The 576716-nt window shown below is 44.4% G+C and overlaps 1 protein-coding gene and 2 long non-coding RNA genes across 13 annotated transcripts in view; all 3 read left to right on the forward strand.

Annotated features, from left to right (window-relative positions):
• Positions 1-16217: 16217 nt before the first annotated feature.
• LOC130141979 (CUGBP Elav-like family member 4) lies at positions 16218-364755 on the forward strand. 11 transcript variants are annotated; one of them, XM_056323354.1, is made up of 13 exons: positions 16218-16266; positions 17423-17435; positions 146207-146226; positions 192506-192631; positions 197273-197352; positions 241038-241181; positions 253552-253699; positions 259128-259277; positions 272617-272679; positions 272936-272941; positions 274306-274386; positions 283476-283559; positions 364628-364755. In XM_056323354.1, exons 1-13 carry the CDS (start codon positions 16218-16220, stop codon positions 364753-364755), a joined length of 1092 nt encoding a protein of 363 aa, XP_056179329.1. The 11 variants fall into 11 exon arrangements, with proteins under 11 accessions (XP_056179329.1, XP_056179330.1, XP_056179326.1 ...); XM_056323355.1 differs by lacking the exons at positions 17423-17435; positions 146207-146226 and adding exons at positions 39963-39970; positions 47435-47456; XM_056323351.1 differs by lacking the exon at positions 272936-272941 and having other exon boundaries at positions 272617-272682.
• A 100361-nt stretch (positions 364756-465116) lies between these two features.
• Positions 465117-466191, forward strand: LOC130142008 (uncharacterized). Its single transcript, XR_008819256.1, has 2 exons — positions 465117-465562; positions 465801-466191. It is a non-coding gene; the product is annotated as an uncharacterized LOC130142008 (long non-coding RNA).
• Positions 466192-575353: 109162 nt separating this feature from the next.
• LOC130142003 (uncharacterized) overlaps positions 575354-576716 on the forward strand; it is a 4457-nt gene continuing 3094 nt past the window's right edge. Inside the window, exon 1 of the long non-coding RNA XR_008819252.1 lies at positions 575354-575415. This is a non-coding gene — a long non-coding RNA (uncharacterized LOC130142003). The remainder of the gene's footprint in view (positions 575416-576716) is intronic.

Consider the following 576716-nt stretch of genomic DNA (forward strand, 5'->3'; position numbering starts at 1 on the left):
TGAGTGCTTCCCACAAGGCAAGCCACTGATTATTTTTTTTTCACTGAACTTTCTAAAATATTTAGTTTCCATACTCTTTCACTAATCCAGCAGTGTATCAATTTGCACTGTCCCCACAAAAGTACACTTGATGTGTAATTACATGGCAATTCATGCAAACACAGCACTTACCTCTATTCCCATGGGGACAGGTTTTTGCTCTATGCCTTACAGCTGCTGTATAAAACCACATTAGGCTTGTTGTATACCTAAACTATGTTGAAGCAGCTTTCCTGGTTCTGTAACATTTACAGCCCTGAGCTGAAGACCTGGGCCCTGACTTTTCTTCCTTCAGAAAGAGGAGATTGCAATGGATTCACTCTTAGGGCTACCTAGTTAAGATCACTGTAATTTAATTACGTCACTCAGAATCAGGTACAGAGTGATTTACTTGAACTTTGTAATTATAGATACGCAATTCAATTGTAGGTGATTTTCCTGGCCTTTACAACTCTGACAGTAATTTTCTTTGCATTTCTTTTTGGCCTTCAATCACAGCAGATTAAGCTCAATGCTTTAAAAGTTATGACCCACTCCTACAAACACATTCCTGCTATACATTTACTCACATAGATAGCTGTGATGACTTCAGAGAAATTATTGTTGTGTACATGGCAGATCCCCAAAAAGCTGGAAGAAGTGATAAAATTCCTCTTAGTTTTTTGGGGGGATTTTGAACAGAAAAAACTTTTCCCACTGAAGAAATCAGGAGTAACCTTATTTTCTGTAAATTTCAGGGCAGTTCTTAAACTATTTGTACCTCCAATTAACATCTGAGATATGTCATGAAATCACCAATAACTGCATGGCATCTTTAGGAAGCAAGATGTTCTGGGACTGGATTTTATTTCATGAGGCTAGTCAGCATCTACAGAGATGCAGTAGTTCCCAATAAGCACATGCTAAGACCTGCTAGCTCACATCAGCATCCTATCCTTTGTGATTAGGTCACAGCAATGTTTCATCATTGATTTAGAGGGCTGATGCTGGAACAATACAAAACACAACCAAACATCACTAAGCAAGAAGAGTTGTTATTTGCCATTATACCTGTATAATAATTCAGGCATAGAAATGCCTGGACATTTTTTTGTTTAATCACCAGCATTTAGATACATTTTTTCATCAGCCACCTTCATGCTACGTTAGAGGTATATTTATCTTCTTTGTACAGAAGAGAAAGATGAGAAAGAGGCAGATGTAATGATATGTCCAAGTTCATCCAGAAGGCCAGTGCAGAGCTGGAAACAGGCCTTGTCAGAAGTCCACACCTCTACTTTTTATACTGTACCAGACTGGCTCTTTAGGAACATCAGGGCTATCCTCACAGTTTTTTATACAAATCCTTAATCACCCTCCCAATCTCTTCTCAGCCCTGTAAGCAGGTGGTGAAAAGACTATAATCACTGTGGTCATCTTCCATGGTCTTAAACAACATACAAGCTCTAGAATCACTTATTGTCACCTGAAGTGACTTCTTCCTTAAGCACAACAAGCAGATTATCTTTAACATATCTCTCTTTTGGCTTGGACACGATCTTTCTAAACATTTGTGGCATTTCAGTGATCTTGAGTAGTCTCCTCCTCACTTTTCCTTCCTGTCTCAAATCAAATTGGAAGCTATTCAGTGTCGCCTTCCTTTTATGTCTGCATTTGTCCATTGTCAAACCTGGTAGAGCCTTAGTCCTGGCTAGAAATGTCATGCATATTAATGACTAATGAAAAAATGAAAGAAATGAGTGAGACAAGAAAGGAAACGGTAGTAGGAACAATGAGAGGAAGAAAGATTGAGACAGTGAGAAACCAACTCTCTCTGTTTCCTACTCCTTTCTCAGGTGATCCTTCTCCCTGCACTAAATTAATATTAAAGCCAGAGGGAGCAGAATAAGATTGGTGGGGAGAAAATGACAGCCTTAGGAAAAGACAAAATCATGATACAGAAAAGAGTCTGTCCCCTGTCTAATTCCTGCAGTGGCCTGTAGTTGATGCTGCTGTGTACATATACAGCAGTGTTGCAATTTGAGTTATGGCGGTCAGGAAATAACACAACACAAACTATCAAGCAGCCAAAAGCAAAGGCAAGGGCCTCGTTTATTTGAATCTCCCGGTTTATATACCCTTTCCCCCAGCTTCTCTGACTGGTTATCCTTACAGCTAACCTACCCAGCAACAACTATTGATTGGCTAAGATGTGTGGGTTTCATGTTCTCAGCCAGCTGCTGACGTGGCACCTGCATCCAGCTCTAGCCTTGCTTCATATCCTGTTTTCTCTCTTTTTTTCCTTCTTATCTCTTAGTTCACTCGGTCAAAGTTGCAGCTCGCTCTCTTTAAAGACACAGCTCTATCCCATCCTTGAAGCCTGAGTTGCCAGCAGCCAAGTCTAATCCCTCATTTCGCCCATTTTGTTTTTCAACCAAAAAGGACTATTTATCATCCATTGCAGAGCCTTTTGCAAACAAGAAAAAACCCAGGGTATCATTAGCAAGATGACACAAAATTACAAACAATCCCATGAGTCACAACTCAATCAATCCCGTGAACCAAGACCCTAACCCCAAGTGACTTAACCAATCATCTGGAAACCCATGACTCTCCTGTAATTCCTGTGTTGCTTCCATTATTTCCTTGATCTATTTGTGAAATTATTTTGGATGGTCTATTAAATCCATGCAACACATATCATGAAGTCTTGACAGCCATGACCATGTGCTAACAATAAATTTATATGGTTTAATATAATGTTCTATGAAAGTGTTAACAAACTTAATTTGCCTATGGTATATGGTCCTCCTACTTTGTCCTCTAGCTATGACTAGGTAGCCCTAGCCAAACCCTATCTCCACAAATTGGAACTAAACTTTTATCATCCCAGACATCCCACCGCTGGCCACAATCTGTCATATTTTTACACTTGTTCTATCTCAATGTTAACAATTTTTTCGTTATCCACTGACTCTCTGACCTGTTTGAGGGAACCCCCACCAAAAGCATGTGGAAGGGCTTTTCAGGCTGAGTTAAGAAGGCACAAAGCTGTCTGATTCAGGCTTCGCATCAGGGTCACCCAGATGTTGTGACTCCCCTCTCAAGGGGTCTGTGGAACAGCCAGTATCTGATGTCCTCTTGTCAATTCTAGGATCTAAACCAGGCTTAACACACCTAGCGGGAAGCCACCACGGCCCTGCATCTGTGGGGACACAAGCATACCCATTTCTCCAGGTAATTAAATCCCACGGGCCTGTCCACTTTCCTGTTTGTATGTCTTGTATTAAGACCTTTGCTCAGATAGGAGGATCTCCTGCCTGCAAAGACAAGAAATGAGATAATCACAGGACATTCTTTCCCAGCTGGCACAGTCAAATAATTCAATGTATACACAGCTTTCCATAGATGAGCATGCAGTGTCTCAGAACCCCTTCCCCCTTTTTGTTTTTCAAGAAGTAGTTTTAAAGTATGATGAACACATTCCACAATGGCTTGGCCAGCTGAGGAATGCGGGATGCCAGTAACATGTTCCACCCCCAAGAGGCAAGGAACTTGGCCATGCATGCAGATGAATATGCTGGTCCATTGTCTGTCTTGAGACGCTTTGGAACCCCCAGAGCAGCCCAAGCCTGTTGAAGATGTGAAAAGGCATCCAGAGCATTCTCCCCAGTATGGGCCGATGCCCACACAACTTTTGAGAAGGTATCAACGGAGACATGAACATACTGTAAATGACCAAAAGAAGGCACATGTGTGACATCAGTTTGCCACAGATCTAAGGACTGATATCTGCGTGGATTAACCCCTTGTGGAAACATCAGTCCGGGACCCAATTGCTGACACTCTGGACAAGTGGCAATGATGGATTTTGCATCTGCAAAAGATATTTTAAGTTGATGGACCAGTGCCCGAGTCCCCTGATAAAAAAAAATGATGAGACATGAGGGCCTGTTGCATCAGATCTGGCACCGGAGGAGTCCAAGCCAGAGCTGCAAGAGCATCAGCACGGGCATTTCCTTCACAGACAGATCCTGGCAATCCAGTGTGACTGTGGATGTGCAGAATGTAATATCTATGTGTACGTTGGCTCACCATCACTTTTTTTTATATCTTTTTTTTTTTTTACATCATTTTTTTAATAAAAAAAAAATCGTTCTGAATTTACCTCCTTAAGCAGTGCGTGGTCAATGTGTCGTGTGACATCCGCAACATAAGCAGAGTCTGTAACAATGTTTACAGCTCATCAAGAAAACTTTTTAAAGGCAACAATGACAGCACTAAGTTCAACCGAGGTGACCCCTGTGTTAAGTGTATCAATTCCTGCCATTGCTTCCCATCATGCCAAGTGACCACTGCCTTTCCAGATTTCCCAGAACCATCCGTAAAGACCATAGGGCCTTGCAACTGGGCTATCTGCTGCCAGCGGCTTTTGAAGTATTTGTATGTCCAAATAAGTTTGTAACAATTTATGACTGGGAAGATGATAGGATATTTGTCCCTTAAAACCTTCCAGAGCCAACAGAAATGATAAACTGTTTGCCGAACACCAGCTTATGTAATTGCGTTCAATGGGAATTATCAGGTAATTGGGATATTGGCCCATGAGCTGAACATGCTGTGTACATCCTTTGGTGATGATTTTTGATACTAGTTCAATCTGAGTGCTCACTGTCTTCCATGGCTGTACAGATAAAAATAACCACTCTAAGACATGTAGCAGATCCTGCCAGCACTCATTCCATTGGCCCAACAATCCCATGGAATGATAGTTAGCAATGACAACATATAACCTTATCAGAGTTTCTAAGTCTACACAGCGTACCCTTTTTTGTTGCAGACCATTGACCACCCTCTCTAGGGCTAAGGTGGTTTCTTTAGTTAGTGATTGGGGAGACATCAGTTCAGTGTCGCCCTTCAATAGATCAAAGAGTGGTTTCAATTGTTCTGTTGTAAGGCCCGAGTATGGCCTTACCCAATTTGTGGCCCCTAATAATTTTTGCAAATCATTTAGGGTTCTGACATTTACTCAGAGCTGGATAGACTGTGGCTCAAACATTTGATCTAGCACTTTAAATCCCAAATATTTCCACGGGGCTTGTTGTTGAATCTTTTCTGGTGCTTTACATAGCCCAAAGGTGGCCAACGATTGCTGCAAAACTGGATACACTTGTTGAAGTTCAGCCTTATTTGCAGCTGATACAAGAATATCATCCATATAATGATAGCAATACACTTGCAGAAATTGTTCCTGTACAGGTGACAATGCCTTTGCTATATACCATTGACATATAGTAGGACTGGTTTTCATACCCTGCGGCAACACCGTTCATTGGTATCGCTCACAAGGAGCCATATAGTTTCTGCTAGGTATGGAAAAAGCAAGTTTACATTTGTCAGCTTCATGTAAAGGAATACTGAAAAAGCAATCTTTTAAATCAATTACCAAAATGTTCCAGTTTCACAGGATCATTGTCAGGGAAGGCATGCCTGATTGCAGGGCTCCCATTCCCTCCATTACATCATTTACTTTCCTTAAATCTTGTAACAAGCGCCATTTGCCTGATTTCTTTTTTATCACAAACACAGGGGTATTCCAAGGACTATGGGAAGGTTCCAGGTGACCTTGTGCTAATTGTTCTTCAACTAATTGCTGGAGGGCTACACATTTTTCCTCAGGGAGGGGCCACTGTTCCACCCAAACAGGGGTATCTGTCAGCCAAGTCAAAGGCAGAGTAGGTCTTTGTACTCCCTCCATCACAGCGGCCCCTATTAAAAATCCTTCTGGGTACCAATGATGACTCCCCATTGCCCCAAAACGTCCTGTCCCCACAAGTTCAGAGGGACATCAAGTACGTAGGGATGGATTGTTGCTGTCTGGCCTTCAGGGTTTCAAACTTGCACCATAAACCAACTCTGGACACTGTGTCACACCACCCACTCCCACCAATATGGAACCTGCCAAACAGACAGGCCAAGAGCAAGGCCAGATGCGCACAGATATAACAGTTACATCTGCTCCCGTGTCAATCATTCCGGTCACCCGTATTGCGGGAGGGGTCCCTTTGGCAAAGGTGATTTTACAGGTTAAAGTTGGTCGAGCATTTTGTACCTCTGAGTCCAAAAAATTTGTGGTGTTCCTGTTGAACCGAACCCTTCTTTGCCCTGGACTTTGTCATGGGCATAATTAACTTGTGCCCAGAAAGGAATTAATTGTGCAATCTGGCTACCTTCAGGAATTGATGGGGGTGTGTGTGTGTGGTGTGTGTCCACACCATTGCTTGAATCTGACCCATATAATCTGCATCAACAACTCCTGGTAAAACAAACAAACCTTGTAAAGTTACACTAGAGCGTCCAAACAACAGCACGCTCAATTTATTGCTGATAGGTCCCACAGCATTCAGTGGGACTTTTATGTACTTTATTATCTTCTGTAGTGATGGTGGTTGCTGTGGTAACATCCAATCTGGCACTCCCTGTAGTTCAGGCTGCGAGTTGGCTGCATAAGCCCGGAATTGTTGTGAAGGATTCATTTGTATCATCACATGGTTCCTCCCCACGTTCCTCCCCCCGTTTCCCTGCCCTCTGTTGCCGCCTGTAAGTAACTGTCCTTGAGTGTTAAATTTAGATCTACATTGTTTTGCAAAATGCCCTGGTCTGTTACACAGACGGCATACCAAGACAGAGCTATCACCTCTTCCTGTCTTCGATCTCTTTGGACAGTCCTTCTTTAAGTGACTTTCTTGCCCACATTTGTAACAGTAACGGGTGACCCTAACTGTGGCAGCAAAGTTTTTGCCAGATGCTCCATTTGGAAGGCAGTGGTTCCTACCTTCCCATGTACATTCATTAATTCTATTAAGGTGGTATTACAATTCACCATGCCTGCAATAATCTTCCTACAATCCTCATTCACATTGTCCTTAGCTAGTTGGAGTAACAATGCTTCCTTAGCTGCCCCATTCTGTATTTGCTTATCCAAGGCGTCTCTCAACCTATCCAGGAATGACACGTACCCTTCATTTGGACCTTGTTTTATTGTGGTCCACGATTGTTGCGGAGCGCCATGACCTGTAATAAAGCCTGGAGAGCTAACTCTTTTCCCTGCTGCAGGACTAAAGGATGTAGGCGAGCTTGTAACTGAGGAGAATTAGCTGGAGCCTCCCCCATCAATTGGGGAACCTCTGCCCCAAAACGTGGGTCATCCTGGGGGTATTCTAAATTCATCAATGATTTCTCATTCTCCAAGTGCCTCCAATTTGACTCAAACAGTAACATTTGCATAGGGGTCAATATAATTTGCACAATTGCACAGCAATCATGGGTAGTAAGCTCTACTGTGAAAATACTGCATAACAATGATTGAGCATAAGGCAAGCCTACTCTGTGCTGCATACAGGTTGATCTTAACTCTTATCACCCCCCAGTTGAAAGGCTTCTGTGGATAACTGGCTAGCTGAAAAGGGTCACATAGACATAGTCCAGCTGGCTGGACAAAAATGCACATCGCTCTCAGCTTATCTGAAGTAAAGCAAAAAACACTGTCTTTGGCTGTCCTTGTTACACAATAACAGGAAGATTTCGGTGGGAAAAGAATGTTGCAGGTGGGAACAGATAACTACAGAAGAGAAACAAGGGGCGGGCTTGGTATTTAGGCAACTAACCAATAATGAGCTTAACTTTTGTAATATGTATGAGCTAATTATAAGAAGGCATAAAAGGTGACTGTAAGAGACAATAAACGAAGTCTGCTGATCACTCATATTGAGTGACTGTGTCTTCTCTCCATCGTGACAAATGGCGCCTGAACAGGGACCCTAGAGAGGGCTGAACCTGCGAGCCACGGTTCGACGGAGATTCGGGTACCGGTCCTGAAAGCAGCGCAGGAGGCGGAAGGGCACAGTCCCCGCGCCCGGGAGCACCTACAGAGGGTCCCGCCGGCCACACGTCGCCGAAGTCTCGCAAAGGCTGCAACAGCGCTGACGAAGGTATGGAGAGACAAGCGACGTATGATTTGCTCATATGCTTTTTAGAAAAGCGGAGCGTTCAGGACATAGATTGTAAAAAGGCATTACCCGGGTCATTAGCGTATGGGATAGCATCCGGGTCCCCCGCGGCAGCGGCGAGCGGCGGCGCGCGGCCCGGCAGGCCCCTTCCCGGCCGCGGTTTCTCTCCAAGGCGGCACCCCCCCGCCCTCCGATCCGCACCATGGCGATGCAAGCGGCCAAGCGAGCTAACATCTGGCTGCCCCCAGAGGTCAATGGGATCCTTTATATTCGGAACCTGCCGTATAAAATCACAGCAGAGGAAATGTATGATATGTTTGGGAAATACGGACCTATTGGACAACTCAGAGTTGGAAACACTCCTGAAACAAGAGGAACAGCTTAAGCTTCTCAAGGAAAAATACGGAATTCATTACAAACCCACCAAAAAAAAAAAAAAAAAAAAAAAAAAAAAAAGAAGTGCTTCAGATGTCCCCTACAAGAAATGGGTTTCTGCCTTGAACTAGCAAACATCTCTGTGCTTAAAGAGAAGCCTTTTTGCCTTGATGGAGATAATTTATTCTGTATTCTGTATTTATGCTGTATTCTGAATGTGGAAATTGGTTGGGACTAGGAGGCTGGCTTAAAGGCATTTTGCAAACGGGATTATTATTTTTGATCGTTATTGTAATAATAGTTTTTTGATCAAAACCAGCCAAAATTATTTGTAAGCATTAGGCATATCTGAAGAGAATGCCTTTATTTGAATCAGCAGTTAAGGCGTAGTTTAGTCTGAGGCTGTGGTTTTATCTGCTTCTGGTGAATTTTTGAAGTGATGAAATCAGAGATACAAGGTATACTAAGAGTTATGAGGTAATAAGGTAATAATCTAAGTAAGGGTGCTGTCTTTTATATCTACAAGTGCAATATGCTTTTATGTAGCAGAGAGAAACTTTAACAATAATGTTGCTTGAGCGAGATGTGCATGTGACAACTTGGGAAAAGGGATATCACAACTGGAGTGCAACAGTGTTTCTACGTCTGGCAGAGTGAAATCTTTCAAGACCTGAGTTTAGACAGTCTAAAATAAATTGTTAGCATTCAGAAAACCCATCTTAAGCCTCTTTTGCTTACATAGTGTTATGGAAGTCAACTGCTATTGTAGAGAATTAATGATTTTTTAATACATATTAACAAATACTACTATTTTAACTTGAGGCAGTTGAGTGAGAAATTCTCACGTGTAGCATTTGAGGGAATGTCAGCATAAATCGCACTTACAGTAAGACTGCATTTTTAATTACTGTACTCATTAAGATTCCATGATGCCATAAGGCTAAGGCCTTTTATCACGGATTGGTTCTGAACTAAAAGGTGTGTGCACATGTAGATATGCACATTTGTGTTATTTTCCTTAATTGGCTACAAAATAATATAATTAGGTTGGGGACTAGATCTTGGGAATTTGTCTATTATACTTCTGTTTGTTAAGGAACGTGCATAACACACAGCACCCATGTAGGCTTGGCTTGTGGCATAGTTGTCAAATTTAGCATAGACATTCAGACAGATAAGCAACGTACTCTTCTTGTGTGTATCACCTACAAGCCATTATGGCTTAGTGTGTAAATCTGTATGTAACTATTGAAAAATCCACTTATGAATGTATATAGCTTAGAACTAATTTTTCCCCTTTGTTAATTCTTTGATATCAATGAGGTATTCTTCAGAAAATGTATGGACTGGTTGGTTGCATAAGGGCAGTTGTTATTTGGACAGAAAATTGTTAATGGTCAGGGATTTTCCACTAAAATATTTGCATATATTCCTAGTCAAACATCAGTTTGGTTTCTTTTTGGGTTTTGAGCTTGCATTAGTCCATGTTCAGAACTTTAAAATTACCTTTGAATTTTTTAAACTTTTTATATCACTGGAACAGAAAGAGCATCTAAATTAAAGCTTCAAGCTAACTTTATTTTTCAAGTATTTCAGGAATTATACTTCTGAACTGAGATTTTATAAGTTGGCTGTGTATTTTCCTGTGTTAAAACGCTGTTATTGAAAATGGTCAACCGAGCCTATGTCGCCCAAAATAAAAACGGGGGAATTGTGGATAACTGGCTAGCTGAAAAGGGTCACATAGACATAGTCCAGCTGGCTGGACAAAAACGCACATCGCTCTCAGCTTATCTGAAGTAAAGCAAAATACACTGTCTTTGGCTGTCCTTGTTACACAGTAACAGGAAGATTTTGGTGGGAAAAGAATGTTGCAGGTGGGAACAGATAACTACAGAAGAGAAACAAGGGGCGGGCTTGGTATTTAGGCAACTAACCAATAATGAGCTTAACTTTTGTAATATGTATGAGCTGATTATAAGAAGGCATAAAAGGTGACTGTAAGAGACAATAAACGAAGTCTGCTGATCACTCATATTGAGTGACTGTGTCTTCCCTCCGTCGCAACAGGCTCCCACTTGGGGGGATCATCACCATCCCCTTGAAGCACCAGGCACGCTAACATCCTGCCCCCCATGGCGGTTGCAGCATCGATATCCCCATCCGCGAGCGCCTGCTCCCACATCCTTCTCCAGAATTTGGCTGGATCTGGTACTGATGCTGTAACTTGGACTGGTTGTAATGCAAACAAATCCTCCAACCCCTGTCTCGTTCCTGAGGACTTAGGTTTTGTTTGAACATGACCCAAGGTCTCTTCCAATAAATCTATCAAAGGTGGCTCGGGATCACAGCTGGGCAACAGGCCAATGGCCGGCTCTCCCTGCCACCCGGAAGGGAACCATCTCTGCCCCCCCTGACCCGGCCAGCGCTGCTCAGCTCCGACTGCGTGTATCCAGCGGTTGCATAACAGGTGATGACAGAGAATCTGGTGGCACCAAAAGTACCTTTGTGTGCATCGTCCCTGCAACCGGGGATGTGTCTGCTTCAACTGATGCCTTTGTCTCCCTGTCCGCTTTTAATTGTTTTAGTGAATCTAAAACCAATCTCCATGTTGTTAACGATGCTGTAGCAACTTCGTCCCCCCTCGAGGCAGCCTCAAAAAGCAACATTCCAGAGCTTTGCCATGTCTAAACGCTGAAGACATTTTTCACCGTAGCTGGCCAATCATTCTTTTTACACCACACCAGCAGAGTTCTTATTGCCGCCTCGTCCTACTTTATGCCTCTTCTTTCAAGTATATACATAAGCATTGTTAATATAGAGTTTTCCTCTGCTGAAATCTGCGCACCCATATCGATTAGTCCCCAATGGCTCACCTTCCCGGTGTCTGTTACGTGATCCGGATTGCAGGCTCTCCCTGCCTGTCTCAGCTATGTTGAGCACCGCCGTCACTGCTCATTCCCACCGTCTGTCCGAATCAGTTTGCTTCACACAGGGCACCATTTGTTGCAATTTGAGTTACGGGGGTCAGGAAATAACACAACACAAGCAAACTATCAAGCAGCCAAAAGCAAAGGCAAGGGCCTCGTTTATTTGAATCTCCCGGTTTATATACCCTTTCTTCCAGCTTCTCTGACTGGTTATCCTTACAGCTAACCTACCCAGCAACAACTATTGATTGGCTAAGATGTGTGGGTTTCATGTTCTCAGCCAGCTGCTGACGTGGTACCCCGCATCCAGTTCTAGCCTTGCTTCATATCCTGTTTTCTCTCTTTCTTCCTTCTTATCTCTTAGTTCACTCGGTCAAAGTTGCAGCTCGCTCTCTTTAAAGACACAGCTCTATCCCATCCTTGAAGCCTGAGGTGCCAGCAGCCCAGTCTAATCTTTCATGGCAGCAAGCTCCAACACTTCTTTTCTGTGGAAAATTGAAAAAGGGCTTGCTTCATCACTTCTTGTAACTCAAATCTTTTTTCACAGCAGTACTTGCTCTGTCTTTCAACAGTGGCACCATGGCGACTGTAATTAGACAGGAAAAATTATATCATGGTTCTACTTACATGGAGGATGGTGGGGGGGTAGTTAGGGAAAATGGCAAGTTGATGTTAGAGGGTGATATCTGTTATTAATTGAATGTGTTGGTTTAAGGCAAAAGGAAGGAAAAGATAAAATGAAAGGTATGAAGTTTAAACAATGATGATCATCTTGTCCGATGTGTGCAAAGGTGATAGTAAATGTGTGTGTGTGTGTGTGTGAGGGGGTTCTGCTGAGATGAATATGCAACAGATCAAAGGAAAATGAGGTGTGATGCACATGAAGTTCTAACTCCTCCATCAACCCAAGCACTTATGCCATTTGTGGAAAAATAACGTGCAACCCTTCTTCCTGAAATGGGGCTGATTCACAGCTGTAGTGGTACTCATAGTTTGCAATAGACAGGAAAGCTAAGACACAGACTTTGCTTGTGGCCACACTGGGAACACTGCTATGAATGTAACTCTGGTTTTCCATCCTCTGGCTACCCATTTGAAAATTTGGTCTGTCATATATCTAACCAGAAACCGAAATTAAATACTTTGTCTCTTACTGAAAATTCCTTTGTGCCTCAATAGTCCTCAGCACACCTCTGTTACGGCATTGTGGTTGAGTGAGGCACTTCAAAGTAAATTTGTGGTCAAATTGGACTCTGAATCATGAATGAGAATAAAAAAATTCTCCTGAGTTATAATGGTTTTATGACTGTTACGCATTCTAGTACCATAATGTCAGGAATCTTCACAGTTTATATAGAGAATAAAATTTTTTTAAGTCCTGTCCTAAACAATAGGAGGGAGACTAAAGGGATAAACTCTTTCTGGGTTAACTAATGGTAAACAAGTATACTTCTTTCACTGTGGCAGACCAACAGGGATAATATAGAGTAAGTAACCATGATCGTATTTCAAAGAAGAGCAGAAAGAACATCCATGGAGAGGAAAGGACCATTGCAATGGACCGAAGTGTAGCACAGCCTAGAGGAGACCCTAACAGAGTTCATCCGGTCCATCTGTCAGTTCAAATGCTGGATCAGCCTACCTAACTCTTCCCACGTTGCCAAATCTCTTTTGAATACTTCTAGTGATAAGGATCAATAAAACCTCACAGCCACAGGTGTAGTTCCTGTGATCCCATGTGGGATCCATGGTATTAATCAGATTTGATGATTGGAAAATCTTTCTCCTGTCACACTCTTGGGGTCCACCAAGACAAGACAAATATTAAAAATGTCCATACCAATATTGCCCCAAATACTATTCAGAAGACTGCAGTTTGGAGTACAAATTTTGGTTTCTTTGCATTAAACCCATGACAATTCCCAGCTGAAGTCTAAACAGAGAGCTTGAATCCCTGAATTCCCTTCTCCCCAAGAAGGCACTTCCCCAGACTGGGGAAGGTACATCTTTCTGCCATGTTATTTCTCCACTTAGCCCTTTTCTGTTCGTCATGCCAGCTCCTTGCTCCCAGAATGTTTGGTAAAAAAAAAAAAGAAAAAAGAATTCCATAGCAGGAGAGAGGAAACAATTATTTTCCTCTCAGTGTTTCTCAATATAATTGGTGTTTTTCATGTCAAGATGATTTCAATTTGTATTATGGGCTCTGTGCAGGCCACACTTCCTCTTTGGTCTATAAAGAAATTTGCAAGTGTATAAATCATAGTGTACATTAAATTACACTAGCCTTTTACCTATTATTTTCCCAAATATTTTATTCCTCTGTTGGATGCTCATTCCTTCCCTCTTTTTTTTCCCTTTCTTGGAGATCGTCTTCTTTTTCTCCTGCTCCAATCTCACACCCACACCCACCTCCCAACAGATATTAGTCTCCTCTCATTTTTTGCTAAAGGGTTCAATGATGTCTTCTGCTTTTTGCAAACTGACAACAACTCAACAAGCAGGAAGAGCTTTGTCTAGTTTTTCTGAAGGCGGCAACCAAAACTTACTTGAGTTCAGTGGGGATTTTTCATGGTCTTTAGCAGGCTTCAGTTCAGTACTTATATTGACAGATTTATGGAGTATTCTGCATTGCAAGGCTATGTCCATTTTGGACACCAGACATTGCATCTCAGGGGTGCATTTAGCACACCTCCTATAAATTCCTGGCTACTGTGACTGTTTCTCTTACTGACTGCTTGGGATGCTGGTTCTGCATCTTTTGGAGAGAATACCAGGGACCTCTGACCATTGGAGTGAGATTAGCCATTGTGTCCACATTAGGAACCCGTAATATATAGCATGAGTGCAGCTGTCAAAAGTTAACAGACCTCAAGTCAGCCCTTGGTACATGAATGGCGTCAACACCAACCTGCTGTAAATGCAAACCAATCACAGTAGTTAAGTAGCTGGGGGAAGTTAAAGCAAAGTAACTGGGTAGTTTGGCTTCATTATCCTGTGCATGAGAACCAAGATGGTGTTCATCTCACCTAACTTTAACTGTATAGACTATCTTTATGATCAGTGGAGCAGGACAGGCACTGCAGAAAACCATTCATCTCAGACACCAAGTTTAAAAGTGACTTAAAAATTATACTTTTTAGATATTTTGAGTTATATGACATAAATTACCCTCCTCTCCTCTATGATCAGATCTTTAAATGTCTGTAACAGCTACCTGCTCACATGTTACAGTAGACCTATGGAAGGATATCCATCCTACTGCTCTCTGGCCCTGCTAATAATCTTGTGATACATGTGTGAGTGACAGCTATTTATTGTTGCAGAAGTAGGGGCTGATACAAGTTTTATCCAGTATCAGATTCTTTGTTGGTTTTTAGCACTTCAGCTGTCTAGAGTTTGTTGGATGATAGAAGCATACAGAAGAGCAGAAATTCCTCAGTAGTGTCTGGAGCCATTGATCTTTCTATTCCCAAACATGAATCAAATTGTAGCCAGTTTATGGCTAAGTACATTTTCCTTGAGAGCCATGCAGCAGGACCTGCTATGCTCTCCATCACCTTAATGTATTTGTCAGCCACCTTGATAACTTTTCATTACTATATATGTGTGCAGAGCAATTAGAAGAAAACTAAATTCTTATTAAACTTTTTTTTTTTAAAAAAAGGGACATCTAAGAGCCTGGCTGCCTAACTGTGATTAGCCACAAATAAGGGAGGGACAGCACCACCTGAAAGCACCCTGTGACACTCATCAGCCAATTTGTAGTCTGATTTTATTGGAAGGCACTATGTTGGGAGATTCCAATTGCCTTCTGAGTTCCTGCTCCTTGTGGTGCTTGTTTGAACCTGCACTTTCTTTGGTTGTGAAATCTAAAGGATGATATCATTCCACTCAGGGGTGGTCATACAGAGAAAGGTATTTTGAGTAATCTTTCTGCATAGTGCATGGATTGCTTTAAATTACTTGGCAGAAGAGGTAGGGAAGGGCTTTTAGATGAAAACGTCAGCTGGTTCTGATCAAATCTGCATCTCCAGCTATTAACAGCAGAGGGTATATCCTCACCCCTGTTCATCACACACTGGCATCATTGTAGGCACTATCAGTAAATATTTTGGACATCTGTTGCTCTCTCTCCTTGGAGTGAGCAGCTCTGGGGATAATGATGGTTCCCAATGCTTTTATTGAGAGAGGGGAATACTTTGAAGAACAATAATCCTATTCACAGCACGATGGCAAGCTTTTCATGTTTGCTTATGTTCTGATGTGAGAAAAGGAAAAGATATTTGAAAAAGCAACAGAGGGAGACATTTTGACACATCCTATGCTCTCTGCCCCCCCCCCCCCCCCCCAACTCTCAATAGCAGCACTACTACAGCATGTGGACAAACCAGATCCAAATCCCACTCCCTAAGTATGAAATTGAGTCTATGTTACTGTCCTACTGATCTAACAGTGCAGGTGGAATTCACTGTTCCATTTTCCTTTCAACATGCTAATCTCAAAAAAATCTTTGCAATTAAAGTTTCACTGATCCTGATATTCTGAAAAAGCATTCCTGCTCTGACACATTAGTGTTTCCAGAGGAAACTATTAGAAATTTTTAAAATTATGTTTAAAATGTCATGACTTGTGTGAAATGAGTCAGATCCCTCTCCCAATATGATTCATTCCCCTGTCAGATAAATTGGGTGACACTGATTTACCTCAGACCAAGAAGCAGCTCACACTCTGTAGTTAGTTTTAGCTTAGTAATTGCTTTTCCCCTGTCATGGAGTAAATTGTGATGCTAACCATGACGCATGGTAAAAAACCCCAAAGCAAGCCTCTGTATATGAATGTTTGAGTCCACTGTTAATTATGTGTCTCTCTTCGCTCTTTCTTACAGATGAACAGACCCATCCAGGTGAAACCAGCTGACAGTGAAAGCCGAGGAGGTACTTAACTGCATTGTTTTCAACCACAGTGCTAAGTAAAAGGATTGTCTCTGGTTTTTCTCAGGCAATGTGCTGATCAATTAGTAACGTAATCACTGCCAAAGAAATTCCTTCTGCAGCAAAGACTCTCTTTATTAAATCTTCTGTATTTCATCTTGCTTTCCTCATATTCAATTATTATTTGATTTTTAAAAGGCAGGCAGGTGCCAGTGATTGCCTGGGAAACAACTGCCTTGGTAAGAAGTGAAGCATCAGGTGCTGACTTAACAAACTTTAACAGTGGTGATGGTAATTTAATAATATTTTTTTTCAGACCTGTGTTAGGCTGAGCTGCAGAGGTGTTTAATTTGGCTAGGATAAAGCAGATATTTTATGGTTTATCTGATCACATTGTTTCTTGCTTCTAAGAGAGATGGGATGAATGGTGCTTGGAGGTTTCCCCTCTCTCCACTGAATCTGGAATGAAACTATGGAAATTAACTCAGATTTAGGTATATCACTTTTAGAGAGCTGAAGAGAGGTAAGATATATCACACCTTTCACCTTTTCATAGCAGTTTTCCATCTGTAGTGTATAAATGATGATACTTCACTTTTCTGAAACCCTTATTAAGCTCTATGAATAAAGAATTGCTATATAACACCTATGGATTATAGGAGATGCTGGGGTTTTGTTGCAAAAAGGGAAGGCATCTTTCTCCATTAATATGTTTGCTGCATAATATCAGAGGAAGAAAAGGAGGGGTTGCATCATAATCAGCTTCAGCAATAGAGATAATCTAATCACTTTTCATTCCTTTTTTTATGTTTGTATTTAGGCTTGCTACCACTCCCATTGTCATGCAGAACTTGAAGTCAAAAAAAGACTGACATTAAAAGCAGTGTGTAACATCAGTGTCTTTAAAATGTGTTTTCATAAATAAGAAAAATATTTTTATCTTTAAAAACAACTTGTCTTGGAATCTGTTATGGAAAATGAATATGGCCCCTTGTAATATTATTTGTAGACAGGTAATTTTAAAGGCAGCACTGCACTGAACCATTTTCACGCAGTTAGGATAAACAGTTGGTTTCAGTCAGTGAGGGACTGTTTCCTTTTTTGTGGGGCTGATTCCTCCCACTTTTACAACGGAGGCAACTCAGACTTGTTCCTGCAGGAGACAGTTGTCTGTTCATGCTTGTGGGAACTGCAACAGGACACATCTCATGCCAGAGTAGGTTTGTTTCATAACACAAGTTCAGATTGCCCAATGAATAGGACTAGAAGAATGTAAAAAATAAGGGTTAAGTAACTCAAATGTATTAGGACACTGGCCTTATTAAAGGGATGCTTTGTTGTAGCATCAAACCCAGTAGGCAGGAATTCATAGCTAGTAAAATACTTCCTGCTCATGAAATGCCATATGAATGGTAATTAATCCCCTCCGCCCTTCTTTATTTTATCCATCTCTTGAGTCACTGATGAATGGCCAGATTAATTGATTATAAACCACGAAATACCAACACTTCCAAGCAGCCATCCAATTAACATGAAATTATGTTGCCACAATGTAAGGTACGTTGGATGAGTTGTTTTCCTGGATTTTTTTTTTCCCCAAAAATGACTGTGACTGTTACTATGACTACAAGAGTTGTGGGAGAATGGGCCAGAACCTCAGGCAAGGGAGAATGAAATAGTATGAGTTTAATGACTTTAGAGATTCAACTGAACCAAAGCAGTCTCTCCACTCCCTAGATTAGAAATCTAATTATTTGCTATTCATTTTGCAGCAGTGCCAGGGAGACCAGTTATGAACCATGACACAAGGTTCATTGTACAATACAGAACGGATGGAGGCCCTCTTTTCCTTAAGAACTTATTCTCTAAACACAGGACCAGATGTCTGGATGCAGACCTGTCATATACTATCTTCCCAGATGTAAGAAAAAGAATTGTGCTGGGTTGTGCAACTGGGAGTGAAGCTAATACATGAGGCCAGGGATTGTGGAGTTAGGGTCTAACTGGTAAAAGGAAACATTAAGACCGGTCTTAAAGCAAAGCTCTTTTTGGGGACACGTCTTCTGAGACAAAGTGACATCCTGAATAAAATACACAAGACCTTAAGCTAATAGCATGGCCGCCTTCTTGAAAAGGACCCTACTCCTGCATACTTACACCATGTGGTCCTGTGAAGCACCTGTCTCTGATGTACAAGTTTGCTAGTGGAAAAGAAACTGAGGTTGAGCAGATGCCTGAGGGACATGCTACACCGACAGGAAGCCAGTTATGCCACCGTACCATTCGCTATATGGGACGCAGGTCTGTGGGTACTGTGGAAAAAACAAGGATGCAGAAGGAAACTGGGATATAGTGGACTGTGAATACCAACTATCTCTTTATAGGCAACTGTTCAAAGGGAACAGAGCCATCTAGAACAAAAGCAGTGGTCAAACATCATCTCAGAACAGAATTTCAAATCCTGATGCAAGTATATTCTCCAGTGTTTACAATGAGCTGAATTTATTCCTGTCTCTCCTTGATCTCAGTGTATGATCCAGCACTCTTCCCTGGTTTTACGGGCAATGTGTTTTTTATTAGAGCCTGTAATGTTATTTTATTGAACTTCGGACTTTGAGAGGAGGACAAAGCACTGGACACTAGCTATTCTGCTGTTCCTGGCTAGATTGAAAGGAAATTAATAGGGTTTAGATATAGAAGGAATCATTATATTTCCTTTAATCTCTTGCATAAACTGACTGTAAACTTTCACCTGGATATTTTGTGCTGAGACTTCTGACTTGCATTTAACTGAAGAATAAAGAAATTTAGCCAGAAAATTACTCTTTTGAGGCTTCAGTACAACATTGCCATTAAACAGGTTGGAATTGCAGAGATGAACTTTCTTGAATGCTTTTAATCTTTTTGAAAATCAGTTCAATTAGTAAGGATACATTTTTGAGATCAATTATGTGTAACAGGTAGGGCTACTAGGATATATTTTCAAATCAAAATAATTTGGATGGAAGCACACATGCCTCCACCACCACCACCACCTCCCACACACAAACCCACGAGGGTCAATGTTTTCCAGCTTTTTCTATGGGGACCCTAGAAAAGGCACAGCATAATAATCCTGCAGCTGAACAGGTAAAAATCTTCAGTGTGTTTATGGACAAAATGGAGTTCATTCAGAGCACTGAGAGAAAAGCTTCCTGGAAGGTAGATATTCACATGCAGAGGAAGCAATTTGCATGATGCCTTCTATATAATCCCAGATGACCAGTGCTGTCATTTCCCTCTTACCACATTTCCATACCAACACAAATGTTTCTTGTCCCTTGAATTTCTAGCTTCCTAGTCTCACCATGTGCCAAACAGGTGAGATAGTTCCAGTGCTTTTCAGAAAGTTATGCTGTCCCAATATCAAAAGAAATCTCTTACCTTCCTCAGCCATAGCCTCCATTTTGCAGACATTAATAACATGCTGAACTTTAAGAACATTGCAAGCCTTTACTCTGTCTTTAAAGTATTATATCCATCCTTAAGGGAAAAAATTGTAGCTAAGAATTGAAATCAGCAGTGGATCATAATGCTAGCTGTGCTATTCAATTGCCCTGCTGTATTTAGGATCCGATTATTTCTAGGTTGGTTTTTTTTCCTGTCTTAATCTAAAAAGTGACCAGGTTGGCAGTGACATGATTAATAGATTGCACCTTTAGAAAAGTTAGCAGAAGGAGATTAGCATTGCAGCCTATTATTTATTAATTAAATGCAGACACCCTATTTATACCAATGCTGATGACATTGGTTCATGTCCATGCTTTGGGACTGCATTATCCATCCAGTCTCCTAGCATAGTAATGATTTTTATTAAGCCAGTGGATGTTGCTGAGCTCGTTCTGTCACTTGCTGCTGTTATGAACAGAAAAGGACAGCCCAGAAGTTAAAGGTCCAGCCTGAACTTTTGTTCAAGTGTCTGCTCTGTCTTTAACAGCCTTGGTTACCTTGGCCATATCTCTTGGCTTCTTTTGGGCACCACTGCTTGTGTTGGAGCAAGGGAGATCTGTACCTCCCTATAGCTCAGTGTGCAGTGAATATTAAGTGTGTAAGGAAGTATGCTGTGTGAGACCTTTTCCATTGCTTACAGGAGCAGGAGAAAGGGTTATATTAGTGGGCATATATGTACCTGCTGCTGTTGCAATTAGCAGAATGGGAGAGAGCTATCACAGATGTTGTCATTTAGCAGTGCCAGGGTAGAATATTATACTTCACATAACTCTTGTTTTGATAAGCTGGTCCTCCTGCCTGAAAAGTATTGAAAGGAAAGTTCTGAAGCCAATCCAACCCTGAGGCTTGCATTATTCCTAGTAACTACTTTCAAGATCCTGCCATTAAATGCACAGAAACTAGCAAATAGGCTGCAGGACTCTGATCCCACTTCACGGTGGCTCAGGGAAACCCATGGGCTGCTCTACTAGACATAAAACTTGGGACAAGCAGCTTGCTATAAGATGGTCCTCTCCTGCACCCTTGAAGAGTGACATGTTGGTCCAGGACACAGTTCTGCTGGTTTTATATCAAGAAATAGTTCTTAACCAGCTACAGGCAGATCATAAACAAATATATTGCCCTTGTTTAAATGCTCTGCTATCACATGAACCAGCAGAACTCATAGACCACATATATTTTGCCTTCAGAGTAAAGATGGAAATCCAGGGAAATCCTCATATTCATCAATTGATATCCTTGAAAAAATTACAGTTGGGGTATCCACAATCCAAATGCTCAATTACCCTTGCAGAAGCATGTCATAAATGCTTAGATTTGGTTGGGTTTCTTGACAAAGTATAAAGTTCACTCTGTTTTGTGATTGTGTCTGCCTCTTTTTCCATACATTAAAAGACAGGTAAAATGCATGAACTAGTCTCTTAAAAGTATCTTCATGTAAGCAACTGCTTTCACTGTCAGCAGGACTTTCTGCAGCCAGGGCAGGCCATTTGGCCCTGAATGGGGGTAAAGTTTTCTCTCTACCCTGTGAAAAGTTATATGTCTGAAGAGGTACGAAGATGTGGGCTGAAACCAGTGTGTGCTCATGGAACTATTTACGATTTTGTGAACTCCTACTCAGACTCCAGAGGCCTTTGCACCAAGGCCTCCATGGAAGGTTTCATCGAGAACATTCCAAGTACCTGAGCCTTTAAACATCCTCTTACCATCAATTTGGTGTTCGTTTATTTGAATTTTCTTGATCAATCACTTTCCTTTTCTGAAAGCTGAACATTGTAACAGTCAACAATTAAAAGCAAATATTGAAGAGTCTTTCAGCATTATCTGCACCACTATACAATCTGAACACATGCAAAAGACATTCAAAAGCTGAATGGAGAGACTGAATGGGCTGATTTATCCTGGACTATTTCTCATGGTATGACTTCTGCCTTTCACAGCCTAATGAAGTTCAGAGACAGTTACTGCATTTGCTACCAGGAAGGGCACACATTCATTTCCCCTCCTGCAAATGTATTTAGAGCTGAGATGTGAGCATAGGAAAAATTACCATCAAAAAATCAACAACTGAAAATGCAAATTATAGTTTATTTTAGCAAGTTAGTGTTAAAAAGAATAGGTTGAGAATTGCAGAAACTGGCATAGAAATTTTGCAGAAGGGTTTCTCCCTGTGTATGTCTGTATGCTTCAGACTGTTTTTTCCTCTTTTCCTTTTTCTGTTTTCCAGTTCTTATAGCTTTCCACAGTTAGACATTGCTTCCTACGGACATGCCTCAAATACTAAGCCTGTTGTGCACACATCCATTCCTGCCCATAGAAAAGAACAGAGTGAAAAGTGAAACTGCAGTTCCTTCCTGTACTCATCAGTGTACCAGTAATATAAAGCTACTCACCTTTACCCACAAAGTGAAGAAGGGCAGAAAGATAGCTTTAAAATGGATGTTTCTCTGCTGTGTGATATACGTAATACTTGGCCCTTCTACAGCTCTGTCAGTGGCTCTCAAAGCCTGTTACATATGAAATCAGCCTCTTTGCCTTGCTCAGGGTATGGACAAGGAAACTGAGGAACAGTAAGTCATTCTGGTTTGGGAGCAGCATCTTGGAGCAGAAGCCATGTCTTCTAAACTTATTCAGTACCTTATTTAAATTTGGCTGCCTTTATTAATTTTGTCCTTTCCCCCCACTTCAGCTTTGCCTGAATCTTCTGGTTTTTGTAAATGCACTAGAAAGTTGATCAGAAGGCATATGGGTGCATCTGTGGAGACTCTGGAAGGCAGTTCCCTCTGGGCCCAAGCTGTCAGGAACTTAGCACCTATTCATGTGTATCTTTCCTGCGCATGGGGAACATCTTGGTGCTGCCATTGCAGGAAAAAAGGAAAAGATGGCGCTATCACACTGGAGAGGATGTAGCCCCATTCCTGACCTCCCTGCACCCTCTATGTTGTAGGAATCCACCATCACTAGCATGTCAGTTATAGTATTTCCTGTGTGCAGCCATGCAAAAATGCAGTAAAACACGTACAAATGTCTGGTCACAAGAGGCTCGGAAAAGCTTTGTCCAAATGAAATCCCCAAACACACAGTGGGTTTGGATACTGTCCTTTCCTTTGAAGGTTTGATCCCCCCTCTCTTCACGTATATCTGTTCCACTTACAACACCCAAATGCCAGAAAATCTTAGAACAGTAAATACCTGTGCAGAACAAACAAAATCGTGCTGCAGAGAAATTGTTTGGCTTCTCAAAGCCATGGCCTTCCCCTTACAATGAAGGGCATGCTTCTGAATCGCTCCTCTTCCAGACCTTTGGTTTCAGCACACTTGCAGCTATACTACCTTCACCACTGATGGTATCAGATCTTCTCAAGCTCAGCAAGGACAGTTGTCCCAGGGAGGCATTAAAGTGACATCTTCAAAATCCAGAAGGTGCTTTGCCATTGCTATAAGTTTATCCCATCTATTGGCTGGGACCAATTAAACCCCTGCTGCTTCTTACCAAAGGAAATCAGACTTGTACAATCAAGCTGTTTGTAACTGTGTGCCTGGGCCCATCTATCAGTCAATCTGTCAAGGTCTTCTCCTTTGAGCTTTGAACCAACTGTGTAATTTAACATATTTTTGATAGGGTGGAAGAGGTCCCAAAGCTATTGCATTCTATAAATTTCATGAAAATAGGCAGCCAGACAGAGTAGCAAGTTGTCATTAGTGCTCATAAGCCCATCTTTTATTAGATAACAATGAACTCATGGGGTTAGGGACATTGGAAGAGGGTTTACACTTTCATGAAGCAACTTGTGTCAGTGTGTGCACTCTGATACCCTGTCAAGAGGCCTCCTGTAATAATAGCTTCTTACTTTTAACAGGATGTCAGACAGATTTCTTAGTTCCTTTATGCTGATTTCAGCAGTGCTTCACATAGCAGAAAAGTCAGCCTGCCTGTTGTATTTCCCTTCCCTCTGCAGCCAAAGCCACTGAGGAGAGTTCCTGCACATAACGATTAGCACAACATCAGAGGTGGGTGCTTTTCAGTAAGGAATACCTTAATGTAACAGGAAAAACAGTCCAGGCTTATGAAATGGTTCTGGTATATCAGCACAAAAAATACTGTTCAAACATAAAATGGTATCTGTTATTCAATCACATCTTCATGTTGCGTAGACAGTCTTCAGGGTTAAGAACAGTGTCTGAACAAATTTTATTTTCTTTTGACATGGTCCAACCTGTATCATGTCTTCTTCCAAATCCTTTTGCATTAGTAGTGTTGAATTTTGTCAGTTTGTCATGTGGAATAAACAAATCTGAGCTGTTACTCAAAGCACACTGAAGCAGATCTCCAAAGCTCAAGATGTGTGACAGTATATCTAGCAGCAAGCAAAACAGTGCTTCAGCTTTAGTTCTGAACTCCCTGTGCTTTCCTGACTGGACATCAAATCTCTAGGCATTATGCAAGCACAGCTCTGGACACAGGTATGTCGATGGAGATGTTCACAGTATACGATGTGATGAACTACAGACAACCTATATGTGACACTCTCACAAAGATTTTTCATGTGGAGTTGCTATACCTTGGCTACAAAGTGCAAGGAATCAGTAGAATTAAAAAACCCCACATATATATAAAACTTTTATTGCAAAGAGAGCATCAAAAGACAACTGGAATATGCCCCTAGCTGGTACCAGTCATATGTCAACCTGTATTTCAAAAGAAGGCTACTTGAAATCAATGTGATAGTTACTGCTTTTCATGAGCATCAGAAAATGCTCCCTCCCTTCATTTCTACAGATCAAGATTTTTTTAAGTGTATACTTACATTATTTCTTCTCATTGTGGTGTTCTGGGTAAAAGTCATTTTAATTTCTCCTTTCAAAAAAAACCACACTAATTTGAATATGTGGATTGGCACTTAACTAGGTACTATGAGTTAACATGCATTGTTCAGGTCCTATGTCGTTTTAGATTTTTTTTTAACGTAAGTGGAAATTTTACAGAAAAAATATTAGTTTTATTTTCAAGTTTTCAAATATTTTTTTTAGAATTATTTCTTATATTCTTTTTATTGGAAGTAGGACTATCTTATTTTCTTTCTTTCTTACCTTCTTGTCGTGGTTTAACCCCGGCTGGCAACCAAGCCACGCAGTCACTTGCTCACTCCCCATCACCCAGAGGGATGGGGAGGAGGATCGGAAAGGAATGTAAAACTCGAGGATTGAGATAAGAACAATGAACTCCTCCCCTTGGCCCCGCTCAGGCTTGGACTTATCCACAGACTGTAACCTGCTCCAAGTGGAGCCTCAGTTATGAGCCACAGTCTCTCCAGGGGTATCCCTGCTGTGGCATAGACTCATCCACAGCCACAGTCACTTTGAGGTGCACCTGTTCCAACATGGCCTTCTCCATGGGCCATCACCATAGACCTGCTCCAGCGTGGCCTTACCCACAGCCACAGTCCCTTCAGAAGTAAATCAACTCCAGCATGGCCTTATCCCTGGCTGCCTCCAGGGCTGTACCTGCTCTGTCGTGGGCTTATCCATGGCCACACACTTTGAGGTGCTTCAGCATGTCCTCACGCACAGCCACTGATGCTTCAAGGTGTACCTACTGCAGCACAGACTTATCCATAGCCACAGATGCTTCGAGGTGTACCTTCTCCAACATGGACTTGTCCTTGGGCCACAATTCCTTCAGAGGCATACCTGCTGCAGCACAGACATAACCATGGCCACAGACACTCCGAGATATACCTGCTCAGGCATGGACTTAGTCATGGCTGCAGGGGCTTTGGGGTGTCCTGCTCCCACATGGACTCATCCACAGGTCACAGTCCCTTTGACTCGAGTTCACACTGGAGTTCCAGTCTGTCCAGTACAGCAGCACAGAAACAGAAGCAATGATGCCCTGGCCGTCTCCCAGCCCCGGCGCATCACCATTGCTGTTATCAAAATGTTCCCGGGCCCAGCACAGTGAGATGATAAGCAATACAGCAAGCAGTGAAAGTAAGAAGCAGCCACTAACAAGCACTAGACTCTAATATACATTAAGGCAAGCAAGCCCCATGGTAAGCACAGAAACCAGCCCCTTAACAGTTAAACAGCAATAGCAGCTATAAATTCAAACTAGCACATTCCAATCAAATCTGTTGTTATCTCAAACTCTTCGAGCCCCATGTTTGGCACAAAAAAAAAATAATAGACTGTCATGGTTTAACCCCAGCCAGCAACCAAGCACCCTGCAGCCGCTTGCTCACTCCCCCCCACCCAGAGGGATGGGGAGGAGGATTGGAAAGGAATGTAAAACTCCTGGGTTGAGATAAGAACAATTTAATAGGTAAAGCAAAAGCCACACACAAAAGCAAACCAAAGCAAGGAATTCATTCCCCACTCCCCATGGTCAGGCAGGTGTTCAGCCATCCCCAGGAAAGCAGGGCTCCATCACGCCTAACAGTTACTCGGGAAGACAAATGCCATAATGCCAAATGTCCCCCACTTCCTTCTTCTTCCCCCAGCTTATATACCCAGCATGATGTCATATGGTATGGAATACCCCTTTGGTCATTGTGGGTCATCTGTCCTGGCTGTGTCCCCTCCCAGTTCCCTGTGCCCCTCCAGCCCTCTGGCTGGCAGAGAAACTGAAAAGTCCTTGATTTAGTATAAACATCACCCAGCAACAACTAAAAACATCAGTGTCCTATGAACATTGCTCTCACATCATAGCCAAAACATTGCACTATACCATCTCTATCCCAGCTGAAACCAGGACAAAAAGCTAATCACATCTTGCTGAAGAAGAACATTTCTTTTTGGTTTTAAGTAGAGTTTGGCAGTTTGGTAGGATCAAACACCATGTTTCTTTCCAAAGTATGCGTGTGCCTCTGTAATGTAATATTTCTCATTAACATAGTGCTGGGGAAAGGAGTCAGTGCTGACAGGGAGGAGCCAGCACCCTGAGAAACTATCAATTTTGTGTCACTGTAAGATTTGCTAATAGAAGGAAGGGAAAATAGAAGGCAGCATTCAGTATCAGAAACACAGTTAAAAATAAGGTCTCTGAGAGTATTGTTTGGTTAGACAGTAAAGGACTGTTTGGCTCACCCAGCAGCCATCCAGGAGGATGGTAAAATACAGACTTCCTTCAAATGCTATGTTAGATCAGCTCCAACACTCCTTGTTGTGGTTTGTCGTGACCATAGCACTTTCAAATACCATCATATACCTCATTAAAATGCATCAGAAAAATTGTGGACTCTACATTTTTCATAAAAGTGTTTCTTTCTAACACCGTTAATTTACTTTTAGCATCCACCTGGAACCAAGATATTTTAAAAACCTCTGTCCACATTTGTTCTGTTTAACGTAATTTTGAATGGTATTACTATCTACAAATACTACCCCCTTTCTAAGTGCTTGAAGACCTTAAACTGCAATAATTTCTTGCAGTAAGGAGTTCCATAGATTGACTCTGCAGAAGGCAAAATATATTCTATTTCTGTGTTAACCCAATGCATAATTTATTTTCTGGATTAGTATTTTGCCTGTGCTTCTACATAAAAGGAACTCATGCAGCCCAGTTCTGTCTCATATGGACAAGAAAAAGCAGCTGGCTCTGTTGAAATAGTCTTTCAAAAAGTTCAAGAAGGCACTCACATTTGTATTCTCCTTGAAATATCTCTTAATAATTTAATTCAATTTAGAAGTGCCTGTGTTGTGGGGTGGAAGATTTATAGAGAGATTTCACGCCAGGTTGGGTTTTGTCTTTCTGTGTTTACTTGGCATTTATCGTGCATGTTTTAATTTGTATCTGAGTCTTGCTACCATCTGATCATTATTGCAAAGAAATATTTTCTCTGAGTGACATGGGATTCATTCATCATGGAACTAGCTGATTGCCCCTCAGGTTTTTTTCCCCTTACTTGGAATGAAGTCTGAAGATATTTCGCACCAGACAGCAGTAGTCAACAAACTTTGCAGTTAGTGGCAACTGATAACTGGGCACAGGAAAAATTGAGACACACTTTTTAGGGCATGATCTTGCCACTCTTTTCCACATATCATGCATGAAGTGCAGCATCAGAGGCCAAGCAGCATTGCAAAGGATGGGAAGTCAGCTAAAAGCTCCACTCCTGGCTAGCCAACTGTGAAGTGCTGTCACTAACAGAATGAAACTTGGAGATTTGCTTTCACCTAAATAGATGGAAGATAAAAGGGAGACAATTTGCACCAGAGGAAAGTTGCAACAGCAACAGCCTCAGAAGCAGTGGGAATTCTTCATGAAGAGGTCTCAAAAGCCATACTTGAAGTACAATCACTTTAGCCTCCTACCATGCAAGAGCCTTCCCTGGATGCCTGTTATGGACAATGGGCACAGGGCACTGGGGAGCAAACAGAGGGACTCTTAACTAGTCTTAGGATTATTTGGCATGTGCAGTGACTCACAACTGCACCTGCACAGTCTTTGCAGACACATTGGTTGCGATTACTCTTTCCCTTCCCTTGTTATTGCCTGGACTAATACATATTTGTTTCCAGTTGTTTCAGTTCTTTGCAAACAATCTTTTCTAGTACTTACTACAGAGGGGAAGGGGGGGGGGAGAGAGGGTTAAAAGGGTGTATTTCAGTCTTTGCATGCTGTGAAAGCCATGTGTCAGTCAGAGGTTTGGACTAGACAGTCTGAAGGACTGACACACCTGAGAAGCATCATTTACATACCTCTCCAAATGGGATACAGCTAAAAAAGTGTGGCCAGGGCAGATGGCAACTTGGGATTAGTCAGGAGCAGAGACAGATTGCAATATGCAACTTGTTGGAAGACAAGTTATTGCATGAGATTAGCTGGAAATGGATGGGAATTGTGAAATGGGACTAGTTGGGAACATAAGTCTGTACAGTCCAAATGTTTGCTGCACGCAAAAACACTGCCTTTCCTCTCTACTGATAGCACCAAATGTTATTTCTTTCTTTGGAATTCATTTTCTGAAAGTGTCTGTATGAAGAACATCTGTTCCCTCAAATCCAGACCTACAAGTTTAATAAATTATCAATATCTGGCAGCATCCCATTAATAATGGTGAGAGGTTTATAAGATTCTCCAGTATAATAATAGCGAAGCTAGCAGCTGGCATTCCTTCTGGAGAGACTTGTATTTGTCCCATTTTATTCTGTTCTGTTTTCCTTTTTTTTCTGGTTTTTTCTTTGAATCCAAGCATCATCACATCATCAGTTGATTTTTACCATGGCTTTTGGTTAAAAAACAAACAAAAAGAGAAAATCCATTAGTATCATATAAATAAAAAAGACAAGTTACATCCTCAAGCAGAAAAGACTTCCCTGAGTGTTTTGCTAGTATTACCTTTACAAAGTTGCACATGTGGCTTCAGAAACATTTTCTTCCATCAAGATTTCTCACATTTCTGCACATTTTTCAGTCTTACATGCTGTGTTTGTTACAGAAATTTGCTTACACACACAGTTCAGCATCTCATTTGCAGGCAAGGTTATGTTTTCCTTTAAGGCTAGTTAGAAGCACAACCAATTTTAAGTACAGATACAAATTTAGGAAAGTGCATGTTCTAATAAATATAGCTTACATTTATTTAGAGGCTGAGTATTTGAACTTTTATATTGCCAGTATCAGATATACATTTGAATATTAGTGAAGCTAAACTGATTGAATGAATAACTGTAGGGAAGGGTGAGACACAAATGCAACATTTTAATCAGGTTTATTACATTTTCATTTATGATAAAGGAAATCATTACTGCTTGAAGACTGGATATTAAAAATGCCCAGGTAAATTTCTGCAATATTTTGCTTTATCACAACATGCATATGTTACATGATGACATTCATTTACTAATGCTCTTTCCCATCTTTTGTCCTGCCTCTCCTAAGAAAGAAAACAATATGTGAAATTGAAAAACAGTTCTCACTGAGGGGTTTAAAGACATTTGAAATTTGGAATATATTTTAAAGGTCAATTTCAACAGTAATTGTGTTATAATGGTGAAGGTTTTAGAGAACATGAAACCAATGTGAATATGTTGCTAGATAGAAAGTGGCAGAAGACTCTATCTTGTGTGTGAGTACATGTGTGCACATGCATGTTGCATGTGTTGAAACTTAAATGCTCCAGCAATACATCAGAACAGCTTTCACAAATACAAGGAACACTGATACACTTTGTACTAGTATAAAACTTCCAATAATATCAGGGACATGTGCACTGAACAGAGACTTGTACTTTTATTCCTGGAAAGGCATTCCTTATCATAAGTTTGCTGTTCTAGTTAGTGTCAACAACAGTAGCATCAGCTGATCTTCACTGGAACTGAATCCACTATGCAAGGTGCTGTATGGTCAGAAAATAAAACCTATAAAAGTAGTCATGCATGTTCACTTAGTCAAGACAAAATGAGCCTTTTCATGCATTTTGGGGAGAACTAGAGATGCAATTAGGTCAAATGAAATATTTTGTTATTTAATGACTGTCCGTGGAAAAAAACCTTATTTCATTCTTTTTTAATTCTTGGATGGCTGCTTTAACCACAGGATCATATATGTAACTTTATATTTTGTCAGATGAGTTATTGGCTCATCATGTGCTCCTTGTTTCCTGATAACTTAATGTGCCTCAGTTTATGCTATTGGTAAAACAAAACACCAAGTAATGACAATGTCAAATATCATATGAGTTTTGAACTTTTCTGGAGTGAGTTGTATAAGATGTTTCGGCTCCTCTGATGGAAAATACTCAATAAAGTATGGTGAGAACTTATTAAAAGTAGCCAACAAACTTCTTTAAAAAAACCCAAAAAACCCCATGCATTGTTGGAGGCAATCCCACCACTCCATTAATGGAATTATTCTGAAAACTCAGTCGAGCTTTTTCTTTGGAGCCTGGTACAGATAGGCACTTTCATCCCATCAAACTTTCTCAGTCCTGTGGATTCTTTTTGGAAATCCAGGCTTGACAGCACTTTTGTAAGATGGAAACAACCACAAGGATGGATCAGACTCTACACACAGAGGGGAGAGGTAATACTGTGTAGCTATAGCAATGTGAAGCAAATCCTGCAAAATCTTGAGGCCCCTGTGTGTCTCTTCATTATATAGGGATGGGATACATTGCCTTTATTTTTAGCATTCAGAAGTCAGGGGGAAATATCTGACCTGGTTTTCTTTTAGGGCTAGTTGAGAAAAACAGGCAGACAAAGATTGTGAATCACCCAGCATGTCCTAGGCAGGTATCCAGATTGTTGTTTCTCTCCTCTGGCTAAGGGAGACTAAGTGACAAGCTTATGGTAGGTATCTAACTTTTAGAAAACTAGTCCTTAGATGAATCTCATCTGTATGCTATTCACTCCAGATGTTCCCATTTGGATTTGTTAGATGCCTAAAGACTTCAAGATGTTAAGCTCCTGTCTCCCCAGCAAAGGAGTGAATATGAAGGCAGAGCCCCCATAACACAGGCTGTGATTGCTTGGGAACCTGCGAGGCACCTGGCCACTGCAGCAAGGAAAAGTAAAACAATAAAGCAAAACGTGATGTATACTGAGACAACTACTCATTTCCCAAAGCACATCATAAATAGTATGTTTATATCGTTAATTAAATGTCTACAACTAAAATTATTTATAATAGAGATGTGAGAACTCAATAATTATTAGTAGTCACCTTGTTTCATTCCAGATGGACTGAACAAAGACTTATTACACTGTATATGAAAGTCTTAAAGAGTTGCTGGCTTAGAAAAGTTTTTTTCCAACATGTCTACATAAAACTAAGGAATGTGATACAGCCTATGAGAGAAAACCTAGTTTGTCTTGACTCCTCTCTTACAAATTTCCCATATAAACAAGAAGGATAATATTTACTTGTGTCCTAAGAAAACAGTAACATACAATGTTAAAGAGGGCTCTAGAAAAACCCACAGCTTAGTATCTTTTGTGGTTGGGTTTCTCAACAGAGCGTAAAGAGAAACTGCAAGACTGAAGTCCAACAGGTTGCTGCCCTTATGGGCAAGAATGCCTATATCTCTACTTGTAAATAAAACACTCCAGGATGTTGGCATGAGCCCTTCCCTACAGTTTCCCACCCTATTGAACCATTAGCACATCCCTTGGCAGTTTTGGCCTGTGTCCAAACTGTTCATCAATTGCTATGTGAAAGCATATGTCATGCCAAGGACCATTCCCAAAAGTAGCGTGAATGAATCTCTACCAAGTTTGTCTCCTTCCACCCTGCTCTGTTCTCCACTGTGTTTCCAACAGTCTTTGCATGCTCATGGGTGCTGATACTTCCTTATGCCATACCTCATAACATTAGCACATCCCCTTATTTTCAGGGTTTGAAAATCCTGGTTTTTTTATGGGGTTTCTCTCCTGTTACTCTGAGCAAACCCCACACAAAATAACAGGCCTATTTACTGAGCGTGGTCAGACTATGTCAGTTGGCCTTCATACTAGAGAATGGTCCCTAACCCTGTTTTATTTAGTGATGCAGATGTACCCAGTGCCTCTGTTGCCTTTAGGAGGGAAGGGATAGTTTCCAGCAGCTGAAATTATGTATCTTTGAGCATGGGGAAGCTTTTCTGTTCCTTCTGCAACTGTGATCTTGAGTCTGGAGGCTTAGGAACCAGTTAGCCAGAGCTGGTTAGATCATTCTCTTTTCATACAGCAACCATTTACTCACAGGCCACTTAGCTGGACAAGAAAACAAATCACAGGGGAGAGAAAGAGGAAGTGGTAAGAACAGATATTACCTGTTGGTTTTGTTATTTGGATCCCATTTTACGAGGCTCTGAACACCCACCACACAGGTGTACTGGTTTCAGCTGGGATAGAGTTAATTTTCTTCTTAGTAGCTGGTGCAGTGCTGTGTTTTGGATTTGGTGTGAGAACAATGTCAATAACAGACTGATGGTTTTGGTTGTTGCTGGGTGATGTTTATATTAAGTCAAGGACTTTTCAGTTTCTTGGGCCCTGCCAGCCAGAGGGCTGGAGGGACACAGGGAATTGGGAGGGGACACAGCCAGGACAGGTGACCTGAACTAGCCAAAGAGGTATTCCATACCATATGATGTCATGCTCGGTATATAAACTGGGGGAAGAAGAAGGGAAACACACATACATCTGACATTATGGTGTTTGTCTTCCCGAGTAACTGTTACACGTGATGGAGCCCTGCTTTCCTGGAGATGGCCGAACACCTGCCTTCCTATGGGAAGTGGTGAATAAATTCCTTGCTTTGCTTTGCTTGTGTGTGTGGCTTTTGCTTTACCTATTAAATTGTTCTTATCTCAACCCTTGAGTTTTACATTCCTTTCCGATTCTTCTCCCTATCCCTCTGGGTGAGGAGGGAGTGAAGGAGCAGCTGTGTGGTGCTTGGTTGCTGGCAGGGGTTAAACCACAACAGGTCACTGCCAGACTTCATTGCTATTATGTTTACTTTTTATTTTTCTTTCCCTCTTCTTTTATCCTCCTTTCTGACTTTTCTTTGTGATGACTGTGTCCATCCCTTATTACTTCTTTGTCCTCTACAGCATGCATCATGAAGATTTCATTTCACCCAATAGACTGAAGGGTAAATAAATCAGAAGAAATCAAGTCCCTCTGTTCCCTGTGAGTAAGCAATCTTCCCCCTGCAACTTCTCCTGGTCCTCCTAGTAGCTGTTGTCCATTGAATAAACATCATAGCAAGGAAATGTCTCTTTATCATCTCTATTCAAAATCCAAGACTGTGTTGTGCATTAAACTTTTGGAGCCACAGGGTGTGCCAAAATCTGGGTCATATGTTTTGCTATGATGTTCCTACTATTTCAGTTTTGTCTATAAAGGGCAAATGGTAAATCATCTTCCTGAAAATTAATGGAGTGTTTCTGTAACAGGAGGAAAAAGTAAAAAATTTCAAAAGAGTGGCTTATTATCTCAGGCAGCCAAAATTTGCCTTGCCTGCCAGCTGCCTAGGAGTCTCCATTTTTCTTTATTTATTCTTCCAGTTATTTTTTTCCTTAGTTTCATTCACTTTATAAGCTTTCCTGTAATTTGCTGTTTCACTTTCAGATACACACTCATTTTCAGCTCTCTAATTACAGTATTTTGAACTTTAACATTAAAACCAGGGTACCTGTCTAGCATCTTTCCTGTGTAGGTTACTAAGCTCTTTGCAGACAGTAATTAACCAAACCTGACAACAATGCTGGAAGCTTAGGTTAGTGGAGGCACAAAGTGCCTGAATGGTCACATATTTAATAAGTAGTAGCACTAGAAAGAGAGCCTGGGAGTCCTGACTCCTCATTCTGTGATTTCATCATCTGAAGTCATCTCACACAAAGCATAGGAAAATATGGATCAGGCTATCCCTCTCCACATCCCTCCTCTTCTTATTGTAATTATCCAACCATATTTAATCTACTTTATCAATGCCAGATACCTCACCAATCTTTTTGAGTTAATGCTCTGTGATACTCTGATTACTCTGTCTTCTGGTCCGATCCTTTCCCTTGAGATATACACCCCGTCTGCTCTAGTGTGGTAGAAAACAGAAGTGAGTTATTAATGATTATTAAAGTATTACCTTCAGCTACCCCAACCACTGGGTCCAGCCAAGTAATTCCATACTTTTAATTTCTCCTATTTGAAGTTATTCATCAGCAGGGATATCTTTGCCTGGGATGTGGCTCATTGACCATTGCAGGACTCCTTGCTTGTGGTCAGGTTGACAAGCACATTAAGCAGATTTCCCCTCCAACACATGACCAAAGTTTACAACATTCCTAAGTCACTGCTAAAAACACTCCTTTCTCAGACATCCTGACAAGCTTAAATTTATCTGGAATTCAGGTAGGGACAATACCTTCTGACAGGGAACACGTGCATATATATCCCCCCCCATCCCACATACTTGTAATGTCTCCTAATGTTTGCTGTCTAGATTAAACTCTTGTGCTCCCCATTTGTGTGCTTGGGATGGACTAGGGGCCAGATGGAGGGATGGGGAGATGGTACTGCAGTGATGGGAAGACCATAAGCCAGTGGGCTCAGGTTACTTGTACACCTTGTTCACAGACACTTCAAATTATTTGTCCACAGTTGACAAGGGAACTGTAGCAGAGGTCATGACTGTTTCCCTGCTACTGCTTCGCAAGGTGTCTCCTTACAGGTGAGACCAACCTTCTCCAGTCCCATGCAGATATATCAATACAGCTGGGGGCAACCAACCTTGCACACACTGGATCCACTTGTCTCACTTTCTGCACTGTTTCTAGTAGTCATCATCCCTTCCCATGCTGCCATCTCCCTGACTAATTAATGAGTCATCTTCTCTTGCGGCCTCGTAATGAATTCAAACTATCAGTGGGGCACTGATTTATTTATTTTGTTGTTGTTAAAGGCCTATTCTTCTAAACAATGAAAGGATAAAATCAACTCAGACAAGGTTATTTCACATTTCTAATTTCCAATACCTTTTTTTTTTGCTAAAGCCACACAATGCTTGCGTGCTTCCCTCTCCCACCTGCTAAGAAAAAAACCAGCACATTTTCAAATCAAGATAAAGCCATCAAAGAACTAACTAAACACGATTAGAAAGGACGTCTCCTTAGCGGGGAAAAAAAATATCATGATTTAGAGCTGGATCCTTTCCAAATATCCCTGTGCAATCAACCAAAGGAACACAATTTAGAAAACAGAATTGTAAAAGTAACTTTGAAGAATCAGTTGCCATGGAAACAGATCTGTAAATACTTAACTGCAAACATTAAGTGACAGTGATATTCCAGAGCCCAGGATGCCTTAAAAGAATGGCAAATTTCACCCAGCTCTTTAAATAATGAAGTCAGCTGCGTTTTGATTTTTCTTCTTTTTTCCTCTTTCCTTTCTTTTTTTCACACTATGTGATGCAATCACATCCTCGTTCTCAGGCATGTGTGATAATAGAAATGCCAGAACTGTTTTATAAGAGTCCTAATCTTTTATAACATGGAGGCAGAGAGGGAGTAGGGAGCACCAAATAGAGTCAGAGCAACCTGTGGAGACTGAAAATATGGCCCATAGTCATTCTGTTTCCCTGTAACTGTTGGGTCAGAACAAAGCACTATTGCTTGTGGCTTTTCATTGCAAGAATAAAACCACCCAAACAATGCAAATGACCCACAATTTCTTGTCATCTTCCAGGGAAAAATCTGATGCAAGGAAATAAAAGGGCTATGGGCAATTTTAATTTAAACAAGTGGGTGCATTCATGTTGCACCCTAGCCTTAAATCTTTGCTCAGAGTTAACTTGCTTTTGAGTTCCCCAAATACATTTCAAGACCTAACTCCTGTTGCCTTAAGTGGAGTAAGAGTGCTCTGCTCCCTTGGGGAGTCAGGGCCCCTCTCTTTTCTTATCATGGAGCATCCATGCCCAATGGGCTTATCTGGTTCAGTCAAGGGGTGACTTCATCTGAAAGCCTCAAATGTTTGCGGATCTTTGTGGGGCAAAAAACCCCCAAAAACTCTCTACCCCTATTAAGATCAGAAAAGTCACCAGCACTGGTGTTTCCTCCTGAGGAAACAGTGAGAGGTGACTGCTGATAGACCTTTCCCTGGCTGTAAGCACTGATTAAGGAAGACTTTTGTAAGCATGCTTTTCCAAAATTTTGAATGTGTTGAATTTTTAGATGTAATTCAAAAGATGTGCATGGTCTCCTCAGCCTAAAGGCAGGTGAGATGGGTCAGCAGTACTGTAGTGTGAAAGATAACTTAAGGGATAGCCTGTTCATGAAAACATAGTGGACTGTGGTTAAATTTCTAGTGCTATCAGATGCCTGTTAAAAGCCTTGCTCATCTGTTTGAAGTTTTAGCAATATAGGTTTTACTGCAGTTTTAAACCTAACATGAACAGAAACTGACTGCAGGTTAATTTAACTTGTAGAAATCTTTCAGGCAAGGTGATTCCTTTTTGGCTTCTGACAGATGATGCTCAGAGCCTAGGAGCATCCCTACACTGCTAAAATAGCATATGGCTTTTCCAGAGTAAAGGGCTAGGACAGAAGAGAGGATTTTTCTCACTATAATTCTGCTGTTGGCAAGCACTTGGATTTGAACCTGAGATCCTTACTGCTGAGCAACAGCCTGTGAATATCTGCAAACATGAGTTTAGCTGTCGCTTTAGGAGGACATTTATTAACTCACTTGTTTTCATCATTCTGGTTGAGTTTGAGAGACTCTTCCCTGTTGCTTGTTCTGTTATCCTACTGAAAGCTGAGCACTATTATCCTTTAAGCTGATTTTTTCTGCCCATCTTAGGAAAAGAAGGGATGGGCAGAGGAAGGCAGACTGTAGATTCCAAAGATGCAAGAAAAACAAGAGGGGGGCAGAGAAATGCAGTTTGAAAGGAGCCCTGATGCCTAGCATGATCGCCATTTGCTCACACATTTTATTTGCTGGAAATCTGTACAGCTGTAAGAGACTCATTTCTCCTCTGTCTAGTCTTGGAGATTATTTAAATGAACAGCAAAACACAGAGGAAAAACCTAGGTATAGATAAGTTAGCAATCAATTTATATATATATATGTATATATATTTATAGTTTTTTAAGAGGTATCTTTATCTCAGATGGATGAAAAGTTCCCACCTGGATCTCTCCTCCACTCAGCCTGTCTATCTCTGCCTCTCACATACATGGCATCTGTCTGCGAACCACTGACAGTAAACTGTGATCTTTCTGGAATGAAAATGAGGATAAGCACTCCTCCTCTGGATACATGCTTCAAGGAGGTGTGTGTGGCAGGCAGAGCCCAGAATAAGGCAGGGAGAGGAGAGGTGGCTTTCATTTGAAAAATACATGGTGTTTTCATCCTTGAGATGGTGTGGGGGAAAGGAAGGGGGCATGGCTCATCACTTTATCACTGCCTGGGCGCTCGCCTTGTCATTCAGCACTTTCATGAATGTAAAGAGATTGACCTTAATAATGTCACACAAGTACTGCATTGCCACTGACTTCAGACAGGTGATAGCAAGGAATTATAATGAGTTTCTGCAAAAGCCTTCATCACAGAAATTACAGGCTTTTTTCCTCTGAGCCTGCATGCCTTCCAACATCAGGATTTTGGTTCAGAAGATAGGGTTGGTGTGGTGTATGAGGCACGGACTTTGCAAGGATTGTGAAGCAAAGATCTTTATTGTTAGTTAGTTACAGCTTTTATAAGTTCATACTCTGTACACGCGCTGCTAAAAGCTTTATTATTGGTCAAGCTCTACTGTCCACGCGCCCAGTTCACTATAGGCTACTCTCTGCTGTTCACACTGTTTCCTTATCTTCTGGAGGTGAGATCACATTCCTCTTTTTTGTCTCTGTTTCATCCAGGTTTCTTCTCATACTCCCTCAAAATTATTTACCTCTTTGCTGCAGGATCTTACCTGCACATCGTCAAAGCAAGGCCACAGCTGCACATTATCAATGTCAAACAACCCACTGTTTCCATCCCCTACAGGTTGGGAGTTTGTCTAGGGAGAGAGACATACATTTTACATCATACTTGGACCCTTTTGCCCCTTTCTTTCTCTACTGTGTCCCTGGGGTTTTTTGTTTGGTTGGTTTAGATATTTTTTTTCTCATATGCAGTCAAAAAAATTATTTTCCTACTGAAAGCAATATGCTGCTTGCAAGTCATTCTGTACTTCGACAGGGAGTGGAAGAAAGTTTGGCCCTTGTGACTGTAAAAATTTAATTGGGTAGGAGGACGGGGACAATGACACACACAACACAACATGGGACACACATCTTCCTTTGTCACCATAGTTATCCAGACTGGGCTGTGAAGGTCTCCTTCTCCACCGAGGACCATGCCACATGGCTCTTTGGCCATCCTGATGGGTGTGTCCTGGTGACAGTACTCTCAAACATCATGCCTGCCTTCTTCAGGGCAGCTGTTTTGGTCTCAGTAGGGTGGACAACTGTTCCTGCAGCATAGCTTGGCTGCTCAGCACCCAGAGTGCCCATGGCTGGGACCCCAGGAAAGCAGGTTCAAGTTGACTGTCACTGTTTACTGTAAGTAGCATTAGTTTAGTCAGTTTGTGGTCATTTGTGTTCCAATTATTGCAGTAAAGATGGTAAAATTCTCCCAAATACAGTCCTTTAGACTGGTGCTCATGGCCAGTACATGTCTCATGGCCATTTCTTGCTTCTCCATTAAAGTTTCCATTGTTTTTTTTTTAACAGATATTTTGAGAGGTAGTGAAGCTAAGCATTCCTATCCTTGGGATATCCTTGCATAGGTATCCTTGAGTTGAGGGCAGGAGAGTGCCTTGCTTTGTCACTCTCCATGCTGAACAGGATACTGGATGTGGCACTGTCTCAATGTCTTCTTCTCTATGCATGTGTTCAGCTGATTTCAGTGGTGGTCTGCAGAGAGCAGTGGATATATGCCACACAAAATCAAGAATTACCTTCATTGAGATGTGAAAGGAGAACTGTTAGGCAGTCACTTTGTGCAGCTCTGCAAAGGCCACTTGTGTTCTTGCTGAGCATCTTCCAAAAACACTGCAGGAAATGGGAAGATTTGACTGCCCTGTTTTTTATTGCAATTTGGGAACATGAGCTAGTTTCTCCATGTGACTCAAAAGTATAACTCTAAGTGCACGTTAACCTCATCAACTTTAGCTATTTAAAACAATTGCTGAAGAGTTTTGATTGAGACAAGACATCAGCTGAGCTTTTGTCCAGTTCAGGCAGCTCCTACCTGATTCACTCTGCCTCAGTGTAATCATCCATACAACAAGGTCTTGCTTGAACTGTTCAATTCCTAAATGGATTTTTTTTAAAAGACATTATGTGTGTTATCTGTGTAGTTAGCAGCTGTCATATGTCAGGATCAACTAAGCGATGATAATGCATGGCAGAATTATTTAAATTATACATGGGGTTATTCTTAAGTGGTTAAAAAAAGGATGTCTGTCACTCAAGCCCATGTTATCCCAGAGGTGTACACCTGCTGCTGGGTCTCAGGTGCGTTCAGGACAGGCATTTGATCTCCTCCTGCTTTCATTCCTCTTCATGGAAATGGGTTAGTCCTTGTGAGGGCTGTTGTGAGACCAAAGTCCAGTTACAAAGTGCTCTGAGAAATAGGGGACTGAAGAGGAGTATTAATGAAGAGTGACCTTTTTCATTAAAGTGGCATGCTTACATTTGCCATAGTGTACTTTATCTTTCAATTGCCACTGACTTGGTTACTGGCAGGTGAATCTGTCACTGCTGACAGGTCTGCTGTGTCAATGCAGTTAAAGGGACACTGCCAACATGTGTTACCCCCTCAGGAATAAAATGTAACTTACAAATAGTTTCAGGTGCTGTGTTTGCCCTTGAGTAAAGTAGTAAGTAGACCAGTTAGTTGTTACTGGCTTCTTTATGATGATATGTTATTAGTAATTAAATGCAATAATAATAATGAATGCTGCCCTCAGGCTTGAGCAAACTCAGAAACTCGATCAATTCAGGCTGCTTTGTTTAGAATTCCTATGTAAGTCTTTGTCTTCAGAAAAAAACCACCCTGATGTTTCACATATTTAATTTTATTCCTAAATTATTTTGAGTTACTGTTCACCAGTAAGGTATGCAGGAGTAATGCAGGAAAGGCAACTGATGAGTATTTTTACTAAGTGAGGAGCTTCAGAGCTGTAGATGTACGTCATGCACAATTACATGTTCTGAATGCTTTAGTTCAAGAGAGGGGAATGAGCTACATTTCATGTCTGTGAGGTTCTTGAATCTAGCAAAAGAGCAATAATTGTGACTGGATTACACCAGCTGCCTAGCTAAACACCTGTCGTCTTTATAGCAGAAACTTTCTGTATGCCTCCTTTCAATTCATTGTCTATTTCTTTTTCATTTGCTATTTCAAATATTAGAAGGATGTGATTAAAATAACTGCCATGCTGACTTTGAGCTGTGCATTGTCCTCTTCTATGTTCTCCATGCTGGCTCAGCCAGGATTTTAACACCACACAGCCACATCAGTGGTGGTGGTAAATATGATAAGAAGGAACAAAAATAATTAAACATATAACTTGGTGAACTCAACCTCATTCCTCTAGTCCCTCAGAGCAAGTGAGGGTAAAAAAGACTATCTGAAGAGATTTTAAGGGAATTGGAAAGAAGTGAAAGGGCTGGGTGGGTTGGAAAACATTTTTAGGATGTGTACAAACACAGGTTTGCAAAAGATAGTTAGAGGTATATTGTGTGGTGCCACATGAATTTTCAAGAGAGACAGATGCATATGATCAGCTTCCCCTCAAAAGAACTCTAATTGTTACCACCCACCACTGGGAGAAAGGCTTATCCCTGCTATGCTTTGAACAAGACAACAAGCTTTTGATGGAAAGAAAACCCATTACTTTACATCTTGCTGTAATGTATTTTAAACACCTTTATTTACCAGCAGTGGCAATAACTTCCTGTTGTTATCAAGGCATCACCAGCTAAAGGAATGTCTCAACTGACGGTGCACGAAGTCAAGAAGTTCTGCTCTCTCTGTCTATCTTTGTATAATTGACTCTGTGAATTATGAGGGTGAAATGGGAAGATCACCATCTTCCAAGGTAGCAAGCACTATCTGAGCAGAAGATAAGGACCAACACTGTACAGCTCAGTACAGCAAATTCTGTTGTCTCTTTTAATACCCACAATATTTCATCTGCAGAGACATCAACCAAAACCCAAAAAAATTAACACTAATGTAGCTAAGTCTACTGTTCTTTGCCAGGCTTTATCTCATCCTTGGCTAGGCTGAAATCTGATCAGTAGTGTAAATCCAACCTCTCTGTCTTGAGACAGATTGCTGACAAATTTGAGAACTAGCATCAGTTTTCTTTAGCTCTAAGTAACCTCTCAGATGTATTTCACTTGCATTATAAGTATAAAAAGCAGTGGCCAGTTAATGAACCTGGAGGGCAGGGTGCTTGGAGATATATGTTTTATTTATTTTTCCGCTGCTAAAGATAATGGGTTCTTCATGTAAAAGCGCCAAAAAACAGCCGAAGAAGACAAAGCCTACTGGACATACAGCAAAAAGTTCTCTGAGAAGAGCCAGTGGCATAAGAAAGACCCTCTGAATTATCAATTCCCTTATTTTTGAATCCCATTGCTTTTTTTTCTCCTGATTTTCCCTTATCTTTCCTTTCCTGTTGATATCTCTTTAATTGATTCCTGATTACACCAGTAACAAACTGTTATTTGCCAAACAATAGAACCAAGCTTCTCTCTTCGACTTAGGAAAACACATGTAGCTTGTGATAATTTCAGGAGGGTCAAACTGAAAAAGGTATAAAGAATATAAAATGATCTGATGGTAACTGATAAAGAAGTAATCTGTACAGACTCTTTGTCGTGGTTTAACCCCAGCCGGTAATTAAGTACCACACAGCCGCTTACTCACTCCCCCCCTCACCCAGAGAGGTGGGGAGGAGAGTTGGAAAGGAATGCAATACTCCAGGGTTGAGATACAACTGAGATAAAATAAAAGCAAAAGAACAATAATAATAATAACAATAACAGCTATAGTGAAAAGGAGGGAGAAGGGGAGAGGAATGAAATCCAAAGGGAAAGGAGAAAAGAAAACACACAATACAACTGCTCACCACTCACTGACGCTGACATATGCTCAGCCAGGCCCCGAGCAAGGATGGCCAGCCAGGCCCCAAGCAACAATCGGCAGCCCTGGCCACCCCATCTCCCAGTTTATATACCAAGCATGACATCCCAAGGTATGGAATATCCCTTTGGCTAGTTTGGGTCACCTGTCCTGGCTGTGTCCCCTCCCAATTTCCTGTGCCCCTCCAGCCCTCTCCCTGGCAGGGCCTGAGAAACCAAAAAGTCCCCAACCACACTGTTCCCACACTAAACCCAAAACACAGCACTGCACTAGCCACCAAGAAGGAAATTAACTCTAATCCAGCCCAAACCAGGACACTCTTCAAGCAACTACCTTGTTTACACTCCCTGGACTTTATACTACTAGGAAATCCTGTATCCTGCAAGAATTACAATGCAGTATAACCTGCACCTGAGTTCAATGTGTGCTTCTCGGAGTCATTATCAACTCCAGCTCTGTTTGCAATGCTTAGCATATAAATTATTTAAATAAAACTACATAAATCATTCACTTTTTCCCCCCTTATCTTTAACAGACACTGCAGAAAGTTCAGCACTAGTGGTGTCGTGCTTTGCCAATCAGATAGGAGTGCTGAAGCTATCTCATAATATTGGCAGTGCCCAGATGACCATGAGACTTAGGAGGCATCTACCAAAAGCTGAATGATAATAACACTGGAACAGCTCATCACCAGTGATGGGCTGCTTTCTGCTTACCAGGGTAAATGAGGAGGTCTTTACAAAGGAATTACAGGAGAGATGTTTGTTATGGAGTTGGTACAAGCTAATCTTGTTAAATGCTTTCTGTTTTGCCTTTGGATGCACCCAGGGATTGTTGTTCTTGCTATGGAGAGAGAGAGAGAGAGAGAGAGAGAATGTCTGTCTGTCTCTCTCTCTCTCAAAAGCTAATCTGTGACCAAGCCTAGTGCAGTGTCAAGGGACCCTCCCCTTATGAGACATCCTGACCTGGGTCCCTTCTTCCCTGATGAAGCATTTACAAGGATGAACAGGAATGTGGTCTTGGTCTTAATTCTCTTAATTTCACATTTCAAATATGATTTAAGTAAGCAGACTCTGCCAGGTCTCCTGATTTTGCTCTTATTATTTGTAAACCTGTGAGGACATGGTTGAGTGAGATTTCTGACTATGCCCAGATATTGATAGCTGTGGGGTTTGTGGGGGCCATATTTCAGCTGTATGAAAACAAATAATTTCTTTTGTTCATCACAGTCCCCATGGACCATCCATGTGATGGTTCAATACTGGTTTAAACAATACAAGACAAAATCCAAGACATTGATAACTACCTGTTTAGTCTTGAGTTAGTGTAGCTATCAAGGACTGATGTCAATCCAGGATGCAGGAGAGCAAGATAGAAAAACATATATTTAATATATTAACCCATTTGAATAACATATGGATGGCCATGGCATGATCCTTGTTGAAGGGAGAGGGGACTACAGATCATATGGCAGGAGGACATGATGTTAAAAGACACCTGCTGAGACATGTTGTGAAGTATCAGAGCAGCATCCCCTTCACTGCATGTCTTGAAGCATTGTATAGACCAGGTGGCAGTAATACAGGGGAAGGGGTATGGCCTGTTTTGACACTTCAGTGAATTTGAACATGCTAGAAAGGCAGGCCCAAGGTTCAAATGATTTGAGTGTGATGGAGGGAGTGTTACCAAAATCTCGGAATGAAGAACTTATCGACACCAATGTGATGTAGATAAGCAGACACTTCTTTATTAACGGCCGGGTGCATGAGTGAGTCCTCTCATGATCAACGCAAACCAAGTTTCAAAATCATACACCATATATAGAACTTGTTCATGCATATTCATTGAGTATTCATGCATAATCATAGTATTTCCCGAAAATCATTAGCATACTCTTCTCCCACATCCGATTCTGCGCAGTAAAGGTTAGAAAAGTCTAGAAATGGGTCTGGGGTACGATTTGGGTAGGTGGTATATGAGTCGGTGGTCGCAATCTCCCCCTACCGGAATTACCTTTTACTAAAGTTCACGGTTTCTTGGCAGGTAACCACAAGCTGTTCCAGTCAACTCTCCCCAGTTCCCATTAATCCTATATTCTGACATTTCAATACACTTCCTACATACAGAAGACTAGTCAAATAAAAAGAAAACCTCTCCCCAGTCTACCCGTAAATACTGTATCCAATAATCTTCAATCATCTTGAATCTTAAGTCTATTATCTAAGTTCTAATCATTCCTACTAGGTGGTTCTTGTCGCGACGGAGGGAAGACACAGTCACTCAATATGAGTGATCAGCAGACTTCGTTTATTGTCTCTTACAGTCACCTTTTATGCCTTCTTATAATCAGCTCATACATATTACAAAAGTTAAGCTCATTATTGGTTAGTTGCCTAAATACCAAGCCCGCCCCTTGTTTCTCTTCTGTAGTTATCTGTTCCCACCTGCAACATTCTTTTCCCACCGAAATCTTCCTGTTATTGTGTAACAAGGACAGCCAAAGACAGTGTATTTTGCTTTACTTCAGATAAGCTGAGAGCGATGTGCATTTTTGTCCAGCCAGCTGGACTATGTCTATGTGACCCTTTTCAGCTAGCCAGTTATCCACAATTCCCCCGTTTTTATTTTGGGCGACATAGGCTCGGTTGACCATTTTCAATAACAGCGTTTTAACACAGGAAAATACACAGCCAACTTATAAAATCTCAGTTCAGAAGTATAATTCCTGAAATACTTGAAAAATAAAGTTAGCTTGAAGCTTTAATTTAGATGCTCTTTCTGTTCCAGTGATATAAAAAGTTTAAAAAATTCAAAGGTAATTTTAAAGTTCTGAACATGGACTAATGCAAGCTCAAAACCCAAAAAGAAACCAAACTGATGTTTGACTAGGAATATTTGCAAATATTTTAGTGGAAAATCCCTGACCATTAACAATTTTCTGTCCAAATAACAACTGCCCTTATGCAACCAACCAGTCCATACATTTTCTGAAGAATACCTCATTGATATCAAAGAATTAACAAAGGGAAAAAATTAGTTCTAAGCTATATACATTCATAAGTGGATTTTTCAATAGTTACATACAGATTTACACACTAAGCCATAATGGCTTGTAGGTGATACACACAAGAAGAGTACGTTGCTTATCTGTCTGAATGTCTATGCTAAATTTGACAACTATGCCACAAGCCAAGCCTACATGGGTGCTGTGTGTTATGCACGTTCCTTAACAAACAGAAGTATAATAGACAAATTCCCAAGATCTAGTCCCCAACCTAATTATATTATTTTGTAGCCAATTAAGGAAAATAACACAAATGTGCATATCTACATGTGCACACACCTTTTAGTTCAGAACCAATCTGTGATAAAAGGCCTTAGCCTTATGGCATCATGGAATCTTAATGAGTACAGTAATTAAAAATGCAGTCTTACTGTAAGTGCAATTTATGCTGACATTCCCTCAAATGCTACACGTGAGAATTTCTCGCTCAACTGCCTCAAGTTAAAATAGTAGTATTTGTTAATATGTATTAAAAAATCATTAATTCTCTACAATAGCAGTTGACTTCCATAACACTATGTAAGCAAAAGAGGCTTAAGATGGGTTTTCTGAATGCTAACAATTTATTTTAGACTGTCTAAACTCAGGTCTTGAAAGATTTCACTCTGCCAGACGTAGAAACACTGTTGCACTCCAGTTGTGATATCCCTTTTCCCAAGTTGTCACATGCACATCTCGCTCAAGCAACATTATTGTTAAAGTTTCTCTCTGCTACATAAAAGCATATTGCACTTGTAGATATAAAAGACAGCACTCTTACTTAGATTATTACCTTATTACCTCATAACTCTTAGTATACCTTGTATCTCTGATTTCATCACTTCAAAAATTCACCAGAAGCAGATAAAACCACAGCCTCAGACTAAACTACACCTTAACTGCTGATTCAAAAAAAGGCATTCTCTTCAGATATGCCTAATGCTTACAAATAATTTTGGCTGGTTTTGATCAAAAAACTATTATTACAATAATGATCAAAAATAATAATCCCGTTTGCAAAATGCCTTTAAGCCAGCCTCCTAGTCTCAACCAATTTCCACATTCAGAATACAGCATAAATACAGAATACAGAATAAATTATCTCCATCAAGGCAAAAAGGCTTCTCTTTAAGCACAGAGATGTTTGCTAGTTCAAGGCAGAAACCCATTTCTTGTAGGGGACATCTGAAGCACTTCTTTTTTTTTTTTTTTTTTTTTTTTTTTTTTTTTTTTTTTTTGGTGGGTTTGTAATGAATTCCGTATTTTTCCTTGAGGAGCTTAAGCTGTTCCTCTTGTTTCAGGAGTGTTTCCAACTCTGAGTTGTCCAATAGGTCCGTATTTCCCAAACATATCATACATTTCCTCCGCTGTGATTTTATACGGCAGGTTCCGAATATAAATGTATGGACATTTTTAATATTTGTCTTGTCTTGGTGGACCCCAAGAGTGTGACAGGAGAAAGATTTTCCAATCATCAAATCTGATTAATACCATGGATCCCACATGGGATCACAGGAACTACACCTGTGGCTGTGAGGTTTTATTGATCCTTATCACTAGAAGTATTCAAAAGAGATTTGGCAACGTGGGAAGAGTTAGGTAGGCTGATCCAGCATTTGAACTGACAGATGGACCGGATGAACTCTGTTAGGGTCTCCTCTAGGCTGTGCTACACTTCGGTCCATTGCAATGGTCCTTTCCTCTCCATGGATGTTCTTTCTGCTCTTCTTTGAAATACGATCATGGTTACTTACTCTATATTATCCCTGTTGGTCTGCCACAGTGAAAGAAGTATACTTGTTTACCATTAGTTAACCCAGAAAGAGTTTATCCCTTTAGTCTCCCTCCTATTGTTTAGGACAGGACTTAAAAAAATTTTATTCTCTATATAAACTGTGAAGATTCCTGACATTATGGTACTAGAATGCGTAACAGTCATAAAACCATTATAACTCAGGAGAATTTTTTTATTCTCATTCATGATTCAGAGTCCAATTTGACCACAAATTTACTTTGAAGTGCCTCACTCAACCACAATGCCGTAACAGAGGTGTGCTGAGGACTATTGAGGCACAAAGGAATTTTCAGTAAGAGACAAAGTATTTAATTTCGGTTTCTGGTTAGATATATGACAGACCAAATTTTCAAATGGGTAGCCAGAGGATGGAAAACCAGAGTTACATTCATAGCAGTGTTCCCAGTGTGGCCACAAGCAAAGTCTGTGTCTTAGCTTTCCTGTCTATTGCAAACTATGAGTACCACTACAGCTGTGAATCAGCCCCATTTCAGGAAGAAGGGTTGCACGTTATTTTTCCACAAATGGCATAAGTGCTTGGGTTGATGGAGGAGTTAGAACTTCATGTGCATCACACCTCATTTTCCTTTGATCTGTTGCATATTCATCTCAGCAGAACCCCCTCACACACACACACACACACATTTACTATCACCTTTGCACACATCGGACAAGATGATCATCATTGTTTAAACTTCATACCTTTCATTTTATCTTTTCCTTCCTTTTGCCTTAAACCAACACATTCAATTAATAACAGATATCACCCTCTAACATCAACTTGCCATTTTCCCTAACTACCCCCCCACCATCCTCCATGTAAGTAGAACCATGATATAATTTTTCCTGTCTAATTACAGTCGCCATGGTGCCACTGTTGAAAGACAGAGCAAGTACTGCTGTGAAAAAAGATTTGAGTTACAAGAAGTGATGAAGCAAGCCCTTTTTCAATTTTCCACAGAAAAGAAGTGTTGGAGCTTGCTGCCATGAAAGATTAGACTGGGCTGCTGGCACCTCAGGCTTCAAGGATGGGATAGAGCTGTGTCTTTAAAGAGAGCGAGCTGCAACTTTGACCGAGTGAACTAAGAGATAAGAAGGAAGAAAGAGAGAAAACAGGATATGAAGCAAGGCTAGAACTGGATGCGGGGTACCACGTCAGCAGCTGGCTGAGAACATGAAACCCACACATCTTAGCCAATCAATAGTTGTTGCTGGGTAGGTTAGCTGTAAGGATAACCAGTCAGAGAAGCTGGAAGAAAGGGTATATAAACCGGGAGATTCAAATAAACGAGGCCCTTGCCTTTGCTTTTGGCTGCTTGATAGTTTGCTTGTGTTGTGTTATTTCCTGACCCCCGTAACTCAAATTGCAACAAATGGTGCCCTGTGTGAAGCAAACTGATTCGGACAGACGGTGGGAATGAGCAGTGACGGCGGTGCTCAACATAGCTGAGACAGGCAGGGAGAGCCTGCAATCCGGATCACGTAACAGACACCGGGAAGGTGAGCCATTGGGGACTAATCGATATGGGTGCGCAGATTTCAGCAGAGGAAAACTCTATATTAACAATGCTTATGTATATACTTGAAAGAAGAGGCATAAAGTAGGACGAGGCGGCAATAAGAACTCTGCTGGTGTGGTGTAAAAAGAATGATTGGCCAGCTACGGTGAAAAATGTCTTCAGCGTTTAGACATGGCAAAGCTCTGGAATGTTGCTTTTTGAGGCTGCCTCGAGGGGGGACGAAGTTGCTACAGCATCGTTAACGACATGGAGATTGGTTTTAGATTCACTAAAACAATTAAAAGCGGACAGGGAGACAAAGGCATCAGTTGAAGCAGACACATCCCCGGTTGCAGGGACGATGCACACAAAGGTACTTTTGGTGCCACCAGATTCTCTGTCATCACCTGTTATGCAACCGCTGGATACACGCAGTCGGAGCTGAGCAGCGCTGGCCGGGTCAGGGGGGGCAGAGATGGTTCCCTTCCGGGTGGCAGGGAGAGCCGGCCATTGGCCTGTTGCCCAGCTGTGATCCCGAGCCACCTTTGATAGATTTATTGGAAGAGACCTTGGGTCATGTTCAAACAAAACCTAAGTCCTCAGGAACGAGACAGGGGTTGGAGGATTTGTTTGCATTACAACCAGTCCAAGTTACAGCATCAGTACCAGATCCAGCCAAATTCTGGAGAAGGATGTGGGAGCAGGCGCTCGCGGATGGGGATATCGATGCTGCAACCGCCATGGGGGGCAGGATGTTAGCCTGCCTGGTGCTTCAAGGGGATGGTGATGATCCCCCCAAGTGGGAGCCTGTTGCGACGGAGGGAAGACACAGTCACTCAATATGAGTGATCAGCAGACTTCGTTTATTGTCTCTTACAGTCACCTTTTATGCCTTCTTATAATCAGCTCATACATATTACAAAAGTTAAGCTCATTATTGGTTAGTTGCCTAAATACCAAGCCCGCCCCTTGTTTCTCTTCTGTAGTTATCTGTTCCCACCTGCAACATTCTTTTCCCACCAAAATCTTCCTGTTACTGTGTAACAAGGACAGCCAAAGACAGTGTATTTTGCTTTACTTCAGATAAGCTGAGAGCGATGTGCGTTTTTGTCCAGCCAGCTGGACTATGTCTATGTGACCCTTTTCAGCTAGCCAGTTATCCACAATTCCCCCGTTTTTATTTTGGGCGACATAGGCTCGGTTGACCATTTTCAATAACAGCGTTTTAACACAGGAAAATACACAGCCAACTTATAAAATCTCAGTTCAGAAGTATAATTCCTGAAATACTTGAAAAATAAAGTTAGCTTGAAGCTTTAATTTAGATGCTCTTTCTGTTCCAGTGATATAAAAAGTTTAAAAAATTCAAAGGTAATTTTAAAGTTCTGAACATGGACTAATGCAAGCTCAAAACCCAAAAAGAAACCAAACTGATGTTTGACTAGGAATATATGCAAATATTTTAGTGGAAAATCCCTGACCATTAACAATTTTCTGTCCAAATAACAACTGCCCTTATGCAACCAACCAGTCCATACATTTTCTGAAGAATACCTCATTGATATCAAAGAATTAACAAAGGGGAAAAATTAGTTCTAAGCTATATACATTCATAAGTGGATTTTTCAATAGTTACATACAGATTTACACACTAAGCCATAATGGCTTGTAGGTGATACACACAAGAAGAGTACGTTGCTTATCTGTCTGAATGTCTATGCTAAATTTGACAACTATGCCACAAGCCAAGCCTACATGGGTGCTGTGTGTTATGCACGTTCCTTAACAAACAGAAGTATAATAGACAAATTCCCAAGATCTAGTCCCCAACCTAATTATATTATTTTGTAGCCAATTAAGGAAAATAACACAAATGTGCATATCTACATGTGCACACACCTTTTAGTTCAGAACCAATCCGTGATAAAAGGCCTTAGCCTTATGGCATCATGGAATCTTAACGAGTACAGTAATTAAAAATGCAGTCTTACTGTAAGTGCAATTTATGCTGACATTCCCTCAAATGCTACACGTGAGAATTTCTCACTCAACTGCCTCAAGTTAAAATAGTAGTATTTGTTAATATGTATTAAAAAATCATTAATTCTCTACAATAGCAGTTGACTTCCATAACACTATGTAAGCAAAAGAGGCTTAAGATGGGTTTTCTGAATGCTAACAATTTATTTTAGACTGTCTAAACTCAGGTCTTGAAAGATTTCACTCTGCCAGACGTAGAAACACTGTTGCACTCCAGTTGTGATATCCCTTTTCCCAAGTTGTCACATGCACATCTCGCTCAAGCAACATTATTGTTAAAGTTTCTCTCTGCTACATAAAAGCATATTGCACTTGTAGATATAAAAGACAGCACCCTTACTTAGATTATTACCTTATTACCTCATAACTCTTAGTATACCTTGTATCTCTGATTTCATCACTTCAAAAATTCACCAGAAGCAGATAAAACCACAGCCTCAGACTAAACTACGCCTTAACTGCTGATTCAAATAAAGGCATTCTCTTCAGATATGCCTAATGCTTACAAATAATTTTGGCTGGTTTTGATCAAAAAACTATTATTACAATAACGATCAAAAATAATAATCCCGTTTGCAAAATGCCTTTAAGCCAGCCTCCTAGTCCCAACCAATTTCCACATTCAGAATACAGCATAAATACAGAATACAGAATAAATTATCTCCATCAAGGCAAAAAGGCTTCTCTTTAAGCACAGAGATGTTTGCTAGTTCAAGGCAGAAACCCATTTCTTGTACGGGACATCTGAAGCACTTTTTTTGGTGGGTTTGTAATGAATTCCGTATTTTTCCTTGAGGAGCTTAAGCTGTTCCTCTTGTTTCAGGAGTGTTTCCAACTCTGAGTTGTCCAATAGGTCCGTATTTCCCAAACATATCATACATTTCCTCTGCTGTGATTTTATACGGCAGGTTCCGAATATAAAGGATCCCATTGACCTCTGGGGGCAGCCAGATGTTAGCTCGCTTGGCCGCTTGCATCGCCATGGCGCCGATCGGAGGGCGGGGGGGTGCCGCCTTGGAGAGAAACCGTGGCCGGGAAGGGGCCTGCCGGGCCGCGCGCCGCCGCTCGCTGCTGCCGCGGGGGTCCCAGATGCTATCCCATACGCTAATAACCCGGGTAATTCCTTGTTACAATCTATGTCCTGAACGCTCCGCTTTTCTAAAAAGCATATGAGCGAATCGTACGTCGCTTGTCTCTCCATACCTTCGTCAGCGCTGTTGCAGCCTTTGCGAGACTTCGGCGACGCGTGGCCGGCGGGACCCTCTGTAGGTGCTCCCGGGCGCGGGGACTGTGCCCTTCCGCCTCCTGCGCTGCTTTCAGGACCGGTACCCGAATCTCCGTCGAACCGTGGCTCGCAGGTTCAGCCCTCTCTAGGGTCCCTGTTCGGGCGCCATTTGTCGCGACGGAGGGAAGACACAGTCACTCAATATGAGTGATCAGCAGACTTCGTTTATTGTGCCCTACAGTCACCTTTTATGCCTTCTTATAATTAGCTCATACATATTACAAAAGTTAAGCTCATTATTGGTTAGTTGCCTAAATACCAAGCCCGCCCCTTGTTTCTCTTCTGTAGTTATCTGTTCCCGCCTGCAACATTCTTTTCCCACCGAAATCTTCCTGTTATTGTGTAACAAGGACAGCCAAAGACAGTGTTTTTTGCTTTACTTCAGATAAGCTGAGAGCGATGTGCATTTTTGTCCAGCCAGCTGGACTATGTCTATGTGACCCTTTTCAGCTAGCCAGTTATCCACAGGTTCTGACCTATTCTTTTGGCCTTGCTACAGGGCTGTACAGAAGATTTCATAGCAGCTTTTGCTGTGCAACTACAAGTTTCATTAAAATATATTTCTTATTCCAAATGTTTTTATAAAATCAAATAAAGTCAATTAATTCTAACTTATTAGTAGATCTGTAACAGGAGCAGACTGCCACCTTTCTGATGGCACAATGAGTATCATGATATTTGGTGGTTTTCCATTTACCCACAGACTTTGTAAAGTATTCACACATATAACAGCCTGTTTTTCTTTAATTTAAGTAGTAAAAGATTACATTTTGATTACAGAATTGTAGAGAACATCTGGCAAACCTACACCCTTAAAGCACAGAAGAGCAGAAAGAGAACAAAATTACCCAAAGTAATCCTTAAAAAACCAAAGCAGAACAAAAAACATTTTATTTTAATCTATCCTCATGATTCAGGACAAACAGGGAGAACAGATGCTCCTATCTATTTTTTCAGCAGTTTGGGGTTGCTGAAATACAAGCAAGTGAGAGATATGTCATATTCATTAAAGATGGATGTGGCATGCTGCTTTCTTTTTAGGCCACCAAGAGATGACATTCTGTGTGGTGATAACGAAGAGAATAAGATGTTTCTATTGTTTTCGTGCTTGTCTGTATTGAACTAGGTAGATGTAACCACCCTGGAGACACTGTATTTACCTCTCTTGCCTTATTTACTTTGTTTCTTTTATTTCACTTCAGGGGACTAGGCTGGAATTGACATTTCTTTCTATTCAGCAGCCACCTCCTCTCTCAGTGCCAGGTCTCTGGGCACTGAGTTAAGCCAGACTGTGAAATGGACCTGCTGTAAAGAGTATTGAGGAATTGCATAGATAACACAACATGGCTTGGTTCACCGAAGTGAACAGAGCAATGAAAAGGGTCTTTCCCCCTCTGAGAAGTCATTGTATCAACAAGGGGAATGATTGTGGGGATGACAGTTGTGAGACACTTGTTGCTAAAGACACTTTTCCACAGATGTTGCTGAAAGGATTATGCCTAAGCCTTTTCCTCCCTACCCTCACTCCTGAGGTAGTCTGATTTAATGGTGGTGAGTGCAATCACAGAGCTGAAGATCCCTGGTGCAAAACACATTAGAACAGCAAAATTCCCCAAAACCCTCGTCAACCAGCCAAGCCCAAAATGGCCAACTATGTGGGAGAGCTTTTCCAACTTGGCCAAATGGGGTAGACACCCTCCCCAGGACTACTCCAGTGGTCCTTAAATGCTTTGTTACCTCATCCTGTGTAGCCAGGAGGCCTTACGTGAGAAAGATGGGATGGGGCTACCAATAAGCCACAATTCTCTCAAATAGTTCAGTGGTTTTATGTGGTAGTTCAGAAATGGACCCTTTTTATTCTGTTTCCATAACTTTATTAATGCAGATGATTTGAAGAATCAGTCAGCAATATGCAGGCGAGCAGAGGTTATCTTTATTCAGCAGCGCTGGGTGCATGGGGGATTGCTCCACCAAAGTCATGCACACCGAGGGGACTTTTCAGTCCCCCCTTTATACAAGTTACTCATACCTATTCATTAGTTTTCCAAGAAATTGTTTACATATTCATTACAATTATGAGAATTCATTTACATATCTCGTGCCTGCGCAATGTCCTTGAGGAGTTGTCTCTATAAAGTCTCTATTCCTTAGCGGCCATGTTTAAAGTCTCCATCTTTGCCATGTTGCATGTACAACAGGAATCTAAGATAAAGTGTCCCTTCTAAAGATAACCAACCCAAGGACTTAGCAGTCTGTGCATCCGTCATGTGGCAATAAGGGTCCTTGGACATTTCCCGACTTTTAACTAAACATAGCTGTGTCATCCTTTAGATAAGTGGTACAGCATTCACTATTCAAGACCTCAGAAAAAACAACCATATTTTAAAGAAGCTGCCAAAGGAGGAATTCTTTGAATTATTAAGTCTGCATTGCTGCAATCGTACACCTTTTCACATTTCCACCATGGCACTATTTTATTCTCCTTTTCTCTCAATTAAGTTGCTTTATCATTGACTGAGGGTAAAACTGCAAAAGCTTTTCCATCCCAAGTAAAACATCAAGGAGTTCTGGCCATGTACTGAAGTTGAGAAAATATGGACATGGACCTAAACCGAATCCCAAACTACTTCTTTTTCCTGTAGAGTTTGATTATTCTTTTCACATTTTGTCTCTGATATCCATACACTGGTGTTTGTTGTAACCATCTTAGGGTAATAACACCATCCCTTATTTCCTAAACCTCCATATAATCCAGGTTTTGCTACAAATTGTCCTTTACATTCCCAAACGGTTGAATATACTGGTGATTCTTCCCCAACTTTAACCTTTTGTAATTCCCAAGTCTCCCTAGGTTCCTGTTTACAAGTCATTGTCCCATTTTCATATTCTAATTTGGTCAGATTCATAGTTAAAATTCCCCATGGAATAGATTCACCTACTGCCCTCGGTATTGGTAAATAAGCAGTAATCTGCGTAACATTCTGCAAATTGGCAAATCCTTTAATCAATCCTAACATCAAATTTTTCTCAGACATATTTTGGGAATGTTAATCACTTGTTCTGTTTCTAGTTGTCTTTTGTTCCTATCCACCAAGTCAGCACTACTTTCCAGCATAAAATCCAAAGAACAATCAGAAGCTGATATGATAAATTAGACATGTTTCAGAGTCAGTTTTAAAGTTTCTGGATCACGGGTAACAATCTTCCATGGAGTAGGTGCTTTCTTCACCTGAGTATAATGTATCCAAGCTTCTGATTCTGCAGTCTTGATAGCTGTAAAAGTGGTTAACAGTATCTGGAAAGGTCCCCTCCAGCGCTCCTGCAAAAGTTCGGAGGTCCACGTCTGTTGCAGAATGGCTGTGTGATCACGGCCATGACTCCCTTGAAGATCTTTGTGAAACAAAGTTAGCGTAAGTTAGCTGAAGCAGGCCTTGCAGCTATGCTGAGGCATGCTGATAAGGAAGCTGAGAAAAACACACTGACCTTGTGCCTAATGTTGTAAATAACTTTGAGGAATTCGCGTAGACAAGAGAGAAAAAAAAATATATGTAGCTAGCTAACCGCAGAAACCGCAAGTAGGAGGACGTATGAAAATGTAACCCTTTGGAGCTTAACCAATCAGCAGATGACTAGTAGGCATAATTAACTGGTACTGTATATAAGACATAATCGCGCCGTAATAAATCGAAGCTTGCTTTATCACTCATATTGAGTTTGCCTGCTTGACTTCCCTCGCCGTCAACACACGTCTTCACATAGACATAGTCTCCTGGTTGAAAGTCATGCACTGAATTCTCCAGGGATAAAGGTCTATTCCAAATTACTGCACTCTGAATTGCAGCCAAAGTTTTCCCTAAAGAAAGCAAATAGTTATACACATCTTGCTTTCCTTTTACACGTATGTTTGGATTTGGTTCTGGAGACTCATATGGTTTTCCATATAATAATTCATAAGGACTGACTGAGGTTCCACTCTTTGGCTGTACCCTGATTCGTAATAATGCCAATGGAAGCGCTTGAGGCCACTTTAGATTAGTTTCTTGACAATTTTTACTTATTTGTCTTTTTAAAGTCTGATTCATCCTTTCTACCTTCCCACTAGTTTGTGGCCTCCAGGATGCATGTAAATCCCAAGTAATACCCAATACTTTGCTAATACTTTGGACTATTTCGGCAACAAAGTGTGGACCTCTGTCAGAAGAAATTCCAATAGGAACTCCAAATCTTGGAATTATTTCTTGTAGTAACCACTTCACTACTTCTTTTGCTTGTGTGGTGTGACAGGGAAGGGCTTCTGGCCATCCTGTAAAAGTATCAACCCCCACCAGGATGTACCGATACCCATTTTGTCTAGGTAACTCTGAAAAATCTACTTGCCAATAATCTCCAGGTTCTGTACCAGATTTCAGTCTACCCATTTTAACTCTTTTCTTAATCAATGGATTATTTTTCAAACATACTTCACATTTTGCAGTTATCATTTTAGCTATTCCCAACATTTTAACTGATACTACTTGTTTCCGTAAAGAAGCTACTAAGGTTTCTGCTCCCCAGTGACATTCCTGATGTCTTGTTTGGATTATTCTCTCATCAGAAGAGGTGGAATTACTACTTGTCCATTAGGAGTTACCCACCACCCAGCTAGGTTTTTCTTAGCATTTAATAACTGACCCAATTTGTCATCTTCTTCTGAATATCTTGGCTTTTCCCTGGGAAGGGTTACTGTTATAGAAGGAATTACTGCCATCTGTAACACTTATTTCTTTGCTACCTTTCTTGCCGTTTTATCGGCCAAATTATTTCCAGCAATTTCTTTTGTGTTCCCGATTTGATGTGCCTTACAGTGCATGATTGCTACTTGATCTGGTTTCTGAACTGCTTGCAATAATTGTAAAATTTCTGTTTGATGTTTAATGTTTGATCCTTGAGAGGACAATAGCCCTCTTTCTTTCCACAAAGCCCCATGGACATGCACTACCCCAAAGGCATATTTTGAGTCTGTCCAGATATTTACTTTCTTCCCTTTACTTAGTTCTAAGGCTCAAATCAAAGCAGTAAGTTCTGCTTTTTGGGCTGATGTGGTACTCGTCAGTGCTCTTGCTTCTATAACAGTGGTATCTGTTACCGCATATCCAGTGTATCGGACTCCTTGCTCCATAAAGCTGCTTTCATCAGTATACAATTCCCAGTCTGGTCGCTCCAATGGTAAATCTTTCAGATCTTCACGACTGAAATAAACATACTCGATGGTAGCCAAGCAGTCATGTTCCAGTTGTCCTTCTTCCTGTATGGAGCTTAAAAACACTGCAGGATTTACCAGGTTAGTTGTCTTTAGAATCACATCATCTTGTTCAGTCAGTACCGCCTGGTACTTCATCACTCAGCTCGGAGTCAGCCAATGTCCCCCCTTTTGTTCTTAAAACAGTTATCACCATGTGTGGGGCATAGACTGTTATTGTTCTTCCCAAGGTCAATTTCCGAGCTTCTTGTATGAGCATTACTGTTGCCGCCACTGCTTGAAGGCAGTTTGACCACCCTTTACTCACTGTGTCCAGTTGTTTGGAGAAGTATCCGACTGGTCGTTTCCAGCTTCCTATCTTCTGAGTTAACACTCCCAGTGCAAGGCGTTGTCTTTCATGAACAAACAACTGGAAATCTTTGGTTAAATCCGGCAGTCCCAAAGCTGGTGCAGACATTAAGGCATGTTTTAACTCTACAAAAGCCTTTTGCTGTTGTGGGCCCCATACAAAGGGAGAATTCTTTTGGGCCTCATACAACGGTTTAGCTCAGGGGTCCTCAAACTCTTTAAACAGGGGGCTGGCACGCAGATGAAGTGGCAGGCAGTCATCTGCGGCTGCTTGGTTTCCCCCCCCAACCCCCAGAGGGGGAGGGCAGGGGGGTTCTGTAAATACTGGGGGCTGGATTGAGGACCCTGGGGGGCCGTATCCATCCCATGGGCCGTAGTTTGAGGACCCCTGGTTTAGCTGTTAGCCCATAGTTCATGATCCAAAGGTGACACCATCCTGTCATTCCCAAAAACGCTCTGATTTCATGAATATTTCTCGGCTCAGGTATACTGCAAATGGTTTCTTTACTATCTTTTCCTTATTGTCGCTGCCCTTTTGAAATCTCAAAGCCCAGATATACCACAGTCTGGCAGGATATTTGGGCTTTCTTCCTGGATACCTTGTACGCATTTAGTCCAAGAAAATTCAAGAGGTCAATAGTAAACTGTATACAAGTAAACATTTCTTTTGTAGCAATCAGTATGTCATCCACATATTGTAAAAGTAAATGTCCAGGCCTTGATTTGTCCTGTTTCCAGATTTCAAGCTCCTTTGCCAGCTGATTTCCAAAAATTCTTGGACTGTTTTTAAATCCTTGGGGTAATCTGGTCCATGTTAACTGCATCTTTCGCCCAGTTTGTGGATTTTCCCATTCAAAAGCAAACAGTTTTCTGCTTCCCTTTTCCAAAGGTATACAAAATAAAGCATCTTTCAAATCAAGCACTGTAAACCACTGATAAGTCTCCCTTAACACTGTTAACAACGTATAAAGATTTGCTACTACAGGATAAATGTCATTAACTATTTGATTTACTTCTCTCAGGTCTTGCACTAACCTATATTCACCTGAGGGTTTTCTGACTGGTAAAATAGGAGTATTATACTCAGATTCACATTTTTCCAAAATTTTGTACTCCAGAAATTTATCAATCAATTTCTTTAGTTCCTGTCTCACTTCTGGTTTGATTGGATATTGCTTAATTTTCACTGTCTCTGCTCCTTCCTTTAAGTCTATTTTGACAGGCTCTGCTAGTTTCTATTTACCAGGAATATCTGTTTCCCATACTGTAGGGATCACTGCCAAATCCACCTCCGGCGGAATTTCCTGCTCCTTTACCTTTTCTTGTATCATCAGGATTTCTCCCGGTTTTGACTCAGGTATTTTCAAGAAAAGTTCTCCTTCTTCAAAAACAATTTGTGCATTTAATTTGGATAACAAATCCCTTCCTAACAAGGGTATCGGACATTCTGGTACATACAAGAATTCATGTGTAATTATCTTATTTCCAAATTTCAAATCCAGGGGTTGCAGGAATGGCCTGTTTTCTTCTTTCCCTGTTGCTCCTATTATATTGGATGTTTTTGCTCCAATTTTTTCCTTTACAGGTATTTAATACCAAAAATGTCGCTCCTGTATCCACTACAAATTTAACTTCTTTTTCTCCCAGCTTAATTATAACCAGAGGCTCAGCTGGGTTCCCCTCCAGTCCCCTTCAATCATCTAAAGCCATTACTTTGGCTATCTCCTGATGAACATTCCTATTTTTAGGACAATCCCTTTTCCAGTGTCCTTCCTCCCTACACAAGGCACACTGATTTATTCCTAAGGGGGTATTAAAATTCCGATTGCCACAGTTCATAAATCCTCCCCTTCCACTGAATCCTCGTCCTCTTCCTCTGCCTCTTCCTCTGCCTCTTCCTCTGCCTGCCGTCTCTGTCATTACGTCCAGTAATCTACTTTCCCTACTTTTTCTCTGTTATTATATACTTTCCATGCTGCCTCCAGCATTTTATTCAAACTTCTTGAATCCCCTCCCTCATGTTTCTGGAGTTTCTTTCTTATATCTCGTGCTGATTGTCCCATAAAAATCAAAGCCAATTGTATCTGAGCTGCCTCTGTCTCCACTCTCAAATCAGTATATTTCCTGGCAGCTTCCTTCAGTCTCTCCAGGAATGCTGAGGGAGATTCATTCTTGTCTTGTCTCACTTCATATAATTTAGACCAATTCAAAGATTTAGGCATGGCATGTTTAACTCCATATAAAATCCATTTCTGATAATGACCCAATCTTTCTCTGTGCCCCTCATTATTTTGTATCCCACTGCGGATCCCCAGATGGAAAATTCTGCTCTAATGTTCCACCTGTTGTTCCACTCAACACAGCCACCTCTGCCTGTGCTTTGTCAGTCTTTAATACCATCTGCTTCTCTGTATCATCCAACAAATTATCCAGGATCACCTATAAATCACTCCAGTCTGGGTTCTGTGTTCTGATTATAGTATCTACAACTCTGCCCACTCTTTCAGGATCTTTTCTATAAATTCCTGCTGCCTGTTTCCAAGCCATCAAATCCACAACTGAAAAAGGCACTTTTACATACACTGGCCCATCGTTACCAACTCCCTGTCGCAGGGGAGCTATTGTTTGTGTCTGCTATTGAGTTCTCCGGGAAACAGGAGTGTGAATTACAGTCTCGGACAGTCCCTCCTCCACATCCTCTATTCCACTACTTTCCGGTTCCTCCACCCGCTCCTGTTCCCTAGATTCTCGACCTCGATTCCTTTCTTTCCTAGAAAGAGATATATCTAATTCTGGTCCTTCATCAGTTTCAGAAGCAATTCTCTTCTTCAAGCAATCCTTCCCAATCTCACAAGTTGAGCAACATTTTTTCACTTTCTTATTATCAGAAGTTATAGCCATTACCAAACTATCTCCAATAGTTAGCTTGCATTCATCCTGCCAATCCTTTCTCTGTCTTAAGTAAAAGAACAAATCCACATATGGCATTTCACTCCATTTCCCTTCTCTTTTACAAAACAGCATTAACTGCAAAATAGTGTTATAATTCAGTATCCCATTCATGGGCCACTTTTCCTGATCATCCAATATATACAGAGGCCACCAATGATTACAATATTCAATCATCTGACTCTTTCGCAGATCATCATGTAAATCTCCCCAAAGTGCCAATAAACATCCCAATGGAGAATTTTTCGGGATTTTGTCATTTCCAGCCAGATTACCCATACTTTTACTTTTAAACAACTGAGTTAACTTAGATGCCATGGTATAATCACTTTACAATACAATACACAATCACTCAAATCTGTCACTCCGATCCGCGGATCCGAACTCCACACTCGCTTCGTGCTCAATTGCACATCTCACCCTTACAGCCACACTCACACTTTTCTACAATTGTTACCTTAAATATAGGTATATAACACAATATTACACACTTCTTAATTCTTACTCAGTATACCATCAAAAAAAAAATATCCACAAAATAACACATGAAAAACTTCTAACTTCTTATTAGAGGCACTACCTTAGAGAACACTACAGCATATAGGTTCTCTTGTCTCTGCTATTGTCCAACCATGCAATAGCTTTCGCTTATGTCTTACAGGCTTCCTAGGCTTCCACTTCCACAAGGATCCTTTTAGTCCAAGTGCACAGCTTTCGCCACGTCTGACAGGCAGACATATACAATGGGACTCGAACCCACTGCATGGGACTCTAACCCACTTCCTATAGTGGGACTCTAACCCACTTATACAATTACACAAGAAGTGTCTTACCAAAATCCAGGGAACGTCGCAAAGAGCCTTACAGATCGGGGATCGATGGGTATCCCCGAAAAATACTCAGTGCCAGCTGGAACCGATCAGGTCCCTGACTCCTCCGGTCTCTCTCAACGAGGTCCCATCTGGGTCGCCAAAACTGTTACCAAAATCTCGGAATAAAGAACTTATCAACACCAATGTGATGCAGATAAGCAGCCACTTCTTTATTAACAGCCGGGTGTGTGAGTGAGTCCTCTCACGATCAACGCACACCAAGCTTCAAAATCATACACCTCATATAGGACTTATACATATTCATTAAGTATTCATGCATAAACATAGTGCTTCCCGAAAATACTCTCCTCCCATATCCGATTCTGCGCAGTAAAGGTTAGAAAGGTCTGGAAATGGGTCTGGGGTATTATTTGGGTAGGTGGTACACGAGTCGGTTGTCACGATGCCCCCTGCCGGAATTACCTTTTACCTACATTCACTGTTTCTTGGCAGGTAACTACGAGTTGCTTCATTCGACTCTCCCCAGTTCCCATTAATTCTACATTCTGACCTCTCAATACATTCTCCTAGGCTACACGTAAATACTGTATCCAATCATGCATTCATTCATGAAACTGTTATCTAAGTTCTAAACATTCCTACTAGGTGATTCTGACCCTTGGTATGGGGTTGTATAGAGAATTTCATAGTAGCTGTCTGTTGCTATGCAAACACAAATTCCACTAAAATATTTCTTATAACTCTATATTCCTAATCAAATGTGGTTAAATAATTCTAACTAATAGCAGATATGTAACACAGGGAGTAAGCAACTTCAAAACACTTGTTTAAGTAAAAAGATTAGGAGAAAAAGAAAGAAAGAAATCCTTTTTTTTTTTCTTTTTTTTATTTCTGGGAGCTGGGGAGCTCAGCAAGAACAGAAAGCTATCTTCTTTTTCTGGCTTATATCTCTTGGACCACATCTAATTGGTTAAATCAAGCCATAATAGTATTTAAAGGGAAAAGTCACAGAGTTGTTAGGTTAAGGAACAAGCATGTTGGGGCAGGATGAACTTTGGGGATATCCAGTTTTAGTGGCATGTTTTATTTGTGCTTAGAGAAGACCTAGTCCTTATGATAAAGAATGGATGCATCTGTCCAGCAAAACATTCATCAGAGATTGAACTTTAGTCCAAGCTGCAGAGTAGGCTTGTCCATTTAGTTCTGGGGTTTGACACCTCTACTCTGATGCCTCTTTCAACCATATGCATGACTCCAATTAGAGGAGTAAGCTTTGAAATATTTTGCACACCTCTACCACTGCATTACATCTCAGTCAATAATGATGCAATATTAAAGGGTAATGACACAGCCATGCAAAGTAATGAGCACAAGGATTTTCTCTCACTGTTTAGCTATTTACTAATCAATTGAATTCAAATCCATCAAGTCAAAAACAGCGGGAGTGAGCTAAGTCCAAGAGGGGCCAACATGCATCACTGTAATGTAGTGGTTCTGCTCAGCTGGCTCACAAAAGTCTAAGCAACCACATGAGGTAAATTCTTCTCAGGGTCTGAAGACAGAGCAGAGCAAAAAAACCAAACCTGTAAATGGACTTATAGAGTAAAAAAAAAAATTATGAGTAAGGAAATAGATGAAACTAAGAATACTGTTTGGGTCTATGTAGAGTGTCCTGGTTTCAGCTGGGGCAGAGTTAATTTTCTTCTTAGTAGCTGGTGCAGTGCTGTGTTTTGGATTTGGTGTGAGAACAATGTTGATAGCACACTGATGGTTTTAGTTGTTGCTGGGTGATGTTTATACTAAATCAAGGACTTTTCAGTTTCTTGGGTCCTGCCAGTGAGAGGACTGGAGGGGCATGGGAAATTGGGAGGGGACACAGCCAGGACAGGTGACCTGAACTAGCCAAAGAGGTATTCCATACCATATGATGTCATGCTGAGTATATAAGCTGGGGGAAGAAGAAGGAAGGGTGGGACATCTGGCATTATGGTGTTTGTCTTCCCAAGTAACCATTATGTGTGATGGAGCCCTGCCTTCCTGGGGATGGCTGAACACCTGCCTGCCTATGGGAAGCAGTGAATGAATTCCTTGCTTTGCTTTGCTTTGCTTGGGTGCACAGCTTTTGCTTTACTATTAAATTGTTATGTGAACCCTTGAGTTTTACATTCCTTTCTGATTCTTCTCCCTATCCCTCTGGGTGAGGGGGAGTGAGCAAGTGGCTGCATGTTGCTTGGTTGCTGGCTGGGGTTAAACCATGACATGGAGAATCAATTAAGGCATGTGTGTTGTTTCAGCAGAGTAATTAATACAGGTGCATCTATTTCTATAGACTTTGTCTGAAGAGTGCAACTCCAATTTACAATCCTTCCTCTGAGAATCTCTAAAGGCTCAGAAAACATCTATGGTTCTCATGAGCTGCCCCCAGAGAAGATTAGGATGGATAAACTTAATTTAAAATCAGGCAGAAAGTGAAACCCAGATAAATCCTTAGATTGAGCAGCAGAATGAAAACAGGAGCCAACCTGTATTCCCTCCTTGTGAAACAGAGGAAGAGCTTGGATGTGCTGCAAGCAAAGCCTGAAGACCAGATGTGGCCAGGAAAATTACATTTAGAAAAAGTGAGAGAGATTTTATCTTCTTTTTTTTTTTTTTTAATTGGAAATGAGGGTTAAATGTCCAAATTGCTGCTCAGAGGGGGAAAAAGTTGGTGAGGACTTCTCAAGCTGGGAAGTAGAGAGGCTCCCAGCATGGGGGTCGGTGTTTTCGCTTCTTCTACCAGGCAACTTCAGGCTGATGTCATAGGACTCTTCTGCACCTTCATTGTTTCTTATTTCCAGTGGAGGTATTGATAGTCACTCCTCTAAAAAGCAATGAGGATGTCTTTTTCTAAAACAGCTCCTAGGATCTTGCAGTTTTGCAAAGATATTTACAAAATGGACCCTGCCAAAGGTATATAGACCTTGAAGCAGCCCATAATAAAGGTGGCAAACTTTATCTGGCTGATTGTCACATGGTGAAGTATTTGGCTTTACTAAACCACAGGCATCCTGCACAAGCTGCAACCATGCAGCCAAAAGGCAAATACACACCATATCCCAAGAGCAGTGCTATGTTAGGTGCTGCCCTAAAAACTATTCTCAGGTACCTGAGCAAGGCTGTGGGGGAAGAACACAATGGAGAGAAGAAGGAAAATCGCTGGGACTCCAGAGATGGGTGGTCACAGGTCCTGGGCAAGGGAGGTGTGGAAAACAGAGCATGAAGAGAAGGGATGAGGAGGTGACAAAGTATTTGTTCTTTTAATTTTCTTTTCTTAGAACTGTTTATAGGTGTAATCCTACAACTACAGTGTAAATCCTGCACAAGCTGTAGTGATTATTGCAGCTGGAAAGCTCTGGGTGGTTTTGTAACCTCTGTGCTTCAGCTGCTGAAAACCAGGAGGGTAGAGGTGGCCTGTAGCAAAAATCCTGATCCAAAACCCCAAAGATTTTCCCAGCATTTGCTGCCTCATGAGCAGTGTCCAAAATGAGGGGGAAGGAGGCACTGCTGTCTCCAAAACCACTTTCCTCTCATGATGTTCCCCCTATACTGTGTGTGTAGGAGAATGTTGTGTGCTCTGATCCAAAAGCCAAAACTGTGTAAAGGCCCAGGTTGCTGTGAGCACAACTTGGGTACAGCTTTTAATTCCAGCTGTCCTATGTCACAAGCAGGCCCACCTGGCATGTAGCAGCACACTTGCCTGCAGCATGGCAGCCAAAAGCAGGGGTGAGACCATGTTGTGCCATGCCATACATCCCTAAATACTTTGGTGAACTGTCTTTGGGCTCACATGGGGAGTTTGCTCAGGGAGACTGACCAGTGTCTCAGATAGAGGAGGCCACATTCAAGGCTCAAGGTCTTTTACAAAAATTTTATTTCCATTTTCTTTTTTTTTTTTCAGAGACCAATTAATGATGGGTAGCAAGTTGTCCCATCATTTTAGAGTTTGGGACTTGCTGGTAGAGTGTCCCCAAATTCTTGACCACACCAGGGTGCCTCTGCTGCTCTTGCTAGCTGTGTTGGTGGAGCTTCCAAAAAGAGACACAGGATATGTGAACAGAGAGAGGTCATTTTTTTAGCAGGTTTGATTCTTGATGATTTCTTAAAGTGATGCAAATGAGTCATGCAGAAGCAGTCTTCTGGCAGCATTGCTGCATGCAGGGCATGGTTTTGCCCATGGAGCGGTGCCAGCTCAGAGAGGAGGGAACATGAGCACATCCCTGCAGTCTCCATAGCTAAATGGGCTGCTCATGCCTTGGGATGCATCTGTGCAGCACCTAACCCAATGAGGCTTCTAACTGCAACAATTACAGAAATAAAATATAATAATAAAGTAAATAGTAGAATTGTCTTCTGTAATGTTATTCTCTGGGCTAAATGAGATGCCAAAAATGAAAAAGCATCTTCCAAGTGATATTAAAATATCTTTCACTTTTAATAATGTAAGGGACATACTAGTGAGAAAGATAAGGAAAGTTTAAAATATATTATTTTTTCAGCCTGATAGTCTCTTCCTCAGACTCTCTCCTTTCTGATCCACTGAAGACTCATTGATATATCCTAAAGCAAAGCATTTTAGTAAGTTATTGGGACAAAAAATATGTCCTCTTTATTTTCTTTTATTTAGTAAGTTTGCCTTTAGAAAAATTGGTTTGCTTTGGGAGTTTTTCTTCCATAAATAAATTTCCTTCCTCCCTCTTTCCTTCCTTTCTTTATCCCTTCCTCCTATCTCTTACTTTGCTCCCTTCCCTCCCTCCTTCCATCTCTCTTTCTTTTTCCTGGTTTGAAAAGCCCTAGACTGTCTCTTTCAGTGTTAAGGACAAACTGCCAATAATTTATGTTATGTGATATGAAAACAATTACATTACACTATAAATTATAATATGAAGGAGACAACAGAGTTCTATTGCCTACCTCTCCCCAGAGAAATCTTAGAAGGATTGCATCAAACTGTTTGCTGTGAGGGGGAGAGGCTAGAGGGGGAAGAAGAAATATAACAGATAAAATGTATAATCAGTCAACTGGCAATAAGAAAATTTGACTAATGACTAAAAAGAAAGGTTACTTCTGTATAGAGCTATAGCAATTTCAAATTTGGACACCTGGGATGGTGTCATGCTGCCTCACGCTGGAACAGGAGCTGTGTGGAAGAGCTGTGTTGTGTGTGTACTGTTTTTATTTGAGGGGCTCTTGGATTTTATGCTCCCAGAGAAGTCCCTGTAGGAGTCAGGTTCCTTCATCTGATACATTTGTGTTATCTGTCTTCCGACTACTATTTAATTCAGGCTGTCTAAAAATTTTCACATGCTGTCCCTTCTACCCAATCTTAGCCTATGTGCCTATCTCTTCCTTAGATATGATGACACCAACAGAAGTTTGGACAAATGAACTGTTTTGTGCAACAGGCTATAAATTGTTGATACAGAGAGGGTCAATTTACCCTGGCGTGGAATAGCTGGTGAAGCTGCTGTTTCATTCCTAGCTCATGTCTAGTGAAATAACTGTTTGAATCCAAAACTAAACCCCAAATTTTATAATACTACAATGTTAGTGGAGAAGTTAGAGTCCTTTCTGGATATCAAGTAATGAAATGGGATGAGTTCATTGTAAGAAAGGGAATATTTTTGTGATGGATCAAGAATGAGAATATGTCTGTTTTCCTTTAAAGGTAAAAGAAATAAAATACAGAAAACCAGATTATTATTTTACTTTTCAAAAAAATGGAAACCCAAACCCATATGCAACATCCCATTCAATGAAGAGACAAGCAATTTTGAGTGCCTTATTGAACTGACCTACAGAAAAAGCTTCAGAGCTTCAAGCCCAGAAAAGTCCCTGATAAGATGTGAAATGCAATGGAAGAATCATTTAGAAAGAACAACAGAAAAGCTGATTTTGTTCTAGTTTTACAGGTTGGTTCAGTAAAGGTTCCTGAACTCTCTTCTCTGTAATTTGAAAGAAGGATCATTTAATATATTTATCTGGAGTAAGAAAAAAGAGCAAGGGGGAGGAAAAGAAACTTAAACAAAGATTGTATTTCACATTGAGCATTGCAGGTCTTGGTCAAGTCTGTCTAGCACATGAGCTCTCCGGGTACCTACAACACTTCCTTCCACACAGTTGTGCTCTCAGATTCATCCTTTAATTTTGTGTATAAACTATATACAAAAATAATGGAATCCAGAGAGGAAAAACACATCCAAGCAGATTTCTCACTCACGTTTTCCTTCTTTAGCTCTTTGTGATTCATTTACTACATTTTTCAACTAGTTCTCCTGGTTTTATGAGAAGTTGAAAGAGCACAGTCTCTATAAGAGTATCTGGTAGTGTTGAGGATACCCCCTGCTGTGGGTCTTCTGGATGTAAAACTCTGGGGCTCCGTTCCTCAGCTCTGCAACATCATTCATCCCTCTTCCCTGTTCCTGACTTTGCTGCGCATCCTCCCTCCCCAGGCATGGCACAGCTGTGCAAACATTAGTGCACAGCAGAATCCCAAGTCCGGAGCATCTCTATGTCCTTTGGTGGAGGGACCTCGGGCTGAAGCTGTCTCTCCGTCTCTTGACAGCTCTATTTCTCCTGCAGGCAGGGCTGCTAAGGGGACATGCAGGAAAATGGTTCATCCTGCCCTAAGTCTGAACAGGGGACTATGCCCATCTCTCAGTGCCCAGCCTGGGACACTGAACAGGTGAGTATTTTGATAAAGACCTGGTATCTCTGCAAGCCCCTGCTTAACCTGGGCACCAAAGCCTTTTCACACCAGTGTAGGTCTAGTCCTGCCTCAGAGACAAAAATCTTTCTGCAATACTAAGTAACCCAAGAGGGTCCCTTGGTCAGTACCCCATAAGCTATCTAGACCACTGTTTAGGAAATACAGTAATAATACTAATAGTAAGATTTTGTGTGCAATAGGGTAAAAAACAGTTTAAATAGTATGTGGGTCCTCTGGTGATGCTCCCCATTTAAAAGCCATGCTAGTGAAGGCAGTAGCACATCTGAAGCTGGGCCTGGCATGTTTGCATGTATGTTATAAATGGCATTATTGGTGCCATCTGTGTTCCTATAGCTTTTCCATGTTATTTTTGTGTCCCTGAAAGATGGAGAGCATTTCCCCCTGGTGCCTTCCTAACAACATGTTTATAAAAAGGGTGTTCTGAACAGAGGGAGGAGAAGGGTTAACAGAAAAACTTTAAAGTGAGAGGGTGAGCTAAGCCTTCATACTCTTGAGGAAATTGAACTGTGGAGAATTGGAGAAAAAAAGACTTTCTTCCCCCGCCCCACCACAATGCAGGCTGTCTCAAAAACACTGAGATTTTTTTTTTTTATGTTCTTCCAAATATGACTTCTGCTTGTCACAATATTTATAAAATCACTTTTTCTATCTCAAGCTGCACAGTCTTTGGCTCAGGTTACTGCTTATGCAAAACAGAGTCATAAACATGTAACTATGTATTTGATAAATCCATCTTTCTCTTGTCATTGTATCCAAGCAGATGAGATGACGGGAGATTACTCCATCAAATAGCTGTGGAAATGCCTGCAGAGTTTATGAATTTTCACAGGATTTAAATCCTCTTTAATGGGAAGTGTGGCCCAGTAAAAGCTTACTTTTTTAAGGAAAAACGTGTGTGACTGTATGTCTGTATCTATGTGCGTGAAAATATACTTTATGGCTGAACCTGTACCTAACTTACATTATGACTTATGCCAATGCATCCCAGTTGAGAGCATCACTGTGAGTTTTTGCCCATTTCCTTGTATCTATGTCTTCATGACCCCAATTCACATTTATATTAAGGGTCCCTTAAGCCATACTGGATGTGTAAAAGAGATGTAAAATAAGTGCAAATGCCATTAAAGTGTATTTACTGATCTAATGCATTTTCTGTGAGCATTTTCATTACCACGTTTTGAAATGCTTGTCTCCATCTCTGTCCCCCCACCTCCTTTTTCTGCAATCTAATGAACATACCAACCTGTCCTCAGTGAGAATTATTTCTATGTTAGTGTTCAAAGGCCAGCAAAGCTTAAAAGCAAACAGTTTTCTGAATAGAGAAAGTATCCTTTTCTTGCTCCTCACTAGAGTAAAAAGTGGCTGAAGGGATTATGCTCAAACTTTAGCAAAACAGGACAAAATAGATAAATATGGATGTTTATCTTCAGATATGAAACCCAGTTATGCCAGGTGCTGAACAATGCTGAGAAACTTAGAGGTTCTTTGTTGTGGCAGCACAATGCTCAGTGCAGGATGATCTCTCTGGAGGATGTCAGTGAATCATGGTGAAATGGCCAGCTCATGGAGACAAACCAGAGCAAATCTGGCTGCTGTTTTGCAGAACAAGCAGATATCAACTAAAATATTCTAGGGAAATCACTGGAGTTTTGGTGGGAATGGACCTTCAAAGGTCTCTGGTCCAACCTCTCCTTCAAAGGAGGGCTGTCACCCACAAGTGTCAGGTTAGCAGTGCCTTGGTCTAGCTGTGTCTCCAGAGTACATGGATAGGATTTACAGAGTTCATGAATGTCTTAAGGAAATTCAGTAAGATCAGATATCTGAGATCTCTTTGTCTTTCCTCCCTTGGCAAGCAGGAGATGGAGAACACGTCTATTCGCTGAGCCCAAGGGATCTCAAGCCTTATGGGCACACAGTGAAGCCATGCTCGAAGCACCACACAGGTCAGGCATAAACTGAGATGTTTCCTGCAATGCAGGGGTGCAGCCTATGTGGGTACACCTGAGTTTACACTCCACCATGTTGCACAGGTACCAGTGGCAGCTGAGCTCTACAGAAACACTGAGCTCAGGACAGACTAACAGTTGATTATATCATCAGCACTTCAGTGGGATTTTTTGCAACTTTCCAATGCTATCCATGCTGCTGCAATTGCAAAGCTAACACCCAATCTGGAGAGCTTAGAGCTAGCTCTGCTATGTAGATTCATCTTTTGGAGTTCAATTTTTATTTATGACTTATGGTAATGTTTCCTATGATCATAGAGCTTTCTCTTCACATTTAAGTTGTTTTGCCTTCAGTTTCCATCATGTTCAAGTAGTGCAACCACCTTCTGGAGCAAGAGCATGAAAGGCTTTTAAGCCAGTACTGCTGTGTTACACTATTGTTACTGTAGTGCTAACAAAAACAGAACCCTCCCCAAATAGCTGCCCAAGTATGAAACTGCAAAAAGGGGAGGACATAGCTCCCTTTAAACCTTGGGATGCTAAGAAACAGCAAACCTTTGACCCCCACTGAAGTATGTACAGCTTCTCTGTGTTGACACATTTACCCAAACAGGGAGCTAAGTAGTAACTCTGGTTTAGTCTTAAGCAAAGTAACTACTATTTATAATGTCTGCACTGTGTATGCATGTAAACCAGTGTGGTGTCCAGGAGAGCTGGACTTCAATGAGATTTTTTTTCATTCAAGTGATCACACAGGGGGAGGAGTGCCAATTTTCCTGTTTGCTTGTCAGGATCGTCAGTGAACAGTTTCCCCATGCGGTGATACCAGGGGATGTTGTTACCTGTGCAAGGGCTTGTATTACCACTATATGGACTTCTGTGACTAATGCATTTGCTAACTCCTGCCTGCTTTATACTCCCATTGCTTCACCTCCACAAATTTTCTGCAAAAACCAGGAGTCTTGATCATTAGAATTAAACGCCACTGCGCACACTGGATGACATCCCTTCCCTGGTATCTTACAATAGTTCCATGCATTTCAGCAGTCCTCAAAGTGTTTTAGAAATCATGCACGGTGAACTGGGTTAACAAGCCATTAGGAAGTGGACCAAGACTAAGAGTAAAAGAAGGAAAATCTGTCAAGGCATTACCTAATATCACAATTCCATATATATGTCCTAGAAACTGCTGACAACCTTGTATTTTTCATTTGGGTTGAGGGCATATAGCATAAGGAAGTCTAAAAGCAGGAATATAGCCTTGATTTGGTAATTTCAAATTTTCTGCATTTCAGTGAAGGCTGGGATCTTGTCTGCTTTGCAAGCAAACAGCAGTTTATGCTTCTCAAACTTAGCATTCTTACTTTTGGAGAATAGAAGTAATTTTCAGAGCAGTTACAAGAGAAAACTTTTCATTAACTTATAAGTTAAAATTAAGTAAAATTGGATTCTTTAAGAAATGTTATATTTTTGCTCACATTCTCTTCATCCAAATAATGTCAATAAGAGAATAAATCAGACTTAAAACTTTCTGGATAGTTGCAGTTAATTGAATTCTTATTTTTGGGGTATTCTTGAAGAAATGAAGAATTAATTAGGCTATGCAATTAATAATTGTATCTAATTGATTTGATGGTATAACCAACAAACAAGTGAAGATCAACAGCTTATTCTGCTCTTAAGCTTGATGTGATCTCATAGATGATGCAACAGACTCCATCCTTTCCTCTGTCACAAATTTGCTTGCTGGAGTTATGCTGGGAGTTATGTCACTTTCTTCAGGCCAAATCTACCTTCTACCCTATAAAGTCCACCACTGCATGCCATGTTGGGCATCTGTGCTTGGGAGACAGTGTATGGCCTTGCACCTCACACTGCTAGGCAGCACTCCAGCAGCTTCTCAACTACCCACAGCAGGATATCCCACAGCCCCTTTCAGTGGCTCTGAACTAGGTCTCTAGTTGTAGGGCTAAACCAAGTGGGCAACTCTCAATGCATAAACCAACTGTATGAGTGGAAAGGGCTGTCCCAACCCTTCACCCACCACTAATCCATGTTACCCAGTCAAAAAGTAAAGGCTGCATTCAGTGGTATGGTTTGGCTGCTCAGATGGCTGTAGGCCTTAGCAGCAGTTAACAGGCCAGCGCTCTGACTCTTTGCATTGATCCAGCACACCAGTGGATTTCTTCTTAAAGAATGAAGTCAAAACTACCTTTGGCTTTGCCAGGGTCTGGCTTTCACCCTGAAGAGCTACAAATCAATAGAAGCATTGGAAGGCAGAACTCACTGTAAATGTCTCTGAAAGGGAAGGTATAGAAAATGCAGTTCTGCAGAGAAAGAAGTAGCGAGACAAGCTTTTTTCTTTTTTGGCCTTTGTTTTCTCTTCCTCTCTTGCTTAAGAGTAGCATCCCAGGAATAGACAAGAAAAATCATTTGGAGCACTTTATAATTCTTCCAAACTGAAGTAGTAAGAATGCAGGAAATTTTCTTACAGACAGAATTACAAAGATGCAGATGTGAGACCCTTAGTATTTTTCAGTCTGTTCAGCAATGCCATCAGAAAAAAAACACATATCAGTAAAAGCTGTCATAATATGGGATTTAGAAGAACATGACTTGGTTACTTCATGGTGTCACTGATAACAAAGTGTCAGTGTTAGCACTGGATATGGCACAATAATTGTCTTCAGTTCCATTAAAATAAATTACTACTAGGATTATGAGTCTTTAAGAATATTAACATTAAGTTAGTGATATAGACTTAACCTTTAACATCATTTTAATAGGGAGCTTTGTTTCTTGGATGCTGTTCTGTTTTGCCTTTGTACACATTGCAGTGAGCTGCATTGGTGCTGCTGTTCACCCAGAGGTAGCTCTACTTTAGTCCCTCTGGAAAAGGAAAGAGCACAGGACATGGTTTTCTGTACATACATAGGTTAGTTCTGGTGTTTTAAATGCAGCTACCTCTGGGGTTAAACACAACAGCTTTTAAACAACTTTCAGAATTGACGTGTGGAATCGAACTCTACAACTCGAGGAGAGTTTTAAAGCAGGTATGTTTATTGCGGCGCCGGGTGCAAGGGGGATCGCTCCTCCTAACTTGCACACCGTTTCAACAAGAAGCCGAGTATTTATTATACAAAGTCATGCATATACATAAGGTTTCTGAAAATTCAGAATCTCCTCCCTCTGGCGCCTCTTCAAGATGTACTTTTTACCTTCTTGGGCAGTTACCTGAAGTTCCTGTTTATCTTTGCATACATTAGCAGTCTTTGTTGTTTAGTTTCTGTTATTTACTAGAGTTCTTTATACATCATCCATTATCTAACTTTTGTTCAAGTGTATAACATCTGCTAGCTAACAATTAGCCCTTCCTTATTGTCCACTCATGTCAAGCTAATACATGCCCACTGGGCTGGTTTTAATCTATATCAGCATGATTCCTGAGGGGGGGGGATCCACCCTCTTCGGGGTGGGGGCCATTTGAGTAGGAGGTCGCTGATCTACCACTACCACAATTATTTTACCCTAGTTTGTTTTCTTTTAGCAGTTAGCATGTCCTGTCAGAAGGCTCCTTATTTACATTCTTGTTGAGCTCATCTCCATTGGTACTAACTGTCCCTTCTCGAAGTGCTAAGTTCCCACCCTTCGCTCTTTCTCTGATGTTAATGTTTCTGTTATCTATGCAGCTTCTGTCTGCAGCAGAGTTTTAGGTTTTTCACTTACCAGTAATGAAGGATAGCTCCTGCAAGTCAAACTGATTGAGGGCTATCTGACAAGGGGAAGGGGGAAGCAAACACCATAGATTATAGGTGGTAATCTGCCTGGTTTACCATTACATATCCACAGCTGGAGCAGACTCATTCCTCTTGTATCTCCCATTGTTCAGTCATCCCCGTTCTACATTCATTTCCATTGTTTCTCTTTCCATGTACTGTACATTCTGACCCTGTCTTGACTGTACATTCAGGCTCCGTTTGCAGGAGATCCATCCATGGGCTCAGCTGTTTCACAAACCGATCTAACAGCAGTAGTGTGCTCAGATGAGCATGATGGGTAATAGAAGAGCAGATTGAACTATACTGTCCCAGGAGTTCATATATATTTATACACTCATAGGGTACACATCATCTTGCTATGACAATGAAGCTAAATCAAACATCTCGGGAATGCAATAAAGCAGATTACAATACCATTCTTTCACTCATTTTCATTACACTTCCCCTCCCACTTTCTTTTGACAATGTTAATCAATGCCAGGGTACTTTACACCTGATTCCCAAATGGTGACTTGCTCTACAGACACACAGGCATTTAGCTCTTATCCCTCCTGAAACCGTCTTCCATGGAGATACAACTAGGAATTTGTTAAATATCAAAGAAATTTAAGGACATTAATTTCAGCAGAAAAACTCCCAGCAATTCAGGCTTCAAAATGGCAAGGTTAATATTTTTTTCCCTCCCCAAGCCATGTCACATTAAGTGAAATAAAGCTGACAAAGGATGCCACATTCAAATAGCCAGCTTCCTCATTTGCTGCATTATCACCATACACCTTTCTTGTGCAGCCAAGGGAAGCAATTAAAGCCCAATTCTCCCCTCAGACACAGATGAGGGGCTCCCCAGCATCTCAGTATGAGGTATGAATGTTCCTCCAGAGAGTGATGTGATGCCAGATGGATGAATCACAATTAGCCAAAAGCTGGAGGAGAGCACTTGTGTCCTCTCCTCAGTCTGTGCTCACTTAACCAAGTCACAGCTGCATTCATCTCTTGTCATCTGATGTTTTGTGCATCTTGTCCACTTCCAGTTTGGGCAGAGTAATAATCATTTCTCATGTGCATCAAGCACATAAATTGGTCTATGCTTTTCTTTGCTGGTTCCCACCATAGTATTACCGATACCGTTTAAAATGAGTTGAGCTTTACAGAAGCACAACAATCTACTTAAAATCTTGAGGGTTTGTTTTTTGGTTTTTTTTAACAGACACCTATGTCATTCTTTGATTTTGCATTATGTCTTGCTTTATTTGTTCACTATTTTTATTCCTCCAAGAGCTGAGGAATGCAGGAGATAGAGGTCCAGTGATTTTGATGATTTGAAACTTATTGAAAAAAGAAGAGTATAATGTGCTCTTCATTACAGGACTGCAGGTACTAGTTTTAAAAAAAAAATCAATAAAGGTTGTAAACTTTATGGTGAAGTAAAATTTACTGCTGCAAACACCAGACTGTACAATGGCAAAGTCAATGAAAAGCTGAAATTCTTTGTTCATGCAGGGCACAGCATTTCCAGGACTACAGACCTGCAAGAGCAGGATAGACAAACTTTTGTCCAGAACAACACAGATATAGCTGATTCTGTCTTCTCACAAGAAAAATGAGCTCTTTCTAGGTGCCCTCTAGCCCAACAGTTGTGACAGTCTGTGCACTCAATTCCACTTTGAATTCAGATAGTCTTTCCCACCTTGAAAGATCCCACTGAGTGCAGCAAATCATACATAAGGAAACATATTTTCCCAACACTGACATCCGCCTGAGGTAGCCACAAGCATCTATCTTAATGACCCGCAACACCACCAGACAACAAATATCAGAGAGAGTCTAAGATGATGGGCTGGTGTAAAATGAGCTGGAGCAGGCTCTGTATAGATTTACACCAGTAGAAAGTCGGGACCAGGGACAGAAAATCATTACTACATGCAAAGAAAAGCAAATGTGTACCTTGGAAGGCCAAATACTGGATTGGAATTGGAAGTTAATTGTAACATAGATGGAGCTTTAGAAAATGTATCGTAACGTACCGTCATCCTTAATGATATTGACTCCTCTCACAAGCTTTCTGTAAATCTTTGTGTAGTCATATCAGTGAGGCACTCAGAGATGCTCCACTAGCAATATTCATAGGAGTGCACCTCAGAAAGGACACTGCCTTCATCTTAATGTGCCTAGTAATAGGAAAAAGAGGGAAAAAGATAAATCTGGGAATGATGGAGAAATAAGCTAGTTTGACAAATTTGCTATGATTTCCTTGCTTTCTTTTCTACCCTCTCTCTACTGCATCACTCATCTTTTCTCTTCTGGACCCAACAGGACCAATACAGAAGTATCAATTTCCCTGTTACATTGGCTTTTTCTTCCCTTTATTAAAAAGACATTGTTTTGTTCAGGGTAAAACATATGTAAAATGTCTTTTACACCAGCTAAGAAGTAAACGTTATCCAGATTCAGAAGGACTCAGGGACAAAGCTGAGCCTGAACTTAGCAAATATAGTCCTGACAAGGACACCACATTGCCAAACTCTTACAAATTGGTCTCCAAAGTGACAGAAACCTCTCAACATCATGAGGTAATCAGATGGGAAGTTATCATTTTTAGTGACTTTTTTTCTGATATGAGGCAAGTGGATACAAATCAATATACCATTGCTCCTTTGCATGTCTCTGATTCAGGCCACATATTTTTAACACTCATATTGGACTTGGGGTGCTTCATTATCCTAACCACCAGGGTAAGTCACTTTGAGATATATAAATGCAAATACTTTTCAGTCTCTGTTCCCTGTCCTTTCCCTCCCTTTAGCGAATCCTCCCAATATGCTATTATAGTTTATTAAATTACCAATGAGACATATATCAAAGTTCTGGAAAAAAAGATCTTGATTAATTTAGTGGTAAAATCAGTGTATGTTCAAAAGACCTGCATTTCCTAATTTCTTATGCCTCACTCAGCTAAGCCAGTCATGAATCCCATCGCCTGGTCAGACCTGCCTTTAGCAAACTCCATACACCAGATTTATGACCCCAGTTCTGTGCCTCACCAGCTTCCCTGTCATAAGGCTGAATCTGTCTTACTGACACTGAAGTATTTAGGCTTTGTGTATCTGTTGGCCATGGATTTCCATTTGGTCTGATGTGCCTAAGATGGATGTGCTGGCTGTATTGCTTCAATACTGTCCTCTGTTAAGGTTTCAGGTACAACACAGAAGCACTGGTTATGCTTTTTTTCTTTTTTTTTTTTTTTGGTAGGACCATCAACTTTGCTAAATCAGATGTGACAGGCAGGCATTGCATCATGGTTTTACAACCACTCATTCACTCACTTGCTGCGCTGCTGAACATTTAGTCAGGCTGGAGCAGAGGCGGCACTGAATATAAGTCCTGCAGGTCCTCTAAACAGGATCTTACTCTTTTCAAACCCATTTCCAAGCATCCAGTGAAAAATTACATAGTGCATGTTATCTGGGATTTGGGAAGGAGGGAAGATAGGGGAAAGAAATAAGAAAATTAACTGTAAGATACAGAAGAGTCACAGTGAGCTGTTAGCAGGACTGAAGAAGATAATGCTATCTTTAAACTTTCATGTCTCGCTGTCGTTATCATTACCACATGATGCAATCTTAAAACATATATTTACACTAGTAAAGTAAATCAGCCAATGCCCATTTTCTGGCCCAAGGTACAAGTGACACAGTACAGCTTTTATCCACCTACCTAAAATCTCTTCCACTCAGAACAGGGTGAGTGAATTTAAATTTCTTCCTGGAAAGTATGCTTGGCCCATAGCAATCTGTATGGCCACAACACAGTGCTTGGGTCCATGCTTTGACATGGTTTAGCTGATAGATACAGATAATAAAGCCACAGTGTTAAGGAGTTTTTACTCATCAAAGCCTTTGTCCCCAGTAGGAGAATTATGTGCTTTCTTGGACATGAGCTGCAGAGCCTACTGAAAAAGATAGTGCTCATGTATTGACTTACTGCAGTATGGGGCTTCTCCTGAGCGTCCTCACTGGCAGCCTGGATCTGTGTGCATGAAAGCAGGTGTGAATGCACTTGCATTGCAGCTAGCCAGAGTGAACATGCACAAGAGGGGAAGGATTAGTTTTACTGGTCTCCATCCCCAGCCTGGATCACAGGGAGGGTAGCTGAGAGCAACAGAAGTTAAAAAACTAGAAAGCCTACCCTGGAATTAAGCCGTAAAGTCTAGCTGGACAGGGAGAGGTAGGGGGGATGTATGGACAATTGCACCCATAGAGCAATTAAAGTTACAAGGAGCAGTGGAGCTCCTCTTCAGTCCCAAGAGTGTGATTAATTGGCAATAACAACCCCCCCCTGGAGCTGCCTTATTGCTCTTTTGCAGATAAGTCTTTATTTTTTATTATTATTTATTTATAAATGAAATATTTAATTGCATGAATTTAATCACCATGATCTGCTAGTTATTGCCAAGGTTAAAGATTCATCAAAGCAAAGGATTAATGAACTCTGCTGGAAGGCCAAGTAGCTGGTCAGGGAGAGGATGCTGCACTAAAGGCCTGAGCGAGTTGTTCTTTGCTTAGCTTGTTCTCTAGGGCTGTGGACTTGGTGTCTCTCCTTTTGCTCTGCCACTGCTTAGCTCATTTACCCTTCTGTATCTATAACTTTCCTAGGAGGAAAAGACTGATTTCAACATTAAACAATACAAATATTCTGCTAGCATGGACCGTTCTCTTAAAGAGTGGTGGTTGCAAAGATAAATCCAATGTCTAAGGCTGGGGACATAACCTCCTCTGTCTTGCTGTGTCTTATGGAGAATGGGCTCAGATGCCACCTCATGCACAGACCATACAGGTCCAGTTTTTCAAAGGGAGTGAGGCTCCTAACGAGGAGCATAGAGGTCTGGTGGTATTTCAAAAACAGCCAAAAAGGAGAAAGCAGAAGCCCCATCATCCCTCGTTAGGCAGGATCACCATACTTCCACATTTCCCCTTAATTATCTCATTTGTTTCTGTGTGGAAATAGAATTTGAGGCTGCTGGACATTTGTCTGAGATTTCTGGGTGCTTGGTAGTATGGACATGTCCAGTTATATGACCCTGTGTGGATCAATGCTGAGGTCAACATCCAAGGTCCATGGTTGTACAGAGATCCATGACAGGGGAACGGTGATCTCTTCAGGAGTCTGTTCAGCAGTCAAAGTTTCTTTGAAATCTCTCTTCCTAACTTAGGACTGATGGTTTACAGAACAGACATTCACATGCAAAGATTTACAAAAGTGGCTGAGCTTTTTAGTTCTTTATATTCTCAGTCATATTAAAGTGTTATCTCTATTTAGGGAAGTAAGTTTTGTGGCTTTTGGAAGTCCAAAACCATCTCCAGGGTCTTAAGCTGCAAATCTCAAATTGTTCTCCCTCCTTTAAAACTGCACCTGCAGAGTCCTTGCAAACACTAAATTGTTTCAACCACCCCCACCACCCCCTGCAAGGGACCAGAGGAAAGCAGAGCTGTGTAAGCATCCACTCCCTTGCAATAACCCACAAGTCTCTGCAAACAAGTTAGCTTACTGTTTGGCTTAATGGGTTCTGTCAAGAGATGGAACAAATGGGGCAGGAGAGGAGCTGCCTTGGATGTACACCACTTCATTCCAATATGCTGTCTGTCAGACTACCACCTGCCTTCACCACCCCACACACACACCCTCCAACACACAGCTGGGGCTCATTCTAGGAGGAGAATACATCCTTCCTTCTCACATGATGGTGCTTGCCCTGCCCTCCTCTCCCTTTTTTTTTTTTTTTCTTCTTTTTTTTGCTGCCAAAATAAAATAATTGTCAGGGGTTTGGGAAGACATAAAATTTTGCTGGAATCTGGTTAGATAAGGTTTCCTTCTCTATTGTTCCTCCCATCACTCTTCTATGATGTAGCTAAGGAGCCCAACAATCTTCCTTCCCTGCCAGATACCATCGTGGAATTGGAAATCCTATTGTTTTCATTAAGCAGATGATGATTCTTATCCTTTGATCCTATTACTAAACTAATTAGAAAACCTGGCCTCAAATCAAGCCTTAAAAGCAAGAAAAAAATCCAAGAGAGAAATAAATGCTACAGTGATGAAAGTAGTAGGTAAGTTGCTGAATAGAGCGGAGTAGAACCACCTATTTTTCTCTCTGCTTTTGTAACATGGATTTTTACTCTCTGAGGTCTGCAACTTTTTGTAATATGTCATGGTTTAACTCCAGCTGGTAAATAAGTACCACACAGCTGCTTGCTCACTCCCCCTCACCCAGAGGGATAGGGAGGAGAATTGGAAAGGAATGTAAAACTCAAGGGTTGAGATAAAAACAATTTAATAGGTAAAGCAAAAGCTGCGCAAGCAAAGCAAGGAGTTAATTCACCACTTCCCATTGGCAGGAAGGTGTTCAGCCATCCCCAGGAAAGCAGGGCTCCATCACATGTAATGGTTACTTGGGAAGGCAAACACCATAATGCCAGATGTTTCCCCCCCTTCCTCCTTCTTCCCCCAGCTTATATACTCAGCATGACATCATATGGTATGGAATACCTCTTTGGCTAGTTTGGGTCACCTGTCCTGGCTGTGTCCCCTCCCAATTTCCTGTGCCCCTCCAGCCCTCTGGCTGGCAGGGCCCAGGAAACTGAAAAGTCCTTGATTTAGTATAAACATCACCCAGCAACAACTAAAACCATCAGTCTGTTATTGACATAGTTCTCTCACCAAATCCAAAACACAGCACTGCACCAGCTACTAAGAAGAAAATTACCTCTATCTCAGCTGAAACCAGGACACACTGGCCTTTGTACACGTGCACACACAGACAGATATATATATATATGTATGTGCATGTGATTGTTTCTATATGTTAATCAAAGGCATCTCCAGTTGCTTTGGCCTATGTATGGAATATAAAAGTCTGGTATGGGACTCACTGCACTGAAGTGTGTGCTCCTCTGGTACATTTTGCTGTATGTTGTTAGGGACTATGCTGTATTTCTCTTTTTCAAAATAAAGGGTATTTTCAGTGCTTTTGGCCATTAGAAGTAGAACCAATTGCAGCAAACTGACAGCTGACATGGCTTTTGTGCTTATCAAATTAGGTCCAACCCCTCTATAAATCACAATACAAAGTGAGCACAAAGAATCTACCTAACCATGAATTATCAACATAGCTCAATGTCCCTCCCTTGTGTAGAGGCAAATTTATTGTGTTATACAGGGAAAAGGTCCCAGGTGTGTATTTGAGAGAGGAGGACAGAGACAGGAGGAAGTCAGGCAACACACTCCTACTCTCCCATTTTGTCTGCTGGAACAAACCGACCTATAAAATGGGACCACTGTGAGGTGACAGCAAATCACAACAGTCTTCCTCTAGTGCCTGAATTAATCTGGCATAAAGGGCCATAGATATGTCCAAGCAGGAGGTGTTACAACACAGCCTACTTTGAACAGAGCCCCTTGACACAAAGCTGAAGTGGATTTGCGTGACTTAAAACATTTGAAATGTGACAGAGTGGTGGTCTCCACACTCACTCTTTTTCTGCTGGGGTAGGGGGAGGAATATCCTCAGATCCCCAAAGGGCAAATGAAACCATCCCTTCCAGAGGCAATGAGCTACCTGTATAGTACTCTATCTCCCAGGTTCAATTAGGAGGTGCTGGACACTCCCAGATCCCATCAGTGGGGGCACAGGTGTGTCATTCATCCCAAATACCAACCTACTGGGACTTTCTCTGTAGTACAGGGCTAGAGTCAAATACTGTGACTAAACTTTGTAAAATGTATTATATAATTTTATGACCATCAATATGAACAAATAATTTGCAATGAATAATTTATCCAACAATTTTTTATATTTTTGCAGCTTACTGTCTATCCATGAGTAAATTTAGATTTCAGCTGCCTTATTTATTGTATGAATTTATTTCACGTTCCCCCCTTTTTTTTTAAACACTAGCAACTGATCAGACACAGCTCCTGAAAAAGTTTGATAGCCTGCTGTTGAAATTAGTTGTAGCAGCCATGAATCTAGGGGGGTGAGGCAGGGGGGTGGACAGGCCAATGTGCAGAAATTTCACTTCAGCAATTTTAAATTAATTCTCATACTTTTTAGGGCCTTCCAATGTGATGTTGGTCAAGGAAGTTGGGAACAATGTTGCCACTAAAAAGCTGGACCTAAGTGACTAATCAGAGGTCTTGAGATAGGAAGGAACACATGAATGGCAAAGCTGGAGCAACCCAAACATCTGCCTTGCCTGGTATCCTGTCTTTCATTATGGCCAAGAGTATATGCCCAAGAAAAAATATAAAATCAGGGCAAGAAGACGGTGATTCTTCCCTAAAATATTCATCCCATCTCGCATGATTTGCAGTTCAAAAGATTCCTGAGCCGAAGCTGGTGTCTTTCTATTTGGTAACCCCTGATGTATTTTTATTTCACATTGTGGCATGAACCTGAGGCTTCGGAGGACATTGGCCTCTGGTGTAAATGCTATGTTTTATTTTATCACAGATTACCTGGGTTACCTTGATCCAGTCAATTAGGATGACATTTATTTACCTTAGCTAATATCAACTATTTAAAAGACAAAACTCAATGTGAGCTAGCTGGCTAGCTAAAGGTGGAGAGGTGTTCAGATGCTGTGGTTAGGGAACTACCATGAACCCATTAGCCAGCTGACACTGATGACTGCCTAGGAGAATCAGGGTGCAGGCAAAGCTCCACTTACCGCAGCATGTAGGATGCTCCCTGACTCCAGAGAGTTTGTTTATTTTCATGTCAGGGGTACAACAAGTAAGTAGAACAAACAAGGCAAGATAATGAACTGAGCAGTACTGAGAGGGAACACTGAATCCAGGATTATGTCTGGCTTTGCCCATGAGAGGAAGCAGTGTTTTGAAGACACTGAAGAAAAAGGTAGATTATAATTCAGGCTCTTTCCATATGCAGGTGCTCTGCTGAGATGAAGGAGGTATTTTAATCCCCTGGGAGAAAAACTATCAAAATGGCTGGATGGCTTTCTCTGTCATAAACAGCATATTTTATGCTATGTACCCACACTCTGACCTGTTATGGTAAATCAGCTTTTCCTTCTCTGATGTGCACAATTTTGCATAGCTGGGTAAAGGGAAGGAGGGAGGAATGACCCAGGTGGATGCAGATGTAAAAATGCTTTCTCGGCCAACAGAGGGGAAGAACTGCTTGTGAACAGGTGGAATTGCATAATTGATGTTAGATGTCTATGGTAGCTGTTAAGGTTAGCCCTGAGAGCTTTAGACCAGGAAATCAGTCTCTGCAATTAATGAGCCTGCAAGAACGGCTTAAGGTCTGTCAAGTATACTCTGCTCTCACTGCGCAAGTCTTCACATGCCCAGGAATACCTGGAGGGTTAGTGAGCTACCAGGCAGGCCCAAACAATCTCTCCACAGGCAAAACAAACTCTCCACGGGCAGGCAGTCGGCAGGAGGTAGATGATGCCATGTTTCCTGCTGCTCCAGATGGTACTCTTTCAGCATAATGTAGATGTAGCCACTGAGGTCCTGCCGGGACCTCCTCTCCTGCTGAGCAGCTACACATAAGATCAGCAGAACTTTCTAAAGGCCTTGTGTGCTGCCCAGTCTGTCCTCACTTGACTCAGGAGGGATTGTTATCAGCCCTCTCCATGGGAGGAGAATCAGGTCAGCACGGGGTGCTTGTGGGAAAAAAAATGGCTCTGCAGGTCTCAAAATGTGAGAACCTTTCCTTCAGGCATCTGTTTTCACAAAGTCACTCCACCCTTTCTACAGAAGGAGGAGGGAAATAGCAAGTTTTATATTTTGCCTTAGAACAGAAGAGTTGGAGGGGTTTTTGAGGAGTAAATGCAGGGGTGGAAATATCAGCCATTGCTCTTTCCATTTGTCCTCCACTGACATCAAGGCAGACCATCTTCGCCAGAGTCACAGCTGGAGATCTCCAGCCTGAGGTCATTTTCAGAATTGCTGTGGGCTGAGCTGACATCAGAGTTGCCAAACTGACTGAGTTTTCTGCTCTCATCCCTCATCTTTCTGGACTCCCATTAGTTTTCATTTAAGATCTCAATAGGTCAGAATAACTCAAGCGTCCTCAGTACTTCCCTCTATACCCTTCTTCTCGCTAGACCACATAAGATCTCCCTTGTTATCCTTCCTCTTACGTTTTTCTATATATATATAATGAATACTGCTATGCTCAGTGACCCAATCATCCCTCCAGTACAAGGCGGCTCTTTTCTTCTAGGCTGGTGTATTTGTTTTAGAGGTTGTCTTGTTTCAGGTGAAAATTTTTGTGGCCTGAATATATCAGCTACTCAGTTTTGCTCAAATTACTTTCAAAAATTTATTTGTTGCTTATTCCCACATCCAAAATCTTAATGTAAATCTCATATTCTTGGTGACTGTCTCAATAAAAGATAGTAACATATCCAAAATTAGAACCTGGCTGTTACAAACTCTGGGGAAATAAACCTGAGACAGAAATGGAAAAGAGGTTTTTAGAGACAAATATAGTACGTTTCCAGTGCACTCTCTGATGACTTGGTTGAAAGCAGTCTCCATATGTTCTGGCCCTTCAGCAGCACTTCTAAGCAAGTTAAGCAATGCAGGTAACATCGTACAGTTTTCTCCCCACTGCTCTTAGATATAAAGACATGGTCTAATTTTCCCATTAACAATGTCCAGGAGTCGGCAGATACTAGAGGTTCTAACACAGGGATGATCATAGGTATGCCAATAACAGGGCTTGGGGCATTTTCTACCAATCCAGTAGGGGAAGGGTTCATCTTCCCTGATTTAGGTGTAAACCAGATGTCTAATCTGGGTGAGTCATGCCAGGCTTTCCTTATAATCAGTACATAAAAACAGCCACCTCCAGAGACCATTTCATTACAGCCAAAGATAAATGTGTAAGAAAAGCCAGATGACCTGTCCTCAAGAGCTATTTACATATACAAAAATAACAATAAAGGAACCCTAGGATGACCAGCTTAGACATCTTACTTTTAAACACCCTTAGTTGGAGGAGATGGATCCCACACTTTATTGTCAAAACCAAAGCAGTTCAAGGCAAAATGCTGGTTTCAATACATCTCCCAATGCCAAGGAATATCTTGGTGGAAATTGTGCAAATTTCTTGTTTCAGTATTTAAATATATATATTTATGTTTAAATTTGCTTTGGTTGTTGAAGAAAGCACTAGGCTATTGCACTAGAAGAGTGAAATGCAGGCAAAGCTGCAGGGACGAAAGGGTTATCATAAAAAGGGTAAAAAAGAAAATCCAAAAAAATCTGTAAAAAGACAAAATCATAGCACAGCATTCTGGTATCTCCATAATTATGGAGATGGAAAGTTGCAGTGAGCCTGAGCTGAGAAATGGCTTTTTCTTGTTCCTCAGTTTAGTTCTTCGAGGCACAGTTTACCAAAAAACTTGCACCTTTGGCCCCAATTCAGAAAAGGAAAAAATGTTTGTTATTTCTTGATTTTATCCTGTTATTAATTTTCCTGAATTTCTTTGAAAGTTACCTGTATTTACATAGGGTAGCAGACTCACTGCCTTATAGAACATTAATGGATAGATTGCTTAGGTGGGCATTACAAATAGATGATGAGTATTAAGCTTACCATTTGGTAATTCAAGTTTTCAATTAAAATAAGGGTTTTTTTGACAGCACAAGATTAAGGAGTTTTGCTGAAAATCACACTTATTTTTAGAGGAAGGAAAATGTCTTTTAATCAACATTTAGGCACTTTACTGGGAAAAGTTGCCCATTAAAAGGTTGGGCTGATGTACGGAATTAGACTCTATAACTCGAAAGTTATAAAGTAGGTATGTTTATTGCGTGCAGATGCACGGGGGATCGCTCCTCCACAAGCGTGCATTACTAAAGTGACGAACCATCTCACATTTATACAATAAAACAAATGAATATTCAATTAACGCCTATACATATTTGTTACCTAAACCCACTTACTCTCGCTTCCTAAGTTAATTAGCTTATCAGTCCTTTGCCTGGAATGTGGTGGTCTTGCAGGTTTGTAGGTGATTCATGTTCTTGTGACCATCCAATCTTCTCCAGCAAGGAGAGGTGATTCATGTCCTTGTGACCATCTGATCCTCTCCAGCAAGAAGACTTAGCACTCCCTCCCTCTAGATAACATTGGAATGTCTCTCATCCTTTTCTCATCCTTTTTTAAATAGCCCCTTTGTTAGAGGAAGAAGGGCAGGCGTCTCCTCAAAACTGTAGGCATCTTCTCAAAGCTGTGTGCCTATGTGACCAGACACCACACCCATGACTAGTCACCATACCCACATTCCTTAAGCAGACATATACAATCACAATCGATGTCCATTGTCCCCATTTCACACTATTTCTCCATATCAATCCCCCCTTTTCTATCAAACTAAGTAAATTCTTTTACTTAAGCAGTCTTCCCAAATGATATAAAGCATCATACATAAGCGTTACCCTTTTAAACATTCTCCAAACCCACAAATGTAACATAATGGTTAGTATTAAGGAAATTCCTAAACTGATCAATAAGATCACAATTGGGTGTACCACAGCGTTAAGAATTCCTTTTGCAGAAGGTGACCAGCCAAAGAGAGTATCCCACCAATTATGGTTTCCATCAGGAAATCATTTACATATTCATTACAATTCTGGGAATTCATTTACATATTTCGCTCCTGCGCAATGTCCTTGAGGAGTGGTCTTCTGGGGGTCTTCAGGATGGAGATCAGGAGTCTTCCTCCAGTGAACCTTTTTTACCTTCTTGTTTCTGCGCAGACTCTGTTCCTCGATAGACTAATGAGCATGATTCAAATTCCTTGTTTAGGTAGCGTTATATACACAACAGAAACTTAGGACCAGATGGCCCTTATAAAGATAACAAATCCAAGGACCTTGTGTCTAGCACATCCCTGGTGCTGACACTAAGGGTCTTGGTGTATTCATCATGTTGACAATAAGGGTCCTTGAACACCTCCCAACTTTGGACAATTATATATAAGCACATCATTTTCTAAAAAAGTAGTATACCATTCATCACTCATTGTACGTAGCTCATTATTCAATCCCCCCTGTTCTAAAAACTATCATTATGCTCTCTGATCATTCTTCGACAGCACCAAACAGAACATTGAAGTAATAAGGAGTATGTAATTGCCAATCTATGCCCAATCCTGTACTCACTTGTTGTACTATTTTGGCACAAAAGTGTGAGTCTCTACTGGAAGAGATTGTTGCCGGAACCCCAAAGCGGAGGATAATCTCATTTAACAATCCCTTCGTTACCTCTCTTGCTTTATTTGTTCGACAAGGAAAGGTTTTTGGCCAACCTGAAAACATATCAGACATAACTAATAAATATTGGCACCCCACTTTTTTTGGGAGTTCGGAAAATCAGCTTGCCACTGTTGTCCTGGATAATTCCCTCTACTAATGTTTCCTAGTTTTGTTTTATTTGCTGTATTGGGATTATTGCGTAAACACATTTCACGTTGCTGAGTCACCTGTTTTATTACAGTATACAAGTTTCGCCCTATCAATTTCTGATTTAGACTTTTATATAAAGTATCAGCTCCCCAATGCGTCTTATTAATAATAGGGCTGTGGTCCATATTAAATTGGATGGTACCACTATACGACCATCCCTTAAATAAATCCACTTATTTATTTTTATTTTATCATTCATGTCCTGAATTACCTTTAAAGTTTTCTTTAGAATAGTTTGGCTCTTGATCTGTACTTACAGTTGGGGTTTTATCGTCTGGTATTAAGGAGAATTCCTCCTTTCCTACCTTCTCTGTTACTCGTCTGGCCTCATGGTCGGCCAGGCGGTTTCCAATTTCCAAATCAGTGCCTCAATGGGCCATCTTATGTTCTTCCTTCCTGGGTGACCCTCTTCTAACAGAGGGGGCCATTCCTCACATCAAGGTCTGGCATGGCATTTGTTCCCACCGCTCAACGCCTACTGGGTTGCAGCCAACAGCGGAGCTCAAGATTCTTCTTGGTGGCAAACACAGAGGCCAACCCAGTCTTGCCCTTGACTATGGTAGGAGGCACCTGACCAACCTTATTCCTTGTACTTCATTGTCAATGCAGAGTTTCATCTGCACATCCCATAACAAGTCACTGTCATGGCAAAACACACAGATTTACATTAGTAGAACTACTAGAGAGTGTATTTTATTTCAGTTTTTCTGCCAATATCCCCACAGCCTTGCTGACCAAGGGATATTGTTTTTATCTGAACTGGGCAAGCCTCCCCCTTATCATTTTTACTGTAACAGGTAAAGCATTTTTCACCTTTCCTGGAATTTATTTTCAGATACACCTGGTTAAAAATTTCTTTTACTTCAGGGAGGTCCTCTTTTCTGTTTAATTAAAGATAAGCTCAATATTTCAATTACTTCATCATTTTTAACTTTTAGTTTCATTTCTCCTTCTTTAAACGTCTAGATGTTCTAATAAATCTCATCCCAACAAAGATTTTGGTGAATTTGGCATTCTTATTTGTTTTCTTAGTTTGTACTTTAAAGGTTTCTGGATGTTTTCCTGGTGGCCAGCAGCTCCCACAACTGTAACAAATTGTTAAACTTCAGGAAAAAAAATATAATAAATAAGTTGGTTTTGTATTCACTAAAATTCCACCTCATTTTTCCTAGCCCCTAGTTCACCAGAACCCCTTGATGGTTTTTTAGCTTAGGGTGATCTTGCTTCCAGTGTCCACTTTCCCTACAATATGCACAGTGATCCGAACCCATAGGAGAGGGATTCACTCTTTCACTTCTGCCTGACATTCCTCCTGTCTCTGCCTCATCTCCTCTACCAGTTTAGCACGACCCAGCTCTTCTTCTCTTACCTTCTGTACACGTTCCCTGTTCCTTCTATCAACTTTTCTATAATCACGCTTACCTAGTAACTCGAACCTTTATCTAGTCCTATTAGATCATCCTGACAAGTCTTTCATAACCAACTTTCAAACATCTAAATTTCCCATCAAAGTTTCACCTTTAGTCTCCTCAGACCCATTGCCTGCCCTAAAGGGGCTGTTACCGGTCCTGTTGTACTGCAAATGCTGCAGCAATTGGGGTGACATTGTCAGGTCCTTCTGCTCAATTGTCAGCAATAGCAACCCCCTCCTCCTTACCAGCAGAACGGTTCGGGGCAGGGGGCAGGAGATGCTCTTCCAGCTCTGCAGGTTACACAAGCCTGTCTCTACAACAGCACTTCTGTTTTAACTCTTTCTTACCCTGAATGCAAATCTGCTCCTTGTTGCTTTAAGCCTGTGTTCTTACTTATCATGCCTTTGCAGGCAAACAGAAAACATCCTGCCATGCATCCCAGCATGATTCAGTCGCACCTTCGAGGGGGTACGGGGGTTTGTACAAACTCACCGCAATACTTTAACACTTTCACAAGGTCTTTGATTCTCCACCCACCCCACCCCACCCCGCTTCAGATCTTACATACATTAGTACAAGTTTTTATCTTACAATGTGTTTCATTCTGGTTGCTCCACAGAAGGAACCACAACCTGAGCTTTTTAACACAAAAATTTCAACAAGACCATCTTTCTAGTTTAGGTCTCAGGGTTTTTTTCCTATCCTTTTCTAGAGCCATAATCAAAGATCAGGTGATGTTAATCCCGCACTCTTTCTAGTGCTAGCACCATAGGATCCCGAGGGGGTACTAATCCACAGTCCTTTTGCCACTCAAGTTTTTCCTGGAGGACGAAGAACATGTCTGCATATGATACTAAGTCCCACTTTCCCTCTCTCCTCAGAAACAACATTAATTGCAGGAGAGTGTTATAATCTAACGTTCCTCCCTCCTGAGGCCATTTCGCATCACTCCCCAATTTATACAAAGGCCACCACTGATTACAATATTTAATCAATTTCCTTCTATTTTCGGTGCCACCCTGTCCTACAATATCCCTCCAATGTTTTAATATACAACCCAAGGGCGATTTTTCACAGGGCTTACTCCTTCCATTTCCCATTTCGCAATTTCAGTTACTTTGTTTTTCTCCGGTGTCCTTAGCCACCCAAGGTCGAAACGCGGATAGAGCTCCTTACTCGTTTTGCACTCAAACGCGTGTCTCAAGCACTCTTGCACTCACACTCAGTCAATATACTTAAGCTATACACGGAAAATCAAAATGCGCATCTCAATCACATCATTCACACTCTCCGGGCAGCCCTCAGTCACACAAGCAGTATGTTATACGGTACCGTGCACTTATGTACAACTTTTAGGAACACTAACAGTTCACAAAGTATGCATTTCAATGAACAATTGCCAAAAAACAAACAACAAACAAAAACCAATTTTTCCTGGTCTGAAGCAGAGTGTTAAGTTTTCCGCTATTTGCCACGAATTACCGGAATAGTAATATTTTTCAACATACATTTCATAACTCCGAGTTTTGAACATATAACAAGACAACACATAGAACAAACAAGACACAGAGTGCTATTTCAGTTGTTACATTCCAGGAATTCCCCAATTCTTAAGACAACCTAAAGGAAGTTTTTAGCTTCCTCTTTTTCCTACGCAAAAGTTTCCCTTTTACTTTTGCTGTGAGGTCCCTCTTGTTACTGTGAGATTCCGCCTTATTCCGTCCCACCCCCCGCTTTCCGTCACGAGGCCTCCGGGCTTTTAGGATCTGGCAGTAACCTCGGGTTTGCTCGATCTGCCCTCAAGATCGCTAGCGGCCACCCCTTGGTCAGCAAACCCCCTCCCAAGGTACCTTTCCTCCTGGGGACTACGCTGCGCTCCGGACGTCTCCGTGATTCTCACCAGCTGCCCCGTTTCTAAACATACCGTTTTATCCGTGGATCCAGGGGTTTCTCTTCTGCTCCCGGGTGAACAGCTGAGAAGAGGAGGCTCCTCCGAGGAAATCTCCCGGGGCGCGCCTAGGAGCTTCCGCTCCGCAGCTGGTCCCTCAGCCGAGCAGAAATCCTCCTGCCTGGCTCGCCAAAACTGACGTGCGGAATTAGATTCTATAACTCGAAAGTTATAAAGTAGGTATGTTTATTGCGCGCAGATGCACGGGGGATCGCTCCTCCACAAGCGTGCATACCCGAAGTGACGAACCATCTCACATTTATACAATGAACAAATGAATATTCAATTAACGCCTATACATATTCGTTACCTAAACCCCGCTTCCTATGTTAATTAGCTTATCAGTCCTTTGCCTGGAATGTGGTGGTCTTGCAGGTTTGTAGGTGATTCATGTCCTTGTGACCATCTGATCTTCTCCAGCAAGGAGACTTAGCACTCCCTCCCTCTAGATAGCATTGGAATATCTCTCATCCTTTTCTCATTCTCTTTTAAATAGCCCCTTTGTTAGAGGAAGAAGGGCAGGTGTCTCCTCAAAACTGTAGTTGTCTCCTCAGAGCTGTGTGCCTATGTGACCAGACATCGCACCCATGACCAGTCACCATACCCACATTCCTTGAGCAGACATATACAATCACAATCGATGTCCATTGTCGCCATTTCACACTATTTCTCCATATCACTGTTAGCTCTTGATTTTTTATTTTAATTTCTAATTGCAATTCAACAATTAAATCTCGTCCTAACAGATTAAATTCTGCTTCAGGGACGAGCAAGAGTTCACCCATTCCAAATTTATTTTCAGTTTCGAATACCACATTTTTGATTTTGCTTACTTTAAAGGGTTCTCCTTTTGCCCCAATTACTTGTACTTTTTCAGGGGAAACTTTACATCCCTCAGGTATTTGCTTAATAGTTGATTTTTCAGCCCCAGTGTCTACTAAAAAGGTGAACTCTTGTTTATGGGGACCTATTTTTAATTTTATCAAGGGCTCATGATGACTCCGGTCCCCTAAGATATAGAGCCCCTGACTCTCCTATTCTGTTTTCAGTATTTCCTCATCCCTGATCCTTTCTCTGCAATTCTTCTTTATATGTCCCTTCTTTCCACAGTAAAAACAACATCTCTGTTCCTTCTTTACTACTACGTTCCCTTGTTTCGTTCCAGCAGATCTGTGTTCACCAGTTTGCCCTTTGCGATCCTCTCTGACTGCTGCTACCATCATTTTTACTTGTCGCTTGCTGCTCTCTTCTTCCCGCCTTACGTAGACTTTCTGAGCTTCCCTCAATAATTCATCCAACCCTCTATTCTGCCAGTCTTCTAACTTTTCAATCTTCTTTCTGATATCTTCCCATGATTTTGCCACAAACTGAGTTTTGAGGAGCGCTTGCCCTAAAGGGTCGTCTGGATTTACCCCAGAGTACAGCTGAAGGGCTTTCCTCAGTCGTTCCAGCCACTCAGTAGGGCTTTCATCTTTCTTTTGCATTTCATTAAATGCTTTATTGATATTCTGGCCACGGGGTACTGTTTCCCTAATCCCCTGAATTACTATAGTTCTCAGGTCCTGCATATGAGTTCTATGCACTGGATCCTGATTATCCCAATTAGGTCTTTGGAGTGGCCATTTAATATCTGCTTGGGGTCCCTGGGCATGCTGAGCATCCCACAGTCTCATTCCTGCTCGTCTAATCATATCTCTTTCCTCGGTAGTAAATAATTGACCAAGGATAGATTGCATTTCATCCCATGTATAAAGGTTTGGTCCCAAAAAATGATTTAATCTTTCTGCCACTCCGAGTGGGTCTTCAATTAAGTTTCCCATCTCGGTTCTTTTAAAATCTCGTAGGTCAGCCGAGTTTAGGGGTACGGAAATATATCCGATCACAGGTTGAGGTCCCCCCATGGGTATTTCCCTTAGGGGGTACATTTGAGCTGCCCCTTTCTGACTTCTAGTTATGCGTCTAGGAAGAGGGGGAGACCCTTGTTCCGACTCTGGTGGGGGAGTGGGCGCTCTGGGGACCTCTGCGGGAGCAGGAGGAGGAATGTAAGGAGGGGGGATTAGGAGGGTTTCGTCTAACTCTTCCTGCTTTTTCTTTTGTTTAGTTTTCATTTCATTCAGTGGGTAAAGTCTAGCTCCCGGTCTTTCTAGCCACACTTCCGCATATCGACTCTCCTCCGGGTTAAGGGGTTTTTTATTATTAACCCAGAGGTTTAATTGCTGTCTTACCCAATCTTCTTCTGACCCATAGACTGGCCAAAAGACATTTTTAGAAATCTTCTTCCCTCCCCATATCTTAGTACAATATTCTATCATCTTCTGCTTATCTTTCCCTAGGGTTCCAGGGAAATATCTCCAATTGTCTAAGATATATGCCAGAGGGGTATTCTTAGGTACAGTGGGTACCCTTCCCATGGGAGTCGAAGGCTTGCTGCCCTTCGCCCCCATCTTCTGGAATATCCACAAACATACACTCACTCGTTATATTCCAGGAAACCCAATCCCGCCCGAACGGCAAACCCGCGAACAAATTCGCAATATACTTACGCGTCCTGCGTCTTCGTCCGGACTCCCGTGCACAGAATTTTTATGGGATTTTACCGGTTTCTCCTTTGCTCATTATTCTAGAATTTAGGTTCGTCGGTAAGGTTGGAGTAAGCTGTTGGTCGCGGGGCCGCGAAATGTCGCGGGGCGCCTCCCCGGAGGACCAAAGCCCACCATTCCTTATCCGAGTCACGGCACCAGAATTGTTATAAATTGAGACCACAATAGATCATAATCCAATTAAAATTTTTATTAATTATAGCAAGTAGAATATGAGCAAAAACAGCGCTGGACGACAGGGGAGTCTGCGCTCCGCCAACTGCCGTCCTGAGCAGTTCAAACAGTCCCTTTTTATACCTTTTTTTTTACTTTCATGTTCATGAAGTAGTGGAGGTGTTGACCCTTCATTCATATGCACAAGCGGCATCCTGGACACCTGGCGGTTATCTTATCTTTCACAAGCGGCATCCTGGACACCTGGCGGTTATCTTATCTTTTGTTGCCTAATCTTTACATTGGGCTTAACATAAATTTTAATAAACAATACCCTAGTCCATAGTTTCTTACACATCTATGTATAATGTTAATCCAAAAGAAGATGATATTGTTTACACTTTGAATGTCGATAATTGTCTTTCTGTAGATGCTAATGTAGTAGGAGGCTATGATGGGAACATGTCGCAGCGGTTCTTCTCTTATCCAGAGTAACAGCAGGGAAAGCATTAAAAATCACCTTGTTTGTTAGGCAGTTAAGAATGTGAGTCAAAATTGCCACTGCTTTTTGTTGTTGGTTCAAGGACATGGCTGTGAGGATTTTGATGGTATGTGCTGCGTGGATTTTAGGCGCCCCATTGCAGCAACATGTTATCAAAATCTGAGAAAATTTCAGCCTTTTTGGCATTCATTCACTCAATTGGCAGTATTGTTTGTTTGCTATTACCTTGGTTGCTGTCATGTTTGCAAGGGCCCTGCAGAACATGGCAAACCTGGTACTAGCTGTTCAAAAACAAAAAGGGGAAATTGTAAAATTGTACGGAACAAAGACAGTGGGTTATTTTGACATTAATAATATGTCTCAGTTGGTTTTTTATTTGTTCTATTACTTATACCTTGTTTTTACTCATTCGGTTTCAAAGGTTCCTTTTGTGCAACAGGAAGGGGGAGATGCAGGAGCGGGCTGGAAACTAGGACCATGCATGGCAATCAGTTAGCTGAGGGGAATGTGCTCGAGCTTGTCTAGACAACAATTAACATGATGGGGCATGTTTACAGAGCACAGGGGAGTGGGAGACGGATGGTGCCAAGGATGGCGCCAAGGAAAGGTAACACCTTGCTGTTAATTGCTGGTAGTTAACCACCAGTCAGGGATTGCCTAGTATGCAAGGCTTAGCTTCAAGAACCAATTAGTTTAAAACGCGCAGCTTCTGAAACTGTATAAACACTCGTGCTTCTGTACAATAAATTGACATTTGCTTGCATCAAGCTGAGTCCTGTCTCTTCATTCGCCGCAGGAAGTCTATGTTTTCTATTGCTCTTAATCTCCAGAGAAATCACCCACTAATCCATAAAATGGTGAATTTGTAATCCTGGAGCAATTTTTAACCTGTAGTACTGGAATGTTTCTAATGTTTCCAATATTGCTTAAATGCATCTCCCTTTGCCATTTACCCTGGTGTGGTTGGATGCTGCCGAAGCCTACTAAGGCGTTAATTTGCACAAGGACAATACTTATTCTCCACAGACTTGTGGGACCACCTGTGTCAAGATATGCTAAGTGCTGGACCTTGAGATCCCACAAACACATCTCCAAACTACACTGATAGAACATAAGTAATGTGTTACATATTCCCATCAGCACAAAGGACACCTAAGGAAAGCACAGGCAGTCAGAGGTATTATTTCACTAGCTGTAAGCTAGTTTTATTTGCAGAAGGGTCTATCCGTCTGTGTAATTAAGTTCCTCTACTGCTTTCTTATATCCTCAGAAATGCCCTAAACTTTGAATCTCAAACTAAATTGCTTGGCTGTCTTTGCAAAGCTAGATCAAAAGCCAGGATCCAAGGTATAGTGGGAGAGGTGAGCTTTGGTCAGTAAAGGTGTGGAGAAACTCTTAAAATCCTCAACAACCTCTTTTACTCTCTGAAATTTGCTCAGTTCACTTAACAACCAGAGAGCTTCTGAGATGCTCCAGATTTACTCTAGCTGCAACATGAAAGGAGGGTTAGAAGAAGAGCTATAAACAAGATATATATTTTATTTTCCCCCTCTGCAGCAAACTGTGGCATAGGCAGAATGCAGGCAGGAATGCAGAAATCCATGTAATTTGCTCTCCAGTAGATCAAGGGAATGACAGGTCAGCACTTTGTTTGCAGTGATTTGCATTTCTGAGCTAAACAGAGTGACATTTTGAGATGACATGACAGGAGGAAGTGTTTGGAGCCATATTAGCCCTTAAGAAACAGGGGACAAGACGGGCAATGTGACATCACTTATTGGGCTGATGGACAGACTCATACTGTGATGGTGGTGGTGGATATATTTCCATAAGAGGATGCCCATCCTAACACCTAAAAAATATGTAGGTATGCTTTTCTATTGGACTTGTCACAGGGTTTCTTTGTTATTTGTGAGAGTGATGGTAGTGATAGGAAGAAAAGAAACAGAATTTTATTTTGTTCTTCCACTCAGTGTAGCATCTGCACCAGCTTACTGTGCAGATGTGGGTACAGCACAGCCTGCTCTCCTTTCCAATTAGGTGCAGAAGCTTGGTGCAACAGGGAAGTACCAAATAGCTGCTGTCCCAGGGACTTGCTGGCAGACACCATGTAAGACCAGCCTTCTGAGGCTTTTATTTTTTTATTCGCTTTCCATCCCAGTGAGGTCGATTGGCACACTAGGGTCAACTAAGTGTCTCCATCAGTGATTTTTGCTGTAGCAATTATTTTGTGTTAAGAAAGAAGTTTTTACTGAGAGATAGGTGAAAGCTGGAAGGAGAGGAGTGAGACATTGGAGAGAGACAGAGAGCAGGCTTCTTTCAGCACTGCTCTTCCCTGTTCCCCCTTGCAGATCCTATTGATGCCTGATGCTGCTCTACAAACAGCCAAATAGTGCGTGTCAGTCTTCTTGGGTTTTGCATCCTCTCCTTGGAGGACACTTGATCTTAAACAAAAGTCTTAAGCTGGCTGAGGGAGATGGAAAGACTGAGTGATACTGCTTCTCAGGCTGTGAGCAGGGAGATCAAAAAAAAATGAGCTAAGTTTATGCTTGCAAGAAGTTCTGTGAGACTGTTTCTACAATTTCTAATTGGAACACAAGCTTTTGACAGGGAAAAAATTAATCAAAATTGTGAAAGTTTTTCTACCAGCTATAGCCAAGGTAGAAGATTCTGTGCAAATTGAATCACACAAATTCCCTCAGGCCTTTTGGCTGGTCTGCTAGGCAGGTGGCTTGTTGGCCAGGGGAAAAAATGTAACATGAAAATGCCCTTACTATGCAGCTTGCAAAGGCTTCCCTGCTTTTTTCTTCATGTCATGTTTAAGGGATTCCTCTTCTGGTCAGTGGAGGATCTCCATTGACTTATAGCAGCTGGAGAGCAGGGTACCTTATAAAGCAAAACCAGAGTGTACATAGGAGCATGGTTTGAAGTCTAACTCAAGCAAAAGCCCATGAGAGGGAAGAAAGGTTTAGCTGGATATAAATAAAGAACCTGTGCTTTGGAGTTTGACAAGACATTTGGGATATGCTATGGAAAATGCTGGAGTGGAAAGGACTAGGTAAATGTAGGTTACCGCAATTATTATTTGAAAAAAACCAACCCTGTATCTAGAAATCCCAGTTCTGCCATTAAATCATCTGAGGTTCACAGAGCTCAGCATTGTCAGAGTTTGGGAAGATACAGTCTAGCTCTTTCTTAAGCAGTCTTAAGCACATTTATTTAGTTATTTTAAATGGCACTAGAAATGAAGTTAATTTACCAAGTCCCCAAATAATTTAAATGATCCTTTACAGAAAATAGCATTAATGTCAGAAAGAAAAGAAATCAAGGCAAAGAGCTCAATTTAGACAGGATTTGCCTATTAATCTCCACTTACAGAAAAGCAATCTGCAGCAGAAGGACTAAAATCCTGGGCAGTGGATTATAATCAGTTAATGGTAAAGCTCAGTCAGAGAGAAATGCTCCTCTTCTGAGCCCACAGAAACCCAAATGGACAGGGAGGAGAAGAGAATTTTTAGGTCATTTCATGTTTAGCTCAATAAGAAGTCTCACTTTGTGGTGGAAAGACTAGGTTGAACTTCTGTCTGCATAGCAAAGCACTGGGTAGTTTTGCAGCTTTCACTGTGGTTTCTCATGGATTTTAAACTATGTGAATTCGGGAGAAGGAAAAAAGAATTATCTTGCTGGAGTGGACCTCCTGTGGGTTAGAGTATGACTGCAACAAAGGTAGTACCTTGCAAGCTGGGACTTCTTGAACCAGAAGAGTGATCTGCAGGAACAAACCATGCAATGGTCTCACCATTCATAGGTGTATTGTACTTCTGTACCTAGCTTTTCCAGTTCCCCAAGGTCACTTGTCTCCACCACTTTTACTCAGTATATAGAACTGTTCAGACCCTATCAGGGAATTATAGAAAATGTGGTAATGAAACTAATCCCACAGCTTCCTTCTGAAATGCATTTGTTTTCTAGGTATTACAGGTAAGAAGCAGGCACAGACAAACCTGTCCAAATCCATCCTTTCTAAGGGTGCCTAGGCTAACAATACAGTATTCAAAGCCCATCCCAAATTTACTTTCCAATGACAGGACCAAGCACTTCTGGGAGTTACGCTGGTACAAATCTGAAACAATATTGATGATTTCAGGCTAGCTGAGATGGATATATACCAGCCTAAAGAAAGTGTTCAAGGAAAAATGTAACTTTCTGAGGCACTTCTATGCTATTTTAAACCATATCTTCCATCATGTTGCCTATTCAATTAGATGAGAGTGATAACAGCACAGAGTAGAGGGATCTGCCAGGTTCTCAGGCTGCCTTAATTTGAGGAAGCTCAAGGACCAAGACTGCACAGATCTGTTCTCTGGTAGACCACCCACTGCTTGGACTAGGTGGCACAAAGTACTGGCCTAATGGAGAACTTGTGTTAACCCAAAGATGGCACTAGGCTTGCATAACTATAATTCCAAACATTTAACTTTCAGAGGAACAGTACTCCCAAAATTTTTCCACCATATTAGCATCCTTTTTTTCAGTCCCAGCAGAGGCCAAGGGATAAGATTTGTCTTTGTCCATGTCTCTTCTTATTCCTCTGCACCACAAAGAAGTTCAGGTAAATTGGTGGGAAATAGTGTAAAGGAGCCACTCTGTCACTGCTCATTCAGTGGATCGATGGAGGACACTAGTGTGCTGGGACTGGGTGTTTGCAGCCTGGCTTTTCCCCACAACAGGGAATGGCAATTTGAAACCTGTTTGTTTCTGCTTTTGAAAATTAAATTGTATCTTTGCACACAGGCACATGTGTATGCATCTTCTGTATGCAATAGCATGCAGAAACATCCCCAGTGTTTAGTTGGGCAGAGCCGAAGGTGTGTCTATATTTCTGTATGGTTTTCCCCCTCCAAAATGGCAGCTTTTTCTGTGCATATCTGACAGTTATATTTTGGTCTTTTCCAGATGGAATGAAACTTACAGTCCAAAAGAAATAAAAAAAGATAAAAGAGAGATGGGAAGATTGAGGGAAATATGAACAGCTGAGTGCCAGAGGCTGCCATCCAGAGATTTCTTTTGGCTTTCCCTTTCCAAGAAAAGCAGAGTGGAGTGAAGCAGTGTGCCAGTGCTGGGTGTCAGATTCCCCTGGCATGGAAGGGCTGGCTGCTTAGGAAAGAAGTCTAGGAACGCCCTGAGCATCTACATAGCTCATCTCTTATCCAGGGAAAGGGTTGATTTACAGTGAGCAGAACATAACTTTCTTCCTCCACCTTCCCCCTATGCTATGGCAGACTGGACTTTCAGACATGGTCAGTGTTGGTCACTCTCAAACAGCATAACACTTTCTTATTGCATAATTTGTGCTTTCCAGCAGTTACAGCAATATTTTGGGATTTGGGAGGTCTTGAATTAATCTCTGGCTCTGCCATAAATTTCTGTGACCTGTGATAAGCTGCTTTTTTCTTCAGCAATAAAATATTGTGACCGGTTTTGCTTACTTTTCCTTGGAAATTAACAGGATTTCCTCCAGCTCTTAAGTGAAACATGTGCATACATTCTTATCTAGGCCAGGGGAGCTTGTTTAGTATCCTGTAGCCTTGAAGCTAAGCTAGAAGCAGATGATTTTGGAGTAGGTCCTATTTAGGTATAAATGTTTCAGATGGAAGGTATGCTGAAGTGGGTGCACAAAAGCATCTCCTTCACACCTTGCAACACCTTCCTTCCCCATCTTGGTATCACTAAACATGCCAAAATTAACAAAATTGTTTCCTAAAGACCACAGTGAAACTTGGACCCAAAGGGTGATGGTCTTCAGAGATTCATAAAATCAATATGAAAATTGCTTTCTCCTCTGGAGTCAAGTAGTGTGGTGTGCTTCCTGAGCTAGTCATCCAATAAGTGCTTCTGAATTTTCTCTGTCTATACTTGTCTCTATCCCAGTTAGAGGAAAGAGGCCAGAGAAGAGAGAACCCAGTTCCTGAAGACTACACAGTCTTCGAGGAGAGCAAACATAGAGAGGATCTGGACTAGGAAGTCAGGTAACAGAAGGCTATCTCAGAGATGACAACTAAGCAGGGCTTACAGCATCAATGTGAAAAACTGCTGAAGGTCAAGCTGAGGGATTTCTAACAGTTGCCTGGTAAATATGGAATATGAGTGGCCTTACAGAAAACATTAACCACTGAAGAAGTCATCGGCTGCAAGTCGAAAGGTATAGATGCTGTTTCATCATACTTCATTTGAAATCCGTACACTTTGCATTTCATCAAGTATAAAAAAGCTCTGGATCAGTCAGATTGGTAGACAAATAAAACCTGCTTTACTTGATTTTGTACATTGCATTTTATAAATATTTATTGGACCAATTCATGTATGCGATGTCTATATATAGATACATTTTTGCCTTTGTAAATATACATACAAAGCCTATCATATATGCACAGATGAATGTAAACACATAGACAAAGTACAGAATTATGTTTATGCATGTCAAATACATATGCACACACACATGCATCTGTCTATATTTCCCTGAAACACTTGTGTTAGATAATTTTCTTCCTTACCCCGATCCATGTCCTTTTTTTTAACCTCCTGTAAAAACACCTCTAGTGCCTTATTCTGGTGCCTAATTTGCCTTATCATTAAGATTTTTTAAAAAATAATGTCTAAGCTAAAAGGTTTCCTTTTTAGGATTCAAGCCATTGCTTCTTGTTATGTGTCTTTCAATGATGTCTACATAATATGGATTGATATGCTAGTCAGAGATGGTTTCAAAAAGAAGCAAATAGCATCCATTAAGGAATGGTAATAGGGGAATGAGTAATTTAAAAATATTCTTCTATGTGTATATATATTTCTCTCTGTGTGCAGATGGACACACAACCCATTTCAAGTATACACACAGATCAGACTGCTGCATTTCAAGGATTTACAACATTTAAAATCCATAGACCCATAAGAGCATATTATCTCATTCCCTTGATAACCCAAAGTACTACATGCTCATATCCTTGCCAGGAGCCCAGTAACTTTTGGCTGACTGAAAAACAGCTTGTCGGCTGCTAACTATGCCAGTCATGCTCATTTTACAGACTTGTGATCTCTGCTTTCAAGTAGTGAAATTTTGGCCAGATAAATGCCAGCCAAACTCTGTAAAGCTGTAGGTCTGAAACTAGTTATTGTTTTAATTATATAGGTTTTTTGGGATAAAGTGAAAGAGGCTGCTGGGCCCTGATTTGCTGCTCTAATGCAAAAGAGTATTCTTAATAGTGTTAGTAATAAGCAGTACAGAATGCAAATACTGGGAACACGTTATCAAAAGCTATGCACACTTTAATAGTTGAATGTTTGTATTTTTTTACCTTTAAAAAATATGCAAGGCAATTGACTTATGGCTTCAACTCCACAAACCATGTGTTTTTGCCTGACTTTCATAATTTTTACAGGGGAAGTGATGGGCTGGTGATGGCACCAGACTTTCTTCAGACAGGATATGATTGTATAAATACTGAGAGTGAGCAGTAAGGGTTAATTTTAAGATCAATAATGTAGATATTGAGATCAGAGTTTACTTTCTATTGTAGGTGGTGTACAATGCAAAGGACAGAGGTAGGCTAATGTTGCTAACAGGACTTTTTCTTGTTGGTTCTCAGAAATGTTTAAGTATAATAATTAGACAGAAGTTATTGCTGTTTTAATGCATAATTTGTTGCACAGTGATGCCCAAACTAAAACCCTTTGATCATTACAGTGGAGTCTTCCCTCTCAGATCCTAAAGGCCATTAGAATGATTTAACTCACCTCAAGTTTCAGCACAGCTTGTTACTGGAAATTAGCTACTTTGCCTGACCAATTTCAAATTAGACAACATAATCAGTAGACCCTCTGCCACTTCTTTGGAAAGACCATACTTTCCACAATCAAAAAAACCCCCTCATCATTCTCATATTGATATGGAGAAATAGTGTGAAATGGGGACAATGGACATCGATCCTGATTGTATATGTCTGCTCAAGGAATGTGGGTATGGTGACTGGTCATGGGTGTGGTGTATGGTCACATAGTCACACAGCTTTGAGGAGACACCTGCCCTTCTTCCTCTAACAAAGGGGCTATTTATAAAAAGGATGAGAAAAGGATGAGAGACATTCCAATGTTATCTAGAGGGAGGGAGTGCTAAGTCTTCTTGCTGGAGAAGATCAGATGGTCACAAGGACATGAATCACCTACAAACCTGCAAGACCACCACATTCCAGGCAAAGGACTGATAAGCTAATTAACATAGGAAGCGAGAGTAAGCGGGTTTAGGTAACGAATATGTATAGGCGTTAATTGAATATTCATTTGTTCATTGTATAAATGTGAGATGGTTCGTCACTTCGGGTATGCACGCTTGTGGAGGAGCGATCCCCCGTGCATCTGTGCGCAATAAACATACCTACTTTATAACTTTCGAGTTATAGAGTCTAATTCCGTACGTCACAGATGGCACCTAAATCTGTCTTCTCCCTCTTCAAATTGAGATCACAGCATTGCCCATATACAGGTGAAGTTCGTGTTGTCCAGCCAAGAACAAAATAAATAGATGAGGCAAGCACCAAAGGAAGAAACAGCACAATAGGAAGGGTTGTTTCATTAGCCAGTTGGAAAGGGAAACTGAAGCTGAACATGAGCATTACAAATACTATCACTTTTGTTTGAAACATTTTTGTTTACGCAGAGGTAGACTCAAAGGTGTGCTGAAGTCAAGCTCTCTGTCAATGCTGTTGGTCTGCTGGAGAGTCCTCCCTGGCTCTGGGGTGACCCAGTTAACCCTGTCAGAAGGCAATTGCTGAGTGTGCCCGTAGAGCACCACTGCCAGATGGTGCTGGGCTGGCAATGCCAATGGATGTCTGGACAAGGTGGAAATTTCAGCTTCAGCAAGTTCTGTTGTTTTGTTTCACAAAAAGCAATTCAGATGGTTCAATATGCACCCCACTGCTTTTTTCTGCACAAACTCCATGCAGTAGACCAGGAGCAGGAGCTCTGCCAACTCTCTGTAGTTCATCACTGTTGGCAACCGTGGTCTAGGGATCACCCAAGTTCACTGGAGAATTTGAATCCTTTTCTGTTGACATGAGCAGCCATGCACTCAGGGCTGTCACATTTTAAAATGTTCAGAGGAGCAGGTTGCCGCAGCTACCTACCTTAGAAAAGCAGCTTTCCTACATTAGCTATGCTTTGTATCTTTGCACATAGAGGTCACATCTAAATTCACTTCTCTGTTGGCTAGCATTGGTGGCTCACCCTGTTTTAAAACCCTACCCTCAGATTGTAAGTAGAATTCTGCAAACCTACAGCTATATATATACATATATACACAGCCTATAGAGAGAATAAACATATAAGTTTTAGGTAGCTGGTGTTAGGTGAGCTGAATCCATGACAGGGGTATTAGGAATCAGTCTCACATCTATTTGGGTTATCATTGTTTCACTGAGGAAATATATACAATGGTTATGTCTAATCATGAATTCCAGTGCTGATCTGAGATCTTTCTTCTTTCCTTCCTTCCTTTCCTTCTCTCTTTAATTACCTCACTAACTTGGTAAGACATTTGTTGTTTTCTTTCAAGTATATGTTTTTTGCAATTTTCTGGGACTCAAATAACTGAAGTGCAATGAGTGATTAATTTCAAATACTAAATATTTAACAACTAAATGACACCCTTTTTTCCCAGATCCCCATGTTCTTTCTAGCTCTATTCATACTATATATAATACTATACTCTCTCTATGTATATGCTATACCATATATATGCTGGACAGTATATTTATATTTGTCTTAGAAGTACAAAGTGACATTAAAAGAAAGTAAATATTACAAAATTGCCTCTGAAGAGGTTTGACAATGCCAATATTAGGCTGACCCAGCCAAATTTAATTCCGCTCAATTGCATTTTTTTTCATGATTATGAGTCATTTTTTAATTACATAATTGCGCAAGGTTTTTTTGAGGCCTACTAAACTTGAGAGTACAAAAGCCAAAGCTAGTGTGAATCAACTTGGTGTGCTCATTCTGAATAGTCCAGGCATCTCAGGTTGTGCTGGACACCCTGTCCCCAATAAAAACAGCAATGACTTTTCAAAATTACTGTATTATTTTTGCCTTGTAGGCTTCAGTACATCAGAGTAACAACCTCTGCAGGTCTAGGGACCATGATCAGCTGGATGGGCTTGGGGATAAGTTTGCACGAGGCTGTTGCTTGCTATTTCAGGATTTGGTTGGGTGCTCTGAATGCTGATCATATTTGCATGTTTGATAAATGTATCAGGGAAAGAGAGTGAAAAACTATACTTCATAATATATAGGAACTAAAAGGTGAAGACATACTGCACAATTAGTTTTGGTGTAAACTTGTGAGAATTAGGAATGCTGCATTTATGTTTCTTGATGAAACTGTTTCCTGTAACATTTGCTGCATCACATTTAATAGAATTTATGAAAATGGCTTGTAATTCTCCAAAAGTGCCTGGTGCAGTCATTTCAGGCAGTGCAGGGGTCCTCAAACTTTTTAAACAGGGGGTGGGCGCGCGGATGAAGTGGCAGGCAGTCATCTGCGGCTGCTTGGTTTCCCCCCCCAACCCCCAGTGGGAGGGCTCTGTAAATACTGGGGGCCGGATTGAGGACCCTGGGGGGCCGTATCCGGCCCCTGGGCCGTAGTTTGAGGACCCCTGAGGCAGTGCAATGTGAATTATGCAATAAGCCATCACCTTAATTAAAACAAATGGCATTTACTGTATCGGTCTGTACCATAAATCACTCCCTAAGTCACTTCTTCAAGTTTTGCACTTGGTCTGTTCTTGAGAAACGTTGACAGAAGCCTCCATTACCAAAAATATTTTTGAGCATTTTGTTCTAATATCCTTCTCCAGGATCCAGCCTTTGAGCTCACTGTGCTGATATACAAAAGAAATATTATCCAAAAAGTAAGACAATAATCACATGAAAAAAACAGAATACCTTATTTTTGTTTTCTCTCCTGGTTTTGCAGTGTGCTCTTCAGTAGATTGTAGCAGTAGAAGATTAAGTTTATTAATTACAATAATGATAATAATAAAGCCAAAAAAGGAAACCCACACATTAATTGTTTTCATCCTAAATTAGGAGGCACATGGCATTCCTCACACTCCCTACTATAATTAGACTGAACAAGACAACCAGATTAGTCTTTTGCTTAGCTCCAGTTTAATAAAGAGAATGACCATTGGATTTTTATATTAATTTGAGCTCAAAGCAGCTTATAAAGAAGCATTAAATACAGTATATCATAGTGCAGGATGAAGAGAAACTGGCATCTTATTCGTGACCTCTGATGAGTGGGTGGGTGGGTGAGTGGGGATTTTTGATTCATTCAGTTTTGATCAGGCTGCTGAGACCATTCAGCTCTACTTAATATTTAAGTACCAAAGGGGTATAGTTAAGAGGTCCCCAAATTAAAATATTAGACTCAAAGTGGTGATTTCTGGTTTTAGTCGTATTAGATACTATTGCAAGTCTGGAGGAGGTGTTGTTTAAGACAATCCTGCACAAGTTGAAATGCACAGAGGAAGGCTAACACAAATTTTAAAAGCTCAAGCAAACCTTCATAGCCCCTTTTGCAGGTGTTGCTTAACTCCCGCTAATTTTGTGGATCCTGTCCGTGAAGCTGCTTTTGTAAATTTTATGAGGGAACTAAATCATTTATATCTAAAAATTCTTTGGTAACTCCAGTTACTTTGAAATTGCTGAAACTTCATCATGAACAACTGGGTAACTGAACATAAAATCAGATCCTAGAGACTGATTGGAAAGCCATTAAAGCCAATGAAAAGGGATCCACTGGCTAAAGCCAACATTGGAGAAGATCCATGGAGAATAATCTAAACTGAATCTGTCCCCATACATATTTTCCTCTTGATATATATCTAAAAGTAGCCCAGGTAGATTTGCAGCAGCAATAATATCTACCCATTTGTTGTGAAGATTATTTCACTTTACATCAGGGCAGGTGTCCACCTTGCCCAGCAGCCACACTGTGATAGTGTTTAAGTCTTCAGATGAACAGTTCTGTCACACAAACAAGCAAACATATCCAAAGAACAGGTATGAGCACTGAGAAGGAAAAAAGACAGTATGCATTTTCTTTTCCTGAAAAGTAGGCACAATCGGAAGCAGCATCTGACCAGATTGTGACTACTATTCTTCAGCCAAAATAAAGTCTGAAAATAATTGGCATCAACAAGTATTATAAAGAACCAGATGGACCACACATACTAAAAAAGTGAGTGAATACCTTCAGAATACTGGATAAATATCTTAGCTGTATTTGCCTATATATTTATTGAGTGGCTATTACTGTTTGGCTTATGAATTCAAAAGGCATTTATTGATGCTGTAGTAAGGACCCACTGCACAAAGCTCAGGAAACAAAATGCTGAAGCCAGCAAAAAAGGTCCTTCAACAACCATAAGTACATTTTCCATCACTTACTATTAGGATTGTGCTGTATCTGAGCAGTTTGCAATTTCTCATTGTGTTTATTTTTTTTCTTTGCCCAAATCTAATCACAATAAACAGGTATCTCATGGAGCCTGCATTAACTGTAGGTTTTTTCTGTTACAGGAAGCTGAAAATGCATACTTACTTTTTCTTTTAATGACTAACAATAGGATTTTTTATAATTTTTCTTTGTTTTTTTCTCCTAAGTTCTGATAACTCCAAAATACGTGTGGAGACTATCTTTCAACTTTCTAAATAAATTCACTGCTATCCTGTGAATAAGAAACCATGAGAAAATTTCAAACCCCAAATGAAAATTTGGGGAAAGTTATAAAGCACTGAAAACAGCAGCTTATAATGCAAGTTTCATGTCAACCATAAAAGGTACCTAAATGCACTAAAAAAGCACCGTAAAACATGACTGAAAGGAACTTTAGAGATATTGCTAATGACTCTGACATAAGGAGCGTAGCTATGTTACTCCAAAACTGGGTTCTTCACCCAGTGTGCAACAGCTGATCCACACACAGATCTGAGATATTTGTTTATTGCATGTCTGTACAGAGATGGGCACTAGGCGGTAAATCCACAAAGCTAGCACCCCTCTTAACACACAGTAAAAAATTTTATACACTTTGAACAAATGTTAGCAATTACATTTAGTCACACATATACTCATTGGTTCTTACTAGACTCATCTCCATTTAAAGGTACAACATTCTTTTTTTTCACCACACTTTCTGTGGAGAAGGGGCTTTGTTAGTAGGAAACTTTTATTTGCTCAAGGGTGGATCGTTTAGTATGATAATTAGGACAGTTCACATACAGTACAAGTAATTTTCTCTTTGGTCTTATCAACCATGTGGTTCTCCTTCAGCTTATCTTGTTACTTCTTAGTTTGACATATTTATGATGTCTATTCCTTCTCCCAAGGACATATCTCGTTAGCTATTTACAAGGTTTAACTAACATCCTCTGGTTTTCAAATTCTTCCTTGTTTTTCATTATACATATTTACTTTTATTTCTTTTCTCATGGTTTAACCCCGGCCAGCAACCCAGCACCACACAGCCGCTTGCTCACTCCCCCCCACTGGGGGGTGAAGTACGGGGTGAAGAATCAGAAAGGAATGTAAAACTCAAGGGTTGAGATAAGAACAATTTAATAGGTAAAGCAAAAGCTGCGCACCCAAGCAAAGCAAAGCAAAGCAAGGAATTCATTCACCACTTCCCATGGGCAGGCAGGTGTTCAGCCATCCCCAGGAAAGCAGGGCTCCATCATGCGTAACGGTTACTCGGGAAGACAAATGCCATAATGCCAGAAGTCCCCCACTTCCTTCTTCTTCCCCCAGTTTATATACTCAGCATGACGTCATATGGTATGGAATACCCCTTTGGTCATTGTGGGTCACCTGTCCTGGCTGTGTCCCCTCCCAATTCCCCATGCCCCTCCAGCCCTCTGGCTGGTAGGGCCCAAGGAACTGAAAAGTCCTTGACTTAGTATAAATATCACCCAGCAACAACTAAACATCAATGTGCTATCAACATTGTTCTCACATCAAATCCAAAACACAGCACTGTACTAACTACTAAGAAGAAAATTAACTCTATCCCAGCTGAAACCAAGACAGTATCCACCCCTTATTCCATACAATTTACATCATGCCACAATTTCCAATGCAACCTCATTAACCACCATCACTCTTCCCATCCTATGATATAATACACAGACATCATTCCCCTAGTCTATGCACCACCCCTGTAAAAATGTCTATAAAATGTCCACAAAATGTCCATTGAGTTCATTTAGTCCATGAACATGATCTCTTATGGTGGTCACTCAGGAGAAGAGAGGTTACGTGTTGTGTGGGATACTGGGCATCGAAAATCAGCTCAGGTCAGGTCACTGCTGCATTTGCACTGCTTCTTGTAAGGTTTGTCCTCCAATGGTTCAGGTGGTTACTGCTATAGTCATTCCTATAACATGAAATTCAAATCATGGGTTACAACAATTTAAAATCCATTACAATCTCGACCCTTGGTCCCTTCAGACCACCCCGTAGGGTTTAACATTGCAATGAACTCCTCCCCTTGCCCCTGCTCCAGCTTGAACTTATCCGCAGACTGCAACCTGCTCCAGGTGGAGCCTCAGTTATGAGCCACAGTCTCTCCAGGGGTATCCCTGCTGTGGCATAGACTCATCCACAGCCACAGTCACTTTGAGGTGCACCTGTTCCAACATGACCTTCTCCATGGGCCATCACCATAGACCTGCTCCAGCGTGGCCTTACCCACAGCCACAGTCCCTTCAGAAGTAAATCAACTCCAGCATGGCCTTATCCCTGGCTGCCTCCAGGGCTGTACCTGCTCTGTCGTGGGCTTATCCATGGCCACACACTTTGAGGTGCTTCAGCATGTCCTCACGCACAGCCACTGATGCTTCAAGGTGTACCTACTGCAGCACAGACTTATCCATAGCCACAGATGCTTCGAGGTGTACCTTCTCCAACATGGACTTGTCCTTGGGCCACAATTCCTTCAGAGGCATACCTGCTGCAGCACAGACATAACCATGGCCACAGACACTCCGAGATATACCTGCTCAGGCATGGACTTAGTCATGGCTGCAGGGGCTTTGGGGTGTCCTGCTCCCACATGGACTCATCCACAGGTCACAGTCCCTTTGACTCGAGTTCACACTGGAGTTCCAGTCTGTCCAGTACAGCAGCACAGAAACAGAAGCAATGATGCCCTGGCCGTCTCCCAGCCCCGGCGCATCACCATTGCTGTTATCAAAATGTTCCCGGGCCCAGCACAGTGAGATGATAAGCAATACAGCAAGCAGTGAAAGTAAGAAGCAGCCACTAACAAGCACTAGACTCTAATATACATTAAGGCAAGCAAGCCCCATGGTAAGCACAGAAACCAGCCCCTTAACAGTTAAACAGCAATAGCAGCTATAAATTCAAACTAGCACATTCCAATCAAATCTGTTGTTATCTTGAACCCTTCATGCACCACACTGGGTGTCAAAAAGGACTGTCATGGTTTAACCCCAGCCAGCAACCAAGCAGCATGTATCTGCTTGCTCACTCCCCCTCACACAGAGGGATGGGGGAGAAGAATCGGAAAGGAACATAAAACTCCTGGGTTGAGATAAGAACAATTTAATAGGTAAAGCAAAAGCTGTGCATGCAAGCAAAGCAAAGCAAGGAATTCATTCACCACTTCCCATGGGCAGGCAGGTGTTCAGCCATCCCCAGGAAAGCCGGCTCCATCACGCATAACGGTTACTCGGGAAGACAAATGCCATAATGCCAGAAGTCCCCCACCTTCCTTCTTCTTCCCCCAGTTTATATACCGAGCATGACATCATATGGTATGGAATACCTCTTTGGCTAGTTTGGGTCACCTTTCTTGCCTGTGTCGCCTCCCAATTTCCTGTGCCCCCCCAGCCCTCTGGCTGGCAGGGCCTGAGAAACTGAAAAGTCCTTGATTTAGTATAAACATTACCCAGCAACAACCAAAAACATCAGTGTGCTCTCAACACTGTTCTCACACAAAACCCAAAACACAGCACTGCACCAGCTACTAAGAAGAAAATTAACTCTGTCCCAGCTGAAACCAGGACAAAGGAATAATGTATTTTCCCAAGTATGGACCACATTCTCCAGATATTGTCACAAAAACTGGGCTAATGGCTGGTTCATTCACAGGTTGTGTTTGCTATGCAGGTATAGACATTATTGATCCCAATAACACAGATCTGTTCTGGGAGGAAGTGATTTTCGTTGTTGTGCTGGGTTTGGCTGTGGCAGAGTTAGTTCTATTCATATTAGCTAGTATGGGGATATGTTTTGGATTTGTGCTGAAAACAGCACTGATAATGCAGGTGTTACCGAAATCTCGGAATGAAGGACTTATTGACACCAATGTGATGTAGATAAGCAGACACTTCTTTATTGATGGCCGGGTGCGTGAGTGAGTCCTCTCACGATCAACGCACACCAAGTCTCAAAATCAGACACCATATATAGAAAGTATTCATACATATTCATTAAGTATTCATGCATAATCATAATATTGTCCGTAAATCATTAACATATTCTCCTCCCATATCCGATTCTGCGCAGTAGGGCTTAGAAAAGTCTAGAAATGGGTCTGGGGTACGATTTGGGTAGGTGGTATATGAGTCGGTGGCCGCGATCTCCCCCTGCCGGAATTACCTTTTACTAAAGTTCACGGTTTCTTGGCAGGTAACCACAAGCTGGTCCAGTCGACTCTCCCGTTTCCATTAATCCTATATTCTGACATTTCAATACACTTTCTACATACGGAAGACTAGTTAGCTACAAAAAAACCTTTCAAACCCTAAATTTATTACCTAAGTTTTAACAATGATTCTAGCCCATTCTTCTGGCCTTGGTACGGGACTATACAGAGGATCTCATAGCAGCTTTTACTGTGCAACTATAAGTTTCATTAAAATATATTTCTTATCCTTCTATATTTCTATTCTACAAAATGATTTTATAAAATCAAATAATCAATCAAATAAAGTCAATCAATCTTAACTTATTAGCAAATCTGTAACACAGGGACATTTTAGTCATTGCTGAGCAGTGCTTACATGGCATCAAGGCCTTTTCTGCTCCTCACACTGTCCCACCAGTGAGTCATCTGGGGGTGCACAAGAAGTTGGGAGGGGACACAGACAGGACAGCTGACCCTGACTGACCAAAGGGATATTCCATACCATATGATGCCATGCTCAGCATGGAGGAGGAAGAAGGAAGGGGGGGACATCTGTCATTATGGCATTTGTCTTCCCAAGGAATCGTTACGCGTGATGGAGCCCTGCTTTCCTGGGGATGGCTGAACACCTGCCTGCCCATGGGAAGTGGTGAACAAATTCCTTGCTTTGCTTGCGTGTGTGGCTTTTGCTTTACCTATTGAACTGCCTTTATCTCAACCCTCGAGTTTTCTCAGTTTTACTCTTCCGTTCCTCTCCCCCATCTCGATGCGGGGAGTGTGAGTGAGTGCCTGTGTGGTGCTCAGTTGCCAGCTGGGGTTAAATCATGACAACTGACAAAGGAACTTTCTTTTTGACCTGTTAGTATCTCTCTAATAAATCAATAACCAAGTTAAACAATGTGATGAAGAGCAAGGGGTTGAGAGAAGTGCTTCATGAAAACAAAGGGATGGAAACATGCATGTTCTATTCAAAGGTGGAGAGCAGTCTTCAAAAGTAATTATAGGAGTTTTGGGGTTTAACCCCAGCCAGTAATTAAGTACTATGCAGCTGCTCGCTCACTCGCTCCTCATCCAGAGGGATGGGGAGGAGAATCGGAAATGAATATAAAACTCAAGGACTGAGATAAGAACAATTTAATAAAGGAAATAAACTAAAAATGAAAGAACAATAATAATAACAACAACAGTAAGAGATATAATGAAAAGGTGGCTGGGGGAGGAATGAAATCCAAATAGAAAGGAGGAAAGAAAACAAGTGATGAACAATACAGCTGCTCACTACTGATGCCCAGCCAGTCCTAAGCAACAGCGATCAGCAGGCCCTGGCCAGCCTCCCACTCCCACCCCCCCAGTTTATATATCAAGCATGACATCCTATGGTATAGAATACCACTTTGGCTAGTTTGGGTCAGCTGTCCTGGCTGTGTCCCCTCCCAATTTCCTGTGCCACTCCAGCCCTCTGGCTGGCAGGGCCTGAGAAATTGAAAAGTCCTTGATTTAGTATAAACATTATGTTGGGAGAGGGGTCCGACGGAGTCAAGAAATTACTCAATGAGTTATGCATCTTCCTCATCTTTATTAGCTTCTAACACTTCTTATATAGACTCAATACACAAGCATATTCCCAAAGCAAAAATATAATTGGTTATTAGCCCCTAAGCACGCGCTGTTCTCAAACCACTAATTATCATGATTGAAACAAACATTCTATCCATGCAGCTATTTGCATTAGCTATGTTTCAGCCTTGCAGTTTGCTACTCCCTTTATTCCTATACCGCTTCCTATCTCCCTTGGCCTTACACCTGTCTTCCCTAACAGCTGCAGCTTGTTACAGCCACAGCCTGTTAGCACAACAAAGTTACTTGGTCTCAGGGTTCAAGAATAGATCAAGGCTACTTTCTGGTTAACTTCAGCACAACAACTTCAGCACAATTCTAATTACAGGCCTATTCTAATTCCAGGCCTGGATTGTGCAGATCTTTAGGGATTCTATGGCCACGCTTCTGCAGCCATTTTTCTACAATTCCCCCTTTTTTCTTTTGCACAAGCCAGGCCTGATTGGTTATGTTAAAAACTACTCTCTTTAAACACAGCTAAAAACTAAAAGCATTACAATAATGATTATAACAAAGCGTATTCCTTCCATCAATAACGTCTTTAACCAAGCTGTTATCCCCAGTCCTCTCAACCATTCATCAAAGGGATTATCATCAGCAAGAATATGCTTCATGTTTCCCTGCAGTTGTGACAACTTCTCGTGCATCAATATGGAATGATCAGAAAGGTTCATACAACACATCCCTTCAAAATCCTCACAACCGTGTCCATGTGCTAATAACAAAAAATCTATTGCAGCCCTATTCTGTAACGTAGCATGCCTAACACTATCTACATCAAGCAATAACGAACTTAAAATCTGCGATGTAAGATTAAATTGTTTCTCTCCCCAACACGCTAACCTTCGTATATTCTTAGCATTTAATGCAGCCATTGCTCCTGGCATAAATATAGAGGCTAAGACATTTGATGTTACAGACTGCAGATCGACTCGGTCATTACATGTTTCATCAAAGGTGCGCAGTGCCCTCTGTGATCTATGAGATTGTGGAGTCATTTTCAATAAGTCTTTCATACGTGGAGCAAACAAAGTCAAACGCCCTAAATAACATGGTCCACCGACAGGATACAAAGGAATCCCTGGCCACGCTCTGTCCCCACATATCAAGAAGACTCCCGGTGGCAACTGATAACCCCCTGATACATTTACATGGAAGCCTCCAGTTTTCAATTCACCCCAATTAGGTGAACTGGTTAGATTTTGAAACCCTGTATAAAACCCCCGTTCACCTTGACGTGCTGGCCACAACTACCACGGGTCACCAAACCAAATTACTTCAGTGCCATTTACGGGTTGAAGTGGTGGTACCGTGTCGTCACATTCTGGCATTCCCGTTGCAGTTACATTAACATATTCAACGGGCACAATGCTACCCAATAGGTCTAACTCCTGCAACGGTAAATGATGTGGCTGATTTAAATTCTCAATAACTGTCTTCTGCCACGCTGCATTACGCATAGAAGGCCAAACAAATTGCCCATTCGGACTCAGACATGTTTCCCTTTCAATGGAAGTCAGATTCACAGTCATAACATTCCAAAAACCATCAAAATCTGTTTCATTCTCCTGCAAGGGAATACCAATTAAACAAATTCTAAAAGGGTTGTCTGCTTGTTGCAGACTTAAACAAAAGTCTGTTACCCCTGTAATATTTGCCCATGTCACCCATATGTTTGTCCTAGGCAAGATGTTAAAAATACCTTGGCCAACAGGTAACATATTCATCAAGACCATAAACCAAGTCCACCATCTGAGCATGTCTAATCCTACAGAAACGTTACTTTCTGTGAGCTCTCCTTGCCCACTCATTCTGGGCCTTCCTCCACTTATTAGCAGGGACAGCATATTGTCGAAGTATAAAAATACTTCTACCACACTCCCTACTTATAATTTTAGTCTGGCGTTGCAGCCTGAGGCCGTCCAAATATCTGCAAACCCGCCACTGCCACTGTGCTCGATTTGTGTTTTCAGTAGCTTCAAACAGGGCAAACAGATCTTGGGCAAACTGGTCCTCTAATCCATTCTCGCAATTCCCACAAAGGATTCCTCTCTAGCTTTCCATTTACATTGTAACACCCTAAACCCGTTTGCAAGGTATATTCAGAGACCCACCATTCAAGTTTACATAAGCCACGAAGTAATAGAACCCAGCCACATTCCCTTCGTCCGCAATCACAGGCATTTAGGGAATAGTACGGAGCTTTGTTCTCTAGTTCTGCCCGTAGTTGGTCACATGCATCCCTTGGGGAGGCCCAAACTATCCTCTTCTGTAACAGTAGCGATGCCTCCAACGCCAGGGGCTGTGTGGCCATTTGCCACCACTGTAGCTCCCGCTGGCAAGCTTCCGGTTCCAGTTTTATGACTACTGGTATCAGCACGTGTCCACTTACTGGGTACCCACACTGGACCTGTAGGGGTAGAAACACACATATAACTTTGACCATTGAACAAAACAGGGGCAGGACCTTCCCATTCCCTGACCACGGATTTCGATAATAGACAGATAATTCAGTTCTTGGGGCTCCGGTATTAACACAAGTAGCGTGAATGATAGCTGGGGGCTCTGAGTCGTCTCCAAACATACACAGGTGATTGAGAACAAACAAGGCTCTGTGTAGGCACTCTTTTGGGTCTGTAAAGGCCGCAAATTTCTGCAGATAATTCTTCAACGTTCTGTTTGTTCTTTCGACGATGGCTTGTCCCGTGGGAGAATGAGATATTCCAGTCTTATGCTGTACTCCCCACGTGATAAAGAAATCTCCGCACGACTTGACTGACATAGGCAGGACCATTGTCCATCTTAATCTGTTCTGGGACTCCCATGACAGCAAAACAGGCTGTTAGATGTATACACACATGCAAGGCTCTTTCTCCAGATTGTACAGTTGCCCAAATAAATTTTGAATAGGTGTCTACCGTGACATGTACATATTTCAACCTGCCAAACTCAGGAACATGAGTGACATCCATCTGCCAGACCTCTAATGCCCTCAGACCTCGGGGATTGACCCCCATCCCTAGGCCAGGGCCATGGTGACTGCACTGCGGGCAACTCCTAACAATACCCTGTGCCTCAGCATGTGTTAGTCGAAATTGTCTTTTTAATCCCTTAGCATTTTGATGGAACTGAGTGTGGGAGATTCGTGCAGCTTCAAATTGATTGATGGGTGCAGTTTGTGTCAGGCTAACCAATTGATCTGCTCTGTGATTACCTTCTCCTAAGCCTTCCTGCCATTTGTGGCTTCTGATATGGATGACACAATATGGCGCAGTCCTCTGCTTTGTAGCTCTTTGAAGTTGTTGGAATAACTCATTTAGTCGTGGGTTTGCTACTTCTTTCAAAAGTGAATCCTCTATCCTTTGAGCTACTCCTGCCACATATAGTGAATCGGTGACAATGTTCAGCGCCACCGTGCGCCAGTTTGCCATAGCCCAACAAACTGCAAGCAGCTCCAATGTCTAAATTATCTTTAGGGTGGGCAACAATAATGTGTTGCTGCCAGGGTTCCTTTTCCTTCCAGACCACAGCAGCCCTTTGACTAGCCTTGCCTGCATCCATGAATGCTGTAAGACCATCCTGAAGCGGAACAGATGAATGCTTAGGCATTTCCATCCATGAATACGTTCTCAAAAGGTGGATATCTTTCCCCTTTAGTTGTTCTCGTGATATCTGTCCAGTATATCCTAAGAGTGCCAATTGTAGAGCAGCAGAGTTTCGCAAGGCCAATTCTAGGTCTGCTCCCTTCATTGGCAGGTGAATACTAAATGGTTCTTCCCCTGAAATAGCTATCATCCTATCACGACCTTTTCGAATGACTTTGGCCATTGCTTCCATACGAGTCTGAACTGTTTTCTTAGGTTGAAGGGATAAAAATATCCATTCCAAGACATGGAAGAGGTCATCTCCCCCTTTTTTCTTTTGCCACTGCATGATAACAGCAAAAACAGAGACAGGGTGAGAAACCACCAATAGTTGGAAGGGAAGGGTAACGTCTCGTCGAGCTGCCCATTGCGCTGATACTCGGTGCCCAAGATGTTGTATACATTTCTGTTGTTCATTAGTGAGTTGAATGGATTTAGCTGCATCTGTGCCTTGTAATAGAGGCCGTAGGGGAGCTAGATCTTCATTAGTAATGCCCAGGAGGGGACGTACCCATTGCAAATCCCCCATCAGCGTCTGCGCATCAGTAAGGGTTTTGATCTCAGTGGTAATGGTGGTTTTCTGTGGCGTTATCATGCTGTCATTAATCTTCCATCCCAAGTATTTGAACGGAGATTGCTTTTGAACCTTTTCTGGTGCCACTTGTAATCCTGCTTGTCCAAGTGTTTGCATAAGTTGTTGTAGGTTCTGTTCCGTAAAGGGTTGCTGTTGAGCTACTAAAATATCATCCATATAATGATAAATGAGAGCATGCGGCCACTGTCGACGTAAGGGTTGTAATGCTGCAGCAACGAAAAGTTGACGCATGGTGGGGCTGTTGCGCATTCCCTGTGGAAGGACTACCCATTCATAACGGTGAGCTGGTCGATCCTTGTTAATCGCTGGCAAGGTGAAGGCGAAGCGTGGTGTATCTGCTGGATGTAATGGTATGGTAAAAAAACAGTCCTTCAGGTCTACAATTAATAAGGCCCAGTCTTTAGGTATCATAGTAGGAGTTGGTAATCCAGGCTGGAGCGCTCCCATAGCTTGCATTTGTTCATTCACCTTGCGTAAATCATGAAGTAGCGAAACTTTCCAGACTTTTTTGGTATAACAAAGATGGGGGTGTTCCAAGGGCTGGTTGATGGCTTAATATGGTGAGCATTTAGTTGTTCTTGTACTAACTCATGTGCTATCTGCAGCTTCTCCTTTTGTAGCGGCCACTGCTCCACCCAGACAGGCTCATCTGTAATCCAGGTGAGTTTTAGGATGGGAGGCTGCCCTGCAGGGGCCGCTGCCAGAAAATCGTACCAGGGGTAGTTAACACTACTCCCAACTGAGTCATTATTTTGCGGTCAATGAGGGCAGAGATGCCATCTGGTAAAGGTAAGATCATTACATGTGCTGATGCTATTTTGTCTTCCACTTGAATAATGATTGGCTCTATGCTAGTATGTGGCAGTGAGACGCCTCCGATGCCGCTGACTCCTCCTGTAGCCAGTCTAGTAGGCCAATGTTTAGGCCACAGCTGTTGGGTGATGATAGTCACATCAGCTCCTGTGTCAAAGAGTGCAACAAAGGTACAAGATTCATTTCCTCTTCGTAATGTGACTCTAGCTTCTGGCCAGTTCATTGACATAGTGAAGCATACAAGTTCCTCTGTAGATCCAAAGTTTCTATTCCCACGGTTCGGTAAAGAGTCAGGAGGTGGTGCACATACTCTATGTGTGAAATTTTGCAGGGGAACTAATTGAGCAATTTTGCTTCCCTGTGGTATGTGGAGAGGTGCATATAATGTGTAAGCCACGATAACAATCTGTACTGTATAATCAGCATCAATTAGCCCCGGTATTACAAAGATACCCTTTAGTCCAGCTGAAGATCGGCCTATTAAGAGAGTTCCGAATTGTCAACACGAGGAGTGTATCGGGCCAAAGGTTGTGGATGGAATCTTTTGTGGTGTTGTGTCAAACAGAGTGACATCTACTGCTGTCGCCAAGTCGATTCCCAAGCTACCCCAGGTTGCTGGGAGGCCGGGCCCTGGGTTGGCGGGACCACTTTTGTCTGCACGCGGCTGCCGTTCGCGCTCTGTTTGCAGTTTCCCAATCGCCAACAGACTTTAGAAGCATGAGAATTAGTCTGGCAATGGTCACACCATACAGACACCGAGCAGGTACGGTGTTGATGACCTTTCCCACCACAGCGGAAACAAGGTCCGAGATGACTTTTTTGTTTGGTTCGCGGTCGTACTGCAGGTTTGAGGACAGCTGCCAGTGCCTGGGTATGGGTTTGCATGGCTGTAGATACAGCGGAACTTACAGCATCAGAGACAAAGGCGGCTTGCTGGGCAGTTGCGCTGTTTACCATTTGTTCCAGCATTTCCTCCACCGGAGCTGTTCGGGGAAGGGTGGACAGAATCGTCTTGGCCCTTGGATTAGCATTTTCAAAAGCTAGCATCCGGAGCATTTGTGCTTTAAGATCCTCCGTTATACTGTGGTTTTGGTCCAAGGCTTGCACTAGACGGTTCACAAAACTGTCAAATGGCTCTGTTGCTCCCTGTTTGACTGTTGTAAAGGAAGGGGCCTTGCGTTCCGATGGGACAAGTGTCAGGGCTTGTTTTGCAGACAGGGCGGAGGCATTATGCATCTCCATGGAAAACGTTAATTGTACCTTAGGGTCGGCATAAATGTCACGACCTAATAGCATGTCCTCTTTAACATCACCCAGGGGGTGCCCCTGGGCCCTGGGAAGGATCAAAATCTTACGCAACGTTCCCATTCCCTTTCAAAAAGCAAATACTGTGCTGGTGTAAGAAGCAATCTGGCTAGCGAAGTACAGTCACTGGGTGTCATGATTTCAGAGTCAAACAAATAATTCAGCAAGTGTTTGACTGGTTCTGATTGCAAACCATATTGTGTAACAGCTTGTCGTAGCTGCTGCACAAACTTCCAATCAAAAGGTTTCCACGCTGCGGCTGCTGAACCATCTGGTAACGTGGTGGCCCGCACCGGACATGCAACAGCAGAAGCAGCCTGCCACTCTCCCTCCAATATAGCCTCTCGTATAACCCCAGACCAACGACTTTGGGAAGTGGCAGGCTGGAGGATAACGCCTTCCTGGGTCAGGACTTGAACATCACAACCGCCAGTAGGCAGATGGCATTCGTTCAGTTGCTGCAGCAAGCGGTTTAGGGTCCGGTCGGACGGTTTTGTTCGGGGAGGGGGCATCGGGGCAGCTGCAGCTGGGGTGGGTTCATTTTCTTTATTGGACTCTGCGCTCTCATTCAGAGGCGCACTCGGACCCGCTCTAGTACCCTCTTCCTCATCTAGCACGGGGGGTGGCTCTCGGTAGCTTTCAGGTCGGCGTGGAGCACCCGTTGCAGCGGCACCCTCTGGTGTTGGTGTCGGGTGTAATAGCTCTGTTGCAGATTTTTTAATAGGCACAATTATGCCTTTTGCAGATGGAACGCCTTGACCAAATAATCGGGTAGACTCCAACGACTCGGTTTCCCGACCGAGGAGGTCTGAAGCAGCCATAGCCATCTTTTTCTCCGCAACCATTGATCGTAAATGGTTCATGACCTCCCGCCAGGTTGATCCCAAGTCCTTGGCCGACTTGCTGCCGCTAAGGGTTGCATCCCAAAGGGAATCCCTGATCTCTCACCACTCAGTCACACTAAACATCAATTGCGAGTCTTTTAAGAGTCCTTTTTCCTTCGACCACCTACATAGCTCATGGAGCTTCTTTGTGCTCACGCTAGCCTCTCGCTTAGCAAGAATCTCAGATAATAGCGTGAGTGCCGCCTCCCTTTCCATTATCGAGGGAAAAACGGTCTTACCGGTGCAGGTCCGTGCAGGACGTCAATACCGGTTTCAGACGCCTTTACTCCTTACGGACGCCTTCCTGCTTGAACTCCTCTCTAGCAACTCCCAATTCGCAAAGCCCACTGTTGCAAAGCAAAGGCAGAGTTTTTCCAGCTTTCCCGTTGTTTGGGCGCCAATTGTTGGGAGAGCGGTCTGCCGGAGTCAAGAAATTACTCAATATGAGTTATGCATCTTCCTCATCTTTATTGGCTTCTAACACTTCTTATATAGACTCAATACACAAGCATATTCCCAAAGCAAAAATATAATTGGTTATTAGCCCCTAAGCGCGCGCTGTTCTCAAACCACTAATTATCATGATTAAAACAAGCATTCTATCCATGCAGCTATTTGCGTTAGCTATGTTTCAGCCTTGCAGTTTGCTACTCCCTTTATTCCCATACTGCTCCCTATCTCCCTTGGCCTTGCATCTGTCTTCCCTAACAGCTGCAGCTTGTTACAGCCACGGCCTGTTAGCACAACAAAGTTACTTGGTCTCAGGATTCAAGAATAGATCAAGTCTACTTTCTTGTTAACTTCAGCACAACAACTTCAGCACAATTCTAATTACAGGCCTATTCTAATTCCAGGCCTGGATTGTGCAGATCTTTAGGGATTCTATGGTCATGCTTCTGCAGCCATTTTTCTACAACATTACCCAGCAACAACCAAAAACATCAGTGTGCTCTAAACACTGTTCTCACACCAAACCCAAAACACAGCACTGCACCAGCTACTAAGAAGAAAATTAACTCTATCCCAGCTGAAACCAGGACAGTATCCACCCCTTATGACATACCATTTATGTCATGCTACATTTTCCAGTACATCATCACCTTTCTGGTCTTTTAACATAAACACACAGATATCATTCCCTCAGCCTATGGACCATGCCTCTAAAGTCCATTGAGTTCATTTAGTCCATGATGTTGGGCTCCATCTGTTATAACAGTCTTTCAAGGCAGGGAAGATGGTACGCGGTGTTGGACTGTTGCATCTTGAAGCAAATTCTGATTCTATTATGGCTGTGCTGATCTGGTTTCACTAAAATCAGTCTTTGTTGGTGTAGGCAACTGGAAGGGAGTCAGGTTCAGATCTCCAAATCCAAAGTGGTGGAGATGGGCACCGCAAGGTGCCCAGTGCACCAACTGGCATATAGAAGTGACAATATACAGCGTTATATAACAATTAACATCACACAATTCAATTCATTGGCTGTTTTCACCCAAAATCAAATCCCCTTGAGGCGCACATCGAACTTCCCCATTCTCCCACATTACTCACCAAGTGCTCCCAGGTCCTTGAGCAAAAGCAATCCCACAAATGCCTGTGCCTGAGGCAGGAATGACCCAGACTGTTTTCCCAAGCATATTTTTAAGGCGCACTACAGGAACTTTATCCCCCTCTACAGTACACAAAAGCTTTGACTGGGCAGGACCAGCTCGGGTAGCAGATCCTCTGGTATTAACCAACCAGGTAGCCTTTGCTAGATGTTTATCCCAATGTTTGAAAGTTCCACCACCCATTGCTTTCAGTGTAGACTTTAACAGTCAGTTACATCATTTGATTTTCCCAGAGGCTGGTGCATAATGGGAAATGTGATATACCCCTACTCAATACCATGTTCTTTGGCCCAAGTGTCTATGACAGGGGTCCTCAAACTACAGCCCGTGGGCCGGATACAGCCCCCCAGTGTCCTCAGTCTGTGTACCAGTATTTACAGAACCACCCCTCCCCCCCCTCAATCTGTCCCCCAGTATTTACAGACCCCCCTCTCCCCACCCCCCCGCCCCAGCCGGGGGTTGGGGGGGAAACCAAGCAGCCACAGATGACTGCCTGCCACTTCATCTGCGCGCTGGCCTCCTGTTTAAAAAGTTTGAGGACCCCTGGATAAGAGGGTTAAATTAGTCTGTAACCACTCTCCTTCTCAAGTTTTTGGCATTGCCTTCTGTGTGTTTTGTTCCAATAAGATATTTTTTTTGGTTTTTTTTTTTTTTTACTCTCTGTCTCCCTGTCTTTCTGCCTCTCACACACACCCAGGACACATACTTATTTCAAATCTCTGAGATTTTCCTCATTTTCCATTTTTTAAATTGTTCTGGTTTTTAATTTATTTTCCTATCAAAATGAAATGTTTAAAATAGCAATTAAGCAGGGTGTAGGAAAGCATCAGGAGATGCTGACGCTAACCAGCTCTGCTCATTCCCTCTTGTTCCTTTGAAGTTTATCTGGCTTGGTTTCCCACTTGAACAGCTCTCTTCCAGTGAAAAGAGCTGGCACTTCCCATCTGCACCAGTCATTTGTTATGTGTGTGTCCCTTTCTTTCCCTTCCCTCTCCACTCCCCACAGGGTATGACATAGACTCTGCCACCTGCCTTGCACTCATCAGATTATAAGCCAAATACGCAAGTGCCTTGGAAGCATCGTGTCCTTCACATCCTTTGTTGCCATCCCCTGACACCGACACACAGACATGCAATGGTCACCCCTTCCCCCATCCCATCTGTGAAATGAGGAGACAATTTACTCTCTTCTTGCAGCTGAAGCCAGACCAATTGCAGAGGATGCCAATTAGGCCTTGGAGACACCAACCAGGTCATGTCCAGCAAATTTCCCACCGGCCGTTGCAAGGGTGTTGGTCCCAGTGTGGGTGCTGAGGGTACTCCTGGGGAAAATGCATTCCTGATGTTTAAACAGAAAGAGCCTGGTTAATCACTGTCTTAAGGCATAGTGAAGTTTGGGGTGTCATCATCACAGGTAGTGCTTACATCAGTCCCATTACATCTGTCCCTGTGTTGTAGCACAGAGCATATGTTGAGCATCCTCTTCTGTTTGCCATATCAAAGACAGTCTAATGGGAGCACCATGGACATGGCATTGACTTCCAGGCTCCCTTCCTAGATCAAGGCAGAAAAAAAAGCGGGAAGGAAGGAGAAAAGCAACTTCTTCCCCATGTATCACCTTGCCTTGTGTTAGACTGATATACACTGTCATGTACACTGCTACAGATGGGACAAGAGTATCTTGTTACATATCCAGCTGTCATGGTTTAACTCCGGCCAGCAACCAAGCACCACACAGCTGCTCACTCACTCTCCCCTCACCCAGAAGGATGGGGAGGAGAATCAGAAAGGAATGTAAAACTCAAGGGTTGAGATAACAATTTAATAGGTAAAGCAAAAGCTGTGCATGCAAGCAAAGCAAAGCAAGGGATTCATTTCCCACTCCCCACGGGCAGGCAGGTGTTCAGCCATCCCCAGGAAAGCCGGGCTCCATCACGCGTAATGGTTACTCGGGAAGACAAACGCCATAATGTTGGATGTCCCCCCCTTCCTTCTTCTTCCCCCAGCTTATATACTCAGCATGACATCATATGGTATGGAATACCCCTTTGGCTAGTTTGGGTCACCTGTCCTGGCTGTGTCCCCTCCTAATTTCCCGTGCCCCTTCAGCCCTCTGGCTGGCAGAGAAACTGAAAAGTCCTTGATTTAGTATAAACATTACCCAGCAACAACTAAAAACATCAGTGTGCTATCAACATTGTTCTTACATCAGAGCCAAAACACAGCACTGCACCAGCTACAGCTACTAAGAAGAAAACTAACTGTATCCCAGCTGAAACCAGGACATCTTGAAAGGTGGCATTTGAAATAAATTATTGCCCAGGTTAGGTGCTATGCTTTAAAAAAGTTCACAAGTTGGGGGATATCATCCACTGTGTCTAAATGGTGGGGGACAAAAATATGATGAGCCTTGTACCAAAACATTAACTTCAAAACACAGGATTATTTTTATTTTAAAGAGTTCTCTTTTCTCATTGGGTGCAAACCTGGCTTTCCCTACCAAACTACTTGTGAATTATCTATGAACTAGCTGAAAAACCTATTTACCATCTGTATCTAAACATGTGGCAGGGTCTTTGGGATCTCTCCAGTGACAACAATGATCAAGGACAAATTTATACAGTAGCTCTAGCCAGGGCTGTCTTGGTCTCTTGTTTGCAGCTGAGAGATTATACGGTGTTGAAACCAAAGAGAGTCTGGAAAGTAATAGGCCTTGTTATCAGTAAAAGAAAGGGTTTTGTTGTTTTGGGGGGTTTTTTTGTTTGTTTGTTTGTTTGTAAGTGTATTCCTCATTTAGATCTTACTATGAGATTTATTGGGAAACTGCTCAATCCTTCAAATTAAATGCAAGCTTAACCAAAACATGGTTCAAATGGAATAAAATAAAAATATCATCCATTAAATAGTCCAAACCTAGTTAGTATTTCTTTTCTTTCAAAACCAGGCTTAGCATTACAGCCCAGCAGACTAAAGCTCTCTGGTACAGCCACAGTAACTATAAATGCCACATTGCACTGGGTTACAAACGCTTCTTTACAAGGCAGAATATGGGGCTGTTCTCTATGCTTTAGCTAATCCTTCTCCCTGTGGTGTGCCTGCCAGCAGCAATACTAGTTGTTAGTAAATGTGAGAGTGAATTTGTCCTCTTAGGTACATTGTCTGTCAGATCCTAGGAATGGCCATCAGACACCTGCCTTAGCTAATGCAGAGTTAACAGGCAATGCAAAAATGGTGCCTTATTTCTAGTCAATTTGTGTAGGTAGAGGAAGGAGAACTGTGGAGATGCCCTTCTTGGGACATGAAGCTTCTGGACACTTGGCTCCATGCTCTTCTTGACTGCCTTAGGGAAGTCATTCCTAGTATCTGCAGGTGCATAGTTTTGTGCCCTGAAGCCTAAGTGCTGCTTTCTTTTATGGCTGCTTCTGTTTGCACATTTACAGTATCATGCATTTCCCTGGCTGCACTGTTCACCTTTGCCGATCTCCCATGTGAACGATCCATTCATTGAAAGGAGTCCTGCGTTGTAAGCTGTGCACTACTGCACTTAAATTCCACATTTCTATTGTGGTTCCACCTTTCCTGCAATGAGCACAGTGAAAAAGGAGGCACTCCACAGGTGAAAGGACATGCATAAATCCTTTGCTGGTTTGTTGTTTGTTTTTTTTTTTAAACTGAGGGATAGAGGAAAATGTACCACTTAACCCTGTACTGTGTAATGTAGCCTGATGGTTTTTCAGTTTTGGAGTTGGTACTAGGAATATAGATTCCAAGTGGAGGTATACTTTGGTTAGTCAGCATTACCAGGAAGTAGTTAGCCTTGAGAAATGATGGAGGACAGCACAGCTTTCTGATGAGTCTGGCTGCAGCAGTGAGGCATCAGGTAGGTTTTTATTGTAGGATCCTGGTAGGATTGCCAGTCTTATTAAGTCACACTGATCACGATATGATTCATCCAGATGAATATTAATATGGTTTAGCCCAATTTTAAGGACATATCAGCTGGGTATGCTCAGCTAAAGATGCGCTGTCTGTGCCGACTAAAGCTCATCCATGCGGATAAACTCTCTTCCTCCCAAAACAAAGCAATGTTATCCAGACTTCATCCAGAATCATTCCCAGTCTGAGCTATCCCCCTTATAAAAGAACTGTGTGGGAGAGCACTAGTTGGCATCAGCTAAAATCATGCCAAGGATAATGCTAAAAATAAAACTTGTTGGGTGCTCTTAGTTCAGTACCTAAACCTGTGCCCAGACCTATTTAGTCTACTGCTGGAGCTGTGGTGTCAGATACCAGACACCTCAGGAGAGGCTTTGTTTTAGAGCCAACCACCATCTTCTGTTCTACTCAGAGTAAACTCCAGACTACTGAAATATCTGTGCAGTCCCAGAATGCCCACACAAGAGATCTTGTGAGTCTGACATTCCCCCTTAGTTCATTAGATTGTTTTGAAATACTTTTGTGAGTTCAGAGCAAAGAGCTATTGGGGTAACATTTGAAGAACCATCAACTTGTCCAGGACTGAGAGGGGAAAGTTTGCAGGGAGCTGTGATGCCACACCTGTCTGGAGCTTAAAACCATGGGCTTTGGTCTGTTCTTTTAATGAGATTTTAGCCCAGACGCTAGTCATGGTAAATCAGCTTTTGTCTGTGAGATCATGCCTCCTTTTAGAGCACAAGGAATATCTTTAGCAAAGGACATGGGATTCAATTTTCTCCGCTTTTATTTCATATTCCAGCCCTGTGATTAAATTATTTTTCCTATGATAGACACCTCTTTGCTTCTTCTGTGCAGTATATGTATTTCATTGTGTGGTAGTGGTATTTGCCAGCTTGAATCATACTGTAGATGCTTATGTAAGCCACACAAATACAGTACAAGAGTTGTCTGTAAGCAGCTGGACCAAGAAGAAGCTACAGCTGCGTGCAACTCATCTGATCTCAGATGTAGGCTGATATATCTAAGCAAGTCACCCCAGACTTCCTTTAGAAATAGAAGGGGATTTGTATGACTTAGATGTCCACCATGAGATGAGACAAATTGTAAACTAGGACTGTGGGTTTGCCTCCATTGACTCTAAAGGGAGCCTGGGGTGGTGCTCTCTGATGGAGATGTCTGTGCCGCAGATATCTGCTTCCATTCAGATGAATCCTATCACAGTGTAAGCTAATGAGACACAATGTTACAGGGCAAGACGAAACAAGGCTCTGAAACTGTTTTCTCTGCATGCACAAATGGTGGCAGATGCTAAGCAGCTTCTTCCCAAAGTCTCACCTGTCAGGAAAAAAATGTGAGAAAAATAGAGTAGGAAGCAATGTGTGTTTTTTTTCTATGGGAATCTCTGTGTGTAGGTAATTTCCCCAACCAGAGCTCCTCAGAACTCCTGTGTTGCTTTGAGCCAGCTTGATTTCCAAGGGCTGCCTGTTGCTGAAGCTGACATCGCTGCCTGTGCACCTCCATGGGGGACCTCACTCATTCAGTAGCATTGCAAGCAAAACAACCAGTCAGGCATGTATGATCTGGTGAATAGGAGGAGCACAGCAGCACTTACTCACAAACTACACGGGGAGCATAGGATTTATTGAGCTGTACTCCAAATCAGAGATGGGGCATCAGTGAGGGATAAAGGGTTAACCCTGTAAGATGCCATAGTGGCATGATGAACTGCCTCCCTTTATAGTGGCTGAAGAACAATTAATGGATTTGGACCCCTGAGCTGCTCTACTGAAGATCACCATCTGCAGAATCTATACTCTGTTGAGCATGGGGCACTATCCATCAGGTCAAGTACACAGAGTGACCTCCTACAGACAGAAACTGGAATATGACCTCCTTTGCAGTAGCTTCAGAGAATAAACTTATACCAGTAAAACACCACCTGAGACTGAGGCCATAGTACAGATACTAATATTGGATCAGGCTTAGGTCAGGTTCTTCCTAGTCCATCATGGGGACAGCTGAGATTTTTGTAGGAATATTACAACAGTGTGTCTGAGGCCTTTCTGAGATGAGATGCCAGGTCTGTTAAGAAGGCAGGGGTGAAATCTGATTCTTTGTGTCTGCATACTTGTGTGGCACTTGTGCTTCTGTGTAGAGCCAGCTTTGCATCTTCCCAGAGACACACACAGGTAGCAGCAGGCTTGCTAGTACATTGCTACCTGCATTATCTCATTTTTCTCCTTTCTTTCCCTCATTGTTCTATTTCTTCTTGATGTTATTTGCTGTCTTCCTCCTTTCTCCTTTTTCCCCCTTTACTTCTCCTCTTTTTCTCCCCTTCTGGTTGATTCTCCATCTGTATTCCTTCATTCATTCTTTCCTCTCTTTTCTCATTTATTTTAGAGCAAATCTTCATATCCACAAAGAATTACAGTAAAGACACCGTGTTGAAGTAGCCTCTGAGCTTGCAGATGGGATGAATCCTAGATTCCAATAACAGAACTTATTTGGAAAAAAAAAATATTTTTAATGTGTTAATGGTTTGGCTTGAGGCTAAAATTTATCATCATTACCCTAATATCATCTAAAAGCTCAGCTTTAGCAGCAGGTAAAGAAAACACCAAAGTTTAATTCAGTCAGTGCAAGGAAAGAGAGACAGAGGATGGAAAAATATAATTTATTATGGAAATCAATAAAATGATAATACTTTAAGCTTGTAAAATTGGGCTAGTTGCTAAAGGAAAAATTCATACAGACATGGGTACCACTAGGCTTGCTTTAATCACAACTCAGTTGGGCCACCACCTCAGCGAGTGGCAGAGAACAAAGGGATACAGCACAGCTTATATACACTTATCAAATCATTAGTCAATGTCCAAAGTTTTTAGAAGCTTCTTTTGGTCTTGTCAGTTCTGCAAATCCATCACCTGACCCTGTCCCAGTTGATTCATCTATTTGGTTCCAGTCTCTGCCTCAGTTCCAAGGTCCTCCTCGGATCATGATCTTCTTTCTGCCTGCTTTAACTCACACAATCCTTCAAGCGCGCTTAGTCTTTGAACAAGCAATTCCTATTCACAAATAGTAATTTTTCTAGAAACATTTGCATTTCCGAGAGCACCTGTGTACACAAATTGATCATCTATTGTTTTTCTATTCTACTACTGATTAACTTGACTGGGTTTTAAACCAGCCTTGGATTAGGGCTATACAAGGGACAAAGCCTGGTTCTGCCATTTAGCAGCTTCAGCACTTTAAATTTCTTAATTCAAAATACATTTTCTATAACAATTCCCTCCTTTTGTTTTTTCATTGCATACTTGCAATAGTTTAATAGCTAACATATTTCCAAGTCCTTTCTTGTAATTTTGCTACTAAGCCAGTCACACAAATTACACAACATTGCACTAATACAATCACAGACAGAACTATAAAAATCATAATAGTTAATATAATGATTAGTTTCTTTAACCATGTTGATAGGTTAGGGAACCAAGATCTTAATTCCTTGATACCAATATGTATGGTTTCTCAAGTCCGAAAAAGAATTTTGCAAATATGATAAATATTGGGTTACCCGTTCATCTCCATCCAACAAATTTTTCTTTGCTGGGACATAAGTTCCCGGTACCGCTATAATCCTTCCAAAGAGAATTTCTGCCAGAGAAACTCCAGTTGGTTATCTGGGAGTATTTCTTATATTCCATAAAACTAAATTCAAAGCTTCATGTCATTTTAACCCAGTCTGTTTACAAAATTTGACTTATTTCTCTTTGAGAGTTCTGTTTGTTCTCTCTACCTGTCCTGAGGATTCTGGATGTTAGGGAGTATGTAATTGTGATCAAATTCCTAATGAATGATAGATCTATTTTAATATAGCTGCAGAAAAATGAGCTCCCCTGTCAGAATCGGTTACCTCTGGAACTCCGTATCTAGGAATAATTTCCTTTAAGAGACCTTTAACAGCTGCTTTTGAGTCATTTTTCCGAGTAGGGAAAGCTTCCACCCACCCTGACAATTGATCAACAATAACAAGGAGGTATGTGAACCCCATTACTTTAAGCATTTTGGCATAATCAGTCTGAAGTTTTTGAAAAGGATATGTCACTGGAGGTCGCTTTCCCAGCAGTGTGCTCATTCTTTAAGAGGCAGACTCTTTACATAGCCGACAACTCTCCCAAATTCTTTTGGCTGCTGCATAAATTCCAGGTGTTGCCCACAACCGTTGGATTTTGAGAGCAATACTTTCTGGTCCTCCGTGAGATCTATTGTGCTGCCAGCGAGTGACAGGTAGTAAATACCTCTTTGGTATTTACTGTTTACTTCCTAATAGCCACTGTCTATCACATTGTTGTGCTCCCAAATTCTCCCAGGTTTGTCTGTCTTCTTCAGGTAGATCTTTGTAGAGATGAGTTACATCTGGGAGTTCAGCCTTATCCTGTTCAGTCAGAATCAGTCATGGCTCAAATCACTTGCCATGCGGCAGCTTTTGCTGCTTGATCAGCCAAGGCATTTCCTCGAGATACATTGTCTCGGCGGTTGGTATGGGCCTTTACATAAATCACTGCCAATTCTGTGGGCAGTTGTATTGCCTCTAACAATCCTTTAATTGAAGTTCTATGTGCTGTGGTATTACCTGAGGAGGTAAGAAATCCATGCTCTTTCCATAGCATACCTGTAGCGTGACAAACTCCAAATGCATATTTAGAGTCTGTGTAAAGGTTAACTCAACAGTCCAAGTGCATATTTTGCAGCCTCAGTGAGAGCAACAATTTCTGCACCTTGTGCACCTAGAATTGGGAGATCTAAAGGTCCAGCCAATAAAACTTGAACTCTGTGGTAACTGCGTATCTGGTACAGCGCCAGCTGTCTTCATAGTATGATGATCCATCTGTAAAAAGACTCAAATCTGGATTATCTAAAGGTTGATCTGTTAAATCATCTTGTGGCTTACTCGTTGTGGTTACCACTGGTCCACAATTGTGATCATCTTTTTCTCCCTCTGTAGGCAGTGGCAGTAATGTAGCTGGATTAAGGTTATTACATCTTTCAAGTTTCACATTGTCTGCAGGTAAAAGCACTGCTTCATATTGATGTGCCCTTTGTGGAGAAAGCGCTTTTTCTGCATATTGTTTCAAAAGTATTTCCACCTCATGGGGTACACATACTGTCAGGGGGTGTCCCAGGACAACAGTCCGTGTTCTTTCCACTAACTCAGCAGCAGTTGCTATAGCCCGTATACAAAGGGGAGTTCCTTTAATTACTGGATCTAGAGTACAAGAATAATAAGCTGTCATAGACAAAGTTGTAATTTGGATAGAGATGCACGGTATCCCTTTTTTGCAAGTTGTATACACAGGTATTCAGTGTCTCTCATACATTCTTCTTCTGTATGACTAGCTAAAAAGATCATCCACATACTGAACCAAAGTAGAATGTCCTGGAAAATTTAAGTCTTTAAGATCATTAGATAAAATTTGAGAAAAAAATGTAGGTGAACTAGTAAACCCTTGGGGTAATCGAGTCCATGTTAATTCCTTTCCTTGCCATGAGAAGGCAAAAATTGTCTCTCCTCTTATAGGGATACTAAAAGATGCTCCAGTTAAATCTAAGACAGTATAATAGTTTGCCCATGGTGGTATCTGAGTAAGTATTAAATTAGGCTCTGGAACTTTCGGGTGAGGCAACATGCTCATTCACCGCACAGAGATCCTGAACAAATCTATACTTTGGATCCCCATCTTCATCTATTCTGTGCTTACTTAGAGGTAAAATTGGGGTATTATAAGGGCTTTGGCATTCTCTGAGAATTCCTTTTTTCAGGAAAAATTCAATTTATTTGAATGCTTGGGATTTCTTCAGAAACAATAGGACATTGTTTAATAGAGGGGGGAGTCCCTCCTTTTGTTTTTATTACCACCAGCTCTGCTGACAGCAATAATCTTAAATCCTCACTCGAGGTACTCTACATTTCTCAGGGAACTGCTTCCAATCCCAATGGTATTTAAAAATGAGGTTCTTAATTTTTTAAAACATGCACAATTTCAGAACCCATAAGGATTAACTGGATCCTGTCAGGCACTAGAGATACCCGAGTACCAAATTCCTGCAAAAGGTCTCTCCCTAATAATGATATAGGGGAATTAGGAGAAAATACGAATCTTCCCCATGCAATTTTTCCAGTTAAAACAATTGGAAGGGGTGCAGAAAGGTATTTCACCTCCTTGCCTTCTACATCTTTAACAATAACGTTTTCTTCTGATAAAAAATCAAATAGAATTTCATTTACCTTTGCAGCAATTTTTCCGTACTCATTTACCTCTATTCCTTCCAGATTCATCTCTCAGCAGTTCCTTGAGAATCTTATTGGTCTATTCAGAATGAGGACATGGATGATGTGGGGGTATCGATCCTTGTTCCGAGACTGTCGAGTGAAGTGGGCATTCCCATTGCATATGTCCTGAAGTTCCACAAACAGACATTCTAAAGTATTAGAATTTAATTGAGACTGCCAATTAGGATCTTGTTTTGGCCAAGGATTAAGTCCTTGTCTTCTCTGAGTAATTTTTCTATCTTTTTGAATAATTCTTTACCTCTCTTCCATTTGGAATAATTCTCTCAGTAGAGGTTTCATATCATTCCAGATAGGAGTATAATCTATAACAATTCCAGATAACATTTGTGCACATCTTTCTGCATCATCTCTCAATCTCGGCATTTTACTCTGCCAAGCAACCAAATCTCCCTGTTTCCAGGGTTCATGTCTCATTACCACAGTGACTGATGGAACCTCTGGAGGAGCTCCAGGTCCTGCTCTGGGGTTAGGAATGTATTCCAGCCTCAAAGAATACATTCCTACAGTGGGAAGGTCAGTTTCCTCTGCTTCTGGGTACCTGCTTCTGAGAGCACCTGTGTATACAATTGATCATCTACTGTTTTTCTATTCTCCCACTGATTAACTTGACTGGGTTTTAAACCAGCCTTGGATTAGGACTATACAAGGGACAAAGCCTGGTTCTGCCATTTAGCAGCTTCAGCAATTTAAATTTCTTAGTTCAAAATACATTTTCTTTAAAATCCATTGCTTCAGCCACCCCCACCAGGCATTTGTCACCATCCATGAGTCAGTAGAGAGGTAAAGTATCAGCCACCTTTCTCGTTCAACACTGTTTAAAGCCAGCTGGATAGCTTTCACCTCTGCAAACTGATTCAATTCACCTCCTTCAGCAGTTTCTGCGACTTGTCATAAGGGGCTCCATACAGCTGCCTCCCACCTCCAATGCTTTCCTACAATACAGCAGGACCCATCAGTAAACAGGGCATATTGCTTCTCATGTTCCAATGGTTCATTATACAATGGGGCTTCTTCAGCACATCACCTCCCCCTCTGGTGACATCCCAAAATCTTTGCCTTTTGGCCAGTCCATAATAATTTCTAAGATTCCTGGATGACTGGAATTTCCTATTTGAGCTCGTTGTGTAATCAGTGTGACCCACTTACTCCATGTAGCATCAGTTGTGTGATGTGTAGAGGAAACCCTCCCTTTGGACAGCCAACCCAGCACTGGTAACCAAGGTGCCAGGAGGAGCTGAGCTTCAGTACCAATCACTTCTAAAACAGCTCGAGCCCCTTCATAAGTTGCCAGTATCTCTTTTTCAGTTGGAGTAGAGCGGGCCTCAGATCCCCCTATATCCCCAACTCCAAAAGCCCAAGGGTCGACCTCCAGTCTCCCCTGGTGCTTTCTGCCAGAGGCTTCAGGTTGGGTCATTCTCCCTGGCTGCAGTGTAGAGCACATTTTTACATCATGCCCAGTCTGGACTGGCCCAAGGGCCACTGCTTGAGCTATTTCCTGTGTAATTTGTTCAAAGGCTTGTTGTTGCTCAGGGTCGAAGTCATTCTTCTTCTGGGTTACTTGATAGAGAGGGCTTACAATCAGACTGTAATTTGGAATGTGCATTCCCCAAACCCCCACAATGCCTAAGAAAGCCTGAGTTTCTTTCTTATTAGTTGGTGGAAACATAGCTGTTATTTGTTGACCACATCCATTTGGATCTCACGACATCCATTTTATTCCCATAACATGGATCTCCTGTGCAGGTCCTTTTGTTTTATGGCAAAACCAGCTTTCAGAAGGATTTGGATAATTTTCTCCACTTTCTCAAAAACTTCTGCTGTATTGCCCCATATGATGATGTCATCAATGTACTGCAGATGTTCTGGAACTCCACCCTGTTCCAGTGCAGCCTGGATCAGTCCATGGCAGATGGTAGGGCTGTGTTTCTACCCCTGGGGCAGTCAATTCCAGGTGTATTGGACACCCCTCCAAGCGAAGGTAAACTGTGGCCTGCACTCCGCAGCCAAAGGGATCAAGAAGTATGCATTTGTAATATCAGTAGTGGCATAGCACTTGGCTGCTTTTGATTCCAGTTCATATTGAAGTTCTAGCATGCCTGGCATTGTGGCACTCAATAGTGTTGTGACTTCATTCAGGCCATAATACTCCACCTTTGATCTCTATTCTTCATTAGAGTTTTGCACTGGCCATATGGGGCTATTAAAGGGTGAATAGGTTCTGCTAATCATTCCTTGGCCCTCCAGTTGGAAAATCAGCTTATGGATGGGAATCAGGGAGTCTCATTTGGTGCGATATTGCTGCTGGTGCACCATTGTGTTAGCAATTGCACCTATTGTTCTTCGATCTGCAGCAACCCCACAACAGAAGGGTCTTCTGAGAGGGCTTGTGTGGCAATGGGGTGGTTTTGCCACTCGTTCCAATCAGACTTATTTCAGCCTCCAATACAGTTAGCTGTTGGGGTCCCCCTGTCACTCCAGAAAGACAAATGGGTTCTGCCCCCTCATAGCTTGATGACATTAGAGTACACTATGCAGTAGTTTCCACTAGAGCTTTTGTGGGTCTTTCATGTCAGGCTATTGGATCCACACAGTCCAGTAAACCTGGTTGTCCCTCTCCTCCACCTGGCTGGAGACAGGGTCCCTCTAATCCTGGTCATAGGATTCTCTACCATGGCAGCAAACAGTGCAGAGCAGCTGTTGCATGGAGCAGTCGCAGTTGTGCCCACTTATGCCTTGTAAAAATAGATTAGAATTCCTTCTCACAGGATTGAGAGTAAAATCAGCCTTTCCAATCTGTCTAGGAAACTGCCCACTAGAGATCGGAGCAGCAGCCTTCTTAAAAGAACCCCTATTTGTGATTGTTTTTCCTTGTAATTCACGTAACCATGCCTCCAATATCGATGTAGGTTTTTCATCCCACCTCCTCATATCCTCTCCATGGTCCTGCAGGTAAAACTACAGGGTACCCCATGGTGTGTACCTCCTATATTCTTCCTCTCAAGCAGAAGGGCGCTTAATGTTAATAGCTGAGATGTGGGTCCATACAGGTGGGGAGTAGGATCTGTCCTCTTTGAGATGCTGAACTAGTACTCCCACAGCTCAGATGAGGGAATTAGACATGCTACCTTCGTATTCTAGGAAATGGCGAATCACTTCATCTACCACTGCTGGCATGTCATCTTTTCAGCTCATTATTGCCAATGAGTTGGCATATGAAGATGGTGCACTCCATACAAATTTCCACCACATGGGTCCTGCCCATAGGACTTTGTCAGGATCTGTGGGTAACCGCGCATTGTTCTGGTCATCATAAATCATCTCTTTCATGGCTAATTCCCTCAGATACTAGATACCTCTCTCTATTGCAGTCCATTTGCCTGGGTGACATGTAATATCCTCCTTGAAGGGATACCTTTCCTTCACGTTTGAAAGGAGTTGCCTCCAAAGACTGAGGACTTGTGTCCCTCTTCCAATTGCCTTGTCAATGCTCCTTTCCATAGAAAGTGATCCCAGCTGCTTGGCTTCCCTGTCCTCTAATTCCAAACTATTAGTCCCATTATCCCAGCATCAAAGCAACCAGGTGATAGTGTGCTCACCTGGATGATGAGCAAAATCTTTTCACATATCTCGCAGCTCATTCTGGGATAGGGATGAAGTGGTTACCTCTTGTTATGCCTCTTCCTCCTGTTCCTGTGATGGTCCTGCTTTGTTGTCCTTTACTAAACGAGCTGTTTTCCATGTCCACTTCTTCTTCTGTATAGGAGCAACTGATACTGGCATGGGTTGGTCTTCTGCATCACTTGTTGTGGGGGCTGGAGTAGTTGTAATGCCACTTGCTAGGTTTTGAGTAGCCATGGTGCTTATCGCCAAAGTTTGAGTAACCATGATGCTTGTTGCAGCAGTTGAAGTAGCCACAATACCTATCGCTGTGGTGTGAATGGCTGCGGTGCTTGTCACGGCAGTTGGAGTAGCTGCAATGCCTTTTGCAGGGGTCAGAATAGCTGCAGCTGGTTGCTTAATTCTCAACATGGTTTAAACCACATTTATCATTCCCAGCAATAGATTCAGGGCCACAATATGCTGGTCTCAACATCCCAAGGATACTCACATTTTTCAAAAGCCTTAAATGCTTCTGTAATTGGCCTAGAAGAGAAGGAGAAGGTGTAGGAAAATAGATTGTGTGATTGGCTCTCCAAAAAGGAAAAGATAAAGGTGCAATTATCAATAATCCCTGCCAGAGAATGACTGAAGAACAGGGGCGATGGCAATGCTGAGTACACAGACCAGATTAGCTTCACGGCCAGCAAGTCTATCATATCATAAATCAGCACTATAAAGTACAACACAATGATAACTTTAACCCAGGCCCCATGGACCATAAACAGCACCACAGGGAACACATACTGCAAGTAAAGTACATAACGCAACCCTGAGATCATGAGCAGCAACTTTGAGAACAAAGAAAATATTGTGGTCAGTGAGTATTTAACCAATACAAAGAATAAATGTAAAAATTTTGTTTTAAAACACTCTAGTCAGATCTGTCATTATATCAACTCTTGGTGCCCCACATTGCTTACCAAAAAACTGTTGTGGTTTAACCCCAGCCAGTAACTACCACTCAGTCACTTGCTCAGTATCCTGTCCCTGTATCATCTGTCATTGTGTTGTTCCCCCCCCCCAGGGACAGGGAGGAGAATTGGGAAGGAATGTAAAACTCAAGGGTTGAGATAAGAACAATTTAATAATTAAAAAAAAATAGGGAAAAAGAAAATCTATAAAAGTAATAATCACAATAATAATAATAATTATAACGAAAAGGAGGGAGAAGGGGAGAGGAACAAATTCCAAAGGGAAGGAAGAAAAGAAAACAAGTGATGCACAGTACAATTGCTCACCACCACCATCACTGACCCACTGATGCTCAGACAATACCCAAGCAATGATCAGCAGGCCCCAGTCAACTTCCCCCAGCTTATATACTCGGCATGACGTTCTATGGTATGGAATACCCCTTTGGCTAGTTTGGGTCACCTGTCCTGGCTGTGTCCCTTCCCAATTTCCCGTGCCCCTTGAGCCCTCTGGCTGGCAAGATCTGAGAAACTGAAAAGTCCTTGACTTAGTATAAACATTACCCAGCAACAACCAAAAAAAATCAGTGTGTTATCAACATTGTTCTCACACCAAATCCAAAACACAGCACTGCACCAGCTACTAAGAGGAAAATTAACTCTATCCCAGCTGAAACCAGGACAATGCTTTTAGAAATCCATTTAACTGATATATATTATCATCTGCTTTTTACCTTCAAGATTTCAAGAAGAAAGTATCTTTTAAAAAATCAGTTCCCTGGTGCTCTGAATTTATAGCAGAGGCCATAGACTATAAAGTGGAAGGAGATGAAATTAAGCCCAGGGGACTGAGAAGTGTACTGGAGAGAAAGGCTCATACACCAGGTGCTTAAACACATGCATAGTTTAAATCCTGTGTTGTCTTCCTGAAGCAATGGAGCTGCTCTTGTATTTAAGACTAACACACCTGGCTTAAATGCTGGGACCTTAATATCAAAAGGTGTATAATGCTGGAGTACAGAATGTCATGCCCGTAAGCTGCTCCAGGTCCAAGGTATGATCTGCTATGGCAGTTCCTTTCCTCTGTGCAGATCTCCTGTGCTCAGGTCTTGGAAAGCCAAAAAAGTTTCCTGAGACAGGAAAATGTCCCAGACTGTCAGTTTTGGGAATGGGTTTCCTTGCTGACATATGGCTTCCAGATTTGGATCCAAGCCAGGATCTGGATGTTTGGGATGAGCCTTTTGCTGATGAAGTTTCATCCAGCAAAGGCACATTTCTTGAGTGCTGGGGATTTTAGCTTGAAAGGTTCCTTCTCATGAAGCAGGTACTCACAGCAGATGTTTCACATGTTAAACATAAGCACTGAAAACACGGTGCATTACTTTTTAGATGGATAGCCAGGTATTTTACAGAGCTCTGCTCCTAGCACTGTAAAAGCAGAGTGCATTTGGAAAATACCCAGTGTAGGAAGCAGGACCAGTGGAACAGGGTGCTACTGTATGGGGTGTCACCTGCTTTGCCAAAGCAAGTCCATGCCAGCACACAGAGTCCCCTATTTCCATCCTGTCCTGCAAAAATGTCCTTGCAAATCTCCTCTCCATGCTGCCATTTATCTATCCACCCTGCAGCAGGGTTGTCACCACTTTGTCAGGTCTTGGGGACATCTGTGGCTGGAAACCCTGCTGGGGAGATGAAGAAAGCCTGGACAGTTTATGAGACGGCAGGATGCAAAGTACATCTACCTGACCCTGAACACATGGCCTCCCTGCTCCTCACTTGACATTTACAAACAGTGACAGGCCTTATCACTTGCTATGTGATGCTACCACAGCAAAAGCTGGGAAAGCCAGACATTAACAACTCCAGCTTCCAAAAAGAAAGCCCCAGAGACTTATGACAAGGAACTGCCATAACTCAGGCTAAATTCATTCTTGTTAGGAAACCTCTGCAGCTGGGCCTCTGGGTAAAAAAGTCTGATGCAAGGAAAGTGGAAAGGCATGCAGAGAGACAAAGGGAAAGGCAGATGGTGCTGGTGTCTCATCCCAGTTCTCCTTCTCCCTTCTCTTCCTATAAGAGGAGAAACCCCTGGCTGAGACCCCCTCAACTCTAGGAGCAGCATGAGCTTCTGCAATTCCTTGCACAATCCCTGGCCATGGCTCTCTGCATGCCGCTTTTATTACTTTCCCCTAGCCTGCCTCCTCTAACCACAGTGAGGACCTGTGGAAGCACATACATCAGTACAAGTGGATCATTTGAGCACCTCCTCCGCGTCCCAGTCTGCTGGGTCTTCATTGGTTTCAGTACCCAAATTGCTATTTCCTGCTGATAAATCACAAACTGGAATTTAGGGGCTAGAGAAGGTTAGGTGTTCCCTTCTCTAGGAAAGCAAATCTGCAGAGGGGCCACCAGCAAAAGACCTCCTAAATTTCATGATTCTCACAGAGTAGATACTTTCAGGACACCCTTTTTTCAGGCTGCTGCTGCTATGTCTCCATCTATGCAGTTATGCAATAAGCATTGCTTTCAAACAATGGTCTGTTGATTACTTGTTTTATTAACAATGATGCAATTCCTTGGAGAGGTTTATTACTCTTGTTTTGTATTATTTTGTGCTTTATGATTTTGTCATTAATGGGTACGCTTGCATTTCACTGTGACTGACTTTCCTGGGAGAAATTCTCAATGCAGTCCAAAATGTTCATGACTAAATGTTTACTGGCAGGAAGTATGAGAGTGTTGCAGGGCTGTATGGTTGTTTTCATCCTGATGATGCAGAAGCAAATCAATTGAAAATATTATTGACTGTAAAATTGGAGCAAATTTTCTTTTGCCTCTGGATTTCACATTACCTAAGTTAGGCTGTATAAATGACAATATATTATTCATGCAATAATTGTAATGCTGGTATCTACAGTGAGAACTGCAATGCACACAGCTAAGGCAAGAGGAAGGGATAAAACCAGACCTGGCATATCCTGCAGCTCTGCTCCCACGCTGAGTACAAAGCCCCTGTCCCACTGGTGACTCAACTTTTAGCAACATTTAACTAGAATGCCCTTTACCAGAAGATAAAATAAATCAAAAGGGCTCTCCTACACAGATACGTTTGTTCAGATTAATGTATAGTGTACATTTAACATGGAACAGCTTTTCTTAATTCCCTTTCTGCAAGCTCTTTTTTTTTAGTCAGACTGCTGTAGCCCAAATTAATCAACTTTAGCGATTCTTGCTAGCTATTACTTTCTCTTAGCATTAAGCATTATTAATATTAATTATTAGAAATTAATTATTCCAGAATAGCTCCCCACATTTAGTTATATCCCAAAGTTTCCAGAGGCATACAATGGCCAATATGCTCTGACTTCAGTGAAAGCCCTCCACACTCCCAGTTTAAAGAGGTTGCCAACAGCACTGTGTTGTGTCTGCCAAGCAGAGGTAATAATTTCAGTTTAAAAATCATTTAAAAAATCTTCTGTCAGTTAAAAAAAAAAATTCTGTACTTAAACTTCTTTGTAACAAGACCATATCCAGAAGCCACTGTTCAGCACACAGTGATGCAGGGGAAATGTGGTGCAAAGAATTAAGAGAGCCTAAAAAGACAAAAGCTAAGGAGAGAAAACCACATCCCTGTCTCCCACATACCCATCCAGGGCTTCATCCAAACCCCAGAAATGTCAATGTAAGTCCTTCTGTGGACTCTGAGTGCAGACCAGGAGAACTGCACTGTGCTATCCCAAGGTTCCTGCTCCATCTCCATCTATGCAAGCCTGCAGATACAGGCGGAAAAACAATGTACATGACTCTGTATTGGAATATAGATTTATAGAGACAGTGTACATAAATCTAGATAATTTATTCAGTGCCACAAATACAAACAACTGCCACCCCTCTTCCTTCATAAACTCACATACACAAATGCACCTCAAGTATGAATAATGCAATGACAAAGTGAGCGGCATTTGTATGAACATCATTAGTACCAGCAGTTAGGAATAATAGTTGTCTAATTATAGTCTTTCATTGTGTGCTATGTCAAAGCATGGGTTAGTAATTGCAATCAGTAAAATCCTTTCAGAGTATGTGCAAAGCCCCAACCTCCATCACCTGCTGTCAAGCCTGTCTGATACACCGCAAATGCACTTACTGGGCAGATGAGTGAGTTAGATGGGCTGTTCTCTTTTTTTTTTTTTGTCTTTTTTTTGTTATTTTCTCTTATGTTTTGTGCTTTCCTCAAGGTTGTATCTATGTTGTGAAGTGTTGTTAGACTTTTTATTATTATTTTTATCCTTATTTTTCAACATGTATGTGATTGCTTTTTGGGTGAGATACATTAGACAACAGACATCAACAATTATATAAAATGATATGGTAATCAGCAACTGAAAAAAATAATTGCTTCTCATGGGCTGCTGAGTGTTACAATTTGAATGTCTTTCAATTAAAATCATTAAAATCCTTGTAATAGACATAGAGAAAAAGCAGGGAGGAGGGGAGAGAGAAAGAGGGACAGGGAAATCAGTTCTATTTCAAATATTACTCATAAGATGGAAGAGAAATTTTCAGAATGCAAGTGGGACTGATTCCATTAGCATAATACCATTTCTAGTATTATTTTATTAATATAAACATCTTGGCTCTGGGAATGCCTCCTGGATCATATATACCTACTGTATTTTGCATTGGGTTTAAGGGAAAATCAAGAAGACTGGTAAAAAAAATTGAACTTATTTCTTATATTCATGCTGACTTGCCAGCTGTACTGTACCTGAGTAGAGCAGCAGATTTGATTATTAAATACAATTAAGGCCTGTTTTTGTTGGAGTACCATGTAAGTGCATATTGTAAATACCTGTCTAGAAGACAGGAACAGCACAATCATATGACTACATACTCTGTCTTGCTGCTGGAGGGGACTTGCAGTGATTTTCTCTGGTTCAGCCTCCCACAGTAAGGCAACCATCTCAGTGCTGTAACAGCAAGTATTGCAGAGATCACATCTTGTTGAAGGAGCACATAGGCTCATGGGTAGATACATGCTTTAAACTTTTAGAGGCTCTCAACTCTGAGTTTTCTTATGTCTGCCTTTGTGTGAAATCATATCTATTTATTATTAGTATATAGTACCTTCAGAGACTCAGCAGGGTATGTCCTTTTTGCTGCAAGCATTTTCTATTGCTTAAGGACATACGTAATTTTCATGGCTGGCAAACATGAGATTGGATGAGATGTGTGTGTCCACTCAAACTTCTGCAATAAAATGATTTAGAGGTCTGTGTAATTAATCTCTCCCAGGAAGTAGTAGAAACCATATTGTGTGCACAAAATTCAAGCAAAGGCAAATTTATACAAAGTACAAGAAAGGAAGTGCTCATGGTGAGTTTTCATAGATTGTGGATGAGGGCACCAAGGGCAGGAGCTGTAACTTTTATTAGGATTACTTAAAATGAGGATAGGCAAAAAGTTTTTGAATGCTAACTGGGAAATGTCTCATGTCATTAGAAGGCCAAATATCCATTTCTAATTACTCTAAGACATCTTCATAGTGCTGTCTGACACTACTGTCCTCACCCTGCTCACTTTGAATTTGCTTCTGCCTTTGGAAAAAACAAATTCAGATGTACCAAAAGACATATATTTTATAAGACTTCAAAACAATTAGAAATTGCGATGGCACTGAAAAGAAGATGTTGCAAAATATCTGATTGGAAATGTTATAGGCTCTTGATTTTTTCTCAGGGAAAAGTGTTGCCACTGCAGAGGTCACCACTGGCCAGACAGCAGAACACAGGTCTGGAAATGAGAAGAGCAGAATTCTGGTCTTATTCTTGGTTTGGGGCAAGTCATTGGAGGGGGGTTCATCTTCCATAACTTCTATCTTTTAAAGGTTAGATGGCTATTCTGAGCTGGTCATCTGAGATTCTTCAACAGTTAATAAAGAAGCAAAGAGGTATTCCCACAGGGTCATTCATTCACTCCTAAGACAGGTGAGGATTAATCACTTTATGGATATGTCTCCACAATTTTTGTAGAGTCTGGCCATCTAGTTTTAAGTAAAATCCTGGATGAAAAAAAGATAGAGAAGAATACCTCCCTTAATATCTGTTTCCAGTCCATGTTGAAGAAATGGAGAAATTCCTTTTAACAGAAATTTTGGATTTGAAGACCTATAAATAGCTTTTTCTCATCTGTAAATGTTGAGAATTATGCTTCCTGCCACAAGAAGTGGGTTCATGTCTTGTGATTGAGTTTCATAATGACCTTGCAGTAAGGATTTGTTTCCTTATTATACTCTTTCTTAAGAGTTAAATGGACTATATCTTCATATTACAAAGTTGGAAAAGCTTTTTTTTCTTAATAGGAAAGATCTGTTACTGATTTCCAGTTCCATTACCCATTATTCTCTGCTAATAAAATTTAGTTTGGATATATTAAAACATTCTGCTGAAAAGCTGCTTTCTTAAATTCTTATTATCCACAAGACAATTAGTGCTGAGGGAGATAGTTTTTCAGACAGAAATGTTAATTTTTCATAATTCAGACTTTGGTGACAAAAATAGTGGATTTGATAAAGCTTTTATTGGGCAGTTTTTTCTTGTCCAGAATGGACTTTTTGCACTAGCATGTTCTCCAACATGTAAGCCATATTCTGATGCCATGGGAAACACCTGTGCTGCTGATTTATCCTAATGTCTGTGCTCATGGGTGTTAGGTGTTGGGGGAGGATGATGTCAGCCCAAGCATTTCTGAAAGTTAATGGTCCAGAACAAAAACTATGTATGAAAACTTGACTTTTTCAGCTTAATGGAATTCTTGTTTTCCACCTCACCACAATTAAAACAGTGCTGAGAAATCTTTGTCATGGGGAAGGACTGTGCCCTCCTAATGCCTTTACAGAGATCAGTAAAAGCACACCCAGCTCCAAACTTTCTATAACATAAGGATAGTAAAAGATAGAGACAAACCCAGAAAACAGAGCACAGGAAAGAATGAGACAAGTTTCATAGCAACATGAGAATTGGTTTCAAAACACTCAGTTTTGTCAAAGCCATATGTGAAGATCATAGCAAGAGGGAGAGGTTTTGAAGAAATTTCAGGGAACATTCTAAGATGGGATTGCAGCTCTCTTTCAGGTAATCCTACCATGCATGAAGGGGCACCATGGGAGAAAACAATGAGATACTTGTCTGAAAAATTCAATTACTGAATGATAGAGAATGTTATCACAGGATAACCAAAGATGGGAGCTGGCATTTCAATAGCAAATGAAAGATATTAGGTAGGGGGGAGAGGTTCCTGTATGGTGACTGAACCATAACAGCCACCCATCAATTTTAAGAAAAACCTACCAGGAGCCATATGCACAGGCTGGGAAAGCCTCTTATTGTCAAGCTTGTATACCATACCATGTCATTGGATAGAGCCCATCCTACTGAAAACTGAATCCCTTTGACTTCCCTGGAACAGCAGCATCTGGAGGGGAAATAACAGTAAAATTCTATGGCCATAATAAAACACATTAGCCATCTGAACACTCATTTCAATCAAATAATGAAGCCTATTCATTTTTAAACAGGAAATGTTGAATGTCAAATTTTAAAAATTAAACACTATATAAACATTACATTGAGGGGCCAACATTTGGCACTTGGGGGACAGTTTCTAACACAAAGCTGATGGCTGTAATCAGCAGGTTCTACCTCAAACTTTTTAAACAGGGGGCTGGCACGCGGATGAAAGGGCAGGCAGTCATCTGCGGCTGCTTGGTTTCCCCCCCCAACTCCCGGTGGGGGGGGTGGGGGGGTGGGGTGGGGTGGTTCTGTAAATACCGGGGGCTGGATTGAGGACCCTGGGGGGCCATATCTGGCCCACAGGCTGTAGTTTGAGGACCCCTGGTCAATCTCCATGCTTATGTTGACTGCTTGCCGAAATTTATTATTGAAGGGGCATGCACAAAAATTTCACTAGTATGAAAAAAATAAATAAAAAGATTAAATAAATAATCTGGGAAGGTACAGAAAAACGGCAAGATTTATCTTAACCAGTGTCGACTGCTCTCATCCCTGTACCATGCACTTTAAAGTGGATTAGTATCCTACAACACACTGTGAAGGATTTCATTTGTTCTGCTTCACATACAGATGTACAATAGGTAAAACTGCATCTTACCTTAGCAATTTTCTATGCACTGCCCTGATCTAACATCAGTCCAACCACCTTCAGCTCTATCTGTTCATCTCTCGGCTCACTTTCCTAAGTTAAACCACCTTCCTCTTTGTAAATGCTGGGTTTCAGCTTTTTGTAATCAATCAAGAGTGTGTTTTGGGGTAGAGGAGTGAACAAGCTAGTTCCTTGTTTCTAGTTGCATGCTTGTATCCAGTGTGACTAAAAAAAAAATCATCATGAGCTGGTGTTTGAGAACTTGGTGGATATTCTGAGGGCTTTTAAAGCAAGAAAGGTTTTTTTAGATTTTGGGGTGGTTAACTAGCTCTAATAATATTCCTGCTTACTAACAAAACTGTAGAGTTTAGTTATCACATAGAGAAATTTATGTCTTATGGTTTTTGAGCACATTCTGGTACAAATCCAGATTAGCATGCTGACACTAATCATTCAACAAAGTGCTTTTTCAAACTTGCATCAACCTTTCCTGTTTACAGACACATGCTGCAAATAGCTCTGCTTGTCGAACTGGCTATTTTTTCCAGCTCATTCAAAGAATTCCTGTGGAACTAGTTATTTATTTTCTACTTCCAGCTGAAAATAGCTTTGGCTTTTGAATTTTCATTTTTTTTAAACCAAATGAGCCTCCAGACTTTTTCTTGGAATCAGACACTTCTGTGACATATTGTGTGTTATTCAAATATCTGGTGCTTTCTCCACAAATATTCTTCATGAAAACTTTTTGAGCAACTGTTGGGAGAATGATGAAAAGAAAACCCTGTTCACGTCCACTTCTACTTGCCCTGATACACAGTAGTGCCATGTGGTGGCGCAGGTCGACGCAGACTGAAAAAACACTATGTCTGCGTGGCTGGGTTTAGACAAAATGGCCTTTATTGTTTATACAAATTATTTATATATTTTAGACAGTACATGTTTCAGATCCTGATAGGTTTTTGTGTTCTTCTTGCTTGCTATTTGCTGTTGCTGTAGGTGCCCGTATGCTGCGGTTCTAAGTTCTCGTTCTTCACATCCTGTTGACTTACCTGACAATTTGTGGCTGTCTTAAAGGTACATGGCTAAGTCTTTGAAGTCAACTAACTTGTCTGCAGACCCACTGCAGACCCCAACAGTGCCATCCTGGGGACTGGCCTTGTCTTGCACCTGACTTAGGCCAAGAAGTAGATGGCTCATTCCCATTCCCTGTTCCTGGCAATGTGAGCAAGAACAGTTGTAGGATATCACTACAAATTTGCCATGGTGAAACACTGCTGGGGGCAGTTCTCCACAGGGTGTTGCAGTAATCCCCCATTCCCAACAGCATCGATTCATTCTTCCCAGGAAACATAGGAATATAATATAAGAACAATTATAGTCTGTCAGATCAACAGTCACTCTCACACATATACTATCCCCTAGAGTAGTCAATGATAAAGCAGAGGGGAAATTACAAGAGCAACACTTTCCTAGTTTCCTGCAATTGGTAGCTCAAGGTTTTCGTGAGCCAGAGGTACTTCTTTTGTATGAGTATTTTTCAATGGATTGTTCTTCCATGAATCGTCATGTTGTTTTTGAGTTCATGGGGATGTTTTAGATCCTGATTTTGCATCAGTGGAATTTCTCATTGTTTAAGCAGGACCATTTGTTCCTGGAGAAGGCAGAAGTTAGTCAAAGAACCTCAAGACTGGCAACTTGTACAATCATAAAATAATGTATTGAAGACTCTCTTCAGTTTCCAAAATGCTGTCAGCTAAAGGGTAGAAATATAGCCTGGCAGTTTCACAGTGAAGAGTCATGGGTCCTTGCTGTACAGGGTGATGTTGGTTACCAGATGTCATTATCCAAGGTGGAATCCCAAATCAGTGGTGTTTTAAACTTTGTAGGAGAGCTGTAAACTGCAGGAGTTCAGCAGCTGTTGTATGAACAACCATAATGGCCCTGCAACAGGGAAAAACCTCCAAGGCAAGGTTGGGAGGATGTACAGGTGAACCAGTTTCATCCTCCAGAGTTAGTCACCTACAGTCACAAGTGAGAGCCACAAGACAAAGAGCATGAGGTTTTCAGAAAGTCCTATGGCACCTTTGCTACGTGCAAGTGATCCAGGACCACCATTTTCTAACAGTTGCCAAGTAATGCCAGCTATATGGATTGCAAGCTGCACCCGTGCTTCCTGAACACCATGCCAGCTTACAGCGAGGAAATTTCTCTGCTTTTTAGAAGGGGTAGATAGTTATCATGTTTTGTTGGGAGATGAGGTGGGGTTTTTTCCCTATTTCTCTTCTGTTGTTCAGTTTTCAAGCTACTTTAGATGATCGGTATTTGCACTAAAAATGAAATGATGCTAAAGTAGCTGGAAAGATCCACACAATCAGATAGACTTGTAAACAAAGATGGTAATTAGGATAGGATGCAGGTGTGGGGTTGTCTGTTACATTAAGAGCTGTATCTGTGTGTCAGCTTTACCCCTGTGCCTTCTCTCTGAGGCATCCATATTTCAGGGCTTCCTGAGAAATGCAATATGGCTTTTGTTGTTTGCAATTCTTTTTACATTATATTTTTTCTTTGCTTTTCTTTATGGACTCCCCAGGTGCCCATAACAAAGTGGCAATAAACAGTGATATGCGCAATAGCAGAATTTTCCTTTTACAAGTGAATCTATGCAAATATGGCAACCTACCTCAGGGCATCTTTCAAACCTGGGGAAGAAATGGTGGGGAATAAAAGGCAGGGAAGGAAGCACATGATGCTTCAGACAGAGCTTGAAGCCATCTCTCACCTGACTTTGAAGGCTTCTTTTGCTTTTTGTCTCTCTTCTCTCTTACCCTCTTCCCTAAATATACTTCCAGAAAAAGAAGCGAATAAAAAGTGCCTGTGCTGTCTTCAGGGAGCCTGTGCGATGCCCAGTAGTAGAGGTCCATCCTCAGTAGGATGGTGTATGGGAGGGAGCTCAGGCACATGTCTTGCTTTCAGATGTGCCCACATATATGTTAGTGCCCTCAGATGAAACATCCTGAAGGCACAGCTGAGAGATGGATTTGAAACTAAGTCTATATTAAAATTAAAAAGGAAGTGTGGCATCTTTGGAAGAACAGAGAGTCTGGGACTGCACATGTTCAAAATAGTGGCATGGTGCAGAGCCCAAGGCAGGATTTGGCTTTGAATGACTCTTACAACCTTCTGTTGTCAGAGCTTGCCACCCACGTGACCAATTTCCTCAGCCAAAAATTTGCAAGGAAGGAGGACAAATCCTAACCTTCAGAGTAAAACTGAGTGTCTCTTCTGTTAGACTTAGATACCCAGGAGGAAACGCAGGCAGACAGGTTCTCCTTCACTGACTTCCACTGTAAAGGACCAAGTATCTTCATGGGGGTGAGGGCAAGTAGGTAATCACAGACTCCCGCAGAAGTGGCCTTGGGGAACATTTGACATCCAACTGTCTCTGAGCTGTGGGGTGATGCCTTCCTGGAGTGAAGTGGGAATTAGCTGTGGCCTTTGATGTCAGCCCAAAATGCCCCTATGTGATGATCCTTACAAGATCCTGCAGGAGCGGGCTGGAAACTAGGACCATGCATGGCAATCAGTTAGCTGAGGGGAATGTGCTCGAGCTTGTCTAGACAACAATTAACATGATGGGGCATGTTTACAGAGCACAGGGGAGTGGGAGACGGATGGTGCCAAGGATGGCGCCAAGGAAAGGTAACACCTTGCGGTTAATTGCTGGTAGTTAACCACCAGTCAGGGATTGCCTAGTATGCAAGGCTTAGCTTCAAGAACCAATCTGTTTAAAACGCGCAGCTTCTGAAACTGTATAAACACTCGTGCTTCTGTACAATAAATTGACATTTGCTTGCATCAAGCTGCATCCTGTCTCTTCATTCGCCGCAAATTGGTGACCCCGACGTGATGCGTTTAAGGATCTAACGTGAAGGGCTCTCGAATCGCCTATCTGAGCGACATGCAGCGAATCCCACAGAACTTTGAATGATCTGCTGAAAGGAAGCAGGAGCTGGCCTGAAACCCCTCCGGAGTTGAGAGGTGAGCTGTGGGAAATCCGTAATGGGGAATCAGGCTTCGTCCCCAGAAAGAGACGTATATGGACTCATGAAGGGTCTTCTAGTCAGATCCAGGAGTCCGTGCCTCAGTCTCCTCAAATGGTGACCCCTATGGTGGTGTTCCGAAGCCTTGGAAGAATAAGGACGGAAAAAAGACAGCTCGTGGAAGAGGGCTGCGTTCCGGAGGAGACGTCTTGGCTGAACGATCGTCTTGCTGTCTGGACCAGGCGACAACCTAAACCCCCAGGATAACACCTGTATTCATCGAGACAGGTGAGCAGCCAAGAAACCTTAGAGACTTTGAAAGAATGAAAGTGTGTACATACAGCAGCCAATTGTATGATGCTGCCACGGAGGGGAACTCCGTGTCGGGAATGCATTTAACATCTTGGTGGCAAATTCTGACTACTCTTTGCCAAGTGTGGACTAATTCTACTATCGGTGCTAAACCAGAGGAAGCTGTAAATTCCACCGACAGCGCGACTCTTCTCAAGACACCGTCAGCGATGGCGATTCCGTCCACACCTCCTCTGCCCCCAAAGCTTCTGTCACTGATTGCAGCGACCCTCACAACACAGGACCAAACATGGGAACAGGACAACTCGGACAATGATTCCATTGACTCTGATAAACCTTTTGATCCAGGTCCTATAGATCTGGAAAAGGAGCTAGACCTTTCCCCCACCCCCTCATCTCTCCTGATACTTTGATGGTATTTTTGGGGAGGGTGAAAGGGAGTCTGAGCGATTGGTGGCAGGAATGCAAGTGGGAAGCGCTTAAGCGAGGGGATTTGGGAGTCACTAGGGCATGTTCAGTATTTTGTCAGACAGATCAACCTCGAGAGTGGCAGCCTGTGCAATACGAGGCTGTTAAGGAGTTAAGCAAAGCAGTGCAGGAAGGGAGGATTCATAATGAGAGAACAACAAGGTATTGTGAAGGAGAATAGGAAAGATAAACATGGTTATCTAGTGTTTAATAGGTGTCTGCATGCTTGTAGACATATATAGCTATATAATGACATGAATGATTCCTGCCCTGAGCCTGGTGGCACATACAGCTGCAGTTTGTGTCCAGGCTCAGAGATGTAAATAGGGGCTTCTCTGTTATGGTAAAAGTGTTTCTCTCTGCATAAAAAAAAGAGGGAATGAAGGGAATGACCCCAGAGGTATGTTCAGAGAAGGCATGCGATGTTTCGAACTTTTTGACTGAACCAGTTCTTGTTTGGTGTGCCCTTCCACCTATGTATAATGTTAATCCAAAAGAAGATGATATTGTTTACACTTTGAATGTCGATAATTGTCTTTCTGTAGATGCTAATGTAGTAGGAGGCTATGATGGGAACATGTCGCAGCGGTTCTTCTCTTATCCAGAGTAACAGCAGGGAAAGCATTAAAAATCACCTTGTTTGTTAGGCAGTTAAGAATGTGAGTCAAAATTGCCACTGCTTTTTGTTGTTGGTTCAAGGACATGGCTGTGAGGATTTTGATGGTATGTGCTGCGTGGATTTTAGGCGCCCCATTGCAGCAACATGTTATCAAAATCTGAGAAAATTTCAGCCTTTTTGGCATTCATTCACTCAATTGGCAGTATTGTTTGTTTGCTATTACCTTGGTTGCTGTCATGTTTGCAAGGGCCCTGCAGAACATGGCAAACCTGGTACTAGCTGTTCAAAAACAAAAAGGGGAAATTGTAAAATTGTACGGAACAAAGACAGTGGGTTATTTTGACATTAATAATATGTCTCAGTTGGTTTTTTATTTGTTCTATTACTTATACCTTGTTTTTACTCATTCGGTTTCAAAGGTTCCTTTTGTGCAACAGGAAGGGGGAGATGCAGGAGCGGGCTGGAAACTAGGACCATGCATGGCAATCAGTTAGCTGAGGGGAATGTGCTCGAGCTTGTCTAGACAACAATTAACATGATGGGGCATGTTTACAGAGCACAGGGGAGTGGGAGACGGATGGTGCCAAGGATGGCGCCAAGGAAAGGTAACACCTTGCGGTTAATTGCTGGTAGTTAACCACCAGTCAGGGATTGCCTAGTATGCAAGGCTTAGCTTCAAGAACCAATCTGTTTAAAACGCGCAGCTTCTGAAACTGTATAAACACTCGTGCTTCTGTACAATAAATTGACATTTGCTTGCATCAAGCTGCGTCCCGTCTCTTCATTCGCCACAAGATCCAATTGCCTTCTCAGTGGCTTGGGGAATGCTTTCTTTTCTTGTTCTCTGCCACATCAGAAAGGAGAATATTAAAACATTGTTATGGAGGTTGAGCTACTATGTACTGAAGAAAATGGATGAAGTCTTGTATCATTTGACATGAATATACTGGCAATAGTCTGAAAGAGCCTGAAGAGAAAACCTTCAGGATTTCCAGACACATACCTAGATCCAGTACGGCTCTGCAGGGACACAGCTGGGATATTACCAGGTGAAAATACTTTTCCAAATCCCAGGGCAGTAGAAAATAATATAATAATATAAAAATATGCATAATTTTCACCAAAAATAAAAATCAAGACACACTGTTGGAGCATAGATTGCCATAAACAAAGGTAGCCCATGGAGATGGTCTCCATGTAAGGAACAGAGAAGAACAGAATTGAACAATCTGAAGGAATTTGGTTTAGATGAAAGCAGCAAAGAGGGTCCTTTTTAAATGTTTTCAAAATGCATCATCTGGCCTATGAAGTACCTTTATTACTTTAAGGAGATAGAAGACCACCAGGCACCCCTGCAGAAGCCTCTCTGATAGCCCAAGTACTGACGTGCGGAATTAGACTCTATAACTTGAAAGTTATAAAGTAGGTATGTTTATTGCGCGCAGATGCACGGGGGATTGCTCCTCCACAAGCATGCATACCCGAAGTGACGAACCATCTCACATTTATACAATGAACAAATGAATATTCAATTAACGCCTATACATATTCGTTACCTAAACCCCGCTTCGTATGTTAATTAGCTTATCAGTCCGTTTCCTGGAATGTGGTGGTCTTGCAGGTTTGTAGGTGATTCATGTTCTTGTGACCATCCGATCTTCTTCAGGTGATTCATGTCCTTGTGACCACCCGATCTTCTTCAGGTGATTGTGACCACCCAATCTTTTCCAGCAAGGAGACTTAGCACTCCCTCCCTCTAGATAGCATTTGAATGTCTCTCATCTTTTCTTATTCTCTTTTAAATAGCCCCTTTGTTAGAGGAAGAAGGGCAGGCGTCTCCCCTTTGTTAGAGGAAGAGGGGCAGGCGTCTTCTCAAAACTGTAGTTGTCACCGCACCCATGACTAGTCACCATACCCACATTCCTTAAGCAGACACATACAATCACAATCCATGTCCATTATCCCCATTTCACATTATTTCTCCATATCAATCCCCCCTTTTCTATTAAATTAAGTAAATTCTTTTACTTAAGCAGCCTTCCCGAATGATATAAAGCATCATACATAAGTGTTACTCTTCTAAACATTCTCCAAACCCACAAATATAACATAATGGTTAGTATTAAGGAAATTCCTAAACTGATCAATAAGATCACAATGGGGTGTACCATAGTGTTAAGAATTCCTGTTGCAGAGGGTGACCAGCCAAAGAGAGTATCCCACCAATTATGGTTTCCATCCTGTTCTACCTTTTTTAAAACTTTCTTGATCCCCTCTACATCATGATGGACCATAAGAAGAGTTTCATGTCCCTTTTCTTTGGTTTCTTCCAGTATATGTTGGAAATCTGCATGTTTTAATAGTTCTTTTATACTGCTTATATTTAGTCCTATGGGGGTAGGAATTATTATCTGTGATAGGGTAAAATTGGATTTTAAGAATTGATGAGACACTACTGGGGCTGAGTAACTAAAATCGCATCCTGTGATAGTAGTAAAATTACAAATACAATAATTTGAATACTGTGCAGTCTCTTTTACCTCCCCATCTATGGTTATTGTGTTACACTTAGTTCTCAAACACGCACATCCCTTCCCTGCATATATAATTACTGTTTTCAAGTTTGCATTTGGTCGGGCCTCGAAATGACATATTTTCTGATCTGTATCTAAACAAGTATCCTGAGCCATTATAGTATTGCTTTCACAGAGGAAGCCCTGCTGTTCTCGCATAATACAAGATTCTAAATCTACTGTTTGCCACTTGTCGCCTATCTTTCTGGCCCATGTTCTATGTTCAAAAGGGTATAGGAGCACCCCATTATGGTTAATTCCAAGGGCTACAATGGGGTGTATGGTAATTATTACTGCATTATGTATGGCTAACACAAAAGCTGTGATGGTGTGTGTGTTGGGGTCATAGGTAAAGTTCACCATATTCCACCATGACTGGAGTTTTCTTTCTACCTCCGTAGCACTGTCCCAAACCATCTTTCGAATTTCTGTAGGAAATATGCCTTCCTCTCATTCTCTTATTATGGATGCAGCTATTGATTGCATCCACATTTGGGCTTGGATGCAACTTAGAGCCAGGGCGACGTCATCCTGTAAACCACCTAATGCCTTAGTGATGAGTTGATGATCTTCCATGTTTATTTGTTCCCACCTGGGGAGTACCTTCGATATCAACCATTGATGTGCCCCTAATGCCAATAATGAAGATTTAAGTGGTTGTTGTAGTTTTGATAGATCGGCCGTGGTGGCAGCTAGTTTATTCATTATCACCTCTGAGTCTATGGAATTTAATACTCCGAGTCCTGTTCCCAACATTCCAGTTACATCTCTCACTATTCTGTTTCGATAAATATTTCCCCTTTTTCTTAACCAAGTTGTCCATCCCTCATAAGAGGTTCGTAAGAAGGGGGAACAGGATGGCTTAACATCAGAAACATTGACTTGTATTTTTAACTCTATTCTTTTAAGAGACCATTCTGGGTTAAACAACATTTGTTGCTGACCTGTATTTCTGATTACATATGGTCCAATTGTATAAATCTTTGGATCTGGTTTAGTTAATTTAAGATCAAGTGTTAATGGGGTTGTTGTAACTGTGGTGGTGGTAGGAACAGTGGTTAGCATGATTGTTATTTTGATCTTATAAGTCAGAGCTGTTCTTGGGGATTCCTTTCCTAGGCATATTATAAAGATGGGCTCGGTTAAGGTAAAATTGTGCCAACATTCCCGTGAATTAAAGCACATGGTTGTATTTAGAAGGGTAAATTCCTTATCTACCTTTCTGACATTAATCTGGGTGTCTCCCGAAATCTTGGTGTTATCCTTTTCATTATATGTTTGACATCCTACTTTTATCTTATCTCCTAATTTTCCCCATAATCGGTCGACTTTGTGTACATCCTCCCGATCCCATTGATTCCTTTGGTACACCTCATTTTCAGAAAAAACCACCATAGCTAGTTTCGTCTTTGAGTCCACCTTTCCCATTATTCCAGTGTGTTTTTTCTGGGCATGATTCCAAGGCCAATTATCAGGCTCTTGGTTGTAGGCAAGAGAGAGGGTACAAAAAAACACAAATGGTTTAAACCCACTATTGATCATTTTAAGAATCTAAACGTTAAAATCTGTTTTGATCAAAAATATCTTTGTTTGAGTTGGGGCTTACTAATAACAAGTTGGGCGAGCCTGGCCACTGGCTCAGTCCCCGACTCTTGTTCTATATTGTTTGTTGTGGTGCCCTTCCCATATGGTGGATCCGCAACCACTCAGGTTCACTTACTTGCCACCCACATTGTTCCCATTTGTCCGAGTAAATTTGAGTTTCAGTTCTTTTTTATCTGGGGTTACTTTCCAAGAAGTTGCAGGGGCTTTCTTAATCCGGGTATGGTGAATCCAAGAATTCTGTCCCTCAACCTTGATTGCAGTGTAGGTGGTGAGTAGGACTTGAAAAGGTCCGGTCCACTGTGGTTCCAGGGTTTTATCTGCAAAACACTTAACGTATACATAGTCTCCTGGTTGTATATCGTGAACAGGTCCATCCAGACCCCTACTGCGTGTTCCCATCACATGCTTCTCAATTCTTATTAATTTTTTGTTTAGTGCCACCATATAGGAAGTCATTGTTTCTTCACCAATCTGTGAAGACGTCCCCTTTTGCACCCCATAGGGTCGTCCATATAAAATTTCAAATGGGCTAAGCCCCTCTTTTGCTCTCGGTCTAGTTCGAATTCGTGTAAGAGCTAATGGCAAAGACTGGGGCCAAGTTAGATTTGTTTCTTGGCCTAACTTGACAATCTGTTGTTTGATTAGATGATTCATCTTTTCCACCTGGCCACTCGATTGTGGTCGGTATGAGGTATGTAATTGCCAATCTATTCCTAGATGGTGGCTAATCTGTTGCACTATTCTGGACACAAAATGTGGTCCTCTATCCGAGGACATTACCGCTGGGACTCCAAGCCTAGGTATTATCTCTTGGAGTAGTATTTTGGTCACTTCCCGGGCTTTAGCAGTTCTGCACGGGAAGGCTTCTGGCCAACCTGAAAAGGTATCTGTTAGTACCAATAAATATCGATACCCCCCTTTTCTAGGAAGTTCCGAGAAATCGATCTGCCAGTGTTGCCCAGGAACATTTCCTCTCCCAATTTTTCCCAACTTTGGCCCCTTGGTAATCTTAGGATTAGTCTGGAGGCAAAGATCACATTGTTGGGTTACTTGTCTAATAGTAGTATACAAATTTCATGCTATTATGTTTTTAGTGAGATCCTTATATAGAGCTTCTGCCCCCCAGTGCCTTTTTCTATGTTCTTCCCTGACCACTGACCATACCATGTAGGAAGGAATCACTATTCTCCCATGTGAGATTATAGCCCACCCTTCCTCATTATATGATCCCTTTAGGTCAGAAATTAGTTTGCGATCATCTTTCGTATAGTCTGGTTTACCTTCTAGAGATATTTGTCCATCGGGTATTAGCGCACCCTCTACCTTGATTGCTTTTCTGGCTGCCTGTTTTGCTTCCCTGTCCGCCAGTTCATTTCCTCTTTCCAATTCTGTGCTCACTTTCTGGTGTGCCTTAATGTGCATAATTGCCACCCTTTCAGGAAGCTGGACCGCATTTAGGAGTTTCAAAATTTCTTCCGCATGTTTGATGATTTTTCCTTGGGAGTTTAACAGTCCCCTTTCTTTCCATATTGCTCCATGAGCATGTACCACTCCAAAGGCATATTTAGAATCAGTCCAAATATTTATAGGTTTTCCCCGAGCTCTTTCCAGAGCTCGAGTAAGGGCTATGATTTCAGCCTTCTGTGCCGAAGTGTCAGCTGGTAGCGGCCCCGATTCTATCACTTCTTCAGAGGTTGTAACAGCATATCCGGAATGTCGCTTTCCATTCAGCATATAGCTGCTCCCATCCGTGAACCAATGTTCAGCTCCATTAATAGGAACATCCTTGAGATCTGTCCGACTAGAATAAGTGGCTTCGATTGTTTCTAGACAGTCATGATCGACTGATTCTCCAATATTCCCATTAAGAAATGAGGCTGGATTGACGATGTTTGTAGTCACGATCTCAACATCATCTTGTTCCACCATTATGGCCTGGTATTTTTGGAATCTCTGTGGGGAGAGCCAATGCCCCCCTTTTGTTTCAAGGACTGCAGACACTGTGTGGGATACTAAGACAGTCATTTTCTGGCCCAGGGTAAACTTCCGGGCCTCTTGGATGTTTAGGATGACGGCTGCTACTGCTCTCAGGCAACCAGGCCACCCTTTTGCAGTGGCATCCAGCTGTTTAGAGAAGTATGCCACTGCCCGTCTGTATGGTCCCAAATCTTGTGCCAGTATTCCTAATGCCATTCCCTGTTTCTCATGGGAAAATAGGAAAAATGGCTTACTCACATCAGGAAGTCCTAGTGCTGGTGCCGACATCAAGGCTTTCTTCAGTTCATGGAAAGCTCTGTCTGATTCAGCATCCCACTGAAGATCCTTCTGGTTAGCTGCTATCAGGGAATATAATGGTTTAACAAGCAAGCCATAATTGCATATCCAAAGCCGGCACCATCCTGTCATTCCCAGAAATGTCTGCAGTTCCTTTACAGTTCGTGGTCGGGGGGCTTGGCATATGGCTTCTCTTCGGGCCTTCCCCAGGACCCGTTGTCCGGCACTGATCTCGTACCCCAGGTATGTGACCTGTTGTAACACCACCTGTGCCTTCTTCTTAGAAACTCGATATCCCTGTAGTCCCAGAAAGTTCAGCAGACTCACAGTCCAAATAATACAAGATTCTTCGGTTCTGGTTGCAATAAGAAGATCGTCTACATATTGTAACACTTTCCCTTCTTCTGACGGTGGTTCCCATAACTCCAAATCCTTTGCTAATTGGTTTCCAAAAATTGTGGGGCTATTTTTAAACCCCTGTGGCAACACCGTCCATGTGAGCTGGGTCTTTCGACCGCTTCTGGGATTTTCCCATTCAAAAGCAAAAATTCTTTGGCTGGCTTCATGGAGAGGGAGGCAAAAGAAGGCATCTTTTAAGTCTAAAACTGTGAACCAAGCTAGGTCAGGTGTCAGGGTGGTTAGTAAGGTATAGGGGTTAGCTACTACAGGATACAGATCCTCTGTTATTTTGTTAATGGCCCTTAAATCTTGAACTATCCTATAAGACCCATCAGGTTTTTTAACTGGGAGGATAGGTGTGTTAAATTCTGACTCACATTCTTTTAGTAGTTTTAGTTCTATGAATCGCTCTATGTTTGGACGAATTCCTTCCCTATCTTCCCTTTTCAGTGGGTATTGTTTAATTCTTACCGCACTCTGTCCATCCTTCAATTTTACTATTACAGGTGATGCATTCTTGGCACGTCCCGGTATGTCAATTGCCCATACTCCGGGATATACCTGATCAATAATCCTGGTATCAATTTCCCTTTTTATAGGAGTATTGGCCAGAGATAGGCTCATAACCTGTATGTATTGATGATTATTTACCTCCAGAGTAACTTCCCCTTTTTTAAATTTGATTGTTGCCTCCAATTGTTCTAATAAGTCTCTACCAAGAAGGGCCTTTGGGGAATTTGGCATAAATAGGAATTTATGGATCCCCATCTGTTTTCCCAACTTATATTTTAAAGGTTTACAAAAATAAGCCTTTTCAGTTTGGCCAGTTGCACCTTTTACTGAAACATAATCATTTCCCAAAGGCATTAAAGCCTGGTTCAAAACCGAATAGGTAGCTCCCGTGTCTATTAAAAATTCCACCTCCTCCTGTTCTTCTCCTAATTTTAATTTTATTAATGGGTCGGCTAGTCAATTTTCTTCTTCCATGTGAGCTATTGTTTTCCCTTGATTATTGCGCCATTTAGTGTTTTCTTGATGTCTGCGTTCAGGGCATTCGTTTTTCCAGTGTCCTGTCCTTTTGCATATTGCACACTGATTCCTACCCAGGGGTGTCAGCCCACGCCTTGATTTAACTTTAGATTTTTGATTCTCATTTTCTCTTACTACTGCTAATATTTTCTTTTGGTCCTGCTTGTAACCTTCTTCTCGATTACTAAATATTCTCCATGCTTCCTCTACTAATTTTTCCAAGTCTCTATTTTCAGGAGGTCTCAATTTTTGCAACTTGCGCCTAATATCCCCCTGTGATTGTCCTAAAAAGAGGGATATTAGTTGCTGTGCGCCTACCTCCGAATTTGGGTCCAGAGACGTGTGCCGGCGCATTGCATCTCTTATTCTGTCTAAGAATTCTGAAGGTGTTTCAGAAGGACCCTGTCTGACCTCATATAACGCTGCCCAATTTATTGTTCTAGGAATTGCTTTCTCCATTCCTCTGAATATCCATTCCTGGTATGCTTGTAATCTTCCCATTTCAGCGGCTCGGTTTGGGTCCCATTCCGGGTCCAACAAAGGAAACCATTCTCTATAATTATCTCCCTTTATATTATAATGTTCCTTTGCGAGATCCCCCGCTGTTTTTATGACTAATTGTTTTTCAGTTTCAGTCAAACAATCTAATAATAATTGTATATCACTCCAGTCAGGATTGTGCTGTTTTATTAGAAATTTAAAATTCTGTGCCGTCTTTATCGGATCATTACGGTATTCTCGGGCAGCCTCTTTCCATTCTCTCAGATCAGCGCCCGTGAACGGAACTTTTATTTTCATTGTTCCTCCGTCCGGATTTACAGCTTCTCGGAGGGGTGCCTGTAAAATAGACTTCTGTCTGGTGCGTGAAGACACCGGACTATTTGGAGCCGTAATGGCAGTTTTTGTGTTTCCTTGTGTGGCACCGGGTGTTTGGCTTTCTTTATAAATAACTTGTGGAATTTCTTCCTCTTGTTCGCCTGGGGGTGGACTGGGAGCCCCGGCCGAACCTTGTCTCTCCACTCTATAAGGTGGATTAAATAAATCATTTAATTCGGGCTCTTGTTCTCCGTTTAATTTGATACACCTTTGTCCAATACTACATGCTGAGCAACATCTTTTCAGCTTTCCTTTACGCTCCGTCCTGTCCTCTCTTTCTAGTGCTAGTACCATAGGATCCCGAGGGGGTACTAAGCCGCAGTCCTTTTGCCACTCAGGTTTGTCCCGGAGGACAAAGAACATGTCTGCATATGATACTTCATCCCATTTTCCCTCTCTCCTCAGAAACAACATTAATTGCAGGAGAGTGTTATAATCTAACGTTCCTCCCTCCTGAGGCCATTTCGCATCGCTCTCCAATTTATACAAAGGCCACCACTGATTACAATATTTAACCAATTTCCTTCTATTTTCGGTACCACCCTGTCCTACGATATCACTCCAATGTTTTAATATACAACCCAAAGGCGATTTTTCACAGGGCTTACTCCTTCCATTTCCCATTTTGCAATTTTAATTACTTTGTTTTTCTCCGGCCGCCTTAGCCACCCAAGGTTGGAAACGCGGATAGAGCTTTTTACTCGTTTTGCACTCAAACGCGTGTCTCAAGCACTCTTGCACTCACACTTAGTCAAAATAATTAAGCTATACACGGAAAATCAAAATGCGCATCTCAATCACACCATTCACACTCTCCGGGCAGCCCGCAGTCACACAAGCAGTATGTTATACGGTACCGTGCACTTATGTACAAACTCTTAGGAACACTAACAGTTCACAAAGTATGCATTTCAATGAACAATTGCCAAAAAACAAACAACAAACAAAACCCAATTTTTCCTGGTCTTAAGCAGAGTGTTAAGTTTTCCGCTATTTGCCACAAATTACCAGAATGTTAATATTTTTCAACATACATTTCATAACTCCGAGTTTTGAACATATAACAAGACAACACATAGAACAAACAAGACACAGAGCGCTATTTCAGTTGTTACATTCCAGGAATTCCCCAATTCTTAAGACAACCTAAAGGAAGTTTTTAGCTTCCTCTTTTTCCTACGCAAAAGTTTCCCTTTTACTTTTGCTGTGAGGTCCCTCTTGTTCCTGTGAGATTCCGCCTTATTCCGTCCCGCCCCCCGCTTTCCGTCACGAGGCCTCCGGGCTTTTAGGAATGGCAGTAACCTCGGGTTTGCTCGATCTGCCCTCAAGATCGCTAGCGGCCACCCCTTGGTCAGCAAACCCCCTCCTAAGGTACCTTTCCTCCTGGGGACTACGCTGCGCGCCGGACGTCTCCGTGCGTCTCACCAGCCGCCCCGTTACTAAACATACCGTTTTATCCGTGGATCCAGGGGTTTCTCTTCTGCTCCCGGGTGAACAGCTGAGAAGAGGAGGCTCCTCCGAGGAAATCTCCCGGGGCACGCCTAGGAGCTTCCGCTCCGCAGCTGGTCCCTCAGCCGAGCAGAAATCCTCCTGCCTGGCTCGCCAAAACTGACGTGCGGAATTAGATTCTATAACTCGAAAGTTATAAAGTAGGTATGTTTATTGCGCGCAGATGCACGGGGGATCGCTCCTCCACAAGCGTGCATACCCGAAGTGACGAACCATCTCACATTTATACAATAAAACAAATGAATATTCAATTAACGCCTATACATATTCGTTACCTAAACCCCGCTTCGTATGTTAATTAGCTTATCAGTCCTGCAGGTTTGTAGGTGATTCATGTTCTTGTGACCATCCGATCTTCTTCAGGTGATTCATGTCCTTGTGACCACCCGATCTTCTTCAGGTGATTGTGTCCACCCAATCTTTTCCAGCAAGGAGACTTAGCACTCCCTCCCTCTAGATAGCATTTGAATGTCTCTCATCTTTTCTTATTCTCTTTTAAATAGCCCCTTTGTTAGAGGAAGAAGGGCAGGCGTCTCCCCTTTGTTAGAGGAAGAGGGGCAGGCGTCTTCTCAAAACTGTAGTTGTCACCGCACCCATGACTAGTCACCATACCCACATTCCTTAAGCAGACACATACAATCACAATCCATGTCCATTATCCCCATTTCACATTATTTCTCCATATCATACCTCCAGCATTAACAAGTGTTACCACTGACTACCACCCACGTTTGCTATATGTCAACCCTTTTTGTTTGCTGCCATTTACATGCCAACAGGTTAACTTTTTATTAAGGTCAGAGTAGGTTGAAGATTTCAGATGTGGGCTCTTGAGAGATCATCCCCTTCACAGCAAGCTCAGCTTTCTCAGTTCCAGCTCAGGCTGACATTATATCAAACTGTTTTTTCCCCAGTGCGGACAACCACAGATTATTTACAAGATACAACAGGTATCTCATATTAAATGAAGACAAAAGATGTGCAGGAAGCATGATTGCTGTCTGAGTCTTAAGAACTGCTTATTAAGGAACTCATTCTTTTAAGCAGTAAACAGTCACCAGAAGCGGCCATGTTTGATACTGTATCTGACCTGCTAACCAACACTGTTTATTGATAATGTTCCTCCAGTGGTAATGATGCAGATGCTAATGAGTGTATTAATAATAAATAATACTGTGTGAATTTATCATGTCCCCTCTTCAAAGGGTGGAAAATGCTTTACCTACAAGAAAGTGTGAAGTCCCACAGCAGCTCTTTTCTTCATATGGAGCCTATTGTTACTTTAAGCAAAGGGACTTTTATCATTCAAGTTAGCAAAGGGAAGTGGTGGTATAACCACTGGATTCCAGTCACTACAGTGCTGCTGATTCATGGTGTGAACTTGGGGGAGTTATTTCAGTTCTCTGAGTCTCAAGTGCATCATCTTTAAAATCAAGATAATTATAGTTACAGTGCTTACCTCATAGAGGTGCTATGAAGATTAGTTAATGCATATCTATTTACAAAATGCATTGAGACTTTCAGGTGAAACCTGCTGCATATGTGAAAAATATTATTTCTATAAAATATCTTGAAACCTCAGGAGCTGCAGAGTCTTACTGGCTATCGCTACATTTTTGAATGCTTTTATTCTTTAAGCAAGTTGTTTTGCAGGTAAAAGTTATATATTGTGTTAACAATGGAATGCTTTGCAAATAATAGTTTTTCCCAGTTCCTTTTGACTTGTTTTTCCTCCTCATGCACTATGTGCAAGCAGATTAAGGGTTCATCAAACAGTAACTTGACATATATTTTGAGCAGTTTTTTACTTCTGTAGATTTTATCACAAAGAAAATCCTTGTGGTTTTTTGTATTGGCCATTCCAGCTGTGTTGGTTGTTTCTGATTGATCAGATAAGTTATGATACATATCTATACCACTTCCAGCAAGAACATATCTGGAAGACCCATTAAGGACTGAAGATTACGTGCATTTTTTATTTATGTGCTATGAGCAGGATTGATCTCACCTAAATTTAGCTATGTGAATATTAGCTGTTAAGTCTGTACTTCTCTACAGTTATGTCATACTTAGTTGAAAGAGATGGGCACTTGTCCAGAGCACCTTGCCAGACCTTTCTTAGTTAACAGTGTTGATAGGATGAATCAGCCTTTGGAGGCACAAATACCTCTGTTGGCTGTGAAGGGATATGGTGGTGATGTACTCAGATTTAGATGTCTGATGTGATATTAACAGGCTGAATTTTGTTCTGTACACCCTAGCAATGCTCCTTGGCCTGGCAGAAGAAGCATTGGTCTAGAGATCAATGCAGCTGACCAAATATGGATGTCCACCATAGAGTAAGTGGAATAATATACTGGGCTCCCCTAACTGTAGAACTCTCTCTCCACTGGCTATGACAATCTAAATGGCCAGTCTATCTGTTGATACAAAATGTGGGTACTTTAACCTGCAATTTAAATCTTACCCCAGAAGTATGGCTTCATTAAGAGGATGAGTTATTTGATGCAGTCAGATATGCCGATGGTGCCACACTTCTTACAGCTATACAACAATGGCTTCTGCAATATTGAGTAGCCTGTAAGCATCTCAGTATTTATAAATTTGACTTCAAAGAAAAGTGGGATTTGATAATATTAAACCCATATATATTTACCAGATCTTGTCTCTATTTCAGCTTGTGCATGTTAGATGTATTGTGCTCAGACTGTGGTATTTCCACATCCTTTCTTTTAAGACAGTTCTTCAGTTTTAGAAATTCCATGCCAAGAAGCCATTCAGTGGAAGTTTTCTTCCTTAAATTCTCTCTCTTACATGCAGTCAAAGCCCTATGAATCGCATCATTCAATTCTTCCATCTCTTGATGCTTATAGATATGTCTTTGGATACATAAAATATGGTATATTATATGTCTCCAGATACCTGCCATATCCATACACACAAGCTTTCTTCCTAATCTTTGCCCATTCTAGTCACCTTTGAAAAATTTCTGTATCCAAGATGTACGAGAGAGTGAACACATGCACATACCTGTATACACAAATGACTTGTAGTCAATGTGTTCAAATCATACATGCAGAAAGCAAACAGGTAATGAATGTTTAAGAATTTTCATATACCTTCTATACTTCAGTGGACCTTTACCATTGAGTACCAGCTGACAATCTGCCTTTATAGGCACGTGCACACACAGATGTATGCATGTATGGTTATATATATATATATACATATATAAAAACTTACATTGGAATCTTTGGCAGAAGAATTATTTTTATTTTAATTTTTATTTTCTCTGGACATCTGATGTTCCTTAAGATAATTGTTATACTACATTAATTTGTCTTGTTCTGCTGCAGCTCACTTTTTTTTTGGTCTTAAATGTCATATTAGAAAATGTTATGAGCCCTCTGCCTCCTTTGGCATAACCACAATGTACCTATACATGTAGGGAAGCATGTCATGATCCTTCTGGACACATCAGCAAATGTCATCAGGGGCTCAGCTGTGTCATACCAATGACATTGAATGGCAAGATCAGTCCTTGGCTGCCATACACCCTATCCTGACCCCAGGGGAGGTAGGAAGGACTATGCTAATTGGTTCTGACCCTCCAAGATCAAGGAAGGGATATGCCTTTTTCCAGTGATCCAGTACCAGATCTGTTTAATAGAAACCACGGTGCTGCAATGCACATAAATGCCTTTACAAGATGGTAGGAGCCTGTGTGCATGTGGTGAGATGATACAGTACAAGAGTTACATGAGCAACTCTTCTGAATTTCTTTCCAATAAATACAGAAGCATCTTCCCACTCATAGCACTGGAGCATTTCTCAGCATTCTCTACATAACCTATTGTAGCCCTTGGCAATGATGCTTACCTGAGCTTAATTCCCCATATCCTTAACTCATCAGCCTCTGATCATAACACAAGTTCAGTGTCCTAGAGGGCCATTAAATAAAAAAATACATACACCACCCCACCCCCCTTAGTACATTTCATGATGGTCAGAGCTGTCAGACTTGGTGCCCTGTGCATAGCAGTCCTCTGATTTGTCACAAGACAGGCAGTGTAATCTACCCCCAGGCCTGACCCAGAAGACTTAAAACCAAAGGGTAAAGAGGAGGTCGACCTCTTTTATGCTTTCACTTTTCAGCTGCTTGGCTGAGGACGTCGCATGCGAACATGGTCAGTTGTGACACTCTGGGCGTCATCGTGCATGCTTGTGTGCAAGGAACTGAGCATAGCAATCATGACCTCAAATGTTGACCACAAGAGGTGAAAATATGCTAATGGTGCAGGTTACTAAGGTAATTAGGAGAAGGACTTCCAAACAAAAAGAAACATGCTTCTAAGTGGCTATGACTCTCCTGAAGATCATCATTGAAGCTGATGAAAAAAGTGGTGGTACTCGACTCTGAGACTATGATCAGTCTTACATGAGAACAATAATAAAAAGCATCTGAGATTTCCTACACAACCTGAGAGAGTTTGGTATTCAAATATTCCTGAAATAGGACCACATTCTGCACAGACTCCTTTGCAAATCCCCTATAGGGAGATTAATTGTCTGCCTTGAATTTAACCAGTTCCCTCTCCAGAAGAGGTGTGGACTTGCTATATCCATGACTCATTTTCACATGGAGCTGTAATATGTAATGAACTAATATCTAATGAGGTGGGATTTGTGGTACAGCAGAACTTTGCTGATAAGAGGCTGCATAAAACTTTCTAGAAGCTGCAGGAAACCACAGATTTCACAGACATGGGAGATTTTTCCCTCTTAAAGGTCTCGTTGGTTCATTGAGCCTGAAGCTGAGACCTCATCATGACCTGTGCTGCAAATACCTAAATAGATGAGATTTCCACTCAAAAATCACACCTTCTGAGCTTCATTATTTAAATATTTCTATGCCTGAAAATAATTATGCCAGATATATATCATGAAAACAACTTATCCTTAGCCAGGAGACAGTCTAATGGGCAACAGTAAATTAGCGTCTCTTAGCTCACAAGTCTACTTTGGAGGTTCCTGCCTGGTTGTTGCTTTAACTATTACCATTTCCAAGCTCTGTGTGTGTGTGGTGTGTGTGGGGAGGGGTGTGGAGTGGTGGGGTGTGGGGGTGTGGGTGTGTCGTACATGCTGCTCAGTCTTCAGCAACATCAGGATGCGGTTTGCCAGCTAATGATGCCTTTGCCAGGGGAATACAGGTGCAACTCAACAGCACATGGCTTAATGTAGACCCTGACCCACTGAGTGTGATTAAATGGATCTCATTTGGCTACAGCATAATATTAGACCCACTTTTTTGCAAAGCAAAACATTCAGTTAATAAAAGAGAAACAGGAAATTAATAAAGATTGTATTGCTGTGTTTTTTGTCTATCAGTTCATTCAATTGATTCTTCCTAATAAAACAAGATCCATCCAGGATCAACAGGTCTCAGCACTGTTTTTTTCTTGTTATCCTCAAGGGGAGCCAGCTTTGTGGTTAACTTTTCCATTTATTTAAAATGCCCGGGATTTCATATTCAATTTTTATGCTTCCTGTTTCTGGCTGTTTCTTTGAAATGGGAAATTCAAGGACTGATAAATTAAGTGAAAGGTTGCCTTATTTTTCTGTCACTTCTGCCTTTGTGTCCTCTGCAAAATGCTGTTTTGCAAATCATAAATCTGGGGATTGCAGTATGTATTCATCAAAGGCACAGAGGGCTGTAAGGGCATAACAGATTAGATAGTCCTAGTGAGGAGTCAGGAGCAAGAGCTTATGTGAAATAGTGAGCTAAAATTAAGAAAAAAATCTGTAGGCAGGATATCGGTACCATCTTTCTGGTGGTGCTATCTATTATCTGAAAGCAGTTTTCTACTGCTGTGGTCTGGAAGTCATGGAAAAGGTCCTTCAGCAGATTTGTGAAGCTGATGAATTAATTTACTTATTTGGAAGACATTTACACTCTTTTTATAGTAACTCCAATAGAAAGTGTGCTGATACAGGTATGTGGGAAGCTGTGAGAGAGGCTGATTGATAGTTATCCATTGCTGCACAAATTGTCATCTAAAATGCAAATGACAGTGCCTCACACCCACCAAGATAGGATCACCACTGTGGAAGTATTCCTTTGAATGATGCATTCCAAATAAGTGTGTTCCCCAGAACAGGTTTTCCTGACATGAGTCACAGCTAATAGATTTAAGCATCTAGAGCCCCTAGCTCTATGTGTGAAGTCAGTGGGAGTCTTGTTTTGGGAGATGCATTTCTAACAGCTCTGGATAAAATCAGTGTAACCTGCAACTGTATGAGTACTACACTCCTCAGCACAGCTGCCAGTAGGGTTTCACCCTTTGCCAGAGCTAGCATAACTTCACTCACACTCTGATCATTCTCCCGATATTTTCCCCATTCAAGACAGCAGCATACCCAAACCGCACCACCTTCTAAACAGTCAAACTTGGGCCTCATGTAACTACAGAGTATGAATCTTTAGCACAAAATAGACTATTTCCCTCCTGGATGAGCTGAAATTGTGTTTCTATCCCTCCTGTATCGTTGCAGTCATTGCACCAGACCCCACACCGGGAGCACTCGGAGATCTTATTGAATCCCACAGTGGTTGGCCATTTTGTAAAGGAGTTCGTCAATAAGAAACATTCCCATGTTAGCTCACAGGAGGCCTCTCTGCAAGGCAAACACCTGGGACTGCTAGATTTCCTGCTGTTCTCACGCTCAGCTTGAGCAAGAGCCCCTCGCTCCCCACCTTCTGAGCTCACTCAGCCCCACAGCTAAGGGCATCTGACAGGGATTGTTAAGCCAAGAGGTGACTAAATCCACAGTCCACGGCACTTCAAAAGGAGCTGCTTTCTCAGAGTAACATGACTGCTCTTCATCACCAGTGCTAATGCAGCTAGTAGTGAAAGTTCAAAGATCTTTCAAATGATTGAAATGTGTGATTGTTGCACTCATCCCTTCACACACCTCCGTAAGGGCAGTCAGGACCCATGTTCCTTCTGGCTCTGCACTTTTCACTCCCTTTTGCTGTGTTACTATGGCAAATGAGGAAAATGTTCAACTCCCAGCTCTGAGTCATTGCCTCCCTCCCAAAAACAAATGTGTGCTGGACTGCTTTTTCACAGGAGTTGCCAAGCATGCAGCCCAATATTCTATTCACCTAGCTTCTTAGGCAGCTACAGACTACAACTTGTAGCAGGAACCATTAATACAATTAATAACCCATTTTTATATGAGACCTTTTCAAACTGCAGGACCCAAAAGCACTTGATGTATTTTGCTACCTACATGTTGCAAATCCACAGTTGCCTAGGAATTTTGTAGATGTCACTGATGCAGGCTGAGCTCCTCATAACTGCAGAGCAACAGCACAGACAGACCTTAGGTTGTCCTGCCCCAAACTGATAAATGCATCACTACACAAAAGAAAGACAGGTCTTTTCCAGCACACCAGCTACCTACCATGCTTTGATGGACCACCAAACTACTCCAAACCTGTGCAGATAAGGTGGTGCTGAGCATTCCTGTTCACCAACACATTGGAAGTAGTGTGCAAACTTTCATCTTCCCAGATCATTTTGCCTAGCAGTGAAATACTAGTAGCCAGCTGAGATCAGCAAACTCACTATGCAGGCTAACATTGCATCTAAATGGAAGTATTTGCAAGAGATTTCAGATAGGCAGAGTGCAAAAACATGACTACCTTTGATTTGAAGAATCACGAGAGGAGGGGAGGTTATCTTTATTCGGCAGCACTGGGTGCATGGGGGATCGCTCCACCAAAGTCATGTACACTGAGGGGATTTTTCAGTCCCCTCTTTATACAAGCAACTCATACCTATTCATTAACTTTCCGGGAAATCTTTTACATATTCATTACAGTTCCGGGAACTCATTTACATATCTCGCTAAACTAGTGACCATGATTTAAGTCCTTGTCTTTGCCACGTTGCATAAACAACAGGAACTTAGGACCAGATAGCCTTTTTAAAGATGACAAATCCAAGGACTTAGCAATTAGTACATCCGTCATGTTGGCAATAAGGGTCCTTGGATGTTTCCCAACTTTTAGATAAACATAAGTACGTCATCCTATAGATAAGTGGTATATCATTCATCATTCACCTTCTGGAGCTATGATCTTCTGTCTATTCTGTTTGCCATTATATAATACTGTCTGTCTATCCATTTATCCATCCATTCACAGTCACCTTTATTCTCACTGTAGGTGAGCACCTACAGTTTTATGGAAAGGGCAATGCACGTCGTTTTTTCATTGGTGGCCATCTCATCTCCTTTTGATTTATTTAGAAGGCAGGCCTATTCTTTTCACTTGCTTTCACTTCAGATGCTGCAACCATCACCGCTTACCTGAGCATCTCTGACTTTTACTTGCCTAGGACCATTTTCTGCCAAATACCTCTTGATTTTTTACCACACCATTTGCTATAGTGAACAGTGAATTTCTTTAACTTTTCTTGCTCTGCTTGTGTGCTGGGGAGAGGCAGTGTCAGAAGGACTGCTCTGCCACACCCTAGGGTTTGAGAGACAGTTGAGCTGATCTGAATTGGGGTGAGACTACTTGTAAGGGAGGGAGGGCAGGAAATGGGGGGATAGAGACATGAGAAATTGTGTCACTTCCACAAATGCTACTGCTCAGGAGAAAGAAATATATATATGCCTGCTATTAATTTAAATCTAGACTCAGGAAGAAGTCAACAAACTGTAATTTATGAGCTGTCAAAGCCTGAAAAAATCCTTTTGACACTGTATTTTCACTTATTACATGCTTTCCTGCAAGACAACAGCGTAATTCTGTAGGGAGCCTTCTAGTGAACAACACAATGGCAGTGGGGGCTTTCTATTATCTTTTCTTCCACCTTTCTTCTTCTCTCCCCACTCCAATAATCCCCCTTTCCTACCTTGCCCCTCACCCAATGAGTAGTGAGGAAGTAAATCAGCAGCAGTCCCCATCCCATCAGCCTTTCAGCACTTCCAAGGCAGCAGTCAGTGCCAGGCTGGATCTGGCATCATGCAGACATTTCTGAAGCCTCACTGGGTGATGGGAATGGAGATGAGGCAGTGACCTCAACTCCACCAAAGACAAGGAAAAATACTCTGTCACACTCGCTCTGGAATTTTAAATACTTCATTTGGTTTCCCTGTACCCATGCTAGGCACCCAGCACTCTTGCTGGTGTACCTTTCACTTGAGTCTCTCTCACTTGTATTAACATTGATTGACAGCTGTCAGCTACCTCAGATCCCCAGATGTTGGCAGCACTGCCTGCCTGGCTCCCTGCTCCTCCATAAAGTGAACCAGAGCAGTAGAGAGAGTCCTGGCAGGGTCCTGGCTCACACGTGCTCTCCTGGAGAGGGGGAGGGCAGTTTGTCCTCTTTCCCAAGCCCTCCTGTAGGTTTTCTCCCTGGAAAGCAATGACAGGCTCTTGGGATGGAGATGCCATCACACACAGGGCCCTCACATAAAGTGTGGTGGGGTGGGGGGTGTGGCATTTTAGTGGTAGTGTTTGCTGGAGGAGAAACCGTGAAGGGTTTCCTGTCCACATCTCCTTTGAGCTGTTGTGGAGACACAAGTGGTTTGAGAGTGATGGCAGCGGCACCATTGACCACTGCCAGTTAATGGGGGGACTCCAGGTAACATCAAACGAAGCTTGACCTGAAAATGTTTCTGTTGCCTGAATCCAGCCTGAAGTTCCCCTGGCATGCAGTTGATTTCCTTGTCACATGGGGACAGGAGTAGGGGAGGCATTTCACAACAAATGTCACTTATCTCTATTTCCAAAGCTTTCTTTTTCTTACACACACAATTGCTTTTTAATTTGAGATGCTGGGCATGGTTGGAAGGCTGCCTTTTTACTTTATTTTTTTCTTCCCAGTTTTGCTTTCTCACTTAACAGCTCAGAAAGGCCTTTTAAGATCTATTCTCTGTGATAGGCACTTCACCTTGTACTTAAGGAATCACACCCATATTTTGCACGCATAAATATGCAACCACACAGACACACACATGCATTTTCTGAGTGAACTGAACTCCAAATCTTGTTCTTTAATACAATTTAAGCACTCTGTGAAAAGTCCTCTGGAGTCAGGATTATGGAGTAGGGCTCTGAAAGCACTGTAGAAAATTCCAGAATCAGAGGAAAGGACCATGCTTTCTGTTGCGTTGTGCTGCAAGGCAAATGGTAACAACTCCCAGAGTCTATTCCAGGCTATGTTCCTCTTTAATTTATCTGTGCCTCAGTTTCCCCAAACTTGAATTGAGGCCAACACCACCACTTACTATTACTTGGGCAATATTTGAATTAATATGTTACAGCAGCATTATGGCTCTGCTATTATTACTGTGATAGCATGTTCTTTGAGAATGGGATATCAATACAACCAAAGCCCAAATTCCCCTGGATTGCAGATGGAGAGATGAAAAAAATTAAAACAAAGAGATTTTCCCAGAACTACTCTCAAATTTAATAGCAGAAACAGGGAAATAAAGACCTTATTTTGAATGCAAGATCACTACCTAGGGAGCTGGGGACAAACAAATGTATCTTAGTCTTGAGTAGATTCTTGATGGGCAAATTTTCAGTGTTTTTATTAAAATTAAGGAAATCCTGCCCCAAAACCTTCAAGCCTCTGTTCTCTGGGTCCTAGCTTCCACTCATACAAGGTGCATGCTGATACCTGAAAGACAGATAGGGCCAGAAGCTGCCTGTAAGACCAAGGACCTCAATATAGACCTTTGTCAGTCTGGGAAAAGTGAATAGTCCAAAAATGAGTCAGGGCAAGCCAATAGTTAAAACAGTGGAAGAGTCAAAGCTGGGTTCAGTGCATATTCCCTGACTTTCTTTGCGTTAACATTACAAATGCAAATGAATTGTCATCTCAAATGGGATCTGGGCTTTGTTTCTAGCTCAGAGAAATGTTCAGGGAATCTGAATAATAAGAATCCTATTGCCTTACATTGCTTCACTATGCAGGGAAATCTGAGTGCATTCAATACAATTACTTCTGCTCACAGAAAAATAAATGTTGAGTTGGGGAAAGGAAAAAAAAACCTGTCCTGCATTTCCCCTTGCATGAAACACTCTTCAGAATTGTCACTTTGTTTTCCTTTAGTTGCTTGGCTCTCCAGTTCTCCCACTCTCTGTGGGAGTAGCTTGTAGGGGCTATATCATCCCAGAGTCCTGCAGACGTAATAATGGCAAGGGCATAATAAGGAAGAACAGGGTCCTTCTTGTGGTAGTTGAGTCAGTATTTACAAAGATAATGTCTATACCTGCATAGCAAACACAATCTGTGAATGAACCAGCCATTAGCCCAGTTTTTGTGACAATATCTGGAGAATGTGGTCCATACTTGGGAAAATACAATATTCCTTTGTCCTGGTTTCAGCTGGGACAGAGTTAATTTTCTTCTTAGTAGCTGGTGCAGTGCTGTGTTTTGGGTTTGGTGAAAGAACAATGTTGATAGCACACTGATGTTTTTGGTTGTTGCTAGGTAATGTTTATATTAAGTCAAGGACTTTTCAGTTTCTCAGGCCCTGCCAGTGAGAGGGCTCAAGGGGCACAGGGAACTGGGAGGGGACACAGCCAGGACAGGTGACCCAAACTAGCCAAAGATGTATTCCATACCATGAGACATCATGCTTGGTATATAAACTGGGGGGAGTTGGCTAGGGTCTGCTGATCACTTCTCGGGGACTGGCTGGGCATCAGTCAGTGGGTGGTGAGCAATTGTATTGTGCATCACTTTTTTTTCTTTTCTTCCTTCCCTTTGGAATTTGTTCCTCTCCACTTCTCCTTCCTTTTCAGTATAATTGTTATTATTATTCTTGTTATTATTACTATTATAGGGATTTTTTTTTTCCTATTTTATGTGGTGTATGAAGGCATGGACTCAGGTTGTGGTGCAACCAGAGACACTTTACTGTGCAAAGAAGGTCATATTTATATCTCTGAGCCTGGATCTAAATTCCAGCTGTATGTTCCACCAGGCTCAGGATGAAAGTCGTTCATGCAGTTACATAGCTATATATGGTTATAACCATGCAAACACATTTTGGCCAGATAAACATGTTTTTCTTTCTTACTTTCCTTCATAAGCCCCAGTTGTTTTCTTACTTCCCATTCGTAATGATCAGACAGTCTCCGTCCTTTTCTCCCACAATTTTATTTTATTTTAATGATTAAATTGTTCTTATCTCCACCCTTGAGTTCCAAATTCTTTCCTGATTCTCCTCCCCATCCCTCTAGTGGAGGCGAGGGATTGAGCAAGTGGCTTTGTGGTACTTTGTTGCTGGCTGGGTTTAAACCACAACATCCTTAAATGCCAGTGTTAGAGAAGGGTGCTGCAACAGAGGTGGAGGCCTGCTGTTCAAGCCCTCCAGAAGGAACAATGCCAGAGGCAATGGAAGAAAGGAGGGGGCTATGTGTTTCTGAGATCCTATCTTCACCTTGGCCAAACTGACTGATTGAATTTTCCTTATCAGTAGAAGCTATGGTGAGCTGCAAAGGTTGGATCTCTAGAATTCAGACTTCCTTGTAGTACCTGCTGGGTACAGCATTCAAGAGGGTGGACATTAAACAGATTGAGTAATGGACAAGTCTCAAAATGCAGTTGTCAAAGAGAAAGCATGACAGAGTGAGTGTATTTGTAGCAGGGTTCTGCATGGATCAGTACCAGCTTTGATGCTAGTCACTGTTGCCATGAATGATGTGGAAGTAAATATCCTGGCCAATAAAAAACTGTGGATAACACAAAATGGAAAGGACAGGACTCATAAAGAGTCATCTGCATCACATAAGTCACTCTGAATGAGCTTTGGCTGGCTGATGTGTTATGTGCATGTTTCAGAACCAAATGTAAGCTGACTCATGGAGGACTAAGTCTAAAGACCACACCTAAAGAATGAGGGTTTTTTCATAAGACTTTCATAAGACAGTGAGCTAGAAAACTATCTAGGCAATTGTTATAAATGATAACAATTAAAACAAATTTATTTGGGGTTCAATGAATTTATGTTGAGAAACAATAAGCAAAAACAGTGCTGGGTGCATGGAGAACTCAATTAGTTCCACCACATGCCCACCTGAGTCCTAAAAGCAGCATCTTTTATCCCCGGATCTTGACCAATCTCTTCTCGCCGGACGTTCGTCCTGCTCTTTCCCCATTGGGTCGTTAGGGTACGCCTTCTCCTCCTATTGGCTCTCCTTTGGCGCGCTTTTTCAAATCTCAAGGTCTTTGTCTCCTTCGGCGGGCCTTCTTCTCTGGCATGGTTTTGCTTCCCTTATCTCCTTTGGCGGGCTTTTCCAAGCAACGATTGCCTCAGGGGAAGGGGAAGCCATCACATTGTCTCAAAGGAGAACCACACGTGCCCACTCACCACAACTGTGATACAGGTCCCAGATTTACACAGGGTACAACAATTACACTTATCACAGTACATTCTATTTTTGACATGAATCATGACTGCGTTTATCACAATCCCCCCTTTTGTTTTTGTTTACCTTATTGATTCATGTCTTAGTTTCCAATGCTCAAATCAAACAGGGATAAGTAACAACCCCCCAAATATTCCCAGGAGTATAACACTCACTTCGGTAACTCAATTACATACAACTGGTAAGATTAAATAGTTACCCTTTGTTATATTTTTAACTAGTTTTACAAACACATTTTTAGCAACTGTGGGAACTTCATATTTGACTCCCATTTTAATCTCATGATAAAACAAGCTAGATAAAAAACATCTTTTGTTATCTTCTCCTTTCTTTATCCATCCCTCTGTTTTCTTGATATAAAGTTGGAAGTATAAAGGGTGTCCACAGCTTCCCACAGGGTTCCAATCAGGACCCTTATCAAGAGAGGTCCGGTCAGGGTCATAATGCTCAGCGGTCACCGGCCCAGGGGTTGCAGCCCTCGGCAGACCTTGTCAGCTGCAGCACTGATTCACTCCGGTCTTGCCCTCTCCAGTTTTATCAAGGTGTGCGTGCGACTCCCAACATAACAAACACCAACAGAGGTCCTGGAAAATTAGGGAAAAGCAGGTTCAATCAGCTACTAAAGATAACATCGGTTCTCTTGTACTTTAAATTTTTGTAAATTCAATTACCCTTTTACGGAAGTCAATATAAATTTTCCCAGCTGTTACATCAAGTTCTTTTAAATTCAGTATTTACATTTTTAATAATAGGAACCCTGAAAGGTTCCCCTTTTGCTCCTACTACCAAAGCTGTATCTCTACTTGCTCGACATCCCAAAGGGATGTGCCAAACTGTAGACCGTTCAGCTCCAGTATCAACAAAAAACCCCAGTGCTTTCTCCTCTTGGGGACCAATCTTTAAATTTATCAAGGGCTCTGATGTTGTTTTTGTCCCCAGAATGTAGAGCCCCTGACACCCCTATTCATCTTCATTAAACATCTGTTTGTCCTTCATTCGTCTCTGACAGCCCTTTTTGAAATGTCCCCTCTGCTCATAATGATAACATTCGGGCATTTTCCCCAGGAAATCCTCCATTTTTTGAGTTTCCCGGACTGCCGCTACAAACATTCTTGCTTTCTCTTTTTGTTTTTCCTCATTCCTCCGTACATACACTTTCTGAGCTTCCTTCAACAATTCTTGTAATCCTCGTTCTTGCCAACTGTCCAACTTTTCCAGTTTTTTTCTTATATCCCTCCATGATCCGGCCACAAATTGGATTTTTAGAAATGCTTCTCCGATTGGAGAGACTGGGTCTAGCCCCGAATACATTTGTAAATTTTTCCTCAGTTTCTCTAACCAATCCACAGGAGACTCGTCCTTTTCCTGTTGTTCACTAAAAACCTTATTAATATTCTGCCCCCTTGGGACTGCCTCCTTGATTCCTTGGGTAATCAACTCTCTCAAATCTGACATATTTTGTCTATCACGGGCATTTTGGTTATTCTAGTTTGCGTTCTGGTTAGGCCATTTCTGTTCTCCAGGAGGGCCTTGTTGATACCTTCTTTCCCACATCTGTATCCCTGCCTGTCTAATCATAGACCTTTCTTCAGCTGTAAATAATATTCCTAAGATAGATTACATTTCTTCCCAGGTATAGGTATTAGGACCTAGGGACTGGTCTAATCGTTCAGAGACTCCCAAAGGATCATCTAACAGATGACCCATTTCTCTTTTAAAGAATCTCACATCTCCTGTATTCAAAGGTACCGATACAAATCCAATTCCTCCTATATCTCCTCCCATCGGTACCTCTCGGAGGGGAGCCAGAGCCACTGCTCCTTCTTTTTTATAAATTTCATCTCTCTCTTTCTGTACTGTTTTACTCCTTGTGTGACTAGAAGGAGGAGAGAGTAGGGAAGTCGAAGGAACGGGGCCAGGAGGCAGTGGGGGAGCCAATGGAACGGGGTCAGGAGGCAGTGGAGGATGCATCCTCTCCTGACGGCCTTCCGCGTCCTGCCTTAAATAAGGCGGGGGTAAATTGTCTAATGGCTCCCATGATGACGTGGTTGTTTTAGTTTCAATCTCCCGTGCCTCCCTTTCCCTCTTTTCTCTCAAAGGAAATAATGAAACCAATCTTCCTGTCTCTGACTCTCTCCACAGTGCAGCATATTCACTTTCTTCCTGACTAAAGGGCTCTTTATTATTCACATAAAAATTTAATGTCTCACACATCCAATCATCAAAACATGCAAATATCGGCCAATATACATAATCGGATTGAATTTCCTCTCTCGTCCACACATTCATACAGTAATGGACCATTTTTTTTTTTTAGTTTTTCCCTCTTGAGCTGTCCAGTGGCCCCAATGCCTGAGCATTATTCCTAAAGCACTATTCAGGGGAATAATTTGTGGGTATTCCTTTTCTTCCTTTGTTTCCTCTTCAAATCTTGACTCCTGTTGGCCCATTGTATTAGGAATTTTGCGGCAATGCCTATAGCCCTTAGCAACCAAAAAGTGTCTTGCAGGGGTTCTGTCTGAAATCTGACGCCCCCCTACGATATCCGGGAATATTACACCCTTGGTTACAGATACCAATGTCTACAGGGGGTTTTGGACCTATCACCCACCCGTGAATCCTAGGACTTTTACAGTGGCTTCCTATCGCCCTTAGTTACCGGTAAGAGTGTCCTGCAAGGGGCTGAACCCTTCACCCACCCACATACCCTATAGGAGTCGAGATCCCACCCACGAATCCTATAGGAACCACTTCGGTCCTTCATGGGCCAAGTCCCTCGCGGGAGTTTGGAACTGTGGTTAGAAGACCTCCACAGTCGTTTCGGAATTCAGATCCTGGCTCCGAACCTAGAGTCCGTTTCCAGAATTAGATTCCATCTCAATCACACTCTTACACACAAGTAACCAATACCCACCCAACCGAACAGCTTCCCTTATACTCACGACTCCGTCGTCTTCGTTCAGATCTTCGTGCACCAGAATTACGGGTCCTTTATACTGCAGTTTTTCCCTAGGAGCTCCAATCCCTTTTGGTTATTGTTTCTCTTTTGTTCGTTGATCTCCGGAGACTGACCTAGACTGCTACTCTCGAGCCACAATCTGTGGGGCACCCCTCAAAAAGTCACAGTTCAGGAAAGCACAGCGAGATCACATCGAGGTCACCAAATTGTTATAAACGATAACAATTAAAACAAATTTATTTTGGGTTCAATCAATTTATGTTGAGAAACAATAAACAAAAACAGCACTGGGTGCGTGGAGAACTCAATTAGTTCTACCACACGCCCACCTGAGTCCTAAAGCAGCGTCTTTTACGCCCGGATCTTGACCAATCTCTTCTCGCTGGACGTTCGTCCTGCTCTTTCCCCATTGGGTCGTTAGGGTACACCTTCTCCTCTTATTGGCTCTCCTTTGGCGCACTTTTTCAAATCTCAAGGTCTTTGTCTCTTTCACTGGGCCTTCTCTGGCGTGGTTTTGCTTTCCTTATCTACTTTGAGGGGCTTTTCCAAGCAGCGATTGCCTCAGGGGAAGGGGAAGCCATCACATTGTCTTAAAGGAGAACCACACGTGCCCACTCACCACAACTGTGATACAGGTCCCAGATTTACACAGGGTACAACAATTACACTTATCACAGTACATTCTATTTTTGACATGAATCATGACTGCGTTTATCACACAATGATCTAGAAAAGCAGTTAGCACGGCTGAGGAAGTCAATATTAGATCCCAGTGTGATGGTGGGCAAAACCATCTAATGGGACCTCTTGCTATATAGACATGGAAAATGGAGAATAAAGATGATTCTTAGTAGGTAGCATTGGTGGGGGGAGTACTCTGGCAAAATGATCCCAGCCTGGTGTTCACCTTTTAAAAACTGTAAAAGATTTTGAAGAGACCTGAATAAATGAAATGCCTCAAAGTGTCAGGCTTAAAGAGTTGTGCTCATCCTTGTCTGAGAGAGCTCCAAGACACTTGGGTCTTTATGGAAATATCTTTTCTGGGGGAAAAAAAGGCTATATACTAAAGAGCACTTTAATCAGCTGGAGAGAGAATTAACTTTTCTCCAAAACTTTTCTAATTTGAACGTGATGCCAAATAAATTAAAGTGAGAAGTCAGGGACAGGCTGTTGTCACAAGAAGATATGCATCAAAGCAGACTATGATGCTGGTGGTTACTCTGCCTATTGTCCTTGTAATAAGACTTGACCCCTCTCCAGGACACACATTTTAGCCAAAACACAACCTGTGGAGGCAGCTGCAGGGCAGCAGCAGAATGGCTTAGGCATGGCAGTTTGGCCATGGGATGGGAGGCTCCTGGGGGGCAGCTCTGTGGGCAGAGGGGGAGAGACCAGATCATTGAAAAATCTTGTTTTTGATGATAAGCCCCGTGAGCCTCTGACTAGCCTGGGGTTAAGGGGATTTTGGCAGGAAGAAGGGGCCATTGCTACTAGTTTTCTTCCCCCTGCACGATTCCCATCTGTGCTTCCTGACTGATGTGGCAGATCACTGGAGAGGGTCTTTAGCATGGAGAGCATGCTGAGACCACACGTTGGCTCTCTGTGTCAATGTTATCGCTTGCTGTGACATTTTGAAAGACAAAGTGCATTTGTGCCATGCATGCAGAGAACAAAGCCATTGCCGAGACAAGTGATAGTTACAAGTTCTCAGCATGTCCCCAGCCTGTGGAGGGCCAAACATGAAACACAAAAAAGGTCTGAAATAAGGGGGAAAGGGGGAAAATAATAGCATAGTGACCTCTAAAACTCAGAAGAGGCTTGCTATAAAACAGCACCTTTGCTCTCTGCATCTGAGTCCTGGCTACTGATGAAGGGAGGAGATGATACCCCCTTTAGCACAGTTATAGTATGGTTGCAGTAATAGGGACCAGAGCCAGGGTTGGATCTGTCTTTCACAGCCAGATTTCTCCACACAACCAAGAAAGAATTGTTAGCCAAAAAGCATTATTAGTGGTGATGAAATGTGAGGTGGAAAAAGCCTACTGAGGGTTATGTTTTTCTATGTGGACAGTGAAGTTCTAGTAGCTGGAGATTTTCCTTTCTGAGACTCTGATTTTACCCTGAATTAATTTCTCCAGGTACTAACCTCAGGTAGGAATGGGACAACTACTTTTTATATTTGCTGATCTAGCCATAGCTGTGTTGATGGGAGAAATAATTCTATCATTGCACTGTGTATGTCTGTACTGTTGATTTACACCTGCTAAAGACCTTGTTTCAAGAAGCTTTGTAGATTTATGCTTACTGATCATTTGGTCCAGGTGTATAATTTTCTGTTTCAAGTACTTTTGGCATGGATAATATACCATGGCAAGAGAAAGACAATAGTATGGACAGCACTGTGTGGGGGTAAGACAAAGAATCAACCTCAGTCCACTCCTGTAAAAATAGAAATGCATCTATAAACTGAGTGGAGAAAATTGACTGAAAACAGGAAAACAGCATCCCCACTTCATACAGACTCAGTCCTATGCTGCTACTTGTTGTTGGTACAGTTGGTAGTAGATGCATCCTTCAGGCTCTCTTGTCTAATTAAAGTTAGATGTAGTAGAGCACTGACACGAGAAAATTACTTAAAAAATATTTGTCTTGTTCCCACCATGGCATTGTGCTGCACCTCCCTGTAGTACCCAAACCGGTAAGGTATTGAGCTCCCTCTTGTAAAACTCACCTGCCATTAATCTTCTGTGTAGACTAAGAGATGTCCCTCCTGTTGCAGTTATATGGAAGTACATGGTTTCTGGTCCCCAGCTCTCCCCATTCCCTCTCCTTCATGAGTTGCGTAGCACAGAGTCTTAGTATGAGCATGAAAATAGCACATATAGGAGGACCAAGTTGTGTCTTAAAGACAAGATTTTATCTAACTCCTGGATCAGCAAGGAGACTATTCATTAAGCCTGAAGGAACCCAGAAGAAAAATAATGGTCTTTGAGAAATTTCAGGACCAACCAGCAATACCACTTTTAACGAAGCAGAGTCCTAAGTTAGTCAGCAAGAATTAATAAGTAGTATTGGGCTGAGTTGTGAAAGATTTAAAAAGACCACTGGAAAGAAGGAACTCAGGAAGGAAACAGGCAAGGCAGGATTTAGCCCTGAGCACTCCCTGCACCTTAGGAAAAAAAATGGTGGAGAAAAGCTCTGCTGGTACAAGCCACCCATATGTCATAAGCATCTGTTGTGGTTTAACCCCAGCCGGCAACCAAGCACCACGCAGCTGCTTGCTCACTCCCCCTCACCCAGAGGGATGGGGAAGAGAATTGGAAAGGAATGTAAAACTCAAGGGTTGAGATAAGAACAATTTAATAGATAAAGCAAAAGCTGCGCACCCAAGCAAAGCAAAGCAAGGAATTCATTCACCACTTCCCATGGGCAGGCAGGTGTTCAGCCATCCCCAGGGCAGCAGGGCTCCATCACGCGTAACAGTTACTCGGGAAGACAAACGCCATAATGCCAAATGTCCCCCCCTTCCTTCTTCTTCCCCCAGTTTATATACTCAGCATGACATCATATGGTATGGAATACCTCTTTGGCTAGCTTGGATCAGCTGTCCTGGCGTTGTCCCCTCACAATTCTCCATGCCCTTCCAGCCCTCTGGCTGGCAGGGCCCAAGAAACCGAAAAGTCCTTGACTTAGTATAAACATCACCCAGCAACAACTAAAACCATCAGTGTGCTATCAACATTGTTCTCACACCAAATCCAAAACATCGCACTGCACCAGCTACTAAGAAGAAAATTAACTCTGTCCCAGCTGAAACCAGGACAGCTTCTGCTACAGCCAATGCACATTTTCTGTGACTTCAGATGACACAGCCAAGATCAGAGGTGTGGAACTGTCTCAATGGGCCTGCCAGGCAAGGGCTGACTAAACTGTATGAGTGGAAAAGTCCTGTGCCTTCTCCTGGCCAAGCTCACCCCTGAAACTCACCTGCACATGGAGCTATCAGCAATACCAGCACCTGAAGTAAACTGCCTCTGTATCAGGAGGCTGTTTATGAACTATTCTTTACTGCCTGCATAACACCTGGATCATTTTCACATTTCTTAAAGGTTAATCTCATTTCCCTCTATTAGTTGTTTTTAGTGAATGCTATTTGGCGTGGCAGTTAAAGAGCTCTGTCAGTGGATGGAAATTACAGTGGCCTTTAAAGCCAGAATTGAGAGGTGGGGGGGGGGGGGGGGGCACAGTGTGTGGAAGAAATAATCTTCAATGAAACTGTTGCAGGGGATGCTAAGTGATATCAAAGGAGTCTCCCCAGTGAGAGGAGAGATCTTTGGCTCAATGCGCTGAGTGGGATGGGTCTCCCCTGAGTTTGAAATGAGCTGAAATTGAGGGAAACAAAGCACCTGGGGGAGGCCAGATCAGAGCACAGGGCATTCCACATCTATGGGTAGCTTCTTGTTGGCTCTAGTAGGCGTTGCTTCCAGACAGGTGTGTGCTGATTATGGATTTCACTAAAAGAAGGTTCCTCTCTGGGTATGTTGGTTACAAATTTTATTGCAACAACTCCATTGTGTACTGACACTGCTGCCTGACATTTCAGGCTACACTGACTGGTCACAGTTTTCCTGTGCTCCCTCATTGCTCTGCACTTCTGTTTTAAAACCTGGGGTCAGGCTTGCAGGAAAGTCTTCCACTCAGAGGAAAGATGAGTTTTACTTGTGCTGGACATTTCAAAGGGGTTTGTTTTTCTTTTGCTTATTGCAACAGAGTTGTGAAAGATGCCTAGGAAGCTGAATCAGGGAATACATACAGACCTCCCCAAATGCTTGCACTCAAAAGGTACGATTGGCATCCCTCAGGCTCTGCTCTCCTGCTACGGCATCACCAGACTCTCCTGTCATGGGTGTAATATGCTATTGTGCATCAGGGAGAGTCTGCAATATCCAGCAGTGTTAGGGACATACTGAGCAGCAGTTCAGGAAATCGAGGGTCTGATCTGAAGCCTGTAAGGTTCCATGACACTCTTTTTCATTAACTTCAATAAGCTTCAGCTCTAACCCTGAATCCCCGATGTTTATTTCAAACACTGGTGTATTATCACTGGAATATCATGTTACTTTGCATACACACCTTAGGGTAATGGTCTGAATGAGTATGTGGATAAGTCAAGCCAGATCCTGCTAGGCAACATCCTGAAGTGGACCAATTAATTTCCTGGGTCATTTGTTGAGCTGGCCAAACCATTTCAAAGGAATAGTTATTTAGCTGACTGTATAAATTTGTAAAAGGCAAAGCGTTCCCCTGGAACAGGTCCATTTCAATGACATTTTTTGCCGTGGGACATATTTTTAAATTAATGCATCAAGTTCTCATTGCAGGAGATACAAACCTGTAATTTTAACAGAATCTTTTTGATTAATTTTGCTTCAAGTCTGTATTGTATTAAATCACTAAGAACGTAAGAGCTTCCATTTTGGGTTAAACTAAAGGCTTGTCTAATCCAGCATCCTCTGCTGTCTCATTCTCAGACCAATCTGTTTCATTCTTCTTGGAGCTAATTTATGACTTTTGTGTTCAACAACAGCCCATTGCAGAAACGTCTTTCCATTATTCATATAGTGCGTGAAAATGTACTCTCTTTTGTCTGGCAGGAAATTACCACCATTCTGCTTTATATATTTTATGTTTTGAGTTTATTAAGACAAAGTCTTTTTATTCCTCTGAGACAATACCCTGTAACATTTCACAACTGAAGATTTCCATTTCACGAGAACTTTGCCCTTTCCATTTCAAAGTGGAAGCACATTCTTTGAGACATTAGTCTTTCACATAGAAGAAAAATTCTGTTTTTCATCCAGTTTTAGTCATTTCATTATATTAGTGTAATTGAGGGTGACAGCAACAAAAATAATAATTTAAAAAAAAAAAACCTAACACAACAAAAAACCTACTTAGCCTAGAAAGAAATGGAGAGAATGAATTAAAGTTTCACAATAGCAGCTTCTTCCTCCCAGCTGGGCTAGGAGCATCACAAAACAGGTTAGAGGGATCAGTCACCCCAGCCTCATCACACTGGCACTATGTCATGCACCACCCTATCGTTTAAATGCCTACAAGGCAGCTGGTATCCCATATAGGGAAGGAGTCCAATTCTCACCTTCATTTTTATCTATAAAATCCCCAGACTGGGACTTCCACCCTGATAAAGTGGGACTGGCTTAAGCAAAGATACTCATCCTTTTTAGGTGATCTGCATTGTGGGGGGGAAGGAAAAGTTACTTTTTAGGTCTCCTTGCAATCAGTGGGATGTCTGAAGGATTAAATGGGTGCATCCCATTTAAGTTCAGATCTTGAACTAATCACCTGCAACTGGGCATATACACTGCATGCCCAGCTCTGCTGCTCACATCTATAGACAAATCCTTACAGGCCTTCAGCTCTTGCTCTGTAAAGCAGAGTGAAATTATATTTCTATTTCCAACCTCCTTATTTTTCTGCTTATATTTACAGGCAGGATTGTCTCTTTCCATGCTTACATACACAGCCTGGCATGCTCCACTTTTGATTTTAGCTGCAGATTCCAGGTACAAATGTCAAACAAATAATACACAAAACTTTTGTGTGAAATACAGCTTCATAACTAAAGTGAGCATTAAGCCCAGAGCTGTATGATATAGTAAAGGTGTTATTGAGACCTATGAGACATGCTTCTTGGATTTCTTTATTATTATTGTAGACTTTTGCCTCTTTTTTTTGTTTGTAGATTAAGGGATGGAGAGGAAGAAAGCCAGCAAATTTATAAAAGCAAGAGAGAAAGGAGTTGAGGCATTGTGTGCAGATCTTTAATGACATTCTTTATAATTTGAAAGTGGGGAGGGAAATGGGAGAGAAAAGGGGAATCAGTAAAAAAAAATAATGGCAAAAGTGGAATGTGGAGAGACGCGCGTGGATGAATTTTAATGCAATCAGAAAGCTGTAATAATGGTAATAAAGGAATACATTCAGACATCAAGAGAGGGAGAAGGGAACAGGGCCTGCAATGCCAGAATTTAAATTATACATAGGCATGTAATTCTCTTCCCCCCCTCCCTTCTTCAAATGAAGGAAATGGAATTTTTAAGCACAGCAAAAGAGGGACTAAAAATTGGCAGGTTTTCAGCCCTTTGTCTTTTTGTGAATCCCATTTAATCACCCTCTTCAATAATAAGGAGGCTGTGGCCTTGTGGGGCTGTCACAGACTTGGAGGAAAAGGGATGATATACAGAGCAAAAGAGAGATAACAGGTTAGGGCAATTCTGAGGAAGTATTTCTATTACCTCTACTGAAATCTTTAAAACAACCTGAAGTTTAATTCTATCTGAAATGCCGTCACAGTTCCTGCAAGAGAAAATATGTCCTTCTCACTCCCCTCCACCCCCTCCTGCCCGTGTCTTTGCTGTTCCAACAGTTCTCATGCTCAAGGCTGGGGTGCTACCACGGATTAATAATCTGGCCTTCTAGGCTTCTGGAAAGGGTTTCAAAGACCCAACATGTCACCAATGAGATGAGTTTACGAAGTGAAAATTATTTTCCTTACACACAAGCCTTGGCACCACTGACCCTGAAGAGTTTGTCAAGAGGCTTCTAAGCTTTGCTATGAATGAGCATGAAAACCAAACTGCCCTTCAGGCTCAGCCTCAGAGTGAAAAGGGGATGTTACACATAGGAATTAAGATGTGTCAAATTCCCCAAAACGAAAGGCTGTAAGAGTTGTATTCAAAGCTGAGCTGTCTCTGAAAGATGAATGTGTGATGTACTTCAGTGTTCGAGTTGTCACTTGATACTACAAGACAGTCTTCTCCACCTCCTTCTTCTTCGTGAAATCCATCAAGCTGGGCCAGGGAGTCATCTGCAGATTTTCAGGAAAAAGAAGCCCAAACAGTCATGGAAAATCCTGCAAAGTTTAGTTACAGCATAGCTGCATGCCTCCACACTTCAATGCTGGGTCTCATTAGGGGCTTTTCTCCCATGAACATTTCCAGGGGTGTTCCTGGGAAATGGGAACTGTAAGCACAGGCTGCTAATATTTAGAGAAGGAGGCATTTCATTATTGGAAGGCTGCTTTGAATTCAGATATTCTACCTATTGTGGAGGGATGGTGAAGAGAAACTGGGTGTTTGGGCTATACAGTGAATTTAGAGATCAGATTTTGACTGAGTCTTTTCCTAGAAAGCATCGCCTCATGAATCATTCTCAGAAATACTCCAGTTGGGTGTTTCAGATAATGAATAAACTTTGGAGAAATTATGATCTGCCAGGCACAAATCATGAAGAGTCTTTGAGCTTTGAATGACACAAGGTTTTAGACCGCAAGGGCTACTAATGAAGTGGGTTGTTGTGAATTGCTTTCCCAGCTCAATATCAAACATCATAAAACCTGTCATTTAAGATCTGCACAGGGAATAGCATCTCTTGGCAATGGACAGTTGTGACAGTGCTGTTCAGCAAATCAGAACTACTGATATTTGTCTTGCGGTTATAATATTCTCAGCTGTATAAGAATAGTCTGCTGTTAAGAGAATCATTTAGGCTATGTCTTCATGGCAGGGTTTGCTTGGCCTGTTGTCCAAGTTTTGTCTATAACCTGTTTTGTCTATAACCTGTTTTGTCTGCACAGAGGAAGGCTGAGTGCTTTCATCTGAACTGTGCAGATGAGGCTATAGGTTTAAGGTTGGATTTCACTTCAGTGCAGATAGGCAGCAGGTCTTGCCACAAGAGTACAGGCCAGATGAGCCCAGACAGTATTCATCCTCCTGGTCTGAACTTTCTTCTCCATCTCCTTCCATTTTTTGTCCTAGCTCTACACTTTAGCCATCCTGCTCATATGCCTGCTTTCCCAAACAATTTCTGGACATGGTTTAGCAGCTGGTGCAGACTGAGTACCTCTTCCAGTTGCATGTCAAGCAGGTATCCCTGCTAAAGGAGGATAAGACTGTAGTATGGATGAGGATCCCCAAAAGCAGAGAATACACCCAGATACATTTAATGTGAGTCTATGCAGGTGGAAGGAGGATTTGGTTTCTGTTGTTTGGAGGTAGGTAGTGGTAGCTTTCTGCTGTTTCCAGACTGAGCTGGGTTTTTGGTGGCTGTTGGTTTTTTCCCCTCATGTTCTAATTTTTGTAACACCTCCATTTTACAAGGTTCATGTATTTTCCAGCAAGGTACCACAGAGAAGATAAGTAGCTAATTTACAATTAACTACAACAGAATTTGTAATCACTTCCCCTGTGGAAAGAGCTGTAATCGTCATCATGGAGCTGTAGGACTGCTGTGAAAATGGCAATAGGATCACACAGCCCAGGCCCCAGGAAATGCCCTGCTTTTTGCCTATAGATCCACCTGATTAGCACAGCTGAGGGGAGCAGCAGGGCAGTCCAGCTTGCAAGGGGAGCCAGTTTGACCTTGCAGATTTGAGTTCAGAGGTCAATCCAAACTTTGATAATGTTCGGGGCATCTGCGGCTTACCCTTCTGCTCTATAGGTCCTCCTTTTTTCTTTGGCTTGAGGAAGATACCTTATCCATGATTTTATGAAAAAAAATTAATCCCAATTTATAGCTATTCTTCTCCACTGTGCCTTTGGCAGATTCCTGATCCCACTGCATGGACTTGGGGATGCTGATGGATGAAAAGCTGGACGTGCGCTTGCAGCCCAGAAAGCCAACCGTATCCTGGGCTGCATAAAAAGAAGCATGGCTAGAAGGTCCAGGGAGGTGATTCTGCCCCTCTACTCCACTCTGATGAGACCCCACCTGGAGTACCATGTTCATCTCTGGGGCCCTCAGTACAGGAAAGACATGGTACTGTTGCAGTGAGTCCAAAGGAGGGCCATGAAAATGTTCAGAGGGATGGAACACCTCCCCTATGAGGAAAGACTGAGAGAGTAGGGGTCGTTTAGCCTGGAGAAGAGAAGGCTCCAGGGGAGACCTTATTGCAGCCTTTCAATACTTAAAGGGGGCTTATAAGAAAGATGGGGACAGACTTTTTAGTAGGGCCTGTAGCAATAAGTTAAGGGGTAATGGTTTTAAACTAAAAGAAGGTAGATTCAGACTAGATATAAGGAAGATATTTTTTATGATGAGGGTGGTGAAACACTTGCACGGGTTGCCCAGAGAGGTGGTAGATGCCTCATCCCTGCAAACATTCAAGGCCAGGTTGGACAGAGCTCTGAGCAACCTGATCTATTTGAAGAGGTCCCTGCTCATTGCTGGGGAGTTGGACTAGATGACCTTTAAAGGTCCCTTCTAACCCAAAGCATTCTATCATACTATATGATTCTATGGTGGATACCGTCAGTGCTGCCTCCTCTCCCCTCTCTGCTGAGGACTGGTCAGGAGAGCAGGCAAGGAAGATCTGCTCTGCCTCTGGCATCCTGTCTGGTAGATGTGCCACTTGTTCCTATGCATTGGTATTTTCTTCATTCCAACACCTGCAGAGAAAATTTCTTTAGGCTGCTCATTTGTTCTGTCATGGTACCATGGAGATAAGCTTAAAGGCCTCCCTGGTGCCTGGACCGAGGCTGTGTGTGCAAGCAATGTTTGGGGAGGAGGGAAATAGCCACAGGGACAAATAATTATTAGCTATATAAATAATGTAATTAATTAACATCTGATTTCTGAAAAGAATCCATACAGCAACCTGGTCCTGATGCTTAGGAAGCCAAGGGCATTAAGTAACATCAGAGAGCTGCTCTGGTGAATACCATGTGCATACAGAAGATCCTCATTCCCATAAAGAAATACACAAATGACAGTTTTGTTCTTGCACAAAGAAGCATGTGCACTATCCATGTGTGATGCCCTGGCAATGAACTCAGGATGAAATAGAGAGGGTCATAGGCTTTTAGAATAAGAGGTTTCATGACTAGAAGGGACGATAGTGATCTTCTGGTTTGCCCTCCTGATTAGTCTGGGCCACAAATGTGGTAGATCTGTCCCACTTTATTTCCAAGGCCTTGGATGCAATGTTTTAGATGATAAAGCTGGTTTACTCTTTCCTGGTACAAGTATTCAACCTCTTTGTTTTGCATGAGGAATATGACAACACAAGTATATTTATATACTCTTATCTAAACGTACCCCCCCATACACACATAGATTACCAAGAGCTAGCTGGACAAACACAAACCTGTATCATGTCTCTCTGAGTACACCTAATTTCCCCCCAGTCCCTCCATAATTGCTGTGATTCTTGGTTTTGTTCTCTTGGAGGGTCAAACATCCTGCATCTCATTCTCCCTTCTGTCTCTTTAATTAGTGCTTGTCCTCCCCCTTGCTCTCATGTTGCCCCTTCCCATCTCTCACCACTTGGTTTGCAGTGCTCTATCATTTCACCTTTCATGCATGCTGCCTCCTTCATCCAGGCCTGTCTGACACCTCTGCCTTATCATAGAAACATAACATTTAAATACAAATATTAAAGGGAATAATTTAACCCCTATTTGCACTGGGGAAGGTGTGGAGGCTTCATATAAACACAGCTGGGGAGATTTATAATCACTGTATATTTACCTGACAGGTTACATTTCTTCACCACTGTGCCTTGCAGCCAGCTTTTCCTGATGGGAACAAGCCTCCACAGCTAGCAGAGCAGTCAAGAAGAGGGGAACCTGGTTTCATAGGGTTATTGGAAATGTCACCAAGGGGAAATCTCTGGGGACTCTGGTTTGCCATTGCTATGGCCTTTCTTTCCCTACCCAGCTTCCTGGGAGGAACAGGGAGTGCTGGCTCATGTTGTTGCTTGTAGTTTGCTTATAGCAAAATGTGGTAGACTTGGGATGAACTTAATTTTCAATATGATGGGAGTGCCTCAGATCACTCATGGTGAGAGCATTGTGGTGTACCAGCAAAAACCTCTTTGGCTCTTCTGGGCACCACAGAAGAGAAATATCCATCCATAGTTATTTCCATGGGCCAGGTAGGTATGATGGACTCAGACTGTGGGTAAATACTGATAATGGGGTGAACACTAATGAGGAAAAACAAAAATGTGGGGAGAAGAGATATACATGGACACTGCACAGCCCCCACGCTGTAGGGCAGTGTCACTTCTCAGACTGCTGCTGTTAAGGGATGCCTCTACAGTGAGGCTAGTGATCTTTCTTCACTAACATGAAATTTGGGATTGAGATAAAAATTGAAACTATCACTGTAGTGTGTGCAATAGAAAAAAGTTTGGACAGGTCCTTCCTGATAAATGCAAACTGAAGCAGCTCAGATGTGCATCAATACCTAACTCGTGGTCATGTATAGTGTTGAGGAAGCTGCATAGAATAGTTTTTTTATCATACGTGTCTTGACATGCTAAGTAAGCTCATTGTCTCAGTTTCCCTCATATGGAGGAGATAGAGGCTGCTCCTCATGGCTACCCACCTATGTTGTGGAAGACAGAATGGTACTGTGAGGTCCCACTGTCTCCCTTGGCCATAGGCTAGCTTAGTCTGGAGCACACGGTCATGCCCCCAGCTCATGTTGAGGGCATCCTAGATCACAGGTTCGTGCTCAGACTCTTTTTGGCATCTTCTGCCCCTGGACAATATTTCTATTCTCCTTGTCTGTGTGTTCACTTTGTCCTGGGGCCCAGGTCTTAGGGGGTCTGATCTGAAAGTTTTTTACCCCTCAGTCCTACAGTCTGAAATTAAGATAATTGACAGCATTGAGTTTGGCCATGGGGGACATGGAAGACAGAATCTGCCTTGTGCTCTGATATTCAGATGTGAGTCCTAAGTTGCATAGACTTGGGATGGTCCCTCGCTGAAAAAAGAGGAAGCATGGGACTCAGGAGCGTGGTACAGGTGGACCTTGGGTGGTAGGAGTGGACCCTACAGTATACAGATAGGCAGCGCTCAGGGACAGGTTGATACAAGGACTGCTCCAGGCTCATGTGCAGCCTAAAACTTGAGTTTCTGTAGGATATAGAGTGGCCTGAGAGATGGTACAGCAATGTACTGCCCTTCATTCTCATTTGAGGACACTAGAAATGTCTGGTGGGGAGCACCTGTGGTGTACACACGTGCTCAGATACATCCCACTGACACCAGCACATCCTCCCTTTATTTTATTCTGGCAGTCTCATGGCCTTGCTCGGACATATTTACAAAACATTTACAAGTAGTTACCCCAGTGCATGACATGTCAGCTTTTTTGTTTAGGACTTGGAAGAGCAGCGTATGGGGACACAGGGTGCAAGAGGCTCATATAAGCCCATTAGAGGATAAACTCATTAGCTAAGACCTTGAACATGATGAATGGTCCCAGCTGCTAGACCCTTCCCTCTCTCTTCCCACCTGAGATGTGTGAGGAGCATTATTAAAACATGCGGCTGAGCTCCCTGGCAGGGCTTAGACATGAAAGGTAAATGCAGCACTTTGTTATAAGAACCTCTCAGAGAAAAAAGCTTCTTAAACCAATTCATTTTTTTTATCAGCCAAGTGTGTGATTGTGTAGATTTCTGAGACAGCAGCTGTGACAAATGATTCCCCTGACAACCCAAGGCACTGTTTTTCAGGAGGGAGACAGGGTACTGTTTTAGCAACAGGACTGGAGGTGATGTCCAGGCAGCTCTGAGCTCTGGCAGGCCATGGGGAAGTCCTTTCATGCCACCTCCCCTGGGGCAGCTGGACCAGCAGTCCCTGGGAATGTGATCCTCACCCTTGGAAGAGCCTGTTTCTGGTAGTCTAATGGTCACCTTGCAGGCAGCTTGCCAAAGCACCACATCTTCTGCCAGCTGGATATGGGGACAGGTATTACCACTCCTAGTGTCCTGCAGAGATGCAGAAAAGGGGGTTAAAAAAAAAAATACAATATAAAAAAAAGTGGTTCCTAAAACACCTGGTTTTAGCTTTGCATAAACTAAATCAGACAAGGCAGTTGCAGGCCAGTTCCTCACTAGAGAGTTTTGCTGAGAGGGGAAGGATGTGTTTGGGGTTTTTTTAATGATACCTTTATACTAGCAAAAAGCCTGGTGAAAATACAGTTACACAGCTATAGGAGTGCTTTTGCTGATGCAGCTTATTTGAAACAGGGGAAACTATAAAGTACAATATAACAGACACTTCCTCTGTGCTGAAAGTATTTACTAGACACAAACTTTCTAGGCAAGGTCTTTTGCCAGTGGTGTTCCCAGTTCATTCCCACTGCTCTGCCCCGTTCCTAAAATATCTCCCATCTTCCAGGAAAGCTGGTCTCATTCTCTGGGTGGGTTTTCCTCCAATATCTGGACAACCATTGGAGTTTGGAATGGACTCTTTCTCCAAGGCTTTGTCTAATCCTAGACTGAAAGATGCCCCACAGAGCGCATGCTCAACTTCAGTAGCTTCCTCTCTAAGGCTTATACCTCACCTCTGAGAGTCTCTTTTGCAGGTCAGTTTGGCCATCAAGGAAACAAATCTTTCAGATGCCCAAAGCACCATCTCTTGAGGTGGGAACAACATATGTCATGTTAGTTAGGGCTTTGTGCATCACTGAAGCCTAAACTTTGTGTTGCCAGCAAATACCTCAAAAAGTCCCTTTGCTTAATCAATTTCAACATAAAGTAGGCATGTTTCTTGCTTTAACATGTCTATCAAAAGGCTATTCCTGTTTTTCTCCCCTATCAGAAATGCACATGTACCCTCCTCAACCTATTTTTCCTACCATTTCAGCAGTCTAACTGAAGGCAACATAACCTCATTTTCTGTGGGCAGTACATTTTCATTCATGTGAATAATTTGACTGCAGGATTGAAAGCTCCTAATATCCTCACTTGCTATCCATTGCATTAAAAATTTTCATCATCCAAGGCTATAAAGTAATTTGCAGGTGCATCTTGAAGAGGGGAATTTTGATCAAACACAGGTTGAAGCACAACAGGTTGCCTACACCAATGATTTCTTGGTGAACAAAAGTGGCATAAATCACCCACTTAGCTAGAAAAGGGTTTTTGCAAACCAGTGTTTTGTTCACCTTTAGGTTAACATGTGCATTAAAAATAAATAAATTTTAAAATAAAACTATTTATTTATTCAAATTAGTTACACCTGCTCTATAATTTACTCTGAAAAAACTCTTAGTTCACACATTTACATAGTGTTTAATGAATGATAAGACATTTATGAATCATATGCAAATGGACTGTTTATGTACACAATATAAGCTATGTAAATTTCTTTTTTTTCTTGGTCTAATATCTCTGAACATAAAGCTGATCTAGAGGCATTACTCAGTGCCCTCTGAGAACTTTCTACCATCTCAGCAATCATTAGTTTGGTCCGTTTTCACCAACATTTTCTGAAGGTGTTTTGTTCTGGACTGAAGATCTCTATACTTCGTATAAGTCCAAGTATAAATAGTTTTCCTCATTCAAAATACAATTATCACTAGTAGACCACATCTTGCTTTGACATGAAATACCACCTATTTGAGCTGTCTCAGATATTAGTAATCATATAAGTTATCATCATGCTTCAAAGAAACAAAATATGTTTCAAAAATTTTGGGCTTATTTAAAATGAACTTTAAAAATATATTATAAAACTCATCCAAACTTATAGGTATGAGCCTGCGAGTGGGTATGAATGACAAATCTCCATTTACAGGCTGTGGCTTCTGTTATATCCTGATTTAAAATTAGTTATGTTAAACATTTTTTCCCCTGCAACTTATTTAGTATTGTGAGAGCTACTAACTTGTTATTTTTCATTTTGACTTTATTTTTATATGCTACCTTTATGCACATTCCTCTTAGATCGCTGTTTGAGCAATGTTGTCATTTCAGTTACTGCAAGCTGACTACAAAAATTAATCAGAAAAAGTTTATTTGGAAGACCTTGGTGCCTAGATTTTGAGAAGCAGCTAAAGATTTTGTATATTTCTGGGGTTTTGGATGTTTTTGTTGTTTTTATTTAAATTGCCAAATTATTTTCAAGCACTCCTTGAAAGTCAGATGCTATTAAGGCTTTTCAAGCCAGCCACCTGAAATGACTAGCAGCTTCTGAACTGTGTCACCTCAATAAAATCGTTGTTTGTTTTGCATGTGACACTGAGCCATAATGGCTTTCACATCCCTCCTGAAATATGGTAAGCATCTCTTTATTTTGTTCCAGAAGACAGAAAACTCTTTGTGGGCATGCTCAATAAGCAGCAGTCAGAAGATGATGTGCGCAAGCTATTCGAGTCATTTGGCAACATTGAGGAGTGTACAATCCTTCGGGGACCTGATAGCAATAGCAAAGGTAAGGTGATAACTTGTGTCAAGCTAGACCCGGTCTCAGTGTATATATAATTTTCTAGTGTGACAAAGTCACTATGTAGCCACCAGGACAGCATCTCTTACATTAGGAGGGGTCACATTTGCCAAGGGAGCCCATTCTTTGCTGGTCACTGTGTGCTTGTACATGAGAAGAAAAAGCTGATTGTACTCAAAAACACATGCCCCCTAACAAGACGCATGCAAAAATGATGCTTAGTATTGTTTGCTCACAGGCAGAGCCTCCCCTCTGAACACATTCACTCAAGTTGTGCTCTCCTCACCCTGTCGAACAGACCAATTCATTCTTTAAACAAAGCCAAGGGTGCTACTTTACATCTTGACTCACTGGCTCCACCACCATCTCTGTGTATTTCTCACCCACCAGCCCCAGGTCTTCCCCTTCTTCACTTGATCTTTGCATAGACACACAGTGGTCAGTGATCATAATTGCAAGGGTACAAGTGCTGATTTTAAATATACTCTGCAGACATTTACCATTTGAAACATGGAAATGCTTCATTGCAAAACTAGGTGTCTTAGCCTCCTTCTGTCACTTTTTGGTATCACTTTTTACCTGGATCACTGGTGGCCAAAAAAGACTTCACACCAACATTATAGGGCATCTGTATAAGTCAAAGCTCATCCTTCAATGATGAATTATCAATGGCTGAAAATAAACTGTGGTCACCTTCCTTCAATTTTATGACTAATTTCATGACAACCAAAGACAGGGGCTGCCGCTCTGGAAAGTGGTAGGCTAGGTTTGCCTAGAAGAGCTCCAACCATCATAATTGTAGACAGTTAAGCACTCCATTCACTGAACAAATTAGTAAATTGGGGAAAAGCAAAAAACCCTGTGTCTGCCTCCACTGGGAATTGTATAGAACAAAATGTAATGACAAAGGAATTAAACAGAGTAAGAATAAAGGCAATAATGTCTGAGATTGGTAAGAAACAGGTTCCAAAGGAGATCCAGCCCAAAGACTTGTAATCATACTTGTTCTTTTTTTTTTCTTAAACAATTTCATCATAAGTCTGAATCTGAGTGGCAGCTCCATATTGCTAACCAGTTTAATTATCAGTGCTAGCAGGCTGCAGTCTCAGGCTTGCATTTCACTGAGCTGTTCAGGATCAATATTGAGCCTTAACAGAATTAATATTACCAGTTTCTATTCTCTGATGCTATTTACTGAGAATGTGAAGCTCCTAATTTACACACACACAGTTACATACATGCACACAGAGTGGTTAATCCAACAGAAAACTTAAAGGTAGTGCCTGTATCTTAGGACAGTCAGGAGAGCCAAAACTCCCACAGAGTTATTCCCAGTCTGTAATGTTTTCCATCTGCTAAAAAACAATGTGACACATTGCTTGTGAGCTACTTATTTTTGGTAAAACCCATAAATCTAAATTGAGATTTATGCAGATTGTCTAAGTGCCAGATAACAATCAGATCCCATAGACTTCAGTCCTACCCAAGCCATTACATGAAGACCCACCAGGCATCTCTGTGGTGAACCTCTAAGTTCTCCATGTACCTCAATGCAAGCACTGCTTTCAGAAGGCAGGTCCCAGCTTCCCACCTGAACACCATTACAGTCCAGTCACAGCCTGAACCTTGCCTGAAGCCATGGATGACATCCTGAGCCATGACACATACACTTCACAGCACTGCAGAAATAGCTCCTGCATGAACCACTCAGGGGCAGCAGTATGGCTGGAGCATGCAACCAGGTGGCAGAAGAGCTGGGACTGAAGCATTTCTCTTCCTGAAGGGGAATGCAGAGACTGGCTCTCCTGGGAGAGGAAGGAGCCTTCCTGCACCTCTCCAGGTAAAGCTCACCAGTGTGCGGCCAGGACTCCTCAGCAAGAGTCCTCAGGTGAGAAAGCCGAAGTGCATCCATTTCAGCAAGCCAGCATGACCCACAGGGTCTGCACTTCTGCTTTCTGGTCAGCCTTTATATTTTTTATTTCCATTCAGCAGTTTTCTACTTCAGTAACTCAGAAAGTAAAGATTTCCCACAGCACCAGAAGTTCCACAAGAGGAGTCTTTAATACCCTTTGCAATTATAACCCTGATTCTGCAGTCTCCTCTAAACTGACAACACAGTCAGAACAGCCCTTTCAGCTCTATAATTTCAAAATAAGGAAAGAAAAATATTTGAGCACATGCATGCTTCTCTCTGTGTGTCAAAATCCATTCAAACTCCAGATCTGCTCCTGTCAAAGGGATATCATTGTTCTGAGGAGGGTGGTATGACTCATCCCCTCAGCTAATGAGGTCTTAGAGTCCGTTCTGGTAAAAATGGGGGCAAAGAAGATTACATTCACATTTGATATTGTGTACAGCAGCCATCTAATTGAACACACAAACAAAAGGGCTAAAATGCTGGGATCTCTGCTATTGTCTTGCTACCATACACCAGTGAAAGCTAAGTTTTCACTTGCCCTGCTACCTCAAAACCTACTGGAAGCAGTATTAGGGATCCCATTAGCATCTTGGGCATTAAACAAGATAAATACCTGCTGCTCCCTTCATTCCCACCTTTATCCAGCTCCACTGATCAATCAGGTTCCTCAGCACAGGGTTGGATTTCACCTGAAAAGTGAAGCCTTCAACATGACAGCATCACTGCAGGCAAAAATCCTGCTCTAAATGCAATGGGTGACTGGAGGTGGAAAGCATTTGTATATTTCCCAATCAGCATCTTCTTTTTTGAGGAAAAAAGTACAAAAGAATCTCTGCAAATAATTAAACACCCTAATTCTGGATTATCTCTGATTAATGAAGAGTAAGGCACAGTATCTCAGAAGCCCAGGAATGCTGGGCTGTGATTATGTCATAAATGATCCTTATTGTTTCCAGCTGAAGTTTATCTATCCCATTTTTCTCATCATCTCCTCTCAGCTCCTTACAAATTGTTGTGCTTTTCTTGAAATACAGTTTGAGCATGGTGGTGAGGGGGTAATACAAAATGAAAAGCTTTTAGCTGTAAGCTAATTTCATATCTGTATGTTATTTTTAGAAGGGGCTATCACTGCTTTTTTTTCACTCTCACTTCTGTCAACTTGCAGTTATGATTTTGGGGACCTTTGAAGCTCATTCTTCTGTGGTGACGCAAGTCGAGGCGGACTGAAAAACACTATGTCTACATGGCTGGGTTTGGGCAAAATGGCCTTTATTGTTTATACAAATTGCTTATATATCTTAGACAGTACATGTGTCAGACCCTGATAGGTTTTCTGTCTTCTTCTTCTTGCTTGCTATTTGCTGTTGCTGTAGGTGCCTGTATGCTGCGGTTCTAAGTTCCGGTTCTTCACATCCTGTTTACATACCTGACAATTTGTGGCTGTCTTAAAGGTACACGGCTAAGTCTTTGAAGTCAACTAACTTGTCTGCAGACCTGCTGCAGACCCCAACATTCTTCTAGTTTGCAAGTAGGATGTTCTAATGCTGCACTTTGCACTGTATAGTTCCATAAGGGTGCATGGACCTTCTAAAGATGCTGCAGAGGGAATAAAGGAGAGCTGTCCCATTGTCGGGACTACTGTTCCCTGCACAGATCTGCACCACTTCAGGGAAACAGCTAGGGCTTTGCAAATTGATTAAAACCTCAAAAGTCTTTGATAGTAATAAAAGGGCATGGAAGCCAGAACTTCTCAGACTTCTTCCAATCTGTTCCAATAGCTATCTTAGCATATGGAAATTACTCTTCCTCTCTCTGAGTCAGTTTGCTTGTAGATAAGAGTGTTAGCAATACTTTCCTCCACTCTAGTGCTTTGACATGGTGATTGTTTCTGCACTCTAGCATGTATTCATAAATGTACATTTCTGCCCTAAAATCTTATATGAATTCAGTGTAAGATTCCTCACATGGCAATGCAGGATGGAGAAGCACTCCCTATGTTTCCCTAATATCCAGAGAACATCTGTACTGGCACTGCCTCTGCAGCTATGAAAGACCAAGATTCAAATTTTGGTGATCACTATCATCATGTGCAGATCTCTCCCACCCCTGATTCTTCATCAGAATCTATCTCATGCTTTGTCAGACAAAAGCTTCTTGGAGCCAAGACAAGCTCTGAGTAGCCTATCATGGAGCTCTATCAGACAGTGATATGATACATTGTGTGTCTGGAGTAACCTGAATGCATTCTGTAGAGCTGTCCTGTGGTGGTTTGTAACAAGTACATGCAGCTTTGTGATAACTTTTACACAGTTCCTTACTGTTTCTTGTAACAGCAGAGAGGAGCATTCAGCATAACTCCAATACAAACAAAAGGAAATTAATTTTCACCCAATAAATTGTAAAATTGTGCAACACTGCCATGGGAAGCTGTGGAGGTCAAAGTATAAGTGAATTCAAAATGTACTTGCTAACTTTGGGTCCATCAAGGCCCATTACAAGCAGTATGGGGATTCTGAATGCAGCTTTGCCTGAAGAGGTCCTCAGGCTGCTGATGACTGGAGTTTGGGAAGGAATAACCAGGAGCAGATTTGCTTGTTATACTTTCTCCACAACCATCTTTATTGGCCAGTTCTAAGGACAGGATACTCAGCTATACACATTTTCATTACACTTATGCAAACTTTCTTATGTTCTTCTTTTTCCTCTTCCAGGATGTGCATTTGTGAAATACTCTTCACATGCGGAGGCCCAAGCAGCCATCAATGCCTTGCATGGCAGCCAGACAATGCCGGTGAGTAGCTCTGTAACATGGGCAAGTGAGGATTGGTCTGGCCTTTGCTGCCCTGTGGCCTGATTGAGGAAGAAGGATGATTTATCTATTCTCTGCAACTCATCTTCTGGGAAGGATGGCTAATAGGACCTTGGGTGTGCTTAACTCCTCAGTGGAAAGGCCAGGATGGCACTGTCATTTCACATATGCACAGAACCCCAAGGGGTGCTGTGTTCTATGACAAGCAGTTTTGATGACCTGAAAAAAAGACAAATGGTTCACAGATGCCAAAAACATTGGGTCAGACTCACCATGAGTGTAACTTTTCAAGTTTCAAGGGGATGAATCAAGTAGAAACTTGTCTCTAAGGGCTTCTTTGTTTTCCCTCCCCAAAGAGTCCCTGCCTCTAGGTGAAGGATAAAGAACTTTTTGCCAGCATTCAACAGAGAAGCATGTTCATGTGATGGCACTAGAAGCTAGAGAAAAAACACACAGTGATGGATGCCTCTCACTGCTACTACATAAGTGCCTACATAGGCATAAATGTGGTCCCCTACATCCAACATTTGAAAGACAGTCAGACCAACTACTGAATCTTCAAGGAAACATTTGAGGGATTGTTCCACTTGGAAAAATATGTAGTAATATGGGTTTTCAAGCCTGATAGTTCAGGAAAGTAGAAATGGAAAGGTATTTTCTCTGCAAAAAGATATTTGTACACCATCACACAGACCTAGAGGAATCTAAGGCATTCCACTGTTCAGCAAGGAAAAACAATCTGGTCCAACATGTTTTGGTTTATTATAATAGTATATTATTTTTATTACTAATTATTCACAGTGTGAATCATGAAAGGCTAAAAAGCATCCGGACAACTTGGAAAGGATGCAGGAAAGCTCAAAAAAATATTAAATATTCAAGAGTGTAAAATCTTTTCACTAAGAGACACTAATCTAAACTCATTAATTTATGCAAATAAGTTTTAAGTGGGCCTGGTAGATTGTCTCTAGGTCTTTGCAGGGATGAAAATGGAAAATTCTTTATGGGGAAAAATTTCTAAAAGTAGCAAATCATCAAGATCTCATTTTTTTGGAACACCATCTTACACAAATCAGATTAAAAATAGTACATGCTTACCAGTGACACTACTGAAAAAAATCTCCTTACTGGGGTGTGTGTGTCTGCATTTCGATTAATTTAAGTATTCTAATACTTTTAGGACACTCTTCCTAAAATATTCCTTCTAACAAAACCAGATGCTGGGCTTGATGCTGACATCCAATAGTAAAATATTACAGGCATCTTTCCTGAGACATGTCAAAGAGGTACTTTCAATTACTTTCTTTCAAACTTTAACACAAAGTGATAATGTGTATAAAATGACATCAGGAATTGCAGTTCCACAGGGTGTGGTACCACAAAAAAAGGTGTAATAAAAAATCAGTTCCTGTCCCAAAAAGCTTGGAAATTTAGGGGACAGAGGTGAGAAGAAGATGGTAGAAAACACACAAAATCCAAGTAGAGTTGAAGAGTTTATCTAAATCTACTATACCCAAAATATCCTTATCCTTCCCCAGCCCTTATCCTTCCTATTTTCAGCACACTTTAGATAAAAAATACTCATCTCTTGACTACTTGGGAGCATCCTCCTGACATCAACTGATGTGCAAAACAATAAAGAATTTGGCCACTTCATCAGGTTAGGGATCATTTTTCCTGTTGACTTATTTGACTCAAATACCTGTTCTAGATATGTTCTTGAATAACCAAATCTGGGCATCTGAAAAAGCATCACAATTTAACCCTTACTAGATGTACATCCCAGATTCACACTCAAATTTCTGTGTCTTGACAAGTTTCCATGAACTGTCTGAACCTCAGCAGCACTGTGTGTACCTACTCATATTTCACAGGAAAAGAAAGTAGAAAATTATGAATTTCATCCTCTTCATTATAACCTAAGATATATGGTGTTGCCTTGTATCTCCCATGAGCTATGAGCAGTCAGATGGGCAGTTATCGTGGCTCAGCAGACTACTGAGGACCTGTTGAGTGACTGCCACTTGATCAAGACATGGAGCAGATGATGTTTTTCCCAACAGGGCCTCAAAATGTTTAAGGCACTTTGAATGAGATGGGCCAAACCCTGCAAGTGATCTCTGTTCCCATTGTCATTTTCATGGTGCTTCAGGGTGAGCATCTTCTTTCAGGGCTTGGATGGTCAACAGAGAAATGCAGCCACCTCATGGTGAGATGGAGATGTAGCCCTTGTCATTGGAAAGGAGGGGTGTATTGCTGCCATCTTCCTTCAGTCCTCCTGCCATTTCTCTTACCATTAGGACTGGCCTCGTTTTCCAGTTGCAGTGTGAACCCACAGTTGTTCCTGTGGTTCAGCCAAATTAAACGTCTCTTGCTGTGTACTCATGTGCTACCAACGGGGCCATCATCATACTTGTACAGTCTCGAGCTGTTCTTTCCTGCGGCAGACTCCTGTTTCTCCACAGCTGTCAGGATTATTGCTCTACTGTTACTTCCTGTTCACACAACATATGTTGTCTAATAGTTTCAAAAGAAAACTTTCATTTTGGAAAGTTTGTGGGGTTTTTGTGGGTTTTTTTCATTATTATTTTATTAACCTTTCCTTGGACAGGTGCCTGACTGCCATCTGTCACAAGCTCACTTCTCTATGCAAGGCACTTGTTTCTCCTAAGGGCCCACCAAACAGGTCTAAAGCTTTCCAATTGTCACACAATCAATTGTTTGAGAAATAACTTCCCCAAAATCCCTTACTTTTGTGCAGCCTCAAAGTTCCTTCTGTATATATACCTGCCAAGAGAGCTTTTTGGGGTCATTTAAAATCATATTGCCTAACAACTCATCAGCTTTAGGATAGTGTTTTATTTGACCTCCATGTCTTCCTTTTATGTTAGATCATAATTTTAATGTACTTTTGCATGTATTTATAATGTATTTTAAACAATTATATGCCCTGTATCTTCAGCTTTGGTTATTCTACAATCTGCTGTCTCTCTCTTCCCCACTCATATGGGGGCATAAACAGGTCTTTCCCTTGATTCTTTTCCCTTCCTCAGCCAAGCCTTGTCCCTAGAAGCCTTATCGACCAACACAAATTCAGCTACTATTTCTATAGTGACAGCTTGCAGATCTAACTTCTCTACTGCAGGACTGAGTCCTGTCCAAACTAAAATTTTGACTTGTCTTTCTAGGATCTCCTAGTGGATGTCTAGCTGTCAGATCAAGCTTAATATGTATAAAACAGAGCTTTGAACCTTTCCTCCCAAATTCTTTCTCCTGTCTCTTCTGCCTCCATTCTCAGTCACTGTGGACAACATTATCATCCTGCCTGTCAGTCATGCTCCTACTTAGTCATCATCTTCAGCTTTGTTTTCTCCTTCTCTCCATGTCTTCATATCCAGGAGACAGCCAAATGTTGAAGAGTTGTTCTACACAATGCATCTATGACGCAGCCCTGTCCATACCCTACACAGAATACACTCTCCTCCACGCTTCATCACGCATATCTAAACTGCAGCAGTGTTTATCCTACCCAGAAAGTACACAGGGTTAAACACTATACTACTGTTGCACCTTTTTCACCATCTTGCCCACTGTGGCACCTCAGAATTTCTTTTATTATAAATTAATTCCTGGAAGGGGTAACCCAGTACTGTTATCTACGTTTTCTGCATAGAGGTGAGAAGAATGAAGAGTGTGATTAATTTAATTTGGTTTTTATGGTCTAAAAGTTTGTAATCTATTCTAAACATCTTATAGGATTACTACAGAAAGGAGGGGGAGAGAGATTTCTAGAGATTTGTGCATTCTTCCCTTTATTTATCTGTGCTAGGATAAACCACCTTCTGGGCATGCCTGTCCCTTTCATTAATTATAAAGGAGATCTCCATAACAGCATTAGACTGAATACCTGAGGTGGGACTCGTCTCACCTAACTTGAGACATCCAGAAGCTAAGGAACTATATCTGAAGTTGTTATCTAAACACTTGTTATCTAAGTTTCTATTATAATCAATATAGAGAAAGAGATACCTTTGGAGGAATTTTATTTTACAGAAATAGATTTTGAAACCTGTCAAACCAAAACACAAATAGTAGTGTGCTTTTCAGCTCATTTTATTTTATTCTGTGGAATACTTGGTTTTGTGAAAAGAAAGGAAAATGTGAGTCTTCAATAAAAGCACTGAACAGATGTCTGTCTTTAAGAGAAAGATTCTAATTAATTGAACTTAAAAAAAAAAGTCCTGAAACCCAAAACTTTGTTAACTTGGGGCTTTCGTTTCAACATTTTTCTGTGCAGCTCTTATCAATGCAAATGACAGAAAAAAACCCTTCAAATCTCTGCCTATATCAAATTATGTAATTATTGTTCAGTGTTGTTAGGCGACAGATTAACTGGTGTACTTTTTTTTTTTTATTACTCAAGATTAGTTTAACTGGTTTACTTATTTTTTTTATTACTCAAGAAAATAGGAATGACACAACACCCTGAACAAGGCTGACTTTCAGTTTCCACCTACCATGTTCCTTGGAAGTCCACCCATGGCACCAAAATTCCCAACAAACACAATTAATAGTCAGATGAAGACATTCTTTTCTTGCCTTATACAATGTATTATCTACCCTCTCATGTGGTAAAAGATTGTGATTAAGCTACAGGAATTTTTCATCTATTTAGTTTACCAAGTGAGAGTGACTTAAATATGAGATTATTAAAAATTGCCTTGAGAAACACATCTATCATGTGCAGTGGCCCTCTTTCAAACTCATGGCAAATGGGGCACCAGTTCCTATCTTGCTGGCATTGGATGGTCAGGCACCCCATCAAAGAAACCAACCCTGGCTTGCGTTTATGACTGCTATTATTATTGCTGTGCATGCCTACAGTGCATTTATGACTTTGGAAAGCACTGTTAATTTGCCTTCAGATGCAGTCCCATTATGGAAACTGGCTGAGCAGCTGAGCTCACCCCCATCAACACAGCAGACGAATATTTAGGTGATTAGGGATGAAAAGGAAAGTAGTGAGAGTCTGCAGAAGGAGCTCTGAGCAAGTGCAGGAGAGAAGGAAAATAGGCCTTTGTGGGCATGATGAAGTTGTAGCCCAGACACCTCACTTGCAGAATGGTGGGGAAGCAGCTATTATTATGCATGCATGATGGCACCAAAGCACTGAGCTGGTAAAAACTCCAGTGAGCAGGGTGGGGGCACAATGCTGTAGATAGCTGAGATATTTTTAACGATTATTTTGATATAAACAGCTCTGAACTTGAGGAGCTCCATGTAAATGGGAAGCAATGGGGCTTGTAATTAGATTTGTGTACAACACTTTCATAAATTGCTGGGAAACATCAAAGCCATGATAGAAGGCTGTGGTGCACTTTATTTTCTTCTTCTCTTCTTCTGTTAATTGAATGGTTGATGTGTGGATAGGAAATGTTGGCTTCATGGAGTACTATTTACAGACCTGCTGACAGCTGCACTGTGAAAATTAACAGGAACAGAGCAACCTCTGTCACAGCTCTTCCCATGAGGGACTTGCTTCAAATTGGATCATTTCTTTTGTAGGAGAAAATTTCCTTGTTTCTCCTCCCTTCTTCACAAACACACACACATGACTAGCTGTACAGTCCCCTTCTCCCTTCAGGTTCATGGCAGACTGTAGTGCTCGGAAGGAGGGTTTGTCATTTCTACAAAGTTGGGGGAGGTCAACTGGAGTTCTAAACTTGCATGTATTCTACTTCCAGCAAGGCACATCTTCAGGAAGTCAAATCTGTGAACTGGATGTGTGGAGCCACAGCTTCACGTTTGCAGGTCTTATGTCAACAGGAACATGCTCTTCACCCTCTTAGAAACTACCAGATTTCATCTCAGACTACTACTGTTGGAAATGTGGTTATTGTTGGTCTTACATAGAATTGCTGTGTGCTAAGCACCATACAAACCTCATACAGGAAATTTCCCACAGTCCGCAGCTTATCAACTAAAGGCCAGGGTTGAGCTGGCTGAATTACATCAAAGTGTTGGTCAAGGTATAAAACTTTCGGGTCATCTGTAATCTTATCATCTACACTTCTCTTAGAGTTGGTGGAGAGAGACTAGACTGTCAGAGACATCTGTCTGTCTTAAGTAATTGATGGTTTAAAATAGATACCCAAAATGGCTGCAATTAGGTCATCTGCATGTCCCTGTAAGGGACAAGACACAAAAGATAAGCAGAAGAAGCAACAATACAGTGTCTGGGAATTAACTGGTCTTATACACAATCAGTATATTTAGCCAGTTCATAGCCAAAGTCACAGCAATTCTTGTTCCTGCTCCCAGTAAAGTAGTAACCAGTGAATATTTGAGCATCTATATCTTAATATTTACTTAAATCTGGAAAACATAGAATTAAGAAGATCAAACCTGAAGCCATCAGTCCACCACCTCACTTCCCAAGGATGTCTTCAAAATATCCAGGTAACATAAACAGAACCTTAGCCAAACCCATAATACAAATACATAACAATTAAACAGACCGTGATTCAGAGTATCAATTAACCAAGAAAATTTACTCTCATTTAGATTCCAGCATGGGCCTAAGTCCTCAGTTAATAAAAGCTGCTATGTCAGTAGAGACATAGAGAGTTGCTGACCCCCTCAGGCTGTCAGGGTAAATAGGAAATGGGAAAGTCACTAGACTTTAGTTTTACATGAACACAGAAACATAAAGGGGAGAATTTTTCAAAGGTAATTCCAGGTGAAAGTTGATGAGAATCCAGCATCTAAGTGCCCTTCATGCCTTGCAGCTGAATTTGCCCTAAAGTTACTTGGCCAAAGTCACAAAGTCTAGGGCCAAGTGGGATACCATCAGTGTAAGGCAATCTGCTCAAATTAATGCAGAAAGCTGAGGCCTCATTTTACACTGTTGGAGAAGCTGATGGAAGAGAATGGCAATACAAATTCATACCAATTTTTTTTTCTCATCACTTGAGTTTCTGCTTTTTAAAAAACATGTACTCCATGAAATGTCTGTATAACACACAGACTGGTTTTTTTTAATTCAGAGCAAGACACAGCACACTCATTCCCTCTGTTAAGAAATAATAATATATTAGGAACCCATTCATAACTCACCAGAAGCAGGCCTGGCCCTCCTTCCAGTAATGAAGGACTTTTCTATGCTACCTAAACACCAGTTATAAAGTCATGTGTTGTTCTTTGGGATGAAAGAAGCAATGGATGTGTAATACCTAAATGTTACTTTGCAGTCGTTTCTTCCATCAAAAATCCAATGGCCCTTGATAGTTCCCCTTGCTTTCCTTTGGGCAGCAAGTTCTGTCTGAAGGGGGACTAAGGTTCATAGACCATCCCACCCCACTGCTACCACAAAGACAGGTGATTCTACAACCTTTTGGGCCAGCACTGTTCCAGTGTTGCCATAATTTCCCTTAATTCTTTCTAAAAAAAAAAAATAATAAATATCATAGGACCATGTTCCCTGCCTCCTGCCTTGTTCCATAAATGAACTAATAAATCACATGTTTCTGGATCCCAGAATAGAAATCCAGGCAGCCCGGCTGCTTGACAGGGGGTATGAATCACTGGCACCAAAACCAGCCTTTACTTCTCTAGTCACATCTCCATAGCCATGCAGGCATTTGGTAGAAAAGTGAAGAGACCCATGAAATGTGACAAGCTTCACTTGCCATCTTCCATGGGCTTCCTTGGTCCTTCTAAACCACAGCATTCATTGTCTCCAAATGGGATAAGAGGGATAACTGCTTATGATATGCACAGTTTTGCTCTAGATAAAAGGATTTAATTGGCACCATAATGGTACTTTATGTGTCCAAGGGGAGTTGGGAACAAAATCAACAGCCCTGGAGGCGACTGAGAGAAAGCGAGAGTGGGACTGTGCTGCTGCCAAGCGTTGCCCATGTCTTGTCACTGGCAGCAGCCCCTGCAAGGCTCACTGCCCACAAGACTTGCCTCAGCTAGATGAGATTAGGACCTGGGGACTCATAATTTGCAAGCCTTGTCCTTTCCAGGGCATCAGAGACATTGATAAGCCTCCAGCTGAGGAGGTGTAAAATGCTCCCTGCTTGGCAGGGGTGTTCCCAGCCTACTGGAGGGAGCTCCACCGGGCATCCCCACCTTCTTCTAATAAGGATTATTAGATTATAAGATTATTATCCCCTTCCCACTGCAGAGGGGAATGAAGATGTCAATGTTAGGTCTTTACCTCTGCTTGCTTTGGAGAGGTTTCTTTCTTCTCTCTTTCCCTTCCTCTTTGCTTCAAACCTCATTTACATCAGTGGGACTGTCCCATTGATTTAAGTGGGCTCTGGATCAACCTTAACTCACTCTGGATGCTTCTGCTTGTTTACTTTTAATCCACTACTTCCCAGCCCTGCTCAGGTGTGTGGTCTAGACTGATAACACATTCTTGTAAGGAAACCAGAAAGACCTTAGTAATTGGTAGATTGCCATCCCTATCCAAGACATAGCTGGCATTAAGTGATACAGTAGATAGTACCCAAATGGTTTTGCAAAGGTCAAAATGAATTTTTAAAAGGCAAACCCAATAACTTTCAGATAAGACCCTTAATTGAAGTCCACACAAATTCACAAATATGAAGCATCCTACTAGACACCAATGACTTTGCCTTAGACATCCCCTGGCAAGTGAAATCAGGTAGAGGAATATGCTTGACTTCCCGTCCCAAAGGTCTGCATGGTACTCACAGGAAGAGTGGTTGTGAAGTTTCACCCAGCACCAAGGAGACACATCCTGGTGGAGTGGAATGCAGTATGAGCAGATCCTTCAGCATAAACCAACTTCTTGTTCCACCAAAACCAGCAGAGCTTCACTGAGTTTACACCATCTTATAGTTTCAGTTGACCACCTGTCTCACAATACTGAAGCATAGGTGATAGCTCCCTGAAAGCAGAATTATTTATCAATTAATGACCCTGAAATTGTAAAGTGCTTGGAGATCTTCAGTTTAAATATGCTGTAAAAATGCAAATACTTCTTACTATCCTAGTCAAGCAAAATCCTTCACACCATGATAGCCTAGAGTTATGCAGCATGACACTGATCTGGGATGCTCAGTCATGTGCAGCATGTTTGCAACTCAGTGCCACTGAAATGTTCCTTTATGTCACATGCACAGCTGAAATTTATCTCCCCAGCTTACCAGCCCTTCCTCAACATCTCTTTCTTTCCAAGTCTTCTTAGGCTGTTCATGTCCTCGTCTTGAACTGCCAAGGAAGAGTGGAACTCATGTGAGCAGAGTCACAAAGCTTCAGGGGCTCCATACCTGGTTGCGATGCTGCCTTGCTGTCACAATAGACAATTCACTTTATGGCTCTGGAATTATTCTACTTCTCTTATTTACATCCTTGCCTAGGATGAAGGAGAGATCATTCATTCAGATACTAGCTTTCATGGGGTTCTATGCTGCAGCTACCAAACATTTTCTTAATACTAATAATACTTTATAAAAAAAAAAATATGGCAAGTCATTATTTGTTGCTGTGAGAACATTTTCAGGGAAAATATATTTGTAGTAAATACAGAATTAAACATACCTTATCTTCCAAACCGTGTCACTCTTGTTGGGAAAGGGAAACCTGTAACATTTTCTTTTGAATTCTAGATTTAAAATTTTTTTTCCAAATACACAAAAAAGAATAATTTATTGCTTTCATATTCCTAAATAGCAGGTAGGAATTTCCAGTCTGCTTATATAACAGCACTTTACACTTCATAATGCATTAAGTATGGCTAATGATTCTGTGAGGACTTTTGTCATCCATAGACTGAGCTGAAAAACACAGAGCTGCTTGAAGATCTCTGCTTTGAAGTTTTGTTTTTTTGGATGTCTGGCTTTGATTGGAGGGGCATACTAATACCTGGGTTATGTATCAAGTTCTTTCTAATTAGAATTGGGTATGGTGCCACCAGGAGTCAATGATTCTGTTGCCCTGTGGAAAGCAGTAACTTTAGCTCAGAGACACCTGCTAAGTAAAACATAAATCAAGCTTCCACTCCAAATAAATTACAGCCCTGGAGACCTGTGAAGGGAAGTACCTGCAGCAACTCTCTCTGCTTAGACACTGTGTGAAGAATCCCCTCTACCGAGGGAGCAGCATTATCAAAGGCTCTGTCACTCCAGCCCTGAATAAAAGCCTCCTTTCTCCACTCTGTCTCTGTCACTCTCATCTCAAGTGTGTCTAAACCAGCTCTCAGGACTGTACAGTGGAAATAGCTCCTAGTGACTGCCATCCTACTCATCTTTCAGATGAGACATGAAATTGAAGCCCTGAGTACAGAAAACCAGCATATTTCACAAGAGGGGAGGGATGTTAGTCCTGGTCTTCTGGCCATCTTCCAGCATGAGTAATTACATTTCTACTTAGCTAAAATTACCTCTGCTTTACAAATTGGACAGTAGTTTCTTTTTTGCTTGTCTAAAATCACAGGTTGGGGTCAAGCTCCCACTGTCTAATTCAGCAGCTCTATTTTCAGTAGAGCTACACAGGCATTTTAAAAAAAAATATCTAGTTTTGTTTTCAAACTTAGGAGGCATCATACCAAATGGCCTGATATGACACAGCCCCCCAAAAAATGAAATCCTCCTTTGGCTTTCAGACCCTAATGTCAAGGATCCTTTTGTGGAAATACTACCCTGAATGGCTTGCTGAAGATCAACATCCTCCCAGTTCTGCTGTGCAGTCACAAAATTTCCAATACAAGCAACACCATTCACATGGTGACACTTATGAAGATAGTCTGATTGCCCAAATGAGAAGTAGCCAGCAGCACCTATTCATTTAAACATCTTAGCTGCTGTGCACAGCTGACATTTTCAAAGGTACTTAATATAATCTGCATATTCAGATCTCTTATACTCAAGAGCTTTAGTCACTGGAACTTTAATGTAACGAGCTTTTTAAAAATATTTTTGGCCCAGAACTTCTAACTGGCTCCATTTGAGCTAATTAAGATATAAAAGTCCACCTGTATGAAATAGACACCCTTGCAGTAAAGTACTCAACTGTATGGTTACCTTCATTAAGCTTAAAGAGAAACAATTTCATGGCTTTGGCAAATTAGGCCCAAATTCATCAATTTTTCAAGAAAACCCTGTCTAACCATCTGTATAGATTGGTAACTTACTGAGTCAGGAGACTTATAGGACTGACAGGAAAAGGAAATTCAGGCATACGTTCTGCAAGGAAACATCTTCACAAAACTCTTCTTATGAGTATTGTTATAGGGAGAAGCAGCTTTCCCTGACAACGCACAGCATTTGATCTTCTGAAAAGCTTTTGCTTAATTTGTGTATACACTTCATTTGGAAGGCTGTAACTAATGGGAAACAGCTTCAACAACCAGGCAAAAGATTTGTTTTCCTTTGCCTTAAAATGAAAAATCAATGGATGTATATTTTATTTTTTGTTGAATATGAAATTTCACAAGCAACCTGTTAAGCTCCCATTTTGAAGAATGACTTTATGTCACATGTCAACACAGGCTTGGAAATTGGTTTTTCACACAGAGGATCTCTGATTAGAGATTACACAGTCAGTGTGGCAGAGTGTTTTTTTTCCTCCATCTTTTCCCATGCCCCATCAGCCTAGAGAGCATATGACTGCTGACTAAGGGGAGCAATTCATTACCGTGCATGGGAGGGGGATGGGAAGCAAGATAGTCATATTAAGTAGACTTGCTGGCCCAAGAGAGAATAGAGAAAGAATAATAATACTTAGCCCTTATATTCTTCTTTTCATCAGTGGATATCAAAGCATTTGAAAAAGCAAGTTGATTTTATGGGCAAGGAGATAAATGCCAATTCCAAGTAGCCTATTGCAGGGGCACCAGCCAGAATGCTCACTTTCATGATAGTCTCTTTTGACTGTGGAACTGCAATGTAGAGAAATAAACAGGTTCTGCCCTCAGTAAAATGCAGAATTAACACACAGATCTCAAAGTACATTTCAAACATTTTTTACTTACCCACTGTAACTCTCTTGGGGGTTGGGGAAATATAAGGTCCAGACCAACAACTGGAGAAAGCAATAGGGAGAGTATGTATTGCTAATAAATGACCAAGCAGACAGGACCTATTACCCTTGTCAGCAGACAACAGATGATTTACACCATGGTTTAAGTGATTGTGGAAGCAATAAATATTCCAGATGAAGGATTTTGCTCCATGGAAAATCTGGCCCATTCTGGGGTGTTACTAATGTTATCCAGCGTATTAGCAGGAGTCACTGGAATAGAAAGTACTCTTGTGCTCTTGTAGACGCAGAGCACTGTTTGGCTCTGCTGAAAATCCTGCACTGGGTGATTTGATAGTGTTTACTGCCTGATTTCCTTTGGGCCACATGAAAAGGATGCACATGTGGAGCCACATACAAAAAGCATCAATCTGAAGCTCAGTCTTCACATTCAAGAGCAATGCCGATGCACATGACCCATGTGGCAGAAATTTTTATGGAGCGCACCACCAACATATGCCAACTCATTGGCAGTATCGGGCTGGAGAGATGATGCACCAAGAGTGGATGAAGTGGTTTGCGATCTCCGGGACTACGAAGATAGCACATCTACCTCCACCATCTCACCTGTGGAGAGACTGGTTGAGCTCCTTGACGAGGACAGATCCTACTCCCACCCTGTATGTACACACATCTCAGCTATTAACCATAGGTGCCCTTCTGTTTGGGAGAAGAAAGTAGGAGATACACACCATGAGGTACTCTGTGGTTTTATCTGAAAGACCACGGACAGGACATGAGGAGGTGGGATGGAAAACCTACCTCATTTCTGGAGGCACAAGTGCGTGAACTACAAGGAAAGCCAATCACAAACAAAGAGTCTTCCAGGAATGTTGCTGCTCCAGTCTCCAGAGGACAGTTTTTCAGACAGAATGATACAGCTGACTTTACTCTTGATCCTGTGAAAATGACTTCTAACCCATTCTGGCAAGACATAAGTGAGCGGAACCACTCCACGCTACATTTCCTTCTCACAACTTGCCTCCCTGGTGGAGAATCCTACAACCAGTATTAGAGGGACCCTGCCTCCACCCAGGTGGAGGACAGGGATAACTGGGTTTACTTGATTGCGTGGATAAGATGGCCTAGAATATCAGACCCACAGGAATATAAAGCTCTAGTAGATACTGGTAACAATGTACATTAATGCCATCAAGCTATAAGGGGGTAGAACCCATTAGTAGTTCTGGAGTTACAGGTGGATCCCAACAGCTAACTGTATTGGAGGCTGAAATAAGCTTGACTGGGAATGAGTGGCAAAAACATCCCATTGTGACTGGCCCAGAAGCTTCATGTATCCTTAGCATAGTCTGTCTTAGGAGAGGATATTTCAAGGATCCAAAAGGGTATCGGTGGGCTTTTGGTATAGCTGCTCTGGAAACAGAGGAAATTAAGCAGCTGTCTACTTTGCCTGGTCTTTCAGAAGACCCATTTGTGGTGGGGTTACTGAAAGTTGAGGAACAGCAGGTGCCTATTGCTACTACCACAGTGCACCGGCAGCAATACCGCACCAACCGAGACTCCCTGATTCCCATCCAGGAGCTGATTCATTGACTGGAGAACCAAGGGGTGATCAGCAGAACCTGTTCAACCTTTAATAGCCCCATATGGCCAGTGCAAAAATCTAATGGAGAATGGAGACTAACAGTGGACTATTGGGACCTGAATGAAGCCACGCCGCCATGGAGTGCTGCTGTACCAGACATGCCAGACCTTCAATATGAACTGGAATCAAAGGCAGCCAAGTGGTATGCCACTATTGATATTGCAAATGTGTTTTTCTCAATCCCTTTGGCTGCAGAGTGCAGGCCACAGTTTGCCTTCACTTGAAGGGGTGTCCAATACACCTGGAATTGACTGCCCCAGGGGTGGAAACACAGCCCTACCATCTGCCATGGACTGATCCAGGCCACACTAGAACAGGGTGGAGCTCTGGAACGTCTGTAGTACATTGATGACATCATCGTATGGGGCAATACAGCTGAAGAAGTTTTTGGGGAAGGGGAGAAAATTATCAAAATCCTTCTGAAAGCTGGTTTTGCCATAAAACAAAGTAAAGTCAAGGGATCTGCACAGGAGATCCAGTTTATGGGAATAAAATGGCATGATGGATGTTGTGAAATCCCAATGGCTGTGATCAACAAAATACCAGTGATGTCCCCACCAACTAATAAGAAAGAAACTCAGGCTTTCTTAGGTGTCGTTGGTTTTTGGAGAATGCACATTCCAAACTACAGTATGATTGTAAACCCTCTTTATCACGTAAACCCGAAAGAAGAATGAATTTAAATGGCGCCCTGAGCAACAACAAGCCTTTGAACAAATTAAACGGGAGATAGTTCAAGCAGTGGCACTTGGGCCAGTTCGGAATGGACAAGATGTAAAGAATGTGCTCTACACTGCAGCTGGGGAGAATGGCCCAACCTGGAGCCTCTGGCAGAAAGCACCAGGGGAGACTCAAGGGCGACCTGACCCTTGGGTTTTTGGAGTCAGGGATATAGAGGATCTGAGGCCCACTATACTCCAACTGGAAAAGAGATATTGGCAGCTTATGAAGGGGTTCAAGCTGCTTTGGAAGTGATTGGTACTGAAGCTCAGCTCCTCCTGGTGCCCCGCTTGCCAGTGCTGGGCTGGATGTTTAAAGGGAGGGTTTCCTCTACACATCACACAACTGATGCTACGTGGATTAAGTGGATTGCACTGATTACACAACGAGCTCGGATAGGAAATCCCAATCATCCAGGAATTTTTTAAATTATTATGGACTGGCCAGAAGGCAAAGATTTTGGGATGTCACCAGAGGAAGAGGTGACACGTGCTGAAGAAGCCCCATTGTATAACAAACCATTGGAACACGAGAAGCAATATGCCCCATTTACTGATGGGTCCTGCTGTATTGTAGGAAAGCATTGGAGGTGGGAGGCAGCTGTATGGAGCCCCTTACGACAAGTCGCAGAAACTGCTGAAGGAGAAGGTGAATTGAGCCAGTTTGCAGAAGTGAAAGCTATCCAGCTGTCTTTAGATGTTGCTGAACGAGAAAAGTGGCTAATACTTTATACTGACTCATGTATGGTGTCCAATGCCCTGTGGGGTTGGTTACAGCAATACAAGCAGAGTAATTACCAACACAGAGGTAAATCCATCTGGGCTGCTGCATTATGGCAAGATAGTTCCACTCGGTTGGAGAACCTGGTTGTAAACGTACATCATGTAGATGCTCACGTACCCAAGAGTCGGGCCACTGAGGAACATTTAAACAACCAGCAGGTAGATCAAGCAGCCAAGATTGAAGTGGCTCAAGTAGATTTGGATTGGCAGCATAAAGGTGAATTATTTGTAGCTCGGTGGGCACATGACACTTCAGGTCATCAAGGATGAGATACAACATATAAATGGGCCTTAGACCAAGGGGTGGATTTAACCATGGACACTATTTCACAGGTTATCCATGAATGTGAAACATGCACTGCAATTAAGCAAGCCAAGTGGTTAAAGCTTCTGTGGTATGGAGGAAAATGGCTGAAATAAGAATATGGGGAGGCCTGGAAAACTGACTATATCACACCCACAGACCTGCCGAGGCAAGCACCATGTAATAATAATGGTGGAAGCAACCACCAGATGGCCGGAAGCATACCCTGTGCCCCATGCCACTGCCCAGAACACTATCCTGGGCCTTAAAAGACAGGTCTTGTGGTGACATGGCACCCCAGAAAGAAATGAGTCAGACAATGGAACTCATTTCCAAAACAACCTCATAGACACTTGGGCCAAAGAACATGGTATTGAGTGGGTATATCACATCCCCTATCATGCACCAGCCTCTGGGAAAACTGAATGATGTAACTGACTGTTAAAGTCTACACTGAAAGCAATGGGTGGTGGAACTTTCAAGCATTGGGATAAACATCTAGCAAAGGCTACCTGGTTGGTTAATACCAGAGGATCTGCTACCCGAGCTGGTCCTGCCTGGTCAAAACTTTTGTGTACTGTAGAGGGGGATAAAGTCACTGTAGTGCACCTTAAAAGTATGCTTGGGAAAACAGTCTGGGTCATTCCTGCCTCAGGCACAGGCATTTGTGGGATTGCTTTTGCTCAAGGACCTGGGAGCACTTGGTGGGTAATGTGGGAGGATGGGGAAGTTTGATGTGCGCCTCAAGGGGATTTGATTTTGGGTGAAAACAGTCAGTAAATTAAGTGGTGTTAATTGTTACGTAATACTGTATATTGTCTTTGGTGATGATGGTAGAATTTGAACCCATGCCCCGTAGAGACTGGATAATCTTGTGGCATCCATTTCTACCATCTTTAGACTTGATGATTTGAACCTTTTTTTCTTTTAAACTGCCACACCAATGAGGACTGACTGGTGAAACGAGATCAGCACAGCTGTAATATGGTTAGAAATGGCTTTGACGAGGAACAATCCTACACCTCGTACCATCCGTCCTCCTTGCACAGAAAGACTGTGACAACAGATGGAGCCCAACATCATGGATTAAATTAACTCAATGGATTTTAGAGGGATAGTCCATAAACTAAGGGAATGATATCTGTGTATTCATATGAAGCATAGGAGAGGCGATGATGATGAGGTATTGGAAAATGTAGTATGACATAAACTGTCCTGGTTTCAGCTGGGATGGAGTTAACTTTCTTCTTAGGAGCTAGTACAGTGCTGTGTTTTGGCTATGACGTGAGAACAATGTTGATAATGGAACTGATGTTTTTAGTTGTTGCTGGGTAGTGTTTATACTAAGTCAAGAATTTTTCAGTTTCTTGGGCCTTGCCAGCCAGCGTGGTGGAGGAGCACAAGACTGGGAAGGGACACAGCCAGGGCAGCTGACCTAAACCAGCCGAAGAGGTATTCCATACCATGGGACATCATGCTTTGTATATAAACTTGGAGGGTTACCTGGGGGGGGGGATGGGGGGGGATTGTTGCTCAGGGGCTGGCTGGGCATCGGTCAGCGCATGGTGAGCAGTTGTACTGTGCATCACTTGTTCTCCTTTCTCCCTTTTCCTTTGGATTTTAACCTTTCCTCCCCACCTTTCCATTATAATTGTTATTATTATTGTTATTATTGTTGCTCTCACCATTTTATTCTGTTTAAATTATTAAATTGTTCTTATCTCAACCCTCAAGTTTTACATTTCTTTCTGATTCTCCTCCCCACCCCTCCAGGTGGGGGGGAGTGAGAAAATGGCTGTGTGGTGCTTTGTTGCTAGCTGGGGTTAAACCATGACACCTTATTCTTTCAACATATAAAGGAAACCTTCTGGCCCAGTAGGTTGTCCTCATCAGAGAACAAAGAGCTCGACTCAGCGCAGCAAACTGTAGAAGCTTTTGCTGGATGAATATGCTGGGATTTGTGAACTGATTTGTTTTGATGTAATCTGTTAGCTCTATACATGCAGACTCCCTGAGCTGCATTACCCTTTCATACTGCCATGTCTTGTAACCTCCATGTCCACTGAGAAATCTGTGCCCAGCCTTGCAGACAAGATTCAGTATGCTGGGCAGGGCATATGTGTCCACCAAGCAGCATCTTTTCAGCACTGTTAAACTAGGGGAGCAAAAGTAGTACCTGATGGATCTGAGGTTCCTCTCTGTGAACGTTTAATATTACACTTTTCTGGCCAAGTTTTACACTATTTGGGTCATGTCTGCAATTAACACTGGTGCAGAACTACAAATGATCATCAGAGCTGGCTGCAGAAGTCTGTGGAAAAATGTAGAGTTTTTGGGTATGAAAGAAATCCCTCTCCTCCCCAAAATGAAGTGAAAGGTCACTGTGATTCTTAAAGTTCTGATAGGAGGCAGAGATAGGAAGAAATAGATCTGCTCTGCAAGGCACTGATAATTTATTTTGGCTAGCTCCAAGGACATCCTAACTTCATGGGTTGGTTGATTCCTTACAGTGCAGTCTCCCTGGTGGAAGAGGAGGTGCAGGGGAGATGGGGAATCTGGCAGCAGCCCCAACAGTAGGCAGACAGTTGCCTTGGCAGTTGGGCTGCTACCAAGTCTAGGGAGATGGGCGGGTGAGCTGCCAGGAGGCTGACAAAGTAGCTGCAATCATCACACTTCCATGGTACGTTTCCCTTCTGACACACTATTATTTGCTGATGGAAATATAGTGAGTGGGGAAATTGCCAGCGAAGCCTCTGGCTGTGGCAGTAGAGGAAGACCGGCTCCATGCCAGAGGCACTGGGCTGTTGTGGTGCCCTTGTTTTTCTAGCAGAGGTGGGATTGCACAGGGGAGTGTTATTAAGTGGCTTACTCACATCCTTATGTACATGGAACCAGGAAAAAATAGTCTCTGTGAATGCAGTTGCTCTGCTACAAATTGGGTTGGGAATAGCATAGTAAACCACAACTATGGACGTGTATATATATATATTTACAAGTCCAAGCTATGCATATTCAGTAGCCTCTCCAGATACTCAGTTATGAACAAAGACTTGAGGAATTAACTTGTTAAAATAAGTAATGTAAGGTCTCACTATGAGCAATGTTCCCCTGCATTAGCAGCCTGTTCTGGGAGGAAGTGATTTTCATTGTTGTGCTGGGTTTGGCTGTGGCAGAGTTAGTTTTATTCATATTAGCTAGTATGGGGATATGTTTTGGATTTGTGCTGTAAACAGCACTGATAATGCAGGTGTTACCGAAATCTCGGAATGAAGAACTTATTGACACCAATGTGATGTAGATAAGCAGACACTTCTTTATTGATGGCCGGGTGCGTGAGTGAGTCCTCTCACGATCAACGCACACCAAGTCTCAAAATCAGACACCATATATAGAACTTATTCATACATATTCATTAAGTATTCATGCATAATCATAATATTTTCCATAAATCATTAACATATTCTCCTCCCATATCCGATTCTGCGCAGTAGGGCTTAGAAAAGTCTAGAAATGGGTCTGGGGTACGATTTGGGTAGGTGGTATATGAGTCGGTGGTCACGATCTCCCCCTGCCGGAATTACCTTTTACTAAAGTTCACGGTTTCTTGGCAGGTAACTACAAGCTGTTCCAGTCAACTCTCCCCAGTTTCCATTAATCCTATATTCTGACATTTCAATACACTTTCTACATACAGAAGACTAGTTAGCTACAAAAAAACCTTTCAAACCCTAAATTTATTACCTAAGTTTTAACAATGATTCTAGCCCATTCTTCTGGCCTTGGTACGGGACTATACAGAGGATCTCATAGCAGCTTTTACTGTGCAACTATAAGTTTCATTAAAATATATTTCTTATCCTTCTATATTTCTGTTCTACAAAATGATTTTATAAAATCAAATAATCAATCAAATAAAGTCAATCAATCTTAACTTATTAGCAAATGTGTAACATTTCCCCCCTTTGAATGTGTTGAAAATCATTATTTCAATACTTTCACATTATTTACATATCATTTGTTTCAACATATTTTGATGGTGGACTATGTCTTGATAGAATAGTTGGTACTTCTCTCATAATCATACGATTGACTGCAATTCTATTGGTAAACTGTTTCTTTAAACATGCATATACTACCATGATCATCAGAAAGACAATTAGTAACAGAAACAAAGTTTTGATTATGGATTGTATCCAAGAGCTCAAGTTCCATCCTAGTTTGTTAAAAATTTTCCCTAACCAGTCTTCTGACATATCTTCTTGAATTGATTCTGTTTCTTTTTCAATTTTATCTAATAAATCCAAATCATGTTCCACATCTTGTGTGACATTTGGAATGTTGATACAACTGTGGTCCAGTCTATCCTTGAGATATCCACATACCCCATGTTCTTTAAGTAGGAGCATATCTAGTGCCATTCTATTTTGTAATGTCATTCTGGAGGTCGCCTGTAATTGTATATTCAATTCCTTAAACCCCTTTTTGGTAACGTTTGCTAATTTTTCCACTTGACCAGTTAACTGATAGAGCCATGCTCTGTTTCTGTATGAAGCTATAGGATTTAAAAGTGATTCAAGTGCCCAGCCAATTTTCACTCCTGTAGATGTTTCATTCCAAATATCATCATTTGTCTCAGATCTCTTTGTTCATTTCAGTTTTAAATTCTCTAGGGATCCTCTAAATGGTGATTTCTTCCAAATTGGACACAATGTTGGCATGCCTCAAGTAATTTGTTTCACCTTGCCATCTAATGGTAAATGAGTTGTCCAGGTTCCATCACTTAATGCCCAAATTAAATGTCCTGGACTTTGAATAGTAGATTTTCTACAACTAAACAGTGTTCCTTTCCTGAGTGTAAAAGTGCTGGTTAAATTGAGAGCATTCTTAAGACCTCGACAGAAACAACCATATTTCAAAGCAGCAGCCAACGGAGGAATTCTTTGAATTATTAAGTCTGCATTGCTGCAATCATACACTTTTTCACATTTCCACCATGGTACTATTTTGTTCTCCTTCTCTCTCAATGAAGTTGCTTTATCATTGACTGAGGGTAATACTGCAAAAACTTTTCCATCCCAGGTGAAACACCAAGAAGTTCTGGCCATGTACTTAAATTGGGAAAATATGGACATAGACCATATAGAGTCCCATAGCTCTACTAATTGTGTACCTTGGCCAGTTTTGTTACACTTCCATTCCATGATATTTTTGCTTACATTGGTTTTAAGTTGTTCATCATAGGAACACCATCCCACAGACTTAAATCTCCCTATTTTGGTAAAAACATAATTTAACAATTTTTCACAATCCGCCAGACTACCTGGAGATTTCCACTGTTTTCTAATGATTTTCACTTGTTCATACCATTGAGTTATTGGCCTTTGTTCACAATAGGTGGTTTCATTTTTATGTTCCAGATTGGTCAGATTCATAGTTAAAATTCCCCCTGGAATAGATTCACCTACTGCCCTCGGTATTGGCAAACAAGCAGTGATCTGCGTGACATTTTGTAAACTGGCAAATCCTTTAATCAATCCTACCATCAAATTTTCCTCAGCCATTTGTTTGGGAATGTCAATCACTTGTTCTGTTTCTACTTGTCTTTTGTTCCTGTCCACCAAGTCAGCCCATGATCCCACCAACACTACCGACCAAAATAAAATCCAATATGAGAAATTAGACATGTTTCAGTGTCAATTTTAAAGTCTCTGGATCACGATTCACAGTCTTCCATGGAGTAGGTGCTTTCTTCACTCGAGTATAATGGATCCAAGCATCTGATTCTGCTATCTTGATAGCTGTAAAAGTGGTTAACAGTATCTGAAAAGGTCCTTTCCAACGTTCCTGTAAAGGTTCGGAGGTCCAGGTCTTCACATAGACATAATCTCCCGGTTGGAAATCATGCACTGAATTTTCCAGGGATAAAGGTCTATTCCAAATTACTGCACTCCGAATTGCAGTCAAAGTTTTCCCTAGAGAAAGTAAAGAGTTATATACATCCTGCTTTCCTTTCACATGTATGTTTGGATTTGGTTCTGGAGACTCATATGGTTTTCCATATAATAATTCATAAGGACTGTGTGAGGTTCCACTCTTTGGCTGTACCCTGATTCATAATAATGCCAATGGAAGTGCCTGAGGCCACTTTAGACTGGTTTCTTGACAAATTTTACTTATTTGTCGTTTCAAAGTTTGATTCATCCTTTCCACTTTCCCACTAGATTGTGGTCTCCAAGACGCATATAAATCCCAATTAATACCCAATACTTTGCTAACACTTTGGACTACTTCAGCAACAAAGTGTGGACCTCTGTCAGAAGAAATTCCAATAGGAACTCCAAATCTCGGAATTATTTCTTGTAATAACCACTTCACCACCTCTTTTGCTTGTGTGGTGCGACAGGGAAGGGCTTCTGGCCATCCTGTAAAAGTATCAACCCCCTACCAGGATGTACCGATACCCATTTTGTCTAGGTAATTCTGAAAAATCTACTTGCCAATAATCTCCAGGTTCTGTACCAGATTTCAATCTACCCATTTGAACCTTTTACTTAATTACTGGGTTATTTTTCAAACATATTTCACACTTTGCAGTTACCATTTTAGCTATTCCCAGCATCTTTAACTGATATTACTTGTTTTCGTAAGGATGTTACTAAGGCTTCTGCCCCCCAGTGACATTCCTGATGTTTTGTTTGAATTATTTCTCTCATCAAAAGGGGTGGAATTACTACCTGTCCATTAGGAGTTATCCACCATCCAGCTAAGTTTTTCTTAGCATTTAATAACTGACCCAATTTGTCATCTTCTTCCGAATATCTTGGGTTTTCCCTAGAAAGGGTTACTGTTTTAAAAGGAATTATTGCCATTTGCAACGCTTGTTTCTTCGCTATCTTTCTTGCTGTTTTTTCAGCTAAATTATTCCCAGCTATTATTTTTGTGTTTCCGATTTGATGTGCCTTACAGTGCATGATTGCTACTTGATCTGGTCTCTGAACTGCTCACAATAATTGTAAAATTTCCTTTTGATGTTTAATGTTAGATCCTTGAGAGGACAATAGCCCCCTTTCTTTCCACAAGGCCCCATGAACATGTACTACCCCAAAGGCATATTTTGAATCAGTCCAGATATTTACTCTCTTGTCTTTGCTTAATTCTAAGGCTCGAATTAAAGCGATGAGTTCCGCTTTTTGGGCTGATGTAGTACTCGCCAATGCTTTTGCTTCTATAACTGTAGTATCTGTTGTTACCGCATATCCAGCGTATCGGACTCCTTGCTCCATAAAGCTGCTCCCATCTGTATACAATTCCCAGTCTGGTCACTCCAATGGTATGTCCTTCAAGTCTTCACGACTGGAGTAAACATACTCAATGGTAACCAAGCAGTCATGTTCCAGTTGTCCTCCTTCCTGTATGGAACTTAAAAACACTGCAGGATTTACCAGGTTAGTTGTCTTTAAAATCACATCATCTTGTTCAGTCAGTACTACCCGGTACTTCATAATTCGGCTGGGAGACAGCCAATGTCCCCCCTTCTGTTCTAGGACAGTTATCACCATGTGTGGGACATAGACTGTTATTGTTCTTCCCAAAGTTAACTTCCGAGCTTCTTGTATGAGCATCACTGTTGCTGCCACTGCTCGAAGGCAGTTTGGCCACCCTTTACTCACTGTGTCCAGTTGTTTAGAGAAATATCCGACTGGTCGTTTCCAGCTTCCTATCTTCTGGGTTAACACGCCCAGTGCAAGGTGTTGTCTTTCATGTACAAACAGCTGGAAATCTTTGGTTAAATCCGGCAGTCCCAAAGCCAGTGCAGACATTAAGGCACGTTTTAACTCTACAAAAGCCTTTTGCTGTTGTGGGCCCCATACAAAGGGAGAATTCTTTTGGGCCTCATACAGCGGTTTAGCTATTAGCCCATAGTTCATGATCCAAAGGTGACACCACCCAGTCATTCCCAAAAATGCTCTGAGTTCATGAATATTTCTCGGCTCAGGTATACCACAAATAGCTTCTTTGTGATCTTTTCCTAATTGTCGTTGTCCTTTTGAAATCTCAAAACCCAGACATATCACAGTCTGGCAGGCTATTTGGGCTTTCTTCCTGGATACCTTGTACCCATTTAGTCCCAGAAAATTCAAGAGGTCAATAGTCACCTGTATACAAGTAAACCTTTCTTCTGTAGCAATCAGTATGTCATCCACATATTGTAAAAGTAAATGTCCAGGTCTTGATTTATCCTGTTTCCAGATTTCAAGTTCCTTTGCTAACTGATTTCCAAAAATAGTTGGACTGTTTTTAAATCCTTGGGGTAATCTAGTCCATGTCAGCTGCATCTTTCACCCTGTTTGAGGATTTTCCCATTCAAAAGCAAACAGTTTTCTGCTTCCCTTTTCCAAAGGTATACAAAAGAAGGCATCTTTTAAATCAAGCACTGTAAACCACTGATAATTCTCCCTCAATGCTGTTAACAGTGTATAAGGGTTTGCTACTACAGGATAAATAACCTTGACTATTTGATTCACTGCTCTCAAATCTTGCACCAGCCTATATTCACCCGATGGTTTTTTGACTGGTAAAATAGGAGTATTATACTCAGATTCACATTCTTCCAAAATTTTGTACTCCAAAAATTTATCAATCAATTTCTTCAATTCCTGTCTCACGTTTGGTTTAATTGGATATTGTTTAATTCTCACTGTTCCTGCGCCTTCCTTCAAATCTATTTTAACAGGTTCTGCTAGTTTCTATTTACCAGGAATATTTGTTTCCCATACAGTAGGGATCACTGCTAAATCCACCTCTGGTGGAATTTCTTGTTCCTTTACCTTTTCTTGTATCATCAGGATTTCTCCCGTATTTGACTCAGGTATTTTCAAGAAAAGTTCTCCTTCTTCAAAAACAATTTGTGCATTTAATTTGGACAACAGATCTCTTCGTAACAAGGGTATCGGACATTCTGGTACATACAAAAAATCATGTGTAATTATTTTATTTCCAAATTTCAAATCTAGGGGTTGTAGGAATGGCCTGTTTTCTTCTTTCCCTGTTGCTCCTATTATATTGGCTTTTTTTGTTCCAATTTTTCCTTTACAGGTATTTAATACCAAAAATGTCGCTCCTGTATCAACTAAAAATTTAACTTCTTTTTCTCCCAGCTTAATTATAACCAGAGGCTCAGCTGGGTTCCCCTCCGGTCCCCTTCAATCATCTAAAACCATTACCTTGGCAAGCTCTTGATGAGCATTCCTATTTCTAGGACAGTCCCTTCTCCAATGTCCTTCCTCCCTACACAAGGCACATTGATTTACTCCTAAGGGGGTATTAAATTTCTGATTGCCACAGTTTATACAACCACCTCCCCTTCCATTAAATCCTCGTCCTTTTCCTCTGCCCCTTCCTCTATTTGTCGTCCCTGTCATTACTGCCAATAAATCTGTTCTCCTTGATTTTCTTCTCTTTCTCTGTTGTTATATACCCTCCATGCCACCTCCAGCATTGTGTTCAAACTCCTTGAATTCTCTCCCTCCAGTTTCTGGAGTTTTTTCCTTATATCTGGTGCCGATTGTCCCATAAAAATCAAAGCCAGTTGTATCTGTGCTGCCTCTGTTTCCACTCTCAAAGCAGTATACTTCCTGGTGGCTTCCTTTAATCTTTCCAGAAATGCTGAGGGAGATTCATTTTTATCTTGTCTTACTTCATATAGCTTAGACCAATTCAAAGATTTGGGCATAGTGTGTCTAATCCCATATAAAACCCATTTTTGATACCGTCTCAGTCTTTATGTGTCACATTATTTGGATCCCACTGCGGATCCCCAGATGGAAAATTCTGTTCTATTGTTCCACCTGTTATTCCACTCATCACATCCAACTCTGCCTATGCTTTACCAGCTTTTAATACCATTTGCTTCTCTGTTTCATCTAACAAATTATCCAAAATAACTTGTAAATCACTCCAATCTGGATTCTGTGTTCTGATTATAGTATCTACCACCCTGCCCACTTTTTCAGGATCTTCTCTATAATCTCCTGCTACCTGTTTCCAAGTCATCAAATCTGTAGCTGTAAAAGGTACTTTCACATATACCGGTCCATCACTACCAACTCCCTGTCGGAGGGGAGCTATTGTCTGTGTCTGTTGCCGAGTTCTCCGTGAAACAGGAGTATGAATTACAATCTCTGATAATCTCTCTTCCACATCTCCTGTTCCACTGCTATCCGGTTCAATCGCCTGTTCTTGTGCCCTAGATTCTTGACCCTGGTTCCTTTCTCTCCTAGGAGGGGATATATCTAACTCTGGTCCGTCATCACTCTCAGTAACAATCCTTTTCTTTAAACAACCTTCCCCGATCTCACAAGTTAAACAACACTTTTTCACTTTCTTATTATCAGCAGTTATAGCCATTACGAATTTACTTCCAACAGTTAACTTGCATTCATCCTGCCAGTCTTTTCTCTGTCTCAAGTAAAAGAACAAATCCACATATGGCATTTCACTCCATTTCCCTTCCCTTTTACAGTACAACATTAACTGCAGAATAGTGTTATAATTCAGTGTCCCATTCATGGGCCACTTTTCCTGATTTTCCAATGTATACAGAGGCCACCAATTATTACAATACTCAATCATCTGGCTCTTTGGCAAATCCTCATATAAATCTCCCCAATGTGCCAACAAACATCCCAATGGAGAATTTTTCGGGATTTTATCATTTACCGTAAGATTACCCATGCTTTTACTTTTAAACAACTGAGTTAACTTAGATGCCATAGTGTAATCACTCACAATATATTACACAATTATTCACCTCTGTCACTCTGATCCATGGATCCACACTCCACACTCGCTTTTGTGCTCAATTGCACGTCTCACCCTTACAGCCACACTCACACTTTTCCACAATTACTTTAAACAAAGATATAAAACACAATATTATACACTTCTTAATTTTCTTCTCAATACACAGACACAATAAACAATTCCGTATAAAAAAAAACAACCCTTCTAACTTCTTGTTAGAGGCACTACCTTAGAGAACACTATAGCATATAGGTTCTCTTGTTTCCACTTTTGTCCAACCCTGCAATAGCTTTCGCTTATGTCTTACAGGCAGACGCCTAGGCTTCCATTTCCACAAGGATCCTTTTAGTCCAACCCTGCGCAGCTTTCACCACGTCTGACAGGCAGACTTACTCAGTGGGACTCGAACCCACTGGTGGGACTCTAACCCACTCCTTAACTTACTCAGTGGGACTCAAACCCACTGGTGGGACTCTAACCCACTCCTTACAATACACTTCTTATAGTGGGACTCTAACCCACTTACTACAATTAGAAAAAGAAGTGTCTTACCAAAATCCAGGGAACATCGCAAAGAGCTTTACGGATCGGAGATCGATGGGTATCCCCGAGAAATCCTCGGTGCCGGCTGAAACCGATCAGGTCCCCAACTCCTTCCGTCTCCTTCAGCGAGGTCCCATCTGGGTCGCCAAAACTGTTACCGAAATCTCGGAATGAAGAACTTATTGACACCAATGTGATGTAGATAAGCAGACACTTCTTTATTGACAGCCGGGTGCGTGAGTGAGTCCTCTCACGATCAACGCACACCAAGTCTCAAAATCAGACACCATATATAGAAAGTATTCATACATATTCATTAAGTATTCATGCATAATCATAATATTGTCCGTAAATCATTAACATATTCTCCTCCCATATCCGATTCTGCGCAGTAGGGCTTAGAAAAGTCTAGAAATGGGTCTGGGGTACGATTTGGGTAGGTGGTATATGAGTCGGTGGCCGCGATCTCCCCCTGCCGGAATTACCTTTTACTAAAGTTCACGGTTTCTTGGCAGGTAACCACAAGCTGGTCCAGTCGACTCTCCCGTTTCCATTAATCCTATATTCTGACATTTCAATACACTTTCTACATACGGAAGACTAGTTAGCTACAAAAAAACCTTTCAAACCCTAAATTTATTACCTAAGTTTTAACAATGATTCTAGCCCATTCTTCTGGCCTTGGTACGGGACTATACAGAGGATCTCATAGCAGCTTTTACTGTGCAACTATAAGTTTCATTAAAATATATTTCTTATCCTTCTATATTTCTATTCTACAAAATGATTTTATAAAATCAAATAATCAATCAAATAAAGTCAATCAATCTTAACTTATTAGCAAATCTGTAACACAGGGACATTTTAGTCATTGCTGAGCAGTGCTTACATGGCATCAAGGCCTTTTCTGCTCCTCACACTGTCCCACCAGTGAGTCATCTGGGGGTGCACAAGAAGTTGGGAGGGGACACAGACAGGACAGCTGACCCTGACTGACCAAAGGGATATTCCATACCATATGATGCCATGCTCAGCATGGAGGAGGAAGAAGGAAGGGGGGGACATCTGTCATTATGGCATTTGTCTTCCCAAGGAATCGTTACGCGTGATGGAGCCCTGCTTTCCTGGGGATGGCTGAACACCTGCCTGCCCATGGGAAGTGGTGAACAAATTCCTTGCTTTGCTTGCGTGTGTGGCTTTTGCTTTACCTATTGAACTGCCTTTATCTCAACCCTCGAGTTTTCTCAGTTTTACTCTTCCGTTCCTCTCCCCCATCTCGATGCGGGGAGTGTGAGTGAGTGCCTGTGTGGTGCTCAGTTGCCAGCTGGGGTTAAATCATGACAACTGACAAAGGAACTTTCTTTTTGACCTGTTAGTATCTCTCTAATAAATCAATAACCAAGTTAAACAATGTGATGAAGAGCAAGGGGTTGAGAGAAGTGCTTCATGAAAACAAAGGGATGGAAACATGCATGTTCTATTCAAAGGTGGAGAGCAGTCTTCAAAAGTAATTATAGGAGTTTTGGGGTTTAACCCCAGCCAGTAATTAAGTACTATGCAGCTGCTCGCTCACTCGCTCCTCATCCAGAGGGATGGGGAGGAGAATCGGAAATGAATATAAAACTCAAGGACTGAGATAAGAACAATTTAATAAAGGAAATAAACTAAAAATGAAAGAACAATAATAATAACAACAACAGTAAGAGATATAATGAAAAGGTGGCTGGGGGAGGAATGAAATCCAAATAGAAAGGAGGAAAGAAAACAAGTGATGAACAATACAGCTGCTCACTACTGATGCCCAGCCAGTCCTAAGCAACAGCGATCAGCAGGCCCTGGCCAGCCTCCCACTCCCACCCCCCCAGTTTATATATCAAGCATGACATCCTATGGTATAGAATACCACTTTGGCTAGTTTGGGTCAGCTGTCCTGGCTGTGTCCCCTCCCAATTTCCTGTGCCACTCCAGCCCTCTGGCTGGCAGGGCCTGAGAAATTGAAAAGTCCTTGATTTAGTATAAACATTATGTTGGGAGAGGGGTCCGACGGAGTCAAGAAATTACTCAATGAGTTATGCATCTTCCTCATCTTTATTAGCTTCTAACACTTCTTATATAGACTCAATACACAAGCATATTCCCAAAGCAAAAATATAATTGGTTATTAGCCCCTAAGCACGCGCTGTTCTCAAACCACTAATTATCATGATTGAAACAAACATTCTATCCATGCAGCTATTTGCATTAGCTATGTTTCAGCCTTGCAGTTTGCTACTCCCTTTATTCCTATACCGCTTCCTATCTCCCTTGGCCTTGCACCTGTCTTCCCTAACAGCTGCAGCTTGTTACAGCCACAGCCTGTTAGCACAACAAAGTTACTTGGTCTCAGGGTTCAAGAATAGATCAAGGCTACTTTCTGGTTAACTTCAGCACAACAACTTCAGCACAATTCTAATTACAGGCCTATTCTAATTCCAGGCCTGGATTGTGCAGATCTTTAGGGATTCTATGGCCACGCTTCTGCAGCCATTTTTCTACAATTCCCCCTTTTTTCTTTTGCACAAGCCAGGCCTGATTGGTTATGTTAAAAACTACTCTCTTTAAACACAGCTAAAAACTAAAAGCATTACAATAATGATTATAACAAAGCGTATTCCTTCCATCAATAACGTCTTTAACCAAGCTGTTATCCCCAGTCCTCTCAACCATTCATCAAAGGGATTATCATCAGCAAGAATATGCTTCATGTTTCCCTGCAGTTGTGACAACTTCTCGTGCATCAATATGGAATGATCAGAAAGGTTCATACAACACATCCCTTCAAAATCCTCACAACCGTGTCCATGTGCTAATAACAAAAAATCTATTGCAGCCCTATTCTGTAACGTAGCATGCCTAACACTATCTACATCAAGCAATAACGAACTTAAAATCTGCGATGTAAGATTAAATTGTTTCTCTCCCCAACACGCTAACCTTCGTATATTCTTAGCATTTAATGCAGCCATTGCTCCTGGCATAAATATAGAGGCTAAGACATTTGATGTTACAGACTGCAGATCGACTCGGTCATTACATGTTTCATCAAAGGTGCGCAGTGCCCTCTGTGATCTATGAGATTGTGGAGTCATTTTCAATAAGTCTTTCATACGTGGAGCAAACAAAGTCAAACGCCCTAAATAACATGGTCCACCGACAGGATACAAAGGAATCCCTGGCCACGCTCTGTCCCCACATATCAAGAAGACTCCCGGTGGCAACTGATAACCCCCTGATACATTTACATGGAAGCCTCCAGTTTTCAATTCACCCCAATTAGGTGAACTGGTTAGATTTTGAAACCCTGTATAAAACCCCCGTTCACCTTGACGTGCTGGCCACAACTACCACGGGTCACCAAACCAAATTACTTCAGTGCCATTTACGGGTTGAAGTGGTGGTACCGTGTCGTCACATTCTGGCATTCCCGTTGCAGTTACATTAACATATTCAACGGGCACAATGCTACCCAATAGGTCTAACTCCTGCAACGGTAAATGATGTGGCTGATTTAAATTCTCAATAACTGTCTTCTGCCACGCTGCATTACGCATAGAAGGCCAAACAAATTGCCCATTCGGACTCAGACATGTTTCCCTTTCAATGGAAGTCAGATTCACAGTCATAACATTCCAAAAACCATCAAAATCTGTTTCATTCTCCTGCAAGGGAATACCAATTAAACAAATTCTAAAAGGGTTGTCTGCTTGTTGCAGACTTAAACAAAAGTCTGTTACCCCTGTAATATTTGCCCATGTCACCCATATGTTTGTCCTAGGCAAGATGTTAAAAATACCTTGGCCAACAGGTAACATATTCATCAAGACCATAAACCAAGTCCACCATCTGAGCATGTCTAATCCTACAGAAACGTTACTTTCTGTGAGCTCTCCTTGCCCACTCATTCTGGGCCTTCCTCCACTTATTAGCAGGGACAGCATATTGTCGAAGTATAAAAATACTTCTACCACACTCCCTACTTATAATTTTAGTCTGGCGTTGCAGCCTGAGGCCGTCCAAATATCTGCAAACCCGCCACTGCCACTGTGCTCGATTTGTGTTTTCAGTAGCTTCAAACAGGGCAAACAGATCTTGGGCAAACTGGTCCTCTAATCCATTCTCGCAATTCCCACAAAGGATTCCTCTCTAGCTTTCCATTTACATTGTAACACCCTAAACCCGTTTGCAAGGTATATTCAGAGACCCACCATTCAAGTTTACATAAGCCACGAAGTAATAGAACCCAGCCACATTCCCTTCGTCCGCAATCACAGGCATTTAGGGAATAGTACGGAGCTTTGTTCTCTAGTTCTGCCCGTAGTTGGTCACATGCATCCCTTGGGGAGGCCCAAACTATCCTCTTCTGTAACAGTAGCGATGCCTCCAACGCCAGGGGCTGTGTGGCCATTTGCCACCACTGTAGCTCCCGCTGGCAAGCTTCCGGTTCCAGTTTTATGACTACTGGTATCAGCACGTGTCCACTTACTGGGTACCCACACTGGACCTGTAGGGGTAGAAACACACATATAACTTTGACCATTGAACAAAACAGGGGCAGGACCTTCCCATTCCCTGACCACGGATTTCGATAATAGACAGATAATTCAGTTCTTGGGGCTCCGGTATTAACACAAGTAGCGTGAATGATAGCTGGGGGCTCTGAGTCGTCTCCAAACATACACAGGTGATTGAGAACAAACAAGGCTCTGTGTAGGCACTCTTTTGGGTCTGTAAAGGCCGCAAATTTCTGCAGATAATTCTTCAACGTTCTGTTTGTTCTTTCGACGATGGCTTGTCCCGTGGGAGAATGAGATATTCCAGTCTTATGCTGTACTCCCCACGTGATAAAGAAATCTCCGCACGACTTGACTGACATAGGCAGGACCATTGTCCATCTTAATCTGTTCTGGGACTCCCATGACAGCAAAACAGGCTGTTAGATGTATACACACATGCAAGGCTCTTTCTCCAGATTGTACAGTTGCCCAAATAAATTTTGAATAGGTGTCTACCGTGACATGTACATATTTCAACCTGCCAAACTCAGGAACATGAGTGACATCCATCTGCCAGACCTCTAATGCCCTCAGACCTCGGGGATTGACCCCCATCCCTAGGCCAGGGCCATGGTGACTGCACTGCGGGCAACTCCTAACAATACCCTGTGCCTCAGCATGTGTTAGTCGAAATTGTCTTTTTAATCCCTTAGCATTTTGATGGAACTGAGTGTGGGAGATTCGTGCAGCTTCAAATTGATTGATGGGTGCAGTTTGTGTCAGGCTAACCAATTGATCTGCTCTGTGATTACCTTCTCCTAAGCCTTCCTGCCATTTGTGGCTTCTGATATGGATGACACAATATGGCGCAGTCCTCTGCTTTGTAGCTCTTTGAAGTTGTTGGAATAACTCATTTAGTCGTGGGTTTGCTACTTCTTTCAAAAGTGAATCCTCTATCCTTTGAGCTACTCCTGCCACATATAGTGAATCGGTGACAATGTTCAGCGCCACCGTGCGCCAGTTTGCCATAGCCCAACAAACTGCAAGCAGCTCCAATGTCTAAATTATCTTTAGGGTGGGCAACAATAATGTGTTGCTGCCAGGGTTCCTTTTCCTTCCAGACCACAGCAGCCCTTTGACTAGCCTTGCCTGCATCCATGAATGCTGTAAGACCATCCTGAAGCGGAACAGATGAATGCTTAGGCATTTCCATCCATGAATACGTTCTCAAAAGGTGGATATCTTTCCCCTTTAGTTGTTCTCGTGATATCTGTCCAGTATATCCTAAGAGTGCCAATTGTAGAGCAGCAGAGTTTCGCAAGGCCAATTCTAGGTCTGCTCCCTTCATTGGCAGGTGAATACTAAATGGTTCTTCCCCTGAAATAGCTATCATCCTATCACGACCTTTTCGAATGACTTTGGCCATTGCTTCCATACGAGTCTGAACTGTTTTCTTAGGTTGAAGGGATAAAAATATCCATTCCAAGACATGGAAGAGGTCATCTCCCCCTTTTTTCTTTTGCCACTGCATGATAACAGCAAAAACAGAGACAGGGTGAGAAACCACCAATAGTTGGAAGGGAAGGGTAACGTCTCGTCGAGCTGCCCATTGCGCTGATACTCGGTGCCCAAGATGTTGTATACATTTCTGTTGTTCATTAGTGAGTTGAATGGATTTAGCTGCATCTGTGCCTTGTAATAGAGGCCGTAGGGGAGCTAGATCTTCATTAGTAATGCCCAGGAGGGGACGTACCCATTGCAAATCCCCCATCAGCGTCTGCGCATCAGTAAGGGTTTTGATCTCAGTGGTAATGGTGGTTTTCTGTGGCGTTATCATGCTGTCATTAATCTTCCATCCCAAGTATTTGAACGGAGATTGCTTTTGAACCTTTTCTGGTGCCACTTGTAATCCTGCTTGTCCAAGTGTTTGCATAAGTTGTTGTAGGTTCTGTTCCGTAAAGGGTTGCTGTTGAGCTACTAAAATATCATCCATATAATGATAAATGAGAGCATGCGGCCACTGTCGACGTAAGGGTTGTAATGCTGCAGCAACGAAAAGTTGACGCATGGTGGGGCTGTTGCGCATTCCCTGTGGAAGGACTACCCATTCATAACGGTGAGCTGGTCGATCCTTGTTAATCGCTGGCAAGGTGAAGGCGAAGCGTGGTGTATCTGCTGGATGTAATGGTATGGTAAAAAAACAGTCCTTCAGGTCTACAATTAATAAGGCCCAGTCTTTAGGTATCATAGTAGGAGTTGGTAATCCAGGCTGGAGCGCTCCCATAGCTTGCATTTGTTCATTCACCTTGCGTAAATCATGAAGTAGCGAAACTTTCCAGACTTTTTTGGTATAACAAAGATGGGGGTGTTCCAAGGGCTGGTTGATGGCTTAATATGGTGAGCATTTAGTTGTTCTTGTACTAACTCATGTGCTATCTGCAGCTTCTCCTTTTGTAGCGGCCACTGCTCCACCCAGACAGGCTCATCTGTAATCCAGGTGAGTTTTAGGATGGGAGGCTGCCCTGCAGGGGCCGCTGCCAGAAAATCGTACCAGGGGTAGTTAACACTACTCCCAACTGAGTCATTATTTTGCGGTCAATGAGGGCAGAGATGCCATCTGGTAAAGGTAAGATCATTACATGTGCTGATGCTATTTTGTCTTCCACTTGAATAATGATTGGCTCTATGCTAGTATGTGGCAGTGAGACGCCTCCGATGCCGCTGACTCCTCCTGTAGCCAGTCTAGTAGGCCAATGTTTAGGCCACAGCTGTTGGGTGATGATAGTCACATCAGCTCCTGTGTCAAAGAGTGCAACAAAGGTACAAGATTCATTTCCTCTTCGTAATGTGACTCTAGCTTCTGGCCAGTTCATTGACATAGTGAAGCATACAAGTTCCTCTGTAGATCCAAAGTTTCTATTCCCACGGTTCGGTAAAGAGTCAGGAGGTGGTGCACATACTCTATGTGTGAAATTTTGCAGGGGAACTAATTGAGCAATTTTGCTTCCCTGTGGTATGTGGAGAGGTGCATATAATGTGTAAGCCACGATAACAATCTGTACTGTATAATCAGCATCAATTAGCCCCGGTATTACAAAGATACCCTTTAGTCCAGCTGAAGATCGGCCTATTAAGAGAGTTCCGAATTGTCAACACGAGGAGTGTATCGGGCCAAAGGTTGTGGATGGAATCTTTTGTGGTGTTGTGTCAAACAGAGTGACATCTACTGCTGTCGCCAAGTCGATTCCCAAGCTACCCCAGGTTGCTGGGAGGCCGGGCCCTGGGTTGGCGGGACCACTTTTGTCTGCACGCGGCTGCCGTTCGCGCTCTGTTTGCAGTTTCCCAATCGCCAACAGACTTTAGAAGCATGAGAATTAGTCTGGCAATGGTCACACCATACAGACACCGAGCAGGTACGGTGTTGATGACCTTTCCCACCACAGCGGAAACAAGGTCCGAGATGACTTTTTTGTTTGGTTCGCGGTCGTACTGCAGGTTTGAGGACAGCTGCCAGTGCCTGGGTATGGGTTTGCATGGCTGTAGATACAGCGGAACTTACAGCATCAGAGACAAAGGCGGCTTGCTGGGCAGTTGCGCTGTTTACCATTCGTTCCAGCATTTCCTCCACCGGAGCTGTTCGGGGAAGGGTGGACAGAATCGTCTTGGCCCTTGGATTAGCATTTTCAAAAGCTAGCATCCGGAGCATTTGTGCTTTAAGATCCTCCGTTATACTGTGGTTTTGGTCCAAGGCTTGCACTAGACGGTTCACAAAACTGTCAAATGGCTCCGTTGCTCCCTGTTTGACTGTTGTAAAGGAAGGGGCCTTGCGTTCCGATGGGACAAGTGTCAGGGCTTGTTTTGCAGACAGGGCGGAGGCATTATGCATCTCCATGGAAAACGTTAATTGTACCTTAGGGTCGGCATAAATGTCACGACCTAATAGCATGTCCTCTTTAACATCACCCAGGGGGTGCCCCTGGGCCCTGGGAAGGATCAAAATCTTACGCAACGTTCCCATTCCCTTTCAAAAAGCAAATACTGTGCTGGTGTAAGAAGCAATCTGGCTAGCGAAGTACAGTCACTGGGTGTCATGATTTCAGAGTCAAACAAATAATTCAGCAAGTGTTTGACTGGTTCTGATTGCAAACCATATTGTGTAACAGCTTGTCGTAGCTGCTGCACAAACTTCCAATCAAAAGGTTTCCACGCTGCGGCTGCTGAACCATCTGGTAACGTGGTGGCCCGCACCGGACATGCAACAGCAGAAGCAGCCTGCCACTCTCCCTCCAATATAGCCTCTCGTATAACCCCAGACCAACGACTTTGGGAAGTGGCAGGCTGGAGGATAACGCCTTCCTGGGTCAGGACTTGAACATCACAACCGCCAGTAGGCAGATGGCATTCGTTCAGTTGCTGCAGCAAGCGGTTTAGGGTCCGGTCGGACGGTTTTGTTCGGGGAGGGGGCATCGGGGCAGCTGCAGCTGGGGTGGGTTCATTTTCTTTATTGGACTCTGCGCTCTCATTCAGAGGCGCACTCGGACCCGCTCTAGTACCCTCTTCCTCATCTAGCACGGGGGGTGGCTCTCGGTAGCTTTCAGGTCGGCGTGGAGCACCCGTTGCAGCGGCACCCTCTGGTGTTGGTGTCGGGTGTAATAGCTCTGTTGCAGATTTTTTAATAGGCACAATTATGCCTTTTGCAGATGGAACGCCTTGACCAAATAATCGGGTAGACTCCAACGACTCGGTTTCCCGACCGAGGAGGTCTGAAGCAGCCATAGCCATCTTTTTCTCCGCAACCATTGATCGTAAATGGTTCATGACCTCCCGCCAGGTTGATCCCAAGTCCTTGGCCGACTTGCTGCCGCTAAGGGTTGCATCCCAAAGGGAATCCCTGATCTCTCACCACTCAGTCACACTAAACATCAATTGCGAGTCTTTTAAGAGTCCTTTTTCCTTCGACCACCTACATAGCTCATGGAGCTTCTTTGTGCTCACGCTAGCCTCTCGCTTAGCAAGAATCTCAGATAATAGCGTGAGTGCCGCCTCCCTTTCCATTATCGAGGGAAAAACGGTCTTACCGGTGCAGGTCCGTGCAGGACGTCAATACCGGTTTCAGACGCCTTTACTCCTTACGGACGCCTTCCTGCTTGAACTCCTCTCTAGCAACTCCCAATTCGCAAAGCCCACTGTTGCAAAGCAAAGGCAGAGTTTTTCCAGCTTTCCCGTTGTTTGGGCGCCAATTGTTGGGAGAGCGGTCTGCCGGAGTCAAGAAATTACTCAATATGAGTTATGCATCTTCCTCATCTTTATTGGCTTCTAACACTTCTTATATAGACTCAATACACAAGCATATTCCCAAAGCAAAAATATAATTGGTTATTAGCCCCTAAGCGCGCGCTGTTCTCAAACCACTAATTATCATGATTAAAACAAGCATTCTATCCATGCAGCTATTTGCGTTAGCTATGTTTCAGCCTTGCAGTTTGCTACTCCCTTTATTCCCATACTGCTCCCTATCTCCCTTGGCCTTGCATCTGTCTTCCCTAACAGCTGCAGCTTGTTACAGCCACGGCCTGTTAGCACAACAAAGTTACTTGGTCTCAGGATTCAAGAATAGATCAAGTCTACTTTCTTGTTAACTTCAGCACAACAACTTCAGCACAATTCTAATTACAGGCCTATTCTAATTCCAGGCCTGGATTGTGCAGATCTTTAGGGATTCTATGGTCATGCTTCTGCAGCCATTTTTCTACAACATTACCCAGCAACAACCAAAAACATCAGTGTGCTCTAAACACTGTTCTCACACCAAACCCAAAACACAGCACTGCACCAGCTACTAAGAAGAAAATTAACTCTATCCCAGCTGAAACCAGGACAGTATCCACCCCTTATGACATACCATTTATGTCATGCTACATTTTCCAGTACATCATCACCTTTCTGGTCTTTTAACATAAACACACAGATATCATTCCCTCAGCCTATGGACCATGCCTCTAAAGTCCATTGAGTTCATTTAGTCCATGATGTTGGGCTCCATCTGTTATAACAGTCTTTCAAGGCAGGGAAGATGGTACGCGGTGTTGGACTGTTGCATCTTGAAGCAAATTCTGATTCTATTATGGCTGTGCTGATCTGGTTTCACTAAAATCAGTCTTTGTTGGTGTAGGCAACTGGAAGGGAGTCAGGTTCAGATCTCCAAATCCAAAGTGGTGGAGATGGGCACCGCAAGGTGCCCAGTGCACCAACTGGCATATAGAAGTGACAATATACAGCGTTATATAACAATTAACATCACACAATTCAATTCATTGGCTGTTTTCACCCAAAATCAAATCCCCTTGAGGCGCACATCAAACTTCCCCATCCTCCCACATTACCCACCAAGTGCTCCCAGGTCCTTGAGCAAAAGCAATCCCACAAATGCCTGTGCCTGAGGCAGGAATGACCCAGACTGTTTTCCCAAGCATACTTTTAAGGTGCACTACAGTGACTTTATCCCCCTCTACAGTACACAAAAGTTTTGACCAGGCAGGACCAGCTCGGGTAGCAGATCCTCTGGTATTAACCAACCAGGTAGCCTTTGCTAGATGTTTATCCCAATGCTTGAAAGTTCCACCACCCATTGCTTTCAGTGTAGACTTTAACAGTCAGTTACATCATTCAGTTTTCCCAGAGGCTGGTGCATGATAGGGGATGTGATATACCCACTCAATACCATGTTCTTTGGCCCAAGTGTCTATGAGGTTGTTTTGGAAATGAGTTCCATTGTCTGACTCATTTCTTTCTGGGGTGCCATGTCACCACAAGACCTGTCTTTTAAGGCCCAGGATAGTGTTCTGGGCAGTGGCATGGGGCACAGGGTATGCTTCCGGCCATCTGGTGGTTGCTTCCACCATTATTATTACATGGTGCTTGCCTCGGCAGGTCTGTGGGTGTGATATAGTCAGTTTTCCAGGCCTCCCCATATTCTTATTTCAGCCATTTTCCTCCATACCACAGAAGCTTTAACCACTTGGCTTGCTTAATTGCAGTGCATGTTTCACATTCATGGATAACCTGTGAAATAGTGTCCATGGTTAAATCCACCCCTTGGTCTAAGGCCCATTTATATGTTGTATCTCATCCTTGATGACCTGAAGTGTCATGTGCCCACCGAGCTACAAATAATTCACCTTTATGCTGCCAATCCAAATCTACTTGAGCCACTTCAATCTTGGCTGCTTGATCTACCTGCTGGTTGTTTAAATGTTCCTCAGTGGCCCGACTCTTGGGTACGTGAGCATCTACATGATGTACGTTTACAACCAGGTTCTCCAACCGAGTGGAACTATCTTGCCATAATGCAGCAGCCCAGATGGATTTACCTCTGTGTTGGTAATTACTCTGCTTGTATTGCTGTAACCAACCCCACAGGGCATTGGACACCATACATGAGTCAGTATAAAGTATTAGCCACTTTTCTCGTTCAGCAACATCTAAAGACAGCTGGATAGCTTTCACTTCTGCAAACTGGCTCAATTCACCTTCTCCTTCAGCAGTTTCTGCGACTTGTCGTAAGGGGCTCCATACAGCTGCCTCCCACCTCCAATGCTTTCCTACAATACAGCAGGACCCATCAGTAAATGGGGCATATTGCTTCTCGTGTTCCAATGGTTTGTTATACAATGGGGCTTCTTCAGCACGTGTCACCTCTTCCTCTGGTGACATCCCAAAATCTTTGCCTTCTGGCCAGTCCATAATAATTTAAAAAATTCCTGGATGATTGGGATTTCCTATCCGAGCTCGTTGTGTAATCAGTGCAATCCACTTAATCCACGTAGCATCAGTTGTGTGATGTGTAGAGGAAACCCTCCCTTTAAACATCCAGCCCAGCACTGGCAAGCGGGGCACCAGGAGGAGCTGAGCTTCAGTACCAATCACTTCCAAAGCAGCTTGAACCCCTTCATAAGCTGCCAATATCTCTTTTCCAGTTGGAGTATAGTGGGCCTCAGATCCTCTATATCCCTGACTCCAAAAACCCAAGGGTCAGGTCGCCCTTGAGTCTCCCCTGGTGCTTTCTGCCAGAGGCTCCAGGTTGGGCCATTCTCCCCAGCTGCAGTGTAGAGCACATTCTTTACATCTTGTCCATTCCGAACTGGCCCAAGTGCCACTGCTTGAACTATCTCCCGTTTAATTTGTTCAAAGGCTTGTTGTTGCTCAGGGCGCCATTTAAATTCATTCTTCTTTCGGGTTTACGTGATAAAGAGGGTTTACAATCATACTGTAGTTTGGAATGTGCATTCTCCAAAAACCAACGACACCTAAGAAAGCCTGAGTTTCTTTCTTATTAGTTGGTGGGGACATCACTGGTATTTTGTTGATCACAGCCATTGGGATTTCACAACATCCATCATGCCATTTTATTCCCATAAACTGGATCTCCTGTGCAGATCCCTTGACTTTACTTTGTTTTATGGCAAAACCAGCTTTCAGAAGGATTTTGATAATTTTCTCCCCTTCCCCAAAAACTTCTTCAGCTGTATTGCCCCATACGATGATGTCATCAATGTACTACAGACGTTCCAGAGCTCCACCCTGTTCTAGTGTGGCCTGGATCAGTCCATGGCAGATGGTAGGGCTGTGTTTCCACCCCTGGGGCAGTCAATTCCAGGTGTATTGGACACCCCTTCAAGTGAAGGCAAACTGTGGCCTGCACTCTGCAGCCAAAGGGATTGAGAAAAACACATTTGCAATATCAATAGTGGCATACCACTTGGCTGCCTTTGATTCCAGTTCATATTGAAGGTCTGGCATGTCTGGTACAGCAGCACTCCATGGCGGCGTGGCTTCATTCAGGTCCCAATAGTCCACTGTTAGTCTCCATTCTCCATTAGATTTTTGCACTGGCCATATGGGGCTATTAAAGGTTGAACAGGTTCTGCTGATCACCCCTTGGTTCTCCAGTCAATGAATCAGCTCCTGGATGGGAATCAGGGAGTCTCGGTTGGTGCGGTATTGCTGCCGGTGCACTGTGGTAGTAGCAATAGGCACCTGCTGTTCCTCAACTTTCAGTAACCCCACCACAAATGGGTCTTCTGAAAGACCAGGCAAAGTAGACAGCTGCTTAATTTCCTCTGTTTCCAGAGCAGCTATACCAAAAGCCCACCGATACCCTTTTGGATCCTTGAAATATCCTCTCCTAAGACAGACTATGCTAAGGATACATGAAGCTTCTGGGCCAGTCACAATGGGATGTTTTTGCCACTCATTCCCAGTCAAGCTTATTTCAGCCTCCAATACAGTTAGCTGTTGGGATCCACCTGTAACTCCAGAACTACTAATGGGTTCTACCCCCTTATAGCTTGATGGCATTAATGTACACTGTTACCAGTATATACTAGAGCTTTATATTCCTGTGGGTCTGATATTCTAGGCCATCTTATCCACGCAATCAAGTAAACCCAGTTATCCCTGTCCTCCACCTGGGTGGAGGCAGGGTCCCTCTAATACTGGTTGTAGGATTCTCCACCAGGGAGGCAAGTTGTGAGAAGGAAATGTAGCGTGGAGTGGTTCCGCTCACTTATGTCTTGCCAGAATGGGTTAGAAATCATTTTCACAGGATCAAGAGTAAAGTCAGCTGTATCATTCTGTCTGAAAAACTGTCCTCTGGAGACTGGAGCAGCAACATTCCTGGAAGACTCTTTATTTGTGATTGGCTTTCCTTGTAGTTCACGCACTTGTGCCTCCAGAAATGAGGTAGGTTTTCCATCCCACCTCCTCATGTCCTGTCCATGGTCTTTCAGATAAAACCACAGAGTACCTCGTGGTGTGTATCTCCTACTTTCTTCTCCCAAACAGAAGGGTGTCTACGGTCAATATCTGAGATGCGAGTCTGTATTGGTGGAGATTCTTGTTAAGCTGGTGGACCAGTTTCTATATAGCTGAGATGAGGGAGGTAGAGACACTATCTTCATAGTCTTGGAGATGATGAATTGTTTCATCCATTGTTGGTGGTGCAGTGTCTGACCAACCCATTACTGCCAATGATTTGGCATATGCTGATGGTGCCCTTTGTACCATATTCCACCACATCGGTCATGTGCATTGGGCTTCATCAGGATCTATGGGTGACTGTGGATCGTTCAGGTTATAATAGATCATCTCTTTCACATCTAATTCCCTCAAGTACTGAATACCCTTCTCTATTGCAGTCCACTTGGTTGGGTGACATGTAATACCCTCCTTGTAGGGATACCTTTCCTTCATGCTTAACAGAAGTCACTTCCAGAGGCTGATGATTTGCTCTCCAATTGCCCTGTCAATGCCCCTTTGTCTAGCAAGTGATCCCAGCTGCTTGGTTTCCCTACCCTCCAAGTCTATACTATGAGCCCCATTATCCCAGCGTAGAAGCAACCAGGTGATAATGTGTTCACCTGGTTGATGGGCATAATCTTTCTGCATATCTTGTAGCTCATTCAGAGATAGGGATCGAGAGGTTATCTCTTGTTTGCCTTCTCCATCTTGTTCACGTGATGGGCCTACTCCTTCATCCTCCTTTACCAAACGAGCTGCTTTCCGTTTCCATTTCCTTTTATCTACAGGGGCCACTAACACTGACGCCAGTCGGTCTTCTGCATCACTCACTTCAGGGGCCAAAGTAGCTGGAATGCCTGCCACAGGGGCTAGAGTAGCTGCAGCGCCGGCTGCGGGGGCTGGAGCGGCCGCAGCGGCTGGAGCAGGGGCTGGAGCAGCCACAGAGCCTGTCACAGGAGCTGGAGTGGCCGCGGAGGGTGGCTGGAGCGGCTGCAGCAGCTGCTGCAGGGGTGGTGCAGTAGTTACAGTTTGTCGCTTAGAATTCCACCAATTCCAGGACATGAAAACCGCATTCAGTATTCCTATCACTAGGTTCAGGACTGACACTATGGAGCTTCAAGTGGATCAAAGATACTCAAGAGTCTCCTAAAATCCTATGTTTCATTAATTAGCCTTGAGGGGAAGGGGGAGGCGTAGACCCCACCCACAGGACAACTCTCTGGGAAAACAGCCAAAGGTACAGTTGTTGGCATTCCCCCACATGGGCCACCAGACACGCAGAGGCGACAACACCGAGTGCACAAACCAAATTAGTTTCATAACCAATGAGCCCATCATATTACAGATTAGTACTATATAGTACAACACTAAAATAACTTTAGCCCAGGTCCCAATATGAACAAACAACACAAAAGAGAGCACGTGCTGTAAATAAACAAGACAATTCAATCCTGGGATCATGGGCAGCAAATTCAAAAGCAGATAAGCCAGCATTGTAGCCAATTATTATTAATTTAATACAATGAATACTGCAAACAATTTAATCTAACACAGTCTAATTAGACCTGTTGTTATCTCAACCCTTTGAGCCCCACTTTGGGCACCAAAAAGGACTGTCATGGTTTAACCCCAGCTGGCAACAAAGCACCACACAGCCACTTGCTCACTCCCCCCCACCCAGAGGGATGGGGAGGAGAATCAGAAAGAAATGTAAAACTTGAGGGTTGAGATAAGAACAATTTAATAATTTAAACAGAATAAAAAGGTGAGAGAAACAATAATAACAATAATAATAACAATTATAATGGAAAGGTGGGGGAAAAGGTTAAAATCCAAAGGAAAAGGGAGAAAGGAGAACAAGTGATGCACAGTACAACTGCTCACCATGCGCTGACTGATGCCCAGCCAGTCCCCGAGCAACAATCCCCCCCCCAGCTAACCCTCCAAGTTTATATACCAAGCATGATGTCCCATGGTATGGAATACCTCTTCGGCTGGTTTAGGTCAGCTGCCCTGGCTGTGTCCCTTCCCAGTCTTGTGCTCCTCCACCACGCTGGCTGGCAAGACCCAAGAAACTGAAAAATTCTTGACTTGGTATAAACACTATCCAGCAACAACTAAAAACATCAGTTCCATTATCAACATTGTTCTCACATCATAGCCAAAACACAGCATTGTACTAGCTACTAGAAGAAAGTTAAATCCATCTTGGCTGAAACCAGGACATAAGGCAACAACTTTTACAGAGAGAATATTAATGACAGCCTGGAAGATTGAATTTTGGATGTAACTATGAACTGAGCTGGTGGCCTCAGTTGTTCACCCACCAAGGTCCTTTCCTTCCTTCCTGATGCTCTCAGCCTCTTGCAAAGGTCCAGATCAAAAGACCTGAAATATTGCATGGGAAAAAATCAATGTCAGCTGGATCCCACACTACCAAATCTGTGTTAGTTGAATGGTTTGCATGAGCCAGTGTGCACCTGGCTAATTTCCTTGTGTGTCTCCTTTTCTCTCCTGTCCTGCAGGGAGCCTCTTCAAGCCTTGTGGTGAAGTTTGCAGATACAGACAAGGAGCGTACAATGAGACGCATGCAGCAAATGGCAGGACAAATGGGTATGTTCAACCCCATGGCCATCCAGTTTGGAGCATATGGCGCCTATGCACAGGCAGTAAGTATAGACACTGGCTCTGTGCATGTTCACAGGAACATTGGGGGTAGCACCTAGAATGGCATAGAGAACACATGAGCAGAGGAACAACTGAGCAGAGGAGAAACCAGTGATTCTCCATTAAACCAGTTAAACAATGGTAGCAAAGTGATCCACGCCATCTCAGGATGAGATGAGACAACATTGTAGGAGATAACATCTCCCTCAGAGATGCAATACGTGCTTCTAGCAGTAATCAAACTATGGTCATGTGTGTACTCATGCAAGACGCTTCCTATGGGATCTAAGCTGTTGCTGTCAAATCCAAACACAACTAGTATTTGAGTTTTAGATAAAACAGGCCCTGAATTCAGCTCATCCTAGTTCTCTGTCCCATGTCAGCACCATCTGGTGCTAGAGAAGGTTTGTGGCCCTCCTCTGCTAGAGGCCACACAGACTGAGCTGAACAGGGGAGATGGCTCTCTGCTCCATTTGGCCAGGCCCCTACTGCCCTATGCATCATTGTGGGTGTCTTTGGAGTGGTCGCTGGATAAAATGGCAGCTGCTGATGGAAATGCTTTTACATTCATGAAAGCATGCTAGATAATACTAAAATGGACAAGCAGACATATGTACACATACGGTCCTGGCTCCCCAAAACAGTATGATTTAAGCACATCTGGAAAATGCATCAGCTATTTAAACACTGATGCCCAGTCTAACTTAAGGTATCCTACTTACATACCAAACCTGGACCCTGGACCCCTGAGACAGTGTTACTGTACTGGGAACTGGGCTCCTGATGTAGCCCTGAAATGGATGACTCTGGCATAACTACCTTTCCTTAGGTAGTTTTTCCCAATTAACAATCCTTTTCCCAATTAACAATTCTTTTCCTAATTAACAAGGACCTACAAGACAAGATCAGGTTTGGGAACTTGGTCTCTCTGCCAGATATTTCAGAGGAAGGTAGAGATGATCCCTCCAGCAGGCAGACAAAATAATGCCTGGTGATGTTGGCTGCCTTCTCTGGAGCAGATGAAACAGGAAGATCTGCAGGCAGTGACACTGCATCTAGGTGCTTCATCCATTTGGTGGTAAAATGTGGTCCTCTTGTACTCTGTCCTGGATTTGTGTGCAAGAGGGAAGTGTCATTAATCCCACTTTTCAGGAGTAACATCCTCCTGAATGAGAGAGACTGAATGACTTACCTTAGGTAATACAGGGCCAACTCAGAAATCACACTCCAGTGTACGCATATGCCCTCCAGCACATTGACCGCAAGGCTCTGTTTTTTCCCCTGCCTATTTACCTCTCATGTTTTGGCACTATGGACTTCCCATCATAACCACATGTTCATTTTTTTTTTACTTGAGGGTCTAGAAATTTCTGTCCTCCACTGAGGTCATGTGCATCACTAAACACTTGGTACAACCTAGCCTACCCCTTGTATGGGCCAAGTACAGTCACAAGGACATGCTCTTAGAGCTCCACAGAAGTTCTCCCACTCCTGGTGCTATTCTGGATTTTTTTATTCTCTCCCCACTGGACAAATTCCATTTTTCACTTCTTCATTTTCATTACCAGTTAAAGAGAATCTCTACCTCTTCCTTGGTCCCCTGCTCCCCTCCTCACATGACAGAAGAGCTTTCCCCTCCCCATCCCAGTTGTGTTTAACTGTGTTTCTGGCCGGGGAAGGCTGCAGGAAGAGGAAAAGAGACAGTAAATCACATCTGAGCCCAGGCCAGTAGCCAGCAGCCTGGCAGGGGATGCAGCATGTGTGTCACCACATACCAGAGGTGTTAACAGGAGGCAACCCATGTGTAACTGAGGGCAAACATCTGCAGAGGTTATCAGGCAGGAGATGTGTCTCCAATGTTATGCTACAGGCATTGATCAGGCAGAAGAGAGGTGGTAAAGACACCACTGTCCTGATGCTCTGGACCAAAAACTCATTTTGGTGTTGTGGTTTAATCCCAGCCAGCAACTAAGAACCATGCAGCCGCTTCTTCACTCCTCCTCCCTGACCAGAGGGATGGGGAGGAGAATTGGAAAAAGGTAAAACTCAAGGGTTGAGATAAGAATAATTTAATAAATGAAAATAAAATGAAATATAATAATAATAGTAGTAGTAGTAGTAGTAGTAATGAAAAGGAAAGAGAGGGAGAAAGGAATAAAATCCAAGATGAAAAACCCCAAACAAGTGATGCACAATACAATTGCTCACCACCTGCTGACCGATGCCCAGCCAGTCCCTGAGTAGTGATCAGCATGCCCAACCAACCCCCCAGTTTATATACTCAGCATAACATTCTATGGTATGGAATATCCCTTTGGCTAGTTCGGGTCAGCTGTCCTGGCAGTGTCTCCTTCTAATTTCTTGTGCCCCCCCAGCCCTCTCACTGGCAGGGCCTGAGAAACTGAAAAGTCCCTGACTTAGTATAAACATTACCTAGCAACAACTAAAAACATCAGTGTGCTATCAACATTGTTCTCATACTAAACCCAAAACATAGCATTGTACCAGGTACTGAGAAGAAAAATAACTCTGTCCTGACCAAAACCAGGACACTTGGCTACATAATTTTTAATCTGGAGTAATTCTTCTAATTGCCATGATAATAGAGTCAGCACAGGTTTATACTGATATAAGGCAGGATGAGGACTGCACCTTTACACCACAAAGTTCCCTCCATTATTTTCCCTTTAGATAATACAGGACATTATGAGGGCATGTACTTGAGTGAAGATTTCTTTGAAGGAAGAGTGAAAAGAATTTCTGGGTCTGCTCCCGCTTCACTTGAAACCAATGAATTTTTTTTCTTATTAATTTCTGTGAAAGCAGAATTGGATGCATCTCCCCCCCCCCCCCCCCCCCCCCCCCGCTAAATATGCTTATAAGGGCAAAAGAATAAGTTTTAGATCTTGACCCATTGGATATGACAAGCTGGTGGCACCAATTACCCTGGGGACTTCAAAGCTATCTAAATGATGGGATCACATTTCCATGTGGCACCCATACACCCAGAGCATGCTCAGATGCTGTCTCTCAATCAGCCTCCTTATCTGTGTCTCTCCCTATCTATCTAGTTCATCTCACAGTCTCACACAAAAGGCTCTGTGAGTTCCCTCCATCCTGATTAATCCACCTTGGACTGCTGGCTCATAGATATCAGGGTGATTGGCACCTCAAATGCCAGCAGGAGATGGAGAGATCGAGGGGGAGAGGGAAAAGGGGGCAGTTTTATTCAGCCTGAACTGAAGTTCAAGAGCTAAGGCAAGTCAAGAGGAGGGAAGGTGAAACAGTGAAAATGCAAGGGCAGGGAAGCGATGACAGCAGATGCCACAGTCACCAGCAATTTGTGTGACCTTCAGTGAATCATTTGACCACTGGTCTCATTTCCCCATGTACAAATAAAGTTTATGATCAGATTTATTTTTCCTTCTCCCTCAGGGACACAGCTCTTTCTTGTGCTGTCTCTCTGTGGGTTCTAACATAGGTCTATGATGGTAATAGAAGTTTAAGAACACAGTGCTTAGCAGTAAGGCCAAGACTAGTTTGAGACACTGGGTTCTCAGATTTGTACTTATCACCTGTCCTCCCAGCTATCCCACTGCAGTCCAAGCTTGACTAATGTCTCCATATAAGAGTTCCCAAGCAGTTCCATGAGAGCTGTATAATCAACAATTTCTAATGATCTATTTCCATGGAGGATGTTGCCAGGTCTCCTAGGCAGCACTTGCTTGATGAATTCCCCCCGGGAGAGGCATCATGCATATCACCAGGACTGCATTAGCTCTTGCAAAAAAAGGTCTCCATGCATCATGGTGGCCAGTGCAGCAGAAACCCACACAGTGTGGCTGTTTGAGAGATTAGTGGGCAGGTATGGATTTGCAAACCAAGAAGCACTACTGGGGAGAGGCAGCGAGGATCTCAGTCCATCAGTGTTTGACTGATAATGTTGCCACCAGGAGTGCTTTGGGCTCCAGCGCCTCTTTAAGTTATCTCCTTTGCAGCTCAGCAAATGGCCACGTCACAGTTCACTCCTTGCTGCTGCTCACTGCCAAGCCACTCAATCTCATTTTACGCAACTTTAATCTTGATAGCAGCGATGGCCTTACATTGGCTAAGCAACTAGTTTTTGGGTTCAGCAACCATATGGCCTCAGCTCCAGAGGCCAAACAAAATCAGGAAGCAAAGAGGGCCCTCCTGTGTGTGGTTTTGCCTCCCCTCCTCATGTGTCACCTGCAAGCAGACCAGACAAAGCTTGGCAATAACTTTGTGTGCTGTTTCAGTGACAAAGTCACATCAGACCCACCTCACTTCCTTTGTATGCAGCTCAAGGGAAGTCAGGTTTCATGGTTCCCTAAAGCTCCCAGAGTGCCTATACTAATTTGTTTCAGGGGTTTTTCTTTTGAGCAATATCTTCCCATATTCATTTAGGCTCCCCTTTTATGGGGCAATTATGTATTTTAGTTCACACATGTATAGGCATGAGCCCTTTTTGTTGTCAGGTTCCTGTGGCTCCACATGAGCTGGCTATTAGTAGCTGTTTCCACAGTCTTAGCCAAGGCCAGCTTGAGGTATAGATCTGAACTCAGCCTGGAGAGAGGGAAACTGATGCTAGGTGATGCCACCTTTGATTTGCTGCCAGTGGAGAATGAACCTGCAGGCACACACTCCAGCTCAGAGCAGCACAGCATACCTCCTTAGAGACTGGTAAGTGGTGAGGTGGCCAAGACATAAATCACAAGATCACAAGCAGTAAAAATCAAACCAGACTATGAATGGTGGTAGTATAGTCCTGGCCCAAATAAGCAACAGTGGCAAAAGTCCCTGCAGGTTTTCTTTCTATGAAGAAAGTGGCAAGTAGTTAGCAGTGGTCTCATGCCACTGCTGCCCCACCATGCAGATATGGAAACGTGCACAGATCAAAAAGGGTTGGGAAGATGGGAAAATGCAGAAGAGCAAAGCAATAACAAAGGATGGAGCCTTGGAAAGTGACAGATACTGTATAAATTATTTAATTTTTAATTTTTTTAAAATAAGATTAAAGTCATAAATCAATTTTGCATTAAAAATGGAGTGGAAGTCTTAGCCATGGTCTTCGGGCCAAATTCCAGCCACGGGACTGATTGCATCCTGCAGCAGGGGACAAGCATAGAATTAGTGAGTAAAAACAGACAGATGGGGACAGAGGCAACATAGGCAATGGTAACATTTGCTCTCTGGCCTGGAGCGAGTTCTTTCCTGTCAGTAAATCCCAGCTTCCCTCACTCTGAAAAAGTACAAATGGCTGCAGCTTCTGAACTGCAGACAATAACTGCAACAAATATGGACACATTCAGTACAGCAAAGCTCTCAGCCATCATAAGTGGTCACCTTGGGAAGTTAGGGCAGCAGTGACTACTATGCTGACCATAAAAGTCTAGGTGCGCTCTGTCTGAACTCCTGTGGAGATGAAAGGACATTTCTGCTAAATGATCTGAGGTAGTACTGAAGGGAAGAATCGCTTCTTCCAATATTTATTCAATTCATACTGTGAAATTATTTTGGAAAGATACTTAAAAAATTCAGCTAGCCCTATGAAATCAGGGAAAATTTACTGAATATAGACTATCTTTGCATATAATTATTATATTTAAATGACCAAAATGGAACAGTAAATTCAGTAAATACTACCTTTTATGCAAATCACTTGTTTTGATCTGTTCCAGAAGAGGAATCTATTTTTAATCCATAGTACTTTTGTAGTAGGGCTAATACCATATTTCTGATCATCAGCTCCTTGGTAATTCAGAACTAAAGAACACTCAGATTTGGACTGTATATACTTTTTTTCTAGGTTTTGTTTTTTTTTACAGTTCTCAGGAAATTAGAAATTCAAATCATTGTGTTTCAAGCTTTGGAAAGAAACATGAATCCAGGTGTTGCACATTAGTTTTTTTAAACCTTAATTAAATTTAAATTTTATTTTCAAAGCAGAAATTTCTGTTTCCAATAAGTCATTAAAAAATGTCTGACAGATCATTCTGATTTTTTTCAGAATCTTGTTTGTTTGAAAGCTTGGGAGATATTTTTGGTTTTATTTCCCAAAGGCCAGTTAGGTAAAACAGACATGAATTTCTCATTTCTGTGATTTTACCAAATATGACTCCTTTTACTGCTTTACTTATCTCTTCCTATCACAGGGATACCATGAGGATTAATTAGCTAAGTGTTTGTATAGATCATTAGAGGTGGGAAGCGTGGGATGCTGTTATTACTTTTATTATTATTACTGAATGAAGAATATGAAAAGTCAAACAAAACACCATGTGGTTCAGAGACAAAGGTAGAAAATAGCACTGGAAAAAACCTTAAAGGTCATCATATCATTCAGCGTAAGCCTTCTCCAAGGGCAATGATCATGTTATTTCAAAAAGAGGGCATCAGAAATAAACCTTCTCTCTCTCCTCTTCCACTTCTTCAGTTTCATATGTATTTATTTTGGGGGCTGGATAAAGTAAGCTGTAGCATTATTTTCATTTCTAGCAGGAGTTTTTGGCCTTGAGTAAGTAACTTCACCTCTCTGTGCACCTGTTCCTTCTGTAAAAAAAAGGATAAAATTTCCTTTCCTTGAGTGCAGTAACACAACCCTGCCATCTAACAGCCACGTGATGCCAGAGGCGGCTGTCCCATTCCCAATCTCACCTCTGGCCACATGTCCTCACCCCATATCACTAGATTGACAGTGACCATATAGGGAGCCGCTTCTGGAAGGAAAACAGGCAGTAAGTGCAGCATTTCTGTGCTATACAGTTAACACTACTGGTATTGTTTCTGACTGGCTGCTTGGCAGCATCAGGTATTCATCTATCCTGGTGCAAAGGTAGCAGCAAGACGTGGAGAGGGAGATGTGCATTGGCAAGCTCTTGCTTTGGCTCAGGCATGCTGCAAAACTAAATCCTTTGCTGGTTTTTTGTCTTAATCTCCCATGCTAGGATAGGATGGATAAACCTGTGGAGGTGCCTATCCATCCATTGATGACAGAGCTGGCTGAAGTTTATCTACCTATATTTGAGGTAGCAAAAGGTGTGTGAACTGAATCCTCCCATTGCTCACTGTTGACCAGCCATCACTTCCACCTCTCCCCATGTTTTGAATGACCTTACCAGTTCTCTAGCCTTGGGATGGAGACTTGGGATGGGCTGATAGCTCTTGAGGTGCTGTCCATGGACATGAACAAATTTGGAAGCATTTCCTGGTCTCCTCAAAAGACAAGTATTTGAGCAATTATAATGTCGAGGTTGGAGGAAAGAGGGAAAAATATAAAATCAGATGGGATAAAGCTCTAAATGCTCAGGCAAAGATCATGCCAAGGATGTAAGAGAAGCAAAAGAAAATACATCCTTTCAGCTGAGGAAGGTAAAAGCTCCTCTCTGTCCCCTTGAATCAGTCTCAGATAATAAGGCTGCTGCCTTTCTGATTAGTGCTCTGTGGCCCCAGCCCAACAGGACAAATCTGCATTTCAAAAGACATATTTTGAAGTACACATCTCGCAGGGGCCCTGCTGCTATTGATTTGCCTCTGGTGAGGTCACTGCTTCATATTCTACAGCTTTATTAACTGGGACCATACACTGGGCTTCTTTCATAGTGGATGGGACATTTGTCTTTGGGGGGAGCTGGGGAAGAAGTGGGCTGACTTTTATTTGAACTCACTTGGGAATGTTCCAGAGGTTTGTTTTTTTTTTATAAGGGAGACTGGTGACCTTTACAGGACTTGCCCTCCTTTTGTAAAATACCCTGTAGCTACTTGGAGGGGGAAAGAGGTAGGTCTATGTTGTCACCTTCTTTCAAGGTGATCAAGCTCCTGTCCTCCCACCCCTGTGATGCCACTGCACTCAGCTGGGCTGTGACCATCAGCTGCTAGGCTGGGAAGGAAAGTCCCCTTCCCCTTGAACCTATACCCTTGAGCACTTCTGACCTGTAAGATATGAGCATAAATGGGAAATGTGACAGCAGAAGGGTGGCAGGAGTGTTGCCAAGGGTTGTGATGTCCAGATATGGTTGGGGTCTCCCCTCTAGCCAAGGAAGCAAAGCCAGTTAGCTTGGGCATGTGGCTGTGTTCAGGTATGGGATGGTATACTCCTAGCTCTGGAGAAGACCCTGTTTTACCCCACAGGCTGGCTGTGAAGGCTGCAGCAAGGTGTACATTCTCTGGGTAATGAGGTAGAGGAACACTGTGCGTATCACCATGCCAGGGGGGTTTCCAGGTCTCCAGGGCATCATGGCAATCCCCAGAGCACTGAGCATAACAGAAATGGGGTGACAGCACCCTGCAGAAGCAATTGAGCCTAATTTCACAAATCAAAGGCTAGGACCTTAATTACTACCTTATTTTTATTGCATTAACTTTTTAACCCTAAGCTAAATTTAACCTCTTTGCTTCTCAGATTCTTAACAGTCTCTGTGGGAGTATGGCCATGTTACCGAAATCTCGGAATGAAGAACTTATCGACACCAATGTGATGTAGATAAGCAGACACTTCTTTATTGACGGCCGGGTGCGTGAGTGAGTCCTCTCACGATCAACGCACACCAGGTCCCAAAATCAGATTCCATATATAGAACTTATTCATACATATTCATTAAATATTCATACATAATCATAACATCTCCCATAAATCATTAACATATTCTCCTCCCATATCCGATTCTGCGCAATAAAGCTTAGAAAGATCTAGAAATGGGTCTGGGGTACGATTTGGGTAGGTGGTATATGAGTCGGTGGTCGCGATCTCCCCCTGCCGGAATTACCTTTTACTAAAGTTCACAGTTTCTTGGCAGGTAACTACAAGCTGTTCCAGTCGACTCTCCTGTTTCCATTAATCCTACATTCTGACATCTCAATATACTTTCTATATACAGAAGACTAGTTAGATACAAAGAAACCTTTCAAACCCTAAATTATTACTTAAGTTTCAACAATGATTCCAACCCATTCTTCTGGCCTTAGTACAAAATGTACAAAGGGTCTCACAACTGCTTTTACTAAATAATCATAACTTTCTTCAAAATATATTTTTATCCTCCTATATTTCTATTCTATAAAATAACCCTATAAAATAAGATAATCAAACAAATAAAATCAATTGATTTCAACTTTTTAACAAATCGACAACAGCCAGATTTAACCAAATGTTTCACTGAAAGCCACCAGACTTTAGGCCGCAGACCCTACACCTTCAGCACTAATCAGCAGATTAGGATCATCTTGTTCTTATAAGGAGAGAGAAAATACCTGCTTCTTTCTGAAGATCTATGACAGAAATGCATAAAATACATTATTGCAAAAAGAGGCGTGCATGTAGCCAAGGTATAGTCTACAAATATGCATCTTCCAGTGCAAATTTATAAGCCTTCTGAATAGACAAGAAATCACACTCAGGTTACCCAGTTTGCAAACCAGGAGGAGCACCTGCCATTGTGGAGTTAACTCTGAACAGCTTAGAGACATCCATAAGCAGGAGAATAATTTGCATAAGACATAAATAATGTCACAAGTGATTGCCTAGCTCTGCTGAGTGCAAAATGGAGATTGTCTTTAGAGTAACACAATCATTTGTACTACCATTGGCAACATGGTATCTTTTAGATAGAACCCTGTTTCTCTTGCAGCACAGGTGAAACACAAACAAAAAAGGATTAACACTTTTCTTTTAAATTGTTGGGAACCAAGTTCCAATAATATGCGCCGAGGGCTAAGTAAGGGGTGGGAATGATTTCATCTGTGTTGGTATGTGCAGCTGAACTGATCACCTGGGGCTCCACTTACAGTCAATAGGGAGAAAGCGAGCTGCAATTCATCTGCTCAGAGGCATTCAGGTACAGAAGGGAGAGATGAATCTTGGCTTAGACTCCTCTGCCCATTATCACATCAACTGTAACAGGTGACCAGCTCAGAAGAACACACACACACACACACACCGTTTGCTGAATCTGACAATGGGAAATGCCAAAAACATAGTCCCCTGCCTTCCCTAGAAGGTCTCTGGTACAAATAGCAGGCTGTTATCTGCTAGCCAGACTGACCATGGACACACATGACCAACCGCACATCACTGTGTTTTGGAGTGGGGTTTGTTCGTGCAGTTCTGGTCAGCTTTGGAGGAGCACAGAGAAAATTCAGCAAAGGCCAGAGTGGGCCTATTCCCAGCCCTTGCAACTGTGTTCATCTCAGAGAGATGCTACTTTGATCAGCAGCACTAAACAGAGCCTATAGGTACAGATCTTGGCCATCATTTCTGCAACCAGCAGTTATATCTTCAGCTGTCCCCAGGTGAAGATACCCAGCACAGAAAATAAGATATGGGTCAGCACACCTAGTGCTGGTATTAATCCAGTGTTAAAGATGGATGGATTCCCCCTTCCTCATTCACTTCATTGGCATACTTACTAAAATCACCTGTTCAGTGCCTTCTCTGGAGAATAAACTCAAATGATGCCTAGAAACAAATATACTCCTCAAAGGGGAATCAGCATTGTACTATAATAGAAAAGACTGTCTAATCACTCCATCAGTAATTACAAAGAAGAAAATATCACTAATTCAAGTGTAAAAAGTGTCTTATGCAAGGTATAATAAAAAAGGTTAATTAACAAAGGGAAAGACACCAGCTTGCCACCAATCTGCTTTAGGCTACAAAAAAATAATAGTACTCAACTGTAGCATGGCACTTTTCATCTGTAGATCTGAAGGCACTCCTACATGGGGAGGCAGGTATCTTGTGTCCCATTTTATCACTGGAGAAAGCAAGGGAAGTTTACACAACTTATCCACAGTTATATTGCAGGTCTGTGGCAGAGGATCCTTTACTTTTGTCTCTTCACAAATAGTGACAACAAAAGTTTCAGCATTTGAATGAGAGTGGTGATTTCAAGGACCTGTTATAGTGTGTATGTGTATGAACAGCTAATTTAGTTGATATTTCAGTATTCAACCAAACAATAGGCAACAGACTATGCAATTGCCATGACATTTGGGGTCTCCCTAATATTGAGAAGAGTGTCCCACGTGCTTAAATAACAGTATCAGAGTATAATTTCCTGATGGGCAAGAGAGTGAAATCACAGAGAGCAGCAAAACAGTGGTACTCATTCTGGAGACAGTAAAGATATGAGTCACTGCTAAAATCACTACAGAAAAAGTTTCCTTCTCCACTATTATCATCAAGTCACGCATTGCTAGAGGCTGGGGAATGAACAAAGTGAGGTTTTGCTCATTCTATTTCCCTTCACAGTTTAAGTATTCTACCAGCAGTCACTATTGGGGGTCAGATACAGATTCAGACATACCTCGTCTGGCTCTTTGTACAGCTCAAGGGAAGGAGACAAGAGGCAGCTACATCCAAATTGTCTTCTTCACACCAGGAACATTTTACAAGCCCAGTGCACACACACTGTACAAATGAACTGCATTGTCTGTGTACTAAGCTCAGAGCATAAAATAATGATAGCAAAGACTGGTTTTAATGTAAGAAGCATTTCCAGCATGCATAACCATTCACTACCCTTCTGCTCCAAAATTCTTACCCCCAAATGCCTGTAAAAATATCCCAGGTTCCTTGTTTGTGCCTTTTGTAGATGTGTTAAAAGAAGCAGCACTTTGATCACTTTGTGGGAAAAAAAATAATTAAGGATGTCATCCCAGATCTAAACTACAGGGAAGGGATTTTCCCGCTACATAGCATTAATCTTGCTAAAGTAGGCAAGCTCCCTTCCATCATATAGCTCTTCCAGGAGTCTCTGCTTGGCTGCATTGGAAAATTGGAAATAGGTGCTATAATCTGGTTAGAAGGTTTGGTCATGGATTTGCTCAGTGCCCACCGGAGGCCTCCCAGCAGCATAAGAAAAAACGTTTTTGTCACTGACAGATTAAAACAAATCATTTTATCCCCAGAGAACTAGCTAAGCTAAGGGATTCCCTCTCCCCACCACTGCACATACACTGGTCTTCCATCAGCAGCCACCAGAGTTTTGCTACAAGCAACATAAGCCATGAAACCTCTCTGCTCAGGAATGTATAAAGTCTTTCCTCTGCCTTTCTCATCAGGGAAGGGCCAGGGAGTCAGAGGGCTTAGTTCAACTCATGGGAGAGCTCCACATTGGGGAACACATGAGGGGGTGAGGACCATAAAGACCCCACAAGATACAATGATGCACTTTGCTTCCGGCCCCTATAGTGAGAAGATGGGCCAAGGCTGGGAGGTGCCACACGCATGGTGAGCTGACATCTCAAAACAGAGGGATGCTTCACACCCTCACCGGTTTCCCATCCTGCTGCCAGTGCTGCGGGCTGACCTGCCAGTGACTACATGATATTTTTCCCCTGCTCTCTTTGTTCCAGCTGATGCAGCAGCAAGCTGCGATCATGGCATCGGTGGCACAGGGTGGCTACCTGAACCCCATGGCAGCCTTTGCCGCAGCCCAGATGCAGCAGATGGCGGCTCTGAACATGAATGGCCTGGCGGCTGCCCCCTTAACACCAACCTCAGGTAAGGAGCTTGGGGGGTGGAGAGGGCAAATGGCAGGAAAATCTGGCCACATCCTGGGGATACCTGGCAGGACATATTAGCTGACAGATTCTCTCTCAGTTGGTGTTTACTGAAATGCTGGTCTTGCTGGTGAGGGCCACCAGAAGTGAGGAGGGGAACTGACCAGATCCTTCTGTGGTCTGGGAGAAGGCAAAAGGGGCAGGGAAAGGCTATTACTGCCTCTGCCAGGGCTGGGGCCAGCTGGGGATCAGCATCTGTATCATTAAATAGTTATAAGGGAAAAATTAAAGGGCTCAACAGCAGTGTGCTGTTGGGCTAGGTGTGTCTCTCGCTGCATGACATTTCCTGGTGGATTAGGAGAGAGCAAGAGGGCTGAGACTCACCAGAGCCAGGACGCAATGGGCTTGTTGGGGAGGAAGGAAGGGGCTGGCAGGGAAGGCACTGGAAAGGGCTCTCAACCATGACCCTTCCCTCTCAGCCTTATCCCTTATATAACTTTCCTTTAGCTCTGAGCATCTTCCAAATGGCACAAAACATTCCCCATTGACCTACACTGGTGCATATAGACACCCAAGGGAAGGGGAAGGGTTGTTCAGTGCTGGCACTGTCACAGCCAGGCTGGTCCAAAGACAAACAAAATAAAGTTTGCAGTGAAATGCAATATCATTAATGAGATGAGCTATGTCTTTGGGACACATAAGCCTTTTTGCTACTGTGTAATAGGACAAGAGGTACTCATGGAAGACTTCTGGTGAAACCTGGAATGCAAGTATTTGGTGAGAGGTTTCCTGGCTGCTGGAGCAGAAACAGTAAAGGGCTGCCAGGATCTGGCAAAGCTCTAAGGGGTCACAAGAATCACATGATTCAGGGGGCAGATAATTAAGCTGAGTTGAAACAGGACTGGCTTTCCTGGGGCTTGAAAGACAAGGAAATCTTTAGGGCAGGAACAAGTCAGGGAATCATCAGGTACTCATGCAGTGGCATGTGGCCTAATGTAGGGAAGTAGGGCAGAAGGGAAAGTGGGGCCAAACTGCAAGAGCAAAGAAGTGAGAATTTGGAGAGCTTTGCAATAATACCACTGACTCTGGTAAGGGAGCAGAGGACTCAAGGATGCATCTTCAGAAGACCATTCCTAAGGGACAGGTTAGGATAGAAGGGTCCTGGGGTGATGCTGGTTGTTCCTTTGAGAGTCACTGGGGATGGGACTGTGTTCAGAAAGACATGTCATACCAATGCCCTTGTGTGAGCCTTGAAGCTTCAAGCTGGCCTGGAGGGCACCAGCTTGAGAAGAGTTTGGGGTGAGCTATGTCTGAGCCAGCTCTGGTGCAGGCAGTGCTGGGCAGAGCAGGATCTGGGACTCCTGCAAAGCAGAGCAGTAAGAGAGGAAAGGGGCAGCTTCATTGCCGAACAAGGAGAGGTCTACACCAGCCCTGGAGCAGGAAAGGGTGTCTGACAAAGCATCCAGGAAAGATGCCTCATGGCTGACAAACACTGGATGGCAGGGGGATAAGGCACTGCAGCAGCTAAGGCTTGAGGGACATTCCTAATAAATTGAATTTTGCTACCCTCTGTCTGCCAAAAAAACCCTCCCCATGCACACAGAGCTTAGCATCTCTTTGCAATCTGTAGCTGGGAATAATGTCACCAGCTACTGGATCAGATACCTATCTTTTCCTTTGCTTGTATTAGAGTATGAGAGGGGAATAAGGGAGAGACAGACAGATGTCATTCTACACAAACTTATGGAGAGCCACGGAAAAGCACTTGACTCAAAATCTTATACCACACATTTTGGAATATATGACTATACAACAATAAATGTATAAAACCCAAGTCAATGGGGCTACTGCAAATCCAAATAGAAAAGTGGCTTAATTTTACGTACAATCTTTAAACCCACTGCTGGAAAGATTATCATACTTGCTTTAGCTATATTTGTCTTTTGTTGGTAAGAGCAGAGAGATTGTCAAACAATGACTTCTTGGAATTTAAATGCTCTCAGGGCCTAGAAAGCTGAATCCAGGCTCTGGTATGTGATGGCCCCACCACAAAAGAGCAGAAGCTCTTTTGCATATAAATAAGTCTTGAGAATGAGCGAGTTATGAAAGGTGCGTAAATACCAGTACAACAGCCAAATTCTGTGCCAGCCATGATATCCAGCACATGAAAAATATCCCAGCCCTTCTTCTGTGTAAGCTCTGCTCTTCTTCTGATATTCCTTTTGGGGACTGTTAAACTCTTATTGTCAGAATATAGGAGAGGAAAGCTCATGATTTTTATAGGCTTTCCAGAGCACCCATGACTGATCATTATTGAAAATAAGATGCTGGTTTAGATGATCCCTTGATCTCTTTCATGGTGGCAGATTTTGCACTCTCCTTATGACATATTTTCAGTCATGAAGCCTATGCACTTTGGCATTATAACAGATTTATCTTGAATAAGTAGCTTCCTTCATGAAAACCCTCTGTAATGGGTGGAAATTGCCATTGACAATTATTCCTTGGGTGAAATGTTTAGACTTTGAAATGACTCCTAATATTACTACACCACTCACAAAGCTTGTAATAAGATGCATAGAAAATATTTCACATAATGTCTGAGCAAGCAAGCCTACAACACTAGCAGTGATTTTTGAGTAGCCAGGAGATATCTGAAGCCTAATGTGAATTCTCCTGCTGGCTTTTGTTAGCATTCAGAAAGCCAAATGGAAAATGATCATACTGCTTCATAGCAGGATTTAGTGTCATTGAAATATATCTTTGTTCTGGCTTGGAATGAAAAATGAAATATTTCAAAGTTCTTTGGAAAATAGGCATTAGGAAAAGTGTTTGGAACATTAAAAAAAAAGGTTTTGATCTTTCCTAAGAAAAAGAAAATTTGTGCTAGAAAAAGGACACTGGTAACCCTTGAGGCTTTAGAGGCATTGGCTGAGCATAGTGCGTCTGTGCTACTATCTTCAGGTCTCTTGGGTTCTCACCTCCCTGTCAGTCTAAACCTGCTTCTCCTGTGCTCTTAATCCAGCTGGTTTTCTGTGCATCCTGCCTCTAGGAGAGTGGGTTCCTCAGGACATGGCCATGAGTTCATTCATGGTCATGAGTTGCATGGGACCTGGGAAGTTAAAGGCTTTTGGATCCAGGAAAAACTAATAGACATTATGCCAATTTTACTCCAACTACAGATCTCAACTCTTTGGGGGGGGGAGGTGATTCATTATAAGAAGATTAAAGAATTGCAATGAATATGCCTAAGCTTCCTTAGACATGCACAAAATAGCAAGCACAAATCCCTTGCTGCAATTTTAGAAAAAATTACTTACATTGTCTATGCAAAGGAGATCCAGAAAAGCAACTGGAATTTTAACTACCCCTTGTGATTTCCAAGCTGATGGCATGTGCTAAGAGCATTGCCTTTGGACTTCAGTTGCCACCACTGGCTCCCTGTACCTCCACAGAAGACACTTTTAAAGGCCAACTTCATTAAATAATGAAAGTGGAACCAGCAGCTTGTCTGCTCAGGTTATAAGAAAAGAGCTGAAATATTGCCTATTTTTTTGGCTACTCAAATCAGAACATGTTAAAACATCTCATGCATCTACATTGGCTATCTTTAAAGCACCAACACAGATTTCAGCAGTCATTAAAGTCTGTTATTGCACTAACTAATTATGGAATGCTACTGTGCTGAAGAAAATTTCTGCAATTGGTTTAAAAAGAGGGTACTGCAAAAATGGTGCTTTTAATCAGTAGTATACCTTGACACAGAAAGATATTGCTGAAGATAATTTAACTTCCCACCACAGAAGACAAGAGAAAAATATTATTTCATTCTTATTCAAAATTAATTTTTGGTCTCCAAAAACAAACTGAATATGTAGCAAGAAGCACAGACTGCCCAGCCACTTTAAACATACATAGGAGGACACAATGAGGTAGCAAAGGGATTTAATTCTCCCCTCAGATAATTAGAATCATAGAATAATAGAATCATAGAATCATTTAGGTTGGAAAAGACCTTTGAGAACATCAAGTCCAATCGTTAACCCAGGACTGCCAAGTTCATCACTAAACCATGTACCTAGGAACCACATCTACAGGTTTTTTACACACCTCCAGGGATGGTGATTCCACCACCTCCCTGGGAAGCCTGTTCCAATGCTTGACCACCCTTTCAGTGAAGAATTTTTTCCTAATATCCAGTCTAAACCTCCCCTGGCATAACATGAGGCCATTTCCTCTTGTCCTGTCGCTAGCTATCTGGGAGAAGAGATGGACACCCACCTCGCTACAACCTTCTTTCAGGTAGTTGCAGAGATCAATAAGTTCCCCCCTGAACCTCCTCCTCTCCAGGGTAAACAACCCCAGTTCCCTCAGCCACTCCTCATAAGACTTGTGCTCCAGACCCTTCACCAGCTTTGTTGCCCTTCTCTGGACAACCTCCAGCATCTTTATGTTCCTCTTGAAGTGAGAGGCCCAAAACTGAACACAGTATTCAAGGTGCAGCCTCACCAGTGCTGAGTACAGGGGGATGATCACTGCCCTGGTCCTGCCGGCCACACTGTTTTGGATACAAGCCAGGATGCTGTTGGCCTTTTTGGCCACCTGGGCACACTGCTGGCTCATGTTCAGCTGGGTGTTAACCAGAGCCCCCAGGTCCTTTTCTGCCAGGCAGATTTCCAGCCACTCTTCCCCAAGCCTATAGCATGTTGTGGGGTTGTTGTGACCCAAGTGCAGGACCCAGCACTTCTTGTTGAACCTTCATTTAACAATGCTTTACCAGTGGGTGATGGGATCTCATCCAAAACATAAAGATTTAAATTGTTCTTCTGAAATAGTAGCGTTACAGTCCTCCACAGGATGCATCTGGGAAGAACGGGAGTAGTATGATTCCATGAAAGAAACAAATCCAGCCCAAATTTTCCCCCTGTTGACTGGGAGAACTCTGCTAAAACTCTACAAAGTCATATTTGGGCCAAACAGTGACACTAAAAAAAATATCAGTGGCTACCTTTAGGCTACAGATAAACTTGCCAAATCTTTTAATGGTCCATGGTACTGGGGAAGTTCAAAATGCATTTGTACATGAAATTTGTATTCATGAGACAATGCAGACAAAGTAGTTTTGGAAATTGGTACGGCCACAAAGATGACATCTATTGCTTGATGTTAGCCGTAGATCTAGTCTATAGACCATGATCACCAAGCAAAACTTTCATTCTGTTGCAGAAAGTTTTGCAAGCCTTTCTTAAGTGCTTTTAAGTTGCTAGAGGAGCAATGGTAAGCAGTCCCTTTCTTTGTGTGACAGCTTGGCAGATTTTTCATTTCTTGGTTTATCAGAAGACTTCTGAGTGATAGTCAGTAGTTTTCTCCATATAGTTATTGCTTCCAGTGCTCACCAGCTCTGATTTGTGTGTCCTCCCCACTTGCAGGTGGAAGCACACCTCCTGGCATAACTGCACCAGCTGTGCCTAGCATCCCATCTCCCATTGGGGTGAATGGTTTCACTGGCCTCCCGCCGCAGGCTAATGGGCAGCCTGCCACAGAAGCTGTGTTTGCTAATGGCATCCACCCTTACCCAGGTAAGCCAGATCAATGCTGTGCCCACAACCTTCTCCTTCAGTCTTAGGAAGATTGTCCACATCCACAGGCTTTGTCTAGCATGAGCCACCTCAGAAGGATTATACCTCATGCCATCAGGGCTCACTCTAGCATTGGTGTAGTTAGGGCTTACCCAGCTAAAGTTTTTATACACTTAAATCTGGATGATAGACATCAAGGGCCTGTTGGAGATGGAAAATTTTTATGCTGAAGAATTAAATGCTCATCTGCTGTATGCCAGGATGATTTGTCTGGTGAATACAATCAGGACACTCACCATGTTTTGGTTTAGGTAAAATTTGATCTAAGGCCTGACCAGTTCATGCTGGTAGATCTTGCAGTAGTACTCCTGGGAAGCCTTGAAGGATCTATGCTAAGTCTGCTTGCTTCCCCTAGCACCCACCATTGGTATCTTCTGCTGAGATTCCTTTGCATCTGGATGGCTCTGGAAGGACAAGTCCAGAGGGTACACATGGATGCTCACCCAAACTGCTCCATCCCTCAGATCATGCACACAGGCAGCTGCTGGTCTCCAAAGTACACACTTCATCCAAACCATGTTGCCTTACCAGGTCTGGAAAGTGAAGCTCTAATATAGCCACAGAACAGGTTAAGCTTCACCTTTTTGTGGCAGATCACCAGAGAACTGCTGCTGGGATTCATACACTGTGACTAGCTCAAATCATACTGAAGGGGTGATTTTGCAAGCCCTGGCAGTCAGGAATGAATGAGGGAGGTTAAAGGATACGTACCTACCTCTATACCTGTAGTTACAAATATATGGATACCTTTAGGCTGTAATCACCAAGAACTCAGGAGTTTACAAGTCCCTAATGTGCACCTACATTTTTTCAGCATCCTCATGACTTGAGATAGCCCTCTCCTCTAAGTTGTACTTCTGCTAAGAAGACATTCCTTACTATTTCTCCCCAAATACTAACAATCATAACAATAAACATATAAATAAATGTTACTACCTGATCCTAGCCACCAACTGGCAAAGGACTATTTTACCCTGGGGCACTAATAGATTGATCTAGTCTGTTAGGAAATCAGACACTGAGACAGATTCTCCAGCCAAAAAGCCCACAAAACCCCTAAGAAAAGCCAGTCCTTAAACCTCAGAAGACTGAATATCACAAGGGACTTTATGAGCTATAAGGAAAAATATCACATAACATAGAAATATAAGTCTTAGCTAGTTACAGTTCAGAAAATGTCACTGAAAAAAGCCACCCTGTGAATGCAGCAAAGGAAAGCCCAGAAATGCCAAGAGTACTGAAAAATAACTATCATCCTCCCCATTGTAAGCATTTAGCCATGGGTTTAACTTTAAGCAGAATTGAAATCAAGGGGTTTACTGAATTAAAACATAAGCATGTATATACATGTTTGTAGAACCTTAGAGGGATGGGGAGCGTTTGGAAGCTTACGGAGGCATCAGAAGATTTGCAGAAGCCCTTAGTACGCTCAGTGAGCTCAACCACAGCATCAAGAAAGAACCCTGTCTTTAAGGTTATATAAATACAGCCATCTGTTCAACAATCCATCGATCTAAGTATCTACCTGTTTGAGAGTCTATCATTTCTGTTTATTCATACATTTCTGTGTCTATATTTTTTCTGGTTTATCTAGCTCCTTTTAGCTAATCTTTCGTGATCCATTACTGCAGATAGCAGAGAAAAAGATGATTGTTCTAGATGAATCTTGATGACTTGAACTTGTGTTACTATGTCCAAATACCCCCATAATTAAAGAAAGTTTTCAGTTAGGTATTTTGTCCATTCTGAGTTTTGCAGAGACTTGCTCAGCCAGCAGTTCTCACTAAGTCCATGCACAAACACCAAAAGTTTAACAATGAAAGGTGACAGTCATCCTTGCTCCTCTTCACTGCAGGCAGAGAGGCTCCTTTCTGCCAGTAAAGCTGATGTACAAATAGTCTGCTTTGTGTAAAGTTTGGATTTATCTCAGTGTATCTTCAACAACACATTGTTCTTTCCTGGTGGTCAGCTTCCCCATAACTTAGTGACATCTTAAGTTACAGCAGAGCTGTAAAGGGAACAGTGGCAGGCCAAACCCTCACCTCTTATTTTTCTTCTGCCTGTCCCCACTAACAATGAAACCCTGAAAGCAAGATACTTCATAGCAGTTTGGGTGTAGGACATGTCATGTGTTTGCTCTCTTATACTGTTCCTTTTCATGACCATTTATGCACTCCCAAAACTATACTCCTTGCCACAGGCTTTATTGAAGCCTGGACCTTAGCAGCATTAAAAAAAAAAAAAAAAAAAAGATTAGACATTTATATGAGTATTGAGAACATCCACACTCACATTAGACTGGATAAAAATGTAGAAAGGACACAAACCTTCATGCTTTATAAGTCAGCCACTAATTACTTGGTGTTAGAAAGAAGTTTTCAGCACTGGGCAGCTTATTCCATCATTGTCTGTTATGGGATTTTTTTGCAATTTCCTCTGTAGCATCTGTTCCTGGCAATGTCCTATGGTTCTGCATATCTGCATTTCTATCTGCAAGGGTAAAAATAAAATATTAAAGCTGAGCATGCAATTATACTAACATTATAGAGAAGAAAAGAACATGTCAGTCCCCATCCAAAGTCAGCATCTTCCAAACTACTTTCTTTTATGGTATATCTCGCATTCTGAAAGTGTCCAAGAGTGCTGCAATATTATGTACATAACCATAGTCTTGCTATGGCTATGACTTGCCATATATTGTAACAATCTGCCATGTGCCGTAAACCATGCTTTACTGGTTAAATAAATAAATGAATGCACTCATTAAAAATATAATAAGAAGTTTCCATCTCTACTCTAAGCTACTTTAATGATGCCATGTACTTCCAGTGGTCATGATGCAGCCATAATGAATGAGGTTGTTTAAGATCTTTCCAGAGCCAAAGTATTTTCTCCTCTGATCTGGAAGAAAGTGTAAATAAAAATGCTGATGTTTTCAGAGGCACCTGAGTTAAGACCTTGAGCTTTATTTTCAAAGATGACTTAAACTAAGCTCCCAAAAACATGGAGTTAAGTGCCTTAATAGCTTTTAAAACATGACCTTGAGTTATGTGTTTATGACCTTAGGCAAAGGAAGGGAAGTATGGTCATTACTTTGCTATTGTATTAGTATGTCACCTTGGCCCGCCACCTCCACCTCTCCACATTTCTGAGTCATGTGTCTTTTTTGCTTTTTCCACTGGAAGCTTCACCAGTCCTATCATGTGTTTGCACAGCACCCATCTCAGCAGGGCCCAGATTATGGATGGGTCTTGGAGGTGGGACTATTAAGGAAATAATAAAGATAATCCTGATTTCCAGGAAAGAGCTATATCAATTTCATAGTAGGCCCATATGTTGTTCCAAAGCAGCATCTACAATACCTGGGGATGCTAAGAAAGGGCTTTTCCAATTAACAGGATGGAGTGGAAGGCACAAATGCCCTGGATTTCATGGCTCCTTTGACATGCAGGGGAAGAAAAAATGGGACATGTCTTTGAGTGGTGTCCAGTCCCTAAACTGTGAAAAGAGACTATAAAACACAGGATCAGTCTCCATTTTCTGCTGTATCAGCACATTCTTTTTTGTTGTTATTGCAGTTATTGTTGTCTCTGAATACCTAATTAATTGCAACAGTAAATGTTGGCTTCTTTAATCACAGCATCAGCAGTCCTAATCAATCTTAATAATATGGAATCTGTACTATGGCACCCATGAATTTTATTTACATAAATTTCTTGAGATGTCTCACAAACTTGTTGTACAAAATGATATAATTATGAATACAGATTAGGGCTGCAGGCTGTGATTTAGGTTGGATTTAAGGATCGAATAGACACCTCTTGGTCATTTATTTATTTATTTTGAACCTGGCCTTCACATAGGGTTTTTTTTTTGGTATCATTATGTTATTTACTACCCCACAGACTGAACAGCACTGCCACTCTTTCATTACCCTCCTCCCCATCCACCCTCCGAGAGGTGATAGTGGCCAATCTGTAGCTCCTGGGAGAGGTATAAAATACCTCCAGGACAGTGAGAGGAATGAATAGATGGGACAGAGCACAAAGCTGTGCATCTGGGCAATAACACATTTTTGTAGGCTTGTGTGGGGAGCAGTGCTGCAAAAGAGTGAAATAGATGGAATAACGCATATCTGTTGGGAAATGCATAGGCAATCAGGGGTGTGTGTGAAGATGATATCATGTAGGTATAAGGTTTGCTGACTCCTTCCACCAAAGTCAAAACCCAGGGTGTCTTATGGGCCCAAAATGTGCCAGACCTTGCTTTTTTCTCTCAGAAGAACTGGACTCCTCTGATTTCAGAAAGCAGATTTCCTTGGCTTTTACTTCAAGATTTTTCCTCGCACCTCTACTGTCTTCAGTGCAGCTCCTTCTGATTGACACCCTTGACCATCACAGCAGACTCCAGCCCTCTGTCCCCTACAACCATTTTCATCTGGGGCACTCACATAACAGCTTGTCTTAGCCAGACACTGTAGCTGGGTTACTGGCATCTCAGGAGGGATCCAGAACATCACTTAAAATGATTTTATTTATTTTTAACAATGTGCTTCATTTTGCGACCTCCATCCTTTCATTCTCAGACAAAAGCTGAATGTCGGGCCTAATGCCAGCTGAATGTTCATTTAAAAAGTTAGATTTGGGGTTGTTCAGCCTGGAGAAGAGAAGGCTCCAGGGAGACCTTATAGCGGTCTTCCAGTACCTAAAGGGGGCTTATAAGAAAGCTGGAGAGGGACTTTTTACAAAGGCATGTAGTAATAGGACAAGGGGTAATGGTTTTAAACTGAAAGAGGGTAGATTTAGATTAGATATTAGGAAGAAATTCTTTACTGTGAGGGTGGTGAGACACTGGAACAGGTTGCCCAGAGTTGTGGGTGCTCCATCCCTGGAAGTGTTCAAGGCCAGGCTGGATGGGGCTTTGAGCAACCTGGTATAGTGGAAGGTGTCCCTGCCCATGGCAGGGGGGTTGGAACTAAATGATCTTTAAGGTCCCTTCCAACCCAAACCATTCTATGAGTCTATGATTTTAATCTAGAGATATATCAGTACTAAGAAAGATTCCTGGTGTTAATTTTAAAGCACTGGTATTTCATGCTGACTTGGGAAATCATCATTGGTTTTTTGCATCAGGCAGAGTGTTATAGTTTACCTGTCCAATTAAATGACAGAGACTGGCCAATTAGAAAATTTGATTTATTAAAGCAAGTGACAAGTAAGCAAAACAGTGCTGGGCGGCTGGGGAGTCCCCTGCTCCACCAACGGCGCGCACTCTCTTCCCGAAAGTCACTGGATTTATACCCTTCGTCCTCCGGTGTTAGTGGTGCACTCTGCGTCTGCGCTGCTTGTTGCTAGAGGGTCGTTTTCTGCCTTCCTCGGCTTCCTGGTGGTAGTGGGGATGAAGGCTCTTTGTCTTCCTCACATCACGGACTCCTCGTCTTCATGAGCCCCACCCCCTCCTTCCTTCTCAAGTTTCTTTTCGTAACCCTTCCTGACCGGATACTTGTGGCTGACCTTTGCATATTCCATTTAAATTCCCATTGTTCTTACAAACTTTGATGAACAAACAGTTCACAGTTTATCACAATCCCCCCTTTTTCTTTTCACCATTTTGTTCATCAAATCGTTTAAGCTCCTGTTGGCTTAAAATGAGGGTCTCCTCCACCTCCAGTATTTTCCCTAAAGGTTCATATTTGGTTCTTATAGACATCAAATGAGCTGTTTCTAATCTGTTTTTTACGATTGTAACTATTCTATTAAATATACAGGGTCCAAAATTTAACACTAATATCAACATAATCAAGGGTCCTGCAAGGGTAGATAATAAGGTGGTTAGCCAAGGAGAGTTGTTAAACCAGGATTCATATTAGCTCTGTTGCATTTTTCGTTTTCTTTTTCGTTTTTCTAGGCCCTCCTGAAGTTTTGTCATAGTATCTCTTACAACCCCTGTGTGATCAGCATATACACAACATTGTTCTCTCAAGGCGACACATAACCCACCTTGTTGTAAAAACATTAAGTCTAATCCCCTTCTATTTTGTAATACCACTTCAGATAGTGATCTTAATTTTTCTAAGGCACTTACTGATTTTTCTATTCTAAGTAGGTCCTCATCTACCGCTATCCTAAGTGACTGTAATTTTTGATTCTGTTGGATTAATGATGTTATCCCTGTACCTGTACCTGTTGCTCCTACAGCTATCAAAGTAGCTACTGTTAATGCCGTAAAGGTGAATGGTTCTCGTTTTCGTAAATGGTAACTCTGGGTATTCTGGTAATTGTACATAAATTACTCAGGGTGGTATATGATCCGGGGAATTATCATCACCTGTATGCAATATTTCTCAGAATCGTTGAACACTTTAAGAGATAAACAGGGAGTGATTCCAATTTTGGAGCAGATTCATTTGGTATTACTGGCTGGTATTAGCCAATCAGCGGGGGGCTTCCCTTTCAGGGAAGCTTTTATTTTGCATAATTTATTTTTCTCTGGGGGTACATTCCCAATACACCTCCCTTGTCCCGATACATATTGCATCGTCAGGCTTTGTTTCCGACTTTCAGAATCCCATAAACATCGTATCGGGTTTGAACCATTTACCCTTTTCGCCTTTGAGTCTATGCTTATTGCCTCATAAAAGGGAGGTTTAATATCGTAGCACAACCAGCAATGTTGGGTCATATTTGGATTTGTGGAATTCAATAACTGGTAAGTTGTGTTCAAGAGTTTCCATAAAGGATTAATTTTTAATTCAGGATCTGATTCCACCGTGTCAGTATCATTTTGGAGGGGGATCACAGTAACACTTTGGTTCTTTAACTTTTTGAGTGAGTCGTTTGGAACATTTACCACTGGATTAGATCCCACCGCTTGAGGCTCAGGTACTGTTATTTCCTTTTTAATTAATATTAAACTCCCAGGATCTGATCCAGCTACATATAATCGTACTCCCCATGTTTTGCCAATAAACCAGGCTGGATTGTACGGGTTAGTGACGTTTATCCAGAGGTACCTACAATTTTTATGGTGCCACACAGTTCCACCATCAGTTTTAGAAGGGGTTGTACAGCCAAAGGGACCCCACGTTATTGTATGAAATCTATCAGGTTGTTTCGGGGTCCAAGCTGTGGCAATAGTTTCGCAACTCCAGTAGGCACAATAAAAATGACCAGGGGAATTATAATAACTCCTACCGGGATTTGAACTTGGGCACCAATATGTATTCCTACTATTAGTGTCCCATTTGCTCCTGTTGCTAGCACAATTCGGGGATTGCCAACCATCCATAAGCTGTAAGCCCATCAGCTGACAGATCGTGACGTTGAAGGAGGGTGCATCAGGTGTCACCTTGATCTGAATTATTTGTTGATCTTCCCACCGAAGTAAGAACCACTTAAATGGTTGGTGGGGGTTATATTCCGCTTGTACTAAATTTATACAAATCAAACCAAATAAATACCCAATGCTGGGGAGGACTGGTGGGTTCTTTCTGATTAAAACTTCCCTTTTTATCCTATGTAATTTGGTTGTGTCCCTTGTGCCTTCCCCTCTCACTTTCAGCAATAAGGTCTGGGGCCTCGGGGGTGAGTTATGTTGTTCATTGTTATACAGCCCCCTTGAGCATCTCTTTTTCAGTCTCCACTTCTTTATGTCTCTGCCTCCTTCACCTACACTTTTGCCTAGTGCAGCGAGGTGTACCATCTTCTCGGCAGCAAACGTATTCTTCAGGAGAATATTCCTGGGTTTTTTTTCGCTCCTTATAGGCCTCCCAGTTTTTTGCTTTAACTTGAGGTTGTACACAAGGAATTTTAGGCACTGTAGTTCTACAAATTACCTGTACAATCTCTGGGTGGGATTCTAGAGGTTCGTTTGGGTGTGTACACCCCTTTTCTGGGTTAATACCAAGTGCCAAAATTTCCCACCAAGCTTGGGTCCACTTAACTATTCATCCAGTGGCCACCAACAATTTTAAAGCTTGTGCAGTTATTTTTCTTTCTTTTTTATAACACTCTTTACAGTGATCCCATAAGAAAAAATCCTTGCTACAATGATCCCATCAATTCTCTTTACATAAATTGCATTTCATACAAACAAAAGGATAACAGATATAATCCTTCCTAGGGCAGAATATAGTTTTAGTCCAGTTCATTAGTCCTTTTTCTTATGCAACTTCAATTTCAGAGTTTCTGGATCTCCAGAGCTCTCCCACTGCTCCTCAGAGATGGGTCCTTTCACTCGGCTGGCATGAGTCTATCCTCTTTCAGCAGTCCGAATGGCGGTTTCTGTAGTGAGTAAAACAAGATAAGGCCCTTCCCAGAGGGGAGTTAATGAGGACTCCTTCCATGACTTGATTAAAACTTTGTCTCCAGGTTGTATATTGTGTATTGCAATGTCCCATGGAGGTCTTTGTACTGCTAAGCCTTTATCTCACAATTGTTTTCTCATAGCCATAAGTTGAACTATATATTGTTTCAGTTGTAAACTTTCGACCTGGGGATGATCTCGGGGAACCTCCAAATCATAAGGCATTCCATATAATATCTCAAAAGGGGATATTCCCACATCAGTACGGAGTTGAGTCCTAATGTTTAATAAGGCTAGGGGAAGGCATTTCACCCAAGACATTTTGGTCTCCATCATCAACTTAGTCAGTTGTTTCTTTATCTCACCGTTTAACCGTTCTACTTTTCCCGAACTCTGTGGGTGCCAAGGTGTATGATATTCCCATTTGGTCCCCAAAGCAGTAAAAACTTCCTTTATGATTTTTGAAACAAAATGTGGTCTCCTATCAGAGTCAATAGTTTCAATAGAACCATACCTAGGCATCACATTTTCAAGTAATAGTTTGGTTACCATTTGGGCAGTGGCCCTAGCAGTTGGAAATGCTTCTACAAAGTGCGTTAAATGATCTATTATTACCAATAAATATCTATACCTTCCGACCTTCGGTAATTCAGTAAAGTCTAACTGAATTTTGGCAAGAGGTCGGTGGGTTAACTCTCGCCCTCCTAATGGCCTTTCTCTTAGTTGGTGTTTGTTCACCCTTTGACAAGTTATGCAGTCCCCAATTATTCTTTTTGTTATATTATATACCCCAATACATGCATATTTTATAGCAAATTGATCTACTAATGCTTGAACCCCCCAATGGGTGTTTTCATGGTATTTACGTAGAATTCTTATAGCCATGGTCTTTGAAATGACTTCTCACCCATCAGAAAGTTCCCATTTTCCTGATTCAATCTCCTTTGCCCCCATCCGTGTTAACTTGTCTTTTTCCTGTACAGTTAAACTGTACAGGAAAAACTTTTCTCCATGAACACAGCAAAACTTGAAATTTGGATTATCACAGCTACAATAGAGCATATTGTTCCCAAAATTCTTCCAACAACTATAGCAGGGAGGCTCAAGCAAATCATCCCCGCAATTGATACACCCTTTACGGGTTTCATTCCAGTGGTTTCTATCTTTCTTCTCCTTAAAAATCATTAGAGCAGCTCTTTTTGCTTCCTGATCTGCTAAGTTGTTTCCCCTTGTCAGCGGAGTCAATCCCCGTTGATGTCCTTTCAGATGAACCACTGCTATTCCTACCAATCCCCGTAAAGCCTGCAAAATTTCAACTATTAATTCCTGATGAATCAATCCCTTTCCCTGGGAATTTATTAAGCCCCTTTCTTCCCAAATTTTCCCAAATGTATGCACTATTCCAAAAGCATACTTGGAATCGGTATAAATTGTACCGATTTTTCCTTTCAATAATTGTAAAGCTCTTAAAACCGCATATAACTCGCATGCTTGAGCCGACCAACTGGGGCTTAGGGGCCCAGATTCCATTACCTTGAATGTTTTCCCATTAATTATTGCATATCCTGATTTTCTTTTTCCTTCCACCACCCGGGAAGACCTATCTACAAAAAGTTTTTCCCCATTTTCTAGCTCTTCTTCCTCTAAATCTTGTCTAATTTTAGTTTGTTCTTCAATAGTGTGCAAGCAATTATGAATTATTTCTTCTGACAGTTCCCCGTACAGAAATTGTGTTGGATTCTGTAAGCCAGTAACTTCAAGTTCAAGTTTAGGTGAAGATATCAGGATACCTTCATACTTTAGGAGTCTGGCATCAGTAATCCACTTTTCAGCTTTCTGTTGTAAAATTCCTTTAATATTGTGGGGTGATAATACTTTCAGTTCTCCCCTAAAGGTAACTTTGTGAGCCTCTTCCACTAGTAGAGCCGCAGCCACTATGGCTTGTAGGCAGATAGGCCATCCTCTGCTTACAGGATCTAATAATTTAGAAAGGTATCCTACAGGCTTTTTCTTCCCTGCCCATTCTTGAGCTAACACCCTATATGCTGTTCCTTCATCAACATTAATAAATAAATAAAATGGTTTCTTGACATCCGGTAAACTCAAAACAGGAGTGTTTACCAAATCTGTTTTTAAAACTTCCAATTGTTCATCATCATCCTTAGACCATTTCAATAGGCCATCCTTAGATATCTTAGCATATAAAAAATTTACTTTCCTACTATAGCCCTCAATCCATTGTCTACAATTTCCCAAAAGGCCCAACAATTGTCTGATCTGTCTCTTGGTTTTTGGAACCGGCAATGATAATATGCCCTGTACCCTTTCTGGATCTAATTTCTTAGTTCCTTTACTCAACCAGTGTCCTAAATAGTTCACTTCCCTTTTGACAAACTGTAGTTTTGATTTCGACACCTTTAATCCCTGTAAACTTAAAAAAATTAACAACCTAATACTCTCTTTCCTAACTGCCTCCTCGTCGTCACCGGCCAAGAGTAAATCATCCACATACTGGACAAGGGTCACTCCCTCCCCTAGTTCATACCCCCGCAATATTTGTTCTAATGCCTGTCCAAACAAATTTGGAGACTCGGTGAACCCCTGAGGTAAGACTATCCACCGTAACTGTTGTTTTCTGTGAGTGTCCGGGTCTTCCCACTCAAAGGTAAAATAATCCCTGCAATCTTTCTTTAATGGGCATGCCCAGAAGGCATCCTTTAAATCTATTACACTATACCATTGATCATTGGGGCCTAGCTGACTTTAAAAGTGTATGAGGGTTCACCACTACAGGGAATCTGGTCACCATTCGTTTATTAATTTCTTGCAAATCATGCACTAATCTATATGTTCCATCAGGTTTCTTTATAGGTAAGATGGGGGTATTAAAAGGGGACATACAAGGTTCCAATATTCCTTTTTCAATTAACCTTTGAATCTCAGGTTTCAATCCCTGTCTTCCCTCCATCGGTAGGGGGTATTGTTTTATTCTCACTGGTATTTCTGGGTTCCTTATTGTCACTGAAAAAGGTTCGATATCCAATTTTCCAATGGTCTCCGGAGTATACCATACCTCAGGGTTTATTCTCCCCTCATCAACTGTCCGTAAAGGACACAATTTAATTCTTAGTTCATTTTTTATGACTTCCAAACTAATCCCTAATTTTATCATTAAATCTCTGCCTATATAAGTTATAGTCTGCCTCAGGCACTAGCAGCAAGGACCCCACCCCTAATTTTGAATCACTCCCCTGTTGCTCCAGTAACTTCTACTTTCTCCGAGGATATCTTACACCCCTGGGGTAATTTTTGAACAGTAGATCTTTCTGCTCCAGAGTCCACTAGGAACTCTATTTCTTGTTGTTGGGGACCCACTTTTAATTTTATCAAGGGCTCATTTTTCTCACGGGTCCCCAGCAGATAGAGCCCCTGACCCCCCTAATCTTCTTTAAACATCCTCTCATCCATCATCCTCTTCCTACAATTCTTCTTAATATGTCCCGACTTCCCACAATAGAAACAGGTCCTCGTTTCCTTCTCCCTTCCCTGGTTCCTACTTTCCTTTCCAGAGGGTCCCGATGGGTTAAGGTTCATATTCCGTCTGGGCGGAGGACCTTTCTGTCCTTCCCTTACTGCTGCAACCAAAAGCCTAACTTGTTTCTTTTGAGTTTCTTCCTCTCTCTGAACATAAACCTTCTGCGCCTCTCGGAGTAACTCATCTAATCCCCTTTGCTGCCAGTCTTCCATCTTTTCTAATTTCTTCCGAATATCGATCCATGATTTAGCCACAAACTGAGTTTTCAATAATACTTGCCCTACATCAGTGGTTGGGTCTAACCCGGAATAGAATTGTAAACTCTTCCTTAGTCTTTCTAACCATTCTGTAGGGGTTTCATCTTTCTTTTGTTGTTCATTAAATGCTTTGTGAATGTTTTTTCCTCGAGGGACAGCTTCTTTAATTCCCTGTGATGTCCCCCTCCAAGCAGCATCTCCTCTGGCACAGGGGGATGCCTGGCAGCAACACGGTCCTTGCAAGAATTGTCATGATGGCAGGAGCCACTGCTTTGTTCTTTTCTCCTTCTTCCTGCTATGCCCCTGTTGTTTTCTGCTCTGATTGAAAGTTTCATGTGACTCTAGCTGTCACTGAGATCTGAGTTTGCACAGCACCTAGCATAGTGTCAGTCCTGGCTTAAGATGAGTGCTCTTTGGCATCGATTACTGCAATGCCAAAAAATCTGCATGATCAGAGGTGGGGTTCATAACAAGCTTGAGGAAGGGGGGCAAGGGTAGGGAGAGAGGTTTCTTTGCCTTGTTTCAGTCTCACAGGCTGCTTCCAAGTCTCACAGGGTGACTGCTGGGGGATAGAGCCCCCTTGTACATCATGGGGGGGCTCTGTACAGTCCTGTCTGTAGGGTGAGTGAGCTTCTCCTCTTCTGGGATGTTCAGCCCCTAGGTTTGTCTGTCCTACACTGAAGAGGGTCCCCCGTGGAGAGTCGGCCAAGTCCCAACAAACACACCAATATGGCTACATGCCATGCTCACTTTATTAAACAAAGAGGTCATATTTATAACTTAAACCAACCGCTCACCCGACTTTACACACAGGTGATTGGATAAAAATCTCTGGCCACGTGGGTGTCCGTGTCACTGACTGGTGAGCATGCTGCAGGCGCCTGATCAGAGTGTGCCGATGAGAGTGTGCTGATTTCGTGGTTCCCAGGACTTGCTCTGCACCTGGCTTCTTGTTTGTGCATAGCTTGTTTTCTTTCTCACACTGCTTGTTCCCAGGACAATTTAAAGTTGCTCTGCAGCTTCAACTAACAGGCCTGGGTTGTCCAACCCGGACAATGGTAACATATGTCCTCGGTCCTTTAAAAATCCCTCTACACTACACCACATATTGATCAGAGAAGAGAAAGGGAGAGTGCTTGTCATGCTTTAAACCAATAATTCCTTATCTCTTGTGTCTCCACAGCACAGAGTCCCACTGCAGCAGACCCCTTGCAGCAAGCCTATGCTGGAGTGCAGCAGTACGCAGGTTGTTAGTATTAACACATTCTCCCAATAAACCTTTCTTTAATCTCTGAACACACCTGAGGGGGCTGGGGGAAGGGAGGTGTTTGCTGATACAAGGCAAGCTGGGGTGTGTGTGTCACAGACTCTCAAATTAAATTTGAACTTCTTGTGAAAACAAATATAAAGCCCAAGGTCTTTTCTCCTAAAGGAGGCAATGTCCTTCCTTTCCCCTGGAAAGGCTCCCACTGACCTATACCTCTGTGCATCTTCATTGGCAGGACCAGGTCTGGTCTGCTTAGCACAGCACACAAATGCAAAATCAGGTCACTGATTTGGGGGCCACTTTCTGTAACAGGTCTTAGTGCTGCAGTGAGGATGGAAGATGGGCAACCAGATCCTGTCAGGATATGGTATGTTTGCACATATCCATTTTAGTATGTAGTCTACACTGGCTATACCCAGCTAGTTAGTTTGAGGCTTGCTTAGGAGCTACACAGACATACTCCTGGCTTTCCAGCAGATTTCTCCGCAGTTCCCAATGGATCAGCTTCTGCTTGTGTTGCCCTGTATGCTGAGCAGGTCCTTTGTAGTTGATGGAGTGACATCAGCCAAAGTGACCTAATGCAGACTGTGACCTGCTGTGTTCAACCTCCATTCACAGGGTATCCATAGCCAACTTTGCAAGGAAGGTGCCACCCCCAAAGTCATTATTTCCTGTGGTAACTGAAGCAATCATGGGTTCCCACTGAGGAGTGGCTATTATCTCATGTCAGCACTATATCTGGAAAGTTTACTTAATTCTCCATGTAGGGCTTCATTTTCTGGTGTTTTAGTTATCGTCATTTATCGCTTGTGAGGTTTGATAGATGGGAAAGAGCTCAAGCCTTTGAGCTGTTAATTAATCCCTCTGCACACACATAGCCCTTATCCTCTGCTCTCTGGGCTTGCAGGTGACCTGTATTCTATATTTTTAGCAGCAAGACACATTATCTATCATCTGTGGTACTGAATGGCTCCCCTTGTCTGCTTGGTGGGGGAACTGAGGTGGGGAAAACTGTTTAATTGCCACACACTGTTTCCACTGTCTTTGTGTGAGAGAAAGAAAGTCTCTGTGGACATGAAAGAAAAATGTATATCCGAGACTGTATGTGCAACTGTGCCTATACAGTGTGTGGGCATACAAAGGTTAGAGTAAGGGAGGAAACACATGTGATCTCTTTTAATGAGCATGTGAATTAATCAGGGTGCAAGAGCGATTACACAGGGAAACATGCACTCTGTGTGTGGCTGTCAGCATGGGTGTTGACATGCTGAGCTTATGAATCAATGTGTTTGTAGTGCAATCTGGGATGTTTACACATTTCTGCTGGGGAGATCTCAGTGGAGATCCCCATTTACACTGCATGGCTGTCCCTGGTGTTACTGCTGACAAAGCCAAAAGGAGGGTGGGTGCTCAGGGTGGTACCTCCTCAATAATCACTGTGGTTCATCTGCCACACCTCATGCTGCATGAGATGGCTCTTCACAGAGGCAAAATGCAGGGGTAGCCCACTTCTAGCTTGGTATCATGGTTTGGAGTGAAAGCTCCTTGCTTCCCAGCACTGAAATATGTCCCTCTTTCTTCTTTCCCTTTCTGTCTCCCTTGTAGCTGCTTATCCTGCTGCTTATGGCCAGATTAGCCAAGCGTTCCCACAGCCACCTCCCATGATACCACAGCAACAGAGAGAAGGTGAGTAAATGGGCTGTCCTCCTTTCTGCCACCAGCACACCATTCTCATCACATTGTTCCCCTCATCATATATCTACAGAGTATTCATTAAACACCCAATTGCTTTGAATTCATGGTCCACTGAGTCTTTTCTCAATTTCCATATGTGACACAGCATCATTGGCATTAACAGTAATGTGAGGGAACATCCTTATAGGGAATCGCTGCTGAGATCTCCTCAGTCCCCAGGGAGGGGAGAATGCTGATGTGCATGGGCCATGGAAAGACCTGTTAGGCAATAATGTCCAGTGGTGGTGGTGTGGTGGTGTCTGTGTTAGAGACAAGCAACAAGAATGCAGATGAAAATGCTATTGCATTGGAATAAAGGACTTAATAGGAAATGAAGCACTGGTGGCCCTTCATTAAAAGCCAGTAACATGATTTCAGATACCTGCTATTTAGAGAATGAGGATCAACTATTTAGAGGAGCTGATCTAGTCCTTTCAGCCTTCAGTGATAATCTTGAAGAAGAAATTAGAGCACAATATCTATATCAGGATGAGATTAATCATATAATAAAAGTACCTATTTCTTTACATTGACTATGAGAGCAGTCAAGTTATCTAGTCTTCAGGACAGGATGGCTGCACTGGAGATTTGAAAAGTAAGGAGAGGTGAATCTCCTACTATTGCATGTAAATGTTCTGTGAGGTATTCATGCCATGCTTTGCATAAAAAAAACTTGCCTGAATGAAGAGTCCTGTATGTTCCCTTTACAGTCAGTGGGGAGCATTGGGATCCTAAGAGGCAACTTAGTCACAACCGTCATCCAGGGAGTCCACTGCTCTCTCTTGACAAGAGGAGACTGCTTGCCTAAGTGAGGAATTTAAGTCAGATGCTTCAGCTTAGTGTAGAGACCCTCATTTAAAATAATTACATTTCAACTTTTCTCTATTAGATCACTAATTCAGATATATTCTATGCTATATGTGTTATACATAATGACATTTAATATTTTCATATAATGTAACAGTCAGAATGAATTGAATCAAGATTACACTGTCAAACTAAAACATTTTGATGACCTAGAACTAACTCTGGGGAGGGAAATCTCATATTGTAAGAAAATTAGAAATGTTGGCATTCCATTCTAATTTGGAACTAATTTTTTTACCGATGTCAGAACTTCCTGGGGAACACAACTTTCAGCTCCTGATTAGCTCTTGTACATGTCCCTGCTGTGAGAACAGATGCACAGATCTAATATATCATTACAGAGATGTTCCCCCATGCTGAAGGAATTTGCTTTTTATTACTTACTGTGACTAGATTAAGCACAGGACAAAACGGCAATCAGATCATTGCTCAGCATAGCATTGTGTCAGAAACAATCAGAAGCGAGGGATAGCTGTTGTGCTCAGTTTGAATACCCACTGCTCAAAGACCCCTGTGTTTGCAAGGCACCATGTGTCTCTGTGGGTTGAGGTTGTCACCCAGTGGACAAGTTATCTCATAACTCCTTGCTCCTTCCTGTAAGCAGCTGGTATTGAGGATGGTTGGGGCCAGATAAAAGAGATGAACCACCAGTCCAATGCAGGATGCTATTCCCAGTGTCCTCCATTTTCCTGCAGCGTTTAGATGCTGTGGCTTTCTCTCCTGCTTACTAGAAGGAGAATCTGTAAGGCACAACACTCCTTTTTAGAAGAGGGTGAAGACCTTTAAGCATCTGTAATTTTTAACAGGAAAATGCAGAAAGAGGAAATTCTAATAATAATGCTCAGTGCTGAGAAGAGCACTTTGTGTTTCCAAGGATATGACAAATGTTGATTCATTAATGAACCTGCTCACAACAATAACATCAATGATTACATTGTTAATAACAATGCTAACTCTCCGCTCCCAGATCCCGGTTGGATAACAAGCCCAGAGCCACTTGGCTGCTGCAGTGTTCCTGTAGAGATTAGTCATTACTTCCACATGAGTGCTGAGGCTACTGGCAGCTGACAGAGTGCATGGGGTGGAACAGATCCAAAACAATCAAAGCTAGAGATGAAGTCTTGATTCAGCCTATGTCAACTAGGCAAAACTTGGGGATAATTAAAATTTGTATAGTATTACTCATCTTGACATACTTTCTGAAACTCAAAGTACACTTAGATATTAAAATGAAGTGTAGGCTTGTGACTCTCATCTGCCCTGTGCTCGAACATGCTGGGGATGGAATAGCTAGCAGATGCAGAAGAGGCAATGAAATTCCAGGCTCTGAGTATTTGCTGTAGAGGTGAAGTGTGCAATTGACCAGGGCTGCAGGCTAACTTCCTACAGCCTTACGGGATAGCTCATTTTTAATTACTGTCACAAGAGCAGTCCTTACGACAGTGATTCACAGTATTGGGGATGCAATGCTAGCTAGCTGATGTCAGCTCAGGTACATGGCATTTACTTGCGTTGATAGTGGACACCCAGAGATATGTTGGGTCTGCTGCTGTCCCCATGATAACAATGAGCAGGAGGGTAAGGAGCATGGGCAGAGCCATGGCTTAGCAGCTTGGGTCCAAACAAGCCAAATCAACTTAGACACACTACAGAATTTTCTACCATGTACTCCCATGCCCTCAGTCCTGGTTTTTTTCCATTATCAAACACAGTTTGCCTGTAATATATAAACCATTCATAAACTGTGCATTCCTTACAAATTTTCCTGTCATCCAAATCAAGGCTATCTGTGCTTCTACTGTATTAATGAATAGAAATATCTATAACAAAGTCAGAAAACCAAGAGCCACAATACATGTCAGGGTAGGAATGAACCTTGATACTTTTTTTATAAGTGTTCTAATGGCTAGATTTTGAGCTGACTTACAGCTCTTTCGAAAACTAAAGTGTGCAGTAAATAATTTTAGTATTGTATTTGGCCCTGAACTGCAAAGTATACTGCGCTCCAATAATCCATTAACTCAGTCCAAAACAAGACCTTTCTCTCCAAGAAGACAGTTGGAGTTTTCACTAAGGTTTTGCCATACCAGCTCTGGTCTTCCTCTTGCTACACTGATCCTGACTGAGTTCATTAAAAGTCATTGCATGTGTGCACTAAGTCAGCTCTTCATAGTATTCTGAGCTGAACAACTAACAACTCATGTGTTTGGTTTCTTAAAAATATACACATATATACAGAGTTGGCCATACATATAGTCTTCCATGGAGTGCCCAGATTAACTTGACTCAGGCAAAAAAACCACCCTACACCTCAAGGTATAAGGGCTGAGACAGAGAGCGCTTGTTTTGTGACTTCTTTACCAAGGACTCCAATAGATAACCTACAGCTGGGTGGATTTAACAAGAACCTGCTTTTTAAATTCTAATAGCAGAACTTTCATATATGATAATAGTAAAATAATAATAATAAAAAAATCAAACTACCCCAGATTGTTTCTCAATAGCAGGTGGAGTTTTTAGCATCATAAATTAGCAAAATCCCTCTGTATTTGGGAACAGAGTGAGTTTGGCCTTGAATGTTGAGTTGGTATCAGAAGCCACAGCATGGGTTTCCTAGACACATTTCACAGCTGAACTGAGCTTTGAGGATGGTCTCTGCTTTTTCACATCTTCCCTGGTCTCTTCCTTTTGGTCTCCAAGCATTGAGAGACAAAGCTGACTTCAAGGTGAACTAAGGGTTGTTCTCTCCTTGAGCACAATCTCTAAATCTGGTGTAGATAAAGTTGTATGCCTCCTGGTCTGCCTTATGCCTTAGTAAGAGCTTCTCAGCACACACAGGCAGAATCCCTAGTCATGCACAAGACATCCAAGACCCCAAGAAATGCAGATGCTATTTTTGAAAGAATTTGCAAATTTTACAGAGCAAACTGCTGGCTCAGGTGATATCAGTGGGGATTTTTGCCACTAACAGCAGCAAAGCCAAAATTTTACCTATTCTATTATAGTATGGATCTGAAAACCCACAGCAGTAGTGCTCTGGGGCACATTCAGCTGAAGGAATGAATTTTTCCCGATATACTGGACCATGGTCTTCTCCTGGAAGAAGTTTTCTCAGCTCTAACAGATACCTAAGGGGTATGTGTGTGTATGTGTCAGTGTTTAATGCTTTCAGACTTTCATATGTATTTATCATGTCCATAACTCCACATTGTGTGGAGCTTAACTACAGCAAGGATTGGATTGGAGAAGGGATAGTGGCTCAGTGAGGAGACTAGGAAGAGGCAGACAGGAGGTGGGGAGGGGGAGATTGAAAAGCTTGGCATGAAATAGGGGAGCATGATTGTGGGCCACTGAGGTTCAAAAGCAATTTAGCTAAGCAGATGACCAGGTGCCTAATTAGTTAATTATTCCACCTTAGCACTATCCCCCCATTTTGAATAAACACTGTTACCATCTTCATGACCTCTAGGAAACGCACAAGATGCAAAAAGGATCAGCTGTTCCTTCATGACAGTCTTTTCAGCAAATTAGCAGGGAGAATTGTGCTTAGCAAATATTCATTAGGGCTTCATTTTCCATTAATCCAAAAGGAAGTGTGGAGAGCCTATGACTTCAGTCATGCTGAGGCGCAGGAATTTTAATGAGCTTTAAATGGGCATCTGTCAGTATCCTGACTTTGCTGTACTTCTGACAGCCAGGAGAGGATTAGTATTTGTTGCAATTTAGTTACAGCAGTCAGGAAATAATGCAACACAAGATAGTAAGCAGCAAAACGCTTTACCATTGGTCAAACTCTACTGTCCACATTGTTTCTCCATCCTCCAGAGGCCAGATCATACTGCTCCTTGTCTCTACTTCATCCAGGTCCCCCCGCACCCCACTTTTCAGAGCTATTTAACCACTTTGCTGTAGAATCACAGCTGCATATTATCAATGTCAATCAACCCACTGTCTTCATTCCCCTATAATTCCCCCTTTTTGTTTTTTTCAAAAGGTTGCTTCTATTTTACAAACATTTGACACGTGATGGGGTTGCGATTGCAGAAAGGCTGCAATGCCCACTTGCAATCTTCATTGGCAATTAAATGCAGCAAAGCAGCACGCCTTTTTTGTTTCTTCAGGTTTATGTACCCTTTCTCCAGCTTCTGTGATTGGCTATCCTTACAGCTAGCATGCTCAGCAACAACTATTGATTGGCTAAGATGCATGGGTTTCATGTTCTCTGCCAGCAGCTGACATGTCACCCCATATCCAGCTCTAGCCTTGCTTCATATCCCGTTTTCTCTCTCTCTTCCTTCTTGTCAGAGTTCACTCAGTCAAGGTTGCGGCTCGCTCTCTTTAAAGACACAGCTCTATCCCATCATTAAAGCCTGAGATGCCAGCAGCCCAGTCTAATCCCTCATTTCCCCCTTTTTGTTTTTCAACCAAAAAGGCCATGTTTATCATCCATTGCAGGGCCCTTTGCAAACAACAAAACAAACATGGTATCATGAACAAGATGACACAGATTACAAACAGTCCCATGAGTCACAACTCAATCCCATGAACCAAGACCCTTACCCCAAGTGACTTAACCAATCATCTAGAAACCCATGACACTATGTTCTGTGAAGGCGCTAACAAACTTAATTTGCCTATGGTATATGGTCCTCCCACTTTCCTGCTGGGTAGCCCTGGCCAAGCCCTATCTCCACAAAATAGAAATAAACTTTTTGGTAATTACCTAGGCAGGGCCACATCTGGGGCAGGTTGTGTATGATTACACCCTACAGATGCACACCAGTTTGATTCATTTCTCCACAAAGGACTGTCAGGTGTGACATTTTTCACTCCCACCCCATTGTTCCAATGAATTTCTGCTGTAGGTGTGAAGTTAAAAAACACACAGAATTCCACCCCTAAAGTCCCTAAAATATCAAGCTCTTGAGGTTCCAGAGGACTGACTGACAGACAAACTATCATCCTTGACATCCCACCACTGGGTGCAGTCTGTCATTTTTTACACTTGTTCTATCCCAATACTGACAATTTTTCTGTTATCCACTGATTCTCTGACCTGTTTGAGGGACCCACCCTTCCCACACTGCTTTTCTAAACTCTTTAACAGCCTCATATTGCACAGACTGCCACTCTCGAGGTTGATTTGGCTGATAAAATACCAGTCATGCCATCACAACCCCCAAAGCCCCTCGCTTAAGCGCTTCCCACTTGCATTCCTGCCACTGATCCCCCAGACCCCCTTTAATCCTCCCCAAAAATACAATCAAGTCATGGGGGGGGGGGGGGGGGGGGGGGGGGGAGGACGAGGACAGGACAGTGTGGTTCCTTTTCCAGATCTATAGGACCTGGATCAAAAGGTTTATCAGTGCCAATGAAATCATTGCCTGAGTTATCCTGTTTCCACACTTGGTCCTGTGCAACATCCACAAGATGAACCTCCTTCAAGCTGCTGTCCCCCATGGATTCTTCCGAGGTCTCCTTGATGGAGGATACAATCAAATATGTACACAGTTCCCATGGGAAGCCAAAAATCCCTCCACTTATAGCAGGTAGAGCTATGGAGCAATGATTGTATGTTTCAGCTAGTTGTAGACTTTTCTTCACCATCTTTCTTAACAAGAACACACACTTCTCTGCTTCATCTTTCCTCCACCAACAGCATAAATTATGTTCTTGCAGGGGAGCTTCCCAGGGCCCACGATAACAGCACATCCAGGCTGCAAACTCCCATTCTTCCTCACCAGCTCATCACACTCCTGTTGCAGTTCTGGACCAGCCACTTTTAATAGCGCATCAGCAAGGCCACCGATGTTTTTAAAGTCCTCATTAGATGCATTTACCACAACATCAACAGGATAAGTGCACAAGTCAGCTTTATAAACAGCTATTACAATTCTATCTGTGGTCACTTGACTATAGGTCTTGCCTGTATTACTATTTTCTCACTGTTCTTCCAGCTGTTCTGACTACTCTTCCAGCCTGATTAGACCCTTAAAATCTTGTTTTGCACTAGCAGCAAAAAAATAAATAATAAATTTTCACTCTTTGAAATACAACTCAGCTCTCTAATTACCATACAGTTATGAATGCAGGCCAGACAGAATTTGCTCAACTAAGGTGACTCCCTTCAGCACTTCTCAGCTCACTCAAGGATATAACACTATGTTTTTTCTATATGCTGAAGTCAACTTTCACAACTTTATTCTGTAAATTACCCCAAACATTGGCCTTCTTTTTCTCAAAAAGAAGATTATGACCACCATGGGCTTTCCTCCAATGACCTTTTGTACTTGCATGTTTTCATCTACAAAGTTAAAGTTCTTTAAAGGCTTTTGCTACTGCTTGAAAACACATGCAAACCCATAACAATTAGTCCCCAATAGCTCACCTCTTCTAATGTCTGTTACACGATTCAGATTGCAGGCTCTCCCTACCTGTCTCAGCTACATTGGGCAGCACTGTCACCACTCATTACCTGAAGTCTCATATAAACTCCAAATGCCCAAATCAGTTTGCCTCACACAGAGCACCAATTGTTGCAATTGAGGTACAGTAGCCACAAAATAATGCAACACAAATAAAACAGTAAGCAGCAAAAAGGCTTTACCATTGGTCAAAATATACTGTCTATGCTGTTTCTTTAGCCTCCAAAATCCAGACTACACTACTACTTGCCTCTCCTTTGCCTGTTTTTTTTTTTCTCCCACACTCCTCAGAGCTATTTAACCACTTTGCTGTAGGAGCACAGCTGCATATTATCAATGTCAATCAACCCACTGTCTTCGTTCCCCTACGAGTAATGGCTAATAAAAGGTGGGAACATCTAGGTGATCTCCTTTCCCTAACAGGAAAGGCAAAGTTGTAATTATTTGCTGTGTTATAGCATTGTAATTATGCCCTTATGAAGAAAATGGGAGTATTTAAAAAAAGCTTTTCCTCCCCCACATTATGCCCTAGCCATAAATGGGGAAGGTTGGCTGACTCAGGTCACAGGATTGTAGGCCCATGGGCTGGGGAGGGGGAACCCTCCTCCCTCTGTCCTCTTACCGTTGTGGTAAGGAGCACACACTATTTCCCCTTCATCTACTCCCACCACCAAGCAATCCAGAGCTGGATTTACCTGTCAAGGTCAGTACAGAGCTGGGCAGCAGCTGGAAGTACCTTTGGAAACAACTCCACAAAGAAAACAACCCAAAACTTGCTTCATCAAACTATACAGTTTTCTGGTACTGAACACTGCAAGTGGTTTAAATGTTTGGGTTTTTTTTTCAGTAAAAGCACTTGGACACACCTGGTCTCTTGACTTTTGCTCAATTACAGCATGCTTAAAAAAAAAAAAAAAGTCACATTGAAACATTACATTCTAGTCTGCTTGACCAGAGGCAGATTCTCCCTCTTCCACCCCAAAATGGAATTTCAACAGAACATTTTATGAGTGTTTAACAAAACTACATATTCCAACTAAAGACTCCTCTCTGGATATCCTTCCAAGCACTCAAGTCTATATGAATATATGTTACAGCACTGAGGCAAAAAAGGCAATTCCTTTTGTAAAGTATTTTGAATATAAATCCAACTGTAATCTCTTTTAAAGAACCCTCTAGGATGGGACATGGCCAAACTGTCCAGATTTGGGGAAGCTTTTGGCTGAGTTGGGCGGGCTGAATGAAAAATTCTACAGAACAAAAAAAGCTCATAGGTCTGTGCATCTTTTTCTACTTGTTATCACAGTCCTGTCAGACACAAGAAGGATAATGAAACTTCTGCATGCAGACACTGAGAAGAGGCAAGGATTAGTGGAGGGGAGGGCACCCAGAACTCTACAGATTAAATGAGATTATGAGGAGCAAACAAAAACTATGAACCACATATTTCATTCTTTTTGTTCTTATTCCTCCATTCTGTCTTTCCATAACCACATGTGCTACTGCATTCCTCTGCTTCTAGATTTTATCCTAGTGTCTGTCCTGGGAAGATTAAAGAAGTCAGCATAGCTTTTAGGTGACTTTCTGATTTCCTGGTTTTCCGATTTGTCCATTCCTCTGAGAGTCTACAGACTGCTTCCTAGAGGTGGCCCCCTCACCAGTCAGAGGGGATGCCAAAGTAAAGCTCCACCATATGCTTTCTCATATCCTATTTCTCTGTATTCATGGGTCTTATTTTTATCCTGATAGGACCAGAGGGCTGTAACCTGTTTATCTACCATCTGCCCCAGGAATTTGGGGATGCTGAGCTGATGCAGATGTTCCTGCCTTTCGGTAATGTCATCTCCTCGAAAGTGTTTGTGGATCGGGCGACAAACCAAAGTAAATGCTTTGGTGGGTAAAGATAACAAAACAATTAGATTCATCCAGGAAAGGGCTTTCTCTGAATACCTTTCAAACTGCTTGCTTTCTGCTTAAGCTTTATGATTTCTCTTAATTTACTCCTGTCAATACTTCCCTCTTTGTTTCCTAATTGTCTCATGTTCAGAATGTGTGCGCTGCTTAGAGATGAAGGTTTAGCATCTCACCAGCACTGGGTTGCTGCAGCTGCTGGTGGTGGGGTGGAAAATATCTCCCCTTAGAAGGGGAGGCGGGGAGGGTACAGACAAGATTAAAGCACCTGGAGAAAAATGGAGGAGACTGGGGTGGTGGTAGGTGAAATGCTGATAGTGTTAACAGTGGGAGCATGTGTCAGAATTAAAAATTCTGTATGTAAGGAAAAGGAAAAACATGTTAGAAGAGGGTCCCCCGTGGAGAGTCGGCCAAGTCCCAACAATCACACCAATATGGCTACATGCCATGCTCACTTTATTAAACAGAGAGGTCATATTTATAACTTAAACCAACCGCTCACCTGACTTTACACACAGGTGATTGGATAAAAGTCTCTGGCCACGTGGGGGTCCGCGTCGCTGATCGGTGAGCATGCTGCAAGTGTCTTATCAGAGTGTGCCGATGAGAGTGTGCTGATTTCGCGGTTCCCAGGGCTTGCTCTGCACCTGGCTTCTTGTTTGTGCATAGCTTGTTTTCTTTCTCACACTGCTTGTTCCCAGGACAATTTAAAACTGCTCTGCAGCTTCAACTAACAGGCCTGGGTTGTCCAACCCGGACAATGGTAACATATGTCCTCGGTCCTTTAAAAATCCCTCTACATATCCCCCTTTTTCTTTTTGGACAACCCATGTCTGTTTCACAATGGATGTTAAACCTTTCTTCACACAAGAAAATAAACAGCTAAAAACTAAAAACGTTACAACAATGATTATAACAAAGCGTATTCCTTCCATCAATAACGTCTTTAACCAACCTGTTATCCCCAGTCCTCTCAACCATTCATCAAAGGGATTATCATCAGCAAGAATATGCTTCATGTTTCCCTGCAGTTGTGACAACGTCTTGTGCATTGATATGGAATGATCGGAAAGGTTCATACAACACATCCCTTCAAAATCCTCACAACCGTGTCCATGTGCTAATAACAAAAAATCTATTGCAGCTCTATTTTGTAACGTAGCATGCCTAACACTATCTACATCAAGCAATAACGAACTTAAAATCTGCGATGTAAGATTAAATTGTTTCTCTCCCCAACACGCTAACCTTCGTATATTCTTAGCATTTAATGCAGCCATTGCTCCTGGCATAAATATAGAGGCTAAGACATTTGATGTTACAGACTGCAGATCTACTTGGTCATTACATGTTTCATCAAAGGTGCGCAGTGCCCTCCGTGATCTATGAGACTGTGGAGTCATTTTCAATAAGTCTTTCATATGTGGAGCAAACAAAGTCAAACGCCCTAAATAACATGGTCCACCGACAGGATACAAAGGAATCCCTGGCCACGCTCTGTCCCCACATATCAAAAAGATTCCCGGTGGCAACTGATAACCCCCTGATACATCTATATGGAAACCCCCAGTTTTCAGTTCACCCCAAATTGGTGAACTGGTTAGATTTTGAAACCCTGTATAAAACCCCTGTTCACCTTGACATGTTAGCCATAACTGCCACGGGTCACCAAACCAAATTACTCCAGTGCCATTCATGGGCTGAAGTGGTGATGACATGTGGGTACAGTCTGCCATACTAGTTGCTGTTACATTAACATATTCAACAGGTAAAACGCTAGTCAATAGGTCTAACTCCTGCAAAGGTAAATGATGTGGCTGATTTAAATCCTCAATAACTGTCTTCTGCCACACTGCATTACGCATAGAAGGCCAAACATATTGCCCATTTGGACTCATACATGTACCATTCTGATTGGAAGTCAGATCCACTGCTTTAACATTCCAAAAACCATCAAAATCTGTTTCATTCTCTTGCAGGGGAATACCAATTAAACAAGTTCTAAAGGGGTTGTCTGCCTGTTGCAGACTTAAACAAAAGTCTGTTACTCCCGTGATATTTGCCCATGTCACCCATATGTTTGTCCTAGGCAAGATGTCAAAAATACTTTGGCCAATGGGTAAAAAATTCATCAAGACCGTAATCCAAGTCCACCACTGAAACATGTTTACTCTTGCAATTTCCACTTTTTTTTAATTTTATTTATTTCTTGTTTTACATATTCCACCCCACAAATCAGTGCTTTCAGGGATTCTGATGATGTGTACTCTCTCCAATCAGCATGGTATTCCACTAGTCATATGCTTTCTCTTGCTTCATGCCCATTTACTAATCAAACACATACACTCTTTACACCATTTACATTTCAGCTTTGGCTTACAGAACCGTTTTACCCCACATAGCATACATTGGCATAATACCCGCGGGTTACATCCCTTACAACATAGACAGTTTATTCCGTCTGCTCGCTCTGAGTCTTCTCTTCTGTCTTCTGATCTTGACACACAGGTCACACAAACTTGCTACGGACCCATATAGGTCCTTCATCTGTGGAGATACAAAAATAACCTCTACCGGTAAATAACACCGGATTAGGTCCTTCCCATACGCCTGAAGCCATATTTTTATACAAAACATTCAAACCAGGAACTGTAGTTGTTTGGTTCCCTCGCGCTGTTTGGTGATGTATAACAACAGGTGGTCCCTCTCTACCCTCCGTAAGGGAAAGATAGTTTAAGGTAAACAACACCTTAGTCAACCGTTTAGTTACATCTATGTCCTGTGATACTTTCTGTCTCTGAAGATAATCCTTCAGGGTACGGTTTGCCCTTTCAACAACTGCTTGCCCTGTTGGGGAGTGAGGAATCCCTTTGACGTGTTTAATTCCCCAAGTTGTCATAAACCTATCGACTCGCTGACTACAATACGCTGGACCATTGTCCGTCTTAATTTCTACAGGTACTCCCATGACAGTAAAAAAAGACATTAAGTGTCTCTCCACATGTAATGCCTTTTCACCGGTTTGTGCAGTGGCCCATATAAAATGAGAATAGGTGTCGATTGTGACATGCACATACTTAAGCTTACCAAAGTCAGGTACATGTGTTACATCCATTTGCCAAACCTGAAGTGCCTTCAGACCTTTTGGGTTAGTGCCCACCCCTAAACCAGGTCCATGATACTACATTGAGGACAGGAGCGGACAATACCCTTTGCATCTGCTATGGGTATTTGATACTGTCGATGTAAAGACTTTGCATTCTGATGAAACATCCCCTGGCTGTTATGAGCTTATTCAAACTTATTTGTTGGAGGAGTTACTGCCAGAGCTTATTCAAACTTATTTGTTGGAGGAGTTATTGCCAGACAGCTGACCGCTTCATCAGCTCTAGCATTACCTTCGCCCAAACCAATGGTCCACTGATGACTTCTAATATGCATAATACAAAATTCATGTTTTCTCTGTCGAAGAGTACTACGCAGTTGTATAAACATTTCACCAAGATGTTGATTCTTTGTCTCTCAACAAGGCATCTTCAATGCGCTGTACGACACCAACTACGTACAATGAGTCTGATACTATGTTTACAGGTGTGTCGTTCCAGCTTCCCAATGCCCAACACACTGCTTTCAGTTCTAAGGTTTGAAGGTTGTCCTGTGGTTCACCGGTGATCACGTGTTTCTGCCACTGATTATCGGATTGCTAAACACACGCAGTCTTCTTCATCTTTCGTCCTGCATCTGTAAACACCGTTGGCCCTTCAACTGGTCTTTTTGAGCATAACGGTCTCGCAATCCACTGGTAATGTTCTAACATCTTCCAGAGAGGTCCTTTTGGCCGGTTGTTGTGTACAACACCTGTATAACCCATCAAGGCTTCCTGTATGGCTGTTGAATGTCTCAGGAGCCACTCATAATCATCACCACGGGCTGGAATACTGATATCTGATGGTTCAGTCCCATCAATTTCAACAGTCCTGTCTCTTCCTTTTCTCACCAAGGCCGCTACTGCTTCAGGACAACTTAAAATACAATGTCTGGGTTGCAATGTAAAAAACAACCACTCTAAAACGATCACCGTATTTTCCCCCTTTTTCTTTTGACATAGTAAAATAAGGGCAAAAGGTTAAGTGGCAACATTACAAACCAAAAAGAATAACGGATGATTTGCCGTTTGGCAACCACACCAGCCAGTCTGAATTTTGTGGGACACTTCTAGGGCAGCCCGCTGTTCTGGTGAACAAGTTCGAGGACTGTTTGCTTTGGTGCCATGCAACCAGGATCGAAACGGTTGCAAATCATCGTTATTGAGGCCAACTATATTACAAACCCACTGTAGGTCTCCTAAAAGCCTTTGAGCATCATTCAGATTAGTTATTTGTGTAGTAAGGGTCACCTTCTGTGGTTGGATCTGAGCATCCGAGATGAGCTAGCCTAGATATTTCCATGGGGCCGAACGTGTAACCTTCTCAGGTGCCACAATCAAAACACATGATAGAAGGTGGTCAAGAAGCCATTTCAGTTGATCATCTGAAATCCCTTGTTCAGCGGCCAATAAAATATGGTCCTTATAATGATAGATCAGGACGTGAGGCCAACGCTGCCCTACCGGAACAATTGCCCAATGTACAAAAGTCTGACACATCGTAGGAGAGTTCTTCATTCCTTGTGGTAAGACAACCCATTCATACCGTTTGGCTGGAGTGGCACGGTTTATTGATGGCAGAGTGAATGCAAATCTTTGCGTGTCATCAAGATGTAAGGGAATCGTGAAGAAATAGTGTTTCAAGTCTATCACAACAATTTGCCAGTTCTGAAGGATCATCATAAAAGGTGGAAGAGCAGGTTGCAACACTCCCATCGCTAAAATCTGATCATTAACCGTCCATAAATCATGTCCCAGTTATGTGCATCCTGATTATTAACCACTACTGGACAAGCTAAGGTGCTAGTCACCTGCCAGTCACCTTCCAAACTAGCATCACAAACACCACCAGACCAACGCTGTAGAATTGGATCTTTTCTCGAGTTCAGCATCGGAGGTGTAGTTGGGCTAACTGGAAGAACTACAGGTATTGAAGTAGTAGGCAGGTTCATATCAACTCGCTTTTCCAGGTTTCTTAATTTATCTATTACCTCCTGTAAGGATTTCTCTGTATTGTTATCACAAGGCTTCTCCCCGCCTTCCTCCTCAAATTTGTCCGATGATGTTTCAGGAAGAGGAGGATACGTCATCGGACGGTGCTTTTGCCTGCCCTGATGTGACCTACGAGCTGTCGCCACCCTCCGTTTTGGTCTTGCTCCACCCACAGGTCCGATTGGTGCAGCACGACTCGCTGCCCCGCCTTCCTGGGGAGGCTCAACAGCCTCTTCCGGTTTTGGCCCAGTTACAGCAGACCCCCGAGGAGTAACTTACGGTCTGACTGCTGTCTTATCTAAAAGCTCCAGCACTGTTGAACACGCAGGGGCGGACATACCCTTCATAGGACGAGTATGCCCAACTCCGAAAAATGTAGCCAAGAGACAAGGCTTAGGTGAATCACCCTTCTGCTCTATTGTCTGTTCTACCACATCTACCCCCAATGCTTCTATAGCTGCCGCCGCTACTTTATTTTCCGCCTTCATAGTTTCCAGAGTGTTAACTATCAACCGCCACGTCGCTCCTAACGCTTTAGCTTCTTTTCCTTCTTTGCCTCCCTCAATCGTAGTATCCCAGAGGCAATTTCCCACTTATCTCCATTCCACAATACTAAACAATAACGCGGGCTCAGGGATCTTATTCTTTTTTTGTGCCCAGCGAACTAAGGTCTCCACTTCGGTTTCTTTAATGCTCTCACCTCTCTTAAAGAGGATGCTAGTTAACAGTTTAATTGCCGTGTCTAATTCCATCGCGATCTTCCTGAGAGCTCCCCCCTCTCACAGAAAGGATATCAACGGGGAGTCCCGCCACACTCATCATGGCCTTCCATAGTGCCCCCCCCCCTCACAGAGAGGAATTCAGTGGAGAGCCCTGCTGCGATTTACTCTACGTGGTCTTAACACTGGCGGGGGTGCGATCTGCAGCTCTACACCGAACTCTGGACTCTGCTTTTCGCCTTCCAGTTTCCACCCACCTCTGACCTCCAGCTCCCTAATCGGACAACTTCCCTTCGGGTCCGATGCACAGAGACTTCCGCATTTAAGTGAACAGTATTTAAGCTAAACTGCATTTAAGCGAACCACATTTAAGCGAATAAATGGGTCCCTGTTCGGGCACCAGACGAAGAGGGTCCCCTGTGGAGAGTCGGCCAAGTCACGACAATCACACCAATATGGCTACATGCCATACTCACTTTATTAAACAAAGAGGTCATATTTATAACTTAAACCGACCGCTCACCTGACTTTACACACAGGTGATTGGATAAAAGTCTCTGGCCACGTGGGTGTCCATGTCACTGACAGGTGAGCATGCTGCAGGCGCCTGATCAGAGTGTGCCGATGAGAGTGTGTTGATTCCGCGGTTCCCAGGACTTGCTCTGCACCTGGCTTCTTGTTTGTGCATAGCTTGTTTTCTTTCTCACACTGCTTGTTCCCAGGACAATTTAAAACTGCTCTGCAGCTTCAACTAACAGGACTGGGTTGTCCAACCCGGACAATGGTAACTTATGTCCTTGGTCCTTTAAAAATCCCTCTACACATGTTGATGTTGTGGGGCTGCAGGGAAGACAGAGTTGTGGGGGGCATCTTTCCAGCAGCTGTGATGCAATATACTTCAAGGGGACAAGGGCTGAACAACATCGGCTGGATGCCTGCTCTTCTGTGAGGATGGCTGCTTAGTGGACTGCAGGCAGCTATGCTCTGAGCCCACTGAATCTGAATCAGTGCTACAGCAGATAGGTACCCCAAGCTAACCCTGTGCCTCATTCTACAGGCCATGCTGAGAGTCTGAGTTTGAAAGCTGCACTATGCTCACACAGCTCTGGCCTCGCTGCTAGCTCAACCCCACCAGTGGGAGCATAGATAGAACATAGCCTTGGTTCCCTGTGAGCCACCAGATAGGGACACCCTGTGCTACACCCACAAAGGGAGGGCTCAGCCAGCCAACAGCCATGTGGTGATGTGTGCATGGTGTATCATTGGGATTCCACTGCAAAGGTGTTGCTGTGAAGGATCACGTCTGGTAGTGTGGCAGCATGGGTACCCTGCCACATTTGCTCCGTTCCCACTTGGAAGACAGGGGATCTCCCCCATCCATGTACCCAGCACTGGGGTGTGCAGTTTGTGGTTCTCCTCATTCTGCGCTCTTTGCAGACCTTCCCCTGAAAAGTGCAACAGGAGAAGCTATTGTCTTCATTTTCCTGTTACTTGCAGCTGATCTGGAGTCTGTCCCTCAGGCAAACTTCCAGAGTTAAGACATTGGATTTTTCATTTGATTTCAAAGCCACACTCAGGCTCCACACTATGCTTCCCTTCACATGCTGCCTTCCCCTTTCCCCTCCTGGAGAGCCTACCTCATCCCTTACTAGCTATGGTGCATGTCAGACAGTACTTCCAAGAGTTTCATGCCTCTTCTCTATGTGCAGTTCCTCCTGCACATCCACAGAGAGTCTAAACAGGCTATTTTCCCCTTTGATTGAAGGAGTCCTGTCCTCTGATGTGAGGGGACACAGCATTCCCCTTTGCCAGTAGTCATTGTGTTGTTGCAGTATCAAGTACCAGAGGAATGAAGGACAAAAGAGTTTGGTGTGAAGAGGCAGTTGGGAAATTCAAATGAGAAATTATGAATTAGCCCCGTTTTCTCCAGAGCCCACTTGCTTTTAAGAGCTTTAACCTCATAGCAAGATGAGCAGACCAGCACAGCTCTAGGTGACATATAAAAAATTACTGCTCCAAGGATATCCATGGATTAGAAATAGACCTTTGGCAATGAAATTGCTATTCCTATAAAATATTTAGGGGACTATTGAGCCTGGTTCTCCATGTATCGACAAGGGGGAAGACCAAAGGTAAATGGAGAAGTGAGGTGAGAGCCAAGTCCAGTAAGGGCAAGTATCTTCTGAACAGGTATTCACATAATTTCCTCTTAGCACAAAGGCTTTCTGGCTACAAGACTTAATGAGAATAGCAACACATACCTAGCTTGTGGGACAGGGTTGTGGAGCTGGCTTTATTGCTGCTTCCAAGGTACTGTGAGGTCATGGCTGATAGCTGAGTAGGGATTGAGGGATCTTAGCAGCAATTTTTCTTAACTATGAATCTTACTGGGACAAGCTAAACATCAGCTTGATTGATAAAGTAACCTCCAAAACTAATGGTGGGATATTCCAGCCTGAAAGCAGAATGGTGCCCTTTGGATGTGTAGACTCAAGTGCATAGACAAACAAAAGCAGGAATTAGACATTGCTAGTGGTCTTAGTCACCTTATATTAGCTTCTGACACAAATATCCAAGTCCATTTAGTTTTGGGTCCCAGGTGTCAAGCCCCAGTTTTCTCTGGCTTTAACTTACTTTCCCATAGAGCTGAGTGCCTGCCGTGACTGTTGGTCTCAGACAAATGCATTAACTATACTGCCATGTGCACCACCTCCAGAAGGATAGAAATAGCAGAAGTACAGGTAGCTAATTATCACAAGCATGTCATGTTTCTCTTCAAAATCTCCCATCCTGCTGACCTTCAGCTTTAAAGCAATGTAAAAATCTAGAGGGCATTACAGAAAATCAGGCCTTTCATTTATTTTGGTAAGTCCAACAGAAGGTGCCACTGATTATCAATCTTTTTGTTCAGAAAGCCAATTAAAAAAATAATTACTTTTTTCCTAAATCAAAAGAAGGGATTTTGTTGACTTTGAAAAGAAGAAAACTCTTTCCTTTGTTGATTGTCATAGTTTAACCCCAACTGGCAACTAAGTACCACACTGTTGCTCACTCACTCCTCCCCCCACGGATGAGATGGGGAGGAGAATCAGAAACAGGTAAAAATCATGGGTTGAGATATGAACAATTTAATAATCAAAATAAAGTAAATTATAATAATAATTGTAATGACAAGGAAAGAGAGAGAGGAATAAACCCCAAGGAAAACAAGTGATGCACAATACAATTGCTCACCACACGCTGACCAATCCCCAGCCAGTCCCCAAGCAGCAATTGGCCCCTCCAGGCCAATTTGCCCCAGTTTATATACTGAGCATGATATTCTATGGTATGGAATAACCTTTTGGCTAGTTTGGGTCAGCTCTTGGCTCTGCTTCTTCCCGGCTTCTTGTGCTGGGCACAAACACAAGCAGCTCACTGGCAGAGCATGGGAAACTGAAAAGTCCTTGACTTAGAGCAGGGGTCCTCAAACTACGTCCCGCAGGCCGGATACAGCCCTCCAGGGTCCTCAATCCAGCCCACGGTATTTACAGAACCCTCCCGACCCCCCCCCCCCCCCCCCCCCCCCCCCCGCTGGGGGTTGGGGGGGGAACCAAGCAGCCGCAGATGACTGCCTGCCACTTCATCCACACACCGGCCCCCTGTTTAAAAAGTTTTAGGACCCCTGACTTAGAGTAAACACTACTTAGTAACAACTAAAACATCAGTGTGTTATCAACATTATTCTCATACGAAATGCAAAAAAAAGGCACTGTACCAGCTACTAGGAAAAAAAATAACTCTATCCCAGCTGAAACCAGGACACTGCTTAAACATTTCCTAAAACATGTAAAAACATAGCATTTGCATTCTTTTTCACTTTTTTTTAACTCATCTAGAGCTCTCCAACTGGAAGCCTAGGGGGACAATTCTGTCTGGCCCCAAAAAGATATTCCACTATTATATGACCTTTTAAAATATATATCTGCTATGTTGATCACAAGTAAATTGCTGTAACAGTCTAGCCACAAGTTGTTGAGAAATTGTCATGAAGTCCTGCTTTAGACAAACTTAAAGAAATTGTATGGAGAAAAATGTCACCATGGCTTTTTTTTTTTTCATGGGAACAGAAAATACTTCATTTGCTGCTCTTGTCTTACTGTTGAACGACCTGTAAGCAGCTGGCCCAAAGTGAGTGAGTCAGTAGAGCAACATCTCAAAATAGGACTTGTATTCCTTCCCATTTGGCTCTGAATTCTGCCCTGCATTTCCAGCACACAGTTATCTCCTTTGGCCACTACTGGCAGGATAGTGTATGGGTAGCCATGGAAATCTTAGGAACAAAGCCTTTCTCCTAGTTTCTGGAGTCCAAGACCCTGCAGAAAACCATTAGCACCTGCACATGCTGAAGAAACCATGCTGTGGCCATGACTTTCCTAATTCAGAAGCTGCTGCCTCTTGCCTAACAAGGAGCAACAAGGCGTGCAAGCTATAGTAAACACCAGTCTCGTGTATATAATGTGAAAGTGCTCAAAAATATATCTATTTTAAGAAAGCATTTGAAGACTTTAGTGAAATACAGTTACAATTATGTTCTAGGAAAGTGTTTTAGCAGAGAAGAGAGAGAAAAGGCTAGGTTTGGCAGATATTAATTAGAAAGGCATGACAGAAATTAGAAAAATGAGGACCTGGATAGAGCAGCAGAGGCCAAATGATTACCCCATGGTGTCAAATAAAATGTAGATAAATTAAAGCTGGAGGAATTGCTTTAGTGATACACTTGGAAATTCATTCCTCCTGTCACCTCTTTCTGAGAGTAGTGACCACCTGGATCTGCTGGCTCTTTGCACACCATCAAGCAGTGGACACTGTCAGGACAGTTGTGCTCCATAACCCTCCCTGTCCCCCATGTGTCTCCTTGGCATGTGCCTGTTCTCACCTGCTGGTGTGGCAGCTTCTGACAATGAATTCCAGATGCTGTGAAGAACCTCTCTCATGCCCACAGAGACATGGTGGTTTCCCTCCACTCAGCTTGATATGGTCTGAAAAATCAGGTGTGAGCAATCACAACTGCTGGATGTTTTTCTCCTTTTCTATGCATTCCAGATGGACTTTCACACTCGTAGTAGGGATGTCCCACCCCTTTTTTGAAATATCCCACATAAATGTAGCAAGGAACATTCTAGCTTTGACTACAAACTGTGAGGGCTTCTTAGGACCCTAGGATTATATGGCGTAAAGGCCATATTTGACTTGGTACAACATGGACATCGAGTTTCATTCCAGATTCCTACAGGGAGTCCAGTCAAAGTTGCTAGTGGGCCACCTCTCTTGGAAAAACATCTAGTCTTCACTGAAGATGCCAAAAGAGAGAAGATAACAGCACTTGAATGTCATAATAATTTATTATCTTCACTATTAAATCTTCCTATTCCCTACTAAACTTCTTCTGGCTCCTAGCTTATGAAAAGAAACAGGGGAGCCAAAGGAGAGAGCTTAAATGTGAGAAAAGCAGTGAGGAATGAGGACTGGACACAGGAGAGGGGTGAAGCTCAGGAGAAGGGCTGAGGGTTGGGTAGACCTTGTATCATGGTATTAAAAACACACTGTGGCAGTTCAAGACCACAGTGTGTTGGCAGAAATGTGGGGCAGGAGATGCAAGGCAGCATGCAGGTTGTGACAGTATACATAGTTTCAACTTTGAGGCTGAAACAGAAACATCAAGACACTAGGACATTGGCAAAGCTATGCAGGGCCCTGGGATCAGGGGCACTGCAGATCAGGTCTAAAGTGCATTGGCAGCACTTCATAAGACATAGAAGTGGAGTGACAGACCCTGACGTATATCAGAAAAATATTGCTCAGCACCTGCTCACAACGTGTCTCCAGCACACCCTGCCAAAGCTGGCAGTTTCTCATTTAATAATAATAATAAAAACAACAAAAAAAAACAAACAAAAAAAATCAAACCACAGATCTCCTTAAGTTCATCCAAATAAATGAGCAAGTCCAGGAGTAAGGTGGTGTAAGGGTAAGAAATTCCAGTTCCGTGTTCCTGCCCCATCTGGGCAATTGTGGGTCAACATGTCTATGACTTGATTTACCTCTCTCGTAGCAGACAGACTCCTTTGTGCAGGGCTTTAGGATCCATGGATGAGGACAGTTATTTATCAATTCAAAGATTTTTGGAGTTTTTTCCCTTAATCCTTTCTAAATAAGATTATCACCGGAAAAAGGAATTACTAGAAAGCACTTAGAAGAGAGGTTGAGCTCTGTTGCTGATATCAGTACTATGATTAAATTTAATATTTTTTTTCTTTTTACTTTTAACGTGATTTCAAGTTTCCTAAGAAAAGTCACTACCCAAGCCTTTCTCCCTGTAGCCCATCGAATTCGGCTATGTCCTGTACTTTGCATGATCTAGTGGCAATACATTTTGTTTCAGGTCCCTGGACAATATCAGGTTGTCATTCCCATATAGCTACAGGCTATGGACCAAAGCTCAAAGTGTAATGGAAGAAGCCACTAATTTGAGTGCCTCAGTTGAGACAATATGTGGACAATTTTCCAGATGCATTAAGCATGCCTGACCCCTGAGATAGTTCAGTTCAGACTGGCACTAGTTTGTTGTGGTCCTCTCCACTCTGAAGGACCTGGCACAAACAGACAGCAGAGAGATTCATGAGGTGTCCAGCTTAGTGGGAAAGTAAGTCAAGGGGAGGAGGACACCATTAGAGGGGTGCTTAGGGCTCCCAGAGGATAGGGGAAGGAGGCAAAAAAGTTAGCTAGCTACTCCAATTTTTAGTCCAAAGCATCCAGGCTCTGAGACTTCAGGTCTGCAGAGTAAGGATGGGACTCTTCTCCAGCTGATAAGGAAAGAGTTGTATGAGTAAGAAAGAGAAGGAGCTGTTCATGAAACTCAGTGCACAGCACCTCCAGCCATTGCAGTTGTTTGGGGAGATTTCAGGGGCAAGAAGAGGAGTGGGAGAAGTATTAGGGCTGTGAGTCACTATTCATTTACAATCTATAACTAATTTGATGTTTAGATTAATTTCTGATGCACTCTCAAAGGCGCACTGAAAGATTTTTTCTTTTATTGTAATGCTGAATGCTTAATGGATATATATATCTGTCATTTATGCACTGACTTACCAAAACTTTCAGACCAAGCAAGCATGTATGCATAAGGAACAGCTGTTTGCAGTTCTTCAGTTAAAGGGACAGCTCTGTCTTTTCCCAATAACTTTTGTTAAAGAAAAATCTATACATTGTACACAGGGACTTCTGGTTTCTTTTGTAGCTTAACAATTTATTAGACAAGAATGTGTTAGCAGAAGCTATCTTTATTATCTGTCTATGTGTCTATCACTATTCTATCCATCTCTCCACACAAGTGATAGACATAGTCCAACCAGAATCCTTTTAAAAGTTATGATATATTTGTACATACCTAGTCACATGCACACTTACACAATCATTTTAAATATTTTTACTCATGATGTAATTAGATGAATGAACTAATAATTGCAAAATATTTTAATGACATACAAAGGGGGAATGGCCATCTACGTGACAAATAGAAATGACCAATGTTAAGAGTTAACACCAGAAGAAAGAAAAGAGGAAAAATATGAAAAATGATGAAAACTGAATGCTTGGGGCTTCAAATCAATCCATCAGCATTGGGACATAGGAAAAGAATCTGACCAGGCTCTTGTGTGCCTGCACAGTGTGCTATCTACCACCACCTCCTCTAAAAACCTTTTGACATTGGATAGAGTAGATGAACCTTAATCCTATATGGCTGGTCCTACATGTGATCTAAGGATATTATAGTTTCAGATGTGAACACCCCCATGTGTAGAAATATCAGAGGAGGATATTTACTGCTACTTTCATTCAGCCCAGAAGTTTCTGTTTAGAAGTCAGAAATAGTGGCTCCCTCCATCAGGCAGGCCCATTTCTGAACTCAAGGTGATTGATCTTCAGAGTAAGGACTTACCATATCATGCTCTTGTGAAATTGTAGACCCACCACAGCATTTTGGCTTCCTGTTACATCTGTTTTTATTTTTGTTTTCCCAAGATCTCTCTCATGCAAAGTGAATTCCAACTGTAGAATGGACAAGTCTCACTATCAGTCCACCCAACCATCCATACCCCCATACATCTATCTTCAAATTCTTTCTATTAGTTTATCTTGTCTCATTCACTGAACAGGACTGCTCTTCAGCATGTTGAAGTGTGTTAGCTGCCAAGTTACTGAATAGCTGTTCAACAGATCCTCACAGCTCTGTGCTTGGCCTCAGGCCTTCCTTCCTGCACAGAATTTATATTCAAACCCTGCTCTGAATATAAATTTATTATTATTTCCTCATCTGTTTCCTAAGACCCTTCCCAGAAGAGAATTTAAGAGGTTCACAGAGCTAAGTAACAGCATTTTCACAGTTGTTATAGTGTCCTCATTTCAGCAAGGGGATAATGAGACATAGAAAGATATTAAAAACTATTTATTAATCTTGGATGTGTAATCTGAGATACCATGAATCTGTTTGCTTGTTTTCTCAAAGTATTTAGCACAATGCAGGGCATGCTATGTTTATGTTTGGTTCAGATGCAGGTACAGGCAGCAGCCTTTCTGCCAGTGAAATCTCAGGTCATGCACTGAGCACCAAGAAAAGAGGAATACACAGCTTCATCTTCACTGGCAAACTAGAGAGGAATACACATATCAGCCCAAACACAGTGCAGTAACTTTACACATCTTTTAATGTTTGTATGCCATTGGCTCTATTTGGGCCAGGACAATTAATTCACAGCTGGATGTTGCTTGGACATGGCTCAGCAGTGAAAAGGACCAGACACTGTCCCTAGACAGCAGTATAGACAAGGCCACCCTTTCGGAAGGGTAAGAGTTTATTCATATAAATACAAACCATGACGTACCATTTGCACTCAGAGGTGCACTTGCCTGTTTTATTTAATTGTAAAAAGTAGCCTAGGAGATCTTATTAAGCGATTTTGTGATATATGATTTACTCAGCATAACTGGGATGTCATGACAGAAATAGGGATCAATGCCAGTTCTCCAAGGACACATTTGGCTGTACAACTACAAAATCATCCTTTCCTTGCTTTATTTACTGTCTACATTCCAACTCTTGCAATAATGAGTCTGATACGTTGCCTGCAATATGCCTGCCAAATATGTCTGCAAATTATTAAAAACAGTGAAAACCACTGAACAAATGGTTTGAATTTGGGCAACCTGCTCCAATGTTTGCTTGCTTTCAAGATGAAAAACTTTTCCTTATATCTAGTCTGGACCTCTTTTGTTTCAATTTATGCCCCTTGTCTCTCATTCTCCTACCATGCACTGCTGTGAAGAGACTATCTCTGTCTTCTTGCTCTCACAGGACAAGTGCTCTAGCCCTTGTCCACCTTGATGGCCATATGCTGAACTCACTCCAATTTGTCACTGTCTTTCCTATATTGTGGGAGAGGGTGCCCAAAATGAGATGTCCAGGTGTGGTCTAACAAGTGCTGAGTAGAGAAGGCTAATCACTTCCCTAATTGACTGGCTGTGCTCTTGTTAAGAGAGCTCAGGATGCTGATGGTCTTCCTTGCAAGGCAGGGCACATCTCTAAAGAGATCCTCAGTGATGTAACCCATAGAAAAGCTGGGGATAGTGGAACTGTGCCCCTTTCACCAACTGAGCTTCAGTCCCCTTGATATTTAGCCAGTCATGTTTATTGTTATAAAAGGGAGTAGGTGCATCTAACATCTATGAGCAGCTCCTGTCTTTGGCTACTTTACAGACAACAGATTTCTCCCTTTCTGGCAACATGACCTACAAATCTGATTGTGTTCTGACCATTTAAAAGTTAAATTATATGATTGTTCTAAAGATAGATCCCTAATTATCCTTTAAAATCTTTCTTTGGAAGGGTTTCCAGAATCATCTGACATGGCCAAACAGGCTCCAAAAGGATTATTGTGCTATCGGTCTTTTTAAAATATTTATGAGGAAAGACTTTTTCTTCTTGATTTTAGGAGTCTGCAAGAACCACATTTTTGGGGTGACTCATATTTTTATGCCACCCCTTAAAACTAAGATTCCTGTCTAAATTATCAATAACCAGGTGTCATGGTTTAACCCTGGCTGACAGCTAAGCACCACGCAGCCACTTGCTCACTCCCCCTCACCCAGAGGGATGGGGAGAAGAATTGGAAAGGAATGTAAAAGTCAGGGGTTGAAATAAGAACAATTTAATAATTTAAACAGAATAAAGAGGTAAGAACAACAATAATAACAAAATGGAAAGGTGGGGAAAAAAGGGTAAAGCAAACGCCACGCATGCAAGCAAAGCAAAACAAGGAATTAATTCACTATTTCCCATGGGCAGCAGATGTTCGGCCATCCCCAGGAAAGCAGGGCTCCATCATACGTAACGGTTACTCAGGAAGACAAATGCCATAATGCCAGATGTCCCCCCCTTCCTTCTTCTTCCCCCAGTTTATATACTCAGCATGACATCATATGGTATGGAATACCGCTTTGGCTGGTTCAAGTCACCTGTCCAGGCTGTGTCCCCTCCCAATTTCCTGTGCCCCTCCAGCCCTCTCGCTGGCAGGGCCCAAGAAACCGAAAAGTCCTTGACTTAGTATAAACATCACCTAGCAACAACTAAAAACATCATTGCAGTTATCAACATTGTTCTCACATCAGAGCCAAAACACAGCACTGTACCAGCTACTAAGAAGAAAATTAACTCCATCCCAGCTGAAACCAGGACACCAGGTTTTCAGTTTTTCTAATTACTGGGATTTTCATAAATATGTTTTTTCAGCAATATTCCTACTCCCCTTATTTAATTCATTAAAACACAAGCATATTTTTTTCCCATGTCCCACCCAAGGATGGATCAAGAGTACAGACAGGTCATCGGGCAGGGGCCCCAGAAGTCAGAATTAGATCAGGCTTTAGGCAATCTATGATATGAATCAAATCTCACAAAGTGAATGTAACTCTCCTGAGGGACTGCAGAAGGCTCTTCACAGGGATCTCTAGGATTCAGGATACTCTTTTGAAGAGCATTAATGGTGAACGCTCTGCTGGCAGACCCAGAGTAATTTATTAGCAGCTACACTAGAATATGAAGGTATGTCATTCCCATTGATGTTGATGAGAAAAGAAGCCAGTTGATCATCTCCCTATCCCTTGTGGGTAGCTAAATACACAGAGGTCCTACATGGATGCTGAAAGAACCACAGATGTAACAGCTGGATGGATCTGGAACAGTACGTTATCTTCTAGCATAAAATGTACTTTTATAACTCCTTCCTTTCTCCTCTTGTGTCATGGTTTAACCCAGCCAGCAACTAAGTATCATGCAGCTGCTTGCTCACTCCCCCCTCCCCCAACCCTGATTGGATGGGGAAGAGAATTGGAAACAAGTAAAACATGTCGGTTGAGATAAGAACAGTTTAATAATTGAAATAAAGTAAATAATAATAACAATAATAATTGTAATGAAGAGGAGAGGGAGAGAGAGAGGAATAAAACACAAGGGAAAAAAATCCAAGTGATGCACAATACAATTGCTCACCACCTGCTGACCAAGCCTCAGCAAGTCCTCGAGCAGTGATCTATCCCAGACAAAAGCAGGACATCTTGGTACCCAGCATATTTCAGTGCCAGTTCACAGCCTCCTGGTCTAAACATTAAGAGATTTTCCCTTTTCTATTTCTTTCCTAAATGACTCACTGCATATGAGGAGGGGTTTTTTACCTTTTGATTTCACTTTTTTAGTTTCTTTAGCTGGTTTTCCCGCAGTGGTCTCCATACAAAGTAAAAAGTATTGGCTTGAAAATCATGGCCTAAAACTGTTCATCACTATTTCTGTCTTCTGGACTGTCCCACAAGAGAAGCTTCAAGTCTTTCTGTATCTATTGGTTTGCCCCAACCTACCCATAATGAAGTATTATGTATGCAATGACATAAAGGGGAGAGATAGTTTAAAGGGGAGAGATAGTTAATGTAAGGAACGATCAACAGGAGCAAGTTGGAGATCCCATACTTAGCTACAGCACGAATGACTCTATTTCAGAAGCTCCCTGGGACATGAGAGAACAGATAAAAAACTGTCACTAGTCACTAGTACAATTCACAGTGCACCTTCCTAACGTGTTTTCCTTTTTATTTCTTGATTAGCCCAGGAAGGAATTTACCTCCCCACTATGAAATATTGTCAAAAGGAAGGTCACCTTTTATGATGCTTGGTTCTGATAGACCAAGAAGGGTGATTGTTTTTTTCAGTAGCTGCAGTATTCATACACAGCTTCTTTATCAAGAACTCACAAATTCAGTGGGATCCAAGAGACATCCTGGGAGGAAAAAAAAATAAGATTAAGATAAGAAATGGATTGTGACATGGCTGGTGGAAGCTTCAGTAGTTATTTTCATCTTGCTTATATTGCACAACAACACAACAAATATAACAATAGCCTTCATCTTAATTCATCAACTCTCAGTGCATCTTTGAGCACCTACTTAGATGCCACTCATAGCTTGTGTAAAACCTACACTAAGCTCATTCTTTGCTTCTGGTTTCACACTGGCAGACAAACTTGTCTCCTCAAAAGTTCAGCTGCTTCTTCCAACCATGTACTTTTGTCATGGTTTAACCCCAGCCAACAACCAAGCACCATGCAGCTGCTCGCTCACTACCCCTCACCCAGAGGGATAGGGAGGAGAATTGGAAAGGAATGTAAAACTCAAGGGTTGAGATAAGAACAATTTAATAGGTAAAGCAAAAGCTGCGCACCCAAGCAAAGCAAAGCAAAGCAAGGAATTAATTCACTACTTCCCATGGGCAGACAGGTGTTCAACGATCCCCAGGAAAGCAGGGCTCCATCATGCGTAACGGTTACTCGGGAAGACAAACACCATAATATTGGATGTCCCTCCCTTCCTTCTTCTTCCCTCAGTTTATATACTCAGCATGACGTCATATGGTATGGAATACCTCTTTGGCTGGTTCAAGTCACCTGTCCAGGCTGTGTCCCCTCCCAATTTCCTGTGCCCCTCCAGCCCTCTCGCTGGCAGGGCCCAAGAAACCGAAAAGTCCTTGACTTAGTATAAACATCACCCAGCAACAACTAAAAAACATCAGTGTGCTATCAACATTGTTCTCACACCAAATCCAAAACACAGCACTGTACTAGCTACTACGAAGAAAATTAACTCTATCCCAGCTGAAACCAGCTCCAGCTGGAGAGGCACAAGAGAGTGGGAAGGGACACAGCCAGTTCAGCTGACCCAAACTATTCAAAGAGGTATATGCTTGGTATATAAACTTGGAGGGTTAGCTGGGGGTGATCGTTGCTTGGGGACAGGCTAGGCATTGTTCAGTGGGTGGTGAGCAGTTGTACTGTGCATCACTTGTTTTCCTTTCTCTCTTTTTCTTTGGATTTTATCCTTTTCCCCACCTTTTCATTATAACTGTTGTCGTTATTATTGTTATTATTGTTATCGTTGTTGTTCTTACCTTTTTTTGTTGACGCAGAAGGCTCAGACACAACTTATACGACCAATGTGATCAAGTTAGTACCACTTTATTAAGGGATACACAGCAATGTATACACTAGCACAAAGCACACACATTGCTTCTAGATTGCTAATAGGCTAATGCTGCTTGTCCATACACTCTCCTGCACTCTATGATTGGTCACAGCATGGTATCCATGCTCCTCACCTACATTCTGTTTCGACATTCTATTTTCTTATTTTTCAGTCCAACTCCTTTATCTCTTTCCCACGTACAGTTTCTTAATAGTCCAACTCTCTTATCTCTCTGCCAGTACACAGTTTCTTTGTCTCTCTTGGCCTTGCATATGTCTTTCACAACAGCTGCAGCTTTTTACAGATGCGGCCTGCTCGGCCTGCTATTACAACAAAGTTACTTGGTCTGGATTCCTCATAATATGTCCATTGTCTTCCAGCCACTCCACATTTTTAAATTCTTTTTAAATTATTAAATTGTTCTTATCTCAACCCTTGATTTTTTCATTCCTTTCCGATTCTCCTCCCCACCCCTCCGGATCGGGGGGAGTGAGCAAGCAGCTGCGTGCTGCTTGGTTACCGGCTGGGGTTAAACCACTACACATGTATGTGTACTGGTCCAATATTTGATTCATGGGGTCTGCAAAGAATGGCTGAAGCCTGAATCCTTCACTTCTTCCATCCATTCATTTGCTGACTTCATCTCCTACTTAGCAGAATGGGTAGAATCACAGTTCACAGCATCAGACAAATAGTTGCTGATTCTTTAGACAATCTCTGTTTACAGGAAAATGAGAAGATTTAAGTGTTAGCTCCATTCTTATGATGAGAAATCTGTTGTGGTTTTCTATATCAGATATTTGCTTCTTCTTTTTCTCTTTTTAGAAAAAGTTGCTCATGATTAGGTACCCTGATTCCACATGTATGTATAAATCAAAACCCCAGATCTGACCATGTAGTAATTGAAACTGTCCAAGTTCTAGTCTAATTTTGAATCTTAAATTTGTGCTTTCAATGATGTGAGTCATGACAGTAATTTCTGCATTAAAAGACCAAAAGAGATTGTGAAAGAGAAGAATCATAGGAAGAAAAGTCCTTCTCGGTTTCAGCCATCATATTCAGGATTAGCATCTAGAGCCCTCAGCCTTCTTCAGAGAAGATACTGCTTCTTTGAGGCAATATCTGGAGAGCATCCAACTGACAATGCACAATAATAAGGACCACTATTCCACACATTCCAGCTCATACTGCCTCAATGTATAGTAGTTTCATGCACAGGAAGACGGGAAGATAACATATGGAAGATGCATGTGTATTTCAAGCTACCTTCTGCACTGGGTGCTCTGGGTGTTCTGACCTTTAGAGAAAGTTAATCATGCTGTCTAGAATCATAGAATCATTTAGGTTGGAAAAGACCTTTGAGAACATCAAGTTCAAATGTTAACCCAGGACTGCCAAGTCCATCACTAAACCATGTACCTAAGCACCGCATCTACGTGCTTTTTAAACACCTCCAGGGATGATGATTCCACCACCTCCCTGGGAAGCCTGTTCCAATGCTTGACCACCCTTTCAGTGAAGAATTTTTTCCTAATATCCAGTCTAAACCTCCCCTGGCATAACATGAGGCCATTTCCTCTTGTCCTGTCGCTAGCTATCTGGGAGAAGAGATGGACACCCACCTCGCTACAACCTTCTTTCAGGTAGTTGCAGAGATCAATAAGTTCCCCCCTGAACCTCCTCCTCTCCAGGGTAAACAACCCCAGTTCCCTCAGCCACTCCTCATAAGACTTGTGCTCCAGACCCTTCACCAGCTTTGTTGCCCTTCTCTGGACAACCTCCAGCATCTCTATGTTCCTCTTGAAGTGAGAGGCCCAAAACTGAACACAGTATTCAAGGTGCGGCCTCACCAGTGCTGAGTACAGGGGGATGATCACTGCCCTGGTCCTGCCGGCCACACTGTTTTGGATACAAGCCAGGATGCTGTTGGCCTTTTTGGCCACCTGGGCACACTGCTGGCTCATGTTCAGTGGGCCATTAGCCAGCACCCCCAAGTCTATATTCACTCTCCATTTAATCTCCCCTTCCCATCTGTTCAGTTTCTCTCAGCTGGAAGCAAGATGAAGAACAAGTACCAGTCAGCTGTCTCAGTGGTTCACAGTCCATACTTCGGGGCCATTTATTATAAGGCATTAACATCAGTTGTCACGTCTGTCATGACTGCTACAGCAGTCCATGCCAGATTAGTAGACAAGAACTGATATTCTAAATATCTGAAATGTGAAATGAAGAACAATAGACAGACAGACAGATATGGAGTATCAGAAGGGACCATTCTTATCCTTTGGACTGAACTCTGAAATAGCACATGCCAGATACCTCAGCTCATGCGACAGGTTCAAACCTTCTGCTTGAGTCATAGCATCCCTTTTAAACAATCTTTTAATCAAGATTTCATGCGACAGGTGCTCCACTCCTATTGCTAAACAAAATGTTCAAAAATAGTGAATTACCTTCACCATTTCAAAAAAAGCAGACTCAGTGTATTATTTTCAGTTTAAATTTGTCAAACATCTGCTTCCATCCAGAACAAATCAAGATCTTTTTTACTATATAAAATTTCTATTAGAAATTATTTATAGACTGTAGTCAGAAAATTGTTTAAACTTCTCTTCAATAAACTGTGACAACTCATTTTCAGACCTAGAATTATTCTTCTAGTTCTAATTTCCAAAACGTACTTTTTTTAGATAAATCACCAGAGCTAAGTGCAGAATTCCATTAAGGATCTTTCCTGAGCCATTCTCAGAGGTAACATCACCTTGCTACCTCTAAAGTATATTCTCCAGAGATTGGCTTCATCCCAAGACTGTACCGAGTCTTGGGACTTTGAGTATTTCAACATAAACCTGGGAGCTCATGTATTTAGCTGTTATCATGACACCCATGTTCTTCTGAGAAGCAGTGTTTTCCAGTGAAGATTTCCCCTTTTTACGAGTCATCCACTTGCTCTTTCCTGTGGATACTTAATTTTGCATTATGTCGGATTAAAATGAACAGTCTTTAACTGAGTCCAGCCTATGCAGTGACCCAGGTCAACATGACATCTGTCATTACTTATTACTTCACCATTTTTGTATGATTGGCAAATTTTACTAGTAATTACTTTAGATGTCTTCCAGGTAATGTTAGAGAAACTGAATAGCACAGAGCTTTCAGCATGCTCCTGGAGGAGCCTACTAGAAACTCCTAAATATTGCCACAGTTTACTATTTTTCTGGTGGCCTATCTATTATCTAATTTTTAAGAAGTTTGATACAGGCCACTTTAATTTTCTATAAAGAAAGTCTCTCTCAAATACTCTAGAAAAGTTTAATTATACACAATGAAAACTTACATTATTAACCAAAGTTGCAGTTTCATGCAATCAGGTTAGGTGCTATTTTCCATGAAACCATGAGATTTGGTATTAATTGCACACCTTTTAATTCTTTGCCATTTAAGCTCATATCAAAATTTTCATAATTTTACTTAGGCTTGTGAAAGATTAACTAAATTTACCAGGTCATATAGTTTGCATCCTTAAAAATTAATAATAGCGGGTTGTCGCGACGGAGGGAAGACACAGTCACTCAATATGAGTGATCAGCAGACTTCGTTTATTGTCTCTTACAGTCACCTTTTATGCCTTCTTATAATTAGCTCATACATATTACAAAAGTTAAGCTCATTATTGGTTAGTTGCCTAAATAACAAGCCCGCCCCTAGTTTCTCTTCTGTAGTTATCTGTTCCCACCTGCAACATTCTTTTCCCACCAAAATCTTCCTGTTATTGTGTAACAAGAACAGCCAAAGACAGTGTATTTTTGCTTTACTTCAGATAAGCTGAGAGCGATGTGCATTTTTGTCCAGCCAGCTGGACTATGTCTATGTGACCCTTTTCAGCTAGCCAGTTATCCACAATTCCCCCGTTTTTATTTTGGGCGACATAGGCTCAGTTGACCATTTTCAATAACAGTGTTTTAACACAGGAAAATACACAGCCAACTTATAAAATCTCAGTTCAGAAGTACAATTCCTGAAATACTTGAAAAATAAAGTTAGCTTGAAGCTTTAATTTAGATGCTCTTTCTGTTCCAGTAATATAAAAAGTTTAAAAAATTCAAAGGTAATTTTAAAGTTCTGAACATGGACTAATGCAAGCTCAAAACCCAAAAAGAAACCAAACTGATGTTTGACTAGGAATATTTGCAAATATTTTAGTGGAAAATCCCTGACCATTAACAATTTTCTGTCCAAATAACAACTGCCCTTATGCAACCAACCAGTCCATACATTTTCTGAAGAATACCTCATTGATATCAAAGAATTAACAAAGGGGAAAAATTAGTTCTAAGGTATATACATTCATAAGTGGATTTTTCAATAGTTACATACAGATTTACACACTAAGCCATAATGGCTTGTAGGTGATACACACAAGAAGAGTACGTTGCTTATCTGTCTGAATGTCTATGCTAAATTTGACAACTATGCCACAAGCTAAGCCTACATGGGTGCTGTATGTTATGCACGTTCCTTAACAAACAGAAGTATAATAGACAAATTCCCAAGATCTAGTCCCCAACCTAATTATATTATTTTGTAGCCAATTAAGGAAAATAACACAAATGTGCATATCTACATGTGCACACACCTTTTAGTTCAGAACCAATCCGTGATAAAAGGCCTTAGCCTTATGGCATCATCGAATCTTAACGAGTACAGTAATTAAAAATGCAGTCTTACTGTAAGTGCAATTTATGCTGACATTCCCTCAAATGCTACACATGAGTATTTCTCACTCAACTGCCTCAAGTTAAAATAGTAGTATTTGTTAATATGTATTAAAAAATCATTAATTCTCTACAATAGCAGTTGACTTCCATAACACTATGTAAGCAAAAGAGGCTTAAGATGGGTTTTCTGAATACTAACAATTTATTTTAGACTGTCTAAACTCAGGTCTTGAAAGATTTCACTCTGCCAGACGTAGAAACATTGTTGCACTCCAGTTGTGATATCCCTTTTCCCAAGTTGTCACATGCACATCTCGCTCAAGCAACATTATTGTTAAAGTTTCTCTCTGCTACATAAAAGCATGTTGCACTTGTAGATATAAAAGACAGCACCCTTACTTAGATTATTACCTTATTACCTCATAACTCTGAGTATACCTTGTATCTCTGATTTCATCACTTCAAAAATTCACCAGAAGCAGATAAAACCACAGCATCAGACTAAACTACGCCTTAACTGCTGATTCAAATAAAGGCATTCTCTTCAGATATGCCTAATGCTTACAAATAATTTTGGCTGGTTTTGATCAAGAAACTATTATTACAATAATGATCAAAAATAATAATCCCGTTTGCAAAATGCCTTTAAGCCAGCCTCCTAGTCCCAACCAATTTCCACATTCAGAATACAGCATAAATACAGAATACAGAATAAATTATCTCCATCAAGGCAAAAAGGCTTCTCTTTAAGCACAGAGATGTTTGCTAGTTCAAGGCAGAAAACCATTTCTTGTAGGGGACATCTGAAGCACTTTTTTTTTTTGGTGGGTTTGTAATCAATTCTGTATTTTTCCTTGAGAAGCTTAAGCTGTTCCTCTTGTTTCAGGAGTGTTTCCAACTCTGAGTTGTCCAATAGGTCCGTATTTCCCAAACATATCATACATTTCCTCTGCTGTGATTTTATACGGCAGGTTCCGAATATAAAGGATCCCATTGACCTCTGGGGGCAGCCAGATGTTAGCTCGCTTGGCCGCTTGCATCACTATGGCACCGATCGGAGGGGGGGAGGGTGCCGCCTTGGAGAGAAACAGCGGCCGGGAAGGGGCCTGCCGGGCCGCGCGCCGCCGCTGGCCGCTGCCGTGGGGGTCCCAGATGCTATCCCATACGCTAATAACCCGGGTAATTCCTTTTTACAATCTATGTCCTGAATGCTTCGCTTCCCTAAAAAGCATATGAGCGAATCATACGTCGCTTGTCTCTCCATACCGTCGTCAGTGCTGTTGCAGCCTTTGCGAGACTTCGGCGACGCGTGGCCGGCGGGACCCTCTGTAGGTGCTCCCGGGCGCGGGGACTGTGCCCTTCCGCCTCCTGCGCTGCTTTCAGGACCGGTACCCGAAACTCCGTCGAACCGTGGCTCGCAGGTTTGGCCCTCTCTAGGGTCCCTGTTCGGGCGCCATTTGTCGCGACGGAGGGAAGACACAGTCACTCAATATGAGTGATCAGCAGACTTCGTTTATTGTCCCTTACAGTCACCTTCTTATAATGCCTTCTTATAATTAGCTCATACATATTACAAAAGTTAAGCTCATTATTGGTTAGTTGCCTAAATATCAAGCCCGCCCCTAGTTTCTCTTCTGTAGTTATCTGTTCCCACCTGCAACATTCTTTTCCCACTGAAATCTTCCTGTTGTTGTGTAACAAGAACAGCCAAAGACAGTGTATTTTTGCTTTACTTCAGATAAGCTGAGAGCGATGTGCATTTTTGTCCAGCCAGCTGGACTATGTCTATGTGACCCTTTTCATCTAGCCAGTTATCCACAGTGGGGTTTTTTTCTGGAACACTTTGAATGTTTTCTAATACTCCATAAATTTCTAAAATGAAAATTAATGGTTCAGAAAATATCTTAGCCAATTCTTCCAATATTCCTAGGTTCCAATTATCTCATTCCGTAGATGTGAAATATTTAATAGTAGTTGTTTAGCATAGTTGTCAGTTCATACATTACAAAATGGGTGGATGGATGGATGGCATGAATAACTGGATAGACAGATCTCACCTGGACATGATTAAACATCAGTGGAAGGTTAAATATTCCCAAAAGTCATCCAACCCTATTAGACACTGGATAACAGCTGAACTGCTCTACCCTTCATCTGCAGATGTAATCCTTTGTTGAGTATTCCAGTACCCATAAATCACATTACAGTACAATATGTTCCAATGCACACATACATTAGAGCTACTTACATACAGATTGTATCCTGAAATTCATTACAGCACTAAAAAATGGCAAGACAGCAGCTAGTATTTTGTGTAAAGAACATAGCAAAGTAAAGACCTTGCAAGGCAATTGAAGGAAAACCTCCATTCTCTGATAAGACTAATAAACACGAGTAAAGAGAAACCAAGCAATCTTAGAAGTGAAATGGACTGAAGTAGCAGGGGAAGTGCTGAGGTGTAGGTGGTCAGGTCTCGATAGGGGAAGAAGGATGGAAGTGCCTCCCCAGTACCCTTCCCACAGAGGAGAAGAGTCCTGTGATTTGAACACCTTATCATTGCCTTCCCAGCAGAAAATGCCTCCCTGACATTCTTAGATCTCACCATTCAGTTAGTAACAAAAGCAAGGAAGCTGCGTGATAATGGGACAGATATATTAATAACCATTTATATTAAGAACTAACTCCTTTATTACTAACTCAAATGCTTGGGGCAAGGAAAGGAGTGGGGCCTCTGGTCTAACCAATTGCCAGTGCTTTCTGCAACTTCCTCCATCTTAGTAGTCTGACCCAGACCCCCTCTTATGTCCTGAATAGCAGCACTTTGGATGCAAGGGAAGCAAGGGGCATGGACTTCTCCTGCACTAGTACCCAACCCATGTGCACGATGTTTCTTGTCTTTCACTGCATGGGCATTTGCCTTCCATAGACTGAGGCAAATACTTACTCTTCTGTAATTCTCATTTCCCTCTAGTGAGATGAATATGAGTTGAATGACAAGAGGGAAAGTTCATAAGAATGAGATCCTATCCTGGTTTTAACAACTGGAGGAACAAGAAGTGCCAAGAAAGAGCCATCATGGTTTTCAGAAAAATACACTGACAACCAGAACCAGAAAAATGTATCTCTGGCCTAAAAAAAGCTAATTAGCACCAATTTCTATTTGTTTCTGTTGCAAAGTCTTGCAAAGTGCATCTCTGAGATGATAGTTTTCTTCAGCAAGTATCTGGAACATAGATCCAATAACTCTTCTTAGTTTTAAGACAGTTAAATATTTGTTTCTTTAAGGTTCCTCTTTTCCTTTCCATTGCCTGAGACCAGCCTAGTTACATGAGTAGACTTGCTGTAGGACCATCTGCCCCCATTTCAGGAATTGAGATCTTGCAACTGGACCTGCCATTCACCGTGGTCTTGACTTCTGATTTAGAGTATGCTCAGTGTCATTACTAAGCATTGGGCTCCATCCAGAGGAAGGCTTCTGCTGAAGAGAGACATGTTATTCCAACCTGGTAGAACATCATCAAAAGGCTATTTTGCACATTAACTGCTAATTCTTGCAGCAAGCAAAGAGAAAAAGACAACTCAGAAGGACCAATTAGGGATCCATGAGAACCTAAGGATGTGCTCATTCAGCACTGCATTTAGTGCACAAGCTAATTCATGGCTATGCAGAGCCACTACTCACTGTGAATGAAAAGTTTACAGTTGCAAAGCAGTTTTAAAATGCACTCTGAGATAGATTGATAATTCCCTTCTTTATCATTTCAGCTCTTTAAAACAGAAAAACACCCTTTGAGCAGTATCAGTTACATAAAGCCATTGGTGATCATGCTGGCATCATGAGAAGGGCATGAAGCTCCCTCAGCATGCCCCACTACCAAGATTTCCTGTGGAAAAAATGGGGAGAAACCAAAGCACCCACCAAGATGCTACCCCAGTTTCTGCCTGCTAGTCATTTACACAATCATGCAGGAAAAGAGCAGGCCAAGAGAAATCATGGGCTCCAATGTTAGTATCTTCCTGGAATATGCTGTGCAGAATCAGGAAGATTAGATGCCCTGAGCTGCAGGCCTAGCAGATTGTTTCATTCTTTGCTGTTTTGGTAAATCATATATTAGAACAGCCTTTTTACATAATCACTGGGGGAAAAAAACAACAACCCCAAAACAAAAAAACCCACCATCTTCCCATAAAATAGATTTATCACAAAATCCTGTCCTCTTACCAACCATCTTCAGACCAGAACATATATTTCTCTGATCATTAATTAATTGATGAACAGAAAAAGCTTCGAGATTTTTAACCTCTTCTTTTCTCTTTTGTCCTTCAAGAGTGTAGATCACAATGCAGGGGGTGGTGTTCAAAACACAGATAGCTTCTTGAGCAACTGTAGTGCTAGCATCATGCTTTTAAGCCCTATAGTCATGGGCTCAAACATTAAAGCCATTCAGAAAGCAAGTATTTAAACTATTTTTCCAGTACATACATTCTGTTCCTAGTCATACATCTTTAAATCTGGCATAGCACCATTAACACTGCTGACACTGACATGGAGAAACAAAGATAGTTAACTGCCAATAGTGCATGTAACAACAAAAAAGTCATATAATCTACCAGTAGGTATTTGACCTGCAAAGAGAAAGGAATTTGATATTGTTCGCATAGGTTGTCTAGCTATCTGCCTATCCCTTATCACTGTGACATCTCAGACATCTCAACTCTCAGGATAAGCCATACCTTTTCTTCTTTTTGGAGTCCATCCAGATACATTTAACAGTATGAAATACAACTCCACATAAATAACACAAAAGGGGAGAGTCGAATGCAACAACTTCTGAGCATATCAACTCCCTGAAACTAAAAGTCAGATGAAGCTAGAAGAATTATCTGCTCTGTCCCTAGGAAATGCTCAAAAAGAAAATTCAAAATTATTGGCATTTTCTCTCCTCTTTCCCTCTCCCCATCCCTCCCACCTCAGCCCCTCCACCCTCAACAGCTATCCAGTAGACATTTTTACATTACAGAAGTGGATATCATGACAACTAAGGAGAAAAAAATAAACAATCCAAATCTACTCCAAATCTGATATACCAATAGCATCAGAGTACAACTCCCAGCTTCATTATCTGGTCTAAATGAAATATAGTGAGAAAATGCACTTCTTATCTCTCTTATTAGTCCCATTTGTTAAAAATGATGTATTATTTAAAGCTTTTCATGGAATGAGGAAACAGCCTTCGAATTCCATCTTAAAAGCAAGCTAATGATAAAAAGTAGTGCAACTTTGTGAGCTTATCTAAAGGCAAGGTTCTTGTAAAGTTACAACTGTATCAGTATTCCAGCACTAGGGCTTCTCACCTGACTAAAGGTCTAGCCTTAGCAAAAGTACACAAATACTAGACTTCCATCATACTTGTCAGCATTTTTGGTGGGGTTTACATGCTATTGAAATTTGAGTCAACAATTAACATCACTCTGGGGAGTGACTCACCCAGCCATTAGCCAGTTAATAACATCTTACTTTGAGATGCCAGTCCCAACTGCAGAACCAGGTAAATCCCACAATAGAGGTAACTCAGTTTAAAATAGGTGACTGCCTTAATAGCAGTCAGCACTGATCCAGGCTACATAGCCAGTGGGACTTGATTCATTTGAGTACAGCTAGGAGTGTCCCAAAAAAGAGAGAAATTGTGTCCTACACTCCATTGACTATGTTGGTTAAACCTCTACTGCTTATTTTTGGATCCCAAGGTGATTTACTAGCAAATGGATGCATGTGTAGACACACTCTAGATATACATATTTAGTGAGTAGGAGGTATATTTCAACAGGACCATTTACAAGAATACAAATCAAAATTCACAGGCAAGCTAGGTTCTCTAAAGACATAATATAAGCAATTATCCAGCTGCAGCCAACTCAACTTGATATTTGGTACCTGTGTATTGATACCAAAATTCAGAGTGTGGAAGAATGAAGCTGGGTTAATTAGCATTGATAACATAAAACTGTGGTTGGTGTCAGGAGTGGTGGGTTGGTTGATTTAGATAAGGTGCAGGTGGGGCTGGTTCTGTTAAGTGGTTGAGAGCCAATGAAGAGAGAGCAGCCGAGGAAAAAGCAAGAGGAGAGAAAAAACATGCCCTGGAAGAGATGAGATGAGGAGAATACAGCAGAGGGACTGGTATGAAAAGGTATGCTGGTATGAGATAGTAAAAGACCTTACTGGAGCTGGCTAGTTTGGAGAGTGTTGTGACAATTAGTGCCCCTTGTGAGGTTTGAACTCATGACCTTCAGATTATGAAACTGAGTGTAACAAGTGGTGCTGGCTGTGTGTGGGGATGTTTGAAACAGTAACGACAGTGACCCAATGTAGCGAAGACAGGCGGGGATAGCTTGTAATCCAGATCGTGTTGAGATAGGTGGGAAGAGCCTAGGGGTCTGGATAAGACACCGGTAAAGGTGAGCCATTGGGATTAAAGAGAAAGAAGCCTGACTGCTGTGGAGTTAAGAAACTGAGGGTAACAGACAACAGTGGCGGAGTACAGAGTCAGCCATGGCAGCAGCCTGCAGCAGCGACGGGTGCAGAGTAGGTCTGGTCAGACAGTAGTGATGGCTGTGCCAGGGGAAGGTGAGGGAGCAGCGTGGTGCTGTGGGGCGTTAGCGGATGGTGTGAAACAGCCATTCGTAAGAAGGTGACGATGGTCAGGCAAAGGCGTTAGGTACGAAACGCTAAGATGAAGAAAAGGGGGGGGGGATTGTTCGAGGTGTTAGCGGATGGCGTGAAACAGCCATTCGTAAGAAGGCGATGACAGTTGGGAAAAGGCGTGAGGTAGGAAACGCGAAGAGGAAGGAAAGTGGGGGGGATGGGTCGAGGCGTTAGCGGACGGCGGGAGGCACGGGTTGGTAAGAAGGCGACGACGGTCGGGCAAAGGCGTGAAGCAGGAAAGGCGAAGAGGAAGAAAAGGGGGGGATGGGTCGAGGCGTTAGCAGACGGCGGGAGGCACGGGTTGGTAAGAAGGCAACGACGGTCGGGCAAAGGCGTGAGGCAGGAAAGGCGAAGAGGAAGAAAAGGGGGGGGATTGGTCGAGGCGTTAGCGGATGGCAGGAGGCACGGGTTGGTAAGAAGGCGACGATGGTCGGGCAAAGGCGTGAGGTAGGCAAGGCAAAGAGGAAGAAAAGGGGGGGGAGGGACGGGTCAAGGCGTTAGCGCACGGCGGGAGGCAAGAGTCGGCAAGAAGGCGACGGTGGTGGGGCCGAGGCGTGTTGTAGGCAAGGCGAAGAGGGCAAAAAGGGGAGGGAGGGACGGGTCGATGCGTTAGCGGACGGTGGGAGGCAAGGGTCGGCAAGAGGGCGAAGGCGGTGGGGCCGAGGCGTGAGGTAGGCAAGGCGAAGCAGTGAAAAGGGGGAGGGCAGGAAGGGTCGAAACGTTAGCGGATGGCGGGAGGCAGGGGTCGGCAAGAAGGCGCCAACAGTGGGGACAAGGCGTGCAGTAGGCAAGGCGAAACGGGCGAAAAAGGGGAGGGCGGGATGGGTCGAGGCGTCGGCGGAGGGCGGGAGGCAGGGGTCGGCCAGAAGGCGCCGACGGTGGGGCCGAAGCGTGCGGTAGGCAAGGCGAAGCGGGCGAAAAGGGGGAGTGCAGGATGGGTCGAGGCGTCGAGAGGCAGGTGTCGGCCAGAAGGCGCCGGCGGTGGGGCCGAGGTGTGCGGTAGGCAAGGCGAAGCGGGCAAAAAGGGGAAGGGCGGGATGGGTCGAGGCGTCGGCGGGAGGCAGGGGTCGGAAAGAAGGCGCCGACGGTGGGGCCGAGGCGTGCAGTAGGCAAGACGGGGCAGGCCGAGGAGTTGGCGGGAGGCAGGGGTCGGCAAGTAGGCGCCGGCGGGGGGGGGAGGCAAGGCGGGGCGGGCCCAGGCGTTGGCTGGAGGCAGGGGTCGGCAAGAAGGCGCCGGCGGTGGGGCTGAGGCGTGGGGGAGGTAAGGCGGGGCGAGCAGAGGCGTCGGCGGGAGGCAGGGGTCAGCAAGAAGGCGCCGGTGGTGGGGCCGAGGTGTGCAGTAGGCAAGGCGAAGCGGACGAAAAGGGGGAGGGCGGGACGGGTCGAGGCGTCGGCGGACGGCGAGAGGCAGGGGTCAGCCAGAAGGCTCCGACGGTGGGGCCAAGGCGTGCGGTAGGCAAGGCGAAGCGGGCAAAAAGTGGGAGGGCGGGACGGGTCGAGGCGTTGGCGGGAGGCAGGGGTCAACAAGGAGGCGCCGGCGGTGGGGCTGGCAAGGCGGGGTGAGCCCAGGCGTCGGCGGGAGGCAGGGGTCGGTAAGGAGGCGCCGGCGGTGGGGCCGAGGCGTGGGGGAAGCAAAGCGAGGCGGCTCGAGGTGTCGGCGGGAGGCAGGGGTCGGCAGGAAGGCGCCAGTCGTGGGGCCGAGGCGTGGGGGAGGCAAGGCGAGGCAGGAGAAAAGGGGGAGGGCGGGACGGGTCGAGGCGTCGGGAGGAAGGGGTCGGCCAGAAGGCGCCGACGGCGGGGCCCAGGCGTGCGGTAGGCAAGGCGAAGCGCGCGGAAAAGGGGAGGGCGGGATGGGTCGAGGCATCGGCGGGAGGCAGGGGCCGGCCAGTAGGCGCCGACGGTGGGGCCGAGGTGTGCGGTAGGCAAGGCGAAGCGGGCGAAAGAGGGAGGGCGGGAGGGGTAGAGGCATCGGCGGCCGGCAGGAGTCGGCCAGAGGCGCTGGCGGTGGGGCCGAGGCGTGCGGTAGGCAAGGCGAGGCAGGCCGAGGCATCAGCGGGAGGCAGGGGTCGGCAAGTAGGCGCCGACGGTGGGGCCGAGGCGTGCGGTCGGCAAGGCGGGGCCGGCCGAGGCGTCGGCAGGAGGCAGGGTTCGGCAAGAAGGCACCGACGGTGGGGCCGAGGCGTGCGGTAGGAAAGGCGGAGTGGGCCAAAGAATTGGCGGGAGGCAGGGGTCAGCAAGAAGGCGCCGACGGCAGGCAAGGCAGGGCGGGCCGAGGCGTTGGCGGGAGGCAGGGGTCGACAAGAAGGCGCCAACGGTGGGGCTGAGGCGTGCAATAGGCAAGGCGGGGCGGGCCGAGGCATTGGCGGGAGGCAGGGGTCGGTAAGGAGGCGCCGGTGGTGGGGCCGAGGTGTGGGGGAGGCAAAGCGAGGCGGCTCGAGGTGTCGGCGGGAGGCAGGGGTCGGCAGGAAGGCGCCGGCGGTGGGGCCAAGGCGTGGGGGAGGCAAGGCGAGGCGGCTCGAGGCGTTGGCGGGAGGCAGGCGGTCGGGCCGAGGCGTGGGGGAGGCATGGCGAGGCGGCTCGAGGCGTCGGCGGGAGGCAGGGGTCGGCAGGAAGGCGCCGGCGGTGGGGCCGAAACGTGGGGGAGGTAAGGCGAGGCGGCTCGAGGCGTCGGCGGGAGGCAGGGGTTGGCCAGAAAGCGCCAGTGGTGGGGCTGAGGCGCGCGGTAGGCAAGGCGTAGCGGGCGGAAAGGGGGAGGGCGGGACGGGTCGAGTCGTCGGCGGGAGGCAGGGGTCGTCCAGGAGGCGCCGACGGTGGGACCGAGGCGTGTGGTAGGCATGGCGAGGCGGGCCGAGGCGTCAACGGGAGGCAGGGTTCGGCAAGTACGCACCGAGGGTGGGGCCGAGGCGTGTGGTCGGCAAGGCGGGGCCGGCCGAGGCGTCAACGGGAGGCAGGGGTTGGCAAGTAGGTGCCGACGGTGGGGCCGAGGCGTGTGGTAGGCAAGGCGGGGCGGGCCGAGGCGTCGGCAGGAGGCAGGGTTCGGCAATTAGGCGCCGACGGTGGGACCGAGGCGTGCGGTAGGCAAGGTGGGGCGGGCCAAAGCGTTGGCGGGAGGCAGGGGTCGGCAAGGAGGCGCCGGCGGTGGGGCCGAGGCGTGTGGTAGGTAAGGCGGCGCGGACCGAGGCGTTGGCGGGAGACAGGGGTCAGCAGGAAGGCGCTAAAGGTGGGGGAGGCAAGGCGGGACGGGCCCAGGCGTCAGCGGGAGGCTGGGGTTGGCAAGGAGGCGCCAGCTGTGGGGCTGGCACAGCGGGGCGGGCCCAGGTGTCGGCGGGAGGCAGGGGTCGGTAGGAAGACGCCGGCGGTGGGGCCGAGGCGTGGGGGAGGTAAGGCGAGGTGGCTCGTGGCGTCGGCGGGAGGCAGGGATCGGCCAGGAGGCGCCGGCGGTGGGGCCGAGGCGTACCTTAGGCATGGCGAGGCGGGCCGTGGCATCAACGGGAGGCAGGGTTCGACAATACACACCGACGGTGGGGCCGAGGCGTGCGGTCGGCAAGGCGGGGCGGGCTGAGGCGTCGGCGGGAAGCAGGGTTCGGCAAGAAGGCGCCGACGGTGGAGACGAGGCGTGCGGTAGGCAAGGCGAAGCAGGCGGAAAGGGGGAGGGCGGGAAGGGTCGAGGCCTCGGCGGGAGGCAGGGGTCGGCCAGGAGGTGCCGGTGGTGGGGCCTAGGCGTGCGGTAGGTAAGGCGGGGCAGACCGAGGCGTTGGCGAGAGGCAGGGGTCGGCTAGAAGGCGCCGGCGGGGGGGGAGGCAAGGCGGAGCGGGCCCAGGTGTTGGCGGGAGGTAGGGGTTGGCAAGGAGGCGTCGGCGGTGGGGCCGGCAAGGCGGGGCGGGCCCAGGCGTTGGCGGGAGGCAGGGGTAGGCAAGGAGGGGCCGGCGGTGGGGCCGAGGCGTGGGGGAGGCCAGGCGAGGCGGCTCGAGGCGTCGGCGGGAGGCAGGGGTCGGCAGGAAGGTACCGGCGGTGGGGCCGAGGCGTGGGGTAAGCTAGGTGAGGCGGCTCGAGGCGTCGGCGGGCGGCAGGGGCCAGCAAGAAGGTGCCAGTTATGGGGGAGGCAAGGCAGGGCCGGCCCAGGCGTTGGCGGGAGGCAGGGGTTGGCAAGAAGGCGCCGGTGGTGGGGCCGACGCATGGGGGAGGGAAGGCGGGGCGGGCCGAGGCGTTGGCGGGAGGCAGGGGTCGGCAGGAAGGCACCGCCGGTGGGGCCGAGCCATGCGGTAGGCAAGGCGAAGTGGGCAAAAAGTGGGAAGGTGGGACGGGTCGAGGCGTCGGCGGACGGCGGGAGGCAGGGGTCGGCCAGAAGGCGCCGACGGTGGGGCCGATGCGTGCGGTAGGTAAGGCGGGGCGGACCGAGGCGTTGGCGGGAGGCAGGGGTCGTCAAGAAGGCACTGACGGTGGGGGCGGCAAGGTGGGACGGGCCCAGGCGTCAGTGGGAGGCCGGTGTCGGCAAGGAGGCGCCAGCTGTGGGGCTGGCAAGGCGGGGGGGGGCCCAGGTGTCGGCGGGAGGCAGGGGTCATCCAGGAGGCGCCGGCGGTGGGGCCGAGGCGTGGGGGAGTGAAGGCGAGGCGGCTCGAGGCGTCGGCAGGTGGCAGGGGTCGGCAGGAAGGTGCAGGCGGTGGGGCCGAGGCGTGGGGCAGGCAAGGCGAGGCGGCTCGAGGCGTCGGCGGGAGGCAGGGGTCGGCAGGAAGGCGCCGGCGGTGGGGACGAGGCGTGGGGGAGTCGAGGCGAGGCGGCTCAAGGTGTCGGTGGGAGGCAGGGTTCAGCCAGGAGGCGCCGGCGGTGGGGCCGAGGCGTGCGGTAGGCATGGCGAGGCGGGCCGAGGCATCAACGGGAGGCAGGGTTCGGTAAGTACGCACCGAGGGTGGGGCCGAGGCGTGCGGTCGGCAAGGCGGGGCCGGCCGAGGCGTCAACGGGAGGCAGGGGTCGGCAAGTAGGTACCGACGGTGGGGCCGAGGCGTGTGGTAGGCAAGGCGGGGCGGGACGAGGCGTTAGCGGGAGGCAGGGGTTGGCAAGAAGGCGCCGACGGTAGGCAAGTCGGGGCGGGCCGAGGCGTTGGCGGGAGGCAGGGGTCGGCAAGAAGGCGCCGATGGTGGGGCCGAGGCGTGCGGTAGGCGAGGCGGGGCGGGTAGAGGCGTTGGCGGGAGGCAGGGGTCGGCAAGGAGGCGCCGACGGTGGGGCCGAGGCGTGTGGTAGGTATGGCGGGGCGGGTCGAGGCGTTGGCGGGAGGCAGGGTTCGGCCAGGAGGCGCCGACGGTGGGGCCGAGGCGTGTGGTAGGTAAGGCGGGGCAGACCGAGGCGTTGGCGGGAGGCAGGGGTCGGCAAGAAGGCGCTAAAGGTGGGGGAGGCAAGGCGGGACGGGCCCAGGCGTCAGCGGGAGGCCGGGGTCGGCATGGAGGCGCCAGCGGTGGGGCTGGCAAGGCGGGGCGGGCCCAGGTGTCGGCGGGAGGCAGGGGTCGGCAAGGAGGCGCAGGCGGTGGGGCCGAGGCGTGGGGGAGGCAAGGCGAGGTGGCTCGAGGCGTCGGCGGGAGGCAGGGGTCGGCAGGAAGGCGCCGGCCGTGGGGCCGAGGCGAGGGGGAGGTAAGGCGAGGCGGCTCGAGGCGTCGGCGGGAGGCAGGGGTCGGCCAGGAGGTGCCGGCGGTGGGGCTGAGGCGTGCGGTAGGCGTGGCGAGGCGGGCCGAGGCATCAACGGGAGGCAGGGTTCGGCAATACGCACCGACGGTGGGGCCGAGGCGTGCGGTCGGCAAGGCAGGGCCGGCCGAGGCGTCAACGGGAGGCAGGGGTCGGAAAGAAGGTGCCGACGGTGGGGCCGAGGCGTGCGGTAGGCAAGGCAGGGAGGGCCGAGGCGTCGGCGGGAGGCAGGGTTGCGCAAGAAGGTGCCGACGGTGGGGCCGAGGCGTGCGGTAGGCAAGGCAGGGAGGGCCGAGGCGTCGGCGGGAGGCAGGGTTCGGCAAGAAGGCGCCGACGGTGGGGCCGAGGCGTGCGGTAGGCAAGGCGGGGCGGGCCGAGGCGTTCGCAGGAGGTAGGGGTCGGCAAGAAGGCGCCAACGGTGGGGCCGAGGCGTGCGGTAGGTAAGGCGGTGCGGACCGAGGCGTTGGCGGGAGGCAGGGGTCAGCAAGAAGGCTCTGACAGTGTGGGAGGCAAGGTGAGGCGGGTTGAGGCGTTGGCGGGAGGCAGGGGTCGGCAAGGAGGCACCGGCGGTGGGGCCGAAGCGTGGGGGAGGCAAGGCGAGGCGGCTGGAGGCGTCGGCGGGAGGCAGGGGTCAGCAGGTAGGCGCCGGCGATGGGGCCGAGGTGTGGGGGGGGGCAAGGCGAGGCGGCTCGAGGCGTCGGCGGGAGGCAGGGGTCGGCAGGAAGGCGCAGGCGGTGGGGCCGAGGTGTGGGGAAGGAAAGGCGAGGCGGCTCGAGGCGTCGGCGGGAGGCAGGGGTCGGCAGGAAGGCGCCGGCCGTGGGACCGAGGCGTGGGGGAGACAAGGCGAAGCAGGAGAAAAGGGGGAGGGCGGGACGGGTCGAGGCATCGGGAGGCAGGGGTCGGCAAGAAGGTGCTGACGGTGGGGCCGAGGTGTGCGGTAGGCAAGGCGAAGCGGGAGAAAAGGGGGAGGGCATGGCGGGTCGAGGTATCGGGAGGAAGGGGTCGGCCAGAAGGCGCCGACGGCGGGGCCCAGGCGTGCGGTAGGCAAGACGAAGCGCGCGGAAAATGGGAGGGCGGGATGGTTCGAGGCGTCGGCGGGAGGCAGGGGCCGGCCAGTAGGCGCCGACGGTGGGGCCGAGGCGTGCAGTAGGCACGGCGAGGCGGGCCGTGGCATCAGCAGGAGGCAGGGGTCGGCAAGAGCGCGCCGACGGTGGGGCCGAGGCGTGCGGTAGGTAAGGCGGGGCGGACCGAGGCATTGGCGGGAGGCAGGGGTCGGCAAGAAGGCACCGGCGGTGGGGCCCGCAAGGCGGGGCGGGCCCAGGCGTTGGCGGGAGGCAGGGGTCGGCAAGAAGGCGCCGTCGGTGGGGCCCAGGCGTGCGGTAGGCCAGGCGGGGTGGGCTCAGGCGTTGGCGGGAGGCAGGGGTCGGCAAGAATGCGCCGGCGGTGGGGCCGAGGCATGGGGGAGGAAAGGCGGGGTGGGCCCAGGCGTTGGCGGGAGGCAGTGGTCGGCAAGGAGGCACCGGTGGTGGGGCCGAGGTGTAGGGGAGGCAAGGCGAGGCGGCTCGAGGCGTCGGCGGGAGGCAGGGGTAGGTCAGAAGGCACTGGTGGGGCCGAGGCACGCGGTAGGCAAGGCGAAGCGGGCGGAAAGGGGGAGGGCGGGACGTGTCGAGGCGTCTGCGGGAGGCAGAGATCGGCAAGGAGACGCCAGCGGTGGGGCTGGCAAGGCGGGGCAGGCCCAGGTGTCGGCGGGAGGCAGGGGTCGGCAACGAGGCACCGGCGGTGGGGCCGAGGCGTGGGGGAGGCCACGCGAGGCGGCTCGAGGCGTCAGCGGGAGGCAGGGGTCGGCAGGAAAGCACTGGCGGTGGGGCCGAGGCGTGGGGTAGGCAAGGCGAGGTGGCTCGAGGTGTCGGCGGGAGGCAGGGGTCGGCAGGAAGGCGCCGACGGTGGGGCCGAGGCGTGCGGTAGGCAAGGCGAGGCATGCCGAGTCGTTGGCGGGAGGCAGGGGGTCGGCAATTAGGCGCCGGCGGTGGGGGAGGCAAGGCGGGGTGGGCTGAGGCGTTGGCTGGAGGCAGGGGTCAGCAAGAAGGCGCAGGCTATGGGGGAGGAAAGGCAGGGCCTGCCCAGACGTTGGCGGGAGGCAGGGGTCGGCAAGAAGGCACCGGCAGTGGGGCCGGCAAGGCGGGGCGGGCCCAGGCGTTGGCAGGAGGCAGGGCTCGGCAAGAAGGCGCCGTTGGTGGGGCCGAGGCGTGCGGTAGGCAAGGCGGGGCGGGCCCAGGCGTTGGCAGGAGGCAGGGGTCGGCAAGAAGGCGACGGCGGTGGGGCCGAGGCATGGGGGAGGCAAGGCGGGGCGGGCCCAGGCGTTGGCGGGAGGCAGGGGTTGGCAAGCAGGCGCCGCCGGTGGGGCCGAGGCGTGCGGTAGGCAAGACGAAGCGGGCAAAAAGTGGGAGGGCGGGACGGGTCAAGGCGTCGGTGGACGGCGGGAGGCAGGGGTCGGCCAGAAGGCGCTGACGGTGGGGCCGAGGCGTGCGGTAGGCAAGGAGAAGCGGGCGAAAAGGGGGAGGGCGGGACGAGTCGAGGCGTCGGCGGACGGCGGGAGGCAGGGTTCGGCAGGAAGTTGCAGGCGGTGGGGCCGAGGCGTGGGGGAGGCAAGGCGAGGCGGCTCGAGGCGTCGGCGGGAGGCAGGGGTAGGTCAGAAGGCACCGGCAGTGGGGCCGGCAAGGCGGGGCGGGCCCAGGCGTTGGCAGGAGGCAGGGGTCGGCAAAAGGCGCCGTTGGTGGGGCCAAGGCGTGCGGTAGGCAAGGCGGGGCGGGCCCAGGCGTTGGCAGGAGGCAGGGGTCAGCAAGAAGGCGCTGTTGGTGGGGCCGAGGCGTGCGGTAGGCAAGGCGGGGCGGGCCCAGGCGTTGGCAGGAGGCAGGGGTCAGCAAGAAGGCGCCGGCGGTGGGGCCGAGGCATGGGGGAGGCAAGGTGGGGCGGGCCCAGGCGTTGGCGGGAGGCAGGGGTTGGCAAGCAGGCGCCGCCGGTGGGGCCGAGTCGTGCGGTAGGCAAGACGAAGCGGGCGAAAAGGGGGAGGGCGGGATGAGTCGAGGCGTCGGCGGACGGCGGGAGGCAGGGGTCGGCAGGAAGTTGCAGGCGGTGGGGCCGAGGCGTGGGGGAGGCAAGGCGAGGCGGCTCGAGGCGTCGGCGGGAGGCAGGGGTCGGCAGGAAGGCGCCAACGGTGGGGCCGAGGCGTGCGGTAGGCAAGGCGAGGCGTGCCGAGGCGTTGGCGGGAGGCAGGGGTCGGCAATTAGGCGCCGGCGGTGGGGGAGGCAAGGCGGAGCAGGCAGAGGGGTTCGCGGGAGGTAGGGGTCGGCAAGGAGGCGTCGGCGGTGGGGCCGGCAAGGCGGGACGGGCCCAGGCGCCGGCGAGAGGCAGGGGTCGGCAAGGAGGCGCCAGCGGTGGGGCCGGCAAGGCGGGGCGGGCCCATGTGTCGGCGGGAGGCATGGGTCGGCAACCAGGCACCGGCGGTGGGGTCGAGGCGTGGGGGAGGCCAGGCGAGGCGGCTCGAGGCGTCGGCGGGAGGCAGGGGTCGGCAGGAAGGCACTGGCGCTGGGGCCGAGGCGTGGGGTAAGCAAGGCGAGGCGGCTCGAGGCGTCGGCGGGAGGCAGGGGTCGGCAGGAAGGCGCCAACGGTGGGGCTGAGGCGTGCGGTAGGCAAGGCGAGGCGTGCCGAGGCGTTGGCGGGAGGCAGGGGTCGGCAATTAGGCGCCGGCGGTGGGGGAGGCAAGGCGGGGTAAGCCCAGGCGTTGGCTGGAGGCAGGGGTCAGCAAGAAGGCGCCAGCTATGGGGGAGGCAAGGCAGGGCCGGCCCAGACGTTGGCGAGAGGCAGGGGTCGGCAAGAAGGCGTCGTTGGTGGGGCCGAGGCGTGCGGTAGGAAAGGCGGGGCGGGCCCAGGCATTGGCAGGAGGCAGGGGTCGGCAAGAAGGCGACGGCGGTGGGGCCGAGGCATGGGGGAGGCAAGGCGGGGCGGGCCCAGGCGTTGGCGGGAGGCAGGGGTTGGCAAGCAGGCGCCGCCGGTGGGGCCGAGGCGTGCGGTAGGCAAGACGAAGCGGGCAAAAAGTGGGAGGGCGGGACGAGTCGAGGCGTCGGCGGACGGCGGGAGGCAGGGGTCGGCCAGAAGGCGCTGACGGTGGGGCCGAGGCGTGCGGTAGGCAAGGAGAAGCGGGCGAAAAGGGGGAGGGCGGGACGAGTCGAGGCGTCGGCGGACGGCGGGAGGCAGGGGTCGGCAGGAAGGTGCAGGCGGTGGGGCCGAGGCGTGGGGGAGGCAAGGCGAGGCGGCTTGAGGCGTTGGCGGGAGGCAGGGGTCGGCAGGAAGGCGCCGGCGGTGGGGCCGAGGCGTGGGGGAGGTAAGGTGAGGCGGCTCGAAGCGTCGGCGGGAGGCAGGGGTCGGCAGAAGGCGCCGGCGGTGGGTCCGAGGCGCGCGGTAGGCAAGGCGAAGCGGGCGGAAAGGGGGAGGGCGGGACGGGTCGAGGCGTCGGCAGGAGGCAGGGGTCGGCCAGGAGGCATCGGCGGTAGGGCCGGCAAGGCGGAGTGGGCCCAGGCGTTGGCGGGAGGCAGGGGTCGGCAAGAAGGCGCCAACGGTGGGGCCGAGGCGTTCGGTAGGCAAGACGAAGCGGGCAAAAAGTGGGAGGGCAAGACGGCTCGAGGCGTCGGCGGACGGTGGGAAGCAGGGTTCGGCCAGAGGCTCCGATGGTGGGGCCGAGGCGTGCGGTAGGCAAGGCGAAGCGGGCGGAAAGGGGGAGGGCAGGACGGGTCGAGGCATCGGTGGGAGGCAGGGGTCGGCCAATAGGCGCCGGTGGTGGGGCCCAGGCGTGCGGTAGGCAAGGCGGGGTGGGCCGAGGCGTCAACAGGAGGCAGGGGTCGGCAAGAAGGTGCCGACGGTAGGCAAGGCGGGGCGGGCCGAGGCATTGGCGGGAGGCAGGGGTCGGCAAAAAGGCGCCGACGGTGGAGCCGAGGCGTGGGGGAGGCCAGGCGAGGCGGCTCGAGGAGTCGGCGGGAGGCAGGGGTCGGCAGGAAGGCACTGGCGCTGGGGCCGAGGCGTGGGGTAAGCAAGGCGAGGCGGCTCGAGGCGTCGGCGGGAGGCAGGGGTCGGCAGGAAGGCGCCGACGGTGGGGCCGAGGCGTGCGGTAGGCAAGGCGGGGCGGACCGAGGCGTTGGCGGGAGGCAGGGTTCGGCAATTAGGCGCCGGCGGTGGCGGAGGCAAGGCGGGGTGGGCTGAGTCGTTGGCTGGAGGCAGGGGTCATCAAGAAGGCGCCAGCTATGGGGGAGGCAAGGCAGGGCCGGCCCAGATGTTGGCGGGACGGGCAGGGGTCGGCAAGAAGGCACCGGTGGTGGGGCCGGCAAGGCGGGGCGGGCCCAGGCGTTGGCGGGAGGCAGGGGTCGGCAAGAAGGCGCCGTTGGTGGGGCCGATGCGTGCGGTAGGCAAGGCGGGGCGGGCCCAGGCGTTGGCGGGAGGCAGGGGTCGGCAAGAAGGCGCCAGCGGTGGGGCCGAGGCGTGCGGTAGGCAAGGCGGGGCGGGCGGAAAGGGGTAGGGCGGGACGGGTCGAGGCATTTGCGGGAGGCAGGGGTCGGCCAGAAGGCGCCGGTGGTGGGGCCCAGGCGTGCGGTAGGCAAGGCGGGGCGGGCCAAGGCGTCAACAGGAGGCAGGGGTCGGCAAGAAGGTGCCGACGGTGGGACCGAGGGGTGCGGTCGGCAAGGTGGGGCGGGCCGAGGCGTTGGCGGGAATCAGGGGTCGGCAAGAAGGTGCCGATGGTAGGCAAGGTGGGGCGGGCCGAGGCATTGGCGGGAGGCAGGGTTCGGCAAGTAGGCGCCGACGGTGGGGCTGAGGCGTGCGGTAGGCAAGGCGGGGCGGGTCGAGGCGTTGGCGGGAGGTAGGGGTCGGCAGGAATGTGCCGACGGTGGGGCCGAGGCGTGCGGTAGGTAAGGCGGGGCGGACCGAGGCGTTGTCGGGAGGCAGGGATCAGCAAGAAGGCGCTGACGGTGGGGCCAGCAAGGCGGGACGGGCCCAGGCGTTGGCGGGAGGCAGGGTTCAGCAAGGAGGCGCCGGTGGTGGGGCCGAGGCATTGGGGAGGCATGGCGAGGAGGCTCGAGGCGTCGGCGGGAGGTAGGGGTCGGCAGGAAGGGGCCGGCGGTGGGGCCGAGGCGTGGCGGGGGGCAAGGCGAGGCGGTTGAGGCGTCGGCGGGAGGCAGGGGTCAGCAGGAAGGCGCAGGCGGTGCGGCCGAGGCGTGCGGCAGGCAAGGCGAAGCGGGCGGAAAGGGTGAGGGCGGGAAGGGTCGAGGCGTCGGCGGGAGGCAGGGGTCGTCCAGGAGGCGCCGGTGGTGGGGGCCGAGGCGTGTGGTAGGTAAGGCGGGGCGAGCCGAGGAGTCAACAGGAGGCAGGGGTAGGTCAGAAGGTGCCGGTGGGGCCGAGGCACGCGGTAGGCAAGGCGAAGCGGGCGGAAAGGGGGAGGGCGGGACAGGTCGAGGCGTCGGCGGGAGGCAGGGATCGGCCAGTAGGCGCCGGTGGTGGGGCCGAGGCGTGCGGTAGGTAAGGCGGGGCGGACCGAGGCGTTGGCGGGAGTCAGGGGTCGGCAAGAAGGCGCCGGCGGTGGGGGAGGCAAGGCGGGGCAGGCCCAGGCGTTGGCGGGAGGCAGGTGTCGTCAAGAAGGCTCCGGCGATTGGGGAGGAAAGGTGTAGCGGTCCCAGGCGTTGGCGGGAGGTAGGGGTCGGCCAGGAAGGCGCCGGCGGTAAGGCCGGCAAGGCGGGGCGGGCCCAGGCGTTGGTGGGAGGCAGGGGTCGGCCGGAAGGCGCCGGCGGTGGGGCTGAGGCGTGCGGTAGTCAAGACGAAGCGGGCAAAAAGTGGGAGGGCTGGACGGGCCGAGGCGTTGGCGGGTGTCAGAGATCGGCAAGTAGGCGCCTGCGGTGGGGGAGGCAAGGCGGAGCAGGCAGAGGGGTTCGCGGGAGGTAGGGGTCGGCAAGGAGGCGTCGGCGGTGGGGCCGGCAAGGCGGGACGGGCCCAGGCGCCGGCGAGAGGCAGGGGTCGGCAAGGAAGGCACCAGCGGTGGGGCCGGCAAGGCGGGGCGGGCCCAGGTGTCGGCGGGAGGCAGGGGCCGGCAACCAGGCACCGGCGGTGGGGTCGAGGCGTGGGGGAGGCCAGGCGAGGCGGCTCGAGGCGTCGGCGGGAGGCAGGGGTCGGCAGGAAGGCGCCAACGGTGGGGCCGAGGCATGGGGTAAGCAAGGCGAGGCGGCTCGAGGCGTCAGCGGGAGGCAGGGGTCGGCAGGAAGGCGCCAATGGTGGGGCCGAGGCGTGCGGTAGGCAAGGCGAGGCGTGCCGAGGCGTTGGCGGGAGGCAGGGGTCGGCAATTAGGCGCCGGCGGTGGGGGAGGCAAGGCGGGGTAAGCCCAGGCGTTGGCTGGAGGCAGAGGTCAGCAAGAAGGCGCCAGCTATGGGGGAGGCAAGGCAGGGCCGGCCCAGACGTTGGCGGGAGGCAGGGGTCGGCAAGAAGGCACCGGCAGTGGGGCCGGCAAGGCGGGGCGGGGCCCAGGCGTTGGCAGGAGGCAGGGGTCGGCAAGAAGGCGACGGCGGTGGGGCCGAGGCATGGGGGAGGCAAGGCGGGGAGGGCCCAGGCGTTGGCGGGAGGCAGGGGTTGGCAAGCAGGCGCCGCCGGTGGGGCTGAGGCGTGCGGTAGGCAAGACGAAGCGGGCAAAAAGTGGGAGGGCGGGACGAGTCGAGGCGTCGGCGGACGGCGGGAGGCAGGGGTCGGCCAGAAGGCGCTGACGGTGGGGCCGAGGCGTGCGGTAGGCAAGGAGAAGCGGGCGAAAAGGGGGAGGGCGGGACGAGTCGAGGCGTCGGCGGACGGCGGGAGGCAGGGGTCGGCAGGAAGGTGCAGGCGGTGGGGCCGAGGCGTGGGGGAGGCAAGGCGAGGCAGCTTGAGGCGTTGGCGGGAGGCAGGGGTCGGCAGGAAGGCGCCGGCGGTGGGGCCGAGGCGTGGGGGAGGTAAGGCGAGGCGGCTCGAAGCGTCGGCGGGAGGCAGGGGTCGGCCAGAAGGCGCCGGCGGTGGGTCCGAGGCGCGCGGTAGGCAAGGCGAAGCGGGCGGAAAGGGGGAGGGCAGGACGGGTCGAGGCGTCGGCAGGAGGCAGGGGTCGGCCAATAGGCGCCGGTGGTGGGGCCCAGGCGTGCGGTAGGCAAGGCGGGGTGGGCCGAGGCGTCAACAGGAGGCAGGGGTCGGCAAGAAGGTGCCGACGGTAGGCAAGGCGGGGCGGGCCGAGGCATTGGCGGGAGGCAGGGGTCGGCAAAAAGGCGCCGACGGTGGAGCCGAGGCGTGGGGGGAGGCCAGGCGAGGCGGCTCGAGGAGTCGGCGGGGGGGCAGGGTCGGCAGGAAGGCACTGGCGCTGGGGCCGAGGCGTGGGGTAAGCAAGGCGAGGCGGCTCGAGGCGTCGGCGGGAGGCAGGGGTCGGCAGGAAGGCGCCGACGGTGGGGCCGAGGCGTGCGGTAGGCAAGGCGGGGCGGACCGAGGCCGTTGGCGGGAGGCAGGGGTAGGTCAGTAGGTGCCGGTGGGGCCGAGGCACGCGGTAGGCAAGGCGAAGCGGGCGGAAAGGGGGGAGGGGCGGGACAGGTCGAGGCGTCGGCGGGGAGGCAGGGATCGGCCAGTAGGCGCCGGTGGTGGGGCCGAGGCGTGCGGTAGGTAAGGCGGGGCGGACCGAGGCGTTGGCGGGAGGCAGGGGTCGGCAAGAAGGCGCCGGCGGTGGGGGAGGCAAGGCGGGGCAGGCCCAGGCGTGGGCGGGAGGCAAGTGTCATCACGAAGGCTCCGGCGATTGGGGAGGAAAGGTGTCGCGGTCCCAGGCGTTGGCGGGAGGTAGGGGTCGGCAGGAAGGCGACGACGGTAAGGCCGGCAAGGCGGGGCGGGCCCAGGCGTTGGCGGGAGGCAGGGGTCGGCCGGAAGGCGCCGGCGGTGGGGCTGAGGTGTGCGGTAGGCAAGACGAAGCGGGCAAAAAGTGGGAGGGCTGGACGGGCCGAGGCGTTGGCGGGTGTCAGAGATCGGCAAGTAGGCGCCTGCGGTGGGGGAGGCAAGGCGGAGCAGGCAGAGGGGTTCGCGGGAGGTAGGGGTCGGCAAGGAGGCGTCGGCGGTGGGGCCGGCAAGGCGGGACGGGCCCAGGCGCCGGCGAGAGGCAGGGGGTCGGCAAGGAGGCGCCAGCGGTGGGGCCGGCAAGGCGGGGCGGGCCCAGGTGTCGGCGGGAGGCAGGGGTCGGCAACCAGGCACCGGCGGTGGGGGTCGAGGCGTGGGGGAGGCCAGGCGAGGCGGCTCGAGGCGTCGGCGGGAGCAGGGGTCGGCAGGAAGGCACTGGCGCTGGGGCCGAGGCGTGGGGTAAGCAAGGCGAGGCGGCTCGAGGCGTCGGCGGGAGGCAGGGGTCGGCAGGAAGGCGCCAACGGTGGGGGCCGAGGCGTGCGGTAGGCAAGGCGAGGCGTGCCGAGGCGTTGGCAGGAGGCAGGGGTCGGCAATTAGGCGCCGGCGGTGGGGGAGGCAAGGCGGGGTAAGCCCAGGCGTTGGCTGGAGGCAGGGGTCAGCAAGAAGGCGCCAGCTATGGGGGAGGCAAGGCAGGGCCGGCCCAGACGTTGGCGAGAGGCAGGGGTCGGCAAGTAGGCGTCGTTGGTGGGGCCGAGGCGTGCGGTAGGCAAGGCGGGGCGGGCCAGGCATTGGCAGGAGGCAGGGGTCGGCAAGAAGGCGACGGCGGTGGGGCCGAGGCATGAGGCAAGGCGGGGCGGGCCCAGGCGTTGGCGGGAGGCAGGGGTTGGCAAGCAGGCGCCGCCGGTGGGGCCGAGGCGTGCGGTAGGCAAGACGAAGCGGGCAAAAAGTGGGAGGGCGGGACGAGTCGAGGCGTCGGCGGACGGCGGGAGGCAGGGGTCGGCCAGAAGGCGCTGACGGTGGGGGCCGAGGCGTGCGGTAGGCAAGGAGAAGCGGGCGAAAAGGGGGAGGGCGGGACGAGTCGAGGCGTCGGCGGACGGCGGGAGGCAGGGGTCGGCAGGAAGGTGCAGGCGGTTGGGCCGAGGCGTGGGGGAGGCAAGGCGAGGCGGCTTGAGGCGTTGGCGGGAGGCAGGGGTCGGCAGGAAGGCGCCGGCGGTGGGGCCGAGGCGTGGGGGAGGTAAGGTGAGGCGGCTCGAAGCGTCGGCGGGAGGCAGGGGTCGGCCAGAAGGCGCCGGCGGTGGGTCCGAGGCGCGCGGTAGGCAAGGCGAAGCGGGCGGGAAAGGGGGAGGGCGGGACGGGTCGAGGCGTCGGCAGGAGGCAGGGGTCGGCCAGGAGGCATCGGCGGTAGGGCCGGCAAGGCGGAGTGGGCCCAGGCGTTGGCGGGAGGCAGGGGTCGGCAAGAAGGCGCCAACGGTGGGGCCGAGGCGTTCGGTAGGCAAGACGAAGCGGGCAAAAAGTGGGAGGGCAAGACGGCTCGAGGCGTCGGCGGACGGTGGGAAGCAGGGTTCGGCCAGAGGCTCCGATGGTGGGGCCGAGGCGTGCGGTAGGCAAGGCGAAGCGGGCGGAAAGGGGGAGGGCAGGACGGGTCGAGGCATCGGTGGGAGGCAGGGGTCGGCCAATAGGCGCCGGTGGTGGGGCCCAGGCGTGCGGTAGGCAAGGCGGGGTGGGCCGAGGCGTCAACAGGAGGCAGGGGTCGGCAAGAAGGTGCCGACGGTAGGCAAGGCGGGGCGGGCCGAGGCATTGGCGGGAGGCAGGGGTCGGCAAAAAGGCGCCGACGGTGGAGCCGAGGCGTGGGGGAGGCCAGGCGAGGCGGCTCGAGGAGTCGGCGGGAGGCAGGGGTCGGCAGGAAGGCACTGGCGCTGGGGCCGAGGCGTGGGGTAAGCAAGGCGAGGCGGCTCGAGGCGTCGGCGGGAGGCAGGGGTCGGCAGGAAGGCGCCGACGGTGGGGGCCGAGGCGTGCGGTAGGCAAGGCGGGGCGGACCGAGGCGTTGGCGGGAGGCAGGGTTCGGCAATTAGGCGCCGGCGGTGGCGGAGGCAAGGCGGGGTGGGCTGAGTCGTTGGCTGGAGGCAGGGGTCATCAAGAAGGCGCCAGCTATGGGGGAGGCAAGGCAGGGCCGGCCCAGATGTTGGCGGGACGGGCACGGGTCGGCAAGAGGCACCGGTGGTGGGGGCCGGCAAGGCGGGGCGGGCCCAGGCATTGGCGGGAGGCAGGGTTCGGCAAGTAGGCGCCGACGGTGGGGCTGAGGCGTGCGGTAGGCAAGGCGGGGCGGGTCGAGGCGTTGGCGGGAGGTAGGGGTCGGCAGGAATGTGCCGACGGTGGGGCCGAGGCGTGCGGTAGGTAAGGCGGGGCGGACCGAGGCGTTGTCGGGAGGCAGGGATCAGCAAGAAGGCGCTGACGGTGGGGCCAGCAAGGCGGGACGGGCCCAGGCGTTGGCGGGAGGCAGGGTTCAGCAAGGAGGCGCCGGTGGTGGGGCCGAGGCATTGGGGAGGCATGGCGAGGAGGCTCGAGGCGTCGGCAGGAGGTAGGGGTCGGCAGGAAGGGGCCGGCGGTGGGGCCGAGGCGTGGCGGGGGGCAAGGCGAGGCGGTTGAGGCGTCGGCAGGAGGCAGGGGTCAGCAGGAAGGCGCAGGCGGTGCGGCCGAGGCGTGCGGCAGGCAAGGCGAAGCGGGCGGAAAGGGTGAGGGCGGGAAGGGTCGAGGCGTCGGCGGGAGGCAGGGGTCGTCCAGGAGGCGCCGGTGGTGGGGCCGAGGCGTGTGGTAGGTAAGGCGGGGCGAGCCGAGGAGTCAACAGGAGGCAGGGGTAGGTCAGAAGGTGCCGGTGGGGCCGAGGCACGCGGTAGGCAAGGCGAAGCGGGCAGAAAGGGGGAGGGCGGGACAGGTCGAGGCGTCGGCGGGAGGCAGGGATCGGCCAGTAGGCGCCGGTGGTGGGGCCGAGGCGTGCGGTAGGTAAGGCGGGGCGGACCGAGGCGTTGGCGGGAGTCAGGGGTCGGCAAGAAGGCGCCGGCGGTGGGGGAGGCAAGGCGGGGCAGGCCCAGGCGTTGGCGGGAGGCAGGTGTCGTCAAGAAGGCTCCGGCGATTGGGGAGGAAAGGTGTAGCGGTCCCAGGCGTTGGCGGGAGGTAGGGGTCGGCCAGGAAGGCGCCGGCGGTAAGGCCGGCAAGGCGGGGCGGGCCCAGGCGTTGGCGGGAGGCAGGGGTCGGCCGGAAGGCGCCGGCGGTGGGGCTGAGGCGTGCGGTAGTCAAGACGAAGCGGGCAAAAAGTGGGAGGGCTGGACGGGCCGAGGCGTTGGCGGGTGTCAGAGATCGGCAAGTAGGCGCCTGCGGTGGGGGAGGCAAGGCGGAGCAGGCAGAGGGGTTCGCGGGAGGTAGGGGTCGGCAAGGAGGCGTCGGCGGTGGGGCCGGCAAGGCGGGACGGGCCCAGGCGCCGGCGAGAGGCAGGGGTCGGCAAGGAGGCGCCAGCGGTGGGGCCGGCAAGGCGGGGCGGGCCCAGGTGTCGGCGGGAGGCAGGGGCCGACAACCAGGCACTGGCGGTGGGGTCGAGGCGTGGGGGAGGCCAGGCGAGGCGGCTCGAGGCGTCGGCGGGAGGCAGGGGTCGGCAGGAAGGCGCCAACGGTGGGGCCGAGGCATGGGGTAAGCAAGGCGAGGCGGCTCGAGGCGTCAGCGGGAGGCAGGGGTCGGCAGGAAGGCGCCAATGGTGGGGCCGAGGCGTGCGGTAGGCAAGGCGAGGCGTGCCGAGGCGTTGGCGGGAGGCAGGGGTCGGCAATTAGGCGCCGGCGGTGGGGGAGGCAAGGCGGGGTAAGCCCAGGCGTTGGCTGGAGGCAGAGGTCAGCAAGAAGGCGCCAGCTATGGGGGAGGCAAGGCAGGGCCGGCCCAGACGTTGGCGGGAGGCAGGGGTCGGCAAGAAGGCACCGGCAGTGGGGCCGGCAAGGCGGGGCGGGCCCAGGCGTTGGCAGGAGGCAGGGGTCGGCAAGAAGGCGACGGCGGTGGGGCCGAGGCATGGGGGAGGCAAGGCGGGGAGGGCCCAGGCGTTGGCGGGAGGCAGGGGTTGGCAAGCAGGCGCCGCCGGTGGGGCTGAGGCGTGCGGTAGGCAAGACGAAGCGGGCAAAAAGTGGGAGGGCGGGACGAGTCGAGGCGTCGGCGGACGGCGGGAGGCAGGGGTTGGCCAGAAGGCGCTGACGGTGGGGCCGAGGCGTGCGGTAGGCAAGGAGAAGCGGGCGAAAAGGGGGAGGGCGGGACGAGTCGAGGCGTCGGCGGACGGCGGGAGGCAGGGGTCGGCAGGAAGGTGCAGGCGGTGGGGCCGAGGCGTGGGGGAGGCAAGGCGAGGCAGCTTGAGGCGTTGGCGGGAGGCAGGGGTCGGCAGGAAGGCGCCGGCGGTGGGGCCGAGGCGTGGGGGAGGTAAGGCGAGGCGGCTCGAAGCGTCGGCGGGAGGCAGGGGTCGGCCAGAAGGCGCCGGCGGTGGGTCCGAGGCGCGCGGTAGGCAAGGCGAAGCGGGCGGAAAGGGGGAGGGCGGGACGGGTCGAGGCGTCGGCAGGAGGCAGGGGTCGGCCAGGAGGCATCGGCGGTAGGGCCGGCAAGGCGGAGTGGGCCCAGGCGTTGGCGGGAGGCAGGGGTCGGCAAGAAGGCGCCAACGGTGGGGCCGAGGCGTTCGGTAGGCAAGACGAAGCGGGCAAAAAGTGGGAGGGCAAGACGGCTCGAGGCGTCGGCGGACGGTGGGAAGCAGGGTTCGGCCAGAGGCTCCGATGGTGGGGCCGAGGCGTGCGGTAGGCAAGGCGAAGCGGGCGGAAAGGGGGAGGGCAGGACGGGTCGAGGCATCGGTGGGAGGCAGGGGTCGGCCAATAGGCGCCGGTGGTGGGGCCCAGGCGTGCGGTAGGCAAGGCGGGGTGGGCCGAGGCGTCAACAGGAGGCAGGGGTCGGCAAGAAGGTGCCGACGGTAGGCAAGGCGGGGCGGGCCGAGGCATTGACGGGAGGCAGGGTTCGGCGTGAAGGCACCGACGGTGGGGCTGAGGCATGCGGTAGGCAAGGCGTGGCGGGCCGAGGCGTTGGCGGGAGTCAGGGGTCGGCAAGAAGGCGCCGACGGTAGGCAAGGCGGGGCGGGCCGAGGCATTGGCGGGAGGCAGGGGTCGGCAAAAAGGCGCCGACGGTGGAGCCGAGGCGTGGGGGAGGCCAGGCGAGGCGGCTCGAGGCGTCGGCGGGAGGCAGGGGTCGGCAGGAAGGCACTGGCGCTGGGGCCGAGGCGTGGGGTAAGCAAGGCGAGGCGGCTCGAGGCGTCGGCGGGAGGCAGGGGTCGGCAGGAAGGCGCCGACGGTGGGGCCGAGGCGTGCGGTAGGCAAGGCGAGGCGGCTCGAGGCGTTGGCGGGAGGCAGGGTTCGGCAATTAGGCGCCGGCGGTGGCGGAGGCAAGGCGGGGTGGGCTGAGTCGTTGGCTGGAGGCAGGGGTCATCAAGAAGGCGCCAGCTATGGGGAAGGCAAGGCAGGGCCGGCCCAGACGTTGGCGGGACGGGCAGGGGTCGGCAAGAAGGCACCGGCGGTGGGGCCGGCAAGGCGGGGCGGGGCCCAGGCGTTGGCGGGAGGCAGGGGTCGGCAAGAAGGCGCCGTTGGTGGGGCCGATGCGTGCGGTAGGCAAGGCGGGGCGGGCCCAGGCGTTGGCGGGAGGCAGGGGTCGGCAAGAAGGCGCCGGCGGTGGGGCCGAGGCGGGGCGGTAGGCAAGGCGGGGCGGGCGGAAAGGGGTAGGGCGGGACGGGTCGAGGCATTTGCGGGAGGCAGGGGTCGGCCAGAAGGCGCCGGCGGTGGGGCCCAGGCGTGCGGTAGGCAAGGCGGGGCGGGCCGAGGCGTCAACAGGAGTCAGGGGTCGGCAAGTAAGTGCCGACGGTGGGACCGAGGGGTGCGGTCGGCAAGGTGGGGCGGGCCGAGGCGTTGACGGGAGGCAGGGGTAGGTCAGTAGGTGCCGGTGGGGCCGAGGCACGCGGTAGGCAAGGCGAAGCGGGCGGAAAGGGGGAGGGCGGGACAGGTCGAGGCGTCGGCGGGAGGCAGGGATCGGCCAGTAGGCGCCGGTGGTGGGGCCGAGGCGTGCGGTAGGTAAGGCGGGGCGGACCGAGGCGTTGGCGGGAGGCAGGGGTCGGCAAGAAGGCGCCGGCGGTGGGGGAGGCAAGGCGGGGCAGGCCCAGGCGTGGGCGGGAGGCAGGTGTCATCACGAAGGCTCCGGCGATTGGGGAGGAAAGGTGTAGTGGTCCCAGGCGTTGGCGGGAGGTAGGGGTCGGCCAGGAAGGCGCCGACGGTAAGGCCGGCAAGGCGGGGCGGGCCCAGGCGTTGGCGGGAGGCAGGGGTCGGCCGGAAGGCGCCGGCGGTGGGGTCGAGGCGTGGGGGAGGCCAGGCGAGGCGGCTCGAGGCGTCGGCGGGAGGCAGGGGTCGGCAGGAAGGCACTGGCGCTTGGGCCGAGGCGTGGGGTAAGCAAGGCGAGGCGGCTCGAGGCGTCGGCGGGAGGCAGGGGTCGGCAGGAAGGCGCCAACGGTGGGGCCGAGGCGTGCGGTAGGCAAGGCGAGGCATGCCGAGGCGTTGGCAGGAGGCAGGGGTCGGCAATTAGGCGCCGGCGGTGGGGGAGGCAAGGCGGGGTAAGCCCAGGCGTTGGCTGGAGGCAGGGGTCAGCAAGAAGGCGCCAGCTATGGGGGAGGCAAGGCAGGGCCGGCCCAGACGTTGGCGAGAGGCAGGGGTCGGCAAGAAGGCGTCGTTGGTGGGGCCGAGGCGTGCGGTAGGCAAGGCGGGGCGGGCCCAGGCATTGGCAGGAGGCAGGGGTCGGCAAGAAGGCGACGGCGGTGGGGCCGAGGCATGGGGGAGGCAAGGCGGGGCGGGCCCAGGCGTTGGCGGGAGGCAGGGGTTGGCAAGCAGGCGCCGCCGGTGGGGCCGAGGCGTGCGGTAGGCAAGACGAAGCGGGCAAAAAGTGGGGAGGGCGGGACGAGTCGAGGCGTCGGCGGACGGCGGGAGGCAGGGGTCGGCCAGAAGGCGCTGACGGTGGGGCCGAGGCGTGCGGTAGGCAAGGAGAAGCGGGCGAAAAGGGGGAGGGCGGGACGAGTCGAGGCGTCGGCGGACGGCGGGAGGCAGGGGTCGGCAGGAAGGTGCAGGCGGTGGGGCCGAGGCGTGGGGGAGGCAAGGCGAGGCGGCTTGAGGCGTTGGCGGGAGGCAGGGGTCGGCAGGAAGGCGCCGGCGGTGGGGCCGAGGCGTGGGGGAGGTAAGGCGAGGCGGCTCGAAGCGTCGGCGGGAGGCAGGGGTCGGCCAGAAGGCGCCGGCGGTGGGTCCGAGGCGCGCGGTAGGCAAGGCGAAGCAGGCGGAAAGGGGGAGGGCGGGACGGGTCGAGGCGTCGGCAGGAGGCAGGGGTCGGCCAGGAGGCATCGGCGGTAGGGCCGGCAAGGCGGAGTGGGCCCAGGCGTTGGCGGGAGGCAGGGGTCGGCAAGAAGGCGCCAGCGGTGTCGCCGAGGCATGCGGTGGGTAAGGTGAGGTGGGCAGAAAGGGGGAGGGCGGGACGGCTCGAGGCGTTGGCGGGAGGCAGGGGTCGGCCAGGAGGCATCGGCGGTAGGGCCGGCAAGGCGGAGTGGGCCCAGGCGTTGGTGGGAGGCAGGGGTCAGCAAGAAAGCGCCAGCGGTGTCGCCGAGGCATGCAGTGGGTAAGGTGAGGTGGGCAGAAAGGGGGAGGGCGGGACGGCTCGAGGCATTGGCGGGAGGCAGGGGTCGGCAAGAAGGCGCCGGCGGTGGGGCCGAGTCGTGGGGGAGGCAAGGCGGGGCGGGCAGAGGCGTTGGCGGGAGGCAGGGGTCGGCAAGAAGGCGCCGGTGGTAGGGCCGAGGCACGTGGTAGGCAGTGCGAGGCGAGCAGAAAGGGGGAGGGCGGGACGGCTCGAGGCGTTGGTGGGAGGTAGGGGTCGGCAAGAAGGCGCCGGCAATGGGGCCGAGGCGTGGGGGAGGCAAGGTTGGGCGGGCAGAGGCGTTGGCGGGAGGCAGGGGTTGGCAAGTAGGCGCTGACGGTGGGGCCGAGGTGTGGGGGAGGCAAGGCGGGGTGGCTCGAGGCATTGGTGGGAGGCAGGGGTCGGCAAGAAGTCGCCGGCTGTGGGGCCGAGGCGTGGGATATGCAAGGCGGGGCGGTTTTAGGCGTTGGCGGGAGGCAGGTGTCATCAAGTAGGCGCCGGTGGTGGAGCCGGCAAGGCGGGGCGGCTCGAAACGTTGGTAAGTAGGCGCTGGCGGTGGGGCCGAGGCGTGGGGGGAGGCAAGGCGAGGCGGATCGCGGCGTTGGCGGGAGGCAGGGGTCGGCAAGAAGGCGCCGGCGGTGGGGCCGAGGCATGGGGGAGGCAAGGCGGGGCGGCTCGATTCGTTGGCGGGAGGCAGGGGTCAGAAAGTAGGTGCTGGCGGTGGGGCCGAGGCGTGGGGGAGGCAAGGCGAGGCGGCTCGAGGCGTTGGCAGGAGGCAGGGCTCGGCAAGACGGTGCTGACGGTGGGGCCGAGGCGTGCGGTAGGCAAGGCGAAGCGGGCGGAAATGGGGAGGGCGGGACGGGTCGAGGTGTTGGTGGGAGGCAGGGGTCGGCAAGACGACGCCGACAGTGGGGCAGAGGCGTGTGGTAGGCAAGGGGAGGTGGGTGGAAAGGGGGAGGGCGGGACGGGTCGAGGCGTTGGCGGGAGGCAGGGGTCGGCAAGACGGCGCAGACGGTGGGGCCGAGGCGTGCGGTTGGCAAGGCGAGGCGGGCAGAAAGGGGGAGGGTGGGACGAGTCGAAGTGCTAGCGGTCGGCGGGGGGCAGGGTTCGGCAAGTAGGTGCCGACGGTGGGGCCGAGTCATGCGGTAGGCAAGGCAAGGCGGGCGAAAAGGGGGAGGGCGGGACGGGTCGAGGCGTTGGCGGGCGGTGGGAGGCAGGGGTCGGCAAGAAGGCGTCTGCGGTCGAGCCGAGGCGTAAGGAAGGAAAGGAGGGGGGATGGGTCGAGGCGTTTGCAGACGGCGGGAGGCACGGCTTGGTAAGAAGGCGACGACGGTCCAGTAGAGGCGTGAGGTAGGCAACGCGAAAAGGAAGGAAAGGAGGGGGGACGGGTCGAGGCATTAGCGGACGGTGGGAGGCACGGGTTGGTAAGAAGGCAGCGACGGTCGGGCCGAGGCATGAGGTAGGAAAGGCGAAGAGGAAGCAAGGGGGGGGATGGTTCAAGGCCATTAGCGGACGGCGGGAGGCACGGATTGTAAGAAGGCAACGACGGTCAAGAGGAGGCGTGTTGTAGGAAAGGCGAAGAGGATTGGTTGATCCATTAGCGTACGGCGGGAGTCATGGATCGGTAAAAAGGCGACGACGGTCGTGCAAAGGCGTGAGGTAGGAAAGGGAAGAGGAAGAAAGGGGGTGAGGATCGGTCGAGGCGTTAGCGGATGGCGGGAGGCACGGATTGGAAAGAAGGCGACGACCGTCGGGCCAAGGCGTGAGGTATGAAAGGCGAAGAGGAAGCAAGGGGGGGGATGGGTCGAGGCGATAGCGGACGGCTAGAGGCACTGTTTAGTAAGAAGGCAACGACGGTCGGGCCGAGGCGTCTTGTAGGAAAGGAGAAGAGGACGAAGGGGCAGGGGGGATCGGTCAATCCGTTAGCGTACGGCGGGAGTCATGGATTGGTAAGAAGGCGACGACAGTCGGGCCAAATAGTGAGGGAGGAAAGGCGAGGAGGAAGCAAGGGGGGGGGATGGGTCGAGGCGTTAGCAGACGGCGGGAGTCACGGGTTGGTAAGAAGGTGACGACGGTGGGGCCGAGGCGTGCGGGAGGCAAGGCAAAGAGGAAGCAAAGAGGGGGTGGAGGGGTGGGGGTGGGTCGAGGCGTTAGTGTATGGCGGGAGGCACGGCTTGGCAAGTAGGCGACGGCGGTGGGGCCGAGGCATGCGGGAAGAAAAACGAAGAGGAAGCAAAGTAAGGGGGGGGGTGTCGAGGTGTTAGCGGACGGCGGGAGGCACAGCTTGGCAAGATGGCGATGACGGTGGGGCTGAGGCGTGAGGGAGGCAAGGCGAAGAGGAAGCAAAGTGTGGGGGGGTGGGGTAGGGGTCGGTCGAGGCGTTAGCGGACGGCGGGAGGCACGGCCGGGCAAGAATGCGACGGCGGTGGGGCCGAGGTGTGCATGAGGCAAGGCGAAGAGGAAGCAAAGTGGGGGTGGAGGGGTGGGGGTGGGTCGAGGCGTTAGCGGACGGCGGGAGGCACGGCTTGGCAAGTAGGCGACTGCGGTGGGGCTGAGGCGTGCGCAAGGCAAGGCGAAGAGGAAGCAAAGTCGGGGGGGGCGGGTGGGGGTGGGTCGAGGTGTTAGCAGGCGGCGGGAGGCCCGGGTTGGCAAGAAGGCGACGACGGTGGGGCCGAGGCATGAGGGAGGCAAGGAAGAGAGGAAGCAAGGTGGGGGGATGGGTCGAGGTGTTAGCGGACGGCGGGAGAACCGGGTTGGCAAGGAGGTGACGACGGTGGTGCCGATGCGTGAGGGAGGCAAGGCGTAGAGGAAGCAAAATGTGTGTGGGGTGGTGGTGGGTGGGTCGAGGTGTTAGTGGACGGCGGGAGGCACGGCTTGGTAAGTGGGAGTCGGCGGTGGGACCGAGGCGTGCGGGAGGCAAGGCAAAGAGGAAGCAAAGTGAGGGGGGTGGGTCGAGGCGTTAGCGTACGGTGGGAGGCACGGCTTGGCAAGATGGCGATGACGATGGGGCCGAGGCATGCGGGAGGCAAGACGAAGAAAAAGCAAAGTGGTAGGGGGTGGGGGGTGGGTCGAGGAGTTAGCGGACGGCGGGAGTCACGGCTTGGTAAGAAGGCGGCGACGGTGGGGCCGAGGCGTGCGGGAGGCAAGGCGAAGAAAAAGCAAAATGTGGGGGGGTGGGGGGTGGTTCGAGGCGTTAGCAGATGGCGGGAGGCACGGCTTGTTAAGAAGGCGATGACGGTGGGGCCGAGGCGTGAGGGAGGCAAGGTGAAGAGGAAGCAAAGTGTGTGGGGGGGTGGGTCGAGGTGTTAGCGGACGGCGGGAGGCACGGCTTGGCAAGAAGGCGACGGCGGTGGGGCTGAGGCGTGCAGGAGGCAAGCCGAAGCGGAAGCAAAATGTGTGTGGGGTGGTGGTGGGTGGGTCGAGGCGTTAGCGGACGGCAGGAGGCACGGCTTGGCAAGAAGGCAACGGCGGTGGGGCCGAGGCGTGCGGGAGGCAAGGCGAAGAGGAAGCAGAGTGGTGGTGGGGGGGGGCGGTCGAGGCGTTAGCGGACGGCGGGAGGAACGGCTTGGCAAGAAGGCGACGGCGGTGGGGCCGAGGCATGCGGGAGGAAAGGCGAAGAGGAAGCAAAGTGGGGGGGAGGGGGGTGGGAGTGGGTCGAGGCGTTAGCGGACGACGGGAGGCACGGCTCGGCAAGAAGGCAACCGCGGTGGGGCCGAGGCGTGCGGGAGGAAAGGCGAAGGGGAAGGAAAGTGCGGGGGGGTGGCATGGGGGTCAGTCGAGGCGTTAGCGGACGGCGGGAGGCACGGCTGGGCAAGAAGGTGACGGCGGTGGGGCCGAGGCGTGCGGGAGGCAAGGCGAAGAGGAAGCAAAGTGAGGTGGGGTAGGTGGGGATCGGTCGAGGCGTAAGCCGACGGCGGGAGGCATGGCTTGGCATGAAGGCGACGGCGGTGGGGTCGAGGTGTGCGGGAGGGAAGGCGAAGAGGAAGCAAAGCGGGGGGTGGAGGGGTGGGGGTGGGTCGAGGCGTTAGCAGAGGGCGGGAGGCACGGCTTGGCAAGTAGGCGACTGCGGTGGGGCCGAGGCGTGCGCGAGGCAAGGCGAAGAGGAAGCAAAGTCGGCGGGGTGGGTGGGGGTGGGTCGAGGCGTTAGTGGGCGGCGGGAGGCCCGGGTTGGCAAGCAGGCGACGACGTTGTGGCCGAGGTGTTAGGGAGGCCAGGAGAAGAGGAAGGGAGCGGCAGGGGGGATGTGTTGAGGCGTTAGCGAACGGCGGGAGGCCCAGGTTGGCAAGAAGGCGACAACGGTGGGGCCGAGGCGTGAGGGAGGCAAGGAAGAGAGGAAGCAAGGTGGGGGGATGGGTCGAGGCATTAGCGGACGGTGGGAGAACCGGGTTGGCAAGGAGGTGACGACGGTGGTGCTGAGGTGTGAGGGAGGCAAGGGGTAGAGGAAGCAAGGAGGGGGGGATGGGTCGAGGCGTTAGCAGACGGCGTGAGGCCCGGGTTGGCAAGTAGGCAACGACGGTGGGGCTGAGGCATGAGGGAGGCAAGGGGAAGAGGAAGCAAAGTGGGGGGGGTGGGTCGAGGCGTTATCGGACGGCGGGAGGCACGGGTTGGTAAGAAGGCGAAGACGGTGGGGCTGAGGCGTGAGGGAGGCAAGGGGAAGAGGAAGCAAGGAGGGGGGGATGGGTCGAGGTGTTAGCGGACGGCGGGGGGCCTGGGTTTGCAAGAAGGCGACGACGGTGGGGCCGAGGCGTTAGGGAGGCAAGGGGAAGAGGAAGCAAGGTGGGGGGGGATGGGTCGAGGCGTTAGCGGACGGCAGGAGGCCCGCTTTGGCAAGAAGGTGACATGGTGGGGTTGAGGCGTGAGGGAGGCAAGGGGTAGAGGAAGCAAGTGGAGGGGGGGGATGTGTTGAGGCGTTAGCAAACGGCGGGAGGCCCGGTTTGGCAAGGAGTCGACGACGGTGGGACCGAGGCCTGAGGGAGGCAAGGGGGAGAGGAAGCAAGGTGGGGGGGATGGGTCGAGGAGTTAGTGCACGGCGGGAGGCCCGGGTTGGCAAGTAGGCGACGACGGTGGGGCCGAGGCGTGCAGGAGGCAAGGCAAAGAGGAAGGAAATTGGGGGGGAGTGGGTCGATGTGTTAGGAGACGGCGAGAGGCGCGGCTTGGTAAGAAGGCGACGGCGGTGGGGCCGAGGTGTGCAGGTGGCAAGGCGAACAGGAAGCAATGGGGTTGGGGGTGGGTCAAGGCATTAGCGGATGGCGGGAGGTGCGGCTTGGTAAGAAGGCGATGACGGTGGGGCTGAGGCGTGCGGGAGGCAAGGCGAAGAGGAAGCAAAGGGGTTGGGGGTGGGTCGAGGCGTTAGCGGATGGCGGGAGGCACGGCTTGGTAAGAAGGCGACGACGGTGGGGCCGAGGCATGCGGGAGGCAAGGCGAAGACGAAGCAAATTTGGGGGGGGGGGGGGTCGAGGCATTAGCGGACGGCGGGAGGCATGGCTTGGTAAGAAGGCGACGGTGCTGGTGCCGAGGCGTACCGGAGACAAGGCGAAGAGGAAGAAAAGTGGGGAAGGGGGGGGAGTGGGTCAAGACGTTAGCTGACGGCGGGAAGCACGGCTTGGTAAGAAGGCGAAGGTTTTGGGGCTGAGGCGTGCGGGAGGCAAGGCGAAGAGGAAGCAAAGTGGGGGGGGGGTGGGGGTGGATCGAGGCGTTAGCGGACGGCGGGAGGCACGGCTTGGTGTGAAGGCGACGGCGGTGGGGCCGAGGCGTGTGGGAGGCAAGGCGAAGAGGAAACGAAGTAGGGGGGGGTGGGTCGTTGCGTTAGCGGACGGCGGGAGGCGCGGCTTGATAAGAAGGCAACGGTGGTGTGGCTGAGGCGTGCGGGAGTACGACTTGGTGTGAAGGTGACGGCGGTGGGGCCGAGGCCAGCGGGAGGCAAGGCGAAGAGGAAGCAAAGTGGGGGGGGGTGGGTCGAGGCGTTAGCAGATGGCGGGATGCACGGCTTGGTAAGTGGGAGTCGGCGGTGGGGCCGATGCGTGAGGGAGGCACGGCGAAGAGGAAGCAAAGTGGGGGGGGGGGGTATCCAGGCCTTAGCGGACGGCGGGAGGCGCGGTTTGGCATAAAGGCGATGGCGGTGGGGCCGAGGCGTGTGGGAGGCAAGGCGAAGAGGAAGCAAGGTGGGGGGGGGGTGGGTGAGGTGTTAGCGGAGGGCGGGAGACGCGGCTTGGTGAGAAGGCGACGACGGTGGGGCCGAGGCGTGCGGGAGGCAAGGCGAAGAGGAAGCAAAGTGGTTGGAACTGGGTCGAGGCGTTAGCGGATGGCGGGAGGCGTGGCTTGGTAAGAAGGTGACGGCGGTGGGGACGAGGTGTTCGGGAGGCAAGGCGAAGAGGAAGCAAAGTGGGTGGGGGTGGGTCGAGGCGTTAGCGGACGGCGGGAGGCCCGGCTTGGCAAGAAGGCGACGATGGTGGGGCCGAGGCGTGAGGGAGGCAATGGGGAGAGGAAGCAAGGTTGGGGGATGGGTCGAGGCGTTAGCGGACGGCAGGAGGCCTGGGTTCGCAAGGAGGCGACGATGGTGGGGTCGAGGCGTTAGGGAGGGAAGGGGAAGAGGAAGCAAGATGGGGGAAGTGGATGGTTCGAGGCGTTAGCGGAGGCGGGAGCCCCTGGTTTGCAAGAAGGCGACGACGGTGGGGCTGAGGCGTGAGGGAGGCAAGGGGCAGAGAAAGCAAGGGGCAGGGGATGGGTCGAGGCGTTAGTGGACGGCGGGAGGCACGGCTTGGCAAGAAGGTGATGACGGTGGGGCCGAGGCTTGAGGGAGGCAAGGGGAAGAGGAAGCAAGGAGTGGGGGATGTGTCGAGGCGTTAGCGGACGTTGGGAGGCTTGGGTTGGCAAGTAGGCGACGACGTTGGGGCCGAGGCGTGAGGGAGGCAAGGGGTAGAGGAAGCAAAGTGTGGGGGGGGATGGGTCGAGGCGTTAGCGGACGGTGGGAGGCCCGTGTTGGCAAAAGGCGACGACGGTGGGGCCGAGGCGTGCGGGAGGCAAGGCGAAGTGTAAGCAAAGTGGGGGACGGTGGTGGGTGTTTGGGTCGAGGCGTTAGTGGACGTCGGGAGGCACGGCTTGGCAAGAAGGTGACGGCGGTGTGGCCGAGGCGTGCAGGAGTACGACTTGGTGTGAAGGCGACGGCGGTGGGGCCGAGGCGTGCGGGAGGCAAGGCGAAGAGGAAGCAAAGTGGTGGGGGGGTGGGTGAGGTGTTAGCGGAGGGCGGGAGACGCGGCTTGGTGAGAAGGCGACGACGGTGGGGCCGAGGCGTGCGGGAGGCAAGGCAAAGAGGAAGCAAAGTGGGATGGGAGTGGGGTGTGGGTCGAGGCGTTAGCAGACGGCGGGAGTCACGGCTTGGTAAGAAGGCGACGGCGGTGGGGCCGAGGCGTGCGGGAGGCAAGGCGAAGAGGAAGCAAAGTGGGTGGAAGTGGGTCGAGGCGTTAGTGGACGGCGGGAGGCGCGGCTTGGTAAGAAGACGACTGCGATGGGGGCGAGGCGTGCGGGAGGCAAGGCGAAGAGGAAGCAAAGTGAGGGGAGGTGGGTCGAGGCGTTAGCGGACGGCGAGAGGCACGGCTTGGTAAGTAGGCGATGGCGGTGGGATAGAGGCGTGCAGGAGGCAAGGCGAAGAGGAAGTAACGTTGTGGGGGGTGGGTCGAGGCGTTAGCGGACGGCGGGAGGCACGGCTTGGCAAGAAGTCGACTGTGGTAGGGCCGAGACGTGAGGGAGGCAAGGCGAAGAGGAAGCAAAGTGCGAGGGGGTGGGGGTGGTCGAGGCGTTAGCGGACGGTAGGAGGCACGGCTTGGCAAGTAGGCGACGGCGGTGGAGCCGAGACATGAGGGAGGCAAGGCGAAGAGGAAGCAAGGTGGGTGGGGGGTGGGGGTGGGTGGGTCGAGGTGTTAGCGGATGGCCCGAGGCACGGATTGGCGAGAAGGCGACGGCGGTGGGGCCGAGGCGTGCAGGAGGCAAGCCGAAGAGCAAGCAAAGTGAGGGGCGGGGGGTGTGGGTGGGTCGAGGCATTAGTGGACGGCGGGAAGCATGGCTTGGCAAGTAAGTGATGGCGGTGGGGCTGAGGCGTGCAGGAGGCAAGGTGAAGAGGAAGCAAATTGGGGGTGGGGTGGGGGTGGGTCAAGGTGTTAGAAGACGGCGGGAGGTATGGCATTGCAAGAAGGCGACGGCGGTGGGGCCGAGGCGTGCGGGAGGCAAGGCAAAGAGGAAGCAAAGTGGGGGTGGAGGGGTGGGGGTGGGTCAAGGTGTTAGCTGACGGCGGGAGGCACGGTTTTGCAAGTAGACGACGACGGTGGGGCCGAGGCGTGCGAGAGGCAAGGCGAAGAGGAAGCAAAGTGGGGGGGGGATGGGGGGGGTGGGTCGAGGCGTTATCAGACGGCGGGAGGCTCTGGTTGGCAATAGGCGACGACGGTGGGGCCAACGCTTGAGGGAGGCAAGGGGGAGAGGAAGAAGGGTGGGGGGGATGGGTCGAAGCGTCAGCTTACGGCGGGAGGCCCGAGTTGCAAGTCGGCGACCACGGTGGGGCCGAGGCGTAAGGGAGGCAAGGAGAAGAGGAAGCAAGGTGGGGGGGATGGGTTGAAGCGTCAGCGGACGGCGGGAGGCCCGGGTTGGCAAGAAGGCGACGACGGTGGGGCTGAGGCGTAAGGGAGGCAAGGAGAAGAGGAAGCAAGGTAGGGGGCATGGGTCAAAGCGTCAGCGGACGGCGGGAGGCCCGGGTTGGCAATAAGGCGACGACGGTGGGGCCGAGGTGTGAGGGAGGCAAGGGGGAGAGGAAGCAAGGGGGGGGGGGGGGATGTGTTGAGGCATTAACGAACGGCGGGAGGCCCGGGTTGGCAAGAAGGCGATGACGGTGGGGCCGAGGCGTGAGGGAGGCAAGGGGAAGAGGAAGCAAGGGGGGGGGAGATGGGTCTAGGCGTTAGCGCATGGCGGGAGACCCGGGTGTGCAAGTAGGCGACGACGGTGGGGCCGAGGCATGAGGGAGGCAAGGGGAAAAGGAAACAAGGTGGGGGGGGATGGGTCGAGCCGTTAGCGCATGGCGGGAGGCCCGGGTTGTCAAGTAGGCGACGACGGTGGGGCTGAGGCATGAGGTAGGCAACGCGACGCGGAAGCAAAGTTGGGGGGATGGGTCGAGGCGTTAGCAGATGGCAGGAGGCACGGGTTTGTAAGAAGGCGACAACGGTCGGGCCAAAGCGTGAGAAAGACAAGGGGAAGAGGGAGCAAAGTGGGGCATTTGGGTCGAGGCGTGAGTGGACGGCGATAGGCACTGGTTGGCAAGAAGGCAGCGACGGTCGAGCCGAGGCGTGAGGTAGGCAACGCGAAGAGGAAGCCAAGGAGGGGGGGGATGGGTCGAGGCGTTAGCGCATGGCGGGAGACCCGGGTGTGCAAGTAGGCGACGACGGTGGGGCCGAGGCATGAGGGAGGCAAGGGGAAAAGGAAACAAGGTGGGGGGGGATGGGTCGAGCCGTTAGCGCATGGCGGGAGGCCCGGGTTGTCAAGTAGGCGACGACGGTGGGGCCGAGGCATGAGGGAGGAGAGGGGAAGAGGAAGCAAAGCGGGGTGGGGGATGGGTCGAGGCGTTAGCGGACGGTAGGAGACACGGGGGTGCAAGAAGGCGTTGACGGGTGGGCCGAAGCGTGCGGGAGGCAAGGCGAAGAGGAAGCAAAGGGGGGGGGGGGGTTAAGTCGTTAGCGGACAACGGAGGCACGGATTTGTAAGTAGGCAAAGACGGAGGGGCCAAGGCATGAGGTAGGCAACGTGAAGAGGAAGCAAGGGGGGTGTGTGTGTGTGTGGGTCGAGGCGTTAGCGGACGGCGGGAGGCACAGTTTTGTAAGAAGGTGACGACGGTGGGTCCAAGGCGTGAGGTAGGCAACACGAAGATGAAGCAAAGGGTAAGGGGTGGGGGTGGGTCGAGGTGTTAGCGGACGGCGGGAGGCACTGATTGGTAAGAAGGCGATGACGGTGGGGCCGAGGCATGAGGTAGGCAACGCGACGCGGAAGCAAAGTTGGGGGGATGGGTCGAGGCGTTAGCAGATGGCAGGAGGCACGGGTTTGTAAGAAGGCGACAACGGTCGGGCCAAAGCGTGAGAAAGACAAGGGGAAGAGGAAGCAAAGTGGGGCATTTGGGTCGAGGCGTGAGTGGACGGCGATAGGCACTGGTTGGCAAGAAGGCAGCGACGGTCGAGCCGAGGCGTGAGGTAGGCAACGCGAAGAGGAAGCCAAGGAGGGGGGGGATGGGTCGAGGCGTTAGCGGACGGCGGGAGGCACGGGTTGGTAAGAAGGCGACGACGGCGGGGCTAAGGCTTGAGGTAGGCAACGCGAAGAGGAAGCCAAGGCAAGGGGGGATGGGTCGAGGCGTTATCGGACGGCGGGAGGCATGGGTTGGTAAGAAGGCGACGACGGTGGGGCTAAGGCATGAGGTAGGCAACGCGAAGAGGAAGCCAAGGCGGGGGGGGATGGGTCGAGGCGTTAGCGGACGGCGGGAGGCACGGGTTGGTAAGAAGGCGACGACGGTGGGGCTAAGGCGTAATGTAGGCAACGCGAAGAGGAAGCCAAGGCGGGGGGAGATGGGTCGAGGTGTTAGCAGACGGCGGGAGGAACGGGTTGGTAAGAAGGCAGCTTTGGTTGGGCAAAAGCGGGACGGAGGCAGCGCAAAGAGGAAGCCATGGGTGGCGGGGGGGGGTCGACGCGTTAGCGGACGGCGAAAGGCACGGGTTGGTAAGAAGGCGACGACGGTCGGGTAAAGGCGTAAGGTAGGCAACACAAAGAGGAAGCAAAGCGGGGGGGATGGGTCGAGGCGTTATCGGACGGCGGGAGGCACGGATTAGCAAGTAGGCGACGACGGTGGCGCCAAGGCGTGAGGTAGGCAAGGGGAAGAGGAACAAAAGCGGGGGGAGTTGGTCGAGGCCTGAGCAGACGGCGGGAGGCACGTACTGGCAAGAAGGCGACGACGGTCGGGCAAAGACGTGTGGTAGTAAACGGAAAGAAGAAGCAAAGGGCGGTAGGATGGGTCGAGGCGTGAGCGGACGGCGAGAGACACGGAATGGCAAGAAGGCGACGATGGTCTGGCCAAGGCGTGAGGTAGGCAGGAAGAGGAGGAAAAAAAAGGGGGAAGGGACGGGTCGAGGCATGAGCAGACGGCCAGAAACATGGAATGGCAAGCAGGTGGCAACGGTCGGGCCGAGGCGTGAGGGAGGAAAGGGGAAGAGGAAGGAAAGTGGAGGAGGGGAACGGGTCGAGTCGTTAGCGGACGGCGGGAGGCGCGGATTGGCAAGCAGGCGGCGACGGTCGGGCCGAAGCGTGAGGGAGGAAAAGGGAAGAAAATGGAAAGTGGCGGGGGCGGGGACAGGTCGAGGCGTTGGCGGATAGCGGGAGGCGCGGATAGGCAAGCAAGCAGCAACGGTCGGGCCGAGGCCTGAGGGAGGAAAGGGGAAGCGGAAGGAAAGTGGAGGGGCGGGGCCGGGTCGAGGCGTAAGCAGACGGCGGGTGGCGCGTATTGGCAAGCAGGTGGCGACGGTGGGGCCAAGGCGTGAGTGAGGAAAGGGGAAGCGGAAGGCAGGTGGCGGGGGGAGGGGGAACAGGTCGACGCGTTAGCGGACGGCGAGAGGCGCGGATTGGCAAGCAGGCGGCGACGGTCGGGCCGAGGCGTGAGGGAGGACAGGGTAAGCGGAAGGGAAGTGGCGGGGGTAGGGGGAACAAGTCGAGGCATTAGCGGACGGCGGGAGGTGTGGATTGGCCAGCAGGCGGCGATGGTTGGGTTGAGGCGTGAGAAAGGAAAAGGGAAGAGGAAGGAAAGTGGCAGGGGGGGGGACACAGGTCGAGGCGTTGGCGGACGGCGGGAGGCACGGATTGGCAAGCAGGCGGCGACGGTTGGGCTGAGGCGTGAGGGAGGAAAGGGGAAGCAGAAGGAAAGTGGCGGGGGACTGGTCGAGGCGTTGGCGGACGGTGGGAGGCGCGGATTGGAAAGCAGGCGTCGACGGTCGGGCCGAGGCGTGAGGGAGGAAAGGCGAAGCGGAAGGAAAGGGGAAGCGGAAGGAAAGTGGCAGTGGGGGGAGGACGGGTTGAGGCGTTAGCGGATGGCAGGAGGTGCGGTTTGGCAAGCAGGCGGCGACAGTCAGGACAAGGCGTGAAGGAGGAAATGGGAAGCGGAAGGAAAGTAGGGGGGGAAGGGGACGGGTCGAGGCGTTACTGGACAGCGGGAGGCGAGGTTTGGCAAGCAGGCGGCGACGGTCGGGCCGAGGCGTGCGAGAAGAAAAGGGAAGCGGAAGGAAATTGGCGGGGGGAGGGGGGAACAGGTCGAGGCGTTAGTGGAAGGTGGGAGGCACGGATTGGCAAGCAGGCGGCGATGCTTGGGCTGAGGCGTGATGGAGGAAAAGGGAAGAGGAAGGAAAGTGGCAAGGGTGGACACAGGTCGAAGTGTTGGCAGACGGCGGGAGGCGTGGTTTGGCAAGCAGGCGGCGACTGTCAGGCCGAGGTGTGAGGGAGGAATGGGGAAGCGGAAGGAAAGTGGCGGTGGGGGGATGACGGGTCGAGCTGTTAGCGGACAGTGGGAGGCGTGGATTGGCAAGCAGGCGGCGACGGTCGGGCCGAGGCGTGAGGGAGGATAGGGGAAGCGGAAGGAAAGGGGGGGAGGGGGCGACGGGTCGAGGCGTTAGTGGACGGCGGGAAGCGAGGTTTGGTAAGCAGGCGGCGACGGTCGGGCCGAGGCGTGAGGGAGGAAAGTGTACACGGAAGGAAAGTGGCGGGGGGCGGGGGACGGGTCGAAGCATTGGCGGACGGCGGGAGCCACAAATTTGCAAGAAGGCGGCGACGGTCGTGCCGAGGCGTGAGGGAGGAAAGGGGAAGAGGAAGGAAAGTGGCGGAGGGGAGGGGACGGGTCAAGGCGTTGGCTGATTGCAGGAGGCGCGGATTGGCAAGCAGGCTGCGACGGTCGGGCCGAAGCATGAGGGAGGAAAGTGTAAGCGGAATAAAAGTGGCGAGGGGGGGGTCGGGCCGAGGCGTTGGCGGACGGCGGGAGGTGCGGATTGGCAAGCAGGCGGTGACGGTCGGGCCGAGGCGTGAGGGAGGAAAGTGTAAGCGGAATAAAAGTGGCGAAGGGGGGGGTCGGGCCGAGGCGTTGGCGGACGGCGGGAGGTGCGGATTGGCAAGCAGGCGGTGACGGTCGGGCCGAGGCGTGAGGGAGGAAAGGGGAATCGGAACGAAAGTGGCGGGGGGGGGGGGTTGTGTCGAGGCATTGGCGGACAGCGGGAGGTGCGGATTGGCAAGCAGGTGTAGACGGTTGGGCCGAGGCGTGAGGGAGGAAAGGGGAAGCAGAAGGAAAGTGGGGGGGGGGGATGGGACGGGTCGAGGCGTTGTCGGACGGCGGGAGGCGCGGATTGGCAAGCAGGCGGCGACGGTCAGGCCGAGGCGTGAAGGAGGAAAGGGGAAGGGGAAGGAAAGTAGGGGGGGGTGGGGACGGGTCGAGGTGTTAGTGGACAGCGGGAGGCAAGGTTTGGCAAGCAGGCTGCGACGGTCGGGCCGAGGCGTGCGGGAAGAAAGGGGAAGTGGAAGGAAATTGGCGGGGGGAGGGGGAACAGGTCGAGGCGTTAGCGGACGGCGGGAGGCGCGGATTGGCATGCAGGCGGCGATGCTTGGGCTGAGGCGTGACAGAGGAAAAGGGAAGAGGAAGGAAAGTGGCAGGGGTGGACACAGGTCGAGGCATTGGAAGATGGCAGGAGGCGCGGATTGGCAAGCAGGCAGCGACTGTCGGGCCGAGGCGTGAGGGAGGAAAGGGGAAGCGGAAGGAAAGTGGTGAGGGGGAGGGGACGGGTCAAGGCGTTGGCGGATTGCGGGAGGCGTGGATTGGCAAGCAGGCTGCGACGGTCGGGCCGAGGCATGATGGAGGAAAGGGGAAGCGGAAGGAAAGTGGCGGGGGGGGAGGGGACGGGTCGAGGCGTTGGCGGATTGCGGGAGGCGCGGATTGGCAAGCAAGCGGCGACGGTCGGGCCAAGGCGTGAGGGAGGAAATGGGAAGCGGAAGGAAAGGGGTGGGGGGACGACGGGTCGAGGCGTTAGTGGACGGCAGGAAGCGAGGTTTGGCAAGCAGGCGGCGACGGTCGGGCCGAGGCGTATGGGAGGAAAGGGGAAGCAGAAGGAAAGTGGCGGGGGGGATGGGATGGGTCGAGGCGTTGGCGGATTGCGGGAGGAACGGATTGGCAAGAAGGCGAGGGCGTTCAGGCCAAGGCGTGAGGTAGGAAAGACGAAGAGGAAGGAAAGGGGGGAAGGGATCGTTCGAGGTGTTAGCGGACGGCGGGAGGCACGGATTGGCAAGAAGGTGAAGGCATCCAGGCCAAGACATGAGGTAGGAAAGGCGAAGAGGAACGAATAGGGCGGCGGGAGATCGTTCTAGGCGTTAGCGGACGGCGGGAGGCACGGATTGGTAAGAAGGCGAGGGCATTCGAGCCAAGGCGTGACATAGGAAAGGCGAAGAGGAAGGAAAGGTGGGGGGGGGATCGTTCACGGCGATAGCGGACAGCAGGAGGCATGGATTGGCAAGAAGGTGACGGCTTTCAGGCCAAGGCATGAGGTAGGAAAGGCGAAGAGGAAGGAAAGGGGATTGGGGCGGGATCGTTCGGGGCGTTAGCGGACGGCGGGAGGAATGGATTGGCAAGACGGAGACAGCGTTCGGGCCAAGGCGTGAAGTAGTATAGGGGCGGTGGGGGGGGATCGTTCGAGGCGTTAGTGGACGGTGGGAGGCATGGATTGGCAAGAAGGTGAGGGCGTGCGAGCCAAGGCGTGAGGCAGGACAGGCGTTAGCGGACTGTGTGAGAAACTCTTTTTTAAAAAGGTTGCGATGGTCAGGTAAAGGCATGAAGTACGAAACGTTAAGACGAAGTAAACGGGGGGGGAAGGGATTTTTCGAGGCGTTAGCGGACTGTGTGAGAAACTCATTTTTAAAAAGGTTGGAACGGTCGGGTAAAGGCGTAAATTATGAAACGTTAAGACGAAGAAAACGGGGGGGGTGGGATTTTTAGAGGCATTAGCGGACTGTGTGGAAAAACTCATTTGTAAAAAGGTTGCGACGGTCAAGTAAAGACGTGAGGTACGAAACGTTAAGGCGAAGAAAAAAGAGGGGGGGGATTTGTCGAGGCGTTAGCAGTTAGTGTGAGAAACTCATTTTTAAAAGGGTGATGACAGTCGGGTAAAGACGTGAGGAACGAAATGTTAAGAAGAAGAGAACGGGGGAGGTGGGATTTGTAGAGGCGTTAGCAGGCTGTGTGAAAAAGTCATTTGTAAAAAGGTTACGACGGTCAGGTAAAGACGTGAGGTACGAAAAGTTAAGACGAAGAAAACTGCAGCGAAGGATTTGTCGAGGCTTTAGCGGGCTGTGTGAAAAACACTTTTTTTTAAAAAAGGTGACGACGGACGGGTAAAGTCCTGAGGTACAAAACGTTAAGACGAAGAAAACAGCAAGGGGGGGGATTTATAGAGGTGTTAGCAAGCTGTGTGAAAATCTCATTTGTGAAAAGATTACGACGGTCGGGTAAAGAGATGAGGTACGAAACGTTAGGTCGAAGGAAATGTGGGGGAGGGATTTGTCGAGGCATTAGCAGGCTGTGTGGAAAACTCATTTGTAAAAAGGTTGCGACGGACGGGTAAAGACACGAGGTACAAAACGTTAAGACGAAGAAAACGGGGTGGGGGGGATTTGTAGAGTCGTTAGTTGACTGTGTGAGAAACTTATTTGTGAAAAGTTTACGACAGTCGGGTAAAGGGGTGAGGTACGAAACGTTAAGTCGAAGAAAATGTGGCGGGGGGATTTGTTGAGGCATTAGCGGACTGTGTGAGAAACTCATTTGTAAAAAGGTTACGACGGTTGGGTAAAGATGTGAGGTACGAAACTTTAAGATGAAGAAAAAAGGGGAGGGAGGGATTTGTAGTGGCGTTAGTTGGCTGTGTGAGAAGCTCATCTGTAAAAAGGTTACGATGGTCGGGTAAAGACATGAGGTACAAAACGTTAAGACGAAGAAAACGGGGGGGGGGGGAAGGAATTTATCGAGGCGTTAGCGGACTGTGTGAGAAATTCATTTTTAAAAGGGTTACGACGGTCGGGTAAAGGCGGGAGGTACAAAACGTTAAATCAAAGTAAACAAGAGGGGGTGGGATATTTAGAGGCGTTAGCGGACTCTGTGGAAAAAGTCATTTGTAAAAAGGTTGCGACGGTCGGGTAAAGGGGTGAGGTGTGAAACGTTAAGATGAAGAAAACAGGGCGTGGGGATTCATAGAGGCGTTAGCGGGCTGTGTGACAGAATCATTTGTAAAAAGGTTCCGACAGTCGGGTAAAGACATGAGGTACAAAACGTTAAGACAAAGAAAACAGGGGGGGGATTTGTAGAGGCGTTAGTTGGCTGTGTGAGAAACTCATTTGTAAAAACGTTACGAGGGTCGGGTAAAGGAGTGAGGTACAAAACGTTAAGACGAAGAAAACGGGGGTGGGGGGAGGGATTTGTAGAGGCATTAGCGGGCTGTGTGAGAAACTCATTTTTAAAAGTGTTGCGATGGTGAGGTAACGGGGTGAGGTACGAAATGTTAAGACAAAGAAAACGGGGCGGGGGGAGGGATATGTCTAGGCGTTAGCGGGCTGTGTGAAAAAGTCTTTTGTAAAAAGGTTACGACGGTCGGGTAAAGACATGAGGTATGTAACGTTAAGACTAAGAAAACGGGGGGGGGGATTTGTCGAGGCATTAGCGTTCTGTCTGGAAAAACTCATTTGTAAAAAGGTTGCGACGGTCGGGTAAAGGGGTGAGGTACGAAACGTTAAGAGGAAGAAAACGGGGGGCGATTTATCGAGGCGTTAGCGTACTGTGTGGAAAAACTCATTTGTAAAAAGGTTACAGCGGTCGGGTAAAGACGTGAGGTACGAAACGTTAAGACGAAGAAAATGGAGGGCGGGGGGATTTGTAGAGGCATTAGCAGGCTGCGTGAAAAACTCATTTGTAAAAAGGTTACGACGGTTGGGTAATGACGTGAGGTACGAAACGTTAAAACGAAGAAAAAAGAGGGGGGGATTTGTAGAGGCGTTAGCGGCCTGTGTGAAAAACTCATTTGTAAGAAGGTTATGACAGTCGAGTAAAGACGTGAGGTAGGAAACATTAAGACGAAGAAAACGGGGGGGGGGGGGGGGGAAGGAATTTGTCAAGGCGTTAGCGGACTGTGTGAGAAACTCTTTTTTAAAAAGGTTGCGATGGTCGGGTAAAGTCGTGAAGTACGAAACTTTAAGACGAAGAAAAAGGGGGGGGGTGGGATTTTTAGAGGCGTTAGCAGACTGTGTGGAAAAACTCATTTGTAATAAGGTTGCGACGGTCGGGTAAAGACGTGAGGTACGAAACGTTAAAACGAAGAAAACTGGGAGGGGGATTTGTAGAGGTGTTAGTGGGCTGTGTGAGAAACTCATTTGTAAAAAGGTTGCGACGGTCGGGTAAAGACGTGAGGTACAAAAAGTTAAGACGAAGAAAAATGGGGGGAGGGATTTTTAGAGGTGTTAGCTGGCTGTGCGAAAAACTCATTTGTAAAAAGGTTGCCACGGTCGGGTAAAGGGGTGAGGTACGAAACGTTAAGACGAAGAAAACTGGGTGGGGGGATATGATGAGGTGTGAGCGGACTGTTTAAGAAACTCATTTTTAAAAGGGTTACAACAGTCAGGTAAAGACGTGAGGTACGAAACGTTAATACAAAGAAAAAAGAGGATGGTGATTTGTAATGGCATTAGCAGGCTTGCTGATAAACTCATTTGCAAAAAAGGTGACGATTATCAGGTAAAGATGTGAGGTACGAAACGTTAAGACAAAGAATAAGGAGGGGGGGGGGATTTGTAGAGGAGTTAGCGGGCTGTGTGAAAAACTCATTTTTGTGAAAAGGTTACGACGGTTGGGTAAAGGGGTGAGGTACGAAACGTTAAGATGAAGAAAAAAGAGTTGGGGGATTTGTCGAGGCAATAGCGGACTGTGTAGAGAAACTCATTTGTAAAAAGGTTGCGATGGTCAGGGAAAGATGTGAGGTACAAAACGTTAAGACGAAGAAAACGGGCTGGGTTGGGATTTGTAGAGGCGTTAGCGGGCTGTGTGAAAAAGTCATTTGTAAAAAGGTTGTGATGGGCGGGTAAAGACGTGAGGTACGAAACGTTAAGACACGTTCAACGGGGGGGTGAGATTTTTAGAGGCGTTAGCGGACTGTGTGGAAAAAGTCATTTGTAAAAAGGTTGCGACAGTCGGGTAAAGACGTGAGGTACGAAACGTTAAGATGAAGAAAACAGGGTGGGGGGGATTTGTAGAGGCGCTAGCGGACTGTGCTAGAAACTCATGTGTAAAAAGTTGCGACAGTCAGGTAAAGACGTGAGGTACAATACGTTAAGACGAAGAACACAGGGTGGGGGGGATTGGCAGAGGCGTTAGCGGGCTGTGTGAAAAAGCAATTTGTAAAAAGGTTACGACGGTCGGGTAAAGACGTGAGGTACGAAACGTTAAGACGAAGAAAACAGGGTGGGGGGGATTTGTAGAGGCGTTAGCGGACTGTGCTAGAAACTCATGTGTAAAAAGTTGCGACAGTCAGGTAAAGACGTGAGGTACAATACGTTAAGATGAAGGAAACGGGGGGGAGGGTTTAGAGGCATTTAGCGGACTGTGTGGAAAAAGTCATTTGCAAATAGGTTGTGACGGTTGGGTAAAGGGGTGAGGTACGATATGTTAAGACGCAGTCAACGGGGGGGTGGGATTTTGAGAGGCATTAGCGGGCTGTGTGAGAAACTCATTTGCAATAAGGTTGCAATGGTCGGGTAAAGGGGTGACGTACGAAACGTTAAGACAAAGAAAAAGGAGGGGGGAGATTTGTAGAGGCGTTAGCGGGTGTGTGAAAAACTCATTTTTAAAGAGGTTACGATGGTCGGGTAAAGACGTGAGGTACGAAACGTTAAGATGAAGAAAACGGTGGGGGGTGGGATTCATAGAGGCGTTAGTGGATTGTGTTAGTAGCTCATTTGTAAAAAGGTGACGACAGTCAGGTAAAAACGTGAGGTACGAAACGTTAAGACGAAGAAACAGGGGGGGGATTTCTAGAGGCGTTAGTGGGCTGTGCTAGAAACTCATTTATAAAAAGGTTACGACGGTCGGGTAAAGACCAGGGAAATCGGGGGTGAGGGAGGTGGTTGTAGAGGCAGGCAGGCAGCGGATGGGTTTGGAAACCTATCTTACTTTTTTGTAGGAAAGGGTACGATGGTCGGGTAAAACCAGGGGAAATGGAGTGGGGGGGTTTGTAGAGGAGGGCGGTCTGTGGACACGGGTGAGGAAACCTACCTTACTTTTTTGTAGGAAAGGGTGCGACGGTTGGGTAAAGATCAGGGGAAATGGGGGAGGGGTTTGTAGAGGCGGGCGGTTGGCGGATATGGGTGGGGAAACCTACCTTTCTTTTTTGTAGGAAAGGGTACAATGGTCGGGTAAAGAGCAGAGGAAACGGGGAGGGGGGGGGTTGTATTGGCAGGCGGTTGGCAGGCATAAGTGGGGAAACCTACCTTACTTTTTTGTAGGAAAGGGTACGATGGTCAGGTAAAGACCAGGGGAAACCAGGGGGGGTTGTAGAGGCGGGAGGTTAGCGGATATGGGTGGAGAAACCTAGCTTACTTTTCTGTTGGAAAGGATATAACGGTCGGCTAAAGACCTAGGGAAACGGGGGGGGGGGGGGGGGGGGGGGTGGTTTATAGAGGCGGGCGGTTGGCGGGCTGGGTGGGGAAATCTTACTTTTTTGTGAAAAGATTATGACGGTCGGGTAAAGACCGAGGGGTTTACGAAATGTTAAGATGACGGGAAACGGGGGGGATTTGTAGAGGCGGGAGGTTGGCGGGCTGGGTGGGCAAACCTTATTTGTTGAAACGGTTAGGGTGGTCGGGTGAAAAACCGGCGCGGGGGGGGGGGGTACGGCGCGTTCAGAGGAAAGAGAAAGGGGGGATGGGTAGAGGCGGGCGGCAATAGGGCTGTGTGGGAAACCTTATTTGTTGAAAAGGTTATGGTGGTCGGGTGAAAAACCGTGGTGGGGGGTACGAAGTGTTAAGAAGAAGGAGAAAGGGGGGATGGGTAGAGGCAGGCAGCGAGCGGGCTGTGTGGGAAACCTTATTTGTTGAAATGGTTATGGTGGTCAGGTAAAAAAAACAGAGGGGGAGGGGGCAGTGAGCGGGCTGTGTGGGAAACCTTATTTGTTGAAACGGTTATGGTGGTCGGATGAAAAACCGTGGGGGGGGGTACGGCGCGTTCAGAAGAAGAAGGAGAAGGGGGATGGGTAGAGGCGGGCGGCAAGCGGGCTGTGTGGGAAACCTTATTTGTTGAAATGGTTATGGTTGTCAGGTGAAAAATTGGGGGGGGTGTACGGTGGATTCAGAAGTAGGAGAAAGGGGGATGGGTAGAGGCGGGCGGCGAGCAGGCTGTGTGGGAAACCTTATTTGTTGAAACGGTTATGGCGGGTAGGGTGAAAAACTGTGGGGGGTGTACGAAGTGTTAAGAAGAAGGAGAAAGCGGGGATGGGGAGAGGCGGGCGGCGAGCAGGCTGTGTGGGAAACCTTATTTGTTGAAACGGTTATGGTGGTCGGGTGAAAAACCGGAGGGGAGGGGGCAGTGAGCGGGCTGTGTGGAAACCTTATTTGTTGAAACGGTTGTGGTGGTCGGGTGAAAAAACGGAGGGGAGAGCAGTGAGCGGGCTGTGTGGGAAACCTTACTTGTTGAAATGATTATAGACGTCATGTGAAAAACTGGAGGGGGGGGGGGGTACGGCGCGTTCAGAAGAAGGAGAAAGGGGGGATGGGTAGAGGCGGGCGGCGAGTGGGCTGTGGGAAAAATTTACTCGTGGAACGGTTATGGTGTTTGGGTGAATAACCATGGGGGGTATGAAGTGTCCAGAAGAAGAAGGAGAAAGGGGGGATTGGTGGAGGCAGGCAGCGAGCGGACTGTGTGGGAAAAATTTATTTGTGGAACGGTTATGGTGGTTGGGTGAAAAACCGTGGGGGGTATGAACTGTTAAGAAGAAGGAAAAGGGGGGGATTGGTAGAGGCAGGTGTTGAGCGGAGTGTTATGGAAAAATTTATTTGTTGAAAGTTATGGTGGTTGGTGAAAAACTGGTGCGGGGGGGGCAGGTACAGCGCATTCAGAAGAAGGAGATAGGGGGGATGGGTAGAGGCGGGCGGTGAGCGGGCTTTGTGGGAAACATTATTTGTTGAAACGGTTATGGTGGTCAGGTGAAAAACCGTGGGTGGAGGGGGTACGGTGCATTCAGAAGTAGGAGAAAGGGGGGTTTGGTAGAGGCGGGCGGCAATACGGCTGTGTGGGAAACCTTATTTGTTCAAACTGTTATGGTGGTTGGGTGAAAAACCGTAGGGGGTGGGGTACGGAGTGTTAAGAAGAAGGAGAAAGGGGGGATGGGTAGAGGCGGCGGCGAGTGGGCTGTGTGGGAAACCTTATTTGTTGAAATGGTTATGGTGGTCAGATGAAAAACCGGGGGGGGGGGGGGGGGGGTACAGCGCATTCAGAAGAAGGGGAAAGGGGGGATGGGTAGAGGCGGGCGGCGAGCGGGCTGTGTGGGAAACCTTATTTGTTGAAACGGTTATGGTGTTCGGGTGAAAAACTGTGGGGGGGGGTACGGATGATTAAGAAGAAGGAGAAAGGGGGGATGGGAATTGGCAGGCGGCGAGCAGGCTGTGTGGGAAACCTTATCTGTTGAAACAGTTATGGTGGTTGGTTTAAAAATTTTGGGGAGGTTTGGACTGTTAGAAGTAGGAGAAAGTGGGGATGGGTAGAGGCGGGCGGCGAGCGGGCTGTGTGGGAAACCTTATTTGTTGAAACGGTTATGGTGTTCGGGTGAAAAACGGGGGGGGGGTACGGAGTGTCAAGAAGAAGGAGAAAGGAGGGTTGGGTAGAGGCGGGCGGCGAGCGGACTGTGTGGGAAAAATTTACTCGTGGAACGGTTATGGTGTTTGGGTGAATAACCATGGGGGGTATGAAGTGTCCAGAAGAAGAAGGAGAAAGGGGGGATTGGTAGAGGCAGGCAGCGAGCGGACTGTGTGGGAAAAATTTACTTGTGGAACGGTAATGGTGGTTGGGTGAAACACCGTGGGGGGTATGAAGTGTTCAGAAGAAGGAGAGAGGAGGGATTGGTAGAGGCGTTCCGTGAGTGGACTGTTATGGAAAAATTTACTTGTGGAACGGTTATGGTGGTTGGGTGAAAAACCGTGGGGGGTATGAACTGTTAAGAAGAAGGAAAAAGGGGGGATTGGTAGAGTCGGGCGTTGAGCGGACTGTTATGGAAAAATTTATTTGTGGAAAGTTTATGGTGGTTGGGTGAAAAACCGTGGGGGGGTTGGTTGATGTAGATAAGGTGCAGCTGTTGCTGGTTCTGTTAAGTGGTTGAAAGCCAATGAAGAGAGAGCAGCCAGGGAAGAAGGGGTGGGGAGGGGAGATGAGGAGAAGGCAGCAGAGGGACTGGTATGAAGAGTGTGTTGGTATGAGATGGTAAATGACATTGTTGCAGCTTGATAGTCTGGAGAGTGTTGCAACATAAGAGTTTTCAAGTCCTCTTGCTTTTGAGCACTCCTTGCTGAAGTGGGAGGCTAGGTGTTGCTGAGCCAGGATTCAGAGATAAAGCTCGACAACAACAGAGTCATTGTTAAGCAGGTATTGTTTATTTGTGGCACTGGGTGCATAGGGAATCACTCCTTCTAGTATGCACACTCCAGATCTGATTCTCACTAGTTTTATGCTACAAATTAATACATATGCATAATATTTCTCATAAAAATAATATGTATTTAACTATTTCCCAAAACATTTTACATATTTTTCTGCCTCCATACATAGCAGTTGATTTCTGCTGTCTTAAAACTTATTATCCTATTGTTCTGACACACACCATCCTCTTCCTTTTAGTCAAGGAAAACATATCTTCCTCTGTAATGCTCATTTATCACTGTCCAAGGTTATTTATGACATACGCCTATGGTTCTACACCCCTTTATCTAAACTCCCAGACCACAAATACATAGCAACTAAGTATCTTCCCTACATCCTACAGACATTAGTAAACCCCTGCCAACTCACTAGAGTTGGCCAATCTCTTGTTCATTTAACCCTTATATATCAGTATATATGAGTAAACATATCTGACATTTTCCTTTAGCACAGAAGAGCCCACAGCCAAACTATTAAATTTTCTTACTTCCCAAAATATCATAACCACATCCAAGCAAACTACTGAAAACAGACTCTGTCCTGTGCTAATACTCATACTTTGTCCAATAATTGTTTGGAGTTAAGCACAAGTCAAAACTATGTCAAGGACCTTTCTAAAAATTCAGTGGTAGAGATGACTGGGTTTCATATTTTCTGAACTTCCCTGGCACAGTTTTTGTATACTGTTATAGATGTAGCTGATGTGTCTTGGACAGGGTCATTAGCAATCCAGAGGTGATTTAAAAAAGAACTGGATTTCACTACATCCTATATTCAAAATGTGAGATAGCTAGATAGCAAATTTCAAGTTGAAGCTCAAATAATGCATTTCCAAGGGACCTTCTAGCAGTATTTTAAAGACTGAATCAACTCAGGTGAAATTAGGACGTATTTAGCTTGTTCTTTTGCTGAGACCAAATCATAGGGGACAGTGGTGGATATTGCCTACCTTGACCTCAGTAAGGCTTTTGACGCTGCCTCCCATTACATCTGCATATGTAAGCTCAAAAAGAGTGGGTTAGATGAGTGGACAGCGAGGTGGATTGAGAACTGGCTGAATGGCAGAGCTCAGAGGGTTGTGAGCAGCAGTGCAGAGTCTAGCTAGAGGACTGTAACTAGTGGCGCTCCCCCAGGGGTCAGTACTGGGTCCAGTCCTGTTCAACTTATTAATCAGTGACCTGGATGAAGGGACAGAGTGTACCTTCAGTAATTTTGCTGATGATACAAAGCTGGGAGGAGCAGTTGATACACTAGAAGGCTGTGCTGCCATCCAGCGAGACCTGGACAGGCTGGAGAGTTGGGCAGAGAGGAACCTCATGAAGTTCAACAAAGGCAAGTGTAAGATCCTGCACCTGGAGAGGAACAACCCCACGCAACAGTACAGGCTGGGGGTTGACCTGCTGGAAAACAGTTCTGTGGAGAAGGACCTGGGAGTGCTGGTGGACAGCAAGTTGCCTGTCAATCAGCTGTGTGCCCTTGTGGCCAAGAAGGCCAATGGGATGCTGGGGTGCATTAGGAGGAGCATGGCCAGTAGGCTGAGGGAGGTGATCTTCCCCCTCTACTCTGCCCTGGTGAGGCCACACCTGGAGTGCTGTGTCCAGTTCTGGGCTTCCCAGTTCAAGAGAGACAGGGAGCTACTGGAGAGGGTCCAGCAGAGGGCTACAAAGAGGATGAGTGGACTGGTGCATCTGCCTTATGAGGAAAGGCTGAGAGAGCTGGGCCTGTTTAGCCTGGAGAAGAGAAGACTGAGAGGGGATCTTATCAATGTCTACAAATATCTAAAGGGTGAGTGTCAAGAGGATGGGGCCAGGCTCTTTTCAGTAGTGCCCAGGGACAAGACAAGGGTCAATGGGCACAAACTGCAACACAAGAAGTTCCATCTGAATATGAGGAAAAACTTCTTTACTTTGAGGGTGACAGAGCACTGGGACAGGCTGACCAGAGAGGTTGTGGAGTCTCCTTCTCTGGAGATATTTAAAACCTGCCTGGACACAACTCTGTGCAACCTGCTCTAGGTGAACCTCTTTAGCAGGGGGTTGGACTAGATGATCTCCAGAGGTCCCCTCCAACCCCAACCATTCTATGATTCTGTGACCTTGTTCACTGATAGATTATTCAATCAGTCAAATGTAAACTGGGAATATTACCAGGTGCTTACTGGCTAATAAGTGATTACAAAACCAAATCCATTGTCATTTAATAATACCTTAGATCATTACTCAACTCTCCAGTATTCTGTCTAGAGAGTGATAAGTGTTTGTCATGGTTTAACTCCAGCCGGCAACCAAGCACCCTGCAGCCACTTGCTCACTCCTCCCCCCCCCCCCGAGGGATGGGGAGGAGAATCGGAAAAGGAATGTAAAAGTCAAGGGTTGAGATAGCAATTTAATAGGTAAAGCAGCAAAAGCTGCGCACACAAGCAAAGTAAAACAAGGAATTCATTCACTACTTCCCATGGGCAGGCAGGTGTTCAGCCATCCCCAGGAAAGCAGGGCTCCATCATGCGTAACGGTTACTCGGGAAGACAAATGCCATAATGCCAGATGTCCCCCGCTTCCTTCTTCTTCCCCCAGTTTATATACTCAGCATGACATCATATGGTATGGAATACCTCTTTGGCTGGTTCAAGTCACCTGTCCTGGCTGTGTCCCCTCCCAATTTCCTTTGCCCCTCCAGCCCTCTTGCTGGCAGGGCCCAAGAAACTGAAAAGTCGTTGACTTAATATAAACATCACCCAGCAACAACTAAAAAACATCAGTGTGCTATCAACATTGTTCTCACACCAAATCCAAAACACAGCACTGTACTAACTACTAAGAAAAATAACTCTATCCCAGCTGAAACCAGGACAGTGTTGTGAGGCTGGAGCAACACTTTTGCTCACATCTTCAGAGCTGCAGTTTTGGTACCTCCTCATTTAGGTGGTTGTGAGGAAAACTGCATGAAGAACCTGTTACTTGGAGCCTCAGCTTCAGGATGGGAGGCCTAAGAGGGATGCCTGTTTATTCCATTGGCCTCCCTCTTAAAACCATGTCTGCCACACTCAGTAAACCTGTTTTCTCACTTTGAGACTAAGATCATGTTTTATGACCTCTCATAAACACTGTGTTATTAGCCAAAGACAGGTAGTACAGCTTTATCGCAAGAGTGAGGAGGTGGTTTTTTGCATATATATGTGTGTATGCATGCATATATCTTTTTCAAATGCAAGCAACTGTCATCTGTGAGACTTATGTAGAGAGCTTTATGGCAAGTGCTGGAGGCCACGATGCCTGTGAAGGACCTTGAAGGCTGAATGCCCAGAAAGTAACATAAGGTTGGCTGAACGCCCAGAAGAGAATCGGGATATGAAGCAAGGCTGGAGCAGATGTGTGATGCCACGTAGGTGGCTGGCTGAGAACATGAAACACAAAGAGATAAGAAGGAAGAGAGAAAAAAAAATGCAAGAAGTTCAGTGTGTTTTTAGCTTAGCAATTAACCAATGAAATATAGCTAAGAAGCGTGTGAACAGTATTGATTAACCAATGATATTTTAGTATGGTGCGCATGAACAGCAAATGAGGATATATAAGTGTGGGGTTTTGACTAATAAAGGGTCTTCTGGTCGGATTCAGGAGTCTGTGTCTTCATCTCCTCCGACTTACTTTCAAGGAGTAACCAGAAAAGGGAGGAGGTGCTGCTGAATGCAATCACAGTACAGCCCAAGGCTGTAAGCCATGTCTGGTACTGTTGTCAGGAGCAGGTGTATACCTAGCAGTAAATGCTCAACATTATCTTTTTGAGGAGCTCACAAACTGTCTCTTCATTTCAGCCTGTCTATTGAAAGACACTGGGTTCCTAGGGTTAATTTGTGCTGCCAGAGCTTTGCAAAGGTGGCAAAACAGATGGCTTTGGAGTGCAGGCTAGTCCAGGCTAGTCTTACCCAGGGTTTGTGCTCAGAAGTGTTGTTGGCACACAGGAACATTTCTGGCAAAGGTAGCAGAGGAAATTCTTGTTTAATGTGATGGCCCTCTGCCTCACTAATGTCTCAGACCCATGGTCACTACAACTACTGTCATATATAGTCTGGGTAAATGGGGCCTCTTCCTGGATCTAACATTAAAAAAAAGAAGAAAAATAAACCCACACCAAAAAAAAACCCTCTCCAAAGTTGAATGCATTAGATGCATTTCATCCTGCATGGTTCTGATTTATCTTGGCTCTTCTGATCCCCAGAGAGCAAGTCTTCCATTGAGACAAAGAATGTAATTTCAGGTGGCCTTTAGATACGATATTCAGTCACTATGGGTGTTTCTATTGCTGGATGTGCTCCATGGCTGACTGGATGATTTTCTGGCAAGGTATGAAGCTACTTATGGAAACCATATTAGGAAAGCAGCAGTGTTCATCTTTCTCAACTGCAGAGTCAACATAAATACTGCAGAAATTGCTGGTTAATAAAGCTCCTTATATTGCTTAATTGGCCAAAAGTCAAACTATTCATGCCAATGAATACCATAATGGAGAACTTATTAAATTTTCATTTTACTTATATTGCCATACTAAGGAAGTAGCAATAGGTATATCAGCTTCTCTTCATTGAGAATATTGGAAGGCAAAGGAAATGTTATCTTGCTCAGTGAAGGAGGGTCTAAAGATTTACCTCAGTCATGATGGAGGGAAAAAGATCAAGACAGAGTGCTTTGAGACCATGCATCACATCACATCTGCTGACACTCAGTTAAAAGGTGACCCAAATCTTGTGTGTGCTGGTACTATGGTACCAGCTTTTGGATCTCTGTATTTCACATAGTCTTGCTTGCAAACTGTCACTCAGATGAGGTGCTGTGTCCTGGGACACCCATCTGTAACAACCCTTCCTATCCTTTGTCCCCCTTTGGCAAGCATCCTTTCCTCTCTTTCCTGCCCAGCCACCCTTCTACCTGCTCCCTCCCACCACCCTCACCCCCTTCCCCATATTCATTCTCAGTGGTCTTTGTATGCATATGCCTTGGCCCCCTTCAGCTCATTAAGCTCCCTGCCTTGCCTCATGTTTTGACAGGTTTTGTGAGTTTTGACAATCCTGCCAGTGCCCAAGCTGCTATCCAGGCTATGAATGGCTTCCAGATTGGCATGAAGAGGCTGAAGGTGCAGCTGAAGAGGCCAAAGGATGCCAATCGTCCCTATTGATGAGTTGTGGGAACCACTGGATACAAAGCACTAGCACAGGTAACTTCATGGTGAAGGGGGTGTCAGCTATGGTTGTAGCCTCTCTTTGTCTTGTAGATGCTCAAAAAGATTCAAGTCTGTGACTCTCTAGCTTCTGCCTTTTTCACTCTGGCTAGAGTTACCCTGCACAGAAATGCACCCACACATAAACCAGAAACAGTTTGTATGTGTCTCTTTAGAAAAAGAGGTAGAAGGATGCTTAACAAGGGATGAGCCAAGTTTCCCACCCCAGGGGCATCCTGCATCTCTAGAAAGTCTTCCTGGCCACTAAAGGAGACCCAGCAGCTGTCCTAATTCCCCTTGCTCGGCCAAAGAGAGAGAAGAAAAACTACAATTAAGAGATGGGACTGGGCTGCAGTTTAATTCCATGTGACTGGGATAGTGTTTGTCTCAATAGCTCTCTGTTGCAAGTGTTTTAAAGCATTCTTCATTCTCCATGTGGTATAGTTTGCATTCAGTTTCACCCCATCATAATTAATTTATGTAAATATGTCTCCCTGACAACTAAATAACCCCTAATTTCTTTCTTCCTAAACCCAAGAAATTAATAGAAGAATTCATGCACATTTCTTGCTCAGTTACTCTTAACTTCTGTGTGTAGATAAACCCAACCAGTGCCATGGACACTTTGCTAGAGTGAGGACCTAGACAAATCTTAACAAGGTTCTCATTGTTATACTCATGTACTTTGTCTTGTTGGAAAGGAACCTAATTGATGCTCCAAGGGAACTTCTAATACATTTAACAGTGTCAAAAATATAAGAAGCAGCAGCTAGTTTAATTGTAATCCCAGCCTATCACCAATAACAAAAATGGAGCTGTTTAAAAAAAAAAATTGAAACATTTTATACCACTGGCTGGCTTTTCCATTAGATAGTTCTTGGAGAAACAGAAATATAAAACCATATGTGTTTTTTACAGAGACAGGAAGTCTCCTTGCTGTTAAAACTGTTCCACACCAGATTCCCCAATAAACCCGGCACCCAGGGTGGCCCTAAGATGCAACAAGCACTTTGTAGTTCCGCATTAGTGACAGAGAGAGGGATTAGGTGACCTTTCTAGGCCATTATATCTGTAATGTCTATGATTCAGTGATTCTGATTCAGGCCTTTTTTGACCCATCTAAGGTACAGCCAGGAAATCCTTATCTTCAGCCTTCCCAAAGAACTTCCACATATGAAGTGCTCTAATTTTTCACTGGTGTCTCTAATATCTTTGAAAAAATATATTGTTCCAGCTGTCAGACCAATATCCTTTCCACTGAGAATTAAGGAATGGGATCAAAATGTCTTTGAAAGAGGTGCTGCACTGAAGGCAACATGGATTAAGAAACCTTTCAATAAACGTATTAGGTGTATGTGCAAGATACAGCCTCCTTAGCTTAGACTCTCCTTTATATGTGACTATATGAAGATAACTGTCAATGCATTTTCCCTCTTCAAATACCTCTTTTCCTTACTTATGACAAGACCTCTTGGAAGCTTGAAACCAAAATATGTTTCCATATCCATATGTTTTTGCTTCATCACACTGGCTTTTTACTGCAGCTTTTAGTGGGAGAAAGCAGGAGATGCATGCATGCAATTTTGTTAAAGCAGGGACTGTCTTTGTTGTGGAGATTTTTCAATAACACCTGCAAAGGGATCAAAGGACACAAGTATCTCCCCAGCTGTTTGGCACCAAGCAATAACTTTATATGATAGCATAGTTGTGGTCACTTAAGATATACTTGTTTCTTATGGTTGTGTAAAAAAGTGCAGGGCTTTAGACCCCTGTGGTGTTAATGATTCACTAGTATGCGTCTATGCTGTTTTCATTATCATGGATCATTATGAAGTGCTCTGCCTCTACCTTTCTGTGACCAAACTGATGTTGAGGTCTCAGTATATTTCCTATAAAAATATTACTCAGTAGCAGGACTAGGACTTGTGTGTTTCGGTTCCCCCCAATAAATTATACAAAAAGGAATCAGTTGGTAAAATGGCAATAAAATTCCAAATCTCTCAGAGCATTTTTTTCCCCTTTCCTTTGCTTCTGCAAAGCAGGAGAACAATCTTGAATTATTGCCACTAAATAGGAAGTCCTTTAGCCTTCCTGGCTTTTACTTTGATTTTAATGCTCTGCTGTCCAGCAAAGTCAGTTCAGTTCTTACCACCAGGTCACTTCCATCCTCTGCTTACAGAAGCCTTTATTAGCGGTGCAGAAAGTCCTTATCAAAGGAGTAAATGTGGCTCAAAGTTCCTTGTTCTCTTGTAGACTTCAGTCTTAGTGAGTCCATTGAAAGATCTGGAGATGTACCTATCTTTTAGCAGGAGAAAGTTCTCCAGGAAAAATTTTTGTTTGGTTTGTTTTTTTCACCTAACAAAAGGGATTAGCCAAGTGCTTGTGGTCCCAGGAGGACACCAAAGGAGTGTATCCCAGGGAAGGATCTGATTTGCCACAAGGAGTACCATGCAAAGTTAGATTGGAGAGGACACTTGGTGACAGCAAGGATACCCAGAAGCACAGAATGGCTTAGATCCAGCTCTCTCTTCAGCTCATCTGCTTCTAGTGCTCGGAAACATCCATAACAGCATCCTAGAAGCCAACACAGGATTTTTAGTCATGATGGCCAGATAAAAATCAGCTTCTGGCTATGTCTGTGCAATAGCAGTCAGCTCTGGTCTAAGCCATCAGTAATAAGCCCTACTTAGCAATAGGTCACTTGTTAATGGCTTGACACCATGTTATTGTACCCCCATGGCTTGTTTGAAGTGTAAACTCCAGTCAGCCTCCAAAATACTACTGAAAGTCTCTGACTTGCCCGTTCAGTAGATAGTGTCATTACTTGCAACAAGAATTTTCCCAAAAATGCTAGGACAGAAGCCAGCTAGGCCCATGGGAATGGCACAGGCAGCTACTGCAAAGCTTGAGAGCAAGCAGCTCCCTTAACTGGCAGAAACACAATAACACTTCTGGGTTTTTATCCAGTTTTACTTTGGTTGCAGCTCTTCATGGTCCTTAATTCCAATTTGAAGCATGTGCATAACCATATTGACATCAGGGCAATTACTTATGTGCTTCAAGAGGGTGCTCAAGAAAAATTCTAATTGGGATTTTTCTAAGGAAAATCTTTGTTTTATTGAACTCCTTTCAAAAAATAAGAAGCTTCCAACAAAAAGCCCACATACATCACCTAGTATGATGTAATCCACCAGAGTGTTTTTTCTTAATCAAGAAAGAAAGATCTTCACTCAATTTTAATTCTGGATGTATTTTTCTTTTTTTAATTTATAAATCTCCCTTTTGCGACACAAGCGATCTAGGCCACACTAAAGTCCTTTGTTTTCCTTGGAAATGCTTTAAAGTTGCTGTCAAAAACTGAAAGGGTCTCTATGATGTGGCAGATAAGACCACAAGCTGCAGCAAATAAAGTCCTGAAAAATTCAGATGGCAAAATGTTTCCAAAATATCTGCCTCTCTTCTCTTGTATTGTGGTTTAAACCAAGCTGGCAACTAAGCCCCGTGCAGCCACTCGCTCAGGATGGGAGAGAAAATCGGAAGAATAAAAATGAGAAAAAATGTGGGTTGAGATAAAGAACTTTAATAGATAAAGCAAAAGCCACGCACACAAGCAAAGCAAAAGAAGGAATTAATTCACCACTTCCCACTGGCAAGCAGGTGTTCAGCCATCTCCAGGAAAGCAGGGCTCCATCATGTGTAATGGTTACTTGGGAAGACAAACACCATCACGCTGAACATCCCTCCCTTCCTTCTTCTTCCCCCAGCTTATATGTACTCAGCATGATGTTCAATGGTATGTGTCACATGAAGGGGGGGGTGGGGGGGGGGTGTCTCTCAGCCCCAGGTGTTTGATTGGTCTATCAGCACCCCAGGAAAGCCAAGACCCTTGTGCCCGACCAGTCTGTCAGCATCCTGTTACAGGGACCCTTCACTGAACAGTCCCACTGGATCAGAGGGCGATACAACTGCCTTGTTCAGGGAAACATGCCAACAGGATCAGGGGGACCCCTCAGCAGATCTTCCCACTTTATTTGAATGCGTTACCCCCTGCCGGCAACTGCTAGCACCCACAAAGGACTCACACTAACAGTTTACAGAATAAAACTCTTTACTAATATAAAATCGTGACAAATTAAGGTTCATGATTACCGGTGATAGGGACTGTCTGCAAAAACAAGCTTGAAGTGATATACAACCAAACTATAATCACTAATAACAGCTAGCATGAGTTAATCATAGAATAAAGTTCTTACCCAATAGAGGCATCCCTATGGGGGAGAAGACAGGTTCAGCCCATCAACGGATCCCAGAAATTACGATGGAGTCTTCCCTAACTTCTCCCCTCATCTGTCCACTTTTTATACTTCATAGTACATTGCATATTCATTCACCATACACAGGATTGGTTACAAGTTTCTCGCTTCTAATGCAAATTAGTACGCATCCTCAGATAGCGCTACTGATGTTCTCTACTAACTACACATGCTCCTCAAGCAGGGTTTTGCCCTCTTTCGGGGGTGAGTGGGTGTATTTGAGTCGGAGGTCTCAATCTCCCACTACCACTATTATCTTTGTCCTATTTCCAACTAATTCTCTGTTGATGTCAGTGGATTGCAACACCTTATCATCCTGTTTCCTCTCATGGCCAGAACTTTCCTCACTTGAAGGCTTCTTTCTGTGTAACACAGATAACGATGTTCTTTTCACTCTGTTCTTTGTTTCTCATCCTCCCCAAGGCTGACTACCTTGATTAGAAATCCCTTCATTCATAACAACTTTAGAGAGTGAGTCAGCTTGACCTAACTTTGTGAACACTGAATCAGAGTTGGGTAATCTGGGATTTTAGACAACAATTCCCCCCCGGAATCACATTTAGGTGGAGCTTGAGTGACTCTAGTCATACTTATTGTTGTTACTAACTGGTATCATGTGCCCAGTGAGGTGTAGTAGTACCTTGGAGGCAGATAACTTTGGGAGGGAGGTGTGCGTTAGTATTACAGTGAGATTATTTCATCTGAGGAAAGTAATTTCGCCACAATGGTTGGCTCTAGCCACAGACATCTCATGGATTCTTCATGTGACATCTGGTGTGCAGCTTATCAGCTGTGTGGTGCCATTCGAGTTCCCATTCCTGCAGGGAGCATGACAGAGCCTGGCTGTGGTGTCTCCACTCTGCTCCATCCTCCATCACTCCCATCAGCATGTGCTGAGCTGTCAGGATGTGTTGGTTAGGGAACTGTGGTGATGTAGAGATTCTGCGCATGCCAACCATCCTGAAGGTGAATAGCTGTATTTTACCCTAAAAAGATTTCTGTAATACTACACTTCTATTAGGGCCCAATTTTCTCTAATTCCCCCCCTCAAAGTGATTTTCCCACAGTATGGAATATCTCTTTGGCTAGTTCGGGTCAGCTGTCCTGGCTGTGTCTCCTCTCAGCTTCTCTTGCCACTCCAGCCCTCTGGTTGGCAGAGCCTAAGTGACAAGTTCTTGATATAGTATAAACATTACCCAGCAACAACTAAAAACATCAGTGTGCTATCAACATTGTTCTCACACCAAATCCAAAACACAGCACTGCACCAACTACTAAGAATAAAATTAACTCTGTCCCAGCTGAAACCAGGACATCTTGTTTCTTTATAATTAGAGGTGGTTGTAGCAAGTAAAATAAAGAGGGTGAGTGGGGAGAAAGCACAAGCAAGAGATAACGATCATTGGAGACAACTCTGCCAAAATCGATATATTCTAGTACAAATTTCCCCCTCAGAAGTAGGAATCAAGGATTCGGAGGCACTTCAGTTCGTAAGTGCTCAAAATAATGAATAAAAAACCCCACCCTGAAATCCACAGCTCCCTTGGGTGGCCATTCCTAGAACATAGGTACTTTGTAGTACAAAAAAGTTGCAAGTACAACCTGCAGTGCCTAGAGGTGTGTGTGAGCTCTCCACATGGCCAGAACCACCAAGGACTGCTAGGGTAGGCAGAAAGACAAACTCCTTTTATCTTTCCTGTAGGAGCAGAAATTATCTGTGTGATTCCAGCCCTCTGCACTCCACTAGCTCCCCAGTGCCTCATCCATGCTAAGTCAGTAGTGGCTGTAGAGGAATAAAGCTTGGTTAATTATCATTGATAACATACAACTGTGGGCTGGCTTCAGGGGCAGTGGATTGGCTGATGTAGATAAGGTGCTAATGACCTTTGAGAGTTACTGCAGAACTATGAACTGAATCTGTATGGGGTAGTGTTTGGCACTTACACTGTATAAAGAAAATAGAGGCTAAAAAACTCAATAAAATTTCTTCTCCAGGGCAAAACTGATACAAGAGTTGGCAAGAATATTAATAAGGGGTTGCAGAGTGCTTCATCAATGTGAGAATATTAAATTGATGTCCTTATGGTTTGGAAGGCATGTACAATCAGCTGCGCTAGAACGCTATTTCTCATTCCCACAGTGATATATACCATTGATATACCCAGTGATATATCAAATGCAATAATTGCATATTTGACTAATTTATGGCTATGGTAACTGTGGCCAGATAGAAGTGAATATCAAAACTCTGGTCTCTGAAGTATTTGATTCAGCTGTAGCAGAGAATTGAATGTTTATGGTGCAAATCCTGTTTCTCAGGTGTCTTTCATCCTGCCTATGACTGCAGTTAAAGACAGATTTTATTTCAAATGGGTAATTTTTCTACTTAGCTGAGTTTCATCCAACCTTTTAAAATATTTGGTAGAAGACTGAGCTGCAGGGAAAAGGAGAACAACAATCAAATAATTTCCCAAGCAAGAAGCACAGTAAAAGAAAACTCAGTGCTCTGCCTGGAAAGGTACTAACCACAGCCATGATCAGGTAAAGTTCTCGGGCAGTGTCAGTCACCGGCTCCTCTGAAGTCAGTGAAGTGACACTGATTTATGGCAGCCATGGATTCAGGCCCACTAATACTTATTTAATTTTAAATGTTCTCCTAGCAGAGATGTTTCAATTATTTGCAATTCTGGAGGGAGACACAATGTCGCTATTCTGGTTGCTCTGGTCTTTTTAGAGCAGATAGACTAGGGAATGAACATGGCTTTTGCCAAACACATCCCTGTGGCTTATTTTAAAAACCCTTTTATACAACAGTGACTTATCTTCTCTTGCATCCCTGGAAAGCTGCAGTTGCACACTGAAGTGATCCTCTTTAGGAAGCAAATTTTTCCCATTATTGGAAGAAATAATCTCCCTCCCTGCCTCTTCAGATGTCCCCTTTTTCATGTGTAGGACAGATCCAGCAGCTGGTCTGTCTGAAGCACCTGTTCCATGCAGAGCAGGGTGACTAAAATCCTCACAGTAACAAGTTGTCTACCTTTGAGATTTCTGGCTATATGAGGTCCAGTCCTTGAAGCCCACAGACATTTTTTGGTAGATGTGTGCTGCAGACCAGAGCCCTGGTTGTTATGGTAAAGTGCTGTAATAAAATATCTGTCTTAAAAAGGAGGTTTTTCTAATAGAAACTAGTTTGTAATTACCTTGATTTCTAAGGATTTGGAAACAATTGGGCCATGAAACCCATGGGCTGTGCAGTCAGCTACAAATTTGTCTTTGCAGGATAAGATTTTCTTTTTTTCCTCCCTTCTTGAATTATCTTCACTCATCAGCAGAGGTTACATCCCATCCCCTGTGACATATGACAAGTGAATGCTTTCCATGCTCTTTATTTTCCTCTGTGCATTCTCCTTGCATGGCACACATTGCTCCACCATAGCAGACTGGGCGCTGGGAAATGGAGCCAGGCAGGCAGCCCAACAACTTCTCTCGAAAACAGGTCTCTTAAATGTTAATTCTTAAGAGATTTGGTGCATTCAGAAGGAGGTGGTGTCTATTTGACGGTTTTCTGTTTTCTGCTCTTTGCTTACAAGGGCATTATTTGGCACAGACCATATACAGATCTTGTTAGATAAAAATCCCATCAGGAATGTCTATAGGTCTTTTTCCTGTTCCCCATGAAGACCAGTGTAATGGAATTTAGAGAAAAGTGCATAGAATACTGTTCAGGAGTAAAGGAATACCTTGCTCCCAGGTTCCTAAATTTAAACCTAAATGTAGTCATTAACTTCTCAGCAGATGACTTTGTTGAGGAGCACACTCAAGGGCTGTTAGTAAAGACATGCAGACTGGCACCATGGTTGGCTTTGGGGTCTTTTCTCTTTCAGCACAGCCCCGCTTTCTGGCAGTCTGGCTTCTGGTACTCACCAATGATTCCTGGAAGTAACTCCAGGGTGCTGTTTAGGATTAAAATGAAAATATTTTCTTCCTTCAGAAATAAGTTGTTCTGAGGATCACAGGTAGCTGGAGAAGTGCTGGGCCTGCTCTTAACCTGGGAAAAAAGACAACAGGGTTTTACTGAGCAATGATGATTTGTGCCAACTAAAAGAAACTGTTGTGGGATTTGGCCCCTTATGGTCAGGGAACAGAAATCTGCTTTTTCTCTTCTGATCTTTCAAATCGCTGCTGTAATTTTTCCCCAAGTTATGTGTACTCAGTGTGTTCTGTCAGTCTGAGAAGTGGTAATGTCACTCCACTAGGAGTATTATGGTTCAGAGAGGGTAGGATTTATATTGAGATAGACAGATAGCTGGATGTCTGGTGCCTAAACACAATGCATTACTGAGATTGACCCAAAATTTTCAACACTAAAATCCCAAACAATAGACTGAGGGGATCTGTCTGGGAGATTTCAGGTGGTTTTTTATCTCTTTTTTTTCTGATTAATACAAGCCTTTAAAAGCATATCAACCCTGTCCCTTTGCCCAAATAATTGGAGAAGATCAGAGTAAAGAGGGATCAATAGCACATAAGTAGTCTGTATTTTATCAGATGTCAATGTAAAGGAGGTCCAGACATGGCACACTACAAAGGGAAGAATACACAGTTGGGGGGGCTGTCTGTTTTGCATTCAGATAAGGACTGTTCGTTGTGACAAAGGTGAATCCTGTTGCCCATGCAGCTGGTAAATACAGGAAAGGTAGCCATAGTGCTAGTGTCCCACCATCAAGCTAGACTCAGGACCACACTAAGATCTGGTCTCTCTCTGTATGTGAAAGGGAAATGGAAAGAAGCAGAAGTGCCAGCTGATGGGAGGAGTAGGGATGCCAAGCTGCCTGCAAAGTGTGGAGCTGCCTCCTAACAAATGTGAGCAGTTGGTCACAACTGGAGGCAAGTTGTTCACAATTTGTACTCTTCGGAGTGGCAGGGATCTGCTCTCTATAAGAATAATCCAATTGAACAAAATTATTGATATTACCAGGCACATCTTTCTGAACCCAGAGCAGAACCCTGGTCTTAGTTTAATAAATGGCATTCGTTAAACTGAGCTGAAAATATAATATGGAGAGGCTGATGGAGTGAACAGAGCAAAGAATAAGCAAAAAGAATTAGCAATTTTCAGATGCATTTTTTTTCTACTGGTACCACAGAATTGGGGCTTTTTTCCTGAAATCTTAATTTCATTTTGCTGAGGCAGAATCCATCAGAGAAGCTTATGCTGCAGCTATGATTCCTGTTTGTCAGACCTTGGTAGGGAATGAGGTATTTTTGTTTTCCCTTTTTCTACCAGAGTGACCATAGGCACTGAAGCAGCACAAAGACCAACAAGGAGCCTAAGAACAGGAAAGATGGAGGGAGCAGCTTTGCCTTTGCCACTAAAAGACTGCCAAGTAAAGTTCAGTGCAGAAAGCATGGGTAGTGCCTTAAGACAGGGGCCCTCAACATTTCCAATACAGCTCCAGTCATAGATATTCCCAGATCCTCTGCCATTTTCCCTTCATACCAAGGGAGTTTATTATAAACACTCCTCATTTGGCTTAAGGATCATTTTACACTCTATAGATTCTAGTGGAAAAGACTCTACAAAGGCTGGGATCTTCTTAGTGGCCAGGTCAGGGAAAGTCCTGGCAGTTCTTCACTGGTGGCCACCCAAGACAGCTCAGTGGCATTTTGCGGAGCACAAGGGAGGAGGCACAATCACTGAGGAGTTTCAGGCAGCCAACACGTTCAGAGCTCAACCCTGATGGTCCTGGCTGCCTCCTTCAGGCACAGCTCACACTCTGCTGCCAGATCTACTAATTGCTTGGCATTAGCATTCCTGGCCAGAAGTCTTAACATAAAACACTGAATCCAGAGGACCTGCTCTTAGGAGGGAAACCTGCTTTTCCCATTTCATGTTGAGTTTCCTGACAAGTTTCCTGGGCCTGACTTACAGCAATTTATGGTCAGAACTCGAAGATTGGCTGGACGAGCTGGTTTTTTACAAGTTGCTTTAGTTTACTTTTAACTTCTCCCCACACACATGTATTCAAATGGTCTTTGGTTTGCTCCAGAGGAAGACAAAAAAGGATTTTATATTTTTAGGTCTGCCAGGGCACTGCTCAGGTCCCAGCCAATCAGAAAAAAAATAAATATCAAAAGAATAATGGAAAAGGGAAACCTTGACCTCATAAACTTTCACCATTGATTAGTTTGTTGGTGTCAGGATTTTCTTGTTCAGGGCAGACTAGCTGTGAAATGATTTATTTTTTTTCCCCTTCTTAATCTGTCTCCTGTATTCCCATGGGGAAGGAGAAGCCAGTACCTGCCTTCCTGGAGTTCTGCATCAGAGGAAGCAAGTGAATGGACTTGCACACCAGCAGTGAGGAGCTAGGGTTTGGGTTTTTTTTTTTTCTTCAGAGACTCATCTTCTCAATGTGCCCTTTGGCAAGAAGCTGAGCACCTTCAATTTCCCTCAGAATTGTGTAAGAATCAGTTGCAGACATGAACTGCTCCAGAGGTGGTCAGAGGTTGTTCTTGCCTTGGAGAGTGTAGGAAAGGGAGAAAGAGTTGCAGAGATGGGCACCATCTTTCTAACATTTGGCATGAACTCCACCATCACTAGCAGGCTTCATTCACAACCATGGAAGTGGGTGAGACACACTCAATTCCACCTCTGCCCCACCACCATTCCTTACTCGGGTAAATCCCTAGCCCTTAGGCAGAGGGAGGAGCATAAATGCTTGGGCTAACACGAGCTTGTCATTTGTAGGAGACTGGTGAAAAACTTGCTGAATTCACTGCAGCACAGAAAGCCTCATCTGATATGTCACTGGTGGCCTGTGTGGAACAAGCTCTTGGGTCTCAACTTGGTTCATACTAAACACATATCTATAACATGCAGGTCCTGAGTGCTAACCAAGTTGGCAAGTGCATATAAGAGCTGAGGACTAGAAGATGGAAGAGGCCTGAGAACCTTCTGCACCCCTGGGAATAGCCTCTCTAGGCACATTGGCCAGTGAAAACTCTCACTGACAGTCACCTTTCACGATATCTTTGTCATGTTGGCAGTAGAAAAAGTAAAAGAAAACAAAATAAACCAAATCAAATTTACATATATAAATTATAGTTTTAGAAATAATGAGCATCCTTTCTGCAGTTCTTTTGACGTCCTTAGATAAAATTTCATGACCTCAGATGACTGCAGTATTTTTCTAACTCTCAAACCAATGAGACCATCAATATTAACATTAGAGAATGAAATTACCAGGCTAGGATGTGAGGCTGGAACATCAGACATCCCTCTAAATCTTATGGTTATAGCCACATGTCAACTTCCAGCTGCACTAAAATCAAATGGCAGGGTTTCCATTTCCAGTTGCTCAGTGCCTCCCCCACCACTTCTGCCAGCTGAGCAGCTCTGTAATAGCTTCCTGCCATGTTTAAAGTCAGCTAGACCAGCAGTGACCTGCTGTCTCAGTGATTTAAGGCACACAGGTTGATTTAGAATAAAATGGGTTACAGGACTGGTTACAGTAAATTCTGGATGTTGCTGAGGAGGGCAACCACATTACTCTGTACTGCAACCCTGGTGCCAGGCAGACCAGAGCTCCCTCCTGCACCTGCCCATTCTGCATCCCTGCTCTGTCCCACCCAACGCCACTCTCCAGCCCCACTCTCCCTTCCACCACACTCTTCCACATCTCCTTTGTGGTATCTCCACCACCCTGTGATCCCCCTCATGCTGTGCCACCAAGATGTCACTGCTTGGGGACAAGATGAGAAAAGACAACACCATGCAGAGAACCAGTGACATTTTTCTCTGACCATCTGGGCTGGATTCTCCAGGAGAGGCCTCTCTGTTGCAGTGCTTTTTCATCCACTGCTTGAGACCAATGACTCTAGAAAAATAGATAAATCAGATGTGACACAGCTATTGCTGCTTTAAGTTTTTTTCATTAAACCAGCTGAGGGAGGAAGGGTGACCAAAAAGTGACATTTTGAACAAACTGGATCTTTCCACAGAAAATTTTCATTTTAGTAGATTAAAAAGAAATGCCAACAGCACAAAAAACTATAACTGTCCTGATTAAATATGTTGGCCTTCAAACCACTGAATTTCTGTTTAAAATGGACTGATTTTAAGATTTATTAAAAAAAGACAAAAATTTATCTATTCCTCTGGCCACCTCTCCACCCCAAATTTGTTTTGTTTTTAAACTAAAATATTCACAGGAAAGCAAGCCAAAATAATGACAATTTTCTCCTGGAAAATAACTGTAATTTTTCAACTGGCTCTTAATGTAACATTTAAACAAGAATAATCCTAGTAAAAACACTGAACAGCAAGTCAATCGTATATTTATTTGAAAGAAGGGCATTACAATTTAAGAGCTAATTTTTATCATCACCTTTTATTTATAAATGGGAAAAATGAGGCAGGGCCATCAAGCATCTTAAAAAAACCCAACAAAACCACAGTAAACATTAGCATTCAAAATGCTGGACTCCCATCTCCCTGTTAGGTCACATTAGCTTCTTTGTCTGTAAATGTGTAATTGTCTCTGTTTATGTGTATATGTAGAACTTCTGTATGTATACATATGTATGATATGTATGTCTGCATATTCATGTATATAAAGATTCCTATATAATATCTGTTGCCTTTTTAACATTTGGATGTTAGAAATTAAGCATCTGACAAAAACATTATATTTTTTTTTACCCTTCTCCTTCCTAAAAATAGCACCCCAATAGTCTAGGTAAATGCATTGATTTCTAGTGTAAATTATCAGGCTTCATTTAATCCCAGCATGGATGGAAAGTCCCCTTCACCACACTTCCCTTCCCATTCTAAGACATTGGGGCTTCTAATCTTGGACTCCTCATGATAGGCTTAGCAGTGTTTGTCACAGAGTTGAAGCTCATTTTGGAGAGCTCTGTCTCCTTCCTCTAACTCCACTGGGCAGTCTGGGCAGAGGCTGGGGAAGGGGAGATCTGTGTGGGTTGGTATTTGGGTACAGTGAAGAGGAGAGCTGAGACAGAGGGAAAGAAGAGCCATACAGAATTGGAAGAAAGTTGGTGCAGAGGCATATAACAGAGAGAGAAATTGCTATAGAAACAAGAAGAAAGGAAAGGGAGAAAAGCACGGTTTGGAATTTTACTAATATTAATCAGCTTCAGAGGCAATGGCTGTAAAGATCTCTCACCCACAGGAAAATATCTTCACTGCTATATAGGTGTGCTCAGGCACAGGCTCCAGCAGATGGAAGGACAGGATCCTGACTGTAGTTTTGGATGGGCTTACAAATACATGAGTTTGTGTGTAAAAAGAGACTAACATGTATTGCATAAAGGTAAAGAAAATTACATATGTGGTGGGCACAATGACCAATGTTCAGAGATGATCAGAGGCTTAGGTGTGAGCACAGGAAGTTGACACTTTGGTATTGGAACAAGTGATCATAGAATCATAGAATGGTTTGGGTTGGAAGGGACCTTCAAAATCATCTAGTTCCAACCCCCCTACCATGGGCAGGGACACCTTCCACTATACCAGGTTGCTCAAAGCCCCATCCAATCTGGCCTTGAACACTTCCAGGGATGGGGCATCCACAGCTTCTCTGGGCAACCTGTTCCAGTGTCTGACCACCCTCACAGTAAAGATTTTATTCCTAATATCTAAATCTACCCTCTTTCAGTTTAAAACCATTACCCCTTGTCATATCACTACAGGCCCATGTAAAGAGTCCCTCTCCAGCTTTCTTATAAGCCCCCTTTAGGTACTGGAAGGCCGCTATAAGGTCTCCCTGGAACCTCCTCTTCTCTAGGCTGAACAACCCCAACTCTCTCAGCCTGTCTTCACAGGAGAAGTGCTCCAGCCCTCTGATCATATTCATGGACCTCCTCTGGACTCACTTCAACAGGTCTATGTCCTCCTTATGTTGGGGGCTCCAGAGCTGAATGCAGTACTCCAGGTGGGGTCTCACGAGAGCGGAGTAGAGGGGGAGAATCACCTCCCTCGACCTGCTGGTCACGCTTCTTTTGACACAGCCCAGGATACAGTTGGCTTTCTGGGCTGCAAGCACACGTTGTCAGGCCATGTTTAGCTTCTCATCCACCAGCACCCCCAAGTCCTTCTCCTCAGGGCTGCTCCAAATCCATTCTCTACCCAGCCTGTATTGATACTGGGGGTTGCCCTGACCCAGGTGCAGGACCTTGCACTTGGCCTTGTTGAACTTCATGAGGTTCCCTTGGACCCACCTCTCAAGCCTGTCAAGGTCCCTCTGGATGGCATCCCTTCCCTCCAGCATGTCGACCGCATCACACAGCTTGGTGTCATCGACAAACTTGCTGAGGGTGCACTCCATCCCACTGTTCATGTTGCTGACAAAGATGTTGAATGGCACCGGCCCCAGTACGGACCCCTGAGAGAAGCCAGTTTTCACTGGTCTCCACTTGGACATCGGGCCGCTGACCACAACTCTTTGAGTGCAACCATCCAGCCAATTCCTTATCCATGGAGTGGTCCACTTTAGAGACAAGGATGTCATGTGGGACAGTGTCAAAAGCTTTGCACAAGTCCAGGTAGATGACATCAGTTGCTCTTCCCTCATCCATCAATCCTGTAACCCCGTTGTAGAAGGCCACCAAATCTGTCAGGCACGACTTGCCCTTAGTGAAGCCATGTTGGCTGTCACCAATCACTGCCTTATTTTCCATGTGTCCTAGCATAGTTTCCAGGAGAACCTGCTCCCTGATCTTGCCACACACTGAAGTGAGACTGACCGGGTGCCTGTAGTTTCCTGGGTCTTCCTCATTTCCCTTTTTAAAAATGGGGGTTACATTTCCCCTTTTCAGTCTGTGGGAACTTCACCAGATTACCACAACTTCTCAAATACAATGGATAATGGCTTAGCCACTTCATCAGCTAGTTCCCTCAGGACCTGCAGATGCACGTCATCAGGTCCCATGGACCTGCACACCTTCAGGTTCTTTAGATGGTCTCAAACCCGATCTTCTCCTATAGCAGGCAGTCCTTCATTCTCCCAGTCCCTGCCTTTGCCTTATGCAACTTGGGCCATGTGGCTGGAGCACTTGCTGGTGTAGACCGAGGCGAAGAAGTCATTTAAGTATCTCAGCCTTCTCCATGTCCCAGGTAACCAGATCTCCTGTTTCCTTCCAGAGAGGGCCCATATTTTCTCTAGTCTTCCTATTATCACTGACGTACCTATAGAAGCTTTTCTTGTTGCCCTTGATGTCCCTGGACAAATTTAATTCTATCTTTAGCTTTCCTAACCTTATCCCTGGCTGCTTGGACAGTTTCTCTGTATTCCTCCCAGGCTACCTGTCCTTGCTTCTACTCCCTTTAGGCTTCCTTTCTGTGATTTATTTTGTCCAAGAGCTACTTGTTCATCCATGCAGGTCTTCTGGCTTTTTTGCCCAACTTCATCTTTGTTGGGATGCATCACTCCTGAGCGTGGAGAAGGTGATCCTTTAATATTAACCAGCTTTCTTGGGCCCTTCTTCCCTCCAGGGCTCTATCCCATGGTACTCTACTGAGCAGGTCCTTGAAGAGGCCAAAGTCAGCTCTCCTGAAGTCCAGGGTAGTGAGCTTCCTGTGCACCCTCCTCACTGCCCTAAGGATCAGTGACCATTTCGTGGTCACTGCAGCCAAGTCTGCCTTTAAGCTTCACATTCCCCACCAGCCCTTTTTTGGTGAGAACAAGGTCCAGCATGGCACCTCTCCTCTTTGGCTTCTCTATCACTGGCCTCTGAGTTTCTTCAGGGAGAGGTTCCTTGCCTACAAGACAGCACAGAAACAGGATAGAGAAAATGATCCATGAAGATTTGTCTAGGAAAGACTGGGTGAAGGACACAGTAGAAATAACGAGGAGTAGAAGGCAATAGGTTTATGAACTGGAAGAAAGAGAGCTTCAACCTGGTAGCCCAACATGATGGAGGCAATGTTGGGCTAATTCTGTCATCCTCTGAAGACATAGAGCAATCTTGCACCTGTAGCTGAGTGTATTGCGAGCTTAGCAGATACATTCATACCCTGACAACAAGTAGGTGCCCTAAGAGGTGTGTGCAAGATGCTGCACAAGCCTAGCAGTCCCTAGACTATATAGTGAATGCCACAGAGCATGGGAGCTGTGTACTTTTAAAGAAGGTCATCTGCACTTTCTTAGTTTATAAAGTCTTTGGGAAAGGCCTGTCCTTCTCTTGCTTTCAAAACTTTATTGTACAGCTGAACACAAATCTTGTTCTACATAGCTTGACTTTGTCAGAGAAATATACACTAGGAAGAGCAGTGACACTCCTCCCATTGACACTGGGGCAGTTTGCCATTAGCATCAGCAAGAGACAAGGCAGAATTCTTCCTGTTTTGCACAGCCATGGATTTAGGCCATAACTACCCACCAGGCTGGTGGTATAAATGGGAACAAAGCTGCCTTGGCATCCTCTTCTTGGTCCTCTGATAAATCCATCTTTGAGGCACCTTCAACTCCTATTCATACCTCAGCTAAGCAGACTCATTGTTCCTCCTAACCTTCACAGACTTTGTAGCATTTAGGGTAAATGGACTCCTAAGCTGAGACTCCCACAATGCAGAGCTCATCCCTAAAGTCTGGTCAGAAACTGCTGTTAAAAGCTTTCCTGTGACAGAGGTGTTTGTAACATTAGGATTACTGTGCTGACAGCACAGGTTGCAAGGACATGACTAAACTTGACTTTGCTCTAACTGAAGCTTTGACTGAGATTCATTTCCCTTTATGTTATAGACCTACAGCATATCTGCTTCACAGCTAGTCACTCAAGGTCCTCACTATAATCGCCAGAGAGATATAGCCTCCTTCTGGCCATGGTTCACAGTCTCATCTGGAGCAGTCATTTAGGACAAATGAGTTGGGACCTACAAGCCCTGCCTGTCTCAACTAAAACCAGCCAGGAGTGATTTGCTCAGATGGAGATGCCTGCATCTTGAATCACATCATTAGGACTTTAAGCCTCTATCAAAGGCTATTGAATGTTCAAGGAGAACAGTCTCAGTCTCCACTTAGATGCTTCGGAGAGGAAGCTGGGTTGGAGGAGTATTGGCATTTACCAGATTTATTTGGCTATGGTTTGGTCAATGGAGCAAACTCTTGGTCATTGTTACGTGCATCAAAGTATGCTCCTCCTTTGTCTTCAAGGCATCATTTCTGAACTTGACTGCACATGCTTGTCTTCATAACCTTAAAACTTTTACACACAAATTTACTTTAGCAATTATCATGGTTTAACCCCAGCCAGCAGCTAAGCACCACACAGCTGCTCCCTCCCTCCCTCCACAGTGGGATGAGGGAGAGGATCAGAAAAGTAAAAGTGAGAAAACTCCTGGGTTGAGATAAAGACAGTTTAATCGGTAAAGCAAAAGCTGTGCATGCAAGCAAAGCAAAGCAAGGAATTCATTCACCACTTCCCATCAGCAGGCACGTGTCCAGCCATCTCCAGGAAAACAGGGTTCCATCACGTGTAACGGTTACTTGGGAAAACAAACACCATAATGCCAGATGTCATCCCCCCCTCCTTCCTTCTTCTTCCTCCAGTTTATATACTCAGCATGATGTCATATGGTATGGAATACCTCTTTGGCTAGTTCGGGTCAGCTATCCTGGCTGTGTCCCCTCCCAGTTTCCCATGCCCCTCCAACCTTCTCGCTGGCAGGGCCCAAGAAGCTCAAAAGACCTTGACTTAGTATAAACATTATCTAGAAACAACCAAAAACATCAGTGTGCTATCAACATTGTTCTCACACCAAATCCAAACCACAGCACTGCACCAGCTACTAAGAAAATTAACTCTATCCCAACTGAAAACAGGACAGCAATACCTAAAGTTTACATCTTTTCCCCGCAATGTGAATTGCTTTTCATGAACAGGTGAGTTTGACTGGCGTCCAGTCTATCTAACACAGATGCCTAACTTGCCTCTCAATTTCAGGCTGCTGATGAAGCAGTCCTTATAAGATATGTATCTAACTCCTCTGCCTATTCAACAGAGAATGGCATTTGCCTCTGTAGGCCTGCAGAGGGAAAGTTTAACACCTGAAAAAGGGATTGTGCACTTGAAAGACTGTTTCATCTAAATCAATTGACCTAAATATATTACTGCTTATTACAAATCTTATCTAAACAGATAAATACACTGTGTGGTCAGGATATCTCCCTAGAAACCTTCAAAGGGTCTTCTCTCCACTGACTATGTAGGTGCTGTAGAACCCTGATTTAGAAGGACAGCTTAATTTGGTGCTTGAAATACAGACCCAAGTTAAGCAGACAGGATTGATCACGTGACTTTCATGTGAAAGTACATTTTCTGTGGGGTTTTGTTTGTTTGTTTTAGCCTCAGCAAGTCCTAATGCTTCACCTGTACATAAATATTTGTGTGTGTTTGTGTGTGCATTACATCCACAGTGTATGAGGGTGTGTGAGGAGAAAAGGCAGAGGGATGGTAGTACCCACTCCAAAGCCGGTGGTCACTGATAGATCAGTCTTGTCCTTCCTACTCCACCCAAAAGGGAAAATATTTTCCCCAGTCAGTGTTATGTTCAAGAACCTCTCCTCAGCTTGATGGCTGCCTGGGACTAGCATATGAGGGTGCCAGTGCCTGTAGTCAGCCAGAAGTATAGGCATTGCCCATGGTGCTGCCACCCCTGACACTGCAGCTGGTGCCATCCCATACTCCAACCCCAGACAGGAGATGTGTGCTGCTACCACTTCCCAGAGATATAGCAGGATATTATTTGTTCCAACAGATCTCTCCTGTTTCCACTGCCTCCTTGCTCCTTTCAGGGGAGCAAAGCCTGTTAGCCCTTTTCCTCCTAGAGCTTAACCATTGCTGCTGGCATGCTTGAGGTAAGGAAAGAGTCAAGTCTTGCTACGATGGTGCTTCCAGATGTCCTTCCTCCCCCACTCCCCCACCTTCTCTTTTTCTTGTGCTATGACATAGACAGAAAGCCCTGAGGGGTAAGGAGGATGCTAGAGGCCTTTTCTTCCTCACACACAGCCTGGACCTGTACAGTTGACACTACTTGTCCTTGGGTACCTAGGGACACAAATGACAACATCTCTACCCTGGCCCATCTTCAAAAAGACTGTTTTCACCCTCTTGGCTTGTGAAATAACTGTAGACCCAGATCTTGCATCTGTCTTAGGGATACCAGTCTACTGCCTTCACTCAGACTCCAGGAATCTCAGGTTGACACTTCTAGCTCATTAAAGGGCAAGACTTGGGGCCAGGCCATCAAGAAGGTGTCAACTCCAACCAAGACAGCAGCCAACTGTGGGAAAAGCTGAAGCCAGTGCTCAGTTCAGGGTCTTAGTTCAGCACCATCTCTTGTCAGCCAAGCATAAGTACTGTAGCCAGAAAGTATGTTTCAGCTGAGGGGAAAAAAAACAGAGATCGTAAAAAAAAAAAAAACAAAAAAACCCCAAAGTAAGAATTTTCTCTAGCCAGCATGCGTGAAATTTCAGTTGTGTGCAGTGACTTTTCAGAAATAGGATAGGAGAGATATGAGCCCTGCCAAGGGGACAGAAAGGCAATACCTGAAGGACAGGGTCCAGAGCTGCTGATTGACACAAGTGTATCGTTTTATGCAGTGATTTTTTGTGTTTACCGAGGCAAAACTCCCTGGGCCAATAAATGTACATTTTCCTTTGTAGAAAAGGAACAGTGTATTTCTGGAGATTATAGCAACCAGCCCCTGGCAGTTTCTTTTTTGTTTTCTTTTCCTTTTCCTCTCCCTTTTTCTTCTTCTCTTTCTCTTTCTCTTTCTCTTTCTCTTTCTCTTTCTTATCCTGTCTTGTCCTGTCCTGTCCTTTTCTTTTTTCTATTATTTTTTAAATTCAGGCCTGAGCCAAATGCCAAAGGAGTAAAGGTCTTTTTTTTTTTTTTAATGATGCTGATTTAGGGACCATCATATCATCCAAGTCCTCCTACAGGTTTTCTCATGCCATACCAGCATTTCTGTGATTTAGAGCCTGCCATCCTGTGAACAGATAAAAAGACATGCAGCAATCAGCAGTAGCTGCTTTTCATTTTCTTTTTTATTGTCAAAGCAGCTCTTGGTCTATTACTCTCTCATGATTTTAAACTTGGGATATAATTGAATTAGAGTGGTACCTGCTCCAGAGTCCATTCAAGGAAATAGAAATGCTCTCAGAGAACTTTGGCCAGCCATTCAGCAAAGCCAAGGATGCTGGGGGTGGTGCAGGAAAGACCAGTGCTAACAAAAGTATTCTGGTTGGCAGCAAATATATTTATTTTCCAGACTTTGCAAACCAGTCTATGTCTGTGCTCATTCATTCAGTGCATGCTTTCCTCAACAGCCACTGCATAACATTTTTACTGTTCACTATTGACCATGTGTCTACCTTTAAGTGGTTTATGTGTGTGTCTCCAGCTAGGCTACCTCCATCCTTTTTTCTTCCTTTATTTCTTTTCTTCTTCTTTTCTTTCTTTTTTTTCCATTCAGTTAGTTTGTATTGCTCTCCTTGTTTCATTTTCTGTAGTTTAATGGCAAGTATTTCCATTAGCTCTTTTTGACGGATGTTGTGCTTGTAACATCTTTTTAATTATTATTTTTATATATGTCTTTCCCCACCTTTCCCTTTTTCCACACTATATATAAATATATATATGAAAATGTTTTCTTCTTTTGTCATTCAATCAAATTCCAACAAAAACAACCAAGAGCCAGTCAAATCCACCACAGTCTCGTGCTGAGCTAGGAAAAAAGTTCACATAATGACATGAAAGTGGAGAATACAGTCCCCCAGGCCGTAAGTTCATATCAGCTTGAAGTTGAAAGTGTGACATGATGGCGTCATGTAACAAGCTAAGAACTGGTTGCATGACATGCCGTCAAGTTTCATGCAGGTGCCGTGATTGAAGCATTTTTCTTGGATGTTGTATCAGTTGATGATTGGCCAGTCATGATCACGTGCCTTTTTTTGACATTGTGCTGCCACAGTTTTTTGCTGTGCTCATTTTTGTTTTGGTTTTGGTGCTTGCAGTGATTTCTTTATTTGTCATTTGATTTCTCATCAGCATTTTATGCTTCTTTAGATGTCACATAGAAGGGAAAAAAGAGATTCCTAGTTCTTTAGAAAAAATGGGTTTGTTGTAACTACAGATAATTTTGGGGGAAAAGAAACAGAAAAAAATGTGTGGTTAATTTTTTTGCACTAAAAATCTTGTGATTTTTTTTGTTCTGGAGAATTGGGGGCCTTTTTCAATTGACACCTTTTTTTCCCCTTAGGATATTTCAAATCACTCCCTAAAAATTAAAAACAAACAAACAAACAAACAACCCTCCCCCCCAAAAAAATAACCAAACCTAAAAAGAGTAATGATAGTAGCAATACTTTGAAAGCTATAGCAATCCAAAAAAAAACCAAGACCAAGAAAAGCCTCATTGTATTGTTTCAAGAATTCCTAATTCTAAAGGTCCATATTACACCAACTGCAGGCAAAATTAATTGCTCAGGGGGAGGGAATGATTGGTTTGAGTGGGAAAAAAAAACCCATCCAAACCAGAAATGCATCTTTTTGTTTACAACTGAAAAAGGGTCCTTGACGAGTGGTTTTTATTTTTTTATTCTATTATTTTTTTGTGTTGTAATTGTTTAGACTGCTGTGTACGGTTTGCTGTTTGTTGAACCAACAGTGTGAAAACCTGCCAGCATGGATTGATATTCCGCATGACACTGTTCCACCAGAGTGGACCTTTTGCAGTTTCTAAGTTTCTTGATGTAATAAATCACTGAGCGCATAAGAACCTGCTTGCTAGAAAGAGCTAATGCTTAATGATTAAGAATCCTACTTAAATGTCAAGCCTAGTCGGATCATGATTACTTTTTTTCAAATAACTTTTTTATTTAAGAAATGTTAGCTTTACATTTTCTTTGCAAAACAAAAAGTTTATTCCAACAGTCTTACTTTTTTATTTAACTTCTTATAAATTGCCTGTTCAAAGTCCTACTTTCTGACATTGACAAAGGAGCAGATGTTATTGGCAGCTATGTCTCCACAGAAAGCTCATACACTCTTATAGATGAAACCCTGTTAAAATGTAGAACAATTCCTTCTTGATGCCTTTCACACTACAAAAGCCCACCAAGTAAGACTGTGATCTGGCATTGTAAAGTGGCACTTAAAAATAATTAAAATGCAACTGTCTGCACATATGTAGCAATACAGATTTATGTAGACTTGCCCTACTATTAATTTGATTTATTATTATTACTATTAAGAAGAATCGTATTTTTCTCTATCATGATCGTGACTACCTTGCTCATTTTGGGTTTCATCTGGTTCTCACTGAAGTCAAGGGGAATCTTTCTTTTGATGTTGAGTGGCAACAGAATCAGAGCCAATGTCTCCAAAAGCAAAATAACAAACCAGGATCCCCATCCTGTCCCATTTGAAGGGAGAAGAAAACGCCCATTACTTTCAACAGGAGCAGGACTGGGCCCAAAAGAACAGGCTTGCTTTTAGTTTCATTTTGATTTTAATTTTAATTTTTTAGGTCTTTTCCCCCCCCATCCCAGATACACACACCCTCCTTCCCTATTCCCCCCTCCCCCGTTTGTTTTTTTTGTTTAATTTGCAATGATCTTTATTTTTTTAGGGCAGCAGCTGAATGGGCCACATTTAGGGGAAAAAAGTATATATATTTTAAAAAAACAGGACCTGTTGGATTACACCTTTGACATATCAGCAAAAATCAGTCAAGCTGAAGACTTCAGACTTATTCTCTCTTTGATTGTTTAGACTATAACATTTCTTCAAGAAAAGTATCACATCTGCTGACTTCGAAGGACATGCACTTGAAAACAAACACACACATAACTAAAATCAGAACAGGAACAAGGTCAAGCAGGATTTCTGAAGAGACACTGATATCACCACAGCGGCTTTTCTTCAAACAGGAGATGCAAACCTGGATACTGGCAAAGGAGTGCCTGTTTGCCACCAAGGATGCAGTTACCATGTGTGACCCATGGTAACAGTCACTAAGCATCTTTATCTGTCATTCCTTAGCTATATAGGGACCAAAGGACAAAACTTTTTACTGCAGACTTGTAGATGTATGTAAAATATGGAAGTTCTTTCCTTTTTTCTGAGCTGTTCCTAAAACAGTTTTTGAGAACAATTATATGAAATATGTAAAAAAAAAATTAAAATGCTTAAATGCTTTTAAAACAGCAAGATAACAGTTCTTTGATACTTTGGGAGGTTCTTTGGTTATACATTAATTAGAGTCTATGAAGCTTTCATATTGTTTTCTGTATAATACGTAAGGATCATGCTGTTAAAGACAGGTAAGAGGGATATGTATGAAAAGCAAAAAAGTAAATAAATAAATACATACATACATAAAAAGACATAGAGAAAAGAAAGATGGTTGATATTAAATGGAAAACAAAAAAGGTTTGTAAATGCTTCTAACTCTCCCCATTTAAAATCCTAATAGTTTTACAGAATTTAAAAGAAGAAAGTTTAAAATACCTATATAATAGAAAAAATTAGACATTAAAAAAATACTACATAGAAGTTAGCATTAATGCTAAAACAAAGATGTTGTAGAACTGTAATTTTTGTAGAGGTTAGATTGAGCATAAATTCCTACTCTGCCAATTGCTGTTGGATGCTGTTATTTATCAAAGAGAAAAAGGAGAGAAATGGCTATTTTGGCAGCTTTTTTAACTGCAAGCATTCGAGCTATTAAAAAAAATAATCAAAACAAAACTCTATTCTGTAGACAACATATATGGGCAACAAAAGACCTGTCTTTTTATCAGACTTTAGTTCTAACTTGAACAACATAACACAGCTAAACACTTCATGTCTTCATGATCTGCTGTCCGCAAAATTCCCATCATCCTATCCTTCAGTAGCTTCCATATTTGCTCTAGAAACCTTCAGGGCAAGGAGTTAGCCTAGAACCTTAATCTTAAAAAAGAAAAAAATAACATAAAAAATAAAAACAAAAATAAAAAAAGTCTTTGAAGAATTTCTGAAACTGTTTACAAGCAATTTTGAAAAACAGGGAGATGTTTAAAAAAAGATGCTGGCTCTGTTTTTCTGTAAATAAATTTGCATATTTTGTAGGACTTTTAATTATAATGATAGAGAAAAATGAGGAAAAATATTTAATGAAAGCACGATATTTATCTTTGGTAAATGACTTTAGAGCAGTTAAAAAATAGAACATTGCTTTAAAAAATCTGACTCAGAAAAAACAATTATTTAAGAACACATTTTAAATTATAACATATTTTTTATAATTTATTTTCACAATCTGTAAACTTGATTTACATCATTCTCACACTTGTTTGCATCAATTGAGCAGTGTGATAATGGTTTCTGATTCTTTGGTTTTACTGTTTTAATGTTCTTGGGGTTTTTTCCTTAGTTTTTTTATCTTCATCTCAAACTTTCTTCCTTTCTCTTTAGTTTGTTTGCAGTTTTTAAATTTTTATTTTAATTTTAATTCCCTATTTTGCCTGATCTTACAGTCCTTACTCTCTCAGAACTCTCACTGCAATGTAGCGGGTATTTTGCCCGAGTAAGGGCAGCCAGACTGAGCCCACAGCTAGGAAGTACAGATGTGTAATGCACTTGCACTTACATACAGCTGCTCTTTCACTCTCAATTCCCTAAAACTCCTTGTAATCTTCTGTAATTATTGAATGATGCTTTCCAGCTTAGCCCTAAATAAAGCACAGTTTTAAAAAAATCATATTCTTCACTTCTTGATGGCTTTCCTTAATGTTTTTGCTTTGAGAACAAAATGAATCTATTTTGACTTTTTTATTAATATACATTGACTCATAGAACAAATCCCTTTGTTACATAAAACATATCTCATTGGATTGATTTAATGACACTATTTCATTTAATGTCTGCTTGATATTTCCCTGTGTTTTACCTTAAACCAATTAGGTTAGAAGATCAAATCATGGTACATATAAATTAGAGTCATTGTAGCTCTCATTTGAAGCCTGTTGCTTGATTTCACACTCATGTTTTCTTCATGCTGATAATTACAGAAGCTAAAGCTTGGGACATTGCTCCTTTTGCTGCTTTGGGACAAGTTGCACCAGCTAAATCCATCTCTAAATAGGGCTAATGGTTCTTGTCTATAATTTGAACTCCACAGATGGAAGGAGTTCTATTAGTAGAAACTCCAATTATTATTATGAGTTACTAATGCCTGCTTAGGGCAATAGAAACAAATTAAATGTAAATCAGGTGATGAATACAAGGAGAAAATATGGTCAGTATTTTCATTTTATCTGAAGGTAAAGGCAAATACAGAAGAGCACATACATCAATCCCATATCTGCCTTCGGCAGAGAAGATGCTCTGTAGAGGGCTGAGTAGGCTACAGATGTGGGAATTGGCCTCAGATGTCAGTGAGCTAGAATATAAGGACTAAGTCTCCAGTAAGCAGAGGTTTCTGCTCCAAATGCCATTTAGTGTCCTGCCCTGAGCTGTGGGGATGCAGAGACACATCCTCTGATCTGGGCTAGTCTGAGAATGGGGAAGATCACCCTTTGAAGAAGGAAAATCCCACTAGAAATAGGGAAGGCACAATTTCCCACAGTAGCACAGAAAAGGTAGCATCAAAAGGTGTTGCCCAATTCCCTATTTCTTGAGCTGCCCTCCCCACTTTCCCTTGTGACTGCCAAGCTCCCCAGAGACCTTCCTTCTGCCCCCTCTGCCTCCCCCCCCCCCCCCCCCCCCCCCCGATGTAGACACTATGTCTCTGCAGTGGATTTGGGACTATAAGGTACATCCTGGTATACCTGCGAGGACATGGCCATATGTTCTGAGTAGGATAGTCTGCATCCCTAAGGCATCCAGCTGGGGACACCCCTGGCCACAGTTGAGGGCTGTTGGCCGATGATGGTGAGACAAGGTTTCAGAGTCTTGTTTCAAGGTACCCTGTAATACACAGAAGATAAACTATCCAGTGCAGGGGAGCAACCAGTTCCCAAGGGGAGGACAGAAAACACTATTAAGGCTGCCTCTATGGCCCAGATCAGTACCCCTAAAAATATTTGACTTCACAGAGACACCATTGGGGTTACTGAACTGGGCAATCTATCTATGAGGACCAGCAGGGACAACCAATGAAACAGGAGGGACCATGCATGGTCCTTGCCTTTCTGCCATCACTTCTTCATGCATTACACTGCAAGCTCAAAAAGTGGGCAAATCTCCAAGCCCAGTCCTCCAAAAAGGAGGGAGGAACCACAACACTGTCAGTCCACTAGAAGTTCACTTACATTTGGTGTGCTGTGGAATAAAGCACTGCTGTGACCACACTGCTGCCTGAATTAAGTGATGTTTACTTGCCACTCTCAACTCTGGTTATATTGGAGACATGGACTAAAATAGGATGGGCTGAAGCACAAATGTAGATATGGCCTTATGGTTGATTAAACACCCTTCTCTGGGCTGTCAAAACATACCCGCCCTGTTTTAAGATTTACTTGCTTGGTTTACAGAGACTGCATGCTTCTTTCCAAAGGAAGTTCACCCCTTTACACTGTAGGTGCTGTAAAGCAAAACAAACAAAGCTTTGCAGTGTGGGCCTGTTTCAACATGGAATTGTATTGCTGGCAATGGCAAGTAGCAAAGAAAAGCATAAGTCTGAAGCTATGAAGACGAAGAGAGAGGCCAAGTCAACCTAAAAGCCTGTAGCTGCCTGCTCACATGCACCATTATAAAGCAGATCAGGAACACTCTATCACAGAGACTCAAAAGCCACTGGCTGTTTGATGCTGGCTCCTCTTATTTGTAGCTGCTAAATCATATTACATGAAACTAAAGGTTTATTAAAGGTCAAACATTCATCCTTCACCAAGGTGCTCCTTGGCACCAGTGTAATTATAATAAACTGCAATCCCATCCCCATGAATAGCCAGGGACAACCTTTGGTACAAGTACAAGTTAAACCACAACAAAGGCATAGCTTGCAGTCACTCTTTTTGGAGTCCCATGGAGACACATCAACCACTAATCACATTTCTGTGTCTCTAAGAAAGCAGTAAAACCCTTCCTGGAGTCACGTTTCCATATCAGCATTTCCTGATGTAGCCACAGAGCCACTCTTCCTTTGCACACAGAAGAGGAAACAATTCCTCTCCCCACTTCCATCCCATCCCCATTCCAGGCAGATGTCCATTAGACAACTTTCTTTTATTAAGAGATGATCTGGGCTTTGATGAGGCTACAGAGCTCTGCCTGTTGCCTCTTCATGTAACTAGCATTGTGATACCATTTGGAAATATCCTTCTGAAGCAAGGTGAGGACTTTTCCACCTTGAATATTGCAGTTTCCAGTAGCTCTTTTCCCCCAGTCCCGAATACACTAAGGCAGCAACTGCCCCATGGATCTAGAAGCATGCAAGGTGCTCATGTTTGTAGTCCCAGGAAGAACTCACACGTCACAGGGGTTTGGCAGATGGGGAACCACATATCACTGGTTGCTTCAGTGCAATGTGCAAATGCTGCCCAAGCAGCTTTCACAAGCATGTGCACAGAATCACTTGGAGAAGGAAGTTGTTAATGCTGCTACCTATGAAGATCCCTAAACAAACTCATCTTGAAAATACCTAGCTTGTCCTATCACCCCAGAGCCAATGAGACAGGAATAAGCCACAGTCTCAAGTTAGCCAGCTGTGAAATCTGAAAATGCCTTTTGGAATGGCACTGCTGTCCTACTTGTTGAGGAAATCAGCCCTTAAAACAGGTTTCAGTCCCAGAATTTCCCTCTCTATACAGTAAGCGGTCACAATAGAGCAAACACATCCCCAAAAAAACATTTGGAAGTTACCAAATCAGAGCCCTTGTGCTCCATTTATTAAGGGAATTAAGTCTCTCTGGTGTTTCTTTGCACACTTGCTCTCACCACTGGTATCCAACCTTAAACATTCCCACATTGCTGCTGAAGAACCTGTATAGCACCATTACTGGTAAACACACAACAGGTTCTTGTTGCAAGAAGCACCTTGGTAGGAAACATCCTCTTGCCATGGCATTCATAAACCATCCTGAAGTCTGGGTCATGATCTGGTAAGTTCTGAACTTGGCATGGACTTCCTCCAGTGAGCACAGACTGGGGAAGGAGGTTCCTTGCACACATACAGGTAAGCATGCCCTTTTCCTGTAAGCTGCAGCCTTGTGGGGTGCAGTTCATTCACATGAGATATGATAAGTATAGGTTCAGATCCTTCCCCTGTCTGGCTGGAAGCTGGGATTTGTCCCCTGAGACTCCCATGAAACAGAGGATGTCCCCATTTATACTATCATAGAGCAGTCCAGGAAGGTATTCACATCATTGTTCTGCCTCATTTTGTTTAAAAGGTGGAAATAGAAATGGAATCAGGGAGCAAATGACTCTATAACCTGGCCTAGGAGACCCAGGGTCCTAACACTGCTCCAATGATTGTGATATATATTACAACACACACAGGGCACCTCGCTGGGAGAAAGGGACACAGACACACACACACACCCTTGGTACTTGGTACACCTTAGTCTGCTGCTTAGGGCACTCTCCTGGGAAGCATGCATTGCTGGGTTGCAGCTATTGCTTTCAGCTCTTAAAAAAGAAGAGATATGAACATGCAAGTTTGCAGGCAGCTGGTGAGTGGATGGGTTAACTCTCCCCAGAGGGGAGAGACAGCATGATGTCCCAAAAATGGGTGCCTCTTGTCCTCAAAGAGACAGAGGTCCCAAACTTCTCATCCTTTGAGGCAGATTGGATCACATGTTTTACTTTTTTCCATACACTGCACAGAAAATGCAATTGCCTAATTCAGTGTTGTGAGTCCCACCAGACAGCAAAGCACCCACAAATTAGGCATCACGGTTCTCCTCTGTGAGTCCCTCCTCCAGAGGGTAAGGCAGATGATTCCACTTCAGTGAAGTACAGAACAAACTAGAATGGTTCTCAGAAGGTACATTGTACACAGATCTTCCTACCAACTCCTACAAGAAAAGATTACCTTCTTTCAGCTAGAACAAAGAGCTATTAAGTGAGACAATGGGCCTAGCAGTATTGGTGAACCATCTGTCATCAAGTGTTAGACATCAGCAATATCTTTTTTTAAGCCAAGCCAATAGAAGCCTGCAGCCACTGTTACAATGGCATGTAAGCACAGATGACAAGTGTCAGCCTAGTTTTTCCTCATTTTAACTCCTTCTGCTTGGTCTGTTCTGTTATTGCTGCTTTCTGGAGCAACCCCAGAGCATGCTGAAGCACACAAATCTCACACAATAAGCATTGAACTAACATTTTTCAGAACATTTCACACAAGTGCGCTAGAGTGGGCTCTGGGGAAGAGTCTGGTTTGCTTTGAGGGCAGGCAACCAGGAGACTCATGACAAAGAGATATTTGCCCCTCTGAACCCAACTCTCCTGACCCCAAGGGACCAGAACATCTGCATTAGCACTCTGCAGCCCAAATGCCAAAGTAAGAGAAGGTCTGAGTCTCTGCGCATACCTCTGTTAGCTGATAAGCAGCAAGCAGCTAAGTTTAGGATATGAGAAGAAATGTGATTAGACTGAGACACATAGCAACTTGAGAAGAGCAGGCTGGCCCTATGTGTGGGACCAGTTATTAGCCTCCTCTGCCCAATCTGAGCACCTCATTTAGGAGATGGTTTTGTGGGTGAATGTCAAAATCCCTGTTCTGATGATTGGGGTGCACAGAGCAGTCCAAGCCAAAACAAGATAAAGAATTAAAGAACTGCCTGGCTTTGCAGATTAATCTCCACAGTTTAAGTAGGAGTTCTCCTATATCTGGTTTATTTACACCTTTCAGTTTCCAGCCCAAAAGCATGATCTTAAAGCTTTACTAAGTAAATATTTTCTCTCCTTGACTACCAAGCTTTTGCAGTGCTGAGAGAAAGCTGAGTTTGGGTGAAATCCTGGACATTTAAGGTGTTCTATTTTCCTAGAAGTAGGGAATCCACATAAAGCTACACAGCTGCCTGAAAGACTTACAAGTCCAGATCCCGTTTAATCAGAGACTGGTGAATTTTTCCTTCCATGGTTGATACCACCAAATGCTGAATTTTAGAAAGAGGTTTCATCCATCAAATTTAAAGGAGCACTCCCTCCCCGCTAACTGAAAACGGTGAAGAAACATGGGCAGAGGTCTGTGCAGCTGGGAACAACTGGGGTGAAATCACAAACTTAGCCAGACTGAACTTTGCTTTGCCTTTATACCAGGTCACTAGTGATAGCTACTTGCCATCCATCTGGTCAGTAAGCCTTCATATGTGAAATCTTTTGATGATCCTAGATCAGAGGTGTCTATATCACTGTTCACTAGCCCAGCTGGTACTTTTGTTGCACTTTAAGCAGTGAAGCCAATAAAGAGTGCAATCTCACTTAGAGATTAGTCCTCCAGTGCTTGAGCATGCAGATTTGTTTTGTCTGTCCCACAGATGATGGACAGATGGTCATGGCCAAGCATTACACCTGGCTGAATTAGGAAACACTTTGGTACAGATGTAAACCACTAAATCTCATCTGGGAGGTAGTAACTAAGAGAAGCTAAGTGCAATGGGAAGTAAAACAGAACTAGCCATTGTTTGTACTTACCATTTGAAATAGCCTAAGACACTGCATACATGGTTAGGTTCTGCATACCAAAGAGAAGTGCTGGAGTTTCTGTGCACCTCTTCCCTGAGCTGAGCAGTAATGTCTTCCAGCCAACACGCTTGAGGTGTTTGAAGGTAAAAAGATCATAGGTTCACTGAAAGCAAATTTCAGGGCTATCAGTCTGGCTTCTCTCACTGTCCAGAAAAGTTATTTCAAAGACAAATAGAGGCCTGTTCAATAAAACAAAACTGGAATATGAGCCAGAAGGGCAGTTATCAGTCGTTCTCACCTGTCAGGAACAGAAATTATATGGAACAGAGAATTTGATATCTTTAGACATTTGACTGCATGACTAAACTGTACAAAGTGACATGGAGACTGAGTAGGTGTAATGGCGGTATGGATAACTGTGCATGCAAAATAGATAATGAAGCTCTTATATGACCTGCCCCAGATCATCGTGAAGTTGCACAATTTTCATGGTAACTAGAAATGCAAATTAAGAAGGTACTCTGCTCATCACATTTTTCCAGTTTCACATTTCCTCCAGAGCTTTTGCAAGTCCGGTTGTCAAAAGCATTTCGCAATGGCCTCTTTCTGCAGCAAAAAAGTTAATAGGAACATTTGCAACTGATTACAGTGAACACCTGTCATGGTTTAACCCCAGCTGGTAATTAAAGTACCACGTAGCCATTCACTCACTCCCCCTTCACCCAGAGGGGTGGGGAGGAGAATCTGAAAGGAATGTAAAACAAACAATGTAAATTGTAAATAAGAACAATTTAATAACTGAAAATAAAATAAAAGTGAAAGAACAATGATAATAATAACAGTTGGGGGTGGTGGAGGAGGAATGAAATCCAAAGGGAAGGGAGAAAAAAAACCAAGTGATGCACAATACAACTGCTCACCACCCGCTGACCAATGCCCAGCCAGTCCCCAAGCAATGATCAGCAGGCCCCAGCCACCCCACCCCACCCCACCCAGTTTATATACCAAGCATGATGTCTCATGGTATGAGTCCTTGACTTAGTATAAATATCACCCAGCAACAACCAAAAACATCAGTGTGCTGTCAACCTTGTTCTCACACCAGACCCAAAACACAGCACTGTACTAGCTACTAAGAAGAAAATTAACTCTGTCCCAGACAAAACCAGGACAACTCCTTACAAAAGTCAACAAGAAACTTATTCCTTTGCAATGTAAAAGTAATTTAGCATTGGATACAGGCATTTTAGTGTGTCAAAGAAGCCTATCCCAACATGCCCATCTTTTATCCAAGAAAAACCATGACTGGTGTGACAAGTTTTAATAGACAAATAGCTATGCTCTGCCAATTCTTCTGTGTGAAAACTCCTTTAGCCCCTTGCTTTATCAGGCCTAAAGTTATTCCTTTAGCAATAAGATCAAAAGAAATTGCCATATTTTTCTTCCAACTGTTAAATTATTTATGAGCTTTGAAAATAATCCCACTTTGTCTTCTAATGCTAGTTTTGCATATATACATGACTTTTTCCATGTTGACCCCTGTGAATTCTTCAGCTAAAATATGTATTCATTAGAAAAACATTTCAGGGTAACTTTTTCCTCTCCTCTTTATCTACTTGTTTGAATATGTTAACTTGATTAATGTTGCCTTCTAATCTCATTTTTTCTGGAGAGAACACCTGGAGCTCTTTTAACCTGCCTCAAATAAAAAAATAAAACCCAAAACAACCCAAGTCGCAATGTCATACTTTCACAACCCTGTCCCTTACCTGGACAACCATTGCTCCTCTTCTAAGAGTGTGGACACGTGGGCAAAACTTGTGCCAATGACCTTACAGAGCCATGTGTTTCTTTTAAAGCTGCCTTACTTATGCTCCCAGTAACATACTTATTTTTTAGCCTCTCTCCAGCTAGAATAGTTTGGGGAGTATTATGACAGCAATTCTTCTGGTTCCTTTCACAATGTGTTTTCCACTGTTTTCATCTATTGCTCTGCCAATATGCATCATTTATTTAATACCAGTCAGTAGCCACATTAGCCCCTTTTTTTTTCAGGACATTTCCTCCTGTACCTGCAGAAATTGTGCAGGTAAAGTCTGAGCCAACAGTCTTAGACCTGCCTTTTCTGCCTCCCTCCAAATCTTTCCATGGGCATCAATCATCCTTGAATTAGAATTTTTCTCATTTTAATTATGCTAATATCACCATAATTTCATTCTCATTAACAGCAATTGGGTTTCAGTCTCTGCAGATGGTGGAGCTGGACAGTTACCAAGCCACATGCCATCTTCAGAAGAGTGTATGGACCACTGTTCAGCCTATGGCAGTGTTGCTCATCACCGTTTCTGGCTTGCATCACTTTACCCATTTGTGAAATGACATATGCCTTTGCCTCCTATTGGTTTTGAGGTTTACAAAGGAGATTTTTAAAAATACAAAAGAGAGTCTATTGCCCAACTAGCTCATTCTTGTTAAAATACAACCTTGCCTGCTTTGATAAGTTTAGGTGAAGGCTACAGAAGAAATATTTTATCAATTTAAAGTGCAGCTACAAAGAGGACAGATGCTCTCTCTTTGCAAGGAGACACATGGAGAAGACTAGGGACAGTGGGTACAATTTGCAGTGGGAGAGGTTTCATCTCAATATATGAAAGAAATTTTTTACAGTGAACACTCATTCACTGAAATAATGTCCCCAGGGATGTGGTAGAATCCCCATCACTGGAGGTTTTCAATATACAAGTGGACAGGGTGCTAGATAATCTCATCTAGGCTCCCTTTCCCATGAAAGGTTGGACCAGGTGATCTTTTGAGGTCCCTTCCAATCTGTATGTTCCATGATTCTATGATTGCTGTAGATGTGTGTAGATCTATGGGTATGTTACTACTATGGACATTACCCCTCTCAACTTCCCCAACAGAACAGGTGTAGAAACCAAATCACAGCAATGCTGATGAGAAGGGAATTTTTGGTTTTCTCATTCAACCTCCTACTCAAAGCAGGTCTGCCTTCTGACCATGTCCCTTGTTATTCTCATTAAATAAAACTATCAAAGGATAATTTATTATACATATGTTGTAGGATAGACACCCAATGCAGTCATCTCACCATTGTCCAACCTGGAAGATCTACAAGGGTTTACTGCATCTCCTTTCTGGATTTGGTTTCTTTACAAGGAAAACCAATGTGGGTAGGGAGAGTAGTGAGCACAAAAGCATTTACCCAAAGAAGTGTTGGGGTATACAGAGGGACAAGGACTTTGGTGCACAATGTGGGGATCTACTCTGCCCCACACAGTAGTTTTTCACCCACTGCAGAAGAGGTGGTTTCCCATATGCACACTGAATAGCTTATCACTGGCTGCCCTCATCAGGCCAAGTCCAGCCTTACTACCTGTGAACTGAAGCAAGGAGATGATGCATGCACAGCCTGGATAATAGAACTCATCTCTAAGCTGAGAGAAGGGTGACTTGAGGAACCGTCACCATCCCTTGGCTGATATGCATAGGAAATTCAACTTAGACCAGGTCAAAAATCAATACAGCATAAACCGAACTGCACCAACCTTGCAGGAAGGGCCTGACATTATGACTGCAAGTGTGAAGAATTATATTACATGGATTCAATTTTTTTTTAAATGCTGAGCACAAAGTCAGGTATGGCTGCTAGAAATTATGATGGACTATTGCAGACCTCTGGGCTGGAGAACACATTAAAATCTCTTCAGTAGATGATATCTGACCAGCATTTGATGCAACTGTTGCCTCCTCCTACTCCATTTGATAGCTGACATCCTTGATACTCTGGTAAGACACAGATGGTGACTGCGCAGCCATGGTAAACATGAAATGGTCTCTGTGACAGCCAAGAAGACTCACTGTTTTCCCATCCCTTTATGCTTTGAACACCTTAAATCAGATAACATTCTAGTATTCCAGCCAGACCCATTTCCCCCAAGCATTTAAAGCACACAAGGAACAAAGAGGCACTATAGTTGGAAGGGTGGGAAACAGTTTCATTCAGATTTTGTGTCACAGCAGCTCTTCTACAGATACCTTTAGGATATATTTTTAGTCCATCGAAAGGACTTGTGTAAACAGAAACAACTAATTCAGGTACAACCATATGCAATAATAGTAAAAAAAATATCTACTAGTGCTCAAAAGCTGGGAAAATGTGTGACATGAAGAGCAACACAAAACCAACCAACTTTGTTTCAGGTATAAACTAGTGGAATGTGTGTCTGCACTTTGGGGTAACTAATTAGGTGGGCAATGAATTAAAACATGAAACAGTTATCTTTTAAGGACAAAAGGTCTTGAATTGTGCTTGCTGATCAGGATGACACCATTATTTATGCTGATGGCCAATAAGGGCATTTCTGACTCCAACTTCTTTTCCAGAAAACATTAATATTACTTCACAGAGTGTTATTTGAATCAGCAGACGTTGCCAGAGGTTGAATTAAAATGGTTTCTCCACACTCCATGGCAGAGAACTGACACTTACTAAATTATGCTGTTAAATAGTGTATTATGTCTATAAAATAAAATGAAGGCCTGTGGAAAGATGTCAGCCCTTCTCTGAGAAAGAGAGAGCACTTTTTTGAACCCTGCCTGTGGCCTATAATTGTAAATTCCTCCCACTACCACGTGAAGTGACATGAAAGGACTTGAAAAGTCAAGTCGAGGAGACTGATGGGGATTTGAAGGAGTAAACCTAAAGTTAAATTGTCAGTGGTAGCATTTGACCTACTGGAACTTTGTGAGTAAAGAAGGAGGGAGCCAAATCTCCCACACATCTCCCTAGCAGACCTCACTGGGGAAAAAAAATGAATTCCAGCCTGCAAAATATACTTTTTTTCAGCCCAGATAAGGCCAAAATGTTCAAAATATAGAAAAATGAATGGAGAAACCCATTGATTCACTAGAGCAAAACTTTCTGTAAAAGTTGCCAACTAGCAAAATATTTCAGTATTTCATAGGAAATAGTGCTCAGCAAAGAAGGACCAGTGACAGATAGAAGCACAGCTTACACAAACTGAAGAGTTGCGTCAGGTACTGCAGCAATTCACATGGACCCTGACACATGCAACCAGTAACAAAGTCCTTAAATGCAGCAGACCCAAAATGAAATTGTTTTCTTATTAGTAATTACAAAGGAGGGGAAGGATGGAGGAGTCATCAAAACTGACCTTTCTTTGTGGAAAATATTTCAGCAGGAAAGATTTGTCCTTCTCCAGTGGCCATAATATAACTTGTCACACTGTATGGGTGCCTAAAACCCTTCACTGCAGGAACACAGACCAAAAGATGCTGCCTGACCCACAAAAATTAACCAAGAAACAACAAAAACACTCACCCCAAAACCCAAACAACAATAGAATCAAATTGTTCAGGTGAATGGAGGAAAAGTCTTTGACAACAGATACAACATGCTGCCTGCCTCTTTGCTACCATATTTCTACAAAGGACAGTTAGTTTATTAGAGGAAGGATGAATCAGAGGAACAGAAATATGAGGTGGAGATGGGTAGGCAAAGTTCCTTGCCTTTCAAGGTCTGGACATTATCTTCATGGATTTCTTATATTCCTGCACCTATAAATTTATACACAAATCCAGCATTCAGTCAGTCTCTGAAAATAAAACACAGCTTAAGATATGTGTCTCTAGTTTTCTTGGGCACAGCGTTCTCGCAGATGGTCAAAACTGTAGAGCAGCAGAATTTTTTTTCGTGACAATGTTTGAACAGAAGGGATCTTGGACTTACCCAAAATGCCCTATATTCATTTGCTGGGCCTGGTGTTATCTGGAGTTGACTCCTCGTTACACACTGTCTCTAGAGCAGACTGAGCTTGAGGCATGATTTTCAAATTCATTACAAATTCAGAATAGCTGTGGTGTCGTCAGAAACTCTTCACAGGGTTCCTAGGGATAACTGTCAGCAAAGCTCACAGCAACCTTATTCCAGCCAACCTACTTCTTAAAACTCTGTCCAGTCCAGGCACATGTGGACAGTGATTGCCAGAAGTACTTCTTAGGAAAAGGATTTGAAAGGAGTTGGTAAGGCTACTGATACAGGGCAGCCTGGAGAGCTCATTGTCAGCCCCTCCTGCCATTACAATGGAGGAAAATAGTACTAGAAAAACACCTTGCCTTAGTGTCAGGATCCCTGACACATTCACAAAACATGCATGTACTACACAGGGAAACACTACCATCTTCATGAGAGTTCAGGCTCTGATGGATGGACCTGAAATGCAGGAAATGGCATTAAGGAAGATGTTAAGCCCTGTCATTCAAAACAAAGGTTATACCAAACAAAATCTTCCATGCCAGCAGTGTAAGAGTCACTTTCCTTCCCTCTCTAGCTTTTTCCTCATCTCCAGTGCACTCATGGAACAAAATTCTTAATGCAATTCTCTCTGTCTCTATAGGTATTCTGGTTTCCTCCATTACATGCATCTCTCCAAGGACAGCTATGGTGGGAATGGTCCCATCCCATCCAGATTTCAGTGCATAGATCTGCACCTGAGGTCTATGCCAGCATTTGGGTAAGCAGATCTCTAGTCAACAGACCTAGCTGCCTCATCTGACAGCATGCACGGAACCTTCACATCCTTCTTTAGTGCTGCAGCCATGAAGTTGCTCCCTTCCACTCTTCTTGGCTGCAGGCTGAGATGCAATGTTGAACTGTCCATCTGAACTGACCACGTCTCTGAGGACTCATCACCAAGCTGGCCCATGCAGTGTAAGGCTGCATCCAAGCACTTCACTCTATAGACTCCCCAGGGAGGGCAAGGCTGTTTGCTGAGTTGGCAGTAAAGCAGAGGGGAGGCAGAACAACTACAGCATACTGAGGCAAGGAGGTCCTCACCCCTGGCATAAAGGGCTTAACAGAATTGCTCTGGGTCAAAGTAGATCCAGTCAATCCCCTACTGAAATTCATACTGAATCTATAGACCTCACTGGCACAGAGGAAGGGTCTTGTTATGACTCACCTGTACCTAAATTCTGGGTAGCAAATGAAAAAAATGCCTAATTTCCTGTCTGGTCAATAGGGAGGGACAGGTGTTTTTCAAGGCTTCAGAGAGACTTCTGTTACTGAAGCTGGCAGATAGGATCCTGAAAAAAAATCACCCTGTCGGATGGCTGGATAGCATATGTCAGTGCCTCCACCAGGGCAATGGCTTCACTGGCTACCTAAAATATAGATGCAACCCTGGTGCCTAAGCCAGGCAGACTTGTTAATACTCAGCTTTTTTTTTTGAACCTCACCAGAAGATCCAGTTATGGTGAAATATATGGGGCAGCAGAGCATGGCAGCAGATCATAGAGTTAAATATCTTACTGTGGGCTAAGACTGACTGCAGTTTCAGCTCATGTGTTGGTTGAGCACACAAGAAAAGGGGATTTATAATGAGAATGGCAATTCAACCTCAATTATAGTGCATGACTGCACACTATAAGCTGGAGGTTTAATAATGAGAAAAGTAGGTTGAAGGAGAGAATTTCATTGTGTTTCACAACCTGGAATTCTTATTAAATTCATCAGATCACTTGAGTTCTCCTGACAAATGTAGCAGTATAACTATTTTTAAATGGGTTTACTGTACATTAAGACTGCAACAAAAGATACAAGCAGGGAAAAGCTCATAGCAAAAGAGAACTCCAGATTGAGGACTATAATGTATATGAGATTTGAAAGAACTAAGTGCTAAAACATTTAGACAGCAGTTTTCCAGGGTTCTTAACCTTGGTGAATAAATCAATAAAATGCCTTTAAAAATTGCAGTGTTTCTTTGAAGTTATTTCCAGCATGTTAATGGTCAAGAAAAGCTGAGAAAATTGCTGGGAAAGGAGATGACTTTCCTCAATATGCTCTTACCACAGAGACTATGAGACAGACTTGAATTGTAAGCAAATAATATGCATTACAAAATATGACAGAGGAAGTGAAGAACAGAGGCTCTTTAGCTGTCCATAATGCATTTGCATACAGGTGTGTTGACTGCAGGACTTTGTGATGGTGCCAAATCAAATCTTTAATGAAGACTTGCAAGCCTTCCAGTTCTTCCATATCCAGGTATTTAGACAGGGCTCTCCTGTATCGTATTTGTTTACCTTTACTCCCCCAAAAGAAAGAGAATAGGATCCAAATTGAAAGAGAGCACAAAGAATACACAGAAACCTTTATCTACCATTGTAAGCATCCCACCTACCATGTACAACCCCTATCACCAGCTAATACTGAATGCCAAAGGGGCCTGAATTGCCCACCTGCCTCATTTCTATTAGGAAAGTCTCCTAGGTACTGCTGGAAAAATTAAAGACCCACCAAAAGAAAGCACAGCATCTCACCCCCTCAATGCAGTTCACAAAGGAAGCATGTCCCCACCTTCTGCAAAACAGGAAGGGAACATCTTGTTGGTCTCCTGGCATGGCCTTGCCCCAGGAGGTGCTGAGGACTGGAGGAAGGTGCAGCTGAGACAAAGAGCATCAGGCACTGATGGGCACCTTGGCTGCTGAAAAAGTGGGTTCTCCCAGATTTAACAAGCTGTCAAAGAAAATGGTAAATGAGAAAGGGGAGCTGAAGACTGAAATTTTGAAGGTATCATCTCCATCAATGTTTTCACCTCTCAATTTTACTGGCTTTCAGTGCTTGTAGACAATGCTCTTGTCTCTCCCTGTCTCTGAACCCTTGCCAGCACCCACATCACACCCACACCCCTTTTCCCTCCTGGCCTGACCAATCTCTAGTTAATAATGCAGCTGATTTGATCTTTCATCATTTTTATTGTTTTCCACCTGCAGATTAATAAAACAGTGGTCTGGATGACCACATTCCCTAACTTATAATAAAGGCTTTACCTGAAATACTTCTGTGTGACATGCGGGGAGAATTGCAGTCCCTCCCAGACAAGCATACCTGTGAGAGAGCGCAGCACAATGGTCCACAGTGATATAGCACATATTCTCACCACATAGAGCAGAAATTAACGCTCTGCAACCAATCCTCTAAAGAAAAAATACCAGAAAATGGTACCAGAGGCACAGAGATGAAAAAATGGGGAGTTAACTCCAGCTCACTGGTGCACACTGATTCATACCTGTACCATCTCTTAATAGAAGGGAATCTGCTTTTAAAGCACTCCAAATTTTCTTAAAGTCAGTAATTACAAGGGTGACATCACATAGTCTCAGGAACTATCCTGAAAGAACTGGAAGACTTGATCACTTAAAAGTCAAGAAGCTGGAGGAATTGAGAAGAGCCGTGGATTCCCCCACCACCACCACCCACACACACACTCTCTTCTTCTTCTTCTCCCCTCCCCTTCTCTCTCCTGTCCTGGCCTTTTCCTTCCTTTCCCCTTCACTTCCCATTCCCATTCCCATTCCCCTTCCAGGTAACCTCACAGATGCCTGGCACAGTCTTTAGTGGGCTCTTAAGAAAAGAGTGAACTGAGAAAGGGTCTGTGACCTTTCATGGCAGCAGTGGCAGCGATGTAGATAAGGATGTAGAAGGAACTAGGCAGATAGGGAAGATGTGAGCTGCCTCCTTGTCCCAGACACGCATCCAGTTGACTTGCACTGCTCCTTGGTAAAACCAAGCATCCTTATCCCTGTAACACAAGGCCATGGAGAACTGCCATGACTGCTGGTCTCATTATGAAAAGGTGAATGTATCTCTGGGCAAGTTGAGAACAAGCAGTAAAAGCACAGAGCTGTCAGTCCCTTCTAATGAAAAACATTTATCCTAGTTCTCTGATATCCAAAATGTTGCCCTCTTTTGGATTAGTTTCTGGTGCAGTTATACATTCCTTCCTTCTCTCTTTCATTTTCCTCTATTCCTGTGTCTCCTCCTCCTTTTCATCTGAACTATCCAAAGTAAGATTTTCTGTGAACTGAAGAACCAAGACTGATTTCCCATGATTTCATGACTCAAGGCAGAGTCCTTTTGTGCGTGTGTGTGCACCTTTCATTGTCTTACAGGAATTCTGTGCTTACCATGGCCTATCCATCAGCAGGAGGAGACAGAGGGGATAATACTTGTGAACATCAGTACCACCTTAGACAAGACCTTTCCTCCATGCAGATGCCTATCTTCACAAAACATGCAGGAGCTTAGTAACTCTGAGATTTCTTTCTCTTCTAGCTAAAACTTCTTCAAGTGGTTAAAAGTTAAAATGACAGGGGTACCAAGCAGCAGACTGGAACATGAAGTACAATTGCATTAACCCTTCCATCCTTAAGAAGCCAGACCTTGGTGACTCACACCCCTCCCTCCATCTGTTTGACAGTCAGTTCATGCATCCTGCCTGGTTGCCTCCAGACCTGAGTTATCTTACATCCTCTATCAGCCTCACTTCTTCCTCCCTTTTCCTTTACCCCTTCAAAAGACACCTGAGACAGAAAACAGCAGTTAAAAAGTTTGAGGAGATGGTTTCTGGAACAGAGACCTAAGGAACAAGTCCCTCATGAACAAGCAATGTTCTGCCCAACCAAGACCAAAGGAAAACCCTGACAAAGTCAGCCTGCAATGAACCAAATGCAGCTTCACTTAGCTCCCTCAGGCCAGGGAGGAGACAGGTCTAATTTGCAGCTCACAGCTCAGCTCTGCAGTGACAGATGCTACCTGGAACTGAAGGAGAAAAGATGATGCAGGGTTGTTTCCTTTGAGAAGCCGTTCTGTCACCATGGAGGCAGACAGTGTGATCTCAAAAACTTTATCTGCAAAGTAACATGCAAATTACTCACAGCAGGAGAGATTTGACAGGATGTGCCTAGCACAGCATTATAAAAAGGTTTCTTCAAATGCTTCCAAATCCCACGCATCTTTTTCTTGCTTTACCACCCTTTTAAACATCCTTCTTTCTCTCACCTTTTTTTTTTCTAATGCCTCCACAAGGCATATTTATAAACATCAGAGGACATTTTCACACAGTTAAGTTTTTTCCTCTAACTCCACACTTGCAGAGTCCAAATGTACTCCACACTCAGAGACTTCACCAGAAGCAAAACTTCCCTCTGTGCATGAGATTTCCTTGAAAGTCTGGTGTCGTGGTTAAACCCCAGCTGGTAATTAAAGTACCGCTAGCTCACTCCCCCCTCACACAGAGGGATGGGGAGGAGAGTTGGAAAGGAATGTAAAACTCGAGGGTTGAGATAAGAACAATTTAATAATTGAAATAGAATAAAAGTGAAAGAATAATAACAATGATGACAAAAAGCTATAATGAAAAGGGGGGGGGGGAGAATAAAATCCAAAGGGAAAAGAAGGAAGAAAACAAGTGATGCACAATACAACTGCTCACCACCCACTGACTGATGCCCAGCCAATCCCTGAGAAATGATCAGCAGGACCCGGCCAACCCCCCAGTTTATATACCAAGCATGATGTCTCATGGTATGGAATACATCTTTGGCTAGTTTGGGTCAGCTGACCTGGCTGTGTCCTCTCCCAATTTCTTGTGCCTCTCCATCCTTCTGGCTGGCAAGGACTGAGGAACTGAAAACTCCTTGACTTAGTATAAACATTACCCAGCAACAACTAAAATCAGTGTGTTATCAGCATTGTTCTCACACCAAACCCAAAACACAGCACTGCACCAGCTACTAAGAAGAAAATTAACTGACCCAGCCAAAACAAGGACACATGGGCAGTATCAGCATTCTAATGTAGAGACCAAGATCTTTGTGGGCTCCAGGTGAGATCTAGAGGCTCCAGGTGAGACCAGGGTGTAAAATATAGAGAACTTGAACTACCTATTCACCCCAAAACAACAACTGGCAGCATGCAAGGCAGAAATTCAGCCTCAGTGAACCAGTGGCAGAACTTCCAGGTGCCCACCAAGCTGCTCTATCACTCCCCTCCTCAGCAGAATGGGGAGGGGGGGTGGGGGGGTGGGGGAATAAGATGAAAAAAACCTTGTGGGTCAAGATAAAGGCAATTTATTAAAGCAATAGCAAAGGTCATGCACGTGGAAGCAAAGGAAAACAAAAGATGTTATTCTCTACTTCCCATCAGCAGGTGATGTTTGGCTGCTTCCTGGGAAGCAAGGCTTCAGTACATGTGGCGGTTGCTCTGGAAGACAAATGTTGCAAATAACAAATGCCTCCCCGCTTCCTCCTCCTTTGTCTTAGCTTTTATATCTGAGCAGGCATCATATGGTATGGAATATCCTGTCGGTCAATTTGAGTCAGTTGTCCTGGCTGTGTCCCCTCCCAAGATCTTGTCCACCCCCAGCCTACTGATGGTGGTGGTGGTGCTGGGGAATTTTGGAGAGACAGCCTTGATGCTGTGTGAGCATTGCTCAGCAGTAGGCAAAACACTGGCGTGTTATCGCCACCCTTCTAGCTACCAATACAAAGCACAGCACTAGGAGAGCTGCTATGGGGCTCAGCCAGACCAAATACAATCTCCAACCCTTATTCCATACCATTTGCATCACACTTAGGTCCCACATAACTTAATACATATATATATATGTATCTTCTAACCATTCCGTTGTATTTAATTCTCATTACTGAAATTCCTTCTTACCAACACTTACAACTTAAACTACATACCTAAACCATCTTTATACCCAACATACAGATTTATACATTCTCATTAACTACTGTCCCTTGTCCTTTAACAGATAGATATCACTCTTCCATTCCATGAGCTTCCTCTACTCCTTCAGATGTTCACAAGAGGCTATGACTTTGGCCCCATCTGTCAAGATGGGTACTCAGAACAGGAGAAGCAGTATGTTTGATTGTTGGGCACCAGCACCAGCTTGGTTTGGGTCATCCTTGCACTCATCTGGTTCCTTGCTAATCTCATTCTTTGGCAGTTCAAGTCACTCCTGCTACATTACTTCCTAGAACATAAAACTCACATCACAGATTATTTTCCTCCCAAGGTTAAATCTCCTTAAGGCACACACTGGGTCTCCCCATCCTTCTGCATTACCCACCAAGTACACCCAGATCCCTGAGTGAAGAAAATCCCACAAATGAGTTTGCCTTTTCCCATGGGAGGAGGCGATCCACACCGTCTTCCCCAGCTACTTCCCTATGTGCACTACAGGGACCTTATCTGCTCCCACAGTATGTAGGGGTTTTGTTTGGGCAGGACCAGGACGGTTAGCAGATCCTCTGGTGTTAACCAGCCAAGTGGCTTCTGCTAAATTTGTATCCCAACTCTTCCATGCCCCATCGCCCAAGGCTCTCAACATAGTCTTCGAGAGTCTATGTCTCAGTCTTTCCAGAGGCTTGTAGGTAATAAGGGATGTGATACATGCATTTGATGCTGTGTTTCTTTGCCCAGGGGTTTATAAGGTTATTTTGGAAATGGGTCCCATTGTCTGATGCAATTCGTTCTGGAGTACCATGCTGCCACAAAATTTGTATTTCAAGGCCTAAGACAATGTTTTGGGCAGTGGCATGGTTTGCAGGGTATGTTTCCAGCCACCCAGTAGTTGTTTCCATCATGGTGAGTATATAGCGCTTGCCTTGGCATGTTCATGGCAGTGATCCAATATAGTCAATTTGCCACGCCTCACCATATCAAAAACCCAGACACCACCCTTTCTATTCCAGGGAGATTTTACTCATGTGGCTCGCTTGACTGCAGTGCATGTTTCACATTCATGAGTGACCTGTGTGATGGCGGCCACAGTCAGGTCCACCCCTGTGGCACAGGTCAGGCCCCAGGACAGTGCTAGAAGCTGTTGGTTTTCATTGGGGTGGGCAAGGCACCCTTCTATCAAGTGGTGCATCAGTGTGCCAGGGTTGCTTGCCTGTTCAGGTGTAAAGTCCCAGGTTATGGGAGGTGATAACTGTCCTAGGAATCTGCCTAAATCCTTCTACACACCCTGCCACCCCAGGATCAACCGTCTCCAGGCACATTTCAGTGTTGCCTCACCCAAAAGTTGTCTCCTCTTACACCAGGATGAGACCAAATTCCAAAAATACATAATATGCCAACAGTATTAATTAACAGTATTAAGCTGCTCACATAAGAGTGACCAAGGACCTCAGGAGCCTGCATAACAAAATCACATACATCAGTCCTGGTCAGGGAGAGGGAGATGTATTCCTTCATCTTCTCTACAAGATAGCTCCCCCAGCACAGCAAGGCCGTCAGGGCAAAGCACATAGCCATGATTTTTATTAACATGTCCCCAAGCTTAGCAAAATAGAGATAAGCAGTTCAGCCATCAAATTCCATGACCCGCACAGAGCTTGTCACTTAATAGCTACTATAGCTATAGCACACAATATAAAACTGCCGTTGTCTTGAGCTCCACATTGGGTGCCAAAAAGGATTGAGGTGGACTGACCTTGGCTGGATGCCAGGTGCCCACCAAGCTACTCTATCATTGTCACATGAAAGGGGAGGGGGAGATTTTCTCAACCCGTAGTGTTTGATTGGTTTATCAGCGCCCCAGGAAAGCCAAGACCCTTGTGCCCGACCAGTCTGTCAGCATCCTGTTACAGGGACCCTTCACTGAACAGTCCCACTGGATCAGAGGGCGATACAACTGCCTTGTTCAGGGAAACATGCCAACAGGATCAGGGGGACCCCTCAGCAGATCTTCCCACTTTATTTGAATGCGTTACCCCCTGCCGGCAACTGCTAGCACCCACAAAGGACTCACACTAACAGTTTACAGAATAAAACTCTTTACTAATATAAAATCGTGACAAATTAAGGTTCATGATTACCGGTGATAGGGACTGTCTGCAAAAACAAGCTTGAAGTGATATACAACCAAACTATAATCACTAATAACAGCTAGCATGAGTTAATCATAGAATAAAGTTCTTACCCAATAGAGGCATCCCTATGGGGGAGAAGACAGGTTCAGCCCATCAACGGATCCCAGAAATTACGATGGAGTCTTCCCTAACTTCTCCCCTCATCTGTCCACTTTTTATACTTCATAGTACATTGCATATTCATTCACCATACACAGGACTGGTTACAAGTTTCTCGCTTCTAATGCAAATTAGTACGCATCCTCAGATAGCGCTACTGATGTTCTCTACTAACTACACATGCTCCTCAAGCAGGGTTTTGCCCTCTTTCGGGGGTGAGTGGGTGTATTTGAGTCGGAGGTCTCAATCTCCCACTACCACTATTATCTTTGTCCTATTTCCAACTAATTCTCTGTTGATGTCAGTGGATTGCAACACCTTATCATCCTGTTTCCTCTCATGGCCAGAACTTTCCTCACTTGAAGGCTTCTTTCTGTGTAACACAGATAACGATGTTCTTTTCACTCTGTTCTTTGTTTCTCATCCTCCCCAAGGCTGACTACCTTGATTAGAAATCCCTTCATTCATAACAACTTTAGAGAGTGAGTCAGCTTGACCTAACTTTGTGAACACTGAATCAGAGTTGGGTAATCTGGGATTTTAGACAACAATTCCCCCCCGGAATCACATTTAGGTGGAGCTTGAGTGACTCTAGTCATACTTATTGTTGTTACTAACTGGTATCATGTGCCCAGTGAGGTGTAGTAGTACCTTGGAGGCAGATAACTTTGGGAGGGAGGTGTGCGTTAGTACTGCAATGAGATTATTTCATCTGAGGAAAGTAATTTCGCCACAATGATTGGCTCAGTTCCCATTCCTGTGAGGAGCACAACAGAGCCTGGCTGTGGCGTCTCCACTCTGCTCCATCCTCCATCACTCCCATCAGCATGTGCTGAGATGGTAGGGTGTGTTGTTTAGGGAACTGTGGTGATGTAGATTCTGTGCATGCCAACCATCCTGAAAGCAATAGCTGTATTTTGGGCATCTCCATGCTGCTCTCTGAGCCATATTTTGAGTTTTACCTTCTAAAATAAAAGCAAAAGTAAAATTTATTTATTGAAAGAAGAGCTTCAAAGCTTACCTTGGTCTGTTCTTTCTACTCCCATCTCTGTCCTCTTGTATGTGGCCCTGCCTTCCTCATGCTTTATTCACTAATTCTTTGTGTTCCCTCTCCTGATGGTATTTTTGGAGACTTTGTAAGATTAATTTCACCAAACTAGCTGTCCAAATAGTTAGACTTCTAATCCAGACTTGTAGAGTAGACTTTACAAATTTTCTTCTCCCATGATGAAACATGCAGACTTTCAAGTTCATTAGTTAGATGAAAAAATATACATGGGTGAAGTGTCAAAATCAGGCTTAGAAAAGAGATTGTTTTCCAGTTTGTTGCAGAGGTGCTCATTGGCACACTGGCAAATGTATCAAAGAGGTGAAGACAGACTGAATTATAACCATCCTTAAAGGGACAGTTGCCCACTTCATATTCCTTCTGTTGAGAGGGAGAAACCCATCAAAGAAAATGTGTGTAAGCATCTAGCACTGATGGGACATTTTGTTGCTTGGTTGAACATGAGGAATTTCTGTATGTAGTTTATTGTACAGTGCTAGTCCTTCTGCAGAAAGTTTGGGATTTTTTCTCCTTGGGAAGCATTAATTTGCATTAAAACAGCATTCAGTATTCACAAGCCAAGTTTGCCAGATCAGTTTTCCTGTTTGAAATGTTCTGACTCTTGGGTGCCTGATCCTGCAGCTTTGACTTCACTGAAGTCATTCAGTGTAGTATTAATAATAATAATAATGAAGCCTGGTTTTACTTATGCATTTATTCAGATTGTGCAAGGAATACATATGCTGGTTTTAAAGAAAGTTGCATTTCAGGATTTGAGCATTCTGGCTGTGTCTCTTTAAATATTTGAGTACAAATAAATGGTGAGAAAATGGTCTTTGCAAGCTTCAAACCATTCTAGGTCCACTCGTCTACTATGTTGCCTCCAGCCAGATGCTGTCCGTTGTTGCCTAGACAAACCAGGGCAAACCATTATCATGGGATTAAACACTAAACACCTGAGAGGAACATTCTCTTTATCAGATAGTGCTCTGTTAGCAGAGTTCAATCACTTTATTGCATATATAACTGTGGTGTCAAATAGACTGATTTACAACACCTGGTCTTTTACATAATCTTTGCTATTTGCTGCGCTTGTAATCTGCCAAGTCATTTAGCCTTCCTGATAGCAGAAATGCTGTAAAACTTAGATAAACTTGCACAAGAAATTAACTTAAAGGTATTACTGAAACCTAGGGCCTGCACATTTCCTATAACTGGCTGGTTTGGTTACCCCCCTACCTGACTGAATGTGGCTGCTGGAAAAATTGAAATTTTATGATAGCACTACAGTCAGAGGAGATAAGCATTTGTATGCTAGACTAGATTAATCTAAAAATAAGTTTTAGGTGTGGCTAATAAAACCAGTGTATGTGTTAACTGCATTTCTTTGGGGTTCAAAGCATCTGTGTATATCTATATAAAGTCTAATCCAGGGGTCCTCAAACTTTTTAAACAGGGGGCCGGCACGCGGATGAAGTGGCAGGCAGTCATCTGTGGCTGCTTGGTTTCCCCCCCAACCCCCAGCGGGGGGGGTGGGGGTGGGGGGGGTGGGCAGGGGGGTTCTGTAAATACCGGGGGCTGGATTGAGGACCCTGGGGGGCTGTATCCAGCCCGCGGGCTGTAGTTTGAGGATCCCTGGTCTAATCCAATATTTTCTCAAGGTGAAAAGTCTAATATTGCTATGTGCTAGTTCTCACTATCAGTGCAGCTTATTCCATCTTACATTAGAGATATCTTTAAGGAGCCTCAGTTTTTTAGAGGGTACTTTCTGAATGCTAATAGAAACAACAGATCCCTCTAAAATGGTCTTGCTTAGCTGCCCAAACCCCCTATATCCTTCTGAAATTCTTGGTTAGGGTAACTGTAAGGCATCACATTTGAGTAGGGTTAGACACATGGGCCAATTGAAACAAAATTAAAGCTGTATTTTTTTGGTTTAAGTCACTCATTTTTGGTGATTAGGGGTGATTTGAACAGACAGAAAGACACATAAACAAGCTTAAAATGTGAAAAAGAAATTTGCAAAATGGGTTTCCGATTGGGTGAAATGTAAACTAGCACATCTAAAGGAAAATAAAACAATCTATAGATAGTCAAATAGAGGAGAGAGCATTGTGAGGCAGTAATGTTGAGTTGGACTGTGTTAGTAATGATGGCAACCATCAGATTGGAAGAAACAATAAAAATTGAAGGAAATGGAAGAGCTGACTTTTCCAAGCAATCATAGCATAACTATAATGTTTGCCATAAACATCAGTATTAACCCATGTGGTTGTTTAACCTTGGCTGAACACCAGGTGCCCACCAAAACTGCTCTATCACTCCCTTCCTCAACTGGACAGGGGAGAGAAAATATAATGAAAAGTCATGGGTTGAGATAAGGACAGGGAGATCACTCGGCAATTACCATCACAGGCAAAACAGACTCGACTTGGAGAAATTAATTTATTACCGTTCAAATCAGAGTAGGATAATGAGAATTAAATAAAAACATAAAAACACCTTCCCCCCACCCCTCCCTTCTTCTTGGACTCAACTTGTGATTTCTCTACCTCCTCCCCCCAAGCAATGCAGGGGAATGGGGAATATGGATTACAGTCACTTCATCACATGTTGTTTCTGCTGCTCCTTCCTCCTCACACTCTCCCCCTGCTCCAGCATGGGGTCCCTCCCACGGGAGACAGTTCTCCATGAACTTCTTCAACATGAGTCCTTCCCATGGTCTGCAATTCTTCACACACTGCTTCAGCATGGGTCCCTTCCATGGAGTGCAGTCCTTCAGGAATGGACTGCTCCAGCATGGGTCCCCTGTGGGGTCACAAGTCCTGCCAGAAAACCTGTTTCAGTGTGGGCTTCCCATGGGTCACATCCTCCTTTGGGCATCTGCCTGCTCCAGTGTGGGGTCCTCTAGGGGCTAAAGGTGGATATCTACTCCACTGTTAACCTCCATGGGCTGCTGGGGACAGCCTGCCTCACCATAGCCTTCATCACAGGCTGCAGGGGAATCTCTGCTCTGGAGCCTGGAGGACCTCCTCTCCCTCCTTCTTCACTGACCTTAGTGTCTGCAGAGTTGTTGCTCTCACATAGTCTCACTCTTCCACTGTAATTTTGTTGTGGAGATTTTTTTTTTACCTTCTTAAATATTTTGTCACAGAGGTGCTATCCACCATTGCTGATGGGCTCGGCCTTGGCCATCGGCAGGTCCATCTTAGAGCTACCTGGCATTGGCTCTATTGGACATGGGGGAAGCTTCTAGGAGCTTCTTACAGAAGCCACTGCTGTAGCTCCCCTGCTACCAAAACCTTGCCACGCAAACCCACTGCATTAATGTTTTGATTTTAGTTCTCATTATCCTACCTTTATTAGAATGGTAATAAATTAAACTCATTTCCCCAAGTCAAGTCTGTTTTGCCTGTGATGGTAATTGCCGAGTGAACTCCCTGTCCTTGTCTTGACCCTTGAACTTTTTGTTATATTTTTTCTCCCCCGTCCAGTTGAGGAGGGGAGTGACAGAGCAGCTTTGATGGGCACCTGGTGTTCAGCCAAGGTTAAACCACCTTAACCCATCAGCACAACAGTTAACTCCTTTGAGCTGAGGAAGTATTTCGGTACCTTGTAGAGGGATTTTTAAAGGACCGAGGACATATGTTACCATTGTCCGGGTTGGACAACCCAGGCCTATTAGTTGAAGCTGCAGAGCAGCTTTAAATTGTCCTGGGAACAAGCAGGGTAAGAAAGAAAACAAGCTATGCACAAACAAGAAGCCAGGTGCAGAGCAAGTCCTGGGAACCACGGAATCAGCACACTCTCATCGACACACTCTGATCAGGCGCCTGCAGCATGCTCACCAATCAGTGATACGGACGCCCGCGTGACCAGAAACTTTTATCCAATCACCTGTGTGTAGAGCTGTTTGAGCGGTTGGTTTAAGTTATAAATATGGCCTGTTTGTTTAATAAAGTGGGCATGGCATGTCTCTGTCTGAAATAACTGCCATTATTCACTGTGCATTACCAGCTAACATTGGCTTGCAACCACATCTATACTCACACTTACTGGACAGCCTGAGTAATGTTTAGCACCTCTGCCTTCTCTTTTGCTGTCTGAAGTGTTGATTTTTGTATTGCCTTGCTTGGATTATATTCCTTCAGTACTTCTGCCAAACAGACCATATAGTGCACATAGATTTGTAGGAAGCATGTGTAGTTTGTGGCAGTAATAATAAAGTCTCCTGCTGTTTTCAAATCTCTGGGAAACTAAATCAAGCGTAGAGGTCTTTTCAAAAAAGTGAAGCATGTGTATAAGTCACTTTGCCATTACCTGTGTGGGTCTGCCTTGTACCCGTTTGGTGTGTTTGGCTGTCATATGTCTGAGGTCTGTCCTTAGTCTCTGGAGTGCGACTAAGACATTACATACCTCAAATTACCTGAGCACCCATGCTTCTCTCACTTTTTTTTCACTACCTCTTTGTTGGTATTTCTCATAGGAACCCATACAGAAAAATTTGTTCTGTGCTGGTGGCTCCCATCAGACAAATGTAGGTCTAGTCTGAATTATGAAGGCGGGAAGACTGGGTTCAACTGTGATGCTGTGATGCTTAATGGAGCTCCATTTTCTTGGTGTGTTTCTGTAGGTATGAAGCCTGTCTTCTTGACCTGGTTGAAACTATGAGCCAGATATCTGCCCCAGGAACCTCTGCAGAGAATCTTACAACAGGAACAAAATGCACATGCCTTGTCATGCAAGCCACAGGTCTTTGTGGACTCCTTGCAGCTCCAGAAGCAGAGCGGATGAGCTAGAGGAGAGCTGGCTCCTTGAGGAGATTTTCTTCATTGGACATACCTCATTGGTCTACAGCCCTTCTGTAGAAATTTTAGGACCTTTTTATTGCTGATTTGTTTGTGTTAAAGTACCATTTTTAAATTGAGTGACAACTGCTTGTCTTCCGTCTTCTAAAACATAGCTAATTAGCATCCAGTTTCATTCTGGATTTAGTAATCATGGTGCAAGAATGTTGTTGGGATAGACCAATCAGAAAGTGTTAACGTTTTTCTAAACTTTTCATGTGCCAAGTAATCATTCTAAAAATTTTTTTTTTTTAATCTGCAATATTTTCTAATAGATTGAGTCACATTTTGCCTGCCTTATATCAGAAGTATATTTCATTATCGATTTTTATCTCTAAAGCAGGTTGAAAGAACTGCCTAACATTCAAGAACCACCACCTTCAAAGTAGATTATTTTCTAATTAAACAAGTCTGTTCAAAACTTGCCATATTGTAAAGGTGCAAGCATCTTAGTACTTTTTACAGTGATTTTATGATCTACTTTTCCCTTCAACATTCTGATATTAAACATGCTGGGTTTTTAGGGAGTATATTGTAAGCTCAACTATACAGTGTCTAATAAAATTAATAGACAATTTTGCAGGGTGATGTACTAGGCATCCGTTTGAAATATATTCCTCTTTAAATCAGTGCTATTTGACAGAGTTTATGTGCTGAGTGACCTAACACTGAAATAGCAGAACACAGTCAGACATTGTAGTGGTCCAAAACCTATTTGATGTACTTTTCAAGATGAACTATATAGTAGTGGTAGTAAAAGAACAGTTTAGACATTTTCGCTAACTTGCACTATTTTGAATCTGTATCCAGGCTCCATTTTAAGTAAAGCAAATCAGTAATTATTTCCACTAGCAGCTCGCAATGCACATTTCCCTGCTGGCTTTAATTATTCATGTTTTATCTATTTCAGTTTCTTTAAATGCACTTTCACCTACTGCATGTACTTGGTTATTTAAAGAAATGTGCCGAATTGGTAAAAATTACTGCAGATTACAGGATTAATGGTCATTTTCTTCACAATGCGGTGTTCATATTTTATTGTAACAGTAGCCACCGGCATGTGTTCCTAGAAATATGAGGCTAAAATACTTATTTTGCACAGTAAAATTGCAGGAAGGGAAAGGTAGAATTGAGCCAGTACGGGCAAGTTCTAGGCCATTTGCTCCCAAAGAACACTTTGTGGGCTGGTTGAGCATTTCTGGTGGTATGAATGATGAAATTGTGACCTCATTCTACACAGTTTCCTCTTTGACACTTTCAGGAGCCTTGTTTGGAGGTGTTGGGCTGGGTACCTGGTCTCATTGCACTTCAGATCATCACTCTATTTCTTGGAAGCAGAAAGTCTGTGAGTGAAACCAGGAGACCCTGCTAAATTTAGAAGAGTTAAGGAAGAAGAAATAATGTGAAGTAAAATACCAAGCAAAGAAAAAAATATTGTGGGATTCAATTTGGGATGGAGCATGAACCTGGGGGTGCAGCATCTGTGAACTCAGCCACCTTGAAAACAATCTGAAAGACACATGCTTCATAGGATGGGGGAGACCCAGACAGCAGAAACCCTCAGAAGGGGCAGAGTGAACAAAGCGTGAGGCAATGATATCTGATAGCAACAAAAACAGTTGAGAAGACTTTTGAGCTGCAGGTGAGGAGGCGATGACATCTCCAAATTGCAGAGGAAATGGCTCCTTGTCAGTGGGTCTGGCGCCCCTCTATTTGCACTAGTGCCCTCAGCACAGGGATGTCATTACAAGAGAGTTTACTGGCAGATTGGAGGGATTTCACTGAGCAGTAACAAAAATGATCAGGGACTGCTAGAATTAAGATAATGAGGAAACAAGATGAGAAGAGTCATATTTATAGCTTGGGAAAGAGAGAATTAAAAGGTGGGATGGGAGATGGACTGGGTGACCTGAAAGCCTCGTCTGCATCTAATAACTTCTTATTGTTTGCTGTACAGAGGACTTGAATGTACCAAGTCTGTCAATCTGACTCTTAACAGCCCTAACTTCCCATGTTGAGAAGCTCAGGTGGATGTACTCTGGCTGTATTGACACTGTCAGAATTTCACTAGTACTATACTTTGTTTAAAAAAATAATCATCAACCATGCTGTGGAATAAAATTGACACTTTGACAGTGAAGGGGCAAAAAATTAGACCTTCGTAAAATAAAAAAGCATTGAAATCCTTGCTGAGTGCAGGGCTGATTGGAAAGGGCTCCCAGATTGTTCAACCAGTGGATGAAGCTGAGCCCTTCTTGCTGCCCACGTGGTGGTCTGTCAGGTGGGAAGGTCCATGCAGAGGGAGCAGGTGTGAGCCTTTTTCTCTGCAAGGTAGGTGCTGGTGGCACCCAGCTGTGCATGCAGCTGAGCAAAACCACTGCTTTCCAGTATGCACTGATGTGTGCAGGCTGTTGTCCCTGAGAGCTGCTGAGTTCCACAAACAACTCTTGGAGCAAGCTCTGTGTCAGCCAAAACCCTGCACTTCCCTTCCTACAGCCCCTGCACAGTGGGATCCAGCCTGGGGGACAGGCGGGCTCTCCCCCTGACATGGCCCAACTCACTGCCTCACCCATGGGGATTCCTGCACCTTGATGTGGGTGGGTGTTCATGCATATTCCCCTGTAGTTTTGCACAAACCCACTAAATATATGTTTTTACACATATCTTACCAAACACAAGCAGCCATTGCATTCTGGTTTTCCTGAGTTGGAGACTCCTGAGAAGAGGGAAGGTGGCATGCTGGTCTGTCTGAATAATTACACAGCAGCCTTACAGTGAGAGTTATTTAAAACCTTGACTGAGACTATGGCCATCTCACACGCTCCCCAACACTGCAGAGGAGAGAGCCCTGGGTTTTCTCTGGATGTAAGAGACCATAGCAGAGTTGGAAGCAGCTAAACTGGAGACATCTCGGTTCCTGGGTTTGCAGTCAAATTAAAAGGCTGCTACCAAAAGCAACAGGGCCATGCATGTTAGAGGCACTTTGAGGAAATATCAGAGCAGCGTTTGTTGAGTCTGATGGCGGAGTAGCTGCTCTGTTTTAATGATACCTGTGTGCAAAGGTCACAGCTGCTTTCATCCATTTCACATTAGTCTGACTTTCACAGAACAGACATAGCCTAGGGTGGTGGAAGGGAGAGAAAGGTGACCAAAAAAAAACCCCCAAAACCCCCACAAACCACTCCACCATTTTTTACTACTTTTTCCATCCTCCTGAACTGTGATACCAGGCTCTGGCTGAGCAACAGTAATCTTATCCAGCATATTGTTGATTTAAGCCTCTTGGATTTATATAACTTTGGAAATGGTAAACTATATTAATTTGCTGTGTTTTCAAGGGAAATTTATTTATTGAGAGACATTTTTAACTCAAGTGCCAGGAGCCTTAAATCATTATAATAAATTCATGCTATTCAGGGTTTCTTACATTGCAATAAATTTGTTTTAAACATGAATGAGGAGATCCATGATTACTCTAATATACCGTTATGTATTTCCTTTCAAAATGACACAGCTCACTATATCAAGTAGGAGAATAATGGTGAGAGATTTACAGTATTTAAGAATAACACAGCCTGGGAATGTGACATGAACCAACACCAGGCAGGGGGCTGGCAAGTGCAGGGAGCCCGCCACTGCTCTTGGTGACATGGCTGAGAGTTAAATGAGTGACAAGTCAAGATCAGCAAGCAAAATCAATAGTTCAGCAGAAAGCTCTCTGCAGGGTGGGAATCACAGCATAGCCTCATATTCACCTCTGTTTACGATGGTGTGCGGGGAGTAGATCCCTCAGTAGCTGCCAGCGCCCCTGAAGTGTGGTGAGGACGTGCCAGGTAACTTAGATAACTTTTGGTCTCTCTTGTTAATCCTTGATCTCTCATTAAACCTCTGCTGGCCCTGCTACTCACCATTATGCACATGAAAGGCTATGAATGCAATATGATAAAGCCCCTCTGCACCATGTAAATGTCTGCTGAACACTTGTGTCCCAGTCTGCTTTGTCTTGTAATGGAGCGCTGCAGAAACAGGGTCTCATGTTTGCAGTGATTTGAGATTGGGGTTGAGAAAGGCAAAGCATCACAGTGCCCAAAATGGCAAAGGCCAATCAGTTCCCTAGTATCTAATGAGAGCAATTACCCTGAGATACTTGAATGCCTTCCAGCTCCCCAAGGCACAGCCAAGCCGTAGAGAAATGAGATGTGTGGAGTCATTTCTGCCATGATGGGGACAGAGGAGAAAATCTGCCCTCTCAGGATGCCAGTGCACAAACAAGGGCATTTCCCTGGCTCTAAAGAATTAAGGGGTCTTTGGTGGATGTGGCTGCAGCAGGGAGTAATTAAATTTAAATGCTGCTGGTTCTTGGGGGGTGGGGAGGGGTGTGTGACACTGCTGCTGCTTCTTGCCTGGCTGCAGGTGAGATGTAGGACACCAGAGGACTTCAGCTATCCAGGGATGGGGCTGGCAGTGCATGGAGGATAGCCGTGGGCTTCCCAAACCACAAGGCTGGAGGATAGCCGTGAGTTGCCCTAAACCTCAAGGCTGGATGGCTCGGGAGAGGGGAGGAGGGGACTGGAGAGGACCCCGTGTGCTCCCAGAAGTGATGGCAGGACCTTACCTGTCAGCACAGAAAAATATCTGGCCAATACACTTGCAAAGCAGCCTTATTTGGGGGATGTGTTATCACATAGAATGGTTTTATAGGGGACAGCCATAAAACATGCATGTTTCCCTTTAAAATTCTAGGATGAGGATTGATTCCAGCAGGGAGAGGAAGAGGGAGAACAAGACTAGTTGGAAAAGGGGGATAAATCCAGGGGCTTGTTTCTCTGCCATGGATCCCAAAGACATCAAGGAGCAGTAACAAAGCAGGAGTCACTGCATTACAAGCTGTACCAGGACTTGGGCTTTTCTGTTCTGTCCCCTCCACCCTGTGCAATGCTGGATATCCTTTCTGGCATCTGTTTCTGCTGCAGGCTCAGTCCTGCTCTTGCTTCTGATACCTGGCCCAGGGAAAGGTGTGGAGATACCTCCATTATCCTCTCCACTGGTTCCTCCTCATTTGTGCTTCTCCTTTTAATCACAGGGGTCTAACGCCCATTGCCTCCTTGCCAGTTCTAATAGATACAGCAGCCCCATCACCAGCTCATCTCTCCCTCTCCTGCCTTGTGATTCCATCTCCCTGGTCCCTGGCTGTGGAAGTCCAGCACAACTGGAAGATCAACTACAGAGGTTTGGGAAGCAGTTTCAGGTCCCCTGTTCCATGGACAGGGGACATCCCATCCTGAGGATGCACGTGTCTATGTGCACTCTGGGCTTTGCTTAAATAACCAGGCTAGGGGGAAGCTGGAGGAAGGTCCAGGGTGTGTTAAGTGGTGATCAATATATTTATTGTACTCTAGATCACTTTTAATGCTGCAGAAAACAGGCAGTGATTTCATTTAATAGATGTAGACAGTCTTGTGGAGCTACAAGACCATCTATTCTGCTAGACAGTTTCTGCACAACAGGACTGCATGTGGCCCAGAGCCAGGTGTTTATCTACAGTGGAGGTTCACTGGCTGCCATGGGCAGAGGGGCCTGCCTCTGATTTTTCATTTTCTTAACTTCCCCAAACAGAAATACTGGGCATCCAAACCCCCATGAAAACTGGTAAAGGGAGAAATAAATTAAAAACCCCACATTCTTCTCGCCTCAAAAATCACTGAAGGCATTGTGGATTTGATGTCTGGGTCAGGAGGTGGGCAGGTATTGGAGAGATGGAAAAAGAAAGAGCCAGGAAAAGTCAGATTTTGGTTGGCAAGGATTGGTTCAAAAGTGTTTGTCAGTGTGGATTTGTTGGTATGTGCCAAATCTCATTTGTCCACCCCCTCTGTGTGTGTGATGCTGAACTTCAAGCTTGAAGTATCCCTGGAAATGCTTATTGGAGGTGAGCACCCGGGGGGGGGGCATGCAGACAGCATGCCTAGGCTTGCAGTATATCCCTCTGCTCTGAAAATACTCTTTGGCCACCCTTGGTGACCAAACACAGGCAAAACTGGGACTCCAATGGAGTAGATGCCTGTTCATTTCCATCAGGTATACAAAAGAATAACACTTCTCCCATTAAAGTTAGAGGTAAGTCAATATATTATGGTATGTGTCGCAGCACTCCCAAAACTTGCCAGCTGCAAAAAGGCTTTTACCACCCCATACCAGGTTAACTTCAATAAGTAGTTCCCGCACCTTGCCCTGGCACAGCCACCAATGCCCCACAAGGTTTCAAAAGTTCATCTACTGTCTGTGCTGTTTCTTCAGCCTCTTCAGGCCAGTCCATCCTACTTCTTGCCTCTGCTGCATTTGGATTCTTTCTTCTCTAGGCTCTTCTTCCAGCCAGCCTCTCCTCATCCAGGCCCCCTTCTTCTCCCTGGGCCTCTCCTTGTCTCCTACATCCAGAGCACATACTCTCTCCTTCCACTGCTTCTTCCAAGTCTTTTCCTCTGGTGCTCCTCTTCCATGCTACTTAGCAGGAACCAGCCACAGCTGCACCTTATCCACATCAACCAACCCACTGCCCCTGAAGCCAGCCCACAGCTGTATATTATCAATGTTAATTAATCTGCCTTCATTCCTCTACAAATGTCTGACTATTATTAATGGGAGATAAGAGCTGTATGAGAGGAGGATAGAGAATGTTTGAAGAGAGATGTATAAGAGGAAAATGGAGAGTATCTGATTTGACAGGAGGTAAGAGAACAACTGGGTATTGTGAAGGGCAGTAAGAAAGATAAACATGGTTATCTAGCCAAAAGGTGTTTGTATGCTTGTAATGATGTATAGCTATGTAACTGTATGAATGGTTTCTACCCTGAGCCTGGTGGTGCATGCAGCTGGAATTTGTATCTGGGCTCAGAGTTATAAATATAACTTTTTTTGTACAATAAAGTGTCTTTGGTTGTACCACAACCTGAGTCTGTGCCTTCATATGCCAGAGGTACATAAGCTATTTCTGGTTTTCATTGAGTATAAAGGCAGGCAAGCTCTGGGACTGGGCCAGAAGCCTCACCTACAGGTGGATGCACTATGTAGGAATTTTCCCAGTTACAGAGAGATTCCTGACACCAGCTGCAATAGGGCTTCCCAGCTGAAGGGTGGGACTGGATGATGTTAAGAGGGTAACTGGTGATGTCTCCTTTTCTTAGTCTCTGTAATGCTTTGCATTAATGGTTGGATGTTTTGCTCCTATTGTGCATAATAACTAGTACTGTTTCCTTTTATCATATTGCATGCTATTTTTCCTTTATAGTGTAATATAATGAGCTGCATTTATTCTTATATTTGATTTGGAATTCATTTTTGTTTGGTATCCAGTCGATCAGCAAAACAGGTGCCTTGAAGAAGACCTAGCCAAGCCCCTTGTGGAGTCCTTGGAAAATGTAAAGAGAAGGTCTGGGCCAGTATTTGTAGTCCTTTGAGGAGCTTGGTCATCTGAGACGGACTGCACCAAGGCTACTAGAGAGCCACGTGGATTGTGGGGGCTGGTAGGGTCTCTGAAAGCCCTGAGTGGGGTGTGCTGCACTGTGAGGGTCTTCAGGGTGCTAAGGGCAGAGGTCATCCAGCATGATGTGCTAAAGGTCACTTATCAGGTTGTGTAGGAGCTAGGATATATTCTGCTAGTCATTGCCCATTTTCCCTGTTACCAGATCATGCTGCCTCTCACTTGGTCATTCCTGTGGCTGCTGATACAATGTTCCCAGCTTGTCATGGTTTAACCCTAGCCAGTAATTAAGTGTACCATGCAGACACTCACTCTCTTCCTTCCCCTGTCCCCTGGTGGGATGGGGAGGAGAAATGGGAGGAAAGGTAAAACTTGAGGGTTGAAGTAAGAACAACTTAATAATTTAAAAAAATATTAATAATAAAAATAATTATAATGAAGAGAGAAGGAGAGAGGAATAAAATCCAAAGGGAAGGGAATAAAAATAAGTGATTGTCCTGGTTTCAGCTGGGATAGAGTTAACTTTCTTCTTAGTAGTTGGTGCAGTGCTGTGTTTTGGATTTGGTATGAGAACAATGTTGATAGCACACTGATGTTTTTAGTTGTTGCTGGGTGATGTTTATACTGAATCAAGGACTTTTCAGTTCCTCGGGCCCTGCCAGCGAGAGGGCTGGAGGGGCACAGGAAGTTGGGAGGGGACGCAGCCAGGACAGGTGACCCAAACTAGCCAAAGAAATATTCCATACCATATGACGTCATGCTGAGTATATAAACTGGCGGAAGGAGGGGACATCTGGCATTATGGCATTTGTCTTCCCGAGTAACCATTATGCGTGATGGAGCCCGGCTTTCCTGGAGATGGCCAAACACCTGCCTGCCCATGGGAAGTGGTGAATGAATTCCTTGCTTTGCTTGTGTGAGCGGCTTTTGCTTTACCTTTTTTCCCCCACCTTTCCATTTTGTTGTTATTGTTGTTCTTACCTCTTTATTCTGTTTAAATTATTAAATTGTTCTTATCTCAACCCTTGACTTTCACATTCCTTTTCAATTCTCCTCCCCATCCCTCTTTGTGAGGGGGAGTGAGTAACTGGCTGTGTGGTGCTTGGTTGCCAGCTGGGGTTAAACCACAACAGTGATGCACAGTACAACTGCTCACCACCCGCTGACCAATGCCCAGCCAGTCCCCGAGCAACGATCAGCAGGCCTGGGCCACCCCCCACCCCCAGTTTATATACCAAGCATGATGCCCCATGATATGGAATACCTCTTTGGCTGGTTCGGGTCAGCTGACCTGGCTGTGTCCCCTCCCAATTTCTTGTGCCCCTCCAGCCTTCTGGCTGGTAAGGCCTGAGAAACTGAAGAGTCCTTGACTTTAGTATAAACATTACCCAGCAACAACTAAACTCATCAGTGTCTTATCAACATTGTTCTCGCACCAAATCCAAAACATAGCACTGCACCAGCCACTATGAAGAAGATTAACTCTATCCCAGCTGAAACCAGGACACTTTTACATTTCCCTATCGTCTTTTCTGCAAAGTATTCCTAGTATGAGACTGAGCCTGGGACTTTGTATTGAAGGAGACTGGGAGATGTTCTAGGGGGCAGATGAGTTGCAAGAGGAAACCTGTCAGGAACAGTCTGGGAATTAGTGTTTTTGCTGGCCCTGTGCAGGGAGACCTGGGACCTTTCCTATCCCTTCACTAGAGAAACAGCACAGAGTTTTCTGAGATGACAAATGAAACTCTAATACAAAGCTAGAAATGCATTTTGGAAGAAGGGTTCCCTGCTTTACAAAGTCTAACTGCATCCAAACAGGTTCAGTGTGGCTTTGCTAAATGCTTCTCTGAGCCCTGTCAATCTTTGGAAGGCAACCTAGTTCTCCCTTACAGCTTCCCCCAAAGCGTGAGCATCAACGTCAGCATGGGATGTGATTTCTACAACCTCTGCACAAAGCAGCTTAGCAGTGGGCTCACTGGCTGGTGCAAAAAGCTCCTGGTGCTTCACTTCATTGCTCTTTCTTGAATGTTGGCTATGGCTTTGCAGAGAATTGTTTGCAAAAAGGCAAATGCGTTCAAAGAGAATATAGTAAATATAGCTTTGCATTAGACTCGGGATTTTTAGGGTGAATGTAATCCCCTCCCCCTAACATTAGCACTGCCTTGTGTAGAGTGTGCTCTGGGCTATATGCTTTAGGAGCAACCTCATAATTTTCTCTCTTCCTATCACTGGGCACATCTACCCCTGGATGGGATACAGCTGCTTGGTACATGGGACTATACCAAGATAAAGCATGAAACCCCATACCTCAGTACCAGATAAATGTTCTCACAAATTTAACTGGAGCCAAAGTCTGTTGGTTTTGCTTTTAAAAGCTAATATTATTTTCTTTTCCTTGTAGAAGCAGTTGATTGACCAAAGGCTGCTCACATGGATTTTGCTTTGAGAGAAGGATGAAAAAAGAGAAGTCCTGGACAGGGTAAGGAGCTGAGAAGCAAAAAGAAATTCTTTGAGCTTTTGTAGAGTGATACATTAATTGCTAATGATTTAAGGGGACTATGCAAATGAGGGGCTAATCTGAGGACATTTCATTTTGACATAGAGTAGGAGGAATATACAGACTAATTATGAGCTCCTTCCCAATTTTGGTTGTCACAGAATTCCTCAGTAGGAAAGAGCCATTCCCAGGAGCATGAAGATGTTGGAGTGGACAGAGATACCCTGGCTGAGCAAGGGCAATGAAGCTGGCTGTGTGACCCAGGGGGCTACCTGAGAGGAGAGGCATCAGCATCTCATCTGGATCACAGAATAATTCCGGTTGGGAGGGACCTCAGGAAGTGTCTAGTCCAACCTCATGCTAAAAGCAGGGTCAACTATGAGATTGGACCAGATTGCTCAGGGCTTTATCCAGTTGGGTCTTGTAAACCTCCAGGGATGGAGATGACATAGGCTGTCTGGGAAACCTTCTCCAATGCTTGACTGTCTTCATGGGGAAGAAGTTTTCCCTTATAGCCAGCCTGAACCTCTCTTGTCTCAGATTCTCTCAGACTGGTCCTCCTAATCTGGTGTCATCTGCAAAGTCTGTTGCCTTCTCGAAGTCATTGCTGAAGAAGTGGAACAGGACGGGTCCCAGAATAGACCACTGCAGTACACATTTATCACTGGCTTCCATGTAGAGCATGATCCTTTCGCTGTGACCCTCTAAGCCCAGCCATTCAACCATCTTTTTATATGTCTGGTTGTGTACCCATCCAGACTGTATGTCCTAGCTTGGATCCAAGAATATTGACGTAAATGGCATCTACTGCTCTCTGGCTGGTGGAGCTCAGTGTTGATAAGAGGAGATATGCTGAGTCTTGAGCTCATCTGATCTCCAGACAGGTGGATCTGGGCTTGTGCAGAACCACCTACAAAGCCTCCAAAGCAATCCTCAAGATCTGCTGGAGAAACTAGTTTTTCTCCTCCCTCTGTGTCACATGCTATAGGCTGTAGGGATAACTCAGATGTTTACTGTGTGGGCTGGGATAATCCAACCAAGAACTAGAAGATCATTTTTTAATCAGTTAGCATCCCTGAAGAGCCAGCTAAAGGTGATAGTTATCTTCACCAAATATTTCTATCTCCTCCCTCACTCTCATCCCCTCTGCTCTCCCACCAGCAAATAAAGGGAGAAGAGTTGGAACCACCTGGTATGTTTCCTTTCTCAGTTCAGTGATTTTATTCATTGGGGAAGAGATTACTTTGCATCTCATTCCTTAAAGGAGTGTAAAAGGCAGGTAAGATCTGTATTTTTAAAAGCCCCCAAAGAGAGTGCTTTTCTGTAAGGGTGACCCGCATCTTCCTTGCACTGAAGCAGCCTGGCTGGTGGAAATGTGACTCATTTGTGAAAGGGCTCTGGCCTGGAACCACTGTTGTATTGAGAGCTGCTCATCAAAAGCCTTGTTCTGAGACACTCTGGTAACAATCCAGAGTAATCTTGCAGGCTGAGAGGCTCCAAATACCACTGAATCAAGTGAGATGACCATCAGGAAACAGGTTTCCCAGATGTAAACTTGCCTTCTGGAGGATTTTCTGAGCTGGGTGGTGCTTTGGCAAGGTAAGCTCTTCCAGGGGAAAGCATCTTTCCCTCTGGAGGAGCAGTGACCTGGAAGCAGAGAACCCATGTTGCAGCTTGGCAGGGGTCAAGGTGTCAGCTCCCATGTTTGTCCTAGGACCCATCAGGGTGCTTAGTAAAACCATACATATTGTGATATGTATGTGACAGTTCTTGGTCCTGCTGAAACTTGGACTCATGAAGGCCGAGAGGCTCTTTGAAGGGATTTTACCCAACTCCCTAGTTCTCAGGTAGACATTGGTGTCCTGTTGATATCTTTGTCAAAAGAACCAATTTCACCTCAGTCAGTTAAAACACATGCCTTGCTCACAGCCTGCAGGAACCTGCCACCCTTATGTGTGTCCAGGAGGAAATGTAGAGTTTTACTGGCCAGGGGTCATGCTGTTGCATTGGTCCCCACCTGTTACAGGTGATAAGAGACTATGTGCCAGTGCCAGAGGATGTCCTGCATGCTTCTGTTTAGCTGCCACCCCTCTTTCCCTCAATTTTGGGGAGCAGAAAGATCCCTGAGGAAGAGTAGCACTATCTCCCAGCTCTCTTCTTCATGTCTGCTTGTCCCCACTTGAAAGGCCATTTCTTGGGGCTTTCCCAGGGCACATGGTGGCTCTGCATGGAGATGGGGCAAAAACACCAACCTACCAGTGCACTGAAAATTTTAACATGTAGAGATGTGGAGCTTTCTCTGGATCTCCCCCCCCCCCTTCCCAAATTGGGGAGCTTCCAGACCTGCCTGATCATCTCTGCTTTTCTCACCACTCTGAGGGAAGAATCATAAAACAAGTCATCAACCCCAAAGGTAATGGCCTCTCTGGGCAGGTTGCCAGCTGCACAGAAGGAAAGAAGGCATTTCACTCGAATGCACCATGTCAGTTCCTAATGGCTGAACCATGGACTATTAGGAGAGTCATGGTACTTCAGGTAGAGAGAGTCTAAAGAGTTTAGCTTGCTTAACCTACCTAACTGGGGCCAAGAGGGGGTCCAGTGGTTCCTCATAAGTACTCTTGTGGGCAGAGGGGAGAAGAAAAGGTTTATGGCAATGCTAGAGTAGAAACAAGCTGGCATAAACTGGTCTTGAGTTGAGTGAGGAACCTAGATATGGTTTTTGACCCTTTTGTGGTGATGGCTGAAAACAGCCTCATGCTGAAAAGAGGAGTGAAGGAGCATGTTCTGAAGATGGCTCTGGATTAACATTAGAATTTATTAAGGTAATAACAGGGGCTGTAGGTGTTAAAAAGCAGGTCCCTGCAAGATCTATGTGGATAGTACTTTTAGTCTAGGTGTGAAAAGACAAGATAGCCAACAGCCCAAGGGACCTGTGTGACAGCACTGGGAATATAATGATCAGATATAGTCAAAATCATCTGAATTTGAATTTTCCAGTAACTTTTCTGTTAACATTTTTGCCAGTTATTGGAAGATTTTGAATGTGTCAATTTCCTTTCACCCCTCCTTCCCTCCAGCTTTTCCTGGCCAAAAAAATCATATTAGAAAGGAAAGGGATGAATATTAAATGAAAATTTGCAGCCAGCTCTCTGCTTTGTTCGTAACAGAGGAGCTGTTGCAGGGCACCAAGCCTCCCTTGCCTTTGTCTGAGCTTCCTTCTTACTCCACAGACTGCCTTGAGTTCATTTCATACTTGGTCTGGATTACTAAAAAAAATTTCAGTGTTCCTGAGTTGAACTTAAACTTGTCTGCATCTCTGCAAAGTTTCTTGGAGGAATTTTCACAAGGGAAAGATATGAAAGCATTGAGAGTAAGTCACGGAGAGGGGTTTTCCTGAAAGTGGTTAAATCCTTGAGCCAGAGCAGGTGAGACAATGGGCTGAAATTAGTCAATAAGCTTATTGGCTTAGCTCTCAGCTGAAAAACAGGAAGGATTTGTGATACAAGGAACCTGGAAAGAGATTGCTCTAAAATTCAGCCCTAGATATGGACTAATTGACTCCAAACCAAGGGTTTTTAAAGGGCAGAAGGGGTGGAAGGTGCTTATATCAAGCAAAAGGTCCACATAAAGGTATCAGAGCCGTGTCCATGAGAGCAGGACCCGACTGAGAAGTTTAAAGACAAAGCAGGAGATTTACTAGGAAAGGCAAGCAAACCACCTCTCATCTCTGCTTGTGGTTCAGGCCTTTCCGTGTCCATCCATCTATGCCACTTTTACTGTTCTCTCAAGGAGGGAAAATAAAACAAGTCATCAACCCCAGAGATATCAGCCTCTTGGGCAAATTGCCAGTTGTTTAATATTGTTGCTAATGATCTACAAGCAGAAGTAAATAGCATGTTAATTAAATGAGTGGAGGAGGCTAAACTGGGGAAAGCTGCAAGAGCTGGTTTAGAGAAAAAAATAATACAAGGATTTGGGGAGGGCAGAAACACACCAGGGAGAATCAGGACAGAATAGGTTTGGGAATAGTACAAGGGAATGTAACAGGTGGGGGGGGTGGAGTGTGAGGAGAAGGAGGATAAAACAGTGCTAGGCATTTAGACTGCAGTGGCTGGAGAAGGCCCATCAGTAGGAATGAAGAGACAGCTCTTGGTAGAGAGAGATTGGATGTGGAGGTTGCTTGCCTGTTGTCTCCTCTTCATTGTGGTGACTTTCCATAGATTTATCTCTGGCTCATGGGAAAAAGCCTGAATCTGAGCAGTGCATAGCATTGCTCTGGCCTGGTAAGGAGAACCTTTTATTACAGCTTCTGCAGCAGCATAAATCAATGCCCAAAGCTCTTTTCAACAATAACTAACCAACAGGAAATGTACTTTCCCAACATCATCACCTGGGATTGAATCAAGGAGTCTTGAGTCTAGCCCAGTGAATCTAGCTGTGAAGACAGCAAGCTTGCTATTGGGAAATACACAAGTCTAATATAAGCTCCTATAATGCTAACATGAAAAACATTGCTTTGGTTGTAAAAACTGTTCTAGGAGCCTGTGGGAAATGAACCCACCAAGCCAAGGTGACTCCTGCCAAGCCAAACTTTGGTGGTTGGTTGATCAGGGGAAGTCTCCATGGACATCTGGTTTGAGAACAGATAGATGTGGGCTTTACTGTTCCCGTTTCCTCCATCTCTTCAGGAAAATATTTTTTAATTTTTTTTTTACTTGTTTCCCTGCCTGTATTGAAGTTCCTGAACAATGACACGCCATTGAAACGTCAAATGACAGTTATCATTTTTTGTGGGTTGGCAGGATTTTGAAGGAGTTTAGGGTTTGGGGAAGAAGTTGGGAAGTCACACAGGAAACCAGTGAGTAATTAAAGGCAGATGAACTTAATAGTAGGCAAGGCAGAATGAGATCCAGCCTGCCCTAAAGAATGGGATAAGCACCCTTTCTCCAAATAGGTCATTAAAATACATCTGTGCATATTTCAGGGAGGGGTTAGAAATTAGGAAATTAGCTCTAGAAGTAAAGACAAGATAAAGGAAACCCAAGAGAGATTATCTTATTCGGCTTCCAAAGACTTTGTGCTTTTGCTGTAAACCAGCTACTTGGAAGAATTTTCCCCCCTCCAGTCACTGAAACATTGATTCCTTTCTCCTGTTTGCAAAAGGGGTCTGGGATGAGACCACGTCTGCTTACCTCTAGTGCTGCCAGTCCTGCAGTTCTGGCTAGCAAGTGCAGGCTGTGGAGTGGGTAGGCAGGAGGACTGAGCAGGGAGACCCATTCTACGTTCAGGCAATGGTCTCATGCTGCCAGCACCCTTGTTTATTTGGCTTTCAATGAGAAGAAGCCCAAAGCTAGAGAGCTGAGTTTGTACACCAGAGACAGTACTTGTAAGAAGACAATATTTATCCTCACTAGTCCATTAGTTTTTTGTCTCATCCATCCAACTTGTGTTCTTATAAATCAGAAACTCGAAAGAGACCTGTACTACCATGACACAGGTTTGTAGGTTTTTCTTATATTCCTCATCCTGCTTTAACTGCTGGACCATAAAATCTGGAGGACCTCAATCCATGAGCAAGAACACACAGAAGCAGGATTTGCTCTCAAACAAATGCTGAGTGCTAGACTGAGAGGCAAGGATGCAGATGAGGAGTTTACGATATGTTCTGAGTTACACAGTCTTTGTAAAAGAGCCCTGGTAAATAGTATTAACAAGTTGTTCAGGTTAAGAGGAAGCAGCATGAACTAATGGATAGGCTGTGCACATGTTTATTCAAAGAATATGCTTTCCATCATGATTTTTCCCACCTGTATATCAGCACAGTTTGAAGGGTGAAGATATGCTTAAATGGTTCATTTCTCTGATCAGATCCCATTTGTGTGTTAGGTCTACTGCTGGCCAGAGATATGATCTTTATAAACTCACTTTATGTCCAACTTGGATAAGATTTGTTATCTGTCAAATGACAATAAATTTCAGAAATTCAAAAATCACCTTATCCAGGTTCAAAAGACAGAAACATTACAATGATACACAGCAGCAATTAAAGATTAGAAGCATTGTGGCTCTGTTTTGCATTTCAGGCCAGTGGAATTGAAAGGAGGAGGATGCAATCATCGACTGGATGTTGTCCAGGACTCTGAGGCTGCATCTATACCTGTAAATTAACTGTAGCTGGGTTTGCTCTCTTGCACAGAGGCCAGCTGGCACAGGATATCCTGCATCTGTACTATTAAATTCTCTTACCCTCCAAAAAAGGAAAGTTTGCATCCAAATTGCCTACTGAGAATGGGCACTAGTCTGTACTAATTCCCAGGCTGTGTCTAGGCATCATTTGGGAAAATGCTAGTTAGATTGTACTAAAAACATGCCAGGTAGTGTTTTAACAACTTGCAATACAGAAGATCAAGTTCTAATGACCAGGGACATTTTTTCAGCTGTTCATTCTGATGGTAAAGATGTAGCTTGGGAATTTATGTTATAGCTCTAGCTAGAATACCTCCAGGTCCTCTGTGAGTACTGCTGATTGGCCTCTTGTCCTCAGGTCCTTCTGAAGGTCAGTGAGTTTCTTCCCATTGCCCATCGCCAACAGGCTTCCTCTAATCTCTTGACACCAGTCACATGTATGGTTTTGCCATAGTGCGGGCAAAGCAGAGGCAAAAAAGGGACTTGGGAGAGAATCTGGCATTGCAAAATACTTCACAAAAGCATTGAGGCCATGGGAGTTGTAAGAAGTTGGTCATTCAGGTCTGCAGTGTCTTTCCAGGATAATTTATGGAGAGACCTGGGGAGTGCTGAAAGTAATCTTGGGGCATGGGGGCTGGCACTGTGGCTAGCTGCACCAAGGATACAAACCAGAATTTTGCACAGGCTACGGACAAAGTTCAAACCATAAAGCTATCCCCTATACAGATTTGGCATTTGCACTTTTTATGTGCTATCTCAGAAGTCTCCTGTCCAAGAGTGTTTTCTGTGTTATACGAAAAGGTGGCATCATGTGGCACATAGCGCAGGATCTGGACTGCAGTGTGCTGACACATCTCCCTGGTCCAAAGCTGGGGTGAAATGAGGGAAGGGTCACAAGCTTGACTGTGAAAGTTGTGACAGTAGCTGTTAAAGGCTTTTCGGGGAAGGAGTAGGGGTTGAGCCAACCCTTAGCATTCTCCCTGATGTTCCTGCACCCTGCTAATGGCAGCCAGCATGACTTTCTGCTAATGTAAATGTTCACAGCTGTATGCTGGATGTTTCTGAGTGGATAATGGCTGAGATTGCCTGTAGACAGTCACTCTGCTACCAGTGTGTAATTAATTGCTATTTAAAGCACTCTGAGATGCAGTGCTGCAGAAATGCCGGATGTATAAATGCCATCCCCACACAAAAGGGAACAACATACAAATTTTCTCAATATATTTTTAAATACAAGCATTTTTCAGCTGTTTGCTCTTTTGTAAATTTTATTAGCCCCCCTCCTGGAAACTGGAAGGCAGCAAGGGCAGTGCACATGGATGAACTGGTTTCCAGGGACTCCTATTATATGTGCTGCTTGGCCCCAGACTCAGTATGTGTGTGTGTGTGTGTGGGGGGTGTCATCTGTTTTTCTTCTCCTATTCCTTTAACCTCTCTTTAAGTTTTGTTTCCCCTTTTGCTTGCTTTCTCACATGGTGAGCTGCTGCCTGCCTGGGAACAAGAGAGTCTGTCATTATTTTAAGGCATTGATAGGGCTGCTGAAATTATGAAAAGACTACAAAGATTCTTCCTTATAAGACTATATGGCAATCCTGATGGATTTCTCAATTCTATCATGCATCTATTTTCTTGGGTTTTCCTTGGGATCTCAGTTATTGCTCACAATACCAGTATCCATGGCTAGTAGCAGGTGTCCTCTGTAAGAAAGGCTATTCACCCAATGATGACCAGACTCCAAATTTTCAGCCAAGTGCCTCTTTAAGCCAGCAAGGGCCACTACCCATTGGTGCTGCTGTGGCTTCCTGCAAATGGAGCAGAAATAGAGCTGCAGGTCTATGATGGGAAGAAATCTATAGGAACAGATGTCTTTAACTTTTTGTGTGCTTTTACTCATCACCCACAACAGCTTCTATTTCTAACCCTGTTTAAAAAAAAACAGCCACAAAACACCTGAAAGTCAATATTTATTTTTCAGGCTCCCTCTCCCCTGCTGTTTGTCTCTGAATTTAATGCTTTTGAAAGGTGAATGATTTACAATTTACTGAAAACAAAGTTAACATAAATAATTCTATGATTCAGCTGCTGTATTAAGCAGGCATAAGAAAAAAGCCCAGAAGACCAAGGTTGGCTTTTATTATTAAAAAAGAAAAAAATATAAATATATGTAATATTTATTAAAATTTCCTTTGACGCTGTTACCTGAGGTTCATAAAACTTTTGAGCTGTGTCAGCTTTGCACTCACCACTACATTGAACCCCCAGGAAAACTATAAGCAAATTATTAATACCAGTGCAAACTACTTCTCCATTATTAAAAAAAGGGAATTTAAACTATTTTTTAAGGCCCCAGGAGCCCACTAATTCAGATATAAAGACTATTTTCACCTTCAAACTTCACAGTTTCAACTCCCCTTTCACCTTATTCCCTCCCATTGCCACCCCAACACGCACAGCCCTTTATACGCTAAGGGAAGTGAATATACAACCTTCAGTTAATTTTCCATCTTTTCCATGGCCAATTGTTCTGGACTAATTACACCTAGATAAAATTAAGTCTCATGTTGTGTACTTCTCCCAAAATATGACATTAGGTGGGCTGAAGATAGGGAATTTGGATCCAGATGAGAATTTGCCAAAAGGTGGAGGAGAGCTGCATCAACGCTGTGCGAGTGTCAAGGAGAGAAGATGTAAGGGCTCTGATAGGTGAGGATGGCAGGAAAATAAAACTTTTCCTGGGATGAAGACACTAGAGTTACAAAGTCATGTGTTAATAACAGGACAGAGGAGAAAGCTCTTTTACCTTCCAGTTGGTTTACAGGTTTGGATTGTAAAGACAGTGAAAAGATCCTGTAGGTCTTGCCTTGGTGCTTTTAATAACACCACGCTAGTAAAGCAGACCCGTATGAAGCAATTTTGTCTGGAATACAGTTGTAGAACAGTTTCAAAAATCTTCCTACCTATGCCATGCAAACATACTCATGCTTCTAGAGCTTGATGGCAAATGGCTGAGCTCTTCCTTTAAATGGAAGAAATCAGGGAGAGGAAGGCAGGATAGTTTTAACAGCAGGTACTCATCTTTGAGGGCATGGGAATAAAGGCTTAGACCTGTCCTTGGGTCCAAGTTTGCCTTCACATCACTTGTGTAGACACATGTTCCTATAGTAACTGTCACCTGAAGAAACCTGAGGACCACATAGGAAGGAAATACCAGGTTGCAATACCTTCAGCACGCACTCAGCCATGCCCTGGTGTGTGAGTAGGCTGGGTGTGCTGTGCTTGGTCATAATATTGATGTGGAAGGACCTGGGCATTACTTGTCATTATGACAGAGGGGACTTGTAGATTACCTGAGCTCAAGCTTCCTACAGGGAAGTGTGGTGGCCATAGGACCAAGCCTTAGGTATCTTTCTGGTGATAACAGTACAGAGCTAGAGCACTTGTTTGTCTAGGCTGACCATCCTGAATGCAGCCTACAAATATATTCTGGTGTGCACCTGTGTTTTGGTTGGGGAGGAAGGAAAAAGGCATGGAGGGGACAGTCATGAAAAGTTAACCCATGCACAGCTGAGTCTGCAGGAGTATAAAAAAAAAAAAAAAAAAAAAAAAACCTCTGATAGAGAAATTCACCTAGATGTAAAGGATTGTATTGGGTCTGTCTGAGCCCCATAGCAGCCCTCCTAGTGCTGAAACACCATCTTAGGCCTTGAAAGACAATTATTTGTGGCAGCATGGTACTCTAGAAAGAATCGCATCAGACAACGGGACTGTCGTGGTTTAACCCCAGCTGGCAACTAAGCACCACACAGCCGCTCGCTCACTCCCCCTCACAAAGAGGGATGGGGAGAAGAATCGGAAAGGAACGTAAAACTCAAGGGTTGAGATAAGAACAATTTAATAGGTAAAGCAAAAGCCGCGCACACAACCAAAGCAAAGCAAGAAAATCACCACTTCCCATGGGCAGGCAAGTGTTCGTCCATCTCCAGGAGAGCAGGGCTCCATCACACTTACTGGTTACTTGGGAAGACAAGCGCCATAATACCAGTTGTCCCCTCCTTCCTTCTTCTTCCCCCAGTTTATATACTCCTATTATTTATAACTGTCCTATTCCTAGGACAGTTATCACCTCCCATAACCTGGGACTTTACACCTGAACAGGCAAGCAACCCTGGCACACTGATGCACCACCTGATAGAAGGGTGCCTTGCCCACCCCAATGAAAACCAACAGCTTCTAGCACTGTCCTGGGGCCTGGCCTGTGCCTATTGAGCCACAGTTCAGTACTCTCAGAGGACTGTGGTTGAGGCAGGGACTTCATCTGAGGACACCATGGTTGAGACAGGGACACAAGCATCAACAACTAGAGTAATTGCCCCAGTAGTGAAAAAGAAACAGGGGACAAGAACAACGGGTCCATATAATCAATTAGTAAGAGAAGAGGAGGAAGAAGAAAGATTTGATCAAGAGGCCGATTCATCAACACAGAAATTGGAGGAAGGAGTGAGAGATTTTAGACAGGGAGCAGAAACTACCCAGTCCCTGACCTCATCAGAACTTCGAGATATGCGGAAAGTTTACAGCCAGCAGCCAGGTGAGCAGATTGCTGTCTGGCTGCTCTGATGCTGGGATAACAGGGCCAACAGTCAGCAACAAGAAGGCAAGGAAGCCCAACAGCTGGCATCCCTTGCTAGAAACCGGGAAATTGAGAGAGGAATTGGAAAAGAGGCAGAAATCTGCAGTCTCTGGAGATGGTTCCTGTCAAGTGTGAGGGAGAGATATCCATTCAAGGAAGATCTTGTGACCTCCCCAGGAAAGTGGACTACTGCAGGTGAAGGCATCCAGTACCTGAGAGAACTAGTGGTACTGGAAGTCATCTACAGTGATCTAGATGATGATGAGGTCTCCAAAGATCCACATGATGTCCTGTGCACACAGGCCATGTGGAGGAAGGTGATTCAAAGTGCCCCAGCGTCATATTCCAACATCTTGGCAGCGATGTATTGCCTGAATATGGATACACCGACTGTGGAGTAAGTGTCATCTTGGCTCCAAAACTTTGAAGAAAATCTCTGTACTCCCTTATCCCTACAGGGGAAGCACCTTGGCTGTCAGGGGTGCCCCAAGAAATCAGTCCTCTCCTGCCCCAGCCAGAGTGAAAGGGAGCCCCAGGCACATGCCGTGTGGTGCACTGTGGTTCTTCCTGCGTGACCAGGGGAGGACATGAGGAAGTGAGATGGCAAACCCACCTTCAAGCTGGAAGCCAGTGTACGTGAACTGAGAGGGAAGACGGCTGTTAAAAAGGGATCACCCAAGAAGGCTGTCAGTTTAATTGCTGTAGAGACCCAAGAAGGCAATCAGTACTCTCCCAAACATAGAAGAACTGAAATCACCTCCCTTGATCTTGGTGAGGGGACTTCTGGTCTGGCACTGCAAGGGTCAGACAGTGAATACTCTGACCAGGAACAGGAATAGAGGGTCCCTGCCTTTGGCCAGGAGGAAGAAACGGATGACCAGATATACTGGACTGTGTGGATTCGATGGTCTGGCACATCAGACCCACAGAAGTGTAAGGCTTTGGTAGACACTGGTGCACAGTGTATGCTGGTGCCATCAGGGTATAGGGGCACAGAACACATCTGGATCTCTGGAGTGACAGGGGGATGCCAAGATTTGTCCATATCGGAAGCTGAGGTGAACTTAACAGGGGACAAGTGGGAAAAGCACCCCATTGTGACCGGCTCAGAGGCCCCTCATATCCTTGGCATAGATGACCTCAGGAGAGGGTGCTTCAAGGACCCAAAGGGGTACCGATGGGCTTTTGGTATAGCCACTGTGAACACAGAGAAGATCAAACAGCTATCATCTACCCTGCCTAGCCTCTCAGAAGATCCCTTCATTGTGGAATTGCTGCAAGTTGAGGAACAGCAGGTGCCAATTGCTACCAGGACGGTGCACCAGCAGCAATATCACACAAACCAAGACTCCCTGGCTCCAATCGGTGAGATGATTCATCAACTGCAGAGCCGAGGAGTGATCAGCAAGACTCACTCACCTTTTAATAGTCCCATATGACCAGTGCAAATGTCTGATGGAGGGTGGAGGTTAACAGTAGACTATCGTGGCATGAATGAAGTGACGCCACCACTGAATGCTGCTGTACCAGACATGTTAGAGCTCCGATATGAACTGGAGTCAAAGGCAGCCAAGTGGTATGCTATAATTGACATTGCCAATGCATTTTTCTCAATCCCTTTGGCTGCACAGTACAGGCCACAATTTGCCTCCACTTGGAGGGGTATCCAATACACCTGGAATCGACTGCCCCAGGGGTGGAAGCACAGCCCTACCATCTGCCATGGACTAATCCAGGCTGCACTGGAAAAGGGTGATGCCCCTGAACATCTAAAATACATCAATGACATCATCATGTGGGGCAACAAGGCAGAAGAAGTATTTGAGAAAGGAAAAAGAGTAACACAGATTCTTCTGAAAGCTGGTTTTGCCATAAAGAAAAGCAAGGTCAGGGGACCTGCACAGGAGATTCAGTTCTTGGGAATAAAATGGCAGGATGGACACTGTCATGTGCCTATGGGTGTGGTCAACAAGACAGCAACTATGTCCACCAGCTAACAAGAAAGAAACATAAACTTTCCTAGGCCTTGTGGGGTTCTGGAGAATGCATATTCCAGGTGATATTCAGCTTGTGAGCCCTCTCTATCGAGTAACCTGGAAGAAGAACTATTTTGAGTGGGGCCTTGAGCAACAACAAGCCTTTGAGCATATCAAACAGGAAATGGCTCAAGCGGTAGCTCTTGGGCCTGTCCGGACAGGACCAGCTGTGCAAAATATCCTCTACACTGCAGCTGGGGAGCATGGTCTCACCTGGAGACTCTGGCAGAAAACAGCAGGAGAAACTCCAGGTCAACCATTAGGGTTTTGGAGCTGGGGGTATCGAGGATCAGAAGCCCACTACACCCCAACTGAAAAAGAGATACTAGCAGCATACGAGAGAGTTCGAGCTGCTTCAGAAGTTATTGGTACAGAAGCATATCCCCTTTTGGCACCACAATTGCCTGTGCTACACTGAATGTTCAAAGGAAACATCCCTTCTACACATCACACAACCAGTGCTACATGGAGTAAGTGGGTAGTGTTGATCATGCAACGAGCTCGACTGGGGAAACCCAGCTGCCCAGGAATGTTGGAAGAGATCATGGACTGGCCAGAAGGCAGAGATTTGCAGCATTGTCTGAGGAGGTGGTTTGTACCCAAGAGGCACCACCATATAATGAGTTACCAGAAGATGAAAGGCGTTATATTTTGTTTACTGATGGATCCTGTCGTGTGGTAGGAAACCATGGGAAGTGGAAAGCTGCTGTGTGGAGTCTCACACAAGTCGTTGAAGCCACTGAAGGAGAAGGGGAGTCAAGTCAGTTTGCAGAAGTGAAAGCCATCCAACTAGCCCTAGAGATTGCTGAATGAGAAACGTGGCCAGTACTCTGTCTCTACACTGACTCCTGGGTGGTGGTTAATTCCCTGTGGGATTGGCTACAGCAGTGGAAGAAGACCAATTGGCAGGGCAGGGGTAAACCCATCTGGGCTGCTGCATTGTGGCAGGACATCGCTGCCCAGGTAAAAATCATGACTCTAAAGGTACATCATGTAGATGCTCATATGCCCAAAAGCCGTGTCACTGAGGAACATCGACACAATGAACAGGTAGACAAGGCTGCCAAAATTGAAGTAGCTCAGGTACACATGGACTGGGAGTGTAAGGGTGAGCTATTTGTCACTCGATGGGCTCACAAAAAATCGGGACATCTTGGGAGAGATGCAACATACAGATGGGCTCGTGACCAAGGTGTGTGTTGGGGTCTGCAGCGGGTCTGCTTTATGAGTCAGTTGACTTTAAAGACTTAGTTGTGTTCCTTTAAGACAGCCACAAAAATGTAAAGTATGTAAACAGGATGTGAGAAACCAGAACTTAGAACCACAGCATATGGGCACCTACAGCAACAGCAAATAGCAAGCAAGCAAGAAGAAGACAGAAAGCCTATCAGAGCCTGACACATGTACTATCTAAGATATATAAACAATATGTACAAATAATAAATGCCATTTTTGGCCATTTTGTCTGAACCCAGACACGTAGATATAGTGTTTTTATGTCCATCTCAACTTGCTTCGCCATACTTCTGCACATGCTTTTAATTCTTAAATGTTGTCCATTTTTTTCTTTGTTCAGAATAGGTATTTCAAAACCTGCATCCATACCCCAAGGACTCTGGAAGAGACACCTTCTGAAGGAGGTAAAGCTTTCTGGTAATCTTTCTGAGTGAACAGTGGCTGTTACTTAAAATTCATCACTGGCCAATGGGTACCACAGTTATCCCTACTGTAAATACAGGGGAAAGGTGATATTGGCTGTCATGGTGAGGTACACATTGGCAAATGCTGTTTCAATGTCTACTCCTGTGGTAATCTTCACTCATCAAACTCTACGTATCTGGCTTCTGTTTGATCGTAGTATTCAGGACTATTTAGAAAGGTCATGGTATATTTGCCCTTTTGCCTTGTGTCTGGAGCTATGAAAGCATGACTTTGGAGCAGATGTTGGTTGAATTCTAAAGAGAGTAGCAGTAGCTGGGAACATGTGTAGCCCCTGATATGCTAAACTCATGATTCTAAGTAGAAAACTGCTTTTTAAAATAAGTTTGGAAAAGTTACTTTGAAAGACCAAATACATGGTGGATATTACTCTTTAATGAAAACCAGTATGAACTTCCCTCTTATCATCCAACATATTACTATTACCCTTAATGTGAAATAATCAAATGCTGCCCAGTGTAGGAATGAAACTAAATGTCTGGTAACCAAAATAAAATCCCTTATAGCTATTTTTGTATGTTCATAAAAATGTGTGCTGTGAGATTAGGCAATTGTGGGTTTTTTCCCCTCTCTGCTATTTTTCTTAAAAAATTATAAAAAAGAAAAAGCTCTCTTGCAGTCCCCTCCTATGATAAGGTTGGGGGACAGAAAATCCAATGTTATGTTCTTTTATCTAAATCCTTATTCTTCCTAATCTGGCTAGACATTTTTGATAGGTGTGTTTTTACTTATTTGGCATGATGTTTTCTCAACATAATTTTTTTTGGCATTCATCTTGACAACAGTAGCTACAGAACTTCTTGCTAGTGCTTAAAAGGATAAACTGAACACCTCCCTTTCCATCTTTTCCTCTTGCTGTTGTATAGAGTTCAGGAAATTTTTTAATCCTTGCAAAGCAGTGAGAATGCAAAGGAAATGTGCGCAGATGAGTGGGGTAGCTGGGTCCTCTAAGACAGGGGGTCTGCAAGTGGCCATCTGTGGGAGTGGGTCTGGGGTTTAGTACATACAGCAACATTCAGAAAATCGAGGCACAGATACTACAAAAATAAGTCAGCTGGCAGGAACAGTTTAGGCTTGTACTAAGCTGCACCCAATCTCAAAAGTTTTCCACTGTATGTCTTGGACTTAGGCTATATCAGCAGTAGATAGGGGGTCTGTATGTATCCTTTCAGTCATGAAGCCATGCTCACAAGTTCATGAGATGTTGGAGGGCAACTGAATTGGAGCCAGGATGTGGCATGCTTGCTGTGTGTTTCTTGCAGACTTTACACTGAGGCAGAATCAGATATGTAATTATTCATCTCAGTTACTTTTGCTGTTGATATCTTCTTGTAGTCATCATGGAAAACTGTTTTCAAGATGTCTTTTATTGCATTTGTGCTTCAGAGGCTGTTATACCCCCTCTCTTTTTCATAATGTGCCACAAAGGTCCTTAAACCTTTCCTCTGAAGTTGTACATCTTGAAGTCAATACTGAAATCCAGATAGGTTTCTAGAGCAGGTCTCCCCAGGGCTGTTAGGATAGAAGAGTGGTGGAGGTCCCTTCTCCACCCAATTGCTAAGGAGTGCAAAGTACACCTGTCAACTGATAGTTGTTAAATTAACATTTCCATTTCCCTGCATGTAGTCTTATCTTTACAGACAGGTGTATATGTATTGGGAGAGGGACTATTTTTGGCTGTACTGTAGGAGAGCCTGAAGGTAATTAGTTGTGCATAATAAATCTTGTTTACTTCATAATTTCCACTACATTTCAAATTAAGGTCCTAAATTAGGGTTAGTGTCAGACTTGCTCTTTTGCTATGTCCTAATTTTGATTTTAAAGCACATAGCTAAGGACTTTAATATATTTTAGATTCAGTGCTTGTAAGTTATACTAAAATCCTTAAGGGAGTTAAAATAGCATATTAAAACCTTGCAAATGTTTTTGACTGCTGCATTCTATTATTTTCTATTCCAGTGGTAGCATATAGCCTCTGCTTGCTGATGGGCAGAGGAACGCAAACCTCCAGGGCCCATTAGACCTAACTTGTTTAATGCATTGATATCTACATGTTAAATGACAAGACAGTTCAGGTTATTGAATAATTTAAAATTCAGCTCTAATTGGTGTCATATAACCTGGAAAAGGTCATGGATGATGCCAGGAGCATTCTGTGAAAGTCTTATAAATGATTCATAAATTAGATCATTCACTTGCCTGGATGTCTTGTTAAATGCAGAAGTTTGTAAGTAATAACTGATGATATAATACCTGTAAGTATTTAGTTGATATGCTGGAAGGTAATCTACCTTGATGATCTTCTAGCAAAACCTGCCAGAGTACAAGAGTTAATTGTACTAGGGAAAATGCACTACTTTTATTTGGGGTGGGCTTTGGCAAGGCGTACCGTGCAGATGTTGCATTACACATCCTCTATCAGCTAGACAACTATTCTGTGTATGGCCATGTTAAAAATGCAGCTCATCACTCTTCTGCCCTTATTTCACATGAACTACAAATGCACGAGGAAATGGTAGTGACCTGCTCTGTTCACAAATAGCATAGTTTTTGAAATATTTATCTAGGTCTTGAACTATTGGTTCTTCAGTAAAATAAAGGGCAGAAGTAAAAGACCAAAGTCAGAAGATTGTGATTTTTAGTTTTTATAATGTTGGCAGCACATCGAATGTTAATAGACCTGGTGCTGTCAAGATTAGTACAGTGGCATATTTCTGTAGTGCAAACAGGTCCGACATAGTTTTGGTTTGGAAAGCAAACATGTTTGCTTTATTTTAGTGGTCAGGTATTGCATTGCCATATGTAGGTACTGTTTGGGCTTAACGGGCATTCTGCTTGCAGTGACTTTGGAGATGCAACATACAGGTGTCTTCCTTTAGTTTTCTTGGAGCACTGTATTATTAACAACTGCCTTATCAGCCAGTGTGAGATGGGAAATGAGAGACAGTGTAACCACAGGATTCTCTTACTTTCCGTTTTCTGTAATATTTCTTCATGTTGCTGGTCATCCCTTTATGTATTGTCTAATTTATATTAAAAGGGCTTTGTAGCCTTTATTTGTCTAGAAAATATTGTAGACAAGGATGGCATGCTACAAATAACAAAACTCCATCTTTTTGGCAGCATGTTTCATTTATGCTCAGTTGCCCTGCCAGCCCATCTGACTTTAAAATGTCTTAATGTCCTGCACTTTTCACCTAGTCCAAGCACCAGACTTTCCTCAGACATTTGGCACTGACATTAATGCAAATGCCTCCAACTCACTGGGCCCTTTGGGGCAAAACACAACATCCTTGGCTTTTCAACCACATGGCAGAGAGGATATATTTGTATTCACAAAACTGAAAAAAATAAATTATTTGTATTCACAAAAATGAAAAAAATAAATTATCTGTATTCAGTAGCTAATCCATGTTATTTTACATTCTGTGAAGTCTACAAGAAACTTGTAATTGGTCGTCTTGAAAGGCAGCAGAGTATATTTGGTATTTTGTTTATTTATGTAAAAGAATTTAAATTATACATATAAACACTGCATAGATTTGGATTATATCTCTCTTCTAATCACTGCTGGATGCTTGCTTGCATTCCTAAGTTCTAGTGTTTTGGGTGTCTTCCACTCTATGTGGATGATACCTATCTATTGTAAGCATTGCCAGAGTGCAAATAATACTTTTCTTTCCACCAGTGGATACCAAATTTCCCTGCTAAACCACTTTTACCTCAGTGGGTTAGTTATCTTTAAGAAACTTGGCTTCTGTAATTAAAAAAATTAGATCTTTATGAGAGGTCCCAAAGACTGGGGTTTAAATTCAGTATGTTATTGAAATTAATAACAGGTCTAGCAAAAGGAATGGGAGCGACTGATTCACTGCTGTTCTGATGTGCATAAAACCTCAAATGCTTCACTGCCTAGATGAACCACAGTGCAAAGATACTCTAGGATGTAAGTAGGATTTTGATGTCTGTTACATAATATCCACGAGTATAACAAAACCACTAGAATTTGCTTGTGCTGGGTTGACAAATGTGAATTACAGTTACTTGCTTTCTTGAGAATTTTATCAGAGTATAATCACTTGCCCAGCTTAATTGAAAAATCACTTATGTTTACAGCTGAATTTAAACGTTTTGTATGTAAATGACAGCTTTTGATGTACAACCATTTTTTACAGAAAGTAGTTGGTTTTTATCTGTGTTTCTGTAAAGATACTTCAAATACTCTTATCAAATTTCCAGCAGTAAGTAATATCCCATTCAGTGCAAGGTGAAATGTTTTATGTCAAATCTCCTGCTGTGTAATGGCCAATCAAAGAGTATTTATGGTGGCTGAATGGATTTTTTGGCTCCGTATTCAAAATTAAATATTTTCAAACGTTAACATTTGATGTTTTTTGCCACTCTTCAAGTTGATTTTATGTAACCCTAGATGCTCACAGCTACTTGATACTTGAAGCGACTCATTTCATGCTGAGGATCCTGCAGGCAGTAGTTTTACATTTATTACATTTGTGTACATGGAATGAAAAGTAGATTTGATAGCAGATTTGTGTCTGTCTTCTGATAAATATTTTCTCATGTCTGGCTGTATGTCCATCAGCATGATACAGCAAATCTATTTCTGAGTGAGCAAAGATAAATTTTGGTAATTCACAGGAAATTGTTTCTCTTATTGCAGGTATCCAGTAAGAAGAGCTCATGCGAACAACCATCTCTGGAGCTAGATTGTTCCTACCTAGGTACTGAAGGACCACAAACTTTTTATAAGAACAGTAGAGCATCAAAGGCTGGAAGCCCAGCCCTTGTTGCATTGTCTCAGCTGTGCAGGAATAATCACGATTATGTGATTGAAAGCCATTGCAACCATCAGGAGTGTCTGAAGGAATATCCAGTGGAAAATGGCTTGCATAGAAAGTGTAACAATATGTTTTCCCCAGACAAGCAGAGGACTCTCACCATGTAAAATAAGCTCAGGAGATGGACCAGAAAGCAAATGAATTTCAGAGCACTGTGCCCTCAGCAAGCAAGTCACAGTTGTGCCTGCAGGTATGGAGGGAGCTCAGGGAGCATGCAAAAGACCCACCATGTCAGCCAGGTACTTAGAAGACACTTTGGGCCAGTTCACAAAACCTGTAATTATCCTTGGTGCTCTTGAGTTTCTGGGCTGAATGGCAGCGTGGACTCCGGTTCTAAAGAAACAGCAGGCTAAAAGGTTGTATGAAGAAAGAAAGCGGAAGCTGGTTCTGCAGAAAATGGAACTGAAAATTGAAAAGGAATGACTCCAACATTTGTTAGCTAAGCAAGAAGCAAAACTGCTCCTAAAACAACAGCAGCTACACCGATCTTGTATGGATTATAACAGCTGATTTTGAGACTTAGAGTTAAAAAAAAATTCTAAAATTTCTAATGATGACATGGGCAATAGTTAAATTGGGAGAATGAAACTGATAAGATAGGTGATATCTGTGTGTCCTGGTTTCAGCTGGGATGGAGTGCTGTGTTTTGGCTATGATGTGAGAACAATGTTGATAAGGCACTGATGTTTTTAGTTGTTGCTGGGTAATGTTTATACTAAGTCAAAGACTTTTCAATTTCTTGGGCCCTGACAGCGGGAGGGCTGGAGGGGCACAAGAGACTGGGGAGGGACACAGCCAGGTCAGCTGACTTGAATCAGTCAAAGAGGTATTCCATACCATGGGACGTCATGCTTGGCATAGAAACATGGAGGGTTAGCTTGGGGAGGATCGTTGCTTGGGGATTGGCTGGGCATCAGGGCATCAGTCAGTGGGTGGTGAGCAGTTGTACTGTGCATCACTTGTTTTCTTTCTCCCTTTCTCTTTGGATTTTATTCTTCCCCCCCCCCTTTTCATTATAACTGTTATTGTCATCATCATTATTATTGTTCTTTCACTTTTATTCTATTTCAATTATTAAATTGCTCTTATCTCAACCCTCGAGTTTTACATTCCTTTCCAACTCTCCTCCCCATCCCTCTGGGTGAGGGGGGGAGTGAGCGAGCGGCTGCATGGTACTTCATTACCAGTCGGGGTTAAACCACGACACTGTGATACAAATTCTAACAGTGACTTAGGAGATTTTTTAGTATATTAGCAGATACTGTTGGGAAACAGCATGACAGCTGTGGAAAGCAGCACAGGAAAACAATATGTGGCACAAGAAAAGTAGTGCTAAAAGACTAGGTAGGAGAAGAGGAGCAACAGAAGAAAATGAGAGGTTGATCTTAGTGCAGGCACAAAAACAGACATTTGGCAAGAGAGCAGTGTGAGCATGGATGACATAGATGTGGTATTCCCCCTTCTTTCCTTGGAGAGGTCAGTTTTGAAGGTTTGTCTTCTTGGATTGCATATTACATTGAAAATAATGTATTTATATGGCTTTAAAAATGTCTTTCATATCAGAGGCAATCACAATTGTGTGTGTTGAAAATGAGTGAGGTCACAAACAAAGGATTATGACTTCAAGTAGAATTTCATAGGAACAGATGTATTCTTAATTATGGAATACCTTAATTCTATGCATGCATCCCTCTAATGAAAAACAAGTAGAATATGAAAGACATAGAGACTGAGTTTTTTGGTGGTTTTATTTCCATTGGATATTTTTCAGACTACTTTGAGGCATCATAAGCCCAGAAACAAATGGACCTTAAATATATCTATAATGATGTGCTTGTTAATGCCATTATGCCTATTTTAGCCATTTTTTTCTGAAAAAAAACAAACTCCCCCAAACCAATACACCTTTATGGTTTATAGAGCTCTAGTTACCTAAAGAATTCTATGCAAGAATTCTATGAAAGATCATATATGATCAATCTGAGAATGCAAAGTATTTTTGTGTTTTCTTTTCAAAGGCGTAGGAACATTTGCCATATTCTCTCTCAGAAAAGCAACTAGAATATAGCGTGCTTGCTCTTAAAAAAAAATCAGTCTTTATAGAATTAAATATTTGATATTTATAGGTAAATCTCTTAATCATCACAATTCTGTTTCAGTTCCAGGTATATAATTCACTTCTGCACTTGATAACAAGGTAATTTTATATTCTAAAAACAATAAAAATTTGTTTAGCTAAGCTCAAATACCCTTTGCTTCATTGTCAGGCGGCTCTAACCTAGTTAATCTTATAACATCATGACAGTTTAAAAAAACCCAATACAACAAAAATCCATTTCCTGATAGTGTTTATTTTTATCTGTCCTTCTGAATGGATGGATTACTGGTTAAGGTCCATTCTGAGCTGCTGAAAGTATTGACACTGAATGACAAGTAAAAGGTCTGACCATTTGTAATTATTGGCTATTAACTCTTCTGCTCTTTTAGTGAAAGTATGAATTTATCCTTTTGCTGGCCACGCTGCATCATAATGCATTTTAATATCCCACATTTCCCTATTTAGCCACAGGAGCTGTCGTGGTTTAACCCTGGCTGGCAACCAAGCACCACACAGCCGCTTGCTCACTCCCCCTCACCCAGAGGGACAGGGAGAAGAATCGGAAAGGAATGTAAAACTCAAAGGAATTAATTCACCTCTTCCCATGGGCAGGCAGGTGTTTGGCCATCTCCAGGAAAGACGGGCTCCATCACATGTAACGGTTAATTGGGAAGACAAACGCCATAATGTCAGATGTCCTCCCCCTTCCTTCTTCTTCCCCCATTTTATATACTCAGCATAACATCATATGGTATGGAATACCGCTTTGGCTGGTTCAAGTCAGCTGACCTGGCTGTGTCCCCTCCCAGTTTCTTGTGCCCCTCCAGCCCTCTCGCTGGCAGGGCCTGAGAAGATAAGAAGTCCTTGACTTAGTATAAACGTTACCTAGCAACAACCAAAATCATCACTGTCCTGTCAACATTGTTCTCACACCAAATCCAAAACACAGCACTGCACCAGCTACTAAGAAGAAAATTAACTCTATCCCAGCTGAAACCAGGACAGGTGTCTAGTACATTCAGTTTGCAGTTTCTATCTATGTGAAATAGCTGCTCAGCTATTCAAAAATGATGTGTGTGCAGGGAAAGGGGCAGTTCAGTGAGTCCTGATGCTAACCACACCAGAATAGAGGAGAGTTCCATAAATAACAAAATATTCTCTTAGTAATGTAGACAAATATGGGTAAATCCTGAAAACAGGAATTTTATTCAAATAAAAATGGAAAAGTACCTCTATTGCTGATTTTTCTGTCTTCGTTGGAGAGAAAGAAAAAGGTGGGGTAATTATTAAAAATGGAGAATCCTTTGTGGGCCCATAGTTTCAGGAGACACAACCATCTCAACTTCTATATTTTATGTGGTTTATACATGATGCCTTTGAACTCTGGTGCTGCTCGAGCTGTAATCTGAGCTGAACAGGGATGTTTGTTATTGGATACTGTGACTGTTTTCTTAAGGGATTAGGTCCTTGGAAATCAGTAAATGAAAATTTTCTAATCTTTTTCCAATGGAAAACCTCAGAAGCACAGGCACTGGATGTAAGTTACCCTTCCAAAACAAAAGTATATTTGAAAGTGTGAAAACAGTTGTGACAACTTCTGCATTTAACCCATTAAGTACCCTTTTTAAAGACGAACTCGCCTTATTTTGGTGAGTTCCTGGTGTGATGATTTGATCAGCTGCAAAAGCAGCTAACTCTTCTTTTTCAGGTTTATAGGCCACATACCTGGTTCAGAAGATGTGCCTATTGATGAAGCACCTGGAGAACTTGCTCTGATGATGAACAGCAACAGCATAGGGGTTAAGGTAATTTCTCTCTTCACTTTTAAGTAATTCACAGTGTCAGTATATCTTCTTGACAGTGTACTGTTGGCTGACAAGTCTGTTGTTCATGTTTGGTCATGTGTTTATTTCAGATTAAGAATTTTTTTCCACAGGAAAAGTAAAATTCATTGGCTGTTGCCTTTTATGAGTTAACTCAATATTTATGCTGAACTGTTATTACTCAACGTTTAGTGATTGACTTCCTGTAGAGGTCTCAGGTTTTGTGTGTCATCTCTTAAGGACACTAGCCTAGCCCAGTGCAAAATGGAGTTTTCACAAAATCTTAGCTTTTGTTCTCTGTTCTAGGTACTGCTTGTAATTTTTTCAACTGGGGTTATAACATCTTGATTTGGACCTAATGTAAAAAATACTCTGGCCTTTAATTCCTAGATAGAAATGATATTTTACAGTTATTAATACTTAATTGTTTTTTTAAATAATGCTGTGTTGCACCTCTGCTTCAGTGGAATCAGAACAAACTCCCACTGAAATAAATGGGAGTGAAGCCAATATTTAGTTCTTTACCTCCATTTTGCATGTTATTTAAAATTTTAATCAATAAATTATTTTATTTTCTTTTTGTCCTACCCTGTTGCATTTCCTGTTGCCGCTCGTCATGGTTTAACCCCGGCCGGCAACCAAGCACCACGTAGCCGCTCACTCACTACCCCCCCTCACCCAGAGGGATGGGGAGGAGAATCAGAAAGGAATGTAAAACTCCAGGGTTGAGATAAGAACAATTTAATAGGTAAAGCAAAAGCCGTGCACACAAGCAAAGCAAAGCAAGGAATTAATTCACCACTTCCCATGGGCAGGCAGGTGTTCAGCCATCTCCAGAAAGCAGTGCTCCATCACGTGTAACAGTTACTTGGGAAGACAAACGCCATAATGCCAGATGTCCTCCCCCTTCCTTCTTCTTCCCCCAGTTTATATACTCAGCATGATGTCATATGGTATGGAATATCCCTTTGTCTAGCTTGGGTCACCTATCCTTGCTCTGTCCCCTCCCAATTTTCTGTGCCCCCCCCCAGCCCTCTGGCTGGCAGGGCCTGAGAAGATAAAAAGTCCTTGACTTAGTATAAACATTACCCAGCAACAACCAAAACCTTCAGTGTGTTATCAACACTGTTCTCATACCAAATCCAAAACACAGCACTGCACCAACTACTAAGAAGAAAGTTAACTCTATCCCAGCTGAAACCAGGACACCGCTAGAAGAACATTCAGTCTTATTAGATAAGCCACAAATAAAACCTGTGGATTTGACAGGGTATTTCTCCCTTTTTCAAAAAGTAACAGCTTCTTGTTCTATGCTTTAACTATATCTATTCTTTTGACCCATGTATCCCCTGTTTGGTGGACAAGAAGAGCAGCTGTTCTTTGAATGGCCTCTTTTTTAGTGACAAGAGAAGACTTTTAAATAATCTTTTCTCTCCACTATGAGAATACTGGAAGAACTGTTAGTTTATTTATAAAATAAGGGTCCAATACTTTCATTTTACTATTTTTTAATATCAATTGATACTAATTTTGTTTTTTGAGATCCTCTTCACTGAAGAGGAAAAAGTCTTCTTTCTCTAGAACAGCAAGAGTTAGTTTCCTTAGAATACTTCACTGCTTAACCATGTATTTGGCAGCTGTGAGTTACTGGCATGTCCTCGATGTATTCTGATGCTTTCTTGTTTCATTTTCACAGAGATCGAAGTGATCAAAGTGTGATCACTGTAACTAAAGAGACAGATTCATGATATGTTTAAGCTGCACTAGCATTAAGTCCCCTGGAGGAAAAATGTAACCTAGAACATCTGTAGGATTTCTTGGCAACAGTTTACCAAAAATTTGCAAAAATCTACAGAGCCTAACAGGGAAAATGAGGAAAATCTGTGCTGTTAACAAAATGGGAGTTCCAGATTTCAAAAGGTTCCCCACCCTCTCTTCATTTCCCTGGTTTAATTTGCTGTAATTTTTCGAAGTTAATATGTGTTCATGCAGTCTCAAGTTGCCATGCCAGCTGGTTCCAAAGTTTGGCAGCAAAACACTTGGAAGCTTTTCTTCCTATATGCCATCTTCAGTTTTGCAAAGGTTACCAGATGAATGTTCCCTAAATAATTTACTCTAATGTAAGGCTGAAAGAGGCTACAGAAGACAAGTCCATTTGTCTCTTTTATGTATTTGAATATATAAGTGATGTTTTCTTCAGTATCGAGACTGTGCAAGTGTGTGGCTAGAGCTTAGAAAAGATGAAGAACTGGTAGGAATGCATCCTTTTTTTTAAACAGCCTCTTTTGTTTTTTCTTTTTTTGTTTATTTTGTTTTGGTTTTTTTTTCTTGTGGGGTTTTTTTTGTTTGTTTGTATTTGGTTTTTTTTAATTGACCTACCTACCAAATGTTTCTTGTTGCAGCAAATGCTATCAGAACTTTAATGGAAAACCAGCCCTCTCCGACTTCCAGTTCATACATGAAAGCTCCTCTATCAAATTTCACAGTGTGAAACTTGATTTCAGTCTTCAGATAAGCAAACCAGTTTTAAAATATCCTGGTAGATTAAATGAAATGGTGAAAGTCCTTTAAAATACTAAACTTGCTGAAGTGAGATACTGGAGTTTAGAAGTAAAATAAATAATATAATCAAGAACTGAAAACCAGGGGGGTTTATAATTAACAGCTCCCTTTAATTATCTACAATTACAAAAATGTAATTGCAATTTATTCTCTACTCTCTGTGGGAAAAATTATAAGCAAGGGAATGTGCATCACTGCCAGGCATAAATGCTATAGGATGGGTACAAATAATAGATAAGCCCTTAATGAAAAGCAAAAAGCAAATAGAAGTGTGCAGCTGTGCCAGGCTATTGAAAGGTAATTGTAGCCAGAAATGAGGTATGTACTTTAAAAAGCATTTTGTCATCTCCTGTAGGGATTAATTTTCTTCCTCCTTGAAAAAAGAAAGATTCCATGAGCAAATATAGTACAGAGTTTGATTTCTGATACAGATTTTGGTCATAGTTTGTCTGTCTGTGAAAAGGAAAACTTTTATCTTAGGGATTACTACAAACCATAGCTGAATTTTCTAATGAATGCCTGTTTCATTTTTTCTTCTAAATGTTCCATTATGGTTTTTTCATTATCAAAGTCAGGAAGCATTGTCCATCTCAGCCTCTTTGGATGGTCCTGGTATGAATTTGCAGTGTTGAATTTGTCACTTCTCTGTTGGGTATGTTGAGGAGCTGTTGGGAAGAAATGTGTCTTTCCCTTTGCCTGCATGCAGCTGGGCCCATGAGTGGGACCTGAAGAGTCTTCAGATGCAGGATCTCCAGTTCTCTAAGGTGCAGCAGTCAGTGCAGGCTTTATTGAGGATGGTTTTCAGTATCTTGGAGTACTCCTAAGTGAGCCCGTGACCAATTTTCAGCTATGGAGATAGTAATTTGTACAATTAATGGCAACTTGTCTGTATAATTTCTTTTCAAGTCTGCCCCAGTGCGCAAGATGCTTTAAAATATTCAAAATAAAAACATAACCTAATGCATTTATTTAGCATAAACCAGCCTTTTACAAAGTGCTTTCCATCTCCCAGATGCAGATGCTTGGTACATGCTCAAGTACCCACTCCATGTGTTTTCAGTAGGATCAATACAGCCGGCACTTGCTTTTGTGTGTACTCCTGACTTTTGCATCTTGGGAGAGGAATTTTAAAACAATCCTCTCTCCTTTATTTAGTCTTAACTTTGGATCTGAATGTCATAGAAATAAGACCTACTGAATAGCACTGACTAGAGAAGATACAATTTGCTGCTTTGCAAGTACCCCTCCCCAGTGCTCTGCTGTGTGCCTAAATCTTAATATACAGGATTCCCTGCTTTTCTGATTCTTAGGTTTCCTATACAGCTCTTCCAGTGCAGTCTTTTTACTGCCTTCTTTCTAATGTGCATCATTCCCTCAGCTTTCACACAGTACTGTCACTGCACCTGTACACTGATCTGTGCAAAATGTTATAAATAGGAATTGTTGGATACAGCAGCTATTGGATGGGTTTACAGTTATCTGCAGGCACTCTTTCAATGTATGCTACCAGGTTAAAGGATTTCTTTCCTGGAGTATTTTTGCAAGGTGGAATTTGCCACCTTTAATTTCATCAAAGGCTTTTTATGTTTGTGTGCTTCATTCTATATCACCCCTGTGTAATTTTTTTGTTTGTTTTTTAGTTAGTTGAAAATATCAAACACAGAATTCAGCAGTGCTTTCCCTTTATTTGAATGCTCATTGCTATGGTGATAGTTCCAGGAGGGAATGGTGTCAGGGGTCTTTTAAAAGATTTTCATGTTTATGGTGTAACTTTTATTATCTTGTGAGAGAAGGTGACAAATATGTCTTGCTCCTTGTTTAATGCTTTGTTATGAACTCGATATTTTTTTTGCAGCTTGTTAGACATGCAGGCATCTTTGGTGATGTGCAAGCATAGTTCTGTGTTTTTGTCCAAATATTCAACAAAATTAAATAGACGAGCAGAGGAACACAGACTCGGTGCTCCCCCTGCTGTCCAAGGTATATCCAGGTTTGTTCACACAATACCCCCCTCTGACTAATTTAAAAATAAAATAAAAATCACTTGCAATCACATGGCTTTGCCACCTCTGACTTGACTTGCACCGGCCCTGTTAATCCTGTTTTTGAAGGGAAATGATATTTAAAAATGGGTGGCAATGGTGGCGCTCATTTTGTTTCCTATTTGGAGTTTTCTTGTCAGTTCTTTGTGCCAGCGTGCGCCACCTCCTGTTACTCTTGTCCTGAACCTCTGGAGGAGAAACCATCACCAGTGCAAAAACTGGCTTGTTGTCTGAGAACTCCCAGGCTTCACCTCATTAGTGAGTTATCCTTGGTCTCTTGAGGTGCGTCTATATAGTACTTGGCCAACTTCTATGAATATATTGAATACAGTTTGTTGGGATTTTTTTCATGCAGACTGGCACATTAAATTGGGCTGAAATCAACTGTGTTTGCAAATGGTCCACAAAATCTGTGTATCTGGAAACTGCTTACTCACTTGTTAGTGCTCCTTTTAATGCCCAAGTTACTTTCTTGTTCCAAAGTAATTTATGTTGAAGTTTGTATAAATTTTAGATAGGATGTTTGCAGAGTGAACACTTGTTTGGCCAGTAAAAAAAAAAGCTTTCAGATCTGCTAATAGTACAAATACTGAATTAGGTGCAGATATGAGTTTTTCTTTCTCTTGTGGCATTGTCTGCCTATATACAGGCACAGCATCCCTGCAACAGGTGGCTGCTGGAGTCTGTTGTGATGTAACGGGAGAGTATGGTCAGAGTTAGATAAACATTTTTGCCTCATTAGTGCCACGTGCAGAGTCCAAAGGTAGTAGGTTTTCATACGCAGGGTGAAGGGTTTTGTTCTGATGTGGTTACTGAAAGCTTATTGCTGAAGGGGGGGGTATGTGGCAATTTTTTATGTTTATCTATCCATGCATATTTATCTATTTATTTTTAAGGTAGGCAGCGATCCTTATCAGACTGGGAAGTGAGGAATTCATTTCCGTTGATCTGGTTGCTTCACTAATCTCATTTTTAGGTTTACTTTCAGCTGCGACAGGGTTTTGAAGATGCCTGTCTAACATTTACCTGAATTATGCTGATTTTGTTCTGATCATGTATGCTGCACACAGCAGTATTACATCATTTCCATTACAGTCCAAAGTAACCTTGATCAGGAAACCTACTGGTAGACTTGAGGTATAAGATGTAAGTGGGAGATACCATAAGTAGTTTCCTTAGGCAGATGGAGCTAACCTGTAGGTGAGGTCTTCAAAAAGAACAGGAACTCTGGTGTTAGAAACACTGCTAAGCATAGGATGGCAATCAGTGAAAATAGGCTTGCTAAAACTAGTACTTCAATATTTTCACAAAACTTGCATTTCCTGCCAGTCTTCTGCATGGGTTTGGTCCTGTATCAGAACTGAAAATGCTTGGAGATTATATTCTTATCTTTAAACTGAAATATTTAAAATTCATGCGTCTCTGAAGGAGTTTGTTCCTTGCCAACACTTGCAGACAGTGAGAGACATTTTTGCAAGTCATTTGCAGATGCCTCCTTTACAGGAAAATGTAGACACTGTTAGTTTACTGCCTGAATTGAATTTTGAAAACCTGAATTCTTTTTTTATATATTCAGACATCATTTTGTTACTTTTTATTTTTATATATAATCTTGGATGAAGACCAAAATTATGTTTCATCTAGATATGTGTATTTCCCAAAAAATTGTGAATTGGAAAAGTTAAGAAAAATCTTACAAAACAAAATGTTCTGGAATGTAGTTTTAACTTAGGAGATTTTAAACCCACCCGTACAACTTTCATGCCATTTAAAAGCTAATATCAGAGCTAATGGGCAGAACTAAGAACAAAAACTATTGGTATTACAAAGTTAAGCAAGAAATCCTCTGTACCCTGCTGTTCTGGCCATGATCACAGTTGCACTAAGCTGAATCCACTTTTCCACCCCTCTCGTGACCTTGGCTGTGCTTCAGCACACATAGAATTGAAGCAAAAGGCAAACTCTAGTAAATAGTAGATTCTTCCATGTAGAAGAATGGCTGCAGAAGTGTGGCCACAGAATCCCTAAGGATCTGTACAATCCAGGCCTGGAATTAGAATAGGCCTGGAATTAGAATTGTGCTGAAGTTGTTGTGCTGAAGTTAACGAGAAAGTGGCCTTGATCTATTCTTGAATCCTGAGACCAAGTAACTTTATTGTAATAACAGGCCGTGGCTGTTAGGCTGCAGCTGTTAGGGAAGACATGTGCAAGGCCAAGGGAGATAGGGAACGAAATGTGGATAAAGGGAGTAACAAACCGCAAGGCTAAAACATAGCTAACGCAAATAGCTGCATGGACAGAATGCTTGTTCCAATCGTGACAATTAGTGGTGTGTGAGCAGCGCGTGCTTAGGGGCTAATAACCAATTATATGTTTGCTTTGGGAACATGCTTGTGTATTGAGGCTATATAAGAAATGTTAGAAGCCAATAAAGATGAGCAAGATGCATAACTCATATTGAGTAATTTCTTGACTCCGGCGGACCCCTCTCCCAACACTTCCACTTGCAAATGTACAGACTATATAAAAAGATAACGGCATGCATGCTCTCGCTCGCTCTCCAGCTATCACTTTCTCTGAAGTGGGCTTTGTGTATTTTTAACTGCATTATTCTGACGTAAAACTTTCCAAACTGTACTGGTGTGTTGAGCTGAACTCTGTGGCTTTATATGGATGCTGAGGCTTTGCAGAACTACCCATTACATTTATAACAGTGCTAATTTTTGAGAGCCACGCAGAGAAAAATTTAGATTCAGCCCAGCTGATTTGTTCTTCTCACTGTTCCTGTGGTGAAGAGGATTGATTTTTGTGTTTCTTTTGATATTTGGCTTCCTTTCCTCTGGTACTCAATGCTTCAGGCCTTTAACCTTGAATCTGAGCATCAAGGCTTCAGGAGGGATCAGGCCTTTTGATGGAGAGAGAACATCTTTTGTTGTACCAAATGGTTGGGAGTGGTATAAGGCAAGACAGCTTTCCAGACAGTATATATTTCTCTGTTGTGTTAAAAGACTATAAACAGAGGGTGGGTTTAGTGGGGATTATAAATAATCTAGAGGAAGGTGGGGTATTAGAAACAATGGAAAAGTTAATGACTTTTTCTTTAACATTTCACCAATAACCAGTCCATCACGACAGATGTGTACTGAGTTGCCAAATGCTATAGTCTGACTTGGGTAATGGTTCAAAGCTCAGTGTGTCATGGAAATGGCAGTGTGATCCCTGATGGAGCAGGGGAAAAAAAGCTTTTCAGCTTCTCAAAGGGAAGTATTTGTGGAAACAGATGCTTGCTTGTCCTACCCAACATAAAGGACAGTTCTGCAGGCAGCCAGGAGAGTTCGTACTGCTGGATTTTTATAGGATCATTAATGATATGTTTGTTATGAGGCAGCTAAGCATGGCATTCCTAACTCAATGAATTCCATTATGAATGGTCTGTTCAAATTCTTCATCTCATTATATTAAATGCATGTGACCTGAAGTTTAGCTAAAGTTATTGTTCAGGTTAACTTTCATTTAGTAGTCACCCTAATTTTAGAAACAGTATGATCTTTAGATTTTATTGAGAGACAGGTTTATTTAAGCATGTTTTTACAGCACTATTTCAGATAATTTCTTTTGGAACTAGGTAGGAACCTCTGTGAGGTGGCAGGGAAGGGATTTAGTCACTCCTTGATTTGCCTGGAGATTTCTGTATCCATGTCCCTGGATGACAACATGCAGTTACATGGATTTGGCTATCATCTCTCTGCCAATAACTTTTAAACCCTCTGCTCAGTTCCATCTAGTCTTGCATATCTGACTGCCTTCCTGACACAAAATCCTGGTTGTTTTGCCTTCAGATCATTCCTAATCTGGCTAAACCAGAACTCTCTTCATTTCTGATTTTGATAATGCCACATCCTCCCTGTCACTCAGACTCATAACCTCAGGGTCACTCTCCTCCATATGCATCTGGGCTGCTGACAGCTATTGCAGCTTCCTTCTCCTTTGTAGCAAAAACATGCCTTCAGTGTGTCAACAGTTAAAACTCTAGTCCTTCATCTTGCACCTTGACTACTGTAAAGTCTTCTTTGACTGCTCAATATTCATCCTCCTCCTTCAAAATAAGTTTTCCAAATGGGTATCTTGGCTGCTTACTCAGATCTTGTCACCATTACTTCTCCAAAACCCTCCTTCAAAGGCCGGTTGTCCACAGTATCAGTCTATAGGGCTCTGCAGAAAATCACAAAGCTGTTTCTTTTATTTTTTCTGCCACCTTCTCTTTACTCCTTCAGTTACATGGGACTCAACGTTTTGTTGAGTATTGAATGAACTTTTGGCCATGTGCTCCTACCACATTCCCTAACTATGGCTTTTGGAACCACTACATCACATCATGGTGGCTCCTGCCTGTCTGATTGTTCTGACTACATCTTTCTTGTTTCACTTCTTACCTCTTCAAGCGGTTTTTTGTTCAGAGTTTTTTTTACCGAGTATGAGTGCTTTTGTTCCTCCCCACCACCAGTCCTAATTTGATGAGTTTCAAACTAATCTTTCTCTTTCCACTGACCACAAGGATGGTCTCTGCCCAGTAAGTCAGCCTAAAATCTAAATTGTACTCAAAAGATATCACTGGTGACCTAGGAGAGAAGTATTGTAACTCAACTGCAGTGACAAATCACCAGCTCTTCTGTGTAGATGAGTTTACTTCTGGCTTCTAGTACGTGCAAGAGTTAGGAACAAAACAATATGCAAGTATCTTCAGTCTTCTGTCAATAGTGCCAGGCTTCACCTCTGTGTAACTACATGCCCTTCTGTCTGATCGATGCATAGTTAATCCTTTTTTTTTTTTAAGTTTGTGCTCCCTTAATCTGCTTCTACATCTTGTGTTGATTTTGAGAAAGTTCTTGTGAGTGCAAACCATTCTTTTTATGTAACATTCTGCATTTCAAAACATTCAGAATCAGTTGTCAGTCTCGTTGTCTTCATGGTTATTTTTGTTCTCATTTTGATTTACAAACATGACAATTTGTTTCATTGATGAGTTGCTTTTGCTAGAAGCTCTACTAACTGTAAGAATCCTGTAATTTATATTTTACTTGTAGCTTTTTATAGTGTATGATCTGGAATTAATATTTTACACTTGCCTACTATTTCATAAGCACTTTTTCTCCCTGGGTCCTTCCTTTTCTTTTCTTAGAAAATAGGTTCTTAGTAATATGTGTTTAGTTTTCCTTAGAATCACTTTTGCAGGTTACAAGAAATTTCACCTTTGTCATTGCTCTCTTGCATTGTTTTTACAATAGTCCTTCAAAAGTTTGATTTGGTGGTTTTCTTGGGTTTGTAAACATGCTTTGGAGTTTCCAGTGAGTGAAGACCAGATATCATTTAGGTTTTTTGGCAATGTCCAGAACTGTAATATGTTCACAGGTCATAGAACATTCTTCTGAAAGATCTCCAGATTTCACTATAAATTTGCTCAGAATTAGCTTTTGAAGTAATGTGAGTCATACACATATCTCATGGTTGTTTAGAAGGATATCCACTAGCTCTTTCTGTGTTGTTTAGCTCTTGTGTTTGTTGCTCCCAACTGCACAAAAATTCAGCAACATCATATTAAGAAGGGCCACAGGTATAGATATTAAAAACGCATACTGGTTATTGTAGCAGCTGTCTCATGTGGAATCCCATGTAAGTGTCAAGCATTGCAAATAAATCATCTGATCTGTTTGCCATCTCAAGTTATACTTATTACATTTACTTGTTATGATTTGGACTAAAAAGGACTTCTCTCTCAGAATGACTGCAGATTTTAAAGATTATCCGTACTGCATATAACACCTTTACTTTTAAATTATTTCTGCGTGTCACCAAACAATAATACTTGCAGCATACTGCCTCAACTGCAGAGTTGCTTTTTGGAATAGAATCACTGTTTCATCTCAGTGTGTATGTGTGTATGAACATCTAGGCTCAGCTATGTGAATATGCTTTCTGTGGTGTATTGTGACAAGAAACTCAAGCAGCCAAATCAAAGAGGTGATGTTAAGACACAAAAGACTGTGATTATGAAGTTTCTGCACGTGTGTGTTTGTATCAGTTTTACAATATATATTTTTAATATATCTATACATACCTTAAAATAAATATTTTTAAGATTAAGAAATTGGTCTTAAATTCACTTGGGAGGTAGCAATACATTTCTGGAATTTCATTTACTGTGTGATTATTGAAATGTTTAATCAAAGTAAGAAATAGAACTCTGCACACCAAACACAAGTTCTGGAAGTCTGATAGCTGTGTTTGAATTCTTGCAGTCACACCACAGAGTTGTTCAGCAGCAGCCCACACAGATCCTCTGGCTGGCTGTGCTGGTCCTACTGCTTCAACGTACGCCCACGACAGCTTTGTCCAGGTGAGTGTAGCCTACTGAAAGGAGGTGAAAGCGAAGGAGACTGTATGAATGAACTGCAGGTTTATACACTTGTGTAATTAAGGATATAAATTTGAAAATTGATCTGCTTGATAAAGTGAAAGTGATGTGGTTTACAAATACCTATTTCAAAGAACCACTGAATGTTAAACAGGTAGTTTTGTAATTCAGGTTAGGTTTCAGGGTAGCAGCATAGTGGGTGTCCTCATCAGTGGAGTGTTTTTTGCTTGACTTCACCAGAATCACTTTTAGTTAATGAGCCTGCATTTGTATTTGAAGAATGTTCTTGCCTGGACAAAAAGAGATACTTTAATATTATGAAAATACTGAGAAGCAGCTCCACTTCTTTGTCCCAGACAGCTTCCTTCAGTCCTGAGTTTCATTTGATGAACGAGAAAAACTAAGGTGACTTTTTGGAATGGGCCCCACTTCAGAGATCTCTTATTAAAGATAACTCCAGTACTTACTGTGAACGCTTTATGTAATTCTGGTGGAAACCACACCTTATTTGGTGGGCCTGGCTTATCAAATATCAGAAGATCTGAAGTAAGAATGCAAGGGCTTCCTTTTCTATTACAGCATAACGCATATACTTTTTTCCCCCTCACAGAGGACAAGCGAAGCAAGTTATGCTTATGTGTGTTGAACAAGGGTTGACCTACCCAAGCTTGATCATCCAGTTTCCTGTCTTGCAAATATCAACCTTTGTCTTTTATTCATGACTTTTTAAAATATAAGCTTATCCAAGATGGGCAGGTTATGGCCAGGATAACACGTTAGTGTAAGGCTATAAATAGCCAACAGCCAATCATGCCATCAATATTGTAGTATTTATTTTTCACACAGTGCATCTTTGTCCTCTCACTTTCATCGTGAGCTGCTTTTGTCATCCAGGACATGAGAATCAGTCTGAACGATGGGAAGTCACAATTAAATAGCTTATCTCGGAAGGCCAAGATCAATGGGATAGTAAATCATTCCAAAGGAGTTGTCAAAGGCGGTGTTGTGGCTAGATTGAAGGATGTCCAAAGGGTCTAGTAAAAATCAGTTGTTTGGAGAAGCAAGTCCATGGGCAGTGTGTGGAGTCAGAAGAGCTTTAGGCCACCTGCTAGTGGTTGCTTTGTTTACTGGAAACCCCCAGCAAAAAGCTGCCGAGCATCTGTGCAGAGACTGCGGGAAGGCGATCCTCTGCATGAGAAGGCCAAAGGCGAGCAGTGCCCTGTATCAGTTCCACCAAGTCAGTAACTGGCTGTCTCTGAGCAGGGTAACACAACTATCGTACCACGTGGATCAACGAGACTTCTTGAGATTTCTGAGTCTTAGCATAGCATAGGTCATTTCTCCTGGAACGTGGTGACAGGCTGTGCAGGTGGTACAGAAGACAGCAGTTTGCCTGCGGTTCTTGCTGAGCTGTGGGGAATAATCAGTTTACCTTTTGTGCGTTCTGGGGCATATACTTCCCCAAACTTCTGCTGGGGGATGTGGCAAGCTGCAGTATTGATCATCCTGCCCTGCTGGTGTATTGATCATCAGTAACCACTTGCACAAATCCTCAAAAGCGGTAAAATTCATCAACCCTGGCTGACTAAGCATTTTTCTTGTTCTTCACAAAAAATAGAACTATTGCATGGTATGTTTCCTATCGTTCCACTCAACATCTTCCACCAGTTGCAGGAATTCAGTGCAATGCTGTTGAAGCGTGGTTTGCGGGGCATTTTAGGCTGTTTGGTCACGCTGTGTGCGGCTAGATAGAGGCGGCAAAGCCTATATGAAACTGCTGGACCAGTTCAGAAGACAGTGAACCATATCGGCACACTAGTAGTCAGCAAGCTGGTTATCAGCCCCGTTTATGTTGGATCCAGACGGTGCTTTGTGGTCTCAGAAGGAAAAGCAGGCACTCTTGGACAAGGAAGCCTAAACCTTGTGCTGTTCCTTACTGGGTCTTGCAGAGAGCATCACTTTTAAGTTTAGGAGAGATTAAGACAGGCGGAGTTTCTGGGTCTTGGAGGCCAGCTGCTGGGCTTGTACAGTACACACCTGAGCTGCTGAAAGCATTAGGTGACCCTGACTGGAACACGGGCAGACCAGGCCGGTAACTAACTGGTTGGTTGGCTGCAGTTTGCTCTCCAGAAAAAGCTACTGCGTGGAATGGCAAGGGGACATAGGTGGTTATACCCAGACATGGTGGCTGATTATGGTGTATCTCACCAGGCTTCTGAAATCAGGGTTTCAGAGATTTGTATTACACTCTCATCACAATTGGTTACAAAAAAGGGAGCTCAGGTACAACTTCTTACCCATTTTTCATTTGGGTTCTCTTAAGTGGGGTTTGGATTAGTGTGATGAATCAGTATCCTTGGGTAGGAATGAATCTTTTGAGAGACCTCCTGCTATCTTCTGCAACAGCAGTGCTGGCAGCTCACAACCATTAGCTCAGTACTTCCCCGCTGCTTTATCATAGATGTGAACTGAGGCTACGTATTGGATTTTCAGCTATTTTTTTTTCCTGCCCCCACCTCTTTTTTTTTTTTTTTTAATAGCAGCCCTGATGTTTGATTATTGCTATTAACATGGCTATTAAGCTGTCAGTATTTCCTTGTGGAACTGAAGCAAGAGGTTAATGGGAAATGGAAGAAATAAACGTGCAAGAAAAAAGAAAAACTTTCTGACCTTAAAAGCAGTCCTAAATAGTTTGCTTTTATTTGTAATAAGGAATGATCATCAGCCATGTTATTTCAAAAAGAAATCAAATCTGAACTAATTCTGATTGCCCAAGCACTCAAGCCAGATTTTTTTAGTCCTAGCAGTCCCTGAAAAGGTGTGGTTGTTCTTTAATTCCTGCATACACTATGCTAATCTTATAAGTGAAATGCCCATCTTCTCTTTCACCACTTTTGCTAAGTTAGACCATTTTTCCTCTTGAGATCAAATGACCAGCAAACTATTAGTTTTTCAAGCCCTGACTTCTCAATCTTTTATCATTTTTCCTTGTTTCATTGCTGCCTCCCTCCCATCCTTGTCTGTCATATCTTCTCCAGATGAGCTAAAAGGATTTAAATTGTACATTTGTGTGACCACTTTCTCCTATTGGAAATGCATAAGAGATCCTGTAGTGCATCCAAGAAGACAATAAGTGTTAGAACAGCTTCAAGCTGAGGTCCCCTAAGAAGAGGCAGAAAAAGATTCAGTATGGGTGGGTTGGTTGGTTGGTTTGTTTTTGGCAGGGATGATCTTATTCCTGGATGGTTTGGTAACCCAGATCTTCCTTAAAATCCTGACTACTTACAACAGTAAACAAGCAATGCAACAGAAATGAAACACCTTGTTAACATTTTAAAAAAATAGAACTGAAAAAAATATCAAATGAGAGGAATAATTGTTAAACCTATCTCATAAAAACATAAAGGTGGCTTAGCCTTTAATGAAAAGATTTTGCTTAACCTAAATTTCTCAAATTCCAGGTTTTATTTTCCCCTCCCTTTCCCCCCACCTTCCACATTTGTGGCTATCTACAAACTGGCACATCTACATGAATCCACACTAGGACTTGACTTCACACACCCAGAAGATGGGATCTCATCTCTTTGTGGTATCTCCATCAGGGAGAGACCAAGTCCTTCATTGGCGTTTGATCTGATACGGCTTTCCTAGTAGGTGATCCTGTAGCTTCCTGTTCTCTAATTTACTCGTCTCTGGAAGTAGCTTTTTATTAACCATGACCTCAGCTAGAAGTTCTAAGGATAGTCAGGCACTAAGGACTAATCCTTCATACTGGATCTCTTCCAAAAGGCGGCTGTATTTTAAATATACCTGAGTTTCTGTTCAATATCATTGTATGACTTGTATTTGTCAAAAGAAATGACCCTTCTAGCGTCCTTTGACTGAGTCACCTCCAGAAAAAGTAGCAGTACAGACACTGGCTGTTAAAATGTCATCTATCATTTCACTTGGGTAGGACTTGCTGCTTTTGAAAAACTCTTTCATTGTCTTCGTGTTTTAAAGGTTATTCGATATATATGAATTCTACTTAAAAAATCATCACTGGATTGCTGATTGTGTCCTGTCATCCTGTGATGTCATTACAGTGAAAAATTTTAGTAGTGTTCAGACCTGATCTGTGATGGCAAAGGCAGTCTCTATAGGTTCCACAAGAAGTGTTTCTGACCTGAAATTCTGTAGGGTTTTTATGCAGACTTTGAGTTGTGCCTTTGTGAGACACTGTCATGACAGGAGAGTTCAGATGTGAGGCTGTGACGGGCAGGGCAGTTTTACAGTATTTGTTTTCATAGGTATTTGAACTCCCACTCATTCTGGGACTGGGGCATCCCTGGGAGGCACCCCTTGTGTAGATGTGCCTATGGACAATCACTTGAAGAGGAAAACGATATTATTGGTTAAGAAACGGTGAGTTCCTCAAGTTGTGTTGTCCATATGCACATTTACAGCATATGGACCTTTTTCGTTTGTTTAAAAATGTGGTTTATACTGGGGTTATACACAACAGGAATGCTTGAGTTTTAGAAGGAACTGAAGGCGGGTGGATTTTCTCTCTCATTTTCTATTACGTATGTGGCACGTGAAGAGGGTGGTTCTAATGTACCCTCACAGGTCCTACTAAGACCAGAAGTCTCTGATTTGAATGCTTGGGTATATTTAACACCTGCAGTTCAAAGGGTGTGCAGACAATGCATCTGCAGGCATACACCAGCTCCTGGTAAGTAACCTTCTCTCCAGGATAGACAATGAATAGAAGAAAGGAAGCATGCTAAGAGTAAGGTGGTTAATGAAAATCAAGACAAAGTAGTAGCATTATTTTTTTGGGAGGGGTTAAACTTGCTATTTTAACTGAGAATAACAGACAATCTTTCAAGCTTTTGGATAAACAGAATCAATACACAACCTGTCATGGTAATTTTTTGATACAAAAGTTCACTGTATTTTGTTTTTCCCAGAATCCTCCAATGCAGTCATCTTACAAAGCTGAATTGATGCCGTCTGACTGGCTATGTAATATATCTGAAGAAAACAAGAAGGCAAAAGTCAGTCTTGAAGCCATGTTTCAGGTTGCTGATGAGGTGCATTCATCATGCAAAGCTGAAAAGGTGGAAGTGGCACCTGTAGAGAGCCAGTATTCAATCCCGGATTTTAATGGAAATCAGGCATTGCCGGTTAATAGTTGCGCACCTTCTTCAACTGAGGAAAGCCAGCTGGAACGTCTCACTCCTCTAACTTTAGACACATCATTTCTGGTGGAAGCAGATCAAGCACTGAATTTGTCTCCATTACAGCCTTCTGACATTCTTTGTGCTGCCGATACCACTCTGTCTATAGAAACTGCTGCTGCTGCTGAAATACTACAAGAACTTCTGACCACACAGGAAGCAGATGAAAAATGGAGCAAAGAACCAGATCACCGCCCAGCTGAGTTCTCCCTAATGTTTTTTCAGGAAGAACTGTTCAGTCCAGAGCAGGTAAGGGGTAAAGGGAGATAAACCAACATCTTTCTTGAGCTAGCTATATTTGATAGTAATGCTCGGGTCTGGACCGATAGCTTTTCAATATTCTTGTCTGCTTAAGAACTGAAGGCTTCTGTAATTAAGCTATTAATGGCCAGTGAAGGGTTTGCTTGGTAAAGCAAATTGGAAAAGAAAATATATATATAAAAAAAGATAAAATAAAAAAGAAGATGGAATGAAAAAGTATCCCATGTTCATGAGCATGACACATGTCAGCCTGTTGGCCAAGTTAGGGTGCTCATTTGCATGGGAAACATGCGTAGTGCAGGTGTATTCGTGGTGATGAAGTGGCTGCTTTTTTAGGTTATAACATACCATCTTTAATCTTCAACAAAGAAGAGTATTTTGAGAATTGCTACTGAAGGCAGTTTTTTGATTAAATTTAAATAAATGGATAGATTGTTTCTGATAAATAGTTATTAAGTTTCTGTTTTCTGTGGAAAGTATAGTTTATTGACATTTGAATGGTATAAAGCATCTTCATTGGTTTATACTTTGGCGTACAACAAGTTGTAATTGTACTTTGGTCTACCTGTACCTGGTCTTCTCTGTATATAAAATTGTATATATAAGTCTCATGAGGAGTGAGGGGCATTCTAGATCTTACTCTGTTAAAGGCAGCAAATGCATGCTCTGCTTTTTTTTTTTTGTTTTGTTTTGAAAACAAAGTAAGCTCAGGAGATTGACGGCATCTGTTTCTGCGGCATGAGACCTACCTTGCATGTAGGCACTCAAAATTTCATTTTTGTGTATGCACTGAAGCTACTGTTTTATTGTACTATCGGTATCTTGATGCTTTCACTAAAGTTTCTAGATCGGAAATCATCAGCTGGTGCAAACCTCCCATTATTGCTTTCAGTGTTATAAAGATTAGTCATCTTCCTCTTGGGTATCTTTCTAGAAAGAGATGTGTATTCTGATCAAGCCTCTACATAGCTCAAGCCTAGACTAGACTGTTCTGCTTTGTACTGTGTAGGGAAGAGCACATCCCTGTGCTAGTGCATAGAGTTGGCAATACTCCTTAATTGGTGCCCACTCGTATTAAAGTGTTGACCGCCCTTTAAGCATTGTCAGTTTTGAGAATTTTTGAACTGCATTTTTAGAATGATATTTTGTCCCTTGTTGAAGTGTAGAGGGATTTTTAAAGGACCGAGGACATATGTTACCATTGTCCAGGTTGGACAACCCAGGCCTGTTAGTTGAAGCTGAAGAGCAGTTTTAAATAGTCCTGGGAACAAGCAGTGGGAGAAGGAAAACAAGCTATGCACAAACAAGAAGCCAGGTGCAGAGCAAGCCCTGGGAACCACGAAATCAGCACACTCTCATCGGCACACTCAGATCAGGCACCTGCAGCATGCTCACCAATCAGCGACACGGACCCCAACGTGGCCCAGAGACTTTTATCTAACACCTGTGTGTAAAGTCGGGTGAGTGGTCGGTTTAAGTTATCAATATAACCTGTTTGTTTAATAAAGTGAGCACGGCATGTAGCCATATTGCTGTGATTGTTGTGACTTGGCCGACTCTCCATGGGGGACCCTCTTCGTCTGGCGCCCGAACAGGGACCCATTTATTCGCTTAAATGCGGTTCGCTTAAGTGCAGTTTAGCTTAAATGCTGTTCGCTTAAATGCGGAAGTCTCCGTGCATCGGACCCAAAGGGAAGTTTTCCAATTAGGGAGCTGGAGGTCAGGGGAGGGCGGAACCTGGAAGGTGAAAAGCGGAGTTCAGAGTTCGGTGTAGAGCTGCAGATCGCACCCCTGCCGGTGGTAAAACATCGTAGAGTAAATTGCGACAGGACTCTCCACTAATTTCCTCTCTGTGAGGTGGGGAGGCACTAAGGAAGACCGCATAGAGTAAATCGCGGCGGGGCTCCCTGCTGATTTCCTCTCTGTGAGGGGGGGGGCACTACGGAAGACCGCAACGAGTGCAGTAGGGCTTCTCTGCTGATATCCTTTCTGTGAGAGGTGAGGGTGTTAAAGAGACAGAAGTGGAGACCTTAGTTTGCTGGGCACGAAAAAAAGAGTAAGATCCCCGAGCCCACGTTATTGTTTAGTATTGCGGAATGGAGAGAAGTTGGAAATTGCCTCTGGGATACTACGATCGAGGGAGGTAAAGAAGGAAAAGAAGCTAAAGAGTTAGGAGCTACGTGGCAGTTGATAGTTAACACTCTGGAAACTATGAAGGCAGAAAAAAAAGTAGCGGCGGCAGCCATAGAAGCATTGGGGGCAGATGTGGTAGAAAAGCCAATAGAGCAGAAGGGTGATAAACCTAATCCTTCTCTCTTGGCTACATTTTTCGGAGTTGGGCATATTCATCCTACAAAGGGTATGTCAGCCCCTGCGTGTTCAACAGTGCAGGAGCTTTTGGATAAGACAGTGGACACTCCTCGGGAGTCTGCTGTAACTGAGCCGAACCTGGAAGAGGCTGCTGAGCCTCACCAGGAAGGCGGGGCAGTGAGTCCTGCTGCACCAATTGGAGCTGTGGGTGGAGCAAGACCAAAACAGAAGGTGGCAACAGCTCATAGGTCACATCAGGGTGGGCAAAAGCGCCATCCGTCCGATGACGTATCCTCCTCTTCCTAAAACATCATCGTATGGGTTTGAGGAGGAAGGTGGGGAGAAACTTTGTGATAACAATACAGAGGAGTCCTTACAAGAGGTAATAGATAAATTAAGAAACCTGGTAAAGCAAGTTAAAATGAACCTGCCTACTACTTCAATACCTGTAATTCCTCCAGTTAGCCCAACTACCCCATCGATGCTGATCTCGAGAAAAGATCCAATTCTACAGTGTTGGTCTGGTGTTACTCGTGATGCTATTTTGGAGGGAGAATGGCGGTGACCAGCTCGTTAGCTTGTCCAGTACTGATTAATAATCTTGATGCACATAACTGGGACATGATTTATGGAAGGTTAATGATCAGATTTTAGCGATGGGAGTGTTGCAACCTGCTCTTCCACCTTTTATGATGATCCCACAGTTTTGGGAAATTGTTGTGATAGACTTGAAAGACTGTTCTGTCTTTTTCACAATTCCCTTACACCCTGATGACATGCAAAGAGCCTCACTAACGATGATTTGCAACTGTTCCGATCCTGGTTGCATGGCACCGAAGCCAACAGTCCTTGAACTTGTTCACCTGAACAGCGGGCTGCCCTGAAAGTAGTATCCTACAAGATTCAGACAGGCTGGTGTGGTCGCCGAATGGCGAATCATCCGTTATCTTTTTTAGTTTGTAATGTTGCCACTTAACCTTTTGCCCTTATTTTGCAGTGGCAAAAGAAAAAGGGGGAAAATATGGCGATCATTTTAGAGTGGTTGTTTTTGCCGTTGCAACCCAGACATCGTATTTTAAGTCGCCCTGAAGCAGTAGCGGCCTTGGTGAGAAAAGGAAGAGACAGGATTGTTGAAATTGATGGGACTGAACCATCAGATATCAGTATTCCAGCCCGTGGTGATGATTATGAGTGGCTCCTGAGACATTCAACAGCCATACAGGAAGCCTTGATGGGTTATACAGGTGTTGTACACAACAACCGGCCAAAAGGACCTCTCTGGAAGATGTTAGAACATTATCAGTGGATTGCGAGACCGTTACGCTCAAAAAGACCAGTTGATGGGCCAACGGTGTTTACAGATGCAGTACGAAAGATGAAGAAGGTTGCGTGTGTTTGGCAATCCGATAATCAGTGGCAGAAACAAGTGATCACCAGTGAACCACGGGACAACCTTCAAACCTTAGAACTGAAAGCAGTGTGTTGGGCTTTGGGAAGCTGGAACAATACACCTGTAAACATAGTATCAGACTCATTGTACGTAGTTGGTGTAGTACAGCACATTGAAGATGCCTTGTTGAGAGAGACAAAGAATCAACGTCTTGGTGAAATGTTTATACAACTGCGTAGTACTCTTCGACAGAGAAAACATGAGTTTTGTATTATGCATATTAGAAGTCATCAGTGGACCATTGGGTTGGGCGAAGGTAATGCTAGAGCTGATGAAGCAGTCAGCTGTCTGGCAATAACTCCTCCAACAAATAAGCTTGAAGAAGCTCGTAACAGCCACGAGATGTTTCATCAGAATGCAAAGTCTTTACATCGACAGTATCAAATACCCATAGCAGATGCAAAGGGTATTGTCCGCTCCTGTCCTCAATGTAGTCATCATGGACCTGGTTTAGGGGTGGGCACTAACCCAAAAGGTCTGAAGGCACTTCAGGTTTGGCAAATGGATGTAACACATGTACCTGACTTTGGTAAGCTTAAGTATGTGCATGTCACAATTGACACCTATTCTCATTTTATATGGGCCACTGCACAAACCGGTGAAAAGGCATTACATGTGGAGAGACACTTAATGTCTTGTTTGGCTGTCATGGGAGTACCTGTAGAAATAAAGACAGACAATGGTCCAGCGTATAGTAGTCAGCGAGTCACTAGGTTTATGACAACTTGGGGAATTAAACACGTTAAAGGGATTCCTCACTCCCCAACGGGGCAAGCAGATGTTGAAAGGGCAAACCGTACCCTGAAGGATTATCTTCAGAGACAGAAAGTATCGCAGGACATAGATGTAACTAAACGGTTGACTAAGGTGTTGTTTACCTTAAACTATCTCTCCCTTACGGAGGACAGAGAGGGACTGACCACCTGTTGTTATCCATCACCAAACAGCACGAGGGAACCAAACAACTACAGTTCCTGGTTTGAATGTTCTGTATAAAAATATGGGTTCAGGTGTATGGGAAGGACCTAATCCGGTGTTATTTATCGGTAGAGGTTATTTTTGTATCTCCACAGATAAAGGACCTATATGGGTCCCTAGCAAGTTTGTGCGACCTGTATCTCAAGATCGGAAGACGGAAGAGAAGACTCAGAGCGAGTAGACAGAACAAACTGTCTATGTTGTAAGGGATGTAACCCGCGGGTATTGTGCCGATGTATGCTATGTGGGGTAAAACGGTTCTGTAAGCCAAAGCTGAAATGTAAATGGTGTAAAGAGTGTATGTGTTTGATTAGTAACCGAGCATGAAGCAAGAGAAAGCATACGACTAGTGTAATACCATGCTGATTTGAGACAGTATACATCATCAGAATCTGTGAAAGCACCGATTTGTGGGGTGGAATGTTAAAAATAAATAAATAAATAAATAAATAAAAAGGTGGAAATTGTAGGACTAAACGTGTTTCAGTGGTGGACTTGGATTACGGTCTTGATGAATTTTTTACCCATTGGCCAAAGTATTTTTGACATCTTGCCTAGGACAAACATATGGGTGACATGGGCAAATATCACGGGAGTAACAGACTTTTGTTTAAGTCTGCAACAGGCAGACAACCCCTTTAGAACTTGTTTAATTGGTATTCCCCTGCAAGAGAATGAAACAAATTTTGATGGTTTTTGGAATGTTAAAACAGTAGATCTGACTTCCAATCAGAATGGTACATGTATGAGTCCAAATGGGCAATATGTTTGGCCTTCTATGAGTAATGCAGCGTGGCAGAAGACAGTTATTGATATTTTGAATCGACCATATCATTTACCTTTGCAGGAGTTAGACCTATTGGCTAGCATTGTACCTGTTAAATATGTTAATGTAACTGCAACTGGTATGGCAGACTGTACCCACATGTCATCACCACTTCAACCCGTGAATGGCACTGGAGTAATTTGGTTTGGTGACCCGTGGCAGTTATGGCTAACATGTCAAGGTGAATGGGGGTTTTATACAGGGTTTCAGAATCTAACCGGTTCACCTATTTGGGGTGAATTGAAAACTTGGGGGTCCCAGATAGATGTATCAGGGGCTTATCAGTTGCCACCAGGAGTCTTTCTGATATGTGGGGACAGAGCGTGGCCAGGGATTCCTTTGTATCCTGTCGGTGGACCATGTTATTTAGGGTGTTTGACTTTTCTCCACATATGAAAGACTTATTAAAAATGACTCCACAGTCTCATAGATCACGGAGGGCACTGCGCACCTTTGATGAAACATGTAATGACCGGGTCGATCTGCAGTCTGTAACAGCAAATGTCCTAGCCTCCATATTTATGCCAGGAGCAATGGCTGCATTATATGCTAAGAATATACGAAGATTAGCGTGTTGGGGAGAGAAACAATTTAATCTTACATCGCATATTTTAAGTTCGTTATTGCTTGATGTAGATAGTGTTAGGCATGCTACATTACAAAATAGAGCTGCAATAGATTTTTTTTTATTAGCACATGGACACGGTTGTGAGGATTTTGAAGGGATGTGTTGTATGAACCTTTCTGATCATTCCATATCTATACACAAGAAGTTGTCACAACTGCAGGGAAACATGAAGCATATTCTTGCTGATGATAATCCCTTTGATGAATGGTTGAGAGGATTTGGGATATCAGGTTGGTTAAAGATGTTATTGATGAAAGGAATACGCTTTGTTATAATCATTGTTGTAATGTTTTTAGTTTTTAGCTGTTTGTTTTCTTGTGTGAAGAAAGGTTTAACAATCTATTGTGAAACAGACATGGGTTGTCCAAAAAGAAAAAGGGGGATATGTAGAGGGATTTTTAAAGGACCGAGGACATATGTTACCATTGTCCGGGTTGGACAACCCAGGCCTGTTAGTTGAAGCTGCAGAGCAGTTTTAAATTGTCCTGGGAACAAGCAGTGGGAGAAGGAAAACAAGCTATGCACAAACAAGAAGCCAGGTGCAGAGCAAGCCCTGGGAACCACGAAATCAGCACACTCTCATCGGCACACTCAGATCAGGCGCCTGCAGCATGCCCACCAATCAGCGACACAGACCCCCACGTGGCCCAGAGACTTTTATCCAATCACCTGTGTGTAAAGTCGGGTGAGTGGTCGGTTTAAGTTATAAATATAACCTGTTTTTTTAATAAAGTGAGCACGGCATGTAGCCATATTGGTGTGATTGTCGTGACTTGGCCAACTCTCCACGGGGGACCCTCTTCATTGAAGGCCTTTGGAGTTCGTGACCCGAACTTCCTTGTCACGAACTGGGGGATTAAGTGCATGAACCACGTATTTGTTTGGGAGGGAGGTTTTGTATATTTGTGAGAATCCTGATGTTGGTCCTGGACCGTAACTGGTTAAATAACTGGCCTCATTCTGTGTTGAAGAGCAATTAAGGGACTGTTTTAGCATTTTGTTTGACAGATTCCCTCTTTCTGTTAGAAATACTCTTTAACTAGTCTCCTCATCCCAAACTCAGGAGAGGGAAGGTTAACTTAACACCCTGCTTGTCCAGAGCCTGGGATCATGGCAGGTGCAGAACTCTCCAGAGGAGGCTTCTGTGCCTGTACTCCCCCCATCAGGCTCCAACAGTTTTCTTCCTCATCCCTGAATCTGGAAGCACTCTGAGGCTTTCAGTGGCTGTCGGTACCCTGTGTTTTAGAGCAAGCTTATGACAGAATAGTGGGCGTGCACAGAAGACAGTTCTATTCCTCTCTATAGGATCAGAGGAGGAGCAAATTCCTCCACTGTTCATACAAGAGCATCAAAACAGCTCTGCTGAGTCAGATCAAAGGTTTGTCTTGCCCAGTGTCAAGTCTCAAAACAATAGCTGTAATCTGATGTGTAGGGAAGAGCAAGAACAAGACACGCAAACAGAACAGGGCATTCCTGCTTATACCTTCCAGCTACTTTCAACCCGAGGACTTGCAATGATATTGTGTACTTCATCTTAGGTTTCTGCTCTGTGGATTGAAGTCAGCCCTTGAAACTGTCGATTTTAGCATACGGGACCTTTTGACCAAGCTGGTACTTTGCTCACGAGCTATTACTGCACAAAGAGCTTCCTTTTGCTCCTTTTGAGCGTGGCTGTTACTAGTTTCATGTGATGCTTCCCCATTTCCATCTCAGAAGGGACATTCAGCTGTCATCCCTGTCTGCTTACTGCATGTCACTTGTGACTTTCCGCATCGCTTATCACAGCCGCCTCAGTAGTCGTCTTTCCTGACTGTACAGCCCTGCTGTAGTTTCCTCTGCATGGCAGCTGCTGTGCACCTCTGGTTAGCGTTGGATTTGTTCTCAACTTTTTCTAGTACATCCTCTTCTGAAATGAAGAGAACATTTTTACAGTGACACAAAGATGTTTGCTGGGTTTTTTTCTGTTTCGTTCACAGTATGTCCTAGCATTTAATTACTCTTGTGACCAGCACTGAGCCTTGAACTGTCTTCCTCATAGAACTAACAGTTTAGTAGAAACCTGCTTTATTCTGCTTTCCTGATTTCCTAATAGACAGCAAATTAAAGAGCAGTTCTTTACGTGAAAAGAGTTAGTACATTCAACAGTTCAGATCCAGCGTTGTCCTCTTAGCCTCAGTGAATTTCTGTCCTAGACTTTTACAGGCTTTGGCCTTTAATGGGCTTATTTTATTCCACTCCTACTCCTAAAAATGTTTTATTTTCTTCTTAAAGTGGAAATAGAACATTTCTGTAATGCTTGATCAAGAGGAATTTGCCTCCAATTTTGTTCAGTCTCCTTGGCAGCATACCTATCTGAAGGCTGAAACGCTTGCTTTCTTTGGGGAAGGTTAATCCAGCAAACCTCATTCATGTGAGTTGCTAATTTTAGTACCTCAACTTCCCATCATGGTTCCAGCTGGGTATAGGTATAGTCCAGTCAGTGTCTCGTAAGTCGTGTAACTAGTGAGATGCAGCAGTTTTGATGGTTTTCAGTAATTGAAGTGAAAAGGCAAAACTTTCACATCTGTCAGCTTTGGTAGCTTTGTTTGATTCTCTGCCAAACAATGTTTCGGACTCTGAAGTTGCAGAAGTATTAGACCTGAGTGGAGGGTCTGTCCACAGGTGTGGTGAATCCGTGGTCAGAAACATGTTCACTTCAAAGACCAAACAATAAAAAAAAAAAGATAGCTTGGGAACCAGACTTGTGTGGGCTAGGCTGATGCTGTTAGGATGAAAATCTTATTATTACCTATTATATTAGATTACTGAAGAGTTGGTGTGTAATATTATATAAACACAGTGATAAAAAGGAATCTGAAAGGGGTACTGTGCAGTATGACTGCTCTTCAGTTTCCACACACGCAACTGTAAGGGTTAAAATTGGACACAGCATTGGAAGTACAGGTTCACCAGTGAGGGGGAATGAAATTTCCTCAGTTTGCTGGCCACGCTCGTCCCGGTGTAGCCCAAGGTGTCGTTAGCCTTACTGGGCACTGCAGCATCCCCACGTCCTTTGCAGAACTGCTAGTTAGATTGTCTGGACTTCTTTTACCACGTAGGCTAGTAACAGTTTCTTAATAATGGTTATCCCAATATGTATGTTATTTGTTTTTTCTTTATCAGACACTGCAATATGGTTTCTACATCCCCTGCCTGGTATTACTCTTCATTATTCTCTTTTTTTTAAATAATGAAATTTGCAGAATTGTTTCTAGAGCAATTGTCCTGTGGAATATGCAGTTTAGAATGCTTACTTGAGAAATCTTCCCTTCTCTCACTGCTTGATTAAGGCTGCTCACTAATTTTCCTAGAACTTACTATTATGTAAATGTCACCAGGACATGAAACTTGGATTCTAGCTGGTGAAGATAGTGACCTACAGCCTGCCTTCCTTCTTTGTTTTTATGCCTGGGAAGGAGTTGTGGTTCAGACATTAGACAAAAGGCACTGCTAGCCACATGTTTTTCACATGGCCTTGTTAATAGTACTAATGCAATACATCCAGACAGCACATTTCAAAGAGGAAAAAAAGAAAGAGTCAAGTGGGTATCTAGCAAGTGCAGGAGGTGTGTTGGAGGGAACTAGTTCTCCCTGGAGTACTCCATTACTGTATTTGCACAGGCCTTTTTGAATGTTATTATACAACTTTGTCAAGGAATGTATATGTGTTTCTATTGACATGTATACACATAGCCTGTTATATACTCAACATTGAGTAATGACAGACTCAAGGTGGCGGGCGTGATTTTTGGAAAGACTATCTTATTACCAAGTGTGACCTCTTGTCTTCTGTAAACTCACACATACTGGTTTTCAAAAGCTTTTTTCCCCTTAATAGAAGGAAACATTGCAGGCTCTGAACAGTCATTCATCTTTAGGTTATTGATGGATAAGATATTTGCAGAAGAGATGAATTTTCTGAAAACAGGTGATAGAATTTTTTTCTGTCTAAAGGTAAATTCCAGGTGCTTAACTTTGTGCCTGTACTGCCTCAGTGAAATAGAAACAGAACTTAGTTGTTTGGCCCTTTTTTTTTTTTTTTTAAGCTACAGATTTTTGTTACATGATCATGGAAATGTACCAGTTTACTAAATTGTTGCCTGCAAAATCCATGTGGAGCAGCAGCAGAGGGCTCCAAAAAGTAAGCAACACATTATAACTTAATGTCTTAACGACTGGATGGGGTGGGGTAAGATTCCCAACCAGAAATGTGTGGTTCACATGTGTGGTTTTGCATCACACAGCTCTGTCAAGTTGTTTGAGCTAGATCTGTCGTTATTAATACACGTGCTGGTAACAATGAGCACACCTGGATTTCTTCTAGCTTATTTCTTCTAGCTAGTTTGATAACTGAGGGCAAAGCTCAGGCTGTGAGGACATGTACCCTAACTTTGTGTATTCTAGTTTTCTGATCTCATATTTTGCTTAATACGATATTTTGTAAGAGGTTGTTTTAATTTGGCAACCTTAATTCTGAGTTAAAAACACTATGTCAACTGTCTAGGCAGTGTTCAACACCTGTTAGATGCCCTTTTGGAGTGGAGAAGAATAGCTTTTATTTTGTTTTATTGGTTTATATTAGTTTTATTACAAAATAACATTGAGTGACCTTTGGTTTTATTTCTTTTGTTGATGTGTTGTGGGTTTTTTTAAGGATAATACTAGTGTTAAAAGTGAATCCAGGACATCGGAGACAGAAGAGAGACAATTCACTTCAGGAACTGAGCCTCTGAATTAATCTGTAGAACAGACAGATTAATCTGTAAAATCTTTCTGCAGGAAAAGATGCAGTTCAGACACAGGCAACTCCCTCGGTAAGAAAGATTCTACATTTTCTCAGAGATTATGGAGACAGCTACTCTGAAACTATTACAGAAAGGGGAGAGTAGAAGAATTTAGTTGTTGTCTGCCGTGTAAGTACCTCATTGTTCCTTCAGTTAAAATATTATACTTGTACAACCTCTTAGTGTACTTACCAACACACTTCTATAGAGGCACTTACGCTAATTACTCTGATGTGGGAAAGGGTATAAATTATGTAAGTAAATAAAACTTGAAGTTCTGGGAGTTGTGTCAGAAACCTGGATGTCACAATATTGAGATTAAGTCCATAGATGTGTTTGCTGGAGGGCGACAGTGCTGTGAAGGAAATGCTGAGTAATGAGGTAACTATGGAAGTTCCAGGGGAAAAAGCCACCAAACTGATGAAGTTAGTGTAGAAGTCTGAACTCTTTGTCTCGGATCACTGAATACATTGTACCAGTCTGATACGTGTCCTGGAACACATAAGAAAAACAAGCAGCAGAGTATCTGAGGCTAAAAAATGCACAAATCTAGTAACTGAAGGAAAAACCTAAATGTCCACAGATTAGAGAGACACAAGAGGACACAAAAAGTACTTGGGATCCATTCTAGAGGAGAATTTGGTTCAGCCTGCAAGTCTCTAAGAAGCTGTTTCCCTCACAGCTGTTCATCAAAGAGCTGATGGTAGAGTTTGAAGAGCTGTTGCTCACTTCAAAGGATAGTTTCTAGATTCCAGATCATGATGCTAGTTAATAGTTCAGCTCATAATGCCCATCAGTTTCAAATATTTAAGTAAGAAATAAAGTCTTTCTGTCAGGAAGCTGAGAAAAAAGGTCAGATGCCACCTTGAAAGAAGACAAGCTTTTGTTTAAAACACAGAATCGAGAGTTCTTGTTCAATTACTTCCTGGTATCATGGATAATTAGCAAACTTCTCAGCTTTCATATCTGAAGCAAAACATTTGCTTAACGTGCCAGTTGTAAAGTTATGTACAGGAACATGTTGGAAAGCATTCCCATGGGATTGTTCCACAGGGATGAAACACTGTTATGCTAACGCTAATTAGCAACAATTGGCATAGTCTACTCTCTGGGAAATGTGATGGTCATCCAGGTCTGCATTTCCACTGTTGTACCTTTTAGGCTTGGTGTGCGTGTAAAGGGTAGAGATAGACACACCTGAGCCAAACATGATCAGGCTCAAGCTAGCCCAAAATAAGTTGGGTGCATGATACAAGCCTCAAAGCTGGCATAGCCTGTCTGCTGCATGTCAGCTGTAAGCCTGAAGCAGGCAGGCTCAAATGCAAGCTGACTTCTGCTGCTCTGACTACACCTTTGTCTGTCAACACCTCCTGTCCTCTGTGAGACTTTGGAAACAACTTCTTTCTTAATCTTTCTGTGCTAAAATGCATCACGATGACTTCCATGTGTTTCTTCGCAACTTACCCTCTGAGTGTTTTCCTTTGGGCACTCCTCTGCAAGTTTTCCGAGCCTGCACTTTGATACATACCCTGCTGTGGAAAAGGCTTTTGTTCCATCTCTTTCAGTAGGCTGTTGATATGTTCACTTTTTTTGTTACATGGTGACACCAAATTCTAGATACCACACAGCGAGAGCCAATATAATGTGGTACATAATGAAGCGGGAAGGAAAAGTCACTTCAGTGACTGGGAGCAGCTCCGAGCCAAACCCAAGGTGTTAATCTGTAAAAACTCACCAAGAATCAAGCCCGCCTTTGTAGAGAAGGCATTGCTTCCCTCTGAAGAACTGGACTGGATTTCTTTGCATTTCACAGCTATTCTGTAGCAAGAAAAGACAAGCGTCCTTTCACTAAAACACCGTCCCCAGGGTTTCCCTCCATAGCTGCCAGCCCATCTCTGCAGCATCATAAATCACTGAAATAGGTTATCTGCTTCCTTCAAATGGAAAAACAATGTATTTAACCAACCTTCTCAGCTAAATTCTACTTTCCATGTGGAAGACCACCTAAACCATCGCTGTAATGGCTTCATGCGTGTTCATACGAGCCAGTCCTGAGCAAAACACACAAGAAGGGAGCAGAGAAGTTGTCAGGACCACCTCGGCTTGTGTAGCTCCCAGCTGTGGCCAGGATGTGCTAAGAAAGCACCGGGCAGTAAGATGAACTGAGGCGAAACCTTTCATTACAGCTTCTGTAATAAGATATTTCTTAACCAGTAGTAACTTCTGTAATAAGATGGTTTGTAATAAGATATTTTTTAACAAGTAGTAACTTCTGTAATAAGATGTTTTGTAGTAAGGTATTTTTAAATAAGTAGCAACTTCTGTAATAAGATGTTTTTACTGATAGTCTTGTTAATGGGACAGGGTGGGATGTGGTTTCCCTTGTGTGTTCTGTTGTACCCCTGCTCAGGCAGGGTAGGCCTCAGGTGATCAGGTTCTAGTCTGCCACTGAAAGCATATTTTATAGTACCCGATAGAAATGCGATTGCTCTGTATGCTGCCACGGGAAACATACCCAAGCACTGCTATGTACTCAGTATTCCCTTTTCTTCCTAGATCTCCATCTGCTGGTGGACGTACCTTGGAAGCAGGGGTGCTTTCTGGAGGTGACAGATGTGCAGCAGCTGCCAGCTGGATCCCCTGTCAGACTTGTAGCAGTGTTGCAATAAATGAAGCTTTGACAGGTCAATGGGTGTCGCATTGGTGTTTTCACCATGTTCTCGATGACCAAGGGTGAGCGTATCACAGCTGGAAGAAACAGCTGCTTCCTGTTCCAGCGGTTCTTGCTGACACGTTTATCAACAAGTGGCCGCTGCCAGGCGGAACAGTTTCCAAGCAGGCGGCCCGCTCTACCTTTGTGCCATGTTCCAGTTCCTGCGGGGCGGCCCCAGGGGTGAGCCTGGCTGCGCGGCAACAAGCCGCCTCTGGCCCTTCTCCGGGAGCCGCGGCAGCGATGGCGGCTCCCAGCGCCGCGCCGCACCGTGTGCGCTTTCTGCGCGGCTGCGGAAGCTTTGCAGGGTTTCCGCACACGCTGCTTCCCGGCTGCGGCCTCACGCCGAGGTTCAGGTCTGACCTGCAGCGTTACGCACCGGGCAGCGCTGCCAGCGCGGAGCAGCCGCCGAATTCCGGGCCTCTGGCATCAGCCTGAGCCCAAAGCTCCCGGCGGCAGCGCCTCGGGCACGGGCACGGCGGCAGCGGCGGGCCCGGGCCCCGACCCCGGCACCGGCACCGGCGCTGCCTCCCCGCGCCCCAGTGCCGTCCCACCCAGCTGCAGGCGGGCGGCGGGGCTGGAGGAGGAGCCCGCGGTGCCGGCCCGGCGGGGGGGCGGCGGCTCCGGCTGCTGCACCCTCCCGGTGTGTCCCGTAGGTAGGAGCGCGCCGGCCGGCCCGGGGGAGGAGCGGCCGCAGCTGCCCGCGCCGGGGGTCGGGCTGGGGGGGCTTCGCAGCGCTTGTGCCGGGGCGGGAGGGCGGGGGCTGCCCGCCCGCGGGGGGGCCGGCAGCGCCGGGCTCCGCTGCCGCGCTGCCCCATGTGCCCGGCGCCGCGGCCCGCCCGCTCCCGGCGCCTGGCGCCCGTAGCCGCAGCAGCGAGGGGGGGCGGGGCGCCCCGCGGGGGGGCGGGGCGCTGGGCTCGCGCTGCGTGCGGACGCTCTGCTCCGTTCCGCCTCACCGGCCCCGCTGCGCTGCCTGCGGCGGTGCTGCCCTTGATCCTGCTGGGTGCTCTCGGCTCCGCTCGCACCTGCCTGCCTGCTGCCTGCGCGCCGGAGGGATTGCCTGCTTTCTTTTAACCTTTTTTTATTACAAATACCTACTTTGGGGGGTTGTTGTTTTTTTTTTAAAGACCGCGACCAGACATCGCCAGACCCACACAGTTTTCTTAAGCTGCTGGAAATAACTTTGTCCCTGGATTTACAGCCCAGTTTCCACCTGCCCTGGCCCCTGCAGACTCCAGCAGGCACGCACCACCTAAGAGGTTTGCAGATATTTTATTTTTTTTAAACCATTTTTTCTCCTTATGGCTGTGCAATCACCGTAACTTTGGGTTTAGTTGCAAACAGCCTCTGCCTGACTTCTCCCCGTTATGAAGGCTCCTCGATACATTTCATGGGACCTTTGGGCAGACCACGGAACTTTATATTTTATTTTGTGGGGCCTTCAGTCGGGATCTTCTTAACATGCGTGTGGAAGCGGTCATACCGGAACTCGGGCGCGCGCAGAAAAAGTGCGAGAGAAACCAGAGATGCTGTAACTTTTTGCTTGCTACCTCTTTGGTGTGGTAGCTAAACGTCCAAAGTCTTTTGGAGCCTTTTTATTTCCTGGGAACTTGAAACTCTAAAGAGAAGCTCTGTGCTTTATTAGTTGTTCTCGAGAACTGCCCCCAGAGTCAGACTCAGAACGTGGATTGCCCGGAGAGAAGTAAAGTCGATCTCCAGACTTGAATGAAGCACTTCTGGCATGAGCAGGATGGAAGGGATCAACTCGATTTGGAGGAGAACAGTACTGAAGCAAACTTCCTTTTCACCATAAATTCAAGCAACACCTCCAGCATAATTTCTGAGAAGGCCGCTGGTAACTGCAGGTAACATTCAGGGGGAAGAGCTTGAGCTGACATGGTGGGAAGGGTTGGCGAGAAGGTGAGGTGTCTCTCAAGGGTATTTGAGATGGATGTTTTGAACCTGTGGATCTCCCTAACCCTTGGGCGGGAGACACGAGGACACCACATCCGTGGGGAGATCTCCCCGGGCCTCATCTCTGCGGGACTGACGCGTTCCTAACGTGCCCCAGTGTTCCTGTAGAGCCAAACTGATTTCTTGCTTGCAACCTGTTCTGCTGGCCTTTTGGGATTTATCTGCTGGAGGAGGGACTCATACTTCAGGATATTTTTTTTTTTTTTTGGTTTGTTTGTTTAAAATATGCCTTTGAGCTCCTAGCGGCCTTTGAGCATGTGGCACCAAGGAAGAGAAACGGTGATGGCGAGGACTGGAGAAGTTGTGCAGTAAGCAGTGCTGGCGGTGACCGAGGTGCTCTGACCCCGCTCTCCTGCCTCCCCGCTGCTGGGACCGCATGCTGGGCAACCCAACGAGCTTCGCCGACGGCTGGACTCTACGGCTGGAAACGTTTTAACTCTACAAAAGCCTTTTGCTGTTGTGGGCCCCATACAAGGGGAGAATTCTTTTGAGCCTCATACAGCAGTTTAGCTATTAGCCCATAGTTCATGATCCAAAGGCGACACCATCCTGTCATTCCCAAGAAGGCTCTAAGTTCATGAATATTTCTCAGCTCAGGTATACTGCAAATGGTTTCTTTAAAATCTTTTCCTAATTGTCTCTGCCCTTTTGAAATCTCAAAGCCCAGATATATCACGGTCTGATGGACGATTTGGGCCTTCTTCCTGGATATCTTGTATCCATTTAGTCCAAGAAAATTCAAGAGGTCAATAGTCACCTGTATACAAGTAAGCCTTTCTTCTGTAGCAATCAATATGTCATCCACATATTGTAGAAGTAAGTGTCCAGGCCTTGGTTTGTCTTGTTTCCAGATCTCAAGTTTCTTTGCCAACTGATTTCCAAAAAGAGTTGGACTGTTTTTAAATCCTTGGGGTAATCATGTCAGCTGCATCTTTTGCCCAGTTTGTGGATTTTCCCATTCAAAAGCAAACAGTTTTCTGCTTCCCTTTTCCAAAGGTATACAAAAGAAAGCATCTTTTAAATCAAGCACTGTAAACCACTAATAAGTCTCCCTTAATGCTGTTAACAGCATATAAGGGTTTGCTACTACAGGATAAATATCCTTAACTATTTGATTTACTGCTCTCAAGTCTTGTACCAGTCTATATTCACCTGAAGGTTTTCTGACTGGTAAAATAGGATTATTATACTCAGATTCACATTCTTCCAAAATTTTATACTCCAAAAATTTATCAATCAATTTCTTCAATTCCTGTCTCACTTCTGGTTTAATTGGATATTGTTTAATTTTCACTGTCCCTGCTCCTTCCTTCAAATCTATTTTGACAGGCTCTGCTAGTTTCGATTTACCAGGAATATCTGTTTCCCATACAGTAGGGATCACTGCCAAATCCACCCCTGGTGGAATTTCCTGCTCCTTTACTTTTTCTTGTATCATCAGGATTTCTCCCGTTTTTGACTCAGGTATTTTCAAGAAAAATTCTCCTTCATCAAAAACAATTTGTGCATTTAATTTGGATAACAAATCCCTTCCTAACAAGGGTATCAAACATTTTGGTACATACAAGAATTCATGTGTAATTATCTTATTTCCAAATTTCAAATCCAGGGGTTGCAGGAATGGCCTGTTTTCTTCTTTCCCTGTTGCTCCTATTATATTGGCTGGGTTTGTTCCAATTTTTCCTTTACAGGTATTTAATACCAAAAATGTCGCTCCTGTATCCACTAGAAATTTAACTTCTTTTTCTCCCAGCTTAATTATAACCAGAGGCTCAGCTGGGTTCCCCTCCGGTCCCCTTCAATCATCTAAAGCCATTACCTTGGCTATCTCCTGATGAACATTCCTATTTTTAGGACAATCCCTTTTCCAGTGTCCTTCCTCCCTACACAAGGCACACTGATTTATTCCTAAGGGGGCATTAAAATTCCGATTGCCACAGTTCATACATCCTCCCCTTCCACTGAATCCTCGTCCTCTTCCTCTGCCTCTTCCTCTGCCTCTTCCTCTGCCTGCCGTCTCTGTCATTACGTCCAGTAATCTACTTTCCCTACTTTTTCTCTGTTATTATATACTTTCCATGCTGCCTCCAGCATTTTATTCAAACTTCTTGAATCCCCTCCCTCATGTTTCTGGAGTTTCTTTCTTATATCTCGTGCTGATTGTCCCATAAAAATCAAAGCCAATTGTATCTGAGCTGCCTCTGTCTCCACTCTCAAATCAGTATATTTCCTGGCAGCTTCCTTCAGTCTCTCCAGGAATGCTGAGGGAGATTCATTCTTGTCTTGTCTCACTTCATATAATTTAGACCAATTCAAAGATTTAGGCATGGCATGTTTAACTCCATATAAAATCCATTTCTGATAATGACCCAATCTTTCTCTGTGCCCCTCATTATTTTGTATCCCACTGCGGATCCCCAGATGGAAAATTCTGCTCTAATGTTCCACCTGTTGTTCCACTCAACACAGCCACCTCTGCCTGTGCTTTGTCAGTCTTTAATACCATCTGCTTCTCTGTATCATCCAACAAATTATCCAGGATCACCTATAAATCACTCCAGTCTGGGTTCTGTGTTCTGATTATAGTATCTACAACTCTGCCCACTCTTTCAGGATCTTTTCTATAAATTCCTGCTGCCTGTTTCCAAGCCATCAAATCCACAACTGAAAAAGGCACTTTTACATACACTGGCCCATCGTTACCAACTCCCTGTCGCAGGGGAGCTATTGTTTGTGTCTGCTATTGAGTTCTCCGGGAAACAGGAGTGTGAATTACAGTCTCGGACAGTCCCTCCTCCACATCCTCTATTCCACTACTTTCCGGTTCCTCCACCCGCTCCTGTTCCCTAGATTCTCGACCTCGATTCCTTTCTTTCCTAGAAAGAGATATATCTAATTCTGGTCCTTCATCAGTTTCAGAAGCAATTCTCTTCTTCAAAAATCCTTCCCAATCTCACAGGTTGAACAGCACTTTTTCACTTTCTTATTATCAGCAGTTATAGCCATTACCAAACTATCTCCAATAGTTAACTCGCATTCATCCTGCCAATCTTTTCTCTGTCTTAAGTAAAAGAACAAATCTACATATGGCATTTCACTCCATTTCCCTTCTCTTTTACAAAACAGCATTAACTGCAAAATAGTGTTATAATTCAGTGTCCCATTCATGGGCCACTTTTCCTGATCATCCAATGTATACAGAGGCCACCAATTATTACAATATTCAATCATCTGACTCTTTCGCAGATCATCATGTAAATCTCCCCAATGTGCCAATAAACATCCCAACGGAGAATTTTTTGGGATTTTGTCATTTGCAGCCAGATTACCCATACTTTTACTTTTAAACAACTGAGTTAACTTAGATGCCATGGTATAATCACTTTTCACTACAATACACAATCACTCAAGTCTGTCACTTCGTTTTTCTCCGACTGCACCTCCCACAAGATAACAAAAACCGCAAATCCGAACTCACACACTCGTACTCAATTGCACATCTCACCCTTACAGCCACACTCATACTTTTTCCACAATTGTTACCTTAAATAAAGGTATACAAGACAATATTACACACTTCTTAATTTCACCTTGATACACAAAGAAATAAACAATTCCGCAACACAAAAAAATCCCTTCTAACTTCTTGTTAGAGGTGCTACCTTAGAGAACACTATAGCATATAGGTTCTTTTGTCTCCGCTTTTGTCCAACCCTGCAATAGCTTTCGCTTATGTCTTACAGGCAGATGCCTAGGCTTCCACTTCCACAAGGATCCTTTAGTCCAACCCTGCGCAGCTTTCGCCACAACTGACAGGCAGACAAATACAGTGGGACTCTGACTCACTGCGTGGGACTCTAAACCACTTCTTACAGTGAGACTCTAACCCACTGCGTGGGACTCTAAACCCACTTCCTATAGTGCACTTATTATAGTGGAACTCTAACCCACTTACTTTAGTAGGACTCTAACCCACTTAAAACAATTAAAAAAGAAGTGCGTTGGGGAGAAGGGTTCGCCAGAGTCAAGAAATTACTCAATATGAGTTACGCATCTTGCTCAAATTTATTATTTTCTAACACTACTTATATAGACTCAATACACATGCATACTCGTAAAGCAAAAATATAATTGGTTATTAGCCTCTAAGCGCGCGTGATTCTCACACGCCTAATTATCGTGACTAAAATAAGCATTCTATCCATGTAGCTATTTGCGTTGCTATGCTTCAGCCTTGCGGTTTGCTACTCCCTATATTCCCATACCGCTCCCTATCTTTCTTGGCCTTGCACCTGCCTTCCCAACAGCTGTATCTTGTTAAAGCCACGGCCTGTTGGCACAACATAATTACTTGATCTCAGGATTCAAGAATAGCTCAAGGCTACCTTTCTTGTTAACTTCAGCACAGCAACTTCAGCACAATTCTAATTAGAGGCCTATTCTAATACCAGGCCTGGACTGTGCAGATCTTTAGAGATTCTAAGGCCATGCTTCTGCAGCCATTCTTCTACAGAAGTGTCTTACCAAAATCCAGGGAACGTCGCAAAGAACCTTATGGATCGAGGATCGATGGGTATCCCCGAGAAATCCTCGGTGCTGGCTGGAACCGATCAGGTCCCCGACTCTTCCGGTCTCCTTCAGCAAGGTCCCATCTGGGTCGCCAAAACTGTTACCGAAATCTCGGAATGAAGAACTTATCAAAACCAATGTGATGTAGATAAGCAGACACTTCTTTATTAACGGCCGGGTGCGTGAATGAGTCCTCTCACGATCAACGCACACCAAGCTTAAAAATCATGCACCATATATAGAACTTATTCATACATATTCATCAAGTATTCATGCATAAACACAGTGTTTCCCCAAAATCATTAACATACTCTCCTCCCATATCCGATTCTGCGCAGTAAAGGTTAGAAAGGTCCAGAAATGGGTCTGAGGTACGATTTGGGTAGGTGATATATGAGTTGGTGGTCGTGATCTCCCCCTGCCGGAATTACCTTTTACTAAAGTTCACGGTTTCTTGGCAGGTAACTACGAGTTGTTTCATTCGGTTGCTCCCAGTTCCCATTAATTCTGCATTCTGACATCTCAATACACTTTCTACATACAGAAGACTAGTCAAATACAAAGAAATCTGTAACTGACTGTTATCTAAAATCTCAAATTTGTTACCTAAGTTCTAAACATTCCTATTCAATGATTCTAACCCATTCTTCTGGCCTTGGTACAGGGCTGTACAGAGGATTTCATAGCAGCTTTTGCTGTGCAACTACAAGTTTCATTAAAATATTTCTTATTCCTCTATATTTCTATTAAAATGATTTTATAAAATCAAATAAAGTCAATTAATTCTAACTTATTAGCAGATATGTAACACGGTGAGGGAGAGGGGATGGTGCACATGATTGACTCTTCGTTCGGTTGCTATCTGTAGCTGTGTTGTGTTAATGTTGAATTTTGGATGTGGTCGGTCGATTCCATGAAGATTATTGCATATCTTAATTGATGTTATAAAGCTGAATGTGTCAAGTCACATGTTGGGATGCTAAACATCTGACAGAAAACATGATTTATTTTTTTTTTTTGGTGCTGTGGGTTACTGGACTTCTGTTACAGCTAAAATAGACAGCCAGACTTCGCCTACCAGAATGACTGACCCTGATAGTTCTCGCCTTGTGTGTTGCCTGTACCTGAAAGTTGTTTTTTACCCATACAGTGGTGCCTGTGGTGTCACCACCATGTATTTTTGTAAGTGAAATTAATGCTGGTTTCTGACCTCTACTAAGGACCTTTACTTGCCACAGGCCCTTGTAAAAATTCCCCTTCCAGCTTTCCTGTCAGCCCCTTCAGGTACTGGGAGCTGCTCTAAGGTCTCCCTGGAGCCATCTCTTCTCCAGGCTGAGCAACCCCAACTCCCTCAGCCTGTCTGCACAGCAGAGGGGCTCCAGCCCTTTGAGCATCTCCGTGGCCTCCTCTGGACTTGCTCCAACAGCTTCATGTCTTTCTTATGTTGAGGGCCTCAGAGAAGACACAGCAATGCTCAGGGAGGGTCTCACCAGAGCAGAGCAGAGCAGAGCAGGAGAAACCCCTCCCTCGCCCTGCTGGGAATGTAACCCAGCGTACAGTTGGCTTTCTGGGCTGCAAGCACATGTTGCTGGGCCAAGTTGAGCTTCTCATCCACCAACACTCCACAGTCCTTCTCCTCAGGGCTGCTCTCCATCCATTGTCTGCCCAGCCTATGCTTGTGCTTGGTATTGCCCCAGCCCACATGCAGAACCTTGCACTTGTTGCTTCTTTCCTACTTTCAGTTAGATCTGAAGATGTGGGTGACTTTCTTCCTATGGGACATACAGCAAGAGCACTATGTCAAATCAAGGTTCTCTCTCTTTGAGTTTCAAAATTTTTTCACAGATTGGTACTTGCATAACGGATGCTTAGAAAAGAAATCTTTGCCCAAAGGAGCCTGCTGTGTGGCCCAGCTCTCAACTAGGTGTTCAAGCCTGGACATAACTTTTAATACCAAAGTGCAAATCACTTCTGTTTTGATGGAGTTCTGAGAGTTCTGACACCGTTTAGGTATCAGAATGAAATGTTTGCATGTGGCTGAACTTCGTTGATTCAATAGCTGGTAAATATTCCCTGGTCAACCTCCAACAAATAATCTGTCCAGGGGGATGCAGGAGGCTAGGCAGCAAATAAAGCAGGGCTTTGCAGGGTAGGGGGGTGGTTTCTCACTAAACGTGTCTTCAGGGAGACTGACATGTTTGAAGCAAGTGGGAGGCTGGTGGAATAGGTGCACACAGCCAGTGTGCATGTTATAAAATATATGTTGTGATTTCTAGCCTTAGACTCTGTGTTAGCAATTACTATATCCAAATATAAAAAAAATTGAAAATATCAGAGCTGCACAACAAAGGACAACCCTGGGAAGCACAAAAGCCGGGAAACAAAACCAGTGCATTTACAGGTACCTTAACCTGTACCTTCATGCTATATGGTTTGCTGTTAGATGCTGGCAAAACAGAGTGTATTACTTCTGGAAGAACTAAATTCTGCAGCAGAGTAATAATGAGTGCTGCTTATCGTATGGAGCCTTTCCTTCTTTGTAGACAAGTCAGCTAAGAAGCTAATTGTATTTGTGATTGCTTTTGCTAAAAATGGTCTGGCACTGGAGACTGTCCCAGTGTGCCTCCCCACACGAGGGCAAAGCTGTGTCTTTTTGCTACTCTAACGTTGTTCCTTGCTTGATAATACTGCTGTAATGGTACCCAGTAATTTACAAGCAGAGCTGCAACCCTTTGCAGCCTGGGATCAGATTAGAAGATGCCAACAAGTGATGTTACAAGGTGGGACAAGTACTTGCCCCTGTGTATCTCTCACTTTCATGCACTCTTTAGCCTTTGCCCTCAAGATCGAAGTCTTTTGGCCAGGAGGCTCCGTGAGGGCCATGGCTGCTTCTGGAGTGCCTTGTGCTGCATGAAAGGGGAAGAAATGAAAAGCCCTACACTCAGTTCCTCCTCTTCCTCGCTCATAGTTCAGGAGAGAGTGGAGAACCCAGCTGGAGCATGTGCATCCCTGTAGGGGACTCTGTAACCGTAGGACTGGTAGACTTCAGAGCTTTTGGAGAGCAAGTCTGAATTCATTGGGTCGCAGATCTATACAACATGACACCAAAAGTACCACATTATCAATTTTCTATAAAAAGTATAATTTAGCTGTTAAGCAAAGCAGAAGTTCAGGTCTCCATCTCTGAGTCCTCAGTGGAGATGTACAGCAGAGATGCAGGAGCCTCCAGGCACAATTCACTCGTAAAACAGCGTCAAGGATGCAATTAACTATTTAGCTGACTGCAGAGGCAGATAGGCATTGTATGCCAGCCGCTCCTTGTTATTACTCTCTGTCTACACAGCCACCTTGAGAAGACCTTGGGACTATGTTAGCAAGAGAGCTCTTCACAGACACTCAGCATCACCTTGCCTTGTTCATGCTGCAGTGGCTGTCGGGGCAGCAGCGGGAAACCAGTGCGCGTTGCTCCAGCACCATGGCTGAGCACTCAGTCTTGGGCTTTTCAGATCATGCCAGAGTGAGCCAGGAGTTTAGTTGAGACTTGAGAAATGAAAGCACTTGTATACGTGCCTCTCAGCTGGGAACCTTTAGGTGACAGCTGTGTAAACCCTCTCTCGGCTATTTCTTGTTTTAAGCTAAGCTGTATGACTTTGCATTGTGGATGAGCACAGCCACCTTCGGAAGACTCTACAGAAAACAAAATCCACTCCATGCAATGTATACCATACAGCGCACACTGTACAAGAACTATGACTCCATACACACAATACATATGCTACAATACAAAATACAAGTACCACAGCAGAAAAATACAGGCCAACTACAATGCAACACCATCCAAGACCAGACAGGAGATACCATAGGCAGGGATCAGACCTGCAATACCTACCGTACAGTACATACCAAATCATCAGCGTCAGGAAGATCTCCCGTGGGGCACTGCAATGCAGGTCTCCTCTGGGGCTGTGCCAGCCAGGGCTCCTCCAACATAAGATGACACAGGTGCCCTAGCAGACAGTGCGAGGAGCAGCTCCTGCGGGGTGGCAAAAAGAAAGGCTCCTCCAGGGCTGCGCAACCAAGGGCTCCTCCAGAGCGGCATGACAAAGGGCTCCTCCGTGACCGAGCCATCAGTGGCTCCTCCAATGCTGCACCACCAAGGGCTCCGCCAGCATGGCACCACCAACAGCTGCTCCGCTGCAGCAAAGGGGCTCCAAGAAGAGCTGGGCATCAAACAAACTGCTCCTCCAGTGCTCCCTGCTAACCACTGCTCTGCTGTGGTGGCACAAAGCCATCCTCTGGGGAGGCACCAAGACACACTCCTCCGATGTGGCGACACCAAGGACTCCTGCGGGACGGTGCCACCAAGGGATCTGCCAAGCGCAAAGCAACAAATGGCACCTCCAGGGTGCTGCCACCATCGGCTCCTCCTCAGTAGTGTAACAAAGGGCTGCTCCACTGCGGCATGATGAGGGGCTCCCGAGGCGCTTCGCCACCAATCACTCCCCTGGGGCACTGTGCTATAGGGCTGCTCTGGGGCAGCGCCACTGGGGGCTCTCCAGGAGCAGCACTATCAGCACCTCCTCTGGGGTGGTGTGAGCACAATGCAACACAACTCATACCACGCTTAAAAGAACAGACTTGAAATACAATACATCATACTACGTATTACAAACAGCCCAGCAGAAAACACAAGACGTACCATAGGATACAAAATACAACCTTATGCACACCATACACACAAGGCAGTAAATACAAGATACAACTCTAGAGACCCTCAGTACAATAAGCACTAAACCATGCAAAACCAAAACAATACATACAGCACAAAATACAATCCAGATGAGATCATGCAATACGTACCCGAGAATACAACACATTCCGTAGAATACACGCAATACACCATACAAAAACTACACTACAATACATGACATATGATGGAAGATAGAATACAGGACATACACTACAGATCTCAAAATAAAATACTAAATACAGAATGCAGTACAAAATACTACACATTGCATAACACAAACAAGACAAGGTCATAAATCATTGGGATAGAAGACATTAGCACACAGTGAAGACCATACAACACAGAGCATACAATAAAACCCACCCCACACTACAAAGAATACATAAAATACAGAAAATACATAACATAAAAAATACTCTACAGAAAACACAATCCTTTCCATTTCATGGATACAACACAGTACATGCAGTACAAAAACTACAGTTCAATACACATAAGACATCCACTACAATGCAAAATGTAAATACAATAGAAAATACAATACCTACAAGATGCAATACCTTACCATATGATACCATAGGTACTGGACTTAGAATACATACCACACAGTGCATGCTAAATTATACCACACCTGCTAAAAGGAACATATATACCATACATTACAATGCATATCATGCAATACATACCAGACCGTTTCCCAAGCACCATTGCCTAAATACTACAGCATACCAGAAATACCCTGTAATAGCATACCATGCCATACTACACCATAAAAAATATACCTTCCCATACTAAAAAAACCCAGCACTATACATACCATACTGCAAATACAGGAAAGGCAATACAAAATGCAATATCACGCTTAACGTAAAACAACGCAGACCACACAATACCATACCCAATGCCAAACCACACCCCACACCATAGCCAATGCTTCTGGGGCGGCACAGCCAAGGGCTGCAAGGAGACCTGGGTGGCACGATGAACACCTCTGAGAAGGAGTCAAAATATAGGGCTCCTCAGTCATGGGGCAACAATGGGCTCCTCCATGGCAGCGTGATGAAGATGTCCTCTGGGGTGGCGCAAGGAAGGGCTACTCCCACGCAAAGCTAATAAAGGCCTCCTCAAGGGCGCTGCGATTAAGGACTCCTCTGGCACGCCACAATGAATGGCTCCTCTGGGGGGGCACAAGAACCAGCTCCTCCGCTACCAGGCGACGAAGGGCTCCTCCAGGGTCGCATGAGGAGGGGATCCACCGAGCTATACAACCCCACTTCCCTCTGCCGCTCCTCAGACAACTTGCAATACACACCCCAGATACAATACAAAACAAAACAAGATACACATGAGACATTCCATACCATACCCAACATACAAAACATACAGTACAATTCCTAGAACAAATATAATAAATACCATACAACCTATAGAATACAAGAAAGCCAACAGATTACATATATAAATACCATACAATACAGAAAATACACACTACAACACAAATAACAGCGCACAAGATGGCACAAACTGAAGCACAATACAATACATATGAGACACTGCGAGAGCCCAACATAAAATACATTACATACAAAACATACCAAACCACGCAGGAAATCATACAGCACCATACATACCACACAATTTATGACAAACCACACTATACAAACCACAACACAATACACGCCATCCTAAAAAATACATCACAACACAGAGTAGAATACAACACTACACACAGGAGATGGGAAATACTAAGCGTTAAATACCATGCAGACAAGGCATTACAAACCATCCAACAGAAAATACAGGGCATACCCCAGAATACAAGACAATACTATACATACCATACACACAGTACACAGAAAAGTGCATGATACACAACACAAAATACAATCTATGCAATACCAAACCGTACAACAGGAAATGCATGCAACACAAAATACAGTCCAATACAAAATACAACCCATACCACGCAATAAAATACAGACCATAAGATACAAAACATGCATATTACAGTGCGTGTACTACTATGCCACACAACACAATGCATAGAATTCTACACAACACAGGCAATACACAATACAATATACAATCCAAAACAACCTGTAGTACAATACGGTACATACCCTGTGAGACAGACCATACAGTATCTACTACACCGTACATACCATGCAACACAATACACAATACAAGAAAACACAGAATACAAAACACAACACAGAATGGAAAAAGTAGTATACAATAAAACACAAAATACAATAGAACACACAAGAGAATACAGTACATCTAATAACAAAAGAATAACAAAATTCCCACCCAATACATACAATAAATATACAACACATACAGTAGAAGTACTATACAACACAATGCACCAACAATACACTAACGGAAAAAATATCATAAAAAGAGTACATACAATCCAATATGATGCTACACATACAATACATATAGATACACACAATACAGTACATAAAAACAATACACGGAATACATACAGTACAATACAAAATATAAATACCATACCATAGAATAGAAAATACAATACATACAATAGAAAATACCATGCCACACTATACCATACCATATAATAGATACCATACATGCAAGACATATTCCATACAATACATGTCAAACAATACTATACATGCTGTATAATACAATGCATACCATGCAGTACATACCATATAACAGTCCCTAAACACCATACCCTAAACACTGTACAATAGCATAACCTACCATACGCACAATACCATACCACACATACTATACCATACAAAATGCACCTTACCATCCAAACCAAAATACCATACATACACTAAAGGCAATACAAAATGCAATACAATGCTCAATGTAAAGTAATCATAGAACACAGTACCACAGCCAGTTCCATACCATATCCCGTACCACACCCAATACCTCTGGCGCAGTATGCTGAAGGGCTCCAAGACCGCCAAGAAATGCAATGGTACTGTCAAAAACCACCAACTGGCAATTACCCCAAAGAAACTAGGAAGAGAACGGCTCCTCCGAGGCCATGCAGCAATGCCCTCCACCAGCATTGTGTGTTATGCACACAGTGCATCTAATAAAAGCTTGATGATGAAGCACTGCTAAACAGATATACAGTGAAACTCCCCAAAGAATCCAAGTGGTGAACTCCAAGAAATCCAGGCAGTGGAGGAACCCAACAAAGCCACTCTGTGAAGGACTAGCTGGGCATTCAAGCATCCTCCAAGGCCTCAGGCTGATGCACTCCTCACATGCTTCAAAACCCTTGTGAGCAGTTCTAGAAAACAGCACTGAAATAGCTATTCTTATCCTCAGTCAGAAATACCCAGCCAACAACCGTACAGAGATAATTCCTAGCAAGCTGCAGGAAAGTTTCCCTGCAAACTAATCAAACCAGTTCAGTTACCAGTTCATCCTGCCAGAAGAATAAAAAAGCATCCTGCTGTTAAGGAAAGAATACAAGAACAGGGAAACGCACTTCAACAGAGAGAACTTCAACCTACCAGCACAGAGCAGCTCAATGACGGCTTTGACTGTCCCAGTGTGCTGCTTTGGTCATGCGCAAGTTTTTCAGTCCCGATCATGCAACATCAAAATTTACTTCCAAATGTGCTTCTGTGATTACATATCTGACTGGGAGCCTCCAGCAATAAAAAGCTATTTCTGTTTTCAAACTAAAGGATAGTAGCTCCTGTGAGCAGCTTAAATAGCCATTCACAGACTAATGCTGTGATACAGAATGCTTTAGCTTGAGGAAGGTTATAGTCACAGAAATCACCAGACACTGTACAAAACACCAAATGGATTCTTTCTGTATGGAATAACTTGAGCAAACAGTAAGCCGCTGGCCAACAGAAGCTGATATGCTCCAAATTCACAACAGTTACCCATCGTAAATGTTTGTATTCTTGAAATCTACAATTTTTGAGAGAAGCTTCTGACACACAATTGGCAGAAGATGGTCCCCGCATCCAAAAGCACCCAATGCCAGCTTGCAGCAATGGCCATTTCATTTTAAGCAGAGCACATTGAGCCACCCAGCTGAAAAGCTTGAGTGTATTTGGATGTCTATCTCCAACTGCCATTGGGCAGACGTTCCATGGGTGGTGCCATGGAGCATTTTGGCTCTGGCCGAGTGCAAAAGTCAGCAGTTCCCCATCTCACCCCAGAAAGCAGGTAGCACAACTGTTGTGGTGTGCTTCACATGGCTACCAGGTAAAATGATAAAAGCATGACGCTGTGTGTAAAATTTTGCTTTTATACCTGTAAAGTAATTCCCTGAAGTGCTATGTCATGACATATTAATATCACTCTTACGAACTGACTGATGCTTTTTCTGTATTGATGTTGTCTTCAGAATACACAGATGATAATGCCCTGATTCCAAGAAACACATCGGTAACTGTTAGGAGAGTCCCTGTTAGAGGAGTTAAAGCTACTGGCAAAACAGACCTTAGGTAAGTAGCCATAAAGCGTTGTGTTCTTTGGGAGGGGTTTCAGTTCACCTTCTTTGTGGCTATTAGTTTACGGAGGCATTTAGGTTGTACCTTTCTTGTTAAAGCTGCTGTTAAATTTTGTTGTGACAGGGCAGATTTGAATGTATCTGTCCCAAAGCAGACTTAGATTTTTCAGCCTGCTGGGACGTGGCATTCAAACTCCAACAGTGGTAACTGTTCAGATGTTTGAATTTGGTTTGTTCTTGGGGTTGGTTTTTCTGAGAGTCAAGTTGTCCATCCTGTTTCCTCTATGCGGAGAGATTTGTTATTATATGCTTTTGCTTTATTGCTTTTAGAGTAAACAGAGAGACACATTGCAGTGTGAACTGGTAATTTGTTCCCATCTCCCAGCAGTCCGAGTCTGAGTGTTTGACTGCTTCCATTGTTTGGGGGAGGAGGGGCAGGGTATTCTTACACCTCAAAGGTGTGTATGTGTGTGGGCTACATACTGTCTCCAGAGGAAAGACTGAGAGTGGCCAGCTGGCAAACCATGCAAACAAGAAGTTTCATTCTTAAGTGATTCCTATTAGATTCCTAAAGACAATGTCTGTGTCGAGCAAGAGAAAAAGAACAACATCCTAAAGTGTATTGCCTTTTGTGCCAGGTCGGTGAAGGAACAGTTGATCTTTTCCAAACCTGAAGCTCAGAAAGCAGTTTAGCGCATTCCCAAATGTTAGTAGTTACCTTTCTAAGTTTGTTTTCACCCTAAGCTGCTATCTGTGCTCCAGATATTATTTCTGTATTCCTCAGATTTATGGAGGACAGAGAAACTGATTACAATTGCAGATATTCAAATGTAAGCCTGACTACAGCATTATTGCTGTCATCGATGTATTCGTAAAGTCCAGTTCTGTATCAGCTGTATCAGCATGCTTTGAATGGTCATGTTTTCCAGCCTTCTTCAAGATAGACCTCTCCTCCACAATTAGTAGATATTATTGACTTGTGGTTTTTCCATGTCTTTCTAATGTTAGTTCTCAATAAATAAAGTATACTAGCAAGTTACAGCGTGTCTCAAACAAACAGTACAGCAGCATCCTAGTACCCATGAAGCATCTGCAAGCAAAACCCCCTGAATTTATGTGGCTCTCCTGTAAGCTTTGGGCATATTACTGCAGTAGGTGTTGCAGTGCTTTCAGGCACTACCAAGAATTTCTGGATTCCACAGCATTGTACTTCTAAACATGGCCTTGTTTGGGGGGTTAATTTAGATAGGGATGCTTAGTGCTGTCTTGTCAATATATCCTCCATTTCTGCTTGGATGGCACCCTCTCCTGGTGTTTGAATGCTGCTCTAAAATTAGAAGCTAGGTGCCACTAGCATCAAAGATCCAATAAATACCTGCATGTGGGGATAAGGGATGAATGCCGCTACTCTCCTAAAGTTGCAAATGGATCAGGCAGGTTAGCTTTCTATTCCTTCAGCTGGAAACATTGTGGAAACAACTGGTAGAGTCGTTAATGTTTGGGAATGATGAATGCATGCTGTCATGGTGGAGAGGCCTTCAGAAATGTGTTAGTCACCTTGTAGTATCTTCCTCAAGGCAAGTGGATGAAGGAAGTGTGGTAATCTAAAGCGTTTCCTCATGCTTCCTCATCTTCAGGAGGTATGTGGCTGTACTTGCAAGCCTGGTGGTGGTGTAGCAGTGGTAGGAAGTATGAGCCTTTCTATTTGTGCAGAAATTGCACAGCAGCCTTTGGGTTGCCTCTGCTTGTGGGACGCTTTGGATGATGTATGAATTGTTTGTTAACTACATTGGCGGTTGCATGTTTGATTCATGAGTAGCATGCAGGTACAGACCAATGAATATGTGGAATCTCGGCAAGCGCTTGTGTGTCATAAGTGTTTCCTAAAATATTGTAGCATGTTCAAGATGATCTTAAAGCAAATTCCGGTAATCAAGAATTTTTTTCTTATTTTTTTATCACAGGCCTCTTCAATCACAGAAAATCCTAGGAACTGCTTTCAGGTGATGTTTCTATTGCTATTTTTAGTCACTTTAGGCTAAGTATGGTAGGTACCTGAACACAGTAATTGGGCTTCCACAAAGAAACACTTTTCTACAAACAACTGTTCTTGTTTTGTCAGAAGAGTGTAGAAACCAAAGTGCTCTTTCTGGTACCTATTTGTGATAGTGGGGTTATGTAGGACAAGGCCTCAAGAACAAGAGTCCAAGTACTGTTAGCCTGTTGAAAAGAGACGTGTTAGAACTTGTAGGGCACAAGCCCTGGGAACAAAGGAACAAGCTAACTGAAGACTCTTGAGCCGTTGTGGTTGGGATGGCAACCAGACGGAAAAAGAGGAACAAGTAGCCAGACAGGGGAACGGATAGTGCTGATAAGGAACTTTATTAATTAAGAAAGTCACGTAGGAAGAAACCCCCTAATCTTAGAATAGAAATTGTTGCTATGACAAGGTAAACTAATCAGTTCCTATTGTTTTAACAGTGTGCCTTACATGTCAACCAATCAGTGTTTTTTGTGCTTTGGATTTAACCAATCAGTGTGTAATGTGTAGAGGATAGAAACGTATATAATTGTAAGAAAACCACTAATAAACGGACAACTTGCTTGCATCAAGCTGCGTCCCGTCTCTTCAGTCGCCGCAAATTGGTGACCCCGACGTGATCCGGTGAAGGATCTGACGTGGAGGGGATCTTGAATTGCCTATCTGAGCGACTTGCAGTGAATCCCACAGAACTTTGAATGATCTGCTGAAAGGAAGCAGGAGCCGGCCAGCCAGAAATCCCTCCAGAGTTGAGAGGTGAGCTGTGGGAAATCTGTAATGGGGAATCAGGCTTCGTCCCCTGAAAGAGACGTTTATGAGCTTATGAAAGGTCTTCTTAATAAACATAAGAAAAATATTTCTGGGCAAGACCTTAAAGCAATGCTCAAATGGGTGCAAGTAAATATGCCCGCAGTGACTGCATCTACAGTTTTTACGCGGGAACTTTGGGACGACACAGGGGTGAAATTGTGGGATTCTGCAACAAAAGGCAATATTGAGTCCCACCGTCTGCTCTCTTCATGGAGAGTTATTTTTGAGACTATGAAAGCACAGGAAGAAAAGCCAGAGGAAGGAGAGGAGGAGGAATCGCAAGCTCCTATAGCTCTTTCCTTATCAGCCTCTAAGTCACAGTGCTCTAGACCCCTGCGTGTCAATGCAGTGGAGTATCCGCCAGAAGAAGATCCCTTTGACCCAGGACCGATAGACCCTGAACAAGAACCTGATCTATACCCTCCTGATCTACGTGATGTGTGGACAAAAATAAAGAAACAAGCCTTAAAGGAGGGGGATTTAGAAATGGCTAAAACTATAGTTGCTCCGGTCTTGTATACTCAGGGTTGGGCAGGGGGAGCACGATGGGAGGCTCTTTCTTTTTTGGTTGTTAAAGAACTGCGCCGCACAGTTACAGAACATGGTATTTCTTCTCCCTATTTTATAAGCCTGTTGTCTTCTGTGTTTGATACTTATATCATGACTCCTCATGATTTGAAATCTTTAGCACGATTGCTACTAACCCCGACTCAGTACAGTCGCATTGGAGAGGAGGACTGCAAGCACTCTTGCTCACGTGTGTGTGTTAATCATAACGGTCCTACATTAGCTGCACTAACAATAGAACATCTTACGGGCACCGGTGCACATGTTGATCCGATAACACAGGCTCAAAACTGCCCCCGTGCGGCTCTCGAGGCAATTAGGGAAGAAGCAAAAAAGGCTTTTTTCCAGGTTCCTGACCTACAAAAGCCACAAAAAGCTTTTACTAACATCACTCAGGAGTCTCGAGAACCTTATATGCAGTTTATTAATAGACTAAAACAGGCTTTGGAAAGTCAAGTAGATAATGCGGAAGCTTGGGATATATTGCTAACAAAACTAGCTGTTGAAAATGCTAATGTTGATTGTAAAAGGCTATTGAAATCTCTTCCCAACCCGAACCCCACTTTGGTGGAAATGGTGAAAGCATGTAACCGAATCGGTACGGTTGACCATAAGTTTGAAGCTATGGCTGCTGCTTTTGCAACGACGCATGGTGTGGGGAATTACTATGGTTGTGGTAAGCCTGGTCATCTAAAGAGATATTGTCTTGCACGGGCTGCGGGGAATAAACAACAACCTCCTGGTCCTGGAGTTTGTCCGAAATGTCGGAAAGGGCATCATTATGCTAATCAATGTCGATCTAAGTATGACTTCCAGGGACAACCGATACAGGGAAACCGACTACGGAGCTCGGGGCAGTGACGCGCGCAGACACAAATGCCACAGCTGACATTTCAACAAGCTCAGAGAGAAGCACCGACACCTCAAGTCTCTGTCCAGCAACCTCAGGCAGCGCCGGACTGGACCTGGCAACCTCACACACAGTAAAGTTGCTCGATTCCTCGGTTCATTTATTATCAACAAATGTCAAAGGACCATTACCCCCTGATACACAAGCTCTATTAATTGGTAGATCTTCCACAACATTGTCTGGTCTATTTGTTTTACCAGGTGTTATTGACTCTGACAGTGTGGACGAAATCAAAATTATGGCATGGACTCCATTTCCACCCTGTACGATACCTCAGGGTAGTCGAATAGCGCAACTGATTCTGATTCCGGCAAGGGTAAGCTCTCTTACCACTGATCACCCTCCGCAGAGGAGAGGAGGTTTTGGATCCACAGGGTTACCTCACATTTTGTGGGTACAATCCATTTCTCCACAGCGACCTATGTATCAGTGTACCCTTATTTACAATGGCCAACAAATAGCACTAAATGGAATCATTGACACTGGAGCTGATGTCACAGTAATTTCTCAAGCCAAATGGCCTCCGCAGTGGCCACTGACTAATGTCTCTCAGGCCCTGGCTGGGATAGGGGGGACTGGTAACAGTCGTCAGAGTTTGGAACTAATTTGAATTCAAGGACCAGAGGGACATGTGGCTTCTGTTAAACCTTTTGTACTACCTGTCCCTATGGTTTTGTGGGGACGTGATGTGTTGTCACAATGGGGAATGTCTATCCGTACACATTTTTAGATGGGGCCATTGAGGTGCGCGACACCCTAAAAATAACCTGGAAAATTGATGATCCTATTTGGGTGGATCAATGGCCCCTTCCTTTGGAAAAACTTTGCGCGCTTCAAGACTTAGTCTCAGAGCAACTGTCCAAAGGACACATTGTACCTTCTACTAGCCCATGGAATTCACCAGTTTTTGTCATCAAAAAACAAACTGGCAAGTGGCACTTGCTCCATGATCTTAGAAGAATTAATGATGCTATGGAAGATATGGGAGCCCTCCAACCCGGGCTCCCATCCCCAAGCTTGCTCCATGATCTTAGAAGAATTAATGATGCTATGGAAGATATGGCAGCCCTCCAACCCGGGCTCCCATCCCCAACTATGATCCCTCGACATTGGCATCTAACTGTCATAGATCTTAAAGACTGTTTTTTCAGTATCCCGTTACATCCAGATGATGCCCCAAAATTTGCTTTTTCAATTCCAAGCATCATCATGCAAGCTCCGTTGCAGAGATATCAGTGGGTTGTACTGCCACAAGGCATGAAAAATAGCCCTACAATGTGTCAATGGTATGTTGCGAAAATACTCAGTCCTGTCCGAAATGCTATGCCTACTGTGTTATTGTATCATTATATGGATGACCTTTTGGTGGCAGCACAACATCACAAAGTCATGGAGAAAGCTGTAGCCCTTGTCACAGATGCCGTGAATTCGGCAGGTCTCTGTATAGCACCAGAAAAGGTCCAGAAGTTTCCCCCTTGGAAATATCTGGGCTGGCGAATAAGAGCACAAACTATTGTTCCTCAACCATTGCAGATCAATACCAATGTAAGAAACCTGCATGATGCACAAAAATTACTGGGAACAATAAATTGGGTTCGACTACTATTGGGAATTTCTAATACAGACTTGGGTCCTCTGTTTGAACTATTAAAAGGGGACACTAATCTTTGTTCTCCACGTAATCTTAACTCTGAAGCAGATACATCTTTACAAAAGGTTGCCTCAGCTATCGCTTCTCGACAGGCCCACTGATGGGCCCCTGAACTACCTTTTTACTTGATTATTTTAAACCCTGCTCGACAGCCTCATGCCCTGATATTTCAATGGGACCTTCAGAACTCGGACCCCTTGTTAATTATTGAATGGATCTTTTTACCTAACCAGTCTACAAAAACTATTTTGACACAACATGAAATGTTTGCCTCTCTGATTGTTAAAGCTAGATCACGCCTGTTAACCTTATCAGGGAAAGATTTTGTCTGTATTTGTCTACCAATAACAACGGTATGCTTAGAATGGCTTTATCAGCAATCAGACACCTTTGTTATGGCACTCGCCGACTATACGGGTCAAATAACTTCCCATCCACCTTCACACAAACTGTTTAACATTGACTTTCGTCTGATGTTAAAACCCAAAAGAAGCGAACCACCCTTACAGGCACTTACTGTGTTTACAGATGGATCAGGCAAATCACATAAATCTGTTCTCCTATGGTGGGATGATCAACGGAGACGATGGGACTCGGACATAGACACAGTCTCCGGTTCACCTCAAATAGTAGAACTGAATGCAGTTGTTCGCGTTTTCCGAAAATGGAACGTACCACTCAACCTTGTTACTGATTCCGCTTATGTTGCAGGTATTGTTACATGAGCCGAAGCTTCTGTGCTGCGGAATGTTTCACATTCACAACTTTTTACCCTATTACAGGAACTTATTTTCCTTTTGGACTCTTGATCTGGGCCTTATTTTGTTATGCATATTAGGTCTCACACCTCACTACCTGGTTTTCTTGCAGAAGGTAATCGACAAGCTGATCTATTGACGTTACCAGTTCAAGTACTACCAGACCGTATTGCACAAGCTAAACTAAGTCACTCTTTTTTCCATCAAAATGCTGGAGCTCTTAAACGACAGTTTGACCTTACTTCTCAACAAGCGTCAAATATTGCTGTCTGTCCTGATTGTCAAAAACATTCTTTTCCATCAATTGCTGCAGGAGTTAACCCTAGAGGATTACAAAGCCTACAATTATGGCAAACAGATGTTACACATTATTCTGAATTTGGTAACCTTAAATATATCCACTCTTCTATTGATACATTTTCAGGTGCCTTGTTAGCCTCTTGTCACACAGGAGAAAAGGCACGAGATGTTCGTAGACATTTAATGCGTGCTTTTGCTACTTTGGGTACTCCCTCAAAGATAAAGACAGATAATGGTCCAGCTTATGTTTTAACAACTATATAAACCTTTTTTCCCTATGGGGTATAACTCATATTACTGGCATTCCTCATTCCCCCACCGGTCAATCTCTCATTGAACGGTCTCATCAGTCTCTAAAACGTCTATTACAACAACAAAAAGGGGGAATGGGAATGGCTATTCCGGAGGAACGGTTGCAGAAAGCATTGTATGTTTTTAATTTTTTAAATTGTTCTTTAATAGATAACAACCCACCGATAGTTCGACATTTTACTGCAAATACCTCCTTCGAGGCACGGGTTAAAGCCCCAGTATTGGTCCGAGATCCAGAAACAGGTAAAATTATGGGACCATATCCTCTTGTTACATGGGGAAAAGGTTATGCTTGTGTCTCCACAGAAAAAGGACCCAGATGGATCCCAGCGAAGAATGTAAGACCTTTCCGTGAACCTTTACCGCAGACAACTGATACCAGCACCGACCCTACAGACTGCACAGTCTGAAATAAAAACTGCGTGAGGATTTCTGTTTTGCATTAATGTCAGCTACCCAAAATCAGGACATAGAATATAGATTTCGCTTTTTACAGCATCTAAAACGAACACTATCACCCTGGATAAAACCACTTAACAAAGGTAAAGAGTTTGGACTAGATCGGATCCCCAACGCACTGACAGCACCAATAGCAGATATTAACTTACCTTACATCGACTTTCAACGACACTGTCACGAACCAAATTGGACAGCGTCTCGATTTCTACAGTTATGTTGTTATGAACATGGACCATTTTGTCGACCGTGGATCAAGATTCATTGTAAACTCTGTGATCAGGATCGCTGGCGAGTTGTAAGACTAAGGGACAGATGGGGTCATTGGATGTGTTTTGGGTGTTACAATCAACTATTAAGGTTTAATCAGTACAGTGGGCTGAGCGTTTTATGGGAAAACCTCTTTTGGAGATAGAGGGAGTTATAGGAGTAGGTTCTGAGATTTTGCCACACTTAGTTTTTGTAAATTTCTTATCATTGATTGAAAGCCTAGAAGTACGGGCTATTGCATGGGTGTTGTTTCAATATATTATATTAGTTGGCAGAATTTATATTATTAACAAGAACATTATTGTAGGATTAGAGTGTGGACAATCAATTGCAGTGCCTCGGTCGTGGACAGTACGACCAGAAGAATGGATGGTTGTAAAACGACGATGGCAAAAGAAAAGGAGAAACAGGCGTTGTCATTAATATGGATAATGATGTTCACATCTGGACCTTGGCCTACTGAAGGTAGCTCTTATCCCCCTTTTCTACCAAACGTAAATGTTTGGGTCACGTTGGCGAACTTGACTGGACAGGATACTCTGTGTCTTGCTATGGCCACTCCGGATCAGCCTTTTTCCACATGTCTTGTGGGCTTACCATTAGATGAATGGCCTATACCTTGAAACCTTCAAAGTCTTTCTCCACCCAAAAATGTATCAAAAAATGTGACAGACAATTGGGGTGTATGGACATCCCATCTCCCACTGGCCACTTTGGAACCACAAGAAATTGAACTCCATCATTCAGTTAAAATGGATTTTTGCATAAAATTTAACTACACGGGAAAGAATCAATCTAGGGCATGGGACGTTTCCCCTATTCATCCTGTTTTTAGAAATGCAAGTATCTGGTGTAATTATACTGCTAATAACTTGTCTAAATCTAGCAATGCTCCGCTCTCACTACCTGCTGGAGTATTTTTTATTTGTGGTGATCGAGCATGGCCTGTCATTCCTTCTCATATAAAAGGAGGTCCTTGTAGCTTAGGGCAACTTTCCGTCCTGACTCCTAACACATCTATGATTTTACAACATCGCTATTTTTGAAGGACAAAGCGTGGCACTCATGCATTTGCCCCCGATTGTGATGATAACATGCAATTTTGGTCCTTTGGCCAACGCTTTACTGCGTCTCTTTTGTTGCCTGGAGCTGCTGCAGGAAATGCTCTGGCAACATTAAATAAGCTTGGCTGTTGGCTTGCCAAACAAACTAATGCCACAAGCAGTGCCCTGTCTGGTCTTTTATTAGATGTTGATAGTGTTCGCCATGCGACATTACAAAATAGAGCTGCAATAGATTTTTTGCTTTTGGCACAAGGTCATGGTTGTGAAGAGTTTGAAGGGATGTGTTGCATGAACCTTTCAGATCATTCGGAATCAATTCATGCTAGCATCCAAAGATTGAGGGATGGAGTTTCTCATCTTCAAAAAAGTGATATTTGGGATTGGTTAGATAAACTGTTTAGTGGTTGGGGTATTTCAGGATGGTTAAGAAGTTTAGTGAAGATGATTATATATGCTTTAGTTTCTTTTTTTTTTGATTTATTACTTATATCTTGTCTTTTACAATGCTTACGAAAATTAACAACTTGTACGATTTCAAGGGTTCTTTTTGTGCAACAGGAAGGGGGAGATGCAGGACAAGGCCTCAAGGACAAGAGTCCAAGTACTGTTAGCCTGATGAATAGAGACATGTTAGAACTTGTAGGGCACAAGCCCTGGGAACAAAGGAACAAGCTAACCGAAGACTCTTGAGCCGTTGCAGTTGGGATGGCAACGAGACGGAAAAAGAGGAACAAGTAGCCAGACAGGGGAACGGATAGTGCTGATAAGGAACTTTATTAATTAAGAAAGTCACGTAGGAAGAAACCCCCTAATCTTAGAATAGAAATTGTTGCTATGACAAGGTAAACTAATCAGTTCCTATTGTTTTAACGGTGTGCCTTACATGTCAACCAATCAGTGTTTTTTGTGCTTTGGATTTAACCAATCAGTGTGTAATGTGTAGAGGATAGAAACGTATATAATTGTAAGAAAATTACTAATAAACAGACAACTTGCTTGCATCAAGCTGCGTCCCATCCCTTCATTCGCCGCACATTTTCAATAAGTCTTTCATACGTGGAGCAAAGTTAAACGCCCTAAATAACATGGTCCACCGACAGGATTCAAAGGAATCCCTGGCCATGCTCTATGTCCACATATCAAAAAGACTCCTGGTGGCAACTGATAGCCCCCTGATACATTTACATGTAAGCCTCCAGCTTTCAGTTCACCACAATTAGGTGAACCGGTTACATTTTGAAACTTTGTATCAAACTCCCATTCACCTTGTTGTGCTAGCCACAATCGCCACGGTTCACCAAACCAAATTACTCCAGTGCCATTTACAGGCTGAAGTGGTGGTACCATGTCCTCGCATACTGGCATTCCCGTTGCAGTCATGTTAACGTATTTAACGGGCGTAATGCTACCCAATAGGTCTAACTCCTGCAATGGCAAATTATATGGTCGATTCAAATTCTCAATAACCGTTTTCTGCCATGCTGCATTACGCATAGAAGGCCAAACAAATTTCCCATTTGGACTCATACATGTACCATTCTGATTGGAAGTCAGATCCACTGTTTTAACTTTTCAAAAAAACATCAACATTTGTTTCATTCTCTTGCAGGGGAATACCAATTAAACAAGTTCCAAAGGGGTTGTCTGCTTGCTGCAAACTTAAACAAAAGTCTGTTACCCCCGTAATATTTGCCCATGTCACCCATATCTTTGTTCTAGGCAAGATGTCAAAAATACTTTGGCCAATGGGTAAAAAATTCATCAAGAGCGTAAACCAAGTCCACCACATAAACATGTTTAGTCCTGCGACGAGTGAGGGAAAGCAAGCAGCCGACTCAATGTGAGTGATAAAGCAAGCTTTGATTTATTACGGCGCGATTATGTCTTATATACAGTTCCAGTTAATTATGCCTACAAATCATCTGCTGATTGGCTAAGCTCTAAAGGGTTACACTTTCATACGTCCTCCTACTTGCGGTTTCTGCGGATAGCTAGCTACATATATTTTTTTTCCTCTCTTGTCTACGCGAATTCCTCAAAGTTATTTACAACATTAGGCACAAGGTCAGCATGACCTTATCTCTCTTCCCTTTTTAGCAAGCCTGGTAATTTTCCATTTTTAGCAAGCCTGGTAATTTCCCACTGCGGCCTAGCTTGGTTCACTCCAGACTTATGTCAAAAGCTGTATCACACAGTCCTTCTATGGAACCGTGGCCGTTCTCTTTCATCCATTCTGCAACAATTCCCCGTTTTTCTTTTTGGACAAGGAAAACTGGTCCAGTTACACGCTCAAATAATTTTCGAATACAAGAGAGAGCACAGCTTAAACATACGAGTGCAATGATAACAATTATTACTATAAGCAACACACTTTACAACAGCCCTTTCAAACTACCAGAAGACCGCCCTAATAATAGAGCACCATAACTTTGTCCATTAATTATCAGAGGTCCTCGGACACGAGTTGCGATTTTTTGTGGTCGGTTGTCAATTAATGTTTTATCTACTGCTGTTGCCAGGTCCAGGCCGAGGCTCCTTCGGGTGGCGGGTTGTAACACGGTGTCTGCCGATAAGAGTTGGTCATGTCTCCTGGAGGGGGTGTCGTGAAGGTGACAGGAGTTGCGATTGGGGTCGACGCGCTGCGGCTCCTCGCGCTCGGTTTCCCGTTTCCCATCTGCCGACAGACATTGGTGCTGTGGGTCCCTTGCTGACAATTTTGGCACCACACTTGACGTTGTCGACATCGGTCACGGGTATGTCCTGGCTTCCCGCATCGATAGCAGGGGAAGTCTCGGCGCATGGTGGTCGCTGGCTTTGGGGGCGCGGTAGCCCCAGGGGGGCACAGAGGCGCAAGCGCTGCAAAAGCCTGACTTTGGGCTTGCACTAAATCTCTCCCTACTGCTTGGATTGCTTCCACTAGCAAGGCTTGCTGACCTACTGGCACCCAACTCATTCGCTCTAGCATTGTTTCTACAGAAGAATCTAAGGGCAGGGTTACTAAAATGCCTTTGGTGTAACTGTTACTATTCTCCAGAATACACTGGCACAATAACGGCCCTTTCATAAAGTTAGGTATATCTAGTGGGCTCACTGTGGAGGCCTGACTCATTCACTGTACTACGTAACTGACTTAATATTTTCCAATCAAAGCCTCCCAGGTTCCCTGTCTTTGGTTAGCGGCATTCATCTGATACGTTACAGGGAAAGCTTGTGGGGGGTTGACTTGCTCAGCAATATCAAATATTCCCTGAGCAGCTGCTTCTTGTGCTATTTTTTGCCAATTAATGTGCGTAGAACGCACCAGTTTGTTTACTGTATGTTTTGTTCCTTTTTTTTTTTTTTTTTTTTTTTTTTAGAATTTTGTATTGACTGCCCACTGCTATTTTCTTCCTCAGCAGCACATTCGTCAGATGTGTCCCCGCCCTCTGGCCCCCCCGAGGCTACTGCGCCGGAGGGGGGGGCGGAGGACACGAAGGGTCTGGAGGTGGTGCAGTGGGCTCTATAGGTGGTACAGAGGGCACTGTTTGTGATAAAGGGGATATTGGAATGTAATTTTCATATGTCATAATTTTTCCTGCATTAGGATCTGCGCTTGCAAGTCGGCTTGTTACTGCTGCAGCAAGGCGTTTTTCTGCTTGATATCTTTTTATACAATTAATTACTTCATGCCATGATTTCATCAATTTTTTTGCTGCCTTATCATCATCTATTACTAAATCCCATAAACAATCCCCATAATTACGCCATTCTTCTACTTCAAACATATGCTCAGGATCTGCAAAATATCCTTTTGCTTTACCTAATACAATTAACCCAGCCAGATCTTTTAAAGGGCCTACTCCCCGCTTTTCTAAAAAGCATTGTAAAAGTGCTAGCGCTACCTCTTTTTCCATTGTGCACTCGTTAAAGTCCTCTTTGTTGCAGCCTTTTTCCTTGGGTAGCAGCTCACGGACGGCGAACCCCTTCTTGAATTATCCTGGGCTCAAGCACGGATCGGGTACGATGCCAGGATCAGCCGATCTTCTGCTCTCTGGTCGCTGCTACCAGTGCTTCTCCGTCCTCGCTGTCCGGTGAAGAACAAGGTTAGGGGTCCCTTGTTCGGGCGCCACTTATGACCAGCAAGGGAAAGCAAGCAGCCGACTCAATGTGAGTGATAAAGCAAGCTTTGATTTATTACGGCGCGATTATGTCTTATATACAGTTCCAGTTAATTATGCCTACTAGTCATCTGCTGATTGGCTAAGCTCTAAAGGGTTACACTTTCATACGTCCTCCTACTTGCGGTTTCTGCGGATAGCTAGCTACATATATTTTTTTTCCTCTCTTGTCTACGCGAATTCCTCAAAGTTATTTACAACATTAGGCACAAGGTCAGCATGACCTTATCTCTCTCCCCTTATTAGCAAGCCTGGTAATTTTCCATTTTTAGCAAGCCTGGTAATTTTCCATTTTTAGCAAGCCTGGTAATTTCCCACTGTGGCCTAGCTTGGTTCACTCCAGACTTATGTCAAAAGCTGTATCACACAGTCCTTCTATGGAACCGTGGCTGTTCTCTTTCATCCATTCTGCAACATAGTCCTACAATTTCCACCTTTTTTTTTTTTTCATTCCACCCCACAGATCTGTGCTTTCACGGATTCTGATGATGTATACTGTCTCAAATCAGCATGGTATTACACTAGTCGTATGCTTTCTCTTGCTTCATGCCCAGTTACTAATCAAACACATACACTCTTTACACCATTTACATTTCAGCTTTGGCTTACAGAACCGTATTACCCCACATAGCATACATCAGCACAATACCCATGGGTTACATCCCTTACAACATAGACAGTTTATTCTGTCTGCTCGCTCTGAGTCTTCTCTTCTGTCTTCTGATCTTGACATACAGGTCGCACAAACTTGCTAGGGACCCATATAGGTCCTTCATCTGTGGAGATACAAAAATAACCTCTACCGATAAATAACACCGGATTAGGTCCTTCCCATACACCTGAAGCCATACTTTTATACAGAACATTCAAACCAGGAACTGTAGCTGTTTGGTTCCCTCGTGCTGTTTGGTGATGTATAACAACAGGTGGTGCCTCTCTACCCTCCATAAGGGAAAGATAGTTTAAGGTAAACAACACCTTAGTCAACCGTTTAGTTACGCCTATGTCCTGCGATACTTTCTGTCTCTGAAGATAATCCTTCAGGGTACGGTTTGCCCTTTCAACAACTGCTTTCAGTTCTAAGGTTTGATGGTTGCCCTGTGGTTCACCGGTGATCACTTGTTTCTGCCACTGATTATCGGATTGCCAAACACACGCAGCCTTCTTCATCTTTCGTACTGCATCTGTAAACACCGTTGGCCCATCAACTGGTCTTTTTGAGCATAGCAGTCTCGCAATCCACTGGTAATGTTCTAACATCTTCCAGAGAGGTCCTTTTGGCCGGCTGTTGTGTACAACACCTGTATAACCCATCAGGGCTTCCTGTATGGCTGTTGAATGTCTCAGGAGCCACTCATAATCATCACCACGGGCTGGAATACTGATATCTGATGGTTCAGTCCCATCAATTTCAACAATCCTGTCTCTTCCTTTTCTCACCAAGGCCGCTACTGCTTCAGGGCGACTTAAAATACGATGTCTGGGTTGCAACGGCAAAAACAACCACTCTAAAATGATCGCCATATTTTCCCCCTTTTTCTTTTGCCACTGCAAAATAAGGGCAAAAGGTTAAGTGGCAACATTACAAACTAAAAAAGATAACGGATGATTCGCCATTCGGCGACCACACCAGCCTGTCTGAATCTTGTAGGATACTACTTTCAGGGCAGCCCGCTGTTCAGGTGAACAAGTTCAAGGACTGTTGGCTTCGGTGCCATGCAACCAGGATCGGAACAGTTGCAAATCATCGTTAGTGAGGCTCTTTGCATGTCATCAGGGTGTAAGGGAATTGTGAAAAAGACAGAACAGTCTTTCAAGTCTATCACAACAATTTCCCAAAACTGTGGGATCATCATAAAAGGTGGAAGAGCAGGTTGCAACACTCCCATCGCTAAAATCTGATCATTAACCTTCCATAAATCATGTCCCAGTTATGTGCATCAAGATTATTAATCAGTACTGGACAAGCTAACGAGCTGGTCACCGCCATTCTCCCTCCAAAATAGCATCATGAGTAACACCAGACCAACACTGTAGAATTGGATCTTTTCTCGAGTTCAGCATCGGTGGGGTAGTTGGCCTAACTGGAGCAATTACAGGTATTGAAGTAGTAGACAAGTTCATTTTAACTCGCTTTACCAGGTTTCTTAATTTATCTATTACCTCCTGTAAGGATTTCTCTGTATTGTTATCACAAGGTTTCTCCCCGCCTTCTTCCTCAAACCCGTCCAATGATGTTTCAGGACAAGAAGGAACTTTTGGTTTGTCCGCTGTCTTATCTAAAAGCTCCAGCACTGTAGAACACACAGGGGCAGACATACCCTTCATAGGACGAGTATGCCCAACTCCGAAAAGTATAACCAAGAGAGAAGGCTTAGGTGAATCACCCTTTTGCTCCACCGGCTTTTCTACGCATCTTTCCCCAATGCTTCTATGGTTGCCGCCGCTACTTTTCTTTTCTTTTTTTTTTTTTTTTTTCTGCTTTCATAATTTCCAGAGTGTTAACTATCGACCGCCACCCCAGAGGCAATTTCCCACTTCTCTCCACTCCGCAATACTAAACAATAAAACACACTCGGGGATCTTATTCTTTTTTCATGCCTAGTGAACTAAGGTCTCCACTTCTGTCTCTTTAACGCCCTCCCCTCTCTTAAGGAAGATGCCAGTTAATAGTTTAATTGACGCTTCTAATTCCCTTGCGATCTTCTCAGAGCTCTCCCCTTTCACAGCAAGGATATCAGCGCAGAGAAGCCCTGCTGCGATTTACTCGTCACGGCCTTCCGTAGTGCCCTCCCCTCCTCTCACAGAGAGGAATTTAGCATAGAGTCCTGCCGTGATTTACTCTACGCGGTCTTACCACTGGCGGGGGTGCAATCTGCAGCTCCACACGAACTCTGGACTCCCCTTTATGCCAGCAGCTGGGGGGATCCGTGGCGGTGGGTGGGCGGGCGAGCGGGGGGAGCCGCGGGGCACGGCACACTGGCAGGGCGCGGGGAACTGTGCTGGTGTAAGAAGCAATCTGGCTAGCGAAGTACAGTCACTGGGTGTCATGATTTCAGAGACAAACAAATAAGTCAACAAGTGTTTGACTGGTTCAGATGGTAATCCATATCATGTAACGGCTTGTCGCAGCTGATGCATAAATTTCCAATCAAAAGATTTCCACACAGCAGCTGCTGAACCAGCAGGTAAAGCAGTAGTCCGCACCGGACAAGCAACAGCAGAAGCAGCTTCCCACTCTACCTCCAATATAGTGTCTCTTACAACCCCAGACCAACGACTTTGGGGAGCGGCAGGGTGGAGGATAACACTTTCCTGGGTCAGGATCTGAACATCACGACCGGCAGTAGGCAGATGGCATTCAGTCAATTGCTGCTGCAAGTGGTTTAGGGGCCGGTCGGAGGGCTTGGTTCGGGGACGGGGGATCGGGGCAGGTGCAGGTGGGGTGGGTTCATTTTCTTTATCAGACTCCGCGTTCTCATTCAGAGGCGCACTCGAACCCGCCGTAGTACCCTCGTCCTCATCTAACAGGGGGGGCGGCTCTCAGGAGCTGTCAGGGCGGCGCAGAGCACCCATTGTGGCGGCACCCTCCAGCAGGTGTAATAGCTCTGTCGCAGATTTTTTAATGGGCACAATTATGCCTTTTGCAGACGGAGCGCTGAGACCAAATAATCCGGTAGACTGCGATTCGGTTTCCTGACTGAGGAGGTCTGAGGCAGCCATAACCATTTTTTTTCTCTGCAACCAGGGATCGTAAATGGTTTAGACCTCCTGGCAGGCAGTCCCCAAGTCCTTGGCCAACTTGATGCCGCTAAGGATCGCATCGCAAAGGGAATCCCCGACCTCTCGCCACTCAGTCACACTAAACAGCAATTGCGGGTCTTCTAATGTCCATTTTCAGCCGCCCACATACAGAGCTCATGGAGCATCTTTGTGCTCACGCTAGCCTCTCGCTTAGCAAGAATATCAGTTAATAGCGTGAGTGCTGCTTCTCTTTCCATCATCGAGGAAAAAACAGTCTTACCGGTGCAGGTCCGCGCACAACGTCAATGCCGGATTCAGACGCCTTTACTCCTTACAGACGTCTTCCTGCTCAAACTCTTCACAGCGAATCTCAACTTTTGAAAGCCCACCGTCGCGATGCAAAGACAGAGTTTTTCCAGCAATTACCAGCTTTCCTGTTGTTCGGGCGCCAATTGCTTGAAGAAGGGTTCGCCGGAGTCAGGAAGACAGTCAATATGAGTTATGCATCTTGCTCAACTTTATTAGTTTCTAACACTACTTATATAGAACCGATCAACATGCATATTTGTAAAGCAGAAATATAATTGGTTAGTAGTCTCTAAACGTGCACGGTTCTCACACCCCTAATTATCATGACTAAAATAAGCATTCTATCCATGTACCTAATTGTGTTGCTGTGCTTCAGCCTTGTAGTTTGTAACTCCCTAATTTCCCATACCGGTCCCTATCTTTCTTGGCCCTGCACCTGCTTTCCCAGCAGCTGTATCTTGTTGCAGCCACAGCCTGTTGGCACAACAAAATTACTTGATCTCAGGTTTCAAGAAGAGCTCAAGGCTACCTTTCTTGTTATCTTCAGCACAGCAACTTCAGGACAATTCTGATTACAGGCCTATTCTAATACCAGGCCTGGACTGTGCAGATCTTCAGAGATTCTAAGGCCATGCTTCTGCAGCCATTCTTCTAAAGGAAGGAATTCTCCTGGTGGTTCTCACTTTGCCCTGGTAGCCATGAGAATCACTCCACAGCAGTTGTGCTACATACTTTCTGGGGTAGAGATGGGGAACCACTGACTTTTGCAATCGAAAGGAACCAAAATTCTCCAAGGCACCACCCATGCACAGCTCCACCAGAGAAGGTGCCAGGAAGGATTTCTTCTGGTGGTTCTCACTTTGCCCTGGTAGCTATGTGAAGCACCCGACAGCACTTGTGCTACCTGCTTTCTGGGGTGAGATGGGGAACCACGCCCTCTTCTATATATTAGGTGCTTAAATGCTTCACAGCACCACCCATGCACAGCTCCACCAGAGAAGGTTCCATGAAGAACTCTGTTTCTGCTTCTCACTTTGCCCTGGTAGCCATGTGAAGCACTCCACAGCAGTTGTGCTACCTGCTTTCTGGGGTAGAGATGGGGAACCACTGACTTTTGCACTCGGACGGAACTAAAATGCTCCAAGGCACCACCCATGCACAGCTCCACCAGAGAAGGTGCCAGGAAGGACTTCCGTTTGTGGTTCTCACTTTGCCCTGGTTGCCATGTGAGGTATACCACAACGGTTGTGCTACATGCTTTCTGCGGTGAGATGGGGAACTGCTGATTTTTCCACGCGACTGGAGCCAAAATGCTCCATGGCACCACCCATGCACAGCTCCACCAGAGAAGGTGCCAGGAAGGATTTCTCCTGGTGGTTTTCACTTTGGCCTGGTAGCTATGTGAATCACCCAGCAGCAGTTGTGCTTCCTGCTTTCTGGGGTGAGATGGGGATCCACACCCTCTTCTGTATATTAGGTGCATAATGCTCCACAGCACCACCCATGCACAGCTCCACCAGAGAAGGTGCCAGGAAGGACTTCTGTTTCTGGTTCTCACTTTGCCCTGGTTGCCATGTGAAGCACACCACTGCAGTTGTGCTACCTGCTTTCTGGGGTGAGATGGGGAACCACTGATTTTTCCCCTCGGCCAGAGCCAAAATGCTCCACAGCACCACCCATGCACAGCTCCACCAGAGAAGGTGCCAGGAAGGATTTCTCCTGGTATTTCTCACTTTGCCCTGGTTGCCATGTGAAGCACTCCACAGCAGTTGTGCTACCTGCTTTCTGGGGTGAGATGGGGATCTACTGATTTTGCACTCGGACGGAACTAAAATGCTCCAAGGCACCACCCATGAACAGCTCCACCAGAGATGGTGCCAGGAAGGACTTCCATTTGTGGTTCTCACTTTGCCCTGGTAGCCATGTGAAGCACACCACAAGAGCTGTTCTACCTGCTTTCTGGAGTGAGACTGGAAACCTCTGACTTGTGAACTCTGCCAGAGCCAAAATGCTCCACGGCACCAGTAAAGCACAGCTCCACCAGAGAAGGTGCCAGGAAGGAATTCTGGCTTTGGTTCTCACATTGCCCTGGTATCTACGTGAACTGCAACACAAAAGTTGTGCTATCTGCTTTCTGGGGTGAGATGGGGAACCACACATTCTTGTGTACATTAGGTGCTAAAATGCTTTACAGCACCACCCATGCACAGCTCCACCAGAGAAGGTTCCATGAAGGACTTCTGTTTCTGGTTCTCACTTTGCCCTGGTAGCCATGTGAAGCACCCCTCCGCAGTTGTGCTACCTGCTTTCTGGGGTGAGATGGGGAACCGCTGATTTTTCCACTCGGCCAGAGCCAAAATGCTCCACGGAACGAGCCATGCACAGCTCCACCAGAGAAGGTGCCACGAAGGGCTTCTCTTCGTAGTTCTCACTTTGCCCTGCTATCCACGTGAACTGCAACACAAAAGTTGTGCTATCTGCTTTCGGGGGTGATATGGGGATCCACGCCCTCTTCTATATATTGGGTGCTTAAATGCTTCACAGCACCACCCATGCACAGCTCCACAAGAGAAGGTTCCATGAAGGACTTCTGTTTCTGGTTCTCACTTTGCCCTGGTTGCCATGTGAGGCATACCACAGCAGTTGTAATACCTGCTTTCTGGGGTTGAGATGGGGAACTTCAGATTTTTCCACGCGACCTGACCCAAAATGCTCCATGGCACCACCCATGCACAGCTCCACCAGAGAAGGTGCCAGGGAGGAATTCTGTTTGTGCTCCTCACATTGCCCTGGTAGCCATGTGAAGCACCACAACAGCTGTGCTACCTGCTTTCTGGGGCAAGATGGGGATCCACGCCCTCTTCTGTATATTAGGTGCTTAAATGCTTCACAGCACCACCCATGCACAGCTCCACCAGAGAAGGTACCAGGAAGGATTTCTCCTGGTGTTTCTCACTTTGCCCTGGTAGCCATGTGAAGCACACCACAGCAGTTGTGCTACCTGCTTTCTGGGGTGAGATGGGGATCCTCGCCCTCTTCTGTATATTAGGTGCTAAAATGCTCCACAGAATCATCCATGCACAGCTCCACTGATATGGAGAAATAGTGTGAAATGGGGATAATGGACATCGATTGTGATTGTATGTGTCTGCTCAAGGAATGTGGGTATGGTGACTAGTCATGGGTGCGGTGTCTGGTCACATAGGCACACAGCTCTGAGGAGACAACTACAGTTTTGAGGAGACGCCTGCCCCTCTTCCTCTAACAAAGGGGAGACGGGGAGACGCCTGCCCTTCTTTCTCTAACAAAGGGGCTATTTAAAAGAGAATGAGAAAAAGATGAGAGACATTCAAATGCTATCTAGAGGGAGGGAGTGCTAAGTCTCCTTGCTGGAGAAGATTGGATGGTCAAAAGGACATGAATCACCTGAAGAAGATCGGATGGTCACAAGAACATGAATCACCTACAAACGTGCAAGACCACCACATTCCAGGCAAAGGACTGATAAGCTAATTAACATACGAAGCAGGGTTTAGGTAACGAATATGTATAGGCGTTAATTGAATATTCATTTGTTTTATTGTATAAATGTGAGATGGTTCGTCACTTCGGGTATGCACGCTTGTGGAGGAGCGATCCCCCGTGCATCTGTGCGCAATAAACATACCTACTTTATAACTTTCGAGTTATAGAGTCTAATTCCGCATGTCACCACCAGAGAAGGTGCCAGGAAGGACTTTTGTTTCTAATTCTCACTTTGCCCTGGTATCCATGTGAATCACACCACCGCAGTTGTGCTACCTGCTTTCTGGGGTGAGATGGGGAACCGCTGATTTTTCCACTCGGCCAGAGCCAAAATGCACCACGGAAAAAGCCATGCCCAGCTCCATCAGAGAAGGTGCCACGAAGGGCTTCTCTTGGTGTTTCTCACTTTGCCCTGGTAGCCATGTGAAGAACAACACAAAAGTTGTGCTATCTGCTTTCTGGGGTGAGATTGGGATCCACTGATTTTGCACTCGGAGGGAATCAAAATGCTCCAAGGCACCACCCATGAACAGCTCCACCAGAGAAGGTGCCAGGACGGACTTCCATTTGTGGTTCTCACATTGCCCTGGTTGCCATGTGAAGCACACCACAAGAGCTGTGCTACCTGCTTTCTAGGGTGAGACTGGAAACCTCTAACTTGTGAACTCTGCCAGAGCCAAAATGCTCCATGGCACCAGTCAAGCACAGCTCCACCAGAGAAGGTGCCAGGAAGGAATTCTGTGTTTGGTTCTCACATTGCCCTGGTATCCAAGTGAACTGCAACACAAAAGTGTGCTATCTACTTTCTGGGGAGATATGGGGAACCACGCCTTCTTGTGTACATTAGGTACTAAAATGCTCCACAGCACCACCCATGCACAGCTCCACCAGAGAAGGTGCCAGGAAGGATTTCTCCTGGTATTTCTCACTTTGCCTTGGTAGCCACGTGAAGCACTCCACAGCAGTTGTGCTACCTGCTTTCTGGGGTGAGATGGGGATCCACTGACTTTTGCATTCGGAGGGAATCAAAATGCTCCAAGGCACCACCCATGAACAGCTCCACCAGAGAAGGGGCCAGGAAGGACTTCAGTTTGTGGTTGTCACTTTGCGCTGGTAGCCATGTGAAGCACACCACAAGAGCTGTGCTACCTGCTTTCTAGGGTGAGTCTGGCAACATCTGAGTTTTGAACTCTGCCAGATCCAAAATTCTCCACGGCACCACCCAAGCAGTGTTCCACCAGGGAAGATTTCATGAAGGACTTCTGTTTCTGGTTCTCACTTTTCTCTGGTTGTCATGTGAAGCACACCACAAAAGTTGTGCTATCTGCTTTCTGGGGTGAGATGGGTAACTGCTGACTTTTGCAGTCAACTGCAGGCAAAATGCTCCAAGGCACCACCCATGCACAGCTCCACCAGAGAAGGTACCAGGAAGGTATTCTGTTTCTGGTTCTCACATTGCCCTGGTATCTACGTGAACTGCAACACAAAAGTGTGCTATCTACTTTCTGGTGAGAGATGGGGAACCACGCCTTCTTGTGTACATTAGGTGCTAAAATGCTCCATGGCGCCACACATGCACAGCTCCACCAGAAAAGGTGCCAGGAAGGAGTTCTGTTTGTGGTTCTCACTGTGCCCTTGGTATCCACGTGTAGCACAACACAAAAGTTTTGCTATATGCTTTCTGGGGTGAGATGGGGAACCACGTCTTCTTGTGTACATTAGGTGCTAAAATGCTCCAAGGCACCACCCATGCACAGCTCCACCAGAGAAGGTGCCAGGAAGGACTTCTTTTGGTGGTTCTCTCTTTGCCCTGGTAGCCTCCTTAAGCACTGTTCTACCTGCTTTGAGGGCTAAAATGGAGAACCGCTGGCTTTTGCACTATTCCGGGGCCAAAATGCTGTATGTCTCCACCCATGCCCAGCTCCACCAGAGAAGGTGCCAGGAAGGAATTGACTTGGTGGTTCTCACTTCACCCTGTTAGGCATGTGAAGCATACCACAACATTTGTACTACCTGCTTTCAGTGGTGATCAAAACTGTCCCTTCAGAGTTGCAGTTGACAAGAGCCAAAAAAAATCATGTTTGGAAAGTGCTACATTGCTGCTCTGGAGAACATGCCAGGAAGTAATTATCTTGCTGCTTCTCACCCTGCACTGACAGTCATGTGAGACACAGCACAAAAGATCTCCTCTCTGCTTCCTGTGGTGAGAAAATTGACCAAAACCTTCTGCACTCATTCCGAACCAGAGCTCACCTTGTTGAAGTGCGGCACTGTTCCCCTGGAGAAGGTCCCAGGAAAGAATTCTCTTGCTGTTTCCAACTCTGTCTGTTACCGAAATCTCGGAATGAAGAACTTATCAACACCAATGTGATGTAGATAAGCAGACACTTCTTTAATGATGGCCGGGTGCGTGAGTGAGTCCTCTCACGATCAACGCACACCAAGTCTCAAAATCAGACACCATATATAGAACGTATTCATACATATTCATTAAGTATTCATGCATAATCATAATATTTCCCGTAAATCATTAACATATTCTCCTCCTATATCTGATTCTGCTCAGTAGAGCTTAGAAAGGTCTAGAAATGGGTCTGGGGTACGATTTGGGTAGGTGGTATATGAGTCGGTGGTCTCAATCTCCCCCTGCCGGAATTACCTTTTACTAAAGTTCATGGTTTCTTGGCAGGTAACCACAAGCTGTTCCAGTCGACTCTCCCCGGTTTCCATTAATTCTATATTCTGTCATTTCAATATACCTCCTACATACAGAAGACTGGTCAAATACAAAGAAACCTTTCAAACCCTAATGTTATTACCTAAGTTTTAACAATGGTTCTAGCCCCTTCTTCTAGCCTTGGTATGGGATGTACAGAAGATCTCATAGCAGCTTTTACTGTGCAACTATAAGTTTCATTAAAATATATTTCTTATCCTTCTATATTTCTATTTTATAAAATAATTTTATAAAATCAAATAATCAATCAAATAAAGTCAATCAATCTTAACTTATTAGCAAATCTATAACATTTCCCCCCTTTGAAAGTGTTGAAAATCATTATTTCAATACTTTAACATTATTTACATAACATTTGTTTCAGCATATTTTGGTGGTGGACTATGTCTTGATGGAAGAGTTGGTACTTCTCTCATAATCATACGATTGACTGCAAATCTATTGGTAAACTGTTTCTTCAAACATGCATATACTAGCATGATCATCAAAAAGACAATTAATAACAGAAACAAAGTTTTGATTATGGATTGTATCCAAGAGGTCAAATTCCATCCCAGTTTGTTAAAAATTTTCCCTAACCAGTCTTCTGATCATCTTGAATTGATTCTGTTTCTTTTTCAATTTTATCTAAGAAATCCAAATCATGTTCCACATCTTGTGTGACATTTGAAATGTGGATACAACAGTGGTCCAGTTTATCCTTGAAATATCCACATACTCCATGTTCTTTAAGTAGGAGCATATCTAATGCCATTCTATTTTATAAAGTCATTCTGGAGGTCGCCTATAATTGTATATTCAATTCCTTAAACACCTTTTTGGTAACGTTTGCTAATTTTTCCACTCGACCAGTTAACTGATAGAGCCATGCTCTGTTTCTGTATGAAGCTATAGGATTTAAAAGTGATTCAAGTGCCCAGCCAATTTTTACTCCTGTTGAGGGTTCATTCCAAGTATCATCATCTGTCTCAGACCTCTTGGTTCGTTTTAATTTTAAACTTTCTAGGGGTCCTTTAAATGCTGATTTCTTCCAAATTGGACACAATGTTGGCATGCCTCAAGTAATTTGTTTCACCTTACCATCTAATGGTAAATGTGTTGTCCAGGTTCCATCACTTAATGCCCAAACTAAATGTCCTGGACTTCGAATAGTAGATTTTCCACAACTAAACAAAGTTCCTTTTCTAACTGTAAAAGTGCTGGTTAAATTGAGAGTATTCTTAAGACCTCGACAGAAACAACCATATTTTAAAGCAGCGGCCAAAGGAGGAATTCTTTGAATTACTAAGTCTGCATTGCTGCAATCATACACTTTTTCACATTTCCACCATGGCACTATTTTATTTTCCTTCTCTCCCAATGAAGTTGACCTATCATTGACCCAGGTTAATACTGAAAAAACTTTTCCATCCCAGGTAAAACACCAAGGAGTTCTTGCCATATACTTAAATTGGGAAAATATGGACATAGACCATATAGAGTCCCATTGTTCTACTAATTGGGTACCTTGGCCAGTTTTGTTACACTTCCATTCCATGATATTTTTACTTACATTGGTTTTAAGTTGTTCATCATAGGAACACCATCCCACAGTCTTAAATCTCCCTATTTTGGTAAAAACATAATTTAACAATTTTTCACAATCCGCCAGACTACCTGGAGATTTTCACTGTTTTCTAATGACTTTCACTTGTTCATACCATTGAGTCACTGGCCTTTGTTCACAATAGGTGGTTTCATTTTTATGTTCCAGATTGGTCAGATTCATAGTTAAAATTCCCCATGGAATAGATTCACCTACTGCCCTCGGTATTGGCAAACAAGCAGTGATCTGCGTGCATTTTGTAAACTGGCAAATCCTTTAATCAATCCTACCATCAAATTTTCCTCAGCCATTTGTTTGGGAATGTCAATCACTTGTTCTGTTCCTACTTGTCTTTTGTTCCTGTCCACCAAATCAGCCCATGATCCCACCAAAACTACCGACCAAAATTAAATCCAAAAAATAATCATAACCTGATATGAAAAATTAGACATGTTTCAGTGTCAATTTTAAAGTCTCTGGGTCATGACTGACAATCTTCCATGGAGTAGGTGCTTTCTTCACTCGAGTATAATGTATCCAAGCATCCGATTCTGCTATTTTGATAGCTGTAAAAGTGGTTAACAGTATCTGGAAAGGTCCTCTCCAGCACTCCTGCAAAGGTTCGGAGGTCCAGGTCTTCACATAGACATAGTCTCCCGGTTGGAAATCATGCACTGAATTTTCCAGGGATAAAGGTCTATTCCAAATTACTGTACTCTGTCACATAGACATAGTCCAGCTGGCTGGACAAAAATGCACATCGCTCTCAGCTTATCTGAAGTAAAGCAAAAATACACTATCCTTGGCTGTTCTTGTTACACAATAACAGGAAGATCGCGGTGGGAAAAGAATGTTACAGGTGGGAACAGATAACTACAGAAGAGAAACTAGGGGCGGGCTTGGTATTTAGGAAACTAACCAATAATGAGCTTAACTTTTGTAATATGTATGAGCTAATTATAACAAGGCATAAAAGGTGACTGTAAGGTTCAATAAACGAAGTCTGCTGATCACTCATATTGAGTGACTGTGTCTTCCCTCCGTCGCGACAAGTTTGCTAACACTTGGGACTACTTCAACAACAAAGTGTGGACCTCTGTCAGAGGAAATTCTAATAGGAACTCCAAATCTCAGAATTATTTCTTGTAATAACCACTTCACTACCTCTTTTGCTTGTGTGGTGCGACAGGGAAGGGCTTCTGGCCATCCTGTAAAAGTATCAACCCCTACCAGGATGTACCGGTACCCATTTTGTCTAGGTAATTCTGGAAAATCTACTTGCCAATAATCTCCAGGTTCTATACCAGATTTCAATCTACCCATTTGAACTTTTTTCTTAATCATTGGTTTATTTTTCAAACATACTTCACACTTTGCAGTTACTATTTTATCTATTCCCAACATCTTTAACTGATATTACTTGTTTTCGTAAGGATGTTACTAAGGCTTCTGCCCCCCAGTGACATTCTTGATGTCTCGTTGGAATTATCTCTCTCATCAAAAGGGGTGGAATTACTACCTGTCCATTAGGAGTTATCCACCATCCAGCTAAGTTTTTCTTAGCATTTAATAACTGACCCAATTTGTCATCTTCCAGTGAATATCTCGTTTTTTCCCTAGGAAGGGTTACTGTTTTAGAAGGAATTATTGCCATATGTAATGCTTGTTTCTTTGCTACCTTTTTTGCTGTTTTATCAGCTAAATTATTCCCAGCAATTATTTTTGTGTTTCCCATTTGATGTGCCTTACAGTGCATGATTGCTACTTGATCTGGTCTCTGAACTGCTCGCAATAATTGTAAAATTTCCTTTTGATGTTTAATGTTAGATCCTTGAGAGGACAATAGCCCCCTTTCTTTCCACAAGGCCCAATGGACATGCACTACCCCAAAGGCATATTTTGAATCAGTCCAGATATTTACTTTCTTGTCTTTACTTAATTCTAGTGCTGGAATTAAAGCAATGAGTTCTGTTCTCTGGGCTGATGTGGTACCCGCCAATGCTCCTGCTTCTATAACTGTAGTATCTGTTGTTACCACATATCCGGCATATCGGACTCCTTGCTCCATAAAGCTGCTTCCATCAGTATACAATTCCCAGTCTGGTCACTCCAATGGTACATCCTTCAAGTCTTCACGACTGCAGTAAACATACTCGATGGCAGCCAAGCAGTCATGTTCCAGTTGTCCTCCTTCCTGTATGGAACTTAAAAACACTGCAGGATTTACCAGGTTAGTTGTCTTTAGAATCACATCATCCTGTTCAGTCAGTACTACAGCCAATGTCCCCCCTTTTGTTCTAAAACAGTTATCACCATGTGTGGGACATAGACTGTTATTGTTCTTCCCAAAGTCAATTTCCAAGCTTCTTGTATGAGCATCACTGTTGCTGCCACTGCTCTAAGGCAGTTCGGCCACCCTTTACTCACTGTGTCCAGTTGTTTAGAGGAATATCCGACTGGCCGTTTCCAGCTTCCTATCCTCTGGGTTAACACGCCCAGTGCAAGGTGTTGTCTTTCATGAACAAACAACTGGAAATCTTTGGTTAGATCCTGCAGTCCCAAAGCAGGTGCAGACATTAAGACACGTTTTAACTCTACAAAAGCCTTTTTTGTTGTTGTGGGCCCCATACAAAAGGAGAATTCTTTTGGGCCTCATACAGCAGTTTAGCTATTAGCCCATAATTCATAATCCAAAGGCGACACCACCCAGTCATTCCCAAAAATGCTCTGAGTTCATGAATATTTCTCGGCTCAGGTATACTGCAAATGGTTTCTTTGCGATCTTTTCCTAATTGTCGTTGTCCTTTTGAAATCTCAAAGCCCAGATATGTCACAGTCTGGCAGGCTATTTGGGCTTTCTTCCTGGATACCTTGTACCCATTTAGTCCCAGAAAATTCAAGAGGTCGATAGTCACCTGTATACAAGCAAATCTTTCTTCTGTAGCAATCAGTATGTCATCCACATATTGTAAGAGTAAATGTTCAGGTCTTGATTTATCCTGTTTCCAGATTTCAAGTTCCTTTGCTAACTGATTTCCAAAAATAGTTGGACTGTTTTTAAATCCTTGGGGTAATCTGGTCCATGTCAGTTGCATCTTTCACCCAGTTTGAGGATTTTCCCATTCAAAAGCAAACAGTTTTCTGCTTCCCTTTTCCAAAGGTATACAAAAGAAAGCATCTTTCAAATCAAGCACTGTAAACCACTAATAAGTCTCATTTAATGCTGTTAAAAATGTATAAGAATTTGCTACTACAGGATAAATATCCTTAACTATTTGATTCACTGCTCTCAAATCTTGCGCCAGCCTATATTCACCCAAAGGTTTTCTGACTGGTAAAATAGGATTTAAAATAATACTATTTTACTCAGATTCACATTCTTCCAAAATTTTATACTCCAAAAATTTATCAATCAATTTCTTCAATTCCTGTCTCACTTCTGGTTTAATTGGATATTGTTTAATTTTCACTGTCCCTGCTCCTTCCTTCAAATCTATTTTGACAGGCTCTGCTAGTTTCGATTTACCAGGAATATCTGTTTCCCATACAGTAGGGATCACTGCCAAATCCACCTCCGGTGGAATTTCTTGTTCCTTTACTCTTTCTTGTATCATCAAGATTTCTCCCGTTTTTGACTCAGGTATTTTCAAGAAAAGTTCTCCTTCGTCAAAAACAATTTGTGCATTTAATTTGGATAACACATCTCTTCCTAAGAAGGGTATCGAACATCCTGGTACATACAAAAATTCATGTGCAAATATCTTATTTTTAAATTTCAGATCCAGGGGTTGCAGGAATGGCCTGGTTTTGTTCCAATTTTTCCTTTACAGGTATTTAATACTAAAAATGTCGCTCCTGTATCCATTCCCAATCTCACAAGTTGGACAACATTTTTTTTTTCACTTTCTTATTATCAGAAGTTATAGCCATTACCAAATTATCTCTAATTGTTAGCTTACATTCATCCTGCCAATCCTTTCTTTGTCTTAAGTAAAAGAACAAATCCACATGTGGCATTTTATTCCATTTCCCTTCTCTTTTACAATACAGCATTAACTGCAAAATAGTGTTATAATTCAGTGTCCCATTCATGGGCCACTTTTCCTGTTCATCCAATATATACAAAGGCCACCAATTATTACATTACTCAATTATCTGGCTCTTTTGCAGATCATCATATAAATTTCCCCAATGTGCCAATAAACATCCCAACAAAGAATTTTTCGGGATTTTGTCATTTACAGCAAGATTACTCATGCTTTTACTTTTAAACAACTGAGTTAACTTAGATGCCATGGTGTAATCACTCACAGTACAATACACAATTATTCAACTCTGTCACTCCGATCTGCGGATCCACACTCCACACTCGCTTTCGCGCTCAATTGCACGTCTCACCTTTATAGCAACACTCACACTTTTCCACAATTACTTTAAACAAAGACATAAAACAGAATATTATACACTTCTTAATTTTCTTCTCAATACACAGACACAATAAACAATTCCGTATCAAAAGAAAAAACCCTTCTAACTTCTTGTTAGAGGCACTACCTTAGAGAACACTATAGCATATAGGTTCTCATGTTTCCACTTTTCTCCAACCCTGCAATAGCATTCGCTTATGTCTTACGGGCAGACTCTTAGTCCTACCCTGTGCAGCTTTCACCGCATCTGACAGGCAGACTTACTCAGTGGGACTCAAACCCACTGGTGGGACTCTAACCCACTCCTTACCATACACTTATTATAGTGGGACTCCAACTCACTTCCTCCAGTGCACTTACTTTAGTGGGACTCTAACCCACTTACTACAATTAGGAAAAGAAGTGTCTTACCAAAAATCCAGGGAACGTTGCGAAGAGCCTTACGGATCGGGGATCGATGGGTATCCCCGAGAAATCCTCAGTGCCGGCTGGAACCGATCAGGTCCCCGACTCCTCCGGTCTCCTTCAGCGAGGTCCCATCTGGTCGCCAAAACTGTTTCCGAAATCTCGGAATGAAGAACTTATCAACACCAATGTGATGTAGATAAGCAGACACTTCTTTAATGATGGCCGGGTGCGTGAGTGAGTCCTCTCACGATCAACGCACACCAAGTCTCAAAATCAGACACCATATATAGAACGTATTCATACATATTCATTAAGTATTCATTCATAATCATAATATTTCCCATAAATCAATAACATATTCTCCTCCTATATCCGATTCTGCTCAGTAGAGCTTAGAAAGGTCTAGAAATGGGTCTGGGGTACGATTTGGGTAGTTGGTATATGAGTCGGTGGTCTCAATCTCCCCCTGCCGGAATTACCTTTTACTAAAGTTCACGGTTTCTTGGCAGGTAACCACAAGCTGTTCCAGTCGACTCTCCCCAGTTCCCATTAATCTTATATTCTGACATTTCAATACACCTCCTACATACAGAAGACTAGTCAAATACAAAGAAACCTTTCAAACCCTAAAGTTATTACCTAAGTTTTAACAATGGTTCTAGCCCCTTCTTCTAGCCTTGGTATGGGATGTACAGAAGATCTCATAGCAGCTTTTACTGTGCAACTATAAGTTTCATTAAAATATATTTCTTATCCTTCTATATTTCTATTTTATAAAATAATTTTATAAAATCAAATAATCAATCAAATAAAGTCAATCAATCTTAACTTATTAGCAAATCTATAACATGCCCTTGCAGGCATGTGAGGAACAGCACAAAAGTTCTGCTCCCTACTTTTCGTGATGTGAAAATTGACCCCTCACATTTGTAATCGTACAGAGCCAAAAAAATCCTCACCTTGACAAGTGCAGCACTGCTCCCCTGGAGAAGGTGACAGGAAGGAATTCTCTTGCTGTTTCTCACCATGCCCTGGCAGCCATGTGAGGCACAGAACAAAAGTTCTGTTCCCTGCTTTCTAAAGTTAGCAAAATTGACCGTTCATAGTTGCACTCATGTAGAGACAAGACTTTCTTACTCAAAAGCAAAACCAAAAAGCCACGTAGCCTTGGGAAACCCCTTGCTCTTCCACGTGGCTTATCATTTTCCTTGGCTTTTTCTCAAGGCAGGAGAAATAGCCATGAATTTGGAAGCCCACGTAAATTCAAGTACACTTAGTCCTCTGACAGTCATTCCTTATGGGCCAGCAGTCCTCTCACCCCTCCACAGAACTGCTTGTTAGTCCTCTAGCATTCGTTCTCCATGGAGGGATCACAAGTCCTCCATACCTACCTACCACCTCACCAGAAATGAGTCAGACCATACCAGAAGTGACACTGCCTGACCTGCAGGAGATATAGTCGACGGTTTCAAGACAGAAAAAACACCACCATCCACCAGCGCAGCAGAAAAACAACCAGAAGAAACTTTGTACACAAACCAAAGGCCCCCATCCAAACCCTACAAAGGCAAAAAAGCTGAAAAAAGGCACTCTCCACAAAAAAAAAACCAAAAAACACCACACAGAACACAAGATAAGATAAAAATGCTATGACCCCAGGAACCCAGGGCCAACAAACCCAGTTTCTGTCCATAACAATAACACGCTTTAACACTAACTCGCTTGACCTCTGGCATCCCATAACCTTGTTCCCCCAAAACCCCAGCACATTGTAGCCCTAAGGCAACAAGAAATGGAACACAGTCCCTGGAGATCTCCGCCAGGGCCTTCTGGTGGTCCCTGACCTCAGGCATCACAACCTTGAAGTGGGAGCCAGATGAAGGCACCAGGACATCACTGGCATCCATCTTCACACCCTGAAATGGTGCCTGGGATAAATGCTCCTGGGAACAGAGGCTGAGGCACTCGGAGGCTTTGAACCAGCCAGTCACCATCACAGGGCTTCAGCTCATAATTTCTGTGTCAGAGCTACCAGGCAGATGGCCCCATCCTCCCTGAGACACCGCTCAGGGCACCTGTACCTAGCTCCAGGGGGCTGGATACACAGCCTCAGATCTATGGGGGGGAGGGGTGCTTTAATCCTGGGAGCAGGATTTCTAAGAGGGGCACTGGGAAAGCCTCCTCAGGCCAGGAAGCCTGAGAAACATCCCTGTGCTGCTCCACATGTCACCAAAAGCAGGGGCTGAGGAAGGCTGCTTTGGGGCCCGTCAAGGGAAACAGCTCACGTGGGCTGCTCTGTGGCCACCAGCTGCCATTGCTGTCGCGCGGGTCTCAGTGTTGCTCTGCAGTCGGCTGTTACCTCCCTGCGGGACACTCTCCAGCGCACCACACGTCTGCACTGGCTCTCCCTGGGGACAAAGATCACAAGCAAGGGGTGGGCTTGTCTTTGCCCCCAGTCCCAGGCTGCCACAAGAGAGACCTGCCACCCCCGCACCAGCTGTGCAATGTGGGCACCATGTACAGCTGCAGATGTAGATCAGGGCAGCTGTGGGGAGTGGGCAAGCCCCGTGGTGGTGCCCCCGGCACCGGCAGCAGGCAGAGCTGGGGAGAGTGAGGGGAAGCCCAGGGCAGCCAGCAGCTGGCGGCGGGGTGCAGCACCCTCAGTGATGCCTGGGTCCTTGTGCCTCGGCCCCAGGGCTGCAGCACAGGGCTGGCCCCAGCTGGGGCTTGGCTGGGAACAGCCAAGCAGGGCCCCCCTGACAGCCCAGGCACGCACCTGCTCCTTTAATGTGGCAGCCTGTTCCTTTGCAATCGACCCCGTGGCATCCAGAGAAGAGCCCTGCGGGCCCTGCTGTGGGCCTGAGCCATCTCTCCAGGGATGAGGCCTTCCTCGGCGTCTGTCCCTCCGACCCCCACTGTCTGTCCCTAAAACACTTCCCCTCACCCCCAGTCCCTGTGAGCAGGGAATACGCCTCCCCAGCTGCGGGCCCGGGTGGTGCAAGCCCCCCCAGGGCTCACCATGCCATCCATGTGGTTCCTGGAATAATAATTTTAATGAGCAACACTCAGAGAGGCCAAAAACTGGAGCGCAGAGTTGATGCCAGCATTACAGCCGGCTGCAAATGAAAGGCAGTAAATGGACATGGGAGGTGCTGGGAGGGAAAGCACCATGTGAGGACGGTCGGGAATCTTGGGCTGGCTGGGAGGGAGCTCCATCGAGCGCTCAGAGTCGAGGATTGATATCCTTGCAACCATGGAGGTTTTTGCATGGAGAGCTGCGCTAAGCAAGGCTGTTTTATCAGTTTGGCTACAACACGAGGGTGCTGCACCCCTGGATGTGTGCTTCCCCTGAACTGACAGAGAACTTTCTCTCCTGGGCTTTGTTCCCTCTGGGACAGCGACTGTGAGCGAGGCAGAGCCTTCAGATATGCACAGCAGGGGTCGGGGAGAAACCTCCCGGCCTGTGCCCAGCCCTGCCCCTCTCTTACAGCCTCCATGGTAGTTCCCCTTCAGCAGAATAAAACCACCAACGGTCTGTCTTCAATGGTGTTACTTGTACATAGAAAAAGGGGACATCACATACCGTAAAGCAAAGCCAAGAAGTTGAAGCCTGATTTAAAAAATGAATACATTCAGTACATCACAAAAAATGTGGTGGAACTCATTCTTCCAATTGTATTAGGCGGGAGGAAAATAGATTTGGAAAGCAAATAAAAATCACTCACTTCAAGCTATAAGTTTGCTACTAAACACAGACTCTCCCGTGCATGTACTGCTCATTAGTTCCGTGCTTTGGACGTGCCTGCGGTTTCCCTGAAGCACCCTGTCTGGGTTACTCTTCCAAAGGGGTTCTTGGGATATCTGCATAGGGAATCTGCCCGAAGAAATCACCGTTTGTTATCCTGTCGGGTTTCAGTCAGGGCAGATAGCCTGTGCATGCAGGGACTACAAACTGCAGGCATTGCAACTTGTGGATCCTAAGAAAAAGGAGGTATAAGATATGAATTTACAGCACAAGGTCACTGAAACAGACCATTTGAAGTGGAAAATAGTACTTTTAGCCACAGTGAAATAGTGTACATTTAAAAATAAATCATCTATATACAAAAAAGTTATGAAAACTTATTTTCAAGACATTAGCTCTTTGCTACTGTTTGCCTGGAGTTTACATGGGAATTAAGAGATCCGTTTCTCTAGAGCAGCTGTGATGAGAGTCATGTATCAAATTCTGGAGAAGTGAATGATCTGATCTGGTAACCTAAACCCTATTTCCGTTACGTACCCTAATCAAAAGTGATTGCTAGTCTGTTAGAGTAGACCTTACGCCCTGCTGTTCCTTGCCTTTTAAATAATGTTAGTGAGTTCCCTCCTAGGGATTTTAAAAGAACGGCTTTTAAAACAGCTTTTCCCAGCAAGCCAGATGTTAGATGAGTCACACTGAAATAAGGGGAGGGGAGTCTGTGGTGTACCCCTGTGGTGCATCACTTTAAAATAGTGCAGTGCAGTCTAGGGCAAATAAAAGAATAGCAAATGAGGAGAGTTCAGCTGCTGTGGCTATTTACTGTACAGCAACTTCAGTTCAAGCCATGCTGATAGCTCTTGTAATGCCTTAAAACAAACAACAGTTATCTGTGGTCTCAAGGTAAGACATCCTAAACATCTGCTGGTTTCCAGACTTGAAACATTGCAGCTGCCTTACCTGAAGGAAACGTTACTGTTAGCGTACCAGGAATCTCGCTGCTACTGTCATGTGGCATTTTCACTGAGGAGCTATGTGACTAAGAATTGACACCTCACAAAACACTGAACAACTCCTGCTGGAAAAGATCCACTTTCAAATACTTTGCAAAATATTGTGGTTATTATATTTTTCAGTTCCTTACACTGGCCACAGAAATACAGCCACAGGCTATTCAGTTTTATGCTTTACCAGCCTCAGGACTTCTCTCAGGACGGCTGGCAGTGACAGAAGTCACATCAGTGTCTCCTCCAGCAGTCCCTTCATCCAAGCTGTCCTGGCACTGCTCCTGCTGACACATGCTTTGGCCTATGAGAAAGACCAACAGATGTGATCTTGCTGGGCTGACCCTGTCTCTAATGTGGTGGTTTTTTCTGTCCTGCAGGGCAAGGAGTGGGATTGAGTCACTCATACACACACACCACCACCCCTGGGAAGCAGGCAGTGAGCAGCAGGAGCAAAGGCATTTGGAGGGGCAGGAAAGGAGCAGCAGCAAACTCCTCTCCATGCCTGAAATCCCGAGGCTGCAGAGCAGGCACAAAGGCTCTGCAGAAGAGTTTTAGGAGGAAACACTACAGGTCGATATTTGAGCATATTCAGGTGGGAGCATACCTGGGAAAATGGTAGGTGAAGAACCAATTGCTTAGTAAAAAGGCTGCTTGTTCCTTCTGTGTTGAGAGGAGATGCCTCAAAAATATGCTAATTATACATGTTTTCAGTTGAGCATGATTAAAAGTAGGATGAGTGAAAAAACGCATATGTGTACACACACATACACATACGTATACATAAATGGTGTTAATCAAGGGCTAATTGTCTTCACCCATCAATTGGCCACTGGGGACTGCACAGTTGGAAAAGTAGTAAAAAGGAGTGCTGTGGGGACTCCACTTGTGAGACGCTGTTAGAGATTGTTATTCTCTCCCCATAGCTTCTGTTTCCTTTGCAGTGCCAGAGGACAAGCCCTCTCTGAATCCATTCCTGCCAGTGGAGCAGGTGCTACCTGGCTTTACCTGGCATGGCTGGCTGTGGCACACCACTGCCAGCACCTTGGAGATGGGTTCATGGTAATGCCAGGCTAATCCTGATGAAAATAAAAAATTAAATTAAATTAAATTAAAAAATTAAAAAGTGCCAGCATCTTAAGTGTATGTAGTAACCTGGAACAATGCTGCTGCATAGTTGGGATTCAGATGACACAGGGCAGCGTGAGGATTGCTAACATGGACAAAACAGTGGGACTTACTTTGCCTCTTTATTTAGGTAGCTAGTTAAACAGCTAAGGATTGAGGCTCTTGTGGCGAGGGTGTCTGCTTTCCCTTGAGCAAACAGTACTTCAATAAGTGCAAAACAAAACCTGCAAAACTGGGAATTAGCATTTTCCTTCTGACACGCGTTTTTTCCAAAAGGCAGGTGTATGCTTCAGATCTGGGGCCATCTTTGTGCATGATAAAAATAGTTCACGCAATTTGTGCAGTGTTCAGAGTTTTAAAAGATGGGTAGCAGTGTCTGGTATACACCTGGGCTTCTTGACCATCCTGAATTTTTTCAACTGTTGACCTCCAAAAGCTTTTTTTCTCTCCTTTTCTCTTCTGGTATGCTTTCAGCCTCTTCTCCAGAGGCATGTTTTGTCATTCTGTTTCTTTGGTTTTCCTTTTCCTGGGAAGACCCTGCAAATCTTTATATTCCACAGTGTTATTAGACAGGTAAAACCATGATCAACTGGAATCAGTTCTTATTTTAAACAAAGGGAGCTCATTTTATCTTCTTTCTTCTGAAAGGCTCATCAGTTGTTCCAGGTGTACCAAGGAGTCTGCTGTGCTCTTGGGGGTGGCTGGAGGCAAAGGTACAAGTGCCTGAACCAGAAATGTTGAAGTTGACAGGTGGCAAGATACCTAGAGTAGTAAGCTACTGTTTTCCAAATTGCTACCTTAGCTCCTAAAATAAGACCTCTTTGCTTGGTTTGCATTATCCACATTTTTCACAGTCGTAAAATAGGCTTCAGGAGCTCTGATGAATTGGGATGATGGGCTACCCCTTGTGGGCTGGGGCACCACAAACTGGTGGGGCTGTGGAGGGTAGGATAGACCTCAGAGAAATGCTGGGAAAGGAGGGTTAGAAAAGCCTTTCCAACTTCTTTCTGCTGGGGTTTCTTCTTCCCTCCTGGGACACAGTTCTGCTGTTATTCCTTTGGCAGCATTATCCCATTCTGGGGTGTGAGCCTTTTATTTTTAAACCTTTGGATTTGTATTTGACTTCTTGTAGGTATTTAGATTGATTAAGCACATTCCCAATGCATCTGAGAAAGAACCTCTGTTTTTTCTTCTCTATCATTACAGGGTGGGAAAAGTCAAACAGACAAGGGATCTAATGACAGGAAGAGGCACAGCAGCTACTTGGACCTATCAGAAACTACTGTCATACATGAGAAATGTGTCAGTGTTTGTTGGCCTGATATCCCTCTACTGTTTCTGATTTCACCACCATATCTGCCCCTGCTTCTTTGTAAAGGATGAACAGAGAGGGTGCTGTGTCCAGGAAGTCTTTTACTTGGGACTCTGTTTGCTTCCCCTGCATGGCCACTTTGATCTTTCAAATGCACTTCTGGAACACAAAAGCACATGCAGCAAAGTGACTTCTTGGAAGTGGACAACAGCTAACCAAAATCCACTCAAAGCCTTACATCAGCTGTCATCGTAGCCCTCTGATGCCCTGTTTTCTGCCATGTCTGCTGTACTGAAAGGAAATGATTTGCAAAAGAACATCTCTGTCAGGAGGTTTTCGAAGTCAGAGCCCAGGCTTTCAAGCATCAGCTACTCTTCCAGAGCAAAGCATTCATGCCCCGAGAGGCATTGGCCAGAGGCAATGGGAGAAGCAGGGCTAGAGGACAGCATACGATGCCCAGCCCTGCTAGAAGAGATGCTGAGGTGGGACCATCATTTTCAAACCATCTCCTTCAGGCAAGTGAGATTGAAGGGAAGAAGCTGAACATCAGCAGTGTTATTTGCTGTAATGTATGCCATCACTCTGAGCATGTTGGAAGCTTACCGGTAGGAGATCTCTGCTGTCAGCTCTCTAGAACTGGAGATACTTGCTCCATTTGTGCAGGTATCCACCAGCAGCACAATAAGGAATAGGACCAGAAGCCCCAGATTTTGAAAACCCTCAGCCCCTCCTCATACCTGTGCACTTGTCCATAGGTGCTGGCACCTCCTCGGCTGATGGAGGGGAGAGGCCAGCAACCTCCTCCCCAGGATGTCCCCGCAGTTTTCAATGAGAAACTCCACCAGCACTTTCACCTGCACACATCAAAGCCTTGGTCTCAGCCTATGAGTTTTCTCCCTTTGAGCCTCCCAGTTCTCCTTGCCATCCCCCTGGGGAGGGAGTGAGCGCAGCTGGTGGCCCTGGTTAAACCACAACAGCCTATGAGCAAAATAGTTAGCTGGTTGATGGTGAGAGTGCTCATCCTTCCTCCTCCGTCAGGGTACGGGTGTCTCCCATATCACACTGGGACACACAAAAGCCTCAGCAGTCTGGCTGCTGTTGGAGCTGCTGGAAAAGCTTTTTGAGTGAGCCGATGTATTTGTACTGGCCGGCGTGGCAGTTTGGTTTATACCATTGCCCTGAGTGTGGGGGTCTGGAGAAACTGCCCGGCAGTCAGTGTGCAGGGATGATGGCTGCAGGAGCCAGCAAGCTGCAGGTGATGGTCAGAGGCAGGACCATGTCTGCCTGCGTGTTGCCCTGGCTCTGAGCTAATGGTGCTGCTCCCTGATGGAGCATCCATTGAGCCTGAGCACAAGCTGTGTCTTAGCTAGAATCCAAGCAGGAGCTGAGAGGACAGTGACACCACCAGAGGTGCCATCCGGCCCCCACCTCCCTGTGTGACTGTGCTGCGGTGTGAGTCCTAAAGCACCTGAGCTCAGCCATGATGCCCACTGGCAAGGATTCTGGGACAAAGGATGATCCCAAAGTCCTCCCCTAGGATGATGCATCACTAAAAAACATCTGCCTAGTCCCAAATTATCAGATGGCAGCCATAGTCAAAAGAGAAGAAAGATCATTTAATTGAAGACAGCAAATGTGGGGGGGTGGGGGCGACCCAGCAGCCCCAGGGCTTCAGGAGTAACAAGAAAACAGCACCTGCAATGATAAGAGCCAGAAAGCACTGCTAAAGCCACAAAGCCAGGACAAGGCATGACTTGGTTGCCCTTTCTTTGGGGAACAGTTTACAAGGACTTGTTTGTGGCCGAGAAGAGAGAGCTATCGCTGGCTTGGACTAAGGGCTGGCTCCGGCACCTTATCCACATGGGTAATACCCCTAGAGAGCTGTGCGTGCACAGAGATGCTCACAGTGCCCCTGTGCCACGCAGCAGAGCTCGGTGGGGAGCCCCTGGGGAGCTGCCGCGGAGTTCTGTCCACAGCCAGCACAGCACCAGCCTTCGCCGGCTCTTGCCAGCCAGCTTGTCTGACTTAGGGCAGTGTTTAGAGTTGGGAAAGACAGGCAGGAGAGCCTGGTATGCACCTGGGCTTTATGACCTGCTGCAGCTTCCTGCATTTTCTCAGTTTTCAATCCACAAAATCGTTTCCTGTCTTCTCCTTTTTATTTTTGCTTGGCTGTCCCTCTCCTCTGCCCTGATTTCTTTTCTCTTCCTTTTCCTCGAGTTTTCCTTCTCCTGGTGGGAGCCTGCAAAGCTTTCGATCACACAGCATGATGAGATGGGGAAAGCCACAAGCCCCTGCAGTGAGCTCTCATGTCAGGCAAAGGGAGCTCTTCCTACCTGGTTTCCTTGGGCAGGCTGGTCAGTTGTTGCAGGCGTGCCAGGGACTCTGCTGTGCCCTTGGAGGTACCTGGAGGCAGTGCCATCAGGGCCAAGTTCAGAGGCTTTACGAGTAAAACCAAAGCATGGAAGCACAGAGAAGGGTTGAGCTTGGAAGGGCCCTCTGGATGTCACCTGGTGCAACCCCCTGCTCAAGCAGGGCCACCTAGAGCTGCTTGCCCAGGACTAGGTCCAGATGTCTGCCCAATATCTCCAAGGAGGGAGACTGCACAACCTCTCTGGGCACCTCGTAAAAAAGCGTTTCCGGATGGTCAGAAGGAACCTACTGTGTTACAGCTTGCACCTCTCGCCCAGGCACCTCCCTTCAGGTACATACACACATTGACAAGCTCCTCCCTGAGCCTTCTCCAAGCTACACAGTGCCAGCTCTCTCAGCCTTTCTTCATACGAGAGATGCTCCAGTCTCTTCATCATCTTAGCGGCCCTTAGGAGGTGATCCTTTAGTACTAAACAGCTTTCTCTGCCTCCCCTGCCCTCCAGCACTTTGACCCTTTAAATTACCAAAATACCTAAATATTCAAAAGAGGCTTCTAAATTGCCTGGAAATTCTAACTAAAGGAGACTGTCAACAACAAACCAGAAAGCTAGACAAGCAGATGACTCAAACAGGTGCAGAATAGTCTCTTTGGTCGGTCTTCTTACTGTCTGCATTCAGAACAAACTTGCAAAATCAAACCCCTCACAACTGAGGCAATACTGCTGCTTCAGGTTTTTCTTGCTCAACATATTTACAGTTTCATAAGGGATATTACATGTCAGTCAAGAAAGGGAGGGAGCATGCTACTGTTTCACTATTTGATGTTAATAAATACCAGACATTGTATTTTCCAGGGATGCAAGCCTATTTCTATTAGCAAGAAAACTGAGAAATTCAATACATTTTCTCCCTGGTACAACCACTAACATGCCTGTATATTTCCAAAGAACTATATACCAGTAGGCTGTACAGGAAGATCACTGATGAGGACTTTGTCATTCTCAAAGTAAAGTGCTTTTTTTGTTTGAGTTGTAGGGTTTTTTCTGCTGACAGTATCTCAGCACCCTCTGGAGACAAAGGACTGGATCATGAAAGCCTGAACCAAACAGGGTACTGAAACATCTGTCTTGTGACTGAAATGGAAATACAGTGGCGTATTTTGACTATTTTTTATTTACAAAGAGGTATCGTCTCTTCACACTAAAGATAACAAAGACAGAATGCAGAATGCAATAATAAGACTGCAAAATCAATTCCTAGTCCTGCTCCTTCAAACTTCTCACAGTGTTCAAGTAGATGGACACTTTTTAGTTTCCCCTGTCCTGCTGCATTGGGGCACTGAGCCTTGTGTACAGCTCACCGCCAGGATTTCTCATGTGCATTATTGAATAAGCATCTCCTGCCTCCTGTGTGCCCTCAAGTATGTTTGCAGCCACTGGGCGCAGCGCTCCTGGCCGTTCCCGGGTGCAGGGGAGGGAGTGATGTGCTGTGGGGCTCTGGCAATGGCCCCTGTTCCCCTGGGGCTCCAGCTGGGGCAGCCCCCGGTACACCCAGTGATGCTGAGGATGGGGCTGGCCCTGCCTTGTGAAAGGGCTCCAGCTGTAAAGGGGCTGCCTGGGCACCCCTGCCCGAGGGAGCTGGCAAAGGGGAACTGTCTGAGGTGGGAATCCAAGGGGGTCCCGCAGGCAGATGCCCCCAGCAAGGAATGACCAGGTCCTGCAGCCGGGAAGGATCCCTCTGAGCCGTCCCCAGTGGAGCACATCACCAGCGCATGGTGCTGGGAGATCGGTGTCTCCATGGGCTGCACATGTGAGCTGTTGGGAAGCCTCATGGTGGAGGAGCGTTGAGGTGCCTACCACCGAGATGGAGAGAAAAGCGTCGGGGCGATGAAGGTATCCTGCTGGTGCTGGGGGCTGTGGTGAGTCTCGTCTTCTCTCGTGCATGTCCAGGTCCATCTCTGCCGCCCTTCACATCTCTGCCTGCTGCCCTGTCTCCGATTCTGTCTCCTGCTTTGCCAGCCCACCTACTGGTCTGCTCCCCAAACCCTGTGACTCTTCTTCCAGCTCTGCCCTCTGCCACTTCACCTATTAATTTTCTTCTGTTTCCCTCTCTGCATCTACCTCTCCCAATTTTTCAGTGCTTTCCTATTTCTCATACCCCATTGCATTTTAATTTCTCTTCCTACGTTTCCCTCTCTCCCATACTATGTGCCTATTTTTAAACTCTTTCCCATGTGTCTGGCACCCCACTGCTTTTAAAACTTTCTTATTCCAGTTCTTCTTATCCATTTCCTTGACCCTGTGGGTTTTTTTAATATTCCTGTGTTTCTTGTACCCAGTCACAGTTTAAATTTTCTTTCTGCATTGTCCTCTCTCCACCTCCCTGTCCCTGTGTGTAAATGTCTGGGCTATAGAAGGTTTCTAAAATGCAAAAGAACCCTGTTCATAGAACAGATTTTAGCACATCAGCCGCCTCTAAATGTCTGCCTGTGGAAGATACAAAAGCACTTTCAGAAGCCACCTCTTCCCCTTTGCCCTTCCCAAACTGGGACTTTCCCCTGTGGGGCTGCACACAAGGGGTGGGAGCTGCTGCCACCGCACAGAAATACCCCCAAACCCCCCAGATTCTGGGTCTGCAATGGGGAAAACAGTGTGGGTCTCCCGGGAAAGCCAAGTCCCCTGGGATCTGTGCAGCTGGAAAGCTTTTCCAAGCCTAAACCAAAAGCAAAACCCAATTGCTTCTGGTGCCCATGTCCATGAACGTTTCTACGCACATAGACCCCCCAAGCGTGTGTCTGTGAGCCTTCCCCTGAATCCTGTGTCCATCCCTAAATTCAACCCCCACATTGTGCTAGGTCTGTGGTGTCCATCCTGTCACCCCCCGGGGGCCTTCACCACCCAGTGTCACCTGTCAGCCCCTGCACCTGTGGTGGCTCTCCCAACAGCCCTGGGCACATCACTGCCCCATGTCCTGTCACCCCCCAGATTGTCACTGCCTGCTGTCCCCTCCTGTCACCCCCCAGGTTGTCACTGCTTGCTGTCCCTTCCTGTCACCCCCAGGCTGTCCCCACCTGCTGTCCCCTCCTGTCCCAAGGCAGACTGGGGGAGATGCTGGGGCTCTGCCGAGTGGCACTTGGCTGCCCGCACCGCAGGGACAGCACAGGGAGGGGACATCTCAGGGTGTCGCAGTGTTGTCCTTGTTATACTCCTCCATGGTATTAATGATGGTTCCTTTTGTAACTGTCTTTTATTCACTCTGTCTGATGGGGCTTCCTCTGGTAGAACCAGTGCCAAGAGGAAAAAAGCGTGCAGTCCAGTTGTAACAGGCAAGGTGCACACCGTCATCTTTCGTAATGCTTCATAAAATGGCTTTTATTTAAATTCTGTATCCTCAGTATTTTTTCCAAAAATGTTCAGTTAAGGGAACAGATGAAAGAAAGGGTGAGTCCACTAGCATGAGCGGGGAAAACCATGTGACCTTGAGCGGGGATAACAATGTGACCTTGACCTAGAATGACAGCTCTGACTCTTCTCTCTGCCTCTTCTTGGATATGGTGGTGATTGTGAGTAGGAATGAGAGGGGGTATGACTAGATGATCAAGAGCAGGAGCGAGGGTGGGAAGGACCTGATCTTGACTTGGAGTAGGTTTGCGAACTTCTAGAGCGAGAGGAAGCGGTATAGGGAGACTTGGACCTTAAAAAACAAAACGCAACACAAAGGAAATGAATGAAGTTAATTCAAAAGAGTCACTCACACCATTTATTTTTTTTCTCCGAAATTTGTTTGGGTTTGGGTTTTTTTCCTCTCCGTACACTTATGTCAAAGCTTCTTTCAGCTGCTGATATATTGCTACTGCAAACTGAAGAGCATGACAGCATGTAAAGGTTTCTGCTTACGAACCAGAACAGCTGCTGCTGTGGTAGTGTAAAAACACGCAGGAAGGGTAAGTCTGTTCCCACTCACTTCTATCGCAAGGACTACCCTAGCTATGGATGAATTTCAGGGCTGTATACTGGTCTCTGCTGGTACATGAACATGTAGATGTCTCACTACCCGGCATCTACCTGCAGCGCAAATCACTCTTGTTGCCATAAGATGCAAAATAAGCGAGTCTTAAGGGCTACAGCCCAGTATCAACTGTCAGGAAAACAGGGTTTAGCCTGGAGGCAGTAAAGCTCCATTTGAAAATGCCAGCTTAGTCTATTTAACTTCACTAAGTATTTGGCAATTTGTACAGGATGCAAAATGCCCAACTTCTAGCCAGTTGTAGCCAAATTCTGCACATACCTCTAGCTCTAACCAAGGACAGTGACTGCATTTCAAGAAAAATCCTAGCTAAAAGCTTCTAAACTCAGTCTCTAGTAAGTTGACGGAATGCCACTACTCTGGGAAAGATACTGACAGCATTACTACAGAGAGCTCTTCAGATTCCTGCCCAAGGGCTTTTTAACGACAGAAGACATCAGCTATCTTGAGTTTTTTCTTCACGAATTATTCCACGTATGTTCATTCCTCCTCCAATTTAAGATTTCCTTACAAAAGTCTGATCTTTTAATTTGTAAGAAAAATTTAAGAATGTCAACAAAATCTGAGAAAAAGGCACCAGTTTGCAGTCCAGGTTGAAATCCGTCTGTGTATCCACGTGAGATTAGATGACAGAGGGAACAAAGGCAATTCCTCTCACGTATCTCCTCCAAAGTGCTTTGAGGTAACGGTTACAGTCAGAGCATGGAGACGCAGGAATCTACACCTGTCCAGTTTCTAGACTCCTCAGGGCTGTCAGGAGGCAAAGGATGTCACTACAGAGAAGCTTTGGCAAAAGAGACACCTGTTCCTTCTCAACTGCTGCCCAGTTATAACTATCAGTCACCTGTAATCCCTGCCATCTTTGAGCTAGTGACCTACATGTGGAGCTCCCATCACTGCTAATCCCTTGAACCATCCAATCCACCTAGAGGATAGAGAGGTGGACTGGAACTCCTCCTTATTCTTCTAGACAATCTGCTTCTCTGTTAGGGACATGCAAAGCAATTACCTGGAAAATGAATGCCTGCGCTCCTCCTGATACTTCTCATGTGCCACCAATTCCATAGAAGAAGCATTGGTGAACACTTCAGGTCTGGAATTTTTCTTTTCCCTGTTAAAATCAGTTTGACCATTATTACAATTATAGTTGGAACTTTATTCCAAACAGACACCAAAATACAAAACACGGCCAAGATGAGAAAATGTATACTGCATGTAATGCCAAAGGTGAACATCCTAGTCAAGCAAAACGAGTTTAGAATTCCTCCGGGATTTAGGAAAAGTTCTAGAATTCCATTTGTCTTGCTTGAGTTTTGCACATTTACCATCTGCAATGAAAAGGTCTGTTGGATAAAACACAATGTCATTTTTGCTTCTGTCAGATGCACTTTAGTGTAACTGCAGTCCAAGGTGCTAATGAAATACCAAAGCACAAACCAGTGCAACTTCATGGAGCCAAACACTTACTCCTTTTGAAGTCTCCATTGTCCCTGTAAAACTCCTCCCTAGACAAGGGAGGCCAACAGCATCCTGGCTTCTGCCTGAAATATGGTGGCCAGCAGGACCAGGGAACGGATTGTCCCTCTGTACTCAGCCCTGGTGAGGCTGCACCTTGAACACTGGGCTCAGTTTTGGGCCCCTCACTACAAGAAAGACATTGAGGTGCTGGAGCGTGTCCAGAGAAGAGCAACAAAGCTGCTGAAGGCTCTGGAGCACAATTCCTGTGAGGAGCAGCTGAGGGAACTGGGGTTGGTTAGCCTGGGGAAAAGGAGGCTGAGGGGAGACCTCACTGCTCCCTGCAACTACCTGAGAGGTGGTTGTAGCGAGGTGGGGGTCGGTCACTTTTTTTCCCAGGTAACAATTGATAGGAGGAAAGGAAACAGCCTCAAGCTGTGCCACAGGAGCTTGAGATAGGATATTAGGGAAAATTCCTTCACCAAAAGGTTTGTCAAGCATTGGAATAGGCTGCCCAAGGAAGTGGTTGGGTCACCATCCCTGGGTGTATTAAAAGAAATGTAGAGGTGGTACTTAGGGACCTGCTGTAATGGTGGACTTTGTAGTTTTAGGTTAACTGCTGGACACATAGACGATTAATGGGTGAATATGGTCTTGAATGGAGAGCATGAAGTTATAAATGTTCAGTAGTGTAAAAAATGTCTAGTATGCATCAAATCACTATACAGTTTTGACATTTCCCTGAAGACAGCTGAAGACATAGTGTGTCCTGATGTTTGGACTAGTCTTTTTTCCACTATCGAGTACAGCGAGAAGCCACCAACATCAAGGCTAATGAACAAAGCACATCTCAAAAAGCCATGAGTCGGATCAAGTTTTAAAGTTTTAACCAACTCTCCCGTGGCAAAGAATGTAGATTAAATGCCTGACTGGCCATTTGTGACACTCCAGAGTCAGTCACCAGAGCTGGCTCTATAGTTGTGTATGAGAGAAAGGGCTGTGGACAAACTATGTGCATTCCATATCTAATACTGTAATCACCTGCACAATTATGCACTCTTCTCGTACTCATCCTTCCGCATGTGAAGAAGATTTGACTTGATACACAGAAAGGGAAAAAAGTTTTCTGGCTTTATTTTTTTTTTTTTTTCATTATAGAGAAGAGGCCTTTCATACTCCGGGCGTACTGAAGTATGAAATAGACCTGGTAGCACAGGTGATCTCCTATTCCTGCTTTCAGAAGATCTGATGTGGTGTTTTGGATTAAAAAACATGAGAAAGGAGTTTACTCCTTACATTACATTACAGTCTTCACAATAACTTGCTCCACAGCAGGGAATAACCGCTGCATCCATCACTGGATCTTTACAAATGGGACATAACAATTAATTTGGAACAGGACAGTCTGCAGAGGAGGAGGAGGGATCCTCTGGTAAAAAGGGTGGCTTTTCCTTTTCCTCTCTAGCATAAGCTTCCCTGGAGGGCAGGTGAGGAAGGAAAAAGAAAAAAGTGAAAGATGGGAAAGGAAAACTTTTCCAAGCTTTGGATTTTATCAAAGATAACAGATGGAAGTCTTACTCCACATTGGCTTTCTACAATGTAGGCATTTAGGTTAAATGACTTTTCTAGAACCACAATATCAGAAGAAGGAGGGGGGGGAACATCTTTCCTTCTGCAAAACTCTCCCTTCTGTTGGATCAACTACAAAATTAGCTCAGAGTAGAAAAATGATTGCTTGACAGCTAGAGAGCAGGGGAAAGGAATCTCACCTCTCCTTTGCCAGAGGGTAAATGTACATTGCTGGATCAGGGTAAAGTTAGTCCCCAAATAATTTCATTTTATAAATGAAAGAAGTCTGTGTTACAGCTTCTACAACAGGAGGTCCATGACAGAAAAAGAGAAGTGCTACCGAGTGCATTTTCAAACAGCCACTCTTGTCAGCGCAAAGGAGTAATTTCTTAGTTTATAGCAACAGCAACACTTCAGTCCGTTTCACACATGAGATTTGCTAAAAGTCAGAGGAGGAGGAAATCTCAGTCCAAGGGCTATTTGTTAAATTTTGCAAGAAGCCTTTGAAACGTAAACCAAAAGCAAAACGAGCATTCAAAGAGAATGACGCCAACTGGAAACAGTACTAAAATGTCTTGCAGAAATACAAGTTCTTAGCATGCTCCAAGGTCAGCCAGCTTCCAGGGGCATGAACAGTAGGACCACTCTATTTCAATATTGGAGAGTATTGGAGATTTTAAAGTTAAGAAACGATGGTAGTGCTTCCTCGCTTGTAATTAGAGGCTGGCCACCTCGGTTGCATTGCCACTCAGACATTTACACACGGTTGCTCTCATTCACTTTTTGGTCGGTCCAATTAATTCCATACTTACGCATTAATAGTTGGTATTGCATATTTCCCAGCCTTTGTCAACATAGCACCTTTTGTGTTGGGATCCTTCACCTCCATCAGGAAACTCCTTGGAATTCCAGTGCTCCTTTTAATTCTGCGAACAGGTTCCACATTTTTGTCCTGTTAAGAACGGAAATGAAGACATCTCTCCTCTTCAGACGCACACTTAAAATGATATTTCAGTGATAATTTTAAGCAATGAAAGCCTTTAATCTCCTCCTTTTACCTAACATAAGAGCTGCTCGACTCAAACTCCTGCTTTCCCCAACGAATATAGCCAGGACATACCACAGGTCTGAGCAGAGTTTTGAACCCAGTCGGCATTCTTTGGCTTAACTTCAGGACCCTTAAGGGTGAAATAGCCCTTTGCTCACCATCTGCTCAGAGCAGAGACACAAACCTGCTCCCCCTCCAAAGCCCTTGGGCAGCGTGAGAGCTTAATTCAGGGCTCCGAATCAGCCCCCATGGAAACTTACATTCGCCATCTATATATGAAGGCTCAATTCATCCCTCCTGCATGTACATTCAGTGACTGATGTTAAACGGCATGAATATTCAGCCAGAGGCTTCTGGAGTTAAAACTCACAGATATTCAATAGACAGGGTCAACAGAAACCTCTTGTTTTTAGAGGAAATACCAACAACTTTGAACTGTCATTAAAAAGAGTTAGAACCAGAACAATTTCCTTTAACATAGATACAAATATGTATGAAAGTTCACTGAGAAAGATCCATGGACATCTTTAATGTCTGTGACCTAGAGAAAAGAAAGTTTCACATTTAGAATTCCATGTTTCCCTTGAATTTGGAAGGGCTTTGCAACATTGCCATGTAATGTCTGTATTTCACCTCAAGAGAAACAATTCTTACTGGGAGTGTTCATGTCTTTGTCACATAAATGCCAAAGTAAAAAAAAGTAAAAGCTCGATAACACCAGATTTATCTTTATCTTAAGCCTTTATCTTATCCTCTTCGGAAGCATTGGCTTCAGCCAGGTTGGCAGTCTGTTTAACAGGCAATTATTATTTGACACACACATTAGGCTACAAATAGGCTCTGTTTGTACCTTACATAAAGACTTGTGTAGCCAATCCAATTTTCTTCCAAGTGATCTGAAGCTATGTGTAGAAAAAAGTACACCAGCCAGCATTTTGAAGCTGACCTTTAAGCTCCGGACTAGTTGAAGAAGCTAGCCACTGTACATTTAACTGAGAAAGATGCGTGCAAGTATCATTATTTACGTTTTGCAGCATTATAAGGACACACAACTTAAGAGTTGTGACAGTTGGTTTTGCTGGCTGAAATTCAGCTTCAGACCCAGAAGCATTAAAAGGAATCAAGCTTTCTATAATCCCTCAGCAAGACAAAAGATTCTTTTTGGCAGACATTTGATCATCATGTGCTGTAGGCTGTCCAAACTGCATGGTTCCGCCCCCTCCCCCACCGCCACTAACTTCTTCATAGGAAGTGACTGAACTACATTTTTTTCCAGTTGGTACTGTCCTTTTAACATGCAAATTGTAATATAAACCTTATGCAGAACTAGATCTTCTAACTATGGGAGCCAGCTGGGTTTTTTTTACATAGTACTTCTTCAAATGTTTCTATTACACACTAGTCCAGATACAAGCAGGGTCTAAGGGGGTGACTGCAAATTATTTGGAACTTCAAGCACCTATCCTTCAGACTAACCGCTCATGTTTTTCTTTTTACATGCATTAACTCACAAAAGCAACCAACTAGTTTCCACATGTTATTAAATAGCTGTTTCATATATGCAGGAACATAATCCAGATCACCATCTATGAAATCATTTCCAGTAACATTTGCAGAGAACTTTTATAGACAATTGACTGATTTGTTTGAACCCAAATGGTTTACAAAACACATCCAAAACCCAAAAAACATTTCTAGGAATAGACCAACATTCAAATATGGCACTCAATACATAGTTATAACAAAGCAGAAAAGTTCTTACTACACATTGCCTCCTGTGCCAGCCTGCACTAAAGAGGTTAGGGTAACAGTTCTGAGCTGCTTTGTTACCTATCTCCGTATTTCTGAAATACTTGAATTTCTCAAAAGCTTGGACAGTTTTCCACATTTTAGAGTAAGCTTCACATGACTTTACAGAAACAAGGGACAGCCCTGAGGGAGACCAATGTCTTTTGGTGGCTACTTTCCAAACTAATTCTGCACACACCACCACCACCACCACCCTGCCACAAAATTTTAATTAACACAATTAAATTTCTGCAGTGAGTGAGGGAAGAAGTTCCCAGTGAGAAGAGATTTCTTTTTCTTGGAAATGAGCTCTGGCCTCCATTTTCAGAGGAACAAACTAGCTCCTTTGCGTTAGTCCCTGCCTTCTCTTATCTTTATAACTTTAAAGACTATGTTTTTAATCATTTCTGTGGCTAGCACTATGCCTCTTCACCAAATGCAATCACTAGTGTTTCCCCAGACAATGTTACACATTGCTGAGCACAAAATACAAGCAGTTCCATTGCAAAACATGCTTTCAGGCGGTCACATCTGCTGATGTGCCTCACATAAACACTGGTACAGTCCTATCAACAATTAGGTACACTTGCACAGTTTTCACAGTCTGCATGCAAACAAATCAGGTTGTGTCATCCTCTGTCTGTATGCCACAATTCAGGCAGTCTCGCACCATTCAAAGAATGGATCTGTAACTGTAATGACTAGAAATTCAAAAACAGCCATGCAATTGTCCATGTTCCAGAAACACTTCTGTTTTGGCTGTTGCAAAGGCCCCAGAAATGTCCATAATTTACAGCCAATTAAATTCTTCTGTAAAAATTGTATTAATTTCCAATGAAGAATTAACAGGACATATGAAAAATGGTAAACAGCTTCTGAAGTGCTGCTTCTTTGTGTCTTGTAGATGAGTAATACTGCAACATTACACTGAGGCCAATAAGGTCCTCCCCTTCCATCTTCCCAAGCTGGGAACTACTCTTTACAGGATAGTATCAAAGTATACGCACATTTTAAAGTTAGGATAAACACTATGAATTATTAACAATTAATGTTTTGCTCATATTACAGCAGTTATCTGACTAGAAAGCACAGTGTAAGGTTTAAAAACACAAGGACACCCTCCGTCCCGTCCCGTCCCGTCCCGTCCCGTCCCATCCCATTTCTTTTTAACTATTTCACAAGAAAGTACATCTAAGCATACCTTAATAAGCTGGGCCAGAGAAAGAGGTGCGGAAGAGTCGCCAATCTATTCAGAAAAATTAAACACATATTCAAGTTCTACAATAAAAACATAGCAATAGTTTACCCCTACTGCTGTATGAAATCCTGCGCTATATCCTCTTAGCGTCACTGAAAGAACCATCTCCAACCCAGTGGAATTTGTATTTGTTCAAAACAAAGTCCAAACCTTTGACAGCTTAAGTATGCCTATGTTGTTAATGAGAAGAAACTAAAGTAACCAACCCCTCTTGAGATCAACCTATTGCTCAGAATACCTCAGAGGGGGACCCTTGTCAAATGCTCACAACTGCTTAAAAGACGGAGGGTTAAGGAAGCTGTCAATTTTCAGCTCTAAAGGATCTAAAATAATATTTCTGTTTATTTGAGAAGGAAGTGTCACTACAGGAAAAATTGTCAGTGCAGTTTATAAATTAATCAGTTAATAGCTCATCATTTTCTAAATGCACACAGGTATGATTCATGAACACAGTATAGTTTTTGCATTGTCTTTCATTTACTTTAATTAGACCCCAAGTTCATGAATTTCTAGATTAAGTTATCCTAAGAGCTTACAAAGTGATCACATCCAGTGACCTAGAGCTCGTGTAATGCCTCACACCATTCTAGTGAAGAAAAAGAAGTTATACTTACAGATGAAAACCAAACACCACCACAAAGTAATATTTGTACTATGAGGGCTATTTTGAAATGCATCGTTGCATGTAGCATTCCACCCAAGGGCCAAATGGAGATCTAGGCCATTACTAGTCAAGTATCTCCTTGAGTTACTTATTCATGTCTTAGCAGCAGAACGACAGTGTTTTCTGACCTGAAGAAAAATGCTGCCCCTTTTCCAAATGTAAATTCAAAGCGGTGGTGTACTGAAGAATGGCACCAAGTTCAGTGGTGCAAACCTTGAACCTACAAGCTCTAAAAATGAACATACATTATCTGTACAACACACAGTCATACAAGAAATATTCTAGCCTTTTCAGTACGAAATGCAATGCGTTACTAGGTACAAATACCTTTATTCACATTAGAACCGTGCAAATGCTGGCATTGCTCAGTTTTCACTATGCTGAATCAAATACAATGGATTTACAGCATACACTATGTTTCACTGGAAAATATGTTAAGTCAGTGTCTGGAAAATTAATACAAGGCTACATTGCTTAAACTTAGCTGCAGCATGTAGAAAAAAGTTTCAGCTTGTGTTTTTACATACTTCTTTTGATGTTCCACTCCCTGGCCCAGTTCGACTTCTAGAAGAAGAAAGAAAGATGATCAGAACTTAAAATAAAGCACTTGTAACCAACATAAAGCAGTGAAAACAGTTTATAAAACCTGAACATCAAAACATTGTGTTCTGATAGTCTTATGAATATGCAAATTTATTTGTATACATAAACTGTGCTCTCCTGGTACATTCAGTGCAGCTGAAAAAAAAACCAAAATCCCATCCCTTCTTTGTCCCCGATTACTCTAAGATAGAGAATACAGCAGCGCAAGAAGTCCTCAGATATTTTCTTTCTGCTCTGTAAGTATCAAAACTATGAAGACTGCACTACAGTTTTCTGTTCTTAAATAGTCAGCCATCCAAATATGAAGGCACCTTCAATCAATCTGTATAACCCTGCGGCGAATGAAGAGACGGGAAGCAGCTTGATGCAAGCAAGTTGTCCGTTTATTAGTGGTTTTCTTACAATTATATACATTTCTATCTTCTACATATTACACACTGATTGGTTAAATCTTAAGCATAAAAAACACTGATTGGTTGACATTTAAGGCACACCGTTAAAACAATAGGAACTGATTAGTTTACCTTGTCATAGCAACAATTTCTATTCTAAGATTAGGGGGTTTCTTCCTACATGACTTTCTTAATTAATAAAGTTCCTTATCGGCACTATCCGTTCCCTTATCTGGCTACTTGTTCCTCTTTGTCCATCTGGTTGCCATCTCAACTGCAACGGCTCAAGAGTCTGCAGTTAGCTTGCTCCTTTGTTCCCAGGGCTTGTGCCCTACAAGTTCTAACATGTCTCTATTCATCAGGCTAACAGTACTTGGAGTCTTGTTCTTGAGGCCTTGTCCTACATCTCCCCCTTCCTGTTGCACAAAAAGAACCCTTGAAATTGTACGAGTTGTTAATTTTCGCAAGCATTGTAAAAGACAAGGTATAAGTAATAAAACAAACAAAAAGGCAACCAAAGCATATATAATGGTCTTCACTAAACTTCTTAACCATCCTGAAATACCCCAACCACTAAACAGTTTATCTAACCAATCCCGGGTATCACTTTTTTGAAGATGAGAAACTCCATCCCTCAATCTTTGGATGCTAGCATGAATTGATTCTGAATGATCTGAAAGGTTCATGCAACACATCCCTTCAAACTCTTCACAACCGTGACCTTGTGCCAGAAGCAAAAAATCTATTGCAGCTCTATTTCATTTACCTTTGGTAAAAAAGGGGGATAAGAGCTACCTTCAATAGGCCAAGGTCCGGATGTGAACATCATTATCCATATCAACGATAACGCTTGTTTCTCCTTTTCTTTTGCCATCGTCTTTTTACAACCAACCATTCTTCTGGTCGTACTGTCCACGATCGAGGCACTGCAATTGATTGTCCACACTCTAATCCTATAATAATGTTCTCATTAATGATATGAATTCTGCCTACTAATTTAATATATTGAAACAACACCCATGCAATAGCCCATACTTCTAGGCTTTCAATCAATGATAAAAAGTTTACAAAAACAAAGTGTGGCAAAATCTCAGAACCTACTCCTATAATTCCCTCTATCTCCAAAAGAGGTTTTCCCATAAAACGCTCAGCCCACTGTACTGATTAAACCTTAATAGTTGATTGTAACACCCAAAACACATCCAATGACCCCATCTGTCCCTTAGTCTTACAACTCGCCAGCGATCCTGATCACAGAGTTTACAATGAATCTTGATCCACGGTCGACAAAATGGTCCATGTTCATAACAACATAACTGTAGAAATCGAGACGCTGTCCAATTTGGTTCGTGACAGTGTCGTTGAAAGTCGATGTAAGGTAAGTTAATATCTGCTATTGGTGCTGTCAGTGCGTTGGGGATCCGATCTAGTCCAAACTCTTTACCTTTGTTAAGTGGTTTTATCCAGGGTGATAGTGTTCGTTTTAGATGCTGTAAAAAGCGAAATCTATATTCTATGTCCTGATTTTGGGTAGCTGACATTAATGCAAAACAGAAATCCTCACGCAGTTTTTATTTCAGACTGTGCAGTCTGTAGGGACGGTGCTGGTATCAGTTGTCTGCGGTAAAGGTTCACGGAAAGGTCTTACATTCTTCGCTGGGATCCATCTGGGTCCTTTTTCTGTGGAGACACAAGCATAACCTTTTCCCCATGTAACAAGAGGATATGGTCCCATAATTTTACCTGTTTCTGGATCTCGGACCAATACTGGGGCTTTAACCCGTGCCTCGAAGGAGGTATTTGCAGTAAAATGTCGAACTATCGGTGGGTTGTTATCTATTAAAGAACAATTTAAAAAATTAAAAACATACAATGCTTTCTGCAACCGTTCCTCCGGAATAGCCATTCCCATTCCCCCTTTTTGTTGTTGTAATAGACGTTTTAGAGACTGATGAGACTGTTCAATGAGAGATTGACCGGTGGGGGAATGAGGAATGCCAGTAATATGAGTTATACCCCATAGGGAAAAAAGGTTTATATAGTTGTTAAAACATAAGCTGGACCATTATCTGTCTTTATCTTTGAGGGAGTACCCAAAGTAGCAAAAGCACGCATTAAATGTCTACGAACATCTCGTGCCTTTTCTCCTGTGTGACAAGAGGCTAACAAGGCACCTGAAAATGTATCAATAGAAGAGTGGATATATTTAAGGTTACCAAATTCAGAATAATGTGTAACATCTGTTTGCCATAATTGTAGGCTTTGTAATCCTCTAGGGTTAACTCCTGCAGCAATTGATGGAAAAGAATGTTTTTGACAATCAGGACAGACAGCAATATTTGACGCTTGTTGAGAAGTAAGGTCAAACTGTCGTTTAAGAGCTCCAGCATTTTGATGGAAAAAAGAGTGACTTAGTTTAGCTTGTGCAATACGGTCTGGTAGTACTTGAACTGGTAACGTCAATAGATCAGCTTGTCGATTACCTTCTGCAAGAAAACCAGGTAGTGAGGTGTGAGACCTAATATGCATAACAAAATAAGGCCCAGATCAAGAGTCCAAAAGGAAAATAAGTTCCTGTAATAGGGTAAAAAGTTGTGAATGTGAAACATTCCGCAGCACAGAAGCTTCGGCTCATGTAACAATACCTGCAACATAAGCGGAATCAGTAACAAGGTTGAGTGGTACGTTCCATTTTCGGAAAACGCGAACAACTGCATTCAGTTCTACTATTTGAGGTGAACCGGAGACTGTGTCTATGTCCGAGTCCCATCGTCTCCGTTGATCATCCCACCATAGGAGAACAGATTTATGTGATTTGCCTGATCCATCTGTAAACACAGTAAGTGCCTGTAAGGGTGGTTCGCTTCTTTTGGGTTTTAACATCAGACGAAAGTCAATGTTAAACAGTTTGTGTGAAGGTGGATGGGAAGTTATTTGACCCGTATAGTCGGCGAGTGCCATAACAAAGGTGTCTGATTGCTGATAAAGCCATTCTAAGCATACCGTTGTTATTGGTAGACAAATACAGACAAAATCTTTCCCTGATAAGGTTAACAGGCGTGATCTAGCTTTAACAATCAGAGAGGCAAACATTTCATGTTGTGTCAAAATAGTTTTTGTAGACTGGTTAGGTAAAAAGATCCATTCAATAATTAACAAGGGGTCCGAGTTCTGAAGGTCCCATTGAAATATCAGGGCATGAGGCTGTCGAGCAGGGTTTAAAATAATCAAGTAAAAAGGTAGTTCAGGGGCCCATCAGTGGGCCTGTCGAGAAGCGATAGCTGAGGCAACCTTTTGTAAAGATGTATCTGCTTCAGAGTTAAGATTACGTGGAGAACAAAGATTAGTGTCCCCTTTTAATAGTTCAAACAGAGGACCCAAGTCTGTATTAGAAATTCCCAATAGTAGTCGAACCCAATTTATTGTTCCCAGTAATTTTTGTGCATCATGCAGGTTTCTTACATTGGTATTGATCTGCAATGGTTGAGGAACAATAGTTTGTGCTCTTATTCGCCAGCCCAGATATTTCCAAGGGGGAAACTTCTGGACCTTTTCTGGTGCTATACAGAGACCTGCCGAATTCACGGCATCTGTGACAAGGGCTACAGCTTTCTCCATGACTTTGTGATGTTGTGCTGCCACCAAAAGGTCATCCATATAATGATACAATAACACAGTAGGCATAGCATTTCGGACAGGACTGAGTATTTTCGCAACATACCATTGACACATTGTAGGGCTATTTTTCATGCCTTGTGGCAGTACAACCCACTGATATCTCTGCAACGGAGCTTGCATGATGATGCTTGGAATTGAAAAAGCAAATTTTGGGGCATCATCTGGATGTAACGGGATACTGAAAAAACAGTCTTTAAGATCTATGACAGTTAGATGCCAATGTCGAGGGATCATAGTTGGGGATGGGAGCCCGGGTTGGAGGGCTGCCATATCTTCCATAGCATCATTAATTCTTCTAAGATCATGGAGCAAGCTTGGGGATGGGAGCCCGGGTTGGAGGGCTCCCATATCTTCCATAGCATCATTAATTCTTCTAAGATCATGGAGCAAGTGCCACTTGCCAGTTTGTTTTTTGATGACAAAAACTGGTGAATTCCATGGGCTAGTAGAAGGTACAATGTGTCCTTTGGACAGTTGCTCTGAGACTAAGTCTTGAAGCGCGCAAAGTTTTTCCAAAGGAAGGGGCCATTGATCCACCCAAATAGGATCATCAATTTTCCAGGTTATTTTTAGGGTGTCGCGCACCTCAATGGCCCCATCTAAAAATGTGTACGGATAGACATTCCCCATTGTGACAACACATCACGTCCCCACAAAACCATAGGGACAGGTAGTACAAAAGGTTTAACAGAAGCCACATGTCCCTCTGGTCCTTGAATTCAAATTAGTTCCAAACTCTGACGACTGTTACCAGTCCCCCCTATCCCAGCCAGGGCCTGAGAGACATTAGTCAGTGGCCACTGCGGAGGCCATTTGGCTTGAGAAATTACTGTGACATCAGCTCCAGTGTCAATGATTCCATTTAGTGCTATTTGTTGGCCATTGTAAATAAGGGTACACTGATACATAGGTCGCTGTGGAGAAATGGATTGTACCCACAAAATGTGAGGTAACCCTGTGGATCCAAAACCTCCTCTCCTCTGCGGAGGGTGATCAGTGGTAAGAGAGCTTACCCTTGCCGGAATCAGAATCAGTTGCGCTATTCGACTACCCTGAGGTATCGTATAGGGTGGAAATGGAGTCCATGCCATAATTTTGATTTCGTCCACACTGTCAGAGTCAATAACACCTGGTAAAACAAATAGACCAGACAATGTTGTGGAAGATCTACCAATTAATAGAGCTTGTGTATCAGGGGGTAATGGTCCTTTGACATTTGTTGATAATAAATGAACCGAGGAATCGAGCAACTTTACTGTGTGTGAGGTTGCCAGGTCCAGTCCGGCGCTGCCTGAGGTTGCTGGACAGAGACTTGAGGTGTCGGTGCTTCTCTCTGAGCTTGTTGAAATGTCAGCTGTGGCATTTGTGTCTGCGCGCGTCACTGCCCCGAGCTCCGTAGTCGGTTTCCCTGTATCGGTTGTCCCTGGAAGTCATACTTAGATCGACATTGATTAGCATAATGATGCCCTTTCCGACATTTCGGACAAACTCCAGGACCAGGAGGTTGTTGTTTATTCCCCGCAGCCCGTGCAAGACAATATCTCTTTAGATGACCAGGCTTACCACAACCATAGTAATTCCCCACACCATGCGTCGTTGCAAAAGCAGCAGCCATAGCTTCAAACTTATGGTCAACCGTACCGATTCGGTTACATGCTTTCACCATTTCCACCAAAGTGGGGTTCGGGTTGGGAAGAGATTTCAATAGCCTTTTACAATCAACATTAGCATTTTCAACAGCTAGTTTTGTTAGCAATATATCCCAAGCTTCCGCATTATCTACTTGACTTTCCAAAGCCTGTTTTAGTCTATTAATAAACTGCATATAAGGTTCTCGAGACTCCTGAGTGATGTTAGTAAAAGCTTTTTGTGGCTTTTGTAGGTCAGGAACCTGGAAAAAAGCCTTTTTTGCTTCTTCCCTAATTGCCTCGAGAGCCGCACGGGGGCAGTTTTGAGCCTGTGTTATCGGATCAACATGTGCACCGGTGCCCGTAAGATGTTCTATTGTTAGTGCAGCTAATGTAGGACCGTTATGATTAACACACACACGTGAGCAAGAGTGCTTGCAGTCCTCCTCTCCAATGCGACTGTACTGAGTCGGGGTTAGTAGCAATCGTGCTAAAGATTTCAAATCATGAGGAGTCATGATATAAGTATCAAACACAGAAGACAACAGGCTTATAAAATAGGGAGAAGAAATACCATGTTCTGTAACTGTGCGGCGCAGTTCTTTAACAACCAAAAAAGAAAGAGCCTCCCATCGTGCTCCCCCTGCCCAACCCTGAGTATACAAGACCGGAGCAACTATAGTTTTAGCCATTTCTAAATCCCCCTCCTTTAAGGCTTGTTTCTTTATTTTTGTCCACACATCACGTAGATCAGGAGGGTATAGATCAGGTTCTTGTTCAGGGTCTATCGGTCCTGGGTCAAAGGGATCTTCTTCTGGCGGATACTCCACTGCATTGACACGCAGGGGTCTAGAGCACTGTGACTTAGAGGCTGATAAGGAAAGAGCTATAGGAGCTTGCGATTCCTCCTCCTCTCCTTCCTCTGGCTTTTCTTCCTGTGCTTTCATAGTCTCAAAAATAACTCTCCATGAAGAGAGCAGACGGTGGGACTCAATATTGCCTTTTGTTGCAGAATCCCACAATTTCACCCCTGTGTCGTCCCAAAGTTCCCGCGTAAAAACTGTAGATGCAGTCACTGCGGGCATATTTACTTGCACCCATTTGAGCATTGCTTTAAGGTCTTGCCCAGAAATATTTTTCTTATGTTTATTAAGAAGACCTTTCATAAGCTCATAAACGTCTCTTTCAGGGGACGAAGCCTGATTCCCCATTACAGATTTCCCACAGCTCACCTCTCAACTCTGGAGGGATTTCTGGCTGGCCGGCTCCTGCTTCCTTTCAGCAGATCATTCAAAGTTCTGTGGGATTCACTGCAAGTCGCTCAGATAGGCAATTCAAGATCCCCTCCACGTCAGATCCTTCACCGGATCACGTCGGGGTCACCAATTTGCGGCGACTGAAGAGACGGGACGCAGCTTGATGCAAGCAAGTTGTCCGTTTATTAGTGGTTTTCTTACAATTATATACGTTTCTATCCTCTACACATTACACACTGATTGGTTAAATCCAAAGCACAAAAAACACTGATTGGTTGACATGTAAGGCACACTGTTAAAACAATAGGAACTGATTAGTTTACCTTGTCATAGCAACAATTTCTATTCTAAGATTAGGGGGTTTCTTCCTACGTGACTTTCTTAATTAATAAAGTTCCTTATCAGCACTATCCGTTCCCCTGTCTGGCTACTTGTTCCTCTTTTTCCGTCTGGTTGCCATCCCAACCACAACGGCTCAAGAGTCTTCAGTTAGCTTGTTCCTTTGTTCCCAGGGCTTGTGCCCTACAAGTTCTAACGCGTCTCTATTCATCAGTCTCATCCAAACGAAGACGACAGAGTCGTAAGTATTTAAGACGTATACCGTTTGGTTGGGTGGGATTCGGTTGCCTGTGTGTGTAAGAGTGTGACTGAGACGGAACTTTGTTCTGAAGCGATTGTGGAGGTCTTCTAACTGCGGTTCCAATCTCCCACGAGGGACTTGGCCAGTGAAGGACCGAAGCGATTCCTGTAGGATTCGTGGGTGGGTGATGGGTCCTAAACCCCCTGCAAGACACTCCTACTAAGGTAACCAAGGGCTGTAGGAATTGCCACAGTAAAATTCCTAGATGGGTCAGACAAAATCGAAGACCATGGACCTGGAGAAAGGGAGCAAATTACCAGACATACCACCAGAAAGTCCATTAGGAATAATGATTAGTAATTGGAACAACAGGGGCCCCAGAAAAGGAAAAAGTAAATTATAAATGATCCAGTATTGTATGGTATAATGGCCGAAGGAGCCTATAAGACCACATGTCTTTTGGCCTGTTTTTGGTTCCTTTGAAGACTGGATTTGCCAGGCCTTAAATATACATGTTAATTCAAAGAAAACTTTTAGTCAGGAGGAAAGTGATTATGCAGGATTGTGGATCAGGACTTCACGTCCTTTTCCAGCCTCAATACTTACACTAAAAGCAGTAGAAGATAAACGGGAAAGAGAAACAGATGATAAATGGGAGCCATTAGATAACCTACCACCACCATATCTTAACAATCCACCCCCGGCGGCAGCTCCCCCTCTGGTGGCCGTGGTATCTCCACCAGTACCACCGTTGCCCCTGCCTCCACTACCAACAGCACCGGAATTAGATCGACCTCTGCTGCATGTACAAGAAGTAGGACTGCTGTATCTGAGGGAGCTTCTTAATATCCCTTAAGAGAGGTACCCCTCGGAGGCAATCAGGGAGGCATCGGGTTTGTGGCAGTCCCATTAAATACTACAGATGTAAGACATTTCAAGAAAGAAATGAGGACCCTATTAGATGATCCCTTCGGAGTAGCGGAAAAACTGGACCAATTCCTAGGCCCCAATACTTATACTTGGGAAGAAATACAGTCCATTTTAGGGATCTTATTTACTGCTGAGGAGAAGGGAATGATTAGGCAAGCTGGAATGAGAATTTGGGAAAGACAGAATCAGGCAGGACTCCCGGGAGACCAAAAATGGCCAAATGTGGATCCCCACTGGGATCATCAACAACCCCAAGGAAGACAGAATATGAGGGACTTGAGAACATTAATCATACAGGGAATAAGGGAAGCGGCTCCCCAAGGGCAAAACATTAATAAAGCATTTAATGAACAACAAGGGAAAGATGAATCTCCAACAGAATGGTTCCCAGGAGAACATGACACCGGTAAGGTGAGCCACCAGGGACAGCATGGGGAGTAAGTTATCTAAAGAAGATACCATGGTGCTATCAATGTGGAAATTAGTATTAGAGAAGCGTGGAATTACTTTACATGGGCTTCGGTTAAAAGATATGTTATTGTGGGCCAAAACACATGGAGTGGAAATGTCCCCCTCAACTGCTCTTAGTGTGTGGACCTGGGACAATTTAGGATCAACACTGTCAGAAGCCCTGGAAAAAGGGGACAAAGAGGCATCCGGGTTTTTGCCTACATGGGGACTGCTTAGACATGTTGTAGGGGGCTTCAAGAATCTGCAAGACGCAAATGGGTGCTTGCAAAATCAACAAAATGTGAATGGGGGCTTGAAAAATCAGCAAACTGCGATTGGGGGCTTGCCAAATCAGCAAAATATGAGTGGAGACTTGCAGAGTCCGCAAGACGTGAGTGGGGACTTGCAAAGTCTGCAAGACGCAAGTGGGGGCTTAAAAGGCTTAAAAAATCAGCAAAATGCGAATGAGGGTACATCGTTCAAACCTCCCCTGTATCCCCCTCCAGAATACAGACAAGAGGATGAGGGGGTGGGGGAGGGGGAGAGTATGTGTCCCTTACCAAACGCCACTCCCCAATGCCTCGAATCCCCTAAATCTCTCCAACTGCATCGACTTATACTTGATACCGATTCCGAGGATGAGGATGACAAGCAGAAGCCTCGGTGGACCGATCCCAGCCCCCCTGACTCCCCCCAGCCCGCACGCCTTCCCCCCTCGGCTCCGCCCCCCCCCCGCCCGCGCCCTTGGTGCCGCCCATCCCGCCCGCCCCTTCAGCTCCAGCCCTGCCTGCGTAGGATAGAAATGCCGAAAACCCGGATTCGGTTCCAGCTACGACAACGTTATCAGTCACAGGCCATGAAGAAGGTGGAGGTGGTAAAAATCCAGTTTCCAGTGGTACAGTAATGACACGCGACCCTCGGCGATTTTGGCAGGCTGTAAGAGATGGGGCATTAAAAGACGGAAACTGGGATTTAGTAGAACAGATAGGTGGACCACTCCTTGATCTTCCTACTCCTTCCACCAATGCACTGCACGCATATCCTATTGTATTGGGAGATGTGGCTGCTGGTAATCCTCACATTCATACACCATTTGCTTGGAAAGTAGTGCAGGACTTGCAAAAAACTGTTTCGCAGTACAGGGTGACTGTGTTCTTTCACGCGGAAAAGCTGCCTATTATCTACTATATTACAGTGGTTGAAATGTATTTTGCTGTTTAAAAAAAAAAAAAAAGGAATTGTAGAATTGTACGGAACAGAGACAGTGGATTGTTTTGACATTGATAATGTGCAGGTTTGGCCTTGCTTTGAATGATGTGCAGCTAAGATCCTGCAGCAAAGAGTTAAATAACTTTAAGGGAGTATGAGTAGAAACTAGGATGAGATGGAAGAGTGTGAACGAGTAGTTTTAACCTATCACCTTTTAAATAGCAAAGTCTGCATAGCATGTGTATTTTTAGCTGGGGGTACACATTGGTGTGAGTCTATTAATAAAGTGGCACCAACTTAAAAAAAACAAAACCAAACAAAACCAAAAAAAACCAGAACAAAAAACAACAACACTAAAAAAAAACCAAAACAAAAAAACCCAAACCAAAACAAAAACAACAACAACAAAAAAAAAAAAGGGGGGGAATGAATGGAATGACCCCAGAGTCATGATTAGAGAAAGCATGAAGGTGTCTAAGTACACATGAAAGACTCTCGTACCGGGCATTGGTCGGGACCGCATGAATTGTTAACTTGGGGGAGAGGTTATGCTTGTGTTTTTACAGCGGGTCTGCAGACAAGTTAGTTGACTTCAAAGACTTAGCCATGTACCTTTAAGACAGCCACAAATTGTCAGTTATGTAAACAGGATGTGAGAAACCAGAACTTAGAACTGCAGCATACGGGCACCTCCAGCAACAGCAAATAGCAAGCAAGAAGAAGGACACAAAAACTTATCAGGGTCTAACACCTGCACTAAGATATATAAATAGTTTGTATAAACAATAAAGGCCATTTTGTCCAAACCCAGCCATGCAGACATAGTGTTTCTTTTCAGTCCGCCTTGACTTGCATCACCACAGATGCAGAAGTAGAAACAGAGAAAAACATTTGTCTTAATGATTTACTTTTGCTCCCTGAAGCGGAGTACAACTTATTAGGAAGGGATTTGATTTTGAAACTAAACTTGAGCATTCAGAGTCAAGGGGACAAATTGCAGATTAAATTATACACTTTAACACAAGAGGATGAAGAAGTCATTAACCCTTCAGTATGGTATAAGGAGGGGGAAACTGGAAAGATAGAAATGGACCCCATAAAATAATAGATCCGCATTGTCCAATTAGAGTCAAACAATACCCTATACCAATGGAGGGTTGAAAGGGATTAAAACTTGTAGTTGACAGACTTCTGGAAAAAGGAACTTTAGAAGCATGTATGTCACCTCATAATCCACCCATCCTCCCTGTAAAGAAATTGGATGGGTCATACAGGATGGTACAGGACCTGAGAGCTGTAAATCAGCAAACAATCACTAAATTCCCTGTGGTGGCAAATCCTTATACTTTACTGAGTCATATATCTCCCAAACATACTTGTTATAGTGTAATAGATTTGAAAGATGCCTTTTGGGCCTGCCCCCTGGATGAGGGATCCTGAGATTATTTTGCCTTTGAGTGGGAGGACCCTGAAACGGGACGAAAATAACAATTAAGATGGACTGTACTACCACAGGGGTTTACAGAGTCACCAAATTTATTTGGACAAACTTTAGAGAAAATCTTACAAGATTTTACATTACCCAGGGAGGTAAAATTATTGCAGTATGTGGACAATCTATTAGTAGCAGGAGAAACTGAAGAAGGAACCCGAGAAGCTACTATTAAATTGTTAAATTTTCTAGGAGAAAAGGGATTAAAGGTGTCTCAATCAAAATTACAGTTTGTAGAACAGGAAGTGAAATATTTAGGGCATTGGCTGAGTAAGGGAAGAAAAAAGTTGGATCCTGACAGGGTATCTGGGATCCTATCCTTAAGACCCCCACAAACTAAAAGGAAATTTGGCAGGTATTGGGATTATTAGGATATTGTAGACCATGGCTTGAAAGCTACAGCGAAAAGGAAAAAATCTTATATGAGAAATTAACTAATAACCAACTTAAGTGGTTCACAGAAGATGATCAGAAATTTAAGGAAATAAAAAGGTCAATAATACAAGTGCCTGTATTGAGCCTCCCAGATCTGGGAAAACTTTTTTATCTTTTTGTGAATACATCAAACCAGACAGCATATGGAGTCCTTACTCAAGACTGGGCAGGAATTAAGAAACCCGTGGGGTATTGTTCTAAGTTATTTGATCCAGTAAGTAGAGGATGGCCTGCTTGTCTCCAAGCTTTGGTCGCTACAGCATTACTAATAGAGGAAGTTAGGAAGATTACCTTTAGTGCTCCTTTAAAAGTGTATATTCCACACAGTGTCAGAAGTGTTTTACAACAGAAAGTGGAAAAATGGTTAACAGATAGCCAGATCCTAAAGTATGAAGCAATACTAATTGACTCCCCTGACTTAGAACTGAGGGTAACCTCTGCTCAGAGTCCAGCACAGTTTTTGTTTGGAGAACCATCGGAGAAATTACAACACAACTGTTTAGAGGTAATTGAAACCCAGACTAAGGTAAGGCCAGATTTAAGGGATACTGAATTGGAGAAAGAAGCACTGTTTGTAGATGGCTCCTCCCGAGTAGTGGAAGGGAAAAGAAAATCAGGATATGCAATAATTGATAAGGACCTAGAACCTGTGGAATCAGGACCTTTGAGTCCATCATGGTCAGCTCAGGCTTGTGAGCTGTATGCCCTGTGTAGGGCCCTGGAATTATTAAAGGAGAAAAGTGGGACTATATTTACAGATTCTAAATATGCATATGGGGTGGTCCACACTTTTGGAAAAATTTGGGAAGAAAGAGGTTTAATTAATACTCAAGGGAGGAATCTTATACATCAGGAATTAATAGTAAGAATTTTAAGGGCATTAAGAGAACCAAGGGAGATAGTGGTACATGTGAGAGGACAGCAAAAGGGATTAGATTACCAAACCAGAGGAAATAATTTAGCAGATAAAGAAGCCCATTAAGCAGCCTTGAGGACTCAGGTCGTTAAAATTAACATAGTACAGGAGGAAGAAAGACTAGAGGAAGAAGAAAAGAAGTTTACCCCTGAGGAACAAACAAAATTGGAGAGAATAGGAGCTAAGTTAGAACGAGGAAAATGGACACTGCCCGATGGGTGCGAGATGTTGCCAAAAGCCTATGCTAGGCAAATACTGGATATGCATGCACAAACACATTGGGGTACAAAGGTGTTAAGTGATCATTTCCTTAAACAATTTGGCTGCATTGGGATTTTTGAAATAGCAAAGCAAATCACACAGAATTGCTTAACTTGTCAGAAGATAAATAAGAAAGTGTTTTGACAAGTAGCCATGGGGGGGAGAAAAACAGTTTACAGACCTTCTGAGAAAGTACAAGTTGATTTCACTGAATTACCCAAGGTAGGGAGGATAAAATATTTGTTGGTAATAGTAGATCATTTAAAACAATGGGTAGAAGCTTATCCTGTAGCACGAGCTACGGCACAAACAGTAGTAAAAATTTTATTAGAGCATTTGATACCTAGATATGGGATAATCCAGTACAGGGATCCTTAAACTTTTTAAACAGGGGGCAGGTTCACTGTTCCTCAGGCACTGTTGGGGGCCGGACTATAGTTTGGAAAAAAATGAACGAATTCCTATGCACACTGCACATATTTTATTTGTAGTAGTGCACAAAAAACAGGAAAAAGAATGCAATACTTAAAATGAAGAACAATTGTAATCAACAAAACCAAATAATATTTCAATGTGAACTATGAGCCTGCTTTTGGCTAATGAGATGGTCAGTGTTAGGTTTCATATTTGTCACTGCTAGTCGTAGCAAGTTGTGCAAGTGTTCATCAGTTAGTCTGGATCTGATTGGAGATTTCAGATGTTTCATTTGGGAAAAAGTCTGCTCACAGACATAGGTGTTGCCAAAGATGGTTGCAATTTTGAGTGCATGGTTCCTGAGATTATGATATGTCTTTGAGGGGAGAGATGCATAGAAATTAGTAAGGCTGCTTGATTTGAATGCATCTTTCAGTGAGTCACAAATCTGTAGTTCGGCCAATTCCATTTGGTAAATCGGATCAAAAGTTTCAATGTCGACAGAAAATGGGTTCCGGAAAAGCTGTATGTCCTGTTCATGGAGACAAAGCTCTTTAAATTTAATTTGAAACTCCATTTGCAACATTTCTAGTACATCCATACATGTTTTGTTTGGGAATGCAACTGCTGGTTTTTCTGCAGACAGGTTTTGAGTTGTGGGGAGATGGCAGAAGTTTTCCTCCTTTACTTGGTTAATGAGCAGGTCTAATTTGACTTGAAATGCTTTCACATGTGAATACATATCACAGATGAGCTTCCCCTTTCCTTGAAGTTGGACAATGAAATTGTTGAGTAGCTCTGTTACATCTGTCAGAAACGCAAGGTGCCATTTCCATTCTGCATCTTTGAGCTCTGGTACTTCTTTGTTTTAGAAAGCACAAAATCATAAACCTGTGGAAGTAAGTCATAAAATCGTTTCAAAACTCTTCCTTGACTCAGCCAACGGACTTCTGTGTGGTACAGAATATCTTCATAGGCAACATTTAGCTCAGACAGAAATTCCTGACACTGTCTGTGGTTTAGTGCATGAGCTCTAATGAAGTTAACACAAGAAACCACAATTTTCATGACAGAGTCCAGCTTCAGTGATTTACAACACAGTGCTTGTTGGTGGATGATGCAGTCTATGGCTATTGGATGTGAATGGTTGCGTTTGTCCATCTCTTTGTTAATGCGTGCAACCACTCCTTTCATGGACCCCACCATGCTAGGAGCATCATCAGTTGTCACACTGAATAGTTTACCCCAGTCCAGCTCCAAATCATTCATAGTTTGGCAAACTTTCTCATAGATATCCTCTCCTGTAGTTGTTCCTTTGATGCTTTTCAGTGCAGCAAGCTCCTCTGTGACTTCAAAAGAATCATTTGTCCCACGAATGAAAATTAGAAGTTGTGCAGAATCACGAACATCATTGCTTTTGTCGAGTGCCAATGAGAAATAGCAAAGTTTTTTTGAGGAGTTCTGCAACTACAGATTCAAATTTTCTCCCATTTCTTCAATCCTTCGTGTAATTGTAGGTCCTGAAAGACTCACTGTACTAAATAAATCCGCCTTCCCTGGACACATCTCTTTGGCAACAGAAAGAAGGCATTCTTTAACAAATTCTCCCTCTGAATGCTCTGCCAATGCACGCTATGAGCTTGGCAACTTGATAGCTTGCTCAAAGTGATGATATTGAGCTGCTTTTGCTTCACAAAAGTATTTTGCTGAGTTGTCAATCCATGTTTCAGTCTTAATATTTTATCTTTTCTCACTTGTCCGACCAAAGAATCACATTTATCTTTATGTTGAGTTTCGTAGCGTCGACGCAAATTGTATTCCTTGAACACAGACACTGAATTCTGGCATATCAGACAAACAGCTCTTTCTTTGTACTCCGTGAAAAAATAATCAGAAGTCCACTTTTCTTGGAATACCCCTCACTCGGAGTCAATTTTTCTTTTTTTTTTTTGACATGATGGTGCGCGCGCTTCCCCCTGGTGCTGGCTTGCTTGCCCTGCCCGGGAGCTGGAGGGAGGGAGAGAGAGACGGGGGAGCCGCCCCCCTCGCTGATGCCGCCGCCCCCCTCCTCAGCCCGGCAGCGCAGTCCGGACGGGGTGGCCAGAAGGGACTGAAGGGACTTTGCCGCGCCGGGGCTCTGGCGATTCGCCCGAGTTGGCTGGACCTCGCAGTGCAGAGGCTGCCGACTGAGCTTGCCCGGCAGAGGAGATGCCCGCGCCTCTCGCCCGCCGCGCACCGCAGAGGAGGAGGAAGAGGAGGACGGGGCGGCGGCGGCGCGGTTTGTAGCCGAGAGGCGCCCCCTGGGGGGGCAGGTCGAGGACGAGGCGCTGGTTCCAGCCCAGTCCTGGCGGGTGCGTGGGGGCTGCGGAGGCCGGCGCGGATGAAGTGGCAGGCAGTCATCTGCGGATGCTTGATTTCCCCCCCCAACTCCCGGCAGGGGGGGTCTGTAAATACTGGGGGCCGGATTGAGGACCCTGGGGGGCCGTATCCGGCCCAGGGGCCGTAGTTTGAGGACCCCTGATCTAGTCCAACCTCTCTGCTAAAGCAGGTTCACCTAGAGCAGGTTGCATAGAATCACACCCAGGTGGGTCGTCTTCTTCCTGCAAGGACTGACTCATATTCTTTTATATGATTTTTGAGTCTAGATTATTATTTTTATGTTGATACAGCAAGCCAAGTATTAAGATTTGACCCAATCTACAGAGGAGGACGGGGCGCTGGTTCCAGCCCAGATACCGGCGGGCCAGATTGAGGACCCTGGGGGGCCGTATCTGGCCTGCAGGCCGTAGTTTGAGGACCCCTGTTGTAAAGGATTAATTTGAATTCCAGATTCCGGTTTCCTGGCATTAGCAAAAATAAAGCTTTTCTGTTATTTCTCTTAACAGTTAAAAATTAGATGCAGGAAAAATAAAAAGAAACACTGCATTCTGATTTTTTTTACCCCCCTCCATTTACATTTTGGTAAGACAGAACTAATTTGCTTTCCTATCTGCTATGCATCCTGCTGCTGAACTAATCTTTTCTATGCCCTAGATTTTTATTAGATTTGCTTGCTTATTACTGAAAGATTTACTTTCTAGGACTCCTTTTAATTCCATTTGCTACAACACTTCATTTTCTCTTAAATGTTATTTTTTTGTAGTGTCTTTTAAAAGATTCTTGGCCTTTTCTAACCTGGGACAAATTTATATTAGCCTGATCTAGTTTTCCTAATCAATAATGATCTTCCCATCAGGATATGTTCTTTGTCTTCTTCCTAACATGATTCAGGACACATTCCGATTTAAAGTGCCCTTACCCTTGAACCATTGTGCTGGGATTTAGTGTATTAACCCAAACTCCAGTAGATTTTTCTTGAGGCTTTTCTGTCACTTTGCACAGCACTCATAAGATACCTGCTGTCAAAGTGCTTGCATTTTAGTAATAACACCTTGGCATTGTTAATGTAAGTATGTTTAAATTTTCATTTGGCCGACTCAATCTGTTTTAATTCCTTAAGTATTCAGATTTCTTTTGAGACAGGTGGAGGAAAGGAGCACTTGTTCTTTACAGATGATAAAATAGCAGAAATAAATGTGTGAATAGGCATGAACATTAGGCCATTAGGGGTGTTTCTATGGGTATGTCCACTATGCCCAGAATGGTGTAAGAACAGGAATCTGCTTTGAAAATTTGGCAGTATGACCATATCACTATGTTTAGAGATACAGGCATCAATAGATGCAAGTGTTTTCACAGAATTAAGAAAACCATCTTGTCCATGCAGTCCAGCCATAAATGATACACAGACAGAAAAAAAAAATGTCTTTTTAGACCTATATCAGTAAATAGAGTATTCTGTGCTGTCCTGTACACGCGTGTGTGTACATGTATTCATAGCCAGTGAGTCATGGCTCCTAAGCCTGATTTAAAAACTGAATGAGTTCATTATAATCACCCTCCTCACCCCCCCACCCCCCCCAAAAAAATAAGATATATATATATATGAGGAATCAATCTAATCTGCTTTACTAAATGAACATGTGAAAGTGTTTACCAGGGATAAACCTGGGGACTATACATATTTCTCTCTCTTTTTCCTCAAACAGAATGAAAGCACCTTTGAGAAAATAGAGTTAAAAGAGGAGCTTGCAAAGATCAGGGATGAAACTGGCCAGTAGTCCAAGCAAAGTAACAACAAAGTGTTTTTCTCACTTCACACAGTTATTCCCAGTGCCCTGATCCTGGGCGACCTGCGTACGTGTGAGGAAGTCTTTTCTGAAGCCCAGTGTCAAGGGGTTTTCCAGCTTTGCAGACAACTGTGATGGATTCCACAACTCTTTGTTGTGGAGATGGGTCCACCACCACACATGATCTTCACCAGACAAATTGTTCTTCATAAATCCATGGCTTCTGTTCTCAGACTATGCACCACCACTTCCAAGGAGAAGGTACAGTGTGATGAGAAGTGGGAACTTGGGACCATTGTGGTGCATGGTGACTGGGAATGCATCACTTACTTATGTACATGTGCATGTTTTGCCGTTCAGCTGCCAACTGAAGGATAGGAAGCTCAGAACTTGCTTATTAATACCTCTGAGGTCTCTCGCTGGTTGAAAGACAACGAAAGCAGTGTGTCCCATTCAGTATTCTCTGTGTATCTGCATGAACCACTTCCCCTGTTTGGTTTCTGATCTAGATGGGAAAGACAGGGAGGGTGTAAGGACACTACAACTCTTGAGAGAGAAGATAGGCTTTTGTGCTGGCTTCAGCCAGTTCTGAGCTCTTTGGGGCTTAAATCTCCCCAGAATGGATGTGATGTTGAGTTCATCTACTCCAGGGCAAATGGAGAGGAGGAGGGGCGCCTGGAGGGAGGACCACTGGCACAGGGGACGCCCTGAGCATCAGAAGTTGTTGGAACCACTGATGACTAGAGCTGTGAACAGGTGGGACCTCTCAGATTTCTCTGCATGTGGTATCCCAATTGCTGGGTCATACATTAAGCAGACATTGTGCCGTGTGGTGGGAGGGTGACTTGGTTTGCAAAGGGGGAGCTCAGGCCAAACCCCTGCAAGGCAGGTAGAACTGCAGATCCTCCCTGTGCTTCGTGTTCACCTTGCCTATGACAACCTATCGCAGAAAAGCTGAGCACAGCCCTTTTCTGATGACCAGCAGCTTGTGCTCCCTCCTGTGCCCCTCTGAAATTTTTTGGTTGATCGTCATTTCATAGAGAGCTCTATTGTCCCCACAGCCAAAGGATACTGCAGCAATAGCAAAACAGGGTTTCTAGTTACTCCCTGATACCTGCCTTCCTCCATCCTCTGCATCTCCACAGTTCTCACAGAGGAGTGGTTGCCAGTGGTACATTCTTCAAGCAGGGCACATCTGAAGCTTTCCATTGAATACCCTCCTTTCATTTGAAAACCCTACCTCTTTCTGGGGGGTAGGGTTTGCTCATTTTCATGAGCGCTTTTGCAAGTGGTGGTGACATGGGAAGGAAAGAGATATACAGTGCTGGAGATAAAGAGCTACTCTGCTTCTGTTTACGCCATGTTTGTACAGCTGAGGTGAATACAAATCACAGGTGGCGGGTGGCTCTGCTGGAGAACTTTGCCAGGGATATAACTGACTGCCTGTTTGGGAGTCCCAGAGCATATGTTCAGTAACAGGAGATTGCTGCACTGCCTGCCCTTGCCATTGCTCTTGTGCATGTGGCAGTAAATACCTCCTCTGCACAAAACTGAGTCTGGGTAGAGTCCATGGAGACAGTTTTGGTAAGAATCCCAGATGCTCCAGCAAAGCAGTCTGAGGTCTCAGCTGAGCTGTACTGCTTCAGAAGGGAGATTAGCCATAGATACATACGTGCTTTCTTTCTCAAAGAGGGGAAAGATGGTGTGGGATAGTCCTTTGCTCAGTGATCCTGTGGGCATGTGTCCTGGAGAGGAGCCATCACAGGCCACCTCTTCCTGAGCAAGCCACTGCTCTGGGAGGCACTGAGATGCTGAGCAGAGGCTGTTTAGGAGCGACAGGGGTGGCTGGTGATCTGTCCAGCTGCTTGGAGGTAATCCCCTCCATACAACCCTGAGATGTAACGTACCCAGCTAGAAGGAAACCCAGTAGGGATGGACAAAAAGATGAACATGTGCAGGTATTGCTCCCCAGCAACATGTGAAAAAATTCATCAGCAGTACATATCCTGGCATGTATCCGTTCATATGGAAGGTGAATATTTATGGTTTTTAGTGTAAGTCAAAAATTGTTGGACAGTCTGTTTTGCCTTGGAACGAAACCATAAAATTAAATTTCGCGAAGCAACCTGTGTTTCAAATCCGTGGACAAGGTGAAATGCCATCTGCATGAGAGCGTTTCTCATCAGCATGGATCTTTGCTGTCTCTAAAGCAGCGCAGGCTGGGTCTGTGGGTGCTTCTGGAGATATGCAGCCCACCTTGCACTGTAGGAAGGTTATTCTGGTCTCACTGTCAGATGGATCTGTATGTTGTACAATATTGTACGTGTTGTGCCAAGCTTTCTGCAGGTAAAGAAAGAAGCACTCATGTATTTGACAAGAGCAATCATAGGTGATTCTATGAAGAAATTCAGGGAAAATCTGTGGCGCATATGATTTTGACTACAACCAAGCTGTAGTTCTGACTTGTCTTGGTCACTTTAATTAGTAATGTGTCATTAATTTAAAAATAACCAGTGCAGTTAAACAGCATGGATGTTGGTCAGAAATGCCTGGTTTCTCATGTGTAAATTCACCAAGTCAGATGCACTGATGCAAGTGCCTGGATGAATCAGTAAAACAGGGCTGGGCTAGCCAAGGTTGGCACGGGCAGCATGTGCAACATGTAGTTGTTTAGGCAATAGCTCTAATTCAGAGTTATGATGGAGGTGCTGAATGTGCTTGGTTTTGAAAGCACACAGTCTTCGTTAGCTTCAACAGAAACTGCGGGATTCTGCTGTCCAAATCAATGAAACTGTGGGATACAATCCACTGTTCAGGAAAGTCAGAACATATTTTTAAGGAAGCCTCTGTTGGTAGGTAAAACTGCTGCTGAAGCAATAGCAGCGATGGAGCGTGTGTAAAAGAGCTTAGGGAGACCTGCAGCCTTCTGGAGCCAGGCAGAATATTTAGGTTTGCATAACGCAGTCCAGCTTTACCCCCAGCACTGCTGTGAAGTGTCGCACCTCATCTGAAACCAGCACACAGGGAAATAGGGAAGTGATTCTCCCTTCCCAGCCCTGAGGAGGAATGTGGCCTCTAGAAATGCTGAGGGACTTGGTATTTTATGCAATAAGATTTGCACATGTATTTTGCCAGAGATACCGAGGCTAGAAAAACGTGGCAAGCAATCATTCTATGTTCAGGACACCCATCGTTATAAATTATAAATATAAGCACTTTTCAGCTGCAACGCTAGGACTCCTGGAATAAAAAGGGTTTCAACACCAGCTGTTTCCCTTTGAACTGATGGAAATTAAATGTCAGGATTACCTGTTCCTTTGCTGTCGGACAAATGGCGTGTGAAGTGAGTTGGGAGGAGGTATGAAGATACACAAAAACCTAGATGAGCTGAAGACGACCAGATGTCAAGTTTAAAATTTGCATTATCTGTGCTCATGGGAGCTTGGGAGCCAAAGCCTGTGTGCCACCTCCTCCTGGGTGTGCTTCCTAGTGAGAGGATCCTTAACCTAAGTGAGGCGGCTGTGTTTTGTCTGTGAATCTGTGGGCAAGGGTCAGGAGGGAGAGTAGAGCCTGATGGGGAAGAGCCTGTTTGTCATGTCAGAATCAGATGATCCCTGTGTGAGGCCACGTGACACCAGCCCCCCGGTTCCCGTGAGAGCTGCCCCCCTGAATGCAAAGTGCCAGGGCCGGGAAGGCTGGGCTGGGGCTCAGCCTGGGGCTATGTGGGAGTTTGTGTCAGTCCGTGAGTGACCTCTCCCTTCCCCTCACCTTCTCAGCCCGGCTTGAAACGGGTTTTGCTTGTCTGTTGTGCGCTGTAAAAACCACTCGGTGCTCAGGGAGTGGGGAAGCAATGGCAGCCACTCTCATTTAACCCACCCGCTGTCACCCTGGGATATGCCATGTTATGTTAGCGTCACTTCCAGTCTGTAAGCAGCAACTGAAATACCTACAGAGAAGGAAGAAGAAGACCAGGGTGTAACTCTGCTGGAGAGCAGCCGATAGCATTTGTGCTCTGTTTGTCTTGTTCCATGTCAGTAATACATTTATATAACTTTTCGTAGTGATTTTTTTTTCTTTTCTACAAGATCACTTCTACATGATCCATATCACAATGTCTGAAAGTAAAATTCAGTTTTCCAGCAACATCAGTGGGTCTTCTGCTCAGTCTGATTCAGTAAGTTGTATTATACACTAAGGTAAAGAAAACTTACCAGTCAGTGAATAATGCTGAAGGGAGAGTCCTGTAGGTGAAGGTTGTATTGCAGTCTGAAGTAAAGTTGGATACAGTCTTCTTATGGTGAGGTAAAATCCTTGTCACTATGTCGGATGCTTGCTGTTATATTGATTTGTTTTCAGTTGGTTTGCTTAAATTTTGAGTGGTGTTTTTCATCTTGTGCACTGCTAAGAAACAGTGCAGCCAAATGCTTTTTTTGCCTGTGCAAAATACAGGGTTTTTTGCCTGTGCAAAATACATATTCAAGTGAAGAGGGAGAATTGTCTGTAATATGCTGATCTGTTTGATTAAACATGCCGGTCTTCCTCTTTGTAAGACAAAGATCAAACAGAACACCTTGAAATGTGGTGACCTTTCTGAGGCTTTCCCAGCCTCTGCAAAATATGCTCTTGTTTGGCCATGTGAAGTGTTTGAAAAGGGTTTTTTTCAGAGGGTATCCTAGAGAGGAATAAGGCAGGCATCCTGCTTGTGTTGGGCGTACGGGGCAGGGCTGCACAGAGGGGTCTGGCGTCCTCTGGAACACCTGAAGGGACAGCGTAGCAAATGATTTCAACCCCACACCCGGGCATCACGAGAGAGGGGCATGCCTAATTCTAACAGGCAAAGCACAGGACTTAAGCCTGTTGCAAGGTGGTAGTAGTTGGGCAATGAGCTTGGGAACGGGGAGGGTGAGACAGATGGTGGCTGGCTGAGGTGCTCCTTCCCTCTTCTGAGAGGAGGGATTTTTGCCGAGGGAGAAAAGGGCCTGGCTAACAAGAGAGGAGTGCGAGGAGCATGACGGTCTCAGCCTGTTGGGACACCAAGGCTGCAGGCCCTGTTCAGAAGGCACCATGATCCGAGGAGACATGTGGGGAGGGAGCGTGTGGTCAGGACTGTGACACAGGGCAGAAGCAGTCAGAGCTGTTGAGAAACAGAGCATGGGGACAGGGACTTGAGGGGACTGGGTAGGGTTAAGGCATGGTGTGGTTTTCCTGCAAGTTTGGGTTCCTGATTTCTGGGATGAGGGCAGGAACAGGCAGGTTTCTCTAAAAAATCCTTTTCTTTGGACCTTGGAATGGAATTTATTATTTCTGAATCTTGGGTGAAGAAATAATTCTACCTTAGCCAGTTCTGTGTGTGGTGAACGGTAAAAAGCTTGTCACATTCATTCACATTGTGTTAGCTTAGATGGCTGGGGACTGTAAAATGCCAGACAGTAGAACGCGATGGAGGGAGGAGGGTGGGTGAGAAAAATGTTGGCAGTTTTAATGAAAAATGGTATTAAAGCAATAAAATGTGAAAAATAAACATGCTTTGTGACAAATGCCGGCAGTTACAGAAAGCAAGTAGGCTAAAAGATAAAAGCAACCCTAATGCCTAGACAAATCTAACCCAAGAAACTGTTGTCTCTGAGTCCTTCTCTTGTTAAGAAGATGGTAATTCAGTGAACCTTTCATTTAGTATCCCTTGATTTTTATTATGAAAAAGGATTTCAAAATGCCTTGTTTCTATTTATGATGAGTTTGCAACAGAAACTGCATAGATTAACTGTAATATTTTTTTCTTGATAATCTTTCTGTCTGTACCTGTTTACTTAAGGATAAATATATTTTAGAAACTATCAACTTGATAGAAAAACAGCACGTGAAAATCACACTGATAGGCAGAAATTTCACATCAGAAAATGAGGAATTGCACAGCGCTGACAAGCAGTTAAGTCCAAAACCTTGGGAAGAAAGATATGAAAGAATGTGGTTGAAAATGAGAAAAGGGAATTGAAAACAATTTTTTAAAACGTTACAGTAGAGCTAAAGCAGCTGTTTGATGAAATTAATGAAACTGAGAAAACTACTTCCCTTGTGGAAGAAATGTCAGAAGATGGCTTCAGTGATGAATTGAAGAGTTCTCATGTTGTTTCATCTCATGCAACAGAATCAAGTAACAACTTAGAAAGTAAAGGTGAATTTGGAGATATTAAACTTATGCTAGATGGAAAAGTACCCAAAACGGAAACTGTAATTTGAGTCTTGGTGTCCTTTCTGATCAAGATAACTGAAATGCAAACATGGAAGATACTTGGAGTACAGATGAAGAAGATTGCATAAATAATATCAAAGATACAAAGGTGCCTCTAGCAAAAGGAAAGAGAGAAAAAAAATGCCTCCTATGGAAATGGAAGAGAATGAAAATGGAAGTAGTAGAAATGCAGTGGGAGGTCCTGAATACTCCCTGAGATACAGCTTAAAAACAAGTCTTTTGGATGCCATTTCTAATATTATTCCTAAAATAAGACAGTTTCTACAAGTGATGAAAATGCACTTTTTGTAACAGAGAGGGAACTTGGAAAAAACTCTGGATTTAGTGATGATTTTCCCAGGGACTGCTTTATCGACAACAAAATAGGAGAAACAGAAATGGAAAGTCTTTTTGCAAATACTCAGCAATCATGTGGCATGCTGAAAAGGAATCTTGATGAAGAACTAGAACAAGATATGGGAAGATTTAAGGGTAAGGTAGGAATGCTGCAAATAATATTCCTGGCTTTGGAGAAAGAGAAGGTACAGCTGCAAAAAGAGGTAGTTCACCTGCTACTCTTTATTCTTTAATCTCGCTCCGGATCAATGGTCCTGTTCACTTTAGCAGTTCGTCACAAAGGGAAGATGCTTCCTACAAATTGAGTTTTGTTCTAATGGAAATAGGTGACTTGTGGATAAAGAGGGCAGTGGAGAGTTGTCTTTTTCCCCATTTTTGGAAAACGGAATGCATTATTGTTCCAGTTTAACAATAGGTGGCACTCGGTTCCAGTGCAAGTAGTTATCACTTATTTGCCATAAAAAGAAATCCATAGAATTATATCAGTTCTGATTCTGAATCAAAGAATGAAAATAGCTTCTGAACAGGGTCTTGACTAATTATTCATTTGCTGTGATATCTGCATGGTGTGTCTTCATTGCCTTTCGTGAAAATTCCTCTTTCCTGTTAAACCAGTTGTGTTTGTGGGTTTGGGATCTTTTTTTCTTTCCTCCCCTTGTTAAGGGAGCAGTAGCCCAGCACGGTTCCACTCAAATTTTTTTTTCTGGTGTTGTTGCAACTAACATTGTGCAGTCCTTCTAACTCTGTCCATCAGTAATGCTTTCACTTTTTTGTTGTTAATGTTTTAAGATACACTATTGTTTTCTTTCTAAGGGCTATATTTTTGTTATGTCTTTCATCATGAGTGAATTCAAAGTACTTTCAATGACATAATACACTTTGTAGTGTTAATTTTGTGAAAATGCTTCTCTATGAATTAAAAAAAAAGATTTCATTTTATATTATTTCAGAGGTAAACCCTGAATTAATCAATCTTGGATGTGGTGTTTCTGTCTTCTAGAAATACTAAGAAATACATGAAGCTTAACTTTGTTTTTATAGGTTGAGAAGAAAAAAGCAAACAAAGATGTTCAAGAGCCCAGGTGGTGGCAAAACAGGAATGTCTGGATAAATTAAATACACCACCGGCCAACATCACTAATTAGCAAATGAAATAGAAGATTACTCTAAGGAAGAATGACTATTTGAAAATGGAGAATGAAAACACTATAGAAGAAAAAGACAAAAATATTTTTTCATCTGGGGAGAGCTCAAAATTGATTGAAATGCCAATGAAATGGTAAGCTAAGGAAATAATCTCTAATTCTTATTTGTAGTACTATGTAAGTGTCTTAGGTTTTCTAATATTGTAGTAGTTGAAGTAGTTTCCTCAGTGGTGAAAGCCATAGTGAGTGGTCCACTGCTTCTCAAAAAGTGAAGAAATCTTCTCTTTAGAAAACACTAAGCTCACGATGGAGGTTCAAATTTATTGCCTGCTCTAAAAAAAAGGGGAAAAAAAAAGAAAACAAAACCCACCCAAATTCCTGTGATTTCCATGTCAATACTGAGGCAAAATGCATCTTCAAAACCAGAAAGAAAAGCAGACTGGGAAAAGCAGTTATTTTTGTAGGAAATGGCCACCTAGAAAACTAAAGTAGGAAATCGCGGTTTGCTACTACTCCCTTTTCTAGGTGATTTTAGTGATCTCCATGCAGTTGGTGTTTTCCTTTTCATTAAGTTAATATGCCCTTTGTCAGGAGAGGGGAAAAGATGATATTACCAAACCAATCTCAAAAGTCTAAAGAAGGCACACATATTTTTATGTAAACCTCAGCAGTTTTTTCCTGTCTGTCCTTCAAAGGAATCTCTGCTCTAGATGCTACTGATAAAAATTGACCTGAGAGCTGGAGGCAAGTTTGGGTTTTTGTTGTGTTTTGGGTTTTTTGGCAAATCTGATGCATATGAAGATTCTTGTCATTTCGTGTGACCACACTACCTGGTGCTCTTTGTGTTGACAAACACTTCTTTTTTTGTTTAGAGTGCTTTGAACATGCTGGCCAAGATAACGATAAGGTCACGTGCACAAATTCTGATAAATTACATGAGTGTGTGCACAGGCATAGAAATATTTCATGTGTTTAAAAAGGGTGAGGAGAGACTTACAGAAAAGAAAAATTACTCTTTCACTGCAGGTATCTCAGGATTTTTTGCCCTGCTCCCTGCTCCACCTTTTCTCTTGCAGCTGTGTACCCTCCTGACTTCTTGCCCACCCTGAACTTACTTGTGTGGGTTGTAGCAAAGTGAGAAAGAGAAGTTGTTGACACTGTTCAGCACTAGCTAAAAATTTGGTGTGTTATCAACACTGTTTCGGTCAGAAATCTAACACACAGCACTGTGTGGGCTGCTGTGAAGAAAATAAACTGTATACCAGCCAGAACCAGGACACCAGAGAATCCAAAATTACAGTTCTTTGATTTGTAAGAGAAGGATTCTCAGTACTGAAGAGAGCTAAAACCCTGGTATTAAACAGGGAATGCACATAACTGTATAGCTACATGTCTGTAGCTGTAAGATTTCTGTCACTTTGCGTGAAGTTTAGAGAACAGTTATTTCAACTATTTGCTTAATATCTTGTGGAAAAAATAGCCTTCCAATAGACATAATGATACACAATAACTGTTTCAGCCTTCAACTACATCTAACAAAGTTGTTATACTAGATTTTAGTTTAATTCACTTCTGCGATTTAGTTTTCAAAGCAACTTTAGGTATTATTCATAATGCAATGTAAGCATTTCAGTACTGAAATATATTTATGTTTTCTAGACCTGCAGCAACAACTGGGAGTGAAAAGAACAAGGTACTGTAAAACTAGTTTCTTGATAAACAGTTTCTATCAGCTTTTAATCACATAGATGGGAGCAGTGTTTATGTAGTGATCAACCAGATGTAAAAATTGCTGCTGGCATGCAGCTTTATTGTATTTGAGACAAATCTGTGGGCTGTGAAGGAGACAACGAATCATTAATGCATTTGTAATGATCTGTAATACTAGACGGTGGAATTACAGAAAATATTGTATTTTTGTAGGTCAGCATACCAATGGAAGTAACTGATGACCCTGGTTTAACTCACTCATGTGACTCAACTTCAGAGGATGTCAAATTATGAACTTCAACCAACGAGGAGGCTATGTTGCTGTTGGAAGAGCTTAGTGTGGATCATACAGGTATGTTTTCAAGTCACTGTCTTCAGCTGTTACAAGTTCCCCTTAAAACATGATTTCTTTGTATGCACTCCTAAATATTTTAGTTTCATATTTTGATATAATATCTCTTTCTGATTAGAGATCCCCCTCAAAAGCTGTGAAACTGTCACCTAACCTGAGATGTTTGCCCGCATTACCAGCCAATGTGCCTTACTTTATCATTGGTTCTCTGTCTAGTCAGAGCTGGAGAAGCAGTTTCTTGCAAAGTACGGTTCAGCTCCTTCTAATGCGGTCATCAAAAGTCAGCAAGATCTTTTTCTTCTTTATATCCCCTTGTTGTGGTTTAACCCCAGCCACACCTAAACACCTAAGCACCACACAGCCACTCACTTGTTCCACCCCAGTGGGATGGGGGAGAGCATCGGAAAGGGAAAAGTGAGAAAACTCATGGGTCAGCATGAAGACAGTTTAATAGCAAAAGCAAAAGCCACGCACGCAAGCAAAGCAAAGCAAGGAATTCATTCAGCACGTCCCATGGGCAGGCGGGTGTTCAGCCATCTCCAGGACAGCAGGGCTCCATCACGTGTAGAAATACTTGGGAAGACAAAATGCCGTCACTCTGGATGTCCCTCCCTTCCATCTTCCTCCCCCAGCTTTATATGCTGAGCATGATGCCGCGTGGTATGGCATATCCCTTGGGTCAGCTGGGGTCAGCTGTCCCAGCTGTGTCCTGTCCCAGCTCCTTGCGTACCCCCAGCCTACTCACTGGTGGGGTGGAGTGAGAAGCAGAAAAGACCTTGGCTCTGTGTAAGCACTGCTCGGCCATAATGAAAACATCCCTGTGTTACCAATGCTGTTACAAATGCAAAACATGGCCCAGTACCAGCTACTGTGAAGAAAATTAACACTATCCCAGCCAAAACCAGCACACCCCTCAATAGCTAATGACAAAGAATACAGCAAAATAATGGCTTTGCTTAAAAATAATAAATAAATAAATAAATATAACAAATTTCAACTGTCATAAGATGCTTGCATATATGCATATAGCATTGTATAAACATAAGCATCAATTACTAGGTCTATCAAACTATGCTAAAATTTCATTAGGCAACCTTGGCTGAAGGCCAAACTCCCACCCAGTGCTGCCACTGCCCCTCCTTGACAAAACAGGGTGAAAAAGCTTGTGGATCAATGTAAAGGCAGGGCTGTCACTTCCCAGTGACTGTCACTGGCAAAACAGACTCCACCGATTAAAATACATTTGGATAGTGAGAAACAAAGACCCAAAATCTTAAAAGGACACGTCGGCACCCCCCCTT

The sequence above is a fragment of the Falco biarmicus genome, chromosome W, assembly GCF_023638135.1.
Source record: "Falco biarmicus isolate bFalBia1 chromosome W, bFalBia1.pri, whole genome shotgun sequence".
Taxonomy (NCBI): Eukaryota; Metazoa; Chordata; class Aves; order Falconiformes; family Falconidae; genus Falco; species Falco biarmicus.

Bases quoted from the DNA above. Each gene is read 5' to 3' on its own strand.
- LOC130141979 (XM_056323354.1), top strand. From the start codon at position 16,218: ATGAACAGACCCATCCAGGTGAAACCAGCTGACAGTGAAAGCCGAGGA. The intron at 197,353-241,037 runs GTGAGTAGCTCT...CCTGTCCTGCAG, and splicing joins ATGGCAGCCAGACAATGCCG to GGAGCCTCTTCAAGCCTTGT. The intron at 259,278-272,616 runs GTAAGCCAGATC...GTGTCTCCACAG, and splicing joins TGGCATCCACCCTTACCCAG to CACAGAGTCCCACTGCAGCA.